The sequence below is a fragment of the Hemicordylus capensis genome, chromosome 2, assembly GCF_027244095.1.
Source record: "Hemicordylus capensis ecotype Gifberg chromosome 2, rHemCap1.1.pri, whole genome shotgun sequence".
Taxonomy (NCBI): domain Eukaryota; kingdom Metazoa; phylum Chordata; class Lepidosauria; order Squamata; family Cordylidae; genus Hemicordylus; species Hemicordylus capensis.
In genome coordinates this window covers 72,126,320-72,703,035 of record NC_069658.1, presented here as the reverse complement: position 1 = coordinate 72,703,035, position 576,716 = coordinate 72,126,320, and the positions used below count along the sequence as shown (strand labels likewise).

Below are 576,716 nucleotides of genomic sequence, written 5' to 3'. Positions count from 1 at the left end.
AACTGATCTAATATAACTGCACAAGAAGAGTTACTGGATACCACCTGTGGGACATTGCTTTGTTCATTTGATCAAACTGGAGCCATTTTGTTAGCTTGATGCTAGAATTGTATGAGCAGAAACACTTTGCAAGAAGAAAAAGACAAGCAGCTTAGTTGGAAAGCAGAAAAAAGCCAAGTTTGAGGTTTGGCTAGAAATAGATTACGGGAAAAGATCTATGGAGATTTGAATAATGCTTTCGTAGACAATGACAGAAGCTAATACTTTGCACGACCCTGTCTGCAGTAATCTGATCATGCAGGATCAATATGGCTTTGTCACTGTAACTTCCTTGTTTTAATAGATGCATGCAAATTATCCAGCTAACTGACTGAAATGTTTAAATAACTTGAAACAATTATGTAATTTTCTCTTTTGACAAGATAAGACTGTGTTCTAAACTTTTCAAGGGGTCTTTGAATCTGGTCAGGTTTGTAACCTGCACTGGCTCTCTCTGACCCATTTCCAGCTGAATCTGTCTTGATCAATAAATCAATACTTGGATTATAATAAACATATCGTGAAGACTACGTTTTCTTCCACACCCCGCTAAAGACACTGCATCAAGAGTGGAATCCAGGTCAGCTCTAATACAAGAGATTTTGTCCACACAAAAACCTAATTAAAAACTTCACAGTGGCTAACTGATGGTTTCAAAGCCAGAGTGGAAGGGACTTGTATAAGTTCCATCACCACTCTCATCAATTCTGCTGGACACAAATCTGCAGACGCAATATGTGTAGCAAAGAATTGCTTCTTTGCCCCACGTATTGTCAGAGCATACCCCAGTTACCCCTGCTAACTGAGCAAAGAGGCACCTTTTACCGTGGTGATTCTCTTCATTTAGCAGGGGGAGAGTAACTGGCCCTATCCACCCCCCACACAGTACTTCCAGTGACTGTTGCTGGTGTCTATCTGATGTTTCTTTTTAGAATGTGAGCCCTTTGGGGACAGGGTTCCATCTTATTTGTTTGTTATTTTCTGTGTAAACCGCTCTGAGCCATTTTTGGAAGGGCGGTATAGAAATCAAATAATAATAATAATAATAATAATAATAATAATAATAATAATAATAATAATTGGTCTTCAATTGTGCTTTGTGCTGTAATCTGTCAGATTCGAAATGAGTCCTTCTCTACTTGCACTCTAGTCATCTACCTAGTCGCTTCAGCTCCCGTAGTTCTTCCATATACCATGGAACTAATTCAGAAGCGGGTGGAGGAGGACACTTAAGAGCGATCGAGTATCACATTAAAGACAACATTAAAGCCCTCCAAGGTTTCTCGGAATCCTATTGGATCCAATAGCCTCCTCAGGCAGACCATCCTATAGGCCCTTTGCCCCTGCAGAAATGACTAGTGGCTGCAAATTGTACCTTCACCAGGTGATGGTCCATCCATGACAATGGGGAAATCATTGCTGTCCCCATCCATGGAACACTTCCCTGATCTGAGCAAAACACCAAATCAAGCATGTAACCAGAAACATGTGTCGGCCCTGAGACCACTTGGCCATGGCCCATAGTTGTCATGGCCACTATGAACTCCCGAGCTGCTCCTGACAGTTCAATCCCAAAGTGGACATTGAAGTAACCCACCACCACAAAGCTGGGCATCTCCAATGCCAACTCTGCAACCAAGTCTGATAGCTTGGTTAGGGATTCTGTTGGGCAGTGGGGTGATCGGTACACCAAAAGAAGTCCCAATCTATCCCTGGTTCCAAGACTCAAGTACACACATTCAATATAGGCAGGTGCTCTGAGAGGGACCCTAGTAAGGGACATGCTGTTCTTATAAACCACAGCCACTCCACCTCCCTGCCATGTCCTCTCACCTGCTCCACAACAGAATATCCTATAGGGAGAAGCTAGGACCAGACTGGGCCACTAGCCCAGGCTTAAAAAAAAATTTTTTTTTAACCCTCAACATACTAAAATATTGAATATATATTCAAACTACATATCTTAAGCAAAATAGACATGAATTAAATTATTGACCACATTGTGATCTAACATACAGAAACAAAAAAATCACAATTTATCTTCCAGCTATGCCTCAACTTCAGATAGTTGTAATTGATCAATTTTTGGCCCATAATCCCTTGCCACCCTTGAAACTGGATTCTTAATATATGAATCAATGTGAGGAATAACTTGCCCTCCCAGCTGACAAAGAAATATAAATATTATAGGCTCAATTTAGACATCATGCTAAACCATGGTGAAGGTATGGACAAACCATGGTTTGCAAATGTTGCCAGAAAACCAGACACAGAAACAATGGTTTGAAAGGGGCTTGCAAGCCATGGTTTTGCTAACTATGGATTGACATGATGTCTAAATGGTCAAATCATAGATTATGGCTATTGCACTACAAAGACAGGACTAAATTTATTAATCTGAATACTGAGCAGATTGAAAATAAAAGCAGATGAATAGCAATAAGCCAAGGTTTGCATGTCATACATTAAAAATCCGAATCATGGTTTTGCTTCTTTACTATGGTTAGAACAAATTATGCTTTGATTTATTGCCTTAACTGAGCCATTCAGCCTTACATAACAAACAACAGAAAAACACAGAACAAAATATATTGGTTATTAAGACACAGACTGCTGTCAAAGATATAAGTCTGCTTTATCTTTAAGCTACCCACTTAAGATACAACTTAGATATTCCCCCATTTATGTAGATATTCAAATGATCAAAACTGTAGTATACAGAACATTTGCACTCATCTTACCTGTGTATACAGTTTTTGGATTCAAGATATGCCATTCCAGCAGCAACATCTAATGCAAATTTCACTAGCTGCTTGGTTTTTAGTTCATCCTTCTTCTTCCTTAAATAGGAGAGGAAATCACCTCCTAGAGAAAGAGACAGATGGACAATGAGACATGACAGGGATGATATTCTCATTTATCTCTCATTAGCAGTGCCTGACTGAACAAGAGGTATTACATTTTCAGCTGTGCTTTTCAGCCAATTTTTTGGAGGCTAGGATAAAAAAGAAAAAAGAAAATGCAAAGCTAATATTTCCAACAATATCCAGCTTCCTTAAAATATTACTTCCTTAAATAAAGTGAAAACTGTGTATTGCACTGTGATAATGAGGCCAATCTATATTTGTATAGTATGCTACTTCTTTGCACATCTCTTGTGCATAAATCTGATTTATGGATGAAAAGGGGTGTGTGCTTTTCATGAAGTAAGAGGAAAAGCACACAAATCAATACCTGGACCGCTTACATAGGCACAAAGGAAGCTGCCATATACTGAGAGACCACTGGTCCATCTAGCTCAGTATTGTCTACACAGACTGGCAGCGGCTTCTCCAAGGTTTCAGGCAGGAGTGTCTCTCAGCCCTATCTTGGAGATGCCAGGGAGGGAACTTTGAACCTAGATGCTCTTCCCAGAGCGGCTTCATCCCTTAAAGGGATTATCTTACAGTGCTCACAATGTAGACTCCCAGAGCTGCTTAGCTAAGGGGACAAGTCATGCTTACTACCACAGGACCAGCTCTCCTCACTTAAAAACTATGAACGTTACCATACTAGCTGGGAAGTTCAGATCTCAGTCCTAAACATCTATATATATATAATTATCTAAGGTTTACCCATGGCTAATGCTGTGTGTGGCAGCTCTCGTGAGAGTTTGTGAGCAGAAGTGGTGATTGGGGCAGTGGGGATTCCGTATGGAGATAGGGAGGAGGAGCCTGTGATGGTTAAGGTAAGTTAGAATGCAACTGTTAATAGTCGGAAGATATTCCAAAGACTGTAGAAGAGATGTATGTAGATAGATAGATAGATAGATAGATAGATAGATAGATAGATAGATAGATAGATAGATAGATAGATATAGTGGGCAGGGGTCTGTGAAGAGAGAGTCGTGAGGGAGGAAAGTACCCCTTCAGGAGAATGAGGCTGCCACTGTGTGAATAAGATGAGGAAACAAGATGAAGAAGATCTGTTAACTTAGGAAGGAAGGGGGGAGAGAGAGAGAGAAGGGAGGGTAAGAAAGACAGGAAGAGCGAGTGGAGGAGAAAGAGAGGGAAAGAAGGGAGGGGAAGAGAGAAAGAAGGGAGAGGGATGGGCACGAGCCTGTCAGTGGCCTGAGGGGAATGAGTGGTCATGGCGGTGGCAGCAGCAAGAAAGGGCCCAGTCAACTGCTGCTGCTCTTCCTCCTTCTCCTGTGGGGCGGAGCAGGAGCAGGGCTCGATGAGTGTGGGGAGGTCTCTGGGGATAGGGGGCTGCAGCTGGCCAATAGGTGCTGCAACGCTGCAGCCTCAACCAAGGGGGTGAGGGGGATGGAGTAAAGGGATAGAGTAGTGACCAAGAGGGGCAAAGAAGCAATGGGACGGAGGAGAAGAAGCAGGAGTGCTTCTGTGCAGGAGTGCAGGGCTGTGGCAGGAGTTGAGGGGAGCAATCAAGTACTAGTGTGCAGATGCTCTGCATGGGTTAATCTAGTTATGCATTAGTAAAACATATTAATACAAAGAACTGTACAACTAGTTTCTTCCACGTGCTTAATATTAAGTGGGCTTTAAGCTTTTGTTTCTTGAATAGTAGTTTACTTGACCTTTTTGGAAACCCTTTTTGAAACTCAAGTAACTTTCAAAAGCAGTGTGTAACATGGTATGGGGGCCTTCCGCTCAAAGGGAGGGAAAGTTAAAAAAAACAAGCAATGGGGTTGGTCTTGAGTGTCTCTAAAGTACCTCTTTGGATCTCGGACTAGGTATTTATTTACATTTTTATCCAGTTCTTTCTGAAAAGCTTATTTAGATGAAAGGGAGGGAGGGAGAAAGATGAGGATTACCCAATAGAGCTTTATCTTGATGAGTCTATTTCACAATGAATTTCATTGCAAGCAGATGCAAAAACAACCATATAGCATTTCATGTCTCAAAACACACAGGCTGTAAGAGATACTGCAGATGTATGATTCTATACCATACCTAATTTCATTGTATTTTTCCAGGTGACTTTACATATATGGACTTTCTTAGTTTTACAGATAGGCATTCCTATATGCAATGTTTCAGAACAGATTTTGTATGTGTCATATTATAAGTCTAAAGTAAGAAATCATGAAAGGATATGTTTCTTAAACAGCTGACTCAAATTCCTTTTATCTTTTAAGCTGGCATTTTTGTGAGAGCGATTAGCATTTTAACTTCCAACTGCTAAGCTTTTTACCAAGACTTCCAAAGAGCTGGGCTTCTTCAGAAAGAAAGACTCAGGAGGTGACAACTTAATTGCATGTTCTTTTATTATTTCTTTCTGGAAAACAAACCATCCTGCCTAACCCTTTGGTTGTTTCCTCACCTAAGGGTTCCCCACACCCCGACCTGCCAAACACATACCTTCTTTAAATAGCCCAGGAAAGGATCAGAGGAATGGAGTTTTCCCTCTGGTCTTCCTGGGCAAGCCCCACCACTTTCCCAGCTGGTACTTAGATGAGACCAGACCAGCAGGTGGCCAAGTGGCAAAAGACCCATGGGCAATATGGCTACAGTGTAGGTGCCACTTCCTCTTCCTGTGCCCCATCCCACTCTGCACAAAGGTGTTCCCACCAAATGATAACCAACTCTGATTAGTGCTATCATAGTTCTGAAGCGGATTTTACTAGAATCTTAATGCATTCTCACATTTTACAAAAACCTCAAAATAGCTAAAAAAAATATTCAGTTCATCATTAGTCCCTTAAATAATCTAAATTTTTCAAGAGGTTCTTATACATGATCTTGAGTGCATAATTATGATGTACTTACATTGAAAACAGATGTGAAAATTACTATTTTATAGCTGCATAGATTACATTTACATAAAATGTTACATGCATTTTATGTAGCTCAGTAGCTTCAATAGCCTCAAATATGATTAGAGGGAAATCCCTGCGAAGAAAGCATTTGTGGGACTATTTGGGATTCTACTGATACCTAGCCATATGGCATTTGTTCAACTGCACAAGTTGTCCTTTCTTCAAGTCTAAATAACACTTGTTTTCTCACATAGGTCTACGTCCAGCAGCCACACCTTGATTTCTGTGGAACCTGAAGGTCTTCTCCATACAATACAGTCACACTCTCCTCACTTCTGAACAGTAACACATTCCAGGGACAACATTCCAGGTTTGCTTTCCCTTCGATGAGCACCCTGGAGACATGGTAGCCCTATTCATAATTCTGGGTAGTATCTCTCCAAGTAGAGGAGGAATTGGAGTACCCTGGCCAACTACACCCCTCCACACTAATGTGCGCCATGGCCCTTTCTCTCTCTTTCTGCATTCAGTGCTTGTGCATACAGTCTTACACAAGGCAACAATCATTTTTAGCTAAATCCTAGTGTGTGTGTGTGTGTGTGTGTGTGTGTGTGTGTGTGTCCCTTCCTCTCTCCAAAATTGCAAATCCCTTTTTTGCTGTCTTTCTCCCCACTACCAGCTCTAGGGATCTCATCTTCTTCAAGTTCTGGCAGGTATCTCATTCCATAAGCTGGAGAGAGATTCCCAATCGCCTCTCCTGTCATTGGTTCCTTTTGAAGAAACTTTGTCCTGGGCTATTAGCCTGTAGAGTTTGGTCACATCTATTTATAAATATTATATACAACTTGCGTGTTCCACAACAATACTCATAGGTGAAATTACAAACACATCAAAACAATGTAAATAATGAAATGATAAAATCAAACAATGGCTGACATCCAGAGTAGCTTAAGGAGGTGTGCTGTTGCACGTTTGCTCTGAAGTGTGGATCATCTTTTTGGAGCTTGCCTGTGCTCCAGAAGTGCTCTGTAAAACCAGGAACACATTGCTTGACTATCAGCAACATGGTTTTGGTCTAAAAGAGCACTTCCAGAGTATGGATGAGCTCTGAAAAGTATTTGCTGCACAAAGAGCATGCAGCAGTGTAGGGATGTGCAGAGTGCCTATGTTAGAGTGCTCTGATGTCAGCTAGTTAAAACAGCACAACCAGGTTCAAAAGACACAATGTCCACAGGATCTGGTAAAAAAATTCAATCCACATTTTTAAAGGCCTGGGAAAACAAATCGTAATTTGCTTGGCATTGAAAAAAATCTTAAAGGTCGGGGTTAGGCAAGTGTTGCTGGGGAGAATATTCCATACCTGGAGTATTATGTCAAAAAGGCCATCTCTGAGGGCCACTCACCTAATTTCAAAAGGCAGGGGCTCCAGAGAGGAGCTTTCAACAAATATCACCAAGACACGTGCAGGTGGGAAAGCATATACCCAGAAAGTATGTGTATATTTGTGTATAAAAAGTATTTACCCCCAAAGATAAACAACAGTAGTGAAGTGTTATGAAAATGATAGGAAAAAAATGATGATGTCGGAGAGATCTGGTGTAGCTGGCTAGCAATTTTGCATCCCATATTATTCTATACAGCCTATGAAGAGAGGATGCCGAGGGAGCTAGCCATGGACACTTACCACTTATGACTTGAAAATGCTTTTAAGCACCCTGCTTGTAAGATTCAGACCTAGTCGTCAACACAATTTGGGCTATCCAAGTTACCACATTAAAAATGGAAATGACAACGCATCATCATGAGTTGGCTGCATTTAAAACTCAGTTTAGATGAAAGATAAAGAGCACAAAATGCAATATGAACAGAACAAAGTAATCGAGGTTGAAGATGACTGTGAGTTCATGCACACGACCAAAAATGCAGGTGGGGGGGAGCAACTGGTGGAGAGGGGAGCAGCAGGCTCCTACCTGCCTCCCTGCACACGAGCAGATCACTCAGAACAGCTCTGCTGCTCACGCAGCACATGAAGTCCTCTGGCATACCTCAATGCACTGCATCAGGAGCGCAATGCCTTGAGGGATTTCCCCAGAGCCAGGCACCCTTGCTGCCCAGCTCTGTGTGCATTAGGGCTGCATGCAGACTGAGCAGACACAAGACCCAGCCCCGGGGTTCAGGGCATGGTTGCTCCCTCTAACCCTGGGATTAGAGGGTTAGAGGGAGCAAAGGGTTGGGCTCCAAAGTTGGGCTTGAGGTGGGGGCAGTGCCAAGATTGGCCTCAATCCCGGCACTCCACATGAGCAGCCCAACCCAGGTTTCACAGCAGTTCCATACAGTCGTCCCTCGCCAACTGCAGTTTCCCCAATCACTGATTTGGTTATCCATGACTGGGAAATGACCGCCCTTGCCAACTGCGACCTGAGTATCTGCAGTTTGGCAAGTTTTTTTTTTTTTTTTTTAAATTGGTGGTTTGGGGGAGGGAATTTCCGGGGTCAGGTGGTCATTTCTGGCAGCCAGGGGGTCATTTCTATCTATTTTCTACTATATTTTGCAATCTTTTCTCAACTGCAATTCTCCTAACCTCATTTGCCATTGCTTTCAATGGCTCTCCAAACTGTGAATTCGCCAAATGCGAGGTTTTCTGGCAAGGGACAACAGTATTTGTATTTTTAAATAGTTGTAATTTGCCAAGCAATACTATTGCTTTGTAACTGGTGCTTACACCTCTTGGAGGTGTTGGAGTAAGTTCTGAGAAGTTTAAGCAGGGCTCAAGGGTCAGGAGGATTGTGCTGTCAAAACCACTGCTTAGCCAATTGATGGCACACAGTACCCTCTGCTAAAGCTTCCCAGATGCTTTCTGAGCACAAGAAGCGTTCTGCTGGCTCAGACCAAAGGTCCATCTAGTCCACATCTTGCTTCTCACAGTGACCAACCAGATGCCTCTGGGAAGCCCAGAAGTGAAACATGTATGCAAAGAGTCTTCTTCTACTGTTTCTGCTTTCCAGCAACAAATTTCCAGAGGCATACTGCATCTGAACCTGGAGAAGGCTTATTGTACTCACTTGAGGTCAGCTGGGGAGGTTTTTCTGTGTGTTCCTCCACCTCTGAAGACACAGCACAGGGAAGATAGTTGTCTCATTAGCAGCACCCAGACTGTAGAATTCTGTAATCTGGGATAGATCCATGTTGACCCCTCAGTCCCTTGTTTCTGGCACCATTTATTTAAAGCAACCTTCAATTAGTCATGATGATCTGTGCTCCCTGGATTGTATTACTGATCTGCTGCTGTTTTCAAAGTGGCCTCTCCAATTTTATTAGCTTTCTTTTGGTGGTATTTTAACAATATATGGTTTTTAAACAGATGTTGCACACGGCCTTGAGCATAAAGGAAGGTGGAGTATTGGAACATAGAAAGCTGTCTTATACTGAGTCAGACCACTGGTCTATCTAGCTCAGTATTGTCTACACAGACTAGCATGCCTTCTCCAAGGTTTCAGGCCAGAGTCTCTCTCAGCCCTATTTTGGAGATGCCATGGAGGGAACTTGGAACCTTTTGCATGCAAGCATGCAGCTGCTCTTTCCAGAGAGGCTCCATCCCCTAAGGGGAATATCTTACAGTGTTCACACATGTAGTCTCCCATTCAAATGCAAACCAGGATGGACCCTGCTTAGCAAAGGGGAAATTAATGCTTGCTCGCACAAGACCAGCAATCCTCCATATTTCAAATAAATGAGTAAATAAAATCATGAACACTAGTCACTGATGGATTTGTCCTCCATGAACTTATATAAATCTCTTTTAGAACCATCTAGGCCAGTGGCTATTGCAACATCTTGTGGCAGAGAATTCCATAAATTAATTATGTGTTGTGTGAAGAAGTACTTTCTTTTACCTGCCTGTCCTATTCTGGCTCCTCCATTGGGGAAAAAGCAATCTAAAGTGCCATACTGCACACAATTTTGAAAACTACTTGGCACTCTGCTCCCTGAGGGAACCACATATGCTCCTGAAAAGCACTCAGGGCAGCGGAGGTGAGGGTGGGGGAAAGTTTAAAAGTCAGAACTGGGTTCCTCTAATTACGGTAAACACTTTTGAGCTTGCCAGAGCAAACAGCACTGAATATTTCTGCAGAACACAGCTTTTTAAAAGGTTCAAGAATAAAGATGATTCAAATATAGCAGAATGTATAGCAAAAATGGCTATACAATCTTTGCACCACAAAAGTGACTATCACAAACCATGGCTATAGAAAGGCAGTTAAAATCAATTTTTTTTAGTTCATTTCAAAAGGTACTCATACATCATTGCTTATTTCAGTTCTAAAAGGCTTTTTAGCAGAAACTATTGTTTGATTTGCTCAGTACAATAACTAGCACATTTTGGGTGGGGGAGGAACAACAATAAAATAATAAAATGCAAATCTTGTTATGTTCAACTTTTTCTGATCCCTTTAGGAAACCATAGGTTAGAGATTATCTTCTAATGAACTATGGCTTGTTAAGAGAGATGTTTTTCCTCAGAACACGCAGCTTGCTTTAGAAGTGTCTGTTTTCATAAAAACAGAGATTAAAAATTAAATGAGCTCCAACATAGAAACACAATCCCCAGAGCAAGCAACCAGAGAAAATTACATTTCTTGGAAAAGGTGGGCAAAGCACTGAAGGGGTTGAATATTATGGTCTAAAGTGGAGTCAAGTGTTTTAATTAAAACAGAACACTATCCCTACAAATACCGTCTAGTGAAAAGAAGATAAATCTCAAGGATGTAGAGTCAGAGAGGTCTCCTAAATCATCAGACAACTCAAAACCGCTCGCATGTTCTGGCCATAAAAGAAAAGGAGAGACAGGAAAGAGTGCCAGAAAGTGGAATATTCTGTAGACAGGGGCTCAGGAAGGCCGCGCTAAGCAAGGTGTTCCACCGTGTCAAGGCTTCAATAGAAAAGACCCTGCTCTATCCCGTGACAAATCTTGAAGCAAGTGAGATTCTGAGTAGGGCCGCTTCAGTAAACTTTACTCCTGTTCATACATTATGTTGTACTACTGACTGTTAAGCCCGTTACATTAACGGGCGCTAGAAGAGTTGTGAACATCTGTGCCTCAAGCGGGCCCGCCACCGCCACCTCTGGCCTCCCCGCGGCCGGGCCCGGCCCGCCACCGCACCTCTGCGCCACGCATGCGCAAAACACCCGCAAGAGACACGGACGCAGGTACCTTAGGGTTTTATTATATAGGATGAGTGTACAGAAGTCCGTACACAAGTACATGTTTTTGTATAAATGACTATTCATTTTAAAGGTGAACCTGGAAAGTGCACAGCTGTACCTGTGTTCAACATATCTTAGGAACATAGGAAGCTGCCATATTCTGAGTCAGACCATGGTCCATCTAGCTCAGGCTTCCCCAAACTGCGGCCCTCCAGATGTTGCTGAACTACAACACCCAGCATCCTGAGCCACAATTTATTGTGCTGGCGAACTTTCCCCAAAGCCTTTTTTCTGGGCCTGAGCTTGAACAGTGGCTTTCACATCTCTCCTATCCAGCCTACCCTTTTAACACCCCTGTCCTATAGATATTGGTCCAGTGGCAACAGCAGCAGCACAAAGGATGTGGCAAGGCCTTTGTTCCTTCCCCTGCATAAGCCCTAACAAAATTGTAGGCAAGAGGAAACTGGTGGCAGTGGCATGTGGGGAGGGTTTTATTCTTCCCCTCCTTTGTTGACCTCTGCACACCAGGAAGATGGGCATCATGGCCCCTTGGAATCTTCCACACCTTACCTACTAAGCATGTTGAGGATGATGAATGGGCAAAGGAGGAGAGAAACACACCCCACTCCCAGCATGCTGCTGCCTTCTTCCTGCCTGGTGCACTGTGAAAGGTGATAGGAGAGAGACAAAACTGGCAGAGGGAGTGTGTTTTGAGCGGGGAGGGTGCAGCACTGGTGGGGAGGAGAAGGCTTTGGATTGGTTCAAAACTGCTCTGAATTCTTTCTAATGGAAGAACTCATTTCAGTGTAACCCAAAGTGAACAGGGCAGAAGTCACCCAACTGTGCCCAACAATGAATTGATAGCTAGTATATTTGTCACAGAATTATTTGAATAAATTCCCACCTCCACTAGAAATTAAGTGCCCCCCTTCAGAAAGGAGCTGCCTGTGGAAAAGGGATCTTTGAAGTGTGGCAGAGGGATCCTTGAAGATTAGCAATCTATTGTAATGCCCAAGTTCCTCTCCCACTCTTTACCAGATCAATTTGTGTTTAACCACAACATAATTTACTGTGAATCCTTCTACCCATTTTTGTTAATGAATAGTCTGGGGGAGTGGCAACATAACAATCTGTTCTCTACAAGGATTTTCATGGTAAAACTGGGATTGACGTATGTTGGTTCATGCAATACCTTGCTATACAATTTCTCTATCCTCAACCTGCGAGAAGAATGCATGCAACTGGGCAGAGCACAGCTCTTCAGTGTGTGGCCCATGAGCCAGTAGCAGCTTCCACTGATCCTACACACAGCTCGCCCACAGCAGCCACAGAACTGGATAATGTGCTGAAGCAGCAGCGCATGTCCAGGGGACATGCCAAGAATATATCTTGAGCAGAGGCGTAACTAGGGAAAACGGCGCCCGGGGCAAGCACTGAAATGGCGCCCCCCCACCGTGCCCCCCCTTAGGTTTTTCCTCACAAGCACCCACCGCCACCACCAAGCCAGGCCACTGACTGGCCGCCAGGCACCAGCAAAGCAATGGGGGGGCGCAGGTGGTGCGGAAGGGACCGCTCGTGGGGAAGGGGGCACCGACGCGCTCCCTTGACCGCTGCAGCACTGCTGCACTGAGCAGGAAACATTTGTATTAACAAATTTTTTTAAAAAAAAATTAAAAATTTGGTCATGGCGGCGCCCCCCATGTGACCAGAAAAGATGGCGCCCGGGGCACGTGCCCCCCCCTGCCCCCCTATAGTTACGCCTCTGATCTTGAGGGCTCTGGGGAGAGAAGACTCTTATGACAACATCTGTGGGAAGGGAGATAATAAAGCCAGTGGGAGGCAGAGGCCAGCTGCAGAGGCCAAGAGAAGTGAGTCTGTGGGGAAGAGGACTTGAGTGCTGAGTAAACCCGGTAACTTCCCTTTCTGAGCACAAGACACTTAAGATGCCCATGGGACACCTCATTTTTCATAATTTGGGTTGACATTATTTAAGTAAAAACCCAATTGTTTTTCTGAAATGTGAAATGTTATGTTTGTGCATGGACAAAGATTTGCAGCGGGTGGGACAGCAGTGATGGATGATAGACTACAATAGGAGAAGTGTGATTGTGCCTGATCTTTTTCCTGATAAAAGAAGAGGATTGAGGATATTTGCTAATTACTATATTCTACTTTACAACAACGAAGTTGAGTTCACAAGGTGGTTTATACATGAAAAGAAAACAGAAGATGGTTCCCTGTCCCCAAAATGCTAAAAATAAAAAATAAAAAACCACCAGCAACAGCCACTGGAATGAAGCTATGCTGGGCTTAATAGGGTCAACAGTCCCCCTGCCCCCGCTCACCAAATATAAGAGAGCCATTACTTTAAAAAGGTGCCTCCTCGCCCAGTTAGCAAGGGAATCATCTGGGCAAGAAGAGAGCTGCAGGATGCATAACATTGATCCTAAGGCAAAATTGCATTCGCTGCTATTCATAACAATAAAACTTCAAAGCACTTCTTGTCACATTATTGTGACAGAGCAGCACAAGCAGACTTTGTTTTAATTACAAGAGTCACTCTGTAACATTACATCATTAAGGGGCAACAAGCAATGTGTTGATTTAAATTTCAATAGTCAGTGTGGTTCTCACACTGAATGCCCTCACTTGAAAAATGGTGTACAACTATCTACAACTGTCTGCTGTAGATTTGCATTGTATTCTCATACATTTAGACACACAGAGGAAGATGGTGATTTGTACTGAAACAGGATAGATGCACATTTTGCGTATATCCCAACCATCACAATAACGAAGTTGTATTTCTGCCACTTTTTAAAAAGGTAAAACCTTTTATATAAGCACAGGGGCAAAACTGCTGATAGGAAAGCACCAGGTGCACTGTGCTCCAGAAGCAGAATTGCACGTACAACTGGCAAATCTGAACTGAAAAACAGAACTGATGGCATATCAGGCTGCATACACGACTCTCCATTTCCCTGTGCCTTAAGATTGGCTTAGACTAAGTTATTGGAGAGGTAGGAAGCAATGTGCACATGAAATGGCAGCATGGCAATTGTTGCTACTCCCTACGGCTCTTGGACCCAAAGGGAACAGCACTGGGAATTAGTCCCTGTGAGTATAGTCCTGCTGCCAGTGAACACAATTACTCATCTTCAGCCGCACCTTGCCTGAGCTGCTGGATCCAGACAATATGGCATCAGGGAAATCAGTCAGCATATCTGCCTTTTCCATGTGGGAGGTAAGCCAGCATAATGATCAGCCCTGCCTGGGCTCCTGGGTTCATGCAAGGCAGAAGTGAATAATCAATCTTAAGTCAATCTTAGGTGACAAGAAAAGCTCTCTAGAATTGCACTGTGGAAATACTACCTGTCCCAGATCCCTTTTGTCTGACTAAAAGAAGGAAGCAAATAGGGCCATGAGGATGAGAGGTGTGTGTCTGTGCGTGCATGTGTGAAGATGAATGGGGAAGCTTAGGAAAGTAGGAGTCACCCTGGCTTCTTATTTACCAGGGCGCTTTCCAGACTAGACCCTACAATGGGGTCAGGACGTATCTTGGGAGTGTGCTTCCACACTTCTTGAGCCGTGACACTGCAGTCCATACGCAGACAGCAGGGTACCGTTCACATTTCCAGTGCCTTGTTTAGAATTTAATCGCTGTGCTATAGACTAGGACAATGTATATCTGGCGTGAAAAAGGTGCTGTTTTTTCAGGCTGTTAGTTGCAGCGAGACTGCTCCCCTCACTGTTTAGGTTTTGAATGCGACTTGCTCGAACGGATGCATTTTACTGCTGCTGAGCAGCTAGTCTGGAAAGCGCCCAGACAGCATTCATGAAATTAATGGAGCAGGCATATTTTTCTCTCTTTATCACATGCCTCTGTATCAGATTACATTATAGAAGCTTTTCAGTTTCACATCAGATAATCTCTTTCCTAGGACAGCATTGTGCCCTAGGAAAACAGCGTTTTATTGGATGCACACTAATTGTATGAATACTTCCAGTGGTGGCTCTTATCTAAAGGTAGATTTGGCGGCGTCAACCTAAAAATATATCAGCCATGTTACCTCCTCTGTCTGTCTTCTGTAGCCATTTCTCTGTCTGCCTTCCTGCCTGTGCCTCTTTCCTGCTGGCAGCCTGGCCCCAGTGTGTATGTAGGGTGGGCGACAGTACCAGAATTTTATAAACACCAATAGAAACACACAGAGTTGTTCAAATTTGAATATTAATGAGGCAGGAGCCAATTACAAGGACTGCCTATGTTCGGAAGGTCTGTGGAGCTCAAAAAACCAATCAGAAGCAATCATACTGATTGATGACTCAGGAAGCCAATCAGAGTGCTCAGAGATGGGGAAGTCTTTTTCTTTTAGCTACGTCTTGTATTCTATTCAGTAATGTTTTGCAGTTTGTTTGTTTGTACATTTATCCCAAGGGGGATCCTGTAGAGAGTTCAAGGGAGGAATCAAGGGAAAATGGAGGGAAAGGGAAGGAGAAAATGGAGTTGTTGCTGAATAAACCTTTAGTTGAATCTACTTAAGATTTCCTTGTGTGTATATGAGAGAAGCAGCTATACTACACTACTCAGAAGAATCCAATCACCATATTGGTTAGAGAGCAGGTAGGCAGGCAGGCTGGCTGGCAGCAGGTCTAATCTTTTGCTGGCTTCTTTGTTTGTGTCTTTTTGGAGGGGAGGAATGCAATCTCTCCTGTCTCTCCCTTGCTCTCTGATCTAATCTGTATGCAAAGTATTAAGGTCCATTCCCAAAATGAGATGCCATAAAACACTGAAAGGAACAGCAAACTGTATGACTGGCCTAATTAGATTAGAAACTGGCATAAGAAGCCAGAAAATTCTTTTGGGGCATATGCATGGATTTCTGAGTCCAAACCACTTGTAAAATAATGGCAGAAGTGGCTTTCCATGTGGGTGTGCTTATGTAGAGAAGGAATGGATTCTATTGGGAGTAAAATAATTTTAAAAATCTGTTTACTATGCAGAGAGCTAACCAGGTTTTTCTCTGGATTATGGCCAATATCTGTAACATTAATATGTTTACTGGTGGTTATGGTTCATTGAGTAAGAATTAAGCAAGTGATCTCTATTTAAAAAACCATTTGTTGCTTGCTAGGATGGACACCCAGGCTAAGTGGTGGGCACCTAAGGCGGGCAGAGAATGGCACCTAAGTGTTCAATAGGAATGGAGTAGGGAGAGGGTGTCCCCGTGCATCTTTGCTTCCAATAGTGCCTTCTAAGTTACAGGAGATGGTTCACAGCTGCAGCAAGCATCATTGAACAACCTGTGATTTTTCTATTATTTATGTGTGCATTCTTGAAATAGGTAGGCAGAGCTGCCATTGTAACTTCAGAATGCATTTGTTCTCCACTTTTGGAGCTGGTCTCTGCTTTATCTGTGGCTTATATAGATTTATTTACTTTTACACATACTGTATAGCCTGTGCTTCCTCCATGAAGCCCAGAGTGGTGCATGTGGTTATATTTACACTCCCAACAGCTCTATGAGGAAGGTTATGTTGAGAAATAAGTGACTGTCTCAGAGTCACCCAGTGAGTTTCATGGCTGAATGGGGATTTGAACTTGAATTTCCCCAATCTAGTCCAGCACACTAACCACTGTACAACTCTGGCTCAGACTTTTTTCTTGTTGTTGTTGTTTATTACTTTTCATTTTTTAAATAATCAGGCAGACAGAGCTGCCTTGGTGACTTCAGAATGCATTTACTCTCCATAGAAGCAGCCTTTTGTAACTGGTCTATGCTTTACGTATGGCTTGTACAGTTCTTTTCCTGTGTGTGTGCTTGTGTTTGATCCAGCCATGTTAGATATAAATCTACACACTACTGTAGTCTTATTAAGCACTACAAAGCAACTGATGTTTTTCATATTTCTCTGTAACTCTGCTGATGAGCAATTGTGTGTTTGTATTTTGAAATCACTCATTTGCTACAAATCCACACTTTGCCAGTTATTGCTAAGGCACCTGCCTAGTTCTGGCTCCACCTCCGCAGCTGCCCACAGTTGGCTCCACCTCTTAGTACCTGTGGTTCCAGCCATCACTTGCCCTGCCTAGTGCTCCCACAGTCCCAGGAACCACTAGACGCCACTGAATTCTTCTTATAGCTAGCACAGAAGGCAATCTTAGCAAGCAAAGTATTTAAACTTATTTTTCCCCTCAACATTCGTTCTAAAATGTTTAATTGATGTATTTGTCTCTTGAAACATGATTTCTGAACCTTTATGTTGCAATATGCAGAACGTTATTTATTCTGTTCAACCACAATTTGGACTTAGGGAAGTAAAAGGTAATTTGCATCACTAAAATGCCGAGTAAAAGACATGATGCCATTTCCTATTAGACCCTGCTTATTCTAATCACTGTGATATTAATTAACACTTAATTGCCTCCCCTTTAATAAACAGGGGATTATTTCACTGGCAAATTCATAAATTTATATCATTTGTAGCAAAAGTTCCAGCAATTCATGTTCATAAGGAACAGACCACATAAATGCTTCAAAGCTAAGCTAAGAGGATTTCTCTTCAGCCCTTTCAGTTCCTATCTCTAGCTGTGCGATTTCTTTACCTCCTTCTGAAAAACAAGTTTTAATATTGCCATCTTATTACATTTATTTGGGATACATGTTGTGAAAATACCATCTACAGTATAATACAGTATAATAGCAAGCAGTAAGAATTTGAAATAGCCTATTTATAGGGAATAAGACACTATATTAGTTTTGAAATACAACTAAGTAACTTGCTAACAGGAAACTAATGACATCTATCACAACCTGAATTCAATATTCTGGGTTTTTCCTCACTGCAGTTATTAGACACAACATGAGATATAACACAACCAGAAAATGAGTTTCACACCAGCAGTTCCAACAGTAAAGAAAGAGCTGGGCTATCTGGGTTCCATGGCTACGTATCATTAAACTAATTATTTTGGTCTGAAAAAATACATAATATGTAGAACTGGGACTGACTAAAAAGGACTTTTTGACTGAGTAGTGTGGTGCTCAAATTACCATGTGACATTAGAATGTTAATGATAAAAGCATCCCTCAGCCACCTGCAGTGTCCACAGAGCTCACACTTATCACGACCTATACCATTTTTCTTCAGCCAAAGCTTTATTTGAATAGGTTGGTGCTGAGTTCAGCCTGTGGGGTGCTGGTTACAGCAGGCAGGGACCGAAGCCCAAACAGGCACTGGCTGGTGGGGAAAGGGCTCAAAGAAGCTTGGTGAGGGAACCAGGATACAGAGCTGGGAGAGTCTGAAAGGCCTCTTGATCCAGCAACAGATGGCTACAACTGTGGTGGTTACATAGTAGTCAGGAAGACTTCCACCCCTTTCCTGGTACTATTCAGTCTCATCCACTCCAGCTGTATATGCTCTGGTCTCCTCCTCCCGCGGGGACCCCTCTGCCTCATGAGGAGACCTCTTCCTGAAACTTCGATTATTCAAGTTTCAGATGATCTGTTCAGTAGCATTTGACTCTAGTTCTGTGACTGTGTCTCTTATACTGTCATTCAGACTTTTCACAACGCTTTTGTCTTGTCCTGCCTGGCCTGCCATGGGGCGCTGGCATCCCTCCCTGCCCCCTGCCACAACCATCACCCATCTGCCTGCTGCCACTGCTCGTGCCTCATCTACACTGCCGCCCCATCCTCAGCTTTCTCTCCTTGCCCCCCACTTCCCTCAGATGGCCTCAAACAGAGAGGATGTCATGGGTCAGTGAGTGCAGGCACCCCACACTGCCTCCCAACGCAGGCATGATGTCCCAAACTCATTGCTACTGTGGATCCAAAAGAAAGATCTCTAAGCTGGAATCTTCATTCATTTAGATTTGTGGCTGGGATCACATTGTGCAGTTTTGCCAAGGAGCCCACAGGGACATTAAGAAGACATGCAGGGACAGCTGGGAAGGCCCTCTAGAACGCTGATTTCTCCATGATGGAAGTATGCTTCCCAGGGGTCTCTTACGCCTTCCCAATCATCCCAATGGGCTGCAGTTCAAAATGGCAGGAATTGTGCAGGAGTACTGGGGAGCTGTAGACCTATAAGGGCTGGAGAGTCTCAGGATGAGTGTCCCTGCACAGAACAGTCAGTCATTCCAAATGCTTTTGGGGGATGGGGTTTACAAAGCAATTTGAAATGCCCTCTCTGTTTTCCATCACCTCTGCATTTATTTTTAACAGGAGGAAAAACTGATTTTTAAAGTTACATAAGGCTTCAATACACACTTTTAAATGAAGGGGGAATGTACTGGAATAGTATCTGAGGATCATTTCCCAGACAATTATAAGCAGGTAACTGTATGCTATATCATATCACAAACAATAAAGTCTAGACATGCTGAAAAAAATTGCTTTTCTCCATGTGCCATATTTTTATTCCTCTGGTATTGATCTGTTGCCTGCTCCAATACAACCCTTAATATAATTTGGCATTCAATGAAATTCTATTTGTGTAAACATAAGGAAGTTTGTTTGTTTTGTTTTTAAAAAGTCTACCCCCCACCCCACACACACAATTATTGTTAAAACAGGTAAAATAGCTCAATGAAGTTTATGGATTTTAGTGAAAGAAGTTGCCTAAAGAGGTTAAGAGAACGATGCAATGTTAAAAAAACAATATTCAGGAAAATTATTAATTTCAGTGCCCAGAGACACAGGTTTTGGGTGGTATATACATATGTTAAAAATAAACAAATAAATTTTTAAAAACTGAATTCAAAGTAAGCTAACCATTTGCAAATGTCATTCACTTTGAATGCATTTTGGCTTTGGGGGAAAAAATAGCCATAATTTTATCTATTATGCTTTGCCCAAATGATGCAGTCAAATTAACCTAAAGTATACAAATTAATAAACATTTGGCTTAAACCATTCTGTAATTCCATGTTTTACTCAATCTTAATTAAGTTGGTTCACTTTTGTTGTTTTCATGCTTTTGCCCCCTTCTAATTTTTGGTAAGTTGCAGTATATACATATGGTAAACACCTATATCGGGCAGCAATGATATAGGAAAGATGCTGAAAGGCATCATCTCATACTGCACAGGAGATGGCAATGGTAAACCCCTCCTGTATTCTACCAAGGATACCGACTCCTTTAAGGGTGTTGAGGTCATCTTCTCCTTACTTACACAGAATAGAAAACGGAAACCAACATTTACCTGTTAAGTTTCACTTTTATACATAAACATCACTATTATTTGTTTGTTTGTTTATATGCAATTTATATCCCACTCTTCCTCTAAGGAGCCCAGACTACAAGGAGCCCAGACCTTCAAGGAGCCCAGACTACTTAAGTACTACATACTTACGTTTCTCCTCACAACAACCCTGTGAAGTAGGTTAGGCTGAGAGAGAAGTGACTGGCCCAGAGTCACACAACAAGCATGGCTGAATGGGGATTTGAACTCAGGCCTCCCCAGTCCTAGTCCAGCACTCTAACCACTATACCATGCTGGCTCCTTGACTATTATGCCATATTGACCCCACTATTTAATGCTTCTGTTTTCCACTGCCAAAAAGAAATACTTAATGAAACCTAGAGTATTTTTCTTCTTCTTTGCAGCTCATTGCAATCTACCTATGTTATTTTTTCTGTGATTTATTTGGGGTACATTCAACCCTCACACTGGAGTAATAAAGTATACTCTTTATTCAGGCTAAACAATATATGCCTGGAAATAAGAACAAAATGAAACAAAAACCCTCCTCCTCGGCTCCCTCTCCACACCACCACCACATGAGTGAGAGATCAAGTTGCTATTGCTAAGAAGTGCATACCACCCATAAACATTATAGGTACAAATTCTTCCTAGAAACTGGTACTGAACTAACCTATTTGAACTGCAGTATTCTGTATCTTTGATTTAATTAAGATTAAAGAATGAGAGTTAGTTTAGTATGCTTGTGACTTTCAGCAAAATGACAACAGCATCAGTTTTAATAAAATTATAAAACATGGTTTTAGCAATCCATAAAATATGCAACACAGCCCTTATGGATTAAAATCTCATTTCTAGTCAATTTTTTCCTGCAGAAACACATCTTAGCCCAGCCAAGCCAATCTATCTCATGCATTATTATGAAAGAAACGGAACTTTACAGTCTTAATGAAGACATCAAAAGAAATGCAACTCAATTGTTCTCTAATTCATAATAAACTCAACAGCTACCTACAAAAGTGTAAGACAAATGCCTGCACATATCTGCTCTATTGGGTACTTTAATCTAGCACATTCCACATCTTTAGAGGATCCTTCAGCATAATATCAACAGTTGTGTTATAGAGTGACCCATAAAGACCCATAAAGATAGAAATAATGAACAAGTCCACCACAAGCCATAAATTTAACCCTCTCAAGTGAACTGGCAATCACAGTTCCAAATGACAACGAAGTGAATATGCTGCAAGGATATGAGCAGCCAATTTTTTTTCCACATGAACCTATCCCCTTATCCCATGATTGCTATCTTAGCAGCCATGGGATAAGGGTACAGGTTCATGCATGGATCGGTAACTGGTTGAAGGACAGGAAACAGAGGGTGGGAATAAATGGACAGTTTTCACAGTGGAGGGAAGTAAGAATTGTGGTTCCCCAAGCATCTGTACTTAGACCAGTGCTCTTTTAACTTGTTCATAAATTACCTGGATGTTGGGGTAAGTAGCGAAGTGGCAAAACTTGCAGACGACACTAAACTATTTAGGGTAGTGAAATCCAAAGCAGATTGTGAGACACTCCAAAAAGATATCTCCAAACTGGTGGAATGGGATGTAAAATGGCAAATGCAATTCAGTGTAAGCAAGTGATGCATATTGGGGCAAAACACTCCCCCTGCCCCAACTTCACATATATGCTGATGGGATCTTTGCTATCGGTGACTGACCAGGAGAGGAATCTTGGGGTTGTGGTGGACAGCTCATTGAAAGTGTCCTCACCACATGGCAGCTGTGGAAAAAAGCAAACTCCATGCCAGGGATCATTAGGATTGGGACTGAAAATAAAAATGCTAGTGTTATAATGCCCTTATAAACATCTATGTTGCAGCCACGTTTGGAGTACTGTGATCAGTTCTGGTCACCAGATCTTAAGAAGGACATTGTAGAACTGGAAAAGGTGCAGAAGAGGGCAACAAAAACTATCGGGACTGGAGCACCTTCCTTATGAGTCAAAGTTACAGCATATGGGGCTTTTTAGTTTGTAAAAGAGGTGACTACGGGGAGACATGATATAGGTGTATAAAATTATGCATGGAGTAGTGGACATAACTTATGGAATTCTCTGCCACAGGATGTGGTGATGGCCACTAGCTTGGATGGTTTTAAAAGGGGCTGAAACAAAGTAACGGATGACAGGTCTATCAGTGGCTACTAGTTTGATGGCTATAGGCCCCCCAGCCTCAGAGGTGGGCCATGTGCTAAACAGGATGCTGGACTAGATGGGCCTGGGCTGTTCTTATGTAACCATGGGAGTTAGGGTCTATAGTTCTATAGATGGTTCTATACTTGTCTCACTCTGAGGTGTACAATGTAGGTCCCCCCCCCCAAGTATAGTCTAATGATATTCTCCTTAAGTCAAAGAGGCATCCTGCCCTCCTTCAGAGAAGCACTTATGATGTTTACCAGACCTTCTCTAATAATCTGATTGTTGGATAAAATAAGCCAAGTTGGGCAAGGGTCAAGAGAACAGGTGGTAGGGCACACAGTCTGAAGCAGCTTGACAACATCCTCAGGAGTCACAAGCTAAAGGTGATCCAGTCTGATCCCATAAGAAGAGTTGCTGGATATCTCCATAACAAATTCTTCCCTAATTGTAGAATCCAGTTTGGCCAGGCTTTGGTGGGGACAGGGGTGTAGCTATAATTGAGTGAATGGGTTCAAAGGACCCGGGCCCCGCAGCTCCCCCCCCCTTCCTATTTTCTTCATTATCTCCCTCACTCCAAGGGACCAGCGGAGAGAGGGGTGAACACAGGCCCCCTCTCCCCTAGCTACACCTCTGGGTGGGGAACTTTGTCAAAGGGTTTTTGGAAGTATACTATGTAAACTACGTCAACCAGATCACCTTTGTCCACATGCCGGTTGCTATCCTCAACTCAAAAAGATTAGTGAAGCAAGACTTGCCCTTGCAGAAGCCGTGCTGGTTCTCCTTCAGTAAGGCCTGTTCTTCTATATGTTTAACAATTTTGTCTTTAAATATGTTTCCCATCAATTTGCCCAGCACAGACACTAAGCTAACTAGCCTGTCTTTTCCTGGATTCCCCGCTAGACCTCTTTTTGAAAATCAGAGTCACATGAGTTACTTTCCTATCCTCTGATATAGAGCCTGATTGTAGGGACAAGTGACATATTTTTGTGATGAGATCATCAATTTTACATTTGAGTGCCTTCAGAACTCTTAGGCACAGAGGCAGATGCCATATACAAAGTCAGACCATTGGTTCATCTAGCTCAGTATTTTCTACCCAGACCAGCAGCAGCTTCTCCAAGGTTGCAGAAAGGAATCTCTCTCAGCCCTACCTTGGAGATGCCAGGGAGAGAACTTGGGCCAGAGTTGCCAGAACCTAAGGGGTATACTCATGGGTCAAATGGGCTGTAAGCCAGAATTTGGCTTTTTAAAAGCCAAATCTGGCAACCTAGCTTGGGACATGCTCTTCCCAGAGAGACTCCATCCCCTAAGGGGAATTTCTTACAGTGCTCATATGTAGTGTCCCGTTCAAATGCACCTGGGCAGACCCTGCTCAGCAAAGGGGACAAATCATGTGTGCTACCACAAGACCAGATGGCATCCACCAACTCTTGGGTGGGTGCCAACTGGCCCTGGTTATTTGAGTTTTTCAAGACAGTTTAGAACATCTTCCCTCATCACCTCAAACTGGCCCAGTTCTTCAGCCTCAGAGTCTGAGAAACTCAGTTTTGGAGAGGGTACATGGTCAGTATTCTCCGTTGTGAAGACAGATACAAATCCAGCTTCTCTGCAATCTCCTTATCCTCCTTAATAATCCCTTTCACACCCTCATCATCTAAGGGGCCACCCGCTTCTCTGGCAGGTTTTCTACTTCTGATATATTGAAACAAGTTTTTGTTATTCTCCTTGATATTTCTAGTAATATGCTCCTCAAACTCTCTTTTTTGCATCCCTTATTGTTTCCTTGTATTCCTTTTGCCTAAGTTTATGTTTCTTTCTGTTCTCTTCATTTGGGCAGGACTTCCATTTTCTGAAGGAAGTCTTCTTCCATTTTAGAGCTTCCCTGACTCTACTTGTTAGCCATGCTGGCATCCTCCCAAATTTGGTGGTACCTTTCCTCCTTTTTGGTATACATTCCCAATGAGCTTCTATTATTGCGATTTTAAATAAGTTCCATACTTTCTGGAGTTATTTGACCCACCTGACTCTCCCTTTAAGGTTCCTTTTTATCAGTCCCCTCATTTTTGAGAAATTTCTTTGGTTGGACAAGCTGATAGAGAGGATGGTGGCCTCTCAGCTCCAGACAATCTTGGAGAAAACTGATTATTGAGACCCATTTCAAATTGGCTTTCAGGTGGGCTATGGGGTTGAGACTGCCTTGGTTGGCCTGATGAATGATCTTCAACTGGGAATTGACAGAAGGAGTGTGACTCTCTTGGTCCTCTTAGGAGGCTTTTGATACAATCAGCCATGGTATCATATTGGGTCGCCTTAGGAAATTAGGATTAGGAGGGTTTTATGGTGGTTCTGCTGCTGTTTTACAGTGGTTCCGCTCCTTGAGCAGATTCCAGATGATTCCATATTGGAGACTGTTGCTCTTCAAAGCGAGAGCTACCTATGGAGTCCCACAAGCTACCATTATTGTCTCCAAAGCTTTTTAACATCTACATGAAACTGCTGGGAGAGATCGTCAGGGGATTTGGTGGAGGTGTAACCAATATGATGAAGATACAGAAATCTATTTCTCCAGATCTACCTCATTAGGAAGTGGCATATCTTCCCAACATGCCTACCGGGGAGTGGTAATGGGCTGGATAAGGGATAACAAACTGAGGTTGAATTCAGATAAGATAGAGGTACTGATGGTGGAGAGTCAGGACTCAGGAGATGGTTTAGATCTGCTTGTTCTTGAAGGAGTTACACCCCCCGGAAAAAACAGGTATGCAGTTTGGGAGCACTCCTGGATCCAAAGCTCTTTCTGGATCCTCAGACTGATGCAGTGCCCAGGAGTGCTTTCTATCATTTCTATGCCAACTATGCCCATTTCTAGAGATAAACGATCTCAAAACAGTAGTGCATATCCACGCTCAACTTCTGTAATGCACTGTACATGGGGCAGCCTTTGTAAATAGTTCAGAAACTGCAACTGGAGCAGAATCCAGCAGCTAGACTGGTCTCAGGGTGTCTTGAAGACACCATATAACACCAATTCTAAAATAACTGCACTGGTTGCCGATGTTTCCAAGATAAATACAAAGTGTTGTTTGTTACCTATAAAGCCCTTCATGGCTTGGGTCCAGGGTATTTAAGATAGCACCTTCTTTGTCATCAACCCTGCCACTTACTGGCATCTCATGGGGAGGTTCAGTTACAGCTGCCACTGGCTCATTTGGTGGTGACCCAGGACCAGGCGTTCTCTGTGGCAGCCACAGGGCTTTGGAATGTTCTCCTTGTCAAGAGAAGAGCTTTTCCATTTCTGGCTACCTTTAAAAAAATCACTTAAGACACACCTATGTTCTCGGGCCTTTGTTTGTTTATTATACTTGTACACCACCCCAAACATGCATCTCTGGGCAGTTTACAGCAACATAAAACAAGTTAAAGCAGAAATTAAAAGCTTAAAACAATTTAAAACCACAAGTCTCATTAAAAAGCTTGGTGAATACATGTGTCTTTAGTGACTTTTTAAAAGTTATCAGAGATGGGGAGGCTCTTATTTCAGCAGGGAGTGCATTCCAGAGTCTCGAGCCGGCCATAGAGAAGGCCTGTCCCTGTGTAGCCACTAGACAAGATGGTGACAACTGCAGACAAACCTTTCTAGATGACCCCAATGGGCAATGGGGTTCATAGTGAAGAAGATGTCCTTTTAAATACTCTGGGCCTAAGCTGTTTAAACTATTTTTAGCCTACTTTCCAGTAGGCTTATAAGATCACCAGGCATTCTGTGTGTATATCCGTGTGTCCCCACCTATCAACTTCACAATGCCTGGACCAATATGAACCAAATCGGGTACAGCTGTAGGGACACCTCAACGGCATAGTTTGTGATGATATCACCCACCCCGATCCAAGATGGCGGACATGTAAACTTTTGAGGCACAAGCGGGCTAACTTGTGAACCGCCTAACCGATCTGAAGCAAATTTGCTACAGATGTAGGGACACAGAGGGATGCCCAAAGGGTGTGGTGTATGGTGATGTCATCCACTCCAATTCAAGATGGCGGCCATGTGAACATCTGAGGTGCAAGCAGGGTAATTTGTGAACTATCTAGCCTATTTAAACCAAATTAGGTACAGTTGCAGTGAGTGACACATAAGAACACCTCAACGACGTAATTTGTGATTATGTCATCCACCCCAGTCCAAGATGGTAGACACATAAAGCTTTGAGGTGCAAGTGGGCTAACTTGTGGAGTGCCTAAGCTATTTGAACCAAATTGGATACAGTGGCAGTGAGTGACACACACACACACACACACACAGACACCATAATGGCATAGCTTGTGATGATGTCATCCACCCCGATTCAAGATGGCAGACACAAACTTTTGAGGTACAAGTGGGCTAACTTGTGAACCACTTAACCAATTTGTACCAAATTTGCTGCAGCTATAGGGACACATAGGGACACCTCAATGGCAAAGATTGTGATGATGTTATCCACCTCAATTCAAGATGGTGGACATGTAAACTTTGGAGGCGCAAGTGCACTAACTTGTGGACAGTCTAAGCAATTTGAACCAAATTTGCTACAGCTGAATGGACACATAGTGATGCCCCAATGGTGGACTTTGGAGTGAAGATGTCACCCACCCCGATCCAAGATGGTGGATACATAAACTTTTGAGGCACAAGAGATCTAACTTGTGGACCTCGATTTGCAGCAAATTTAGTCCAGAGGTTGTGACAGTGAAACGAAAGTAGGCTGATTAGTTCTTACTTGTTCTAAAATGCTTTTGTTAAAACTATTTTTTTAATTTTATCATTTTAAAATTGTTTTTATTGTGTTTTATTTATTGTTGTGTACACCACTTTGAGACTCATGTGTTAGGCAGTTTATAAATGTAATAAATAAATACATAAAAATAAATTCTTATTTTTTAAAAAGTCTCTCCAAATTGCCTTCTGCAACCTTTACATATTACAGTTTTATGAAACACATCTCTCTATGTTTTTCATATCAACATTTTATTAACATTAGTTAATGAGCTTGAATGTTACTTAGATTATCATGAAGTATGTCTACTAGGGTTTGTTGTATGAGAAGAAAACTATGTAGTTTGTATTAGCTGCTGCTATTGTCCCCACCCCCACCCCCCGGTTCTTATTGTATTTTGCTTTTGTTGTGGCCTATGGCAAAAACAAATAAGCCTAACCCCTAAAAGATTTGTGTATAAAACCTTTAACTTTTGAAAAACATCCAAAACCTTCAACTTCTGGAAAACCTTATTGGCTCTAGCTTAACCTTAAGCTTGTTGAAACCAGAAGTCTCCACTAAAAATGGAGAATGCTTCTACTCTGAAAATGTGTAAGGGAAGGACTTTAGCAATGAGAACATATTTCTTTTATTGACAGAAAAGGCATCTCAACATGCCATTTCAGTGAAAGCACAAGAGTTGCTGACCACATATTTACTACCAGGGCAAGGAGACAACCAAACCAAAAACTCAATTACTTCCAACGTCATGCAATAATACTGGTAATGGTGATTCTCGTAATATAATGTGTAATGATTGACTGAGTCAGACGTTTTGAAATTGTGTTGCAGGGAAGCCTGGGATTTCTTACAAGCCTTTTAGGAGTTTTTCTAAGAGTTCCTCAATGTCAGCACGGGCAGAAAAGCTTTCCTTAAGGTCAACTTCCCCATTATTACTGATCTTTCCTTGCAACAAGCAATCACAGGCGTGTTGGATGTGATCGAGGCTGTGCTTCTCATGGGTCAACAGTGAGATCCAAGAAACTTGTGAGCATTCTTTGTAACCTGAATGTGCAGGCTACAACTTGTCCCAGAATCCTCTGCACAATGCATGGAGTTCCGTAACAACTCAAAGGTTTTTCAGTAGACAAGACAACATGGCAAGTGTTTCCTAAAAGTTTAAAAAACACTGATCTATGTGATGTAATTATGCAGTACATGCCGTAAATATTGGAATGTCTGTAATATGAAAAGAAATTGTGTGCAGCTTTGAGAATAATCATTTTAGAGGAAGTTCTAAGGAAATGTATCCCCTGCAAACCAACCTAAAACTGTGTCTCTGATGTCACAAAGTAGTGTTTCCTTTTATGCAGTTAGCACTCAAAGAAACATCACCCTGACCTATCTAGTAATGTTGTGAGCACTGTAGGTATTTTATAACTGGCCCTCTGAAATTTCAGATGGAAGAGAAGCTTGCACAATAAGAGAGCACCACAGAACAAATCAAATCTTAATGCAGGGGGCTTAGACAGCAACAAATACAGTCATCCCTCACCAACCAGTTTCCCCAATCATGGTTCTGAGTGTTCGTGACTAGAAAATTGTGGCAGGTCTCACCAACCGTGACTTGAGTATATGCAATTCTTGAGGGATTTTGTTGGCATGATTTTCCGAAGGGAAGAATGGAGGAGTGTTGTGGAGAGTTGGCGGAGGGTTGGAGAGGTGTTGGAGTATTGGAGAGGCATTGAAGAGGTGGAGTAAACAGAGAGATTGGGAGAGGTGGATGTGAGATGTGTGGAAACTGTACAATATTGGGGGCTGTACTTTCACTGCTGCTGGGGGGAGCCTGCATTTCACTGTTTGCTGCTGGCAGGGAGTCAGCATGTGCTGGGAGGCTGCATGGCTACTATGTCTTCACTGCAATGTTGCACTCTTCGTTGCTGGGGGAAGCCTGCATGTGCTGGGGGGCTGTAATGGTGTCTGTGTCTTCACTGCTTTTTAGGAAGAGGTAGAGAAGCAGATATTGAGAAGATGGAGAAGACCCTAAACATCTGGCTGGAGGACCAAGCACAGAAAAAAAGGTCCTCTCAGCACCTGCATGATCTGCATCAAGGAGCAGAGGATCTACAGGCACCTAGTGGAGAGTTCTGGAGGAACTCTGGAGTAAGCCTGGAAGGGCTACAACATCACCCATGCCTTTTATCAAGGAGGGGATGGATGAGCTCAGGAGGAGCACCCTGAATGCCTGTTGGAGGAAGCTGTGGAAGGAGGCTGTGAGAGACAACACTTGTGTGCCAGCTGTGAAGGAATAGACTGGGAGGATAGTGGCTTCTGCCAGGCAACTTGGTGGTGACGGCTTTGAGGACATCCAGCTGGATGAAGATGCTGAGCTCCGGGAGTCACACTCTGAGGAGCACACAGAGAAAGACCTGGAGGCCCTGATCAAACCCTCCAGTGATCAGGAAAGAAGCTGGTGAAGTAGAGGAAGACTGAAGGGCCACAGCAAAGTTGATCCTTGAAAAGATCAACAGGTTCCTCAAACATTCCTCAGAGCTGGCAGATGAGGCAGCAGACATGGACCCCTTTATACAGTGCAACCTAACATTCAGGTGGGGACTGAATGAACTGATTCAGCCCTATGCAGAGGTCCAAAAAGACCTCAGGAAGAAGATGGCACAGCCGACCTTGCTGAGCTTTTTCAAGAGAGCATAACCTGGCACTTCAGAGCAGCCTGGCACTTTGGGGAGCAGCTGTGAACTGCCTGCAACAGAGGACACTTCGTCATCAGAGGAGGAGGAGAAGGGTGCTGGTATGCCCCCTTTCCCCTTTAAAATCTGAGCAACCCCACTCCTCCTCACCCCACCCACACCTCCCTGATTGAAACCCACTACATCCCACCTACCCCTCCTCCTCGGCATCCTGACTATCATGTAGGAAAAGCTTCTCATTAAGATTTCTTGTGTTCTGTGGTTTCTTATGATTTTAAAGTGCATTTGAGTGGTGTGTGTGTGTGGGGGGGGGGAAGTTTCAGGAATTTTCAAGGGGCTCAATCTGCTCATTCCTCTTAGTGACTCCTGGTAACTCTTGCAGATTCTGTTGATATTTAGGGAGTCTGGGGTTTTGTTTTGTTTTTAACATGCTCCCCTGGATTTTTAGGAGATTTTGTAGTCGTGGTTCCCCTAAGCCCTGTTTTCCATTGGTTTCAATGCCTTACCGACCGCAAATTTGCCAGCCACAGGGTTCCGCAGGAACGGAACCCTAGCAGTTGGTGAGGGATGACTGTACAAGCAAGATCTGAAGAGTCAAAAGTGCAAAGCTACCATTTGTGGGATTATGACTGACCCTCGTTTTAATTAGGATCCCCTCTAAAAGAAAGTATAGTTATTAGGCCCGGACAAGGGTGTCCTTGCTTCAAAGACTATGCCTTATCCATTGGAACATGCCAGCTTTCTGGGGAAAATGTGATCATCCATTCTAAGTATTCAATATTCTCTGAGCAGAAGAGAAACTTAATTTTGACCCAACTAATATCTCCATTTTAATAATGTTTCCCATGTTTCAGTCTGCTTGATGTGTTAAGTATGTCTTTTTAACACCCTATCAAACAGTACAATGATTCATGGAGTTTCACTCTGCCTAGCTATAACAGATAATCTTGTATTTGAAACAAATAATGCACTAAAAATGCTCCAGAGTGCTCTTCTCGTGTTCTGCCTGACCTGTAGTGTTCTTTGACAGAGTACAAAGAAAATCTCCCTCAGCAGGATTGCACATTTCTTTTCAGACAGGAATATGAACTTCAGCTGCTCTCAAGCCTCTGAGTGCTGTAATGGAGATTTAATTACACACCAAGGAGGAGGAGGAGGCTATCTGTGTTATTATTTCTCTCTATTGTCTTAGTATGTGTTTTTGCTTTTTATATTATTAATAGCATAAGTTAGTTAGCATGGGCATCAGAAATGTCATTTAAGTGCCTTAGTATTACACATTGCTGGAACATTTCATGTGAAATGCACAACACCAAATCATATGACAGCTTCATTTCTTGTGGGGGAAAGTGAGTCAATGAGTGCAACAGCCAGTACTATTTGTCTGTCAGAACAATAACATCTATATTTTATTTCCTCTGTAAAGTGTATCAGAAATTCCCTTAATAGGCATGTAGGCTTTGGCATAACTTGCAGTGAAATGCCACCCAATGGAACATCTCTCTTGACTTTGTTCTATAAACCTTGACTCATAAATAAGAACAGGGGATTGAATCAACCCCTGAATTACTGTATTTACTCTTAATTAATTCTTCAAAACTGGAAATATTTCTTCTGGGGAAACAAGTCTTTTAAACTCTAGATTTCTGAACAGTCAATAACTCCACTTCACGTAGACATTAATGTCCAGCTGTTCAGGAGTTGCCCTGTAAAACCCAAGTGGTGGGGTTTTTTTTGGGGGGGGGTTGGGGGCACCTCACTGCTGAGAAGGTAAACAAAACTACTTTGTATTACTTCACAGAAGACAGCAAGAATTCAGTGTTTGCATTAATTAGGGATGTACAATACGATTCGACCTCAAATTGATTCGGGCTGAATCAGGGGCAATTCGGTGATTCGACCTTGAATTGAATCACCCTCAAAATAAAGGGCCCAATTCGGGGGTCCAAGAGAATCACCCCTGATTTGATCAGAATTTATTCAGGTTATTTGAGTGACATTTTGAGGCCCATTTTTCTGAGAGCTGGAAAAATAAGCCTCAAAATGGTGCTTTTTTTCATGGAAAGCTGGTCTACCAATTGGGATTGGTGAGTAGACCAGTCCTCTGCTCCGGACTTAGCATGTCAGCCTGCATCAGAGGACTGGTCTATCTGGTAGACCAACCCTCCGAGGTTGGCTGATGCATTTCATCCACAGTGGAGGGCTGCTCTACTTGCTGATCCCAATTGGTAGACAGTCAATCCCTGGAAAAACTCCATCACTTTGAGGCCCATTTTTCTAGCTCTCTCCGGAATAATGGGCCTCAAAAGGGTGCTCAAATCAACCATATCAATTTGAGTAATTTGAGGGTGATTCATTGAGGCAGCTAGCCAAGGCAGCTATTTTCGATGAATCAATCTGATGATTGTGCAATTTAATTCATGCTCAAACCGAATAGCAGAATCTGATTCATGCACACCTCTAGAATGTGCGTGTGTGTGTGTGTGTGTGTGTGTGTGTGTGTGTGTGTAAGACAGAGAGATAGTAGACAATTAGCTTCAATATCTAGAGGGCTTGATAGGTAGAACAATGGGAACACATAGAGAATAAAGGCTATGTTGGGGAATTCTCTCTCACTAACCACACATACTTCCTCTTACTGCTTCTGCTCTCATCTGTCCATAGTATAAACAAGGCAGAGATGCAAAATGCAATCCAACAACATTATTACAGAAATCTGGTAGAGTTCTAACTCCACTTCCCTCCCTGACTCCTCATTTGTAGATGAAAACCTCAAAGCTATTCCTATTAACATAATGACATTTTCTGAAGCAGTTGGGTCTTCCAGCAATCTGCTGCAGACAGAAGGGAGGAAAGATAGGAGAAACAGCTTCTGAGTTTGTGTTGTGAGTCTGAAGGTATTAAGAAGAAGTCCAAAAGTGACGGAGTAGTTCCGAGACACTTAGCACTACAATTCTGCATAAAGGTACCTTTTAACGAACACAGCTGGATCCTAGGAACTCTATCTACATAATAAGAACATTCATATAAATAATGTACAATGTTTACATTAACAAAAAAAGTCTTGCCCCTATTATCTCTCTTGTTTAGTGCACATGTGTGTACACATATACACACAAAACACCCAGAAAGGGGAGTTTTACTTGGAAATGGTGCTCCTGTTGTTGGTGTACCAGAGCTGGGACACTGTTGCAAATGGGAGTCCCTGGAGACTACAGCTCTTCAGAATGTGGCTCACTTTATCCACTGCAATCCCTGATTAAATTTATTTGGGTTCTACTGACTACAGGGAACCAGATCACACTTCAGCTACAATGGGGAAAAAATGTCCATGGCACCTGCTGCTCAGTGCCAGTTTTTGGAAGGTTGTTTGGAAGAGGAACAGATCCTATTGCCCTCATTGACCAGTCATGCTCCATTCCTTAACACAAATGAATGGGTTAGCCACTAGAATTAAACAAAAGAGAAAACTAGTAGCATATGTTGACATCCCATCTATATTAACATTCAGTTCACAAAATTGGTATGTTCAAATAAAATACCAATCACTGCCTGAACTGATTGTTTTGTGGAAAAGGTTTTAAACAATATACAGAGAGAAAATGCAGATCTTATGTTTACTCTAGGAGAGACTATATATACTATTGACCTAGTGCTGCCTGCAGCTACAAAACAATTACAATAATCTCTTCAAGTTACTTAACACTGTGTACTGCTTAAAGTAAAATTGTGCCACTGAGTTGGTGTTGACTCCTGGTGACCACAGAGCCATGTGGTTGTCTTTGATAGAATACAGGAGGAGTTGACCATTGCCATCTTCTGTGCAGTATGAAATGATGCCTTTCAGCATCTTCCTATATCACTGCTGCCCTATATACAGTATCTGTAATGTTTAAGAGGTTATAAAAATATGGCCTTATAGGAGGATATGTTCTCTTGCCAGTGGGTATATATAATATCAGCTTGAAAACCTACTTACAGCTACAGTCACTGAAAAAGTGGGAACGTGCCCGATTCTGTTACCCTTGGAATTGCCCAGGTAAAAGCCATTAGCTGTGGGGAGGGGGGAAACACCTCATGCTCATTTGAGAACTTGAGAAGTGTCCAAGGCTGGGTTTCCACATGTGGAGTCTCTCAAAGTGCGATTGCACAGAGGTTGCAAAAGCCTGCATTGAGAATAAACTATCTCTCAAAACCCTTTGTGGCTTCCACTTTTCCTTGTTTATTGCAAAAGCTATCTGTACTACAAGTCTAGTTAAGTTTTGGTTCGTATATGAAAAATAAACTCTTGAAATGGAACAGGGGTTGTTGTTTTTAAGTTCAGGGTTTTAATTTTTTTTTAACTCTATCCTCTAAGGAAAAATAAGTTGTGGTATAATCTAATAGCCTAGCCAGAAGAGAATGATAAAAGTGTCAGTACAGTTTCTTATGCAGTATGCTAACAGGCTTTGAACTTATATAATGTGCAAATTAAAGGACGTGGCTCCCATTTTGAACGATTAATGTGTATTCATAGTGATAATAAGTGGTCATCTTATACTCTCCCATCCTCATTTGTTTTGCAATATTAAGCACCAAATGAAACATTAGAGCAACCAAACATAACGCATTATGGAATGCCATTTTAAAGTACCCACAAATGCCTAATGCTGCATCAGCAGTATTTTGATGGATGAAATCAAAAGGAATAAGGTTTGAAATATTAAAGTCATAAAAAGCACACTGGCATGAATTTTATAGCTATATGCTGACACTAAAAAACAAGCCAGTGATTTAGTAAGACTATAATCTATAGTAAACCTTATGGAAACCATACACATTTAAAAGCAACAAATTAAGAAGTGAATTATGCTATTTGTTCCTAGCTATGAGCATAGTAGGGGATAAACAGGACATTAAAATGTGGAGCCTAAAATATTTCAGTTAGGTGTTTCCCACCCCCACTTTTTGAAATAAAGTAACTTTTTTGACCAGTCCCCCTTAGAAATATTTAACTTCTTTTTAGAGTACATCATAATAAAGGGAAGTAAAAACACTAATTTGTGGTGAAAGTCCCCAATTCACATGAACCCCTCTACAACATTATGACCTTACATCAGGGGTGGCCAACCTGAGGCTCTCCAGACACTACAGGACGACAACATTGCACCATCCCCAGCCACAATTTATTGCCACTGTTGATGAGCGGAGTTGTAATCCAACAACAGCTGCAGAATCTCATAGCTGCCTGATAGGAACACTCTGCGGCAGCTGAAGCTCTGAAAGATCACTTGAGTCATTCACCATGTGTAGAAGCCGTAATTTTGCCTGCCATCACTTAACCCATGTTTATGGTCATAGCAGTGAATAAAATGGCAGATTTTACTTTGAGAAAACGATTGGGATGATCTGCTTCCCAGAAGTAATGTGGGGGAAGCAGCTATTACAAACAAAGCAGTTCTGTGCATATTATTCTGGAACAGAGGTATTAAGTGTAGAAACAACTGAGCTCACATTGGCTGGGAGGTGGCCTCAGTGGCACACTAGGTAGTTTGGGCGCTCAGACCACGCCCGCCGCGAGGCCACCTGCCACCATGAGGCCGAACAGCCAATCTTACCAGTAATTCTAGCCGCCATGTGCAAAGTGGGGGGTGGGGGGTGGCAGATGAGTTGAGCAGGCATTCCCCGTGGTGGCAGCGGCAGGTGGAGCAGGAGCAGCCACTGGGCCTGGCCATTTGGCCCAGTGGCCCTTGAGAACTGTGAGCAGATCACCTGCACAGTGTGAATAGGCTCTATTTAAACTGCACAGGTGTGCTGGAGCGCCTTGCAGTTCTCAAGGGCCGCTGGGCCAAACGGCCAGGCCCAGTGGCTGCTCGTGCTCTGCCTGCCGCTGCCACCACGGGGGATGCCTGCTCAACTCATCTGCCACCCCCACCCCTGGCTGCGCACATGGTGGCTAGAATTACTTGTAAGATCAGTGGTTTGGCCTTGTGGTTGCTCACAGCAGAGGAGGAGAACCCCGGGCCTTTGGAGGACCCCCCCAGACCTTGGAGGCCACAGACCGGGGCCCCAAGGTCCAGGGGTAAGAATGCCTCTCGGTGGCCCATCTGGAAAATCAGGACTTTTGGATTAGCACTTTGCTAACCACACTTTTGGCTATTTTAAAACAGGGCTTAAAGCTGAGCAGCTTTGTTTCAGGCCAGGCTTTTCTCCTTTGCATGTTGAAACAGCAACTTTCTTGGCAATTGGCTCTTGCTTTCTGGTTCACCTTGCTAGGCACTCCTTGTTTCTTTTCTAACCTACCTAGAATCCTGTTTAGCCCTTCCTGCTTCTGTCTTCGGCCTATCCAAATCCTATCTGATCTCGCAGACTTTCTTCAAGGACTGATCCTTTGGTGTTGATATTTTTGACAATGTATAATCACACAGCAGCTTTACCACTTTCCTTTTCATTTGCCTGAGCCTGATCTTCTAGGATCTGGCCTCCTCATCTGAACCGCTGCATTACCATAGTCTTGTCCCACCAGTATTTTCTACTCACCCTTAACAGAAAACAATCCACACAGCTAGGCTCTTACAGAGGGCAAAAGCCAATCTATTTATTGCTTTGCAGTTTTATTACTTTATGAACCTGATATTATTAAACACTGTTATGGATAATTTCTACATTATTCATTCCCTGTGATATTTGGTCTGCTAACTGGTATATGTTTGAGATGGGAAGCTACAAGTGTAAGTAGGACAAAGTGGTGATAATTCAGGGACCTCAGGTGCTGTGTCCTAGTCTGGGAGGAGAAATACCCAATTAGGGTCAGGCAAACAACAAGATGAGTTGATGAAATCATCTAAGAGTTCTCTTAATTTAGTCCTAATCTATCCTTGCCTTAATTCCCTATCTGGCCTTTTTAATAAGCCATCTATCATTCCTTCAGGTTTCTTTTTCTTAGTCATTCCCTACTCTGCGACCTTCCTTAAGAGACTAGACATCCAATTCCATAGCTTCCCCACATTTGAGGATCTCTTCTAGTTCTCAGTTTGTCCCCATGCATGATTTTAATTCAGCCAATATGACAACTTGCTCTTGACAGAAGCTGTTTTGCAAACTGTTTAGTTCCTTGAGCAATTAACCAGCTCAGCCAATCGGTGTCAGAAACTTCATCACCACAAGTACAATACAATTCACCACAGTACAACTGATAATTGTAAATGACAAGGTGCTTAACTCTTACACTGGCCTCCATGCTTCTATTAGTAATTTAAATGTTTTTACTAGACTCCCAGTTCCATTTGTATCAGTAGAATGAGATTCAGGAATATGAAAAGCTGTTGGCAGTTTCTACATTTTATATTCATTAAGATCTACCAATGACAACCAGAGGTTGGTACAATCAAATCATATAAGTGCTTACCGTGTATTATAACTATAACATAGGTTTTACATTCGGGAAATATTCATCTTGAGAGTTAAAAGGTTCTATGTTTGGACTGAAGAATGCTTTCCCCCTAGAATTCACCTAAAATACTTAGAGAACTTAGCAAGAATGGAATAAAACACACTCTCCCTAGCTCTCTCTGCATGAATCTGATTTGGGTTCGCAACAGGGCCACAAGATTCAGTAATGATCACCAGAGGAAAAGCAATGGACTTTGCCCCCCATAACATCTAACAATGTGTGTCCCACAAAATGAAAACAATGTTACAAAGTCAGATTAGTTAAACTAAGTTATCATTTAGTTATCATTCATCCATGGGGGCGGGGGGCGGGACCACATGGAATATATCAGTAAGCAACTTTTTACAGTTCAAGATTCATCCTTAACAAAAATCTCCCTGTCTCTTTTACCTGATAGTGGCATATTGCTTAAAAGTAAAGTTGTGCCGACGAGTCGATGTCGACTGCTGGTGACCTCAGAGCCATGTGTTTGTTCGGGGGGGGGGGGTGTGTTGTAGAATACAGGAGGGGTTTACGATTGCCATCTCCTGCACAGTATGAGATGATGCCTTTCAGCATCTTCCTATATCGCTGCTGCCCAATACAGGTGTTTCCCATTGTCTGGGGAACATACCAGCAGCGATTCGAACTGGCAACCTCCTGCTCACTAGGCAAGTTATTTCCCTGCTGCGCCATTAGGTGGTGGCGGCATATTGCTTACCATTTCTTTATTCATTTAACAGATGCTATGGTTAATGATTTCCCTCCCTTTTTTGCGCTCAATAGCTATATTGCTATTTATATACTGAATAGCAGAGACTGAATACATCCTGTGATCTGGTCAGATTTACAATGGAAAATACATAGCAGCCATCACTTTGATACTGTCTCCACCTGCTGGCAAAAATAAAATAATCCTTTGATTCTGATAGCACAGGAATAATAGAGATTCTGCTATTTAGCCATAAAGAGCATTTTTTTAAAAACTGTGTGTGTTTGTGCATATGTGTGTGTGTGTTAGGTGTGTGCACAGAATGTATTTTGCGAACTATTCCGAGCACACGCACGTGTGTGTGTGTGTGTGTGTGTGTGTGTGTGTATGAAAAGCACAAAGCAAACAAAACCACAAAGAAATAGATAATTGAGTATTGTAAGTTAATAATATTACCTGGAACAAGCTCCATAACAATGTAAATAGGCTGCCTTTGAGTGCATACTCCTATAAGCTTTACAATATTTGGATGGTCATACTGTTTGAGTATTCTGCAAAGGGTACAAAAGGTTCATCACATCAGTATATTTCATTATATAAACCTTGTTTTATTTATACAGAGAAAACACATTTTTAAAATCTGTATATCAGTCAAACAAATATATTTCATTAAAACACAAAAACAGTCACTGCACAATTTAAATACAATAATCTCCCCCTAACAAGGCAAGTGCCATTTCTGACTTTTCTCTCAGTAACAGCTATCAGATATGAGAAGATGCAGGCAAAATTTGTGGAAAGGCAAATTGTCACAACTTTAGAATGGGCAGAAGGCCCAGGAGCAAAACTGGCATTTCAGTGGACCAAACACATATGGACCATCAGGCCTTTCTTCACCTCTAAGATGTGTGATCACAGGGATCACAGGGTTATTTGTGTAACCCTTTCTTGTTTTCTGCTAGTCTCTGGGGCATGGACTATTAAGTGTACAACAACTACTAGGATTGAGAAATTCATTTCTTTCTTGGAGTATCCCCTCTAGCATGACACCCCCTTGCCGTCTGCAGGGGCTCCACCAAACAGGTCCCCACTCAGTCCTGAGATTGTACCAACCACTGATTATTCTTTTTTTTAAAAAAGTTCTTTTATTTCAAGTAAGATTATAGCAATACATATAACACAATCAAGGATAACAATTATGTGTGCGTATAACTGAAGAAGAAAAACAGGTAATTTAAAAAATCCCTTACTCCCTTTAATTGCTACAGAATTTGCTAATGATTGTAAAGTTTGGGCGTTTTAGGGGGTGCCCAGATTCTCTTGTGTATTTAAAGTGTGCTGTCAAGTCTATTTCGACTCCTGGTGCCCACAGAGACCTGTGGTTTTCTCTGGCAGAATACAAGAGGGATTTACCATTGCCTCCTCCCTCACAGTCTGAGATGATGCCTTTCAGCATCTTCCTGTATTGCTGCTGCCTGATATAGATGTTTCCCATAGTCTGGGAAACACACCAGCAGGGATTCGAACCAGCAACCTTCTGCTTGTTAGTCAAGCATTTCCCCGCTGCACCACTTCTGTATTTAGAAGTAGTGGATGCTTCTAGGATGCTTTCTCAATTAGTTAATTTCAACTTTTCCAAATTTTTGGTTCAAATTAAAAATTACTTAGATTGGTGGTCTATGATTCCATTGAGTATTTGGGGTAAAATACATGTGATTAAGATTAATATAACAACGAGGTTCATATATATTTTAAGAGGCCTTCCAATTCTTGTACCTTCGTCATATTTTAAGCAAGTGTATAAATTAGTAAATGACTTCTTATTGCAAGGACACCCACCTAGATTTTCACTTAATCAACGCCAACTACTCATTGAAGGCACTGGGTTTAACTTTCCACATTTTCAAGCTTATCATTGGGCATTTATTCTATCTTCAGTCCTAGAGTGGAACAATTAGTCTCAGGTGGCTACACTTTGGGCACAGCTCGAAAGTTATTATCTGACCCCACTGAAATCTTGGCAGGTGCTGGGCTCATCATTTGTTCCATTGATCTTTGTCATATATGCCAAAAGGCATATATGGAGAATTTGAGGGTTGTAGACACAGTTTTGACCCCTTCCTGCATGGGAAGTTCACACTATGGTTGAATGAATGAATCAATTTATTACAGCCATAGGCCATACAGAAAACATGTTCTCTTTATGTTCACTATGGAAGAATCCCTGTTTAAAGATTGCTTGTAAATAATTTGGGGGCTCAACTAGGCCTCCCATAATGTCATTACATTAGATCAGTTTATTTCTTCTGAAGCTGTTTGCAAATCTTTTGACACCTTGAGAGCAGAGTTTGATCTCTAAATGTCAGTTTAAATGGCAGTTTATTCCACTGAAACATCTATTATCATGGCTTTTTGCTCCTGATGCAATTGCAGCTTCCAAAACTCTCTTATTAGATCTGGAACATCTATTGGATGCACCTAACCCTGTAACCCTGCTTTAGCAGAAGCTTAAAGACACTGATAAGATCAACATTGATTATATCCAAGATCTTTGCAATAATGATCTTGAATACACTATTCTATTAAACCAATGGCAGCTATCTTTGAAGGCAATGAAATGTGCCTCTTTTGATCTTAAAATGAGGCTAATACAGAAGAAACTTTTATTTCGTGCTTATTGGACATCTCAGAGAATGTTTAATAGGGGCTGGTTTCAGGCTTCTAGATGTTGGAGGTTTAATTTGTATGAGGGTACACTTACGCATATGGTTTGGTCCAGTCCAGTTATTGTTCCATTTTTGCTTGAAATCCATAAGATTGTTAATATGATTTTGCAGCAATAATTGCTTGTCAAGGAGGTTCATATTTAGTTGGACACATCCCCAGCATATAGAATCTAGCATTACATCAAGAATTGTGGATTCTTCATGCTTGGGGAGGTTGCCAAAAGGAACATAATACAGCACTGGAATGACAAATTCACTGCTAAATTGCAACTTTGGGTAATTGATATGTGTTCCTTGTCAGCATCTGAATTGGGTTTTCTTCCGACAGAAAGGTGAAGAAGAGGAATTCTCAACTATCTGGTTGAATTTCAATGAATTGTTCCTGGTTTTTAAAACAAAATAGAAGGTGTTTTTCTTTTCTTTTTCCCCCTTTTCCTTGGCAGGTTGTATTTTTACACCAACCACAGACTATGAGGAACAGCCTATACAGAAGGACCAGGACTGCTGGATACCCTAGCAGAAGACAGAGAGTCTTTGCTTTACTAATCCCTAATATAAATATAAAGCCCAAAATGGCTTATGCCCTGGGTATTTTAGAGAATGTCTTCGTCATTATGAGCCCCACTGCCCACTGAGGTCCATCTCCAGTTGTCGCCAGCTCGGCTGGTAGCCACATGGGGACAGGCCTTCTCGGTTGCTGCCCCGTGACTGTGGAATGTGCTCCCTACTGAAATATGATCCTCTCCATCTCTGACATTTTTTAAAAAACACTCGAAAACCTATCTCTTCATGCAAGCTTTCTCAGGTTTTTTTTTAATTTTTAAGTTTTAATCTGTTTTTAATTTTTGGATTGTCTAAATTGTTTTAAGATTCTTCCGTATGTTTTAACTTGTCTTGTGTTGTTAACCACCCAGAGATGGACATTTGGGGTGGTGTACAAATTTGACAAATAAATAAATAAATATATCTGTTGTGGTAAGGAACCGTGGTTGCCTTCCGCATGTACTTAGAGGCTGAAAGTGCAGCGTGTAATTTGGTAGAGCAAAGGCATCATAATGTAAGTAGTACCAAAGATTGACAGGCTGCTTACCTGTAACTTTGGTTCTTTAGTGGTCATCTGTCCTTTTACACAAATGGGCTTTGCATATGCATGGAGACCACATCAGTATCTTCCAAGCTGCTGATCTCCTCTTTTGGCGGGAAAGAGGAACCCCGCCCCCAACAGCTATATGCTGTTGTGCCACTCCTCATCCCTTCAGTCAAGGATTCCACCTTAAAAAGATCCCTGCAGGGAGGACTGGGGTTGGGGGGGGGGGCATGTAAAATGACTGATGACCACTAGAAAGACCAAAGTTACAGGTAAGCAACCTGGCATTCTTCAAGGTGGTATCTGTCTTTTACACAAATGGGAGTCTAGCAAGCTGTCTTACCTGGCGATGGGCCTAGTTCAAAATAGACTGAACAACAACCAATATTTATATACTGCTTTTCAACAAAAGTTTCCAAAGTGATTCACATAGAGAAATAAAAAATAAAATGGATCCCTGTCCCCAAAGGGCTCACATTCCAAAAAGAAACATAAGACAGACACCAGCAACAGTCACTGGAGGTACTGTGCTGGAGGTGGATAGGGCCAACTACTCTCCCACTGCTAAATAAAGAGAATCACCATGTTTAAAAGGTGCCTCTTTGCCCAGTTAGCAGGGAACTCTGCCAAAAGCAGCATCCCTATGAGCCCAGGAATTGATGGCATAATGCTGGATGAAGGAATGCAGTGATGCCCAAGTGGCTGCCTGGCAGATAGTTTCTAGCAGTATTGCTCTTTCAAAGTCAACAAATGATTCCATTTTCATGGTGGAGTATGCTTTGATAGTAGGTGGGAGCTTTTTACGTGCCAACTTCTAACAGTTTGATTGTGTAAACTCTCCACTTTGATGAGGTTTGTGTGGAGATCTGGCAACCCCTCCTTTGGCCTTCATAGGACATGAAAAGGGATTTGGATTGCCTCCAGGCTATGGACTGCTAAAGGTCAAAGGCCAAGGCTCACACCATACATCTAGAAGGTGTAGCCGATGCTTCGTTGGTGTAGATGGGTTTTGGAAGAATGCAGGTAAGTTTTTGCAGGCTTTTAATTAGTTTCCTGTTTTCACTGGCTTTTTATTAGAATTTTTGATAATTTTAACAATTTGTTTTAATAACAAATTGTTAAAATTATTAAAAATTAATAACTGTTTTATGCTGTTTTTATGTCATGTATTTTAATCTGTTTTGACTTATAAATATTTTAAATTTTGTACAGTGCCTAGAGATGTACATATCAGGGAGTATAAAAATATGATAGATAGATAGAGTAAGTGAGTTAATTGGCTGTGAACGGGGGAATGCAGAGACCACCTTTGGTAAGAACTGAACGTCTGGTTGCAGAATCACCTTGTCCAAGTGGAAAAAGTCAGGTAGGGAGGATAGGGAGGGAGGGAGCAGCCACTCTTAATGCACGGAGTTTGCTTACTCTGCACACAGAAGTGATCACTACCAGAAGTGCAACCTTTCAGCTAAGTAGGCAACGTCTGCCATGGATAGAGGTACAAATGGGGGGCTCAACAAACAGGCCAAGACCAAAGGGAGATCCTGTGCAGGGGCCATGAAATGGTCACCAAGGAGGACATGAGCTAGTCCCTTGAGAAATTATTTGACTGTAGGATTATGGAACCAGGAGCATTCGGTCTTTGGTGTGTTTGCGCCGATTGCCACAAGGTGAACTTCATGAGGATAACTTCAAGCCTGAGCGTTTCAGGTATAAAAAGTAGGAACTAACTTGTTGAACTGTTAAGGAATAAGCATTAAACATATGTTGATTTGCAAAGGCACAGAACCTCTTCTACTTGTGTGAGTAAGAGTCTGTGTTTGCAGGCTTTCTGGCTGCCCAAAGGACCTCTTGCAAATCTTTGGGAAAGGAGTCAAGATCCTCCACACGCTCAGATGGAGGGACTCATCCATCTGATGTAGAATTTTTCCTGGCTTGAGAGAGAAGGTGCATATGCATTGGGATATGAATTAACTCTGTGGCCATCTGCCATAGTCAGGGAAACCATGTTCTCCGGGGACACCATAGTGCTACTAAAATACAATTGGCCCTCTCCCACTGTCTGTTTGGATGTCTGAAATCCCTTCTGAGCATGGAAAATTGCCAGGAGGCCCTAAATAGTTTATGTGCCTGTGGTGCTCTGCAGTAGTCCAGTAGCCGTTCAGATGCAAGCTCCCATTATGTGTGCCCCAAAACTTCTCAGAAGCATCTATGGTGATCCCCCATTTTGGGAAGGGCGGATGAAATCAGTTGCCATACAACAGGTTGCTTAGATGCATTCACCAGTTGATGCTCAGTTGTGCTCTGGTGACCAAAGAAGAAAATTGGAGGTACTGAGGTACTGTCTGTAGGGTGTTGGGATCCAAGAGATGGTATAGATCTGCCTGTTCTGGATGGGGTTACACTCCCCCTAAGAGATCAGGTTTGTAGTCTGGGAGTGCTCCTGGATCCCAAACTCTCCCTGGTTTCTCCGGTTGAGGCTGTGGCCAGGAGTGCTTTTTATCAGCTGATGTCTAAGATAGGTCGGAGGCCTCTGTCGTGCTGTGGGATTGTAAAATAACAGGAATAAAAACCCTGTACAAATGGACCTCGTTATCCACAAATTTGATATCCACGGATTCGTGTATCCACAGTCAGGAAAAAGACACCCAACCTCGGCATACGCCGGGGCGGGGGGACGACAAACATGCCAACCTCGCATATCCGCAGGTCAGAGGTGGCCAGAAATGACCGTGGACTATCTTTTAAGTCAGCAGACACCAGGGAGGCAGTGGATGCTCTGAACCATGGTCTGGAGGCTATTCTGGACTGGATGGGGGCAAACAAACTGAAACTTAATCCAGATAAGCCGGAAGTGCTCTGGGTTGGTAAAACTGATTATCCAAGTAGTGAGGTAAATCTGGTCTTGGATGGGGTCACACTCCCTCTGAAAGACAAAGTCCACAGCTTGGGCGTGCTTGCGGACCCAACACGGTGGTGTGCAGAAGTGCCTTTTACCAGCTACAGCTAGTGCGCCAGCTGCGACCCTACTTGGAGAAGTCGGACCTGAACTCAGTCACTCCAAATTGGACTACTGCAATCAATATTCTCTCTATTTTTTGTGGTCTCTGTGTTGAAAGAGTTTTGTTCTTGGCGGCAGTATTAAGGCAGTGTGTGTGCATATGCATTCAGAGTGGGACCTTCCTGATTCAAATTGAGCAGGATCTAAAATTAACTGAGTGGACATCAAAAACTGTGTGAGTGTGCACACATGCGCACATCTTAGAGGGAACACAGACTGTGATGCGTTCTACATGGAACTGCCCTTGAAGACAGTTTGGAAGCCACAGCTGGTTCAGAATGCTGCCCAAAGGATGCTCATGGGTTTAAGTCGTTGCATGAGTATCACATCCATCCTGCGGCAGCTTCATTAGTTAACAGTCTGCTTCCGGGCTAGATTCAAGGTGCTGGTCTTGAACTTTAAAGCTCTACACGGCTTGTGGCTGGGGTACCTGTCAGACCGCATTCGCCCATATGAACCTGTCAGGGCCCTCCTCTCATCATTTCAGGCCCTGCTCATGGCCCTGCAACTAACAGAGATCTTGCTAGCAGGGACTAGAGACAGGGCCTTTTCGGCTGTGGCCCCTTGGCTTTGGCTCCCTGAAGAGCTTCACCATGCTCCCTCATCTCAGTGTTTTTTTTTTAAAAAAAACAACTTTAAACATATTTTTAAAGAGGCTTTTTAATGTTTCACCTGTTGCTCATATCTGGTAGGTTCTTTAGTTTTTATAATTCTTAGTTTTTTGTTTTTTAAAAGAATATAATATGACATTTTAAAATCTGATTATGATTGTGGCTTTAGCTTGGATTTTTAACTTGTTTAATTTGGTTAATTTTATTAGTCTGACTTTATATTGTAACTATGTTATAAATGTTGTGAGCTGCCCCAAGCAGTAATGTACTGTAGGAACGGGTTATAAATATATTTTTTAAAAAAAATTCTGGCTGCCATTTTCTTCAACAGATCCACAAAATGGCTCCTGTCTTTGTTTAAAAAAAATAGAAAGGAAAAAAAAAACCTGCAGATTTTTTGGCTGATTTGGGGGCATGGCAAAACTCAGAGGGAACAGCAGAGCATGATAAGAAGCTCCCCCCCACCACAGATTTTTGGTCGTTTTCAGCCAGCCAGAAACATAACTCCCACAATCCCATAGCCCCCAATGACTCGATATTAGCGGTTTCCATATCCATGGCTACGGCCCAGAACAGAACCTCCATGAATACTGAGGTTCTTCTGTATTGCAGTTGCAGGTACTTCCTCTATTACATCTTTTAGTAGGAGGGCCTTGACCTCCTTCTCTAGGACAGAAGTTGGAGGTGTCATAAGTACTTGGGAGTGAGACCATTTGTGAACAAATTCCAAAGCATAACCAAGGCGAATTATGGTGAGGTCTCATTGGTCCAAAGTGATGTTGTCCCAATCCAAGCAAAACGGGGCTAGGTAGGTGCCTGTTGGTCAAGATGTGAAGTATTTTTTTTTCCCTTTTGCTAACATGAGGGTCTCTGCTTCTGGGGAACTGGCTTTCCGATTCTGAAGGGTGGCTTTGGTCTAGGTGGAAAACAAGGGATGAAAGGAGCGGTCTGATGAGGTCTGCTTGGAGGACGGGTGGGAGGACTGGTAGTTCAGCCACTTGCTCTGCTTTGGCGCTATAGATGTAGTAAATGGAAAGACATAAATTTGTGCTAATTAGCACATAAAAATGATGGATTTCAAATGAGGATTTCATTCGTCTTGTCCCCAAAGAGGGCCTCATCTTCAAAGAGCAAGTCCTCTGTCCCGGAGCATGCTTCGAATGTCAGACCCTAGGACCTGATTCACGCATGTCTACCAATGTTGCCATGACCTTGGCAGCACATTCCACAGAATGACTTTCAGAATATAGTTCCTGCTTTGCTAGCTGTGCCTTTTCCTTCACTAAAACTTTTGCCAGTTCTCTTTTATCAGGTGGTGGGGAGAGTTGCTCAATAAACTGTGTAATCTTCTCTCAAAGCAAGTGGTTGCAGTGGGCATTTTATGCTTGATAGTTAGCAATCTTTAGGTGCAGGCACCTAAATATAGGCACCTGCCAAATGTGTCCAATGTTCTTCCTTCACTGTCACCCAAGTTGGCTGTAGATCTTCCCTGGGTCTTCATTAAAGTGGACTCCATGACTATAGAATTTGAGGTAGGATGTCAATGTAGGAAGGCTGATTATTCCTCTTCTATTTGAACTCTGTAAGAGTTGTCAAGCTGTCTAGTATGCTGGGGCAACCGTGAGGGCTTCTTCCAGTAGCTCTTGACAATTTCCAGGAGGGCCATATTCATAGGTAAAGAGACTGGAACATGTGCATCAGCATCTATCACCCCAAACAAGGGGTTCAGCTTACCCTTCTGTTGATCCAAGCTGACACCCAACATTGTAGCCATTCTAATGACATAGTCAGAGTATAGTTTTAAGTCCTCCGAAGGTGAAACTGGCTTTGATTCTGTCAGGAGATCTTTTAGGGAAGACCCCACAGAAGTCAATTCAGCAAGTGGAGATTGTGTTTCCTCTTCCTCAGTATCCTCATCTTGGTTTGAAATCAAGTGCTCGGGTTCGATGGGTTCTATTACATCTGGGACTGTTGGGTTCTGTCTGCAGCTTTGCCAGTACCAAATGGGCATATGGGGCATGGAGCACTGGCGAATCTACGACTTCGGAAGGCGTCTCCTTCCCAGTCACATGTAGGGTCTTGGCAGCCAGGTCCTCATGTGGACATGGAGGGATTTGTTGCTCCAAGTGTCTGCTGAGTCATGGGCTAGTTCCGTGATCTAAACAACAGGATCGAGATTGAGACCGGGTCCGACAGAAATTCTCATATTGGACCACATTGGTCCATATGATCCCAGTTGTATATGTCATCTCTGTACCGATAGTCCTGATGCCAGCTGGAGCCCTAACCAGGGTGTTATCTATCATACAAGTCCCTGGTCTTGTAGTTTTGATTGTAGTAGCCGTAAGCATGATGGCCATGGTCCCAATCCCAAAGAAGGTCCTCCCTAAGTCATTCCGAATAGAGCGAGTCACTTGGTGAATGTTCCCTCTGACCATCTACATATTGGCAAGCGTATCTATCCCAGTTGCGAGCTCAATTTTAATCTGAAGAGGTGTCCACTGTTCCCTCTAAGGCGTGCACATTTGTGCGCACTCACAAGTTTTCTGATGTCTGTTCAGTTAATTTTAGATCCTGCTCAGGTTGCATTAGAAAGGCCCCACTCTGAATGCATGTATGCACACAGTGCCTTGGTACTACCGCCCAGAGATGGGGTGGGGGGGAATAGAGGGCCCACTGGAGGTGTCTTGATCCCAACAATACACCGTACAATCTCAGACAGAAAATTCTTTGGATGGTGGTCTCGGTCTCAATGGCAGAGGGGTACTGTCCCAATCATTGGGAATGTAATTGCTTGTGTCTATAAAGGGGTAATCTGGATCATTGTCAACTTGTTCATCTGGAGAGTATGACCATGTTGTCCTGTAGTCCAGGGAAGCTTCTACGCCTGTCGAGGCTGGTGTTAATGGTGCTTTCTCCTTTGCATCCATTTACGTGGAGTCTGACACTCTCGTGCCCGGAGCATCCTTGCTCTGGGTTAACGGCTGCAATCAGAGAGGTCTAGCGCCCTCCTGAAGTTTATTTTTCTTCTTTGCCTTCACTGGCCCTGCCTCAGCACCCAGCGGCTGTTTACTTTTTGGATTGCAGAGTTGGGATTGGCCTGCTGGCAAAGGTGGTTGTAGCTGTAATGCCTTATTCTTTTTCACAGGCAATGCCAGTATCAAGCCTGTTGTTGCTGTGGGTACCGAAGATTTCGGAGCCAAGGTCTTTGGTGTTATCCTTGATGGCATAGGGGTCAGCAGTAACGATGCTGAAGATGATGATAGAATAGCCAGCATCAAAGTTGTTGACAGTTTCGGTACCTGAGCTGTCAGTACTGATTGAGTCTTACGAGAGCTGGGTTGCCATTTCAGTGTCTGGAGTCACAGAAATTGAGGCATTGTTGCTGGACATTTTAGCAGCATTCATGGTGCTGTTGAAGTTTTGGGAGGAGTGCAGCACTTGCTCCCACAATGCCAAAGAAGTTCTGTGGTTTTTTCCCTGGCCTGAGGGCATATGGAGTGGTGCAGCCACATTTAGCGGTTGGGGTGGGGTTCCCGCCAATACAAGAGAGCAGAAGTTTGGAAGATATCAAGGTGGTCTACACGCATGCACAAAACCCATTTGTATAAAAGCAGAGACCACATCAAGGAAGAAAAGGGATTCCTAATCCCAACTATGATTGCAACAATGACATTGTATCCACTATTATTTCTAGCAACAAAGAAATCTAACTTGCAGCACAATCCTATACATGTCTACTCAGAAGTAAGTTCCCATGTTTAAAGGGGCTTTAATCCCCATGAGCATACAGAGGATTGCAAACTTATTTTACAGGGCATACATACTCATCTGTATATATTATCAACAGTTCATACCTCTTTTCACTTTGATAATTATTTGATTTACTTCATACATTATACTCCTTCCAAAAGAAAATATTATTCGTGTGGGTGTCCTTCAACATCCATGTGACATCAACACCACTGCTAATTTGAAATTAGTTTTGTGGAGTTTCAGTCAATCTAGTGAGCAAGATCTATTTTCAAACTATTTCTACATTTAGTATCTAATGGATCTTAATGCTGTATTTTATTTCATTTTTCACCACTCACCTGGCCTCTGATAAAAACTTTATTTTCAGTTCCTGAGGAAGGTCTTCTTTGCAAGTTTTTACAGCAACAGGAGTTTTGTCTTTTAATGTTCCCTTATATACTTCACCAAAATTACCCTGAAATTGCAGATTATATAATAATCAGTATACAAATATAAAACAGTATCGTTATCAAAAGCAAGAAACACAATGTCGAAAATATCACAAAGTATCACAAACAATGGCAACAATTACCAATATTATTTTAATTTTATACTTTACAGAAGAAATAGATAATCATTTTAACTTACAAAAGAAATGCAGTTCTCACTTTTTTTTTTTAAGGACACAAAATCAAGAGCAGGGAGTCAAATACTGCCTTTATTTAATAAAGGATTAATCTCTTGTAGTCTGAGCACACAGTTGATTTTATACTTACTTTTCTTCACTGTATCTACCCACCAGAAAAAGAGGCTATATAGGAATGTTTTATAAAGAGACTGCCACAAAAGTGGGAGAAATGTGCCTGTATCATGCCATCTCCTTCTGCTTCTCTTCCCTTCCTCCTTTCATCATTCCTCCTTCTCTGTAACCAGCTGAACATACAGGCCAGCAAAACCTCCTTTTCATGATCCCAGAAAGGAAGCGTAGATCTAGCCTCAGCCTAGGAAAAGTAGTCAGGAAAACAGTAGACTGAAAATACTTTCAGTCAGGAAAGTAGGCTTTTCATTGCATGATAAAAGAAAGGAACAGGAGGAGTTTCCTGTTGCTGTGTAGAAAGGGGAGCCATCCAGCCTCAGTTGGCTGGTCACAGCCCTCATCTCCTCTTTTCCTTCTTGGGTCTCCTCTATTTAGACCAGGGTAGCCAACCTGAGACTCTCTAGGACCACAACTCCCATAATCTCCATTAACAATTTATTTGGGAGTTGTAGTCCAACAACAGCTGGAGAGCTGCAGGTTGGCCACTACTGATTAGTACTGCAAGGCTTTGTGCAGAAGTTTGTTGTTTGTTTTACTGTGCTATAAAGCATTAATATATTTTAAGAGCTGTTCTAATAATCCTTATACTAATACTAATGGCAAAACAGGAACCAAGCATCTTTAATATTTATGCTTTCCATCTCTGTCAGACGTACCACATACCTACATTTGTTGGTGGCCAAAGTAGGGTCTACCACCAATTAAAAGCAAGGCAAATAATATGCCCCAGGTGTTATACGTTTGGGAGATGCTACAACTGGGGGTTCCTGATCTACATTGACGCAAAACACGAGTTATTGGCCACCTGCAATTTCCTTGGCTCACTTCTTGGACAATTATATAACTTCTGCAGAAGTGGGGAGAGAGGGAGTGATATGAAAGATGCACCAGTTTTGCCATTAATGGCTTTTCACCTGCACTGCACATTGCACTTTATTACCTAAGTCTAGGTGATGGGCCTACAGTAAGGCAGGAATAGGACTTTCAAAAATAACTTGATTTTTAAGGTTTTCAGTCTGGTCAATCTATTTTTCATGAGATTTGCCACAGGATATAGAATAATTAGATAGGAGAGCAGAAATAATAGAACCTAAATTAATATAATCACACTACTAAACAACTTTAAAGCAAGGCAATTCTAACTTCAAATTATAGGATCCAGTTTTCTCCAAGGCTGAAGCAGCAGCAAATGAAAAAAAGGACAAGAGCTGAGGATGAGGAGGAGAGCTCATGAATTATTCACTTTGCTAAGTAGAGTCTGCCCTGGTTTGCATTTGAATGGGTGACTACATGTGAGTGATTTTTGCTGGGAGATATGGGGCCATAGCTAAGTGGTAGAGCATCTGCTTTCATGCAGAAGATCCCAGGTTGAATCCCTGTCATCTCCAGGTACATCTGGGAGAGCCTCCTGCCTGAAACCTTGCGAGAGCTGCTGCCAGTCAGTGTAGATAATCGGAGCTAGATGGACCAATAGTCTAACTTGGTATAAGGCAGCTTCCTATGTGTCCATGGATTTTAAAAATTTCTTATATTCCACTGCTTTGGCCTAAGATTCATATGACTCCACTGGGATAATTTAAGAAGACCCAGACCTTGCAGGAGGAGCCCACAGCACAGTTCCTTTCCATGTTAATGTTTAAAAAAACCCATAGGGAGGCTAACTCTGGCATGGAGAGGAGTTACAGCATAGTCTATTCATATGTGGGCATGGGCATCTCACATTACCTTGGTGGTGTAAGAAGGAGCAGTGTGGTTGTGACTCCCACACCAGAACAACATGGACACTGGGCCTAAAGCTTATAAACTTCCCACAAAGCCACAAAACCAGCACCAGGAAAATGAAGCCTAGAGATGACAGGTCTTCTGGCTATTTTTATTACTGCAATAGTACATGTGACTACATTTTAAAGCTGTCCCTGATGCAACTCTATATGCAATAGAGAGAATACTAGAGAGCCAGCGTGGTGTAGTGGCTAGAGTGCTGGACTAGGACCGGGGAGACCCTAGTTCAAATCCCCATTCAGCCATGATACTAGCTGGGTGACTCTGGGCCAGTCACTTCTCTCTCAGCCTAACCTACTTCACAGGGTTGCTGTGAGGAGAAACGCAAGTATGTAGTACTCTGGGCTCCTTGGAGGAAGAGCGAGATATAAATGTAGTAGTAGTAGTAGTAGTAATAATAATAATAATAGTATGGAAATCTTGTCTTAAGTTAGGATGTATATAAAAACCAATATGTACATTCGAAGCATGCAGGAAAAGCTTCTTTTGGAAAATAAACAAAGCACTTTTAAATTATCACCACACATACCTGCACATGAACACACAGACTAATATGGAAAGCAGAAAACACAAGAGAGACAAAAGTCGTAAGAGGAAGAGAAAACTAATAGATACATGATAGCAGTACTAATAGATTTAAGGAAGCACTCTCAGTTTATTTTTGGTGACCACACACACACACACACACACACACCCCAAATGTCATATTTAAAAATAATGTAGAATGTGATTTATAAAGGCTCTGGGTCCCAAAAGAAAAAAAAAGCCTCCTCCATATATCTATGTCCTTTAACATCTGCTGAAGAAACTCTGTTCCATGCCTTTTCTTTCAAGCAAGTGTTCTCGAATTGCATGTCATGTTCTGTCACTATAAAGTGTTTCCAGGTGAGGCCTGTCTGGCCCTCACTCTGATAATATTTCACCAGCAGGTGAAAACATGCATGTTTCAGAATTTGTTCTATGTTCTATGCTGGCATGCCTTCTGCCTGGTTGTCTATGCTGTTCTATGTTTTTATTACTACTTTTTAGACTTGGTATTTGTACCTTGCTTCAGGTGCTGCCTACAATACACAACTGCAGCAATACAATACACACCTGCAAGCAACTTAATGCAGCATTGAGTTGAAATAATAAGTGTAAGTCACTCTTGTTCAGAAGATCCTAGGGAGGAAATACCATCTGAACAGGGGTGACTTGCACTTATTCATTCCTAGGATTGCACCCAGGAAATACTGAATGGCAGACTGATTATATTTTTAGACTGCCTTTTATCTATGGCCCCAAGGTGGCTTGCAGAAAAGACACCTTAAGATTATTAGTTTAATATCTGAATTAATATAATAAAAACTAAAATACCAGATGAAAAAAAAGTAGGCAGAGAGAGGCAGATAGAACAGATAAAGGCAGATAGAACAGTACCTTCAGCAGCAGTTTAAAAATTCACCAAAGATCCCCTCATGGCCCAAAAGCCTGAATAAAAAGGGCAGCTTTATCCTATTTACAGAGGGCCATGAGGACAATGTGAGAGCAGTCTCCACGGGGATGGAGTTCCACACTTTGGAGACAACCAGGCAGAAGGCATGCATGAAAAATCTTCCATGTGCATGAAAGTCAGGCTTCAACCAACAATGGCACAAGAAGCCAAGCCTCCCCATCTGCCACCCCCCCCCCCCCCCCGGAATGATCTGTAACGTGGGTAGATTCATTTGGAAGCAGGTAGCCCTTAAGATACCAAGACACACGTTATTTAGGGATTTAAATGTCAAAACCATCACCTTCCATTGAACTCAGAAATGAATCAACAGCTAGTGCTGTTCTTTTAAAACTGGGATATTATGGTCTACCTGAGTGGCCCCAGACAATAACCTAGCAGCTGTGTTCTGCACAGACCTTGGATTCACATTCTCCTCTGTACACTCATCTTCCATGCCACCATACAGAGAAGTAAACTGGCAAACCAAGAGAAACCACATTTATGTGGACGTGGGAGATACTGCTTGAGCTGATCACCCCTCTTTGCATTTTGAGTCATGGGAGATGGGCTGGGAGGCATGCAAGAGGACCCCAAGGCCCACTTCTACTGATCCCCTAGAAAAAAGGCTTTGGGTGGAGAGGAGAGGTTCCAAGTCTCCATATGTATCATCATCATCATCATCATCATCATCATCATCAACAACATATTGGATCTATGTGTTGAAATTATACCCACCAAATTGAAATTATGTCCACAGAAAGAAGTTTGAAACATCTTACACATGCAGAGGTACACATCCCAGTTTCTTCTGTGGGAAAGAAAAGGCTTGGAACTTTAAAAAGGAAGCTGCAGTGCATGCACAATGTGTTTCCCGCATTCTGCTTGCACAGAAAAGAGTGTGGAAAGTTCAGGAACAGTTCCTGAACTTCTACACAGCTCAATCTCAAGGACGTTAGGCATCTCTAACTAGTACTGAGACCAATGGGATTTAAGCCCATATTTATATGCTTAAATCCAATTTATTTCAGTGGAATATAGGTTCATCTAATGGTCTCTGGAGTGCATTCCCAGTGTTTACAATGTGTTTAAAATAATAAGTGGGAAACAGAGGGAATGATCCAGCTATGCACAGAGGAAATGATCCTATCCTTCAATATGGAGGTTCCATATGTGCCCCTACATGCTGGGAGCCAGCTAGGAGTATCCATGCATGTCTGCCCCAATACACTCATACAATATATGTCCAAACTTCTACCATTATTTTGTTCATGTTCAACCTGGCAAAGCAAGGAAGACACTTTGCTGCTCCTGAACCACCCAAAAACCTGGGCTCTCATGTTAAAGCAGTTTTTGCACACAGGATCCACACCTCTCCAGCCCTGTATTTCAAACTGTCAAACCATAGCCTGTTTCGTCCAAGGTGCACAGAGGAGCAAGCCAAAAAAGTGTCAAGCCATAGACTTGAAGAGTTGTGCCCGGTCATGATCCTGTCATACAACCTAACATCCACAAGAGGGCTGCAGGTTCTTCCTTCACTTAGAGGAGACTGCAGGATAACTGAACCACAGTGGTTGGGGAGTCTGCAGAGATCTCACCTGTACTGCCACAAAGATCTCACTGAGCTGTGCTGTTTGATGGGGGCTGCTGGCCTCCCCAACTCCTCCATTACTTTGCATCTTCCAGGAAGAAAATAGTTTAAAAAAAACAAAAACCAAAAAAACAAGGCCTCTCATTTGTTTTCCATAAGTGAGCAAGAACCCAACAGTGAGCAAGAGCTCAGGGGTGGGGCATCTGCTTTGCTTGCAGAAAGTTTCAGGCGCAATCCCTGCTATCTTCAAGTAAGGCTGGGAAAGACTCCTGCCTGAAAAATTGGACAGCCACTGCCAGTCAGTGTAGTCAGTACTGAGCTAGATAGACCAACAGTGTGACTCAGTATAAGGCAGCTTATTTTCCTGGGTAATGTTCCCTCCTGAAAGTGACATGTTCTATATTTCAGGCAATAAGTAGGAACATGGCTAATATACAGGAGGTATTCACTAGCCTTGTATGAAACTTTAGAGCTTGCATATGCTTCCATAGAGACAGTTTCATTTATACAAGGTCCTACTTTGCTTATTTTCTCTCTCTTTCTCCTGTTTTGAAGCCCTGGCTGCTGCTTCTCCACTGTAAAATGGGGTTAGGAGATACGATGTTCAGTGAAGAAGCACGAGGCAGAGAATTATTAAATACGGGAGGCAGAAAGAAAAAGCTTAACCCTTCTCCCCACCTGACAGTTCTTTCCCACAGCAGGGATTTCAGAACCACATTTCCATCACAAACACAGGTCTGGAACCTGAGAAGTGCGAGTGTTTGCAGAAGAAAACTGTCAAATGGCAAGAAAGTTCAGCATCCTCTTCCTGCCTGCTACGTTTCTGCAAATTGGACCCTTCCCATCCTGACTTGCAGAAAAGATATAGCAGCTGTGCTCTGAAGCCACAAGACTGAGGAAGGACTCATTTCTTCTTTGAGCTTCTGGAACCAAAAATATCATTTCACCAATATGGTCATGCTGGTTATGAAAAAAAATCTTCTGAAGAAGAGATTTGGGCTTGACACTTTTTAACATAAAGTGTTACTTTTCTTGCTTATACTATCTGCCACACAGTATTAAGTTCATGTTTATTTTATTGTTAGTTCATACTGTTCTATCCACAGCTTTAAATATCAAGATGAAACCGTGAGCACCTAATAGGAACAACCTTTAATCAGAAATTTTTCTCTTTGAAGGAAAGAGAAATCTTGCTTCCTTTGTAACTCGCTGCTCTCATGCAGTGGCACATATGAAGTATATGCTTTTATGTTACAAACAAAAACAGCAGCAATTTTCTTTGGAACTACTGGGATCTCCAGAGATGCATTTTAATTCAATTAATTTTACCAGTGTCAAGGTGGGAGACACACATTTTCGACTTAAATTATCTGACTGTTCTTTGTGGAACAGCTCAGTTTTCATAAACCAATTCAAAATCTTGACTCTTTAACTAGTTTTTAATTTTATATTCACATTTCTGGATCTTTTATCTTTGAACCATAATATCTCTCCCATCAAGCCATCTTTGTCCTTGTGGGGCAGGTACTATTTGTCCAGCTATTCATTCTGCGTTTTGCAATCTGTTGACCTCCACACAGAGGGCTTTTCCTCTAAAAGGAATTGGATATAAAAGATATGTTGTTCAGAGTAATTTGTATTGCTGGCTCAGACTAAGCACTCTCTTTAATAAGTACTACTGACTTCAGTGGGACACAGGGACTGGATAGATTCACAACAAGATCTCCATATAATTCATCAGCAGGTGCCTTTAGATGTGGGGATCTGTTAGGTTTTCAGAGGAAATATGTAAAGTATTGCAATCATTATGCATTTTCTTCCTTGACTATGGGCTGACAGTTCATTTATTATCACTTTGTTAAGAGAGATATGAAAAGCCTTATATAATTGCTTGGCACCACACAACTAGCTATATGTTTACTGTAGTTTGCAGAACAAGAATGAGTTCCTACAGCCAACTATATGGTTGATAATATAAGCCATACAGAAATTTATAAGAAGTCATACGCAGTAAACAATGTATCAGGAACCTAAAGGGTATCACCTTTAACTTAAAGAATACAGCCTATTTTAAGTATGCATATTTTGAATGAAAATGTTCTTCTGTCACTCTCATCATCCAATGGTCAAACTAGACATTACTTGAAACAGATGAACATTCCCAATCCACATTTTTCCTTGTGTCTCCCAGTAACATCTAGCTGAAGCAGATATGTAATATAATGTCAATGCATTCAGCATTTTCTCAGAGGCCCCAGTGTTCAAATGCCGCAGCCAAGTCAGTGATACAGAATAGGATATACTGAATGTCATAGCACATCACCCATCTGCTTCGGGAAGATGTAACCAGAAGTAAATAGCTCAGTTTGGGCATTCTAAAACTGGGTACAATGTACCCGGGTAGATGGAGAACATGAATGTGCCATCTAGCCTAACCCCCTGCACTGACACACTCTTTATAGATGTCTTCAAAGTGCTCCCAGGACTCAGTGCTTGCCTGAGAAGGTAATGCTGAATCCAGAAGACACTGTCCATCCAGTTTAGAAGCTCGGCATTCCAGGGTTCAAAAGTTAATGTAGGAATTTAGAAAAATGTAAGAATGTCGCAAACGTTAATGTAGGAAAGTTAATGTACTCAGTTTTAGAGCTGTCCTCCTCAGACAAGTGTTGAGCCTGGGGAATGGGGATGCCCAAAGGGGCATACCAACAAAGCATGTTGGTGCAGGGATGGGGTCAGCTTGTGTATTCTTGTTCCCCCTCTACCCGAGGAGATTGTACCCAGTTTTATATTAGAGAAGGACTATGAGGAAGAACCCTTTTAGTTAACATCTAGACTAGATTAGATTTTTTTAGGCAGTTGCAGCTATAAAAGATCCCTGATACTCTTATGAGTATCTTATGAGCCTTGAGAGTATTTATACACATCTTTCTTGTTCATGTATAAAGTGAAGGGGGTATCTATTTTTTAACATTAAAAGGAGTGTGTAAATAAGAGAAGCTAAACATTTCCCCTGCCTCACCTAACTGTGCTCAGTTGCTTCAAGCACCTTGCTCCCAGTCCATCTCTAATACTGGAAATGAGCTGTACTGGGGAGAAATGTGCTTGGTGAACAGCATCTGGTGGGCCACTGTGTGAAACAGGATGCTGGACTAGATGGGCATTGGGCCTGATCCAGCAGGGCTGTTCTTATATTCTAAGATGAGCTGCCACTCATTCCTATACTTGTGGCAGGCAAGGAGGAAACACAAGGACATTTCTCCTCCTTTCCCTCAACACAAGTCCCTTTAGACAACCCCCACCTCCTCTTATTCTCCTTCTTATCTTGTTGTGATAGCAGTGACAAGCTCTCCTTGTCTTTTGAAAAGGCAGAAGCAAAGAACTGTAACAGGAAATATGCACTCACACTTCCTGCTGCTCCATTCCCTGCCCCCTGTCTTTTGAAAAGGCATGGGAAGTGTGGAGATTAGCAGTGGTAGGGTGAAGTGAGGAGCAGTGGGGCGCCTCTGGCTGGTTCAGTCTACCACCTGCGGCCGTCATCTCACCACAACTCATTGGTGAACTGGCCCCAAGTGTACAGGCACATACATGAATTACTTGCATGTTGCACAAAGCAAGTAGGGAATGAAAGGGGGAAAACCTAGATCAGCGGTGGGAATGACAAAGCTATAATACCGGTAGCAATAGAAATGTGGACAAATGAAGAAACAAGTACTGTAATTTCCCAAAAAAAGTTTGAGAGTTAATTGTTTACAAAGAATTCCAACAAAGTTAACTGTTGCATATCACACTTAAGACTAAAATAGTTTTCCTAGATGTTAACATTACATTCTAACACAGAGCAATTGTAGAGTTAACACACACTTAGGGCACAATCCCAACAAAGTTAAGCACTTTTATGTCCCAATAATTTCAACAGGAGAATGTTTCAATCTTTCTCATCAAAATTAATGGACCTCAAAGATCCTTAACCTTGCCTGCATTTTTAGGATGAAAATTTCAAGTTAACCAATCTCTGTGTTTGTTACGAAGAAATGTTACATTTTGGTAGAAGAAGAGAGATCCTACGTTTCTCATTGATAATGATATATTTTGGACTCAGATGAAGCTTTCTCCCCATCTCATTTAGATCAGTTAAGTACTTACTTTGCCAAGCAATTCTCCCAGTGTGACATCTTCATGTTTCAGAATCCATTTCTTATCCTGAAGCAAAAAAACACATCAATGTTTATTTATTTTATTATTTACTACCAAAGCCTCTAGACGGTTCAGAGCATAAAACAAACAAAAAATAAACAAACAGACTGCATTTCCTATAACATATCCGGAATACTAAGTTTACTGTTGTAACCACAGGTCATAAAACATAATGCAGGAAAAAGCAGCTAATTAATAAAATGCAAATAAAAATCAGGATAATCTTAAATGCTTAACTGTTGTTACAACTCTAATAGATACAATAAACAGGATAAGGCTAACCCTAAAACTACAACTTAACCAGATGTCTAGAAAGTTTAGCAGGTGCAATTCTCCTTCCAAGTTTAAAAAACAACGAAGTAGAAATGGCCACTTGATAACTGACATAAGAAATCACATCCAACAGGTAGTTTAAACATTAAACAGCTTCAGAGCCCGTGAATTTATCAATAATCTGGACCTGCATTTCTTCTCTTATTGTATCATAAAGTGGGCTATAATGTGTATGAGCTAGTAGAAAGAGACCTAAAAGGGATGCTTCAGTCAAATTATATCTGGTCAATCAATTGAATAGAAATTGGGTTTTGTTGGTTTACTATCAGAGCATAATTTATAAAACCAGTAAAAAATAATGTGTACAATTCTCCATTTGCAGGTGATAACACAATATTTCCTAGACAAATATAATTTAGCAGTAACCAGAACAGATATCACAGTAGAGATGTGAAAAACGTTTCGACAGGCTGTTTTGAGCATTCCAAACTTGAAACAAAACGCCCTTCAAATGAAAGGCCTGTTTCGAACGGAACAACCCCATTTTGAGTTGAAATGTTTCAAGTGTTCCAAGCACCATTTTGGAGGGCTGTTTTTCTGAGAAGAGCTGGCCTTCTGATTGGGATCATGTGAGACCAGGCCTCCGTGCCCACCTTGGAGGGCTGGTCTACTCACCATGTGAGATCAGGTAGACCAGACCTCTGACCTGGACTTAGTGTATCAGCCTGTCTTGGGGGACTGATCTACTGGGCAGAGCAGTACGAGGTGGACCAACTTGCCAAATCCGGGGTGGAGGCCTGGTCTACCCACTGATGCCAATCAGTAGACCAGCTCTCCAAAATGGCGCTTGGAACACCTGAAACATTCCAAACTCATTTTGTCAGAACAATCAGCTCAATGAGTTGGTTTGACGAAATAATCCAGGCATCTACATTTCATTTCTAGCTCAAAGCGAATCACAAAATCAGTTTTGTGCACATCCCTACAAAACAGTTGTATCATTCTATGAATAGATATTTGGATTATCAATCATTTAGTGCCTTCCAACAATTTTGCTCTAATGGCAAACTATCAAGGTAGATATTTCCTTATCAAATTACTCTCGCCACATCTTAAGGGTTTAAGTTTTCAAAATAGCTCATTCTTCTGACATCCAGAAAGGACTATATGGCCAAGTGCATCACAATGCAATGACTTCTCAGCAGCTTTCATTACCATCAACCGTTATATCCTTCTGGGTCAGCTGTCCACTTCATGGGTACGTGGCACTGCACTACAGTGACTCCACGCCCACCTAGCTGGATAATTCCAGGTGCTGGTGCTGGGAGACCATTACTTATCCCCAAGATAATTATTCTGTGGGATGCCACAGGGATCTATCTTGCCTCACATACTATTTAACATCTACATGAAACTGCTAGGTGAAATTGTGAGGGGATTTGAGGCGAGGCAACATCAATTGGTTGGCCAATTCTCCTTCTCTGCTAACTCAGGTAAAGCAATTCCCTGAATCAGTGTTTGGAATTGATAACGTCTGAATGAGGGTGAACAAGCTTAAGCTTAATACAAACCAGGTAGAGTGATTTACACAGTAAACCTAGAAGTAGATGGGTTGCCTATTCTGGAAGGGGATCATGCTGCCACTGACATATCAGGCTCACAAGTAGGAGTGTTGCATCTGGATGCACAGATCACATTTGTTGCTTGGGCTGCCTTTTACCAGTTTCAGCTGGTTTCCAGCTTCACTCTCTCCTGGGAAAACACATTCTGACCATGGTTACACATGTAAACTCAGTTGTGTACTACTGCAATGCTTATTGTGGTGGAATTCCCCTCTAAGACCATCAGAAGCTGCAACTAATTCATAATTGGCAGGCAAGCTTCTGACTAGCTGCTTTAAGATGCATTCTTCCAGATTTAAAATAACTTCAGTGGTTGCTAGTTAGTTACTAGGCACAATTAATGTTCCTATGTTTAAACTCCTAAGTAGCCTGGGACTAAGATACCTTGAGCATCTTTCTCCTATATGAGCTCCACCACCACCACTGTACTTAGATCACCTTACAGGTCCCTATTCCAAATGCCACAGCCATCAGAAATTAAAATAGTGGGGACAAGAAGCTAGACTTCCTTACTGGTAAAGTTGTGCCCTCGAGCTGGTGTCGACTCCTGGCGACCACAGAGCCATGTGGTTGTCTCTGGTAGAATACAGGAGTGATTTACCATTGCCTTCTCTCAAGCAGTATGAGATGATGCCTTTCAGCACCTTCCTATATCATGGCTGCCTGATTTAGGTGTTTCCCATAATCTGGGAAACATACCAGCAACTATTCAAACCGGCAACCTTTGGCTTGCTAGTCAAGTCATTTCCCCACTGTGCAGTTAGGCGGCTGGTAGCACCTATTATTTGGAATTCTCCTCCTTCGGACATCTGTGCCCGGTCCCATTACTGCTGGCATTCAGGTGAAAACACATTTACTTACAAAGGTGGCTGAAGATTTTAGTACTTCTGACTTTTAATATTCAATTTGAATTTTATTTTGTATTACGATTGTTGTTTTATTGTGGTTTTAATATTTTATGGTTCATATTTCTTTACTTATATTTTATATTACCTGATATATGTACCTCTAGACAGTGTACATAGTCCAATATACAAATATAAAACAGAATAAAAACAATAAAAAAACAATTTCACATAATTAAAAAATAGTTTGACCTGAGAAAACAGGCATGTCTTAAGGTTGTTCTTAAAAAATATCATAGATGGAGAAGTTCTTATTTGGACAGGCAGCATATTCTAAAACCATGGAACAGCCACAGAGAAGGCCAGGTCCCGAGACGTCACCAGAAGAGCCAGTGGCAGCCATAAATGGACCTCCCCAGATAATCTTAATAGATGGCAGGGTTCATGACAAAAGACGCGCTCTCTTTACTACCCTGGACCCAAGCCAGTGTGGCAGGGTTTTATAAGTAATAACCAGTACTTTGTATTTTGCTCAGAAACATAGCAGCAGCCAGTGCAGGTTTTTTTTTAATATTGGTGTTATATGGTCCCTTCGGGTTGTCTCGGAGACCAGTCTGGCTGCTGCATTCAGTACCATTGCATTTTCTTGATTGTCAGCTACCTTGTGGGTCATATCCAGGTTAAAACTAAGTGAATAAGCAAAAGCTGCCTCCACAATCCTTAGTGACACTGGCTGACATGACGCACAGAATACTGCAGGAAGTTCTGTGCTGCTCATGCTTCTGTGGACACTAGCACTGCTGAACAGGAGCATTCTTGCAGAAATATATACAATTTTACAACTGCGCTTGCGTGCCACTACAGCCATTATTTTGAATCGGCTATGTGTAACACTATGTTGCCATAGTGTTGTGCAAGCATGTTGGTGCATTTTTATATATCAGCACAAGAGCGCCCTAACATAACAGCGTCAGGGTTGGTTTAGACACCTGAAGCAACACTGGCAGTGCAGAACTACTCACAGTCACATGTCAGTCTGAAGCAATTTGCCTTGCAGCTCAAGGCAAGGCAGCACACCAATATATAGATGGGATCTTAGACAGAGAATCTTTTTAAAAAAGAATTATGAATCCTTTTCTACTATGGCATTAGAGCTAAATCTAGACAAAAACTAAATGTCAGAATAAACTTTGGATGCAATGCCAACTTATCCCATTCAACCTTCAGGAAATTATAAGCAGACAAAGAAGTCATCCCAAGGGAATGATTCTTAAAGAGCTGCCACTCTGCATCAATCATCTCATCAGAAATGTTACACATAGGAGAGGTTATCTACTTTTAATTAAATGTTTCGGAGAGGAGGAGTTACTATGAGAAGAGTGTTCACCTTCCTCTCTGTGTAGAAATATTGTCTCAAAGTCACTCTCTGCCAGGAAGAAAGGAAGAGTAAGATTCATTACGCTTGGTATTGGGCAGAAAAGAAGCATAAAGTTCTCTGTGAGAAAAGATAGAGACTTTTCTTGTAGGGAAAAGATTGCAGGCTGAAAGCACAGAGATTATTCCTGGAATGACATAAATAGCCTAGGAAGGTGCTAGTGAACTGACATGAGGATAAACCAGAACAGTCCTCAGTTGAAGGCTATGTGCTGACAATAATGCTTGAGAGACTCAGAGATAGTATTGCAGAGCTATCATTGCACACAATACACACATTCATTCATTTGCTCTGTGATGCACTATGGTAAAACAATTTTGAAGGTTTCTACAATGTCGGTCCCTGCCGCTGCACCAGTGCAATAAGGCAGGGGTGGGGTGTTGCCCCCGTCACATGAGGCAGGTACGGGTGCCATCTTGCTCCCCCCCCCCCCGCGCCGCTCTACGTGGCAGGAGTAGGCCAATGAGGGAAGGAAGTGGGCTGACTGGATCCCAGCTGCCTCCATTCTGGGCAGTTGCTCAATCTCATGGCTGTCTTGTTCCCTCATATACAATAATCAGGTCATCAACATGAATCCAGACGTGAGTCTATCGATTATCCCTGAACTGTGAGTAATGGCGGGGGGCAGCTTGTCCTTGTGTGAACAGCATTTGGTTTAGCTTTTCACTCCATGCTTTAGCAGCTTGTTCTAAGCTATAGAAGCTCTTTTGAAGTTGGTACACAAGTCTCTCTTTCCACAAGCCTCTCTTTTCCATGTTCTTCATGTTCTTCTTCCTCCATGTTCTTAATGTTCTTCCGCCTTTTTTCCATGTAGTTCTTCCTCCATTTCTCCAGGTAGGAAGGCAGCCTTTACATCCAAGCAGTCAATGTGCTTCTTTCTGGCTGCTTGGCTGCTGCTCTGATCGGTAGTGTCCTGAGGGACCTGTGTTTCACGACTGGCATGGACATAGCACCGGAGTCTTCACCATATATTTGAGAGTACTGTATCCTTTGGCTACTAGCCTTGTCTTATAGAGCTGGACACCCCAATCTGCATCTTGTTTGGTTTTAAAGACCCACGTGCATCCTACAGTCTTTCTTCCAACAGGTAGTTCCCCAGTGGCACAGGTCTTGTTCTGGTGCAAGGATTCAGTTTCTTCTTTGAGGCTTTCCTCCTTTTATCAGCTTTGGGGCTTACCATGAGCAGAGTTATCCTTTTTGGTACGTTCACTAGAGGCTGCACGATGGGATGCATGGGGTAAGCCTAGTGGACCAGGAGAATAGGAAGCTTTGCACCTGTAACGGGGCACCACATATGAGATACATATAGTGATCCAATTTTTCCTTGATTGATAAGAGTCCATTCACATTTCTTAATTGACCTCATGGTTCACTAAACAAGACTCTCTAGTTTGAGTGGATTAGGTTAATCTGAGTGATGCAACAATACACTCTTGCATGCATTTATACCTATATTTATAGGACCCATCTCCTAACATTATTAAAGGATAAGCATAGCCACACTAACTGCTTCCGATAATCTTTCACTCCCAATAATGAGTGAGGGTCTTTTGGGTGGAATCCCATTTTCAGGCCATTTCAGGCTGTGCAACCCTTTCTGAAACTGGTGCTGGATCAGGTTCGCTGGCTGGCATGAGATATATGCAAGTCTGCATGGCTATCTTTGCAAGTCTGCACATTGCAAATTTCAGTAGCACTAGTTGCAGTCCTCACGGTTTCTCCGCAAAACTTGTTTGCTGAACCTCCCCTCAGCCACACCATTCAATTCTGGTATGGGGGCGTAGTCTCATATTCAATCCCATCCCTTCAGGAATATGCTCATGTCGTTGACGTGTGCTCACCAACATTGCTGGACTTTAGTCTCTAAGGCTTTCTTCCAAATTTGTTACTGGCCAGTGCAACATACTCTTTGAACATCAATAAAAGTGAGTATGTGGGGCCTGACTTTCTTCCAGCAGCTCACAATGTTCACTGTGAATCACTCCTAAGGGGCATTGCAACTCTTTCTCTCTCTTGTTGAAGGAGGGCTCCACAGGTTGGGAGTGCTGTGATGCTTTCTCCTCTCTTTTATGTGAAGTAGGCTCCACACCTTTAGCATGAAGGCAACAGTCGCATCTGGATGCAGCCCATCTGAATGGCTGTATTTTAAAGCCTTTGATTAATTCCCTCTTCACAAGCACAGGAGTCTCTTTCATATTACAGTGAGCACGCTAGATTGTTCGTTCCTTGTCGAGTCCAATACAAACAACCCACCCTTGTTTAAAGCGGCAGCCATAAACAAGTCATGCTTCTCTTTAACCCAGGCATTGCGGAGGGCGGGACTCAGCCCGGTAGACTATGGTCCCCACTCCTTCAGGATCAGGGTGGCTTCTTCAGAGGCAATGGCAGGGATTCTGTGGGCACAGCTACATACATCTGCTACGTCAGTAAGGGAGGCTTCCCGAATGGGTATGCTAACTTGCCTTTGTTTTGCAGACCACGGGCAGCCTCCTTCCCCTCTTCAGGTGGATGCGGAGATGGACTGGCTGCAGAGAAGGACTGGCTGGGGGCTTTGAGGAAAGCTGTGGAGCCAAGGAACGTGTGGCACCTTTTCCTACCACTGCTGGATGATTACTAGTCATTTGCCTGGGGAGCAATGACATTGGCTTGCTACGGGGCAAGGCCTTGGTACTCCTCATCATTCACCTGGGGGGTGATGACATCAGCTTGTGCTAGTCATTCACCTCAGGGAGGGCAACGACACCGCCTAGTCATTCACCTCGGGGGGGGGGGGCAATGACACCGCCTAGTCATTCACCTCAGGGGGGGGCAATGACACCACCTAGCCATTCACCTCGGGGGGGGGGGGCAATGACACCGCCTAGCCATTCACCTCGGGGGGGGGGGGGGCAATGACACCGCCTAGTCATTCACCTTGGGGCGGGGCAATGACACCGCCTAGTCATTCACCTCAGGGGGGGCAATGACACCGCCTAATCATTCACCTCGGGGGGGCAATGATACCGCCTAGTCATACACCTCGGGGGGGAGCAATGACACCGCCTGGTCATTCGCCTGGGGGACAATTACATTGGCTTGTGGGGGCAAAGCTTTGATTCCACATCCTGGCATTCGGGTTCAGGATGATTTGCTGTACAGGGAAAATGGGGTACACTTGACTGATCAGGGGAATGAACTGTTCCTCTGGTTCTTGCAGCAAGGTATTCAGGAAGCACTAGTGGGGTGGGGTAAGCAGGGCTAAACAGATGTTTGCCCCACTTTTGTGGCAAGAGAGTGTGGGTGTTGGGTACATAGACTGATTAACTGTGTTTGGCTGTAGGGCCATTTGGGGTGAGGGGGGCCAAAGAACAGCCCTTCAGGGCTTTTGCAGCCAGGGTGGGTGGGAATGGCCCCCACTCAGAGAGATGGCTTGACTCACCAACTCAGAGTTTGGCCGTAGGTTGGGTTGCCCCCCCCCCCAGTGGGGGAAAGCCTCATGGTGAGAGGAAGTCAGGATCTGGTGCCTAACCGAATCAGTACCTGGCCCTTCAACCTGGTGTGGGATGGCCCTCCCTAGGAGGCGGTCTCACACGGGAGGAATACCCACACTGTGGTTAGTTAGGTACCTCATTGCATGTCTTATTCTGCTGTACATTAATAAAGTGGCCCTATTTTACTCCAACTAAGCATGCCCTGCCGTCATTGGGGCTGGGAGTGCAATGCTATCAGCGTAGAATTAGTAGCAATAAGTAAAATAAGTAGTGATAGATAAAATAAATAGCATCAGTGAAAATTTAAAAAGCAAGCTTTGAAAAGCATGGCTAACACTGCTGCAACAGAAGTATGTATAGCTGCTGTTGACATCAACTGACATCAACTGACATCAGTGGCAATAAGTGACACACTTCCATGCTCCCACATCCCCACAACAGTTTTTAAAGTTCTCTTACATCTGGTGGAACCCTCATTATAGCACCGTTTTAAAAAGTGCATACCCACTTATCTGGATGAGTGTCCATACATAATTATAATGTAGCTCTTAAAAAAGAAAAATATTGTAGTGTTTCCTACACAACACTGGTAGGAAATAATATGCATAATCACATATCTCTACACTCAGAACAGGTCTTAAAAGTGTGGTTTTTTTACAACAGGTAAGGGATGTGTACCTATCCACTAATCACTATGCAGTTATTATAAAAGGGAAAAAATAGTAATGCAAGGCTACTTTACCCCGCAAGGCTGCCAGAACCTAAGGGGTATACTCGTGGGTCAAATGGGCTGTAAGCCAGAATTTGGCTTTTAAAAAGCCAAATCTGGCCACTCAGCCCCACAGCAATATCTCAGAAACATTTTCTGAGTTTTCCTTCCTTGGCTACTTCTGATCAGAGGAAGGAAAACCAACCTCTATTTCTTGAAAATACACAACAATAAATCACCTAGGGCATATTTACTTTGTGGATCCAATGGCTACATATAAAGCTACCTTATAGTAAGCCTGAGCACTCCTCACCTAGCTCAGTTTTATCTACACTGACCAGCAGGGGCTCTCTAAGGTTTCTGGCAGGGGCTCTCCTGGCCCTACTTAGAAATGTCGAAGATTGAACCCTGGATCTTCTGAATTAAAAACAAAAACAAAACACCATGTGCTTGACCACTGAGCTATGGTCCCATCTGGATTGTACAAGGGTCAGCCTTGTACCAAGTCAGACCACTGGTGCCCCAAGTTCAGTACTGTCTGCATTGACTGAGAACACATGCTTTGCAGCAGAAGATACTACGTCATTGGGTTTTTATTGGAAGAGAGAAATGCTCAGAGAATGCCAAAAAGTAATGAATAAAAAATTTCAAAACCTTCTGAAAAATCAGTACTATTAGGATGAACTGAATTCAAAACCACCCCTATCTAGCTAATGGCATGGCATTGCTGGAAGCAGGCTTCCATGCACTTATCTCTAGCTGAATGAGGAACTGCATGAGTAAACATGTCCTGCATGTGTGGTCTCCCTTTCCTGATCCAACAGCCAGGACTGTGCACATGGAAACCCGTCTCAAAAAAGCTAATTGTGAGCAACTATTCTGGAAGGGAAATTGAGTATCCCCCTTCCCTACCTAATTAGAAGGATTTTGTAAAAAATTTTTTACTACATTTCCTCTGGAATTACTGAACATCACTCTTGTTTAAGGATATTCCTTAAACATCTTCAGTTAACATCATATATGGACTTCAGATGGGAGGTGGCAAGAGCTTATGCATTACATTTGATATACTGGGCTCATGCATTACATTTGATCATGTTTCTTCACCATACCACTGTGTACGTAAGGGGAGAATTATAACTCTCTTTGAGCCAGGTTGACAACTGAAGCTTAACACTCTGCTTTTTTGTTGTTACAGTTCAATCTGAGATAATTAGAGTGCTGTGTGATGATGCTGGATTCAGGACATACAGAGGACACAAAGAGCGATGCATTGTTTTGCATGAAGAAATCTACCATGTTTAATATGAAACATTTATTTCATTACTAGTTCTTCTTCACCTCTGAAGTGGAGTGAGGAACAAACATTTAATTGAAACAAAAAAAGTAAAATCTCCAACCAAAGGTGACCAAAGATTTTCTGGGTCCATAATACTGCCTATACAATTCACAGAGAATTTCCAACAAAAAGTTCCCAAAGCAGTTTATATAGATACTAGCTAACCCCGCACAGAGCATCTGTGCAGTTGTGCACTGAGCCTGTGGCATTCCCCCGCAACCCGCTCGCTCTCTCCCCCCACCACTCACTCACTCGCTCTCTCCCCCCACAGCTCTCCCCCACGCGCAGCTCTCCCCATCCCGCCGTCGCCTCCCACCTCCTCCTCCCGGCTGGTAGGGCTTTGCCTGCCGTCTGCCCACCTCCTCGCTGCTGCCATTATTTCTCCCCACCACCTCCTCCTCTTACTGGCCAATGGGTCTTTGCCTGCCATCCACCCACCTCTTCTGGCCGGAGGGGCTTCGCCTGCCAGCCCTCCACCTCTGCATCCTGACCGCCACCATTATTTCTCTCCGCTTCAATGCTAGAACTCTTGCACACTCTAGAGCATCTGCGTGTTAGTACTTGATTGCTCCCCTCACCTCAGAGATCTCCCCACCTTTACCTGAGCTGCACTCCTGCTCCTCCTCCATCCCATTGCTTCCATCCCCCTCGCCCTTCTTGGTCGTGGCTGCAGCATTGCTGCCACTTATTGGCCAAGCTGCAGCCCCCTATCCCCTGAGACCTCCCCACCCTCACCGGAACCCCGCTCCTGCTCCTCCCTCCAGGAGCAGCAGCAGTGGTTGACTGGGCCATTCCTCGCTGCTACCACCACCATGGCTGCTCATTCCCCTCAGGCCGCTAACAGGCCCGGGCCCATCCCTTGCCTACCTGCCTGCCTCCCTCTGACAATGGCCTCGGTAGCCCCAAACAGCAGCAGTGGTTGACTGGGCCCTTCCTTGCTGCTAGTGCTGCCATGGCTGCTCATTCCCCTCAGGCGGCTGACAGGCTCAGGCCTGTCCCTTGCCCTTCCTTCTGTCTCTCTTCCCCCTCCCTTCTTTTTCGCTTTCTCTCTCCTCCACTCACTCTTCCCCACTCTTCCTACCCTCACTTCATGTTCTCTCTCTCTCTCCCTCTCCCTGAGTGAACAGATCTTGTTCAGCTCGTTTCCTCATCTAATTCACACAACGGCAGCCTCCTTCTCCTGAAGGGGCTCTTTCCTCCCTCATGACTCCTCTCTTCACAGACCCCTGCCCACTATCCTTTTATATATAGACTAGTATTTTTTAGCCCGTTACAATAACGGGCGCTAGCCTTCCCTTCCCTCCCCCCCTCCCCCCCCCCTTGCCTCTTTCCTCTCCCTTGCCCCTTCTAATTTTTTTCCCCCCCATCCAGTTTCCCTCTGGGCTCCGGGCCCGCCGCCACCATTCTCCCTCCCGCCCCCGCCTGCCTCCATGCCCGCCTGCCTCCATGCCGCGGCAAGGACCCCGGGGCCGGGCGCCGCCGTCTTTGGAGTTTTTGGCCAGCGCGGGCCCTTCGCTTTCGGCCTCCGTGCCACCGCCGGTCTCCCCGCCCGGGCCAGGGCTGCCCGCTACCGCCGGCCTCCACTCCGGCCCCCCACCGGCCCAGTCTCTGTCTCTTTTGGCCGTGGCGGCGGCTCTGCCGCTGCCTCGGCCAATTTTCTCCGCCGCACCTTCCCGGCTTCTTCTGGGCGGCCGCTTGGCCGCCCAACATGGCCGCCAGGTGCCGGCGGTTGTGTCTCTCTGCCCTCCCTGCTTCGCGCATGCCCAGAGCGACCATCGGAGGCACGAACACACGCCTTGGTGTCCGTCCACGGACGGACACCAAGGCTTTTATTAGAGAGAATAGTGTCCTCTCCTCTACAATCAAGAACATCTTCCAACCAGTAACAGTTGCATTCTAACTGACCTTAACCATCACAGCCTCCTCCTCCTTATCTGCATAGGGAATCCCCACTTGCCAATCACCCCAGTGCCACAGGCTCCTCCTCCCTATCTGCATATGGAATCCCCACTACGGGTGTGCACGGAACCACACAGCTGCGGTCCGGCACTGTGGAGGGGGTTCACTTAAGGGCGGGGAGGGTTTACTTACCCCTCCCACCGCTTTGCCCCCTCCAGCTCTCGTAATTACTGTAGAAATTGGGGCGGCAGGATACCTCCCTGCCGCCCATTCTTGCTGCTAAATGGAAAAGGCTCCGAAAAGCCTTCTGCACACGCGCACGCCACGCACGAGATTCACGTCTCCCGGAGGCCCGGTCTACCCGACCTCGGCCCCTGCCAGCGGGTAGACCAGGCCTCCGCCGGCCCGGTCTACCCGCCGACAGGGGCCAAGGCCGGGTAGACCGGGCCTCCGGGAGACGTGAATCTCGCGCGCGGCGTGTGCAGAAGGCTTGTCGGAGCCTTTTCCATTGAGCAGCAAGAAGGGGCGGCAGGGAGGTATCCTGCCGCCCCAATTTCTACAGTAATTACGAGAGCTGGAGGGGGCAAAGCGGCGGGAGGGGTAAGTAAACCCTCCCCACCCTTAAGGGAACCCCCTCCACCTGGACCAGACCGGCCAGGTCCGAACTGGTCCGGAGGCCTTTACAATGGCCTCCGGACCGGTCCAGACCCATCCCTAATCCCCACTGCCCAATCACCATGGTGCTTCTGCTCTCACAGGCTCCTTCTCCCTATCTGCATATGGAATCCCCACTGCCCAATCAGGTGCTTCTGCTTGCAAACTCTGTCAGCCACCCTTGTCCTTTCTACCACGTCACCATGCATGAATTAATAATATAGATACATAAATAAATAAATAGGCTCCCTGACCACAAAGGGCTCACAATCTAAAAAACTTCTAAAGAATCTAAACTTCTGCACTGAGCAGCAGACTGCATCTATTTCAGAGATAGAACATGGAAGGATCCCATCAATTACATCATCTTTTATAGCAATTACTCAGTGTACGTGTTGCTACATCACATTGACAAAAATTCTAATGCCAAAAAGCAGCAGCATAACTCTCTTGAAAAGAAACGGCAATATTTTCTTGAAGTGTTAACCTGATGATCTCTTAGAACTGGAAACAAAAATTGTGACAAGCAAAAATGCACTGAAATAAAAGTTAATGGATTTTCATACATTTCCACATTTTAAGCCTTCAATGAATGCCTTTTTAAAAATACCAACAACATGGCATTTCAAAGACTTGTTTATGAAGAATATATCGGATCTATAATCCTTCAGATGAATAATTAAGCAAAATGGCACTATAAACTGCAATCAAATCAGCTGTCAGAGGGTGTTGCCACTATTTATATTAGCACATTAATCACTACCTGTGTTTTTCTTCGTTTTGCAGGCCTTTCAGTCAGACTGCTTTATTGTACAAGGTTTTACACATTGGTTCCAGTCAAAATGTTCAGCCTGAACAAATACTTCAGTCTCAAAGGATTATTCAAAATTTCATCCGATTCTCCAGTAGTGCTTTTAAAAAAGTCTTTATCGACGTGCATATGCAAATGTTCCTGCCTTGTTAAAGACAGCTTCATAAACCATCAGTAACGGAATGCTACTTAAATGGTCCCTAAATTAATTCCATTATCCATGAGTTGTCATGAATAGGATGCCTGTGTATGAAGGATTTATATGCAAGGATCAATTTTAGATGCACAAAATTACAGTGTAGTCTTATTTTTCCTTTAAAAGTACATCTGTTTGCCTACGACAACATAATAATATCCCTTCTTGAACCATAACTAATAGACGTTAATCAAAATAATTACCTATTCTAAATACAAAGCTCTTTTTGCAGTCTTACCATTTCCCTCCCATAAACCAACATTATCAAGTTTATTATTTTAAAAGGTTTAGTTCAGCCATAAGGTGTTATTTGAATCCCAGAACTGAGCATAAGCTAGATCATGCACTAAATTATGTCACCCTTCATTTTCATCATCTTCTAGTTGACAGAGAAGCACACATAATTGCCCATCATTAGTCAAACAATTTATTTCTCCATCTGGTCTGTGACAAGTTCTTATTGTGAGGGAACATATAGGCAATTATAACAAAACCAATCATTAAGGAGGAAAAAGAGACCATTGAAAGGGTACAACAAACAAGAACTGAAAGTGAGAGGTAGAAATTAGGAAGCTGCCTTATACCCAAGTCAGACCATTGGTCCATCTAGCTCCGTATTGTCTACATTGAACTGGCAGCAGCTCTCCAAGGTTTCAGGCAGAAGTCTTTCCCAGTCCTACCTGTAGATGCCAGGATTAAACATGGGACCTTCTGCAAACAAAGCAGATACTCTACCACTGAGCTATAGCCTCAACCCTTAGAGCAGGCAGTGCTCACATATAGTCACCCATCCAAATACAAACCAGGGCAGACCCTGATTAGTAAAGGGGACAATTCATGCTCACTACATCCAGATCAACTCTTCTCCCCAGAATGTGGCAGACATTGTAGGCATGATGGATACTGTAGGACTAGAGAAATGTTAAGGTGGCATATCAGTGTAGTACATTGCTAATATTATGCGCCGAAACACAGGAAGCTTTAGTAGTAGGCACTTAATCGTTCTTTCAAAACAGGAGGAACATAGAGCCCATCTGTCTTTACCTAGTCCCCATCACAGAAAATGTTGGTTTTCCACATTTCCTATGTCTGTTTTAATATTCACATTTCCACTGTCCCCTTTAATATTCTCTTGTTGACTCATCAGACAGAATCTCCTATTTTCTCTCAATACAATGAAAAGGAAAAGGGCTCGGATAGGTGCTCCTTGGAGTGTCTTAAACAGCAATACCCTTGACAGAAATAAAAGTACTCAGGAACAACAAAGAAGGACTAGAAAGAAGATGGTTGCAGTAGTCTAGATAGAAGGTGACCAGAAAATAACCCAGCATTTTAGCTAGCCAATAAGACGGATGGATTTTCATAATACTGCTTAGGGAAACACAACATGTATTGGCAACAACAGACTGAATAAAAGGAAGCAAAGAAGAGATAGGAAGATAAAGCCAAAGCTGTGATGTCAACTGACATGGAGAGCAATTAAGCATGTGGCAGCTTGTGGGAGAAGATGAAAAGTTCAGTCTTGGACATATTGATTCTGCAACAGTGGAATATCAGACAGGCAATTAGAGATGCAGGACTCAATGGAGGGGGGGAGATCTGGGAAGAGAATTACAGTACTCGGCATATAGCTGATACTAAAAACCATTGAATTTAATTAGGTCACCCAGGAACATGCATAGAATGAGAACAGAAGGTACCAAGACCTGAATCTTCAAGAACCCAACAGGAAGGAAATGGGAGAAGAGAAGATTGCCCCACTGGAAATAATAATGAAGCAATAAGAGAAGAATCAGCTGAAAACAGAGTAACTTTTAAAGTTTTATAGGGATTGTTTCCTTTATTCATTCATTCATTCATTCATTTTAAGAGCACAAAACATCTTCACTGACTACAAAACATTATGTGCTTCCATCCTAAGCAATAAAGACTGTTGCAACAAGTGCCACCTGGCACATTCAAAATATAACATATATACATCCTGATCAACCTACAGTGACTAAGGTGCAGAAATCTCTCACAGCACACCGTAATCTGACTGCCCTACCCAGAGAAGAGTGCCTTAATACATTAGAGCACTGTAAAAGTATCAAGTATATATAGGAGCAGCTTCATAAGCCCTCTTCGGATGTTTAAAAAAGCAGACAGGTGGTACTTATGTACAACAGCCTGAGAGAGCATTCTGCAGTCCTAGTGATCCAAAGACACACCCATGCTATTGACACTTAACAGCATTTGTCTGAAGAATGTCACTATTTATGGATTATTTCCATGATTGGAAGGCTGGGACAACAAATGATGTCAGCATGGACAGCAGGCAGGTGGGGCTTCAGAGTGCATCAGCAGGGCTTCAGGGCTCCCAAGACACGGTACATGAGAACAGAATCCCTTCTTTAAACACACACACACACACCCCTGAAGAACTGTGAATTGGTTATTTGCTGCATTTTCTGCTCCACAAAGCCAGCAGGACTCAACACCAGTGATACATGGGTTGGTCTCTCTCAGCTTTGTCCTCCAGATTTCCTGATTGTGCAGCAGCCCCACCTGGAGGGTCGGGGAGGGGGCGTTGCGGTCATCTATCAAGAGACCCTCCCCATTTCCAGGTGCCCGGTCAGGCAATCTCAGAATTTCGAGTGTTTGTCCTTGAGGGTGGGCCTCCGAAATAGGCTGGGTATTCTGTTGGTGTGCCGACCACCCTGCTGCACTTCAGTCTCCCTCCCTGAGCTGGTGGGAGTGATCTCGGAGGTGGTCTTGGGTTCCCCCAAGCTTATTGTCTTGGGGGATTTCAATGTCCACGCTGAGGCCCCCCTAGTGGGTGCGGCTCAGGATTTCATGGCCTCCATGGCAACCATGGGCCTGTCTCAATTGTTATCGGGCCCTACCCACATGGCGGGACATACTCTGGATCTGGTTTTTGCCGACCAGGGAATAAATGATCTGGAGTTGGAAGAGTTTGAGATAACTCCCTTGTCATGGACAGATCATCATCTGGTGGGGTTTAGTCTGACTGCTCTGTCTGCCCCTCTGCAGGGTTCGTGGACGGATTAGAATGGTCCGCCACAGGAGGCTTATGGATCCGCTTGAATTCCAGAAGGCCCTCGGGGTGTTTCCAGTGTCCAGAGCTGGTGACCCTGTCGAGGCCCTAGTTGATCTCTGGAATTGAGAGATGGCCCAGGCTGTTGACACGGTTGCTCCTAAACGCCCTCTCCGGTTTGGTGGAGCCCGTTCGGCTCCTTGGTTTTCCTCAGAGCTTAGGGTGATGAAACAACTTGGGCGATGGCTGGAACGACACTGGAGGAAGAGTCGTGACGAATCCGACCGAACACGGGCTAGAGCCCATTTTAGGGACTACTCTGTGGCGGTGGGGGAGGCGAAGAAATGCTTTTTCTCCACTTCCATTGCTTCTGCTCAGTGCAGACTGGCGGAGCTGTTTCATGTAGCTAAGACATTGCTGCACACATCCCCCCAGGTAATGGGGGAAGAACCATCCACAGCTCGCTGTGATCAATTTGCATGTCACTTTGCGGATAAAGTCGCTCGCATCCGTGCTGATTTGGACTCCAGAGTTTTGGCAGTTCCAGCAGACGTGCCTCTGGTACCATCTGGTCCTACTGTGTTGGATTCTTCTCAGTTGGTGCAGCCTGAGGATGTGGATAAGATCCTGGGCAGTGTGCGGGCGACATCGTGTGCTCTTGACCCTTGTCCTTCATGGCTAATAAAAGCTGCCAGGGAGGGGGCAGGTAGATGGTTGGAGGTGATTATCAATGCCTCATTAAGGGAGGGCAAGATGCCATCGTGCCTCAAGGAGGTGATGGTAAGACCATTATTTAAAAAGCCCTCCCTTGATTCCTCCAACCTGGACAACTATAGACCGGTCTCTAACCTGCCCTTTTTGGGCAAGGTGATGGAGCGTGTGGTGGCGTCCCAGCTGCAGAGGGTCTTCGATGATATGGATTATCTGGACCCTTTTCAATCTGGCTTCCGCCCCGGATATGGGACTGAGACTGCCTTGGTCGCTCTAGTGGATGACCTACGCCGGGAACTAGACAGGGGGAGTGCGTCCCTGTTGGTTCTGCTGGACCTCTCAGCGGCGTTCCATACCATCGACCATGGTATCCTTCTGGGCCACCTCTCGAGTATGGGAATAGGAGGTACTGCATTGCAGTGTTTCCAGTCCTTTCTTGGAGGAAGGGTCCAGAAGGTGGTGCTGGGGAACTACTGCTCGGCTCCATGGCCATTGACCTGTGGGGTCCCGCAGGGTTCGGTCTTGTCCCCCATGCTGTTTAACATCTACATGAAACCACTGGGAGAGGTCAACTGGGGACTTGGACTGAGTTGTCAGCAACATGCGAATGACACTCAGCTCTATCTCTCCTTGTCACATGATCCTAGGGAGGCGGTGGATGTCCTGAATCAGGGGCTGGAGACCATGATGGGTCAGATGTGGGCTAATAAACTGAAATTGAATCTGGATAAGATGGAGGTACTGTTGGTCAGTAGGAGAGCCATGCGCAGAATGGCCGAGGAAGAAACGGCCGCAGGCACCAGGCGGCCATGTTGGGACCAGGAGAAGGAGACAGGGCCAGGAGGAGAAATCACGGGGGGACAGAGGCAGCCTGGCCAGAGACTGGGGCAGGGAACAGAGACAGTGGCGGGCCTGGCCCAGCCGCTGAGGCCACAGGAGAGCGGCGAGCCGAGAAGAAGCCGGACCGGACGGACCGGACCAAGGGAGAAACGGCCGCAAGCACCAGGCGGCCATGTTGGGGCCGGGACCGGACGGGCTGAGGGGAGGGCAGAGGCGGCAGCAGCGGAACCGGCCCTACCGTGGTGGGGCGGCGGGGGGGTGATGGTGGCGGCGACCGCGGAAAAGGGTGGTGGTTGCAGGGCTGGCCCAGCAGCGGGCGGGCAGCCCGCAGTGGGCCCCAATACCGGGGCAGAAGGTGGGAATGGGAGGAGTGGTGGCTGTCCGCCGGACTGACACCCGCGCCGCAGCCTCACCCAGAAGTGGTCCTTGAACAGCGTCTCCCGCATGGCAGCGGCGGCTCCTGCAAGGGCGGCGACCCTCCCCAGGTGCAAAAGCACAGCGAGCGAAGAGGGAGCCGCGGAGGCTGTAGCGGCTCTCAAGAGGCACCGCTGGCCGCCCCAGCCAAGTTCCTCTATTTTTTTAAGCGCCTTCGGCTGCCTGCGTCCGCTGGGCCCTAAAGCCCTCCATTTCCTCGATAGCAGCCAACTTTTAAAAATGCAGGGGGAGGGGAAAGGGCAAGAGGGAGTGGGGCAGGGGGGAGGGACAAGGGCAAGAGGGAGTGGGGCAGGGGGGAGGGACAAGGGCAAGAGGGAGTGGGGCAGGGGGGAGGGGCAAGAGGGAGTGGGGCAGGGGGGAGGGGCAAGAGGGAGTGGGGCAGGGGGGAGGGGCAAGAGGGAGTGGGGCAGGGGGAGGGGGAGGGGCAAGAGGGAGTGGGGCAGGGGGAGGGGGAGGGGCAAGAGGGAGTGGGGCAGGGGGAGGGGGAGGGGCAAGAGGGAGTGGGGCAGGGGGAAGGGGAGGGGCAAGAGGGAGTGGGGCAGGGGGAGGGGGAGGGGCAAGAGGGAGTGAGGCGGGGGAGGGGGAGGGCAAGTGGGAGTGGGGCAGGGGAGGGCAGGAGGTGCTGGGGCAGGAGGCTGAGAGGGAGGGGAGGGTGAGAGGAGGGGGAGGGAGGGCAAGAGATTGGGGTGGGAGGGAGGGGAAGAGAGGCAAGAGTGTGGGGCCAGAGGAGGCGGTGGGCCCGGCCGGGTGGAGGTGGCGGAGAAGGTATGGAAGAGGAGGAGGCTGGCCCCAAAGGTCTACTAGCGCCCGTTATTTTAATGGGCTTAAAAATACTAGTAACCTATAAAGCCCTAAACAGCTTGAGCCCTGGGTATTTAAGACAACGCCTTCTTTGCTATGAACCACACCACCTGTTGAGATTATCTGGAGATGTTCATCTGCAGTTGCCACTGGCTCATCTGGTGGCTACTCGGGGACAGGCCTTCTCCATTGCTGCCCTGAGGCTTTGGAACACACTTCCTGCTGAAATAAGAGCCTCCCCATCTCTTACAACTTTTTAAAAGGCAGTCAAGGCTTTTAATTAGATAGTGTTTAAATTGTGTTTTAATAGTTTTAACATTTTAAATTTTAATTGTTGAAATGTTTTAATCTTTTTATTGGTTGTTTTTATTGTTTTGTTGTAAACCACCCAGAGAACTTGCGTTTTGGGCGGTATAAAAATGTGTTAAATAAATAAAGATTTTTTTTAAATGGCTACAGAGAAATACATTGAAAGAAGGTATTTGTTTTCACCATCCACTGGAAAGTAACAGGAAAAAGAAATTATTGTAGGGACATGAGGAAAATATTGAATAATGATAGAAAACAGAAAAGTCAATCTTCTAATTTCAATATTGAAGGCAATTACAAGTAATGCTTTTTTTATGGACATCAAAACCATGAAGGCACACTATTCCTCATCAAAAGCAGGTATTCAAATACCATTTGTCAAAACTTGCTGAAACAGAAAGAAATGAAGGCAAGTAACAGATGTGTACCTGTTGATATAGTCTGTTACGGTGGAAATAAGAAATGATCTTGTTAGGGAAACTATTTTTGATGCCACCTACAGTACTACCTCTAATCATAAAGCTCCATGTCTGAAATCTTTCAGATGAAGTACAGAAATAAAGGTAGATAGCAGGAAAGATTTCATTAAAATGTATGTACGTTATTTAGGAGGATTCATTGGCTGGGCGTGGGGGGCGGATTTCAATGACTCTTGGAATAATAATTCTGCCCGGAATGGGAAAACTATAGCAAAAACAGTTCTGCATTATCATCATAATCAAGGCTATTGCCATCATCTCTGTAAAGTGTTTTTAAGCTTTTGAGAGTGGAAACAGGAGTCTCTTTGTCTCAATCAAATAAACAGAGACAAAAATCTTAACAGTTGACATAAAACTATTAAGGACAGTGAAATCCAAAACAGATTGTGAGGAGCTCCAAAAGGATCTCTCCAAACTGGGAGACTGGGCAACAAAATAACAAATGAGATACAAAGTAAGCAAGAGTTAAGTGATGCATATTGGGGCAAAAAAACCAGAAGATGACATATACGCTGATGGGGTCTGATAAGGATGTGCACAAAACCAGTTTTGCTGGCTAGGTTTGAATCGGAACCAGATTCAAACCAACTCAACCTGGTTTTGGTTCTGGTTGAACCGGACCCAGTCTGACCGCTGAATCAGTTCAGAGCTATACGGATAAAGAGGAATCCAGTGAGGATTCCCCTTTACCAGTAAAAGGGCAGGGGGGCTTCCCTAAGGGTAGAGCGGGTGGGAGGGGAGTCCATTATTACTTAAAAGTCCCATTGGTGGCAGCTGCAGGCTGCGCCTCCCTCCCTTTGCCAACCTCTCCCAGAGTAGCCAGGGCCAGCAGCAGTTCGGGCCTCTGAGCACAGGTGGAGGACATTTTAAAATCACCAGACTCCCCTTTACCAGTAGAGCCCCAAACTGGTTCAGTTCGAACTCGGATGGGCAGAGGCCAGTCCTGTCTGACCCCAGACCTATTGAGCCGAGTGGTCTGACACCAAGCTCGGCTCGAACCAAGCCGGCTCTCATACCCATAGGGTCTTAGCTATCAGAGAGGGAACTAAACAGGAGAGGGATCTTGGGGTTGTGGTGGACACCTCATTGGAAGTGTTGACTCAGTGTGTGGCAGCTATGAAAAAGGCAAATTCAGTGCTCTGAATCATTATGAAAGGGACTCAAAATAAAACTACTACTATCATTATTTAGCAGGGGGAAGAGTAACTGGCCCTATCCAACCCCAGCACAGTACTTCCAGTGACTGTTGCTGGTGTCTATCTTATGTTTCTTTTAGATTGTGAGCCCTTTGGGGACAGGGATCCATCTTATTTATTTATTATTTCTCTGTGTAAACCGCCCTGAGCCAGTTTTGGAAGGGTGGTATCTAAATCGAATTATAATTATAATTATTATTATTATTATTCCCTTGTAAAAATCTATAGTGCAGCCACATTTGGAGTACTGTGTACATTTATGGTCACCATATCTCAAAAGGGATGGAAGAAGGCAGCCAAGATTATCAGGGGGTAATAGCACCATTCTTATGAGACAAGGCTACAACACCAGGAGCTTTTTAGCTTAGAAAAAAGTTGACTAAGGGGAGACATGATATAAGTCTACAAGATTATGCATGGCGTCGAGAGAGATAGAAAATTTTCTCCTTCTCTCACAATTCTAGAACCAGGAGTCACCCCATGAAACTGATTGACAGAAAGTTGTTTAAAGAGAACTTTTTAAAGACTGAGAAAAGGAAGCAGTTTTTCACACAGCACATAGTTAACCTATGGAATTCTCTGCCACATGATGTGGTGATGACCACCTACCTGGGTGGCTTTAAAAGGGGCTTAGACAAATTCATGGATGACAGGACTATCAATGGCTACTAGTCTGATGGTTATAGGCCATCTCCAGCCCCAGAAGCAAGATGCTCTATACACCAGTTGCAGGGGAGCAACAGCAAGAGAAAGGTTGCATGCCTTCATCTCTTGCCCATGAGCTTCCCAGAGATATCTGGTGGGCCATTGTGTGAAACAGGATACTGGAATAGATGGGCATCTATCTATCTATCTATCTATCTATCTATCTAACTAACATATTTTCATATCACCCAAAACTTACATCTCTGGGTGGTTTACAACAAAATAAAAACAAAGTAAAACATTTGTTAAAACAAAAATGATAAGTTAAAACATTACAACAATTTAAAATGTTTAAAATAATATTTTAAAACGGCATTAAAAGCATTAAAACAATATTAATTAACAGCCTGGGTGAACAGATGTGTCTTTAAAGACTTTTTAAAAGCTGTCAGAGAGGGGGAGGCTCTTATTTCACTGGGGAGTGCATTCCAAAGCCTCAGGGAAGCAGCGAAGGCCCGTCCATGAGTAGCCACCAGATGAGCCGGTGGCAACTACAGACAGACCTCTCCAGCGGATCTCAGTGGGCGGTGGGGTTCATGCCGAAGAAGGCATTCTCTTAAATACCCAGGGCCCAAGCTGTTTAGGGCTTTATAGGTTATAACCAGCACCTTGTATTTTGCCCGGAAACCTATAGGCAGCCAGTGTAGCTCCTTCAATACAGGAGTTATATGGTTTCTCTAAGATGACCCAGAGACCAACCTGGCTGCCGCATTCTGGACCAACTGTAGTTTCCAGACTACATACATGGGCAGCCCCACATAGAGTGCATTGCAGTGATCCAGTCTGGAGGTGACCAGCAGATGTACCACTGTTTTGAGGTCGTTCACCTCAAAAAAATGGACGCAGCTGGTGTATCAGCCGAAGCTGATAGAAGGCACTTCTGGCCACCGCCTCAACCTGGGAGACCAGGGAGAGGCTCGGATCCAGAAGCACCCCTAGACTGCGTACCTGTTCCTTCCGGGGAAGTGTGACCCCATCCAGAACAGGCAGATCAAAATAGTTTCTCGAGTTCCGACCCGGCACAATGAGTACCTCCGTCTTATCTGGATTCAGTCTCAGTTTGTTATCCCTCAACCAGCCCATCACCGACTCCAGGCAGGCATTTAGGGAGGTTATGCCCTCTCCCGATCATGCTGACATGGAGAAATAGATTTGGGTGTCATCAGCATACTGATAACACCCTGCATCAAATCTCCTGAAGATCTCTCCCAGCAGTTTCATGCAGATGTTAAACAACATTGGAGACAATACGGAGCCCTGAGGGACACCATACAGGAGTTCAGATTTTGAAGAACAGCAGTCTCCAAGGGACATCGTCTGCAACATGCCTGAGAGTTAGCAGAACCACCGCAGAGCAGTGCCTCCAACTCCCAACCCCCTCAGACAATCCTGAGGGATACTATGGTCGATAGTATCAAAAGCCGCCGAGAGGTCCACAAGGACCAACAGAGTCACACTTCTTCTGTCCACTCCCAATTGAAAATCATCCATCAGGCCGACCAAGGCAGTCTCCACCACATAGCCAGCCCGAAAGCCAGTTTGAAATGGGTCTAGATAATCAGTTTCCTCCAAGACTGTCTGGAGCTGGGAGGCCACCACCCTCTCAATTACCTTGCCCAGCCATGGAAGGTTGGAGACAGGCCAGTAGCTGTTCAAGTCCGAGGGATCTAAGGTAGGCTTCTTCCGAAGTGATCTAATAATTGCCTCCTTAAGGCCTTAAACCTGATCCAGTAGGGCTGTTCTTATTTTATTTACAGTATTTTGATATGCAACTTTAAGATGCATTGCATACAAGAAAAACCCCTAGTCATCCAACAGTTAAATGAAATGAGGACACAAATGATTCTTATTTATCCTCCCTAATAATCCACAACTCTTAATTAACTAAATCTACGGTGTCCTATGTATAGTTTGCTACAAATACCAACAAAACAAATACCAGGAAAACACACATTTTGAGGCAACAATCTATGGAATGCTAGAAGATGCTAGGAATACTTAGCATTCTCTACACAAACATTTCATCAAGTAGTAGTGTATATGCCCCATTAGTTATTTCTGATCTTTCCTTGAGGGACTCAAGCTTTAAATATTACCTATCACCATTTAGCAAGTAAATGAAAAATTGAGCACTCAGATCTACAGGAGAGGCTCTACTGCCGGTTCTGCCTGGCTATGGTATCTATGAGAAGACAGGGTGTTCTTGGTGCTAGTAACACTCCCAGAGGTAACCCTCCTATGGGAAGCCTTCCTACAAAGGCAGAGCTTATGCATTCAAGAGGCTTTTCTTGGTGTTTTTTAGAATATGTTTTGTTTGAGTGGGCTTGATGGATATCATATTTTATATGGGATTGATTGCATTTGTCCTATATGGATATCCTGAAAGCTGCCTTTGGCTTTTGCTTCATCATAGTTCTATAATGTCAATATACAAATATGACATAAGCAGAATGTAGCAAAACAACTTTCCCAAGCACACAGGTGCAGCAGAATTTAAATTTGGAGAGGAATTGTTAGTATTCCGAAAGAACAAAACTAATGAAGCAGAAAGCATACAGTTTTCAGTATCATAAAAAGACAAATAACGTCTAAATTGTATCTTGCCTCCTACACAAGCAAAAGGAAGCAATGGTCAGGAATATTAAGTTACAGAACTACGCCAATATTCTTTCATATGTTAAATATGAAAGAAGCACGTTAAAGAAAAGTGAGACAATGGCTGTGATCTAGCAAGCAACAAATGTGTCAAAATGACACCATGCATGCAGTGCTGGCACAACAATGATGCATGGTGAGGTGGGAGCCTCAGGTGGCAAATCAGACAATCTACCACCACAGCCTCACTGGGCTTCTTTTCACCTATTTGCCCTGCAACTTCTAATGTCCACACTGACCTTTTTAAAAGGCAGAGACTAAGGAACAAAGCAGCAGGAATTGTGAGTTCACACTTCCTGCTAATCAAGTTCCCACCTCTTGCCTTTTCAAAAGATAAGAAGAGCAAGAGGTCAGCAATTGGGAAAAAAAGTTACAGTAGCAGTTGATGCTGTCTCCTCACCTAGAAAGTAAAGGGAAATAAACTATCACGAAGGGGGTGAATGGCAGAAGGATGGGGCAGAGTGGGGGGAGAAGGTCAAGTTAGGGTGGATGGGAAATGCTTCCATGGTGCATTCATCATACCATGGAGAAGCAGCTGTATGTTGGGAGAGATGGGGGGAGGGTCCAGGTGGGTAGGAGTCAGGAAACTGCACCATGGTGCACTGAGTGCCATGAATTGGAGGGCGGTGGCACACCAATCTGCCTGAAGTGGCTTGGGCTGTGTGTGTGCACATGCTGCATGGTTTACTGACTGATGGCCAATGTGTCTTAAAGGACTTAGATTATTCCTTGACTAGTTACTGAACGCTCTTTTTTAAAAAAACTCAAAACATCCCTGGTATTGGTATAGAATATAAGAAGAGTTTGAACTTTGGAAAACTTTTTTGAAACTGTCTAAGACAATCCATGATTAAACATATCAATGCTGATATGTTTCCGAACGAAATACAAAGTACTTTTTATTACCTATAAAGTCCTTAATGGCTTAGGTCCAAGGTACTTAAGAGAGCGCCTTCTCTGTCATGGACCCTGTTGCCTATTGAGATCATCTGGAAAGGTCCAGTTATGGTCGCCGCCAACTCATTTGGTGGCAACTCGGGACTAGACCTTCTCTGTGGCTGTCCCAGGGCTTTGGAACAGGCTCCCTACTGAAATAAGAGCATCTGCTCCTCCATTTGTTTTTAGGAGGACTCTGAAGATGTACCTATTTACCCAGGCTGAGGGAAGTTGAAAAACCAACTGAGACCAAGTTTTTAATTTTTAATGAGGCTATTCCCACGAGCAGAAAAAAATCAGGCTAGGAGAGCCTAGCCCAATTTTTGCTGCTCGTGTAAACCACCAGTGGCTTACAAGTGGCTAGCCCACTTGAGTAGCCCACCCCTTAGGCCAGGTTAGCAGCGCCCCACTAACCAGGGTTAGCGGATCGTGAGTTGCCATGGCACAGCTCCACGCTGCAGCAACTCACGAGCAGATCCCCGACCGGGAGGCTGAAAAGCAGCCTCCCAGCTCGGGGGTCTCTCCAGCATGCCCTGCGCACTCACGCAGGGCATGCTGGAGCTTCCGGGGACCACGTGGCCCCTGATCCTCCCAGCCCACACCGCCTCCATAACAAAGCCGGCAGTCGTGTGGGCGGCCACTTCAGCTGCCTGGAGAAGACTGCTGCTCGTGTGCGGGGAGAGCGGGCTAAGCCCACTCTCCCCGCTAACCTTCCCCAGGCTCCTCTCACTAATCGTGAGAAGAGCCTCAATGTGTTTTTCTCTATTATGAGTTATCTTTTAATGAATTTTAAAATTTTAATATAATATTTTATATTATGTTTTAATTCTGTACAGTGCCTAGGGATTTCAATATTAGGTGGTATATAAATTCAATAAATAAATAAATAATCATTCTGAAGTAAACTGAAGTGATTAAAGGCAGAATATTGCTTTTTAGTTATAGAAGCAAAATTTGTGTTTACTAGCTTCCATTAACATTGTTCTGAGCTCACATTACACAAGTCTCAAAAAATATGGATCAGGATCCAAAAAACCCCACATTGGTGCAAGTATCTGCATGCACTAGGAATTATCATTCCCACCCCCATCCACCCCAGGTAACACCAGAGAATCTATGCTGCAGAATCAGACACCACTTTTAAAATGCAAGTAGCATGTAGAGCTGCTGTTGAGGGGGAAAGAAATCCAGAAGTCATGCTGCATAAGTGGAGTTCACTGCCCAAGCGTTTGGACTGCAACCAAGATTTCGAGCCTTTTCATCGCATAAGACATTACATTTGTGAGCCACAGCATGGCAATTGACATGATTTTGGATATCCTGCCCCAAAGCTTCACAATGCCAATTTTAACATAAAATTGGTGGTGGTTAAATGGGGATGTATACAACACCTGCAGGCAAGTGATGGGCATCAACTCACCAAATACAGCATATAAGCCCCACCCTCCCTTGTTACCATTCTTTAAAAAGGTGAAAGAGACAAAATCTTCATTTTCTGGCCATTGTGTTTGCAAATTGCAATTGAGGGCTGGGAAATTAATGGCTCAGCAAATCTACATTAAGTCTATCTCTCACTCCACTGTTTAGCATCTATCACTGATAGGGAAACATGACAACATGACAGTCACTCCCAAACTAACTCCAGGCTACAATCCTAGGACAAAATAGTATCTGAACAAGTCCTTTGCTCCAAAGATCCCTTTTTTAGCCTACTTTCCAGGAGGCTTATGAGATCACCCGGCATTCTGTGTGTGTGTCCATGCATCCCACCACGCCCATCAACTTCACAATGCCTGGATCAATATGAAACAAATCGGGTACAGTTGTAGGGACACAAATTTGGTACAGCTGTAGGGACGCACAGGGACACCTCAATGGCATACATAGTCCGTGATGTCATCCACCCCGATCCAAAATGGTGGATGTATCAACATTTGAAGTGCAAGAGATCTAACTTGTGGACCTCAATTTGAACCAAATTTAGTCCAGGTGTAGAGACAATGAAAGGAAAGTAGGCTGATTAGTTCTTACTCGAACAACTTGTTAAAAAAAATAACGTACTGATGAATGCAACACCTTTTATTTCATAGGCAAGACATTTATTTGATAACCTTTCTGAGATTCTGGAAATGTCTCTTGAAACTATAGTGATAATATGTCTCAATATATTCTATTTTATTTTAAGTTGCCAAATCAAACTATCAAAATGTTCAGGTCTATTGTACATTCAACGGGAACATAACAGCGGGCTATTAACAAAGGTATTACAACAGTGTCTTTGTCAGGTTAAAAATAAGGCAATTTCAAGTGCAAATCAAAAGCAAACACTTTACTTGCCTGGCTCTATTGTTTCCGCAACATTATTCTATATTCCATATTAAAAGAACATAGGGTGTAATAGTGCACAATTCTTTGTAAAAGCACAATTGGAAAGCTATTGTTCAATCCAGATTACGAGGCTCAGGGCTCTAATGCCAGTTCCAAAGCAAGAATATCAATACTGAATTTTCAAATACAGTGCACCTACAAGTTAATTCTTCAGTTTGTTTCATTGCATGTATGTCATTCTCTCTAAATATAATATAATATAATATAATATAATATAATATAATATAATATAATATAATATAATATAATATAATATAATATAATATAATATAATAATTCTCGTAGATGTGCTTCTGTGGGGATGCGTCCCGGCAACCCAGCGGATTGGCTGAGCCGTGGAGGTGCAGGATTGGCCAGGTAGCAGTTGGCTGCATAGGGAAGTGGCCGCTTGGGGAGGAAAGGAAAGGAAGGAAAGCGGGCAAGTGGAGAGGAGAACTGAACGGACTGGAGCAGAAGGGAGGAGAGGAGAGCTGGTCTTGTGGTAGCAAGCATGACTTGTCCCCATAGCTGAGCAGGGTCTGCCCTGGTTGCATATGAATGGGAAACTTGATGTGTGAGCACTGCAAGATATTCCCCTCAGGGGATGAAGCCGCTCTGGGAAGAGCAGAAGGTTTCAAGTTCCCTCCCTGGCTTCTCCAAGATAGGGCTGAGAAAGATTCCTGCCTACAGCCTTGGAGAAGCCGCTGCCAGTCTGTGAAGACAATACTGAGCTAGATAGACCAATAGTCTGACTCAGTATATGGCAGTTTCCTATGTTCCTAAGCTAAGGGGAGAGAAAGCGAAGGAGCCTGGCTGGGCAGAGACACAGAAACGGCTGACTGCTTTGGAAGATGCTCTCTAGAGAGAGGGCCATGCAGGAAGGAGCCGGCTGAACGCTTGGCTGCCCGACACCAGAGACTGGAGGAAGGAGGAGGTGGCAACAGCCAGCAAGGAAAACACAAGCAGGCTAAAAAGCGGAGGCAATGCGTGCCAGCGAGGGAGGCACCTGATTGGCTGTGCTCTGTTTGGCCGATGGAGGCGCCTGATTGGCTGAGCTCTGTTTGGCCGATGGAGGCGCTTGATTGGCTGGGCGCTGGTTGTGAGGAGGGGCTGCAGCTTGGACTGGGAGGTGGGAGGCAGTGGGAAGGACTGGCCCTGGCCTGGCACCAGAGGGGGTGAGTGGGACATGTGTGCCCAGGATTTGGCAGCAGAAGTCTCAACAGGCTGCTAGAGTTCCGAAGTGAGGACTGAGGAGGAGAGGTGGAAGAAAGTGCCGGCAGTGGCTGCTGGCCGGCTGGCGGGTGGAGAAAGGAGGAAAGGTGGCAGCGAGCAAGGGGAAAGGCGGCAGTGGGCAGTGGGCGGGGGGAGAGAAAGGCAGCGGCGGGCAGCAGGCTGGGAGGGAGGAACGGGAGGGGAGGAGGGCTGGAGAGCGCAGGCTGGGGGAAGGGGAAGAGAGGAAAGACCGGGGCACGAGGAAGAGGGAGGGGGGAACAGCCAGCGCACAGATGCTCTGTGTGGGGTTGGCTAGTATAATATAATATATATATTCGCACACACACATACAGACACACAGACACTCCCCCTCCCATGCCGTTTACAAACAAAATGTAAATTTCTTACCAATAACTACAGCCTCCACCTTATGTGTGACATTAAAAAGTGACACACATTTGTGTGGTTGCATGCACAGGCCTAAATGTGGGACACGTCTCTAAAATAGGCAGATGTTTGTGTACTTGCTCTCCTGGCAGACAAGCCCATGTTGTGCATGTGCCAGACAGCAGAGCAAGCACCTTCCCACCCAGTTTACTCCTGACTGCCTTAGAGACAGCTGTCAGAAAGTACTTGTGTGAAATATCACTGGTTTAACAATAGTCACATGTACACAAATCTATCCTCTATTACAGAGTTGCAACTCAACATTTGGAAGTTCTGCTTGCAAGGTAGATATTGAGGGCTCGTGCTTCTGAACAAGATTTTGGAGAACTATAACTCTAACATAAGCACTGAGGCTGCAATGAACATCCAACACATAAACAATTAATAAAATAAACAAGTTGGAGATCAACTTGCTGTTTTACTCACTTCCAGTACTGTACAGTTGTTGCTTCCTTCACTGCTACTAAAGATGCTCGCGCTCTCGTGGAATGGGCTTGAAGAGGCAGAGCAGATAATACAGGCAAATTGTCTCTACAGAACCCTATGAGAATTTCTGTGCAAGCTTAGGGATACTGTAGCACACAAACAGCCCCTTTGACCTCCTAAACTATTTGATATGGCCTGTTGAGAGAGATGGGATGCCATCAGGGGTGTAACTATAATTGAGCAGAAGGGTTCAAGAACCTGGGCCCCCAAGCTCCACCCCTCCCTATTTTCTTCATTATCTCCTTCATTTCGAGGGGATGCTGAGGAGAGGTGCAAACATGGGCCCCCTCTCCCCTAGCTATGCCCCCGGCTGTCATCTTGCCCTTCACATCAGGAAAGGAGGACTGCAGGGCAGTATACTGTCTGGCATGGCCATTATATATCATTCTGGGATGGAACTGTGGTCCCAGATATAGGACCCCACTTTCTCGAGAAAAACTGTTCATATTTTAATGATGGAAGTTTGCTGACCTTTCAGGATGGAGTTACCTCAAACACGACAAACAGTGTGGTTCTTTATGAACCCCACTGCCTATTAAGATCTTCAGGGGAGGTTTGTCTGAGGGTGCCGAAGGCTCGTCAAAAAGAGAGCCTTCTCTGTAGTTGCACCAGAGCTTTGGAATGCACTACCTGATGAGATTAGAGCTGCTCCATCCCTGTCCGCTTTTAGGGAACAGCTAAAGAACCTCAGAATGACCTCAAAATGGTGGTACATATGTGTCGTAAATCTGTTAGCTCGGCTCACCCAAGAGGATTTACAACCCCCTTTAGCACTCCCCCTGTGAATTAACAGAAAGTAACAGCGAAGCTACGCGAAAGAAAACAAAAGGCTCACAAAGAAAATAGTAAATGAATTAAGTCCCCCTGAACTGAACTAGGTACCCCCCTCTAACAATAACTGAGTAATAACTAAAAAGAAAACACAGAGCAAAGAATGAAAAGAGCGAAGGACACCAGAAACAAGGAATTATCGGAACAAAGCAGGAAATCATAAACAAGGGCAAACTGAATTCGGAAAAGTTAGGAATTCAGGATAGCACATGGACTGCGGTCAGCGACGTTGCTAACAGCATCTGAGCAATTGACAGACTGCTAAATATATATGGTTCAAGAGAACCAGCAGCCAATCAGGCTTCCCTGAGTCAGCACTTCTGCTTCCTCTCTTGTTATCTTCTGCGCCTGCGTGACTCCCACTGAGCTTGCCTCTTGAGACGTCTTCTCAAGACAGGTGAAATCCCAGGCTCCTCCCCATCAGAAATCACGTCTGGCAGCTGTTGTGAATCCTCAGCTCCAGAGTCTGGTCTCCCTACCAAATCCTGTTGCTGTGCCTCTGAGCCTTCACTAGCAGGCGTCTGAGTCAGAAGTCTGAGCCATGACACCATGCTGGTAACCTCTAGGCTGGATTACTGCAATGCGCTCTATGTGGGGCTGCCTTTGTATGTAGTCTGGAAACTGCAGTTGGTTCAGAATGCGGCTGCCAGGTTGGTCTCTGGGTCATCTAGGAGAGACCATATCACTCCTGTGTTGAAAGAAATACACTGGCTGCGGATACGTTTCCAGGCAAAATACAAGGTGCTGGTTATTACCTATAAAGCCCTAAACAGCTTAGGTTCTGGGTATTTAAGAGAACGTCTTCTTCGCCATAAGCCCCACCGCCTGTTAAGATCATCTGGAGAGGTTTGTCTGCAGTTGCCAACAACTTGTTTGGCAGCTACTTGGGAATGGGCCTTCTCTGTTGCTGCCCCTGGACTTTTGAATGCACGGTCTGCTGAAATAAGAGCCTCCCCATCTCTGGCAACTTTTAAAAAGTCACTGAAGACACATTTATTCACCCAGGCTTTTAATTAGATTTATAGTTTTTAAAAAGTTAATACTGGGTTTTAAATGTTTTTAATGTTTTAAATGATTTTAATTGTAAACCATCCAGAGACCTACGTTTTGGGCAGTATAGAAATATTTTAGATAGATAGATAGATAGATAGATAGATAGATAGATAGATAGATAGATAGAGACACATCTCTTCAGCCAAACCTTTTAGCTATTTGGTAGTTTAGGTATTATAATTTCCTGGTTTGTTTTATTGTTGTAAACCGCCTAGAGACTTCAGTTGTGGGTGCTATACCGATACGTTAACTAAATAAATAATAAAGAGAAATTCAGTCTTGAGGGCACATCTACTGTAGCCATCACTGGCTGCGACTGAAAAGTCTAAGTTGGTGTGTACTCAGCCAATTAATGACAGTAAAAAAATCAGAGAGGGAGCAATTCTTGTAAGTAAAACTGGAGATCAAAGAGGTCACAGGCAGCAACTTCCAAGTCCCTTCTGCCTAGTTATTTGTTTTTTATTAGATTTATATACCGCCAGATGGCTCTAGGCAATTTACAAACAAATAAGTAACTCATTAAAACAAAATTAAAATCAGTTTAAAATCATTTCAGTACTCACTAAAGTCTAGGCTAAAAAGATATTGTTTAGGCCTCATTTAAAGGCTGCTAAAACTCTTAAGCCTCTAATATACATAGGGAATACATTCCAGGTGCAGCTACAGAGAAGGCCTGATACCGAATCACCACCAGGAGAGCTGGCAACAGCCAGAAACGGACCTCTCCTGATGACCTTAAAGTGTGGTGGGAATCATACTGAAGAAGGCGCTCTCCCAGGTAACCCATTTTAGGACTAAATGGTCCTAAGCCGTTTAAGGATTTAAAGGTAATTACCAGAACTTTGCATTTCCCCCGGGAACATATCAGCAACCAGTGCAGCTGTTTTAAAACAGGCATAATATGGTCTCTCCAAGAAACCAATCTGGCTGATGCATTTTGAACAAAAATAAGTTTCTGAACAACATACAAAGGCAGCTCCATGTAGAAAGCATTGCAGTAGTCAAGTCAAGAGGTTACCAGTGTGCGCATCACAGCTTTGAGATCATTATCTTTAAGGAACCAAAGTTGATAGAAAGCACTCCTGGCTATAGCCTCCACCTGAGACACAGGGTGAGGCCTGGGTCCAAAAGCACTCCGAAGCAACGTACCTGTTCCTTTAGGGGAAGGACAACCCCATCCAGAACAGGAATTCCTCAAATTATTACCCCTCACGATTAATATCTCCATCTTGTTTGGATTCAGCTTCAATCTATTACCCCTCATCCATCCCATTACTGCCTGGAGGCATTTAGGGGAGCTATGCCATTTCCTGATGATGATGTCATAAATAAATAGATTTGGGTGTCATCAACATATTGCTTATCTATCTATCTATCTATCTATCTATCTATCTATCTATCTATCTATCTATCATACCGCCTTACTCCAAAGGCTTTAGGCAGTTGATAACACCATGCTCCAAATCCTGATGATCTCACCCAGCGGTTTCATGCAGATGTTAAAAAGCATGGGGGATCAGATGGAGCCCTGAGCGACACCATACAACAGCTCTTGTTTCACAGTGACACCATCTGAAATCTGCCTGAGAGATAGGAATGGAACCATTGCAAAGCATAACCCCCTATTCCCAAACCCTCAGCCCATTCAGAAGGATACCATGGTTGATGGTATCGAAAGTGGCAGAAAGATTTAAAAGAACCAACAGAATCACACTCCCTTTGTCGATTAATTGGTATAGACCATTCATCAGGCCGACCAAGGCTGTCTCAACCCCATAGCCTGCTCTAAAGCCAGTTGAAATGGGTCTAAATAATCAGTATCCTCAGCCACCACCCTCTCAATCACCTTGCCCAACCGACTGGAGACCAACCTATAATTATCCATCACTGAGGGCTCTAGGGCAGGCTTCTTAAGTAAAATCTGCAATGCACACTTTTGCCTCCTCATCACCATCTGCCTCCTCTCACAATTGCCTCTTTCAAACATGGAGGCATAATGCACTCCCTCAGTGAGGCATCTCTAACAGCCTCCCTACTAGATGTATAAGCCATATTGGGCATGGATCCAAAGGACAGGTGGTAGGCCCAACACCTCTGAAAAGCTTGTCCATAGCCTCAGGAATCACAAATTGAAAACAATCTATTCTAATTAAGAAAGAGGAGTTACAGGACACCCCTACCATTTATTATGGTAGAGTCCAAGTTCGCCTGAATCCAAGAGATTTTATCTGCAACAAAGTTATCAAGGACATCACAGAAAGATGATGAAGACTCCAAACTCAAGTTCAGAGAGAAGGGGATCCCTTCACAATTCTGAACTCCAATGGACTTTAACTTGCGGATGCAATACATGCAGAATATAATTGCTTCCATGTTGCACATATTGCCACAGTATAAGCCTTTAAATGGGCTTTATGTCATATCTTGTCAGGTTCAAGTCAAGTTCTCCTCCACTTGTGCTCCAGTCTTCTCAATTGCAGCTTCAGCTACAGTAGCTGTTCTGTATACCATGGGGCCAATTTCGGTAAGGAATGGAGAGAACACTTAGGGGCAATTGTGTCTACTGCCCTGTAAGTTCCCTATTCCAGGTCTCAACCAGGACATCAACAGAATAACTGGCAGAACCAGCTCAAAAAATTTCCAGTCCTCTTGGAATTCTATGGGATCCAACAGCCTTCTCAGGCGGACTAGCCTAATAGGTCCTGCACCCCTGCATTGGTGGGTTGTGGCCATGAAACCAACTTTAGCTAGATGGTGGACTGTCCATGACAATGGAGACACTCTACAAGTCCCCACCCATGCAACACCACCCTGATCTGAGCAAAAAATGAAATCGGGGGTGTTACCAGCTGTATGTGTTGGCCCTACAACCCGTTGGGATAGGCCCATAGCTGTCACAGCCACTATGAACTCCTGAGCTGCACCAGACAAGCTATCTCCAAAGTGAGCACTGAAGTTATCCCAACACCAAAAGCCTGGGCAACTCCAACATCAACTCTGTAACCAGTTGTGTCAGCTTAATTAGAGATGCTGTTTGCAGGTTCACAAATAAACTCTGGGCTGGTTCAAACAATACAGCCTGGCAGCATGTGTGAACAGGAAGGAGCAATGTTTGAATTGGTCCTCTATCTCACAAGCATGCACAGGTCCTATCCTATGCATGAACAATCATTCACACAAAAACAAGTACAACTGTACAAACACATGTACACATTTACAGTATAATGTCTGAATAAGGATCAGGTGTTCCATACAACTGATTTTAGGAGCCTTGATTGTGTGCATATCAAAAATAAAGAAACCAAAAAATTAAAAGACATTTAGAAATGTACTAAAGTGTAGTAATAGTAGCCTGCAAAACATAAGCAGGCAAATTTCAATACACTTAACCTTGTAAAGTCCAAGCAGTTCTTAAGAATAAAGACATAGAAATGCTTGCAACAGACCTTTCATTATTTAAATCCATGGGTATATCTATACTCCAGTATGAAGATGTTAGCATACTAACAAGAGCCATTACCTCCAAAAATTATATATACACAGGAGATTATTTTCCTTTAAAAAACAATATATGCACACATTTTTAATGTCCTTAGCCCTTTAAATTATATTATTTTTCAGATTTTAAAAAATTCTTAGCATGCATATTTGGTTTACATATAACACAATGTGGAATAGTTCTTTGTGGCATAATTAAAATTGTTTCCTTGAAGGGTAAAGAAGGAGAAGGTGAACACTTCTTTAGTTAATAAGCTAAATGCTTATGATTCCATTTGTTTGTTACATAGCATAATGTCCGATGATCTTTCATATTTCACTTCCACTTACTAAATGGGTTATTATAGGGATGTAATTTTGCATAAAAAGATTAAAATGTCATAAATTGCTTTATTGCTCTAAGTGGATGAATGGAGAAGATTCCTGTCAAGATTTCGTATGAGTTTCAAACGAGAGATCAAATGTAGATTGTGTGGTGGGTAAAATAAAATAAACCCTCCGTGTACTATGCGTCAAAGGCAGCAAGCTACTTCTAAAATTATAAATGCCAGAAGATATATTTGATGCCCCATAACAACGTGAACACTAGCTCCCTGATTATTCTTACTGGGGCTGTAAGACTGAACACAATTCATAAAGGAATTATCCTCTATGGCTGCCCCAGAGCTTTGGAATGTATTCCCTGTCAAAACAAGAGCTTCTTCATCTCTGGCTGCCTTTAAAAAGACCCTTAAGACACACCTGTTTTCACAGGCTTTTAACTACAAACGTTTTAAAACTGTTTGGTTTTTATTCGGTTTTTATTGTTGCTTTATTTTCAAACAATGTATACTGCCTAAAGAGTCATATTATTATTATTATTATTATTTCTTGTTTACACAGTCAGACAGGTGTTATTGACTGGTTTGTCAATCCAGACATCGAGTCCTTCCCAAGGACCTGGGGTGGCTGAATTTTATCTTCAATATTGTTGGTTATTATAGATATCGTCGCAAAATATAGGCTGTTCCCAGTAAAGCTGCTTTTTGATTATTTATTATTATTATTATTATTATTTCAATTTCTATACCGCCCTTCCAAAAATGGCTCAGGGCGGTTTACAAAGAGAAATAACAAACAAATAAACAATATATCAGGCGGTCTACAAATATGACAAGTAAGTAAATGAATGAATGAATAAATTAAAGGTGGCAGAAAATACAGGGTTTTAAGAGTGCTTTTAGAACTCTTACATTCAGCCATCTTTCACATAATTTGGCCTCATAAAAATATTTTTAAGTATCTATAGATTTCAAAAATTAGATAGATCAACAATATATTTTCCTATAACAATTAATATACAAGCCTATTTATTGCTCAATATTTGGCACCTGTCAATTGGGGGCGGGGGATAAAGGATCATGATCAGCCTTGGGCTTCCCTGGAAAGAGAAGCAAGGCAGATGGAGATCAACAAATATAAAAATAACTCCCCAACCCCACATACCCACTTTCCTGACTGCAGAAAATAGTGAAAACATTGTTTGAGTTTTCAAGACACTGACTCTGAAATGGCAATACAATTTAGTATTAAAATTTTTAAAAAATATTCAAATAGTGAACAGAAAATGTAAGATGTTACAGTGATCTGTCCAACCAATTAGGAAAGATTTTAGTTATAAGTTTATTCGGTCATTGACCAGCAAACCAATTAGGAAAGAATTTCGCAACATATACCTTCATAACAGGATTCAGCAGAACAACACCCGATTTCTTGGTAATTACTTGTTTTGTTGTGTAATGATGTTCTATTAGCTGAGGAATTGTTGAAAACCCTGTTCCTTCAAATCGATACTGATTCTATAAGGGAAAAATTGAAGAGGAAACACAACAGTTTTTAAAAATGCAATCTATTACCATAGATAAGTGAAATGGTCTGACTTTCATTTTATTCTTATGGTGGTTGGTCTTTTAAACCACCTCCAAACACCATGAAGTTATATTATTTGCAACTTCTGAATTACAATAATACATTGAAATATGGGGATAAACTAAATCTCACTTATTTTGGTGTCAGAACAAATAATATATAATGTAATTTTCTCAGTGAATAACAATTATTTCTACATTTTTACTCCATTTTGAGAAAAACAATTACAGTGACTGAAAGTTGTATTATTACATGAAGGACTTTTTCTGGTATAGGTAGCAGTTGATAATCTAAGGCTACATGAAATAAGATGATTTTCTTAAAACATCAGCCAATAATTACAATGCAATATCAATTTAATAGGGGCATACGTAAGAGAAAGGGATAAGTAGAAAGTTTAACTTCTTTAGGTTCTTAACACCTGAATAACAAGACATAGGGCCAGTTCAGGTTAATGCCAGCCACAGCGTGTAATCAGAGCAGAGTTGTACTGAGAGTGTGACTGCTCTTACATCACGGGAGGATGTCCTGACATGCTGTTGGGAAACCTCTTAATTGCAGGGAGGGGCATTCATCTGAATCACCCTGCTACTCATGCTCCAGAACCCTGTTTAAACAAGAGCTCTGTAGCAAATTCAGAAGGGCAATTCAGATAAACATCCCCCTCACACAATTTAGGGACATCCAAGAACGCGTCAGGACATCCTCCTCTGATGTCAGGGCAGGCGCAATCTCAGTATGCCACTGACCTTATCTCATGTGCTGGGTGGCATTAATCTGAACTGGCCCTTAGAAATAAACAACAGAAGGCATGACTATTGTTCAGTGATAATTAAAAACTACCGTATGTATTGGCCTGGTACGGGAAAACATAGTTTGCCACTATGCGCCCTACCCCTGGAAAGCCATAACTTTGGCCTCTTTTAGGCAGGGATTGAGGAGAGGGAAATACTTTACTTTAGTTTTGAAGTTAACCAAAGTTTCACATTCTTTGTAAATACAGGAACTGCAGCTTACTTCAACTACCATTAAGGAACAAACAAGAATCAGGAACCACAATTTGACCTTTGTCTGTTTTTTCCTAACTGTGATGTGAAGCAAATCACAGTCCAAGACCCAATACAGAGCTGTAGCTAATTTCAAAACAATTTTTTTTGAAAAGTTTCCCTTTCCTCTTCTTGCATGAGAGAGGAGAAATGGGGGAGCACATATGCCAGAAATATTCTGGGGCTCATTCACGCAGCAGGAAATCATAGTTTCCTGTTACAGCTGAACCAGGGCTTTGGAGTAACACACTTCTGGAAGGAAAACACTACAGATGGCCCATGTCACACGTGGTAACAACACCACAGTTTCACATATCCATGGTCAGGCAATGGAGATTCGACTTCGATATACACGCTTCAACAAAATATTAGGAATTCACCTATCCATAGTTTCAAGGTGGCTGGAAATAACCTCCAAGTTCATTTCTGACCACCATTTTGCTAAACAGAGCCGTTTTGTGGCTCTTTTGCTTTAAAAATAATCCTGCAATTTTCTGCTGAAAATCATCTGAATTAGGGGTTTTGGAGGGCATTGCTGAACACCTGCAGAGCGCAGTAAAGCACTTTATTTCTATTATTTATGCCCTTTTCCCACCTCCAGGAACCTAACCCCACAATTCCCATTGCCTCATTATCCACAGAAATTGGCAGGAACAGAATCACCATGGTTAATGAGGGCCACCTGTATTATTCAAAGTTGAGTAAGGTCCTGTGTTCCTAAGCCCTGATACAGAAGAATAAGAAAAGGGCAGTATCCAGACAAATTACTCATAACTAACTAAACTCATATTAATTTCATGGGACTTAGTCATAACTGACTTAATATGGATATTGCCCAAAGGAGTGGGGCGACTATAGTTTTTCTTTCCCAGAGAATACATTTCAATTATTTGTTCTTTTAAACCAAATTTCTCCTTTGAAACATCTATGGAATATATCTCTTCTAATATCGTGCTGCTCTAACAAGATGTCATTGGATAATGTCCACATGTGGTGTTTAGCAAATTGGAAATATAATCAAAGAGGACAGCTTTGCCTTTAATCTTTTTATTAAGCAGAGCAGTTGGGTAAAAGGACTAGTGAGATATTTAATAGTTCAGTGATCCTTGGAAACACATAGTGGTGAGTCATGGGGAACTAAAAGATCAAAGAAAACGTGAAGGCTTCTCTTGCCACCAAAATCTAAATCAAAACTTGAGGGATGTGTCTCATAACTATTTTCAGAAGTCCCTTTTTATGTACATAATATAAATTATAAAAGAAAAATGTAGAGAAGGTCTCAAACAGGGCAAGTGTATCATTATACAGAAAACATGCCTTTAACAATAGTTCTCACCAAGAAATATTACCTTTTTCTGTTGAAACGTTATACAGTACTAACATTTTGAACTGCAGCTCAGTCAAATTCTTTCACGGATGTAATCTCTGAGATTATTGCTGATCATAGGTTAAAAAAAAATCACTCCTGTTCTGTGGCGCATGGGTAACTGTTCCAAAATCTTTCAGTTGTTTTAAGGTTTTTATTTTCTGTGCTTTAACTTGTTTTATGTTGTTGTAAACCATCCAGAGGGGGAAGTTTGGGGCGGTAAAATTTTTTGATAAATAGAATAAATATTGTAGACCTCCAGCTAATGAAATTTAGCATAAAAGTACTTTCAAGAAGTTTCTCAAGCCTATCTATCTATCTATCTATATCCCCTTTACAAGTATAACCCCCGAGCTGGCACGCAAGCTGACCAGGCGGGGTCAGTTTGAAGGTCCAGATTCAAACTGAGCTGGCCAAACTCAACTGGTCATTCATTCTTCCAAGAGGGAGTGTTTCCTTGCTGTGCTTTTGTATATTGCTTAACAAAGGTTGTAACTATTTGTGACAAAAAGCAAACTGTGATAAGATCCTCCACTGTTCTTACACAACTGAACAGCAGACACTGAGGGACTGGGACTACAGTGTTGGTGGTGAAGAGATTTAACCCTTCCCCCTGCAACTGTCCCAAAGAAAATCCCCTTAAGCTGCTATTGGCCCTGTGGACAACACAACTATATGCTAGTTCTATGTTTTGTTCCACAAGGCAAATATAATCTGAGCAACAGAGGGGTGTGTGCGTGCATGTGTGCGCGAACACACACACACAAAGAGCTGCTCAACATTTTCAAAAAACAGCAGCAGATTCAATAATGCAGGGGTGTATCTACCAGTGTTCACCCGTGTTTTATGAACACGGGCTGCCAGGCCACCAGGGGCCCTGTTGTGAGGTATCACCATTTGCTTCCTTCGCCCACCCCACTATTTATTACTGCTGCCACTGCACACCAGCCACCTACATGGCCTTCACGGCCCCGTTAAACATCACTGACGCCGGCCACGGCACAGTATAATGATGCTACCACCCAGCACCTGTTATTCCAGGGATAACAGGCACCAGTTGGTGATATAATTGCATCGCAGCTGGTGAAAGCAGCTTTTAACAGAAGCCACAAAGGCCAAGTGAATGGGTGGTCTGTGGCGGTAGCAGCAGCAATATTTGGCAGGGGGCAGAGGCCAGGCAGGTGGCCAGTCTCTGCAAGGCAACAGCAGATGAGCTGAGGCTAGTGGAGATCTTTGCGAGTGGCACTGTGGTGACTTGCCAAAAGGCTTGGACACAGGCAACCACCAGCATTGCTATGCCCCTGCAGTAATGGCCCTCTTACTTTCACATTTAGTTTGGCACTTTAAAGAAAATACCACCCCATGTCACATTCAGTAATGGAGATCAGAATTCCCACTTTACCCATAACTACTGAAAAGGGGGGAAATGCCTTCCGTTCCTTTTACTACTCAGGCTTTGAGTAGAAATAAGTGTAGAACATGTTGCACAAGGTAACACTACTGTTTCCAACCTGCCAGGGCTGCTGCATATGTGGAAGCAGCTTGGAAACAATGGAAGTAATGCTGTGCAGATGCTGTTTCAAGCGGGTGCTCTTGCCCTATACCACCAAAGCTGCCTTCCACATGCACAGCAGCCCCAGAGGGTCAGAAACATTGACAATGCCTTACACAACATATTGGCTAACGATCTTAAATATGAGACACCCACTTCAATATTCTCAACTTTACACACCTAGTAATTTCAGTCTTTCTTTGTATGTTATGCATTCTGAAGACTACCAGCTCTCTGGCTCTCTTCCAATTTCACTGTATCCATCTTAAAATTTGGTATTGAAAACATGAACATAATACATCTGAAGGCTACCCAGAAACCTTTAGAGCAGTACTATCAGTTCCCACATTCTGCACATAATGGTTTTATTAATAAATCCCAAGATGATACTTGTAGTTCTTTTTGCAACACAAATACATATTTATAATTATTGCCCACATGATTAGTAAAAATCAGGAATGCTATATACAGCACAGCTATCTCTAACTAACTGGCATACCCAATAATTTAACAATAATTATTTAATTTAAAAAATTCAGTACAATCTTAAACATACATCAGCATGAGCATACTGTATGATGAAGTGCCTCCGTTGTCCATCTGAAAACACAGAAAGGACATATTCACCAGGCTTCCCATGACTCTCTCGCACCAAGAAGTCTCCTTGATGGTTTAACAGCTCTTGAGCTTCTATTCTCGGGATTGCACCATGATACCAATCTTGCTCTGATAGTGGTTTTTCGCTGGTCGATATTACATCAAAGAACTTAGGAAAAATATACGAAAAAGTGAAAATTAGTAAATAGAGTTTTCTGTTAATTAAATTTTCATTTAAAGTACAATTGAGAACAACTATTTTAGAGCCTCTCTCAAAACTGTACATTAGTTATGTAGTGAACTAAAGGGAATATAACCAACCAGTTATCAAACTGGGCAAGTTCCTTTTCTTAAATATTTACTTTAAAAGAAAACAGCAGAGTTACGCATTAATAAAAAATTGAGAAAAGATCCATGAAACAGAAACTGGTTTAACACATACAAATACCAAAAAAAAAGCAAAAAAACCCACACAACAACAACAAAATTTTACTAGTGCAGTTTAAAATACTCTTTCTTTCTGAATAAGATAATTTGTCTATTGGTACTTAAGTGTTCAGTGATCACAACAGTGCTGTTAATTCTTTATATCCAAATGTTCTGAATAAAATAACTCATGGCATCAAAATTCTAAGTACTTAAAAAGCAAAGATGATAAGCGACTGAAAATTTAATGATTTTGCCCTAAACCCTAAAAAGTCTGAGACCACAGGGTATCTGAAAGATCACTTGCGCCAGTTGCTAAGTCCTTAGAAAGATGGCAGCAGTGGCCAGTGGAGTGGCATCTGTGGTAATGGGGTGCAACACTTTCTGCCCCCTGCACTCTCCCCACACCGAGCATGAGATGACTGCCTCACCTTGCCTCGTGGAAGGGTTGTCCCTGTTTTTAAGCGTGAGGTGAGAATTTTTTGTTTGCCCAGACAGCTCTAAGCACTCTCTAGCTTCATTGGCTGCTTATTTTAACCGTGATTCAGTTTTCAATCAGGTAGAACTTGAACTAGAAAGTTGCAAAGGTCCCTTCCAACTCTATAGGACTCTATTATTATTTATCAGGGTTGGCTTTGTGTGTGTCCGGAGCGGAATAACCTGCCCCACACCTTTAGAACCACCCAGAGGGAGCTGATCCCTATACAGTCATCTCCACATAGTACTGCACACTTTTGGTGCAGGGGGACTCCTTTACAGGAAGTAAAGCCCTATACTGCCCCAGCAATGTCTGGGTACACATGGGTTGTGACAGGAGGTGTGTACGCATAGCAGTAGTCTTTTCACCAAAGAGTTCTATGGGGAAAGCACTGAATGGACTACCACTCCCATCACTCTCCGCGTACACCTCCTGCCACAACCTGTGCACCACTCCAGCCATTGCTGAGGCAGTCTGGGGTTCTGCTTCTTATAAAGTGCACAGTATGGTGCAGAGAACACTGTGTGTAGAGTGGTGCCCCCATCCAGTTTCAAAGGGGTAGTGCAAATTATTCGGCTTCAGACATGCCAAAGCACAGTGCTAGTATTCATTTTTATTGCTCTGTTTTTATTTCATAGTTTTATCTGTAACATATTGTTTTAATTATTATGGAAGACACTTTGAGAACCATGTTGATAGACAGAGTTAGTCATGGCCCAAGATCTCTTTGTGCCTGAGGCAGAGCACTAAATGCTGCCTCCTCTTTTTTCAAGTGATAGTGGCTGCTTCCTGAGTTTCTGCATATTCCTGCAAATGCACACAGTACCCTCTGCCATCACCACCTTTGAAGCAGCAGTACTCGCCCTGAACAACCTCCTTCCTCATTTGCCACTGAACTGATAATAAGCGGCAAGAAGCAGAAGAGGAAAGGGCATTAGAGTACTGTCAGGTAGACACCCTTTAAAGTGGTGAATATCTTATTTTTAGTGGGGCGGGGGAAATAACTGTCCCTATCCAACCCCAGCCAAGGACTTTTCCAGTGACTGTTGCTGGTGTCTACATAGTGCTTGTTTTTAGATTATGGGTGCTCTGGGGATGGTTTTAGAGAACCATCTTATTCCTTTTCTATGTCAACAACTTTGAAAGTGTGTTTCTTGAGATGCAGTATAAAAATATAGTAAACAACAACAATAGAGTACTATAGATGCTCTACAGATGCTCTGATGCCCCTTCCTCATTTCCTCTTCCACTGTTCCTCTCTTTTCATTATCAGGCCAATAACAAACAAGGGAGGAGGCAGTAAAGGGGAAGAGGAGGAGGAGGATAAGGAGGAGGAGGAGGAGGAGGAAGTAGTCAGGAAGAGAGGAATGGCTTAGCAAAGAGTTGCTTGGATGACTGGGCTCAGCAGGGGGAGGCAGTTGTTGTTGTTGTTATTTCTTGTTTACACAGTCAGACAGGTGTTATTGACTGGTTTGTTTTATCCAGACATCAAGTCCTTCCCAAGGACCTGGGATGGCTGAATTTTATTGTCAATTGTTATAGATATCGTTCCAGAATATAGGCTGTTCCCAGTAAAGCTGCTTTTTGAAACTGGCTGATGGTGATTTCTGTGGCCCCTATGGTGTTGAGGTGCTCTTCAAGGTCTTTTGGAACTGCACCCAGGGCACCAATTACCACTGGGATTATTTGGGTCTTTTTCTGCCACAGCCTTTCAATTTCAATTTGTAGATCTTTGTATTTGGTGATTTTTTTCTATTTCTTTTTCTTCTATTCTGCTATCCCCTGGTATTGCTATGTCGATTATTTTAACTTGTTTTTCTTTCTTCTCGACTACAGTTATATCTGGTGTATTGTGTGGCAGATGTTTGTCTGTTTGTAGTCGGAAGTCCCATAATATTTTTACATCTTCATTTTCTTCAACTTTTTCAATTTTATGGTCCCACCAATTTTTGGCTACAGGTAGCTTGTATTTTTTGCAGATGTTCCAGTGTATCATCCCTGCTACCTTGTCATGCCTTTGTTTGTAGTCAGTCTGTGCGATCTTTTTACAACAGCTGATTAGGTGGTCCACTGTTTCATCTGCTTCTTTACAAAGGCGGCACTTGCTGTTTGTTGTTGACTTTTCTACTTTTGCTCTTATTGCATTTGTTCTTAGTGCCTGTTCTTGTGCAGCCAGTATTAAACCCTCTGTTTCTTTCTTCAAGTTGCCATTCTTAAGCCATTGCCAAGTCTTGGTTCTGTCTGATTTTCCACTTATATTGTGCAAGATGCAAAAATATGATGGGATTGACCATGCAGTGGCTTATTTTTCCATTTTTCTGCTCAGTTCTTGACTTGTTCTTTCTTGTAGGCCTGCTTTCTTTCATTGGTGTTGAATAGTTTCTCGTTATTTTTAAGTGCATCTTCTTCACTGTCCTTCAAGGCCTCTTTTCTCCTCCTCTACTGTTTGATGGACTTGCAGCATTGCTCTTCCACCTGAGCTGCAAGGGTGGTATAGCCTATCTACATCACTGCGGGAGTTCAGAGCATGATTGATGGTCATGATTTTTCTGGTCTTACGATCTAGCGTCTCTAGCTCTGCCTGGGTCCAGTCTATTATTCCTGCAGTGTATCTGATAACAGGTACAGTATAGCCCAGGTGTTTATAGTGTGTATGGTGTTCCTGCCATTGAGTTTGGACTTGAGGATTTTTCTAATTCTCCTGTAGTATTCACTTCCAATTTTTCTTTTAACTTCAGTGTGTGCAATGTTATCAGCCTTGAGAATGCCCAAGTATTTGTAAGTTTCTTTCTCTTCCAAATTTTTGATGTTGATTCCATTGGGCAGTTCTATTCCTTCTGTTTTTGTTATTTTTCCTCTGTTCTTTATTAATGCAGCACACTTGTCTAGTCCAAACTCCACTGTTATATCACTACTGAATATATGGACAGTGTTTAGCAGTGATTCGATTTCTGACTGGGACTTTCCATACAACTTCAGATCGTCCATTTACAGCAGATGGTTGATTTGACTAGATGTTTGGTATCCAAGGTCTGTTTTGTTTAGTATTTGTGAAAGTGGAGTCATGGTGATTACAAACAACAGAGGGGATAGTGAGTCCCCTTGGAAAATGCTTCTTCTAATGCTAACCTGTCCAAGTGTCTCGCCATTGATTGTTAACTGTGTACTCCAAATGCTCATTGCTTTTTAAATAATTATCTGAATGTTTTTGCTGACACCAGTTGTTTCTAAACATATTAGTATCCATGTGTGAGGCAATGAATCGAAGGCTTTCTTGTAGTCAATCCATGCAACACTTAGATTGGTTTTTCTTCTCTTGCAATTTTCTAAAATCATTTTGTCAATCAGCAGCTGGTCTTTTGTGCCTCTGGTGTTTGGGCAATTTCCTTTCTGTTCAACTGGCAGCTGTTTGTTAGTTAATAAGTGTTGCATTACTTCATCTACTATTATTCCAGTTCATAATTTGAACATGGTTGGCAGGCAGGTTATCGGTCTATAATTACTCGGAACTGCTCCTTTTTCTGGGTCTTTCATTATGAGATGAGTTTTTATAATGTTATAATGTTTCATTATGAGATGAGTTTTTATAATGTTATAGTTTAATGTTGTTGCTGTTGTTCAATTTCTATACCACCCTTCCAAAAATGGCTCAGGGCAGTTTACACAGAGAAATAATAAAGAAATAAATTTTAGGCTATCACTTCACCTTGCCTCATGTAAGACTCATCTCTTGACAGAATATAAATACAAATATATGTCATATAAATATATGACAGAATATAAATATAAGAATATAAATATTTAAAACAAATACATTATAGGACAACACAGTGTCCATAAGATAAATGAAAGGCTAAGCAAAATTCAAACCAGCAAGCTGTACCATACACTACAAATAACTCTGCTATATAAATTAGAAACACAGGTTTGGATCCAAAGACACTGTTCCACTAGCAGAAAACTGTTTTTGCCCCATGGAAAAATTGTTTCCAACTTAAGCAAAAGATTTTATGAGGGGAGGGCCTGTTGCTCAGTCGCAGAGCAAATGCTTTGTAGGCAGAAAATCCCAGGTTTAATTCCTGGCATCTCCAGGTAGGGCTAGGAAAGACCCCTGCCTGAAAGCCTGGAGAGCCACTGTCAGTCAAACAAAACTGAGCTGGATGGACAAATAATCTGACCCGTAGATGTTAACAGGACCCCAAATTCAGTAAAAACAAAATAACATGTTTTCCGATCTAAATCTTCCTTATTCAACATGTTTCTCGTACTTTAATGCAACCTCTGATACACTGAGGCTCTGCGTTGCCTGAAGCCTTTTACTAGCAAGGAACAGCACTAAGTCGTTTTCTCTTTTTGTTCATTCTTCTTTGGATCCAAACCACAGTGTTGGGGGAGGGGGGCTTGAGGGGGGAGCTATCTCTTGGGCCTAATAAGTAATACATTTCTAGTGCACCTTAGAGCTTGTCCCTCCTACTGTTGCCATACAGTTGCCTTCCCTCCTTTTCTCCATAATCTTCAAAACAAAACAACAAAAAAGATCATAATGTGAGAAGCTAATTATCTAAATTCTTAAAATGATCAGATCAAAATCAAATCAAATCCTTACCGATAAGATAATCAGCTAAATACTAAGTCTTAAAGGAAAACCTCAAGTTCATTACATAAAATATCTTAGGAGTGTACCACTAGTTAGCACTTTTTCTTTCTTTCTACTTCTTAACCCACAAACCATTTCTAAAATGCAAATAGTTGTAAATCTTATTCATTAGCAAGTACTAAAGCCTCAAGCCATCTAACGGCGCAGCGGGGAAGTAACTTGCCTAGGCAGCAAGAGATTGCTGGCTCGAATCCCCCTGGTATGTTTCACAGACTATGGGAAACACCTATTATCAGGCAGCAGCGATATAGGAAGATGCTGAAAGGCGTCATCTCATACTGCACAGGAGATGGCAATGGTAAACTCCTCCTATATTCTACCAAAGAAAACCACATGGCTCTGTGCTCACAATGAGTTGACACTGAGTCGATGGCACAACTTTCCTTTACTATAGTCTCAGGATTCACTAAACTCAGAATCCTAAATATGGACCATAAGGGTTCTTCAGGCTACTTAGTATTTTTCATAGTCAGCATTACAAATGCTGGAAAATAGCAGAATAGGCTAAATTATGTTCAGAAAGAGAGAAAAATATTAAAAGCTGCTTTGAAGATATTTTTCTCCTTCCATCTTTATATAAAATGAAGGAAAAGATACAAAATCAAATTATCTTGCAGAAATTTCTACCCTTATAGCACTCTAATCAGTGTATAAAACAAATCCAAAATATACTGATTTGACTTCTCCTTGCTGTTTGATTACTCAGCTGTCTCAGTCTATTTGGTCTGCTTATGTAAAGCAAGGATTTTATTTCAGTTTGTTTGCAGTTTATCAATTCCAATATAAAATACTTGTTAACCTAGAAAAACAGCACCTTGCTTTGTCTATTTTTATTCAAAGAGAACTAAAAAGCTTCATAGTCATCCCATGGCCCATTTGGACGATATGTCCAAGCTGGCCTACCCACCATGTGACTAAGAACATAAACTAGCACAATTCACTACTACTCCTGGTGCACCTTCCCATTTCTTCTAACCATGAACCATCTCCTCAAACATGATCTAAATACTACATCCGATCTGCCCTCGCACAAATGATCACAATACATTGAATATTGCATGCAGTAACTGTATCATGTGTGAACAGGCAGTACAGCTGAATCACTCTCTACATGCATTTAGGAGAAGGCGGAAGACGAAAGGTGAACCAGAAGGATCAACAGGACATGTTAAAGCATGCAGAATTTATAACAATGCTCCCCTCTCACCCACACCCACCCCACACACAATTAGGACAAGGAGGAAGGCATGTAAGCAAGGGGCCCACGCTAGTACACATCCCTAATTATATGTGGATGGAAGCTGGTTTGGACATACTGTCTGAACTAACCCTTTATAAATTTCAACCCAGTTACAAAATGACTGGTGAACAAACTACAAAAATAAAATCTAAACCAGCTCACATAATTAAAAAAGGGGACGTGATGTGCCATGAGTGTGCCCATCCCATCACTTTTCCTACGTTCTCTGACATCCTTCCAGTGTGCTCTTTATGTGTATGGGGGAGCAGTTCATCTGAGCTTCCACTCTACATGTGACCCAAATACTAAGTTAACCTCTTTTCTTCCTCCCCAGAAACATGCTGAAAAGACATAAAGATGTCTGGGAAATACATTGAGATGTGCACACTCTTAATCACATGTGCCTGTGACCAAGGAGGGAGTACGTATTTTATGGACTATAAGACGCACTTTTCCCCTCAAAAAATATCCGCCAAAATTCAGGTGCGTCTTATATTCGTAACTGCGTCTTATACTTGTAAGCCTGCCCAACAGGTTCGAGGGGGGGGGCTATCCCCCGGCAAAGCCTGTACCAATGCTAAAGGAGGGGGTTGGGGGCGACCCTCTATTAACCCTGTGCTGCCTGGGGACTGCCGCTCCAGCTTACCCTCCGCCGCTTGGGCCGTGGACTCCTCCTCCTCCCCCGATGAGCTGGTGGCCTCCGAGGATCGTGCCGCCGCAAAAGTTTCCAGCACCTGGGCCCTCCTGCGCTGCCACCGGGCCCTTGCCTGGTCTGCGTCGGCCTCAAAGGCCGAGTCAAAATGGCGGCCATCGCTGTGCGCGCCCGCACGCACCGCCGCGGCCCTTCTTCGAGGCGCTCACTCCCGCAGTGAGGAGCATTGCCGTGGATGGCCCTTCGCCCGGGGGGGACGCAGTGGTCTTTAGCGCGGCTGAGGCATGCTTGGCGGCGGCCGCGCTCACAGCGGAGCGGTCCGCTTTCGCCGTTTGCGCCCTCGCTTTCTCCGTTCTGGGCCTAAGGCCCTGCAAACAAGGCACTCTGCTCTGCTCCATGGCAGAAAGAGGGAAAGGACAAAGCGGGGCGCGGTGGGAGGACTTGGAGGGGAGATGGAGGCGAGAGGAGAAGGAAAGCTCGAAAACGAAAGAGTTTTGTTTTTTTAATAGGGTCAGAAGCGAGGTTGAAGAGAAAACAAGGAGTGGAGTAGGAGCAATTGAAAGAGGAATTAACAGTTTAATATGTTAAAACTCTGAAAAACTGGATTAAAATTAAGGTGAGTCTTACAGTCCGTAGCGTCTTATAGTCCATAAAATACGGTATTATCCAAACTGGTCCATTATTCTCTTGCCAGTTATATATATTTAAGCTGAAGAGCTCTCATTGTTCTACAGAATAAAAACTTTAGAAGCGCCAACCAATAGAGATTCTCCTGTACAGAAGCAAAAGTTCTCTTCTTATACTACCTGTTTTTCTGTGTTTCAAACCATAGTTTTCCTTCCAATTAAGGTAAATAATTGCCTGAAGAAGAGCCACATTTAATGCTAATTATGTATGGCTTCAAACATATATGATCCAAGATGAACAACAGAAGAGCTCCACCTACACAACAATATTCTTGATTAAGCCTATTCAAATATTGCACACAAGTACTCAACTTGTACTCTGGTATGTCCTCTAGCACGACTGGTCACCATCAGGTAGATTCAACACTGACTAGACAGATAAAGAAATGCTGATGGTAACTATAGGATAGCTCGCTCATTTGAAAGCCATGATGAAAAAATAGAATTAATTATCTAAGAGCACTTAAACTCCAAAACCCAAAATGGGAAATAAATTCTAAAAGTTACCTTTTAAAACTTTCAACCTCTTAGTGCCAGTATATGAGTGAAAAAAGCAGAAATTGATTTGGCCACCTCAGCATTCGATCACATGTAAAATATCTTCAGGATGTTGGGCACAGCCATTCTATTCTTATAGGTTCTGATATGAACACTGGCCAACATGCTGTGCAGTGAAACACTAGCATTCCTGACCCACTGGGGCTCACTAGGCAGCCCTGAAGGTATTCATCAAGAGTACACTTGCACTGCTACCTAAAACAGAACGTATGCACTTGGCCAGCACTACTTTCATTATTTACACATCTGTTCATGCATTTTAGGTAGTTGAGCAAGCACACTCTTGTGCAACACCACCAGAGCTGCCTGTTATGTGCACAGCAGCTCCAGCAATTCAGGAATGCCAGTGTTTCACTGTACAGCATGTTAACCACTTCTTGGGCTTCATCATCTGTCTGTATCTTTATCTTCAATATAGCTGTGCTGGGGCAGAAAACTATCTAGGTCAGGATTCATAACATTTTTGTACATGCCTCCCCTCCCCCAGGTCCTCAAGTACTACTATGGAACATGCGGCCGCTGCCCCCCACACTATTATATAATATATTTTTATAAGCCTCCTGTAAATATTCTGGCTTACTGAAAGTCAATTCAGTGCAGCAAAGATTTTTCCATGGACCACGCAGACCTATCCCTTGGACCCTCGGGAGGTCCATAGACCCTGGGCAAGAACTCCTGATCTAGGTTAATCAAACCAATTTGATGCAGTGGTTAGAAGGGCAGGGCTGTCCTTAGGGCAGGACAAGCATTTGTTGCCATTAAAATTAACTGGAAAGGGGCCTCACACTGGCTGATTTGACCCAGGCCCCACACCCTGTCAAGGCTCTCTAAGGCCACTCCTGAGGGGAACTAAGGAGACCAGTTTTCAAATCCCCATTCTGCCACAGGGTGACCCTTGGGCCAGTCATTAACTCTCAGCCTCTTACCTCCCAGACTTGCTGTGAGGATAAAAAAGGGAGAGAATGTTGTAAGCCAACCAAAGCTCATTGGAGGAAGAGTGGGAGAGAAATGCAACCAATGATTATATTAAAAAGCCAAATATTAATAATCCTGCAACAGCTACCAGGAAATTATGAATGATTATAGTACAAGAAAACTATTTGTCTTAGGGCAAAGGTAAACATTACAAAAGGGATGTAGGGGTAAGGAGAATGAAAGTTATCCCTCCCCCACGTTAAATCACCACACTCCACTGCTTTGAAGTCTTTTTCAAACAAGTGATCCAGGCAGAGAGAGAAATGCTTAAAGCATCAGGGTAGGAGAGGGTTTCAGTCTCCTTCCCTGCACACTTCTTTGGGTATTAACACATGTTTTCCACTCATTTTATAGATGAATGGAGGACCTCAATATTGTGGTTGTTCCATTCCCAGCTGCAACAGTCGATACGGTAACCACGAATATTGAGTCACTGGGGGGATTGTGGGGCTTTGGGATTGCGGGCCTTAGGTTCCCAGTAGTCGGGGAAATAATCAAAAATTACCGGAAATTGGCCAAATTGGGTGGGTGGGGGGAGCTCCCTTCCATGCTTTGCTGCTCTCCCAAGTTGTGCTGGAATGCTCCTAAATCAGCTGAAAATCAGACCAAAATCGCCAGCTTTTTCTTTTCTTCCTTTTTTTTTTTTTGGCAGAACCATTTTGAGGTTCCTAAACACAATATGGTGGCCAGAAATGACCTCCACCATCATTTCTGGCCACTCTGACCCACAGATTTGAGGGATCAATGTGTTTTTTTCCTTTCCTTTTTTCCATGGTCAAGGTGTCTTTTACCCAACCGCAGATACACGAATATGTGGATAACAAGGCCCTCCTGTATTTAACAAACTCAGAGTTAGTTGAAATACCTAGTTTGGTCCTTAAAAAAACAAAAAGAAGAGTAAGAATGCAATATGGATTGTGCACTTACCGATGAAGAGCCCAGCATTGACTTTGGAGACCTAATCATTCCAGCAATAGAGTGCCGAAGGTTATCAAATCTGGAAACTTTATCTTTCTTATCCTAGAGAATAAGGGTGGGAGGGAAGACAATGAAAATTAAAATAATGATCCTTTGTAAAAGGGGCACCTTTTAACTTGGTGATTCTCTCTATTTAGCAGGAGGAGATTAACTGGTCCAATTCACCCCCAGCACAGTACCTCCAGTGACTGTTGCTGGTGTCTATTTTATGTTTCTTTTTAGATTGTGAGCCCTTTGGGGACAGGGAGCCATCTTATTTTCATTTATTATTTCTCTGGGTCATGAGCATTTTTGGAAGGGCGGTATAGAAACTGAATGAATGAATGAATGAATGATTAATTACTCAGTGCTACATGGGGGTTTTGCTTTATCAAATGCATTGGGTTAGGTTGGGTTGTGCTGTTGAGTCAGTGTTGACTCCTGGCGACTACAGAGCCATATGTTTTGCTTGGTAGAATACAGGACTGGTTTACCATTGCCTTCTCCCATGCAGTACAAGATGACGCCTTTGAGCACCCTCCTTTATTACTGCTGCCCAATATAGGAGCCTCCCACACTCTGGGAAACCAGTGGGGACCCGAACCAACAGCCTCCCACTCTCCAGGCAGACCATCAAATGTATTAGGTAAAAATAATTATCAAAGTTGAGTATCTCAAATGAAATTGCCAACTTGCTTGCACTAACTCCTGGTTTAGCCCCAAACTTTAATAACTGTTCAAAAGAAATAAAAATTGACAACTAGGCAACAGGTCTGAACTATCAAGGTTTACTGGTTACTAGTCCTTCAAGACATACACAGTCGCTAACCAGAACAGCATACATACCCCACAGCAAAATGCAGGTGGTGCCCGACTTGCCTGTTATAAAGCACACAGCCACTCTTCTGCACAAGAGTCAGTACCAGAACTGCCTCTTGGAAGAAACAGAAGTCTCAATGTGAGACTGCACAAGAGACAGCAGTCCCAGTACTGCCCTCTTGTTCAGCAGTTTGGCTGCGTGTTTTAGAGCCCCATAGCAGCGCAGTCTTTTTAAAAACCAGTGTCTTTTTAAAAATTACCATAAGGCATTGATGACAAGCAAAGATTTTAGAGTCATTTAGCATATGGACCCCCTTGTCCCTTTATATCTGCCAAGGAGACTTTGCTCAGTTTTTGTCCACCATCAGTAGCAGGTTTGTAACTTCAAGAGCAGAGCACCTTGAGTGATGGCACCACATCTGTGGAATACCTCAGAAGAGAAAGCTCTCTCTGCTCAAACACTGGACAGCTTTAAGAGACCTTTAAAAATATTTATAGTTCAACAGACCTATGGAGCAGAATGAATCTTGAGTTGTTAGATTTTGTGCTATCTTACTGTATTTTATTGTTATTATTGGCTTTTTGGACATTTAGTTTTGCAACTCACAATGGAACCTTGATTGATTGATTGATTGATTGATTGATATTCAATTTTTATACCGCTGTACAAAATTGGCTCAGGGCAGTTTACAAATAAAACAAAGACAGTTATAATCAATCAACAATTAAAATATAAAATACCATAGAACAATTAAACAACACCACAGTTTAAAACCCATAAAATAAAAATAAGATTAAAACATGTTAAAAACACTTTAAAATTTGGAGAAAGCCAGGTTATAAAACAAATAAATAGATACACAGGGAAGGGAACAACTACATCTTGCAAGCAAGATGGTACAGTATGAAATAAAGGTCCTGTTAGCACACTTCTCTGGATCAGGACTTCAGTGAATAAAACATATATGTGGGCATTATTAGTTCCTAAGCATAACTAATTTTGCCCTTTTTGTATCTCACTGCAAGTGTCCTAAGGCAAGTACAGAACCAAAATGAGTTGCAATAGCTATCAACAGAAGAAGCAAGACAAGTGGAAGACAAACCGATTTATTAAGAACTCCTCTGTGGAACTGAAAGCATCTGAATAACAACAGCTAAGAATGCTGTTATGACTACAAGAATCTTTTATACATGCTTTGAGTATTTTACAGTATACGTTATTAATATTTCTTAGATGTATATCCTGTGTCTTGGCCAAAGAAACTTCAATATACACTCTATATCTCTTCTTCTTGATACATTAAAGTGTAAATATGGCCTTTCATGTGTAATAAGAAAAAATCAATGTCCATGATTCCAGCAGGGAATAACATTTCTAAGCATGCTCAGATGCATCATTTCCATTTCAGCAGCTGAGCAGGGAGGTCACAGACTGCCTGATGAGTGAGAAAATGGGCTCCCACCTCACCAGCACTCCTACCCTTGCAAAAAACAAAGTTTTTTTTCCTTCCCCCATCAGCTTACTTTGCAGGTGGGAAACAATTGTATTTTTGTTAGCATTCTTTTGGAGTATTCACAAAAGCCTTCAAGCTTTTGTCAGTATCGGAAGGGAATGTTTGCAGAAACCAAACTGATTGTGTGCCAAACAAGGGGCATTCTCCCCATTCCTAATTCTCCATGGTGTACTATTCAGAAGTTTACCTGAAAGGCTGAAATAGTCCTCATCAGATGTATTAAAAAGGTTCCGCTATAGAACTCTGATGTTATAGCATACAAAAAACCAGCAGCAGTAACAAAGAACAGGTGTAAATTTAACTTCTGTAGTCATCTTGAGACAAGAGTTAACGGTATGTGATCTTGTAACTAATATCTCTTCCATCTGTATTAAAGACACTCACAAATAAAATGTTTGACTCCTTTTACCAGTCCCATGTCTACACAAGACAACATATCAATTTTAGATTACAATCTGTCCCGATAATAAAACAGGCTGCTCTGAGTCCACTGGCAGGTCGATTTTATATCAACGGATTAAATGGCTACTTTAAAAAAAAAACCTGCTAACTGTATTACCATAGATACAGTGCCTAATTTTGCTTCTAGGCCTGCAAGGATTTGAGATGATCAGTTCATTTCATGCAACTCAGGTAATGACAAGATAAAGGGTCTTCTTCAGAAAAGTGAGTCATGGAGATTAGCAGCCAAATGGCTGCTTCTCATACCACTGAGCGGGAAAGGTTCAAGAAATGATGTGTGCATCCTGGTGAGTTTTCCTACAAATATCAAGTAATGCCTTAATTCTACATTAACACTTTAGTTCCAAAGACACCTTTGCAAATCCATGACAATTGTCTCCTTACAACATACCTAGCTCTTCTCAGAATTTTGCCTGAAGTTCTTAGATACTTCCTAAAAAGCTATTAAATTCAACCACTTCAATATTGTCAACAATAGTAAGCAGGGAAATTGTCAAAGGAAGACAAGTTACAAGATCTCCATGTAACACAGAGCTCAGGAAAAGCTGCTGCTGAAATGAAAAACAGCAGTCCTATTCAGGCATTCAGTAACCATGTGCATAATATACACAGTTACAAACCTTGCATAAGAACACAGAAAGTTGCCTTACAACAAGTCAGACCACTGGTCCATCTACTGTAGCTCAGTATTGTCTACACTGACTGGCAGTGGCTCTCCAAAGTTTATGCAGTCTTTCCCAGACCTATCTGGAGATGCCAGAGATTGAACCTGGGAATTTCCTGGATGCAAAACAGATGTTCTACCACTGAGCTATATGGCCCCCATCCCTTGTAAGTCTACATGCGACATCATCACCCCACCACCACCATCACCATGAGTACAGCATTTGGACTAATGCTACACTTGGGGAGGATTCCTGCCATGGTTAGAGAATTTCCTAATCACCAAGGAGATCCCACCCTGAGTACAGCATGTTTGTGTCTCTTTTTTGTCAGTGTAGGAAGAATAAGATTAGTGATTACACATGAAACAGATTATTACCATGTGTGACCAAGCTAGGCCAGGTATTACAATGTGGACTAGCAAGGTCAGAACATTCCTCACCTTCATTTGAGCACTCATAGCATTTAAGCAGGCCTGCACAATATATGGCCCATGAGGCCTTTTTTCTTGGCCCACAGGGCCATCACTGACACTTGCCTTGCCTAACTCCTGAATTGTCCATGTGGCTCACTTTCTCCCCACTTACTTTCCTTCCTCCAGCTCCCAAGAGCCTCAGCTGCTGTCAGGGCTAGGAACCTTTTGGAAATGAGGGCATGCATGCACCCTGAAGGAGATCCATGATACATGCGTGTCCTCATTCAGAGCCCACTCCCAGACCTGACGGAGTCAGAGGGCCTGGGAGCCTGCAAGCAGCAGGAGTGTTGGCAAGGCAGTGCACTGCTCGCCTCCTCCTGAGGCTCACTGGAATCTATAAAAGCCTCCAGGTGCAGGGTTTAGAAAGAGGGGATGGCAACTCACCAGGATCCATGATTAGCTCAGCTTTCCTGCTGCTGCCACCGCCGCACACCCTACCATGGCCAAGCAAAGGCACCACAACCTCTTGCTCCTGAAGCCCCTCTTGCCCATCCAGCCCAAATTGGACCCTCTCCCCTTCAAGGGGGCAGCAGGTAGGAAACTCTCCCTGGGACACAGGTGGGGGGGTAGTGTTTCAGCATTTGCAGCAGGAACTCCCCACCCCAGCTCTGATCTGTCTGATTTTCTTTTGTTATGGGCAGAATCTAGCAACAAACGAATCCCCCATCTGCGCCTTGGCTTGGCACAGCTGCCCGAACAGCGGCAGCTTCTCTCCCACCTTGTTCCCACTGCAGATTTATATCCCTTGGCTTGGCTTGCTTGGGTGTCAGCCACAGGGAGCAGGCGGACAGGAATTTGGAAAAACTCAGGAGCTCGCCTTTGCTCCAATGGCTACACTGCTGCCAGCTCACTGTGACTTCCTGGACGGTGCCTGGTTCTGAGTTCTGTTCAGCCTGTCCCCCTGCAACGTTTTGCACCACCTTGAAAAAACTGCTTGAACACAAAAAGCCTTTTAAAACATTTCTGATCATGCTTATCAGAGGTGAGCTTTCTATTTCGCAAATGGAAACACATGCACTAACATGCAGCAACATGCAACAAACAAATGCACAAGGGAGTGCATCACATGTAAAAACATAAAGGAGAATGTCACATGCAGGAATTTTCCTCACATGCACTGTGTGAAAAGCTCCTGCATGAGACATTGTCCTTTATGTTTCACACTCCCTTGTGCATCTGTATGTTGCATACAGCTGCATATTGATTTTATAGTATTGCAATTAAATTTTACATTATTATTTACAAAATTTTAAAAATGAGGTTATTTTATTTATTTTATGGTACTGCCATTAAATTATATGTTTTACTGTTTTTATGTTAATGCAATTAAATTTTATGAATTAAATTTTACAATAATTTTACATTTGTATTGTACAGATGTTCTGATACTTCCATTAAATGTCTGTTTCTTTGTCTTTCTTAAATTATATATGTTTAATAATTGCTTTATTACTTTTACATAATTAATGTGGTGAAAACAGACCTTGGCCTCATGGTGGGTTCTGGCCCACAAGGTATTTGAGTTATGCATGTTTGCATTAAAGCCATCGAGAGACCTAACACTTGAAAGTAAAAGGCCATATTCCATGTGTTAATAAAGGCACAAGTAAATGACGCAACTAACCCACAACATCTGAGAAAAACTTTACAATCCAAACCAAGCAGTCTAGTCAACAGTTTATCATACAATAGAATACAATAGTGTGGGAAAACAAGTGGTGTGTAATGCAAGTCAAACATAGCAGGTGCAAGTTTAACATTTGCTCAGAAGCAATCATGGGAGGAAATAGAGAGCATATAGAACTCTGTACAAGACATCTGTTTCGCAGTGTCCCTTGGTAACCATAAATCACGTCAAGGAAGAAAGTCATAAAACGAAAAAGTACAAAACAAAAGTTCTATAGAAAACAGAGCAACCTAACAAAAAGCAAAGAGCTTGTACTTCCCAGCATGCTGCCAAACAACTCTTGACAAATTACCTGATAAAAAAGCACAAGCTTTCCCCCAATGTTCAGGAACCCCACCGCACACACCCCAATCAGTGGTCCCTCTATTTTTTTTCATCTCTGTGCGGAAGGAGTTTTGTTCTGGGCATCAGTATCAAGGCAGTGTGTGCACACCTGCATTCAGAGTGGGGTCTTCTCGATTCAACCTGAGTGGGATCTAAAATGAACCGAGCGGACATCCAAAAACTTGTGAGCGCGTGCACATGCACATGCCTTAGAGGGAAAAGTGACCCCAATCCCCAGAGATATATATTATCATGTGTAGTGAATTAAAGCCTTTGTCTCAAAGCAAGCTCACATGAGGGAAAGAAATGCTGAAAAATCCCTATTGAGCTGCCTGGCTAGGCTTCTCCTAAAACTATTTCTGTATTATTGGTAGTTTCAGAATGCTGCCACCACTATCCCTTTTATCGCCAGAGCTTGAACCTCCCTGGGCTTGGAATGGAATCCCAGGGGAAACTCTCTTTATTCTTCTATTGGATAAGTACAAAAATCTTTCACATGCAAGCCTACACATGGTGAGAAAACTGATAGATGCCGAACATTTGAGGACGTGTTTGCACCAGAAAAATCCCCCTTCGCCGCAGCCCCTTTTCCTGAGTTAAAAACTAACTCTGAGAGGTTTGTAAAAAGAAAAGAACAAAAACAAAAACCAGTTTTATTCAGTTACTATTGACTGCTTCCATCTGAGGCTCTCTCAGTTTTTAGATACTGTAAAGGATACTTAGTAGGATTACAAAAATAGATTGTCTTAATGCACGCTTAAATGTTTATAATGTCTTTTGCAATGACCAAGGTGTATTGAACATAGGCTTGTGTTTCTTATTTCAATTATGTTGCAGGTAAACTATATTAGAACAGTATCCAGAATATGCAGAGCACACACCCCAAAGAAATATAACACCCCTAACGTAAAGTCTGACTAAACAAACCTTTCCCTAGACTAAACTTCCCTTTTCCTTGAACTCACCTAACTCCTGATGAGACTTCAAGCTTCCTGTAATCCTGTCTTCCCAGGTTTTACTGTTATCCTCCTGCAGCCAACCTCCATGGCCACATGTCGTCCTGTGCACCTCCAGCCTAGCTTCTCTAACAAAGAACTCCCTTCTTCCTGGCAACAGTTCTCTAGGTCCCACCCACTTGGTGTGCTGATTGGCTAAGCCTTGGAGTTCACCAGCCTGTCAGTCAAGGCAAGGGTTAACTTCTGGTTAACTCTTTAGAGGGAGGGAAGGCTGATCACTACAACATCATGTATCATATATTTCCTCAACTCCAGCTGCCCGGCATTCTTGCTGGGGGAGAAAATCAGAAACTAGCTTAAATTGACTCAACAGGCACTAACTGTATTAAGGATGAAATCAGTTGTTAACTACCCAATTAAAGGGTCTATCCAGGCAGAATTTCTAAGTAGCAGTCAAACCAGGTTCCAGAATAAATGCACAGGTGGATCACCATATTCCTCATCCTGAAAAAGAACTCAGCTGCCATGGCAACAATAGAAGCTCCTGTCTAAAAAAACACAATGGTCAGTTGTAATGGGGAAGCATGCTTTACCTAACAAAACGTGTGTCTGGATTTCCTCCCAACACCAGTTCTTGACTACAGGTTGCCCCTCCTGAAGCACACTTGCCTATCAGAAGAGATCACTGGAATTTATTACATGCTTTGGCATATAAATTAGATGGTACCAAACCAGTTCTACCAGGGAGTAAGGTAAATTCCAGATGGGCTGAAGTCCCAAGTTTCTAGAGTAGGATTTTGGCTCCCTCCCAATCCCCACTCTTTCCCCCTTCCCATTAACCAAGCAAAGACAGAAGTTCCTGACACCAGCAGAGAAACATCACCCACTAAATGCAAAGTGGTAACATATGCTATCAAGTCGATTTCGGATCCTAGTGCTCACAGAGCCCTGTGGTTTTCTTTGGTAGAATACAGGAGAAGTTTACTATTGCCTCCTCCCATGTAGTATGAGATGATGCCTTTCAGCATCTTCCTATATCACAGCTGCCCGATATAGTAGCAGCAGGGATTCAAACCGGCAACCTTCTGCTTGTTAGTCAAGCATTTCCCTGCTGCGCCACTTAAAGTGACTACCCACTAAATGTACTGCACATTTAATTACTTCAAATGAGATGTTATGCAATCTCTTGTGCCTCTTTAGGATTCCTCCCCATCGATACCGCCAAGGTACTTACGGGATAAAGTTCTACCTCCTGATAGTTTAACTGGGATTCAATATTAAAACTGTACCCATGGGGAAACTCTCCTTGGCTGAGTTTGTAACTAGCTTGCCCTTTTCAACTTCTCTTAGAGAATTTTCAGAGAAAGCTCGGGATTTTCTGAGTGTTCTCTTCAAGCTTCTAACATCAGAACATGATAATCCAGAGAGCTCTCCATCCTCCTTGTTCATTGGTCCCTCCCATTCCCAATATCTGTTCTTGCAGAAACAGGGAGAAAATCAGTGACAAGGAAGGTTGGTGACAACAGCAAAGCCACTGGAAGGGCTGGAGGCATAAGTGTAGATCTTATATTTATGACTGGATCCTCACTCAGAGTCCATAGCCACTAGGAAAAATGGGAAGCACTCTCTAGTATCTTCTGGTTCAATTCTTTATGCTGGGGGCACAGGGATCCAGTGTTCCCTGGCATTTATGTATACTCTGTGAGCATGTCCAGGTTTCAAAGATGAAGCTTCCACCATCAGCTCTTAATTGCAAGGTTAAGTTTGAGGACAGGAAGGAAACAGAAGGGGGGGTGCTGGTTAGCAGTCATGAGGGCTGGCAGGAGGAGAGTCGATTAAGAGCTGAGACAGAACTCTGGCTGGAGCTCAGCTCAAAATAGGTTTAGAGTTTCCAAACAAGGGGAATTCATGTTTGAACCCCACTTCCTCATTCCAAACTCCAGTGCCACAATTAAAAACTCCCATTTGTTAACACTCAAGTACTTCATTCAACTTTAATAGTATACACCTTAATTTATACCAACATTATGAGAAAGCAGCACAGTTTTTCAATAAGTTTCCAGGTGGCAATCATTCCAAAACTCCAAGAGCTGAGTCACCAAACACATTCGGGGTGTTGAGAAGACTGTGTTCCTGAAAGCCAACTGTTAGTTTCTTTTTAAAACAGCATTTTTAAAACTAAGGAACATTCTTGGCAAAACATACAGCTTCTTAGTCCAGAAATAAATACTCTAAAGAAGCTGAACTGATAAATTGCTATGATTATCCAGGAAAAAGATCTTGGAGTTGTGGTAGAAAGCTGACTAAGTTTCAATTCAGTCTGCAGCAGCAAAGAGGCACTTTTCAAAGTAAGGGCGTAGCAAGGTTGGAGTGGGCCCAGAGACAAGATTTTAAAATCCCCCTCCCCCCACTCACTGATGCTCAGCTCATGAAGTAAAGAAATCTTAAATGAGGCTGAAAAGTGGTAACAAAAAGCATAGTTTTATGCACGCACACACACACGTACGTACATATATGCATATGTATATGTATATAACCTATGTGCCACAACAGAACATCAGCCTAAATTATTTTTTTTAAGGTTTTGTAAATTGTGGACGATGCAAGTCCTTTAATGGTCTTTTTCAGGAGCCAAGGACAAGAACTGGGCATCTCGTTTCTTACCTTCCTCTCAGGGCACACAGGCTTTTCAGTACTCCTGGGAAGGTGGGGAATGGGCTGCCTCAACACTCCTCCCAGACCAGTCCTGGTCTCTGTGGAAGCCAATATTATGCTCTCCCCCGGCTATAATCCTACTATGAAGGAAAGAAACTCAACATCACAGATGGACCTAGGAAGGAGCAGAGGTGTCCTTCCCCCCAGACTAAGGGGTGAAGGTATATGACCCCAGAGCCCCCACTGTCTCTGGGGATCCCTCAAACCATCCACCAAGCCCCAGCACATACCCAGCCCCAGTGCATCTGCCCCAAGCAAGTTGCTCTCTCTCGCTGACTTGGACGCAGTGCAACTGCTTGGTACGCCTGACTCCAATTCTGACAGTCACACCCTGCCCCTTCCTGTGCTGCTGCATGCTGCTTCCGGTAGGCAGAGCAACAGCAGTAGTAGCATGTGATGCCACGCCGGCATGGAGGCGGCCCAATGGGCGTGCTGGAGCTGTGAGAGCGAGGGGCTCTCTTGGGATGATGGAGGCAGAGACCTGGGGGCTATGTTGCCACTTTGTTTTGAGCTTTGTCAGCCTGCCTGAAATTGTGGGGGTGGCAAAGCTCATGTCCCGCCGCTGCCCCTCAGCGAGCACAGCACACTGCACGAAGATGAGTGAGTACTTCAGCAGGGGAGGCAGGCAGAGTCAAGGTGTGAAGGCATGGGTGGGTGGGGGAGCAGCACAGCAACCCCTTTCTTTGCACCACATTTCTCAGATGGGTTTTACTGCTGGGTCAGTAATGGACGTACATCACCTAGGGATACACACTTCAGGCGATATATAAATATGATAGATAAATAATCTATGGGACTTTGGTGAGGAAAAACAGGATAATGTAATGCATGCCATCTTGTGTGAAGATAACGTGAAATATAAATGTCAACAACAATTCTGAATGTTAGCTATACACAAACCATTTAATGCTAAAGTGATATGTAGATGCACTCCTAGTATTTTGTAAACAATATCTTCTCAAGGATAACCTTAGATATTTTTAAGACAGTTGGAGAAAGATCAGATACTTTGAACCATCACTCCAGAGCACCATCTATTCATGAGAGTTCTTATATCTTGTCAGTAAGCAAACTGTTCTGATATAAATCAGAACAACGGCTATGACCTCTCTTAGTAACTAATTTACAGGCTTGCTTTGCTCCTATGCCCAATTAATGTGAACAAGGATGGAATCAAATCCTCAGATTGTGTTTCAATTATTTGGGATTTTGTTTTGTCATATCCATTGCTTCACCCACAATGAATATGAATTGTATGATATTACTTAGGACTCTCCGTTGCCCTCCAGAGAAGCAGAAAATAGAAATGCCTATGTAGACTAAATAGGGACAGCCTTTTCGTCTACAGAAAGAAATGAAGTTCCCCTTTACAATATAAGCTTCGTGCGAGCGTAGTGGGAGAAACAGATAACATAATCTCAAAAGAAGCCTATCCACTACAAAGGCAGTGGCTCATTACAATTCTGGACAAGCCATGTATGCTGCAGCATATTTTCAAAGTTCAGACTGAGTATCAAATTTAAAGCAATAATTTAAAACATACAATATGGCAGTTAGATATTGACAGTAAAAAAATATAGTAAAAAATATCTTCTATGTAAAGAAAATGTCATTTTTCTCCACTCACAATAGTTTAAAACCAAAACAGTTCAGAGCTTTCCCTCATCATTCCATATAGATGTCTTACAAAAACCTTGGTTACTATTTGGTATGGCAAGTACAAGAAAAACCATTAGTGTTGCTAATTAGTGATCCAGTTGCAGAAATCTGTCCAGATAACCACTGCAACTGATTAACCTCAAGACATTCTTTCTCCTAGAACTAAGGGAAAGTGACAGAATGATGAAATGAAATACGAAGTTTAAATTCATGGCAAGCCTTAAAATATATCTTTCCAAATCAACAAGGGTCTAAAATCTGAACACCTCAGTTTAATCATTTTTCCTAATATTTGTCAACTTACAACAAAGCAAACGGATTTCAATTTGAATCATATTGCCTTGCAAATATGTCATTTACCCTTAATTACTGAAACACTATTCTTTTCTGCTAAAGTCTCCAGGTATTAAATTTTACTCTGACTCTACGCCACCCTTCAATTTCTTGAAAGAGCAGTTATAGTTAATAGTTAAGGCTTATTTATACTTCTAAGCTATCCCCCCAAATCAGGAACATTTGTACAAGAGGGAACATACAGATGACTCAGTCAAGCCAATCAACCCACCCACACACTCTCAAAGAGCTTGGGTGGAGGTAGTATTCAGCTAATAAGTCAAGATCTGGCAGCCTCATTCTAGATATCCCTACGAACTGGGTGAAGAGATGCCTTTCAAAGTGGTAATTCTCTTTATATTAGGCAAAGGGAGAACCACTGGCCCTTTTTACTGTTAAATTTACATATAAATTTATATCCCACCTTTCATTAAAAGTCATAAGGAGCACTGGTGGAGCCTGATCACCGGTGGCCTGTGTGCAGCGGTGGCCCCCCGACCCCGACGTCTGACATCAGATGCAGGGGGCGTGGTCTGGCTCCCACACGGAGCCTTGAGGCTCCCGTTCAGGAGTTGGTGTTTAACTCCCAAAGGGACCACAAGGCCCCCGCTCGGGAACTAAACTAAGGCTGGCGTTGCTTTCGCAGTGCAGACAGGAGTGGCTCTTCCCTGCAGGGAAGAACCGCTCCTGGCTGTGCTGCGAACGCAGTGCCAGCCTTTTAACTCCTGAAGGGACACGCAGCCGCCGCTCAGGAGCTAAACCTGCACCCCCGCCTCTGACATCAGACGCGGGGGCGGTGTCAGGGCCGCGAGGCATGGCCCCTGACTGGGCACAGCCCGGGTTCTTTGAACTCGTTGGCCCAATGGTGGCTCCGCCCCTGATAAGGAGGTTCATAACAATAAAATAAAAACTTCCAAACACCTTCGTGTTTCTTCCCTGTTTCTTCCCTTTTTATTAGCCATGGAGGGCAAGGGTCTAGAGCACACGATACTACTCAAACATTGCCCATGCTCTTGTCTACTTCCTCAGACTGTACTAACTGAAACAAATCCACACTAGATGGTGATGCCCAAGGCAAGTCTTCTGCAACTGCCAAAACCCTGGCATCCAAGTCAGTATGGAGCAGTGATTCTCAATGCTGGGTGCCCAGCTCTTATTGGACTTCAACTCCCATAATCCCCAGCCCTAGTGGCCTTTGGTTGGGGATTATGGGAGTTTAAGTCCAATAAGGTCTGGGGACCCAACGTTAAGAATCCCTGGTATGGAGTGACTTTATCTGCTAAGTGGTCACAACAGGGTGTAGATGGTTCTTTCCCCGGGGGGACGGAATCCAACAGCAGTGGTTGTTGCCAGTGTCTACATTTGTGTTTCTTTTTAGACACTTTCAGGACAGGCAATCTCATTATTTCTATGGAAATCACTTTCAGAACGTTGTTGTTGAAAAGCAGTATGTAAATAATAGTAGTAGTAGTAGAAGTAGATAGCATTCACGAACCACAGTGTAATTAACCAAATATTCTTGAGTTTTGGTTGTTCATCTATCAATCCCACAGTGTACTATGCTCAATCATTTCATTTGCCTTCCACCAACCTCTAGCAAAAAGCTGTTCTCAAACTCTCAGACCTGAAAACATATGTTGGTCTCAGAAAACTGGTTGATATAATGTTCAATTTCTTCCTATTTCCATCTGCTATACTGCATTAAAATACAGCTATAAATATATTCAACACTTTCCACTGTTAACTGTTCCATGTAGCACTAGCTATTAGTGTTGATACAGGAATCACAGAAGCTAACAGAGGGAAGGTGTTTCTTCCCCACTGTTGCTAGCAATGCTTTTCTGTTGGCTCCCAGGAACTCCCTCGTTGGTGTTTTGGTCTCCAGGCAGGGGCGTAGCTATAATTGAACGAAAGGGTTCAAAGAACACGGGCCCCCAGCTCCTGGGGGCCCTCCAGCTCCATCCCTCCCTATTTTCTGCATTGTCTCCCTCACTATGGGGGGCTGCCCAAGAGAGGGATGAACACGGGCCCCCTCTCCCCTAGCTATGCCCCTGTCTCCAGGCCTGGAGATCTCACTCTAGATATGCTCAGGAGCCTCACAGTATCGTGAGTTCTCTGTTTATGGCATATAGGGACAGGTCATTTAGTGACAGTGGGCCAGTCTCCCCTAGCTTTGGCTCCTAACAAGCAAATTGAAAAGGAGAGCTGAAAAGGAGACCCCAGAAGTTAACTAAAAGCAGATTAACTCTCTGCCAAGGCCACTCTGCCACCAGAATGAACCACCTCCCCCTCCTCTCCTTTTGCAAAGGATAGGAAAAAGCCAGCTAAAGTGCCAATTAACTCAACAGGAATAATACAGATAAGGCTTGAAGAGGTAAATCTCCCCCGTCACAAAGAGGCTGGTCAGTGATAAGGACTAGAAATGCACCCATTAAAAGTACTGATTGGGTTACTGGGCCTTCCATCCATGCAGATTTCCCTTCTCAGGTCAATGCACTCTGTTTTCATGACAAAAGCCTTGGCATACAATTTCCACATTGTTACCGGCAGGAAGAGAGATCAACCACAATGGAATCCTTGCCGGTTCTACCCCAAACACCTGTCCAACAATAAAGGTCACTTGGAATGTGCCCCAAGGATACGTTTTTGGGTATAAAAAGTCCCAATTACATCATCCAGTCTGCTCCTTGCAATCCTCATGCCCTTTATGCACCAGCTACTTTGGAATTACCAGCAGCTTTTGGGGCGATATACTGTCCACAGTCCAACACACACAAGGCTGTATTCAGTACTCTGAGCCACTTTTCAGATCAGCTTTTTTGACCAGCCTGATTTACCCAGTCTTCCTCACTAATATAGGAAGCTGGTTCCATGGAGGAAGCAACCTCGTGGATTCACCTTTACCAGCTAATTCCTCCAACCTTCTTGCACCCGCCTTGACCTGAGCAGTCCCTGAGGAACAAGGTACTCCGGTTGCTCCAGGAGTCCAGAGGTCTCTTTGTCTAGATTAGGCCTGCTAAACGTAGGCCCTCCAGCTGTTTTTGGACTACAACTCCCATAATCCCCAGTCACCATGGCCCATAGCTAGGGGTTATGGGAGTTGTAGGCCAACATCTGCAGGAGGGCCGAAGTTGAGCAGCCCTGGTCTAGATTAAGTGATATGATTGTTTGCCCCTCACTGGGCCCAAACTCTATCTCTGTTCTCCTCTCTTAAATCCAACCATCTCCCTCTCTAAGAAGCCTCTTTCTCTTGCCCACCTGGGAACTTACACAATTAGGACTTTATGCTAAAATGCCTCCTTGCAGTTAAACGTGTTTTTGATAGTAATACTGCTTTAACCACACATTTCTTTCCACCGTACCCCTCCCTACAATAAATGTCTTCTTTTAATTTTGGAACTTAAATCTTGTCTCAGTCCAGTCATTTCCTGAGTCCACAACTTTGCGCAAATTTAATATCGATGTGAAACTGTCCTTTCTGAGCTAATTTCCCCACGTAAGCCCAAACATAGGTTTAGGGGTGTTCGCGAATTACCCCGGAGCAGTTTCATTAACACCACCTAGCTGAGAAGAGGGCCAAAACAACACAGATATAAAACATATTCCAAAGCAATAACTACCAGTTTGGGATGTACAACTTTCTAAAACCAATCCTCTTGAAATTATCTTAGCTTTCCTTGAAACTCACTGGATATTTAACCCAAGCAGGCTACTTTACTTTGTTGGGAACTCAAAAGAGTTTGAACAGTAGTTTGTGATATGGCATATGGTTCTGTTGTACAATGAACTAAAACCCCAAATCCCACTGGGCTGTCTCAGCCTTCATTCTACATTTTCAAAATCCTCTACATACTTAAGAGTAATTTAAATATCTAGAGTACCAAGAGAAGCACCTGCAAAAAATAAAAATAAAAAGATAGATAGATCAGATGCCATTTGGGACACATTGATGTCATACATCACAGGAACCATGAAATCTGAATTTAAACAACTATAAGAAGTACACAGTTAACGTTAAAAATTTGCCTTAATGCAAACTTGTTAAGGTACCTTTAAAAATACCAAAGGTGTCATAACAGTTGGAGTATCTTAAGAATGTAAGGTAGTATAGTAAGAATGGATGATCTATCAAGCGATAATGAAATAAATTAATTGGAAACATTATGCAAGATCTAAGGAAGGCTATCTTCAAATTTAATGAAATGCATAAAGCCAAATAAATGTGTTTTTTTAAATTTAAAAAAAGCTAAAAAGGAACAGGATTCACAAGTTAAATCCAATTGAATAAATTTTATCTTGCAAATTAAATAAGAACTTTTAGCAGCAAAATACTTTGTCACAATCATAGCAATCATGGCAAAGAACTGTAATAATGCAATAAAAACATCATCCTATAAGGCTGGCATCTACTGTATGTATCAAAATGGCTCCTGAAGAACCAAACTTTTTATAAACACATTAAACCAGTTGATCGCTTGCAGGACTAGCACAGTAAACACAACAGCATCAAATTTAACTTCAACTTCACTTCCCAGTCTTTATATCCAATTAACCTAATGATCTGTTTCCCTGATAAGACAAAAATTGCTCAGACAAGGGGTGCTGTAGTTAATTAGTCCACCTTTTTATTTAAAATGTCATAGCTAATTTGGCAACATTTCCCAGTTCACAATTTCTCAATTAATGTCAAATGCTTTTAACTACAAAAGCTTTTAACTACAAAAGTTGATTAAGTAAATCATAAACACCAAGAGTAGATTTGCACATTGCTAGAACCAGACATAGAGGCAGTTCACACAACTGAAACAAGTGTCCTACCCAGGTTTGGGAGTTCTGAGTGCTCCCATTTTTCAGTTGTGTGGGAGCAAACAACTGGGTAGGAGAAGGAAGAAGCGATTGTGTGGAAGATATGAGCTGGTTAGGGCAGCACTGCCCAGCATTTGACCAAGGTAGGAAGAAAAGCTGGCCTACCCAGTTCCTGACTCCCACACAATCACTTATCCCTCCTCCTACCCAGTTGTTTGCTGCCACACAACCGGAAATTGGGAGCGTGGCACAGCTCCCAAACCTGGGTAGGACATTTGTCCTACCTAGTTTTCGGTTGTGTGAACAGGCTCATAGTGTTGAAATGAGCTACCTACAAATAGGTCTTGAAATAGCACCAAGTGATCCTTTCATGGCTTTTAGAGAAAGGCACTAATTAAGATGAGATGTCTTCCCTTCCCTGTGCACACTTCTGTCAGAGGCTGGCCTGTCCACTAGGCAGACCAAGGCAGCTGTCTAGTTTACCAATTCTTGGGGGATGCTACAAGCCTTCCTTTCCCTTTCCCAGCAGTCACTGATATGTCTGATGCCAAGATTGCCCATTCACTCTCCTTTCTGGATGGGGACTGGAAGAGCAGAGGAGCGAGAGAAAGAGAGCATATGAGCAAAGCCAATCTTGCCTTGCGTTGTTTCACTTTCTCTCCCATCTTGAACTGTTTGCCATCCTAGTGACTGAGCAGCCTGCGCGGCTCAAGTTAAAGTCAGGGTTCCACACTTCTCGTTTGGGGTGCACCGAAGTCAAACTTTGCCTAGGACTTTAAAACTCAAGGGTTGGCTATGCTTCGGTCTCCTTGTCTCTTTTGGTCACTCCCACCAACACTACCTTGACGTTGCCTTAACAGAAATGCTCTAGTCATTCTCCAGGGATGAGAGTGAATGGGCACTATCAGCATCAGACATGTCAGTGGCTACTTGGAAAGGGAAATGAAGGCTAATTAAATTCTAAACTGGAACCACATCATTATGTCCATTAAAAAAAATTAAAAAGCAGATACAGTTTTTCACTATCTTAATTGTAATTCTCAAGATCTTTTGGGCCATATTTCAGGGAACTTCTGATACCAAGCCAAGCTTTTTCCTTTCCCTTTAAACAGAAGACTCCCATGTCATATCAAACTGCTTTTTAAATGCCCATGCTGTATCAAACTGGTTTCTAAATTGAAATTGTCCATATGGCATAAGGGATGCTGTACAAGAAACAAAAATCAAAGGATATGTTGGGATGCAAAGCTAGTTGGCACAGGTCTCTAAAATATGGCCAATTATGTTTAATGTTATCTATCAGACCACTGGCAAGCTTCAGAGAATAGTATTTTGACTTCAGTCATGAATTTCTTTTAAATCCAGCAGAAACTAGAAAGGCCGATGTAATGTCATAGTACTATTGTCATAGTACTATTAATATAAATGTACATAAGTATAATTTTATTTATATAATTATAATTATATACATGTACACACACAGTGACTGACACAAAAACACTGCGCAGCTGTACTTCCATAGGAGGACAACAATTTCCATCTATTAATATATTCCGCTTAGCTTGTGGAATAGCCTACTTCTGTGAAATTTAAAAATGTTGTTCACTTAGCAATACTTTTTCTTTTCTTGATCACAAGTAAAGTATCTTGATCACAAGTTAACAAATCAACTACTTTATTGACATTACCAAGAAACTACAGGCATTAACTAACAAGTGATAAACGAATAGCTTTTGTTTACATTTTCCTCTTGCAATTTAAATATATGTAGATTAGTAGCAAAAAATGGCACAAAAATTGACACAATTTAGCCAAGTTTCTTAGCACTACTAACATATATAATTAAGTATTCAAGATACTTCATGATTCATTATACTACAGAATATGAATGCTAGAAAAATCTATAGCATATGTACTAGACTGAGTTTTAAACCTATATTTTCAACATAAGCTACCTTCAGTTAAGATGCCATTGCAAACATTATGCCTCCGAGCTACCTAAAATTACCACGTGCCCTGTGAATGTTTCTGCACCTCAATGTTCATAAGCAAGAAGGTTATTAAAATATTGGTTAGATATGACTTGTCTAGTAGCTCCACACTCTGCTCAGAAACTCATGTTGAGAGATACTGAAAATTCTTTATCTCACTAAAACAGAAGCCTGATGGAATTAACCCTGATCAGTTTTTGGTGAGATGGGGAAGAAAATATACTCTTAACCAGTTTAGCTTTTACATTAAATGTATTAAGGGATAAATCTTAGCCATTCATAAGCTGAAACAAAAATATGCACAGTCTGAATAGATTAAAACCAAGTGGCTATTTCTGCCTGACAATCAGCACAACTATAAATATTCAGTCAACAGGTCCATGACAGCTATTTTTAGTGACTACATGAGCAATACTTTAAGATATGCTAATTTTATACCATCGGCAATATAAAATTCCTAGAATTTTATATTGTCACCAGCTTACACAGCTTATCAATAATTTGTTTAAACTGGCTATTAAATCACTACTTGCTCATAGAAGCACAGAAGATTTTAAAATATGGAATTTTCATTTTTCCAAAAACAATACCAAAACCTTGGAGTGTCTAAATACGGTATATTATAACAACATATCCTAATAAAGAAAAGGTGCATTAACTGATTTCCTTCTCAAAATTTCTACAAATGTTCAAAGCAAGGCAAAGGGTGAGGAAGTTCCACTCTGCCACATCACTCACCCTCGCACCTCACCACTCATGGGTATGAAGGGGCTTGTCTGAAGAGGGAAAAGCCCTTCCCATGATGGCAGGCACATCCATGATTGCAAGGGTAGACCAACTTGCAATTGAGAAAGTGCCAGCCATCAGTGGGAGGGATCTTCAGATTGGGAGGGATCTTCAGAGTGGGAGGGATCTTCAAGTCCCATCATAACCATGAGCGGAGGGGCGCATGGTTGAGGGACACAGCAGAATGGAACTTCCTCCCCCTTTGCCCCGCTGGGCTTTTTCATAATGTCTGGAAGAGGCTTTAGAGTTCAATCTTATATTGAGCTGCCACTTAGTAAAGCATAGATTAGTTTTATTAGTCAATCTGCTGCTGTTGGAATTGGTGCACATTCATATCTGAGATGAGAGGACATGAACCAACCTTTAGATTGCTAAATGTTGACTGCTAAATTCTAGCCAACATTTGAAAGCATGTAAAGATATTACCCAGTTTCATAAAGGGCAATATCCTAACTTGCTTTCAGACTTGACCTAGAACAAGCAGAATTTTCCAGGTTTGGATATCCTGGCAAATTCTAGTTTGTTTTAAACCAGGATCAAAAGTACAATTCTTTCTCCCTTGCCATGCAATGATAAGGGAGTGTGTGAGCCCAAGGTTCAAACACATCATGCAGAACCATGGTTTAATCCTGCTTCCACATGATGTCTGAACGAAGTCACTGACTATACAGACAATAGCCCTTTCATGCTTCACAAAACACCACATTCAGCATCTTGGATGCCTTTTCTGACAGTCCAACTAGACAGCCAGCTTAACAGATCAAAAGCCTTTGAGATGAAATACAACATGAATATAAATCCAGATTCATACACTACAATTTCGTCCATTGGGAACAGAGTAAGAAAAATGCTACATACTGCCAAGATTTATCCTAAATTATGTAACAAAATACAAATCATTCCCTTGTAGCAAGCCCTTTCAATATTCACCTTACCTTAACTTTTGTGGCCGATGGATGTAAAGGATGTGTGAAAGAAGGATGACTCATCATACATGATGCACACAAATCACTATTGTGAGTTGCAGGAGAAACCAAACATCTCCTGCATTTCCGCTCCATAATGGAGGCCAGTATGCTAAATAAAGTAGGCGACAAATTAGATAATATCTAGATGTGCATCAGCAATCTGGAATATCAAACTAATGTTGTTGAGATTCTTAAGGCACTTAAGAATCAGCAGATATACTGTATATTTAACCCTATTGTAACAAGATTGTTTCCTCTGCTGTGTCTAAAATACTAAAAAGCAAGTGCCAAAATCTTAACACAACCCAGGTTATCTCAGATCCTCTATGTTGACAGGCATTCCTCACCATATAACAAATACTGCAAAAGGGCACAGTAATTTGCTCCACTTATTTATAGGTTCTCCATGGCCCCTCTTACAATACAAATTAGCAGCAATTGAAATCCATTCTGAAATTACAAAGGAACTCTCTGGTAGTTTTTAACACTAAAATGCTTCCATTTTGCTAAGAAGAGTGCAGTTGTCTCAGCCTCCACTCTTTAGCTTCCAGTTACTGAGGTAATAGAATGTTCCATAAGCTGACAAAGGCTTTGTCACTTGGAACACTTTGTCACTTGGAACACTGGCATGTCTTCTGCTGTGATGAGCTATGCTGTAGTACCACAGAATATAGTATGGTACGGGAAATATTCAATCACCAGAATCAAGGTTGGCAAAAGGTTTTTTAACCCTCATCTGGATTTTGGGATAGATTTCCACCCCTAGCTGTGTAAAGGTGTGTAAACAAGCAAACAACTGTGCTCCCAAATATGCATGGCTCTTCACTACTTATTATATTCAGGTTATGAATATAAATATGTAACAGGGTAGAAAACTACCTCAAAAATGGGCTCCCTATGGTGGGGTGGGGTCTATCCTGTTCCCATGAAGCCATTTGGGATGAGGGAGAACACCCTGTTCCTCTTTGAAAACTTCAGTTTTGTTTCCTCTGATTATGACAGAGTCTCAAAACTAGTTTGAGGCACTGAATAGTTCTATGCTACCAAGTTAGGGCAAATGAAACCAGTCCCTCCCACAATGTCAGACCCAGTGTTCCCTCTAACAGGGATTCCCAGATGTTGACTACAATTCCCAGCATCCCCAGCTACAATAGCCTTTGCTTGGGGATTATGGATGTTGTAGTCAAAAACATCTGGAAACCCCTGTAAGAGGGAACATTGGTCAGATCTAGTGTTTGGAACAGGTAACTCCTTCAGAAGCATCTGACTTCACGGAAGCATGGATTTTAGCCACTGAAACAAAGCCAAAAGGATAACAGTAGCAACCACATCGTCAGCTTCAGTAAGCCTGGCATGAGTGAACCAACCAGCTGTAGTACTTCTCTGGTCTTTTCCCATTTCTCCTAATGGAATACCGCCCCGAAGGAGATGGGGGTGAGGGCTGGAACTTGGTTCCAGGTGGAGAGAGCAAGAAAATGTAGAGGTGGGATGTGTGGCACTGAACGGTCTGCTGAACCTCATTCACCTGCCAATGAAGCTACTGAGATAATGGGTTACTTGACAAGCAGAAATGACAGAAGGTGGTCTAAAACCAGTCTATCAATTGCCCAATGCACAGCACTGATGTGAATTCTGAATCTTCCAGTGAGAGGCCAGACCAAGAGAACTCTAGTCCAGCAGAAGGAGGTACTAAGTGAAGCAACTCCCTCCCCTGCAAGCTGAGACAGAGAGATAGACAGTAGTGGTGTGCACAGAAACGGCGAATGCCAGTTCAAAGGTGGGGCGATACCTTTAAGGACTGGGGAGAGTGCTCTTACCCTCCCCCCACCACATTTCCCTTGCTGGCGCTGTCATTAAAATCAGTCCTGCAGGGCGGTAGCATACCTTGACCTGAAGTGGCTAGAAGCGTCCGCCACAAAGTGCACATGCGCAGTGGCCACTTCAGGCCACTTCCAGTCCATGACGTACTGGGGTGGCAAGGAGGTATGATGCCGCCCCGCAGGACCAATTGTAATGACAGCACTGGCAGGGTAAACACGGTGGGAGCATGGCGGGAAGAGCACCCTCCCCGGTCCTTAAAGGTATCCCCCCACCTTCAAACCAGTGTAACCGCCGGACATTCGAATCGGTTTGGAGGTCTGTAAAAGGACCTCTGAACTGGTTCCGTGCATATCCCTAATAGACAGCCAAGGAGAGAGAGAGAGAGAGAGAGAAGACCATCATGCACCTTGAGGGAGGAATCCAAACACTGAGTGACGTCTTGGAGAACCACTGCCAGTCAGAGAAGACAATGCTGTTCTAGATGGTCCAACCGTCTGCCTCAATAGGCAGCAGCTTCCTATGTTCCGATGTAAGCACTTTGACCTAACAGAACTGAAAGCATATCTTAGCCTGCTAATCCTGGCTGGTGTGTTTCACGCCAGCCACAAAGCTCGGCAGGGACTATGGGCAGTACACTTGGGGCCTTCCTAATTCTGTGCCACAATGCAGCTAAGATAGTTTGAAGACATCACAAGTAATTTAAGGTTCAGTGACAAAGCCACAGGACAGGAGAGAAGAGTGACTGCCAAGATAGCAATCATTAGAGTATCTGGATCTTGTTTGTGCAGCAGCTGCAGCACAGCGATATTCATGGGTCTGAACAGCAGCTGATGAAGATCATAGGAATATTGCCAAGCAAATTTCAAATAATTCATCTTTAAAAAGATAATGGCCCAATGACATACTGGCCCACGGTGAATTAACTCAAGAGCCTTACCCAGACATTATGGGGGGGGGGTGCGCGCGCGCAGATGTATGTACACATATACATGTTTTATGGGAACTGTACATGTACTCATGTTAAAAGTTAACATGGGCAGTTGTCCCTCTAATTTTTTTTCATCTCTGTACAGAATGCGTTTTCTTTTGGGTGGCAGTATCAAGGCATTGTGTGCGCACATTCAAACAGAGTGGGACCTTCCTAATTCAACCTGAGTGGGATCTAAAATTAACTGAATGGATATCAGAAAACTTGTGAGCATGCACATGTGCGCACGCCTTAGAGCGAACAGTGAACATGGGTATAGACACTCTCAAATGCAGGGTACAGATAGGGACTGTACAGCTCTATGAATGTTGAAAATTATGTCTATGTACAGATCTGGAAATGCATACACATATCTTACATGTATCTTAGAGAGCACCTTCTTCTGCATGATCCCCACCGCACATTAAGGTCATCTGAGGAGGTCCGTCTCCAGTTACCACCAGTTCGTCTGGTGGCGACTCAAAGGCAGGTCTTCTCTGTAGCTGCTCCTGGGCTGTGGAATGCACTCCCGGCAGAAATCCATAATCTGAGTTCATTATTAACCTTCAGGAGAACCTTTGAAACCTATCTGTTTGACCTGGCCTTCCAGGGTTTTTAAACTGTTGTACAGCCTGGTTCTTCAGGCTTTTTAACTGTTTAAATATTTAAACTGTTACTTGGTTTTATGCTGTTTTTATAATTTTGATTTTAATTGTTAACTTATTTTAATTGTTTTTATTTTGATGTAAAACACCCTTAGCCATTTTTGGAAGGGCGGTATATAAATCGAATAAACATACAAACAATATGTCGATTGTTCGTGCATTGAACATTGCATGTAAATACAGCTAAGGTTATTTAAGTTACTAAGAAAAAAAGACTGATTTAAATCAAGTTCCCCATTTTGAAATTCATAGATTTCAAACATAAACCCTAACTTGTTGCTATAAAGACTAAACATATTGGTTTGCAACTAAATAGAGCCTTTATACAACCAAGGAGCAGAATCAAAAATCTTTGGTCACATGCCTCATGTGCTGCATAATTACATCTGTTTCAAGACAAGAGACTGGTGCTCTTTGTACACATACAAGGATATCAAGCGGCATCATTTTCTTGAAAGCCAAGGCTGAAATCCTACACACACACTGGAAGCAAATCTCACTGAGCAAAATACAGCTTACTTCTGAACATACAGACAAGGATCAGGCTATAACTCTCCAGAAGCTTCTAGAAGCAAAGACTGGTAGTTACTGGGGGAAACAGTGCTTCTCAATGCATTGTTGAGGCACATGTTGCTTGATAGAGCTATAACAATTTGAGAATGGACCCCACTGCTAGACTCAGGTTGTTGGAAGGAATAAAATAGGAGCCAAAACTCATGTTAACCTAAATGCATTTTATAGAGACATGCTTAAAACCTAGAGCTCCTTTTCTCTCTTATAAGAGTTGTGTGAGAGCCCTAGTTCCGATCAGTAACACAGTGTGTGAAAAGAGAAGCATTAACATTTTCCCCCAGAGTTGTTCTTCCCCCAAAATCACCCCCACAACACTATTTGCCAACAGAATGGGAAAGACTTAAACTTCCCTACCCAGTCATACTGGCCCCAAATCAGGAGTAGATCCCCAAGACCAATGGTCTTTATGAAAGAAGAGGTGCCTCTTAGATGCACTTACTGGTTCTAGGAATAGAAAATCACCCATACAGGCTCTACTGACAATACTGGGGAGAGAATAGCCCTGTACAGACTTTTTAAAAAACCAAACCTTAACCAACATGTTTACAAGTGCGAAAAGCGGTGCTGGAATTTCACCCAGGTGTGTCAATCGGCACTCATGGTTATGGCCGCATTTGTCTGAACAGGGAAACACCATTCTGGTACTTCCATGGCTGGCAGCCTGAGGCAATCAGAGATGCCAGCCATGGAAGCACCTGTCATCACAGTTACAGCATTTCCCTTTGCAAATGCCACCATAACGATGAGCAGTGAGGTGAGAGGTTGAGTGACACACTGGGGTGGGCCTTCTGGACCCACTTCCAAGTCTGAATACGGCTAGTAGCATCTACTGAATCCTAGTGGATGTAATTTATTTATGCATTTATGTATTTTATTTTTATATCATGCTTTCCACCAAATGCCCCAATTCAGGGGAAATTCCCTAAGCGCGGGGGGGTGGGGGGTGGGCACAACCATAAGAGAAAAATACCAGACACAGGACCAAGCAGCAACATTTCAAAATCACATCGCATACACTGGACAGAAGAGGTAAGTTTCTAACGACTACCTGGAAAGGACAAGGCAGTCCAAATCCACAAAGACATGCCAAAAACCAGGGACAGCCACGGAAAAGGCCCTAACCTGCATGCATGTCGGCCAAGCTTCAACCAATAACCGATCATGGAGCAGAATCCCACCTGAATTTTTTAGTGGGCAGGCAGAATCGCATGAGAGTAGATGGTCTTCAGATACTGAAGACCTAAATCATACAGGGCTTTAAAATCAGCTACTGTCATCTTGAATTAAACTTAAAGCCTAGGCAATTCATACAGGATTGGTGTTGTGTTTTCCAACCTAGTGGCTCCCATCAGAAGTCTTGCCACAGCATTTGGGACCAGTTGCATTTTTCAAATGTTCTCCATGGGCAACCCCACAAAGCACATTGCAATAAACCAAACATTTCATGACCAATACATGCATGACAATAGCCACATCTGCTTTCTCAGCAGAGTCTCAGCTGGTGCACAAGCCAAAGCTGAACAAAAGTGCCCCTGGCTATGGCATCTACCTCCAGAAGTAAAACTGGGTAAAACTCCCCCATACTGAAGTAAAACTCCCCCATACTGTACACCTGCCCCCCCCCCCCCCGTTATCTCATCCAGAACAGGCTGAACCCCATTGCCTGATCAGCTGCAAAAAACTGCTAACCTCCAAATCTAGTAGGAAGCCCACAGTTCCAAGTACAGTCTGAAATGTTGAGTAGGAGCTGTGCATCGCAAACACTTGTGCATGTGCATGGATGGGAGGGGTGATTTTTCATCTATTCCCCTCCTCTCTAGCTGCCTATGCTTCCCTAAAATAGGTCCCGTTAATATATTTCACTGCGTGAACCCATATCTTTTTAAACCATGCATTTCCCCCTTTTAAAAGTGGGACCCCTTTTTCTTTAAAATTAAAAATCCAACTTAAAATGTAAAATTCCACTTTGTTTTAGGTAATTGGTTTTTATCTGCAATCAAATAAACCCCCCTTCTTTCCTCTATGTATATAAGGCAGAAATCATCCATAAGGATGGCACAAGGCCCTAGCAAAAATATTGTTTATATTGAGTACTTTAGCACTAAGTTTGGTGCAAACTTGAGCACTTCAAAACCCAACCATTGTTTGTTATCTTAATTCCCACAAAAATCCCAAGCGTACAATGAAACCACAGTGTCTTTATCATTTAAACATGGTTAACTCAAATTTAGGTTTAGGAGAGAAACTAAATTTATCATTTAAATAAAAACTTGCAAACTTGTTTTTTCACTTAGTCCATCTAATGAACCATTAATTGTAAATCCATTGGCTGATTTTTAATTTATTTTTGTTTTAACTGAAAACCTGGGATAAACTAAAAGTAAAGTGTGCCATCGAGTTGGTGTTGACTCCTGGTGACCACAGAGCCCTGTGGTTGTCTTTGGTAAAATACAGGGGCCAGAGGGGAAAGGGGGGTTAGCACTGCCATCTCCTGCGCAGTATGAGATTATGCCTTTCAGCATCTTCCTATATCGCTGCTGCCCGATATAGGTGTTTCCCATAGAAACATATCAGCGGGGATTCAAACCGGCAACCTCTGGCTTGCTAGTCAAGTCATTTCCCTGCTGCACCATTAGGTGGCTTGAGATAAACTAGCATGCTTCATTTTATAAAACAAAATTACTCAGGTCTAGAGAGTGTTTTTATTTTCTGTTTCCACACTGCACACTGGGGAACAATACATCACCAAACCTATTTAAATGCCACTCACAAGTAAAATTATCCTCCCAACCAGGCACCACTATAACATGCAATCGTCATCAGCCGATGTCAGGGCCGAACTACATATTACGTTGCCAGCAAATCACCAGTTTCGGTATTGACTACTGTGTCAATTTTAGAAGGATTTTTGCAATGAAAATGTCATCGCAGAAAATGTTGGCTTCCAATTGCTGTCTGCCAGGCTCCCAGCCTGGATCAGGGTCCCATACATAATTTTTTTTAAAGATGCTGCTTCAAGTCCATTTTGTTAAGCTGGTCTTCTAATTATGGGTTTATTATCATCACATGTAGTTTGTTTCTTAGCTGGAAAAGGATGCAGAATATGGAACTAGAAAGATAACAGGTTCTGTGATGGTCTTTCAGTTTGATCTTATCACAACACTATCTACTAAGGTACAACAAAAGTGGTCCAGATACCTTTTGGTCAAATCACCATGCATCTTCAAAGTATACCTCTTAGCTAGCAATGAGCTCCACCTACTGACAAATTGAACCAGACATTCTAACACAAGCTTTCAATTTATTGGATCTTGCACTATTACCTTGTGTTGATCATACAAACTGATACTAGTAAAAGTACCACATTTCAGGACACAAGTACAAATATTCAAACAGTTGCAGATTCAAGTAACTCTTTTTTAATATAAAAAGAATTAAAATTTATCTTCCTAGATGTATTAAGGCAAAAAGCAGTATAACATTTATGCCACGATAGAGCAAGAATTTCACTGAAAAATATACTTGCACAGATTACATAAATTATAGCCACAACACCAACACTCTTAAAACAGGTTTCTCTTGAATGTGTTATATCATCAATGGGTGTTGTCCTTGTTGTTTTAAACACTTGTCTTTGGCTGGGTCTTGTGCACTTTATTTCACATTAGCTAGTCACCATTTAGTATTTTTACCATTCTTGCCAAATTATACTAAACAATATCAAAGTATATAAACCATGAATATAAGAAATGAAAAACATCAGACTACTCCATTAGTCCAAATATGAATTATTAGCTTGTGGCTGGTACAATTGATTCAGCTCTTGGCCAGCAGCATTAACAAGGAAGTGCCCCCACTCATTATGTCATTAGGCAAGCCCTGTGGCCAAAGGCAGAAAATGTAAGTTGAAGTCCACAACATAGCCCTAGGACAGGGATTGGCAACCTTGGCTCTCCAGCTCTTGTTGATCTACAATCCCATCAGCCACAATTTACTATGGCTTAACAATAGCTGGAGAGCCAAGGTTGCCTACACCTGCCCTAAAAGGGACAGAGGTAATCATCCTGTCTTGTCCAAAACTGTAGGAGAAGAGCAGTCCAACTCCCATTAGCAGAACAAAGCCAGTTTGGGGGAAATTCAGCCAAACAAATGGTCTGGAGACAGTTCTTTAAGTTGGAAGAAGAACAAGGATGTATTTAGAAGTTACAAAAGTATAGGAAAGCTGAGCGTAAGGCTGAAAGGGGAGACAGAAACCAAAACAGCCAGCCATCTCTGGAGAGACAAAATAGAGACTAACACGGGAAGAACAAAGAGAGAAGGAGTCAAGCACTTTTATCCATGACCCTTAAAACCCCCCAGTGGTCACTATGAGACATTGCAGCTGAGAGCTGATGCTGCCAGGGTCCTAGTTCCAACACTTCTTCTCATCGGCTCGTGCTGCTGTCTATAAATCCCAACTTCTCTCACAAGGTTTTGAAACTATCCCTTGTCAATGGCTTAATTAGCACATCTGCTATCATTTGTTCACTTGGACAATACATTAATTTTACAAGTTCATTTTCCTGTGCATCCCGCACAGAATGATATTTTATTTCAATGTGTTTGGTTCTAAATTTAATTATCTCCATTTGTGAGACCTTTTTCCTCATAGTAATGGACTTCCAGGCCAAGGCCAGGTTCTCCCATACTTCCTGGCCATGGTAAAGTGCCAGTCCCATGCATGGGACCTTTTGATGAAAAAAGATACGAGACGTGATAATCTCCATTACATATTATGCAGTAATATTACATTCAATCATAACATTCAATCTTCCTTATGAAACAAAGCTACAGCATCTCGGGCTTTTTAATCTGGAAAAGAGGTGACTATAGGGAGAAATGATAGAGGTCTATAAAATTATTCATGAATCAGAGAGAGTGGATAGAGAAAAACATTTCTCCTTCTCTCATAACACTAGAACCAGGTTCATCCCATGAAACTGAAGGCCAGGAAATTTAGGACCAACAACAGGCTGTACTTTTTCACACTGCACATAATAAATCTATTGAATTCGCTCCCATGGGATGCGGTGATGGCCACTAGTCTGGCTACTAGTCTGATGGATATAGGCCATCTCTAGCCTCAGAGGCAAGATGCCTCTAAATATCTTTTGCAGGGGAGCAACAGCAGGAAAGAGGGAATGCCCTCATCTCTTGCCTGTGGGCTTCTCAGAGGCATCTGATGAGTCACTGTGGGAAACAGAATGCTGGATTAGACAGGCTCTGGGCCTGATCCAGCAGAAATGTATTATGTTTTTCAAAGGCTAGACCAGATGAATACTTTGAAAATACAGCATTGAAAGCTAATATTTTCATTTTTCACTTCAATCACAAACATTTTAGGATTTCACTTTTATTATTTTTAATGAAAGAAACATGTCAACATGTTTACTAGCAATTTTGAGATTAGCCTTTTCTCTCATTATTATTATTAACCAACAATTATTAGTAACCAACCTATTAATTACTACTAAACAACAATTTTGACTTCATTTGGTTCATTTAAAGTATATTCAGTATTTAAATAGATAGAAATATGCAAAAATTCAAAAGATCAGTTTGAGTGAACTGGTTTCTATTTTTTTAAAAAATAAAAAAGGTAAACATCAGGTTATTCCTGTATTTTAAACCTGTACCTGAAAACCAAAAATGATTCGTCTCCTATCTGTAATTTAAAAGCCTAATGATACAAGAAGGAGAGTGAAAGGGAATAACAAAGATTTTAGTAAGAAAAAGATCATTCGTTACTCACCATGAAGGCTTCTTCTTGCTGCTGGATTGGAAGACGTCTCAAATGGACTATCCTTCCCACATGTTCCAGTAGGAAGGACTATTCTAATTAGGTTTAAAAGAGCTTCAATAGCCTGGGAAGGAGAACCCTCCCAGTTCATAATAGCCAGGTCCAAGATACAGAGATAAGAGATAAAGCAAGAGATAAGAAAAAAAGAGAAGACATGACTCAGATGCCCGGATGGGTGGGCTGAGATGTCCTCAAATCCAGCAGCAAATCCTTCATGGTGAGTAACCAAAGCTTCTTTCTCTCCTGCTGGATGGGGACATCTCATGTGGAACATGCCACAGCTAAGAAACCAGGGTGGGAGCATTTGTATCTACTGGGGTGGAAAAACGTGTTGGAGGACTCGTCTGCCAAAGGCTGCTTAGGAAGAGTGATGGAAATTGAGTTTGCAGTGGCGTGTGAATGTGGATGAAGACGTCCAAGTGCAGATTTCTTTGCAGATTTCTGCCAGAGGGGCATTTGTTAAGAAGGCCGCTGATGTTGCCATAGACTTGATAGAGTGTGACATAATGTTAAGTGGAGTCCGCAAGTTTTGTACTTCATATGCCAGGGTTATACACGCTTTGATCCATCTGGTGATAGTAGTCAATGATACCTACCACCTGACGTGCACACACATGCTGAGTACTTCCAGTCTGAGGAGGCAAAAGGGCAGCAGGGAGATACGCTGCCACCTCGCTGGACTCTGTTAAACTGCAGCACTGATGGAGGAAACACGGCGGGGGTTGAGTGCACTCTCCCCAGTCCCCCTGCCTTTGAACCACACCCTCCCCGCCAGTTCCGTGCACATCCCTAACCAGTGAAAGATCAAGGCCACTTTAGGTAAAAAAGAGGTATCCGGAATCAGGCGCACAGAATCCAGTGAAGGTCCAGAAGTTAGAATTTGCTGATAATGCACACAATTCGGAAATATGTCTGGCTTATGTGATTGCCACCAGGAAAACAAGTCTGAAGGAAAGAAGCCAAAGTGGAATAGAAAATGGGCTCAGATGGTGATTTGTGCAGATCCCAGAAAGAAGATCTGTGAACTGCTGGCAGAAAGCTCAAAGAAGTGCATTTGAAAAATCATTTTAGATGTGAATGTAGCCCTTTTGCAGAGAAGACAGACAAGAGGTTAGCCAATGAAGCTGCCTGTCACTTGAGCATGATCGCTCAGAGACCCTTCTCAAGGCCCTCTTGAAGAAAATTGAGTTGTTCTGGCAGATGGCAGTTGTCCCATGAGAATGCATTATGTCTACACCACCGAAGAAAAACCTGCCATTTGGATTGTTAAGTGTGATTAGTCGACATCCACCTAAACTAGGATAGTGTCCATCACTTTTTGAGTATACCCATGGCGACTCAGCATGTTCTCTTCAGTTGCCACATGACAAGCTTGAACCACGCTGGGTCATGGTGAAGGACAGGGCCTTAGTGGAGCAGGTCCTGTTACTGGAAGGAACCATGGGCCCTCCATTGCCAGGTGTAGGATTTTTGCGCACCATGGTCTTTGGGGCCTGTTTGTTGCCACAAGCAGTACTTGAACCTAGAAGATCAGAATCCTGTGGAGGAGGCGGCAGCTGAAGACCGGTAGAGGTGCAATAGGCCTGGAGACCACGGAGCTGATAGAATGTCCACCACTTCTGTGCCCTCACATGGAAAGTGGGAGAAGAACAGGGCACGTTTTGTGCTGACCACCAAGGCAAAGAGGTCTACCTGTGGAGTGACCAGGGCTTGGGTCATCAGGGTGAAGACATGAGAACTGATGCTCCATTCTGCTCTCTGGAGCTCCTTCCTGCTTTGCCAGTCCACTCATGTGTTGCGAACCCCTCTGACATGTGCTGTCAGCAAGGCTACATGAGATACTGTCAGGAAGCAAGGCTTCCTGAAGCAGTGATTTGGACCTGGTGCTCCCTTGCTGATTTGTGTGTGTTTTCATGGTTATATTTTCTGTCCAGACCAGAACATGCCAATTGTTTATTTATTTATTGCATTTTATATCCCATTCTTCCTCCAAGGAGCCCAGAGTACATACTTAAGTTACTCCTCACAACAACACTGTGACGTAGGTTAGGCTGAGAGAGAAGTGACTGGCCCAGAGTCACCCAGCAAGTGGCTGAATGGGGATTTGAACTCGGGTCTCCCTGGTCCTAGTCCAGCACTCTAGCCACTACACCATGCTGGTTCCAATGCTGTAGTATCTGCTGGATTGCAGGGCCAAGCAAATGGCCCTTAGCTCCAGCCAATTTATGATGTGTGCCTGTTCTTGTAGAGTCCACATTCCCTGCACTGAATGCTTTTAGTGTGCCCCCAAACTGGAGAGACTCACATCCATCATGAGTATCACCCTGGGGTGGTCTAGGAAGGTCTAGCTGTGGGAAAGGTGGGAAGAACAAGTCCACCAGCAGAAAGAGCAAGTCCACCACATGCAGAGGAAGCGTGATCCTGGTGTGTCTCCAACCCGCAATGTTGTTCTGATATGGTAGGAGAAACCAATGAAGTGGGCGCAGGTGAAAGCAGGCCCACTGAACTTCCACCATCAGGCCCAGAAGTCTGGCCAGAGTAAAGAGCAGTGCTGTAGGTAAAGCACTCACCTTGTTGATCAACTGGAGAATGTTGATCACAGACGGGGAAGTTGCTCTTCTTAAGGGCCGACTCAATCTTATGCTCGTTAGGGTCTCTCAGGGAGGTGTCACTGACCCTAGGTAGTATGGTATCAGAGAGTAAGGCTTCCACAGGAGCATCTGTGGGAGAAACCTGGAACATTTGTGGCCTCTTGGCTTAGGCTATAAAATTTGTTCACAAGAGGTGTGAGTTTCCTGTTTGCAGCTGGGGTTTCCCATTCCTGTTTTACTGTGTCAGAGAAGAAAGCAAAGAAGGGGAAAAGCAGGTCATGCTATTCAGGCATAGGAAACACCAGCTCTTCCCTAGAAGGAGGAGCATGCTCCTGTGCTGTAGCATGTTGGAACCCCAGGGAATTAATGGCCTTGTGAAACAATTGTGAGAAATCATCTGGTAGGAAAGGCATAGAGACCTAGAGAGAGGTTCTGAATTCTGATCATCTGACCATTCACCCTCCCTCCTAGAGTCTCCCTCCACATCTAGGTCCTCTGTCCCTAGTATGGGGTCCTCAGGGTCATCTGGGACAGCTTCAGGGGTGTCCAATACAAAAATGGGCTCTGGATCCCATGGATTCATTTCAGGCCCTTTAGGGCAGATATCTGGGGATTTGTACCCTGAAATAGCAGATGAGTGGGATGGCGAATCGCAGTCCCCTTGTTTTTCTTATGGCCTTTTGACTTATTTAATCTTTTGGACGGCTTAGATCAAAAACAAAAGCGAAAGAAAAGCTTCGACTGAAGAGAAAAGCTGCCTCTGACGCTGAATGCAGGACTATAAGTACTAGGAAGGTTCTCCTTCCTGGGCTATTTAAGCTCTTTTTAACCTAATTAGAACAGTCCTGCCTCCTGGAGAACACGGGAAGGATAACTCACAAGAGGTGTTCTCATCCAGCAGCAGAGAACTTCAAATTACATTTTATCATGCAATCATGAATGAGGATGAGAGATTTATAGAATAATTTCTTTCTTTCACAAGGCACTTGCTCTGAAGCCTAATAAGTACTAAAAATACCACAACTACTTTTTACGTTGACCCAGGCCACACAGAGGTGAATTGCACAGGGGTGGCAGCTTCTGAAATGGCCGCTGAGCCGAGGGGGGAAGGCTGAAGTACAGCTGAATGGCCGATTCTTAAGTAAGGAAGCCCGGCAGGTGAGGGGGAACCTCTGTGGACTGCCCCCCCCCCACTGCCTCAGACAACTGCCCCGGAGGGGTAAGTGTAAAAAATATATTTTTTAAAAAACTCGTGGACCCACGAACGGGCGGTGGGGTGTGGAGGGGGTGCTGAACCAAACTGGACCGGTACAGTTTGGACTCGAACCGGACCAGCCAGTTCCGTGCATACCCCTACTGCTGCACTAGTAGTTTTTCAACCTTTTCAGACCCTGGATCCACTTTTAGTCCAAATTTGCATTATAGGAATCATTTCTCCCCCCCCCCCCCCGCATCCCTGGTATATGGGTATAATGCAACTAGTGCACTACACCTTAAGTAAAGCTGTGACTGAGTTGCAAGTCTCATCCCATCAGATGAAAACTAGTGAACTGTACCATACTAGCATATCTGGAGAATTATAAAATAGAGATGACACGTCTGTCTAAATTCCATAAAAATGCAATGAAAGGATGAAGACAGACCACCTGGCAAATCAGAGCATATTCAGCTGTTATGTGGTTTTCAAGATGAATCTCAGGTTCACACAGTCCATCCTCACACTCTGCTTACTGTGAGGAAAAGGTACAGGAAAACCATGGGAAGTCCTGCATTTTCTTATAGGGAGCTTATACTGTGGGCATAAGAATGAGGAAGAGAACATAAATTTTGGAGACCTATTCCCAGTATCACGAAGGTACCATCCTGGGATCGAAGGAACAATTTAGCTGAGACCCCCTACTACACATAATTTATACTCATGCAAATCAAATGTTTTAAGCAAGCAGAAAACCAAGGGCTCTGGCTTGACTAGTTTATGAACAAAGCAAAGAGCCCTTCAAAAATGTTCCAAAATTATATGTAGTCTTTTTAGAAACTAAGTGCACTACAACATTCTTACTGAAGAAAAATGACAAATGCAGTTCATTTCTCTTATTGTGGAATAACTTTACAGATACTTCACTTCTAAACCTTGAACTGCATATAGTAGCAGAAGCTTTGCATAATATATTTTCAAGTACTTGAAACAACAAGGACAAAATAGTTTACTGCTGTAAGTTTTAATTGAATGCTCAGCGGGGGGGGGGGGACACACCCTCCCTGATCCTTAAAGGTAACCCCCCGCTGCCGAACCAGTTGAACGCCAGACCTCCGAACCGGTCTGGTGGTCCAGAAAAGGACTGCTGAACTGGTTCATGAACATTCCTAATTCGTACTCCATTGGCAACATGAAAGAATAGTTTATATGAACAGGTGCGTGGACCCCTTTTTAGAACCAGGGCCTGCTCTGAGGACTCCAAAAAGCCAAAAAGCTAGATTGAGGCCTGCATCTGAATTGTCATTTTGTCAGGAAGCTGAAGCCTGACTTTGATTGTTCCCCCTCTAAGCCAAGCCAGTGAACAGAAATGCTATTCTTGACAGTCTGGGAAAGAAGGGAAATTTTCCCTCACACTCGCTCCCAGTCTTGAAGCTGTTTACTGCCTTGCAAAAAGCCTTGGGCCACTCGTGACTTGCTAAAACCAATCATGAGAACTAGTTTGACATGTCAAGCATAATCATATCTAGCTAATTTAGGAAATTATAAGAAACCACATAGAGATGATAACGCTTACGCTGTATTATAGGGGACATTATATTCATATAACACTGAGATCCCCCTCTTGCTTATGTAATATTCTCTATCCTTCCAACATATTTCTCCGGGCTGAAGAACATCAACTAAGACCAAAATGGTTACAAGCCAGGACCAGCTGGACATAAAAAAGTGTCTCTATCTTGAATACTCAAAGAGCCAGGCCAGGCTCCTGATTGGCTCCTCCCTGCAAGGGGAGAGAGGAATTTGGGGAGCCAGGCCAGAATTTGTTTATCAAAGAAGAGACACTCTGAGTAGATGAAGTGATTATTTTGGCTTTGAGAGGTGGCCAAAAAGGTATAAAAAGCTGCAGACAGCCATTCATAGGGGAGGATAGGCATGGGCTTCTTCATGGAAGAGGCACCATGTAGCCCCTCCCTGTATCTTCAGAGCCAGTCACCCTCCCACCAGAGAAGCCAGCAGAGATCTCGTTCCAGCGTACCTGGAAACTGGTAAATATTGCCCAGAGCCATGCCTCCATGAACCAGCCACTTCTGACTCACACCTTTCCCCCCACCCTCCCTCTTTTCCTCTCTGTCCCTGGATCTCTCTCTCTTACCTATACTGAGCTCCAGTGAAGCCACTGCCGCAGCCATCATTTGCCAGGTGGCAGGAAACGGCGTCTATCTCTCTCCCCATCCTTCCAGCCCTTCCTCCTCCCCTCTTCTTAAGTTGTCTTAATGGACATTCCTCTTGTCGACCTCCCTCCCTCCCTAGAAATTGCACTTTAGCCTTTTCCTCTCTGCCAACACAGCTTCTAGGATTGCTTTGGGAACAATCAGGAGATGGCAAAAGGCCTTCAGCTACTTAATGAAATGAAACTGTTTTAAACTATTCAGCATTTAGTAGAAGGGTTAGAAAGAAATACTTTTTCTGTTAAGAGTCAAAGATGCCTTGCATTTATTAATGGTATGAGTTAATTATCATAGAAATTATTAGACCAAATTAAAGGGGAAACACTGATTACCAGGTTGGGGAATTGTTTTGACTTGGTGCTACGTAACAGCAAGATAAGGTGCTCTTGCACAGCTGGCTGATAACGCAACTGCCTGTTTCTTGCTGAGGCCAAAAACTCTTTCCTAGCTAGCAGCTCTGCATTTTGACAAAAGGGGTGAAATGATTTTAGGAATGCTTTTAGCTGTTACTGAACACTACACTATAATCACAGAAAAATGAAATGGATAACTACTTGCCTACATACCTAATCACCTACACTTGTAATTATTAGCCTTAATAAAGCCCATTAAAACTCACAGTTGCAAGAGAGTGTGTGTGTCTCATCTTTCCTTCTCCAGAATTACCCATGAATCTCAGAAACGAACATTGAGGCAGCCTATCGGCTGCATGTGATAGGATAAGGGGCAGATCAACCACCAATCAGCTACCCCCTTGTCGTATCACAGTAGCGTGGAGACTTCTTCACACCATCATGAGGTAGAAATAATGCCAAGTATGGAGTTGCAGGGGGGAATCTGTGGCATAGCATAAAGAGAATTTGGTTTGGTTGAAGACCCAGGTTCAAATCCCTGCTTAGAGACAAAGCTCAATAGACAGTTTTTGAGCAAGCCACTTTTGTTTTGTAGCCTAAGCTCTTAGAACTGCTGTTAGAATTAGTTACTGTATTGAAGTACTTTGTACACTGAAAAAAAGTAATGGAGAAAAAATGAAATGCAACTTGGTCTGCATGTCCAGAGATTTTTAATTGTTTTATTAAGGGCTCCAAAGCTAAGCAAAGGATCACTATTCTGCTCAATTCAGGACAGTCAAAGGAAGATCATCTTCCAAGGATTCCCTTCACCTTAGTACTCTACTACTGTCCAAAGTAGCACTGTAACAATCAGGGCTCTTCGGCCTTCTTGAATTCTATGTGCTATCTGTTACAGAAACAGAATTCTTCAGAATCCGAGCTTTCGTCAGTTTATAATTGTTGTACAAATGTTGTACAAATTGTACAAACTGTACAAATGTACAGTTTCTAGTTGTACAAATGAATCTGAAAACGTACACGCAGCATCTACAACAGCTCCTACAATAAGTTCAAGAGGTGGAGATGCTTCTTAGGCACTATTTCTCAAGACCACATTCCTACTAGTGTCAAGAAACAAAAGATCAAAAGCAAACTGGTCAGAGAAGCTTTTGAATATGTTTCCAGTCATTCATCATCATAATTGCTTTTGTATACAAATTTATTTGTGTTTACTTGTCATGAGTTTATATTTTTAGTAGATACAGCACACACTATGCTTGTACCGCTACAGTACCACCAAGCTGTCAAGCAGCTAAACTACTTCTTGGGCTTCCTCCAAAAGCCCAGACAGTGGCTCTCTCTACTTATAGAATGGCTTATCTGACTAGAGTCATTTCTATAACAGTGGCAGGTGCTGCTGGAATTTTGGCACCCCAAGTAGCTACCTGATTTATCTCTGTAGTTAGGCAGGCTCTGGCAATATGCACCAAACAAGCTTATCTTCAGATGAAGTACAGCATGCAACCCTAATATTTTCTTCTTTTCCTATTTGATTACTATCAATTTTTCTGTTGCATTGTGCCTAATTTACACTGCAGGTGTTTTAGAGGAGACTTACGCGTTGATTAGCTTGTTTGGTATACTATATACGTCACTGGTTTAGTCTAAATAAATAAATAAATCATAAATGGCCTCTAAATATGGGCAAGCATAGTTCTAATCTATGGTATTAATGTAAAAACTGTTACCTTAACAAAATCCCGTAAGTACATATAGTCCAACAATGGCATGGCGAGCAAGATGTCCCTGGCCAGAAGCAAACAGGCTGGAAATAATGGTGATGATCATCCCAGTCTATTGTACCATCTGGTAATACCAATTCTGCACAAGAAAATTATATTCTTCGCTTTCATGCATAATAGGCACTGAGAAAGCTATCTTTTTTTAAAATCAGTTTTTAAAGCCAGCTATACTATTGGTCAAGATCCTCCAAAAAAAGGGAGAAAAAGTATTGTTCAGGTAACTCTGAACTGTCACAAGACAGTTTGCGGTTGTACGATTTCCCTGGGCAGCAGCATCACTACATGAGACTCCATATGGTTCAACATGAATGCTGTTACAGCATAATAAGCATAAAATTTACCATAGAAGAAACTGATCTGGCATCTTCCTCATAGTTTACAACAGGTGGAGGCTCCTTCCCTTCATTTTCTTGCATTTTTTGTTCCAGAAGTTCTTTTTGGGCTGCAAACTTTACTTCAGTACATCTCAGTTGCTGAACTGCTTGCTTCAGTTCTTCCAGGGTCTGCTTCTGGCTTAGCAGTAACACAACACTGAAAAAGATGGAGACACAATTAATTTTGAAAGCAGTTCAAAAAATAAAATAAATTTTCCTTTTGTTTTCAAAATCATGTTGAATAATGCACCTTGATTCTATTTTAAGGGTCTTGGAGGCTCACAGGAAGGCTGGCAAGAGGGATGTGGATACAATCACCTTCTCAGTGTTGTCATTACAAGCAGAATAGAGTCCAAATTTGACTTCAAATTAACCAAACCATTTTCCAGTTTTGAAGGGATGTGTGTAAAAGAGGGAGCATATCTTGGTTCACCAGGGCCAATTCGAAATCCAGCAGAAGAGCAGCACCCATCACTAGTATTATATTTTCTTCCGTTCACATGTGAGTTATGGACTCACACTTCAATACCTCCGTGACAGCCATTTATTTAAAAAGAAACAAACAGTGCATTTGCTACCAACTGGCACATGTACACAAATGTCATCCTGATGTGGCCCAAGACCCTTCAGTTTAAACTACTTTTTCTGACCCTGGGCTTAAAAGCCAAAAAAAAAAAAAAAGTTAAGATTCCAGAGTCCGTCATACAGAAGAAAGCAAGGAGAACAAAAATTTAGTATTTCTGTCATGACACTACAGATCTCAGTAGGTCTCAGAAGATGGAAAGGAGAAGGACTGAAAGAAGAATGGAAGGGTGGGGAGGATGACAGAATGGGGTATATGTGAAGCACATTTTACATTCCATTCCAAGTTTGAGATGGAACGCAAAATGCGCTAAACATTCCACCGTAACAACTAGTTGAGCCAGCTGTTCCACCTGAACGACCCCATTCTGCCAGAGCTTTCTGGGCACATTTTCAATTCCAAAATGGCAGTCTTTCTGGACTCTGCGCACGAGCAACGGCCTTCTTGGTCTTTCTTCTACTCACTCAGATTTCCTTTCACAGATCGTAGAAGACTCTTCTATCTTCTTTTCTAATTCCAGTACACGCTCCTCCTTGTTTTGAAGTGTCTGCTGTGTCTGCATCAGCTCTTCTACTACTGTTTTTAACCTATGGGTTCAATCAAAAGAAGCACATAATTTTTTATATCCTAAACATAATTTCCATTTTTTTTCTGAATAGTGATAAAAATGCAAAACAAAAAAAAAGCAATGTAGATTTATAATTTTGATAGCAATCTACTATATTTCCATAAGACGCACTTTTGCTAAGCATATTGGGAGAGAAATTGAAATATTGAATGGGTTTATTTCCCCCCTTCAAACAGGCTATTCGTAATAACAGATTATACTGTAATCCCATACATGTAATAAGGCCCAAGTTGGATAGATAATAAGTCTAGGAAACCATGTACATTACAAGTATTCTCTTAATACAGGGAACTATTTTATAGGTTGCCAAAGACTTCCTGTCTGTGATCTTATTATAGCTATTCAAATACACAAGAAGTAACCTTGCAGTGGTTGTGATTTCCGCCCCCAGGAATTTGCTATATACCCTCCCTGTCAAAATAAGAGCTTCTCAATCTCTGATTGCTTTTTAAAAGACCTTCAAGAAGCACCCTGTTTTCTCAGGCTTTTAATTAAAATTCATTTTAAACTGTTTTTATTATGTTTTTACATTTGTTATATTTAAATTATATACACCGCTTAGGGATACACATATCATAACACACATACTCAGATGTGGGAATGACAGAGGCTATCATAAGAGCTGGATCAACGTCTAAACTAGAGAAATAACTGTCTAGACAGCAAAACTTGAAGATTACTCAACCAAATCTACAATGTCATGTTGTGATATAAACACAATTTTAGGACACATAAGCAGAAACAATATTTCTAAGGTTCCAGAAGTACACTTCCTCCAGAAGTGTCTGAGAGGGGAAACAGAGGCTTTCATGAAGCTGCTCATGAGCAGAGCTTACCAGCATAGCAAGGAGCTTCACACAGGATCCCAGGACAAAGCCAACACACCTCCAACAGAAATCATGACAATATAGTTTTGGGAAGGGCTCTTGCAGGATCAATACTGGAGAACTCTTAGGAATGCAAGGAGCAGGTGGAGGCAGATGGGCAGTGAGGATTCATTTATGCTGGGTGGGGAGAGGAGGATGCTAATGACAAATAATTTTGAAACTTAATTTGAGGGAAAATTTTAGCAATCCTGCTTAATCCAGACATGAGGATTTTTTCCTAGGAGCTTATGAAGGATACTGCCAATGTGCCCACTAGCCAAATGATTCTGAGGATAACCGTGCTGAGTTAAACAAACGTATCCTCCTTACACAGCAAAACAGGTCTGAAAGGTAGACTGCACTGTTCTTTTTAACACTATTAGGACCTCAATACAGTAATCAATTTTTTTACCATTTATTTAAAAAATAGCTACAACCCAAAGAACTGCATTAGGCCCACATACTCAAAATAACATTTAACCTGTTTTTCAAGCAGAAGCCTTCACAGTATATGGCAAATAGTTTTAGAAAATTGGAAACATCTGAAAAACAGCTTGTAATATGCCATGGTGGGTGAGAAGTCCTAGAGAGTACTCAAAGCTGTGGCCAATGTTGACAAGCTAGAAAAAATTCCCTAGAGCAGTGGACAGTAATGGATCCACAAGACAGTTGTTATAAGGAAGGGCTGAAGGAACAAGGCAAATTTAACCTACAGAAGGTAAAGAATGGAATGAAGAACATGCTATGTATCTTCTCTATTTTTAAATGTAATGTACTGAAGAGAGTAAGGAATTTTAAGGTAAATGTAAAACGCCCCCTTCCCTCTAACAATTTCTTAATAGACATGATAGGGCACAAGAACACAATGATATGTTCTTTCTTTGGGAGAAGCAATGGTTGTTGGTATGTCGCACTAAGAGATAGTAATTTTCTTGAGTTTACTGAAATTGTTTTCTTCATTCTCCCATTTGCATTTGGAATACTCTCTTTGAGCCACTTTTGGGCTTGTTTGTATTAAAACTGCCCTATCAGCAAGGCTTCAGAATAAGTAAACAATCTGATTCTTACATTTTTAAAAAAACTAGCAATGTATTCATGTATCTCTAATAAGTTTGTCAACCCAGCAATGTTTCATAAAGCAGCAAAGGGGAAAATTCTTTACTAAATATAAAGAATGGGTGTGATATTGTGATGCTCAGTATGGAAAGATGGCTATCAAAAGGGTAATTTCCCTTACAAAAAACCTGTTGAGTTAGGAAGGGGGTATTTAAGAAGTATAATTGGGAATTCTTCAGAATATATTAAACAGTGAATCAGCATCTGTTCTGGCAGATGTCTACCCCCAAAAAAATCCCCCTGCAATAAATTTTTAGTCACTTACAATCTACCATACTTCACAATTGAATAAGAAAACACACTCACCCATAAAATATACATAGAGGTCATTCTCATGATCTCACGCCACTGATGGGAAGGTCTGGGGGGAAGGCAGGAGCTTGTCTGCCTTCCTTGGCAGACAAGTGGCAGTATCTTTGCCTTTGCTGTGCCATGTACCCACACATATGTTGGTGTGGCAAAAGCAAAAGCTGGGAGCAGGAGAACTTCCTCCTCCTGCATCCCAAAGTGCTCTGCAACACGGGTGCAGCCAGTGGTGCACCTAGATAATTTTGGTGCCCAAACCACCCCCGCTGTGAGGCCCCCTGCATTTATGGGGGGCTCCTGCAGCCACTCCACGCCCGCCGTGAGGTCCCCCACCACGAGGCCCCCCTGCATTGGGGGGGTCCTGCCACCACCCTGCACCCACCCTGCCATACCACCTGGCCAAAATTTACCTCAATTTTAGCCACCAAGGTGTGCGGCTGGGGGTGGGGGTGAGCTGAATAGGATTCCCCCCTGCCCCATGGCAGCGGTGGGTGGAGCACCCGCTGGGCCTGCCTGCAGTCATGCTGGAGCACCTTGTAGTTTTCAAAGGCCACTGGGCCAGATGGGCAGGCCCAGTGGCTACTCTGCCCACCGCTGCTACAGCCTAAGGTCCCCCCAGAGGCCCCCCTGGACCTTTGGAGGGCCTCCCAGACCTTGGAGGCCACGGACCAGGGCCCCAAGGTCCAGGGGTCAGAATGTCTCTGGGTGCAGCAACTGCTCTCATTAGAGCAGCCATAATGCTTGGCACAGCTGCTCTCCCCCCTGCCCCAGCTCCCTGCTGGAAATGGCAGTGGACCCGGTAGAAGCCTTTTTACCTGGGGGCAACACAATCACCTACCGAGGTACAACAAACCCCAGGATCATTTTACCGCAGTAAAACACAGGTTAAAAAGTCAGGCAACACTCCACTAGAACAGCCAGGAGCCCTCTACTCCAAGAGCTCGTGACAACACAAGCTGCCTGGGGTACCCTGATAATCTTCAGTCTCGTTGTGGTTGCCACCAACTCACTTGGTGGGAACCCAAAACAAGGCCTTCTCCTGGATTGCCCGATACTCTGGAATGCACTCCCACATGAAGTCAACATGTCCCCATCTCTGGTTGTCTTTAAATGACATTTTTAGGTTTTGGTGGTTGTTTGGATTGTTAACTGCCCTGAGTTTTTATATAAGCTGGTATATAAAAACCAACAAGTAAATACTGTACATAAATAAATAATTCAAATGTTTTCACTTTTCTACTTGGTCTTCACAGAGGACACATACATCTGTGCCTTCTTTCTTCAATCATGCCTTAACTAAGTAATGTTCTCTATATTTGCTAAGTCTTTGAAAGACTTGTTTCTGCACCTCATCTAATGTCGTATTTCTGGCAGATTGAGGGGGGAAATCCACACTGGTGTCCCACACAAACTGCATCATTCTAAGCATACTGGCTGACTTGCTGCAGAGTTTTATATTAGGGATGTCCACAAACCACTATGGAAGCCCTTTTATGGATCTCCAAACTGGTTTGTAAGTCTGGCGGTTTGGCCAGTTCAAAGGTGGGTGGGATAGCTTTAAGGTCAGGGGGGGTACTCTTACCCCCCCACACACACTGCATTTCCCCCCAACCAATGTGGTGTCCAAAAATGGTCCTGTGGGGCAGCAGCGTACCTCCTTGTTGCCTCAGTGTACGTTGGACCGGAAGTACCCAGAAGTGCCCGGTGCTTGAGCTTGCTGCCACCCCATGAGGCCATTTTAGACACAGAGTCAACTGGGGAAACACAGCAGGGGGGGGGAAGTAAGAGTACTTACCCCTTCAAGAGTACTTCAAGAGTACTTCCCCCTTCAAACTGGCAGTCACCAGTTCCATGCACACCATTATCTTATATCAGTTTCCAATTGGATTACGCTGCTGCAGGTGTCTAAGAAAGCTCCAGTGGTCTTCCACAAGAGTACAAGTGAGAAAATACTTAAAGTTGTGCACCCACACTTCAGAAACGCAACTTGCATGACAAACTTGAAGGAATTGAATGAATGAATGAATGAATGAATGAATAAATAAATAAATAAATAAATAAATAAATAAAATTTAAAAATAAACAATGCAAGCTGTGCTTCCAAAGTGTCAATATTTGCATGCCTGTGCAAGACTACCGGTGCTTCCTTAGCTGCAGCTACAGCAGTGTGGTTTAACTTAAAACGCTGATGTAAAAATGCGAACTGGCCAGTCACTGTATGAAAAACCCAAGTATGTAGCACAAGAAATGTGCTGGTTCAGACATATTGTGGGACTACAATTAAAGCACTGGTCCTGTGCTTTGTCCCTTGAGGCTCAAGAGCACACACACACACACACACACCCGCTTTCCTCCACTTTTATGTTCACACGTCTTACTTCTGATGTAGGTTACAATAAACCAAGATCAGCCATGACATCTGAATCAAATGATCTTGGTTTATTCTAGCCTATTTACTTGAAATAAACTGTGATCTGTAACTTATTTCAAACCTTGGGTACAGATCGCAATCTACTTAAAGTAAGGCTAAAACGAACGGAGATCAGACAGTCAGGATAATTCTAAACTAAATCAGAAGTAGACACACACGTACTCATGAGCTTTGAGGACACTGCACAGGACTAGGCTTAACCATGGGTCCTGTGGTGATCAAGGGGGAAATCCTTGAGCTGCAGGGAGTTCTCAGGTAGGCTGCTACCATCCACTTTTCCAGGCAGGAAGATTCACCCCTCTAAGTGGATATCCTGGGAGTGTAAAGTGGAAAACCTCTGCCTTACAAGTAAGACTGAGCAGTCTTAGGCCTTCAAAGATATATGACTAGGCAGAATCCAATGAGGAGTGACATTCAATAACAAGAAGAATTTATTTTTAAAAATACAATGGTAAGGAGGCTTCAGCAAAACCATCCTCCTTTCAGACAACCCCCCCCCCCAAAAGAACTACAATAAAGCTACAACACAGATCTAAGCACTTAAACAAACATAATTCCCTGACGCATCTGGCTAAACTGGTCCCTATCCTTCCTACTTACTCCTAGGTAAGGAATTCCCAGTTGATTCCCAGACAGGGCTATTGGACTCCCTTTCCCCTCAGCTGCTTCTGAACCTGCTGCTCATTTAGAGGCCTCCAGGGAAGAACTGACTCTAGAACAGAAACTTTTTTAACTCCTCTAAAAGCTGTTGTCCAGTAAACCATGCCCCTCACTCTGGATTGATCCTTTAGTTTTGATTTTCCCCAGCTTTCTTCCTTATTAGGAAAGGCCTTACCTCCAAGCAGTTACTCTAAGTGAGGCCTACCTAGTCCTCTCCTAAAGCCTTACTATCACTACAGAACTGCATTACATTTGAACCAGTTGAACACTGTATTACACAGGACATCATCATCATCAGTAATATATATATATATATATATATATATATATATATATATATATATATATATATATATATACATACACACACACACACATATATATATATATATATATAAATAAATATAAAATTAATTCTATAATATATTATTATAAGTATAATTATAATAATACATAGGGGCCACAGAAATCACCATCAGTCAATTACAAAAAGCAACTTTACTGGGAACAGCCTATATTCTACAACGATATCTATAATAATAACAAAAATGATATTGATAATAAAATTCAGCCATCCCAGGTCCTTGGGAAGGACTGAATGTCTGGATAAAACAAACCAGTCAATAACACCTGTCTGACTGTGTAAACAAGAAATAATAATAATTAGTATTATTATAATTATATTATTATTATTATCACCACATAATTATATTATGTGGCTATAATACAGAGGGTAGAGTAGGGCATCCTGGATTTTTCAGCTTTTATTATGTTTGTTTGTTTGTTTGTTTGTTTGTTTGTTTGTTTGTTTAAGGTGCATGCATATAATGTGTATTCACTAAAAAAAAACTATGGCTAATCACAGCTTTCCAGCACATGTACACAGAGATACATGTGCAATCATTTTGTCTGATGATTTACAAAAAGTTTCATGCCATTTCGGTGCTTCCCATGTAAGGCTAATAGAGGCAGAGAGCAGGAGCTAAATAAACTTTACAGAACACGTTTAAGCAAGGCTGTCCCTAGGAGGGTGCGGGGCCCCTTAACATTTCAAAAAAATAAATAAATCTATATTTTATTTATGTAAAACCAAGCAACAAAACATACACAGTTTAACACAACAGAGCTACTTTTTGCAGGGTGCTTTTCTCAGCCCACTGAGTGTCAACACATCCACGAGTGGATGCTGGACTCTTGGAGAACCACCTCCTATGATAAGCAGAGGGGTTGACAGATCCCAGCTCAGGGGAGATGCCCAATGGGGGGTGGCTGCTGGGACTGCGAGTGAATTGGGCAAGTGGGAGAGTGCCACCTTCATCTCTTGCAGGCTCTTGCCTGCTGTGACCCACCCCACCCCAACCCAGATCTTTGAGGTGTGGTGAGGTGATCCTTGCTTGTTAGGCAGGCCGAGTCTCCGATGGCAGCTAGGCAGGCAGAGTCTGCTATGCAAGATGCCCACTCCCTCCCCCTCCCCGCAGCCAGCACACATGGCTGCTGCTGCTGCAGTGCTGCCAAGAGCCGAGGCGGGCACACAGCGCAAGGCTGCTGAGTGAGGGGAGAGGCAGGCAGCTCACTGCTCACTGAGTCACTGCTGGTGCACTGTGCCGCCATTGCTCCTCCACCCACAAGCACACATGGCAGCTGGTTGCTGCACCGCTTGGAGCCAACGGCAGCACATGGTGCAAGGCTGCTGTGCTGAGAGTGAGCGCATGCTCACTGCTTGCGGCGGTAGCACTGCCGTCAGCATGGGGCCTGTCCAAGCGCAGGGCCTGGTGCAATCGCACCAGTCGCCCTGCCCTAAGGACAGGCCTGCTTGTAAGTATGGATAATTGTTTCTTTTCTCTCTGAGAACTACTATCCCATGCTCACCAAACTGTACTGGCCATGAAATCTCAAATCCCCTTGCTAGTTTCCTCTCCAATGAGTTCTTTGCTAATAAAAGAAAACCCCAAATTCTTTGCAAACCTTTAAATTAGAAGCAAACCAAATTTTTATAGAACACGTACATGTCTGCAAATTTGTATAATTAATTCTTCTTGCAGAAGAGAAAGGAGACGTTTTAAATTACTTACATGGCTTGCAAACTTTCAGCTGTCAAATTATTCCACATGATCTCATTAGCTTGAAGATTTTCATTTTCTTCCAACAAAGAGGTATCAAACTCTATTTCTTGTTGTACAACATCTGGTGTCCTTTAAAAATGCAAAGCAACTGATTTCCCATAAAAACACTTCACACAAATGTACAATCTCTCTTTGCTAAATTATGTATCTGACTGCATTTAATAAAAAAAGAATCTGCACTCTAAACACAGTCACATTCTGGTCCTTTTCAGAATAAAGATCAAAAGAAGAAAGATTTCATTTGAACTATTAGGACCACCCATTCTCTAGGTATCGCCAAAGGCTATTGCCAAGTGTCTGAACATAGAAAGCAGCCATATACCAAGTTAGACCATTGGTCCATCTAACTCAGTATTGTCTACACAGACTGGCAGTGGTTTCTCCAAGGTTGCAGGAGAAATCCCAGCCCTATCCTGGAGATGCCAGGGAGGGAATTTGGAACTCTAAGCATGCAAATGCTCTTCCCAGAGTGGCTCCATACCTTAAAGAGAGTATCTTACAGTGCTCACGCATGTAGTCTCCATTCATATGCAACCAGGGTGGACCTTGCTTAACAAACGGGACAAGTCATGCTTGCTACCACAAGACAAGTAGTTATCAGAAACTGTATCTACAGGAGGTAACGAACTTTTAGCCTTGATGCTGTTGAAGTAGACATGAGCTACACTGCTACCACAACAGGCTGAACAGTTTCAGGATAACAAGGCTTCCATCTGCACTTGTAAAAGCATAAGATTCGTCTAACAAAATAAGATAACTCTTGTTACCATTAGCTCTCACCTTATAAGGTCACACAATGCTCTTTAGTCTAACAAACAGGCTTCTGTCACATCACAGAACAGCTCATCACATACCGTGTTCTATTTTTTACCCTGGTATTCTATCATTTTCTATCCCTTCTATGCCCAGCTCTCTTGCCTAATCCATAGCTCTCATGTCCCCTGCTAACTGAGCAAAGAGGCACCTTTTGTTGGTGAATGCCTAAAGTTTAGCAGGGGGAGAGCAACTAGCCCTATTCATCCCCAGCACAGAATCCCTCCAGTGGCTGTTGCTGGTGTCTGTCTTATGTTTCTTTTTTAGATTGTGAGCCCTTTGTTGACAGGGAAACATTAATTTAATGTAATTTAATTATATCTATGTAAACCACTTTGGGAACTCTTGTTGAAAAGAGACTTGCATTTTGGGCAGTATACAAATGTGTTAAATAAATAAGAAAGTAAGTAAGTAAGTAAGGAAAACCGTACATAAATATTGGTCATATTCATATGCTCGTACACTCCAGACTGGATTACTGCAATGCACTCTATGTGGGGCTGCCTTTGTATGTAGACTGGAAACTACAGTTGGTCCAGAATGCCGCAGCCAGGTTGGTCTCTGGGTCATCTCGGAGACACCATATTACTCCCATATTGAAAGAACTACACTGGCTGCCAATAAATGTACGGGCAAAATACAAGGTGCTAGTTATAACCTATAAAGCCCTAAACAGCTTAGGCCTTGGGTATTTAAGAGAATGTCTTGTTCATCCTGAACCCCACCGGCCATTGAGATAATCAGAAGAGGTCCATATGCAGTTGCCACCAGCTCATCTGGTGGCTACTCGGGATGGGCCTTCTCCACTCCTGCCCCGAAGCTTTGGAATGCGCTCCCTGCTGAAATAAGAGCCTCCCCATCTCTAACCCTTTTAAAAAGTCTTTAAAGACACATCTGTTCACCCAGGCTTTTAATGAAATACTGTTTTAATAGTTTAAACATTGTTTTAAATTTTAAATAGTTGAAATGTTTTTACTTTTTCTGTTGTCATTTTATTTTAACTTTTTCTGTTGTCATTTATTTTGTTCTATTGTAAACCGCCAAGAGACACAAGTTTTGGGCCATATAAAAATATGTTAATTAATTAATTAATTATCCTTATTTGCATGACTTGCACATTTACCAGTCTTTTACCTGTTGCATACTGCTTCTCTAAGATGCAAGCCAGAAGGCCTCAGGATGAGGAGGACATATAAGAGGACTGGGGGAACATTTTTGAAGTAGAAACCTGTGTGAATAGTTGGGCCTGTATGATCTGCTCAGAGGCCTTAACAGTCTTAGACCTAGATGCACTAGTAACTGAAGACAGTCCACAAATAAGTTTTGCTCATTTGTTTTCTAGGATTGTTTTTCTACCAATCAAAGTAATTCAGGGGCTATTCCAAAGAGCTGTTGGAAATAAATGAGTTATCACAAGAGGGCTGCTGTATGCTCTCACATCCTCCTGACCTGAGACTATGGACTAGCCCCCAAACTGTCACAGCTTTAGAAATTACATCAAAGCACACTTGATAGGGATCCAATTTTCTGTGCCTCAGCCTGCCAGAATGGATCATAGTCTAGGTTTCTCAGGACTCAAGAAACCAGCTGCTACATGGCACTATGGTCTTACAACTCTCACTGCATTGATTTTAGCAATTCTCAGTCTGCTGTTTCTTCCTAGTCCTTCTGCATGTTGTGAAAACTAGGGGCGCCAGGGGAGGGGGAGGCACAATGTAGCATGGAATTTCAAGGACAGAAGGGAAGCGATCTTTAAACAACAGCAAACTGATATAGCATCCCATTCTTGCTGGAAATGTTTATGACACATCCTATATCACAATCCATCCTGCATGATTTCTATGTACTTCAACTGAATATAAAACATTTGTGAACATACAGTATAAATAAATTATTCTGCTAGTGAACAAAAACTTTAGCAATCATGAAAATGATTGGCCTTTGGGGGCACTAGATTTTATTTTTTTAAAGGGGGGGGCACTTGTTTAAGACTTAAGCAGGTAGAAAGTATACAACTGTAAATATCCCACAAATGTAAATTTTCCCATATAAAGAACATCTCTGGCACTGTAATTCGGGAGCCATTGAAACCATGGCTCATGTGTTTTTCTGTTGCCAATTTTATCAAGAACTGCAGCATAAATATAACTTCTATAAATTCCCCTCCAGATCGTACTGATTCCTTTTATCTTAATTACCATCTACTTTATCAAAATTATAGAATATATAATGTGGCTAGGTTTTGTTTGATAGCCAGTAAAATTCGCCAGGAGCTCATTATGAACTTTCTAATTTGATTTTTAAAAAAAATTCTATTATGTATTTTATCTTTTTAATTTATTTTGTTGGGCTCCTATATGTATTTCTTTTTCTGTATTGGTCATTGACTGAAAAATAGATATTGATTGATTGATATATGTATATACAAATCCTAAGAGTTGCAGAGCTCATTGAAAATTTTGTTGAATATTTTGTCTTTCCAGAAGGTTATTTTATGAGCCATGCATTAATGGCTGGCAATTACCTTTGCCCAAGTGTTCCAGTCCCTGTTCTTCTCATCCTCTTTGCCTGAGACAGGTTTTAGGTCAGTAGGAGACTTCTAGCCCTGTCCAGCTACACAGAAACTCCCTATCAGTAGATGAAATGACTGCCAAGGAAGGATGGTTCACACATTCAGCTACCCATAAAGGTAAATGCTTCTGATGCAACTACACATGGTAAATCATTTGTGTAAGAAGGGGCTCCCTATGACAGTCAGACAATTTTAACCACACCATCACCCTTGCAAGTTGTGCTACAGATGGCCACTCATGCAGGCACAATCCCTGTCAGACTATCTTACAGTTTATATCTAGAAAAGACAACAACATAATTACAGTTTACCTGTGACCTTCTATGAAATTACTGTACTCCAAACTTGGGTCTAACTGTTCGACAGAAGACTGGATCTCTTTATGAACATTCATTATTTCTTCTGTTACAAGGCTGGTGATCTGACTGTATTCATCAAGGATTCCTTTTCTGAAGAAAAACAGAATTCTTTATTAGCAAATCCAGAACATATTTTAATAATTTACACACTAAAAAAATACATGGGGGGGGTTTACACAACAACACTTCAATTTCTCATTGGACAATTACACCTTCGAATTCAAACTTTTAAAGTGGCTCCCAAATGTTATATATGAAGAAGCTGTGAAGAGTAACATTTCTGTCTCTCCAGACAGACATGCCTGTGACCAAAAGCAGGCTTGGGGGCTGCTGAGAAAGTTTTTGTTTTCTCCACCCACCCTTCATTCAACCTGTGGATCAAATTCTAGTTTCCTCTTCCTATTCACCCCTTCCCATATGCTTCAGAAGGGCAGTCCATTTTGTTTTTGCTGGGCTTTCCCCCTCAAGTGCCAAGTGTTTATCCAAATATTGGGATGCTTTTTCTAAAAATTAGATTTATTTTTATCTGTGCAACTGTGCAAGTCTGGCTTCTGCCAAAAAGCTGAAGAAACCCCACCCCAGTCCCGATATGAGCAAGAAGGGTGTGTGTGTGTGTGTGTGTGTGTGTGTGTGTCTGGTAGCAAGCAGGCTTCCACAATGGGCTGACTACTGAAGTTATGTCTGACAGTATGTGGCCTTATTCTTCACCTGCTTCTAGAATGCAACAGGAAAGGGGGGAGAGAGAAGCACAAGCAACCCCACTTCCACTCCTTCCTTTCCTTCTTTCAGACTGCTCAGGGGAAGGAGAAGTTTGGTGAAAAAGGCACAACTACATCTGTTTCCTTTCCCTTCTTATCTAATTTTCAAGCCAGAGAGAGAAGTGAGCCAAACCAACACACTACTTCCTTATCTCCCTTCTTCTGCCTGCTGTTTCAGATGAACTGAAATGGACAAATGTGAAGCCCCTTAACTCTTACGTTCTGGTCATAATCATCTATCCAGTATAATCTACTTATCAGAACCAGACTTTGTGGACCTCACTGTTCAACTAAGCAGGACAACTTGATAAAATGCAACCAACAAGCTGAATTGCACTCAGCATGCTACAACAGATTAGTTAACGAAGGTTTTTCAAAACTTTAAAAAATGAAATTAATCAATCTGAGCATAAAACTTTGGTCTACAACATGCCAAACATTCAGTGCAATACTCATAAAACTGAGTAAGCCAAGAACAGGATCCATTCAGAGTCATTTTGCATCCCAGCAATTTGGAGATAGCTTCTGAAGAGCCAAACAACGTTCAGAATGATCAAGGCTATACAGAAATAAAAAATTATACAAGGAGGTGTCTGCTTTTTATTTGGCTCATCTGAATAAGTCTGATAAGCAAAGAGAAGTATTAATGTAACAAATTGCTCCCTAGAGACCTAAGCAAATCCAAAGCACTGAATAGATAAGGGCACAAAGACCCAGTTTTCTGGTGAGAGAACTAACAGTACTCACTGTTTCTGAAATGAGAAAGAAGCAGAAGTCACAACATAAAGAACAGGGTCAGCTGCTTTGGGAATGGCAAATATGGGTTCCAATTTAATAATTTACTTCAAAGATTAAAAAATGCAATCTGTGTTTGCCTCAAAAGGCCTATTAATATTTCATCAGTTGTTTGAAGAGGGAATAACCTGGTTTTAGAATGTCTACACAAGCAGTTACACTAAAAAAATAAATACCCCAAACCACTGTTCCCTCTAAGGCATGCACACGCTCACAAGTTTTTGGATGTCCGCTCAGTTCATTTTAAATCCCACTCAGGTTGAATCAGGAAGGCCCCATTCTGAATGCAGGTGCGCACACACTGCCTTGATACTGCCGCTCAGAACAAAACTCATTCTGCACAGAGATGAAAAAAATTAGAGGAACCAAACCAAAATGCAGTTCCATTTACCTTAAAATACCCTTTACAAAAATCACCTTACCAAAAATAGAGCAACAGATAGACAAAGGGAACGTAAGATGTTACACAGAGCCATGATTTATTTCCCCTAATTATGGTTAGTTTGTGTGTCCAGAACCACACCAATCAACTAAGTGCAATTTATTTTGTGCGGTCGAACCAGGAGCCGTACCCCAGGTTTAGAATTGTTTTGTCAACCTTGGTTTGCCATAATTGTGGCCTGGCCCAAAATACAAACCACAAATCTTGGTTTAGTCTTTCTTCATTTGCTTAACTCTGCCCTCACAGGGCTTTCATGTAGAGAGATACTAACCTAGAATAACAAAAATATAGTCACTCAAGGCTGCAAGTGGCTAACTTGAAATATTTACTTGTCCTCAGTTTGCATAGCTACACCTTACACTGGGGTTCTCAAACTGGGGGGTTCAGGATCCCCTAGTGCAGGCTTGCACAACCTAAGGCAAAGGGGTCAGATCTGGCCAACGGGGACCTTTTTCCTGAACCCCAGATAGGAATATTCTGCAACAACAGCAGTAGCCACAAAGAGCTCTTGGCTTGTTCCATTGACAAGCAGCAGCTCAGTGCAGTTGGGCACTTGAGACCAGATGAGATGCATGCAGTAGTGATGGGCTGATGAACAAGTGAACCAGTTGCTGCTGCTTGAGCAGAGCAGTGATGGATGGAGTGGGCTGGAACAGCAGCAGCATCAGGTGGGAACAGGCAGAGCACCCCTCAGAAAGGCAGGAGATCATGCTTTCAGTCAGTTCCCTATGCCCTCTCCAGAAACTGCCTTATAATGCCATCCTATGACTATTTACTCAGAGTGTACCCCATAAGACTTACTCCCAGTTAAGCATGCCTAGGATTGCAGCCTGGAACGAAGAGCAGTTCAGGGAGAAGACACGACGTGACATTTGTTTGGAGCTGGCATGCACTCCAGGTGCCCTATTGATTAAGCGGAGACAGGACCTATTTTCTGGTCACTAACCTTGGTTAAAATTGTGGATCCGTTGATGCAGGTGGGGGACAATCCACAAGTAGCTGCTAATTGTTTTCATTAAAATTGTTAAGTTACATGGACCTCGGCCACCGCACACCAAGTCATGGTTGGTTCCTTGAGTTGTGCACTCCTGCCCTGGGGGTCCCAGACAACTTTAAAAGGGGAATCACAAACAACTCAGGAGGGAGCTCTGAGGAGAGCAGAAGCCTCATCCAACATCTCCAAGGTGTGAAGATGGTTAGGGATGATGGGAGAAAGACAGAAAAAAGAAGCCAACAACTACTTGGCTCCTCTGCCACTCACAAAACCAAGGTCAGACATGCCACTGGCACCTCTTTGGCTGACAGGCCAGGGGAAAGTTCCCTCTCAAGAGAAACTGAGGCGGTTCCCATGATCAGTGGGAACCACCAAGATGGGGTTTGCGAGGAGAGCAGACTTAGCCCGCTCTCCTCGCAGATGACCCGTCTGTCGGCTGCAGGCAGCTGAACCAGCTGCCCATACGACTGCCGGCTCCGTTACGGAGCCAGCTGGGATTGAGGAGTTCAGGGGCCGCGCGGCTCCCAGAAGTTCCAGCATGCCCTGTGCGAGCGTGTAGGGCATGCTGGAGAGACCCCCGAGCTGGGAGGCTGCATTTAGCCTCCCCACTGGGGGTCTCTCATGAGTTGCCATGGCAATACGATTAAAACGACGGGGTTAGCTCCACTAACCTCAGTTAAGGGGAGGGGGAATTAGGGGAGTTTTCTGCCAGGAGCCGCGCAGCTCCCGTGGCAGCAAACAATCAACAAAAAGCGGGCTAGGCTCCCTTAGCCCGCTTTTTGTTAATCGTAATGATCATCTCAATCACTAGAACTTATCTAGTGAGTGGATAAAGAACTGCCATTGCTGCCCTTGGCTCTGTGAGCAGCAGAGGAGCTGGGTGGTTTCCGGCTCCTTCCCCTCTTCACCGCCCTATGCTTTGGAGAAGTCAGAGCAGCACTTTGCTTTAAGTTCTCAACAATGTCTCTTCCTGAATTTTGGATTAGTGTGCAAACAGAGTACAAATAATTTAAATGAGAAAACTATGAGTAATACTGATGCCCTTTGCTTGATTCTTACTTGTGTGAATCAGTTTTAAACAGATTCAAACTTGGATGTCAGAAGAGACGATGGAAAGTGCCAAGAAGAGGAGAGAAGCCAAAGTCAAGAAAGATAAAGACCTCAGGAAGGAACTTAATAGGGAATTCCAGAAAGCTGTTAGAAGAGACAAGGAGCAGTATCACAATGACATCTGTAAAGACCTTGAGGATAGAAATAGACACAGAAAAACAAGAAAAGTTTTCCCAAAGATCTCTGAACTCAGAAGGAGGTTCCAACCTCAGATTGGTATGTTAAGGGATGCCAAAGGACAGATAGGAACTGATTCAGAGAAGATCAAACAGAGATGGAAAGAGTATACTGAAAATCTGTACAGCAGGGACGTCAACATCCAAGATACTCTAGAAGATATGTCCTCCTTTAAGAACCTCTAGTACAGGAAGATGAAGTTAGGTCAGCACTCCAGTCATTACCAAGTTGGAAGGCTACAGAAATTGGTGGAATAGCTACAGAAATATGGCAGACAAAAGAAGACGAATCAGTCAAGGCTCTAACCAAACTATGCCAGCAAATTTGGAGAATGACACAGTGGCCGCATCTAAAAAAAAAAACCGCAGTCGAAAAAACCGCATCTAAAACCGGATCTAAAACTGCCGTTTGTAACTTGAAAAATACTTATGTCGAGTAGTTCGTAAGTCGAGGGACCACTGTATATGAAACTGCAGAGAGAGCTCATCAGGGGATTTGGTGCAGGGTGGTATCAGTATGTCAATGACACCCAAATCTATTTCTCCATGTCAGCATCATCAAGTGAAGGCATAACCACCCTAAATGCCTGCCTGGAGGCAGTGATGGACTGGACGAGGGATAACAAACTGAGGCTGAATCCAAGTAAGATGGAGGTACTTAATGTGCAGGATCAGAACTCGGAGATGATCTGCTAGTTCTGGATGGGGTCACACTTCCCCAGAAGGAACGGGTACTCATTCTGGGAGTGTTTCTGGATCCAAACCTCTCCCTGTGTCTCAGGCTGAGGCAGTGGCCAGAGGTGCTTGCTATCAGCTTCGGCTGATACACTAGTTGCATCCGTTTATTGAGATAAATGACCTCAAAACATTGGTACATATGCTGGTAACCTCCAGAGTAGGCTACTGCAATGCTCCCTATGAGGGACTGCCTTTGTATGTAGTCTGGAAACTGCAGTTGGTACAGAATGCGGCAGCCAGGTTGGTCTCTGGGTCATTTCGAAGAGACCATATTACTTCTATATTAATAACTACACTGGCTAGCATTAAGTTTCTGGGCAAAATACAAAGTGTTGATAACCTATAAATCCCTAAACAACTCAGGCCCTGGGTATTTAAGAGAATGTCTTTTTCATTATGAGCCCCATTGCCCATTGAGATTATCTAGAGAAGTTTGTCTGCAGTTGCTATCAGCTCGCCTGTTGGCTACACAGGGATGGGTCTTTTCTGTTGCTGCCCCAAGACTCTGAAATGTGCTCCATGCTGAAATAAGAGCCTCCCCATCCCTGAAAACTTTTTAAAAGTCTTTAAACACACATTTATTCACCCAAGATTTCTAACTACTCTTGTGGTTTTAAATTGTTTTAATTTCTGTTTTAATTTGTTTATGTTTGTGTAAATCGCCCAGGGATGGAAGTTTGGGGCCGTGTACAAATATAGCAAAAAAAATAATCTAAAAGTTATTGTTTAAAACATATCAATTTCAAAAGGGTACAGTTCTGTGTTGTTACACAGAAGCGTTTTTGCGGTGTTGAGACAGGCCCTGATGTAGATACTGACATGGTGTTAGATTAACAGGCTTGCCTTGAAGCTCCAAGACATGCCTTTTGAAAGGGGTAGGGTGATGGTAAAGACACTCAGCAAAGCCCAGCAGGAAATACAGAAACGGGGGAAATAAGGTGCATAGTTTATTTTTATTTTTTTATATTTATATCCCACTTTCTTTCTGAGGAGCTCAGAGCTGTGCACATGATTATTTTTATCCTGCAAGGTCATATTATCCTGCAAGGTCATATATTCATGGCAGAAAAATGGGGAAACTTCAAATAAAATGGGGTGCAAGATTCTTCATAGCCTCAGATCTACAAGATGTGTGCTTAAAATATAGTACCCTGAAGATATGTTTTTAGGATTACAAACTACAAGTAATGGGAAGAAAAAAGGATGGAGGGAAGGAAAATTAAAGTTGGGGGCGGGGTGTCCAGTGGCTGCTTCTGCCTCAAGAAATAGTCAAAGCATGGAATAGTCAAATTTTCAAGTTCTTAATGTGGAATTTAATAATGGTATGGTGGGATGGAAGGGAAGTAAACATAACAGTAATTAAAACTCTCCAAGTCTCTTTTCCCTTCCCTCCAACAAATACCTTTCCCATTTAATCAGCTGGGAAGCTGCCAGAGTTGGAAGAATCAGAGTATGTAAACTCAATACATGGCTTCTAAGTTTTGAGGTGATACTAAGAAACTCTGAAGAAAGTTTGCATTCCTTCAAGAAATGGATTTAAAAAATCAAGCACAAGATAAGAAACTTTAACCTATGATTCAAATACAGATGGAGGATGGAATCTAAGTAAAGAATATTCTTCTAGCTAATGCATCCAAACCCACACATTACTTAGTCACTGTGTACACAATCTTTCAATCAACAACCGATTACAGAAAGAGGTTGAAAAACAGTTAGAATTAGGCATATGTATCTTTATTCCCTTCCTCTACTAAAACCCACTTTAAAAGAAAAAAGTTGGGCAAAGGCAGAGTCCAAATCTAGTTATAGCAATATGCACCCCACTCCCAATCAGAGTACAGTCTCATCCCTGACAGCAACAAGCCATCCTGCGCCCGTCCCACTACAGACAGAGGTGCCAATTAACAAAAAAGGGTGATTTCCCCACCCACCCAAATTCTCCAAGAATCTCATACTCCTTTTGTTCTCAGTACTTTTCCTAGCATTAGCTCTAGCCCCCTCACCCAGCTAACTGGCAAAGGACCAGATTACCCTGCAACATATTGTCATGCGTTAAGCCCCACCCCAAAAAGATTCCTTTGTGTACTTGTAAAGGGTGGCTCCTTTCAAGCAAAGTACCATGGCAGAGAATTGGGGAGGTCAGAAATTGTTGGATAACACACTTGCAGCCATCCACTCATCAATATCTACTATGGAGAAGGCCATGAAGAGAAGGCTGGAGCACAGAAGGGACACATTGTGCATACAGGAGAACCATGATATTGGCGGGGGTTCCATTCCATGGTACAACAGCGAATCTGGAAACCATGAATATCAAGTTATTGCAGCAATGGGGAATTGGGAGTTAGGTTCCCGGTCAGGGGTGGGGGAAAGTGTTCTCTCTAATTTTTTTCATCTGTGTGGGGAATGAATTTTGTTCTGGGCAGCAGTATCAAGGCCATGTGTGCACACAAATACATTCAGAGTGGGGCCTTCCTGATTCAACCTGAGCGAAATCTAAAATTTACTGACTGTACATCAAAAAACTTGTGAGTGCATGCACGTGTGCATGCCTTAGAAGGAACAGTGGTGGGGGAAATCTCTAAAACATCAAATTTCATGGGGAAGCTGCCTACCACACTTAGGTTGCTCCTCCTGAGTTCTGCCATGCCCCGGAATGCCCCCAAATTGGCCCAAAATCACTGGTTTTTTCTTTTCTTTCTTTCTTTCTTTTTTTTAACGGAGCCATTTTGAGGCTCTGAAACACAAAATAGCATCTGGAAATGACTGCCGCAGTCATTTCTAGCCATATCCAACCTGCGGATACATGAGAACGACGCGTGTCCCCCACTTTTCTACATATGTCAAGATCGGAGGTCTACTACCCAACCATGGATACACGAATCCACAGATAGAGGTTCAATTGTATTGGCAAGTACTGCCCCTAAGGCTACCATGTCTACTCTGAAAAAGCAGCACACATTGCAGAGTATATACCCAGAGTAAAAAGTCATTTTCAGTAGTGCAGTACAACTGTCCAAAAGGCCGAGGAGATCCAATATTACAACACAAACATCTGCACAGCACACCTAAGAGCGGAGAAGACAAGTGCTGCCACGACATGATGACACCTGGGTAAACATGATGAATCCTGATGAGCTGGATAATCAGCACTTTCACAAAAGCTTCAGGAATTGGCTGTTTTGGAGCAAATAATCAAAACCAGAAAGTGATGAATGGGTTCAAGGAGATGGCATTTCTGTCTATGGTTAGATCTTTGGATTCCATACACATCAGACTCACTCCAGTATAGAGCAGGCAGAGGGACAATGTACTACAACAAGAAATAGTTAATCTGCATGGTGCTTAACATTCAGTCTGAGAGACTGAATGGTGGAAATTGAGACTCAGTCTTCAGTGAGACTGAGTGATGCTTAACACCTATTGTCTAAAAGAAGACCTATCAGAATACTGGGTTAATGAACATACATGTTATATTTTGCAGTGCTGAAAACGTTTACAGGGTTCTGAAGCAGCTATGCAATAATTATCATTAGAATGGTGCTGAGGTGTCAAGGAAACTTATTTAGACTTGCAGGACTAAAGCATGGTCTTGCAATCTGTGGCAGATTCCATTGACAGCTTAATGGACATATATGCAAATGTTTATGAGGAAGCCACTGCAGCCACCTTCTGAACTTCAACGCTTGCCAACAACCCGGAGACTGAAACTTTTGTCACTGCATTCCTCACAGAGGTGAGCAATATTCTAGTAAAGCCAATGAATTTTGTAGACCAGATAGCTTTCAAACGTGAGTCATCGCCTTGTACAGTGCTCTTCATAGTGCCATGGAATACAACTTGAATTACTACCACAGCAGGAGCAGGATAGTGGTAGAGAGGGCAACTGGAAGGCTGAAATCTGGACAGCAGACACTGTATGCTTTGCTTGATGTGGAGAAGAATAATGGCAGACCATTTTCATGGCATGCTGAAACATCTGTGAGTCTAAAGGGGATGTTCTACTGGAGGGCCACCCAGACCTGTCCCAGCTGTGTGAACCATAGATTGCAGAGGAAGAGTGACTGGAGCAAGTGGTGGCGAAGTCACAGTAGTCCCTCTTTCAAGTGTTACTCCCATTCCCCTTATATAACAGACTTCTGAATTAAAATACACATCTATTACCTGTTTTTAAAATCATGCCTAGCAAAGTACGTTTAAACAAATTCCTGTGTATTTATTTCGCCAAACCAGAAATGGATGGAGACTGTGGGTGCAGTGGAAAAAGTTTATAGAAATCCAACAGATGAGGTCTGAAACATAGGAATTGTGTGAGTGTATGGAACAGAGTTCTGGGTGGTGTTAAAGTGATTCTTAAGAAGTAACATGTGTAACAGCAAGTTACAGCTTAAAAGTAGACTTGGACACAAGAAAGTGAGTAGGAAATAGTCAACTACGCTTCATGAGCCAACTGATTGGAGCAGGGGTAGCTAAGGTCAGAACTGCTCTTTTTGTTTGCTTAGTGTGCCAAGAGCTGTCAAAGTGCTCCATGAGCAAGCACTCAGAAGAAGCTTGTGCTGGGCTTGCACACCACAACTGCGACCACGAGCTAGAGAGTAGTGGACAAGGCGTAGCAGTAGTGCAGAGCCAAGCAGCCTGGGACTGAAGCTGGAGACTCCATCAAATGCAAAAAGAAGGGGTGGGGCCTGAACCAACCACAATATGGCAAAACAAACCCATGGTGTGTAATTGCCTGTAGTGCCAATCTAGGTTTGTTAAATAAACCTAAATTAAAGTAACGAGTTCCTTCTGTAGTCTAAACCCACCCACCCACCCACCCACCCACCCTCCCAGAGACGACAGACAGAGTCAATGATGAAAACACAGGCAGTCATGCTTTATGGTCAACAGTGGGCTTAAAGGCTATCCATTTATCTGTTAAAAGCTTTCTGGGCCAGGTTTCAGCTAAAGCTTCCAAGATGGCTTACTATATTTTATATATACTTCACCAGCAATTTAAAAAAACACACAACAGCAGTTGAAGACAGAAATGAAAGCAACCATAACCATAAAAACAAGCAACAGAGATATCCATTAAACAGAAGGATAACCGTCCTTCCCTATATCAGTTTAGAAGGATAAAACTATTTTCATCTGGTGACATAAAAACAGATCCCTGGAGAGAATATTCCAAGATTTGGGTGACTCGTCTGAAGAAGCTGTCTCCTGTCACCACCTGCCTCGCTCCTGAAGGCACTGACAACTAGGACAAGGTCTTTGACTTCACAAATGGGCAGGATAATACGTGTGAAGGGGGTTCTTTAGATAACCCTGATTACATTTTGTATATGGCTTTATAAGCCTGCATTTATGTTTCTATCCCCAGCTGCTGTTACAGAGCTGTGCTAGAAGCCCAAACGAGCAATGTATGATAGTACAGATCACTGTTTTTAAACTAACAGTTTAATGTGTTAAATTAGGTGAACTAAACATGCTTTCACAAAATAATAGTGTGTCTTACAGTGCTTTTAGCATTTCTTCCTCCATCTTTTGTAAGGAGTCAAGGAACAGAGGGAGCGTAGTATCATAATACTGGTGCTGGTGTAACTGGGCTCCTTTAAGTGCCAACACATATTGATTGTGTAACATGTGGAGTTTCATAGTGGCTTTATCATAACGATCTTTGGTTTTCTCAGTCTCCTTTCCTAGAAAAGGAAAAGTGGGGGGGGGAGAGAAATAAATCCATTATAATTTTACAGGATAGCAACCAAAGGCATCTGGGCAAGATGATCAAAACACAAACATTTTAAAAGTGCTATTGATTTAAGTGGGAAAGGTAGATAGGTGACTTAATCCCCTCCCATAAAACTGAACAGGACTTTAAATGGATCATGCTTCTAATTTGACTAACGATGATATATTTGGATAAAAATGAATGTTGGCCAGGATCCAAAGAAATGCTTAGACATACCCAAGGTCACCCAGTTCAAAAGCAGTCTGCCATGAGACATGGGGTGCCTAATGCCTGAAAAACAGAAGCCTAAAGATAAAAGGGTTGTTGATTGGTTCTTTGGACCCCAGCCATCATATCTATTTGCATATGTGGCATCTAACAGAGTGTATAGTTAATAAGAGCCTCAAATTCTCTTTGTATTGGAAGGAACACATTTTGCTAAGTCATCCTAGGTGAACAAAATAGTTGGGACTTTTTCCCCTGCTCACAAACTAAGGATCAGGATCATGAAGAACAGATTGGAAGGTGTGCTGGCACACTGGCTAGTCTCCCTGGGCCTTTTCACAACAGGTGAGCAAGAACTGCCCAGCTCTTCATGAGACGAAGACTGAAAATATGGTATACAAACCACATGGAGGAAGGTTTTGAGGTGTTTTAGCATGTAACTTTTCCTGCAAATGAAGTGAGATACAGCTATCAAGATGTGTGTCTTTCTATACATACATACTAGCAAGGGGTGGGTCATCAATAAGGCAAAGCACTTACCTCAGGAGGTGCCTGTGCCCTGGGGCAGCAAGTGTGGGCATCCTACCCACCCCTGCAGGTGTAACTTCACCTGGCCTTCGGCTGCTAATGCCCCCCAAGCACAGTGTCACATTTCTTTCTCTCCCCACTCCACCTTGCAACCTGGCCACACACCCTGACATTGCCATTAGTACCAGGAACGGAGGCAGCCCCACCTCTCTTGTCTCTGCAGCCTCTCTCACAGCTGCTGGGGAAAGAATGCAGCCTGTGTGTTACCCCTGCTAACTTGGCACTTTTTTAATGTGGTGATTTTCTTTATTTAGCAGGGGGAGAGTAACTGGCCCTATCCACCCCCAGCACAGTACCTCCAGTGACTGTTGTTAGTGTCTATCTTATGTTTCTTTTTAGATTGTGAGCCCTTTGGGGACAGAGATCCATCCTATTTGTTATTTCTCTATGTAAAATGCTTTGGAAACTTTTGTTGAAAAGCGGTATATAAATATTTGTTGCTTTTATGTTCAAGAGGCATAGCAGTTGCCGCTTGATAATGACAGGGGCTTACTGTCATAGCTCCTACCATAGCCGGCGGGGGGCGGGATGTAAAGTGGCAAAACCCACCCTTAAAGGGGCTGAGCAGTCCTAGGCCTTCAAAGGTGTGAGACTAAGTTTGACCCCAAATGAAGCGTAGCACACTTCACCAACAAGGGTTTATTATTATATTAGAAGAAAAACAAGAGTATGCAATAAGAACAATAGTCTCTTCATAAATCAGACTGTAAGAGAGTTAGATTATTTCACTAACCAGACAATTCAGATCCAAGCCATACAATACAGATACATACAGATCCAAGCCATACAATAAAGGAAAATAACTCCCCTCACGTGTCTAACTAAACTGGTCCCTATTCTTCTACTACTCACTGTTGGACCTTCCTTCCGGGGCCCCAATTCGCCAGCAGCTTCTCAGCCCGCTGCTTTCTCAGGGCACTCTTGGGGCAGACCAAACAACAACAACAAAGTTTTCTCTTCTTCAGTAGGTGGCAGTATGTGTAGTTCCTGCCCAGTCCTCTGGACAGGTCCTTTTGTTTTGATTTTCCCAGGCTTTCCCATTTATTAGGAAAGGCCCACCCTCCCAGCAGTTGCTCTAAGTGAAGCCTAGTCCTCCCCTAAAGTTCTGTTTGGCCTATGGCTGCAATAAAAGAACTACTTCTACTTCCTCCTCTAAAGCCTTACTATCACTATCATCAACCCCTGCTAACTTGGCAAAGAGGCACCTTTTAACATGGTGATTCTCTTTATTTAGCAGGGGGAGAGTAACTGGCCCTATCCATCCCCAGCACAGTACCTCCAGTGACTGTTGCTGGTGTCTATCTCCTCTTTCTTTTTAGATTGTGAGCCTTTGGGGACAGGGAGCCATCTTATTTATTTATTTTTTCTCTGTGTAAACCTTCCTGAGCCATTTTTGGAAGGGCGGTATAGAAATCAAATCAATCAATCAATCAATCATCACTATACTTGTTCTTTATCCACTCTCCATCTTTCCCTTCACTGCCCTGCTCCTTCCACAAAGAGGTTGAGAACTGTACTTCCCTCCTTCCAAAATGGAGCAAAGCACACAAGTCTCTAGGTGAAAGCAGTAGGACAGGAACAGGAGAGAAAGAGACTGGATGGAGAACAAGCCAACTAGTGAAGCACCATATGTTAAAAGTTGCTTCTCACAGCTACTGCCTCTACAGGATTCATTCTACTTTCAAACAAAAGCAGTTTTCCCTTCCCAGAAGGCACAAGATGGAGAGGGGTCACAGAGAGGTGGGCCTGGATTTGCCCCTGATGCTGCTAGCAGCAATGCCAGGGGTCATGGCCAGTTAGAATGGGTGTGGCCAGGGTGTCCTGCACATCCGTGGGCAGTCCGAAGTGTGTGAGCTACTGCTGATAATAGTGCAGGTTATTTTGGATTCCACACTAAGACCTATCATCAGAATGCCAAAATACAGAAAATTCAATTACCCATGTCATACTAATAGGACTGTCACTTGATAAAAAGAAGTAGTTTATCAATAATAACAGTTTTAATCTATTAATTAAATCTGAAAACCTTTGCACAGGAATAACAAAAAACAGTTCTGAAGGAAGAAGTATACTATCTTTCTTGTTAGATTATATATGGATTTATTTCAACCAACATCTGAGAAAATATTCCATTCCTTCCTGTGTGAGATAGAATGAAACGTATGCACAATGCAGCTTTTCTAAGAAGTTTATACTTTTTTTAAAAAAACCTTCTGATCACTAGATCAGGGTCACCTCTTAAAACAAGCTGAAAGGTTTTTAAATCAATAAATCTAAATGATTAATTTATTAAACACCAGCTCTACCTATGAGGTAAAGCATATTCCCTCTGTCACTAACCTCAACTGAACATTACTGAACCAGTTTTCTCAGGTACAAAATACTTAAAAATATTCCCCAAACAAAAGTAACGATATTTTTGCTAATTTCTTTTTAATTAACAAAGGCCATTAAAAAAAATATTTCAACTAGGTAATCACTTCCATTATCAGAAATACAAATCCTTTGGAATCTGCTGTTCATGCAATTTTTCAATATTTGACTACATAGGGAGAAATAGAGCACATTTTTCATGATGATACATCCTAAAAGGAAACTAGTTAATATTCCTTTGAAGCATGTCTTACAAAACAGAGTTGCACTTGTAATATCTGCATTTATTTTTAAAGAACCTTTCCTTTGGATCATCAAAGAAGCGGGGGCGGGTGCTGTTTGCAATAAATTATGGTCAACTTGCAAATTAGTCTCAACTGCACTAAATTAAAAGAACTCCAAAATTATCATCATTTTACTCAAATGTCTTTCTGTTGCTTTTCCAAACCCTTTAAAAGTCATCATTTTAAAACTACAAAAACAGTTGCCTTCAGTTAAAATCTTTCAGAAATCAATAAACTGAATTATTTTTCGAGACTGCAATGGTGTAAGTTCTAGAACATCTGTACACTGATATTTAAACTATCAATTTAATCTACCCATTACAATATTTATGTCAGTTACTACATTTTTCCAATTATTTCAATGATGTCCTTAAAATAATATTCTGGAGTTTGAGATCTTGCCCCACACTATTTCCACTGCTGCTCTTCTACAACCGCTGCATCCTTCTCACAATCTGCAATGTCTGCAGTGCCTTCCCAATATTTCGTTCATTCGCTCCCAGCTCTGTGCATTTACTCATAATTGTGGCCTGTACATTCACAAAGATCTACCCATGTCTTGCCCGCTACACAAATCATCCTTCCATTCCCTGAAGTTCTAGGTCTTCTAGGAGATCTTTACCCTGTTATTAATTAGAAATCTCTTACAAGTTATTTTTTAAATTGCTATGCCACCTTTTGACCAAAGGTCGTCTTCAAGAAGGCTTACAATAAATAACACAAAGCAAAGGATACAATAGAATCTAATATAAACTATAATTAAATGTATTGCCAACTGCTATGCTTTAAAATCTTCACCTGGCCAACCCCAAATGCTTGAGGAATTTAAAAAATAAAATAAAGTTAGGCAGCCTTATAAATACATGAAGGAAGTGGGCCTAGCAAGTCTTTCAAAGAAGGGAGCTCTGTAACTCTTGAAAGAATCCTGCAGATTATAGCCACAAATCTGGAGCCTGAAGCAGGTCTTCATATGAAGACCTGAACACAGGGATCACATGGGAATTGGTATTCGAAAAATACCCAGGACTTGGTAGTTTATATTTTATCCTGCTATGACCACAATGCTATGAGCAGCTTACAGAAACATTTACAATTATACTTTCTTTAAGGGGGGCGGGGGGCAGAGTTTTCTTAAAAACCTAAGACAAGCCCTAACGGATCAGGACAAAGCCCAACTAGACCAGCATCCTGCCTCATGCAGTGGCCAAACAGGTGCATCTGGGAAACCCACAAGCTGGGGAAAGAGGGCAATATGCCCCCTTCCATTTGTGTTAAGAACAGCCCTGCTGGATCAGGCCCAAGGCCAATCTAGTCCAGCATCCTGCTTCCCACAACGGCCCACAAAATGCCTCTGGGAAGCCCACAGGCAAGAGGTGGGGGCATGCCCTCTCTCTCACTGTTGCTCTCCTGCAAGTGGTGCAGATTTGTATAATTGCATCATAATGGCATTTTTATTTTCAATCCCCTTATGAGAGATCAGCCACTCTCAAGCCATCTCCCTAGCCATATCCAATCACAGAAGAGTCTTGCGCCTTCTTCCTCCTGCTAGTTACATCAGGAAGGAAAGGCATTATTGCATGACTCTCTCCAGCATGTCCATCATCAGTCGAGCTGCAATACCTAATCAGGGAGCTCATCAAACCACATCTCACTTCTCATTTTCTGAGGCCTGCTTCTGCCTTCCTCCTTGTCATCTGAACTTCTGATTCTGCTCATCTCTGCTTCCTTCAAGTCTGAGTTTTTTCTAAGATCCAAAGGACCCAAAGCCACCACACAACAGAGCCCAACAAAGATTGCCATTGATCTGCCTTTGCTCCATTTCCCTTCTGTGACAGTCCTGAGGGATGACCTTCTTGAATGCCCACAACTGCTGCCAGGCCTTGGGACTGCTGCCAGTCACCTGCTTGTTGGAGAGATCACACTAAATTAATCAACATAAGAACAGCCCTGCTGGATCAGTCCCAAGGTCTATCTAGTCCAGCATCCTGCTTCACACAGTAGCCCACCAGATGGCTCTGAGAGGCTCACAGGCAAGAGGTGAGGCCATGACCTCTCTCTTGATGTTACTCCCCTGTAACTGGTATTTAGAAGCAACTTGCATCTGGGGCTGGAGGTGACCTATAGCCACCAGACTAGTAGACATTGACAGACCTGTCCTCCATTAATGTTTCTAAGCACCTTTTAAAACCATCCAAGCTAGTGGCCATCACCACATTCCATGGCAGCAAATTCTATAGATTAATTATATGTTGTGTGGAAAAGTACATCCTTTTGTTGGTCCTAAATTTCCTGGCCTTCATTTTCATGGGATGTCCCCCGGTTCTAGTGTTGTGAGAGAGGAAGAAAAATTTCTTTCTGCCCACTCTGTCTACTCCATGCATAATTGTATGCACCTCTATCATGTCTCCCCATAGTCACCTCTTTTCCAAACTAAAAAGCCCCAGATGCTGTAGTCCTGCCTCATAAGTAAGGTGTTCCAGGCCTCTGTTCATCTTGGTTGCCTTCTTCTGCACCTTTTCCAATTCTACAATGTCCTTCTAAACATTCAATGACCCAAACTGTATGTAGTACTACAAATGTGGCCAAACCATAGATTTGTATAAGGACATTATTATAATAGCATTTTTATTTGCAATCCCTTTCTTAATGATCCCTAGCATGGAATTTGTCTTTTTCACAGCTGCCACACACTGAGCCGACACTTTCAACAAGCTCTCCACCATGACTCCAAGATCTCATTCCTGGTCAGTCACTGACAGTTTAGACCCCCATCAGCATATATGTGAAGTTGGGTTTTTTTGCCCCAATATGGATCACTTTATACTTACTTACACTGAATCTGAAGTTTAGAGAGATCTTTTTGTAGCTCCTCACAATCAATTTTGGATTTCACTACCCTTAATAGTTTAGTGTCATCTGCAAACCTGGCCACTTCACTCGTTACCCCAACTTCTATACTATTTATGGACAAGTTAAAGAGCACTGGTCCCAATACAGATCACTGGGGGACCCAACCTCTTAGTTGTCTCCATTGTAAAAACTGTCTATTTATTCCTACACTCTGTTTCCTCTCCTTCAACCAGTTACCGATCCACACATGAGCCTGTCCTTTCATCCCATGACTGCTACTGTAAGTTTACTCAAGAGCCTTTGGTGGGGAGGTTTATCAAAAGCTTTTTTGAAGTCTAAGTATACTATGTCAAAAGGATCACGTTTATCCACATGCCTGTTGACACTCTCAAGGAACTCCAAAAGGTTGGTGAGGCAATACTTGCCCTTGCAGAAACTATGCTGGTTCTCTTTAAGCAAGGCCTATTCTTCTATATGTTTGGCAATTTTGTCCTTAAGTATGCTTTCCATCAATTTACCTGGCACAGAAGTTAAAATAACCAGCCTGTATTTTCCTGGAAACCCCTGGATTCCTTTTTGAAAATGCGAGTCACATTAACTACTTTCCAATCCTCTGGTACATAGTCTGATTGTAGGGACAAGTTACATATTTTTGCAAGAGCACCTTCAGAATTCTTGGGTGCATATCATCTGGCCCTGGCAATTTGTTAATTTTTAGTTCGTCAAGACACTTAAAACATTCTCTCTCATCACCTCACACTGGCCCAGTTCTTCAGCCTCCAAGCATGAGCAGCTCAGTTCCAGAGCGGGTATACGGTCAGTATCCTCCACCATTAGAACAGATGCAAACAAGTCATTCAGCTTCTCTACAGTCTCCTTATCCTCCTTAATAATAGGGCTGTGCACGGAACCAGTCCGGCACTGGGGTGGGGAGTTCCACTTAAAAAGGGGGGGGGCTTTACTCACCCCTTCCAGCAAAGTAACATATGTTATGTAGTAATTGGGCGGCAGGGTGCCGCCTGCTTCAATCTCCGCTGCTCGGGCTCCAGTCCTTTGTAGATAGTCATAATCGGGCTAGCGGGCGGGCGGCGGGAGAACTCCCTGCCGTCCGCTCGCTTTGCCGGCTTGGCTTGAAATGGCTTCTAGGAAGCCTTTTGCGCGCGCACGCGTGCGAAAGGCTTCCTAGAAGCCATTTCAAGCCAAGCCGGCAAAGGGAAAAGGACGGCAGGGGAGTTCTCCTGCCGTCCTCTTGTAATGGGGGCTATTTCACAAGAAGGGGGCAGCGGGGAACCCCTTGATAGGTGCAGGGGGCGGCCACCAGCCGAGGGGGGCTTGCTTAGCCTGAAGAGGGTGGCAGGGACTGGGAGCGATCCTGCCGCCCGATTATGACTATCTACAAATGACTAGAGCCCGAGCAGCGGAGATTGAAGCGGGCGGCACCCAGCCGCCCGATTACTACATAACATATGTTACTTTGCTGGAAGGGGTGAGTAAAGCCCCCCCCCTTTTAAGTGGAACTCCCCACCCGAACCAAAACCACCCCGTGACCGGACCGGTCTGGAGGCCTTTAGAATGGCCTCCGAACCGGTCCGTGCACATGACTACTTAATAACCCCTTTCACACCCTCATCATCTAAGGGTCCAATCACATCCCTGGCATGTTTTCTGCTTCTGATATATTTAAAGAGGTTTATGTTATTCCCCTTGACACTTGAACTATATGCTCCTCAAACTCTATTTTTGCATCCATTATTGTCTCCTTGCATTTATTTTGCCCGAGTTTATGTTCCTTTCTGTTCTCTTCATTTGGGCAGGACTTCCATTTTCTGAAGAAAGTCTGTTTCCCTTTTAGAGCTTTCCTGTTTCTACTTCTCAGCCACACTGGTGTCCTCCTGAGCTTGGTGGTACCTTTGTGGTATACATTCCAACTGAGCTTCTATTATTGTGGTTTTGAGTAAGCTCCATGCTTCCTGGAGTGATTTGACCCTCCTGACTTCCCTTTTCAGCTTCTTTTTTACCAGGCCGTTCTTCTGAAGTCCAACCCATCTGTGTTGGACTTCCTTGGCAATGCTCCACTCACATATAAACTGAATTGGATCACACTATGGTCACTATTCTCCAATGGTTCTGCAACGCTGACATCTCACACCAGGACCTGGGTACCACTCAGGATTAAGTCCAAGGTTGCCTTCTCTCTAGTTGGTTCAGTGACAAACTGTTCTATGGCACATCTATAAACATTTCTGTTTCTTCAGAAATAAATGACTTTTCCCTCCTTTTAATGTTAATGCTGATTTCTCCCTCCAAGAAATCAATTCCAGCACTTATTCTGTGTTACAATACTATAAACCCCATCAAACTACTATTAGGCTTTTATTTAGCAATTTAAACACAAAGGAGCACAATGAAGAGCATATTTATTGTCAGCGTCAGAATTCTCTCAGTGCTACAATTTGACTTCTTTTTTTTATTTTTTTTCAACAGAATTAAATACATCAAGCAGGGTGCCACACATGTTCAAGTTATCAATTAAGAGAGACAAAAACAACCAATTTCTCTCTCTCTCTCTCTCTTTTTTGGTAATGCTATTCACCGAATGATCTAATTATAACTCTACTGTCACCACTTCTTGTTAAATGTTTATGGCAATGGGCTGTGCACAGTACGCAAGGCCATAAGCACCATTATAAGCTGACAAATTCAATTACGCAAATCTGAGAAGCTCAAGTGCTTAAAAAATTGTTGAAGAAGTCAGGCATTCCATCTATCATGCACAGGATGAGATCCAGCAAAAGTAGAAGCAAAAGGTATTTATGAAGTGTGCACATGTACCTACTGAAGAGACATTTTCGTATTCATTAGTAGTGAGGTTTTGTTTTTTACCATTTGCCCATTAAATTACCAGTCACTGACACCAACCACAGATATCAGCCACTGTCAAGCCATCTCTCTAGACACATGCATTCACAAAAGAGTCTTGAGCCAAACCATGAGTTCATGCCACTGTGCAGTTATTTTTAGCTAAATGTCTATCCCACTTTTACACCAATGAACTTGGAATGGTATACAAGATTCTCTCCCCATTTTATCCTTACTTTAACCCTCTGAGAAATGTCAGGCTGAGAGAAAGTGATTGGTCCAGTGTCATCTAGTGAGCTTCAATTGAGAGGAGATTTGAACCTGTCCTAATCCAGCATGATGTAATGATTAGAGTGCTGGACTAGGACTGGGGAGACCTGAGTTCAAATCCACATCCAGCCATGATACTTGCAGGGTGACTCTGGGCCAGTCACTTCTCTCTCAGCCTAAGAAGAAACTTAAGTATGTAGTACACCGCTCTGGGTTCCTTGGAGGAAGAGCGGGATATGAAATGAAATGAAATGAAATGAAATGAAATGAAATAAATAAATAAATTAGGATGAAATAATCCAGCACTCTACACTACACCACTGGCTCCTTCCTTAACAGTTGGAGGTAAGCTAATTTTCTGAAGCCTTTACAGTAAAGCAAAAGGCAAAGCCAGAAGTCCAAAAAAAAAAATCAGTTCCAGAAATAGCATGAGAACTATGTTCAACTTCTCTGTTTACAGAGATACTGCATCTGCAAGACTGAGTAGTTTTAAGTTCTTCTTTTTGTCTTCCTAATAATTCTAAATGTGAGCACTCTTCCGAAAGGCAAGTTAGGTTAACTAAAAAGCTTTACATAGACTTCAGCATACCAAACACCTAGAGTATACAGATAAAAAAGCAATAGGCAAGTAAAGTTAACAACTCACAAGGCTGCTTCAGCTAAATAATAATACTGAGAGTTATCACTGGATTCACAAATTATACTGAAATGTGTTAGATATAGCACAACTGTGTTTTCAAATGACATTAAAAACTGAAGGGTGTCTTTAGTGCATTTACATTGTGAAGAAATTAAGCAAATCAAATGCTGCATTTTAAATGACAGACAAACCCAAACTTTACTAATGTCACAATGCAGAATTTTCTGTACTGCAAAAAAATTTCCACCATAAATACCTAATGCACCCAAGAACAGAAGTTCTAAAGAAGAACCACAATCAAGATAGCAGAAGCCTGAGTAAACCAACAAGTAATACTTGTGTGTGCTGCATCAACACTGGGAAGAACTATTTCAAATTTACACATAAAAGCTGGGCACCGCAGGTCTCTTACAGAACTTGTCTGTTTTGCAGCTAAGGCTGCTAGGTGCAGAACCCCAGTGACTCCTGAGCTGGGAATAAGCTTCAATAATCCGTAACACAAGTAACACCCATAGAATACTGCATATCAGGGACCAACAACTGGCAGTCCTCAGGCAAAATGTCCCAATAACAGCTTAAAATAAAGGTAAGGGTGGGGTCTAGGAATGGCAGCACAATTTTCCATACAGCTGAATGCCAGATGGCTTTAAAAAAAAAAAAGATTGCTCTCAGATGGGAGGAAAGGGAAAACAGGCAGAACAAACTGTGTCTGCTAAGCAAACACCACCTATTGCTTCTGGATCAGAGATGGTTGTACAGTTGTTCATAATCACACATATGATTCCACCCATTTCCCATTCCCTTTTCATACAAAAATAACCAGGCAACATTTAGACTAAGTTAATCATGACTAAAGCCTATTGAAACTACCAGGACAAATCAGTAATGACTCAGTTGAAAAGGGGGTACATAAATATAGTAGTAGTAGCACTACTCATTGATTTCAGGGGTGACTAACTAATCTGGATGTTGCCCACCATTTCTAAAACTACTGAGCAGAAAAGCCAACTAGCAGTTAGGCCATTGTCTGTCTGATTAAAGGCATGGAGATGCAACCGGAGCAGCAGCAACTCCTGTCTCTCCCCACCACCACAAGTGCAGAAGCTGCTCATTGTACCACAAGGAGCAAGTGGGCCAATATTCTGACTACCTAATCTAGTTTAGGACTAGATTAGCCTGGTGGGTCAGTCTGTTGACCAGGGCTACATACAGAGCCACTTGTAATGAACCATATCAGCCAAATCAAGTACATTTAAGTTACTTCATCATTCCTGGGAATTCCTATCTATACCTGAGAAGTGTGCATAATATAATTTAAAAGCAGCCACACAAGCGTGTAGTTTGATCTCAACAACCTGTCACTACACTACACATTATATCATGAACCTGTCACTACATTATATGCACTTTTTTCATATACAACAACATATACAGTATATAAGAAAGCAAGTTTCTGGATTTGTAAATATGACAGTCAGTGTCTAGAGCTCCTTATTTAATGGCCTTGTTGGAGAATTCATTCTTTTCTCTTTCCTCTTCAACGGTGATTAATTTCTAAAAAGAGAAGTGCCAAGGGATGAGAATGTCTGAAAGTTCTCTCCATAAATCCAGATATTTGGAGAGTAGCTGTGTTTATTCAGTATACACTCTGGACACAAAACTATCTAATCAATTATTTTGACCATCACATCTTACTGCTACTACCAAGTAGCAGTACTACCAAGGTTTATTTTGCACACTTATTTGGGTATACCAATGGTTTCCAAACTGGGAGCCTCCAGATGTTGCTGAACTACAACTCCCACCAGCCCCAGCTATTATTTACTGGGGATGATGGGAGCTGTAGTTCAGCAACATCTGGAGGCTCCCAGTTTGGGAACCACTGGGGTATACAGGTCGAGTACCCCTTATCCAGACTACCTGGGACCAGCAGTGTTCAGGATTTCGGACTTTTCCAGATTTGGGAATCTTCTATACAGGGTAGACGGGGGTCTGGAATGCAAGCCAGAACTCTCGCAAGAGTGTGCAAAAGTTCCAGCAGGTGAGAAATAATGGTGGCAGCAAGGAGGTGGATGGATAAAGAGGCGAGCGGAGGAGGCAGGAGGTGCTGGTGGCAGTTGGGGGGTGGGGTGGAGGCAGGACAACCTGGCCTGGCCCTGAGGGAGGCAGCGGCAGAATGTCCCTGGCCCTGAGGAAGGCCACTTGACTGCATTTTTAAAGTGAGCTGAGGCTTTTTTGTTTTTGTTGTTATGGCGTGGTGTCCGGATTTTGTAGTATTCCAGATTTTGGATGTCCGGATAAGGGATACTCGACCTGTACTGTTACAGAATTAATGCAGATCCAACAGTACTGCTATTTGTCTTGAAGAACCTACCTTTAGCCAGTGCTTCCTTGTACTTCTCTTTAGCAGAATTTACTTCCTTAATTAATTGTCTATAGCTAGATTTTAATTTTTCCAATTCCGTTTTTGTTACCTATCAAGAAAACAAACAGGAGAGGCATTAAGACACTCCTCCTGAGTAGAGGAGACATCAGAAATTTGCAGCAAGAGTGCAGAGACTTTTCTAGTAACTGGGCTCATCAACACAATAACTGGTGTGCAAATGTTACAGTACTTATATGTGGCGCACTATCAAGCAGAAGTGTTTTTGGCAGTCTCCATACATGACTCAGTTCTAGAATAATCTCTTTGAGACAGAATAAAGGACAAACACATTCATTTAATAGGACAGTCTCAATGTCTATCTGTCTGTCTCTCTCTCTCTCCAGAGAAAAATGAATTTATCCATGTTGTCACGAATCACACTGTGCTGCCACCACATGGTCTCAACCAGCCCCATGGTTTTTAGGTGTAACCGCTGCCACCAAGTAGACTTTTCGGCTCTCTCTGGCTGAGTCTACTGAAAACAGACTTCCAACTTTTGTTGTATCAAAATTAAGTAGTGTGGTAAAGGCTTTAGATGTGAAGTGGAGAAAACGGACAGAAGCTACCAATTTTTAAATGCAAACAAGAAATTTTATTTTGAAAACAGTTCAATTTAAAACAATAGTTCCTTTGGAAAATTTAGTACCATGACAGCAACTGAATGAGCACAAGGAAGAAATAAAATGTGATCAAAACACATCCAAACTGACCTGTCTAACACTGGGCCCTAACTTCAAAGTCGTTACCCAGAGTCTTCTGCAATCACCTCAGCTCCTCCAACAAACCCAGCTTGTTCCTTTTTTAGCCTTAGGTGCTGCTCTTACTTCAGGGTTCTAGGGTTTCAATCCCAGACTGCTGGTGAGTGATTCAGCTCTCCAGAGAGATAGAAACATTGGTAGACTTAACATGAAGGGTTCTTTTTCTGGTATGGGGAGGGCATCCACAATGTGACGGATGTTGAAGGAGTACCAAATTTGGAATCTATTGAGGGACGTATGTCCTCTAATGAATTACTTTGGCTGGGGGAATTTGTTAAGAAACAGTGCCTGAATCTATTCGGTCATCCCACACAACCTGGGGTGCATAATGCAGGCACTACTAATATGGCAGTACAATCAGGGATGCATAATACAGGCACTTCTGCTATCTCAGCCATTACATTGGCTGTTGAACCAGGCAGCTCTGCTGTACCTATCCCCACGGTGCATAGACGTAGGCGCCCCTCGTTTTCATCCTCCCCTGACTCCAGCCCAGTTAGGCGGGCCATTCCCTCAGGGGAAAGGGTGATGTTCAAAAGGCGATATACAAGGCGCCATCAAAAAAGGGGGTCCTTGGCACATTATTCCTCGGATGAGGCAGTGCAGCCTCCAAAGCGTCCAACCCCGTTTTTGTCTGACATTACGGTTGCTACTGCTCCAGTGACTACTCTGGATTCAGAAATACATCCGTCTGGCCCTAAACATGCCCCTAATCAATCTTCTTCTTCAGATGAGGAAAAAGAGGAAGGAGAATTGTCAGAGGAACAGGAGTTACCTGAAAAGCCCAGTACAATTAGACTATTTTCAAACTCAGAATTTGAACTCCTGTTAACCAAGGTTAAAAGAGCTATTAAGGATGTGGCACCCACTGTTGATACTCCTCAGGGTTTGGGACTGGACCAGGAGGTTTTTCCATCTACCCCTGTCTCAGCGGCTACGGTTCTGTTTCCCTCCCTGTTTAAGGAAGTTATGCTAGCAGAGTGGGGCATGCCAGTTGCAATCAAAACCGCACTGTCTTTTCCTAAAAGGCTTTACTCACTGCCGCCTGATATTATGTCGATGTGCCTATGGCCCAATTGGTAACGGGTGCCTTGGTGAGCAAAGAAGGTGAAGAATTCCTGAGGGCACCAGAGGAGGAAAAGACCAACCACCTTCTGCAAAAGGGACACGAGGCCTCCGCAATGGTCATTAGGGCAGCGACGACCAATTCGGTATTCACTAGGGCATCCATTTTATGGACCAAGGAACTGGTTAAGTTGGTGCCACCGGAGCACGTTAAGTTGCGTCAAGGATTAAACAAAATTGCCAGGGCATGCGCTGTAATGGCTGATTCGAGTGTTGATTGTATACAGCACGCATCCAGAGCCATGGCAGCCAGGGTGGCAGTGCGAAGGGGATTGTGGCTGAAACACTGGAGGGTGGACTCCAAGTCAAAATCAGCACTGGCAGCAACTCCCTTAGGGGGGGAGCTATTTGGGGACTCTTTGGAGCAGAACCTTATAGACACCCGTGATAAAAAGAAGGCCATGCCAGTGGGTCGCGGGGAACTGAGGCGGCCATTTCGAGGGAACACTTTTAACCAGAGTTCCTTTCGTTCTTTTAGGAACTTTAACCGATTTCCCAATGTCGGATTCAGAAATGCCTTCCAGGATAGAGACCAACGTGGAGCCTCATTCAGACAGCCTTGGCGTCAAGCATGGGTTAACAAGAATAAAGGGAACCTCAGAAACAGAGCCGGAACCTTTTCAAGCCCACCGGACGGACGAAACTGTAAGCAGTGACTCAATTCCAGTGGGGGGCAGACTGCAAGGGTTTTCTTCTATTTGACAGGAGAGCACGTCAGACCAATGGGTGATTCAGACAGTGACTCAAGGGTACAAAATAGACTTACTGTCTCACCCCCCCCCCCCGCCCCCCGATTTCTTTTTCAAAACTCCGGTGTCCAAAATCCACGCAAAAAGGGCCTTAATGGCCCAAGCTATCCAGCACCTTCTGGAAATACAGGGTATAGAGCCAGTTCTGTCGACAGAGACATGTGCCAGCATATTCCCCTTACTGTTCTTGGTCCCAAAGAAGTACGATTCCAAATTTGGTACCCCAACATCTGTCACGTTGTGGATGCCCTCCCCATACCTTGGGAAATGACTCTCTCCTAGTGATTTTTCAGCCCTTATTCTCAGCAACTCTTTTCAGTTCTTCTTTCTCACTCCAGCTCTGCAACTCCTTCCAGATCCGAGGTCCACTTGATCTTCACTCTCTTCTGACTGACTCTTCAGTTCTCCAACCTGAACTACACTAAAACTCTGCTGAAGGCAACCTCCTTATATTCTTTAACTTCCTTTCACTTTTTCCAAACCACCCCATCAAAACAACTTAAGTTCGCTCCGTTTTTAGAACATAACCAATAAAATCAAACCCTCTCTTCCCTCCAAAATCAAACCAGTACAATTCATCTTCCTCCAAAACCAAACTGTAGAACATGAGCTGTGAGCCTTTGACCACTGCCCAAATTCAAAGTTCACAGCTATATTTAGACAGTTTTAATATGAAGGGCAACAATAAAGCGCCTTCTCAAAAATCTGACAATTCCAAATCCATTCAAAGATTTTATTCTCAGAAATGCCCTCACATTTTAACTACTTGGATTGCTCTGGATTTCAGCAATCAATGAAGAACAGGTCCATCAATCCATAATACGTCTTTTCTGGCAAAGTAGTAGTGGGCAGTTTTGAATCCTAATTTTGTTCTACGAGTAATTTAAAGAATTAAACAGTGATCGACTCAGATACCTTGAGCATCTCTGCTTCAATTTGCTGATGAACACCTATGTAACTCTTCTTTATCTGCTGCTTGTCTTTAATCATCATAGTAAGCCTATGTAATGGTCCAGCATTCAAATCTTCTGCATGTGTCTTCATGATCTTGCTAAGCTGTTCTGTCTGCTGTACAATGAGCAGCCATGACTTGAAGAAAGAAGACAGAGAAAACTGTTACAGGCTTGGAAATGAAAGAATAGTGCATACATTGTTTAAGAGATGTTTTTAAGTATTATATGTTATTAGGAGCTAAGGTATACTAATAACTGCATAGTAGTGTTAAATATATGTCACTGCAATCTCAGACTCAAAAGTACAGACAGTTGACCTAGCAGTTCAGTAGCAAATTATCTATACGCAGAAGTTTATAGTAAATTGCAATACATCTGTAAAAATACACAAATCTGTTCTAAAAAAATGATAGTTTCATTATAGTGTCTCCTTTTGTCATCACTTCAGCTACATTTGGAGGTTTCTTTAGAACATTAATTGCACCTACTGGAGTTGTTATTTATGATCACTTCTGAGATACCGGTTTTTTAGCTGTGTTTTTATTCAATTAAAAGAAATATCATTTTATGAGTCAAATAATTATGAGAGAAAAATGTGTCTGTCCAAAACATGTATTATACTAACCCATCCCATGTCCCTAAATATTTTTATTCTGACATCTGAATGCAACAGATTGCTCCTGATGCCTTTTTTGAAGCCTAAGCTGTAATAATTTGAACCTCAAACTCATCAGAATTACTGAACAAGTTAAGTATTAGGATGGCTTAGTTTACTGTATTCTTGCAGTAAAAAGAAGCCACGCCACCAACACTAGAGTCTGAGAGGATGAGCAATTGGACCAACAATCTGAGAGGAACTCGTGATGTAGAGCAAACGACTCAGGAAAAAAGCAAGGAGCGAACATCTCTGGCTGGCACATTGAAAGTGAATCCTGATTCTGTTCTAGATTTAGAATCTGGAAAATATCCAGCTCCATGTTTTTAAAAGTTGATATAGCCCATGATTCCGTAGCAGGAAGGTAGTGTGGTGGGATAATAGTATTTCTACCACACTAATTTGAATATTGAAGTATTATCACTTCCAATAACTGTTTGTTGAAGTACTGCCTTGTTTTTATTACACTTCATAATAAAAAAAGAGTAGAATAGTAAAATACACTTCTTTTTCCTTCCATATTCATGGTGTGTGTGTGCTTGTGTGTATGATATATATAGTGGCATATAATAATGCACATAACAAAACTCATTCTGCTCACTGATGAAAAAAATTAAAGGGAACACTGAAGCTCAGGCCTGTTATTTAAAAGCTCAATAAAGGTTATCATAGAACTGTATTGGGTTGTCAGCTACCTGCCCTGAAGAACCCAACTGTTCCAACAAAGGAGACACCAGGGACAAACATTGTTTATTAACAAAGTCCCCCAACCACTGCAACTCACCGGCTGAAAAAGCCTCATTGTTAGGGCCAGTAATAGTCTCAGGCATTTCTGAGCGCACCCCCTGTAGGAGTGCAGAAGCAGCGAGCGGCAAAACCAAAGGCGAAGCCTTAGAAACAGGCACGGGCTGAGGAGAGACCATAATGGCCGCCATGGTTTTGGCGGGAATCTCAGAGACTTTCGTTGGTGATAGCTGCACCTGTACTGCCTGTAGCTGAAGCCTCTCACAAAGCGGAGCCCCGCCGGAGGCCAGCTTGCATTCCTTTTTCTTTTAGGTCACGTCTGGGACCTTTAAGTATTTGGTCTTTGCCACTTTTCGGGGTGGAAAGGGCTCTAGGCACGGAGCCATCTCAGAGCTTTTAGCAATCGTTCCCTCAGAAAGCCCAGCAGCACACACGGCAGTGGTCCCAGACACCGCAGAGGCGGGTGCCAACATAGCCTCTGAGAGGGGACCCTCCTGAAGGGTGACCTTCAGCATGTCGCCACAATGTGAAAGCTCCATGAGGGGAACAAGTGGGGAGACAGAAACCAAAAAGTTAGAGGATAGCCGAGGAAAAACAAGCCTAAGGCAGCTAGAAGAGAACAGGCAGCTTGTGGACTGTCTTGAAGCGAGACGGGACCGGAACTGGGCTGGGTCTTGGGCGTGGCTGGAGCAGCATAGTATATACAGATCTGAAATCTGATTGGCCCTGTCTTGAAGCATGAGAAGGCTGACAACCCATCAAGTTAGGATGCCCTCCCCATTCCTCGGAAAAATAAAATTACACTCCTCCATTTCGGAGGTGAATAAAACACAGATGTTAGTTGCTGCATGTGTGAGGAAGAGCAGTTATGATGCTCACTACCTGCCTCAACCCCACATGCCACTGCTTGCTGTAGCAGGCAGTGGATATCAAGAATCAGGGATGTATGAATAATTTTGAGGTCAAATTGATTCAAATGTGGTTGATTCAAGTGATTCAACCACAAAAAATTTATTTATTTATTTATTTATTTACTACATTTCTATACTACCCAAAACACAAGTTCTCTGGGTGGTTTACAAAACAATAAAAATAGCCAATAAAAGATTAAAACATTTCAACAATTAAAATTTAAAAGTTAAAACTATTAAAACACAATTAAAACAGTATCTAATTAAAAGCCTGGGTGAACAAATGCATCTTGACTGCCCTTTTAAAAGTTGTAAGAGATAGGGAGGCTCATTACAGCAGGAAGTGTGTTCCAAAGCCTTGGGGCAGCAATGGAGAAGGCCCGTCCCCGAGTAGCCACCAGACAAGCCGGTGGCAACTGCAGACAAACCTCTCCAGATGATCTCAATGGGCGGTGTGATTTATAGCAAAGAAGACGTTCTCTTAAACTCCCAGGGCCCAAGCTGTTTAGGGCTTTATAGGTTATAACCAAAACCTTGTACTCTGCTCGGAAACGTACCAGCAGTCAATGTAGATGCTTTAAGATAGGAGTGATATGGTCTCTGGTCTTCCTAACAGTGTGAGTGTCACTCAAAATTATTTCACATGCCATATGTTATTGATCCCTGCTCTAACATAATCCAGCCCACATTGCTTAACCAAGTTACGCCACACTAACACCCTGAAGGGACTTTCTAGACAAATGCAAAGGAAGACTCTGAGGCAGAAGACAACACCTACTCTTAGGAAATCTAGATAACACTTTTTTAGCATGAAAGCATTTTGCACATTGTCCTGCTGCAATGCTTACAACCAACGTTTAAAGCCAGTATCAACATCAACATCTTGCAGATGTGGAGGGAGGGAGGCTGAGAAGAAGTTCTTTGCTTAAAGCCACTGAAGAAGGCCGTGGCAAGGACAAGATTAAAACTGGGGAAGTCCTGACATACAGCTTGGTCTCTTAGTCACTCTACTATACCAGCTATCCTATTATGCTGTGCTATGGCCAGGATATTGGTCAGAAGCAGCAAGATAGACAGATATCCTTCAACACTTGAAGGATAAAATTAGAGACAGAAGTCTTCAAAATGGAGAACAAATAGATTTGTTATCAGGTACTTCTGTGCCTCCTTGAGACTAGGAATGGCCCTACGACACACCCAAAACAGAAAGCACAAAACACCAACATGAACTCTTTTGTATTTTTTCTTAGCCACCACACTGTGACTGTAAGCAACTATAGCCATAGCTTTGTCAGGGGCTGGCATTTTTTATGATCTTGATCCTCTTGTTGGATCTGAGTGGGAAAGACTGCTGAGACAAGACAACAGAACTGTTAATCAAGAGCAGATGGTAAGTATCACAGTCTGCAGGTGCACCCAGGAACTGAGAGTTAACTTAAGTAATTTTAAAAACTGAAAATTGATTAAAAGAAATTAAGGCTGCTTAAAATTTATAGTGACATAGCATCTCCCCACTTTTTACCCACCACTTTTTACCCAATGTCCCACTCATATTGCTTTGTGATCTTTTTCTCTCTCCCCTTCACACAAACATTTTTCAGATCTTGCTACAATGATAAAAAGTTTCACAAGCAGCAAGATATTTTCATCTGTTGTCTAACTTAAGTAAAAGTGATCATATAAAACATGCAATAAAAGTGATCATATAAAACATGCAATGAAATGTTAAAAGAGAAAGGGAGGCAGTCTTGCAAAGAAATCCAGAATTATAATTATGAAAGCCTTACACTCTTTGTGCTCTATGTACACTATGTATTGGTAAAAACCATCAACATTGGCTCTGCATTCCCCACCCCCGTTTTTGTCATAGAGTCTCGGCAACATTTAAAACTATTCTGTAAAGGGGCGGTGGGAGGAGACCTTACTAATAGCTTACCAATAAAAAAGAAATGCACACAAATCAAACTCAAACTCAACCAACTCAAATTTGTTTATATGAGAAATCCAAATGAGATATTGGGGGGGGGGGGACACAAATTCTTAGTTCTAGAGAAGTTAAACAAACTTGACCTTCAGCTCTCTGTGCCATCAAACAGCTTACAATACTAATTTCAATTCTACTTCATTAGGCCCACATTTATCTAAACAGCAATTAGTCAAACACTAAAGGAACATGAGTAATTGGACCAACAATCAAACAGAATGTGTGGGCAGAATGACTCATCTGATCAGTCCCCAAATAAATCATACCACCACTCCAAGAACATTTACCCTGAGACATTAAGTAGTTTAACGACTCCAGGATTTAAACATCAGTGTCACTTCACCATAAAGTTATTTATTTGCAATTCACTACACACACAATTTTAAAAGTTTGTCCAGTTCTACATTGTTTTCTTACCTTAGATACATTGCTAACATAATCCAATTCTGAAGTGTTCTCTTTATCAACCTGATTACAAAGATTCTGTAAAGTAGATGCATATTCTTTGTCACTTTTTATTCTCATGGCCATAAATTTCTTCACAGTTTCAAGCAGCCGTAACTCCCAATCTTGAAGTTTTAGCAAAGCTTCATGAGAATACTTCAGATCACTTCCAAACCCCATCTTTTATAAGGCACTAGATTTACCAAGGACGACTAGTGAGAGATTCTTCTAGTCAGCACATCTGCAGACAGAACAATGGCACATATGTTGAAAGAGGAACGATGCATATGCTGAAAAAGCGTTATCTTTTCTCTGCAAAGTTCTGTATAACACTGTGCACTTAAAGTAAGAAATAAGAAGTAGTTATATATAGATGATCAACTGAGAAATATCTCCAAATTACCAAAAGCTGTGCCATGTGAGTGAGCTATAAGTGTCATCAATAATATTCTCCAAGCCCTGCAGTTTTTGAGAGCAATGCAGCTACGCTATTCCAAAGTAACTAAAAGTTTGCTCGTGAGCACAGTCAACCATGTGTTTAGCCTACAAGTTCAAAATAGGACAGCTTCCAGAGTATGGAGAAGCCAAAACATCTTGGAGCATACAAAGTTGCCAATTGGTCAAGCTTTACAACTTTCTAGAAATAAATAAATAAATAAATAAATAATTCTTAAAAATAGATCCCCGTCCACTTCCACAAAAAGGAGCAATAGATGCAACAACTTCCAATTCAAAAGTGCAATTCCAAACCCAGCTGACTGCTCAGTTAGCATATACAGTAAATATTTCTCCAGCTGCAGAAATGCAATATTTCTCGCAGTGGACTACTTACCAACATTTAGGATTTGCAACATAAGTCTCTGTGTTATTAAAACTAAAACAAGCAAGGAAAGCAAAGCAAAGCAAAAGCAAAAGCAACAGAAATTATGGAACCTTTATAAGAAAAAATTATCTCACACAATTCTGGAAGGAAGAAGCACATATTGATAAAGAAACACAAGGATTTGTATCAGCACAGGGAGTGACTGAAATTAAATGTAACTGAAATGATACTCTGTACAAAACATGTGTTTTTGAAAAAGAAATATCTTCATTTATTCACAAACAACTGCTGATAAACACCTGAATGGGACGCACCATTAGTAACAACTGACGGCACAGTGATCTTTTCCAGCTAGACGCCCCCCTCCCCCAAATTTAAGGATGCTTACCTTGAAAAAGGTTTTCTTCCCACAAATGTGTTTTAACACTCGTGCCCTGGTCCTTAGCTCAACTCTTCCAACCCGTCCGTCTTTTCAATTCCTTCTAGCCCTATAAAACAAGAATGACATAATCTAGCTGGCAAACAATATAAGAAATGCAAGACTTGACCCAGACAACCTATGGTTCAGATACCAAAATATCCTGTTTAAAGCAGCCACCAGAGCTATCAGTCAGAGAAGGGACTTGCAAACACTTCTAACTGAGATGCTCACTCCTCAACCCACAATCATACAGTCCAATTTCCCTCAATCTGACCAACAAGTGGTGGGAAGCACCAGGTACTTCCTCTTTGACACCAGACTAGTATCGCCACTAGAGCTGCACACAGACCAAAATATCAGATCCAATCTGATCCTAATTCATTCAAAAATATTATTGTACTGTTCTTCCAAGAAAAATGCAGCCTGGATCAAATTGATCCAATGCATCGTATCAGAACAATGCATTGTCCCATAGGAAATAATGGTAAACCACCAAAATGCCTATATATTTACAACTTTAAGGCAGAATAGGATAAAACATCTAGGGATAGTAAGCTATTTTTAGGATTGATGGTGGACCCTTCCTGGGCTTGATACCACCCTGTTTCATGTAGAGGTGACAGAGTCTCTGAGAAACAGGTACACCACCTCTTTTCACATTTATGCTTTGCATAGATACTTGGATCCTTATTTTCCTTGGATGTCTGGAGGCACTGGAAGCCCTTCTTTAAAGATTTTGCCCACCAAAGTATGTGCTAGGGTTCCCAAGAAAGAGGCATGCACGCACACCTTTTCATATTAAGAACATAAGAACAGCCCCTCTGGATCAGGCCCAAGGCCCATCTAGTCCAGTATCCTGTTTTGCACATTGGAAACAGGAGTTTCACACATTTTTCTACTTTTGCTTGGTTTATTCCTTTACTTGGATGCTTAGAGGCACTGGTAGCCCCTATCTGTCTTCACGACAGAGGATACTGAGTATATACCTGTGTCTGAACCAACCTTCTCAGCGACAGAGGCTAAATAACTGAGTCAGATAGAGGTGATGAGAGATGACGTTCTAAAACAAACAATTCACAAATCGCCAGGGCCAGGTGGCATCCACCCAAGAGTCCTTAAAGAGCTCAAATGTGAAATTGTCAAACTCCCTGCTAAAATATATAACCTATTCCTACAATCAGGTTCTGTTACAGAACACTAGAAAGCAGCCAATATAACACCAATTTTCAAAAAGGGATCCAAAGGGGTCTGGGAAATTACAGGCCGGTTAGCTTAACATCTGTTCCAGGCAAGTTGATGGAAAGCATTCTCAAAGATAAAATTGTTAAGCATATATTGTAGAGCAAGGCTGCTCAACTTCAGCTCTCCTGCAGATGTTGGCCTACAACTCCCATAATACCTGGCTATGGGCCACTGTGGTTGAGAATTATGGAAGTTCTAGTCCAAAAGCAGCTAGAGGGCCAAAACTGAGCTGCCCTACCGTAGAAAAACAGGACTTGCTGAAGGAAAACCAGCATGGTTTCTGCAAAGGTAAAGCTTGCCTCACCAACCTTTTGATGTTCCTTGAGAGTGCCAACATGAGTGTGGATAAAGGTGATGCAGTTGACTTGCAAAAAGCTTTCAAAAAGTTCCTCATCAAAAACTCTTGAGAAAACTTAGCAGTCATGGGATAAGGGGCTAGGTTCATGTGTGGATTCATATAACGGGTTGAAGTAAAAGGAAACAAAGAGTAGATATAAATTGGGAGGAGAGCTGGTCTTGTGGTAGCAAGCATGACTTGTTCCCTTAGCTAAGCAGAGTCTACCCTGGTTGCATCTGAATGGGAGACTTGATGCGTGAGCATTGCAAGATGTTCCCCTCAGGGGATGGAGCCGCTCTGGGAAGAGCAGAAGGTTCAAAGTTTCCTCCCTAGCTTCTCCAAGATAGAACAAGATTTTTTTTATAGGACAAGATTTTTTTATTGAACCAACAAACTACCAAAGCATACAGGACGTTGCCAAAGCACAATTATATACAAAGTGGTTGTTTGTACATGATATATCTACAAAGATTTACACACAAGGATTTGGAAACCCACAAGGTTATGAAGTCTATGCAGGTAGTACTGTAACTTGGGGGTGGGGGATTACAAGCCACATCCGGTAATCGGGGGGGTTATGTCCGACGTCCATTCCCACAATTTGTCCCATTGCTGTTTAGAAGAGATACACTTGTCTCTTTGCACATAACCATACAAACTTTCCCAGAAGAGATTTACTGTCTCATCTGCGTGAACCTCTTGGTCGCGTCTTCCCTCCCTATTCCTATAGAGGAGCATTGCATAAATGACATACAGGTTTACTAACCCGATTATGAGAAGGGGAACATTCCAATTCCCTAGTATGAGGGCACCCGTTCCGTCCCGTTTCCTTGAAGGTTTCTTTCTGGGACCTCGAAAGGAGGTTCTATCGCTCAAACCCGAGGTTATTTCTTCCCAAGTCTGTTTTTCCAAATCAGGCCACTCTAACAGCTTGCTTACTCCCTGCCACACTCTTTTGGCTACCACACACTCTTTTAAGAAATGTGAGTGGGTTTCCCTGAATGTTTTACCTAGCTCACTAGCTTTCTGTTTGCAGGTGATTTTAGGGCACTCTTGCTGGTCTTCTGGGAGCCATGGCTTAGCCGCATTAAGTGGTAGTACTTGATGGTATAAGCGCCACCTTGTTTCCCATAAATGGAAAGGGACTTTTTTCTCCTTAAAGAGAGCGACAGGGTGATCGGGTTGCAACAAGTACTGTGAAGTGCGGTGTTTGTAGTGTTTACATTCTAAATCAGGTTTTAAGAAACCCACTTCTAGAATCTCTCCATAAATTGTTTTCCTTAGCTGCTTAACTGAGGAGGATCCTTTAAATAGATCCGGTTCAACCTCCCATTTTTTAAGTGTGAATAACAAATCTCTCAAGTAGTCCGGGTGTTCTCTTCTTAATACTTGTGTGATATTACCATTGAAAGATCCTTTCCCCCACCATGCTATGCCCCATGCTGACTTGCGCCAACGCAGAGCGAAAAGTGAGACCCAGGTTTTTTGCAGAAGGTTGGACATATTATGGACATTCACGAAAATCCAGTTTCCAAAATTGGAGGACATTAATTCAGTTACAAAATAGGGTTGCAGGGCAGGTAGGGCTAGGCCTCCCCGCTCAACCTCCTTAAATGCTACCGCATGGGCCAAAGGGAAGGACGCTGTGTGCCATACTAGACGGAAGATCTGGCTTTCAACTCTCCGAAGGAGATCGAGCGGGGGATGATAGACTACCACCAGGTTATGCACCGGGGGTATCAGGTAAGTCCAGATGTAAACCGTTTTCTGGTACATGGCGAGGCTCCATTTTCTCCATATGGTGATTTTAAGCATTACTTTTTCTTCCCAATCTGTCCAATTTTTAGGAACATAGGAAGCTGCCATATACTGAGTCAGACCATAGGTCCATCTCGCTCAGTATTGTCTACACAGACTGGCAGCAGCTTCTCCAAGGTTACAGGCAGGAATCTCTCTCAGCCCTATCTTGGAGATGCCAGGGAAGGAACTTGGAGCCTAGATGCTCTTCCCAGAGTGGCTCCATCCCCTAAGGGGAATATCTTACAGCATTCACACTTCTAGTCTCCCTTTCGTATGCAACCAGGGTGGATCCTGCTTAGCTTAAGGGGACAAGTCATACTTGCTACAAGACCAGCTCTCTTTCCCCCAGACTTTTTCCTTAATCCCATATTCAATCCCCAAAATGTTTACTGTATCTACCCACTTCAGTTTGGACTCTGGGGCCCCTTCGCAAAAGCCCATTCAGAGATGGGTAGGCACGGGAGTTGTTGGCGTCCGGGGTCCATTTTAACAAATACACTTTTGTCAGCATTTAATTCTGAGCCCGAGATCTTGCCATATTCCCAGAAGAGGTCTAGTATTACAGAGATTTCATTTTCATTTGATAACAGTAATGTAACATCATCGGCATGAGCTACAAATTTTACTCTAAACTCAGAATGTGGTTCTGAGTGGACAGGTGGTTCGGCTATCCCCTCACTCTCCCTCCTCCTCCCTCCTGGGAAGATCTCGCTGGGCGGAGGGATAGAGACCAAGAGTCCTTGCAGATGGGGTTCTCTCTGACTCCTGATCAGGATCGGATCCAGGGCAAAAACATAAAGTAATGGGCTCAGTGGGCAACCTTGGCGGACACCCGAATGCAAAATGATCGGGTCGCCCCGCCATCCATTAATCTGTGGTGTCACCTTTGCATTCGTATAGAGCAGCTGTATCCAAGTAACAAATAGGGGTGGTATGCCTTTAGCTTTCAACAATGTCCACAGATAATTGTGGTTCACTTTGTCAAAGGCCTTAACTTGATCCAATAAGAGGAGGTGACCTTTCCAACTTTCATTCTGTATAGAGTAAAAAAGTTCTCTCAGCAGACACAATGAGTCTGTCATCTTTCTTCCCGAGATAGCACTTGTCTGCAAGCTGTGGACCAATTTAGGGGCCACTTTCACTAATCTATTATTTAGGATTTTGGCAAAGATTCTGTAATAGATATTTGTGAGCGTTATCGGTCTCCAGTTTTGTGGTAAAGTGGTGTCACCTTTCTTGGGGAAAATTAAGAGGCCGTCCCCAAAGGACCTATTTAAACGCCTATTGTCTAGGACAAAATTAAATAATTTTACTAAAACTGGTAGTAGCTGGTCTGCGTAAATCTTATGCCATGTCAGACCATCAGGCCCCGGGGCCGATGTGTTCTTTCCCGCTGAGATAACTGCTCTGACCTCTTCTATCGTTACAGGATGGGTCAAAGAGCTTTTTCCCCCCTCAGTGAGGAAATAGCCAAGACCATATTCATTCAGACTGCAGAACCTATCTAGATAGGATTGAATATCCTTTACAGAAATATCCTTCAATGCATACGTTTGTATAAAACTGGGCCATGATCTTTAACATATCGTGGGGGTCGGCCATTAGTGGGCTACTTCCATCCGATCGCAGGCCTTGGAATGTCAAACTAGATGCATGCATCTTGTCCTTTGCCCACTCCCCTTTTTCAACTACAGACCCTTTGAAGCGATACCACTTATTTTCTAAATGCCTGTGCTGCAGCTCATTTTGAAATGTCCTGATTGTCTCTTTGTAGCGGCGGCATGATTCCATATCGAAGGCTTCTCCCCTGTTCATCTTATCAACAATCCTCAGATGTTGGGTGATCACTTTCTGATCATTTTTGACCCCTCTCTTATATGTCCGGCTGGTCACTGCCCTAGTACGGCAGCCCACCCTCATTTTAAGTGTCTCTCAGGCTCCCAAAAGATCATCTTCTGCCTCTAATAGCCAAGGGATCTGTCGCCTCAGTTCTGATAAAAGGACACCTTTGAGATATTCATCACTTAACATTTTTGGGTGTAATCGCCACAAGGGCTTACCATGTGGAATTACCTCAGAAAGATTACAAATAAATCCCACAGCCGCATGGTCTGACCATGGGGTAAGTACTAGTTTACACCTGTAGACTTCAAAAGAAGGGGGAGCCCAGAGTCTATCTAGCCAGCTAGCTGATCTCAGGTGGTAATATGTAAATTTGACTCTGGTTTTAAATTTATGTCTATACTGCGATTTAAAGTTCTCTTCGTGACGGATTGGGGGAAAATCCAAATCATTATATACCCCCAAGGCCTTATCATCTAAACCCAGAGTCTGACTCAGAAAACGTTGGAGAGCTTTTTCCTCATTCGTTAGAGAGGGACTTGAGGGGGAGACTGGGAGGCCTCCCGAAAAGGCTTTCCTGTCGCTCAGTTGGGCTCTGTTATTAAAATCCCCCGCGATCAGGAGGTGGCGCTTGGTGTCATATATATCTTTTAGTTTAGCCCAAAGAGCCTTCCTAAGGTGTGATTGTACCGGGGCATATATGGCGCCAAGTCTAAAGGCTCGGTCAAGCCTTAGAGTGGTTGCCGAGCTTGGGTCACCCCTGACAGTAAAATCTACATACATAAGTCTGCCCTGATCAATTTCCAATACCCTCTCGATTTTGAGATCAAGTCTGTCTTTAAACAATATCGCTACCCCTGCATTGCCACTCCCATCGTAGGACCAGAAGGATGGGCCCACTGTCCATTGCTGTTGCGCCGAAAAGCGGTGGCTCTCATTTTCAAAATGGGTCTCTTGCAGAACATAGATGTGATAGTTTCATTTTGTTAAAAAGTGTAGGATCTCTTGCCTACGATTTGGTGACCTTAATCAATTAACATTCCATGTAAGTATGTTATAAGAATTGGCCCGACAACCCATGATAGGAGGGTGTTATGTGTAAGGCATGGACCCATTCAGACAAAGAGTCGCTGTTCACGTAGAAGCGAGGCAATAGAATAGTAGGCATTTGTTCCTTAGATCTCAGATCGTGTCAAGTATTGTTCAAAGGGGCTTATCCAAGATAGGGCTGAGAGAGATTCCTGCCTGCAAGCTTGGAGAAGCCGCTGCCAGTCTGTGAAGACAATAGTGAGCTAGATAGACCAAAGGTCTGACTCAGTATATGGCAGCTTCCTATGTTCCTATGTTTGACAGTTATCTAAATGGAGGGAAGTAAGAAGTGGGGTCCCCCAGCCAGGGATCTGTATTGGGACCAGTGCTTTCTAACTTGTTCATAAATGATCTAGAAGTTGGGGTAAGAAGCGAGGTGGCCAAATTTGCAGATGACACCAAACTATAAACTCCCTATACGCCAGCATGATGAAGTGGTTAGAGTGCTGGACTAGGACCGGGGAGACCTGAGTTCAACCCCCCATTCAGCCATGATACTAGCTGGGTGACTCTGGGCCAGTCACTTCTCTCTCAGCCTAGCCTACTTCACAGGGTTATTGTGAAAGGGAAACTTAAGCACGTAGTAAACTGCTCTGGGCTCCTTGGAGGAAGAGCAGGATATAAATGTAATAACAACAACAACAGCAAAAACAACATCTTTACCAGCCTTTAAAAGAGCCCTTAAGACACATTTTTTAGCCAAGCTATTAGTAATATTTGAATGTTTTAAATTGTTTTAAAGTGTTTTAACAGTTTCTTGCTTTGTTTTTGTGAGGTTTATTTTTGTGAACCGCCTAGAGCCTTTGGAATCAAGCAGTCGATACATTGAATCAATAAATAATAAATTTAGGGTCGTGAAATCCAAAACAGATTGTAAGGAGCTCCAAATGGATCTCTCCAAACTGGGTTAGAGGGCAACAAAATGGCAGATGTGGTTCCATGTTTGCAAATATAAAGTGATGCATATTTGGGCAAAAAAACCCAACTTTACATAAAGAAGTACTTTTTCATACAACACATGATTAACCTATAGAATTCTCTGCCACACGATGTGGTAACAGCCACCAGCCTGGATGGCTTTAAGAGGTGTTTAGATAGATTCATGGAGGACAGGTCTATCAATGGCTACTAGTCTGAGGGCTATAGGCCACCTCCAGCCTCAGAGGCAAGGTGCCTCTGAGTACCAGTTGCAGAGGAGTAACACCAGGAGAGAAGGCGTGCCCTCAGCTCTTGCCTGTGGACTTTCCAAAGGCATCTGGTGGGCCACTGTGTGAAACAGGATGCTGGACTAGATGGGCCTTGGGCCTGATCCAGCAGGGCTGTTCTTATATTCCTGGAGTATCTTGTCCCCCAAAGTGCAGGCTAGTATGTGCTATAATTTCTGGGAAGGAGACACACAAACCCTTTTCACATTTCTGTGTTGCTTGCATGTTTTGCACCTTTCAAACATTCCTCCTAAGTCACTACAAAACAGCAGGGTTTCGCATGGGACAGAGTCTAATATATTATCTTTGCATCCCTCCCTCAAAGCACTGTGCAGGCCCATAGTCGGCTGGTAGCATGGTGTGTACCTGCCACACCAAAACATTCTCTTTCCTCCCCAGCCTCACTGAGTGTTTTCACTGAACATTTTATAACCTTCTACAATCCGCCCCGCCGCCCACCCACCCCCACAAAAAAATTGAGGCTGGCTACAGGCCTGGCACTGTGACTGGAAAAGAATAGACGCAGTTAAACCAATTGCAGCATGCTTTCAGCAGTCACAAGCCTGTGAAGACATTCAGGCAATGGCCAGCAAGAGAGATCAATCCCATCAACTCCTCTCCCTCCCTCCATGTTTCCCAGATATGAATCACCACTAGTTTCAAAAAGATACAAGCTTTAGAACAAAACTATGGGGGAGCGGGAGCTGTCCTCCAATAATAAAAACCATTGCCTGGATTTTTTTTTCCAATTGGAAGGGGCTTACTATTAATAAATCTGCATTGGACACAGTATGATACAAAAACCATATGATATAGGCTCTATCAAATTGGAAATAAGCATTGCTCCAATTGGATGCACAGCCCTTATAGCACTACCACCACTACCCCAGCTAAGCCTGCCCTCTGGCTTGAGCTTCTGACAAGAAAAGTGGGCAGGAGGAAAGGGCTTGCTAGCAAAATCCGGTGATAAGAAAAGCTTCAAAGTTAAAAGCAAAACACTATTAATTTTTAAACTGTTAATGAAATAGCACAAGGATATTCTTCTATCGTGTCAGTACAAATATGTAAAAATCACAGTGGTTATCCAACAGATATTCTTTACAATCTTCTGTTAAAGATCCAAGTCAACACTTTTATAGCAAAGGAGCAAAGTATACATTCAACTAAACAAGATTCACTTTAGTCTATCAGGTGTGTGTCTACACAAACACACAAGTATGGGTGGATTTCTCAAAAGGCTCGATCTCTACTAGTGGTGATACAAACTGCAACTTATATAAAGGAGGTGTTGACATGTCTAAGTGTCTCACCTCTCTAAACCTGTGATCATATACTACATAATTTATGAAATAGACAAGTGTTTACATATCAAGAATAAGTCTCTCTTCTATCCAAGACAAAGAAATTGGCAACAATGGGTGTGAATGAATTCCCCACTAAAATGTTCCAGTCTGATATTAAAATTGATGAAATCTGGATCCCCCTCCCCCACAATATAACCTGTCAATCATATCTAGTTCAATAATAGCTGGAAATGTTATGATCCTTATGGATCATAAGGAGAGCACTGCAAGCAAGAGGGAGGTAACAGGGGACTCAGAGTAACCCACAGCTAAATCAGTTTCACAAAACTCTAAAGGGAAAAAACCTAAGGGGCAAAAACCACACACACACACACACACACACACAAGCCCAAAGTCAATCAATCCCTTTATTACAGTCACACACCAACACAGTTTACAAACAGAAGTCCAACAACAACAAAAACCCCTACATAACCTACAGGGTAGTTAAGCACATCGGTAAACATAAAGATCAGTTAACAATGATTCATAATGAACTCCTGTGAATTGTACTGGCTACTAAACATAACTTAGCCACATTATAAAATCTCAAGTCATTTTGGTCAGATAAAAAGAATCTGTACAACCTGGACAGCAGCTAAAAAAGGCAGAGGCGCTCTTACCCCCGGATCTTGGGGCCCCAGTCCATGGCCTCCTGAGTCCCGGGGGGCCTCCAAGTGTCCTGGGGAGCCTCCTGCCGCCCCGCCGCTGCCTCACCGCACCTCCATTTCCGCCGCTGTCATGTGCGCAGCCGGAGGGTGAAGGTGAGCCAAGCAAGCCTTGGCCTCCCCCATGGTGTTGGCGGGCATCCCCAGGAGGAAGGGAGGTGGAAATTGCAGGGGAGGGGGCACTTCAGTCCCTAGTGGTATAAGCTGGCTGGAAAAGTGCTTGCCCAGGGGAGGCAAAGCTCAGCGGCAAGGTGGGAAGAGGGAGCCTTGGAATTGCCCTTCTGGAGCACCCTCCGGTTCCTGGATGGGCTGCTGAGAAACAGCAACTGAGTGGTGGGGACAGGGAGGCAGGAGGGAAGGGAGTGCAGGCGCACTCAAGGCCCAGACAGACAGGCCCACCAGCCGTTGCATCCACCGCTGCCACCACCACAGAGAAGGCCAAGGCCTGCTCAGCTCACACACACACCGTAGCCATGCACACGGCAGTGGCGAAAATTGAGAGGAGCGGTGCAGTGGGAGTGGGCAGCAGGAGGCCCCCCAGAACAGAGAGCTAGTTAGTTTTCAAAAAAGTAATAAGAAAGGGTGTTTTAAAAACAGAATAATAAAAGAGAGGAAGAAGGTGTTGAGAAATATAAAGACAGTCAGGTATGAGAGAGGATATGCAGGGGACAAATTGTGAAGGGAGAGGATGCCAGGTTAGAAAGCAAAAGTTAGCATCAAAGAAGAGATTAACAGATTCAGTGCACACTATTTCCCCTTCTGTCATTCAGGAGTATGTGTGTATGTACACACTTCCTCTCTTGTTCTTATGTTGTGGGAGGGGGAACCTACACACCAAGAACTTAAATGCATCAGACTCCTTCCCTCTCAGAAATACACAGGTGTGAAGTGGATTATTATGTTTCAGTTATTGTTTTCATAACACTTTTACAGCCCTGGAGATCCAGGACAAAAGGTGGTATATACACGTGTAAATTAGAAATGGATGAATAATATATTGGGCTGGTGAACAATACCTTGTGGCAATGTTATCCATACTGAGTAGATTCAGATATTTTTATTTGACAATGTCCCAGCATTTCCAGCTCTTTTTCACCATGCACAACAGGGATAGAATATATTTTATTGCAGGTCATAGTTGCAATTGGTGTTTTTTTGGGGGGGGGGGGGGTTAAGTGTGGGTTGACTCAGATTGAAACATATCAGAAGTATTTTTAATGACCAACACCTCCATGAGAAGCCACAATATTCAGAGAAATGAAGAAGTGTGGTTTTAACAGGTGCATTTTATTCTCCTAACAACTGTAGTCCTTGCATGAACTGAGTGTTTTCACTCTAAGGAGATGTATATACTTAAAATAGTATTATTTACAGGTTTAATGTTGTGACTTGATGCTGCAGGGGAGCCAAATCATCCTCTCTAATTCTTGTTTTGACTTTGAATATTATAAATAAGGATATGCAAAATAGAACTACTGACCAACATCCCATCAGGCATTTGAAATAACTATGAAGATCTTGGAGACACTGCACCAGGACACATAAACATACTAAAGATTCTTGTCAATAGAGTATGCATTTCAACACTGGAAGGAAAACTGAGTTCACTGAGGAATTGGGAGCTGCTACTTTGAGTTTCACATTTGTATTTGTATAAATATTTTGCAGTTTTATTGCTAGTTCGTCCCTTTCCCCACAAGGAAGCTATACTATTTTCCTGACTTAGATCTTAGAATGTAGATTTTAAATTATAATGGCCAACATCCAATTAACATTTTGTGTACAGAGTAACATTTCATATGCACAATGAAGGAGGTGCTTTTTGCCAACCCCCCCCTTCCCTCTGTACCCCTTTGTTCCTACCAAAAATATATCCCAGGAGTGGTCTTTATTTGTACTGACATATGTTTTATTTTATGATTTTATTTTCTTGACTTAATATATTTTCACACTAGAATTTGAAGTTTGTTATGATCAACAGTAATTGTTGCCCATTTCCCCTAATGTAGTTGGAATACTTTGTGTGTCACTTTATCCTTTTTCATTGGTTTTGTCCAATCTCATATTGGAGTTGCTGACACAGAACACTGGAAAATCAAACTTTCACTTTTGTTGTTGCCAACAAAGCTTGATTGAGTTTGCCACCTACTTACATATCATTGCCAATGACAATACAAAGCAGAAATGGCATCCACAGATGAAAACAAAGGTTTTCTCGTACAGGAAGCAGAACACCCAGGGTAGTTTTTCAACAAAATGCCAGGAAATCCGCGCATATGAGAATGGTAGCCGAGTCGGCAAAATGCAGTGTGGCGGTAATTAATAGATTCTTTAGAACGCAACGCGCAAGTTTTATCCCCACAGCCTTAAAGTTATATTCTGCCAAAGTAATCCCTCAGTTATTGCATGGAATTCAATTGGGTACATACTCAAATTTTGATATGTTAGGAAAAAATCAAACTTTATTTGGTACCCCAAGATGCAATCCAAATGTGGTCCTGCATATGGAGGCTAGTTTTCTAAAAATTGAATCACGTGCTTGGCTCTTAATTATTTATTTTTGGCTGAGAGTACACTTGCGGCTGACTGGATTAATTCCAGAGTTCCTATCGGCTGTTTCTCAGACGATTTGGTGTTTGGTGGTAAGCAATAAGCTTACCTCTTTAGGAATAGTTCCTGAACAACTGTTAGAGTTGGGCCAGGCAAATGCTAAAAGAGCAGTGAGACAACGTCTTGTAGATACTGAGTTGCAAAATAACTGGGCCTCTCTACCAGAGTTTTATAAAGGAATAAGATCTGAGATGGCTCTCTACCCCTGCTAACTTGGCAAAGAGGCACATTTTAACGTGGCGATTCTCTTTATTTAGCAGGGGGAGAGGAACTGGCCCTATCCACCCCCAGCACAGTACCTCCAGTGACTGATGCTGGTGTCTATCTTATGTTTCTTTTTAGATTGTGAGCCCTTTGGGGACAGGGACCCATCTTATTTGTTTGTTATTTCTCTGTGTAAACCACCCTGAGCCATTTTTGGAAGGGCAGTATAGAAATCGAATAAACAACAACATCCACCCACCAAATTAAGCAATTTATAGTCATTAAATATGAAAGTAAGATGGTGCTCATTAACTTGCTATGGGTTGTACTAATCCGATACACCACCTCGGATTTAATCCGATACACCACCTCGGATTTAATCCGATACACAATCCAATGCACTAGTTCTAGTAACTACCACTTTAGTTAATACCTGCAGAAGCAAGAAACTTATATTTACACAATTTCAAAATAACCTGCCAATCTTCCCTCAATACTAGAAGCATTTCACTTACGGCATTTCCTTTAAGATGAGCTAATGCAGTTGAAGTATTTTACATCTTTCAGATCTCTTTTCACAAGAGATCCAATACAGAGGGCTTGCCCAACATTCCAATAAGGCTATCCAATACTGTATGTTTACTACTAAAGGTGGTGGTGGGGGATTAAGGACATTTTCCTCACACTTGTTACATCATGTATTGACTTCCTTGTAAATTCATTCCATCTCTCCCCCTTCCTACAAAAATACCATATCTCCCCCTCTATGTCTGCAGTTGTCAGCGGGGGGTGGGGGGGATCTACCTCAGTGGCTTGCTTTTCAAGAACACTTTAAAAGTTAGCTAGTTACCCATTGTAAAGGCTATGCATGTTATGAAGTAGACAGTACCAGGTTTAGGTGTGAAGAAAAGGTTGGTTCAATATCCCAATTCAACCACAAGAAATACAAAATGACCTTCAGCATGTAATCCTATCTCACCTTATCTCTCATCTCACTAGGAAATGAGTGGTCTGTTCAGTCCCTGCCATTGGGAAATGTCAGAATGACCTCAAATCATAGATGTACAAGAAGAGCAGATCTACTAGAAGCTTCTCATGCAGTTAAAGTGGGTCAGCTAAAGTGCACTTCCATTTATTTATTATTTATTTATCATATTTTTATACCGTCTGATATGCACCTCTCTAGGCAGTGTACAAAATTTAAAATATTTAAAAATCACAGATTAAAATACATGAAGTAATGAAAACAGCAGCATAAAAAGAGAAGCACAATAAGAACAGTAGCATAACAATTTTTTAAAACAAATTATTAAAATTAATACTAATTAAAAGCCTGTGAGAACAGGTGAGTCTTGAGGGTCTTCCTGAAAACAAATAAAGGATACACTTTTATTTCATCAGGGAGCATATTCCAAAGCTCTGTGGCAACCACAGAGAAAGCCCAGTCCTGGGTCACCACCAAATGGACCGATGGCAACCGTAACTGGACCTCTCCAGAGAGAGGATCGTAACAGGGGGCAGGGTTTATAACAAAGGAGGCGATCTCTTAAATAGCCTGGACCCAAGCCATTTAGGGCTTTATAGGTAATAACCAGCATTTTGTATTTCACCCGGAAACCTATAGGCAGCCAGTACAGTTCTTTTAAAACCAGTGTTATGTGGTCCCTTCATGTTGTCGCAGAAACCAATCTGGCTGTCGCATTCTGTACCAATTGTAGTTTCCGAACTACGTACAACGGCAGCCCCACAAAGAGTACATTGCAGTAGTCAAGCCCGGAGATTACCAGCATATGTACCACTGTTTTAAGGTCATTCACCTCTAGAAATGGACGCAGCTGACATATAAGCCAAAACTGATAAAAAAAGTGCTCCTGGCCACTGCCAACCTGAGAAACCAGGGAGAGCTTTGGGTCCAGGAGCACTCCCAAGCTAAGCACCTGATCTTTCAGGGGGAATGTAAGAGGCAGATTTACACCTAATAGGAGCCTGTGACACCTGAGGACAGGCAATAATGCAATGTTTTTAGGAATCCAAGAGCCCAAACTCAAGCTGTCACAAAGATATAGCTTGTATTAAGTAGGCTGATGTTAACAGGCACATGCTGCAGATGAAAACATGGCATATAAAAAACAATATTATATTTCTGAATCATAAGAGCACCTTCTGAAATGTAGCATGGCAAAGTTCATATTTATTATTTACTTGTCATATTTTCATATCAGGTCATATTTTAGGAGATCAATGCAAGTTACCAGTCAAAGACATGTTCTGCAGAAAAAAATCCATTAATAAGAATATTGTTCCAGCAATAATTAAAAACATTTTCCACTCACTTGCTGCATCATTTATTATTTTCCCTAACACCACCAAATCCATCCCCCCCCCAAAAAATGACACAGCTAACAAGATGAAGCATTTTATTATTTTGACATTCACAACTTCTTCATAGCAGTTAAATGTTTTATATTTTACTGAGTACGGTATTACATCAAGTACTTTCAGTACTTTCCCATACAATACACTGAAGAGAAACAACACAAAAGTTAAGTGGACAAGTCATATTACCACTGTGTGAAAGTCTACTCTGCCTGCTTAACTAGTTAGTCCTGTCCACCAAACTTGTGCAGCAATACCAAAGGAGAAAGTATTGCTACAAACACAGAGACCTAAATGGCCAGTATTACAAGAGTTGTGTTCCATTTATCTAAATCAAATCCAAGCACAAGACACTAAACTTGTCTTACCGGATCTACTACTGAAGCACAAAGTTGCCTACTGTTTTTGTGTGCAAAAGCAGATTACACCCAGCAGCCTCTTTTTGAAACTCTTAGAAACTTGGGCTATGGACAAAGAGTTCCAAGTTCTTATTTTACATCTTCCAAGTGCACCTTCCTGCTTTGCCTCTCTTTAGGTTTGCCCTCTTCCACTATAGTATAGCCATTTCCCCTCTATGTATGTATACAATACACAGCTGGTAGCAATGGAAGCAGCTTCCCACCTTTACCTGGATCACACTTCTCAAAGATGCTCTAAAAGTACCATAGACCTGTATTAGAAACACAGACAAGAAGTTCCTCCTATACATTTTTCCCCTTCAGGATTCTGCCCATCACTGAACCAGTTTTTAACTAGTGAAAGCCTTACCATGGATAAATCTCTGCCAACATCTCTAGGGGAAGTAAGCTTCTCCAATACCGTATGTCTACTATGATCCCAAGCAACTGGCTTCAACAGCAGCAATGGGATCCAGATTGTATCTAGATCTATAGAGTTCACAGGACCACATGAACACAAGTCACCCAGAAACCTGTTTGGAGCCCAACCTGTCACTTCCAAGACCTACCCACAACAAGGTCCCTCACTACTCTTAGCCCTACCCTGCCATCCGCCCCCACTTGTCCATACTGACTGCTGACAGCCTGGGAAATCCAACTGCACTGTACTCTGCACTGTCCACAGGGTCTTCTGCACAGGTTCAAGCATCCCGCGTCTAAATCAGCCACCCCAGGTGGGGGAAGGCACAGGGGAAAGTGGACACCCAAAACCTCTTCAGGCGTGTGAACACGACCCATGCCTGCCCAAGTTCCGCCCCCTTTCCCGCGGGCAACCTTCCAAACTGACCACGGAGGCGGTGAAAGGAACAGAGCACGGCCAGATCGCGGCAGGGGAGCCAGCGACCCAGCGCCCACACGAGGCGGTGACCTCCTACGACACACAGTCGAGCCATCCGTCCCAGCGAGAACCGGGAGCGCCTCTTTCTCCTTTATCCCTACAAGCAACACTCCGGCACCGCCCCCGCCCCGCTCGCCCCTCGGGCCTAGGCGCCGCAGCCCCACCGGGCGCCCCGTCGCCCTCCGGCCGGCCGGCCCCTCCCGTGCCCCACCTGCCCCGAGCGCGCGCCGCCCTGCCCCTGCCACCACGCTGCAAGCTCTACCACCGCCACCCCGAGCGCGGCATCCACCTACCTGAGCAGCAAAGCCCCTCCACCACAATACGCCGTCACCGGCCCCGCCTGCGTCACGTGAGGACCCCGCGGCGAATCCGCTCCGGCCTCTCTTTCCGCCGGCAGCCAATCCGGCGCATGCTCTGCCCTGCCTCGCGAGGACAACTTGGCCGACCACCAATGAGGGGCGAGAAGCAAAGTGCCGCTCCTACTCTCGGCAAGGCCATTGGATGGATCCCGCGGTTGGGAAGGGACAAGGAGTAGGGAGAGGGCGTCGACTTCCTTTCATTGAGGAGGCAGGTGGGTCTGTATCCTGGTTGCGTCCCGGCAAGGAAAGGAAAGGAAAGGAATTGCTGTAGTAGCAGCCTACGTCGTGGAGTCGCCTCCTCTTCCTGATCCTTACGCACAATGGGAAGCTAGCAGCTTCTCTCTGGGCGTTGTGCTTGTCCCTTCGGAAGAAAATCCCACTGATTTCAATAGGACTCAAGTGAAGGTTCTACGGCGGTGCATGCCTACTTGGGAGTAAGCCCCGTTGAACTCGACTTTATTCTCAAGTAAACATGTGCTCGTGCATAGAGAGCGGCCATAGCAGTGCAGCCCGATCCTAGGAACGCTTCCTAGGAAACAAGTGGCTCCGGTAAGACAACTTCCACCCAGGTAAGTGTGCGTAAGGCTGCCTTCTTAGTTGTCCCTGAAAAGTGGGTCTTAGGAGCCGAAGTGCATCGGAGATTGGATTGAGGCAAAAGAACGGGACTTATTGAAACTTTTGAAATAAGAGCATTATTTAATAAAAGTTTTTTCCATTGTTTGTCTTGCTGTGTCCTGGATCTTTGCTGTGGAGTAAACTTTTGTGAACTTGCTTGAAAAACTTATGCAGTTCTCCAGTGCCCTTTCACATTCCATCTTGATTTAAGAAACTGGTTTGAACGTTAATCGAAAGAGTTTTGTAGCAACGCCAGAAGAAACCAAGGAATTTAACTGTGGGTTAACACAATATCCATCCATTTCTGCTGGTATTAATAAACAGTAAAAAGAAAGGAAAGATTGTCCCGTCGCCTGGCGAGCACAGAACCATGTTGATAGAATACAGGAGAGATTTACCATTGCCATCTCCCGTCAGTATGAAATGATGCCTTTCAGCTCTTTCCTATGTTGTTGTTTCCCAATATAGATGTTCCCCATAGTCTGGGAAACATACCAGCGGGGATTCAAACTGGCAGCCTCTTGCTCCTTATTGCAAGTTGCTTCCCCTTTGCTTGTGCCGTGGACTCCTGGTGACCACAGTGCCATGTGGTTTTCTTGGTAGAATACAGAAGGAGTTTAACATTGCCTCCCCCTGCACCGTATGAGATGATTCCTTTCAGCATCTTCCTATATCGCTACTGCCCGATATAGGAGTTTCCCATAGTCTGGGAAACACACCAGTGGGGATTCAGACCAATGGTCTCCTTCTCTCTAGGCAGGTTACTTCTGTGCCATTCGGTGGCCATGCAAATAGTACCAGCTTAGAAAAGTTATAAATATGCTGTACAACTGACAAAGAATAATCCTATGCATATTTACTCAGAAGTCAGTCCCACTGTGTTCAGTGGCACAGTCCTAAAAAGTGTGCATTGCCTGTACCTTAAATATCTTACAAATACTAAGAAAAGAGGTATTTCCAATTGTATGAGACCACTGTATTACCTCTTGGATGAGAACAAAAGAAGGTAGAGCTAGCAGTATGCTTTGTAACCCTCTTCCATGGAACTTGGTAGCACATACTGGTATCTTTAAATGTGTGTTGTTTTTCCCATACCATGTTCTCATGCACTGTAAGATGCTGGCTAGTGTAACTGCATGGAGTAGTTCTTTTGGTTTTCCACTAGTGAATCTGAATATTGCTCATTTGCGCATCTGAGAGAAGAATGCCGGTTTGCTAATACATAATGAGCTAGAAGTAGTCTCTCTCACCCTCTTTTCACATCTATCTTGCCCCTTCCCTCAAAACAGTGGCAAAGAAATTGGTGCACTGTGCAATGCTTTATATTTCCCAGTGATGATTTGGCAGTCTGCACTTTGCACAGCACTGGGGTCAACCCACTTAGCTTTGATCAACATCACCCCTAGTCCAGGTACATGCTCAAATTGTACACTTCTGGTGTAAAAGGTAACAACTCTATCCACACTAGATCGGACATCTGTCATATCACAGCACAGCCTTATATGCACAGCCCTTCTTCCAACATTTGGCACACATTTCTGTAACTATAAAAATGACTTTGAAATGGAGGTGTATTTACATTTTCCAGAAGTTAGGGGCTGTGTGTTTTTAAAAACATGTTATTTAGAAATACTGCTCTAAACAGTACTCAAAATATTAAGGCATTTTCACACCATCCAGAGAACTGACACACTGATTGCTAGACAAGTCTAAATTAACACATTTGTTCTTGTAAGAATCAAATGTCAGGATGTGGGTCTGTCTTGTAACTAACTGAGAGCATTCCCACACAGAAAGCCCTCTTCAGTACACTACAAGTGCAAGCACATGCGGGGCAAAATATTGGGCTATGGAAGTTGCTGTGGTCCTCTTCCACATGGGAATCGACCTGGAGTGATTTCCATTATGAACCAGGAATGTGGTGGAAGTCTTTAACAATATATGTTAATCATGTGTTTGGCATAACAGTGCCAAAAAGAATTATGTATGTAAAAACCATATTGATACGTAACTTAAGATAAACATACAAGTCTCTTCAGCATCAGTATAATAAGCAATATGATTATTTGGCTGGCCTACTTCATGTTGTCAGCACTTTATTACCACTAGCAGAAGGTGTTTCTGAAATGTTTTGTGGCACAGATTATCTCTGCTCAAAACCATTCTGTCCTGAACTGCATCAAAACTCCTTCATTATACTCAAGCTCACATCTCACCCAGGCCAAATCCTTTGTCCAAGCAGGGCCTACTAGGTTAGGAGTAGAAATTAGTCTACTTTATTAATCTCTAGGTGGCTAGAGGTGTGCATAAAACCAGTTTGCCCGGTTTGGTTTACAGTCAAACCAGGCTTGAGCCAGATCCCCCAGCTCACGTACTGTACTGTAGAGTCAACCTGTGGTTCAGCTTGAGCTCAAAATATGCTCAAGTTGGTTTTAAAGGTTCATCTGTAGGGAATAATGAGGATTCAGACCAGCCCATAATTCCCCATGGGGAGCACCTATGGACAGCAAAATGGGTTGTGTGGTAGGGCTGCTTAGGTGCCAACTACCACCTAGGCCACAAGGCAGTAGGACACTCAGGTAATTTTAAAGGAATTTTTATATATTGTAGATTCTTGGTTATGAGTTATTTCACAACTGATAATCTATGGTACATACAAATCTCTTTAAAATTACCTGAGTGCCCGACTGCCTTGTGGGTTGAGTGGTCGCCCCATGGGGCCCTACTACAAACCTATTTTGGTGTCCCTAGCCACTACCCCTGGGGAATTATGGGGCCATTTCACATCCCCATTATTCCATAGTTGCCACGACAATGAACATGATGGCAAGCCACCCAGTTCAGCGGCTACAGCTGGCCGATCAAGGCAGTGGCACTGCCACTTGGCACCCACGAAATGGCCACTCAAGCCACATTCGAGCCAGCTCAATCAAACTGGGCTCAGCTTGAACTCAAACTGGCCTCATTCTTTATGGGGCTGGTTCGGCTCAAACACTCCTAGAGGCAACCTATAGTCCTGGAGTCTGTGGTACTTCAAGAATCTGTTTGACTAGATATACAGGTGAAACTCGGAAAATTAGAATATCGTGCAAAAGTCCATTAATTTCAGTAATGCAAATTAAAAGGTGAAACTGATATATGAGATAGACGCATTACATGCAAAGCGAGATAAGTCAAGCCTTAATTTGTTATAATTGTGATCGGACCTCTGAAAAGTATAAGCATGCATATGTATTCAGTACTTGGTTTGGGCCCCTTTTGCAGCAATTACTGCCTCAATGCGGCGTGGCATGGATGCTATCAGCCTGTGGCACTGATGAGGTGTTATGGAAGACCAGGATGCTTCATTAGCGGCCTTCAGCTCTTCTGCATTGTTTGGTCTCATGTCTCTCATCCTTCTCTTGGCAATGCCCCATAGATTCTCTATGGGGTCAGGTCAGGCGAGTTTGCTGGCCAATCAAGCACAGTACACTGTATACTTTTCAGAGGTCCGATATTGTTCTATTCTACAATCCTTGTCTTCTTGGTTCCATGTAATATTCTAATTTTCTGGGATTGTGGATTTGGGGTTTTCATGAGCTGTACGCCATGATCATCACAATTATAACAAATTAAGGCTTGACTTATCTCACTTTGCATGTAATGCGTCTGTCTCATATATCAGTTTCACCTTTTAATTTGCATTACTGAAATTAATGGACTTTTGCACGATATTCTAATTTTCCGAGTTTCACCTGTAATTGTGGAACAAAAGAAATAAGTGCACACCATGGGCAACTGTGGCAATACTGGATCTTCTTCAGCACTTCTAAAAACTACTGCTTGTCTATATAAACTATAAAGTTATATCAGTGTTATACCAAGTTTTTATCCTGAAAAATTCTGGGAATCGTAGTTTAGGAGGGTACTCAAAACTCTCAGAGAGTTTTGATAGTTCCCTTTTGATTGCCTCCTCTCCCCTCACAGAATGCAGAGCCATAGCTTAGTGACAAGGCAAAATGCTTTTGCAACCAGGAGATTCTAGCTTCAACTCTAGGCATCTTCAGAAAAATCACTGTGTGAAACTCTAGAAGCTGCTGCCAGTCAGTATAAACGGACTGTGTTAGATGGAGCAATGGTCTGACTCTAACTCACTAGAAGGCAATGTTTTATTTATTTATTTATTTATTTGATTTCTATACCGCCCTTCCAAAAATGGCTCAGGGCGCTTTACACAGAAATAATACATCATATGTTCCCTGGGGAGAAGGAATGGCTAACAAGGTTGAAGGCTATAGTGTAAACAAGCTCTAGGTGTCTTTCTGCTCAGCACTTTCAAGAAATGCAGGTTGGTTTTCCTCCCTCTCCTCCTCCTCATACTGTTTTCCTATCTGGTTCATTGCCAGATATGTACTTCATCCAGCATTGTTGTTTAATTTTAAATCCTTTCTGTTCTTTATCTCATGCCTTATTTCCACTTCATTGTGTTAAATTCTCAAATTCAAGTTGCTGTATCTGCTGCACAGAATTAATCCTCTTGCTGAGAAAGCATAACGTTAGTTGGAGGGCAGATCACTGTTTTGCATTCCAGCATGGGGGGAAACAGTTTGCTAGGAGAATAATATCAACTTTTGAAGAAAATTACATGCCTGGAAGGGGAGTAGAAATGTAAGAGCCAGTGCGCCTCATTATCGCTCCTCCAAGCTGGTGAAGCAAACCTCCAGACACTGCAAATTCCTACATAAAATAACCTCTTAGATATACTAAAGAATGCTATTATGCACATGGCAGCAATATAGGGGAGTTATTAGAGATGGCAAAAAAAATGATTTCAGGCACAAATTCTTATGGGGGGTAAAAGATAATAAGCTCATTAATACATACCCTGAAATAGTAATCTCTCAAACCTTCAACAGGAAATTGCAATCCTTGGAGTGCTCAGTCAAGAGATGACAATTTTTCCCTTAGTTGTCAGGGTACTTTGCTAAGCCATGTATTAAAATGTGCACTTCTAATATGATATGCAGCCTTATGTTAGCAACCGGCAGTTCTTGCTCAGAACCACTTGCAAGCTGTACAAAGTGCACCTAGTGAAGATGGGCAGCAGGCAAGAAATGCATGCATGGACCGGCATGGGGCCAACCCAGCTGCTGATTGTGCATCCCCTGCAACTCAGTAAAAGGAGGGGATTCCAGTACCTGAGATATGACCAGGAAGGAATGAGGCTTCCTTCCTGGTCTAGACAAAGGGAATTGGAGTGTCTGTGTGGGAAAGGCTCAGGTCTTCCAAAATCTTGATCACAACATGACACCTGCCTGCCCTGCAGCCATCAAAAAGGTAACAATTATGGAATATAAACACAGTAAGCTGCTATAGCTGCCAGCCTTGGGCCAGAGCAATTTTCACCTCCAAATCTATAGGTGTACATTTTGAGGAAACTACCCTTCTTGCATGTCACAGTTTCCCTAACCTGCAACAGCACAAGCACTAATTCAGGTTGCTTCCCTCTCTCCCAAGTCTGGCTTTATTATTAAGCAAGTATATTCAGTTGCCTGTGGTATCAAGTGAGTGACACACTTTGCAAACTGTATAGACTTCCCCATGTCATGATGATTGCTTCCTCTTCCATCACAGCTGCATCTGCCCTTCAGTGTTCAGAATTACTATGTTTCTTACTCACAGAGCGCTGTCCAGACATCATGTTGTACATGCATATAGGTGTCTGTGCACACATACATGTGTTTGTGCGAATAACTGTACATGTGTTCACTTTAAAAGTGAGTCTGAGTACAGGCTCCTTCAAATGCACAGTACAGAAAGGAGGTGCTGTACATGCATTGAACATAGTCCCTAAGTACTGTGTTCAGATCTGTACATGTGTATGCATTGAACATGATGTTTTAATGGGGTTTAGAAGTCCCAGTAAAGTGGGACATAACCCTTCCAAAACCTATAAGGCAGGGGACTATGCAGAACTCCATTTTTATTGTTGTCAGGGTGGCAGAATATCATCCACATGGTATACAACATTTGTACTGAGAGGTTCAGGTCAACCCTCACAGGACTATTCTCCGAATCCGAAATAACTCAAGTCTTAAGTGTCTCAGTGAAAATCAATATACATGTTTGTGGCTTCAGAAGGAATCGTAGAAAAATACCAGCTAGCACAGGCAAGGCATAATCAAGCAACGGCAATACTAACAATTCCCCAAAGGACTGAGTAAGGAAGACCTAACAAGCCCAGACTGTTTTCATATGCAAGGGTAACAGTACTTTTTTTTTTTTAGTCTTTCTCATTTAAATGTTCAACAGGAGAGAGATGAAGAGATACTGAATCAATGGTAGTGTGTACAGAGTTTGTGTTCACACTCAGACCAATGTGAGAAAAACCTGATTTCAGTTGCATATGTTAACATGCCCGTCAAGCATGCCAGGCTGTTTCTGACAAGTTTCCTCTTCCAAGAAAATCGATCAAAATACCACATAACATTTTCCTTGCCTCCAGGGTCAAACTGCAACACGTGCATTTGGTTTCCATCCAATACATACCACTCATCAAATTCAGACATTGAGGCGATTCTCACGACAGCAGGGAAGCAGGCTAAGTCCTCCCAGCAGCAAACCACAGTAAGCCCCTCTCCCCTTAAACGAGGTTAGCGGAGGGAGCACTCCGCTAACCCCCTTCGTCTGGTCGTGAGATGCACAGCGTGGCTCCATGCCGTGACGACTCACAAAGAGACCCCCAACCAGAGGCTAACACAAGCCTCCTGATCTCAGGCGTATCCTTGCTTGGGGCATCCTGGGACTTCCAGGGGCCAGGTGGCCCCCGATCCCCGCCGCCCCTACAACCTCCATGACAGAGACGGTAGTTGTGTGGGTGGCCGATTTGGGCTAAGTCCGCTCTTCCCACAGAGCCCAGTAAGGCTCTCCACACTGCTCATGTGGAGAGCCTCATTATGTTGTATGGGTGTACAGGTGTCTGTACACTCATACATATGTTTGAATGACTGTACCTGCTTTTGTTTTATAAGTGAACCTGGACACAAGCCCCTCAAACATATGTATAGATAGGAAGTGTACTACTGTACCTGTGTTCAGCAATGTGTGAAAAAAGGCATCTGTGTACATGGCACACTTGTACAAGAGTTGGACATGTCTGAATAGCGCTATTCAGTCTGTACAGTATATGTTCTGTCAAACCAAAACACAGATTGGTAAGTTTGTTTGTTTGTTTGTACAGTGCCCCGAACTCAAACGCCCCAAACCATTCTGAGATTGGCTGGACCCAAATGTATAAGCCTATATTTTCAATTGATGCATGTTTTGCTTCCTTATGCAACAGTATGCTCTATACATGGTATTCCACATTCATTCTTTTTGTGTGCATAGTTAACAATCCAGCCTCATTTTTGCATAAGGCCAGCTGTGAGAAGATGGCACTACAGGGAATCCTATATAATTTTGGTGCCAACTGCAAAGTCACATTCATCCATAAATCTAAATTCACTTGATAGGTTATAGGGGAAATAGATACCATCACATGTGGAAATGTATTCTTGATTTCTTTAATCTTGAATCTTGTCATTGGATTGGTCCAGATTATCTTCATTTAGATAATTGGTGTTGAGCCTTAAAATGCAAATTGTGAACTACTTCCTGGGTACAAAGCTTTTTACAATTCCTCTAAGACAACTTAGATTTTATGACATATTTTTCAAGGTTGGAGTTTTCATTAATTACTTTGAAGCAGCTGAAAGATACTAGTGGCCATGGAGTGCTCTGAATGAAATATTATATCAAGAGATACAGATGAAAAATAATGAGAACAGTGAAAGCATTGTTTAGCTTTAGCCTAAGAAATACTACAGATTTAATTGGCAGTAGGGAATAAAAAGTTTAAAGCAGTCAGCAATAGTGTTCCCTCTAAGGCGTATGCATGTGTGCGCACACACAAGTTTTTAAAATGTCCACTCAGTTATATTTGATCCCACTCAGACTGAATCAGGAAGGTCCCATTCTGAATATATGTGCGCACACAGTGCCTTGATACTGCCACCCAGAACAAATCTCACTCCGCACAGAGATTTTAAAAAATTAGAAGCCTTGTCATCAACCCACATCTTAAAAATTGCAGCACCTCTGCTATTTTCTCATAGAACAAGCAATAATTCCATTACTTTTTCATATAAATCAAATGCATGGCTTTAGGAAGACCCGAGGAAGTAGAAAGTGAAATTTAACTTAAATCTGCCTCATGTTTGCAGAATTAATGCAGTACATTCCTATTATGCATTAAATCTTTTACTTTTTTTCAAGCTTATAAGCAATAACTATGAATACTGCCAAATCTGAGCTAAGAATAACTAATCATGTCTTCTAGATTTTTTTATTTAATAATAGAGAAGCTAACAATACAATACTTGCTATTTTGTCCAGCATCTAGAAGTGCCCTGTAAAATTTGCTCTTTGAATCTAAATTGCCTTAGGAAACAAAGGACGTTCCCATATCAGTTGAGAAGTATAGAATTTAAGCTGCTTTATAATGTTTACTTCAGAATTAAAAATGAAATCCAAAATAGTCTTTTAAGGGAGCAATCCTATACATATTTAACTGGGAGTAAACTCCATTGAACACAGTGCGACCTTCATCTAAATAAACATATACAGAATTGTGCTGCATGTTATTAAGTTAAGTTAATAACTTAACTTGTGGTTGCTCTTAAGTTATTAAGAGCATCTAGGTTCCAAGTTCCCTCCCTAGCTTCTCCAAGATAGGGCTGAGAGAGATTTCTGCCTGCAAGCTTGGAGAAGCCACTACCAGTCTGTGAAGACAATACTGAGCTAGATAGACCAACGGTCTGACTCAGTATATGGCAGCTTCCTATGTTCCTATATAAGTATGTGACAGATATAGTAATTAAAATATATAAACCCCACCCCTCCAGCACACTACTGTCCAGAGAGTTTGGAAGCTGTGGGCAATTTTCCCCAATACTGAAGTAAACAGACTTGAGATTTCTCACTTTCAAACACTTGAGCACTCCACAGACTTGACCTACAATTTAAAAAATCTATCTGAAAAAACATGACTCAAGAAAGACATTCCACTAGAGTGGAATTCCACTAGCTAACTTCTCAGAGCTCCCATTTTCTGAGCAGCCATTATTCAAATATATTATGTTGCTTTTGTTGATTGCTAAAAGAATACATCCTTCTAGAGCAAAAAATAAGGTGAAGAAAAAGAAGATGAACATGGTTGTGGTCAGTTGATGGTGGCTGTGGTGGTTGGTTGGTTGCTGTTGGTGGCTGGTTATTGCTGTTTGTGGTGGTGGTTGGTGGTAGTGGTTGGTAGTGGTGGTTGGTTGGTGGTGGTAGTGGTTGGTGGTGATTGTGGGTTGGTGATTATGCTGCTTGGTGGTTGTGGTTGGTTGTTGCTGTTGGTGGTTGGTAGTGGTGGTGGTTGATGGTGGTGGTTGATTCCGGTGGTGGGTGGTTGATGGTAGTGCTGGTTAATGTTGATTGATAGTTGGTAATGGTTGTGGTGGTTGGGTGGTGGTGGTCAGTTAGTTTGTGGTTGTTGATGGTAATGGTGGATGGTTGATGTGATGGTGGTGATAGCAGTAGTTAGTTGATGATGATGATGCTGGCTGGTGATGATGGTGGTGGTGGTGGTGGTGGTTGATGTGGGTTAATGGTGGTGGTTGCGGATGATGGTGGTGGTTGATTATGTGGGTTGATGATGGTTGTGGTTGTTGTGGGGTGGTGGTGGTGGTGGTTGCTGGTGGTGTTCATTGGTTGATGACAGTGATGGTTGTTGGTTGATGGTGGTGGTGGTCATGGTTAATGATCATGGTAGTTATTGATTGATAGTGGTGGTGGAGGTTGGTTGATGGTGGTGGTGCTTGTGGGTTTGTGGTGGTTGATTATGATGGCTGTGGTTGGTTGATAGTGGTGGTGGTTGGTTTGTTGATGGTGGCAGTGGTTGCTTGTTGATAGTGGTGGTGGTGGTTCGTGGTAGTGCTGGCTGTGTATTTATGATGGTGGTGGTTGGTGGTTGTTGTGGGATGATGCTGGTGGTGCTTGATTCACATTGATGCTGGTGGTCGTGGTTGTGGTTGATTCATATTGAAGGTTGTGGTAGTTTGATGATGGTTATGCTTTGATGATGATGATTATAGTAGTGGTGGTTGGTGGTGCTGGTGATTCATAATGATGGTTGTGGATTGATGATGGTGGTCGGTTGGTGATGGTAGTGGTTTGTTTATAGTGGTTTGTTTATGGTGGTGGTGGTTTGATCATGGTGGTGACGGTTCTTGAGAGTTTATGATAATGGTAGTTAATGATGGAGGTGATTGTGGGTTGATGGTGGTGGTGGTGGGGTTATTCACTGGTTGATGGTAGGGGTGGTCATGGTTGGTTGATAGTGGGGGTTGATGGTTGTGGGGGTTGATGGTGGTGGTTGGTTGGTTATAATGTTGGTGGTGGTTAGTGGTGGTAATGGTTGGTTGGTGATGGGGTGGTGGTGGCAGGTGGTTGTTGTGGGTTGATGATGATGGTGGTGGTCATTGTGGGTTGATGATGGTGATGGTTGTTGTTGTTGCTGGTGGTGGTAATGGTTGATTGGTGGTGGGTTGATGATGATGGTAGGGGTCATTGTGGGTTGATGATGATGATGGTTGTTGTTGTTGCTGGTGGTGGTAATGGTTGATTGGTGGTGGGTTGATGGTGGTGGTTGTTGTGGGTTGATGATGATGGTAGGGGTCATTGTGGGTTGATGATGATGATGGGTGGTGGTGGTTGATGATGGTAGTGGTGTTTGTTGTGGGTAATGATTGATGATGTTGATGATTGATGATGATGAAAGTTGTTGATCAATAAATATCAGAACAATATGACTATTCTGTCTAATTACCATATTTCTTCATGGATACCACATTGGAAAACAATTGTGCATGAAACCATTACATCTAAGAGTGTATTATACTGGCACAGACATGCCAGTATAGTTAAGACAGAGAGTAGTTTCAACGTTCCACCATTATCTGCATAATGAATACATTTTTGATAATGCACAATGGTGGATGCTTTAAAAATCCTTTCTGTTACTTGTAATGGCTTGGGGTCATGTGTCAGACACTCCAAAGTATTTAAAACTCTGTGTAAACAACAAGCCAATGTTGTATTCCTTCAAGAAACGCACACAAAGAAACCATCTTTAAAACTGTTCAGTTATTCCAATTTCCCACAACAATATATTGCATCAGGAACATCTAAATCAAGAGGTGTAGCCATATTAATCTCTAAAGACTGTCCTTTTAAACCTTCTAAGATGTATGCTGACCCAGCAGGATGTTAAATCTTTATAGAGGGGACATTATTTGTTAAATCTGTGTTACTGGGCTCAATTTATGCCCCTAAAACCAAACAACACTTCTTCCTCAAACCACTTTTTAAAAATTACAAAAAAGAAAAATTAAGAACTGGATTATAGGAGGAGATTTTTACACATTAACAAATTCAATTCTGGACACCTCCAATAAAGAAAGAGAACATACTCAACACCAAGGCAAAACTATGTTAATGCAATTGCACATGGAGAGAACCTCATCCATTGGAAAGAAACTATACATTTTATTCAAACAGACATCGAACATACTCCAGAATGGATTGTATTTATATCTCAGCCCCTCTGCGGCTATATTTACATAAAGCCTTTATTGGAGATAAAATTTGGTCAGATCATAACTGGATAACAGGGTGGCTACAATTTGAAGGAAAGGAAAGGAAAAGAAACTTATGGAAATTAAACAAATCTTTATTAAACAATAAACATTGTAAAACAATTAGAAAACAAAATCCAAGCATTCTTTGAATTTAACGCAGATTGTGGAATAAATCAACAAACAATCTGGGAAGCATTTAAAGCCACGCTTTGAGATGAATGTATAAGCCAAGCATCAGAGGCCTTGAAATACAGGGCCTCTGAAAGAGAAAAACTTATACAAATTATTAAAAATCTAGAATCTGAACACAAGAAGACAGGAAGTTAAAAATATACAGTTAACTCCAAAAAGCTAGATCAAAATGGGACTTCTTAGACTCTCATGTAATTCAGAAACAGATATTATTTTTAAGACAAAACTATTATGAAAAAGGTGCTAGAGCAAGTAAATACCTAGCTAGAAGAATAAATAATAAAATTCAGTCCAAAACACTCAGACAACTTACACCCAAAGACCATAGGAATTTAACAAAAACGAATGAAGCCACATAATGGCGCAGCAGGGAAATGACTTGACTAGCAAACCAGAGGTTGCCTGTTCGAATCCCAGCTGGTATGTTTCCCAGACTATGGGAAACACCTATATCGGGCAGCAGCAATATAGGAAGATGCTGAAAGGCATCATCTCATACTTTGAAGGAGATGGCAATGGTAAACCCATCCTGTATGCTACCAAAGACAACCACAGGGCTCCATGGTCACCAGGAGTCGACACCGACTCAACGGCACACTTACTTACAGATATCTTGGAGGAACTTACCAAATTCTATGAAAATCTATATACTTCAGAATCTCCACAACCAGACAATATTCTTACATTTGTACATATGCATCTTCATACTAAAATAACATCTTTGCAAGGTAAAATAATTTCTATCTCAGAAATAGAAATTGCTCAAGCTAGAACATCCACTAAACTGGGCAAATGTCCAGGACTAGATGGCTTCCCAATAGACTTTTACAAAACATTTTAAGACAAACTCACCAAACCTCTTACTATATTATTTAATGATTCCTTAAATCATGGCAAAATTCCACAAACCTGTAAAGAAGGCCATATAATGGTAATTCCCAAGCCAGATAAGGATCTTACAAATCTCGGATCTTTTAGACCAATATCACCGTTAAATCAAGATGCAAAATTATTCACAATATTAGCTAAAAGACTGAACAACTTTAAATTGGGCATTATATACATCCTGACCAATCTGGATTTATCCTTAAAAGAAGGAAAACACAAGAATATTATACACTATGCTAAAAGGAACAAAATTCCTCTCACTATATTGGCTTTGGATGCTGAAAAGGTTTTTGACAAGCAAGAACCTAATTACCTACAACACCTATTGGGCAAACTTGAATTTGAACCAGTTTGTTGTTGTTGTTTTTTACCCACTCTTTATATGATAACCCAACAGCCAAGGTAATGGTCTATACTCAAAAGACTTCAAAATTCAGAGGGGGAACTAGACAAGGCTGCTCATTATCCCGGCTTATATTCGCCCTTTCCATCGAACCCTTGGCAAATGCAATGAGATCATCAGTAAAAATTAAAGGATTTAAAATTAAAGACATAGAACATAAGATTAGTCTCCATGCAGATGACATCATTCTATACCTGACCAATTCAGACTAAGAAGTCTTGTATAAAAAGTATCTTAGAAGACTTTAAGAAGGCATCAGGTTTTAGTATCAATATCAGTAAATCCATAATTGCCAATTGTAATTTTTTAGTGGAAGAAATTTTATGGCTACAAAATGAGACACAACTCAAAGGGGCAAAAGAAAAGTGGAAGTCATTAGGTATTTGGATACCTACTCATGGCGCCTCATTCATTGGGATTAACCCTGTACCACTTTTTCAGAAGATTGAACAAGATCTCTGTAACTGAAATTCTTTAAAGTTATCATGGCTACAACAAATTCATGTAATAAAAATGATAATTTTGTCAAAAAATCCTATTTTTATTTCAGACTATTCCATGTCCTGTCTCTAAAGCCCAGGTCTTACAATGGCAGCAGATACTGGACAAGTTTATCTGGAGTTATAAAAAAACAAAGAAACAAAGACCAATACTAAAACAACAAACAAATAATGGAGGTTTAAAATATCCAGATTTACAACTATACTATGACTCCACAATACTTTCTTGCTTACCTAAACTTATATTGTCTCATGATGACCAAAAATGGGCAAACTTGGAGACTCAGTTTGCTATCCGTACAACATTGAAGAAATATTATGGCAAATCTGGGAAAGCAGACCATCGATGTGCAAAGATAATCCATACTTATTAAACGCTATTGTAATATGGGACCAAATGGCATCATATCCCCTCACCTATAACCCTGATTCATGGTCAACCTTTTCTTTTCTTTTTAACCTGGAGTGGAAGTTACATCTCTTCAGTACTGGAGAAAACATGGACTTACAGAATTATATAATTATGTTAGTGGAAACAAGATAATCTCAAAACAAGAATTGATTGCCAAAACAAAAGATCCCCATCTCCCTTGGTATGAATATATTCAAATAAGGCACATGATAACACCCATACTCAAAAATCTTACTCATTCTATAACATTTTTTGAAAAAATAATGAACACTGCATATAACAAAGGACTACTTTTTCAAATATATGATGTATTATTAAATGAAAAATGGAACTGCAGCTTATTATATAAAAAGAGATGGGCACAAGACTTGGACCAAGAAATCACTAACAATCAATGGAAAAATATCTGAAAGTCCTACTCAATATTTTCTTCTCTAAACATCGAAGAGGAAATTTATAAAATATTAACCAAATGGCACCTTTCCCCCTCAGATTTATCTGCGACAAATCCAGATATGTCCCACTTGTGTTGGAAAGGCTGCAGGGAAAAAGTTTCTTTCTATCACCAATGGCGGTCTTGTTCACTTATATACAAATTTTTGGCTACAAGTACACAAACATATTTAAAGCAATATTAAACATAGACCTAGAGTTAAGTCCACTGAATTATCTTCTGGACTTACTGCTACAGTCTCAACTCACCACTTCAAGCAAAGAACTCTTTCGCCTCCTAACTAAATCAGCAAAATTTGTCATCGCCTCACAATGCAAGATAAAAGGGCACATTTCAGTTAGAGCATGGTTCAACAGAATGTGGTCTGCAATGGTTATGGAAAAAATTTCTTTACTGCTGAAAAATGATACTGATAAAAACTTAAGTGCACTGTACTATGTCAGGTGGGAGCCCTCCTGGAAATATATAGAAGACGGTAAGGACCCAATGCATGACCCTAATGCTCTAAACTACATTTACTCTTGGTGAAAGTGAGTGTTCATTTGTAGAAACCAGCTGACACTACTCTGTATGTTCAAAACTGGTTAATTTAATTGAACGATGCAGGGGGAGTTTATTTATTTTATTTATTTTACATATTTTTATACCACCCAAAACCTATGTCTCTGGGCAGTTTACAACAAGATAAAACATTAAAATATTAGTTAAAAACAAAAACAAGAATTTTTTTTAACAAGAATTGATGTTATAAATATGTGTCATTGTTATCCCATAATATGATACCGACTTGCCATTGTATTTTTAAGGGGGAAATTATGATTTTATTTAAAAAACAAAACATTCCACCATTATAAGCTCTGGGCATTCTACTGCTTACAAAATCAAAATAATTTGTCCGAGCTGCCTGGCCCTCAGCGCACATACAAGGTGACAAGAGACACCTTCCCTGAAGATTTGGTGAAGATCCATTTAAAAATGGCTTAGATAGTGCAGTTAACATGAATCCCTACTAAATAGGGGTTAAAGAGGCACCTTTTTAACATGGTGATTCGCTTTTTTTTATCAGGGGAAGAGCAACTGGCCCTATCGACCCCCAGCACAGTATCCCTCTAGTGACTGTTGCTGGTGACTATCTTATGTTTCTTTTTAGATTGTGATCTCTTTGGGGACAGGGACCCATCTTATTGTTTGTTCATTCATTCATTCATTCATTTATTTCTCTATGTAAACCGCTTTGAACACTTTTGTTAAAAAGTGGTATATAAATATTTTTTGTTGTTGTTTAAAGTTTTTATCTTTTGAACAGAGGTTTAAAGGGTTGGCGACATTCTTTCGAAATGAGGAAGTGGTGTTTAAATGATTTGGTAGTCCATTTGCATCATTTCAGCCTTTAGACTGCATGCCAGAAAAGTGTCTTTTGTATATCCCTCTGGGAGCCAATTGATGGTTATTTCACAATTGATCAAAGCTGTGTTTTAAGAGATTGGAAAATGCATCTTTACTGCTAAAAGAGTCCATGCAGTAGACCTACTGAAGCTGTGGTTCCCACAGCATTGCCCACAGCCAGTATGGTGGTCCGCTCTTTCCCTGTTTGAGCCTTAGGAGCACATCCCTTCAGTTTCCTTTTTTGCCCTCTTCTTTCCTTCCCCCACTACAGCTATACCTTTTAATACTGCTCCTTTGCCTTAGAAAAAGCACTTTTCAACTTCAGTTGTCAGTTACTTACTCCACTCCATGATCATTGGTTCCTCAAAACCACATGCATTTTGTCTCAACTTCCAGCCCAAACCAGCATGCGGCTCTGTGCAGCTGGGTGAAAGCAGGAGGCAAGGAGGAGGAGATGCACTCAGTTTAGCTAGGCTGTGAAGGGCTCTGAAGGGCTCCTCTAGGATGCAGTGTGCCTCTATGGCTGCAGTCGTGTGTGTGTGTGTGTGTGTGTGTGTGTGTGTGTGTGTGTGTGTGTGTGTCTCCATGAACCCACACTTTGCCTTGGTCTTTCACTTGGGCATTGGGCTGGGGAGGATGCTTCCAGGCAGACATTTAACAGGTATTTAGACATTCCCTAATCCATTCCTAGAGATGCCCCTGATAAATTTCTGCCTGATGCATCTCTGATCAAGGCAAAGTGTGGGTGCATAGAGCCTCATTTCTAAAGCCATCATCATATACCAGACTGTACAAAGTCTTTACAGCTTATATGGTGCAGATGTTAAGATGGCTACTTTAACTTGCAATTTCCATTATTTTGAGAGCACGAGTGAAAATATAAATCATCTCCTCTTAAACCGAAGGTTTTTGGGTTACTTAATTTCCTGCTCTTCTTCTAATATGAAAGTAAAATGAATGCAGCAAATTGCCATGTGTGAATCAGACATGATGCTTCTGAAGATACTTTAAGTAAATGGCATCAGTAAAGAAGTCTTCAGCACAAGATACATTGGCTGCAGTGTTGCACTGTTACATACATTCTGTGACATGGCACCTAAACATCTGTAGCATAGTTCAGGACTATAGATGTTGTTATGCATTGGTGAGAGGATCAGGAGTAAATATTACATTCATAAAATTCATTTTGATGATCAAATGCATAAATGACTATAGGTATTTTACAGTATCCCAGAAATTTAAAACGTAAGTATACAGTCCAACAATCTAACTCATTCATATCTAAAATTAGATTTTTGTAATCTTAGAGAGCACCTTCTTCTGCATGATCCCCGCTGCACGTTAAGGTCATCTGAGGAGGTCCGTCTCCAGTTACCACCGGTTCGTCTGGTGGCAACTCAGAGGCGGGCCTTCTCTGTAGCTGCTCATAGGCTATGGAATGCACTCCCAGCAGAAGTCCATAATTTGAGTTCATTACTGTCTTTCAGGAGAGCCCCTAAAACCGATCTGTTTGGCCTGGCCTTCCAGGGTTTTTAAATTGTTTTAAATGGTTGCCCTGGTTTTCCAGGGTTTTTTAGCTGTTTGAATGTTTAAATTGGTTTTATTCTGTTTTTATAGTTTTGATTTTAATTGTTAACTGGTTTTAATTGTTTTTATCCTGTTGTAAACTGCCCTGAGCCATTTTGGAAGGGCGGTATATAAATCAAATCAAATAGAATCAACCAATCAATAAAATGTTATATCTGGCTTATAATTATAAATATCTCATAATGTCCAACACCCAACCACCCCATATTCACAAATTGTCTTGGCTGTACTGTAAATCCTTTCTTCTAAAATGTATGAGAAAAAACGGATTTATGATTGTAAGCCTGCGATATCATTTTAGATAACAATGAACTAGATAGTTTATGTTTTAAATACTTTATACTTATGTTTTAAATTTCAGGGATACTATAAGAACACCTATGGTCATTTATGTGGGTAGACATTTTGTGGACCATTATTTATTTGGATTTTAATGTTCATATTTAGTTCTGCATGGATAATTATTAATACAGGCATTGTATGCATGTAATTTTTATTCCTGATCCTCTCAACTCATCTGGTTCCATTGGCTGAGGAATATTTCCTGTTGTGTACAGAAAGAAAGTTCCCGTTGTTAACACTGGGTTAAAATCTCCTTCCCATTCCTGCAGAGGGTTATAGGCTCCCATGCTGTGATCCCAATCTGGCCTGGACATGTGCTATTTACTGAGGAGGAAAACAGCATGTCAGCACTAAGAACAGGCTTAGCACAAGGTGCACTTTTGCCCAATGACCTCTGCGTAGGGTTTGGAGTCCTGCTGCCGCCAGTGAAAGTCTATGGACACTATTGCTGTTGGTCTGACTCAGTCTAAGGCCGCTGCTTGCATTCACATAGCTCTGAAAACGCAGAATAGCAAGTGAAGGAACACAATAGGCATGTTTGTAAAGGAGTCGTTGGAGGTGAAATATGTCTCTATTCCAATTCACCCCAAGGCACAACCCCACATTAGCGGCTCTAAACTCAATATATGCCGTTTCCCACCTCTTAAGTTTTTACATACAAGTCCACTCTGTTGCAAATTGTAGAATGGGAGCAATGCTTTTTGGATGTTCAGTTTTGTAAAGTGAGTTTGCCTGGAAATCTTTGGATGAAAAGGGCTGTATGATTGCGAAGTAATTACTGTTGTTATGAGAGTGGCCATTTCTGCAAGGCTGTTTGCTGGAGAGACATTTGACTTTAGAATTTGCAGAACAAACTTCGCCCTGATTTTGAAATTGCTCAGATTGTCACTGTTTGTGGCCTCCCTGTGAAAAAGACTTTCTATTAGAGTGGTGGCTATTTGTGAGCGTTACTGGGATGTTTTGTTGTGTGCATTAGTGCTGGCTGCTTTTTTAGTAGTAGGCTGGACTGGCTGATTCAGATGCTCTGCGATTGCTGTTCTTTCTTACAGATGATGTTTTTGAGAGCCTCTCAGGCTGTCTATTGCATGTGCCAAGCAGCTTTAATGTTGATATAAAAATTAAGCAAATATATAAAACATCTAATTTGCAAACATTTCTCCCATTGCATTTGAAGATATACAGTGAATGGCTGCTTGTGTCATCCTGACCTGAAAATTTCACCATTTTGGTAGGGACGTTCAAAATATATCACCACCAGCTGACAAAAGATTCTTTCAAACTCTGTCACCCGCAGAGGCGGTAATTGTTGATTGTACCAGCAAGAGTTGTGTCTGCTAGTTACCAACCTATCTATAGCTCTCAGCAAGCCTGAACATTGCCTCTTGGGTCACGATGGCTGATGTTCTGTAAAGAAATGAGACATTGTAGAATACATTATATGGTTTACATTTTGTTTTGCACTCCATTGTTAATTTATCATTGAAAGCAGACTAAAATTGAGTGGTGGATATTTTTCATGGTCTAAAGAAAAAAACTGCCATTCAGCAGCAGATGCCCTATAATACATTGCCCTTTTTTTAAAAAGGAAAAGAAAATAGTGATAGAAATGTATTTTGGGAAGAGGTAATTCAGCATCCCTGCCAGTCTGCTTTTAGCCTTGATAAAACTAGAAAGAAGGGGGTCAATTGTTGTTTGGAAGATACTGGACTAGTTGCCAGCACTAAGATAGGATATTTGCGGTGGTGGAGGGGAGATGAAGGGCTCTGAAGCATAACCCACATTGCCTTATCTCTGTGCTCAAAGCAGCTTTTAAAATATTGAAGCATCTGGAACTCCTGCCCCCTAGGGAGTTTCCTTCTTGTTGTCTTTCTGTTGCCTTGTTCCAGCAGGATTTTAACCTGTAAGGAAACAGAACATTTAACCCAGCTGTTCTAAAGTATTTTAACTAACTGCCACTGTTTTTGGTTTTCAGTTATTATTTGTCTTGTCTGTAAGCCACCTTGAGCATCGGTTGTGATGGAATGGTGGGATACATAATACTTTCTCATAATACAATACATAAATCTGCATGTAAAGTAGTCATGTGATAAAGGCCAAGCTGGACACCACTTTCAAACCAGTTGTTCTAGCCTTGTATGTCCTGTTGTAGGGTTGGTTTGTGTTTTAAATGCCAATGGCTGCTTCCCTCAGAGAGCAAATAGGAGGTCCCGGACTGGGACCACAGTGGGGGGCGGGGGAAGCTAAAATCCCCACCACCACATTACTGATCTGGATTGGGCCTTCTGCAGCTACCATTAAACCACAAAAACCATGCAGGGCCAAACAACATGAATCATGTTTAGTGTTTTGAATCATGTTTACTGTGGCCTTCTGAACTCCATTTTCATACTAAACACAATTCAAAACATGTTGTTTTGCATGGTTTTTGTGGCTAAATGGCAGAGGCCATTTTGCACAATCATGGGACATGGTTATGTTGTGAACATCCCAGTCCTCTCCCCTTTGGCCCTGATTATGTGTGTTCACAACAGTTACAAGAATACAACCATTACACTTTATGTCCTTTATTCATGCACAGTTCTCATTGTATTCAATAGCATTTATTATTGTTGTTTTGAAGATCTATGAAATGTGGTCCATGATTACTATTTTGCTATAGTGTCAGTGTGATGGATACCATTTTCCAGGATACCAGTCTTCACTGAACCAGGAAATCAGATATAGAGAAAGAGAAGATATGTAAGTATTGTATTCAATCATGTTTCAATGTTTTATAGCACCTCTTTCCTTCCAGTCTCACTGCTGATTTGTGAGGACATTTAACTCATAAATCTATAGTTAGATGCATTTCTATTTTGTCTTTATGTTTCACTTCTAAAGAATAATTGAGCCTGTTTAGCTCAGCACAACAATCTCAAATGTAATAAGCTATGCAGCACAGCTCCACAGGTATAAGCTATAAAATGTACTTAAAATTAAGGGCTTTAATTAAAAGGAGCATTTGCAAGCTTTCTAAGATAAGTTATGACAACTATCCTTCTGAACATCACATTGTTTTTCAAACCCACAGACACAGAGAAATCTTCCCAAATTGTGACTTCTAAGATAACTGTGTTTTCCTCCTGATTTAATTGGAAAAGCCTTATGTACTCAATTCAGGTTTAAGGAGAGAAGTGCTTCTTACTAATACAAGGCAACATAACATCAGGCAGGAAGTCTAGTTTTCTGGGCCTAATACAGGGAATTCATTTTGCCATGGTCAGAAGTGATAATTTGCAGGAGGTGATTGACAGCCATTATTAGACTTGGGAACCTCGCGTATAAAACACACACACACACACACACACACACACACACACACACCCTTTCCAGAAACAGTGACATCAGGGTCAGTTATTTCCTGGCAGAAAGTGACCATCTGAAATGGCTGCATTTGCCTTGGATCCTGATCCTAGCATTATCTGCCAAGAAATTCTTTTCCAATTGGTCACTGTGCCTTTCGTTAATAGAAAACAACAAGAAGAAATGAGGGTCGGGAAATACTAAGCTATTGCAGATTTCTCTTGCAAAGTTAGTCTGTGTGTACACTTCTGGGAGCAGATTCTCATGTGCGCTGGCACTTGGGCAGCCAGCCAGTTATAAACACCAGATTCATTAACTAACTGTCTTTGGCCACATTATTAGGACAGGCATGAGTTGGGATTCTAACTTAACACGGGCTGGGCTGGCTGAAATCTACAAGGGACCCATATGCCAGCTGAGAATTAGTAGAGCAAGGCTCTCTGAGCAGCGATGGTAGGAAAACATAGATAAAAGCAGGTCATTTGGATAGCAGTATTCTAGATCCTTGTGCTCATATGCCCCTCATAGGAAAACATTCACCAAAGGCACTGTCTTATTTGTCAGTATTTAAAAGACCAAATCATATCTGTGCACTAGATACACAAGCATATTAAAATGACCTAGCCCAGTGGAGACAAACACATTTTCACCTGAACTGCAAGACAGATTATATTTCCCCATATTAATCTGCCTGAATAATGATCTGCTTGAGAGGTTCTTTCATTCATTCATTTATTCATTCATTCAATTTCTATACCACCCTTCCAAAAATGGCTCAGGGCAGTTTACACAGAGAAATAATAAATATATAAGACGGATCCCTGTCCCCAAAATGCTCGCAATCTAAAAAGAAACACAAGTTAGACACCAGCAACATTCACTGGAGGTACTGTGCTGGGGGTGGATAGGGCCAGTTACTCTCCTCCTGCTAAATAAAGAGAATCACCACGTTCAAACGTGCCTCTTTGCCAAGTTAGCAGGGATTCTCCTCTTTTCACATGTTATATTCAGCAGTTGTACAATCTAGCCCTGTTTGGCCATTAAAAAAAAAATTAAAAGAATGCTCCTGGAAGTCGCTCCCCAGCACTGACACATTAAAGAAGTATCACACTCTCCATGCTTATTTAAAGAGGCAAATGCCATAAGTGTGATGGTGGTTGTTTCCAAGGTTCCTAGATTCCTAGGGCACCCAACCACTGTCAAGCTTAGGGTGTCTGCCGCTTCAGACAAACACTGTGAGTGTGGAAAGACAGCAGCAGGAGGCTCTCAGTGCATCAGCACCAGGATGAAGCCTGCCATCTTTTGCATGTCTGAATAGGGCTTCAGTGTACACAGGTTCAGTTATTCGCATGTTATGTGTGCAATACACTTCCTGTTTGTACCATGCATTTGAGGGCCCTGTTCCCCGGTTCAATGTTGCCTCTAAGACGTGTGCATGTGTGCATGTTTTTTTAATGTCTGCTTAGTTAATTGTAGTTCCCGCTCAGGTTGAATGAGGAAGGCCTCCCTCTGAATGCATGTGCACACACACTGCCTTGATGCTGCCACCCAGAACAAAACCCATTCCGCACAGAGATGGAAAAAAATAGAGACAACACTGCCCAGGTTTTGTTAAAAAATGAATGCAGATACAGTCAAGTCTGTATCTTATTCAGACATTATTTAAAAGGAGGTTGTACCCGAGTACAGCCTCTGAAAGCTTACCATGAGTCCCACCTGAGGCAGTCATTCAACTCTCCAGACACGCTGCACACACTTGCCTCATTCTTCTGAAGGGGCAAACACTGTAAGTGTGATAGCAAGAGCTTCTGTGAGCAAGAGAGATGGGAACCCAGCTCTCGCGCTCAAGAAAGCACCTGCCATCAGAATTACAGCAGTCACCTCTTCAGACAAACACTGTAAGCATATGGGAGAATCAAATGATAGATGCATGACGTGTCAGGCAGGACTTCGGCTAAGATTTTGGAAGCCGTACATGAAATGAGACAGCTGTACTCTGATGCATTCCTTCTTAACAATGAAGCTATTGCCACGATCACTAGAAAGCGGGCTAAGGGAGCCTAGCCTGTTTTCTAGTGATTGTTAGAACCTCCAGGTTCATGGGCAAGCCCGGTGGCTCCAAGGCAGCTACCCCAGAATGCCCCATGCAGGGCATCCTCACTGGTTCCGTGATGGAACCAGTAGTCATGTGGGTGGCCGATCTGGCTTGATCGGGGTTTGGGGTTTGATCGTGTGTGGGGAGAGCAGGCTAACCCCACTCTCCCTGCCAAACCCCATCTGGCCCTTCACATGGGTCATGTGAAGCACCTCAGTGTCTGAATGATGCTTCGTCTCACACAAAAACATGTACAAGTGTTCAGGCGTCTGAACACAGATACAACTTAATGTCTGAATAGGTCGTGTGTTCTGCCAGCCTCTAATGTGTGTTTGGTTGTGACACAGGAGAAGGCCTTCTCTGTGACTGCCTCCAGCACAGGAGTTCCCTGCCAAGGAAAGCATGCCTCACTTTTCAGGGGCTTTCCACTGCCATGTAGATATCACCCACCCCCATTCTTTCAGGCTTTTAATCTATCGGCTGTTTAGGTTGGTTGTGCCGTCGAGTCAGTGTCAACTCCTGGAGGCCACAGAGCCATCTGGTTTTCTTGGTAGAATATAGGATGGGTTTACCATTGCCATCTCCCTCACAGTATGAGATGATGCCTTTCAGCACCTTCCTACATCACTGCTGCCTGATATAGGAGTTTCCCATATTCTAGGAAACACACCAGTGGGGATTCGAACCAACAGCCTCCTACTCTCTAGGCAAGTTACTTCCCCACTGCGCCATTAGGTGGCTATTTGCTGTTTAACTGCTGTTTAATTTATCTGGTTTTATGACTATGGATGCTGATGGAATGGCATTTTTTCCTACTGATATTAATGTAACATGCTTTTATTCTGGTTTTGACCGTTTAATTATTGGTTGGTTTTATTATTATTTCAAATATGAGTTGCCTTGGGCATTTAAAAACACACAGAAAGGTGAGATATAAATATTTATAATTGTATCATATTGTCATTTCCTTTCTATACTGATAACGTGTTACACATACTTTCTTTCTTATGGTTCTTCTAGCACAATCTGCAGGAGTGTTTTGGGCAGGGTGTGACTTCAAGTATGTTATGTTATGTTAGTCATTTTTGTAAATCCTTGGCAGGCTTTGCAATGCATTATCGCCACCTTGTGGCCAACAGCAACATTGCTCCTTAAAATCCAAATTCAAAGCAACTTCAGCACATAATGTATTTATTTGTTCTCATATTTCAGAGAACACCTCTCCCAGCCCAATATGTTCAAGGTGACTTGTGTTCAAGACAAATTATATTGCTACATAAGATAACCTGAAAGAGATTGATTGTTGTTTTTCACCGTTCTTATAGCAAAGTGTTTCAGAGAATGTAGGCTTCAGAGATTGAGCCAAGACGTCTCCAGCTCTAACTGTGCCTCAGTCATAAAATCATGAGGAGGTTTTAGACAAATCATCTCTCATCCCAGCATTTATCTATAATATGGGGCTAATAATGCTGTGTGAAAGAATGAGGCCTGAACCTCCTCTTCTTGTATATAAGATTTTATGTTGCTATTACTTTGCATATTCCCTGTGTTTAAAAAGCTGTGCAGGGGTCAAAAGTTCACAGCTCATGTTCTACAATTTGGTTTTGGAGGAAGATGAATTATATTGGTTTGATTTCAGAGGGAAGAGAGTGTTTTATTTGACTGGGTAGGTTTTAAAATAATGGAGGAAACTTGAGTTGTATGGATTGGTTCGTTTATTTGAAACAATTGGAGGGGGAAAGAAAATATAAGGAGGCTGCCTTCAGCAGAGTTTTAGTGCAGTACAAGTTGGAGAACTGAAGAGTCAGAAGGAGTCAGAGTGAAAATCAAGTGGACATCAGAGCTGTAAAGAGCTCCAGAGCTGGAATGCGAAAAGAAGAACTGAAAAGAGTTGCTGAGAGGGCTGAAAAATCACTAGGAGAGAGTCTATCTCTCTGGAGAGCTGAATCACTCACCAGCAATCTGGGATTGAAACCCTAGAACCTTGAAAGTAAGAGCAGTACCTAAGGCTAAACAAGGGACAACCTGGGTTTGCTGGAGGAGCTGGGGTGATTGCAGAAGACTCTGGGTAAGGATTCTGAAGTTAGGGTCCAGTATTAGACAGGTCAGTTTGGATGAGTTTTGATCACATTTTATTTCTTCCTTGTGCTCATTCGGTTGCTGTCATGGTACTAAATTTTCCAAAGGAACTGTTTTAAATTGAACTGTTTTCAAAGTAAAATTTCTTGTTTGCATTTAAAAATCGGTAGCTTCTGTCTGTTTTCTCCACCCCACGCTTAAAGCTTTACCACACTACTTAATTTTAATACAACAGAAGCTGGAAGGCTGTTTTTAGTAGACTCAGCCAGAGAAAGCCGAAAAGTCTACTTGGTGGCAGCGGTTACACTTAAAAACCACGGGGCTGGTTGAGACCCTGCTGTGACACATGGAGGCAGCACGGTGTGACATACTGGCTCAAACTTTTCCTGCTGGATTCAGTATTGTTTAAAGACTATTTTATTTTATTTATGTATGTTTATTCTATTCTGTTACTTACCTTGCGCCAGCCACGGGCCAGAAAAGGTCAGATATAAAATTATCTTAAAATAAATAAATATTTAAAATGTCCTAACGCAACATTTTCCAACAATGTACCACAGAGGCCCACTGAAAAATATCTGCAAATACCCACTTCCCAGTCAACACTAAAAGGGGTCCAGGGCAGGTGCTATAAATATTCTATCGTTTTCCTGTGTTGTTTTAAATAAAGGGAGCAGAGTAAAGAGGAAATTGACAATGGACACTTTGAGTTTTTATTGTTGTTTCATATGAAAATCTGTAGCATTAATAACACTTGATGACTGGTCATCCTTTTATCCATAGAAATTGTTGCTATAGATTCAAACTCTCCTGAATGTGTCAGGACAGTGCTTGAAATCAACATCATGGGTTGTTAATGGACGCTTTTATGAAAAATGGTTTGAATTGCTAAGGTATATATATAGGAAATGAAATAAAGCAGTGGAACCCTTTTAGTAACACCTTCTGTATATTTCAAAAGGAGATACATTTCCAGATTACGACTACTCCCCTGCTTCCCCTTCTGCACGTGTACATATTGTGTACTTCGGAGCCAAATGCAACATTCCTGACTCTGGGAGAACATTCATACAAAGTGCAAGACCCCTGCTAACTTGGCAAAGAAACCCCTGCTAACTTGGCAAGAGGCACCTTTTAAAGTGGTGATTCTCTTATATTTAGCAGAGGGAGAGTAACTGGCCCTATTGCACCCCAGCACAGTACCTCCAGTGACTGTTGTTGTTGTCCATCTTGTGTTTCTTTTTAGATTGTGAGCCCTTTGGGGACAGGGAGCCATCTTATTTGTTTGTTATTTCTCTGTGTGAACTGCCCTGAGCCTTTTTTGGAAGGGCAGTATAGAAATCAAATCAAATAAATAAATAATGGCTAGAGCTTCTTGTGTTATTTGCTCCTTCTTTGACACTGCAGTGGCTTGACAAAGCCAGTGACCAAGTTGGCAGCAGAGGCCTGCTCAGACTATGACACTGAGCCTCCTTTCTTGTCCAAACAAGAAATAAGAGATAAAACGGACACTTTGAGGATCAACACCAAATCTCCCATTAACATCTCTACAATCAGCCTCCCTAGCTTCATAAACAATTCCCTTAAGTGTCTGTGAGGAAAGGCAATATTCATCATAAAGAAAGAACACCTCCAATTTTCTTTTTTATTAGAGAATAAAAAACACTGGAAGAGAATAAAAGACACATATGCATTTGCTCTGCACAAATACACACCAGTGAGTTGAAACTCAACAGAGCCTAAGCATAATACAAAAACAGTGTTGTATTCAGGCTCGGACTGGCCCACAGGGCAACAGGGCATATTCCCGGTGTGCCCCACCCATGCGGTGCCCCTGCGCCCCAACTCCCACCCTTAATTACCTATTCTGCTCAAAACCTGGCGCCCTCCCCACATACATTCCGGCGCCCTCTCAGTGCCCCCAGTCTGGCCCTGGTTTTATTACAAACTGAAATACTGTATATGGAAAAACCTTTAGGATCCTCGAGTGTTTTTGGAGGGATGGATCCAAGAATTCCAGCAAACACTCAGGAATTTCCATTAAGAAACATGCAATTTCTTAACAGATTGCCTTCTGAGCATATTTTTACTGTTACCCCCATTCCCACCTACCTCCAATAACTACAGGAGAAAAACTAATCTGTTTAATGCAGGCAAGGAAATAAACGGCAGCATTCTTTTCTCTGGCCTTGGTGAGACTAAATAAGTGGCTATACTCATTCTTGAAGACATAGAGTCATTAAAATTGTGCAGAGAAGAAAAAAGGCTGTTGGAGACTGACGAGCAACGTACAGAAAATTCATAGGAGTCAAATGTGCTTGGCGTTTTCTATTATTCCTCACCAGCTGAAGATGTATAGATGCAAATACCTGCCCCAGAAGATTTCATTGTCTAATAATAAGAGAAATATGTGGATCCTGGTTTACAAAACCCTCTAGATACTTGGGTCCAGCTGCTTAACAAATGGATTTAGATTTGAAAATTCTTGTGGGAATTAATGATAACCAAAGTTTATAGATCAGTTTTGTTTTTCATTTGTTTTAACATATTTTGCTTTATTCTATGGTTATTAACCCTTACTGATGATCTCTGATTGATAACTACCCTCTACAGTCTCACAAAATCTCATACAAATTTAAGTGCTTATGTATTGCAAGAGACTTAAGGCCCTGTTCAGAAAATATTACTTGTAAATACTGCTTTTCAATCAAAAAGTTTTCAAAGCAGTTTACATGTAGTAATAATAATGATAACAAATAAATTAAATAAATGGTTCCCTGTCCCCACAGGGCTCATATTCCAAAAAGAAGCACAAGGTAGACACCAGCAACAGCCATTGGCAGAATGCTGAGCTGGGATTAGGGAAACTTGTTCTCCCCCAGCAAAACAAAACATTTTGAAAGGCAACTTTTTTCCAGTTAGCAGGGATATGTTCAACACATCTATAATCTGTATATGATACAGTGTACACAAGTACAGATCTCTACACACATTATGTCAAATGCATGTGTAGTAGTGCATTTCCTATCTGTATCCTGCAATTCATGGGATCTGTACCCATACCAAATTCACTTTTAAAATTAATATGAATTTAAAATGAATATGAAATGAATTTTAAACATGAACTGGGTACAGCTTTCCCTTGCAAATGACAGAGTCGTTCACACAAAAATATGTGTGTATGTACAACACAATGTTTGAATAGGGCATTGAGACATTATCGACTTCACCCACAAAGAAGTTCCTTGCTTGTGTGAACATGTATAAGGCTAGAAAAACAAGAATTCACCTTAATATCCCAATCCAAGTTTTGGGGAGGGGCAGAGGGAACAGAGGGGCAGAGAGAGGGTCAGAGGGAACAGAGGAAAACACTGTGTATGATTTTTTTTTAATTAATTGGATTTGTATTTTTATATTCCAATTTAACATTTTTATTGTGTAACTATTTTTAGTTTTACATTTTAAATTTGTAAACCACCTTGATATAGTTTTAATGAAAGGTGGTATAAATATCTAACAATACATAAAATAAATAAAATAAAATTCTAGCAGATTCATTTCAGGGTGTGCATTATGAGGTGCAATAGTTCCATCTTGCAGCCATCTCCCAGCATCGTCCAGATACTGTTACATGCTCCTCACTTTTCTAAGAGGCCTCAACTCCTGCCTGTAGGCTTCCAGCAGCATCTGGTGGGCCACTGTGTGCAACAGGATGCTGGACTAGATGGGCCTTGGGCCTGACCCAGCAGGGCTGTTCTGATGCTCTTATGTTTTTAAGAGGTGAGTAGTTCCAGATGTATGCATTCCCAGGTTGCAAAGGATACCCATTATACTTGACTATTTTATTTTGGATGAAAAAGTTTTGGAGGCTTATAGTATTTTGAACTATTTTTTAAATTTACAAATATACAAACAAAGACGATAGGAAAAATTCCAGAGAGCAACTTACTTACACATACACCAGGCTGCACCCCCATTTTAGCTAGTAGGTATGTGCATGGAACCGATTCAGAGGCCCTTCATGGGCCTCTGAACCAGTTCAAATGGCAGGTGGTTCTTCCAGTTTAAAAGTGGGGGTTCTGCTTCACAGGCAGGGGAGGGTGCGGTTACCCCTCCCACCGCTTTCCCCCCACCAGCGCTCTGTTTTTGGCAAAGTCCATGGGGTGGCAGCATACCTCCCTGCTGCCCTGTTGCCCCCATTTAGTAGAACTAACTGGAAATATCTGATGCACCAGTGCATGCAGGTGCATCAGATACCTCTGGTTAGTTCCGCTAAACTAAGGCAATGGGGTGGCAGGGAGGTATGCTGCCGCCCCATGGACTTTGCCAAAAATGGAGCGCCGGTGAGGGGAAAGCGGCTGGAGGGGTAAGTGCACCCTCTGTCGCCTTTAAAGCAGCACACACATACCCACCTTTGAGCCTCCCCCGCCCGGTTCCATGCACATCCCTATTAGCTAGCGCCAGATCCCTTTCTCTCTGCTGCTGGACCAGATTAGATATTCCAGCCGATCACTTTGAGAGGAGCCAGTTTGCATAGCTCCTACCTGCTGCCTAATTGCATGGCTGATTCCATTCTTTCAGTGTAGTAAATCAACCATATGATTAGGAGGCATTTCGATTTGTTTTCCAACATGTACATGGAGCCAGGGACAAGGCACCATATGGGAGTGGTGCACACAGGCTCTTCTCCATGTAATATGCTGGATTGGAGGAGATGTATCATCCAATCTGGCCCTCTTTCTCAATGTCCATTCAAATTCCAAGCAGCTGCTTTTTACATGTACACGCAAACATACCTGCAGAGCACTTACCCCTACCCCTGCAGGTGAATGGATCATTCAAGGAACAACCCACTGTAATTAAACAGACAAAGGAATGTTCCATCTCTGATCCCTTGTGCACTGTAATTAAGGCAGCCAACAATATTAACCTGGGCACTTTTCAGTCTAGCTGCTCAATAGCAGCAAAATGCCTCCGTTCAGGCGAGTCGCATTCAAAACGTAAACAGCAGGGGGAGCAGTCTCACAGAAACTAACAACCTGGAAACACTACGACTTTTTAATGCCAGATATGCGACGTCCTAGCTCTATATTGCAGTGATTAAATTCACAAGGCATTGGAAATGTGAACAGCACCCTGCTGTCCGCTTAGGGACTGTGGTGTAACAACATAGGAAATGTGGAAGCACACTTCCGAGATATGATGTGACTCCATTGCAGGGTCTAATCTGGAAAGCACCCTGATGAGTTTTCTTCAGATCAAGCAAACCTTGAACAAAGCTTCTCTTTCATTCTGACTGACTTCCTCTAACCTGAGTTTTCTTCACAAGCTGTTTTGGATCTGCTAGTTTGCTAAGGTGAGCAGAGCTACAGAGGGAATATGTTGATATGCATATTTCTTCCAGTTATTAGATGTATGAACATGACTGGTAAAATAAGCCAAGAAATTCTAGTGTGCCTTTCTACTTGTTTTCCCCTCAATGCATTGCAGTTAGCAATGTAAAATTCACCCTTCCAAACAGCAACACAGCTTATTTGTCAAGCAGCCATCACTCTGCTTCCATCACAATAACTTAAAAGTGACAGTCCTGAAGTAAGTGTGATTCAAGGTGACAAGATGTTGGTGCTGGCAGTTCAAAGCCATCTGCTGTTGGATTAGATATGGGTGTTAGCTTCTTGTGTGGTCACATCACAGCAGAGATGGGCAAAATGTTCAGAAAAAGTATTTTAGATTTTAAAAAAATACCTAATACCTGAAAAAATGTATTTTAGATACAAAATACTTGGTAAACAACCAATAAAATACAAAATAGTATTCATCTTAAAATACAAAATACAATGCCTGAAAAAAAGAAACAATTTTGAGAGGTTCATTACTTATCCAAACTTGTTTCCATTTCCTTTAAGCAATACAAGTTTTTCAAAGATTAAAGCCAAAATGCCTTAAAACCGCTTTGAAGCATGTAGCCAGAGCAGGCACATAGGGAGACAGAATGGAGCATGCTTCCAGCCAGATCACGTTTAAAACAATCAAAAGCTAGTTTATTTAAGGAGCTATAAGTAGTATAACAGTTCATAGCCAACCAAAGCAAAATGGTAAACATACACAAGTGAGATACCTTGCTTCCTATCTGGTGTTAGACAAGAGGCTTGGTCGCTCTTAGGTCTCAAATTGCAGTTCAGAGAACAAAAGCTTGCATCGTGGTGAAGTCTGCACATTCCCAGGAGCCATGCAGCCTGGTCTCAGCTAACAAAGCTAAACTAGCATGCTGGAAACAGCAACCTCAAGAGTCCCTCCCCTCACTTAACTCTAGTTAATACAAAATAGTACTGTATAACTACCAATTAGTTAGGGGTTAACTCTCCCCTCTTGGAGATAGCCAAAACAATCAAAAGCTTAAATGTTTCTCCCTCAAGGCAGACTTAAGCTGAGGGCTCCCTAAGCAGGTTTGCTGCTGCTCTGCCACCGGGAGCTGTGCAGTGCAGTGCAGCTTCCAGCAGTTCACACACACCAGCAAAACCGGGCGGGGCTTCTAGCCCAGTTTTGCCTGCTTGTGTGAATCGTCCCAATGTATTTCAGCCAATCCTTTCTTCCCCTCCAACACACAGTTCTTTGAGTTTCTCAGCTTTCAAATACTGCAGTTTTAGTACTAATTCAGGCATACGTATGGGGGCAATTTGATATATTCATTCATTCATTCATTCGATTTCTATACGGACCTTCCAAAAATGGCTCAGGGCGGTTCACACAGAGAAATCACAAATAAATAAGAATGATCTTAAGAACGGTCCTGTAAGATCAGCCTATCCAGTCCAGCATCCTGTCTCACAAAGTGGCACAGCTTCATTCCCCCAGATATAATATCCTAAATTGCAAAGGTCATGGGATTAGGTTTAGGTTATTTAGAAAGCTTTGAACATTCTGCAACTCAGTTCAGATACTGGGCCCCATGATCATGACCTTTGCATGGTGGAGACAGGGACCGGGGCTCAGGACCATATGTTCCTCACACCATAAAATTAAGATCTTCTGTGAGCCAAGTGACTGCACATACAAATGTGTGCACAATTCACTTGGATGACCCTTCCGCGTTCTGTACATGAAGTATTTCACATAGTGAAAGATGCTCACACCCTCGCAAGGCCTGGTAATGGTCCCTGCCATGTGAACGGTATTACTGCAAGTCTCACCAGGCCTATAGCTAAATTCTGTGTCAGGTTATAATGTACAAGTCATATTACAATGGATGGTACTTTCACAAAAACATTGATGCCCAATGTCTTTTTTATTATGGTCTGAAACCAAATTAGTCCAAATTAGAAACCAGCCAGTCTACATTAACACTGGCTGACTTATTCAATAGCAGTATTCAGGAGCAAATTACTCAGTAGTAGTATTCAGTAGTATTCAGGAGTTACTCTATTCAGGGCTGCTCAACTTTGGCCCTCCTGCAGATGTTGGCTTACAATTCCCATTATCTCTGGCTATTGGCCACTGTGTCTAGGGATTGTGGGAGTTGTAGTTCAGAAACAGCTGGGGGGGGGCTAAGTTGAGCAGGCCTGCAGTCTATTTGAATAGGACTTCCTCCAGTAAATTTAGACTGGATGTCAGCCACTTTCTGTAGCCTGATCTTTTGAACTTCTGTCTTTTCCCTCTGCCAGATGACTATACCAGTGCCCCTGAAGAATTATCTATTGTGTCCCACTTTGGAGGCTGCCGGAGCAATGTAGCTATTGCTAAAACCTAGGGGCACCTGACTGGGTTTAAGCTCTTTGTACAACTGTACCACTTGGACAAGCGTTAGCCACTTCACGTCATATGTATTTCAGAAACTTCAGTTAGCTCAAAATGCAGCAGCCAGATTGGTCTCTGAGGTATCCCAGAAAGACCACATCATGCCTGTTCTCAAACGGTTGCACTGGCTGCCGATATGTTTCTGGGCAAAGTATAAAGTGCTGGTTATTACTTTTTAAAGCCCTGAATGGCTTAGGTCTGGGTTACCTGAGAGAATGCCTTTCTCTACAAGATCCCCACTGCTCATTGAGATAATCAGAGGGATCCGCGGATAAACTTGAATGTATTTGGGAACAATTTGTACGATACAATTTGTCACAAGGTCGGATACCTCATCCGAGATTTGGATTCTCCTTGCAAACAAGTTTGTGAAAAGTTTTTAATTTTATTAATGATTAATTTTGATCCCTAAGTTATTTAAACATTTTTAAATGGAGGCTAACAGATTAAATCAAGATAAGAGCAGATAGAACAAGGAGATTTGATAGAGAGTTGAAATCCTGGTTGATATATATGAGCTATTGGAGATATGCATTACTGTACATATCATGAGTTACTGTAATTGTGTGATGATTTTTTCTATTTTTCTTTTTCCTTTCTTTCTCTTCTGTAATTTTCTTTCTTAAATAAATGAATACAATTGAGGAGAAGGAGAAGAGGAGGAGGAGGAGGGGTCCGTCTTCAGGTGCCACCATTTCATCTGATGGCAACCTGGGATAGGACCTTCTCTGCTGTCACCCCTAGGTTGTGGAACACGCTCCCCATGAATGTAAGAGGATTGTCTTTGTTGGAGGCCTTCAGGAGAGCCTTAAAGACCCATCTTTTTGGCCTAGCATTTAAAGATGTTTAGCTGTAATGTTTTTCTAGTTTTAATTGTAATTTTAATCTGCTTATTATTGGTTTTTGATTTTGTAAACCACCCTGAGCCACCTATGAAAGGGTGATATAGAAATAAATAAAATAAAATAAAATAAATCTATATATTTAGTTCTCTAAGGCATACTCGTGGCTAATCCCATGCGTGGCAGCTCTCACGAGAGTTTGGAGAGCTGCCAGATAGGCTAGCCATGGGACCAGTGGGAGAGGGGGGAAAGGTGGCAGCAGCAGGAGCTGAAGAAAACTGCAGTGGGTGGGCAGCCAGCTGGCCGGCAGCAAGACAAGCAGGAGAACAAAACAGTGGTGTGCTGCATGCCATGCAAAAGGACGGGTGGGCAAAATGGCGATGACAGTGACCAGGGAAGAAGGCGGCAATGACGACCAGCCAGTGGGCAGGAGAAAGAAGAAGCCAGGCGGGCGGGGTGGGTGAGAGAGAAAACAATGGCAATGGGGGAAATGGTGGGTTGGGGGGGAGCGGGGGCAAGACAGGCAGATAGAGGTACAGATGCTCTGTGCCCAGCCCAGCTAATGAATGAATGAATGAATGATTGATTGAATGAATGAATACATACATACATACATAAATAAGAGTTGAATTCTCAGATGCATTATTTCCTCTCATGCCCATTAACCCATGGGCCCACAATCTGAGCAGATGGTATTGATCTCAGTTGTTCACAAGATTTCTAGATGCAGTTGAGAACTGCAGGCATTTTGGGTACGAGCAAAGACCCTGAGATCTTGCTTGGAAATGAGCTACATCAGTGTTGGTGGCATTTATTTCCAGGGCCTAAGACATTTTCAGATCCATAGTGAGGAGGATGACAGGATATTTCCTGAGCAAAACAAAAGAACTGAGTTGAGTGCTCTCTTAGGGGAGCAGGGTTGGCTGGACACAGTGGCTGACATCCAAACAGGGGTGTAGCTAGGGGAGAGGGGACCCATGTTCACCCCTCTGCCTGGCAGCCCCTCGGAGTGAGGGAGATAATGAAGGAAATAGGGAGGGGTGGAGCTGGGCGGCCCTCAGGAACTTGGGCCCTCCGGGTTCAACCCATCAGCTCAATTATAGCTACATCCCTGCATCTAAAGTTACTCAGTAGTACTACCCAGGAGGTACTATAAAGGACTACTAAATTTGAGCAGTGCTTCCTCTCGTAAATGTGCTCAGGATGTCAGGCAGTGGCCTGAATAGTTCTCCATTAAGGAAAGCGTATACTTCAGCCCATTGTGCAACAGTGGGCCTCTCTGGATACTGTAAATATTTACATTTCTGTGTACAATTTTTGGCATCCCGCCTCCAAAAAACCACTTTACCATCTTTGCCCTGGAATGTCTGTGTTCAGAGAGTCTTGTCAATATACACATCAAGAAAGAAAGAAATTGCTCCTGCTAGGATGTGACAAAGATATCCTGGCAGAATTTTCTTTTTTAATCTTAAACAAACATCTTGTTAATTATTTAGTTTGTGGCTTCATTCATTATTTAACAGCGAACACAACACTGAAAAGCATTATGGCTGGGATGGGCTGCCGTTCCTCTGATACTGTATAAGAGACGTCGGTGGGTTTCCCCCCAGTTTCCTAAATAATTGTATGTAATTACAAACCTTCTATACAATCCTTGCAATCAGGAGCGCGCAGCTGATGTTTAGGAGTGGTTGATGAATTACTAAAATGAGCATTTCACTGAATCCTGCTCTAGCAAAATGGGAGCATGCACAGCCTCCAAATTAAGATGGGAGACTTCTCCCAACCTAATGAGCGTGTGAGCTGCCCTACCACCTCTCAGCCTAAATTATTTTACAGGCTCTTTGTGGAGGGGAAGCAGATGATAAGGTTAGTCACACGATGGTTGGTGTCGGGAGGAAGGCAGGATCATACCTACGCCCTGCCCTGCGATCTTCACCTCTTTGGGGTGACACCACTCGCACACCCACACAACTTGGGCAGCAGCTGTTGGCTGTTGTAGAATTGGGAGGAGAAAGTCCTGCTACATCCCACAGTGCATCACACGGGCAGCAGAGAGGCAGATTTCCGCAATGCATCATGGCTCTCTCCCTGGCAGTGCTGCAGTCAGGTCTCTATGGCTACTGCTCACAGTGGTTGTTTGTAGAACCCCAATGGTGCACATGACCAGGCAGTATGGCAGGAGGCACACACAGACATCCTCCTACCTCACTTTAGCATAGGTTTCAAACCCAGGCTACCCGGCAGAGGAGTGCTTGGATTGGGAGCGATCCCATCAGTTCTCATGACCACCCCTAACCAGGTGAGCACTGCCCTATCCAGGTAGGCCTGGTCGCGAGAGCAGCATTTATGTGTGCCAACCTGAGCTGTTTGGAGGAAGACATCATTTGATTTTGCAGCTTATGATTATTCTGAAAAGTTTGCTAGAGCAGGATTCAAAGAAATGCTCATTCTGACCTGGTTGTAGGTCAGCTGTACCTTCTGTGCTCGTGTGCTAAGCAACAGCTGGGTCAGAGAGGACTCCTTCATACTCAGCAGCTGTACCCAGCTGTTTGAATGAGATAGGATGAAAATCCCTCCAATGCAGCTGCTGCTTGGCACACGAGCACAGATGATGCCCCTGACCTTGATTTTGATTGACAGATGACTGGCCAACAGGAGCACACAGCTTCTGAATTAAGGTAGGCTTCTCCTCTCCTGGCCCAAAGTCACCCAGTGAGCTTCATGGATGACGTAAGGGAGCATGAATCTGGAGTACCCCTCTACAGCTCTATCGACTCCACAGCACTGGCTCTCAAGATGTAAACCTGCCAATCATACCTCTGATGGAACAACTGAGAAATTCCATACTTGGTTATGTTTCAAATTCACCACTGATAATCAAACAAGATTCTGTGTGTTTAAATTCTAGCATGCATCCAGCCTTATTCAGTCAAGGTCAGCCATAAATCAAATGAATGTCATTTCATAAACACCCCTAAACAACTGTACTCCATTATCTAAATGGGAAGCAGAGCTGTTAATGGGTGTCTAAGGGCTTAAATCAATTTAGCTTACAGGCACTCAGCTGTTAGAACAGTTGTGAACTTGTCTGAATCTTAATAAACACTGATTAGTATTAATATTATACACATTCTGAAATGTAGGTAGTGTGCCTTTTTTTAAGTGGAGGAATGCTTCCTGCCTGGTAGTCTCCATTCCATCACAGGAATCGTTATGGCATTGTGCAAAGTTGATTATTAATTTTGTGGCAGAGCACTCACTGGGGAAAATCCGTGGCAGAGCACTCACTGGGGAAAATCCAAATAGAGCGTTTGAAACTGGGTAATCCAAAGCACAACCCTGAAACATGTAAACAGTATGGGTTGCTTGCTGCATCTTGAACAGAGGCGTATCTAGGGAAAATAGCGCCTAGGGCAAGCACTGAAATTGCGCCCCCTGTCCAAACATCTGACACCCATCTTTCAGATAACTTTACCATATCAGCTGAAAAATACAAGTCAAGCTTGTTCATCTTTTAATATTTCAAAAACTTTAGCAGCGTATGTAGCCAGACCAAAAAATGCTGGAAAACTACAAATTTCAGTATGCTGGGGCCATGAAATACCCAACTACTATGTGGAGGTGTACTTGGAAAACTAAACAGAAGTGCCTGTCTAAATATCTACTATGCATTGTAGCCTCACTATTACATAAGTTTTAAAAATAAATGGAGAATTTGCCTTTCCCCAGATACTCTGAAAATAATTAAAGGATATGCAGAGTAAACTGTGTCACTGCTTGGAATATATTCTAGTATTTCAGAAAGTCAGTTAAAATAAGAGAAAGAGAGCAAGAAACTCTCTATACATAGTGCCAAACTGAATATGTGTACAGTGACTTATATTAATTTTTTAAAAAAACATTTTAACTGTAGCCTTTTCGGGGGGCTTCCAAAAGGCCTTGGGGGGTCTGCAAAGGTTCCCCCTCCCCCCACTGGCCTCTAGGGCCTCACAAGGATCATTTGAGCATGTGCAGTGGTAATTTTTTAAAATAAATTTTATATTTATATATATATATTTATATATATATATATATATATATATATATATATATATATATATATATATATATAATGGCCGCTGAAAACAAAATGGCCACCATGCATGCTCAAATGGCCTCTGTAAGGCCTGACATGGCCTAGGGCCTCACAGAGGTCATTTGAGCATGTGTAGTGGCCATTTTGTTTTTGGTGGCCTTTTAAAATAATTTTTTAAAATGGCGCCCCCTTCAAGTGGCACCCGGGGCACGTGCCCTGCCTGCCCTACCCTAGATACGCCCCTGATCTTGAAGATGCTATCTCAAGAGTATCAGCAGCAAAGAACAGACTGGCTTAACTGTGTATTGCTACAGTAATGGCAAAGAGAATTTGAAAGGAGGATACTGAAAGGAAGCATTTGAAAGGAAGCTTCCTTCACTATTGCTTAAGGAAAGTTATACATCATTGTGCTAGCCCAGTTGAATGTTGGACTCCGCCCCACCTTAAACAAAAGACCCCCTATCCAGGGGTACACAACTTAAATGGCCTAGTGGGCCGGAATCAGCCATTACTTGGTGTGCAGGGGCTGAGGATAATGTTCAGCTCATTAATTATTACATCATAATTTATTAACAATATTAATAAAAGCAATTATGAGCTACTTGTGGATCTCTCTCCCTCCCCCTCCCTGGTCAAGGGACTCGTAATTTGAACCAAGGATCATGGCCATAAAACAAGCCCGCCCCTGTCCCTGCTCAGTCAGGGACACCTGGACCGTATGCCAGCCCCAAACAAATGCCATGTTCTCTCACCCCTCCCTAAGCCACTGTTGTTTTCAGGCTACAATCCTCAGCATGCTTACTTGGGTATACCAAGTTGTACATCATGGGAAATTAAGGCAGCTTCTCGAGATGACAGAGGATGTCTTCCCCCACCCAGTGAAGAGAGAACTGATCAAAAGAGTGACCCTCCGCCTTTCTGGGGTGTGCTCTACCTGTGCCTGCCTGATGCTGATGCTGTTGCTGCTGTTCCAGCCCACACCATCCATTGCTCCTTACTTGCTTGTCACATGCATCTCATCAGATCTCAAGTGACCAACTGCACTGAGCCACTGCTGTTGGTCAGTGGGACAAGCCAAGAACTCTTCATGGCTCCTGGTGTTGCTGCAGGATATTCCTATCTGGACTCTGGAGCCCAGCAAAAAAGTCCCCATGGGCCAGATATGGCCCACGGGCCTTATGTTGTGCAGGCCTGCAGGTCTTGTGGTTGCAAGCATGACTTGTCCCCTTAGCTAAGCAGGGTCCACCCTGGTTGCATATGAAAGGGAGACTGTAAGGTATTCCCCTCAGGGGATGGAGCCGCTCTGGGAAGAGCAGAAGGTTCCAAGTTCCCTCTCTGGCATCTCCAAGATAGGGCTGAGAGAGATTCCTGCCTGCAACCTTGGAGAAGCCTCTGCCAGTCTGTGTAGACAATACTGAGCTAGATAGACCAACGGTCTGACTCAGTATATGGCAGCTTCCTATGTTTCCTATGTCCTATGTTATGTCATGTCATAAACATGGGCCATCTCAGTTGTCATCCCCTAGGTTGTGGAATGTGCTCCCTGTGGATATAAGAGGATTATCTTCCTTGGAGGCTTTCAGGAGAGCCTTAAAGACCCATCTTTTTAGCCTGGTTTTTATTGATGTCTAGTTTTAATTTTAATTAATTTAAATCTGGTTTAAAGTAATTAAATTAAATTAAATTAAATTAAATTAAATTAAATTAAATCTGGTTAAACAGAACAAACAAACAAATAAACCAACCAACCACTTTTGAATCTTCTCTCATGGTCCACCTAGATGAGATATGACATACATAATCACATTTCCACCTCTTTGGACTGTTGCTTTAAAATCACAGCCACAGAGACCCTGATCCATACTGAGACCATGGGGTGGGGTGAGGAAAAAGGAATTTAACTATTTCCCCCTGCATTGCCTTTCCATTGAAAACCAGCCACTGCCACCCTGCCACCAGCAGCTATTTGAAGCAAACAGCTACACTGAGGACAAATAGCCACATTGGGTGGGCGACTTTGCATTGTGGTAAGGCAGAAAGAACATAAGGAAATGTATGGGTTCCTTGTGCAAAAGAGACAGTAAAGTCCAGATACACCTAAAGCAAATGATAGAATTATACATAATACAGGCATAATCTGGTATGGGGATGGGGCCTTAAGCTCAATGAAAGAGCGTAATTCTACTTTGCATGCAGGTCCCAGGTTCAATTCCTCGAATCTCTAGATAGTGCAAGACTCCTGCTTGAAACCTTGGAGAGCTGTTTCCAGTCAGTGTAGACAATTCTGAGCTAGATGGACCGATGATCTGACTTGGTATAAGGCAGCTTCCTGTGTTATTCCTATACTGTTCACTCTGAAGAGATGACCTCAAAGTAAATACCTCCACAGCTGGCGCCCACAGAGCCCTGTGGTTTTCTTTGGTAGAATACAGGAGGGGTTTACCATTGCCTCCTCCAGTGCAGTATGAGATTATGCCTTTCAGCATCTTCCTATATTGCTGCTGCCCGATATAGTACCAGCAGGGTTCGAACCAGCAACCTTCAGCTTGTTAGTCAGGCATTTCCCCGCTGTGCCACTTAAGGTGGCACCTCCACAGTACCTAACCACTTTCCTCTAGAATACAACCAAAATCTCTGCCATTCTCTGAGTGTTAGTTAGCTGACAGGTTGAGGAAAATTGCTCAAGTAGTCCCACTGAAATTAATTCCTAACTTTGCTTTTTAAAACTCAATGGGTTTACTTTGAGTAATTTTGCTCATCATGTCAACTATTCCCTTTCAGGATGAAGCTAAGGTCTCCATTTAGATGCGATGAGTTGTAAGGAACGTTTAGCCTTACATTTTAAAGAAAAGAGTTTCCTCTGCTTGACCTCCATGATTCCGGTACTGGACTTAAGGAATCTGCTGAGTTGTGGACACATGCAAGCAAAGAGGCGCCCCCAGCGGCCTTGCTGCTAGAAAGTGGTTTACAGAGAATAAATAAATAATAAAAGTTACTTTTATTTATTTATTTATTTATTTATTTATTTATTCTCTGTAAACCACTTTCAGGACTTTTGTTGGGAAATAGTATCTAAATATTGGTTGTAGTAGAAATAGAAAGCTGTACTAATGTTAACCTGGGCAGATGGTGCCATTTCAGCCTTAGGAATGAGGGGTGAGTTTGGGCTAGACATGTATGCTGCTCCAAGAAGGAGAGCTGATCTTAGGGCAGCAAGCATGAATGGTCCCCTTTGCTAAGCAGGGTCCATCCTGGTTCGCATATGAATAGGAGACTACATGTGAGCACTGTAAGATATTCCCCTTAGGGGATGGAGCTGCTTTGGGAAGAGCATCTGTCTCAAGTTCCCTCCCTGACATCTCCAAGATAGGGCTGAGGGAGACTCCTGCCTGCAACCTTGGAGATGCTGCTGCCCATCTGTGTGGGCAATACTGAGTTAGATGGACCAATGGTCTGACTCGGTATAAGGCAGCTTCCTAAGCTCCTGTGTAAGTAGGAGAAAAGGTGGAACACAAATGATTAGGAACGGGCGGTTCAGATGATAAATGCATTGGTTTCTCCATATCACATGTGGGAGGGCTGTGGGCACACATAAAGCTGAACTGGATTTGATTGGATTTGATTATAAACATTTGCTTTCTGGCTTAAACACAAAAGGTGAAGTATTTTTAACATATAATTTTAAAGAATATACACACACACACACACACACAACAACAGTTTAGATGAGGATTACTCATCTAAAGGCCATTTTTAGTCTTAAAAGCTGAAAGCTGACGGAATATCTTATATTCCGTCAGACAATATATACATTACAGTCCATATAAAAACATGTTGCTGCTCCAGAAAAGGGGAGATTTAACAAAAAGAGACTCAGTTTTCTTACCATTTGTGACTGTGTGTGTGTTCAGAGCAGCGTATGATGCTTCTGATGTATTTAATAGTTTATTATATGGCTTCTGCTGTGGAAAGCAGTTCCAAGAAAAACTCTAGAATAGCCCATTTATGAATTATTATTGATAGGAGTGCCAAACAGTCAGAAAAAACACCCAGCAGCAGCCTGGCTTTCTCATGCAACTGTGGCTTAAAGTCAACAGGTGATGCTTTTCAGGGTACACAGTGGTGGGGCATAAGTAGTTAAAACCCTTCTCCTCCCATGCCATGATCCCATTCTGGATCAGGCCTGGGAGCAGGACTCTGAGGGCTGGTGAAGCACCAGTGGGAGATCATAGTTGACATGGAGAATCACTATTAATAGTTTGAGGATCTCAGAGATGTTTACACAAACTGTAGAAGGAAAGCCCTGGAGCAGAAAGGCCTGATATATTGCTGAATGTATGCAAGCTTATTGCTGAACTTGCAGCCACAGAAGCCAGATTAAAGACTTGAGTTATTATATTTTGCGTTATTAGATGTCTGCAAGCTTCTCTGTTACCCAGACTACCAAGCCACCATGTGTTAGCTCTCTGCATCATCCTCCATCAGGCATCCATGTGGAGTGCCCAAGTCACCCTGGATATACATACAAGGGTGCTGAGTTCACTCCTCTGCCACGAGGGTAATGCCAGCCTTGGCAAATATATGAGTCGGGGATCCTAAGAATTATTCAAGGCACAGGAGTCCTTCCTCTCTTTTGCCACCCTAGTGAACATGCCTTCTGGATAATTGGGCTGTAGGAAAAATGAAGCAGTCAAATGAACCCCCCTTCTTCTCTTTTTCATAGGAGAAATCATCGTTAGACTTATCGCAAGATGGTAGCTTGATTTATGATCTTTCTGCCTTGGAGTTAAAGTACTAAAAATGTTCCTACAAAACCCCAAATTAGTATGGCAGAGTGACATTGTTCTTTGATCTTCACTCTGTATTTTTAAAAGTGTCCAAATGTAAGCATAGAAACTGAGTTGTAGGAAGCAGGATGGCCAGCAACCTGTATTCAGCATGAAAACCTTTGATCCCTGTTGGATACAGACATCTGGATACAGACATTTGCATTGTGCCTGAAAGCCACAATATTAAAAACAAAGCCACACTTGCAAAGTCAGATTTTTCATTATGCCCTTCAGGAGCACATCATTAGTACAACTTTGTCCAATTAGAGTTTATACTAGGAAACTAAATTCTATTCTGCTCAATACATTTGTGCAGAAGAAGCTGTGGTTTCAATCTGCTCCAGGTTTCGTGCTGGTATCTCCCGGGGTTTCTAAAATACAGACATTTAAAAACTGGTCTGTTGTGCTGTGCCCTAAAGCATCTCAGCAGTACTGAAACCGAGTCTAATTAACCTCCTGCTAAACCTAAAATGTCAGGAAGGAATACTACCAAACCTGAAAGGTTTTTTTTGGGGGGGGGGGTTGGTGGGTGGGGGGAGGGCGGCAGAATACCAGACATGGATAAATTAGACATGGATAAAATCTTGAGCCAGTATTCATGAAAACTGTTACAGAATCATTATTAAGAACTCTGCTAATGAGTTTATCCTTTTATAATAATGTGACCTCTCATTTGTAAAAGACATTTACATTTCATTTATGCATGAAAACATTATGCATTACACCTTAACTAAGAGCCCAGTCCTATGCATGTTTAATTATAAATAAATCCTCACGGTCAGCTTTCTGACAAATGTTGTGCTGGTGCAAAAAGATTGCATAGCTGGGCTAAATCAAAGGATTTTTTGGGAATTGTGCAAAGTTCCCTGCAAAACATATGAGGCATGCTGCACGTTGCAAACTTGGTTGTGGAAGTGAAAATGTGATTGTGCTAGTGCAACATGTGTCTGGAATGCAAACTCCAGACTGTGCACAAGTAGATTGTGCAATGGCTTTCTGCTAGCACAAAGCGCTTGTGCAAATGCAGTGCTAACCAGGATATCAGCCACTGAATTCAGTTGAACTTACTCCCAGCTAAGGATGCATAGAATTGCAGCCTAAGATTAGTTTGCAAGCAAATTGAAGGAAAAATTTCACTAATATTCCCAAAGTGCCTATGATGTTAGTCTTGACTCCTCTCAACCAGATAAGCAGGTTTAATGAATATGGTTTCAGTTGTCAGATAACTTATTCAGAGTAGTCCTCTCGGAAGGAACAATCCATATGGGCGGGCTGGAGAATAGTGAGCCACAGATACAGCTTGTTCCTGCTATCCTCCCTCCACCCTGGCAACCTCGTTCTGCCTTGTTTGGTCCACCATCATAGTATCTCCAGGAATTCAGGCTGGTTATTCACCCAGTTGGAGAACCTTTGGAAATTCCCCACAAAAAGAAGGAGGAAGAGGAGGAGAAGCAGAAGCAGAAGCAGAAGAAGAAGAAGAAGAAGAAGCTTCTGAAAATGTAGGCTCCTGCATTTCTGTTACTTACTCCAAGGAGTTCAGAGAAGCATACGTAATTACTGCTCTTTCCTCTCCTTTCTATCCTTACAAAGGGCCATTTCCAGTAGTACTTCTTTTCTCCCTGTCCCTTCCCCACAAAAGGCCCACAGTTAAGGGTGGGGTTGTGTCAAGAGAGCACCCATCCCAAAGTCTTTTCAGGATGTCCTGACATCCTCTGACACATTCCTTAACCGTGGGGAGGTCTGAATTGTCGCTCTACATGCATACTGGGCACATACTGGGAGGATGTCAGGATATACAGGAATGGCATTAGGATGGGTGTGCTATCAGCACACACCCCTTCTTAATTGAGTGGGCATGTTCTGTGGGGCAAGTATCATCCAAACTGACCCAAAGCTATGAAGTAGGTTAGGCTGAGAGCTAGTGACTAGCCAAAGATCACCCATGATTTTCACAGCTGAGGGAACACTGGGACCAAGGTCACGTTGCCCACTACACCACTCTGATGGCCAAGCCAGAAAACATGGGAAATGTGTAATTCATTGTCAATCTTTTTGTACTTTTAAAAAAGAGCACTGCCAGGCCTCCCAATCAGGATCACTGGAGACTCTTTTTAACCCATTCTCTCATACTGTTTTCCTGATAACCATACCTAAATGGCCATTTACCTCAGGGAGAAAGACACATGGGGTGCCTTCGGACATAGCGTAAAACCTCAGGTAGATGGACCTGTGGTTAATCTATGAAACTGGGCATCATTCTGCAGATTATTGTCCAGCCATGGTTTTGCAACCTCTGTCTTCCAGAGGGACCCCTCCCTCTTCTTGGTCTGCCGAGGCTGCACCCCAGCAAGCTCCATGCTGCTCGGATAGCCAGACTCCGGGCAAGGCATCAGGACGTCAGTCACCAACCATTGGTCACAATTTTTGAGGGGTTGTGCCCAGTGTGATTGTGCCTTTTAAGCACTGATCATCTGCCCTCAGCAGGGAAAAGGCACTTTAACCTTTTCCTCATACCACTTGCACCACTGCCCTTACAAGAGTCTTGCAGCCATACAGTCTTGCACAAGCAAAATTAGTGGTACTGAGGGATGGAGAGATGCACTAGATTTCTGTGACTTTGGGAAAGGATCATGATGACTTCCTAGGAGGGAACATGTATATGATATAATAAAATCAATGAGTGCCCTGCCCCAAGATGCCCCGTGGTGACTAATGAAGGCAAGTAAAGGATCCTGGGGTTTGGTCCACTGTGACAAAGGATGCTCTTGGACTCGCAGACCCGGGCCAAGCAGTACAGGGAGCCTCAACACACTACCTACCTACGTGTTGGCTTGCTGACCGGAGATTAGCCCTCTCATGAGAGGGCCAATCCACTGGGAAGACCCAGAAGCAACATGAGCTTTGGGTCTCCATTGGACTGCATTCTCATGAGGTAGGCCATCCAACTATTGGGGGGGGTGGCTACTGATGTGGGGGCCCCAGTATCTCTGATTAATAATAGAACTCATACTTCATACCTTCCCATCTCCACTCAACCCTTCCAGACTTCCAAAGAGTTCAGTCTGCTTCCGAGTAGTTTCAGGCAGGCAGAGGTGGGAAAGACAGGGGATGGATCCCTCATCCACAACCAGACCGGTCGGGCTGGGACTGGCATTACGATGTATGTAAATCAGTCACCACAGGGCATCGTGGGGCAGTGCATTCATAGATTTTAGTGATCCCTGGCAAGCCATGTGGCCATTCAGGGCAAAAAACCACCATGAAAATGTTTTAGACTGTCAGAGGGAGTGCTTGGACTCCTGCTTCACAGCAGTTGCTGGGACCAGGAAAGGTGTTTCCAGGATACCCTCCCCCAGGACTTGCATGAATTTAGCAACTGGGCTGGGAGGCAACAGCCCTCTGGCCCCGCATGTGTGTCTCAACGGCCAGGCACTTTCATGAGAGAGCGGCCCTTAGGAGAAGGGAAAGTACACCTATTGCACATCTTGTTGTCACACTGGCCTCTTGAGCCCATCTCTGATTCCCTTTGGAAGGTTCCCACACATGAGTTATGGCTTAGACTGCTTGCTTGCACCCAAAGGGAAGGGGCTCCCCCACCTTCCCCTAGAAACTGGTACTAAAAACAGCAACATAGAACAGCAACCTCGGGGCTTTCCTTTAACCCAAACTTTGGCTTATGCCCGTCATGTTTTCCTTTGCCGGGATGTATGACTCCACACCAGGTTGGGGTACCTCCAAGCCAGAGGGGCCAAGGCTGAACATGTGGAAACACAGAGAGAGATATGAGTTGATGGCACCCCCTCTATACAGTTGGAAGGGGCAGCACTATCCACAGGAACTTTACAAATACAGACACTCGCTAGGCATCCAGGGAAATCAGTGCCCTGCTGCCCAACCAGACAGCACACACAAAACCTTTGAAAGGATGCCTTGTTGGACAGCTGCACTTGATCAGGTGTGTTATTAATGAAAGGGTTCCTTGCGCATATGCCCCCTCCCCTTCCCCAGATGGAAGCCGTCAAAACATTTTGTATGCTAATTCCAATTAAAGGTCCAGCATCCCAGGCAATAAGCCCAGGTGTGTGTTGCTGGTTGCTAAAGCAATACGAGCAAATGAACAGAGACAGACACCAGGTTTTGGGGGCTACGTGTCGTCTCTTTATTTATATGACTGGACAACAGGAAGGTTTCCATGGCCGGGGTTTCTGTGGGTTTCTGTATGCACTGGTCAGCGCACTGGTATTTCTGCCAAGCAATGTCACATCACTCCCCTGGCATATGTGCCCTTTGCTGGGAAAAACAGAGTTGCCCTGTTTCCAGTATCACCGGTGCTCAATGTCTTTGTGCACACATTTCTGCAGTCCTGAATTTCTGCAGACCTCTCTTGCTGTGTTGATCTTGCCATCCCACCCTTTTTGTGTGGATTGACAAGGGGGGACCATAAGATGCAGTGGAAAAAGGGCTTTCTCCTGTGTTGTTCTCCCCCTTTAAATGCACTGAAGCCAGAGAGGTGGCATATGTACTGCCAGACAATTGTAGGAGGAGTGTGCAGACAGCGGAATGAGGAGTGTCAGCTCCAAAGATGGCCAACAAGAACCACGGCTGCCCTAGAACCGACACATTTCTGGGCTGCTCTGAGCCGGCCTCTCTATGGTAGTGGGAGGAGCTTATGCACAAAATCAGCAGTGGCAGAATTCAGACAGCATGATGCTGCCTTCAAACCTGAGCTTTCAGTCGCAAAACGCACTACAAACTGAAGGTTCAAATTCAGGTTTGGGGTTGAAAACTGACCTGCGATTGGGTGGCAAAACCATGGTTTCACACATTCGGACAGACACAAACTCAAATCTCTGGAAAACAACTGCCTTGGGGTTGTTTTTAGTGAAAGGCAGTATATAAATCTAACAATAAATAAATAAATAAATAAATAAATAAATGTTTACCTCCAGTTTGGGGTTATGTCCTAAGTCGGCCATTGTCACCTGGATATTTTTCCTGCCAGGCAAATAGGACATGGGGGAAGTTCATTGTAAAATAGCACAGTGGGTGGGGGGATTACCCCCATTGGTGCCGCAGCAGTTTTGATCCGTATTGTAGCCCCTGCAGTTGCTATTTTTAAAAGCATTCCAAAAGATGTAAATACAATGACACATTTCTCCTCTTGCCTATTAGAGGCTTGGAGCCTCTACTAGCAGGCAGCTAATCATAATATGATGATGCATATTAAATCCAATATGATGCAGTTGTATCTCTTAGAAGAGATGCTGTGTTTTTTTAATTCTTCAGCTCAGTAGCTATAATAAAATGAATGTTGACTGTATGCTGTGCATCAGACATTTTTAGTATCTCACTTGTTTACTTAAGAGACAGAAGCAGGCAGTTATGGTCTGTTGCATTAATATTTTATATATGTGTGATGGCTCCAACCGCAGGGATTTTGAAAAACAAAATCAATACGCTGTTTATTAGAGAAGTGATTTGTGAGTATCATTTTTCCAACAAGCTTTTGATTTAGCATGAAGGAATCATTAGCATCAGTTGCCATCAGGAAGCGAGTTCAAATTCTTCACCTGCATTCTCAGATCTTGGCAAGGGCCGGAGACGAAAACAAGGAGCCCTTGTCCTAGGCCATTTTCACTCTGCCACTGGAGTCACAAGAAAAATGGCTTCTTGTTTTGCAGCTTGAATTCACCCAGAGCCCACATCGTAAAGATGAAATGCAGTGTAAGGAATCATAAAAGTTTACTAATGTCATATTTCTCACAGAGTTTCCCTTCAGCAAAATTTTGACTGAGCTTGATTGATCCTCCTATGGACTGAAGGCACTCCAGGGGATGTGATTATTCATCGCAGCTTAGCTTGATTGAATAAATTAAGAGCTACACCAACAGTCCCAAAATGATATATGGCAATAACAAAAACTCACTGGCTGAGTGAAACCACCTCTGTAGCATATTCATGTCAAACTGAACAATTGCATCTGTCTTTCTCCAAATGTCAGTTGGCAGTGTTCCATAAGTTTCCAGTTTTCCACTGTGGTGACAAAGTGGGTTTTCATTACAAGGACAAGCAACCCATGACCTGGAGACAACATAGAAGGCCATTTTTTAAAAGGCATTTCCCAAACTATCCCATATTTTATACCTAAGAGTCATGCAAGGCACTATGTGTGGTACAAAATTGTCATAGAATGTTAATGATCTGACCTCCCTACAATGTAGGAAAGTTCCAAGCTGCATCATGAAACAAATCACAATACATTTTATGCAGGAAACACATTTACTTCGTTTGGGAAGCGATTTTCTTCAAAGAATTTTTAATGGGAAGATGTTTCCTTCCAAACTGAGTGACAGAGAAGGCAGGTATATAAAGGGAACTTTGGATAATATGTCACTTTGGTTTCTGTCTTTGCCCCAGATCAAAATATTCACACACTTTTGTGAGATCTTAATTAAAAAGAACCCCTCCAAATTAAGATCTGCAGAACGTCTTATTGCTGGAGATTTGAATATGGTTGCCACCCCTTCCACTTATAAATCTTAGGTCATTTATAAGTGAGAAAGCCAGTGTGGTGTAGTGGTTAGAGTGCTGGACTACGACCGGGGAGACCCAAGTTCAAATCTCCATTCAGCCATGATATTTGCTGGGTGACTCTGGGCCAGTCACTTCTCTCTCAGTCTAACCCTCTTCACAGGGTTGTTGTGAGGAGAAACTTAAGTATGTAGTACAACGCTCTGGGCTCCTTGGAGGAAGAATGGGATATAACATGTAAAAATAATAATAAAAATAATAATAATTAGGTCAGGAATTTTACTCAAGGATTTTTGCAATTGGCCGAGACACTGGGAGACAGAAGGCATGTGGTATTATCTTTGAATAGGCATTAGATATACTTTTTAAAAATTCATTCCAACATAATTCATAGTCTTGTATTGATTTGTTTGGGTCACCCCTTCTTTTCAAAGATGGTCTGCAAATATTTCAGTTTACTGGATGCTGCAATAGGATTTTATATGGAGAGGGGCTGGCTAAATAAGAAAATAAAGGCATGGAAACACTGCACTTGATCTTAGCCAAAAGGACAAGAAGTGATGGCATGGAAACTAGATTTACTGAAATTATAGATCCACATGTAAAAGTATATACAAGAGTACTTAATCAATAATGCATGATGGGTAATGTTATGATACTTTAGAATAAATTTAAAACTGTAATTAGAGGCTCATTTATCAATACTGTTTCTTTTCAAGACAGGAAGACGGTGGTGGAAGAAAGACATTATTAACATTAAATCACTTGAATGCCTGCAAAAAGCAGATAGTTGTTCTCTATTTATGGCTACCTTTATATGTGGTTATTAATTACTTGAAAAATACTGGATAAAGCAGAAAGATCACTGGTCTACTTGAAACAATTATATCTTGACTGATATAACCCAGGACCCCAATTCCCATAAAAACTACATTTAACACAGAACAACACTACATACAGGCCCAAGGCCTGAAGCTAAGCACAACCATTTCGTGACCAAATATTGAACTCTTAAGTTACCTTTAGAATATAGTTGGGCCCACAGGCAGGGGCGTAGCTAGGGGAGAGGGGGCCCGTGTTCATCCCTCTCTCTGGTGGCCCCCCAAAGTGAGGGAGATAATGAAGAAAATAGGGAGGGGTGGGCCTGGAGGGCCCTCAGGAGCTGGGGGCCCGTGTTCTTTGAACCCTTTCGCTCAATTATAGCTACGCCCCTGCCCACAGGCCCTCCTTTCACTTCCTTCTTCACACCAGAACTCTCTCTGAACCTTTAGAATGTAAATTAAAATTGCTAGTTTCACTCCTCCAAGGAGGCACATCTTAGCCTTGGAAGATAACAATGTACAGAGGCCCTATGAGGCCCCAGCATTCTCCAATAACAAACCAGTTGTCACTTGGGCGAGATAAGGCCAAAGAACTAAACAAAAGGGGCAGGACAAACTGTGAATTACAGAGTTCTGGAGACTGTTGTATGTCAATGCTGTGTCAATTGCTTGTTGTTTGATGCTGATGGAGATTGATCTACGTATGTAGTTGCTAAAGTGTCTTCTTTCGATATATTGCTATGTCATAGATATGCAGAACAAAGAACTTAGAAATGTATAAATAGTTACGTGAAACTCTGTAGAACTTGCATTTAATTTGGGCTCTGTATCGCCCCTTTGCCTTACTTGCTGCAGCAGTAAAATCTTTTACACTTTTCTGCCGTGTGGCATCAATTATTGGCATCGATACCACCCAGACAAAGAACCGGATTTTCGGTATATCATGACAAAGCAGCAAGAGCTGATAAATTTCTTGCATGACACATCTTTTAAAAACCTGCATTATTAACAGGAGGTTTTGAATCAATATCTTATGAGATCCAATTAGTTGGAGGATGTGGATTTTTTTTAAATCAAATTTTTTTTTGGACATAAGTTTCTCGGGAAGAAAATCAGAATTTGATTCAACTCTTTACTTTGTGGGAATAGGTGCACAAATTAATAATCTTAAACATAATAAGGGTCCTAGTCCTGATGGTTTTGTCTCAGAACTTTTTCAAGCTAGCTTCTTCTAACCAATTCCAGTTATGTTAGAAATATTCCAGACTGATAAGAACAACCCTGTCCTGATAACAGGCATAAATTATATTAATTGCAAAGGAATTGAAAGACCCAGCTAACATAGAATTTGATAGGCCTATTAGATTTTATATTTTGTATATAAAAGATATGTGGGTATTTTGGCTGCCAGATTAAATAAGATCTTAAGTAACTGCTACTACTACTGTTACTTATTTATATTAAATGCATGCATATTGACCGGACTGATTTTATTAGAGGTGAATACTTTGCAACCAATATAAGAACATTGCTGAACATTCATGTTGCTTAACATTATAAATAATAAATAATAATAAAAATACATTATAACCTGATTGTACTTCTGTTCCTGAATGTTGCTAAAGCTTTTGGCTGGGTTGAATGGTGGCATATATTTAAAGTGCTACAGACTTTTTGATATTCATCCAATGTAGTACAATGTATATAATCAATATGTCATTTGCTGGTTGCTAGACTTTTGCTAAGTTCACATCTGACACCAGTGAAATTAAATCATGGCATAAGGCAAGGTTCCCCTCTTTCATCTCTTTATTTGCATTACCCATAGAACCACTTGTATAGTGATCAGATATAACCCTGATTCAGGCCAGACCATCTATCCCAGGGAATGGCTTGAGGGTCTGTGTGTCTCCCCATACCGCCTGGTGACTTGTGTGCCCTCTAATAATTTTTGCATTTACAGTCTGATACAAACTAAATTCATAATACTATCATCCCCAGTTGCCCAGGAGCAGAGGTGGTGCCATAGTCCAGCTGAGTTCCAGCTCCAAAGGCAGAATGCACACTTGGCTACTCGGGGCCTCCTTCCTTATAAACCTAATCAGGAGGAGGGGGAGATTAGGAGTATCTCCTCTAGAGTAGGGCTGGCATGAGAATCCAGGAAGGGGTAGGACTCTTGCCAACTATTAACACCGTCAACTGGCACCAGCCTTTGGCTGATTCAACAGCTCCCTTTGAGAACTTGTGCCTTCAGCTGCTTTGCTAAGTTCAGACTTCAAGCAAGAGAAAACATGACACACATTTCAAGGAGACCTTGAAACAAAGGCAATGCTTGCTTCAGGAAGTTATTTGTAGCCTTCCTGCTGTAAAGGGAGCCACTACTTGATCCCACAGGGCAGCTGAAGTGCAGGTGGTTGCCACAAGAGCATTTTCCTAGCAAAATAAAGAGCCCCAGCTCAGGTAAACCATGATACCCTCAGTGTAAACTGATTGGCACAAGGTTTGGACAAAAAGGCAATACTATGAACATAGGAAGCTGCCATATATTGAGTCAGACCATTGTTCTATCTATCTCAGTATTGTCTGCACAGACTGGCAGAAGCTTCTCCAAGGCTGCAGGCAGGAATCTCTCTCAGCCCTATCTTGGAGATGCCGGGGAGGGAACTCGGAACCTTCCGCTCTTCCCAGAGCGGCTCCATCCCCAAGGGAAATATCTTACAAGTCTCCCATTCGTATGCAACTAGGGTGGACCCTGCTTAGCTAAGGGGACATGTTATGCTTGCTACCACAAGACCAGCTCTCCTCTCTATACTACTGCTTAATGCAACACATATTTTTAAAGTAAAACTCATTGCCACAAGACGTGATGATGACGACCACTGGCATGAGGGATCTTTGTTCCATGAGGCAAGGTGAGGCGATCACCTCAGATGGTAGATTACCACCAGTGAGGTGGTAAGATGTTCTCCTCCCCCTACCTTTTTTAAAGGGGGGTGAGAAGGAGAGGAGGGTGCACACAATGGGGGTGGTATTTGGTCCTGTGGCCCAGGTGCATAGAGGACTTGAGGCACCAATGACTGGCATAGAGGTATGTGTGTGTGTTTAATTTGGTTGGAGAAACATAGGATTATTATGTTATATTTATCCTCAAAACATCCATGTGAAGTAGCTTAGGCTGAGAGACAAGGGACTAGCTCAGAGCTACCCAGTGATTTCATGGCTGAACAGGGATTTGAACTCAGGTCTTCCCAGTCCTAGTCCAACACTCTAACCATTACACCATGGTGGCTCTAATCAATAGCTTACATATCTGTGATAGAGGAAAAATAGTACATCCACAATCATTGGAAGTACAGATGGCTCTCAATTATTGCAAGGGTTCTGTTCTTGCCTATTGATGCAGATACGGAAACCGCGAATAGTGAAACTTTGCGTCAATGGGAATTGAGGTTGTCCCAAACAACAACGACAACAAAAGGGCCAAAAAAGCAAGGGGAGCAGAAATAAGGGAATGACAGCACCTTATTCTCCAGGTATCCTGCTCTTCAGCAACACCCCCTAAAACCCTCCAAATGGTCAAATATTCACTGTATGTATGTAGGTAGGTAGGTAGGCAGGCATATTTTTAAAAGAGCCACAAAATGGCTCTCTGCTGGAAAATGGCAGTCAGCAATGGCATTGGAAGTCATTTCTGGGTCATTTCCAACCACTCAAAACCATGGATAGGTGAATTTCACCTATTTTTCTGCCCGAGGATAATGAAACTGTGTCTCTAAGATGCAATCACAGATATGCGAAACCACAGATACAGAGTCTGCGGATAACAAGGGCCACTGTATACCTCTAAATTCCAGAGACTGGGACAAATCAGAAAGGACATTTACTGCTGTTAGGCCATGCTGGTGAGCATCCTAGGGTGTCTGATTTCCCTCTCTTGGAGTACTAGATTTGAGGAACTTTCGTAATGATCCAGCAGGTCAAATTGCTAAAATGTTTTATGGCCTATGTCTGTCTCTAAAAATATAGTGAGCTTTAAAAGCTATCAGCATAATAATTGTTTTATTAAAAGCAAACAAACCTGAAAGTAGAATAGATGTTAAATAACCTGAGATGTCATCTATCAAATGGGATGGGGAAGTGTGTGGAAGAGCAATTCTTTACTAAGAAAAGACTCCTGGGGGGAAAGACCAGTGCAGGCTATAAATAGTATATTATTTGGTGTTTCTGCCTAATGGCCAGGAACACTGGAACTGACAAGGTAACCACTAGTCGTTCAGCAAAAGGTGCCACATAATTTGTTGTATCCCAGCAGCTTCTCCACTTGGAGACAAAAGCCATTAGTAATGTTGGCATGGTGTAATGGAGGTCAGCATCTCACTGTCTCCATTCAAAGTTCATGGTGTTGACTTAATGGGACAAGACAACCTCATTAGTACTTTTAATCCTTTGAAAAAACAAAAGAAGGCAGCCATAAAATCTGAATCTCAGTTAAAGGAAAAAGACTGGTTTTCCTAGTTACTTTAAATTTAAATGGTAACTTAAAAGGATACGTAGTTTAATAACACAAATTCCAGACTTGGATGACTGTATTTTATAGCATCCTGATTTTCAAAATATAATCCCTCTTCTTACTCTTCTTACTCAAGAAACGAGGGACTCTATATTTTCTGAGACAGTGTATTTCCACCAGTGATTGCAAAGAGGCGCCTTTGTAAAGTGGTGATTCTCTTTATTGAGCAGGGGGAGAGCAACTGGCACTATCCATCCCCTGCACAGCATCCCTCCAGTGGCGGTTGCTGGTGTCTACCTTATGCTTCTTTTTAAAAATTGTGAGCCCTCTGGGGACAGGGAGCCACTGTAGGAAGCCAACGCAGCATGGGCCGATTTGGGTTCCAAACAGGGTTTGACATCAGATGCAGGAGGCGTGTCTGTGGCTATGCTTGCAGCCCATGATTGGTGGCGGCCTGGGTTCTTTGAACCTGTTTGCCCAATGGTGGCTCCGCCCCTATTACAGATCTCAGAATGCATAACAACTCACACCCTTTAGCTTCCTAGAGATCAGGTCTCTATTATCATTATAGATGTTACCAATCCAAAACATTAACCCAAACAAGAATGAACATTTTATGAATAACATACATCTTTCCATATCTTAGTATAACAAGCAGGCAATACTCTACCATAATTTCTTTTAATGATTAAAAACTATTAAATCATGCTAGACTGCAAAAAAATAAGAATATGGTTTTGATTGTCCTGTTCAAAGATGCAACAAATAGGTTAATTTATCGGCCGTAGCTATAAACCAAAGGTTATTGTACCAGTCACCTAAAGATAGTATTCCATGCTTCCAATTTTCAGTTATCGCCATTCTGGCCGTAATCAACATATAATTCACTAGCTGTTTATATTTTATTACTTTATTATCTTCAGTAAATATTCCCAACAGTGCTAGCTGAGGATCTCTTTTAATTTCCTGATTAATGGTTTTACCCATTTCTGCAAATACCAAGTCCCCAAAGGTTCTCATCCTTGGGCACATACACCATAGATGAAAATATGTGCCCTTCTCATTTCAGTTGTTCCAACAGAGCACATATTTATTATTAGTAATGTATGCCAATTTCACAGGAGTCATGTACCACCTATAAATTATTTTAAAATTTCTCTAATTTGAGCAGAAGATGAAAATATAGGTTTAGAAAACAAAATCCTATTCCAATCCCCTTCATCAATAACCATTTGTAAATCATTTTCCCAAACTGATTTTAATACACCCAATGGTGAGATCTTATATTCCAACAAAATGGCATAAAGTTTGGATGTTAGCCCTTTAGTTGATGTGTAAATATCTAATATTGATTTTTGAAATTTAGTAAGTTGCATTTTGGCTGCTTTGATATTTTCCACAAATCTAGCCAAGTGAGATTGAAATCTGACAATTTTTGCTTTATCTGCTCCAAGGAAACTAATGTACAGTTATGGTACATATCTCTATGAATGTCTGACAGGAGCCTATCAACCCCCCAAACTGACGCAACTGAAGTTTTGTTTGCGATTGTCCTATCCACTGGAGGGCTTCCACTTTTTCTGTTAGGGTCTAATTACCTTCTGTCCCATGATATACCCCAAGTACTTCAACTCCTGAGCCCCCAACTTTGTTTTCTTTGGTTTGGCCATCAAGCCTGCTTCCTCCAGTGCCCTGAAGCTGAGCAAGCTTCTGCTACAGCGTCTGGTTCTGGTGCTCTAATGAACTGTCCATTTGCAGATGGTACCCAGACGTAAATAGTTGCCCTATACCCAAAGGACAGCACAGTTGCCATAGCACAGCAGATTGGAAGGTGATCCCTTGATCTGACAGGATCTCACATGGTAACCCCAGTTTCGTGAAAAAGGACATTAAGGCCTTTGCTACCATAGGCACAGCCAGGGTTTTTAGGGGTATTGCCTCTGGGTATCAGATCACATAATCCATTATCACCAAGACGATAATGCCATGCAATGTCCAGGGCAAAGCACCAATAAAGTCCATGGCGATCCTGTCAAAAGGGGACTTGATCACTGGAAGTGGTCATAAGGGTGCTTGGGCCGGGGGCCATTAGTGGTCTTCTGGCACTCCGGGCATGATCGGCAATAGGTACATGCTTCCTCACATACCAGTGTCCAAAACAAGGCTACTAACACCTGGGCCATCGTACCTCAGGGACCTTGGTGGCCTGCCCACAGTGAATTGTGTGTGTAGCTTAGTATTTGCTGTCTATATCCTTCTGAGACTATCAATTGTGCCACCTCAGGACCTTTGGCGATGGTTTTTGTAATCCTCCACATCACCCCTTGCCATTGTTCAATACGTGGGACCCTGTTAGTAAGCCGTGGTTCCACCATCTCCCCATTCTTTATGGCCACTTGGTCGTGCAGGGCCTGTAGAGAGGCATCTTATTCTTGGGCTTTCCAAAAGCTAGGATCAGAGGCTAGGGTCAGAGTGCACATGGGGCCAGGCCTTCCCCTGGATCCTCTGGTGGGTCAAGCACTGGTGAAGCCTCCATGGTGTCTACAGCTAGCACAGAGAGGGCTCTGGGTGCTGTAGCTGGATGCATCATTGCCTGGAAGCCCAGCATGTCCCTTCCCAGGAACAGTGCACATGGCAGATCAGGCATGACCATTAATTACAAGTTGTAAGCCTTCCCTCTTAGGTTCACAGATATGCACACTATTCCCAATTGCCTTTTGTGCAAGTGCACACAGGCCATTTGCCTGCCCATTGCAGGCGTGTTTGATGGGGGACGTGGTCCTCTCGTACCATTGTGATGGAGCTGCAAGAGTCCATCAATGCTTGCACTGGCACATGAGCCACCATGGCTGGTATCCACAGAGACTCTTTGTCTTTTCCAAGGTGTCCTTTAACCCAAGCCACCCAGTCCTGCCAGTCACATTCCATTTGGGGACACTCCCTCTGGAAATATCCCATCTGTCCACATAAATAACTCGGTCCTCAGACCCGTGCACCCACCCCATCTGAGGTCCCTTCCCAGGGCATCCAGAAGTTTCCGAGAGTCTCTTCTCATTCCCCATACTGTCGAATGTGTGTAGTGTCTGGTGGAGCACCTGAATGGGGGTTGGGGATCCTCCTCTCTCGGTATCCCGACTGTGCCCTGCCATTCCCCATAGGGCGGGAAGGGCCCAGCTTGGAGGTGAATAGCCCCCCCTTTTTACAGTAAGGGGGTGAGCCAGGTTGAACAATCCTCCCTCCCCTCCAGTGTCCCCCTGCCCCCCCCCTCTCTCTTTCTCCTTGATTCTTCTGTTTCAGTGGCCAGAAAATTTTCCAACAGCTGCCTTTAATGTGGCTGGCTTGATCCAGGCCACCCATGCATGGGCCTCTGAAGGTATAACATGTAACATCTGTTCCACCACCAACCTGTCCACTATCCTTGTCTCATCCTCTGTTTGGGGCTTGAGCCATTTCAAAGTGGCCTCTAAGGATGTGCAAATTGGTTCAGGTACAAATCAATTTGTACTCAAATCTAGCTGATTCGGGTTATTTGGAGACAAAACAAATCACCCCTGTGGTCCATTGGCTAGATTCAGGTACAAATTGAATTGCACCTGATTCGATTCTAATCTGTCCGAGATTCGTATCCCTCCTATTAATTCCCCCAGATTCCCAACTTTCATTAAAAAAAAAAAAAAACTAAGCTCTAGCGCTTGTAGAAGTGCAGTTATGGTTAGCAAAATGTGTGGTCACTAGTTTTCAAGTGTTTAGATTCTTTGGTATATAATAATTTCCCTCAATGAATCCCTATGAGGATTCATTACACACCTTAATTTCTTCTGTTCATTTAAACTGTATTTTTGACAGTGCCAACTGTCAACTGCCATGTGCCAACTACACCCCACACCCACCCACAAGGCAGTGGGGTACTACTCAGTTTATGTTCTAGGATTTTTTTTCAAGTGTTTAGGCTCTTTGGTGTCTAATAACCTTTCCTCATAATGAATCCATATGATGATTCATTACACACCAGAGTCTAAACACCTCAAAAATTCCCAAAATATAAACTGAGTAGCCAGTGGTTTGTGGGTTGTAAGGTAGTTGTAACATGAGATGCCACTGATTCCCCACCCCAACCTGCAAAGCAGTGGGGTCAAAATGAACAGAAGAAATGAAGGTCTGTAATGATTACACCAAAGAATCTAAACACTTCAAAAAATACCTTAAAAAATAAACTGAGTATCCCTCTGTGTGTGTGTGTGTGTGTGTGTGTGTGTGTGTTGGGGGGGTGTAGTTGACACATGGCAGTTGACAGTTGGCACTGTCCAATGACAGTCAAAATGAACAGAAGAAACAAAGGCGTATAATGGATTCATTATGAGGAAAAGTTATTAGACACCAAAGAATCTAAACATTTCAATATTCAGAAAAATTAAATGTGTACCCCACTGCCTTGCAGGTGTGTGTGTGTGTGTGTGATGTAGTTGGCACATGGCTGTTGACAGTTGGCACTGTCCAGCGACAGTTAAAATGAACAGAAGAAATTAAGGTGTGTAATGAATCCTCATTGGGATTCATTGATGAGGAAAAGTTATTATACACCAAAGCATCCAAACACTGAAATTTTTTACACATGCTGCTCCATAACTGCACTTCTACAAGGGCTAGAACTTAGCTTTTTTTCTAAATGAAATCTGGGGATCTGTGTTATGGTTAGGATATGGCAGCTTCTAATCCCCATTGTTTCCTATGGCAGAAATGTTCAAAATCATTAAAAACTAAAAAAAAAAATCATTAAAAATCAACCAGGTGTCACACTTCCTTGAAATTTGGGTGGTAGGTGGCACCCATGGGGCCTTACCCATCACCCAAATTTGGTGCCCCTAGGACCTTGATAGGTGGTCCGAATCAGTCTGAATCCAAATTGAATCAATACAAATACAAATCGAATCTGGGGTGATTTGGAAGGGGTAGGTTTGGATACAAAACAAATCAGGGATGATTTATTTTGGGCACAAATCAAATCAAAAAAATTATTTGTGCACATCCCTAGTGGACTCCTTCAGTTCTGTATCTAGAATCTGAGGCTGGTCCCTCTTATGGAACTGTAAGTCCTGAAACCTCAGTCTCCTCAGTTATTTAATAATGATAAAATATGGCCTGCTTGACCACGTCATGGTCTGTTAGGTCATGAGCCGGGACGACTCATACCACAGCCTGAGCGGGGCCCGTCAGATATGGGCCTAAGATAGTCGCCCATTGGGGTCGAGGCCACTGAGCTGCCTCAGCTGTCCCTTTGGAAATCACCAAAAATGCCTCCATATTGTCTTCAGCAGCTAATTTAGTTGGATGAAACACTGGTGTGGCCCCACCCCCTTCCTTCAACCCGACCGGCCACTACAGGGGTCAGTATATGAGCAGCCAGACCTTCACATACACCCCTTGACTAAGTCAGCCTGTGCCAGGTGTTGGATTAAGTCCCTGGTAAAAGAGGCCTGCTTCTTCACTAACCATTATCTGAACTGCATTAAGTCAGTCTCCATTATAACAAAAACAAGAACAAGGGGTGAAACAAACGTACTTCCCTGTCAATCTGATGTCCCGGTTTTCAGCACCATTTGTAAGGCTCCCCCTTCGATATGGCTACCCACTGGTGGTGAACTGGGTGATCCCACCTGGCCTCAGAGTTCACATCTGGAGATGTGAAGAGCGCTTCTGCAGCCAGAGCCTGTTAACTCCACAGACCCTTTTGGAAGCACGACCTCTAGCCATCCCGTGAATCCCAGGGCCCTTACCAGCTCAAGCCCTCATTGTATATTGGCCTCTCATCACCCCAGTAGTTCTTTAAATTCCTCACTGCAACCAGGGCAACTCTCATGGGATCTCAGCCAGCTGCAAGACTTCAGTCTGAGATCTCTCAAGAGCTCCCTGAGCCTTCACGAGATCTTGCCATTCTTAGGCAAAATCTTGCCTGCTTGCCGTTCAGGGCAGTCTGGGGTATCGGCCACACTGGAGTGCCAACGCCCCCCTGGGAGTCCTTCCAGGACCGAGAAGGCCTGCAGGGATTGGGGCTTACTCAGAGTCGGGCCCTGACCAGCACCTCCCTCTGCCCCTGCCCCCAGGATCCCCTCACAAACTACAGCATAGCATGCCCCCCTGGCTGTTACTGGTGTCTTCCTTGTGTTACCTCTTAGACTGTGAACTCTTTGTGAATAGGCTACCATATTATTATTATTAGTAAACTGCTTTGAGAACTTTTTCTTGAAACACGGTATATAATAGTAATACTGGGTGCTTTCCAGATTGCATGCTACCACAGTGTCATGATGTGTCCCTTAAGTGTGCTTCCGAACCACCTGTGTTTCGACATCGCAGTCCCTCAACTGTCAGGAAGGTGCCATTCACATTTCCGATGCTTTCTTTGGGGTTTTATTGTTTTGTTAACAACCTTATAACGCCACATGCACATGGCAAAAAATAGCTGTATTTTCCCGTTGTAGGAGGCTTGCCCCATCGTTTGTGCATTGCAATGTGGTGTCGTGTGGACGGTTCAAATTGCAGTGCAATGATCTGTTAATTTCTAGAGCCCCTTTCTGTTCATGAAATAATTTTTATGTTGATGTTTTCTGCTCAAGTTCTTCCGCAATGGTGCAAACTGATTTTTGCTTTCTGCTTTTGTTTTTGATCTGATTGATATCCCTGCTGTCTCCTCATTTTAGTGTGGTGTGGTGTGGAGGACTTGTTCCGCAATTTGAGGTGGTGTTGATATGTAAAACCCCTTTCCCCAGATAAATCCCCCCTCCCCCCACTGGGGTTCTTGTACAATCCCCTTTTAATTTGCTGCTTTGGCCAGAGACTGAGCGGATTTCTGAATCTAGCCTTTACCCTTTCACTTTTATGGAAGAGGAAGCCCATTGAACTAAAGCATTTACTTCTGTGTGCAATCCTATTTGTTTACTACAAGGCAATGAGCAGTCCATGGCAGGAAGAGAGACTGGTCACTTACTTAAGAGGAAGCCCATTGAACTGAATCTTTAACTTCTGTGCAATCCCATTTGTTTACTGCAAGGCAACTGAATCATTTTACCAGCAAGACTGCAAACTGTTCTCAATGTGATGCGGTGTGGAGGGCTCATTCTGCAGTTCGAAGATTTGTTGATATCTAAAGCCCGTTTCTGTATATTAATCCCCGCCCCCCGCTCAGATTCTTGCACAATGGCACAATCCCCTTTCTATTTCCTTAATACAGAGAGGCAATCAAGGAATTGTAGTTTGTGCCTTGGTGATCCCCCTGGTGGTGGTTTTGTGCAAAACTGCCTAGAGATTTTTTTTTTTTTTAAACCCCACCATGTCATCCCTCTCTGCAACCCCATTGGCCAAAACGGGGCAGGAAGAGGGAGCGGAGAATATGTTTTAAGCGGAATATATGAACAGTTCCTCCTGCGAAAAAACATTGCAATGGGTGACAGTATACAAATGGCTGCCAGCTTACCACGGACCATTAACATGATTTGACTGCAGTTTGAATATGGCACCACAAGTCATCGCAGCTTACACCACTTTCTGCTGGTGTAAAGCTCGCTACCTGGAAAGCACCCAGGAAAACCTCATTATTCATGGGGGTTCTGTTCCACTCTGCAACCACGGATACGGAATCTGCCTATATAGGTTCATTGGGGCACTGGGGATTATGGGGTTAGGTTCCCAGAGGCGAAAGGGGTACCTTTTAAAACCACTGCTGTGCGGTGGGGATGGCTTTGTAGGCGGCCACAGGGGCGGGGGTGGCGGCGGAGGCAGCAGCAGGAACTCCTTCTCCCTCCCTGATACTTCTTGAAACCTCTGTGGGATGTGTCAGGCCGTGGTCCAATTCAGAAGACTCTGAGGAGGAACTGCATGACCCACAGTTCCCTGGGGTGTGTGACTGTGGGGATATTTATTTATTTATTTATTTATTTATTTATTTTTAATTTATTATTTATTTAACCTATTTTTATACCACCCAAAACCTATTTCTCTGGGCGGTTTACAAAGATTAAAAAGTAAAACATTAATTTAAAAACAAAACAAAAATTTAAAAGCAAGAAATTTAAAACACAATTTAAAATTTTAAAACAATATTTTAAAACAGCATTAAAATAATCAAAACACTACTAATTAAAAGCCTGGGTGAACAGATGTGTCTTTAAAGACTTTTTAAAAGTTGTCAGAGATGGGGAGGCTCTTATTTCACTAGGGAGCGCATTCCAAAGCCTTGGGGCAGTAGTGGAGAAGACCCGTCCCTGAGTGGCCACCAGACGAGCCAGTGGCAAATGCAGACGGACCTCTCCTGATGATCTCAATGGGCGGTGGGGTTCATGACGAAGAAGACGTTCTCTTAAATACCCAGGGCTCAAGCTGTTTAGGGCTTTATAGGTTATAACCAGCACCTTGAATTTTGCACAGAAACACATTGGCAGCCAATGTAATGGCCTCTCCTAGATGACCCAGAGACAAACCTGGCTGCCGCATTCTGGACCAACTGTAGTTTCCGGACTACATACAAGGGCAGCCCCATATGGCTGGCATGGGCATGGCTACAGGGTATGGCTGTCAGGGTGAGTGTTGCTATTGGGGCTACCTTCTGTCTCTGATGGGGTGATTTAGGGGGGCAAAAAAAATCAGTAACACCTGAAAATTGTGGCGTCACAAAAGGGAAAAAAAACCCCACCTCATGTCAGGGCATATTTTTCTTCCCAGTCCATTACTGTCCCCTGATATGGTCCTGCTGCAGGACGCTGACGAGGAAGCCCCCCTGGATGGAGAGCTTACCTATTGTGGAACAGCAGGAGGCTGCCGGGGAGCCATTGCCCTCTTCAGATGGGGAGGACCCGGGACCAAGCAGCAGTCCAGTGAGCTGCGTGGAGCATCAGCGTGACTGCAGAGAAGAAGCAGCCATTTGGCAGCAAAGTCTGACCAGGTAGGTGTCTGAATCTGTAGGCCTGAAGGCAGGCAGGGCCTTAATTGGCTTCACCAGGCATTTAGCCTTGAAGGGCTATGAATTCAAACTGCTCACTCTGCACCACGCTGGTTTCAACTGATCGCTTTGGCGCACATTTCCAGATCCCTGCTCTTGAGTACCTTGCTCCTGTTTGCTCCTGGGAACCTGACCCTTTGCCTGGCTATTGACTTGTGACCCTTTTCAGAAGCCCCCAGGACTATGGAACTGGCAACCAGCCCCTCTCCTGGCATTGACCCATATTGGACTTGGCATTCGACTATGATTTATGGGCTGACGAGTCAAATGTGGTAATTTCCATGGACTTTGTCCTACGTACACTCGCTTCCACTTTGCTGCTAGTAAAAGCTCTAATCCCATGCATTCCAGCTGTTGCTTTGATTTATTGCGGGAGTGTGAGCCCTTGACAGGATGGCCGTGGAGGCGGCCGCAGCATCGGGGATGGCGGCGGAGGCAGCAGTGGGGACTCCTTCTCCCTTTCCTTTTAAAACCGATATGCGACGTAGGTGGCTGTGGAGGCGGCAGCAGCAGTGCGGATGGTGGTGATGGTGGTGGAGGCAGCAGCATGGACTCCTTCTCCCTCCCAACCTCCCTCCCATCTGATCATGCAAGCTGGTCTGCATCCCATTTTGGGCCTCTGCGTGCTCAGAGAGGCCCAAAATGGCATCTGGACCAGCGTGCATGGTAAATCAGGAGGGAGGCTGGGAGAAAGGAGGAGTCCCCGTTGCTGCCTCCGGCACCATCCCCGCCACCCAGTGGCAGTCTTTAAAGGGGAGGGAGAAGGAGTTCCCACTGTTGCCTCTGTGGCCACCTCCAAAGCCATCCCCGCTGCTCAGTGGCAGTTTTAAAAGGTAACGGGGAGGGAGAAGGGTTCCATGCTGCTGCCTCCGTCACCATCCCCGCTGCTGCGGCCACCGCCAAAGCCATCCCTGCCTCACAGCGGTGGGTTTAAAAGGTGGTTTAAAAGGTTTTTTAAAGGTTTTTAAGGTGGTTTTAAAAGGAGGGAGGAGGCCCTCCTGCTGCCTCCGCTGCCATCCCCAAAGCCATCTTTACCGCCCAACAGCAGTTTTAAAAGTTGCCTCTGCTGCCACCCCAAACTGCGGATTTCCATGGGGTATTTTATCATGTATGCCGAGGTCGGGTGCCTATTTTCCAGTCGCGGATACGCAAAATGCAGATAATGAGATTTGCCTGTAGTAGTTGTGTAATCTAAATATTAGCACACGCACTAGATTTCACAAAATATTGTTATCAATAAACTGAATTGTATTGGTGTTAAATGTAGTACTTCACTGCCATTTTTTAAAAAGGGGGAATCTATTGTTTGCATCTATTTTAGGATAAACCATTATTGCAAACATAGTTATCTTTCTATATTAAAACCTAGAGACACACTCTCTTTTCAGTAAAAGAACATGGATGGAGGGTTTCTTGTACTCTGAGGAGATGGAGTTATTGAAGTTATTGTTTTTGAAGTTGCAGTTATTACGGACAGTAATCATTCTTTCACTGACTGTCATTCCCAAACTTACTCAAGCAGAAATGAAGTGAACTGTGAATTATGTGTTAGATTAGAACTAGACCTTCTTGGAAACTTAGAGGAGTGATTCTCTTTTGTAGTGACTATTAAAATCATGTCAAACCAAATACAGAAGAAAAAAGAAACGTTGGTTGATTTTATTTCCCTTCTGTATCTTAATTAGAACTCCATTTCCTTCATGTCGATGAATTACAAAATAAATGGCAGGACATAAAAGGAAATTGTCTACAAAGTGAAAGTAAAGCTCCTCCATTTGGAAACTGTTTGCTTTACATCTTCATATATGAAAACTATTTCACGCACTTGGCACTATAAAACCACAAAGACATTTTATTAATCCCCATCCCAATCATGGATATTGTCTTAGACATTTTTAAAGCTTCATTGTTTTGAAACCCAATCAAAAGAATATCCTAATCAACAATCCTGAACAGAGTCCTAAACATGTTTTTAAATGTTCTTGTGAATATGCATAGAAAGGAAGAAGAGGCAAGAATACTTGTGGAAAGATGAAGCATACACAGGTAGTAAGTTGTGAAGGGGAACAAATAAAAGGACAGACTTTCTGCACATGAACCTGTCCAGTAACTGACATCTGCTTCAGAAGGGTGCCTTCAGGTTCCCCTACCGTCAGAGGGTAAATCAGTGGCTGCTGGAGAGAAGAACCTTTTCTGTGATAATGATTAGATTCTAGAACAAGGGTGTCTGAATCCTTCCTTGCTATCTTGTAAGTGCTAACCTATGTCTGCCCTGTTCTCTGGTGTCTTTTGTAGCTTTTAAATCATCTGCAACCCTTTTCATTGTTTTGTGCTCCTTTTCTGGTGTCTTATCTGAACATCTATCTGCTGGTTTAAGTATATCTTTTATGACCTTCTATTATGTTACTTTTAACCTTTGTTTTTAAGTGTGTTCTAATTTGATGTAAACCACCTTCAAGCCATTTGGTGATAGCAGCCAGGTTGGTCTCTGGGGCTACCCATAGAGATCACATTACTCTTATTTTAAAAGAGCTACACTGGCTGCCAATTAGTTTCCAGGCAAAATACAAAGTGCTGGTAATTACCTATAAATCCCTGAATGGCTTGGGCCAAGGGTATTTAAGAGAGTGCCTTCTTCATGAACCCCTCTGCCTAATAAGCTCATCAGGGGGAGGTCTGGTTCTGGTTGCTATCGACTTGCTTGGTGGCAACCCCAAACTGGGCCCTCTCTAGAGTTGCCCCAAGGCTCTGAAACATACTCCCAAATGAAATTAGAATCTCCCCATCTCTGGTTGTTTTTAAATAACCTTTTGAAAACACACCTGTTTCATCAGGCTTTTATTTTATGATGTTTTAAAGTTTTGTTTACACTAATTTTAATCTTTTATATGATTTTGGGGTTTTAGCTGCTGTTTTTTTTTTTTTAGATTGCAAACAGCCCTGGGATTTTATATAAGGTGGTATATAAATGCAAGAGAGAAAGGGAGAAAAATGCAAGGAACAAATATTATGCATGAATAACCAAACAAATAGGTTTGAGGAATTGGGCAGGGTGCGGGGGGTGGGGGCGGGGAGAGGTGTTTAGTTCCATGTCTGACACAATTCTCTGGGATACATTCTAGAAAAGTAAATATGATACCCTGTGACAATAAAAACAAAGTGTTCTTTGACACCTTATGGAAGGGAAGAATGGGAGTTGTAGTCCAGCAACAGCTGGGGAATGCAAGTTGGAAAACCCCTGCTTTATAAGCCTTACTCAGCCATGCTCCCCAGCAAAAAAGACGACATCATCATCCCAGATATGCAAAAACCATTCTGTTTTCTTTGGGTGTTTTTTGTAGGACATAATGGTTTGATATTAGTGTGCTTACTGCTTAGACAAATGTGATTGCTCTTTCTTGGAAATAAGACATTCTGAAGAATATAAAAACGTCAGATACCTAGAAAATGAGATGTTTGGTAATGTCGTCTGGTGGTGATCTCACTTCAGTCTCAGAAACTGTTTAGCAGAGAAAGCAACAGTGAAAAATCATGACAGGTCAGAAATACTTTGAAACATGCACCACCTATCTTCCCACCCTCCTGCTTTCTGTGGACAAGTCTGTCACTTGGGTGTCTCAATACTATACATAGAAAGGAGCAGCTGTATTTAGCTTACAGGTTGCTTTCTAGGTACTCTGCTGCCCTCTTGAGGCATTCTCCTCAAGATGAAAATACATCAAATAGCAAAGGAGGATAATCTCATGAACTGGATCAAATTCTGTCAGGGCTTGTCTGCACTGTAACTTGGGTTGGGTAGTGCAGCACACTGCCAGAAACATAGGCTGGGTTCATACATAATGCCAAACTAGAGTTAAATGGGGCAGAAGTTAGAACTGCAGTACATCAGAAAACGCAAAGCCATGGTTTGGGGCCGAAAGCGATCTCCAGTTTGCCTCACCAAACTCCAATATGAACCTTCAGTTTACACAAAGGTTAATCGCTGAGACCTAAGATTTGGCCACTGAGGCATTACATCCGACTCCAGACACGGCCATAACTGCGGTTTTGTGCTGATTTCCAAACTACAATCATAGAGGTGGTGGTGCAGACCTGCCTGAGGTGACATGGCTGCTCCATGCCTTCGGCGCTTCTTGCTGGCCACCTCTTGGACAACCAGCCCTGCCCCTCCTATCAGCTATGCAGCTATGGAGTTACCAGGCAGCAGGGATTCTGCGATGCCTCATTGCAGCCTTGTTATCCTCTCAATGGGCATTTCTTGTCCCAATTCTGTCCCTTGCTCCCCCCATCTGGTAAGCAGGAGGGAAAGGGGACGGGATGACAGGACAGGTACTAAGTTCTTTGCTCACAAGCAAAAACATAAGCAGGGCACCCCATCACAGCACTGGGAGGGGAGCATAGGGCATGGGGGATGCCTGGGGTTGGCTCCAAAAGGCAGCAACAGGCACGGATTCTCAAGCAGCCAAAGTCTATTTTTTTAAAAAAACAAAACAGAAAAGTTGGGGAAGGGGGCCCCAGCCCCTTCCCCTTGGGGGTTATAGGTCCCTAGGCTTGCTCATGAAAAGGGCCGTCTGGAAGGAAAAAGGAGAGTGTACTCTGAAATGCCCTTGTAGCATGACCCTACTCCCATGGACCTCTTTCTCACGACAGTGGCAGACCTTGGGGACTCGATATTGAGCATGAATGCTCTATGCAGAGAAGCCATGGGGATGGGTTCTCAGGCAACTGCTATCACTGTCTTGGAAACTGCGGCCCAGTAGCTGTCAAACCATGCACCCTGGCATCCCATGCATCCATGCCGAGATGTTCATCCTTGCCCATGGCCCCAAATGGTAACCGTACTGTCCTGGGGCTGCTGTAAAGTGGGGCTCCCCTCTCCTGCTAATCCCCATGCCAGAAGATCTGCATACAGCACAGCGCTCTGCTGGACCTGGGAATTTTGAATGGATATTAAGGAACGTCAAGGAACCTGCTGTCTCCACTGTCCTGACACATGTCCCCCTCATGACAGGGATAGCCAACATGTACAGGGCACCCCCTTTCCAGGTGTGGAGCAAATGGTTTGAGGGAGCACTCCTGTCCGGGTTTCAGCAAGCAAGGATTGTGGAAATGCCAAGTCCAATGTTTTTCAAATAAAAGGGTCCAGCCCCTTCCCTGGGTGGGGGATATTCACTCCCTAGGCTTACTCATGAGCAGGGCTGGGCAGCAGAATCAGCATTGCTCCAGTGAAAGGAGTGAGTCCTCCTATGTAATGAGGATGGATGCTGACCCAGGGTGGACCGCACTTGCTCAAGAGAGTGCCAGTCAATGGGGACACCCCCACACAACTCATGAGAAGAGCCAGACTGCTGCCTGGAGGGAAGTCATGGGGAGGGGTACCCCAGAGACTGCTTTCCTTGTCTTGGTGGCTGTCACAGAGCTGCTGAAGAAATGTACTTCCTGTCAGCCCATCCACCCATGTGGACATGTGCACCCTTGCCCTCACCCCCAAAGGGGCAGCTGGAACCCGGGGCTTCCCTCTCCCACAAATCCACGTGCCCGCAGATCTGTATATGGTGCTATGTCGGACTGAACCTGGGAATTTTGAATGGGCTTAAAGGTCTGTCCCTGAAGCCGGTGTCTCCCCCATCAGTGCAACTGCTTTGTGGGGTGGATGCTCATGGCTGGGTGTAAAGGGCAGCTGTAGGGACACTTGATCATCAATGTTCTATTTTTCATACCAAAAGGTGTGTGTGTGTGTTCCACCCTGTTCCCCTTTGTGGGTTGCATTCCCTAGGCCTACTCATGAACAGGGCTGGTCACCAGGGTTAGTAGTGCTCCAATATGTGGGAAGTGCACTACTGCTGAGAATGTAGGGCCACCTGACCAGGAGTGCACTGTTCAATAATGAGAGTAAATGGCCATGAGGACACACCCTTTCAGCTCAGGAGAAGAGCCATCAGAAAGGAAGAGAGAGAATTGCCAAGCAAATTCAGTCATGATGCCTGACGGCAAAATATCTCCTGCTTCCACCAATTCGCCCATTCTTCTTCCATCCTCACGGGAGTGACAAGCCACTGGGGCTCAGCACTATACTGAGCAAGGTTGCTGTGTGGAGGGAAGCCATGGGGAGGGGTACCCTGGAGACTGCTTTCCCTGTCTTGGCAGCTGCACGGCGGGACATGGAGCACCTAGATGTGCTCTGGCTGCATAAAAGTCTCCATAGGGAATGAGGGTGGGGAGGTTTAGGGGGATCTGTTCTATCTTTTACCTTTGAGAGTTGAGGCCATACAAGTGGAGCCCCTTTGGGTTGTTGGGCTGAATCAACTCGTGAGCTTGCAGTCCATGGGTGGGGCAGCACCTTTACAAGGGCATAGACTTCTCCAGCAGACTGGTCCCCTCATGAGAGGGCAAGCCCACTTGGCAACAAGCTGTCAGACAGCAGGATTTCTGTTTGATCTGCATGGCCTGCTCTGCTGGGGTTACCCCTTGCAACCTCTTTCAGGTTATGGTGGGACAGAAATTTTTGCCTTCCCTCATCTACATATCCCCTCCTAGGACGTCTCCATGTCCCCCTCCCCTTCCTTAGTAACAGTGGAATACCAACCCTCCCGCACACCCCAGAATTCATGCTTGTGTGGGACTACAAGGGTGTGAGGCTCCTTGGGGGGTGGCAGTACCATTGCTTGCAGAAGAACTTGCCATGGCATGGCATGGCAGGACATTTAAATGGATTTACATGCCCTTTCCATGCCAAGGGTGGGAGGAGTGCTCTGAAAATGCACAATCACGCTTGGCACGCCCCCTTTGAGATTGTGGCCAATCATGGATGCTCGTGAGGTGGTGATGCTTTGCCCACAGTCTGGCCATGGATCTTGCTGGGATCTGCCTCGGGAGGCTGAGCAGCAGGGAAGGGCTCTCTTCTCCTGGAATTGGAGTTTGGCAGGACACTGTTAGACGGACGTCTGCATTGTGATTTGGAGTTTCAAACTGAAACTGTGGGTTTGCTTACCTCCAGTTTGGAGTTATGTATGAAGTCATAAAGTCATATATTTTAATAAATATATACAGAAAGGGAGGGAGGGATCCAAGAAGGATGAGTTAATAAAAAGAATAGTATAAATTTATTTGTTTTTTTTTAAATATTAATTTTATTTAAAATCACCAGATACTATTACAATATATTTATAAAATCCATCATTAAAAAGAAAAAAGAAGAAGCCCAATCTTATGACTACAAAAGATTAAACACATAACATTCTACAATGTCAAGGTTGTTCTTAAACAAATACCTCTTTCCAATTTTAAATGAATTGGGTTGTCCCCTCCTTACCATAATTTTTATAGTTCAAAAATAATCCTGCCCTAAATTTATTGTTGATTAACATAACAGAAATATAATGGGCGTTATAATATATAATATAATAATATGATGTCCATTATATTTGTTATGTTAATCAACCCTATTTTTTAATTTTAATTTTTATTATTTTATTATTTCATTTTATTTTAATTAATATATCACCATTCATGTCCATGGTACTTTACAAAGCATGAAAGGACAGCTCCTTGCCCTCATATATGAGAACCTCTGCCAAACAGAATTTTTTTTTGCAGGATAATTTTTTTATCTGGGATGACGATGGGTTTTTGTTTTGTTTCGTGGCCAGGGGGCATGGCTGAGTAGGGCTTGTTAAGCAGAGCTTCTCCAACTTGCTTCCCTACACTAACAGATTTATTGTATTTTATTCTGATATCTTACAATCTCGATATCAGACAGCAGAGGAGGGAGAGGATAATAGAGGCCAGAGAAAATAAGGGAAGAATATACCATTATTTTAGGAACACATACTCAGGCTTAGTTACAGTAGTCTAAGGTTTTATGAAGGTTGATCTTGAAAGGGGATTTGGAGGAAATAGGCGAGGAAGAATCACATCAGCACAAGTTACTTCACATAAATATAGGTCTAGATTAGAATATAGAATATAGAAGTATGATTTTTAAATTGTTAAATTATTTTATGTTTTTGTATATATTTTAATGTTTTATGCTATTGTTAACTGCCCAGAGATGAAAGTTTGGGGTGGTGTATAAATTTGATAAATAAATAAATAAATAAATATAGGTTGCCACCCTGAGACTTTGAAACATGCTTCTTCTCTGACTTGTAAAAAGGCTTTAGTTAAAATTTTAAATTGTTTTAAAATGTTTTGTTTACATTTAAGTTGTATTTTTTGTATATATTGCCTAGCGACACGAGGTATAGAAATGTAAACTGTTAAGGAGGTTAAGCATAAAGTGAGAGGGGTGGGGAAGAGAAAAATAAAAGGGTGTTAGAAGACAAGATGAAAAAGTGCCAGACTCCATCCTTCATAGCTACTAGGAAAGCACTCTGTGTGGAATAAGGAACTCGCACCCAGGACTCAGCTTCAGCCTGGTCTTGCTTGTTTTTATGTCTACAACCGAATATATATTGCAATTTTTTACTGTCAGGACTTTTCATACACACTCTCTTCAAGAACTCAGAGAGAGATGGGTTAATACTAAGCTTTTGTGTGCCATCCTGTTGCAGTTGGTCAGATGCAAGGCAAATTAATGTCTCTGTGACTCTGATGATACAGTCACAATCTAGCATCGCCCCCTTAAGAAAAACTGTCTGATTTTGTGCTGCATTGTTGCTGTTGAGACTGAGTGAGATTGGGGGATTTGTGTGTGAGAGAGTGGGACTGCACTGGTGGTATCGTGGAGTCCATAATTTGGGTGTAAGGAAGGAATGCTTGTCCGTTGATTAAACGATGGGATAACCTTGATGTGTGCCTGTGTAATTTCATTCCTCTGCTGTGTGTTTGCCATTCCCCCCTTACTAATTTCCCTTTGCCGTCCATATTTTGCATCCAAAGAATGTAATACATGTCCCTTAGGCTGCGGAAGGTATCTAAAACTCTTAAGACCATTTCTTTTCATCTCAGCCAAGGACAGAGGATGCATACAGCTCCTCCGCCGTGCCGCACACCGTGTAGGAATCTCAGCAACAGCATCATCCCTCTCTCTTAAATAGAGAACGTCGGCAATCCGTCGCCTTGGCAACAGTTTGTTCAAGTCCAAGAGATACAGTCTTAATAGTTCTTTTTAGAAGACATTCGGTTCCTGATTCCAGACGGTAGTATCCTCCATGTGCGGGGTAAAAGCACCAGAATTCCTACTCATGTAAACCTCATACAAAACAGATAGACTTTCTTTCGTTGCAGTGCTTTGACATAATCATGTCCTCCTTTTTACACGAAAGATGACGTTTTAAAATGTGACAAGCAGCAGTTTAACAGGCAGAGACGTAGTGGTGATGCGTGTCGCCTGCTTAACTTTCGCTGCTTCTCCTTTCTATGCCAGTGTGAGAATCCTCAACTGATCCACAGGACCTTTTTGTGCAGGGCAAATTATTGCAAAGCTTGCACAGTCATGGCAAATAAGATGCTCCCAGTCTTATTTATTTAAATGTTTGCATTGATTCTTTCCTTCCTGAAGTGTGGTCCATGAAAGCTTATGCTATGTTTGTTCGCCTCATAGCTTTGAAGGTGCCCAAGAGTCTTTCCGTGTTCTTCGCTAGCCTATTAGAGACCGAGGTGGCCAATCTGAGACTTTCCAGCTGTTGTACTACAACTCCCATTATCCCCAGCTGTAATAAATGGTGGTGATAGTGATGATGGGAGTTGTAGTTCAGCAACTTCTGGAGAGCCGCACATTCATTGCCGATCTCTGCGAGCCTCTCCTATGTACTCCCACCCCACCACTCTTGCCCCGCACATGGAGGCTTCCCCTCGGAAGCGGAAGTGATGTCTGTGAGGGATTCTCGGTTGGGTGCTGGTTGTTTTGCTTTCTCTCCCCCGTGTCTCTTGGCCAGGGGGCGGTAGCGGAAGTCTCAGCCGCTTCGACGTCCCGGAACTCGCCGTGTTGTGGATCTCGGATCTCGCCTCAGAGTTTCCACCGGCCCGACGCCGCGTTTCGGGAGCTGCGCGGAGCGTTATGAGGTTTGTGCGCCGCAGCTGACGCCGCCACCGCCGGGGTCCCCGCGGGAAGCGACACCCGGGCAGGGCGGCGGCTCTGCTTCCTATATGGGCCACTTTCTCTCGCGGAAGGGAAGCCGCCTGAACGCGGAGAGGAGTCGCCGCCGTCGCAGTCGCCCCCTCGGGGGGAAGGTGCAGCCGCCGAGGAGCCGGAGCTGCTTCCTGCGCGGGCCCTGCATGCTCTGCTTCCTGGTCCACAGCAGCGCCAGCCCGCCCGCCGCCGAGGAGCCGCCTCAGCTGCCCTCCCAGCGGGACTCGCCGCTGCTCTACGCGGCTCTGAGGGCCCCCGAGGGGGAGCGCGCCGCCCGCCGCCTCCTGCGCCTGTCGCCCGTGGCCGCCGCCTGCGAAGAGCGCTGCCGCCGCTGCCGCCGGTGGCTGCTCTCCGGCCTGGTCTTCTCGCTCCCGGCGCGCCGGGGTTTCCTGGGGCCCGCGCTGCAGGGCGGGGAGGCCCCCCCGGAGATGGTGTGCAAGCGCAAAGGGGTCGGGCTGCCCGCTTGCCCGCCCTGCAAGCAGCCCCGCTGCGGCCCCGGCACGGGGACCGGCGGGAGCTCGTCGCCGCCGCCCGAGGCCCGTCAGCAGAGCGCGCTGCCCGAGCAACACCTCTGCGCGCTGCCTTGCGCCTCGGCTTGTGCCCGGGAAGAAGTCTCGTCGAAAGAGCCCGCGGGACAAAACGCGGATGGGAAGGGGCCGGCGCCGCCAGGCTCTCCGTCGTCGCAACAGCAGCAGCATCAGCAGCTGCCACCGGAGCTCGGGGGTAGGGAGACGCAGGAGCCCCGCGAGCCGGACTGCGAGGAGCCCCCCGAGAACCCTGGAGACTGCCTGCGAGAGCCGCAGCCGCCTTCGCCGGACATCAATCAGCTGCCGCCGTCCATCCTGCTCAAGGTGGGTTTGGAAGGGGCGGAGAGCCCCGTTTGCACTGCCAGGTGACCCCTGTCGGGTTCCCCAGGTATGCCTTGTTGACGCCTGTTGCTGCATCATTTCCATCAGGCCCTCTTGCGTGTACCTTTTCTGTAAAAGGTAGTATGCCGTCAGATTGGTGTCGACTCCTGGCGACCACAAAGCCCTGTGGTTTTTAGAGCTGGTTATAAGAGAGTAAATAAGAACACAACTTTCTGGGATTCTTGGATATCTGCAGGAATGATGGTTATCATCAAGGTGTAATTCAAGTGCAGTTTTGGATCAGCTGTGGGGAAAGATGTGAGAACACGACATAATGGTTTTTTAAAAATCTTCTGCTCATGCTTCTGACTGGCACTGAGCCAGTTGCACAAGTATCTGTTTTGTGGCAGAAAGTTCTGTGTAACTTATGGATAAAAAAAAGAGATACTGATAAAGCTGTGACTTGCTCACAAAGGACACTAAACTGTAATCCAGTTAGGAACATAGGAATCTGCTTTATACCTAGTCAGACCATTTGTTTTATCTAGCTCAGCATTATCTACACAGACTGGCAGTGGTTTCTCCAAGGTTGCAGGCAGGAGTCTTTCTCAGCCCTATCTTGGAGATTCCAGGGAGGGAACTTGGAACCTTCTGCATGTAAGCATGCAGATGCTGTTCCCAAAGTGGCCCATCTCCTAAGGGGAATATTTTAAGTCTCCCATTCATATGCAACCAGGGCAGACATTTTTTTCATCTATGTGCAGAATGAGTTTTGTTCTGGGTGACAGTATCAAGCCCATGTTTGCATACATGCATTCAGAGTGGGGCTCTCCTGATTCAACCTGAGTGGGATCTAAAATTAACTGAGTGGACATCAAAAAACTTATGAGTGTGCGCCTTAGAGGGAACACTGGAGCTGTCTCAGGATTTGGCATGCCACACTGAAGAGGTTGCCAACCTGTCAGTTATAGGAGAGGAAGGGGGCAGAACCCACATGATGGATGGATGAACAACCATCTTCTGCAACTGTATTACCATTGCTGAACAAAATGGCAATTTTTCTAGGAAATTTTGCTCAGAGGCAAATAGCAGGCACATCAAACCTGGCTGCATACACTCAGCAAGTGTTCAGCTAAAACCCCTTACACCAGTAGCGTACTTCTAGCTGGGAAGACAACATGATAAAATTCTCCATTAATTTAGGTACTAGGAATGCAAACAAAGTAGGGATGTGCATGAACCGGTCCGGAGGCCATTATAGAAGCCTCCGAACTGGTTCAAACGTGGCCCGGTCTGCCGGTCCGGCGCCGGGGGTGTGTGGTTCTTTATGGGGGGGGTTTGCACTCAACCCTCCCGCCACTTTCCCCCCGCCAACGCTCCGTTTTTTTGAAATGTTTTGGGGCGGCAGCGTTCCTCCCTGCTGCCCCTCGACCCGTTGTTGCCCGGAAATACCGGAAGTAGCGATTGTGTGTGTTCACCGCTGTGCGTGTGCCTGCCACACACACTGCACGCTGTGTGTGTGACGTGTGTGGCAGGTGTGTGGTGGCGGGCACACATGCAGTCACTACTTCTGGTATTTTCGGGCCACAACGGGCAGGGGCGGCAGGAAGAAACGCTGCTGCCCCAAAAACATTTCAAAAAAATTGCGGGAGGGGTAAATGCAACCCCCCACCCTTAAAAGGGAGACCCCCTCTGGTGGCAGACCACCTCTGCAGTTCTGTGCACATCCCTAAAACAAAGAATAAGCCTCTGATGGCCTGCCTAGCCTGCTTCTTCCCCCCTCCCCACCATGGTTTCTGGCTGGCTTTCAAGCCAGCCCGTTCCCGCCTGCCGCCACTGCCTCATCCTGGCGGCTGTTTTCTCCGTGTCCCGTTGCTAGTGCGGCAGCTTCTCGCGAGATCTGCCACGCATGGGATTAGTGATGGGTATGCCTAGGAGAAATAAATATCTAGATGTTATATTCTCAAGTGATTCCATAAGGTGCAAATGTTCTGGTAACACCATAAATAACTAAACAAAACGCAATCTTCTCCAAAAATTCAGCAAGCTTCTAATACTTTTCACCAACAGTCATGGTATACTCCAAACTAAACAACACCAAACATATGAAGCTGTCAAGGAAAAAAACACAAGCCTATGAAAAAAGGGACATTTTAAATACATCATTTTGCCTCATTGCAGTTAGCTCAGTTGCACTTGCTTCCTGTTACTAGAGGCATGCTTTTTCAAGCCATGCAAAGCCACACATGATTGTAGGCAAACTTTGGCACATCAGGACTATACAAGTAGAACTAATCGTATTGATTTCTTAATTTGCAAGAACTGCGAGTACTCATAGAATTCAGTCTTTCATGAGTAAAAGGCTATGGAACTCTAATTTACTGTAACTTTGACATAATGGCCTTCCTAAACAATTAACATCATTATCATCTCAACTATTTTTTGTGCAGATGGCAGTGCTTATTCCTGGATGGAGGAGTCGGTGCTAGGGAAATTCTGCCTTGCCTCTTGACCTGTGGACTATGGGATATTTCAAGGCTGTATCTTTGTCTCTTTTACTTTTTAACGTCTACAAGAAACTGCTGGGTGAAACTCAGAAATTTGAGTGGAAGAGTCATTAATTTGTTGATGACATCTTCCTCTCTAATGGCTGATAAAGAGACATCTTTTTAAAGTGGTTGTTTTCTTTAATGGGATATTAGCTGTGACTTTTCAACTTTGCATAATGTCTCCCTAGTGGCTGTTGATATTTCTTTTTTAATGATGAGACCTTTTGTGTGGACAAGGAACCATCTTATTCTTGGGGGAGGTGCTGTTCATTGCAGGTACAGCCAATCTGGGAATAAGTGTTCAAAGAATAATTTTAACTAACTTTGTATGGTGTACCAGCTGCTATCATTCCTGAAAAGGTCTGATCTAGATAAAGTTGTACAGGCCCATGTCATTTCCCAATTGAATTTCTGTAACATGTTATGTGTGGAATCTTGAAAGGGTACTTGAGAATTTGAATGGATACAAAATGCTGCTGCCAGATTCCAGAACTGCTCATGGGGACGATATTACCCCAGCTTTGTTTGATCTGCATTGGTACCCTATTGGTTTTGGGCCTAATTCAAGGTGTTAATTCTCAAAAGCCCTAAATCAACAGGGACCTGAATAATAGTCTGTACCTAACACTCCAGTTTCAACAAATGTGTACCACACATTGGCAAGTGAAGTCAGCTCGGCACAGTACCTGCCATTTCTAGCACTTGGGGGAGTGCTCTTCTACAGAACCAGTGCACCTGGGGACACTGGGAACTGTAGTTCCTTCCAACACTTTGGTTCAATAGCAAAATCTTCTTCCCTGGCTCTGGAAGTGGTAAGTACTGTGTGGAGCTGTCCATGCTGGGAGAGTCCACTTCCACACGACACTGAGTGGGGGGTGTACATATTAGTCAGAATAAGATTTGCACAGGCCTAATGAGTTATTTTTGGACTGTTTTTGCCTGTATGTACCTTCCTGCATGCTCCATTCATGCACACAGTTGGGTGGGTTCTCACGATCTGTTGAGCAGTAAGCCTCTGATTCCCAACAAGTGTACCCTCCTGGCAGGTGTGTCATGTGAAGCTGCCCTCCACTGGTTCCCACACTGGGTCACTGTGATTTGACAGTCTCTGCCGATCTTCAAATCTCGAATATGGAAGTTGGGTGAATCTCAGGACGTCCAGTGCAGGGACTGGTGCGTGGCAGGTTTACATGACATGCTTGCCAAGAGCACACACTTTTTGACTTGGCAGTGATAGTGTGAACCTGCCTCTTGTAAGCTGCTTTGGGATTCTTATGAAAGATGTGATATAATTCTTTAAAAATATCTTGAGGCCCTACATCTAGATGCCTTTACCTTCTAGGGTTAGGTGGGCAACCATGAGGAGCGGAGCCTTGTCATTGGTGGCTTTGATGCTTTGGAACACTTTTTCTTGGTAACCAATCAGGCCGTTACATTATTATTTCAGGTGCCATAATTTTTTTTGTAAAGGTTTTGAAGTTGGCTGAGTTGCTGAAGTTGGCTTTGTCGTGGTGATGATTGGTTCGACTGTCATGCTGGCTTTGTTGTTTTGTTGTCTTCTGTTTTGGTTTTTTTTTGGTTTGTGTATTTTTATTTTTTACTGTAAGTTGCTTTGATCACAGGACGAACAGTTAAATATAAATTAACAGAAATATCCCCAAGAGCTGTGAGAAGGCCTGAAAATGAAAAGGGCCTCTCCTCTAGGGATGTACTGTCCTCAGTTGCGCTGCTATATCCTGGGGACATTTTCAGTCCCTGCACTAACTGACAGTCCATATCAGAAGCAAAGCCAAATGACACAGGCCTCTTCAGGTGTTATGTAATAGTATACACTGTTTAAAGTTGCAATACTAACAAGAGCTTGTCGGCAACCCCCCCTGCCCCATACACACACCAATGCTCTCTGTAGTCCTGTTCCTCAGTCCATAGATGGATCAGCCTAACCTACTTCACAGGGTTATTGTGAGGAGAAACTGCTCTGGGCTCCTTGGAGGAAGAGCGGGATATAAAATGTATAATAATAATAATGATAGTGCTTACCTCTGAGTCCATGGAGAATGGGCGATAGGTCTACAGAGTGTATTGGGGTGTGTGCAGGGATTGGGTTGCCAGTGGAACATGCCATTGTTCTCCTGTTGGTGTAGTAACATGCACATGGTTACATCACATCTGAAGAGGGTTACAGATGATTAGAGAAATGAGCCACTGTGGAAAGGGGATAGAGGATATTGTGGAAGGCACAACGTGAAGTATATCTACATGATGGGGAGGATGGTTAGCTCGCCAATCAAAAGCCCAGGAGTCAGTGAGCTGTGCCAAATACAAAGTCCAATCCAAAGCATTTTTCAAGGGCAGATATGCCTTGCATTTATAAACAGAGAATCATACAAATTTGTGTAATAGTTTTAGTCTTTGGCCTGGTTCAGGTATCATGTGGAACCATAATTTAATCCTGATTCTTCATGATGTCTCTGAGCCTTGGGCTTGTTGGTTTCCTCTTCCCCTTGATTTGTAAGGGGAGGAAGATTTATTCTTCAGATCACAGTTTAGAACAAACTAGCTATGATGTTGAAATCCAGCCAATCTTTAGTTTAGGAACAAGCCAGGATATGAAACTAAAATTGAAGCTGGGTTAATCCATGGTTCCATGTAACTTCTCAACTAGGCCTTGATGTGTCTGTTTAAAATATGCTGCACTCATCTCACATGCACACAGTTGAAGCTTGAAAATCTGTGGAATAACTGGAGAGGTGCAAAGCCTGAGGGAATTTGTTGAAAGGAGAGCCCAGGACTAGGCAACTAGAGGCCATTGGTCCAAATCTGGCCTTCTAAAGAATGCTGCCAAACTGGAGGAAAATGGGATCAGGTGAAAATGGTGCTTTGGGTAACAGAACCTGTTGGCAGGGTGATGTGAGATGTGGATGGAAGTGCTGACCTCCAGTACAACTAGCCACTGACGAAGGCCCTAAGCTCCTCTGTTCAAATGATGTTGCTTGTCTGCACTGGACTGCTGAGTTAGCTAATACATAGCTTTGTTTGTAGCTATGCAAGTTGAATGCTTATTACAATAGGTAGTTTAGGGAATGTAGTTCAGGGAATGTTGAAGAACAGTGGAACAGAGAAGAAATTATGGGTGTTAAGTTTTAAAAAGAAAAATTGCTGTCTAAAGTTTTAAAAAAGAACTGAAATCTTAATAAAGGAAAGTGTCAAGGTGATCAGAAGGACATATCTTTAGGAAGAACTGTGGCATCTGACTTTCTCAACTGTGTTTTCCTTTTTCCCCTTAGATATTTTCCAACTTATCCCTGAATGAGCGGTGTCTTTCAGCATCATTAGTTTGTAAATATTGGCGTGACCTCTGTTTAGATTTCCAGTTTTGGAAGCAACTGGATCTCAGTAGTCGTCAGCAGGTATGAAGGAAGCTTTATAGAAAAAGGAATGCTCTTGGCCAATTGAAAACTAATTCTTTATCTTTTGATAATAGTGATATTTTGATAACTTCCATTTTGCTAAGTTCTCTTATGGGAAATGGGATGAGAGTTCTTATGCTTAGTTTTAGACAGAGTTCATTATATCAAAATGATGAACTCTCCTCAAAAAACTGTATGAATATATGAAGCTGCCTCACACTGACTTAGAATTATTGGTCTGTCCAGCCAAGTACTGTCTACTGTCTGCTCTGACTAGCAATGGTTCTCCACTGACGCAGGCAGAGGTCTTTCCTAGGCCTGCTACTTGAAATCTCTCTTTAAGCCTCATCTTAAAAGTATTCAGTTAACACACAAACTCATACAGTTAAATACTCCCTCTGGGTTGCAGAACACTTGGAATATTGTCAGGAGAAACAGGTGACTACAGAGTGGATAGTAGAAAATAACCTCTCTTTGCATGGATGCCCAGGAACATTGCCTATGCACAAGTCTTGCTCAGTATGTTGGACGCTGTGATTTAATACTTGCATATAATATAAGGGAGGATTATGAAATGGCACAACCCAGGCTAATAAAGCTTGGAGATTGATGCTCCACTCACTGGTTTAGCAATATGTGTATTTTCACAATATCTGTCTGTTTCACAATGGAATTGCCATTTCTTTATGCCATGGGTTTCAAACGGCAGCCCTCCAGCTGTTGGACAAAATCCCCATCATCCCTGATCACAGTGGTCAGTAGCATAGGGATGATAGGAGTTGTAGGTCATCATCTTTAGGAGGGTTGGGGCTTGAGACCTTAGCTTTATGTTATCACTGAGTTTTGTCTTGGCATAGATGTAGTAGCTGTATTTAATAGGGGATGTTTTCTTTGAGTGTCAGAAGGGGAGGTAGAGGCAGATGAGAATATGAGCGCATCTTGGGGAATGGGAGGTAAGGCTATTGGAACGGTCCAGTATCTATTGTGTTGCACAGAGTGCTGCAATTTGGAATGGTTAGTGGTAGGAGGTTTTTAATATTCAAGTTGGGCAGGTCAGCATGGGAGACCAGACTTGTAGCAAAGCTGCTCTAAAGTTAAGTCAAATTTCTAAAGTTAAGTCAAAATGCAGCTGATGTTCATTAGTGAAGTCATGAGTGTATAGGATTTTTTGACATACTTTGGTTCTGTTAATGTAGGGTATTTTTGTCTTGGGAAAAAATGAATAAGCTACGGGAATAATAATGTCACAAATTGAATTTTGTTTGACAGGTCACCGATGAGTTACTGGAAAAAATTGCATCAAGAAGTCAGAATATAACTGAAATCAATATTTCAGATTGTCGCAATGTATCTGATACAGGAGTATGTGTTTTAGCATCTAAGTGTCCGGGACTTCTAAGGTATACTGCCTACAGATGTAAACAGCTGTCTGATACATCTCTAATTGCAGTGGCCTCACAATGCCCTCAACTGCAGAAAGTACATGTGGGCAACCAAGATAGACTTACTGATGAAGGACTTAAGCAGGTAAGAAACTTTAAATATTTGTAAAGGTACTTATTTGTAATATCAATGTATGTGGGTAATATCCAGACTAGTTAATCATAATTAGGTAGCATTGAAATCAATGTGCCAAGTTATGAGTAACTTAAGTCTAATTTATTTCATTGCTTATAGTCTGAATGCTGTTATCTTAATTCATTTAAGCTTTAAGCCTTTGATCACTTACGTGGGAGTAAGCCTAGTTGAACTTAGGCATGTGCATGGAACTGCGGAGCTGCGGTGTGACGCTCTTTAAGGGTGGGGTAGGGTACACTTACCTCTCCTGCCGCTTTCCCCCCACTGGCGCTCATGTTATTTTCCAAAATCCATGGGGTGGCATTGTACCTCCATGCTGTCCCTTCCCCCCTTGTTGGCCAGAAAGGCGGAAGTATAGTCTGCGTGTGTGCCCGCCGTGCACACACAACGCATGTGTGACGTGCACATGCAGTGGGCGCGCACGACAGTAGGTGCACGTGCAGACTATACTTCTGCTTTTCCGGCCAACAACGGGGAAAGGGGCGGCAGGGAGGTATGCTGCTGCCCAATGGATTTTGGAAAATAATGGAGTGCTGGCGGGGGAAAAGCAGCGGGAGGGGTAAGTGCACCTTTCCTCGCCCTTAAAGAGCCACCTGCCCCTGCGTCGGACCAGCGGAACCACCTGTTCCGTGCACATCCCTAGTTGAACTTGGTGAGACTTGCTTCTGAATAAAAATATAGAAGAGCGTGCTAATACACTTATCAATATCCTCTCTGCCCAAAGCCTATCAAAGTGATGTATAATATTAAAAGTACAACAGAAAGGTTAAAAGCAAAGATTAGCTCCAAAGAGACCCTTAACAGGGGTCAGCACAAAGTTTCTGTGTTGAACGTGTGTGTGTTTGTGTGTGTGTTACATTTTATATCCTGCTCTTCCTCCAAGGAGCCCAGAACGGTGTACTACATACGTAAGTTTCTCCTCACAGCAACCCTGTGAAGTAGGTTAGGCTGTTACTTATTGAGAGCAATAACCAAAAAGTAGCTGGTTATGTCAATGGTCATAACTAAAAACTACTTTTTTTGCCCTGGATAAGTCCCAGTTTTAGCACTCAAACGGTCTTTTGCCACTTTTATGGCAGGTAAGGAGAACCATCTTAACTGCATTCTGAGCAACATTCCATAGTACCCACTTGTGGTGCTGCATCCAATATTTCTGGATAGCAATATATGCTTGTTAGAGATCTGACCATCAAATTTTTGAGTGTTTTTCCCAGTGCCTTGTGCCATTTTTCCCCCTTCAGTGGCTCATGTTGCCCCCTCTTCCCTGGATTCTAAATGAGAGTTTTCCTTCTCCTGGCTTCTTGACCAACAGCCCCATGTCATGTCACCTGTGAAAACCTAACTGCCCTAAACAGATTCCTATACCCCTTTTAGCTACTCAACTTACTGAGTATTTTGTGCTGTTCTCCTGCTTGATAATTGGAATATCTGAATATACCATGACATAGCAGCTTGGTCAGTGAGTTGCTATGTTTCTACCCTGCTCACTTAGTACTTGAAGAAGAAGAAGAAAGCAAATAGATTAAGTGACTGGTATCCTGCAGTAAGCAAGCTGCTGCTGTTAACAGCTAACTAAAATAACTCTCACTCATTTTCCATCTGTGGTTAATTTGGCACCTGTTAAAACTGACGGGTAATTGCATTGTTGCAACAACAAAATCTGCATCTTAAAATTTTCAGCTTTGAAAGACAAGACTTGTTTACTAAATAGGGGATGATAATTGGGACTGTGAACTTCTGATGTACATAATAAAAATAGATGGTTTCTAATTACTTTGTAAATGTTAATGAGGCTAAATTGAACAAGGGTAGTTCACCTGATAATGCCAGAAAATAAAATGGGGGAAGCAAGCCTGTAATATGACTTCCTGGGCTGCTGAAATCTTAACACTGCTATGCAGTTCTGTGTTTTGAGGGTAATATTGCCTTGAGTTCATAATTAAAACCTAAATTCATTTTGTAGCTATGCAATACTTATTAGCTTGAATGCAAGAACACATTACTATATTTATGCAGATATTGACTTAATTTGCAGCTGGGCTCAGAGTGCAGAGAACTGAAAGATATTCATTTTGGACAGTGTTACAAGATATCAGATGAAGGAATGATCATTATAGCTAAAGGATGTCTAAAGTTACAAAGAATATATATGCAAGAAAACAAACTGGTAAGTACTGGTGGAGGTGTGTCTGTGTCTACATATGTTTTAAAAGGCCTGCAAATTCTTCCAATGTTGCTTATTCCCTAAAGCAGTTTATCAGTGTGGCATTAACTGGTTTTTGGATGGTAAACCACTTAGAAGCTTAAGTTAACCTGCAATACAAATAGTGATTTAAAATTGGATCTCAACACTTGGTCCATACTGACAAATTGTTCAATGGTGTGTTCACTCTTGTTGCTTTTTAGCATTCATCTCTGAACTATACTTAGTTTTTAGATCCCTATAAGCCAAAAATTGTTTGGATAACTGGATGCTCAAGATAACTGCAGAACTGTTCTTGTGCATTGTTTCAGTAATTAATATAAACTTCACATGTTCTGCTACCCTGATAGTATAAAGTGTGTCCCTGCAAGGAAGCATTCTGATGGACACCCAATATTCCCTGAAAAATATACAGTTTTCAAATTGCAGTATGTTGTTATAGTTGATTTGCACTAACTCAGTCATCTCACAAATGGGTATGTCTGTGTTGATCTTATTTGTGTCAGTTGGCTTACATCAGGGAGTTTCTAACCTGTGGTACCGCAGATGTCGCTGAACTACAACTCCCGTCATCCCCAGCCATGGTAAATTGGGAATGGGGATTATGGAAGCTGTAGTTCAGCAATATCTGGAGCAGTGGTCCCTCATAATTTTTTTCCATCTCTGTGCGGAATGAGTTTTGTTCTAGGAGGCAGTATCAAGGCAGTGTGTGTGCATGTGCATTCAGAATGGGGCCTTCCTGATTCAACCTGAGTGGGATCTAAAACAAACTGAGCGGACATCCAAAAACTTGTGAGCACATGCGCACAACTTAGAGGGAACAGTGAGTGTATAGTTTGGGAACCCCTGGCTTATATGATTTCAGGATATTATGTTGGCCACTAGATTAGATGACCTTAAAAAAAAAGGAGGAGAGAATTTCTCCTTCATGTATCTCTGTCTATAGCTAAATTTCTGCTGGCCAATGGCTGTAATAAAAATTGATGATATAGCTAAATTGAATGTGCATGTTCAAAACCTGTATCCCTCTGGACCAAATGCTTGGGCACAAACAGGAGATGACTCTTGAAACCATGCTCTACTTGTTGGCATCCAAAGTACATCTAGCTGGCTACTATTAGACTCAGAGTGCTAGACTAGACTTTTCCAAGTGGAGTTAATTTCTGTTTGATGATTGATTGATTTTATTTATTTATTCAATTTCTATACTGCCCTTCCAAAAATAGCTCAGGGCAGTTTACACAGAGATATAATAAATAAATAAGATGGATCCCTGTCCCCAGAGGACTCACAATCTAAAAAGAAACATAAGATAGACACCAGCAACAGTCACTGGAGGTACTGTGCTGGGGGTGAATAGGGCCAGTTACTCTTCCCCTGCTAAATAAAGAGAATCACCATGTTAAAAGGTGCTTCTTTGCCAAGTTGGCAGGGGATGATGCATTCTTTCAACCAGAAGGATTGTACTAATGACTCCATGTCGTTCATCAAGGCAATCCTTAAGTTTATACTAGTTGCAACAGTACAACAAAAGCACATTTTAGCTTTGATTTGTTTTTCATGATCACTTGTGCAGCATGATCACTTGTGATGTAAAGAATACACATTAAAGAGATGCTGCTTGAACCAGTGGAACATTATCAACGATAGCACAATAAATGTAACTAGAGAACTACAACTTTCTTACTTTTTTTTTTTTATGTCCTGTTTTTTCTTTTACATGAGTGTGGTCCTTAACCATTCTTAAGCTGCTAATTTTGCTGCAGTTGTTCTAAGGGCACTAAAATCTGGTTCTGATGTAACAGTTTTGCCTGAACGGTGATCTTTGGAATAATTCCTTTAGATGGAGTAGAAACATAGCATGCAGAAGCGATCTAGTAATCTTAAAGAGATTTGGTTGGGCCTTAGAGATAATCTGGCCTCGTTACAGACCCAATTTCCAAAGGCTTCTTGTATAGTGGGGCGTGATTTTAATGCCAGGTTGGGGCCTAGTGATAGTTATCTTTATTCATTTTATCAAAGTTATCCCTCAGAATGAGATGTTCCGAAACCCCTGCTTCAGCGACACTCTAAAGACAAGGGATGTAATTTAGCGGGTTTATTATTGGCATGATCAATGGTTACCCTAGATCTGTTTGGCTTAAATGGGGCAATGGCAGAGAGTTTGGAGGGTGAATTCACACACTGGTCAAGACTGAGAGCAAGCGTGCTGGATTATGTTTATGTTTCGAGGCAGGTCCTTGAATGGTTGAATCAATTCAGAATAGAAGGGCGCATTGAGAGTGACCATCTTCCATTAACCCTCATTCTAGGCCTACCGGAAGGAGAGAGAGCTGTTGTGAAACCCTCACAGGCCACTCCATTCTGGGGTTCACAGTATATTAGGGTTAGATGGTCCCTAGATTTAGAGTATCAAATTAGCGATCACTTAGCCTCTGAGGCAATCTCCTCACTCCATGCTTCTATCTTAGGAGACTACAGCACTGCCTGAGACAGTCGGCTAAAGGAGGCACATGCAAGAGGAATAGTTCTTCCAGATGGTTTGATCAAGAGTGCCAAATAGCTAAAAGAACATTGGTTACCAAATTCAATCTTCTTAGGTCTAATCCAAATAACGATTTGGCTCGAGAAGCCCTGGAACTGAAGAAAAAATATAAGTGATTAATTAGGAAAGAAAAGAATGCAGCGATGAAGGAAGCCTGGGATCGGCTTCTTGCTGCAGCCAAGCTGAAAGATACTAGATCATTTTGGAGAATTGTGTCAGGTAGTCTCAAGGGGGCCTCTCCTAGTTTGGGAGATCATATTGCTGCAGATACCTGGGCAGCTCATTTTAGGGTATTATATGAGGCTGATGAGTCCAGGCCCTCTCCTTGTGCATATCATCTAGACTGCCTCCCCCCTTGGACTCCGGTCTCAGTTCAAGAAATCATTAGTTTGCTATCTCAATTGCCATCAGGTAAGGCCTCTGGTAAGTATATGATCCCAGGGGAGCTTTTGAAGGTGGAAATAGACTGGTGGACCCCTGTTCTAGCTAAGCTCTTTACTTACATTGATAGGGTGGGATGTATCCCTGAGGATTGGAATACGGCCATTATAGTGCCAATCTTTAAGGGAGGACAGCATTCTCATCCCTCCAATTACTGCTCAATAAGCCTATTGTCTATAATTAGTAAATTATATGTAAGGCACTTGTACCATAGACTTATTGATTGGGCTGAACAGGATTCCATTCTTAGAGAGGAACAGGTTGGCTTCCGCTCTGGCTGCTCCACATTGGACCAGGCCTTGGTTTTATCCCATCTTGCGGAAAAGTATTTCATCAAAAACTCCTCACTATATGTGGCCTTTATTGACCTTAAGGCCACCTTCAATTCAATTTCAAGGACACGCCTCTGGAATAAATTTGCAAGGACCTCTCCCCGCCTACTCTTCCTCATTCTTATAGTGTACGAAAATACGTTATTGAGGGTTAAGTAGGATAATGATGGGCATTTATCGGACTCCGTCCTAGTACTGAAAGGGGTTAACGGGTGCATTTTGGCACCCTTCTTATTTAATTTATATATCAATTTTTTAATCCCCCTTTTGGATGATCCTATCTTTCATCAGCCCAAATTAGCAGGAAGAGCTGTTTCTATCTTACTGTATGCTGACGACACGTCTATAATATCTACCACGCTTGTCGGCATGAGGAAGGCACTGAGAACACTCGCGCAGTTCTGCACTGAGTCGTCTCTGGCTATTAACACCCAGAAATCGAAGGTGATGGTATTTAGTAAGAGACTAAAAAAACATAAATGAGTCATTAATGGTAATAGCGCCCAACAGGTCAAAACGTATAAATATCTAGGCCTTGTATTTCATGAACGTATTTCATGCAGACCCCATTGTGAGTACGTGGTCACAAGTATGCAGAACATGGTTACAGCAGTGCTAAAAATTTTTATACCAAGGGTGCTTATTATATTCCTGCCGCACTTAAGGTTTTCCAAGCCAAAATCTTAGCTCAGATGCTGTATGGAATTCAGGTCTTGTTGACAGGCAATTTGCAACCGCTTGAGGCGGTACAGGCGAGATTTCTATTAACCATCTTCTTACTCCCTCGTTGTGTTTCGAATGCGGCCCTACATTTGGAAGCAGGACTAATTAGGATTGTGGCCTTGGCTACATACGATTATTTATTGGCTCAAAATCCACTCTCATAGTTTAGGCCTCATCTCATGGCTTTTAAAAGATGAATATCAGTTGTCTTGGACAAAGAATGTCCAGACCATCCTGGGCAATTGTGGTTTCTCAGATCAGTTTTTATGTTCCCTGGGCTCTGTGTAGCTAAAAAGACCTTGAAACAGAGGGTTCTGGACATAGAAAAACAAAGAGATCTAAGTGCGGCCTCCCTTGGAATTAACTGTGGTAACTTTCTAAATTACCCCATGCCGGCAGCTTACCTTACGCACTTGTCAGTCCTAAGCCAGAGGAGAGCTTTTTCGCAAGCTCGGTTTAATGTTTTGCCCTCTGCGGTCTTGGAGGGAAGATATAAGAGAGTTCTCTTGAGGAATCACCTATGCCCTTGTGGCACAGGAGTGGTTGAGACAGTAGCTCATGTCTTCCTCTATTGCCCCTTCTACAAATCTATCCGTTCCAACTGGATTGAACCCTATCTGAAAAAATATCCGGGTTACTCTGATGAGTATTATGTTGCCTATGTTTTGTCAGACCGGCACAAGGGAATCACTGGGTCTATGGCAAGATTCTGCGCAGCAGTTATAAAGATAAGGAACAAACTAGTTTTTTTTCTTTTTATATGTATAATCACTCTTTTCCTCTCTCTTTATTTTAAGTATTTCCCTTTTCTCCGTTATATTATGTTTTAATAATGATACCTTGTATTTAACAATTTTATTAGCATTTTAACTTGTTCTGTGCTGTAATTTAGTCATGGACTGTAAATAAACTAAAATAAAATAAAAAATAGCATGCAAAGGAAAATTCTCATGGACATTCTGATGAAAATTTTTTTCAGGTGTGCTTTTCAGTAGAAATCATTCCAGAGCTCTTCAGTGAAAGAAACTATTTGGGTTACTTTCTCTTTCTAGTGAATTTGAGATTTATATTTTTAGTGAGCCTTTGAATCTGACAAGACAAAATTCAGTGCATTCAAATAACTTGGTGTGAGCTAATGAAAAGGTAGTCTGAGGCAAGTACATCAGCACTGTAGAAAACAGGATGCTGCTGAAACACTGAAACACGTTTGAAAAGACAAAATAACTGTTTGCCCAGTGTGCTGTTTGTAGTATGTCAGATTACAGAAGTTGTCAGAATTGGAATTACTGTAAATCACCTTTGCTTCAGCCATGTTGGAGAACTTTGCAGCTCCATGTCTTAATGACTCTAATAAACATCATATGTAACTATCAAGACACTGGAAATATACAGGTGACCCTGGTTATCCATGGAGTCTGTATCTGCCATTTTGTGTATCCATGATTGGGTCTTAAAGACGCAGTTTCGTTATCCGTAGGTAGAAAAATAGGTGAAATTCACCTATCCATGCTTTTGAGTGGCTGAAAATGACTTCCGATTACGTTTCCAGCTGCCATTTTCCAGCAGAGAGCCATTGGGTGGCGCTTTTTTTTGGCCAGTATTTGATCATTTCCAGGGCTTTGGGGGCATTGCTGGAAATTTGGAGAATACAGTACTGTCCTTCTGTAATTGTGATTTTGTAATTGTAATTTTATTTATGGTCATTAGACCAAACAGAAAATAAAAACTAGTAAACATAAAAATATATATATGTACAGTTTACAATTAGGATGATGTTCCATTATACCTCTTAAAAGCAATATAACTAAACTTAGCTACATAAATAGAAATTGAAGCATCTTTATCTGAGAGCAGATATTTAACAAGATTTCCATCGGATTGACCTACCAGTTTACATATTAAAGGAGCAATAAGACATTCCCTAAGGTATAAATGGAATTTACAGTAAAGAAGAATATGTATTTTTAGATTGTTATTTCTGTGTAAACTGCCCTGAGCCATTTTTGGAAGGGTGGTATAGAAATCGAATTAATGATAATAATGTGCAACAGTTTCTGCCCCCCTTGCTTTTTTGGTCCTATATTTTTGGTTAGAAACTTAACCCTCCAATTCCCATTGACTCAAGGTTTCATTATTCATGGTTTCCGTATTTGCTCCTATAGGTGATAATGGAACTCGTGCAAATAATGAGGGCCACCTGTACTGTACATTAAATGTAGCTTACAATTCTTATAGGGAAGATGAGTGAATTTACTCAGAATTTCTTGAACTGTTCAGATACCTTGAGGAACAGAGAATCAAATTTGGCTTTTAATGAGAAGAATGCATTATTTGCAACCAACCTAGGAATATACTAATGACTCCATGTGGGATTTGGTGTTACTATCACCAGCTTGGTTCCTGGGAAACAAGCTAATGTAATGCATTTCAGGTGTTCTGAGGATGTTTAATACTTTATAAATTTTCTAAGAATGCAGACTATACCACAAGTATAGAAATCTCCTTCTCCTGTTCATGAACAGAATTGGATGAGAGAAACTTGGTTTGTCTCTAAGCCAAGAGATGTTATTACCTAAGGTTTAAGAGCTGTGTGGTAGCCATGGTAGCCTAATCTTGTTATTACTCTTTAGAAATTAGAAGCACTGTATTCAGCTTTCAGAAGGGCCAAAAATTGAGTATTTAAGCAACTCCCAAATATGGTATGATATCCTTGCTTACTCTAAATCTAATTAGCTAAGAAACAGCAATCTCGCTAGCCTATGGAGATTCAGTAATCCAAAAACCTTTGGTTTAAGGTGAGAGATAAGATGCTTTACATTTCCACTCGTGCTCTAAAAAGAATGGAAACTGCAAATTAAGGTGCCCATCTTTAACTTGGGTGCTATATAAGCTGTAAAGTCTTGGTACAGTCTGGTATATGATGGCTTTAGAAAGAAGGCTCCATGCACCCACACTTTGCCTTGGTCAGAGATGCATCCGGCAGAAATTCATTAGGGGCATCTCTGGGAAGTGATTGGGGAAGCCACACCTGTTAAGTGTATGCCTGGATAAATCCCTCCGCAGCCCAGTGTCCAACTAAAAGACCAAGGCATAGCATGGGTTCATGGAGCGTCATTGCTAAGACCATCATATACCAGACTGAATAAAGTCTCTACAGCTTATATGGTGTGGAAATAAGATGGGCACCTTAATGATCAATTTCCATTCTTTTTAGAGCATGAGTGAAAATGTAAAGCATCTTAACCCTCATCTTAAAGCAAATGTTTTTGGATTACTGAATTTTTAAAAGGAAAATCTGATTAGACATTATGGGTAAGAGCTTACCCCTGCTGCTTTAAGTAGAATCTTTCCATTCTTATGCAGTATAGCTCTGATGTAAAACCTCTGTGTTCAAAGGCGGTCTGCCACCATCTTAAATGCCACTGCAAGTCCCCAGTCATCTTGCTTCTGCCTTGCATTTCCTGGTAAGCACAATTGCCACCACATTGTTGCCATATGTGCCTTCACAAGTCCATTCACCACCCTGCTCCCGCTGACTCATACTGTAAGGACCCCTGTTACCTTGCTACCAGCTTATGCTTCCTCATAAGCATTCACCCTACCTTGAGTTCTCTTCCCAGCCCATTGCCACCCCCTTTCATTCCCTAAGTTCATATACCACTCTCCCACAGCCATGGAAATAGAGCTGGGGAGAAGTGCACTTCCCAGATGTCCCCATGTGCTTTCCCAATGTCCCTGTGTGTGTTCGCATTGGAAATGCAACACTCAGTGAACAACCCTGTTACCCAACACTTGTTATCTAGCGTTTAAAGGTCAGTTTTTAAACTGTTGTGTCTTAGCTACTTTCTGCACCAGATCTAAAGGGGTGGTGTCCTCTACTCAGGGATCCTCAACGCTGGGCCCCCAGATGTTCTTGGACTTCAACTCCCATAATCCCCAGGCCCAGTGGCCTTTGGCTAGGGATTATGGGAGTTGAAGTCCAAGAACATCTGGGGGCCCACCGTTGAGGATCCTCTAGTTGATGCCTGCAAACTTTCAGGCAGATTGGGGAGACAATTTAGATTTTGTCACAAAGAGACTATTCAGGGCGTATAATGTTAGATTGCTGAAACAACTCCTGCATCTTAATTATATTAGCAGAGTTGTGACATAAGTAAAAGTTTTTTGGTAAGAGTTTTCTTCACCATAGAAGCTCCCTCTGCAGCTGGAGGATAAATCTTCCTTTCTATTGAAAAACTGCTGATTTTGATCAGTATTCTTTAGAGGGTCTTGTAGTATCTTAAGCCTTGTTTGGCAGAAGTTACTACCCAAGCCTTTCCAGACAAAAAGCATTACAGGCCTCAATAACTGGGCTGGGCACAGAATTGAACTTCATACTTGCAGAATACCACCCCCACTTTAGGATGAGGTGATAAGATATCTCTCTTTTTCTGACAACACATAATTATTAAAGAATATTTTAAATTTGCACACTTGGCAGCACTCCACTCAGCCCAACAGAGTTCAGGATCCAAATAGTAAAGCTTTCAAAGTTCTGTTTTGACTGAAGTTCTATAAGTTGTCTGCTAAATAATTAAATCATATGAGATCAAACCACAATGAAGAACTTCCTGATGTTGAACACCAAAATTTTCACAACACCTTTAATTTAGATAAAGTCACACTCCTCCCCCAGAAAAAACACAATTAAATGAACTTAGTGGATTTAGTAATAGTGGCAGTGTGATCCCACCTCATGATTATTCAGCAATGAATGACACAACAAGAAGCAGGAATCTGTATTCTCTTTCAAGCTGTACTTCATTTCCCCCTCCTCATTCTCTCTCACGCACACCTATACTCTGGACATTAAAAATAAAAACTGCTTTAGACTCTGTTTCCAAAACTACAGATTATCTTCCCAGAAATTTTCCACAAACCTCACATTTATCCTGCTTGATTTAATTCCCTTCAGGATAATGTTATCAGCAATGCTGTCTCCTGAAAGAGCAGGCCTTAACCCTCTGGAATAGGGTTGCCTGAAATAGTAGGCCTTAACACTCTGAATTGAACCTTTTAAAGCATATATAGTGATGCATACTCTGCCTTATGACACATAGAGAACAAAAGCGCCCCAGTTGTTGAAACCCCAGCTCTTAAGGGATGGAAACCTGTATGAACCACTACACCAGCGTGGTGTAGTGGTTAGAGTGCTGGACTAGGACCGGGGAGACTCGAGTTCAAATCCCCATTCAGCCATAATACTAGCTGGGTGACTCTGGGCCAGTCACTTCTCTCTCAGCTAGCCTACTTCACAGGATTTTTACATTGTTTTCCACTCACATTTTTAAAAGGACCTTTCAATTAGTCTCGCCTCCTCCAAGTCCAATTTTCAGGGATTGTTTAACTGTTCATCATTATTTGGAAGCAAGTCCCACTGAGTTTAATTGAGTTTACTTCCTTCTAAGTTTGCACATAGAATTGCAAGTTCAGTTATAAAAATGCTGCTGGAAAAGACATGTGTACTTCAGCCCAGCATCCTCTTTCTTATGGTGCTCAGGTACATGCTTGCAGAAAGCTTCAAAGAAGTGCATCAAGGAACTCCCAGGAACAATTCCCATCCAGTGTTGTCAAACTATTATTGTGGTGTCGATTGCCCTTGAACATGGCGGTTCTACATGGGAGCTAAACTGCCTGTGAATATGGAGGCTTCATTTCTTAAGTATGGTCAGATGAAGAAGCTTCCATATTCAGAGGTAGTTTGGCTCTGATGTAGAACCTCCATGTTCAAGAGCAGTCTATATCTGAATGATGGTTTCTTGGTGCTGGATGGGAATGGTTTCTGGAATTTCTTTGAAGTACCTTCTTCGGAACTTCCTAGCATGGGGTCCTTGGTCTTACACGTTTTTACTCAGAAGTAAGCCCGGATAAATAAATGTGGTTCTTCTGCTTCTGTGCTTTACTTAGGGGCTGAGAGAAGGGGAAAAATAAGAGAGCCCCAAATCTTGCCTAGGATCTCTGCTGTTCCTAATTCCTGTGCATGTTTACTCAGAAGTAAGATCCAGTGGAATCAGTGGGCTTACTTTCTAATAATTTACTCCAAGCTTTGCTTCCCCCCTTTGGTGAGGGTAAGAGAAAGGGGGAAGAGGGAGAAAACAAGCCCATGAAAGGAAATGGAGGGAGAGGAATGGTTGTTGTTAGGACTTGCCCCTCCCAACTTTGGATTCAGAATTCTTAGTGGGCAGACTCAGTTATGCTCTTAGCTCACTTTTCTTTAGTTATTTCCCTTTTTATTATTGGGATTTCAAACAATAATTACTCAAAAATCACTAGATTGATGTTTTTCAAACCAGCAAAAAGCACTAGTCTATTATGGACTTGAATTTTGGGGGAATGCTAAAAATTATTTGCATTATGGGATAATACAGGCCTAGCTTTGTGGGGGGTTGTAAAAGGATATTTATTTCAAGTATTTCATATGCTGTTATCCTTTATATATGAGTTTGTGGCAGCTTACAACAGAAAATTAAAACACAATATAAACACAATAAAACATATAAATGCAGCAATAAAAATGATTACAACAGGGCAGTAATTGATAGAAATCTGTATAGTTAGGGGAAAGCTCGCTGAAATTGAACAGGGAGAGAGTAAGCCTTTGATCAAGGGGGCAGTGAGTTCCAGAGAGCCAGGGCCATCACTGAGAAGGCTTGCCCACACATCATTGACACCCATGCTTCAGAAGGTGGTGGGATACTCGAGAGCCCCTGCATGATCCCATGTGCTGGACAGAACTATTTGGGAGTAGATGTTCCTTCAGTTAGCTTGGCCCTAACCATTAAAACTATGCAGTCTTGCATTCCACTGTGCAGTCAGTGATCCTTTTGACTGTTTTCCATACTGATGTTTATGCTGCTACTGCTTGACACTAGTGAATGATTTTTATGCTATGCTTGTGGCATAGAAAAGTGTATGTATATAATGATGCAATGGCTTGATCCTGACATGTCATAAAGGCTCACAGGTTTTTAGCCTGGAGGTTGCAGCAAGATATAACTGTCATAAAACAAGTATTCATATCCAGCTGCTAGGAAAGTGTGCAGTTCACAATGATTTATCAGCTTTTTTAAGGCCTGAGGGCACTCTGCTTCAGCAACATCTTCCAGCTGAGTCATCACAGACAGCACAGCACGTTGGTCTCAGTTATGAGTGCAGTGAACTATCTAGAACCATGACCCCAATTCTGTATCTTAAAACAAGTTCTTTTACTATCAAAAAATATTTCGAATTTTAGCATAAAATAAGTGTGTCTGGATTCTTCGAGGTAGAAACTTGGGCTTTGAAACATTTAGAATCTCACTCGTTGCCAGATTTCTTGCTCATCATTACGAGACTTATGTCTGGCTAAAACTTGTCGAAGCTGCAGCTGTTCCTGGATTTTAGCCAGCTTGTCCCAAGCTTGATCTTGGTCCATTCAAATAGTTAAATTTTTGGAAATTAATAACATTCATATCTGTCATTCTGCACAGTATAGTAGACAAAACATAAAGCTGAGTAACAGCATTTTCCTGAATAACAACTATCCCCAACCAATCATCCATCTCATATATATATATATATATATATAGAGAGAGAGAGAGAGAGAGAGAGAGAGAGAGAGAGAGAGAGATCATGTACCTAGGGATGTATACTCATAGCAGTCTATTGCAGAAAGCATTGTAGATGCATCCTGAGAAGAATAGTTGTGCAAGCCGGATAGCACTGTGTACAACTTGTGAATCAGTCGTAAAATGTCACAGAATGTTTGAGACTGGTATTCCAGAACAGCAAATTCATTATACAGAAAATTTTATAATTGTTCTCATTTTCTGCTTTCATTTTCTATGTGTAAGGACTTATACAAAATATTTTGTGTTTAGTTTATTCTGGGAGGCTTACCAGTATGTTGTTCAGATTTGTATATCGCACATGAAGAATGTGTTTGTAGAAGGTAATTCTAAGGAATCGCTGTGGTGCCATCTGACTTTGATTTCAATTTTGTTTATTCTTTCTGTCTCACTTGAAATGAAAGACCAAATTACCAAAATGGATGTTAGACTAACATCCTGTCCAATGAATGTTTTTTTAAACATTTGTATATGGCACTTTAAAAACAAACCTGTTTGTTTTGGATAAGATTTCCACACAAAAACAGAGCAATGTAATGTATTTTTTCCTATTAAACTCTTGATTGAAAATTTCTGATATTGGCTATCTAGGGTGCTATTCATTCTTTCTGATTTTTGTACTTGTGTGTCTGGAGCGCACTCTCTTCCCACCCCCCACCCCCATGCCTTGTACTATTCTACAGTATCCCAGTTGTATAAAACATTCTCCTACTCCAGTGTTATCTGCTTTATATCTGTTTTTTGAAATCATGATGAGGCAAAAGCAGTTTTTGGTAATGTGAAGGGGTTGGATTGATATCTGCGTCTATCTCTGCAATTGGAACGATCTTTCCCCATTACTGTCCAGAGTGATTGGTTTGGCCTTTTTGTGCAACTTTAATACAGTGCAGCTTGGGTTATAATGGGCACTACTTATTGATTCGGTAAAGTTATGGGATAGATTAGCCAGTTTCTGCAGTAGTTAGGAACGTAGGAAGCTGCCTTATACTGAGTCAGACCATTGTTCCATCTAGCTCAGTATTGTTTACACAGACTGGCAGTGTCTTCTCCTAGTTCTTTTCTCTGTACCCCTCTGAGCATCTGCATCTTCTCTAGCTGTGGTAGTCCACGCAAAGTAAGAGTCGGGAACTTTGGAAGGTTAGGAAAACAAATGTTTAATAATAATGAGTTACTATGTTTGCCCGTTACTTCAGTGTCCAAATTAGTCTTGCAAGCTGCGTTCTATTTATCTTACTGCACCTAATTGAATTGGTACTTGGAATTTTTCTGGTAGTCTAGTTCTGATTCAACAAGCAACAACAAAATATGACTACTATTACTAAAAATGTTGTGGGAAAATAATCTAATAAAATAAGTCCAGTATCATAGCTGCTAGGATTAGTGCTACTAGTAGTTACCATCTGGTTCTTCTGGCTTTCCCAAATGCTAATATATTGATTATAAAAGTTTCCTAAAATGTTTCTCTTCAAACCTTTTTTATCTTACTTAGCAACCACCTCTAAAAGGTACAATATGTGGGTTTTTTGGTTTTATTTTAAATGCCAAGTGTTAATTGCTATCTTTATTGGAGAAATGTTTCTTGCTCTGTTGACCTTTAGGTGGCAGTATTGACTTTAGAGATGCAAGTAATATGCCTTTGTGTCCTTGGTACAGCAATGAAATGCCTGTAAACAGTAGATTGCAAGTACAGTAACAACAATACTATGCTGCTATCACTTTCTTATTTACAACAGTCAGCATGTATCTTCATAACATGTCAGCTGTACCATACTGCTGTTTTTAATACTTTTAACACACTGCAGTGTTTACATAATTAAAAGAACATGCATTTCTGTATTTGAAGAATAATATGTTTTTCAGGATAATGGCCTACTAGCTTTGTATATCTGCAATCATTAATAAATGCCTTTTAACTTGGAATGCTCAGCTCTTAAATGAGTTGGACATCGTTTCTAGTTCTAATTGTGCTATAAACCAGTGCAAAGTGTAGGCTTGTAGAGATTATTTCAAAGTCCCCTTACAGAAGAAGAAATTACTACAAGAATGCAGCCTTGATCAGTTGCTCTGCCCTGAAAAGCTATGTTGGCTGGTCCGTTGTAAAGTCACAGGTTATATTTTGTACTTGTGAGATACCCTGGTTTTGAGTGCAGTGAAAACTGAAGTCCTTTTTTGTTTACTAATCAGGTACAGCATGAACAACTACAGTGCCAGCTCCTTCACTACCCTATCCCCTCCTCAGGTACAATGCTGCAACCCCTGTCCTGGAATGGACCTTTTCAGGAAATACATTCATGTGCTATAAGTGGATAAGTGTGCCCTTCCCAAATCTCAGAGGGCTGTAATCATCCATTCATCTCTGAACATCTGTCAGATGGTCATAGCTTCCTTCACTGAAGTTAGACCACACTTGAATTGCCAACATAGAGGTGATGAAGGACTCTGACTTCCAGTCCCTTAAGTCTAAATTCCAACATTGTAATGATAGGTTTAAGATACTTTAATACTGCATTGTATGATAGTAGTTTAAATACTTGGTTCGTTTTATATGTTTCAATTGAGTGCAAGAGTAAAATGGCTGCTTTAATTTAAAGGGATATTGAAAGCCAGTATTGCACTATGTTCTTTTATATGTATAATGTTCTAAATGGTTACTTGGCTGATAGATCTAGCTCTTAAATACATATACTGAGAACGTAATCATGTATGTTAATGTATTGCAACTTGGTTATTTCTACTTAAGATTTTTACTCTAAGCAATATGTCGGACTAATTGTAAATGTACTCCACAAATTCCAAATTAAATGTTGCGTACTACCTGATATCATTTAAGCATAAATTGCTTTTGAAAACTCAAGTTACTGTGAAACAAATATTAATGAATACTGTTATTAATTTGTTCATTTCATATTGTTTTGGATTTATATTCCAAAGGTGTCTGCATTTTCAGTTTTTCTACCATTATGGTAGTGGTTGGCCTCAATATGGGTTTCTTATATAAACTTAGTATAGAGGGTAGGATGCAGGTTGTTTTTCCTTTGACTGTCCCTGTTACTGGGTCTCTTATTTGGGGGAAATGCAAGGAAATATTCTGGAGGTGAGAAATTGAAATGTACATATGGGAGACTTAGGATGTTAAATATAAGTGATCTCAAGCCTCTCATAATTTATCAGTTAAAAAAACCTCAAATCAACAAACCTCTGTAACATACATGGACTTCAACCAGCTTTAGAGCCTTACAGAGGGGCTAAATAAAACAGCCTTCCTCTTCTGCCATAAATAGAAGCTATTGATGTAAGAGCCTTCATCAGTCTTTAGACTGCAAAGGTAACGGAAGAAGTATCATTCCTGTATGTGTCCACCCTACTTGCTCATCCCAGTGGTTATCTCTGCTGCTTCTTTGTTTTGGTTCCTTCCCTGTTAATCACGACACTTATGCCCCATTTCCCCTAAACCTGATATCACAGTCTCCCTCTTCCTAACGCATAATGGGGCATCAATCCCTACCTTCTCCCCATTTTTCTGCAACAGAGGACTTTGGATTAAAGACTTTAAACTAAACTACATTCTCTTACCTGATCTTCATCTTCTTTTATTAAACATATGGTAAGACCTGTCAACCTCAGTTCTTCGGATTATGCTAGCCCAAGGAGACTCCATCTTTGCTATAAGAATGAGGTAACATAATATGTTAGAATTGGGATGGTAGTGAAGTACATATTCAAATCTTTGTATCCTGGTGCTTTACCCCCACTGAATTCCGGCAAGGAGTATTCAACATAGTTTGTCTTCAGAAATAGTTGAGTGGTGTAATCTATGTGGATCTGGCAAGTTATCTTCTTGTCTGAAGAGACCAAGGTTGAAGTGCTCTGTGTGTGTGCGCGTACATACGCTGAAGAGTTGAAGACTGCACAATGGCTAGATGTCAATGGTAGGAATATGCATGGATGGATCGGACAGCAGTTCCCTTAAAAAGCAGGTAAGCAGCTCCTTACCTGCTTGTCTTCTGCCCTGCTGCTTTTCTGCATGTAGCACCTGTTCTTCAAAAGGCTGCTCACAGTTGTGGTGGTGTTTCCTGAAGTCTCTGTATGGCCTTTTGAAGATGCCACTTGCGCAAAAGCGGTGGGGCGGGGGTGAGCAGGTAAGGAGCTTATTACCTGCTTTTTAAGGGAACCGCTCCCTGCCCTGCCAAACCGGTTTGGATGTCGGCACCTGAGCCAGTTCAGCTCTTCCCAGAGGAGGCGCTGAACCTCATGCACATCCCTAGTCATTGGGTCTCCTGTTCCCTGTTAATGTCATACAGCACTGTAATGTAACTGTTGGAAATGTTTAATAAAACATCTGAACCAGAAACGGCTATTCTTGCTAAGTATGCTTTATACTAACCCTAAAGTTTATTAAAAATAGAACTGTATGTATTCTTGCATGGACTCACTAACTTCTCTCAACTTGTTTAAAAATAGAAATGTAATAACGCACAACCATTTTTACTGTAAACGGTTCACTAACTGTAGTATATGACAGCATTTCAATTCTGTTCTTAATGGTCAGCATCCAGATAAAGAAGTTCTGTCTGTGCAAGAGGGAGGAGTACCAATTCCCTCTTCACTGTGCTCCCCAAAATGTTCCCCAACTTAGGGGCAGTTTTGGGAAGTAAAGGGGGCTGCAGTGGGGTGTGGGGCGTAATGAAAATACCCCTTCCTCTCCTTGCACAGTTGGAACACCTTTCATTCACATAGCTGGTCCCAATGTAGTGCTTGCAACTTTAAGTTGTTGAGTAGTTGCATTTTTATATGAAAGCACAGTTGAACCTAAGTGAGTAAATAGTGCAAGTATTGCTGTACATTTTTCAATCTGGAAACCTCACATGGTCCATCAAGACCAGAGTGAAAAGGAGGAATTAAGTATGTGTATAAAGATAGCATAAGCTAGATAGGAATGACCTTTATTTGCTTTATTTATAATTGTGGGGAAACAGTTATAGAATATCTCCAGATCAAAAGCTCAAGTCTAAGTACTAGTTAGTTCAAACACTTTCTCTTTGTGAGTCTAATGTTGGTTCAGTGTGTTGGTTCCTATGTATCAACACTCTGAAGCAGTAATGAGAAAAAAGGAGTCTAAGAAATGGTGGAGTATGCAAACCGTATAATATAATTTCTGTTAGGTTCTTACTTTTTATTTATTTTACTTAACATACTTCTATTCCGCCCAAAACTTGTGTCTCTGGGCTTTTTAAATAGTTCTGTCGACCAAAACAGCTTTAAAAAATATAAAATGCCTAGTGTTCCTGCATCATACCAGTACTTGTATCTATGCTGGAAGTCAATGAGTTTGCCCTGCTCTAATCCCAAGTATAGGGAGAATATGGAGGTCCTTCCTGCGATGCTGTGACTATGCCACACTACACCTGTCTTGGCAACACAATGCTCTCCTACCCTATGCATTTATCAGCCCCATCTTTCAGGCAAAGTCTCTATGGGCTAGTTCTTTAAATTCTTATTTGAAGATCTTGTGTATGTATACTCTAGTATATCACTGTGTAGTGTGGTTTGTGGTAATCCTGCAGAGTCAAGATCGCATTCTTTCTTTCTGTATTAGAGAATCCAACATAGCCAATGTACCAACATTTAATACACATAATTACTCCTGTGAGCTAGGATTCCCACTTCTCACTTGCTCAAAGATCATTTAATGAAAATTAGCTTACCTGGTCATTCTTAAATGCTGTTATACTTTAGAGTGGGGGAGAGCGTGAAGACTGATTGGAAGTACACAAGCTATAGGCCTTATTGATTCCAGATTAATGTGAAATACATGAATATAATCCACCTATGTGGTGCTTCCCATATAGCACTTCTCCCAGATGTAGGCACAGGTGACTGTAATGCAATGGTAAGGTAAAGTGTGCCATCGAGTCCGTGTTGACTCCTGGCGACCACAGAGCCCTGTGGTTGTCTTTGGTAGAATACAAGAGGGGTTTACCATTGCCATCTAGGGCACAGTATGAGATGATGCCTTTCAGCACTTTCCTATATCACTACTGCCCGATATAGGTGTTTCCCATAGTCTGGGAAACATACCAGCCGGGATTCAAACAGGCAACCTCTGGCTAGCTAGTCAAGTTATTTCCCCGCTGTGCCATTAGGTGGCTTAATGGTAGTCCTAGATTAAATCTCCAGTATCTCTCTTAAAGGATCTTTAGTAGTAAAGGTAAAGTGGGCCCTCTTGAGTCGGTGTCGACTCCTGGAGACCACAGAGCCCTGTGGTTGTCTTTGTAAGATAGGGAAAACACCTGCTGAATACATTAGGGAGGTGTTGCTAGTCTGAATAGATATTGTGTCCATCTGTACACATGAAAGCTGGGAGGGAAATAATCAGTGCTTCAGCCTACAGGCTCAATGTGCTTCTTAATTTCGGATGCAAAGCTGCTTTATTTTTTAAAACCAGCAGCTCAGTGTCTAGAGTTCCTCAAGCAGCGGAACACAGATCTGTGAAGAAGTTACTGCTATATTCAGTAACTAAGTATATTTTAAAATAGGTATTTTCATAAAACATAGCTTTACATGAAATAAAAGAAAGCCTAGTCAATTCTAGATCGATTAATAGTCATTCTTCTAACTTCTTTCCTTCAGGTGTCCATATTTCAGCCGTTTATGATGCACTATAGTTATATCTGTGCCTTGATTTAGTCAAATAAAGCTAGTTTTCTGTCTCTTCACAAATAATTTGTTTTTCAGTAGGAGAATCCTTATTGCTTTTGATTGGGGAGATGGTAAGGCTAATTTGCCTTATATTCATCACCAGAATCATGAACAAAACTCATGTTCTCTCTCCATGCCACTTGGAATGTGACTACTGCTGCAAAATTTTGGCAAACTTGTTTTCTCTCTCTTCTTGTGCAAAATCTGTTTGGTTTGTGGGCATATTACAGGTGGCTGTAATGAAATGATATGGAGAAAACTGCCCTTTAAATGACTGGGTTCACATCTGTTCAGGTTCACATCTGTTAATTACCATAGGCATTATTATATACTTTAAGGAACTGCAGACTTGCAGTGCTATTTCAGTTGCACTTCCATGTTACATATCCAGTTTATTTTATTCCCCGTATGTCCCTACACCTAAGAATATATTTAATGCCCCCTATTATACCTTGAATTGTGAGTATTACTCTCTCAATTGTTGTCCTGGACCACTTGTTTTCAAGGCAAATCTCCCTTGATTATTGTACCATCTTTCTTTTAATCTTTAGAATTTATATTTATAAAGCTCTTGGGCTTATCAGATGTGCCTCTCTCCCAACCCCCTTCAACTTAGGAACATAGAAAGCTGCCTTATACCAAGTTAGATCATTGGTCCATCTAGCTCAGTATTGTCTGACTGGCAGTGGCTCTCCAAGATTTCAGGCAGAGGTCTAATTTTTGGTATTTTCATCTACTGTTATCTGCCTATATCAGAGGTATTGGCTGGCATTTCCACTTTTGATATCTCTACACACCCACATCGGGGGAGCAGACATCTGGATACAGTACAGCGTGATTTATTTTCAGATGCCATTCATCCACATGTGGTCATCTTCCCAGCACTTCTTTAGTATGGACATTCATGGACATTAACTTTGGGTATTATTTTGTGAGCATTCTTATACTTTGTATTTTCATGGACATTAGCTTTGCCTATTAACATTTTTTCAGAATTCTAATACATACGTATTTTGATACAGGTGTATATATGGGTTTTGTTCATTCATTCATTCACTTTTTCATTGTTTTATCCTTTATTGGTTATCTTTAGGATTTTCATTTACATATAATTCATTTTTATTCTTTATAGAGTTGGAACCATTTCCTATTTGATTTTGGTTCATGTAGCAAATATTCTTGTTCATACTAATTGGTATTTCAGGGGCAATCAATTTCCCTATATTGGGTTATATGTGTACTATTCTGCACTCTACAGATTCACAGATTGTCAGAAGTTTCAGACATATCCCTTTTTGTCTGGCACAGGGTTTTTTTTGTTATTGTTAGAAGTCTTTCCAAGCCCTACCTGGATTGACCCTGGAACCTTGTGCATGTAAATCAGATGTTCAACCACGAATTGTTGTTCAACCATCCCCTCGGGGAATATTTTACAGCAGACATTGCTCACATGCATTCACCCTTCCAAATTCAAATGAAGGAGAACTGTGCTTAGCAAAGGGGATAATTAATGCTTGCTATCACAAGACCGGCTCATCTCCTTTTGGAAGCTTCTCTTTATTCAGTATTGGTTTGTACATATCTTGTGTATAACCAATAGAATCCTAAATCAATTGGACCCTGGAACTTTTAAAGGGATTTCCCTCTCCTTTGTGACTTCTCTTTCAGATCTACTGAATGTATCCCTGAATTATCTACCTGTACATCAAATCTGTATGAAATAGGTGTGCAAGGAAAGGGGTTTCTGATATTTTCTCCACAGATGTTCCTGTGGAGATGTTCCTGTCTTGGGGAGGGGGGAGCCCAATCCAAGCACCAATGGTTTGGATGCTTGGTTTGGTTTGAGCTGGCTGTTGGTACTTATGACTGAGCTCATATCTGATAGTTTTGAAAATATAATGTATTACTGTGGTTTTCATATTTTGCTGCTGGAAGTCTTGAGTTCATTCATGAGAAGATCAGTAATTGTGCGCAAGCTTTCTAGAAAGGCTTGCTGACCACTGCTGTCCTTAACTGGTTAGGTGCAATGGCAGGAGAATGGATGTGTTTTAGGTCACACCCTCAGTTCAGGTCATGCAGTTGAGAGGCCTGGACAGTACTCCATGTGAATGGAGTCTGTACCATAAAACAACTATATCCTCTGCTATATGCTGGGGTTTTGTGACAAATGTGTGGAGGTTGCTTGACAGATAAATAGATGCTGAAATAACTCTTGAAGGTAAGGAGTTTGAAACTATTTGTATAGTTCATAATATTTAAGGAGCTTTGCTGCCCTTTTTCCTTTAAGGGGATAATTGTGTAGAACATTTCGGATGATACAAATTAGAAAACTAAAATAGACTGATTGTATTTTCAGCTTGAATAGTGTATTTTCACCATTTTAAAATAGGCATTTTAAGATTTTCCTCAGTAGTGTGAAAAATTATTTATTTTATTTATTTACACGTTTACGCTGCCCCACAATCGTGTCTCTGGGTGGTTCACAATGATAAAACAGTTAAAAGCACATATTAAAAAACATAAAAACAATTAAAAACTAACAATTTAAAAATCAATCACAGAATTGGTCTATTAATTATAATAAATAATATGGAATGGAGCATATTGTTGACACATCACATAAATAATTACTGAATAAATAATATTAACAATAGGATTGCTTTGTTAGTGTGTCTGCTTATATAGTAGGTAAAGAAAGTAGGTCTTTTAAGTTAAATTTGGATCCAAGCTGGTTTACTTTGTAAACTCTGATTAAATGTCTCCTTAAAGTTCCTGGTAATCTCACTGTGTAATTGCTTTGATGGATAAGTACCAAGGATTCCTTAAATTAAAGAAATCCTTTATAAGATATGCTTTTGGTAGTAGATGCTCATATTCACTTTGGTCTGGAATGCATTTTTATGACCATTGACTGAAGATAATGCTTTTTAGGAATTAAACTTTTGAGCATATTTTTTAAAAAAAATCAAGTGTGAAGTATGAGTAACAAGTGTTCTCTAATATTTGTTCATTGTTCTATTGCCAAATTCATATTACTTTTGTCTAAGTATGTGCTTATGCTGTACTCTAAACAATGTGTTAGAATTATTTTGCATGTATCACTGCTAAAAGGCTAAACAAATTAGCACATTTTCCTTTGCTTATAGCTGTGGGGCAATTATAACTCCAGCTGTTTAAGTGTTTGATGTTCTGTCTTTAATACTAGTTCTATCTGAACTTGGTTTCAGTTATTCAGTTATTGGTTTCAGTTTAACTACTCTTAAAAGTGTGAAGAGTAGATGGGTCTGAGGGAGAACACTGGTATATTTACATTTAGTTTACAATACTGTTTCTTTTTATTCATTACTTAATACATCACTGCCTGGCTTCAGAAGTATTGCTAAGTCATGATCAGACAATAGTTTAGTATTAGCTTGAGCTTCAGAAATCCACTGCCTCTATTTCCAGTGTATAACAAGGATTTGTCATTGTATACAAACCCAGCAAATCCTGGTTTATTCTAACCATAGTTAGAACAAACCAAAGGTTGCCAGGTTCATATGCCTGGTTTCTTTTAAAACATTAACAGAAGCATAAAATGGTCTTCCTTCACATGTGAGTCTGAATCATCTACTAGTAACAAACTATGACTTTAGATGTAGCACTAAGCCATTATTAAGTCAGTTATTGTCTATATTGTCTAGAATCTTACAGTAAAATAAATCTTAAATCTTACAGGAAAAAGCATATGAGAAGATCACACAGTAGTCATTTTGAATTTGAGTCAGACACAGTGACTTATTTGATTGTGAACCTGCCCATGTGCTTCCTTCTCCTCATCTCGCCACCTTGTCTCTGAGACTCTTATTTCTGAGCCATGATGTTGATATTGTGGTTTGTTTAAACCACAGTTCAATGGTTTGTCCAAACCCAAAGGTGAACTCCAACTATAGTTTACGAACCATGACTAAACTAGCATTTGAAGCCAGAGTTGAATTTTGATGTTGAAAACTAGTTTAACTGTAGTGCAAACTGCAGTTAAGGTAAAGTTTTGAGTTCAAAGAACCCACAGAGCTGTGATTTAAGCAGACTGCAATTTCAGTTGGAAATTGGGAGCGTGTGTGGACTTGGGTTGTTGACACCCTGTGTCTGTTATTGCCAAAACATTGAAATTGCACTTAAGTGGTGTCACATGTAAAGAGTTATGTAACACTATACGTAACAGCATAACAAATTTGGATTGTAAAAATGTGTGTGCTTTTTAAAACTGTGTCTTTTTGGTATAGATAGAATGCATGAGGAGTCAACCTTGGAAACTTGTGTTCCTATCACCCCACTGCAGTGTGAATCCTCTCCCCTCTCTGCCATTGTTGGCTTTTGTGAGGGCTTGGCTCACAAGTGGTAAAAGGGGCAGGTAAGCATGAGGTGGGACTAAAATAACTGATAGACACTGTTTAAAATGTATTAAACAAAAACTTGTGATACAAAGGTTTTAAGAATGCAAAAATTCAGTACAGAACAGCAGATGAAAGATTAGGTTGGCAAGAATACAAAAATTACAAAATACAAACAAGCGAACTTGCTAGCCTTCTGTCACAAGGCCTAGCAGGCTTCAGTAAGACCATCCCCCTCACTACTAACTTGCCTAGCAGTTTCAGCCCGATGTTATACTGCTAGTGTTCTAGCCTTCTGACTCGTACAACAGTCAACAGCAAACAATCTAACAGAACTCTTCTCTCTCTCAGCTCTCTTCTTGCTCCCCCCCCCACCGCCCCCGGCTCTCTTTTCAGTTCTAAAGGGATACCTTGGCCAATGAGAGAGTTGGTTACCTCAGGCAGATAGAACCTTCTTTTCTCCCTGTACTGGAGCTCATCAGTATGGGATCAGTCACAGCATGCTTGAGACAGGCCAGAAATAATTAAATGGTTCCTCCTGCTAGAGGGCGCCATTCCCAGTTCCGGTCCTGTCTGCTCGAGGCTCGCACGCTGAGAGTTTTTGCTCTGCTGAAACTTGGTTTTTTCTTCAGACCTCATTTTCCTGACCTGCTTTCTCTGCCTTAAAGTGTGCAAGGGCAGGAAGGAACTTGCCTTAGGCCATTTCTTTTTTTTTTTTTAAACACCCCAAACAATTTTTTCTTTCTAAAATTCTGCTGATTGGTGTTTTACTTTCATGTTTATTGTTTCTTTTTGAACTAAGCCACTGCTAGGCTTTTTGCCTCGGTTATGAAGCTTGCCCACGCCAAAGAGCTACTAGGAGGCTCTCTCTTTGAGGGGTCTATTGGCCCCGATCAGATTAAGGAGGTGATGCATCCCATCCTGTCCACGTCGGCAGCTCTCGCTATGGCTGCAGCCATTCCCACCCGGCGGAGTCACCTGTTCCAGTCCTCCTCCCTAAACCCCGCAAGGCGGCCAAGAAAAGCAAACACAGTAAGGAGGGGAACAGAAACAAGCTTAAGAAGATTAAAAAACTGTTGGAGTCTGTGCGCCTCAGTGAGCGTTGGCTCATCCAAGCTGTTTGCAAGTGGTCCAAGCGGCGCACCAAGGAGCAGAGAGCTAAGAAGGGGAAGGATGACCATCAACCGGTGGGTGTCTCAATGGCGTCCTTTAGTACTTCCCCTGTAGTTGTTGTCAAGGGGGAACCGGTTGGCCCACGCAGTTTTCCTGCACACCACCCCAACCAACTGACAAAGAGCGGAGAGCCTAAGGAGCCTGCGGGCTTGGACGAACAAGGGTGGTGCTGGGACAGGTGCTGTGCACACCGCAGAGGCCAGGGGGCCTTCAGGTAATGTCTCTCCCCCTTCAATGGGGCTGACTCTTCCTCCTTTCCCACTCAATATGGCTATGTGACTAAAGGATTTCTTTGCCAGAGGAGTGTCTGCCACTCATTGCTCAACCACAATTGAGGCCTCTTCCAGCCTCTTTGCAACCTTCCTGCCCTCTCCCTGAGGTCTCTGGCTGCCCCAGTCAGCCTTTCCGGCCTAACAGACGCCTATCTTCGTCCTCCCCAGATTCTAGTGCAAGGAGGGAGGCGATTCCCCTATTGGAGCATGGGCGGTTTGCCCTCAAGCCACCTAGGCTTACACACAAGAGGCGGCTTCCAGTGTCCTCATCTGGCTCAGATATTGAGCAGAGGCCTCCCAAATACCCTCAGGAACCCAGGGTACCATCCCACACGCGCAGAAGCCTTCCTAAAGTCTTTTGCAGCCTAGCAGGGAAGGGGGCGGGAGGACATCTCCCCACTGCCCGCCCGCTTCTCAAGAGTTATCGGGGCGAGATTTAAGGGCCCGGGGCGAGATTTAAGGGGGCGGGAGGGGGCTTCAAGGCAGCAGCCAGGGCTTCAAGGGGGCAGCCATTTTTTTTAATCAGAACAGCCATCGGAGGAGCATTTTTTTCAATAATTACGGCGGCAGTGTGTGGAAAGCGCGGGAGGGGTAAGTAAAGCCCCCCCCCTGCCCTTAATGGAACCCCCCAAACTCCCCACCCGAACCAAAACCACCCCGTGACCGGACAGGTCTGGAGGCCTTTAGAATGGCCTCCGAACTGGTCTGTGCACATTCCTAGAGGACAAAAAGTGTGATCTGTTGCTAAAAAAGGCCCGTGAGGCCTCTTCCATAGTCATTAGGGTAGCCACAGCTAACTCAATTTTTGCCAGAGCTTCCATTTTATGGGCTAAGCAATTGGCACCTTTAATGCCTCCCAGGAAACTCCAGATTAAGACAGGGCATTAATAAAATGGCTAAGGCTGTGGCCTTTATGGCAGACTCCATTCTAGACTGTGTCCAACAGCCTTCGAGAGTCTTGGCCTCTGGGGTAGTTCTGTGCTGATCGCTGTGGCTCAAGGGATGGCAGGTGGATTCTAAATCTAAGATCACATTAACAGCCTCTCCCTACTCGGGTACTAACTTTTTTGGCCCTTCCTTAGATCCGGTTCTGGTGGAGACTAAGGATAAAAAGAAAGCTATGCCTACCACCAGAAAAGATCACTGCAGAAGATTTCGCAACCCAGGTAGCTCCTTTCGTAACCAAAGACAGTTTCACAACTCATCTTCCTTCCATGCAGGAGATGTCAGGCAAACCAACTTTAGAGGCGCTGGAAGGTACCAGTGGAGACCACAAGGCAGGGGGTCTTCCAGACCACAGGGCAATAGAGCTCCTAATGTGGCTGCCCACTATAATAAATGACAATGACTATGTACCCATAGGAGGTAGGCTTCAGCAGTTTACCCTCACATGGCTGTCCACAACCTAGGATCAATGGGTATTGGACATGGTATCCAAAGGTTATTCACAGGATCTGTCTCTCATACCTCACAATTTCTTCTATGCTACCCCGTGCTCCCAGCTGATAACTGAGGTGATCCAACATCTTCTGAAGACTCAGTCGATCAAACCCGTTTCTTGGATGCTAAGATGTTCAGATGTTTACTTGCTACTTTTCCTGGTGCCCAAGAAGGACGTGTCCTGGAGGGCGGTCCTAAATCTCAAACATCTCAACAGAGGTTCATCAAGAAGAGGTAATTCAGAATAGAGTCCCTATGGTCCTTCAAGCAGGCAGTTCTTCCAAATGATTTTCTCATGTCAGTGAACCTCTGAGACGTACCTGCATATTTCTGTCCTCCCGGAACACAGGAAATTCCTCCGCTTCTTCCTCAACAACTGCCATTATCAATATTGGGCTTTCCCGTTTGGCCTAGCTTTGGCACCACGGGTGTTCGCGAAGATTGTGGCGGCCCTCACAGCTCACCTCCGACTACAGGGGGTGTACATCTATCTGTTTCTGGATGACCTCCATATCGGGGCTTCTTCCTTCCCAGTATCTCTAGAGCACGTGCAGCTCACACTGAAGTTTCTCAAGGATCATGGCTTCATTGTGAATCTAGACAAGAGTCACCTACTCGCTTTGCAATTGCTTCAGCAATTAGGAGCGGTGTTTCACACCATTCCAGTGATGCTGACACTTCCTACAGAAAGGAAGACAAGATCCGCCATCTCCCCCCATGTCATACCACATCAGCGGACCTGATGCTTTTAGCTCAGATTCTGGGGCTGATGTTCGCCGCCATGTAATGTACTCCCTGGGCCAGGTGGCATTCGCAGCCCCTTCAATGGCTTCTCCCATTCCAGGAAGCCATTATGGCTGTGACTCACATTTCAGTACCCCTCTCGACCGGGTCAAGAATTCCTTCCTTTGGTGGCTCTTCTCGGTGCTGGAGAAGGGCCGCAGAGGATCCACAGAGGATCCTGATCACAATGGACACCAGCCCTCATGAGCTGGGCGGGGGGCGGCATTCTGCAAGGACTGCCCAGCACAGGGTCTCTGGTCCGCATCAGAAAAGAAATGGAACATCAACCGACTGGAGCTCAGGGCAGCCAGACTAGCCCTTCTACATTTTCAGAATTTGATTCAAGGCAAGCATGTCCTTGTCTGGACAGACAATACCATCACCTAAGTCCACATCAGTTGCTTGGGGGGCACTCGTTCCAAAGGTCCGATCTCCTCTTTGCCTGGGCCGAAAGGCACCTCCTGTCCATAACCGCAGAACATCTCAGTGGAGTGGACAACCAGCAGGTTGATTGGCTAAGCCATCAGTTGGCTGACCCCTCGGAATGTAAGCTACATCCTCAGATTTTTTTTTCAGATCTCCAAGTGCCTAGGCACTTCTCTTGTAGATCTCTTCGCGTCTCCTTTCAATGCCCAAGTGCCAAGGCCTGTCTCAAGGTTTCTGCCCCAGCAAGTGGAAGCCACAGATGCTCTTGCATTGCCATGGCCTCAAGGGTTGCTTTATGCATTTCCCCCAACACCTATTCTTCCAAAGGTAGTCAGGAAACTGCGTCTAGAAATAGCGGAGATTATACTCATGGCCCCCACTGGCCAAGGTGGGCGTGGTTCGAAGACCTGGTCAACATGTCAGTCTCCCCACCATGGCGTCTCCTACTTTGCCCGGACCTTCTGTCGCAAGGGCCCATATTTTATCTGCACCCCAGGTGGCTCCAACTTTGCACCTGGAGATTGAGCGCCACAAGCTAGGCAGCGAAGGATATTCACAACAGGTTCTGGATACCATCCTAGCATCTTGCCGCCCAGCTACTCAACACATCTACCAAGCCACCTGGGCATTGTCTAGATGGGCCCATAAGAAGGGCATCAACCCCATTGTGGCAGGGGTTCCCGAAGTCCTGCTTTTCCTCCAATCCGGTCTGGAGTTATGTTTAAAACTGTCCACCTTGAAAAGACAAGTTTCCGCCTTGGCTTTGGTTCTGGATATTTCAGATCCTGGGACGCAGTCCTTGCACCCGCATATCTCTTGTTTCCTCAGGGGAGCTTCCAATTTGGCTCCACCACTGGTGCCTCGCTTCCCCTCATGGAACCTCAACAAGGTGCTGAGCGCCCTCACCTTGCCACCCTTCAATCCCCTGAGTTCCATTCCTCTGAGGATTCTTTCTGTCTTATAAAACCCTTTTCCTGGTGGCCATCACATCGGCCCACAGGGTTTTGGAGCTAGGGGCTCTCTCGGTCCGCAAGGAACTGTGCATCTTCCAGCCTGATGAGGTTGTTCTCCAGTTGGACCTGACCTTTTAACCAAAGGTTAATATACTTTCCCATTGCTCTCAGGATGTCATCTTACCCTCCTTCTGCCCCAATCCTTCCATCACAAAGAAAAGCTCTGGCACAAGCTAGATGTCTGTTGCGCCTTGCGTTTCTACATCCGATGCACCAAGGATACCAGGTGATCAGATGCCCTTTTTGTACCTTTCCAATCTCATAATCTAGGCCAGAAGGTGTCAGAATCCTCTTTGGCAGTCTGCATTAGGGCATGCATTAGGCTCGCGTATGAGTCTCAGAACCTGCTCCCCCCGGTGGGTATTACAGCCCACTCCACCCGTAGCACTAAGTCGTCCTCAGCATTCTCTACCCAAGCACTGCTGGCTGATATTTGCAGGGCGGCAACATGGAGCTCATCCACTTGCTTTATCCGTCACTACAAGATTGCTTCATTTGCTTCTTCTCAGGCGGCCTTTGGCCATAGGGTTCTACAACAGGTGGTCTAAAACATCCTCTCCCCCCCCCCCCGGTCTTCAGAGATACTGCTTGGGCATGTCCCATACTGATGAACTCCAGTACAGGGGGAATTGGTCTTACCTGTGAAGGGTTATTTTTCCCTGGAGCTCATCAGGCCCTCCCGGATGTTTTCTCTTGGGGTACCTTGGCTATTCGCCTCTTGTATATAGTTGGAAGGGCTAGGTCATTTTTGGGAGGAGGAAGCTTCCAGGGTTATAGTTTTATTTTCCTGCCGCCGTCTCTGTCTCTTTCCCTAACTTTTCTTGTTTTTTCCTCATTTGTTGGGGAGTTGTTTTTGACACTTTCGTTTTTTAGTTTGGTTTTTTTTTTTAGCAAGGCCTCAAACTGCTGCACCACTCTTTGCTTCAGTCCTGGAACTGGGGATAGCGCCCTCTAGCTAGAGGAACTACAGTTTAATTATTTTCGGCTTGTCTTGAGCATGCTCAGTGACTGATTCCATAATGAGATCCAGCTACAGGGAAAAAGAACCCTTCACAGGTAAGACCAATGTTCCTTTCTCTGCCTGGAGACAACCAATAGTAACAGTTTACAACTTCCTCTCCAAAATTCTGCAGCTGACAATGTTTACCTCAGAGCTGCTTGTCAGAGGAAGCAACACTTTTAACGTTTACACAGCTTGTAGTGGTCAAGGTAAGTACAAAACATAAAATGACATTCCTTCACAGCTTTAATTATGGCATTATCATTACATCTGCATGGAAACTAACCAGGATTTGAGGTTGGTTTGCAAACTCTGGTTCTGAAGTGTCCGTACCTAGTGCCTGATTGAGGCTGGCAGGGCCGTCCCTAGGGGGTGTGGGGCCGGGGATGAATCAGCATGTGCGGGCCCCCTTAATATTTCATAGGATTACAAAATCATACTGACTGATGACATACTGTGTGAATAGTGTGAGAGAGTGAAGTTTTTGTACATATCTAACCAGCTTGGACACATAATGTGTTTGTATGGGGAAAAGTTAAAAGCAGAACCCATGCCCCTTGCTTCACAGTTCTCACTCAGATATTCTGGATTGCAAACCAACTTGAGCATAGTGCATTTACAAATAAAATGTAGTTTATTCACTTTCTTACAGTTAGTCCCACTTTGACTAGGTGTTAAGTACTCTATGAATAGAAAGAACTTTTTCTGGCAACTTTGCTGCAGTAGGGAAAATAATTAAAAATCAGTAAGTTTTCCACTCCATTTCAAATTCAATAATCAGAGCCTTCCCACCCCGCCCTACATCTGCTCAATATCAAAGCCCTATGCCCAGTCATTCTAGGTGATCTAAAGGGTGGGGCAAAAAGCAGGGTGCTGTACCCTTTTTTATGAAGGCAAAGGGCAGATCCCTCCACATGGGGCTTGAATGATGGTCAGGGTGTGTGGGGTGTGGTGGGGGGCTGTGTTTGTAATTTTCTGCTATGAAACAAGCCATTTTTTGGATTTTCTTTGATTTTTTTAAAAATAAAAAATATATTAAAAATTAATAATTTGTCCAATCCATTTCAAATTCAGTATTTAGAGCCCGCTATACATCTGGTCCCAGTATCAAAGCCCTATGCTCTGTCATTCCATAAATATATGAAGTGGGGGCAGATAATGAAAAAAGGGAAATCCCATACTTTCCATTGTTGGCTCTGAGGAGGAGGAAGGCACAGGCTTTCAGGACAGCCCAGGGCTGCAGGGCAGGGATGGCAGTGGGTGTGCACAGTGTTCTGGTGGGCAGCAGGGCTGACCACTTTGCCTCCAGTCCAGGCTGGAGAGCTTCAGGCAGGGTCGTGGACTGGGGACTTGGGGAGAGCTTCAGGGAGACCTGCACCAGAAGTTAGGCCTCAGAGAGCCCTGCCCACCTGCCAAACAGCTGAGAGTTGGAGCAGAGAGGGCACTGAAGCAGCATGGCTTCAGGGAACCTTTCCATTAGCAGGCAGGTCTGTGCACATCTCCTACAGGTACAGGTTGGTTGGTCAGGTGTGTGGGGGAGGAAGATAAATTTTGGATGGCAAGCTGCACCAGTGCGGGACCTGTCCCAGTGCAGGGCCCTGTCCCAAGGATGGCCCTGGAGACTGAAGCAGGAGCAACAGGAATGAATGGCAGACTGAAAATGAAGAGCAGGAAGGCAGAGGCAGAGTGCTGGGAATGGAAGCACAGAAAGGATCAAGGCTGAGAACTGGGTAGAGGAGATCCTGCTGTATACTGTAACTGTTACACCCTGTATGTGCCTTGCTGAGCCCTACCTATTCTTGGACTTGGCTGGGTCCCAATCTAGGGTCTGTACTGAGTCTTGATTCTTCCTGCTCCTGAATAGGCCTGTGGAACGGATGCCTTTGTATATGCTGGCATGCGTGTGAGCACATCTTGTATTTGTCTTACGTGTTACTGGTGTGTGTGTGTCCCTTGTGTATTTTCTGTTCAGTTTGTCTCATGTTTTGAATATAAACAGGCCATGCCATTTTTGTGCTCTGCAGGAATGGGACTGATGGGACACGATTACATTGTTTTTGGAAGAAGAAAAATAAGAAAAGTGTGTGTGTGTAAAATAAATTGATATAATAATGTGTTTTACGAATATTAAAACTAACCACTGTTATCTTTAACTATAGTTTCAAAACCGGGTTCAAATTCTGGTTTCAAACTAACTGTGATTGGTGTTTGTGTAGAATTAATGGTGCACCATGGTTAATGATGAACAGAAAAGGAAGAGGGAAACTTGCACAGAAGGAGGAGGGGGGAGGTAAGAGATTGAAAACTGTTAATCTGGATTAGCATTTAGTGATCCAAAACAGAATGGCTGCTCCTTTCACTGCAAGCTGCACTTCATTTTTCCCACCTAACAATACAAGTAGTTGCTCTTGCCAAGCAAAAACAGCTAGCCTTTTGCCATGGATCTGTAAAGTACTGGTTCTTCAATGTGGTCTCTGTGCTCAACATGATTGGGTTTTGCTCCTGCGCAGAGACCTTGTCAGATTCTTTCCAAGCTGTTTTCTATCAAATGGTTGGTGGCCCTGCCCCTATGGAGCAGTATGCATATGTCCCAGTGGTCCTCCTCAGTCTTTCTTCATCCACCAACAGATCGACACGTCTTTGAATTGCTCTGAGCTGGGGGTAAAAGCCAGAGTGCTTTTAATTTTAGTTTTGTCTGCTCTCTGTTTGCGTTTTTATTTCTTCACGGTCCCCCACTCCCCTTACCCTTTAGGGCTCAGTGTTTCTGGCCTTCTAGTTCAAATTGATAATGTAATGGTGCTTCCTTGAATTATACTTTTAAAAATTATTTGTTTTAAGGAAACACTGTTTTAACTGAAAGATAATGTGCATGCATAAAGGACAAATTAAAGATTGAGTTGCTGGTTGAAGACTTGCCCCTGAAATGAAATTCCACTTTATTTGTTGTTAAGGCTATGTAAAGGATAATATTATAACACTGCTCCTCCTGCATTGTCCTGAATGCACCAGGACTGTACCTACAATGCAAAGAAGGGACATTTCATGTGTAGCAAATTGTTCACAGTAACGCTTTTGCTTGCAATTGTCTGCCTGCAAGAGACAAAAGTCACTATGTGGTTTTAAAAGTGGCACTCACTAACGTTTACTTTTGAGATGTACTTGAAAAATGTTTGGTCTCTTGGGATGATAGTAGCATGAGCTTCAAGAGGTTTTAGAATCTCTAAGATGATTAAACAAGAATGCATGAAGCCTGGAGCATTATAATTTCAATGGGATTTGTAATATTTTCTGGTATATTAAAGAGTGCTCTCTCTTTTTTAAAAAACTTGCTACCTGAATGGTTGTAGTGCAGTGTTCACAATATTGCTAAGAGTTTTTCTGTCATGGTTTTAAAAGTAGTTGTACTATAAACAATTACTGTAGATATCTTACCCAATACTTTTAAAAAAAATTTGCGGAGAATGTGTGATTAAACATTTCCACTGTGCTTAAACATTTGCTTTTTATTATGGTAGTTCCTGAAAATGAAATGATTACTTGAAATGGAAAGGTTATTAAGTCAAAATAAGAAGCTTAGACTACCTGCTCTTTCATAAGCTATTTAGTTTATAATAGTAACCATAATCATAATTCAAAAAGGAAGTGTTTTAAAGCTGGATTTTTATTGAATTTTATTCTTTAAAATGATCCATTCAGTAATATCTGCCAGCATATTTCGTGACAAAATATTGTACCAGTTTGCAAACCGAAAAAAGTCCCATAGTTCAGCTATAGAACATTCAGAATCTGAAATAAGGTTTAAACAAACTTTCCAACAGTATTTGTTGTATCTGTGTTTCATAGTAACTACCACAATGTTCTCAGAGTTTAAGGGATGAAGAAGCTGACATGAAAAGATAGTAATTCATGAAGACTTGGCTTCACAGTGTGTGTATAATCCTTCATGCTCTCAATGGTACCCTAACCCCTCTACCCACCAGAACAAAAGAAACTGAATTGGAAATTGTGGGAGCTGGGGAACGTTCCATTGGCAGTGCAGCTCATGGCCCATAGGCCTTGTCAGGACTCAGTTTGAGGTCCTTTATTCTTTCTGACAGATGTGAGGTACGTTCTATGAGGTGGAAGTCATTACTCGAGTGAGGGCAATGTCAGATCAAAAGTAACCAGTGATCAAACAAGGTAAAGGGGCTGTGGAAAATAGGCTTGCTTTCTGGCCTTGACACCTGCCTCATCAGTGGGGGAAATGTGCCTTGTGTGTCAGGTGGAGCTGATTCTCTTTGATGTACAGTGAATGGGAAAAGATGGAAACTGAGTTGGAGACAGGAAGATTTTGATTTCCTATTTCTTTTGGAGCAATTAAATGCGCTTTTGTTATATGACACGGTTGCTGGCTCCGCTCCTGTTGGAAGATTTGTAAATGTCCCTTCAATAAAGTGTGAAATGTTCCATCTTGGGCATCATATGTTAGCTAAAAAGGCAATTGTACACACTGTTGTGACTGAAATATACATGCATTTTAAAGACTGAATGTATACTTAGCATCCTTCTTTTGTGAGACATTACTTTGAACTACACTAGAAAAGAAGGTCCTTGTAGAATTGTCTTGACAAGGCTAATACAGGATTTGGAAAATCTTTGCTTACACAGGTCCATCTCAGAACTTTTGGCTTACTTTAGCATTACATATTGGACTGTACTCAAAATGCTAAAGTAGAAGATATTGGTGATATTTTACCAAAATGTTTTTTAGAATATAGTCCTTCCAGCATATATTCTGCTTAACAATATATAATATATGTGTGAAATTCAAAAGTAACTGAGTACCTAATCAGTGTCATGTTAATACAGTATATGTGCCCATATAAGCCACCAAATTCTGTATTGTCTTAGCTGTAATCATATTTTTGTTTAGTGTCTAATGTTGTAAACTAAAAGAGAAGTGCAGATGCCTTTAATACAAAATGTTGTAAACTTGAGTTCTATTCATGAATATACTTATGGAAGCTTGGTTTTTTCTTAATTTGGAATGCATATAAATGTTAGCATATATGTTTTTGTTTGTTTATTTCAAAATGGCTCAGGGTAGTTTACAACAGGATAAAAACAATGTAAACCAGTTAACAATTTTAAAACCAGTTAACAATTAAAATCAAAACTATATAAACAGAATAAAACCAATTAAACCAAATTCAAACAGCTAAAAACCCTGGAAAACCAGGGCAACCATTTAAAACAATTTAAAACAGTTTACAGTAATTTAAAAACCCTGGAAGGCCAGGCCAAACAGATAGGTTTTAAGGGCTCTCCTGAAAGACAGTAATGAACTCAAATTATGGATTTCTGCTGGGAGTGCATTCCACAGCCCAGGAGCAGCTACAGAGAAAGCCTGCCTCTGAGTTGCTACTAGATGAGCTGGTGGTAACTGGAGATGAACCTCCTCAGATGACCTTAACGTGTGGTGGGGATCATGCAGAAGAAGGGGCACTCTAAGATAACTCAGACCTAAGCTGTTCAGGGCTTTAAAGGTAATAACCAGCACTTTGTTTTTTGCCTGGAAACATATTAGCAGCCAGTGTAACTGTTTCAGGACAGGCATAATATGGTCTCTATGGGTTACCCAAGAGACCAATCTGGCTGCCGTATTTTGAACTAACTGAAGTTTCTGAAATACGTACAAAGGCAGCCCCACGTAGAGCGCATAGCAATAGTCAAGCCAGGAGGTTACCAGCTGATGCACCACTGTTTTGAGGTCATCCTCTTCAAGGAATGGGCGCAGCTGTCAAATCAGCCAAAGCTGATAGAAAGCACTCCTGGCCGTGGCCTCCACCTGAGATACCAGGGAGAGGCCTGGGTCCAGGAATACTACCAAGGTGCGCACCTGCTTCTTCTGGGGGAGTGTGTAACCCCATCCAGCACAGGAAGATCTAACTCACCCCTCAGATTCTGAGCCCCCACAATGAGCACCTCCATCTTGCTTGGATTCAGCTTCAGTTTGTTCTCTCTCATCCAGCCCATTACTGCCTGTAGGCAGGCATTTAGAGAATGAGTGCCATTTCCTGAAGATGAAAAGGAGAAGTAGATTTGGGTGTCATCAGCATACTGATAACACCCAGCACCAAATCTCCTGATGACCTCACCCAGCGGTTTCATGTAGATATTGAAAAGCATTGGTGACAGAATGGAGCCCTGAGGGACTCCATATAACAGCTCTCATTTTGAGGAGCATCTGTTACCAAGCTCCACCATCTGGAATCTACCAGAGAGATAGGAGTGGAACCACTGCAAAGCAGTGCCCCCTATCCCCAACTCCCCCAGGTGATCCAGAAGGATACCATGGTCGATGGTATCAAACGTCTCTCTCTTCTGGATCTCTCCAAGAGATCCAGAAGAACCAGCAGAGTCACACTCCCTCCCTCCCACACTGCCTGGAGCTGGTTGGCCACCATCCTCTCAATCACCTTGCCCAACCAAGGGAGATTGGAGATTGGCCTATAACTATCCATTGCTAAGGGGTCCAGGGAAGGCTTCTTAAGGAGTGGTCTAATCATTGTCTCCTCCAGACAAGGAGGCACCCTACCCTCCCTCAGGAATGCATTTATGATATTAACTAGGTTGCCTCCAACTATCTCCCTGCTAGACAGAAGCAGCCAAGTCAGGCAAGGATCCAGAGAACAGGTGGTAGGCCGCACCGCCCCAAGCAGCTTGTCCACATCCTCAGGAGTCACAGATTGAAACTGATCCAATCTAATACTGCAAGAGGGGTTGCTGGACACTTCCTCCATAGACCTTGCAGAAATAGGGGAGTCCAAGTTGGCCCAAATACAGGAGATCTTCTTCTCAAAGAACCCATTAAAAGCATCACAACAGAATGACTCCGGGAATTTATTTGAAGTAGAAGGAGCAGAAGCTAAACTCCTCACAACCCAGGATAGCTCTGCTGAGTGCGAACCTGCAGTCGCAATGCGTGCAGACCATAATCTCTTTTTCGCTGCATGCACCGCCATCGCATAAGTCTTCAGATGGGTCACATGCTGCATCCTCTCAGATTCAAACCGAGTTCTCCTCCACTTGCGTTCTACTTGCCTATACAACCGCTAGAGTTGGGTACATTTAGAGAATGAATGAAACAATTTCCCACTGTTTCATTCAAATTTAGTGTTAAATTTTCTAAGTGCATTCCCCAACATGCTTAACCTATCTTCATCATTGAATAGTACTCTTAAAGGAAGTGTGTGTGTGTGTGTGTGTGTGTGTGTGTGTATTTATTGCAGGTTGTTGGAAAGTTGAATTTGTAAATGGATAGATCAATTTTTAGCTTTTGCTTTGCATTGCTGATAACATTTTGCATCTAATGGCCAATTTCCAGACTAATGCTGCATTGATGCCAGGGTTTTCTGTCATGTTTGGGTGTCATTCTGTGTTGTCATTTGGTGATTTCCCTCTGTAGCAACCTTTTGCCTCTCAGGTATCTTGCTGAGAGTTGGAGGGTACTGAGGGACATATATTCAGGAGGTACAAATGGCTGTAGGGCAATGCGGGGGTGAGGATCACCAATCATGTCTGTCTCTTGCATGTTGAAAAATCCTAGCATATTGGCAGAGTGTTAGTCTGGATCTTAGACAATATCTACAGATATTGGATAGCATCCAAAATGGCACTTAATGAAGCCATTTTCTCCACCCCCTCATTGTTGTAGCTTCCTAAAAGCAGTTTCTGTGGTTCAAGGGACCCTTGGCAATGGCACTGCATGCAGCACTTGTGACAGCAGGGGAAGGGGGTATTGCCAGAAAACCGGAGATAGCTTCTGTTGGGAAAACTGGGTGGAGATTGCTTCTGTGGGGAAAGTGCACTCGCTTGCACTCCTGCTGTTGCTCAAGCACAACACTGGATGCTACCCATTATTATGCAGGTTAGTTATGGTTACTCATGTATTCAGCTTTTATTTCACTATTTGAATTGTAAAACATTTAAATATTACATAAACACTGTAAAACCTTTGAAATGGTCTTTTTTTTTTTTTTTAAGTGATCAACGGAAGTTGGCTGCTGGGAAAATATCAGCATCAAGTGCTGCTGAATTTATCACTGCCAACAGTGGCATTATGTAAACAAATGAAAGAGAAGAAACTATCATTAGTGACACCTGCCATTGTTGCCAAATAGCTACTAAGGTAACTCTGCCTTAAAAACCTTGGAGGTTTGTAGGGATTCCTCCCACAAACTACCCAACGTGGACCTGGGGAGAAACCTCTCACTTCATGCAAATTGCATCAAATTTTTGCTGTTCTGTTTATAAGGAGTCTAGGAAAACGTTTTGCACACTAGTACATTTTGTGAATTTAATTAAAAGGTTGGTTTAAAATGTAAAACCATTTTAATTCACCATAAGAGAAATGAAGTTTGAAAGATGGGCAAAAAGATGGCTGCATAGGTGAAATGTTATTATTTTAAGCAGCTGCACTAACACAGTAGGTCATAGAATTCAATGGCTGGAATCAGATGCAAACCAGGGACAATGTGAAAATAATCCTGTGATGATATGCAGATCTCTGCACCTTGGAGGGAACCAAAGTGATCAGGTCTGGAGCACCTTCCTTATGAGGCAAGACTACAGCATCTGAGGCTTTTTAGCAGCTATAGGGTGACATGATAGAGGTGTATACAGTTATGCATGGAGTAAAGAGAGGGAGAATTTTTCTTCCTTTCACAATACTAGAACTGGGGGTCATCCCAAGAAACATAAGGTCAGGAAATTTAGAACCAATAAAAGGAAGTACTTTTGCACACAGTGCATAATTAATCTATGGGATTTTGTGCCACTGGATATGGGGATGGCCGCTAGCTTGGATGGCTTTAAAAGGGGCTGAGACAAATTCATGGAAGACAAGTCTGTCAGTGGCTACTAATCTGGTTGCTATAGGCCACCTCCAGCCTCAGATACAAAATGCCTCTAAATACCAGTTGCAGGGGAGCAACAGCAAGAGAGAGGGCATGTCCTTGCCTCTTGCTTGTGGGCTTCTCAGAGGTATCTGGTAGGCTACTGTGTGAATCAGGATGCTGGACTAGAGTAGGGAGGCCACGGGCCTGATCCAGAAGGGCTGTTTTTTTTTTTCATAGCAGGGTATTGATATTCATTTATCTATTTATCATATTTTTATACCACCTGATATAGATTTCGCTAGGCGGTGTACAAAGTTCAAACATAATGAATGTACAACACTATAAAACACCTACAGTTCACAAAATGACGCAAGTAAAAACAATCTCAAAAAATAAAAACATTAAATATTTTTTACAATTTCAGTTAAAAACCTTGGAGAATGGGTACGTCTTGAGGTTCTTCCTAAAAACAAGCAGAGAAGGATATGCTCTTATTTCAAGAGGGGGCATATTCCAGAGCCCTGGGGCAGCCACAGAGAAGGCAGGGTGCAAAATAATTTAAAGTATGAATGAAAGGGGTCTGGCAATCTCTCTCCCCCCCCGCCCCCCCTGCTGTGTGGGGTGTTTTGAAATGAAAAGACAGACCTAATAATAATACCATGGTCTTGGACCATATGGGAACAATCTTTTTTGTGATGCTTTTCCATAGCAATGTAAACACCTAAGCAACTGAGTTGTTAATGCTGATGTGGGAAAAGCTGAATGTGGGCTGCTGCTGGGCTGCTTATGTTATCTAGTTATGTGGAAAGCAGCAATGTTATTGTAGTCCCCCCACTTTCAGAATAATGTAACAACCCAGCCTATTCTACTTGGGGACGGCTGAATGTCTGACATACTGACTAGTAAAAGCTTGCTGTTTTTGAATTGCTCAGCTGTCTCAACCACACTGCTGGCTTGGTGGGTTGGGCAAATTTCACTGATCTTCTCTTCTCTGGGAAGCCCTCTGTGCCACCTGAAAACATGTCCTTGAGTGTTGCACAGCCCTTTGGGACAAATTTTGAGGTAGCATAGAGGGTTTCCAAGGAAGGGGAGGTCACTGAATTTTTTAATGTCGTCTCTCGCTCTCTCTCGTCCTGCCTCCTCCTCTTCAGAAGCACTGGTGCTGTACCGATGCTATATCAGCCAGTGTCAGGATATGTCATCTTTGTTGCATGATTGGCTAGCATTATTACATTTATAACAGTGGAAAATTAGAATGCTATATTGAATAGCAGGAAGCTACTGAGGCAATATTTAAATGTAATGTTCCCATATAGTAGAGTACTCTAAATTACACTACTACAATAGCAGCATAAATGCCCAATTTCTGCCTTTGGTGTTCTCATATTGTCACTAAACATATATATTGCTGTTATGACTTCTAATGCTCTGCTTTTGATTTCCTGTTGTCCAGTGTAAAGGAACTATGGATTAACTTACTTTGTAAGCTTAAGCTTTTCTTTTGTTATAAGCTGTGGGTAATAAATACTGACTGGAAAAAAGTTAAAATCACCCTAGCAGCAATTATGCATTGGAGAACAATTTTATAGAACAATAAGAGTGAAGTAGAAATCAAATCTGCTATAATATACATAATAATGGAAGAAATGGATCTTACTCAAAACATCATAAACCAGTCAGGAAAAACAGTTCTTTAAAGCCTTGTGAGGTTCAAAATAGCACCTCAGTATCTTCAGTTTACTTGAAGACTCAATTTATAGATGGTACTCAAATTTCAAAGTCCCCTGAGATATGCTACATTTTTGATTTGTGTGTAAATTCCTTATTGCTTCCTTTGGACGCCAGAGGAAAGATGGGAGAGAAATGTTTCTGGATAGATTTCAAGGCTGTATGTGTATGAGATGATATAGCTGCTGGTTAATGGGAACACTTCCTATTGAGCTGTAGCGCCCCCCCTCCCCACGGTCTGCAGTGCACCTCTGCTGTAGCTGATAACTAGATTTTATAACAATGTTGCCATTCTTTAGCCAGGCTTAACAGGCCATCCACTTCATAACTTGCATACTGTTAAGTGAAGGAAAGCGGCAAATGAAAATAGTTGAAAAGGAAAAAAGGCAATGAGAAAAACAAAAAGGTATGAATATTATAAAATAAATTAGAGTAAATAATGGGCTCTGGAAGGTTTCTAATGTGAATATAGAATTTTACAGTACTATAAAACTAATGTATATTATAGATAGATATAGATATACATACTGAAAATAATATAAACTTGGTAAATAATTATGAAGCTTAGAAATGCTTTTTACTAAGCTCACAAATATTTTTCTATGAACATTATATCTGTGCACATGTGTGCATTATTTCAGACCTAATATGGCAGTTTTCAACATAGAATATAGCCCACAGCTATAATTTCAGCTAGCTTTCTACCAGCATTGTTGACTAGGATTCACTTTAGAAGATTAGCATTTCTAACTACATTTATACAGGACAGTATCAGCTTTAGTGGAAAGCTTTCTGAAGTGTAACTTCAGAAGCATATGTCTTGTATTGGCTGTATATATTGCTAACTAACTTTCTTCTTAACCTTGTTTAAATATGGTGTCATAGATTAATGTAAGCATGCAATGTAAGAAATATGCTTTTTGGTGTATTACATCTTTGGCCCCATTAATGAGATGTAGGTTTATTCTTCAGTGCTGCTTTCAAGAAAAAAGAATCTGTATTAAGCCAGTACTGTATTATTGGTCTTCATTTACATAATAGCAGGTATAAAATCTAGAATGCTTATATACTAGAAATAGTTGTTCTCATTCCACAATCATGCTTCAGCTGAGAATCTGATGAGTGTACATGTTCACAAATGTTGCCACTAAGAGACATATTTGATACAGGGACATTTTAAACTTTTAAACAGATAAAAATAAGCACAGATTTGTAGCTGCAGTTTAGCATTTTCATATTCCATGAGGAAGTGATAGATTGGGAAATCAATACTTTCCCCCCTGTGGTTAAATAAAAATTCATGTTGAGTGTGTGATTAAAAAGCCATCAATATTCAGAAAACAGTGGTGTGGAATTGAGAGTTGTTCATTGTTTGTAGCTTTCTATTGATAAGTTATTTATATTAAAATAATTTGTGTTGCATAACCATACCAAGTAAGTTACATTTAAAACAAATACTTCTTTCCCTATTTTAGTTGGTTATACTTAACAGCTGTTTGAAGACATGCGCTCAACTTTTTAAACATTTATATAAAATGCATTTAACTAGGAAATACTGTCATTCATTTCAGTATTACCTTTCCATGACTATGTGGAAAGCAACTTAGTTTTAAATAGCTTTCAGCATTGATCTTTTTGAAACTCTAAGTAACTGATTCATTACTTTAAACTTGATAACTTGTCATTTATTGGCTGTCATCACCACACTTGTGCAGTGCAGAAGTATACTCTTCCTGTGGATTTATATTTATTATGCTGTAAAATCAAAACATTCCTTGCATCATGGAGACATGGTGTCAGAGCATATATCAGGGTGAGGAGAAGATAAATTTGAAGCTAATTCAGAGCTATAGAATGGTGAACAGCAAGGCAGACTCACTAAAATAAGAGCTGTCAGTAAATGGAAAGAATAGATAGTAATGTATGTGTGTAGGAGAGCAATTAGGTTGCAGTTGCCTTTTTTCAAATCTGCAGTCTATGGTATTAATTTTGATTTGCCAGATGAGTGGAGAGCCATTTCAGAAACTCAGTGCAATAGGACTCAAGGCTTTTTTTTTTTTAAACAAAGTGCTGTTTCTCATGTTGCATCATGTTTTTTGCCTTGTGCCTGTTTTCAGAAGCAGAGTTTAGTATAATATTTTTCTTCTAAATGTTTTAAAAGTCTTGGAAGTTAATAATAGATGTCTCTAATTTAGCCTCAGGTGATTGAAATTCTCGTGTTTGGCATATAATTATGTGAAGAGATCTTCAGTGGACAAAATGTGATTGCACTGGCCTTTGTACTTAATTATATAGTTACTTTGCTTATTAGTTTATTACTTTTTAGTAAACAGCCATGAGGCCAGATGAGTTGTGTATTTATGCTTAAAATGCATGATTTTGTGGGGGGAAACCAGCAACCTCATTTTCTTTCTATTAAGTGCAACTCGCCCCAAAGTCATTAAAATATTTAGTTTTGTTTTCACTAGTGACTTAGAAATGGTTGCCAATCCTAGTTGCGTTATAGGACTGGCAAGAATTTGGGTCTCTGTTTAACAATTCCAACTTCATATTTGATAAGACTTAAAAACCCACAAAGTCTGTATTTTTACTTGGATTGTACTGCCTTAATACAGTTACCAAAAGAGAATTGTTTAAGAAAAAAAAGGAACTTTTGTATAGAGTGCCACCTAAATGTGAGTAGTACGTTTTATGGGTCAAGATGACATTTTTAAAAAAAAAACCCAACCGTTTAAAATTACCATTAAAATTTTTCAGTTAAGTAGTATAAATTAAATTAAAATTAATTCAATTTCAATTAAATAGTATAGTGTATATTCTTAGTGATTTACTTTCAGGGGAAAAAACAGATTCCAACCATGTTTGTGTCGACATTTGTTGAGGTCTACATGATATAGAATGTTATTTTCTGTGCTTACAGCATTGGTGATTGTATTGTGGCTGTTTCACAGTATTTTTGAATCTATAAAACATTGGGGAAATTTTCCTTTTTTGTATTTAAGCTTTTGATTGTAAACACAATATTTTGAATAAGACTAGAGGTGTAAAATAGAAATTAGTTGTTGAGATATAAAGACTTTGTGTTATTGTTATCATCCATCTACAGCTGGGTTGCTGTAGCAAAACATTAAATAACTATAAAATTCCTTACAAAGAAAAAATGAAGCTCAAACCTGGAAACCACATCTAGAATGTTAGTATCTGACCGGAACCTGATTTCGATAATGCAAAATATCCTTTAAACCTATTTTTGTTTATTTTTGAAGATAAATGAATAGAACAGATATTTCATTAAATGTTTGATATAAAATCATTTTTAATTAAATGTTGGATTTAAAATAATATAATGATCCTAACTAATTGTTAGTTAGAAGAGAATCTATCTATGTGGTTGCTAAGAGTCAACACCGACTTGACAGCTCTTGATCAATCAATCGTCACTATTATAGTGACAATACAAGCAATATTTGATCTTCGTATTAGATATAGATGCTTATGTACTTTTCCTAATGTCGTATGATTTCAGTGCAAGCATCATGAACCAATGATTGTGTATATGTTGATCTCAAATTTCAAAGTGTGTAAAAGTCTACTTTATGGAATATTAGTGTTTCAGGCTCTGCAATAGCTGAATTAGCCTAAATGCTATTTTATATTTTAACATGCATGAAAGTTCAAATAATCTGTCTACTAAACAATTTGATTGTATGTCTTAATGAGCAGAAAAGAGTCACTAGTTTTAAAGACTGTTTAAACAGACTGTAGGCTGTTCATGTGTTGGGATATTCTTCGCACATAGAAATTAAAAACATTTTGTATTCACTCTGTTTCCACTAGATATGAAGTAAAGTAATTGTTAGGGATGTACACATTTGCATTAGTCATATTCTTAATACCTGACTCATAAATTGATGCATGTCTCAGTTGAACATCTGATGTTATTTAATTTCAGCTAGTGGAGTTTACTGAAATAAAACAATTTATATCTTGCTAAAATTGCCTGTTCAATTATGTTAATAAATAGTTGCAACTTTTAATATGCTCCCACTGGTGTAAGGTTTTTATTGCATCACAGTTGACATGATAGTAACATAGGGTTCTAAACAGAAAGAGTAAATAGAAAGATTAAAATTGACAATTCTATCCATGTTGAAAAATTGGTTCAGAATTTTTTAACATTGGGATTTTGTTAAATTTTTAAAATTGATTGTGGGCCATTTTGGAACTTTGAGAAATACTTGGGTTGAAAAGTGCTCTGTTTTTTCTTAAAACTAACAAGTGTTTTCAACCCAAATGGAAAATTGCATTTTTACTTCTGTATTTGGTTATTAATGAAGAGGAGCCACTTAGAAGATGTGGCCATAGCGCAGTAGCAGAGCATCTGATTTTCATGCAGAAAGAACTGGGTTCAATCCCTGGCATTGGCAAATAGGGCTGGGAAAAGCTCCTGCCTGAAACCTTGGGGTGCTGCTGCTAGACAACATTGAACTATATGGGCCAATGATTTGACTTGATATAAGGCAGCTTCCTATGTTCCTTTACAGAAACAGTGCAGAACACACTTCATATGCAAGCTATCAGATCTTTGTTTACATCTCAGTTATTATCAGGCTTTTTTGTTTGCTTATAAATTGAATTGTTTTATCTTTAGAGCATCTTCATTTTATATAGAAGTAATGCTATAATGGCATGTTGGAGTGCACATATTTTACTGTCAGGATGACATGACACATTACTGTTTTGAGATAGGAACAAAAATTCTTTATCTTATAGAAATATTAAAAAATTACAGCAATGGTGTTCAGGTTAGTATGAAATGGATAGTAATTAATTTACAAAATATGTCCATTAGTAGTCAGTTACATTGGAAATACTATTGTGTGGGGTTTCAGATTAATATATTATGATATTGTAGTTAGCTGTATAGAAAAGTGCAGGCATCCATCTTTCTGAACCTCAACATGTCACAAATTTTCAATACTTTGTCTTATTTTAGTGACTGTAACTTGCGTTATAGTGTAACAGTTATGCTATCACGATTATTCCTTATCTATTCTCCTACTCCACAACCTTTCCCCTCTAATTCTAAGGATTAGATATTTGTAAAGAGATTTTGTTTAAATATAAAATAAATTGAAACTAGCCTTTCACATTCCATTGCTGCATAAGTTTGCCAGGAAGTCCATCCGTCTATCTATCTATCTATCTATCTATCTATCTATCTATCTATCTATCTATCTATTGAATTTAATTGTTAATTGATTTTAATAGTTTTTATTTTGATGTAAATGTTCCTGAGCCATTTTTTTGGGAAGAGTGGTAAACAAACAAATACAAATAAATAAAACTAGTAACTCTTTGATGGTTCATTGTGGCTTTAGTTTTTTTGGCAATTGGTTTTTCTATGAAAACAGAGTAAAGAAGGGATAGTTCATTTTGGACAGTTATTAACTGATTAAATTTTCACTAGCATTTAAACAATTGTCTATATATTATTAAGACAAGATAAGCACTGCATTTTTCACTGCTAGTGATGTTGTTTGTGATATGTTGCTTAATAAGAACACTGGACTTTAGAATCCAAGACTGCATTATTCTGTATAGTTGCTGTACTTAATTTTAATGATTCACATTTTTAAAAATAAGAAAATGATTAATATTACTATCATTCTGAATTGATCGTTGGTGAAGCTTGTCATGTTGTACGTAATGATGTATGGCTTTATCTTGATGGCTGCATTGTAGAATTCAAAATCTATACAAGTATCTTTTTAACATTCATGTCCTTGAATTGAGCTACTTTTACATATTTGGTCCTTCAAAGTATACAAAAGATTGCATTCTTACTAAAACTGCAATACATTTCATTTTGGTTATGGCACTTTGGTTCTGTGCCATTTAGCAGCAAATTGAAAAGAATGCCTTTCCAGCCTTTATCTGTGCACCTAGATGTGTATTTATATTACTCAAAAGCTCAGGAAAATGTTTTAATATCATGTTGCATTTTTATTGCTTTGCTTTCAACTTAGTAGTTTCACATCCTCCTTGGAGGCAGAAGTGAAAAGCCGGAATGCTGGACTCAACAGTGAAAAGACAAAAATATTAATGAAACATCCTAGAGAGCACATAAATTGGCGAGGAGGTGGGATTTCTTATGACGGATAATTTGAATAGGGGTGTGCACAGACCAAATGCAGTAGTTAGATTCAAATTCAAACTGAACCACCCCTCCACAAACTGCTTTGGTCAGATGGACCAGCTGGGCTGGTCAAACTGCTTCGGTTCGTGACGGATTGGTTTGACAGTGAACTAGTCTGTGTGCATAGCCCTAACTTTGACCTTTGTGAGGCTGAGTACACCATCCATTGAGCACTCCCTGTTCACAAAAAACTTGTGGCAGGACTATACTGCTTAGACTAGAGTGTTAAATAGGGTTTGGGTCCATGCAGGATATAGCTTGCTGTAGAGGTATGCCAGGCCTTATGCACCTTTTGCTCGAAGACTTACCAAGTTGTGTTCCAAGGTCTAGGGAAGAATACAAAGATGCTAAGTAAACTGGCTGAATGTGGGCCTCTGCATTAATTGCAGAATCCAGAAGATGCCTTGAAACTGATTTATCACCCCTCCCTGCTCTTCTCCAACCTCTTGGAAATGGTATGAGAAGTTGAGCCCCTCCTCTTACCTGCACATGTATTCTTAGCCCATATGCGGATGGGCTTGATGATTATTCGTGCATTTACTAATTTGCTGATAAATGGCTTTTCAAGTTTTTCGTTGGTCAAAATTTTGCATTAGTTCAGCACATAAAATTTTACTTTTTAAATGTGGCATCCATATCTTCTGCAAATATAATACATTTGCATGCAGTTTTAAAAATATATACTGATTATTTAAAAATAAAAAAGTAACTTAAAATATTCTAATCAATTGGAACCCATGGTAACAATGTAGCATCAAATCTGAAATCTGATGTGTTATATTGATGAGGAGGGGACAGAATTAGGGTACTGATGGGCAGCAGGAAGGTAAAATGTAGAGTTGGGGGTCTTATCTGAACAGTTTCTTTTGTTTCTTTGTTTTAGTATTTTGTTGCTGTCACTTTATTTAAGGTTGGTTTTGTTTTTAGGACATCTTGTTATTTTTGTGCTTGATATATTCCCCCCCCCCTTTGTCTTTATGTAATCTTGTCTTGTATAACTGTTATCACAAGCTTTCAGTGGTTTTCATTGTTCCTTTCCTCCACTCTCTTGCAATTCTTTCTCGCACGCCTTCCCCCAAACTTCCACCATTATTGACTGTGTCCTGTTGATTGACAGGTGGAGAAGAACCTCCTTTTGGAACCTTTGTCTGAGCATTTCATGGCCACAAATGCTTATTAGACAGTGTTTTTTAGGTGGAGGTGGGGGAGGAGTTCCAAACTTATTACCCCAAACTAACATTTTTGACCCTGCCTATCCACATATCCGTTAACAGTTAGCAGTACAGTATATTAACAGATGTGCTAACATTTACTCTTGCACATTTAAAAAGTGCCTGGTGTCATTCTGCCAGCAGGTATCTATTTCAAAAAGCCTTCTCCAGTTTTTAATACTGCTTTTGAACTTTACCGGTGATTTTTATAATCAAACCTTGCTGTTTAACAGGTTGATACTTGATGCAGATATTTCATAATTTTATATGTTTTAGCTGGATTTATGTTGCAAGTAGGTTTGAATATTTCATAGTATATAAACACATAGGTGTACAATAAAAATATCTATCTGTCTATCTATCTATCTATCTATCTATCTATCTATCTATCTATCTATCTATCTATCAATCTAACATACCACCCCAAAATTATGTCTCTGGGTGGTTTTGTTTACAACAAAACACTGAACAAAGATGACTGAATATAGGTAGGTTAGTTCAAATAACATTTCAAACAAACAATTTAATGCAGAGAATTTTATTATGGTTTATTCTTTAATGATAGGTACCTTAAGTCCCCCCCCAAACTGCTTATGTACATTTGCTTGTGTTATTGATGATACAAATTGATTTCTAACAAACATGGAACTTCTAGTTTTCACAAACAGTGCTCACAGTTTAAATTGTAGCGTGGTAATCTGCCTCACAAGATCTATAAAGCATTGCAATAAAGCTCTTATAATCATCATGACTAAAGAGCTGCAATATCATGTTTCCATTACATTTCTGTAGTAAAGTTCAAGTTTATAGAAGAAATTCCTTATTGATTGATATGGATAATATAGTAAAAGCCATTTTTTTAAAGTTACTGTTTAGTGACTTTAAATTCACTATCATAAGTGTATGCCATCCCTAGACATTTGACTTTTTATTATTTATTTATTTGATTTATATACCGCCCTTCCAAAATGGCTCAGGGCAGTTCACAACAGAATAAAAACAATTAAAACCAGTTAATTAAAATCAGAACTATAATGATTATTTAAAACTATATTATTATGAACAAGTTAGTCTTCCTCTAGTCCCTCTTAGTGTATCATCATCCAGCTGTCTTTTTCCTTCTCACTTGTCCATCCAATGTGTCTCTCCTATCCCCCCTTTTCCCCATCTGCCCCTGGAGGAGTTGGGCTTATCCAGTTTAATAGAAATAAAGACCTGGGAAATGGAACAGATATATTTTCTTGGCTTCTTATGTTGCAACAGCTTCTAGTGGCCTGGCCAAAGATTCTGCTTTCATGCAATCCTGAGCATGCCCAGATCTAGAAAATGAAAGGACCTGCAATTTCATGGCTAGGAATTTCTGTGACCCACTGTGACCTTTATGAGGTAATCTGGGCTGTTAGTACTTTATGTTTTGAAAGCACTGTGTAAATATTGATCAATTCATTCTGTTTGAGGTATCAGAATTTTAACAATGGGAGGATTGCATGGAACACAGACTTCTCTGGTTTGAGTTTCTCCTTTGCGGTGGTTGGGGGGAGGTCATTGCTGGTGTTCTTTATATTCTATGTCACAGTAAACCATTTAGTCTTTAAGGGGCCATGGCATGTCTTTTTCTGCTGCAGACATGTCTTTTCTTTGGGAATTTATATCCGTTAGTTGTCATACAAGTAACTGGTTAACTAGTTGATTTTTAATTTGACAACATTGAAGGAAGACATTGTCTGGGATCCAAAGAGCTTGGGCATGACCAGTGAGATTTTTAAAAAGTTCATTTACAGGTGAAACTCGGAAAATTAGAATATCGTGCAAAAGTCCATTAATTTCAGTAATGCAAATTAAAAGGTGAAACTGATATATGAGACAGACGCATTACATGCAAAGCGAGATAAGTCAAGCCTTAATTTGTTATAATTGTGATGATCATGGCGTACAGCTCATGAAAACCCCAAATCCACAATCTCAGAAAATTAGAATATTACATGGAACCAAGAAGACAAGGATTGAAGAATAGAACAATATCGGACCTCTGAAAAGTATAAGCATGCATATGTATTCAGTACTTGGTTTGGGTCCCTTTTGCAGCAATTACTGCCTCAATGCGGCGTGGCATGGATGCTATCAGCCTGTGGCACTGATGAGGTATTATGGAAGAGCAGGATGCTTCATTAGCGGCCTTCAGCAATTCTGCATTGTTTGGTCTCATGTCTCTCACCCTTCTCTTGGCAATGCCCCATAGATTCTCTATGGGGTCAGGTCAGGCGGGTTTGCTGGCCAATCAAGCACAGTACACTGTATACTTTTCAGAGGTCCGATATTGTTCTATTCTTCAATTCTTCAATGGCTTTAATTCTAAATTTCTGTGATTTTATTTCTGTGATCTTCAGTGAGTGACTAAATGTAATGCTGCAACTTGATGTTGCTATAATGTTTTCTCTCTTCCTTTTATTATAAGCAGATATTTTATCTGTTTATATTTTATATCTTATATAAAATAAGATGCTTATTTTTCATAAGCATGCACATTAGCATCCATGCATGCTTAGGAACATAGGAAGCTGCCATATACTGAGTCAGACCATTGGTCTATCTAGCTCAGTATTGTCTTCACAGACTGGCAGCAGCTTCTCCAAGGTTGCAGGCAGGAATCTCTCTCAGCCCTATCTTGGAGAAGCCAGGGAGGGAACTTGAAATCTTCTGCTCTTCCCAGAGTGGCTTCATCCCCTGAGGAGAATATCTTGCATTCATATGCTACCAGGGCAGACCCTGCTTAGCTATGGGGACAAGTCATGCTTGCTACCACAAGACCAGCTCTCCTATGTTGTTATACTTATATGTGACTTTTCTAAAATGTAGATGATGAAACCTTGTTTGGTGAAAAGTAATTAATCATATGGATGACATTTTAAATTAAGAGGACAAAAGTTTTTTTCAAAATAGAGATGTTGAAGTTCTGCAGTTTATTAGTAATGGAAAAAGCAAGCTCCTTTCCTCAATGAAGGCAAGTACCATTTAATCAGTTGCATGGTGTCCACAATACTGTTAGAAAAGGTTGTTACTCTGTTGCTTCCTTTTTTGCTGAAAAGAGGCTGAGAATAGGAAACAACAGTAACTTTTAAAAATCGTTCCCAATGTTTTATACATGAAGATTTGTTTCATGTGTCTCCAATTAGCTTAAAATATCATTTAAGCTAACTTATCTCATATTGTTGGGGATAATAAAGTAACTTAAAATTACTTTGGTGAATGTGATTTTCAATTTTTTTTTAAACAAAGCAGTGTTAATAAATACAGTTCTACATATATCCTATAACTTAACATCATCTAACATGAAAACTCAGAACTACTTGTGCTGTCAAAAAGGCATTAAAAATATATGTTTAAGACTGGGCACAAAAGGAACTGTTATTTTTCATGGCTGACATCAAAGTGAGTAGAAGGGGTGTATCAAAGTCTTAAACCTTATCCATTAGTAATGTACAGTAAATAAATCAGCTGTTCTTGGTCTATGAAAGGTTAGTCTCTTTTCCCTTTTTAGTTTGAATTTCCCAAGTGAAAGGATGCCTACCATAGTGATCTATTTTAGTAAGAATGTCTTTAATAAAACTGGAAATTTTAATAAAACTGGAAACACACCACCTTTCATTTACTATTGGACTAGTGAACACTTCGATTTAGGCTGACTTGTTTAAAATCATTACTAGTTATACTATAAGGAGTCACATTTTGCCATATACTCAGATACAAGGTTTAAATCTAGGAGGTTTAAAAAAAATAAAAAATAAATCCTGAAGTTATAATTGTGTATGAGCCATCTATCATATACGTTCCAGAGTGTCAGCAGTTTTCTATTACAGCAGGAAAAAGAGTATAGTGGCACCTATGAGAAACAGATTTATTGTGGCATATTATGATTTGGATCATGATCTGTTGCACTCAGAAGAGTGGGTTCTGCACCTGTGCGGGACCATTCGGGCAGAATTGACTAGCTCCTCGAAGCGCTTAGCCTCGCCCCTTGCACATTGTGTGTTTCCTCAGATTGGGTGGGCTAGCGTTTTCTCCGTAGTTCCTTTCTGACTGCCATTGTGTTGGCACCTCAGACAGTGAGTTCCTCGGACTGAAATAATTTCTGTGTAAAAAAAAAGAATAAAAATAGTTTAGTTGATAACCAACGCTTTGGAAGGAAGCCTTTCAGCCAAAGGTCTAGGGCCTCGCAGTGCCAGCACCCCAAACTTGCTGACTCCAACCAACAGCATCTTGGTTCAGGGGGTCAGTCCATCGATTCACTTCACCCAAGAGTCATCACCATTGACTTCTCTCCAAACTACCATCCTAGTAGCCACCTCCAACATCAGCCTGGCAAATCACGCCTTTGCATGGCGCAACATAACATCAGACTGTTGAGTTCTCTGCATAGTCCAAACGGGCTGTGCCATAGAGTTTGAGACCTTACTGGCATTCAGTGGGATCAAGTACATGCCTGCATCCTCGTTACTGATGGAAAAAGTTCAGACTATCTTGGACAAGCGGGTGATATCGCCTGTTCGGTGGACAGATCAGTGGCAGGGTTTTTACTCCCACTACATTCAGGTCCCCAAATGAGATGAGAGACTAAGACCAATCATGGACCTGCAGTGGCTGAACCATCATCTGGATGTGTGCAGGTTTCACATGGTAACACTGCAGAGCACCCTTCCTCTTCTCCACGAGGAGGAATGGTTCACAACATTGGATCTCCCGGACGTATACTCCACATCGGAATCCAATCCAACCACAGACAGTTTCTAAGGTTTACAGTGGGACACCACATCTACCAGTACAATGTCATGCCATTTAGACTGGCGACAGTACCCCGTGTATTTACAAAATGTATGGCTGTCATCATGGCTCACTTTCAGGCACAGGGCCTAACCATTTTTCTGTACCTCGATTGGCTCCTGGAAGGAAGAAAAAAAGATGAATTAGTTTTGCAAGTCTTTGCAGTCCTGAGCTTACTCAAGGATCTGGGCATTCAGGTAAATTGGACAAAGTCCAGGCTGGAACCTGTCAAGTACATAGACTACATAGGAGCAGTCCTCAATGCACAGTTGCAACGTGCATTTTTACCCGAGGAATGTTTCCTCTGCATTAAAGCACTAATGACGTCCTTTGTGATGTAACCCAGACAAAAATCCCATGAAGTTCAGAAATTACTTGGTCTGATGGTGTTATGCAACTCCACTGTGCACTTCGCTAAACTATGTCTCTGTCCTCTTCAACTTTGGTTTCTGTCTGTATTTCATCCGAATGTGGACAATGTGCAGATTCACTTAACAATTCCACCGACAATCCTTGTGTCCATACAATGGTGGACAAAACAGAACAACCTGAAGTCCCCTTCTGGGTACCCCAACCATTGGCCTGGTTGATGATGGATACATCCTTATGAATCTGGGGAGCCCATTGCAGGGATCTTAAAGCTCAAGGCCTGTGGTCACTTAACCAACACCAGATGCAGATACACTTCTTAGAACTCCTGGCGGTGTTTCAGGCTCTCAAATCCTTCCAGCCGACCCTAACAGGCAAGCTCCTCCAAGTCAGTCTGGACAATATTATTGCAATTGCTTACTTAAATCATCGAGGGATGGTCTCCCGCTCCCTTTGCATGCTCCATCTGCAGATTTGGAACTGGGCAATAGCACAACAAATAGGCCTGGTCGCAATTCACATAGGAGTGGACAATATCTTGGCAGACCATCCCAGTAGGTCCTCTTTTTATTGGCAGCAACACGAATGGGAGGTCAATCTCCAATGCCTTGATCAGTTGTTCCAGGTCTGGGGTCCACCACAGATCACCCTGTTTGCTATGCTCACAAGAAGTTCCCCCAGTACTGCTCAACGACTGGCATTGGCTCTAGAGAGGATGCTTTGCAGTTCAACTGGGGTTGAAGGTTTCTATATATTTTTCTGCCTTTATCCTCTGTTGAACAGAGTTCTAGTGAAAATCCTGCAGGAATCTGCAAACTGCATTTTGATTGCTCCATGGTGGCCCCGGTAGCCATGGTTTCAGCAAACACTCAGAATGTCGAAGGGTGGCCACAGGCATCTGCTTCAATGCGAAGATCTTCTCCTGCAAGAGAACGGAAGGCTCCACCATCCCGACCTAAGGACTCTGAACTTAACCGCATGGAGGCTTCTGAAAGACATGCTCCTTAATGACAGGAAGAAATCCACTAATATCAACTACAACAGCAAGTGGAAACGGTTCAGACTTTATGCTCAGGAACATGGCTTACTACTTCATAAGGCTACCTCCCGGGAGGTATTGCTTTACTTCACTTCTCTGAAGCACTGTAACCTGGCCAAAGTTTCTATCAAGGTTCAACTGGCAGCTATTTCTGCTCGCCATCCCGGATGGGACGGGAAGACCATCTTCTGTCATCCAGACTCCAAAAGATTCCTGAAGGGGTTAAAAACAACCTTTACCCACCTAATCAGCAGCCCACTGATCAATGGAGTCTGTCCCTCATCCTATCGGCCCTGATGGAGCCTCCATTTGAGCCCATGGCTAGGGCATCTCCTAAGCTGGTAACATTGAAAACTATCTTTTAATTATCCCACCCCACACCTTTTTATTAGCCATAATGTCAGTGAGCTAAATGCTCTCCGGATAGATACCCACTATGCTAAGTTTCATAAGGACAAAGTGATGCTTCGCTTGGACCCCAAATTCAGACCTAAAGTAATCACTGACTTCCATGGTAATAGCCACGTGGTTTTACCTATCTTCCTCTGGAATCCCATGACAACTCTCGCGCATTCATTGCATTCCCTGGATGTGAGACGTGCTCTCCTCTTCTACTTGAAGCGAACCTACAGAAAGACAAAAATGCTTTTTGTACGTTACAAAGGTAACATGAAAGGCTACCAGATATCAAGACAGAAACTCTCCCACTGGATTGTGCAAGCTCGTCTGGTGGCTACTCAGGGACGGGCATTCTCCATTGCTGCCCTTAGGCTTTGGAACGCACTCCCTGCTGAAATAAGAGCCTCCCCACCTTTTACAACGTTTAATAAGGCAGTCAAGACGCATTTGTTCACCCAGGCTTTTAATTAGATACTGTTTTAATGGTTTGATGTTTTTTAACATTGTTTTAAAATTTAAATTGTTGTAATGTTTTAAACTTTTTATTTGTTTTGTTGTATTGTTGTAAACTACCCAGAGACTTGTGTTTTGGGCGCTACATAAATATGTTAAATAAATAAATAAAATATAGAATTGATTATGTAGTGTTTACATAGTTATCACCTGCAGTGGTGCAGAGTGGAAGCAGCATGCCTAGGGAGCAAGAGCCTGTTAGTTCAAATCCATGGCATGTGCTTCCCAGACTGTGCCTAGTAAATATATATTTGTGGACACCTACTGTATATCAGGCAGCAGCAATATAGGAAGGTGCTGGAGGTGAATGCTCACTTCAGTGACAATGGCAAAAGGCATCATCTCATACTGCATGGGAGAAAGGCAATGGTAAACCACTCCTGTAGTGTACCAAGAAAATCACATGGGTCTGTGGTTGTCAGGAGCCAACACCAACTTGTTAGTGCAATCTTAACTTTCCTACATGGTTAGTTACAGTAATGCTGATTGAAAGGTAAGGGAAGCTGTCCATTTGAAATGCAAAAAAGAAAGAGTCTCAAGCCACAGGGTAACTGCTGTATTAAAAAATAGTTGTCAGGCAATTGATAACTTCAAAAGAGTTAATTTCAGAATGAGACCGTGACTCATTTTTGTTAGAAGTATATTTAGAAGATAATAGCAATTGTGTACGTATCAGGCTTCAGACTTTGCAAGTTCATCTTGCAAGTCTATCTGGCAAATAGAATTTTTTAATATTGTGCGCGTGCACAGAATTGCAATCCTCACTTTCTGGGTTCTGTGACATATAATGAAATGCTCCTGTGAATGCCTTCTTTACCACTGAAAGATTCACTTTGCTCTTAGTTTTAGCAAGCAATCAGTGAGAGGTCTTTCTTCCCTTTGAACTCTTTGAATCTCTCTTGCCTCTCATTTGCCATATGTACATCTTATAATCCTGCATATGTTGCTTTATTGTAGTCACTCTCCCCATTTCCTGCTATTACTCCATATGACAGCAGCTACTTTGGACAAAACAATGCCAGCTATTTTCTCCGATCTTATAGTGCTAGCCCTTTTAAACAGGATGTAGCTGTGGATGTGGGCACCCTCATATATATATATATATATATATATATATATATATATATATATATATATATATATATATTCTACTTGCAGTGATAACATTTGTGAAAGTTTAGGTAAAGCACTTGTTTAGAATTCTTTTTCAGTTTCATGAGTGTTTGATATGGGGTGTAGTGAGGGGACAAAATCTCGTGGGTTTTTAACAGACATTGTTATTGCTTGCATATAACATTTGAACTCTCAGAATGTATGGCAACATGATATATTCATATATCTAGGAGTAAATGATTTAAACTGGAAAAATAACCATTAGAGAATATTTCATTTTTGACATACTTGTATTTTTCCTCTGTGTAAGCAAAACTGTGACTTACAATACTCAAAACAAGGGTGTACTATTTTAATATATCTACAGAGTACTTTAGTTAACTAAGGCAGTCACTTTGCAAAACATCAGATCCCCCAAGTCCATAGTGAATAAATCATGTACCTAGCTTGCAAATCTCTGCAGATCATTTTGAACGCAGCACTGCCAGCCACCTGCAATTTAATTTTAAAACAAATTTTCTACAGTTCTAAAAGTTAGCAGGTTTCTCTATAATTGTACTCTAAGGGAGCTTTAATATTATGCCTTTAAAGCACTTTTTAAAACAATCTACAATAAACAGTATTTTGACAGGAATAATTTGGCATAAAAGCAATATCTTAATAAATTAAGTTCATTCCAGAACTCTTTATCTTCTATATACAATACTTCAAGATGGTGTAGTGGTATTATTGAGTAAAGTGTCGAGTATTGTTTTGATATGCGGTGGCTAATTTTGGATTTTCATGACATTTTAAATTTACTAGTTTTTGCAATGCTATGTTAATCATTTGGTGGGGGCATCACCAATTTTCCAGTGTTTTTGTAAAGAACACTGTGTGTGGGCGGGATAATTTTGTAAAATTAAGAATTCATTCTAATATATGAAAATTAGAATTCAGTAAAGTAGGTAAAACACATTGAACTCAGTGTAGTACTTCTTAGTAGACATATATAGGACTAGACTACATATTTTAAAATTCTAGAACACTTATACAGTGAAGTTTTATCGTTAGCAACTTTTTTTTGCTAATAAACTGAATGCATTATTGTTAAAAATTGTAACAATTTAATTGCAATTTGTTGAAAGTTAATTTACTTTGCCTTAAACTGTAATCAGAATGACAAGTAACATGTGTTTTTTAACAACTTTTTTCTTGCTAATAAACTGAATGCATTATTGTTAAAAATTGTAACAATTTAATTGCAATTTGTTAAAAGTTAATTTACTTTGCCTTAAACTGTAATCAGAATGACAAGTAACATGTGTTTTTTAAAAGAAGCCTTATTTTCAGATTAGTATTTTAAAAGGCAAGAGTTTTGGATTATAATCTAGTAGGTTATCTGTGGAAAAAATCAAAACAAAACTCCATATTGATCAAGGCCGTATCAGTTTTTTCTGACTGCAGTTGTTTTCCAGTGTCCTAAAATAAGCATCATGATGTTCAATTAAATTGGAATTAAATAAGTATATATCTAACAGGTATCATAAGCACTGCTTTTTTGTGATATCCAGTTCAGCAGTACTTTCCAGAGAAATCAAACGCTTTTGACTATATGTTGCTTTGTTGTTGTTGTATTATCTGCTTTTACTGTTCATACATCCTCTGCTTCTTTTGTGGCATAAGCAATTGGGGTGTGCACGGAACACGGTTTGGGTTGTTCTCCAAATTTGGACTGGTCCACCATGCAGCGGTTTGGTCTGGTTCGGCCAAACCATGAACCGGTCTGGAGGTTTGAGGCAGCATGGGGTGGGCTGGCAATTGACACCTTTTAAAAGTACAGCGACAGGTCCTTACCAGCACGACTACCATTCCAGGAAGATTTCTCCTACGGCAGCATGGCTACATCACTCACCTGGCCTCTGTGCGTGCACAGAAGCCAGGTAAGTGACAGAGCTGCCCTGCTGCAGCATGCAGGCTGCTTGAGGGAGTGCTGCCACAGCAGGAATCTGTATGGAACAGCATTCATGCTGTTAAGGACCTGTTGCTTTACTTTTTAATGGTGCAGCTTGCTGGTGCCATCTTGAACCACTGGACCAGTTCACAGTTTGGCCAAACTGGACTGAACTGGTTTGCTGAAACAACGACCAGGCAAATTCGGACGGCAACCCGAACCGCGGTCCATGCACATCCCTAATTTAAACCAGTTTTTGAAGCAAAATATTATTTTTTAAAACTTTGTACATGCTTGGATGTACCTGAATGAGCTTATATTAAGGTCGTTATTCAAAGAACCATTGACTTTATGTGAGCTCAGTGTGTACTGTTTTTCTTGAGCAGTCAGCTTCTGAACCACATGACAAACTGCTTTTGAAACTGATGAAAGTCTCAAAAGCAATTTGTGATATGGCATAGAATTCAGATATTCAAGCAAATAGTGTTAAAAAATGCTATTGGGTTAGCACAGGGTGTGACACAATCCCAGCTGCCTGAGAGATATGGCACCTAAAAATTTAACTGTGGCACCTAGACAAGGGTCTTTAGAGGCACAGTTATTTAATAACGTCTTTATTGTCTGAAACAGCCCTTTCCCTTGTTATAAGTGTTACAAGTATAAAGTGGATAAAGAGAAGCTCATTTATCCCCCCCCCTTCATAATGTCTGTCACTAAGTCCAGTTTTATCCAGTGTCCATTGTCTGACTTCTAAACGTTTCAGCTGGTGCTCAATTCCAAATAAAATTTGTCAAGGCACAAGCTTCTTGCATGACCCTAAGAAGCTTCTGGATCGCAGCCTAAATAATACATTAAATACCCTTTCATCAATTATGTGTCTATTGAATGGTAGAGACAGTGTTACATAATAACTTTGGTTTTCTATTTCTACGTTTTTGGAGTGACAGTTGTAATTCACACTCTAGGTGTCTGTGCTTGTGCAGAATGCATTCGGAACCTTCCAGAGATAATTTCTTACTCAGAAACCCATGTCAAACTTTTACAAAAGGACATGATTCCACATGAGACCTGGGTTCCCGATTACTTCCTCTTGTGGGTGTTTGGAAGGAAATAATGACAGACATCTGAGTCTTAAATATGGTAAGAATGAGATATACCCTAGAATATGTCAGTCTGCCACCCTTCTTAGGAATATAGAGAACTGCTCCAACACAGGCACTGCAGGAGATTTACCACCTTCTGCAGAAAAACACTATTCAACAAGTGTGGCACGCTGTTGCTTCGGGATTTTACTCCAGGAACTTGGCCGTTACCAAGTGGAATGGCGGACTGTCCCTCATTCTAGATTTGCAGGATCTCAACGACTTTGCTGTCACAAATTTCAGATGATTACCCTGACCAGCATCCTACAGCTTCTCTTCCACAATGCTTGCTTCATTGCCATTGACTACTTCCATATTTCTATTTGCCACTCCCACAGAAAGTACCTGTGATTTTGTGTGGGCAACAAGATTTACCAAATACACAGTATAACCTTTTGGCCTGTCATCCACCTCACAGGTCTTCTCGAAGTGTATGGCTGTCATGGTGGCCCATCTGAGAAAGCAGTCCATTCGGCTCTTCCCATACCTCAACAACAGGCTCCTAGTAGTGAAAACAGAACTAGGCTATCATTTGCCGACTACACTGGATCTGTTAGACCATCTTCATTTCTACCAACCCTTGCCCAGACTTGCCCCTCTGTGCCACAGAGCACTCCTAGTTTGGGAACCACTGGCCTAGATTGTGAATGACAATGGCCACTATGAAGAAAGTCAGGTTGCTTACCTGTAACGGTAGTTCTTCTAGTGGCCCTTTGTTCATTCACATGATCCTTCCTTCTCCCCACTGTAACAGTCACCTGTACAGGTGCATTGTGGCGGTCAGTTACTGAGGTAAGAGGCAGGAAGCAGAGTGAATAGACAAGTTCTATTCTTTTTCTGTTCTTCAAGCAGAGTGAATAGACGAGCTAAAAACGGCTGGGGCTTCTGCCAAAGGATTTTTTTTTAGGTCTGGAAGGTTCCGAGATGAGTTCTGCACGTGCACAGACACCTAGAATGTGAATTGACAACGGGCCATTAGAATAACTACTGTTACAGGTAAGCAATCTGTCTTCTTACTGGCTGGATATAAGAATCTTTTTTTTGGTGGGGGGAGATTTTTAGTAGTTTCTGTACGTGATGAAACAGTCATATTTTGCACTACCATCTTTTCAAGATAGTAATTGAACAGCGGTATCCTGAGGAAATGCTTATTTCACCTCATTGCTTATAGATTATTTCAAAAGCTATCTTGGTCTATACCATTACATTTACTTAATCAAAGTTCTTTTGGGTAACTAATACACAGAACGAAAAAGTTCAATCTCTTTTTCTTTTCTTTTGCTTATGTTTCAGTAAAATTGGGGGAAAGGGGGGGGGGGAGAGAAAAGAAAAAGTTCAATCTCCAGAATACTGAGTTTCAATAATGTAATCCAAAGTTGCAATAACAAACTAGTCAAATATACTTAAGGAAAATGGCCATACTCATGATAGATTTTTTTTATTGGGTGTCTAATATCTGTACCATTAGTTCCAGGCTGATGTCTTTCCCCTTACAGTGCTTTTGTGCATAGCTTATAAATCTCTTTTCATCAGCTTATATGACTTTTTCAAAGCAAGGCTAACATAATGCAAGGCAGAATGAAATAAAGTCAGTGAAGGTCAAACAGGCAATCAAATTATTACAGATTCTTCAGTGAACACTAATGGACATTTGTAAAGTGATTAGTTGTGATTATCTGTGCCCTCATTGACAAGGGTTCATTTTTAGCAAAAGTATAGTATATTCTTTGCTCAATTTGGATTGATTTAGCCAGGTCGTACATGGCTGAGTGTGGTGAGTTGCTCTTAGGTTAGAGTTTGTTTGTTTCAATAGCAGTAATCTATTAAGTTGTTAATGAGTAATAATTTACATTATCTCCACGACATACCTATATTGTGGTGATGCTGCATGAGGAAAGGGAATCCCCAGAATCTGGGCAGACACACAGTGCATTTGTGCTCTTTACAAGGGTCTCTTGACCCATAGTAATGGGTTGGGGGGGGCTGCAGCAAGGGGGTGGGGGAAATGGCTTGTACTTACACTGCTGCTCCCCATATTTTCTTATTGAATGCATTCTTGCAAGTGTAGCATCAAAGTAATGTTGCTTAGAGGCATATTGTTGCAAACAGTTCTTGTTAGATTGCAAAGAGACTATAACAAATTGAATAATAATTTTGCTAGTAAGGTTTTCTGTATTGGGGCAGAGGAGTTTGCCCTAGGTGGCTGAAGGTCTTAACTGAACACTAAGATGTTAAAGGCTCGATTAAGAATAGGATGATCTGTCCAGGATGATCTGTCTTCAACTTGTCCTTTAAGGTATCTCGGTGGTGCATTCATTGCTGCCATAATCAAGCCCATCCACCTTGCTGCTGGTCGTCCTCTTATTCTCTTTGCTTCAACTTTTCCCAGTGAAACCTATATATTGTAACTGCCTCTCTGAGTATAAAAAGTCCAAGCATTTTCTCTTTGCTGCAGTCTCAGTTCTCAAAAGTTCTGCTGCTGCTTTGTTTTACTTTAATATTGCAATGAGTCAACAGTGAATTATCTCTTGACAGTATTAGGAAAGAACTTACAGTCTGTTGTTGCATCCAGATGTATGTTGGTTTTTTGGGAGGTGTTTTTTTGTTTTTTGTTTTTTGCTGCCTTTCAGATGGCGATGATCTAGAATATTTCAGTATACTGCTAGCCAGAAACCTGCAAATATTATGACTGTTGGTATTAAGGTGCCACTTTTACTGTCTTCAGGATGTGAAAATTTTGATATATTAAATTTCTTTATTACTTTTGCAATGTCCCCTGAACACATATTTCAGACTGGTTTGTTTGGCAGCATCTCTAAATTATGGGGGAAGCTGCAAGATAATAGGTTGAACCCAAAAGTTCAGTTATGCTTATGAAAGGCTGCTCCTCTCACAGAAGTGGTGTTTTATATCAGCACAAGAGTATTTCTTGAGCAATGTGAAATACAGGTGTCTTTGACTTGTGCAAGAACTTACTTGATGTCCTTATTTCATAAGCTTATGCTCAAGTGCTTGCAGAATACTTCTAGCTGTTTTCCTTCTGTGCATTGTTCTTTGGAGCTAATCCATAATTATCTTTACAACAATGTTCCAGGGAAACAGGTGTTTTCCTTGAAGATATTGGAGGTATTGGAATATTTAGATACTACATCTTGCCACATGCATAAACAGTGATATAAATAAAGTTTAAACATAAGTATATGGCTATTTAACAAAATTAACAGTACACACGTATATTTGACAGAACCAATATTTGAAGAACAAAATTATACCATTTCAATATTAGTCTCGTGCAGAGGCTATATGCAGTACTCTTGTTCTACTTGCCTGAGAAATTGAATTGTACGCTTTGGGGGAAACGTGTGCATTGCTTTTAGAATGTTTTGAAATTAAAAAAACTAGCTAAAACTAGTCAAAATATAACTTTGTCACATACTCCCTGAATACTTAGGTGAACAGATGCACCCTTGGGTTATTATTTTAATTTAAGTTGGTATTTAACAAAAAAAATTAACAAATTAAACTGCATTTAACAAAAATGATACTTAAAATAGATTTTTTTAACCCCGTAGATGCATTCAATACTTATATTTTTGTTCTCATCTGATACTTGCTTTATTTGCTGGGGGAGAGGAAGAGGGATATTTTTCATCTTGTTCTTTCTTACCCAAAGACCTTTTAGGCACACTTTTTACTTTCTGCCTCATGCTGTTAAGACAAAAGGAACTATTGAACTTAACAAGACTGCAGAATGCCTCCTAGACTTCACTGTACTGGAGTATTCAGTGTCACCTTAAATTGCTTTTTTCTTTTTCTATACAGGTGACAGATCAATCTGTTAAAGCATTTGCTGAACACTGTCCTGAGCTGCAGTATGTTGGATTCATGGGATGTTCTGTTACATCTAAAGGAGTCATACACCTCACCAATGTAAGTGCACTAAGTAACAAGGTTTCCTGTAGACAGTTTCAATAAGGATAGTATTACACGATTACCATATTTGAGAAGAAGTAACAGAAATTATATATTTTCCACAACACATACTTGTCCTGTTGGAGGCCGTTCTTGAGAAGAAGTAATATAAACTTGTCCAAATGGTTAGATTTTCTGGAGAGGCCCTTCTTTATGTCCCATATATGGGACTTTATGTCCCACCTAGATCTGATGGTCATCTACTTGGGATGTGGGAGACAGCCTTCACTCTCATTATGCCCAAACGCTGGAACTCACATCTTAGGGAGCTTCATAGTACCCTTTCTCTGTTAATTTTTTTCCAGCAGGCCTTTAAGCTGCCTTGTATATTTTGTATGGTTTGTATTATATGCCTCTTGTATGTATTGTTTCATTTTTATTGATGATTGTGTTATATCTTAATTTTTGTAAGCAGAAATGAGTGTTTTAATAATAAAAGCAGGGGTATAAATAAGGAAATGTAGAGGAGGTATTTTAAAACAAATACTCTAAATATCTCAGTGTATTAATGCTATTCAAACTTAATTCAGACATAACTTTGATAAGCTTTTGAGCACACCTGTCTGATACCATCAGCACTGGTTAAGAGTATGTATCAAGGAATAAGGAATATGTAGCAACTCAGAGATGGAAGAAAGATCATACAGGCATACCTTGTTGTTCATGGGGGTTCTGTTCCTCGCCTACAACCGTGAGTAATGAAACCATGGATAAGGAATAATTTCAACTATGGGAATTGGGGGCAGTGTTCCCTGTAACAGGGATTCTTAGATGTTGTTGACTACAGCTCGCAGCATTCCCATCTGCAATGGCCTTTGGCTGAGCATTTGAGGAGTTGTAGTCAACAACATCTGGGAATTCCTATTACAGGGAACATTTACTGGCGGGTTAGTTTGCTGTGGGGGGCGAGCAAGTCCAAAAAACAGTGAAAAAAAGGAAAAATTACTTGAACGTGTGTGCCGTACTGTGCTCTACAGGTCTCCATCTGTCCAGCACTGTCCCCCCAGTTTTCCAGCAAAAACTGGGGGGGGGGAGGAATCTGCCCCCTTCAACAGATGAACCACAAAATGGCTCTTTGATTTATTTTATTTATTTTATTTAACATATTTTTATACTGCTCAAAATGCAAGTCCCACATATATACCCACATATCTGCAGTTGCTAGGTGGCTGGGAAATGACCTCCGGTGTCGTTTCCAGCCACCATTTTGTGTAAAAATGGTGGCTGGAAACGACACCGGAGGTCATTTCCCAGCCACCTAGCAACTGCAGATATGTGGGTATTAACCCTTTGTACACCTGCATATGCCTAGCTTGGATGGCTATTTGTGGATTGTGGATGCACGAAACCTCAAATAGCAGAACTGGATCGAGGTCCACCTGTATTTTGATGCCTGAAGACAATGTCTAGAGCTGATGGCTGACATCTGAAGAAAGAATATGTATTTGGGCTACACATGCATGAAAGAGTTTTATTTCTCTCTCTCCATTAGTTTATATTGCTGAGAAGACCTCTTTACACTATAACTGAATTGACTGCATGGCCAGAATTATATCAAGCATTTTTTTTTCCAACTTAGCTTCCCCAATCTCAAAACTATGTCCATTTGTTTGTTCATTACACGTGTGAAGTGTCTCTCCATGTTAAAATAATAAATAAATAAATAAATAATCCTACAAAAAGGAGAGGAGAGCTGGTCTTGTGGTAGCAAGTACGACTTTAGCTAAGCAGGGTGTGCCCTGGTTGCATATGAATGGGAGACTAGAAGTGTGAGCACTGTAAGATATTCCCCTCAGGGGATGGAGCCTCACTGGGAAGATCAAGAGGTTTAAATTTCTCCCCCCTGGCTTCTCCAAGAGAGGGTTGAGAAAGATTCCTGGCTGCAGTGGTTGAGTTCAGATTAGGCTTGGAATAAGGAGCATAGCTGCAATTGAACAAGGGAATGTTCCTGGAACCCTGAGGGAAAGGAGGCCCTCTGGCTGGGTAACGGCTAGTCTTTGCAAGATTTGGTCACTGCACTATTGACATTTCTCAAAAGAAGTCCATTTTGTATTACAAACTTTTATGTAAAATGATGTTATCTAATATTTTTGTGTTACTGCTAATATGGTTTGCTGGATACATTTGAGATTTACCTCTGTATGTCCTACAATGTTATTGTTTGTTTTGCATTGCTTATGCAAGATAATTCTTTATTGTCTTACACTGGTTCTGGTTTCAAAGTGTAGCTTTCAAATTGTGTACAGCTTTTGATTTAAATCTCAAGTTCAGTTTAGATTAATGTAACTTCCCATTAATTCTGTGTTTATAGCTTTGAGATCGAATACACATGTGGACAAATGTGTTGGTACCCCTCCATGAAAAAAGAAGAACCCACAATTGTCACTGAAATAACTTGAAACTGACAAAAGTAATTGGCACCTATCATTGTTTATTCCGCATCTAACAAAAATCAGACTTTGCTTTAGAGTTTTGATGCAACAGAATATTTCAAATAATAGCACAAATGAAAATGGCATGGACAAAAATGATGGGACCCTTAACCTAATATTTTGTTGCACAACCTTTAGAGGCAATAGTGAGCAAACTGCTCCAGCTGTGTCAGGTTTGAAGGGTTCCTTCTCCAGAATGCATGTTTCAGTTCTTTCCATAGATGTTCAATAGAATTCAAATCAGGGCTCATAGAAGGCCACTTCAGAATAGTCCAATGTTTTGTTCTTAGCCATTCTTGGGTAATTTTAGCTCTGTGTTTTCAGTCATTATCCTGTTGGAGGATCCATGACCTGCGACTAAGACAGAGCTTTCCGACACTGGGCAGTACTTTTCGCTCCAGAATGTCTTGATAGTCTTGAGATTTCATTGTTCCCTGCACAGACTCAAGGCACCCCGTGCCAGACGCAGCCCCAAAACATAACCGAGCCTCCTCCATGTTTTACAGTAGGTATGGTGTTCTTTTCTTTGAAAGCTTTATTTTTTCATCTGTGGACATAGAACTGATGTGACTTGCCCAAAAGATCCAGTTTTGTCTCATCTGTCCAAAGGACATTGTCCCAGAAGCATTGTGGCTTATCAATATGCATTTTAGCAAATTTCAGTCTGTCTTTTTAATGTTTTTCTTTCAACAGTGGAGTCCTCCTGGGTCTTCTTCCATTGAGACCACTGTCACTCAAAAAGCGACGGATGGTGCGATCAAACACTGATGGACCTTGATCTTGGAGTTCAGCTTGTATCTCTTTGGACGTTGTCCTTGGCTTTTTGTCTACCATTCTCACTATCCTTCTGCCCATTCTGGGGTTGGTTTTCCTCTTGCGGCTGCATCCAGTTGGCTACAGTCCCATGGACTTTGAACTTCTTAATAATATTTGCAACTGTTGTCACAGGAACGTCAAACTGCTTGGAGATGGTCTTATAGCCTTTGCCTTTAACATGCTTGTCTATCATTTTCTTTATGATCTCCTCAGACAACTCTCTCCTTAGCTTTCTCTAGTCCATGTTCATTGTGGGACACACGATGATACCAAACAGCAGAGTGACTACTTTTCTCCATTTCAGTAGGCTGAATGACTGATCGCACGATTGGAGACATGTGTGATACTAATGAATGAAAACAGCTAATTTGAAAAATCACTCTAATCCAATTATTTATGATCTTTTCTAGGGGTACCAACAAAGGTGTCCAGGCCACTTTAGAATATCTTTGTAGAATAAGCAATACTTTATCTCTTTTCACATTTGCTTTGCTTTACTCGATTATATATCAAAGGCATGCAGGTATACATGGGACAATTGCTGTTCATTTAATCGCTTTTCAGGAGGCATAAAACACTTTTTCAATGAGTTGTAAGGGTACCAACAAATTTGTCCACGTGTCTATGCCCAACATTTTTAAAATGGATTGTCTGCCTTTTGGTACCATAACAGACAGTTTCAGTCTGAAACTAAGGCTCTTCAGCATCATAGTTACTGCTGCCTGGCAGAAAAATTGCCTCAAAACTTTGTTTCTCTACATTAAAACACACACAACCCCCCCCCCCCCACTCCCTGTCTACAGAAAGCCATTTCAATGTGAAAAATTGCAGCCTAGCCGTCTTCCAGATGTGCTAGTTGGGGTTGCATTCAGACATGCATTCTCCATCTTTTTTCTGAAATGGAATAGTCTTAAGAGGACTGTATCATATGATTCTTCTGTAAATCAGCCCTCTGAATACAGTGATTAGATGTGAGCAAAGTGGTTTTTTCATATAGTAAATATGTCAAGGTTTTTTTAATTGCCATGTATCATTCCTGTTGGAACAGACTGCTGAAAGAGTATTTAACATTTTCATGAGGACATTTTAATTGGTGTTTTCATTTCAGAAGTGTAAAACATAGGCTATGAAATATTTTACATTCAGTTTATTTGTTAAAAAGAATGTTTGAAATACTTTAAAATGTAAAGCAAGTTTTAAATTCAGCTAGAGTTTAAATCTCCTATTGAAATGCAAATTGTTTCTTCATCTTTCTCTTGGAATAAGCAGAGAAGTTTAATTTTCACAAGACAGTGTTCAAGTAGATGAAATTTGCAAATAATTCTATAAATAGTTCAATACTGATATATAAATTACTTACCATTGTATTTATCTTAATAGCTAAGAAACCTTTCCAGCTTGGATCTACGTCATATCACAGAACTGGATAATGAAACAGTGATGGAAATAGTAAAGAGATGCAGAAACCTTACTTCCCTCAATCTCTGTCTGAACTGGATTATTAATGACAGGTAAAGTCTCATTACAGAAAAGTCAAGCCATAACTTTACACCATTGTGTTGAAATTATTAGCAATTGATTACTTGAGGAAGCTTGAGAGAAACCTATCTGGAAAGTCATCAAGTTGCTTTTTAAATTAACTAGTTTCCTGCATTTTGACATTAGCTGCCATCTTTTGGAGCAAGAAACTGCTTGCCGAAAAATAAATATCTACACTGATAAACCTGAGTGTAGATAAATCCATGCTGTGGGTCTGATTTTTTAATTTTGATTTACTCTTTCTTGGTGAAAAAGAAAGTTGGATGTATATTGTCTAAATGTAACCATAGGGTGATTTAAACTTTGAAACTGTCTTTTTAAAAGATGGGTCCTTCTAGAAACAGAAATATACTGGATAAGAGAGTAAGGATGTATGAGCATCATAGTTGAAATGAATTTTTTTCCTAGGTGAGGGAATCAATCATATATGATGCTTGCATGCTAATAAAAGGAATATGTGGAACATACAGGTTGAACTAGAAGTTGTTCCCTTTGTTCATGACTATTACCATAGTGGGCATTAACATAATTTTAGATTAGAAATATCTGACTAACCTGATGATAAAGTAGCAGATTGAGCTGCTTGCCCCACATCCAGTTGTCTGCTTTACCAACAACCCTGTTAAGCAAGCAGGTCTCCTACCTGTTGATGGTGGTAGCATTGGTGCTCCACGTGCTACTGCATTGCTCTTCCTCCTCCCACTTGTTCTTTCCTCCCTACAAGGTAGGTGCAGGGATCAAAGTAGAATGCTTGCTTCTGCACTATTCCCCATGCTCTGTCTTTCCAAAAGGCAGGGAGAGTGGGAACAAGAGTGGCAATTCAGGTGACTGGCTGCTGCCAGATAAAGAGAAGGTGGGAGAAAGAGAGAGGCTGGGAATGGGAACACTGGTGTGCATATGCGTGAGAGTACATCTGGGTGGGAGTAGTAGAAATTTGCATGCTGCTGGTGGGGAGACCAGTTAACTGAATAGTGAGGTTTGGGCCACAGCCTGTTCTGGTGATGGAGCGTGGCATCTCGCTGTATCATCTCAGGCACCGGGAAGTGGGGCTTCAACTTGGCCAGAGGAGATGATGAAGATATATCAAATAAATATCAGAGTTATCACTCTTGTTTTGATGGCAAAATGCTCGAAGGATGAAAACAGGATCAGAAATAATAAAACAGATAACTTTGTAGGTTACAGAATTATACAGAGCCAAAAGATGGGTCACTTTTTGTGAAGTTAATATAAGTATTCAGCTGGTGGTAACAGGTGCCTTCAAATATCCTTTCATGTGTCAAGAAAGCAGTCAAGTCCTATATTTAAAACCGGATTTAAAATGCCTTTTGGGTAGGGCAGAAGGAGATTGGGGAAGTTCCTCGGGGAGGGCACAGTAAAGATAGAAGGCTACTATTGAAAAGCTCCTATCCTGTCCCTGCCAATCAGATCTGTGTCAGAGAGGCTGAGAGCAGGGCTTGTGAATATTTATTTATTTAGCACATTTTCATAGCACCCAAAACACAAGTTCTCTCAGGTTTTGGGCAGTATAGTAAGGAAGAACCCTGGCAGATTCATATATAAATGATGTCACATAGATATCTCAGTCTCAAGCTATGTAGGGCTTTGTAGGTAAAAACCAGCACTTTTAATGTTTCCTGGAAGCCAACTGGCAACCAATGAAGCTGCTGCAAGATAGGTATAAAGCTTGTGTAGCAACCAGTGCCCACAAGCCTCTTGACAGAAGCATTCTGAGCTATCTTCAAAGACAAATCCCACATTGAGTGCATTACAGTAATCCATTCTGGGTGAAAGCAGTGCATGGGTAACCAAAGTCAGAACTGATTTCTCCAGCTATGGTCACAGCTGCTTTACCACCAAGGTGAGTGTGTAGGTAAGAGGTAAGAGTAGGTTTAGTAGGTAAGAGGATGCAGGTGATGATATCAGAGGTACATAAAGGATTCTGACATGCATGTTGTCTATGTAATAAACATGAGATATAGGCTAGAAAAAAACCCTACTCTAAACCTGTAGTCCTGTTCACACTTAACTGGGAGTAAATCATTAAACACAATAAGGACTTCTGATTGCATTTTCAGTTGGTTGAAATAAACTATTTTAAAACTTATGTTTTATTCAATAAATGTAGTAGAAGGCTCTCTACTTTTAAAGGAGATACAGTCTTGATTGAAATCTTGAAAACATGCTCAGATCTGAAACAAGAAGCTTTTTTCAAACTAGAAGCCCAAGTAAAGACTGCTAACAAAGGCTAGGATTTTCATATCAGTTAAACTATAATTCTTGGCGTTAACAATTTAGTCCTGCTGATTTCAGCTGTACTAATTAGTTGATTCAAAGATGCATATGAGCATATAACATCACAAAGCAAATACACGAGTGCAAATGTTTAGAATTAAGGTACCAATCAGGAAACTCCCTAAAGCCTCCATACCAGGATTATTAATACCATATAGATGAGTCAAAATAAAAGAATCTTCAAATGCTTCTAGAAAATTCTTGATTGCATCATAGAGGAACTAATTGTTGGGATTTTTCAGTGGTTGATGCAGTTCTTTTCCACAAGTAGGAGGGTGACTGTGTTTTCAAGGACAATCTTTTTACAATAAGAATGCAGCTAAAGAGCTACTTGTACAATAGCCTCACAGATTATGAGATTAAAATTGTTTATTCAGTATTCCCGAGTTTAAATTACCACAGGAAACTATTTTTAGTGCTAGTTCTCAAGGCCAAATGACACATCATAATGGAGATGTGCAAGGCCTACACTGGATGAGATGGGAATGCCACATGACAAAATAACAGGTGCAGAAAGGAGGGGCAAACTGCCCTATGGCCTCCACAGGGCCATGGACCCCCAAGATACCATCACTGTTATCTACTTACAGCATTGAAGGAGCACAGGAGGGCATCTCTAACACTGTGTTTTGCCTTAGGTTGTCTGTGGCTCTCATGGTAATGACAGCCTGGTGCTGCCCCAGTAGAGGGATAGGGTGCTAAGACTCAGAGATCCTTGCTCTCTAAGTGCAGCACACCTGGAGCAGAATGGAGCAGATCGGGGTTGGGCCTGCCAGACATGGGTATCCTGCTGCTGTGTATAGGATGTGTGAGAGAGCTGGGGCTGGTAGATGTGGACCTTGGTGTTCAGAGGGAGATTGCCGGGAGGCCATAAGGCACTTGAAGAAAAACTATTCAAGAAACTCCCACTAAGGCTGTTCAGAAGATGTGTATTGAAGGGCTGTGGAGGAATGAGTTACCTGGCAAACTAAAAGAACTAGGTTGAAGCCTTCAGGCTGAAGCCCTAACCAGTTAATTTGCCTCCCCTGTGTTTAGCAATAGATCACTGAGAACTTGTGCCCAGAGAACTTGCATTTTGGGCAGTATAGAAATATGCTAAATAATAATAATAAAAAAAAGATCTGCTTTTTTTGATCATACAGACCATGTCCCTTGGTCATTGCTAGAACTCTATGCACCCATTTGTTGACCCCTTGGGATGGAGATCCTGACAATCTATTTAACTTGTTTAAAGATTTTCAGATAACAGTTCTAGGGCTTGAGACCCATATAGTAGAGAGGGCTCTGACTCTTTGCCCTACACTGTCTGAATGATGAAAATTACTTATTGAAACTAGTGTTGGTCCAGTTTAAAAAACAAAAACAAAAAATGGGCAAATTGAAGTTTTTGGAGGCAGTTTTCACCAGGAAAAAGATACAAAGAGAAAGGGTTATACGTACTTCGTCATTTACTTTGGTTAGATAGATGCCCATATATGTTTTGTTGGTTTTTTGTGTGAAACAGAATTTCCATTTTATTAGATTTCCAGGTGTTTCTGTAAAAAGGTGTCCCAGGACTGATAGCGCTGTTTTGGTTGTGTTTCAGGACAGAATTTTCTAAATTATTTGGGTGTGGGTTGTACTATACTGGTTTGGCCTTAGATATTTTGGGTTGTATCAAAAAGAGTCCTTTCTTAAATGGAAGTAGTTTCGCTCCTTTGTCCTAAAAAAGGACTGTGCAATCCTGAGAGATAAATATGTCTTTACAAACCTTTGCAGTAACACTTAAGCTAAGCTAACCAGGCATCTAGAATTACAGTAGTTAAATGGAAGCTCTTTATAACACAATTCATACGATGTCTAGTATGATTATATTTCTCGCTCATTTTAAAAGCTTTCATATCCAAAAACATTTCTAATTGTCTTTGAGCCTTAATGCTTTGTTGCTTACCAGCCTATGGTTTCAATAGTGCTAATGAAGCAAAGTAGGTTGATACAGGAGACAGCGGAGGAAAATGAAAAATAAGGCATTCCTGGCAAGGCTTGTACTCTTCCTGTTTATAAATTTAAGACACCTCTCTGGTCAATTGAGAGAGCAGTGACATTGGTTATTTGAGTTTCTCGTGTCTGCTTACAGAGTCAACCCTCTCTTCTGAACCATATGATATGTTTGCTAAACCATGGTAAAGCAGGGATAAGTAGAAGAGTGCATTCAGAGATGTCTAATTTGATAACATAGTTATCTGGATCGTGATCCGTTGCAGTAATAAGAGTGGGTTCTGTGCCTGTGTGGAATCATTCGGGCAGAATTGACTAGCTTATCGAAGCACTTAGCCCTGTTCCCTGCACGTGGTGCGGTTGTTGGTTTGGGCAGGCTAGCAGTTTTCTCCTCAGTTCCTTTCTAACCACCATTGTGTCAGAACCTTGGACAGTGAGCTCCTTGGTTAGGAACAGTTTCTTCTGTGGAAAAAGCAAACTGATTGCTTAAATTCTTAACATCTATTTTTTTTTAAAGAGACTTTATTATTTTGTGACAAATGGATGGAACTTTAGGCTACAACTACTGCTTGTTGGACTGTTCTTCCTGGCTCCTCCTCTAAGTGCTTGGGTATCCCTTTTTCTATACTTGTTTGCTATGAATAAAAAGAAGTCTTTCAAACGCTGTCTCCACTGTAATACTAAACATCCCTCAGCGGAGGACCACAAACTTTGCCTTCTATGTTTGGGAGAGGAGCATAACACATCTGTGTGTAAGATTTGCTTAACTTTCTCCCACCAGACAAGAAATACAGTGCCCTAAAGGATGTTGATGATGCTGTCTATAATTTCTTCAACTCTGCTGCTACCACTCAACCTGTACATGTACCCATGCTCCTAGTGATTTCCAAAGCCGCCAGATCCGTATGGGAAGTCCTTCAAACGTCCGCCCTAACTTCTAAATGTTTGAAGTACCTATATCATATCCAGGAGGAGGGAAATGGCTTTTTGTTGTTGTTGAAGCACCCATCCTCCAACTCTGTGGTGGTTAATTGTGCCTCTTCCTCTTCTTCCTCAAAAACTGGCAGGACACACATGACTCCTGGGGACAAAAAGGGCCGCAAACTCAACATGTGGAGTCAGAAGGTTTACTCCACCTCTTGTCTCGCACTGAAGATTGTGAATTGCACCACCTGTTTCACCAAGTATACCCATTCTCTGTGGGTCAGCCTCTTCACTGAACAGGCTGACCTGTCTGCAGAAGAATTTCTGACTAGGTTTAATGACGTCCATGCAGAAGTGACTCTTCTCATCAGACAGCAACTTAGCAATGCCAAACATCTGGCAGAAACCAAGTCATGCGCTCTCGCAGCTGCTGTTTCTCTGAGACGGCACACATGGCTGAGATGCACTGCTCTTTAACTGGACATGAAGGAGCAAGTGGAAAACCTTCCTTTTGAAAGAAATGGCCTCTTTGAGACCACAGACTCCACGATGGAGCATCAAAAAATCTAAGTTTACTGCTAAGACTTTTACGGCTCTCTCACAAGCTTACTCTTCTAAATACCATACCTATGGCAGGAGGCAATACTCCTACAGGCAGTCTGACAAGTGGGACTTCCGCAAGTCTTACCAAGCTTCAATAGGAAGTCGTTTGGCCAGAAGTCCAGATCCTCACAAGGACCGCACCTGAGTCAGTCAAGCAACATGTTTGATCACGAGATCAGTCCACCAAGTCACCTCGTCCAGGAGCTACTACCATCAACGCTCCCCATACCTTCCATCATAGCCGTCCCCAATATCAGGCTGGCAAGTCATGCCTTAGCATGGCACAACATAACATTGGACTGTTGGGCCTTCGGATAGTCCAGATGGGCTATACAATAGAATTCGTGGTCCTGCCCTTGTTCAATGGGATCAAGTACATACCTGCTTCTCCTCTGATAATGTTCTGATAATGCCCGAACTCTTTTGGATAAGGGTGCGATATTGCCTGTTCGGTAGACAGATCAATGATGGAGATTGTACTCCCACTATTTCCAAGTCCCCAAGCGGGATGGCGGCCTACGTCCAATCATAGATCTACAATGGCTGAACCATTACATGGATCTGTGCAAGTTTCATATGGTGACATTGCTGAGCATCCTTCCTCTTCTTCACGGAGAGGAGTGGTTTGTAACTTTAGATCTCCGAGACGCATACTTCCATATCAGGATCCAGCTCATCCACAGTCAATATCTCTGGTTCATGGTGGGGCACCAGATCTACCAGTATAATGTGCTTCAGTTTGGTCTGGCAACGGCTCCTTGTGTGTTTACAAAATGTATGGCCATGATCATAGAGCACCTTTGGTCACTGGGGCTGACGATTTTTCCATTTCTCAACGACTGGCTCCTGGCAGGAAGAAGCAAAGAACAGTTAGCTTCACAGGTCTCGATGGTCCTGAGCTTGCTCAAGAATCTCGGTGTCCAGGTCAGTTGGGCAAAGTCCAGGCTCCAGCCAGTGATGCACACAGACTACATCAGAGTGGTCTTCGATGAACAAGCACAATGTATACACCAGAGGAATTCTGCCAGAGGAATGTTTCTTGCTCATTAAGACTCTGAGAGCCGCCTTCGTGGCCCAACCCAAACAGAAAGGACACAGGGTACAAAAACTGTTGGGCCTTATGGCTTCGTGCACTTCCACTGTACAGTTCACCAAGCTTCAACTGCTTTGTCTTCAGCTCTGATTTCTCTCTGTATTCCAGCCAAATGTAGACAGCCTTCGCATGCTACTGATAATCCCATACCCGATCCTGCTTTCCCTCCAGTGGTGGACCAAGGAAGTCAACATGCTATCAAGGGTCTCCTTCTAGGTTTCCCAACCAGCCACCAAGGTCACAATGGACGCTTCCCTAAAGGGCTGGGTAGCCCCTTGCAGGGAACTCAAAGCACAAGGACAATGGTTTCCACACCAGCACCAACTGCACATAAACTTTTAAGAACTGTTGACAGTCTTTCAGGCGCTCAAGTCCTTCCAGCCCTCTCTGACTGGCAAGGTTCTCCAGATCCTAGACAACACCATGGTGACTGCATATCTGAACCACGGGCGGGGTGTATGTGTGCCCCACTCTCCTTGCATGCTGAGCCTACAAATTTGGAATTGGGCCATAGTTCAACGGATGATGCTGACCGCCATTCACATCAAGGGTGTAGACAACACCTTGGCAGAGCCGTCTCAGCAGGTCGAGCCTTTATCTACAACAAAATATATGAGAGCTCAATCTGACATATCTCCAGTCGCTGTTCAGAGTCTAGGGGACCCCAGACATCAGCTTGCTCGCAGTCTCTACAAAGAAGTGCTCCCAGTACTGTTCAAGGGCCGGCATCAGCCACAACTCCAGAGGCGATGCCTTCCAATACCGTTGGGGTCATAGGTTTCTATGCATTTCTCCACACTCTCTGTTAAACAGGGTGCTGGAAAAGGTCCTGCAAGAATCCGCAAATTGCATATTGATTGGTCCATGGTGGCCGCGACAGCCCTGGTTTCAGCAAGCACTCAGACTGTTGAAGGGTTGCCACAGACAGTTGCCTCAACGAGAGGATCTTCTGTTACAGGAGGGCAGAAGGCTCCACCATCCCTACCTGAAAACCCTCAACTTGACTGCTTCGAGGATAGGCTGTTAAATTACATCCTTCTCAATGACAGGAAGAAGTCTACACTGGTTAACTACAATAACAAATGGAAGCAGTACAGGATGTATGCACAGAAGCATGCCTTCCCATCTTAGGTTGCTATTATTCACTCCGTTTTGCTATAGCTTAGGAACCTGAAGCAACAGAAATTGGCCAGTGTTTCCATTTGGCTGCTATTTCTGCTCATCATCCTGGATTGGATGGAAAGACAGTTTTCTCTCATCCAGAGTAAAAAAGATTCCTGAAAGGTCTTAAACAACCTTTATCTGCCTATCCGATGACCTGCTGAGCAATGGAACCTGTCCCTTGTTCTATCAGCTCTGATGGAATCTCCCTTTGAGCCCATGGCCATGGCCGTTCCTAAATCTGTGACACTGAAGACAGAATTCCTGTTGGCCATAACTTCAACTCGGTGGGTGAGCGAACTTTAAGCATTTGGCATTGTTATCCCCTATACAAAGTGAAAAAACATGTTTACGAGAGTATTTCAGGCAACTTAACTTATTGTACTGTGGTCTGTTTCCATACAATGATTGCATTCAACTGGAACTGAGGTGAGAAACGCTAGCCTGCCCAAACCAACGAAGTGTACCATGTTCAGGGGCAGGGCTAAGTGCTTCAAGGAGCTAGTCAATTCTGCCTGAATGGCCCTGCATAGGCACAGAACCCACTCTTACGACTGCAACGGATTGCTTCCAGATCAATAGTTACAGGTGCGCAACTTGTTCGTATATTGTGTAGCTGGGATGTGGCAGGTAAACAAGAACAGATAAACCTCTTCTCTCTGGACATCACATTGTTAATCACAGTCCCAGCCTCATCTTTATAATGGAACTGTGACAATATGTTTGTTCCTTGAATTATATCTGTTTTTCCTATAGCAATGGGAGAGGTTTATTAAAGTTCAAATCTGAAATATGTATTCGGTGTGCAGCGTACTGCCACAGATTGAGGACTGAATAATGAAAATAAATGGAGGATGGTGTTGACAGACTGTATTGTAAAATGTTTCTGATAGTCTGATTAACACAAACTCCTGATATAACTTGACTGCATTTAATAGCTTTTATTGTAGCCAAGCATTTGCATAGTTCAGTGTATTGCTATTTTTGATGTCTTACTATGAGTGAAATTAAAAACACACACACATAAAGAAAAGATTTCTTCTTGTTTCTAATGACTGCACTTGCACTTCTTCCATTATAGGGTTTCAAACAGGAACTCTTTTTCTCAGATCAACCTTCTTATTGTGTGTTAAGTTGCTCTTTAACAAGGAGGAATTTTATTTTAATGGTACAAATATAATTTCTCCTAGCAAGTTTGATTACATCTGCAGTAGTTATCACAAATAGTTTGCTTATCAATACAATATGAAATTTATTTTTTAATTTAAATTTTATTTATTTTATTTAAAATATTTCTATACTGCCTAGAACCTGTGTTTCTGGGCGGCTTACAATGAAAAACATTGAAAACATTAAAAAAATATTTAACACATTTAAAACCCAGTATTAAAATTTTAAATTGCTCAAGGGACTGCTCTCTGTCTTCCTAGTGATTACTTCCATGCTCTGTTAATTTGCATTACATACAGGGTGGCAATAAAATATTGTATATTTAGAGGATTGGTATAATCAACTTTGGTATATAGCAGGCATCCCCAAACTGCGGCCCTCCAGATGTTGCTGAACTACAACTCCCAGCATCCCTAGAGATAATTTTTTGTGGCTGGGTATGCTGGAAGTTGTAGTTCAGCAACATCTGGAGGGCCGCAGTTTGGGGATGCCTGGTATATAGCAACATCTGAAAAATCAACATATTTTTTAAATATTCGAAAAGCTATAATTCCATCTTTATCTCTTTACGATTTGGCACAATGTATTATTATTTTTTAATAATAAAAACTATGGTGATAAGGGATTGTCAGTTTATTCAAGTTTGGAAAGATGTATTTGTTTAAGAATGATTGATGTTGTGGATTGACATTGATCAAAAGTTTGTTTTTATTTGGGTTTTTTCTTTGAATTGTAATATTGGGGGGTGTGTGTGTGTATACACACACACAAACACACAAACAAACACCCCAATATTACAATTCAAAGAAATTTCATATATATATATATATATATATGAATTAAATAAATTTAAGTAGATTATGAACTACTTTTCCTATAGTCTGAATAAAAGAAAATAGCAAACTAATGCTTTCATGTTTCTGAAAAGGGCATAGGATGGGAGATCAAAGGGAGAGCAAAAATCCTAATATTAATTAATTAATTAATGATTATTAATTAATAATTCAATTTCTATACCGCCCTTCCAAAAATGGCTCAGGGCGGTTTTACACAGACATAGCAGCTTACCACATAATGCTAGCAGAATTTCAGCCTTAGTTTGCAAAACAATTGTTCTGAACTTTTCAAAATGCATCCATTACTTTCAAATATAACTGTCCAATATGTCAACAGATATATAGGCAGAATTTAATAAGGCTATGTTCTTTTATCCACCAGGAAATGTTTAAATTATACCAAGTGCAAAATCCACTAAATATAACAGAGCACCACAGTTTCAGGACAAAACAAAATCTAAAAGAAATACCTGCAGAGAGAAGAACCCAACACCCAAAGGGCCAGTTCAGAGGATACCTGTGTGGCCCATGCAATTAAAAAGGGGATGTGATGAACATGTGCCTATTGTGACATCTTTCGCAACCTTCAGCATCCTCTCAACCTGTTCTTTATGGCTTGCAGGGGGCTGTTTGTCCAAAGGACCACTTGAAGAGTGCTCCAAATAAGAGTTTAAACTAGTATTTGGTGGGCATTTAGAGCTGCCATTTTGACAAACAGCCCCCTCTCCTGCCATGTGATAAGAGAGATGAAATAATAGGGAGCTGAAAAGTTGTATTTTGCTTTCATCAGAGATCATTGTTGTCCAAAATAGGATGCTGATATAGGAGAGGCCTTGGCTAATGATGCTATTGTAAATTGTGATGTATAATGCTATGCAACTAAAACAAGGCTTCTAGGAACATAGGAAGCTGCCATATACTGAGTCAGACCATTGGTCTATCTAGCCTAGTATTGTCTTCACAGACTGGCAGAGGCTTCTCCAAGGTTGCAGTCAGGAATCTCTGTTAGCCCTATCTTGGAGATGCCAGGGAGAGAACTTTAAACCTTCTGCTCTTCCCAGAGAGGCGTCATCCCTTCTGCTCTTCCCAGAGAGGTGTCATCCCTTCTGCTCTTCCCAGAGAGGCGTCATCCCCTGAGGGGAATATCTTACAGTGCTTGCACTTCTAGTCTCCCTTTCATATGCAACCAAGGCAGACTCTGCTTAGCTAATAATAATAATAATAACCCCCAGTGAGGCACTACCTTGGCGTGGTTGTGGGGCTTGCGTGCTCTGAGGAAGGTGAAAGCTATGCCAGAGGTCCAACCATACTGGACAGGTCTCACCAGAGGAGCCAGACAAAGAGTGCCTCTCCCATCAACAATATGGTGAGACGTAACTTTAATAAATCTATACTGGATCGGTCGTCACCTGGGTCAACAAGGACCGCACCAGGTGCTGGAGTCCCTGGACATCTGGTGGCAAGTGGGCAACAGGACTCAGGATCTTCAGTTGAGCAACCAGGGCTGGAGATTGCAAGGTTACTGGAAGAAATGTCGCTTAACTGGAAAAATGCCAACAAGGAAATAATGATCTGCTATTACAAGTCTAGTCCAACTAGAAGAGGTTATTTAAAAAGAATGTACCACATTTGGAAAGAGAAGCATCCAGATACAGAAATAACAGAACAAAGGCTAGCAGACCAGAGAAGATTCATAATAAGAAACAAAGTATTCACAGGAGTAGAGCTGGAAGAACTGCAAAGAGCAACACAGGCTCAAGATATGGAAGAAGAATTACCACCAATTGAAGCAGTTGCTCAGGCGCAGGTGGAGGAGGCGTTGGAAATAGAGGATGCCACAGTTGCTGAACTGTTTCAAAATCAAAACCAGGCAACCTCCCCTTTGCCTTCACCTCAAAAACACAAATGCCGTTTAACAGAAAAGCAACAAGAACTAAAGCAAAACATAACGGAGCACATGAACCAAACAACCACCAGGGTTCGACTTCCAGTTCTAAAAACAGTTGCCAAAAAAAAACTTACTCAGGCATTAAAAGATGTCAATGCTGCACTTGCAGAAATAACAACCAATAATTTGCAAGAAACAAACCAACTAATGTACAGTGCAGCAACAATAACAACACAAGTGCTCGGATATAAGATCAATGGACCTGTAAAAAAAGAAAGCAGTACATCACCTAAATGGAAGATTCGATTAGAAAATAAAATCTCTAGGCTCAGATCAGATGCTAGTAAATGAGTACCCAGAATATTGGGGGCAATATGCTACATCATTGTAAACCGCTTAGAGAGCTCTGGCTATAAAGCGGTATATAAATGTAAGTGCTATTGCTATTGCTATTGCTAGTAAATTGAAAGATATGAAAGACAAGAAGCTGAAGAATGAAAACACCAAACAGTATCTGATCCAAAAATACAACCTAGATTCAAGGAAAATTAGAGAAGTCCTGGAAATAATAAAGCAGCAAATAACAGCAGTGTCAAAGAAGATTAGCAGAAACGAAGCCAGAATCACACAACACAGGCAGAATCTCCAATTCCAGTCGAATCAGAGACGTTTCTACCAAAGCATAGAAGGAGAAACTGCAAGAAACCTAGAAACACCAAATAAAGAAGAAACAGTGCAATTCTGGGGGAAATTATGGGACAATCCAATAGATTATAATAAAAAAGCAGGCTGGATGAAAGAGGTCGAAAAATGTAACCAACAAATGCAAGATCTAATACTAACACCAGAATTAATAAGTGAAAGAGTAAAGAAAATTAAAAATTGGACTGCTCCAGGCAACGATGAACTGTGCATGGCTTTTGGCTTAAATACCTAACAAGCCTTCATAATAAAGTATGAAAACAGTTCAATCACATTTTGCAAGGAGGTGATATTGAACAATGGCTAACAACTGGGAAAACTCATCTCATCATGAAAGACCCAGCAAAAGGTGCAGTTCCAAGTAATTGTAGATCGATCACCTGCCTGCCAACCATGTTCAAATTATTAACTGGAATAATAGCAGATGAAGTGATGCAACACTTATTAACTAACAAACAGCTTCCAGTTGAACAGAAAGGAAATTGCCCAAACACCAGAGGCATAAAAAGACCAGCTGCTGATTGACAAAATGATTTTAGAAAATTGCAAGAGAAGAAAAACCAATCTAAGTGTTGCATGGATTGACTACAAGAAAGCCTTCGATTCATTGCTTCACACATGGATACTAAAATGTTTAGGAACAACTGGTGTCAGCAAAAACATTCAGATATTTATTTTAAAAGCAATGAGTATGTGGAGTACACAGTTAACAATTAATGGCGAGACACTTGGACAGGTTAGCATTAGAAGAGGCATTTTCCAAGGGGACTCACTATCCCCTCTGTTGTTTGTAATCGCCATGACCCCACTTTCACAAATACTAAACAAAACAGGCCTCAGATACCAAAGATCTAAAACATCAAGTCAAATCAACCATCTGCTGTACATGGATGATCTGAAGTTGTATGGAAAGTCCCAGTCAGAAATCGAATCACTGCTAAACACTGTCTGTATATTCAGTAGCAATATAGCAATGGAGTTTGGACTAGACAAGTGTGCTGCATTAATAATGAAAAGAGAGAAAATAACAAAAACAGTAGGAATAGAACTACCCAATGGAAGCAAGATCAAGAACCTGGAAGAGAAAGAACATTACAAATAGTTGGGCATTCTCCAGGCTGATAACATTGCACACACTGAAGTTAAAAGAAAAATTGGAAGTGAATACATCAGGAGAGTTAAAAAAATCCTCAAGTCCAAACTCAATGGTGGGAACACCATACAAGCCATAAACACCTGGACTATACCTGTTACCAGATACACTGCAGGAATAATAGACTGGACCCAGGCAGAGCTAGAGACGCTAGATCGTAAGACCAGGAAAATCATGACCATCAATCATGCTCTGCTCCCCTGCAGTGATGTCGATAGGCTATACCTGCCTCGCAGCTCAGGTGGAAGAGGAATGCTGCAAGTCCATCAAACAGTAGAGGAGGAGAAAAGAGGCCTTCAAGAATATATAAGGGATATTTATTTATTTAATTTATTTTTGCATTTATATACCGCCTTTCGTTAAAAAGATAACCCCAAGGCGGATAGTGAAGAAGATGCACTTAAAATGGTTAATAATGGGAAACTATTCAACACCAATGAAACAAAGCAGGCCTACAAGAAAGAACAAGTCAAGAACAGAGTAGAAAAATGGAGAAATAAGCCCCTGCATGGTCAATATTTGCACAATATAAGTGGAAAATCAGACATCACCAAGACCTGGCAATGGCTTAAGAATGGCAACTTGAAGAAAGAAACAGAGGGTTTAATACTGGCTGCACAAGAACAGGCACTAAGAACAAATGCAATAAGAGCAAAAGTTGAAAAATCAACCACAAACAGCAAGTGCCACCTTTGTAAAGAAGCAGATGAAACCGTGGACCACCTAATCAGCTGTTGTAAAAAGATCGCACAGACTGACTACAAACAAAGGCATGACAAGGTAGCAGGGATGATACACTGGAACATCTGCAAAAAATACAAGCTACCTGTAGCCAAAAATTGGTGGGACCATAAAATTGAAGAAGTTGAAGAAAATGAAGATGTAAAAATATTGTGGGACTTCTGACTACAAACAGACAAACATCTGCCACACATTACACCGATATAACTGTAGTCGAGAAGAAAGAAAAACAAGTTAAAATAATCGACATAGCAATACCAGGGGATAGGAGAATAGAAGAAAAAGAAATAGAAAAAATCACCAAATGCAGAGATCTACAAGTTGAAATTGAAAGGCTGTGGCAGAAAAAGACCAAAATAATCCCAGTGGTAATTGACGCCCTGGGTGCAGTTCCAAAAGACCTTGAAGAGCACCTCAACACCATAGGGGCCACAGAAATCACCATCAGCCAATTACAAAAAGCAGCTTTACTGGCAACAGCCTATATTCTGTGATGATATCTATCATAACCTCAACAACATTGATAATAAAATTCTGGCATCCCAGGTCCTTGGGAAGGACTTGATGTCTTGATAAAAACAAACCAGTCAATAACACCTGTCTGACTGCGTAAACAAGAGATAATAATAAAGGGGACAAGTCATGCTTGTTACCACAAGGCCAGCTCTCCTCTCCTGAAGAGTAATCAGTTATCTGTACTCTTCTGCGTACTCAGGTAACTGTAATCTGTACTCTTATCTGTCGTTGTTGTCATTGGTGGCCTCCTCCTCCTCCTCCTCCTCCTCCAAGTTATCCATTTTCTGTCCTAGTGATTTAGGCTCTGTTTCCTAGATGGAATAATTCTTTTCAGGGAAAGAAGTATCTTTGCTTTCATATTATGAAATTTAAAATTACTTAATTCGATTGTGCCAAATACCGTTAACTGGCATGTGGTTCGTGGGCTGCTGACCAAACACAGCAAGGTAGTATTTTGTTCAAAATACACTTTGTGTTTCATACAATTTATTTGTAATACTCATCTACATTTCTGTAATTAAATATAAGGAGGGCTGTGTGTGCATAAATAAATAAATTATCTTAGTATTAATATCTTGTTTAAAAGGTTGTTAATATTCAAAACAAATATAATGCAAACTTGCAAATGTCCAGAAGGGTTGTTTGCCCTTCAAACACATGAATAATCTCTCATCTGCGTGTGTGTGTGTGCACACACACACACACACACACACACACACACAGTATATTGAAAACCTAGAAGAAGCAAAAAACCTACCAGTCACACTGAGGCATTTTTTTAGCCTACTTTCTAGTAGGCTTATGAGATCACCCGGCATTCCGTGTGTCCTTGTGTGTGTTCCCTCTATCAACTTCGCAAAACTTGAAGCAATATGAACGAAATCGGGTTCAGTTGTAGGGACACATAGGGACACCTCAATGGCATAGTTTGTGATGATGTCATCCACCCCAATTCAAGATGGCAGACACCTGAACCTTTGAGGTGCAAGTGGGCTAACTTGTGTACCACTTAACTGATTTCAACCAAATTTGCTACAGCTGTAGGGCACATAGGGATGCCCCAATGGCGTAGTTTGTGATTATGTCATCCACCCCAATCCAAGATGGCAGATGCATGAACATTTGAGGCGCAAGAGATCTAACTTATGGACCTTGATTTGAATCATGTTTAGTCGAGTTGTAGAGATAGTGAAAGGAAAGTAGGCAGATTAGTTTTTACTAGAACAACTTGTTTTACTTGACAAAGGTGATAAATCAAGTGAATATTTACTACTCTGTTATAATGAAAAAATGTTTACTTTTTGAAATGCTTGCTTTTTGCCTTCTTCATAAGTAGGGTTATGTTTGACTCTAACACGTCTTTGTTCAATAATTACACTTTGCTCTAAAATGTTGAAGGGAGCCCCGAATGAAGATGTGAACATTCTGATTTGTTCAAGATAAAACCCTTAGGAATATTCAGGGTCAGATTATCAAGTTTTCTTGCCTCACCCAAATCAATTCATTCTTTCAGTTTGTTTGTTTGTTTGTTTGTTTGTTTATTCGATTTCTATACCGTCCTTCCAAAAATGGTTTAGGGTGGTTTACTAAATAATAAATAAGATAAGATGGATCCCTGTGTCCAAAGGGCTCACAAGCTAAAAAGAAATATAAGATAGACACCAGCAACAGTCACTAGAAGTACTATCTTAGGGGTGGATAGGGCCACTTACTCTCCCCTTGCTAAATAAAGAGAATCACCACATTAAAAGATGCCTCTTTGCCAAGTTAGCAGGGGTGCTATGCTGGCTGTATATTAATTTTCAAACTAAAATTTTAATTTAGACTAACTTTCCTTTTGCCTGTAGTCCTTTATTCCATATCCGGTGTCATTTCAAAAGTCCCTCTATCTTCAGACATAGGTTTTGGAGTACACAAGGGACTGCGAAGGGTCCTCAAAGCTTTAGTGCATGAGAGGAAAGTTGTGTGAGGTATTTATTTTAAACTGTTTTCATTTCAAACCATGCTGGGCATGTTTGAGCTACCAGCATGAGATTTATGACTCAAGGGATTTTAAAAAATATTTTTCTTCAAAAATTTCTCCAGTCATAATTGTCATGCTGGTAGTTCACGTGCCAGCATGGTTTGAAATGAAAACCAGTACTTGATTGTAGATCTGTACAATGGCCAAGAACCTTGCACAGCTTTCCACTCATGCACTAGGGCCTTTGAGGGCTCCTCACAATCGCATGTGTACTCTAAAGCCTACTATTGAAGATAGGGAGACCCTTTGGAAAGACAGTTGATACAGCATGAAGGACTGAAAGCAAAAATAAAGTTGGCATTGCTCTTTTATCGCTAGTGTAAGACTTTCAGAGTTCCAGAAGGAGGCTGCTATGTGTAATCTGTATTTGCACATAAGAAAACCAGCACTGTATATTTTGATTGCGTTCCTAATGGAGACAAACTGAATGCCTTGTGCTTGGGTTTTATATGTGACACGCTCGAGCAGCACCGCCCAGTTAGGAAATTATTAAAGGGTCTTATATTGAGTCATACTATCTAGTTCAGCATTGTCTACTTCACTGACTGGCAGTGGCTTTCCAAGGCTTCAGACTGGATCTTTTCCAGGGATCAATTGAACCTGAAACCTTTTGCATACTAAATGTGTGTTCTACCACTGAGCTAAATAAGTATACACAAAGCTTAATTAGGCCATCTTGGATTTTGATGCAAACTTGGATCCGTAAAGTATATCAAATTTGAGATAAGATCATTAAATCCTCACAATGTTTCTAGATTAGAGCAAATATCCATAGAATGACTTGGGCATTTTTGCATCAAAGCTTTTTTATGCTATTTGCATTAAATTGCTCATTTTCAATAGCTGCAGACCTCTACTGGGCTTCAACTTGTCACACATATGCTTGCATTTTGCCTTTGTGACTCTAAGCACTTCTCTTTAATAAAAGAGCCATTTATGATACTTCATGTTTTATTAAAAGCTGTTTTGTTTTACAACATCTGTGACTTCAAGGCACGTGTGGGAGAGTGAAAATTAATTTATTTTTACCTAAAGCTAAAACATGTTCATGCAAGATAGCTTTGAATTATTTTTAATGGGTGAAGAAAACTAGTTTTTCATCAGGATGAGCAAACATGTTTCACAGATGTTGAGCAATAAAAAGGATCCTTAATGTAGTTTATTTTTAAATGGCTTATTAGGGCAGCTTAAACTCTGCTGAATGTCTCAGCAGGTGTTTACATTCTTCTAAATATGCTTAGAACATATGCACCATTTTGGTAAATAAAATTGCAAAAACAATTTCTTGCTTCACATCTGGAGACAACGCAAATGGTTGTAAATCTAGTGGAGAACTTTCATTTGAATAACAATCACAAATGTATACAAATATTGTGTTCTCATTTTCTTTAGCAATTTTGGGTATATTGTTAAAAAAACCAACAACCACACAATTACTTTTAGAGACAAATTTAAGTGAAAAGATTTGTAGCCCTGGCATTGTATAAAAATTCTTGTCGATTTGGAGGTTTGCAATAAGAACATAAGAACAGCCCTGCTGGATCAGGCCCAACACCCATCTAGTCCAACATCCTGTTTCACACAGTGGCCCACCAGATGCTGCTGGAAGCCTACAGGCAGGAGTTGAGGGCATGCCCTCCCTGTGAATATTTATAAACAACGTGAACAATAATTCTGTGAACATTTGGTAATGTATCATTGATAAGTGCCGTTAAGTCAGTGTTGACTCTTAGCGACCACATCGATAGATTGTCTCCGGGATGATCTGTCTTCAACTTGGCCTTTAAGGTCTCTCAGTGGTGCATTCATTGCTGTTGTAATAGAGTCCATCCACCTTGCTGCTGGTTGTCCTCTTCTTCTCTTTCCTTCAACTTTCACCATGTTCCATCTGGACTGTGGCTTCCTATCCTGGGTATAGGTTTCTCATGAGAACAATAAGATGTTCTGGGATACCCATTTTCCTAAGGATATTCCACAGCTTGACATGGTTGATGCAATTGAAGGCATTTTTGTAAAGCACATATTGACTTGTTTTTGGTATTCTTTGGCTTTCTCAATTATCCAGTGTGTGTCAGCAATACTGTCTGTTCCTCTGCATTTTCTGAAACCAGCTTGGACATCTGGCATTCCCCTTTCCACGTAGGACTCTAATCTGCATTAGATGATCCTGAGCATTATTTTGCTAGCATGTGAAATTAGGGATATTATGTGATGGTTTGTGCAATAAGTCTCCTTTCTTTGAAGGACTATGTAGACTGACCTCTACATATTCCTGGGTATGTAAACTGACCTCTTCCAACCTGTTGGCCACTGTGTTGTTCTCGAAATTTGCTGGCATAGTTTGGTTAGAGCCATGACTAATTTTTCTTATGTTGCCTGCCATATTTCTGTAGCTATTCCAGCAATTCCTGTAGCCTTCTGACTTGGTAATGACCAGGGTGCTGATCTAACTTCATCTTTCCGTACTAGAGGCAAGTAGGGAATATCTTCTACAGCAGGGATTCTCAACGTTGGGCCCCCAGATGTTATTGGACTTCAACTCCCATAATCCCCAACCAAAGGCCACTGGGGCAGGGGATTATGGGAGTTGAAGTCCAATAACATCTGGAGACCCAACATTGAGAACCCCTGTTCTAGAGTATCTTGGATGTTGATGTCTCTGCTGTACAAATTTTCATTATACCCCTTCCACCTCTGTTAGATCTTTTCTAAATCAGTTACTATCTGTCCTGGCAACCCTTAACATAACAGTTTGAAGTTGGAACCTGAGTTCAGGAATGTTTTGGAGAACTTGTCTTGTTTTTCTGTGTCTATTTCTATCCTCAGGGTCTTTACAGATGTCATTGTAGTACTGCTCCTTGTCTCTTCTAACAGCTCTCTGAAACTCCCTATTAACAACAACAACAACAACAATTTATATACCGCTTTTCAACAAAAGTTTCCAAAGTAGTTTACATGGAGAAATAATTAAATAAATAAATAAGATGGCTCCCTGAGGTCCTTCCTTCTAGGGGTGTGCACCGGACCGCGGAGCTGCGGTCCGGCACTGGGATGGGGGGTTCCATTAAGGGCGGGGGGGGGCTTTACTCACCCCTCCCGCGCTTTGCAGCTTTGGCGCCATAATTCTTTAAAAAAATGCGGCTGCAGAATCGCTCTCCGCCCGCTCCTATGGCTCCGGGGCTCCTTCTTGTTTTAAAAATCGGGAGGCAGGATACTTCCCTGCCGCCCCCGAAGCCCCCTCAAGCCATTTCGCTTCTTTAAATCTCGCCCGGACTGAGTCCGACCACGCTCGGGCGGGCGGCAGCGAGATGTCCTTCCACCCGCCCGCCCCCTTCCCTGCCGTCTGCGAAGTGCAGGAAGCCCTTCATAGGGTTTTGTATAGTGCATTGTATTTCTTTTTAGATTTTGAGCCCTTTGGGATGGGGAACCATCTTCTTGTTACACTTCTTAAATGTAGACTATGTTGAGAACTTTCAATTGAAAAGTAGGATATAAATAATAATATTGAGCCAGTTATGCAAAGGAATACTTGGCAGGTCTCAGAATGTGGTCTGAAGGCATATAATACAGCAACTTTGCTGAAGCTAAACAGGTATTAATCTGGTCAGTGTCTGGATGGGAGAGTGCCTGGCAATCCTGTGTATGCTGCCTTCAGTTTTATGATGGAAGCAAGACAGGATACAAAACATAATATATAAATTTTATTGAGTTTTCAGTATTGCTCATTGGATGAGATCTTTAATCCATAAGATTTAACATGTTAGTGAGGCCCCTAATGCTTCATATAACATTGTCATTGCTCAGGACTTGGACCTTCTCCGCAAGGTAAGAGACATCTGTCTTGCTGAAGCTCATAGTTGGGTCTAATGACACAGAGGATGAAGAAGCATGAGTTCAGGAATATCTCAGGAGACTCTCCAGAATGCCAAACACTACCACAGAGGAGCAGCTTCTGGTATTGCCTCCTTTTTATTGCCTCCCCCTTTTTTTTAATCTCCAAAGGAAATAACCCTTTTGTCATCCTCTGAATCAGAGGACAGTGTCAGATTGAGCTGTGCACAGCTACCTGTAGGTGGTGCAGGCTCAAAACTGGGGCTGCAAGAATCAGCAAGTCAAGTGAAAAGTAAAGTGGAGTGAATGAATCAGGATCCAGAGATCAAGCAGCAAGCTAGAACTCTAGAGCAGATCAAAGAAGTTAGACTGAACAATGCAGATACAATGTGTCAGGATCAAGAAGACCTTGAAAATAAAGCAAGACTTGCCTTAAATAATAAGGTGCTTATAGCCTTTCTGTTGGTTCTCCTTGTAGCAGGGAGAGCTTATATGTGGGTGGGTCTTGTCCAGGGTGTAGCTCATAGACTTGCTGCAATGTAGTAAGCTGCCACAAGAAGAAATGAGATGCAGAATCTCAGTCCAGGCTTGCTGAAATCCAGTCACTCATACCCATAACCCCTTACAGCTTAAGATTCAGGAGGGCATTTTTCACTAAGAGGAGAGCTGGTCTTGTGGTAGTAAGCATGACTTGTCCCCTTAGCTAAGCATGGTCCGCCTTGGTTGCATATGAATGGGAGACTTGATGTGTGAGCACTCTAAGATATTCCCCTCAGGGGGAAGGAGCTGCTCTGGGAAGAGCAGAAGGTTCCAGGTTCCCTCCCTGGCATCTCCAAGATAGGGCTTCCTGCCTGCAACCTTGGAGAAGCTGCTGCCAGTCTGTGAAAGCAATACTGAGCTAGATAGACCAATGGTCTGACTCAGTATATGGCAGCTTCCTATTTTCCTGTATTCATATTCAAGAGCCACAGGAGGCTTCCTTGCTGCCAGAACATGTGACCAGAAAGGGAAATATCCCCTTTAAGCCCAAGCAGATTTTCCTTGGAGGAGGCAGAACCAGACACATCCATTTTGCTAAGCTCTGGGCGGCAGTATCAAGACAGTGTGTGCACACATGCATTCAGAGTGTGGGCTTCCTGATTCAACCTGAGCAGGATCTGAAATTAACTGAGCGGACAACAAAAAGTGTGTGAGCACACACACATGCACATGCCTTAGAGGGAACACTGATGGTATCCTCACCTCAAGAAAAACATCTCCACTTCGCAGTACCTAGTTACCAGCACACTGCTAAGGAAAGCATTTACCAGTTTACGATTTCAAACCATGCCCTCGGCATATCTTGAAAGCAGATTTCAAAGAATTCCTGTGGAACAGCGTGTCTGCCCCTGTGACCAGGTGCAAGTGAAGGATATTAAACATTATGTCTTGCTCCTTTTATGGAACAATATGAGAAAAAGCACTGGGTCAGATTATTGATAAATGTACAGGTTCTGAAACAGAATGTGTTAATTATTTGGTGGCGGATGTGTTCCCTTATGTTAGTTATACTGCGGCCATTTTTGCTTTATGGTCTTTTAAAATTAGAAAGAGAACTGTTTCTGCTAGTCCTGATACACATCTGGCTAAGTTGTGCTAGTAGGACTATCTCTCTTACTTGAGTTGTACCCATCAGAGTTGTAACTATAGTTAGGTATTTAGGATTTTATCACTCTTTATTTTCATACATGTTGTTTAGGTAGTTGTGTGTTTTATTGTCTTATGATGTCATCTGTTTTTCTTTAAGCATGATGTATTAATGATGTTTTATTATGCTTTACTATGTGTGTTATGACCTGTGATTACAATAATAAACTTACTTACTTACAAATATACTTGGGAGCTACCCCTTGCTTAGGAAGGTGCACAAAGATTTTGTTGGGAATTGCTCCGACCTGTAGACCCCCCCCCCAATCTCCCCCTACCTTTTATTTTAAGCAAAATGGCATCTGGAATGAAAACTCCTGACTAAACCAGCTGTTAGGGCTTTCATCAATCGATTGGTCTTATCACCTTCCGTCGGCCAGATGGAGGACGGTATGTGTGCGGGGCTTGGTCCTCCTCCTAGAGGTCTAGGGGGTCTTCAGACCCTAAAAAGTCTGGAAAATTCTGGATGAACATCTGGGGAGACCTTTCTGCGATCATCGGACCGAATGAAGAGAGGCTTTTGATCGCCTAATTACAGACGACCTGCTCTATTCCTCTTACCTTATCTTTCCTAATCAATCTCTGAGATGTCCACGGCCGTGAGTTTGGCAGATTACGGTTTTTTTCTTCATCTTCATGGAAAGCTCTTGCTAATTTTTTTTGCTGTCTTTACTTTGCTGGAGATCTCAGCATTCCAATGCTAACAGCTTTCAGTTTTGCCCTGAAGAGTTTTTTTTTTAATGTCTGCTATCCCAGCAATTACTTATTTCTTATTTTAATCTTAAACTTTATACTACTCTCACAGCATTTGTTGGAGATTAGTATGGTTTTTTTTTTCTTTTCCCTCTCTCTTTGTGAACCTCCCCCACCTCACCTTGAACTTCCCAGAACGGCTGTGAGTTTGTCAGATTTACGGTTTTCTTTTACTGTCAACTTTTGCTTATTTTCTGCTATTTTCTATTTTTGAATCTTTCTATGGACTTGACCAGAGAGCTCAGCATTCAAATGCTATCAGCTTTTAGTTTTGCTTTGAAGAATCCTTTTAAAATGTTGGAGGCTATAGCAATTACTTATTTTATTTTGATCTTTAACCTACACGTAATCTGTCGGAGATGATTGTGAATTTTGTTACGACATCTGCAATGGAGAAGAGGAATGGCGAAGAAGATTGGCTTGGAGAGAAAAGCAGCTTTTTTAATGGGTCTTCTTAAAATTGCTTTGCAATGCCACATATTTACACATTTAACCAACTTAAATTTTACTTACAAAGTCCCAACTGGAAAGACTCAGTTTATCTGTGTTAGGGAGGATTTGCCTGCCAGGATCTCAAAAGATCTTCCCTGGATTTATAGTTCCTTCTGTTTGCACGGCTGACAAAGTGTTTTATGGCTGTACAGTTATCTTCCTATTACTAACCATTTGAAGCTCTGACTGGGGAAATGAAATGAAAATGACTGGTGAGAACTGGCTGTTTGGCACAAGAGGAGGAGGACTGTTTTCCTATGTTCTATCTTTCTTAGTGGAATCAGGACTTCTTGTCTTTTGTAGTTCAGCATCATTGATGGAACTGCCATTTAATCATAGTTCATGTCAATTAGCATTTTGTATTGGGATCTTGACTTTACTTTGAAGAATTTCTGAACTTGTTACTCAGCTGAGATGGAGTGATGATGATTTTTCATTCTGGTGTTGTAATCGTGGTACTTCTTGCCAATACAGGGAGGGAAATTGGCATGAGGGGAGATTGTTAAGTGGTGGTTCACTTTAAGATAATTTAAGAAGATTTTACAAAAAGGGATCTTTTAAGTAGTTAAATCTTATTTAAAAGTTTATTTGCTTTAGCTATATGTCTTTTGGGTGTGTTTTATTAGAATTACCTAGTCCTTGGATAGGTAGCTACGGCGAGATTTGCACGGAAGGATTCTAACTGAAGGAATTTTACTGTATAGAAACTTGATAACCCTTTCTTCCCAGGCATGTAAAAGTTCCGGCACTGTTCAGTCTCCCCCTTAATGACAGAGTATCCTTGGACACTGGCTTTAAGATTTGATATTAACCCTATGTTATGTGAGTCAGCGGAGATGTTTACCAATTTTTCTTTCTGTCTGTCTTTGTGCTGGGATAAATGAAAAGCCAGATATTTTTAGTGGTGTATCTATCAGTATTTTATTTCTCTTTGCTGATATACTTTTAATATAATGGAATTATCTTCCCTCTTTTATTTTTCTTTCCTCCTGAGCTTGTTTCCCCCCCTTCTTTCCTCCTTTCCTCCTTTCCTTTCCTTTTGAGGTCTCCTCCCCCCGCCTGTGGCTCTTTTTCTTGAGACATTTGAGTTATTTATTGTATTTTAATGTATCCCCTGTGTTAATTGTTCCTTTTTTTCTTTCTTTTAACTATTAAGATTTGGGGAACTCTATATAGGGGTTTAGCATTGAAATAACCTACTGAGGAACTGAGATTTTTTAAGATATACCCGAATGGTCCAATGACTTAAGGAACTGCTATATACCTTTCTGGAAGAAATGATAATTAATGTAACTAATTTAGGGTTTAATATATAGGTTTTAACTTTGAGTATAATTAAATATTATACCTCATTAATCGGCCTTTCAATTAGGGGACTCTATATAACGGTTTAAAATTGATAACAACTTAATTAGGAATTGGGATGTTGTATGAAAAACCCGATAGTTTTAATGACTTAAAGAATTGCTACAGATTTTTGTCCTTTGTTTCTTTATGTTTCTCTTTTCCTTTTCATAGAGGAGATGAGATATATTAAGAATGAGGGAATTTTAAATTTAAGGCATAAGATTATTGGCACTTGTTATTGTTTATTTACGATCTTAGATCAAACATCAATATACACAGAATATACACAGTAAAAAGAGAAAACAATAATGGAAACAAAGTCTAAAAAGCACTATTTTATTATATGATAATAATAGCTTTAAAAAGACTACATACCGAGATATTTTATTTGGAATGCTCAGTGTCTGACTTTTTGGTACTCTTAAGTCTTGTTTTGAACAATTAACTAGATAGCCTTAGCTTCTAACTGAAATCAAATTTTAACTTTTAAAAATATATATACCTTTTATCATTCCTTTTTTCTCTCCTCAGTATCTTTTTTTATGTTCATTTCCTCCAATGGGCTTTCACTGGTTGTTATGGAAATTGTATAATGGTAATTGTTGAATGAACTGCTTGTTGTGATGCAAACAATCAGAAGGAAATTGAGAAGGATTACATATATGTATGGGGAGAGATCTGGGTGACATAGCTTGATAGCCTATTCTCCCTGTGGGGGGGTTATAGAGACCAGTTTTGGCTGAAGTTAGTCTATCTCTTCATGAAAGAATATCTCTCCATTTATCTCTCCAGTTTTTTGTTTGTTAAATTAAGAGGACTGCTGAAGGTTTAACTGATTTCTGTCACTTACTTTACTGTGACGTTTTGCATACCTGTATGGGACGAGATGGGAATTTTGATTACAAAATATTGGTGGATATGTGGCTTCGTATATACAATATGTATACCTTTTTCTTTTGGTAGAACCTGTGTTTTAACGCTTACATTTTCTTCTCCATTGAATTTTTATGTCTTAAATCGTTGTACCGAGGCCAAGGTGAGAGTTCTGTGTGAGGCTCAAGGTTCATTTTTTCTCTGACGATTGGATTTAGTTTTTAGACGTACCCTCTATTTTTTTTACAGATTATCTTAATTCATTCAAGTATTCTTAAATATTATTACTCTGTACAAGTCTTTTTTCCTTTCCCCTGCTTTCTCTGCTCTGGATGAGTAATTGCTCTTATTCATGTATGATTATGTCAGTCTCAGAGATGTAACCAGTTCTATTTCTATTACTAATAAAAGCAAAAATTCTTGGGGGGGGGAATTCTATCTTTACCATTTGTGTTTTCAGTTTACCCCGCGACCCCCTGCTTCGCAGGGGGACAAAGCTTTCTTTCCCCCATTCCTTGCAAGGTCACCCTTCAAGAGGTGCATCCACTGTGGAGCTAAACTTTCCTCCATGGATGGATATAGCCACTGCCTGTTTTGGTTTAGTGAGGCCCACAAGGTCGACACTTGCATTTACTGCACTAAGCTTACTAAGCAAGCGAGAGAAAATAGAGCCTCTCGCTTACATTCTTGGCTTTGGGAGAAAGCATTAAATTCATCTCCCAGCATCACCCCCCATGACCATTCAGGCCGGGTCTGACGACCCCACCAACCACCCTTGCGCAGCAGCTTCACAACCCATTTCTGCCACTCTGCCTTGTGACATCCTAAGATCGGGTCCTTCTAGGACTTCTCTTGAATCTGCAGCTCTGCACCAATCAACCTCGGTACTAACCTCTTTGATATAGTCCACTTCAACCTTGCTTCCACCAACAAACATGACCTTGCTTCCATTGTGTTTGACTTAAATTATGCCATCCAAAAAGGGGGGGAAAAGACGCTGTCAGGCAGGTTCCGACTTGCAACTTCAGCACACACAATGGACCAACCACCTCAGAAGCCTCCTAAATGGAAGTCTTCTACCCAGGACCTTGATCCTGTGCCAAAGCTGAAGAAGATGTGCAAACAATCAGCAACACAACCTCTTGCTCCACCAACAACATTACTTGCTTGACCAAGAACACCCTCTTGATTCACCCCACTCAGCTTGGTCGGTTCTGGGCCATCTTACACCAGCCTTCAAACCCAAACACGACCAGATTGACATGAAGGAACCTTTTTATTCATGCTCCTCTCTGAACCCGAGAGCCATTCAGACCTGGAAGCCCTCTAAATGGATGAACACCCTTACGAGGCAGAGGTTCCCTCTGATATCAAAGGCTACCACTTTGAACTTGAAGAGCATTGCCCCAACCTGAAACCCTTTGGTTGATCCTGACCATATTCACATACTTTAACCATTTATTGCCAGGACCAACCTCACTTTATAGTTCAATAGTACTCTAACTGACCGGTGCTTATAAATTTATTTATTAATGATCTTGAAGTAGGGGTAAGCAGCGAGGTGGCAAAATTTGCACATTATACCAAACTAGTTAGGATAGTGAAATCCAAAACAGATTGTGAGGAGCTCCAAAAGGATCTCTCCAAACTGGGTGAGTGGGTGACAAAATGACAAATGTGGTTCAATGTTGGCAAGTGTAAAATGATGCACATTGAAAACCCCCAACTTCAAGTATACGTTGAAGGGATCTGATCTGTCGGCGACTGACCAGGAGAGGGCTCTTGGGGTTGTGGTAGACAGCTCATTGAAAGTGTCACCTCAATGTGAAGCAGCTGTGAAAAGGCCAATTCCATTCTAGGGATCATTCGGAAAGGGATTGATAAAACTGCTAATATCATAATGCCCTTATACAAAACTATGGTGCAGCCACACTTGGAGTACTGCGTACAGTTCTGGTCATCACATCTAAAGAAAGACATTGTTGAACTGAAAAAGGTGCAGAAGAGGGCAACCAAGATAACCAGGGGCCTAGAGCACCTTTCTTATGAGGCAAGGCTACAACACCTGGGGCTTTTTAGTTTGGAAAAAAGATGACTGTGGAGAGACCTGATAGAGGTCTATAAAATCATGCATGGTGTGGAGAAAGTGGATAGAAAGACATTCTTCTCCCTCTCACATAACACTAGAACCGGGTGGGGGTGTCATCCCATGATATTGATTGCAAGGAAATTTAGGATCAACAAAAGGAAGTACTTTTTCACACAAAGCATAATCAATTTGTGGAATTCTCTGCCACAAGATGTGGTGACAACCATTAACCTGGATGCCTTTAAGAGGGGTTTGGATAACTTAATGGAGGAGAGGTCTATCAACGGCTACTAGTCGAAGGGCTATAGGCCACCTCCAGCCCCAGAGGCCTCTGAATACAGTTGCAGGGGAGTAACAGCAAGAGAGAGGGCATGCCATCAACTCCTGCTTGTGGGCTCCCAGTGGCATCTGGTGGGTCACTGTGTGAAACAGGATGCTGGACTAGATGGGCCTGATCTAGCAGGGTTGTTCTTATGTTATTAACTGGGACAAACATCCTGACTACCTTAATTACCATCATTCAGCTTGCAAACCTGACCTCCACAGTGCAGCCTCATGGCATCTCTCCTTTACCAGGGGTCCTCCCCGGCATTATCAACAGCACCCCTAGCTGGACCAGTGGAGAGCATCAGCAATCCATACAAGCTCGATCTCACTCACCTTGATGACAATCAGCTAGGCCACTCCATCCTTCCAGAACTGACACAAAAGTTCTCTCCTCTCTAAGGTCCTACCTTAGAGAGCACCTCGTTACCAGTATTAAGTGAATCGGCAGCCCTGCACCACAAACTGGCCTCCACCCCCTAAGTCTAGGCCATCAACTACCTTCCCCAAGGAGCAGTGACTGCCCACCCCAGAGCTGGTTGGAGACCCACCTATCCCCCTGTATTTTTAGCTATATATCCAATTTGTGGATCTTCACAATCATAAGAATTGGATACACGCTGGAGTTTTCTTCTATACTTCCTTCCACACTATCCATCACAATGATTCCCACCGCATTCCTGCTGGAAGAGGTGATCTCTCTATTCAACAAACAGGCCAAAGAACCAGTACAGGACCCATCTGCACAGGGCTTCTACTAGCCCTACTTCACCATCCCCAAGCATGATGGCAGCCTGAATGAATTCTATCCTGGATCTCAGAGAACTCAACTGATGCATCACATACAGATGCTTTGGTATGATAACCATACCAGCTAGCCTCACCCTCTTCCAGGAAGGGATGTAATTAGGTTCCTTGGATCTCAAAGATGCTTATTACCACCTCACCATCTGCTTCCAGCACTGGAATCTCTGTTTAAAGATCAGGAATCACACCTTTCAAGTTGCTACCCTTCGGCCTGGCCTCAGTTGCCTGGGTTTTCACAAAATGCATAGACCTGGTGGTGGCCTTCCTGCAACAACCGGGTATCCTAATTTTTCCTTACTTGTATGACTTGTATGAATGTCGCTCATCGTAGGCGACATTCCACGAATTGTCCAACATTCCTTGGAAGCCATGATCGACCTCCTAAACAGTCTAGGTCTCCAGATAAATTACAAGAAATCCAAATTCAATACCACCATCTGCTTCGAGTTCATTGGCCTCCTGTTCCATTCTATTCATGAAAAAAATAAAAAATAAAAATCAGGTACCGGACCCACGCCATTTCTACCCTTGCCTACATTGTGACTTGTCAGTGGCATAGTTTGCGCACAGTGCAATATGGAGTCCCCGTTTCATCCTCCTCTACTGCAACATGTTGTGACCGTGGATGCATCAGAAACTGGATGAGGAGCTTACATGGGCAATCTCCATCTCCAGGCCTATGCGATATACGAGAGGCGAAAAAGCACATAAACTTTCTCAAATGGTTAGCCATCTTCAAGGCCATCAGACGGTTTTTGCCCATCATCAGACATTCAGACAACATGGTCCAGACTGACAACACAACAGCGAAGCATACCTGAACGGACAAGGTGGCACCAGCTCTACAATCCTCCTTCACCTGTTCCTAGAGCTCTGGCAGTAGTGCATACAACACTCAATCACCCCCATAGCCATCCACATCCAGGGAAAGGCCAATCTGGAACTGGATGGCCTGAGTAGGGCTGGCACAGACCCTCATAAATGGCAGGTAGACCAAAGGGCTGGCACAGACCCTCATAAATGGCAGGTAGACCAAAGGGTCTTCGCTCCCTCATCATGCAGTGGGTCACCCCAGATATAGATCTTTTTGCATCACCCCTCCATGCCCAATGGCACCAATACTACTTGAGAGCAGGGAAGGGCAGGCACTCGCTTATTGATGCCTTTGCCCTGAATTGGATGGAACTTTCTATTTACCTGTCCCCCTCCCATCCTGCTAATCCACAGGGTTCTCCACAAGATAAAACAGGAGCAACTGTAGTGCATCATCACCACCTCTTGATGTCCCAGGTGTCCATAGTTGCTTGCATGCTTCAAGTCTCCTGGGGCTGCCACCTTGGGATTACCACGTTTCCTCATCTGCTCACTCAACAAATCCGGTCATTTCCATCATCCAGACCTCCAGAGGTTGCACCTAACTGCATGTTGGATATGTCCACTTTTCTGCAGAAACTGCAACGTATTCTCACTGCGGCCGGGAAGCCTGCAATGTTAAAGTCATATCAACATAAATGGAAACTTTTCCTCCAATTTCTACGTTCTAAGGACACTTCCCCTTCTTACCTATCCACTACAGATGTCTGCACTTACCTGTTCCTGTTAAACAAATCTAGATTGAAATTGTCCTTGCTCGGGGTCTATCTTGCAGCCATAGTGGCAAACTCTCCTCCGAACACCCCTTCGTGGTTTAGGGTTTCCACGATGAAATGCTTCTTAAAAGGCCTAGCCCAACTTTACCCAGTTGACTCAGTCATGGCTCCTGCCTGGGACCTATCACTGGTGCTTTCCTGCCTCATGGGACCACCTTTCGAACCCATGGCGGTGACTTCCTTGGGCCTGCTAGCCTGCAAAGTAGCCTTTTTGGACACCATCACTTCAGCAAAATGTGTCAATGAGCTAAGAGCTCTCCAAGTAGATTCCCCTTACCTTCTTTTTCACTGGGACAAGGCAGTACTCTGCCCATATGTCACCTTCCTTCCTAAAGAGGTTTCTTCATTCAACCGCTCCCACTCACCAAACTTCATTCATTCAACCTTCATTCAGGTTTCTTCATTCAACTGCTCCCACTCACTCATCGTCTGTAGGGTTCTTCCCAAACCCTACAGACAATGCCCACCATCACCTGCATTCTCTCAGTGTCCTCAGGGCACTAGCATTTTATGTACACAGCACTGCTGAATGGAGGCAGTCTCAGTAGCTCTTTTTTTTCCACATGGGCCCAAACAGAGGCAGACAAGCCTCTCCTCAAACAAAACCTGGTACCAATTGACCAAAAAGGATGTGTCTACCTGTGTCAAGGCCCAGTCCACCATGGCTGTGGCGACCTCCACCGCCTTTGACAGGGTGGTCCCATTGGACGTTATATGTCAGGATGTGACATTGGCATCTCCTCATTCCTCCATGCATCACTACATCCTAAATTTGTTCTCCCACAGGGCTGCTTCCTTTGGACTGGCTGTTCTTCAATCGCTGTTTGCATAATCTTCCGCCTTCAGGTACGAAATGCACTGGGTGCAGCTTGCTATGTGCCCATTCATGCAGAGCACAGAAACCACATTGAAGAACAATAGGCTGCTTACCTGTAACTTTGTTTTTCTAGTGGACATCTATGCCCTTACATGCCCATTCATCCTCCCCTATTTAGTTCTCTGGGTTGATGGACTCCGGACGGAAGCCATGCACATGCACATATCGCCAGGAGGGACGAAGCTACTACCAAAACACAGGAAAGAAATTAAGCTTGGAGAAACTCAAGACGTGTTCTCTGCGCAGGCTTTAATCTAACAAGCATTTACACAGCCCAGCATGCATGGTTGCCTGCACTTCTCCAAACACACTGTTAGTTGAAAATTATCAAAGCTAGCGCAGTTGGAAGTGTCAGTGATACCTTCAGCTTGTGTTCTACCCCAAGTGTGGAATGTGTGGGATAGAACCCTTATTTAGTCCAAATAAGGCAAAATGGGCTTTTGAAGATCTTACCTTTTGAGTGGCCTGAAACAAAAAACAATAAATCCTTGGACAAGGAGGGAATAAACCAATCATCATCCCCAAAAGGTCTACTTGAAACATGTGTGAACATGATAGTGGTAGAGAGGAATGTATTCTTTCATGTTTGTGATGGTGATATTCATTTCTTTCTAAATTTGGAAATGATAGGAAGTAGCTAAATTAGCTGTTGTCCAACTGCTAATTTTTTTGATAAATGAAGCACTGTAAATAGTGAAAATATGAGAAAGATGATTAATTCTGACAATTTTCATGTAAGAAACTTGAGATAATACTTCCTGATATTAGTTATTTAGTGAAAGGGATTTAGCATCAACCTTCAATGTTATATGACTTGTGGCATAGATATTTTTGGAAGATAGATATTTATATGTTGAACTCAAAGCAGAAATTACTTGGACTTGTTTCGAAGTAATAAAAAATGGCATATTTAAATGTGGCTTAGACTGCAATCATAAACATACTTGGGAGTAGTGTATATTGGAAGTTCCATCCTGTGAACTGAATGGGCTTCCTTCTGGGAAACCTATACTTGATCATGCTGCACATTATTTTTGATATGACAGTCCATACAGAAATTAAGAAAGGGGAGCAGTTGTAGAGGACATGAAAAATTACAGTGCATTATAACTGTCAAGTCTTCAGTGAATCATAAAAACAAAAGGCTTTATATGTATCATTCCTCTCTAGATAAAATATTTATGGTGATATGATTTAAAGCAGTACTTTAAAAAAATGGTTTACTGAGCCACTGATAAGATACAATCTTTACTGTAATTATTTTACATTCTGAAGCTGCTAACAATAATTTACTGTGCAGCTAGCCTGGACATTGGGTTTTAAAAATGAAAGAAAAAAGTGACTGCTGTCGTAATGATTTACTGCTCTGACTGAATTGTTTAGGGTCTGTCGGTATTTACATTATAAACAACATTTCTGAAGGGTGCATAACTCATCTTTTAAATTTGCCTTGGGCTCTCTCTTGGCACATGAGTTTTCAGCCAAAATGTAAATTATTTTGTAATTTGTGTATATGGGTGCACATGTGGAATGTGCTTCTCCATAAAAATGAAGGATTAGTATTGGTTGGAGGTTGCCATAGTCTGGGAAGAAGCTGTGTGAGGTGCTACATAACAGGAGTACTAAATCACTCTGGTACTGATTTACATCATCGCTGTGAACCAGTTTTGGGAATCACCTCCATAGCAAATGCTAACTGTGCTGAGTTTGTGATGTGTTTATATGTGGTTGGAATGCACATACAGTCAGAATTCATAGTGGGTTTAGAAAAACAAAAAACAAAACAAAAATCAAAAGACAAGTAAGACACTTGTACAGAAACAAAAGGTAGATTATTGAAAACCTCTGCATATGGTAAGTACAATAACCAATGACTAATTAATCTCAGTCAAGCCAAAGCAGTTAACATCTTATCAGTTTCACAATGTAGCATCAATTTGATATTGCTTCTAAGATGTAACACAAACTATGTACAAGTCTTTAACTGTGTAAACATACCATGCTCACACAATCGTATTCAAAAGCACTTATGGACATAGAGTGCAAATTTGCAAAAAAAGTGGAATATAAATTTTAATAACATTATATGTATTGGGCCCACTGTTCCCTCTAAGGCATGCATATGTGCGCGCTCTCACATGTTTTTTGATGTCCGCTCAGTTAATTTTAGATCCTGCTCAGGTTGAATCAGGAAGTCCCCACTCTGAATGTATGTGCGCACACACTGCCTTGATACTGCTGCCCAAAGTAAAATTCATTCCACACTCAGATGAAAAAAAATAAAGAGAACACTGATTGGGCTATTCATATGTAGAGTTAGCATGCAAGTGATATTTAACCCAGACAAACAAGCCATTTCCATGCTGATACTGTAACCAAATGGACCTGTACATGTAGTAAATGCTTTTGAACTTAATGGGGTGCTGTGAAATGTTTAAGCATTCCTATACCACCTCAAACTTGTGTCCCTGGGTGGTTTGCAATAAATACAATATAATCAATGCAGCATAATTAAAATTACAATTAAACATTAAGACAATTGAACATCAAAATCTAATTAAAAGCCTGGGTGGATTGGAAAAAGCAAAAACTGCCAGAGATAAGGAAGCTGGCCAGTGGCATCTGGTGGGCCACTGTGTGAAACAAGATTCTGGACTAGGCTTTGGGCCTGATCCAGAAGGGCTATTCTTATGTCAATTCAATAGGAAGAAGGTTCCAAAGCCTTGAGGTGGCAACAGAGAAGGCCTGTCCCTGAGTAGTTGCCAAATGAGCTGGTGGTAACTGCAGGGGGACCTTGCTGAATTATCTCAATAGGGAATGGGGCTCATAACAAAGAAGGCTTTCACCTTAAATAACCTGAATCTTAGCTGTTGAGGGCTTTATAGCTTACAGGGAGAAATGGTCCAGGCAATTGAGGCCTGTTCCTTTTACCGACTCTTCTCCCAGTCCTGCAGCTCCAAAGAGTGCTGGGAATACTCCCTACAGAATTAGGGTTTCGTTGTTGAATGCCAGATCAGTGAATACAAAGACTTCTCTCATCCATGATTTAATTGTTGGATGAGCTTGGTGGAGTAGGTCTCTCCCAGCTCTGTCCCCCAGGTTTCCTGATGCTATAGCTGTCTCACCTGGAGGATCAGAAGAGGAGAAGTTGCTGTCATCTATTGTGAGTCCATTCCCCTTTCCATATCCCCGGTTAGGCAATCCCACATTTTTGCATGTCTTTTTTTTGCATGAGGGTAGGCCTCTGAAATAGGCTAGGAATCCTGTTGGAATACCAACCACCCTGCTGCACCACAGTCTCCCTGCCTCAACTGGCAGGGGTGGTCTCGGAGGTGGCGTTGGGTTCCCCTAGGCTTATTGACTTGGGGAACCAATGTCCATACAGAGGCTGCCCTAGTAGGAGCTGCTCAGGTTTTCATGGCTGCCATGACAACCATGTTCCTATCTCAATTAATATCAGGTCCTACTCATGCAGTGGTTCATAAATTGGATCTGGTTTTTACTGACTGGGAATTGAATGATCTGCAGGTGGAGGAGTTTGAAATAACTCCTTTGTCATGGACAGGTCACCATGTGGTGGAGTTTAGTTTAGTGGAGCTGTCTCAATCAATCTCTGCAGGGGTGGGGGACCAATTAGAACACTCTGCCCCTGGAGGCTTATTCGACTTCCAGACAATTATTGGAGTTTCCAGTGTCCAGAATTGGTGACTCTGTTGGAGTCAGCCTGCTCCTAAATGCCCTCTCTGGTTTGGTGGAGCCTGTTCAACTTCTTGGTTTTCCTTGTAGCTGAGGGCAATGAAAGAAATTGGACGATGGTTAGAGCGATGCTGGAAGAAGAGTCATAACAAATCCAACTGAACACGGGCTAGAGCCTATTATACGGAGTACTCTGTGGTGATTGGCGCAGCAAAGAAATATTTTTTCTCAGCCTCCATTATGTCTGCTCAGTGAAGGCCAGTGGAGCTGTTTTGTGTAGCAGAGTCATTGCTTCAAACAGGCCCCCATGTGATAGGAGAAGAACCATCAGCAGTTTGCTTGTCACTTCACAGATAAAGTCACTTGCGTCTGTGCCGTTTTGGACTCCAGGGTTTTGGCAGTTCCAATAGGCGTGGCTTGGCAACCACATGGTTCTGTTGTGTTGGATTCTTTTTATTAATGCAGCCTGACCTGGTGAACAAGATTGTGGCCAGTGTGCAGGCAACATGGTGTGCTCTGGACCCTTTCCTTTCTTGACTAATAAAATCTACCAGGGAGGGAACAGGTTAGATGGTTGGAGGTAATTATAAATGCCTCATTAGGGAAGGGTAAGATGCCATTGAGTCTTGAGCAGGCAGTGGTAAGACCACTATTGTTTTGGCTTTAGGTTTTGTTTTGGTAGTTCTTCCTTGATTCTTCCAACCTTGATAACTGCCGACCTGTTTCTAATCTTCCCTTTTAAAGGGATAGAGTGTGTGATGGCTGTGCAACCGCAAAGCATTTTGCATAATATGTATTGTCTAGACCCTTTTCAATCTGGTTTCTGCCCTGGGATTGGGATTGAAATTGACAGATCTACCTGCCTTTTATTATTGCAAGATAAATTAGGTTGTTAATTTAAGCATCTTTAACCTCGATCCAGATATTTTAGAAAGATTGCTGCTATTTAATAACGTTGGTATTATTGTCCAGTGTGGGTTTTCTTTTAATGTGACATTGCACTTTACCAGAAATACAAGTTGTGAAAGATAATGATCTTAAAACCTAACGCCCTGGGGCGGGGATGGTGTAATGTCAACATAAGGGAAATATTGCATCTTACAGTATCTATTACTTCAGGTATTGAATAAAAATAGTCCACACTTTTTAAAATTCTCTTTTAAATCTTTCCACATACAACCATTCTAAATTGATACGTTACATAATCAGGGAGGGTTATGTATTTTAAGAACCAGTGTTTTATGTATGCATTGTAACCTGGGCTATAACTGGTTTACTGTCATAAATATTTTATTGTTTATATAGTGGCCTTCCAGTAAAATATCCCTTTGCAATGTATTTATTTGCCTGAATCTGCTCAGATGGAACATATTCCCAAACCATGGGCATTATTATGTTGTAAAGAACTGCTTTTCTGTTGCAAATCACAGCAGTCATCCATCAGTCGAACTTAGCAACAAGCTTGTTAGGGTGAGAGCTCAATGAAGTATTAACAGTAGAGGTTGTCAGATGGCTCTTGAGCATTCACGAAGATACTATAAAATCTTGATTGCTGGTCTCCCACTGTACACAGAGTAACTTCTTGGCTTAATAGAAATGCCATGACATCAGAAAAAGCCTTGCTTGGCTTTGGCTGTCTTTTTGTCATTGGTTTTATGTGTTTTTTCTGAATTCTGAGCTCTAGAGAGGTACTTAAGTAGTTCCAGTATTTTTAGTAACTTTGTATTTGTTCTGTTTTATTAAAGCAACACACAATGGAATTATCACATGTCCAAACGTAAGAATAAGAAATACTAAAAAAGGAAAATAAAATAAAAGTGAACTCTGAGTTATACAGTGTTCTATATTTTGAAGTACTGCTTTTGTGCATATTTTTAATTTCTTAGCAGCTTCGCTTCAAAAACGCATGCTTTGTGTTTCAAAAGTAACTTGCAATGTAGTATGGGGGATGCTATGGGATGCTGTAACATGAAAGAGAGAAAAGCCAGCACTATGGTGAAGCACTGTGATTAAAAGTGAGGGCAATATCTGCAGAAATTGTTTTGGAATTCAGAGCTTGGGAATGCCTTTCCGAGTCTGGAAAACTGTTATTACAGCAGAGAGTGCTGACCAAGATGGACCAGTGATCTGGCTCAGTTGAAGGCAACTCCTTTGTTGTCTTTTATGTCTTAAGCTATTCTGTAGTTTTACCAGTAGTACAGCTTCTGTTTTTGGTATCTGTGGCCCAACTGCTGTAGACCAGAGTAGAGTTTAGAAATCAAGATGGCACACAACTTTCCTTGTGGAGAGGAGTAAAGACTTGTTTATTTTGTTGCCCATTTTCTATTAATTTTTACCTGATAAGTTTTAGAGATTTGACATTTGAGCCATTTTTGGAAGGGCAGTATTATAGAAATCAATCCACCCATCCATTGTTTTAACTGGTTTGTGTTGCCTTGATTACTGGTTGCAATTTTAAATGTTTTAACAGCTAATGTTTTTAATTGTGATGTTATTGTGAATCAGGTTGAGAACCATTATGGTTGAAATGTGATACATAAATATTGTAAATCATTAAATGTTAGTAACAAAACTGTTATTATAATCATTATTTTCAGATTATTTGAGCAATTGAATTGTATCCTCATTCTAGATTAAACTGAATGAACAAGCAACCTGAGGGTTCAAATGTATCCATCATAGGATAACGTCCAACAAAAAAGACTACATTCAAGAAAGGAGCCAGATGTCCCACTATGCAATTGCATAATACATTTGTGAGACTCATGAATGCAAAATCAGATATGGGATAGGTACACTTATATAAAGAGAAAACAGCAAAGACAGAGTACATGCTTAAGCATTGAATTTCTAAAGTCCAGATCTCTAATTCCCCCTTTGCTTTCCCAAAGTACAAAAATGTGCAAATGCTAATTGGTCTAATTTTAAGAAGATATTTTTGTAAGTTGGTATGTCTAACCAGGGCTCCTAGGAGCCAGGCTCGAACTTCTTATTCCCTGCACCATCAGAATTGCATTTCTCACACAAGCTTTGCAGATTGTGCTCCTCAATGGCACCATATGGTCTTCTGTATAAGGTGACGTTGCCCTCAGTCAGATAACCACAAGAACCATCCTGGGTCCTCCATACCTTAAAAACACCAGCCTCAGAGGATGATCTTCAACCTGAGTAATTTGTCTCATTGAAGAGGAGCTTAACTTGTAAAACTACTGCTCTCCTGCCTTTACTGCTGTCTTAAGAACTTTACCTCCTACCTACTCCTTAATTGCTTTTCTAGCTTATTGTGTCAGCTGCTGTTTAAAATTTGACCTCTTGCTTTTCTTGGAATAGGAAAGCTAGTGCTACTCCCCTGATCGTCAGTTGCTGCTAACAAGGCTTGACCATTTCCCACCCTGGACTACATTACTCATCTCTGGACTCAGACTTAACTCCTTCCCTTATTCTGAGACTTGACCTTTTGGACCCAGACTCTTACCTAACTGAGAATTTCTCTGATGTGATTTCTTGCTTTTAATTGACCACACACACCCTAATCTCGAATATTAAGAACAGTTTATGGGTGTCGGTTATCAGATGATGTTGTACAAAACAGTCCCTGCTTATGGCGCAAACTATTTTCATAATGATTCAGCCCATTGCTGGAAGGGTTGAAGAATACAACCCTTCACTTGACCAGCAGAGAGGAATCCAGAGAAGTCATTTAATTGGCTGTGATCATGATCTTATTCTTATTTAAAATGCAACCATTGCTGCTTCTTGTGCAAACCAAATCTGTGGTTTTCTAACCACTTCTAACCAATTCAGTTAAGATGGCCACCACTATGGTTTGGGACGCAGTCTGAACCTCTCTTCTACCACAAGGTAGAACCTCATCTGAACCTCTTCTTAGAACCCAGTCTAAACTTCTTCTTTCTCTACCCCTGTTGAGGAGATGCATGCCGGCCCACCTCAACCCAGGTCGCGAGGCACTGAGTGGTTTTTGCTGGCATGTATCTGAGTGGGAGCGGATCCAACCTGAGAGTCGCGAGATCACCAAGCCTTCCTCCGTATTCCCACTCAGCATAACAGTCCTCCAGCCCAACACCAATGTAAATTAACCTATCCTGACCCACACTCATCAGCATAGTGACGAATTAACACCAGGGACTGCTTCATTTAAATGAGTGAGAAGTAGGCATAAAAAGGCCCCAACATTGACCAATCAGTTGAGACCCAAATAATTCCTTCTTGGCCCTGATGGCGACCGAAATATCCCTTACTGAGTCCAAGGGCAGGTGGGAGGGTGCCTGCCCATAGAGCAACTGAAAGACAGAATGAAGACAGAGTGGCTTATGCAGCCACTCCTTGCTAGTGATTGGTCCGCCAGTGTCACATGCTGGCTGGGGGACTAAGATGGCCTGCATGCCTGTATTTTGGGATGGGCCCACAACACTGCCCCCTGCTTATCCCATATCTCTGCTAATGCAGAGAAAAGGGTGGGGAGCAGCTTATCAATCAGAAGAGTTTCCTCCAAATATGTGCAGAGGGAAATGGTTGCTTTTTGGTAGTTATTTTATTTTATTTTATTTTTTGAGGGATTTCTGGTAGTTAACTCTGAGACAAAAATCTCCTGTTCTGAGAGGAGCCAGCAGTGTTAGGAATGAACTCTATTATTTGTTAATTTTTAGTTATAATCCCTGCTGAGGAAAAGAGAATCTGAGTTACATTATAAATAACTGATAATAGCTTGTTGCCTCTGGGTTAACTTGCTCTGTATATTGCTATATGTTTTCCTTGTAACCCTTAAGTACCTAAATAAAACTCCATCATATCTTAAAAAATTCTGCTTTGTTTGAGTGAAACCATGAAACCTTCCACGAGTGTCCATCCATTTTATTATTTGCAGTTGAATAAATGGTGCTGGTTACCAGACCAATTCTGTAAGTGAAGAGCAAAACTGACTCCTTCCTATGTTTCTCAAGTGTAAAAAGGACTTTTTAACCTATTTGTAGGCAGATCAGTCACAGCATTGCTCCCTGACACTAGCTGTACATGGAAGTGGCTTACTAGCATGAAGTGATGACAGGAATGCCACAATATCATCACCTTTTCCATTTGATATCCACTCCCAAGCACAAAGCACAAGGTGCAAGCATGCTGCCCGGAAGAGCCTACAATGTCTTTGTCAGCACAGCTAATGCCATAACACAGTGTTTAGAAGCATGGCAACTAATACCTACGATCACAAGCACCAGGGTTCCCTTCAAAAAGAGGTCCGTATTTCATAACAGCATCTTACAAACTATCACTTTTGCTAAGGAAACAGTGAACCACATAGTATGAAGGACTACCATTTCCCTCAGAACAGTTAACCAGCTCCATAACTCAGTTTTAGTGAGGTGGCCTAAATATTAAACCTGTAAATGAGAGAGGTGTCCTGGAGGAGGGTTTGAGTTCTCCTCCAGGAACAACAATTTCACATACATGGAATGTTAATATCATTTTAAACAATATGTCTGTATATGTGTTTGTATTGTATTTGTGTTTGTGTGAGAAGAATAAGCCTTTTTCAAGAGAGGGAAGGAAGTTTGAATGAAGAACCCATAGGTGACAAGACTCAGTACGTTCAAATTCCTCATGTTATGTTCGTTGTGTTCTTCCAGAAGGCCAAACCGATTACCTGCCCTCTTCCCTGCCCTTACCACATAAATGAAATGATTGCCATATAGCCTGCTATCAAATTGGCTCTACATGATGCTGTAATTCAGTGGAATGGCACATGCTCAGCAGACCAGAGGTCTCAGGTTTAATCTGTGGCCACAGACTCCAAGAGAAGAGGGCTGCAAGGATACTATATGCACACAGATAGTGTATTGCTACTGCTAGTTGGTATGAGTTGTGTAAGCCAGTGGCCTCAGTCACATAGCTCTCTGCCTCCGTTTGCTGGTGCAACCCCCACTCCCATCCCTTACATTTCATGCAGCCCACCTATGTAGTGGTTATAGCTTAGGAGGAGAGTGATCTGTTGGAGCTGATCACCTTGCTGGCGCTGCTGTGGTGAACAAGATGCAGATACTTGCTCCTGATGGCGTGTGGAGATGAAGAATCCACTGCCCCATCATAAAAAGCAGCTGAAGTGGTGACTGTAGTTCCCTATCTGCTAATCATCATAAGGTGATAACACTGAAACAGTAATCTTTTTTTTAAACAACAGTTGAGTGAGTTCTAACAAGATGATTTTAATGATGCTTATTAGGGCTTTTCTGTGAATAATTGAGGATATATTCTGCTGTCTAGATGCCTTCCCATTCTGCATGCCTCAGCTCAATTCTCCACTCCCTAGCTATTCACTTATCTGGTATCACTGTCTTTTAAAAACAAACAAACCATACTTATGCTGCTCTTCTTTGAAGCAAGTCAGTGTAGCATACATCTCTTCCATTTCTCAGTTCTATTGCCTGCATAACTTTTTATAAGATCGGAGACTGGATGATCCATGGTCACTTAGTGAACTTTATTTTAATCCAGGTCACCCCAGTAGTTTGGCACAACTGCTAACATTCAGCACAGTACAGGTGGTTGAGCAGAACCCATGCTGCTGTGTGTGCCTTCAATACTGAGAGTGCTTTTGAAGAGCAGCCCTGTTCCACTGGACTTGAAATTGTGCAAACACAGTTGTGTGATGCTACCTCTATTGGAAATAGTTGAGGTAGCATTGGACAACTGTGCTTGCACAATCTAAAGTCCCGTAGAACAGGGCTGTTCCATAATAGCACTGGTGGTGTTCTAGGCACGCACAGCAGCATGGGTGGTGCATAGCTGCCCATATTCTGCTGTGCAGAATGTCAGTATCTAGGAAACCACACTGGCATCCTGATGTCTGAATATGGGTTAACTTGCTAGTGTAGTTTGTTGCTGTAAGAACTATATCTGTGCAGCTCAATAACAAGTTAAAGAACAGGGTAATACTAATGATAATTACCGTGATGGAGGAAGTAAAGTGGTGTCCCCTAATGTTAAGGTCCGTAGTGTTTAACTTGTTTATGAATTAGCTTTTGTCACACTAAACTTAGTATACTGTATTAGAATTCTAACGAAGTTGGAGGTGAATGTTATTTAACAAAATTCATGTTACTTTACTTGCTGAGACCATGGGCAAAACAGATTGTAAATAATTAGAAGTGCTTTAGTAGTAACAATTGTTTCACAATTGGAATAATGTAAAATGTTGAAATCTAGTAAGATTTTAAAATGGTTACTAATTACACGCTCATTGCCAAGTACAAATCTATAATCAGTTCTGCTGGCTATCTTTTGTATAGTGGCATCCGCCTTTCAAGCTAACCTGAAAATTCCAGGATCTGTATAACTACATGCTATATAATTGAAATACTGAACAGTTCCAGTTATTTTACAATCATGTGCTTGAACCATCAGCTACAGAAAAATGCTGTGTGTGTAGAGAAACATCATCTTTTAAATCTATATAATAGTACTAATTTGTGAAAGGATAAAGAGCTGTTCATAGTGATAAGTGATAGAATACTCATAATATTAGTAATTTTTAATGAAAATGTACATATATACAAATATCTTAACTGAACCATTTTTGTTTTTACTAGGAATCAAATATTCTCTGCCTGTATTATGTTGACTCTCTTCAGCTCTGCTTTGCTTTAACTACAGTTCAGAACTTTAAATGGGAATCTCTTCTTTTATTCTTGTTTAATATATGCATGGAACAGTAGAAGTGGTGGTTTCTCTAATTGTTCTGCTATCATTACAATTAAAGAGAAAGGGTCAATCTAATCGTCACCAATTAAACTGGGGGGGGGATCACATTTGTGGCTCCAAAGAGTCATTATGTCAGTTTTATGCTGTGCATCAGTGTATAACACATTTTCTAGGATATATAAATCTAATCTTCTTGGATATTAGTTCAGACTTGTTCCATTACAGACAGTTGGTGCTGTAGTAGAGAGATAACCCTAAGCAACATCTATTAATTGCATGGTCTTTCATTGTGTGTCTCTTCTCAGGATTCATGTACTGTAAAACCTGACAGCTATAATGAGTAAAAATGGATGTGCCAGATGGCTGTTTGACCCTTCTATTGTTATGTGTTATACAGTGTGAAGAATTATGTTCTGCAGTTTTGACTCTTTCTTTCTCTCTCTCTTAAAGATTTTGCTTTAGTACTGGTTGTCATGAAAACTAACTCTAGTGCTTGCACTGTATTTTTCTTTCTTTTCTTTTTTTAAAGAAATTGGGTGCTGCTGTCACAGTAAATATGGAAGCTAAGCTATTAAATATGTTCTTAATTATCTTGTCCCTTGAGTCATCAGTTGAAAATAAAATGTAGGGGTTTCTCCTTTAATGCTGCCAGAGAAAATACATAATAAACTCAGCTCCACATGAAACCATATTTTAATTTAATTATTTTTAATAATTTTTATTTTATTATTTTATTTATTTTATTATTATTTTAATAATTTTTAATTATTACAATTTAATTAATTGTAAATAATTAATTCTTGTCTGCCCATACTTTCTGTACCACTATACAGGTATCTTATATTTCAGGGTCAATAGTGCTGTTGACAAAACCACACAAATGGCACTCACCGTGGGGGTATCTTTGGGTAGCTAATTCAGTGATGCGTCTATTTTCCTCCAGTTTTATTTTGAGTCATCTGCCTTTGGCACACATGCATCAAAGAGTGCTCCCCTCCCTCAGGCAGTTACTTTCATGATTCAAAGTTTAAGGAAAGGTTGAAGTTTGTGTGGAAGAGTGTCCATAAGCGGAAAACTTAAAGTACACTAAATTACAGTTTACATAACTCAAGAGATCTGAGTTATGGACCATACTACATTTGGTACTATGTACCAAAAGAAGTAAGGAAAAACAAAATTTCACATTTAAATATATTACTGCCTTAGGACACTGTAAGGCATTTCATGAAAACTGATAAAATATTAAGAATGCACTCTGTTTTATTGAGCTCAACTTGTAAAAAGTCTTTAGGTTATCCATATCTAACTGCCAATCTATTTTTATAAGCTATTAGAAACAATATGTTAAAAAAATCAGTTTAATGGACTATTAACATCTGTAAGGCTTTTATAATAATTACACAGATAATTGGAGGTTGATCACTGCCTACAGCATGTATTTTATGAAACTTCTAATTAAGGTTACTTTGGGTCAGTCTTTTGAGAAACGTTGGTTGTATTTACTTTCCTACCTGTATGGTCCAACTATTCGCTTATACAAATATTTTATTTCATCACTGGATCAGTGTTCTTAGTCTTACTGTTATAGGGCTTGAATTTAATGGTCATTATCTGGGTCGATATAGTTCAAAAATGCAGGAGATAGGTAAACATTTTCAGACACTTGTTTCCACAAACATTTTATTTTGGTTTTATTTCTTTAGAAGTACCTGAACATCCCAGATAAAGTGAAAGAAAAAGAGTTATTAAAAAGTTCCTTCTGTTTTTTATGTTTTTTTTTTACTTGTAGTTACTTTCCAAAAGACTGCAATTAGTGTTATTTATGAAAACCGTGTAGATACAAGTAATTAGATTATTGTAAAAAGTTGATATTTATTTATAATGGCCTGTTATTTTGTGGATTAAATCTCAGGAGGGCCAAAAGACTTTAGGATTGAGTTGACTCTTTTTAACACACACACACATACAGAGCACTGTAAGTTATAAATACAAATTATTTCACAGTTTTACCTTAACATTCTGGGTATGAGTACAGATTTTACTCATTAAATGTCTTTTAAGAATCACCTGCTGATGGGACTTGAAAGGAAAAGAAATCCCTAAACAGTCTCTGAAAAATTACTGTTTGCAAAAAGATTACAAAGGAAGCGCACACACACACACACACACACACACACACACTTGATTTTAAATTAGAACAAGAATATGGCTTTTTGCAGTTTGAGTGGCCATACCAAAGTGATAAGATTAGTATGAAAAAAATAATTGTGATATTTTATTCCAATTAACGTATACAAACATTTAAAAGTAGTTAATTCTAATTTGCCTCCTCTGTCCCCTCAGAGCATTCTTCATGTGTTTAGGACTGGATATGCAGTAAGACAATCTGAGTTCTTATTGTAGACCTGGTTTCTTTAAAACAGAAAATTGTCTCAAGTGAGCCATGACAATTTCTTGTGATCTGACAAGCTGTGCTGTGTCTAAATGTTCACTTTGCATTCGTCTAGTAGTTTAATGGAAGCGTCACGATCGTTATTAGTCAGTGAATTCCTTGCTGGATTTGAAGGACCTAAACAACTAAAATCTGTACTAAACTGGATGTGGTCAATTATTCCATTATATGTGACAGAAATATTGGATTGGTTGCCTGAAGGTACTTGTTTGGCAGTATAATTAAAGTGCTAATAGGGGTTATGCCAGCAGTTCAAAACAAAACACAAATACTGTGGCTTCTGCTGGCTGAAGACTGCTTTCCAATCCTGGTTACCAGAATTAAATTCTTGGTTGCTATGGTGATTGTGGACTATTGATTATGGTGTAGGTCATTTTTTCACAGGCTCAGATCACATTTGTGGTTGGGGAAAAATATTTCTTTGATCAATTTAGATATTTATTTATTTAGTACATTTATATACCGCCCCATACAAAAAGGTCCCTGGGCGGTTGACTTAGCCTGTAGGATGAAGTCTGCTTGCTTAAAATCTGTCTTAACAATATTAGTTGCTCCGCAGACTATGGTTATTTTATTTATTATATTTATAAACCACCTAACACCTAAATCTCAGGTGGTGTACAGAATGTAAAACAATAAATACAACTCAATAAAAACAATTTTAAAATCTTAACAATTTTAAAATAGTTTTAACAGAAAACTATTAGTGTGCCTGATCTGATTCTGTGCTATGGCTGGGATCCAATGAGCCACACGATTAGTTCTGTACACTCAAGAAGGCTTTGGGTTTGTCTTGTATGGTTGAAAGAGTCCTTCTAATGCCAGAGATGCTGCTGAATTCACATGTGGGTGCAGTTGACAGAAAAATCCAGTCAGATGGTACAATTATCATTTTGCATAGAATTGAAAGAGCTGGGTTATCAATGGGTACTAGATCCTGTCATCAGGAAGGGAAATGAAACATTTTGGTGGTGGTCTTGCATGCTTATAAGATGGTCCAGAGTATTCTGTTTATGGCAGAATGATAATGCTGCCAAAAAAAAACCCAACAGTTTAAAGCAGGACTTGGCCAACGGCCAACCAGAGTCCTATGGAGAACAAAACCTGAAACTTCTGGATCTTTAATAGTTAAAAATGGGACAGGTAAGGAGACCTAGAAAGTGTTCACCCATATACTCACATGTGTGGACTATATAGAATGTGTGTGGTGATAGTGATTGGTACCCCAAATAATTTTGCATTAGACTTAATTGCTCTCCTAAGAAGATTACTTGAAGAGCTTATCCATAAAAAATGTCTACTAATGTTACACAAATATTTATTTTGTGGTGTTAATATAGAAAGTTGAAGAATCCAAGAGCAAGTGTCTGTGAAGCTGTGCAGTGCAGCTTTACTGTTGTCACCTCTCCCCGCTTTTCAGGCACATTGTTGCCTTTCTAAGAGACTGTTATTGACTACCAGAGTTAGTTTTGAATTTGTCAGTAGCAATCTAAGTTTCAAACATTGGAAGTGGGGAGGGGGAGATGACAGAGAGTCAACAATAATGTTAAGCCTGACTTTGCAGATAGTTGTGCTAAGAGTGCATACTTATGGGTATTTAGTTATCTAAAAGGTTAATTCCTTTAAACATATAAATCATTTTAGACAGGTTCACAGGAAAAGAATGTCTCATATTTAAAAGGACATGAGGCCCTATTGTATAGATGTACCTACTGCAACATAGATGTATTCTCCTATGAAGAACCAACCAGCCTCCCCCAAAAGCCTCATTGAGCAGCAGGGGGAGCTCTAATCAGTAAAATAGATCCTGTTCTGCTGCCCTGGGTAAATGTAAAATAATCAGAAAAGCTTACTAGTTCATCAAGACAATTGATGAACTATTAGATTAGCTTAGATACCTCACAAGAGTGAAGGCAATATTTAATTTTTAGAATTTGTAGTATAAAGTATATAACATTGAAAATAATATGCCAAGCAATGTCAGAAATTCTGTCACCTACTGTTTGTTTATAGTTCCTCCATCACCTTTATAGAAGAATGAAGAAATGAAACTATACAGATATATATACTGTAAAATGAAAAAGAGTATACAGTATAAAATCTGTGACTTAATTTATTTGCAACATAATATTACGTAATGTTACAGCAGAGAGTGTTTTTGCATGATCCCTGCAGGGTCACACGCTGTGCAGAGCAACAAGAAGCCATATTCAGGCATTAGATATCAGCAGATGTTATACCCTGGTTCAGTGCCCATGGGAGTGCAGTTCAAAACCCAATGCCTCCATTGACATGCTCTGAAACCTTCCCCCACCCACTCACCAAGAGGACCGTATTTGTCTGAAAAGGTGGATGCTCTACTTGAGAAGATATTTTCTCGGTGATTGCAAATGCTGGCATTCTGAATCATGAGAAGAATCTTTCTGAAATATAAAATCCTCTCCAGACAAATGCTGTGCTCATGGGATGGTTGGTGTGTGTCTGTGTTTTAGAGTGCAGCAGTGTTACCCATGTACAGCATCTACAAATATCTAACAGCTGTATATAGTTACTTGTCTTTCAAAGATTCTGTTCATTACATGGGTCAGTACTTGGTGGTGTAGTGCTGCAGGGATGGGCAGGTACAGAGTCCCAGTACTCCCCCACCCACCCCCAGGGTCTTAGCAGGGATCTAAAAGCATCTGCTTTCTAAATGGAAATATGTTGTTGCTATTCCAACAGCTTGCTACTGTTACCAGAACTGCCATGAGGTGCTGGCTAGACACCTCAACTAGGCGTTTGGCTTGACTTTGGGAAATTAGCTTGGCTTGAGGGTAGTTTAGTTCCAGTGCCAATCTGAGCGAGTCTTGGCTTATTGAAAAAATGAGGAGACAGGAATATAGTTCAAAGGCTTTATTAAGGGTAAAAGGGGGTACAGAAGGCAAAGGTTTAGTTAGGAAATGCAAATAATATTGATTAATGATATAACTATTCTTATACTTTCTTACTTGAAATAATTTCGCTAAAATTCTAATTAAAAATAAATCGGATTGGTCAAGGCTTGCCATGAAAAGTGCTTGGGAAGCAGGGAGGAAGGAAGAGAAGCGGAGACTTAGGCAAGAGGGCAGTTTACCTATCCTTCCCAGGTAAGCTGGTGTGTTAGTTGCACATTGGCAGGGAGACTTCTCTGGGAATGGGCAGGAAAGCAAAGAGCCGAGAGCTACAACTCATGTGTATGAGAGTAGGATAGTGATCCAAACAGATTTCCTGGCCATGTGCTTTGGCTAGCGCTAGATATACCTTGAAATGTGCCCTGAGGCAATTTCCTGGCCATTCTGCTTACCCAGAGGGTGGCAGATTTCATGAAACACAAAGAATCTTTTCCCTCGCAAACTTAATCACTCTGCGGGTAGCTTGCCCAACAAAGTCAGGAGGAAGCTATGTAAATGTGATGTACATGGTCAAATATGGCTGTGCTTGGTTGACTGTCTTAAGACCAGGTGTGGAAAGATTATACATCTATCGTATTTATGAGCCTCTCCAGTGAGTCTTTACCAGCCCATTTGTTAATTCATGATGAGTTTGGGAAATGTGCCATTTTATCTGCATTACTCCCAAGAGTGTTTCACTGTTACCTCTTTTAGACAAGGAGATCCTTCCCATAAAACAGTTGCCTTTGAAGTAGGGTCTGAATAGCCTGGTGTTCCTCATTATTTATTTGTTTGTTTGTTCAATTTTTAGACAACTCTTACAAAATAGCTCATCGCGGTTCACAAATATCAAAGACCCTTTAAAACAATTTAAGAGCACTGGAAGGCCAGGCCGAACAGGTAGGTCTTTAGGGCTCTCCTAAATTCCAATAAAGAATTCAAATTACGCATGTCTGCAGGGAGTGCATTCCACAGTCCAGGAGCGGCTACAGAGAAGGCCTGTCTCTGGGTCACCACCAGACGAGTTGGTGGCAACTGGAGCTGGACCTCCTCAGATGATCTTAGCGTGCAGTGGATATCAGACCGAAGAAGGCACTCTCTAAGGTAACCTGGACCTAAGCCGTTTAGGGCTTTATAAGTTATAACTAGCACTTTGTATTTTGCCCGGAAACCTATTGGCAGCCAGTGCAGCTGTTTCAAAAAAGGCATAATATGGTCTCTCCGGGTTGTCCCGGAGACCAACCTGGCTGCCGCATTTTGAACTAACTGAAGTTTCTGAACTACATACAAAGGCAGCCCCACATAGAGCGCATTACAGTAGTCAAGCCTGGAGGTTACCAGCTGGTGCACCACTGTTCTGAGGTCATTCTCCTCTAGGAATGGATGCAGCTTGCGTATCAGCCTAAGCTGATAAAAAGCACCCCTGGCCACCACCTCCACCTGAGATACCAGAGTGAGGCCTGGATCCAGGAATACTCCCAAGCTGTGAATCTGTGCCTTCCGAGGGAGTGTGACCCTGTCTAGAACAGGCAGATCAAAATCGTCTCTAGAGTTCCGACCCCGCACAATAAGTACCTCCGTCTTATACACATGAGACGCCATATTGGCTGGGCACCAGTAGTAGGCACCACTCGTGAGAGGGGTGGGCTGTTTGGGGAAGCTGGTGGCAAGGCGGCTGGCCACTTAGGGAAGCGTGCGGCTGGTGGTGGCCCGCTTGGGGAAGCGGGTGGGTGGGTGGCGGTGGAGGCCGGATTGGGAGGAGAAGAGGTGGTGGGGCGAAGGGGCGATGCCTCGGCGCCTGTTGGAGGAGGCCGGGTTGGGAGGGGAACGGGGAGGGAGGGCAAGAAGTGAGACTTGGGCCGGAGGCAGAGGGAGGGAGGGCAGGAAGAGAGACTGGGGGAGGAGGCGGAGGGAGTGTAGAAGAAACAACCAACCAATTGAATTCTCCCAACAAAATCCCTAAAATTAAGTAAACTGCTGCACAGTTGCTCTGTACGGGTTCAGCTAGTAAGTATAATTTTAGGTGGGGGGAACCAAATTAATGTCGTTTCTATTGGGTTGTTTCTAACGTGCTTTTGTGTTAATTGCTATGCACTCTATTGGCACAAGAGCTGGGATGATTTTCACTTATTCTCCCTTCTCCAGAGAGCCACACCCCAACCTTCAGGAATCAATTTTTGTAACCTATATAGAGGGCTGTTGTGGGGAGAGAGTGGGGAGGTTTCTATACAGTAATTTACTTCCTCATGTACATAAATTAGGAATATGGCCCATTAACTCTTAGTTGCTATTCATATTAAGCTTGTTACAAGTTCTCTGATTTGTTGTCCTTATTCTTATTCTTTGTTATTTATGAAAAAGTAAAGTGTAGGATATTACACGGTTAATGAATCTTAAATCTGTATAACACAAATGTAAAAACAGTTTGGAGCCATGTTGAAAGTGAAGCCTGGTAGTACCTCTTTTTGAGCCTTTATTTCACGAGTCTGTCAAATAATAAATAACCAAAACCATACATCTAGGCATGATGCCAAGAAATTGATGTTTACTTGGAGTTGTTACAGCTCCTTGAGATGTTGCTAGCAAGCCGTATTTGGCGGAGTTCAAATGCTGAAGCCATATACATGATACTAAGTGTGTTTACCCTCTTAGGGTCAACACAACATCATGTTCAGGATAACAGCCTGCACTAATCCTTAACTCCTAACTGAATGTGACAAAGCTCTTAATGTTACCTCCTAGTGGGGATTGCAAATGCATTTTGTAATCTCATGTTTTCCCTCGTGCTCTTGAATTATTGGAGAGGGGAAGTTGTTGTCAGGAGAGCTTTTTGTAGGGGACTCAGGCATTAGATGGTTTTCTTTACCTCTCAGTAGTCCTATGTACTCTGAGCAGGAGTGAGCCCACTGTAGTGAGTGAGGGTAATATGCAGAAAATTTGGGAGAAAACCCAGCTTCCTCTGCAATGCACCTTCTTTTTCCCTTTTATACAAGTGTCATTTTGAATTTGAGTACTTGCTTTATTATTATTATTTTATTTTACATTTATATCCCAGCGCGGTATACTACATACTCAAGTTGCTCCTCACAACAACCCTGTGAAGTAGGTTAGGCTGAGAGAGAAGTGACTGGCCCAGAGTCACCCAGCTAGTATCATGGCTGAATGGGGATTTGAACTCGGGTATCCCCGGTCCTAGTCCAGCAGTCTAACCACTACACCACTCTGGCTCTCTATAATTATATTTATAGCCAGATTGTGAGAACTCATGTTGCTGAAAGCTCTTGCTGTATCTGTGATGAGCCATCTATATTGATTTGACAACAGCAGCGATGAATTTAAATTATAAATGACTGTGTACAACATCATTACAGTAGCTAGCCTGCTTTGGGTGTGAACACACATTTGTATATTTTAGATGGAATAAAAGTGGTATGTAATAAGAACCCTCAGAGCAAACAGCACTGATATCTGAGTTTAATCAGTTTATGTATATATGTATGTATGTATATATACATTTTATATCCCACTCTTCCTCCAAGGAGGCCAGAGCGGTGTACTACATACTTAAGTTTCTCCTCACAACAACCCTGTGAAGTAGATTAGGCTGAGAGAAAGAGACTGGCCCAGAGTCACCCAGCAAGTATCATGGCTGAATGGGGATTTAAACTCAGGTCTCCCCAGTCCTAGCTCAGCACTCTAACCAGTACACCACACTGGCTCTTTGCTTATTGGATTTGGGTTGAAATTCATGCCAAGAAGTAAGGGTTGAAATTAATGCCAAGAAGTAATGGAACTTTTTCCAAGTAAAAGGAAAAATAAATGATGAATATGTCTGAATCTGTTGCCTCAAATAATTAGATTGATATTCTGGAAGTGTTGATGATATCTATTGAATATTAACACAGTGCAAACACTGCTAATATTCTGGGCTGCTCACTATACCTTAATCCAGTGATTGCTGTCATTGAAAACAGAGAGAGAGTTTTGTTTTCCCAACCAGAGAGATTCTCTAATTATTTGTGAAAAAAATAAATAGAAAATAGAAATAAGGCTGGATGAAAACATAGTTTTCAACAATATTATTGAACCTTTGTTTCAAACTTTTATATATGACAGACTAGAATTATTGCCCTCCAATTCACCTTATTGATTTCTGATCTATTTTCTTCTAATCCTGTTTTCAACCTAAAATTTGACTCCCCAAACTGGATAAATTAAGACACTAATTCTAAACACATTTACTAGCAAGTAAGTCGCATTGAACTCAGCAAGACTAAATGAAAATAATTTAGTCCCAGTTAGGGGTGTGCATGAACCATTTGATCCTGAACCAGTTCGCTTTGATGTTGTGATTGTGACCTTGACCAGAGGTTTTCCAGCCCACAATCGAACCAAACTGAGCCTGGTCTATGGCGGACTGGTTCGGCCATTCAAGGGCCTATGCTTTTAAAGGCGAACCTGTTGATGATTCTTTTATACCTTTATGCTATTCACATAGCCTCTCTCAAGGTGAGGGAAGACACAAATCTTCAACCACCTTTTCCTTATTCTAGATGAAGTACTGCATGCCCAATCCCAACTTCTCTTCACCCCCTTTTTAAATTCCTTGTTCATTTTAAAATTTTAACATTTTAAAATTCCTTATTCAGTGTTTGTTGCTCAGAGACACTTCTTTAACTTCTGGCTTTCTACACATGCAGATGTACATATTCATTGAGGAATGCTTTTAGGGGACCACTTTTAGGGACCACTTTGATCTGGATTGTGATCCATTGTTATAATAAGGAATGGATTCTGCACCTGTGCAGGGACCTCCTGGGCTGATTGAATAGCTCCTTGTGACGCCCCACCCCGCCTGCACGTGCTGTGCTGAGTTTGTTAACCCTGGCAGTTGGGACGTCCACCTTTCAGTTTCTCTTTGACCGCCTAAGCATTCATACCTCGTAGTAGCTCCTAGGATAAACGTATACTTTGGTTCGCACACACCTTGGCTTGGATAATGGATTTTGGTTTGGATAACGATTTGGCTTGGTTTACTGGAAAACGGACTTGATTAAATTTGGATTGGACCTTTGGACTGGATAAATGGAAACGATTTGCTGAACGATTTGACTAAAGAACAAAAACATACTATTTACCACCAGAAATTGAGGTTAAAAAGACCTTCAAGTGCTGTGTAAAATGTTGGCTAAGCTCCCTTTGACGGATTACCATGACACTTGTTTGATGTGCCTTGGGGAAGAGCACAGTACGGCGGCATGCAAGGTTTGCTGCTTGTTTTCAAAGCAGACTAGAATGAATACAGCGCTGCGTCTGAGGGTGGAGTTATACGATGAGGCACTCCGCCCGCCTATGCCTCGGCCAAGTTCCCCATCAACATAGAGTGCCACAAAAACATCGAATGCCCAGTCGACATCGGCTACAAAGCTGAATGATCACGGACCTGCACACCAGCAGTCTAAAATCACATCGGCCGACCACTCAAAGTCGTGAGAGGTTATCTTCAAAAAACCTAAAGAAGTGTCTAAAAGGGGGCATAGACATAAGGAAAGTAGTCGCCGCCAGGAGTCAGGTAGTGATCCTGACAAAACTAGTGTGCATCCGAGCAAGAAACATCATACCCCTTCTCCATCATTGGCACAAGCATTCTAGGGAGACTCGGATGAGTCATTGTCAGCCACAATGCAGGTTACAACGCAGCCCTCGATGTCAACAGAACGCGTCATGAAGTCGATACCGATAACTACCACCCCTACATTGACTGCAACCATGTCAACATTGAGAACACCAGGTCAACATCGACTTCAACAACTGCCGCCCCTACATTTAATGATACCATGGGTCTGACATTGAATTTTCAGTTGCTAGCCGCAACATCGAAGATGTCTTCGGGATTGACATCTGAGCTACGGTCACCATCGTTGGTGAAGGCTTTCCACTTGCTGTCCTCAGCTCGAACCCCAGTACAACCTCCCTCAACCCCGAGGACGCTGAGGGTGCAGTCACGGGTTGAGGAACATAGAATTGAATGCTATCAGCAGCAAGAGGGCTTGACTACTTTGCAGGATCTGCTAGTCTCTGCATCTAGCATGCCGCCAGGGTCGACATTCCATGGCTTTTTGAGCACTGGACTCAGTTTTGAACAGGAAGATGATGAGCTCATCCGTCCACCGAAAACGCCTTCCATATCGCCATTTAGAGTGCAGCAGGGATCAATACTTTCTTGTGCTCACAACCCTGTTACAGTAGCAGCTACATCGATACAGCAGTTAGAGAACCAAGGTGTCCACTTACCTCCAGCCTAGCCAACTCACTCCTGTGGGTCCCACCACTCACTTCCAAACGATTATGTGGATTACCTGTGCTGGAAAGCGCAGCAGGTGCCTCCTGCCCCACGACAGGTTTTGGCACAACCAGAGGTTTTGGCACAGCCAGAGGTGCAACACCAACCCTTGCAGCTCCCTTTAGCTCAGCCAGTGGTGGTGCAACAACTTGCAATGGTGCATCAGGAGCCTGCGCTCCACTTAAGGGCAGTAGTGCACCAGTTGGAACCTTCCACCCAGTCGCCTTGCACGCAAGCTTTGTCTGCCATTTCACTACCACCTGAAAATCCAACTGGAAAAAGAAAGAGGAAAACAGGCCATCCTCCTCTGGAGGTACTTTCTTCAGCCTGAAGCCTATTCCTCAGAGGCTGAAGCGTCCGAACTCTCTAACTCTGATATGGTTAGTCTCAGATCGAATCTGCCTTCAGACATGCCTCCGCGACTCTCTACATCCGCAATCGAAGAATTAAAGGCGTATCATGCCCTCATTAGAGAGATTGCAGAAGCACTTGGAATGGACTTGAACTTACCTGACATGAATTATGTTCGTAAGGGCTTGAACTTATGTTTTGAATTATTATTATAGCAAGGGTAAATTTTATAGTTGATGATTCACGAAGAAATGTGAGCGGGAAGTCCATCTTTTATGTGTGTATTTGTAATGAATGATTGCTATTGTTAAAATTAATAAAAATGAATTTGGGGGGGGGAGAACTTACCTGACATGGAGGTCGCTGACCCTGTATACAATGTGATGGTGAAAGCCAAATCTTCACACCCAGTAGCTTTGTCTATGATCCCAGCCATTATCAAGGCTGCCAAAACATCGTGGGAAGTCCTGCAAGTCTCAGCTCCCACTTCTAAGCGGCTGGAAATTTTATATAGAATCCAGGAAGGAAGAAACACCTACCGGTTGCATCACCCAGTGCCCAATTCGCTGGTCATTGATCGTGCCTCGACATCTCGGAGTGGCCGCCATCATAAGACACCTGCAGATAAGGAGGGTAGAAAACTGTATGTGATGGGAAGAAAAATCTATGCCACATCCAGCTTAGCGATCAGAATAACAAATTATGCAGCATGTATGGCCTGCTATACACACCTTTTGTGGGATACCCTCCTGCAGGATTCAACATCCATGTCACCAGAAGAATTCCAATGGAAATTCATTGAAGTCTATGAGAAAACTACAGCCATCACAAGGCAACAGCTTAGCGCCTTTAAACATCCGGCTGAAACAGAATCCTGGACAATGGTCATGGCAGTGAGCATGTGTTGGCAAGCATGGCTCCTCTCGATGTACCTAGAACAAGACATGAGGGACCGGGTCGAAAACCTAGCTTTTGATGGAAAGGGCCTTCTCCATGATGATACAGACTCGACTATGGAAACTTTTACAAAGTCGAAATTCACAGCACGCACCTTCATGTCATCAATATCGTCTAGACCAATTTCAAACTGGTTTTCGAGCGGGCTATGCTGTGGAGACTGCCTTGGTCGGCCTGATAGATGATCTCTAATTGGGAATTGACAGAGGAAGTGTGACTCTGTTGGTCCTTTGGATCTCTCAGCAGCTTTCGATACTATTGACCATAGTATCCTTCCCGAACGTCTGAGATTGTTGGGGGTGGGAGGCACTGTTTTACAGTGGTTCCGCTCCTACCCCTCGGACAGATTCTAGGTGGTGTCGATTGGAGACTGTTGCTCTTCAAAATCTGAGCTTAAGTATGGGGTCGCTCAAGGCTCCATACTTTCTCCAGTATGCTACATCTACATGAAACCGCTGGGTTTTTAACATCTTTTAACATCTACATGAAACCGCTGGGAGAGATCATCAGGGGATTTGGAGCTGGGTGTTACCAGTATGCTGATGAGACCCAGATCTTCTTCTCCATGTCAACTTCTTCAGGAGCTGGCATAGCCTCCCTAAATGCCTGCCTGGAAGCAGTAATGGGTTGGATGAGGGAGAATAAACTGAAGCTGAATCCAGATAAGACGGAGGTACTTATTGTGAGGGGTCAGGACTCTAGAGACGATCTTGATCCCCCTGCTCTAGTTGGGTTCACACTTCCCCAAAAGGAACAGGTTCACAGTCTGGGAGTACTGCTGGATCCACACCTCTCCTTGGTTTCTCAGGTTGAGGTGGTGGCCAGGGATGCTTTCTATCAGCTCCGGCTGTTACGCCAGCTGCACCCGTTTCCCAAATTAGTGACCTCAAAACAGTGGTACATTTGTTGGTAACCTCTAGACTTGACTTTTGTAATGCGCTCTACGTGGGGCTACCTTTGTATGTAGTCCAGAAACTTCAGTTGGTTCAGAATGTGGCAGCCAGGTTGGTCTCTGGGTCATCTCAGAGAGACCACATTACTCCTTTGCTGATGGAGCTGGCTGCCAATTGGTTTCCAGGCAAAATACAAAGTGCTATTTATAACTTATAAAGCCCTAAACAACTTAGGCCCTGGGTATTTAAGAGAGCGTCTTCTTCACTATGAGCCATACCGGTCATTGAGGTCATCTGAGGAGGTCCGTCTCCAGTTACCGCCAACTCATGTGGTGGCTACACAGAGATGGGCCTTCTTTGTTACTGCCACAAGATTGTGGAATGTGCTCCCTGTTGAGATACGATCCTCCCCGTCTCTGGTAATTTAAAAAAAAAACATCTGAAAACCCATCTTTTCACCCAAGCTCTCCCAGCTTTTAAAAATTGTCTGTTTTAATTTTGTGATTTATTTTAAATTATTGAATTGTTTTAACTTTTATGTGTGTTTTAATTGTTTTATGTTAACCTCCCAGAGACGAACGTTTGGGTGGTATAGAAGTTTGATAAACAAATAAATTAAATAAACATCTGCATCAGGGAGTGCTTCACAAGGCCGGACATATCCTCTCCAAAAGCCCTACAGATATCAAGAGAAGATAGATTTCAGTAAACAATTCAGACCCTATCAATGGTCTAAAGGATTTAACCAGAAGACTAAAGGAAATTTTGCCTGCCAAAACAAGGACAATTCTAAAGAGTCCTTTTGACGGGCTTTTTCACCCACTGCACGAACCAACATTTGCCAATGCCCCAAACATCGGCTTAGTAACAACCAATATTGCCAGGACCCCAAACATCAGTCCTGTAATTGCTGGAATTCCCATCAAACTGGCAAGCCATGCCCAGGCATGGCAAAATATAACATCAGATCGATGGGTTTTATACATTGTGCAGACAGGATATGCGATAGAGTTCAAAGCTCTGCCGCCATTCTCCGGCATGAAGTTTACCAAAGCCACGGCAGTTCTCCAGGTGAAAGTGCAAGCGTTATTGGAAGAACAGGTAATAGTACCAGTGTAGTGGACGAACAGACTATCAGGGTTTTATTCCCACTACTTCCAAATCCCAAAGACGGATGGCGGAATCAGGGCAATTATGGATTGACGAGCCTCAATTACTACATCTGGGCCATAAAATTCAGAATGACAACATTGCAGACAATTCTACACTTCCTGGCCCGGGAAAGATGGGTGGCAACATTGGGTCTGAAGGATGCCTACTTTCATGTAGGCATTCAGGAGAAACACTGCCAGTATCTCAGATTCACAGTGGGGAGTCATATATACCAATATACCGTCCTACCCTTCGGCCTTTCGACAGCCCCAAGGGTATTCACCAAGGTGATTGCTGTTGTGGTAGCCTTCTTACGAACTCAAGGAGTAGTAGTCTATCCCTTTTTGGATGATTGGCTGTTAGTCAGTGACAGCAAACAGCAGCTGGTCAAGCAGATCCAGATGTTGGTTCAGTTGCTCCAGGACTTTGGAATCAATATCAATTGGAAGAAATAGAAGCTGACCCCAGTGAAATGGCTGGGCTTCATTGGTGGCGTCCTGGACATGAAAGAGAAAAGAGCGTACTTACCCTCAGACGCATCCAACAGATCCATCAACTTATTTGTGGGTTTATATGCAATCCAGTACAGCAAATACAGTGGCTGCTGGGTTTGATGGCCTCCTGTACTGTGACAGTGAGGTACACGCGACTGCACATGCAAACTTTGCAGCATTGGTACCTGTGCAGCTTCCAACCCAATGTGGACAGTCAGGGGTTACGCTTAGCAATTCCACAAGTTGTTTTACAGAGCTTCTGCTGGTGGTTGTCAGAGCAAGGAATCCCATTTGCACCATTAACCCCAATGGGTGATAACAGATGCGTCTCTGAAGGGATGGAGGGCTCATTGTGTAGACCATTGCATCCAGAGCAACTGGATGAAACCGCAGATCCGGCAACATATCAATTACTTGGAGTAGATGGCTGTGTTTCTGGCACTGAGAGCCTTTGAGCCCTTTGATGCTCAAGGGGGTGGTAGTGCAAGTGAGGCTGAACAATAAATCAGCAATTGCCTACCTCAGTAGACAGGGGGCACAGTCTTTGTGTCACTGTGTACTCTGTCCCAGAGGATTTGGGAATGGTGTATTGCTCATGCCATCTACCCAATAGCAATACACATAAGGGGTGTGGACTATTACCTGGCTGACAGCCTCAGTCGGATCTCCTATTGAGTCCAAAGACACGAGTGGGAGATCAAAAACACTTACCTCAGGAAATTCTTCGACAGCTGGGGTGCCCGATCAGTAGATTTGTTTGCAACAATTGTCAACAGAAAGTGTGTCAATTACTGCTCTTGTGCAGGCATCTGGAGGGGATCACTGAGAGATGCATTCCAGCACAACTGGAATGCGGGTTACCTGTATCTCTTTCCCCCGTTGCTGATAATAGGCCGAGTGCTAGCACAAATTCTGAGAGACAACGTAACCTGCATACTTCTGATTCCATGGTGGCCATGGCAGCTGTGGTTTGCCCCTCTTCTGCAACTATCGAGAGGCCACTTCCACAGGTTCCCACTTGCACCGGATCTCCTCCAAAGGGAAGGAGGGAAAGTTCTGCATCCTGATGTCCAGACGCTCCGAATGACAGCATGGAGAATCAGGTTTTGAAGGACATTCTGTTAAACAACAGGCACCTTTCAATGAGGCAGAATTTCAGCAGCAAGTGGAAGTAGTTTGCTGCCTATACTCGGGATAAGGGGTTTCCGCACCTGCGAGCCACAGTGCAGCAAGTGCTGCTATATTTGACTACACTGAAGTTGAAGGGCTTAGCGAATGTTTCAGTCAAGGTACATTTAGTGGCTATTTCCTTAAAACACAAGGGATAGGATGGGACTATGGTGTTTTCCCATCCAGAATGCAAACAAAATTTGAAGGTACTAAATAATTTGTATCCACCCATTAGAAGACCAATTGAACAATGGAGCCTGTCTCTGGTTTTATCAGCTCTAACTGATAAACTGATAAACTGATCTCTTTGAGCCGTTGGCCATAGCACCCATCCGTCTACTCACTCTAAAGGCCACCTTCCTAGTTGCAATTACCTCAGCAAAGTGCGTGAGTGAGTTGACAGCTCTCTGCATGAACAAGCCTTATACCCAGTTCTATCCGCATAAAGTAGTCATGAGGCTGGACCCGCACTTCCGGCCTAAAATAATATTAGAATTACATTTAAACCAAGAAATAGTCTTGCCTACTTTTTTCCAAGAACCCCAAACGGCCTTGGAAACAGCGCTTCATTCTTTGGATGTGCGCAGAGTCCTTCTGTATTACCTACAGAGGACTCGGGAGTTCAGAAAATCCAAAAAGCTTTTTGTGGGTTATGGGGGAAATGCAGGGGTCGTCCAATATCCTGCCAGCACCTGGCATATTGGCTGGTAGAGCTGATTTTACTGGCTTATCAGCATTAGGGTGTCGCACCCCCGAAAACGATGTGCACACATCGACCAGGGTGTATGCAGCTTCTGCAGCTCATCTATCTGGCATCAAAATAGCAGATATCTGCATGGCGGGCACATGGTCTTCTCAACAGCCATTCATTAAACTTTATGCAACAGACTTGCGAATGTCACGGGAAGCAAAGTTTGGCAGAAATGCACTGAAAAGGGTGTTGCCATAAGCTCTAGGTCTACTGCACCCATTTACAGAAGGTAAAAGCTGGTTAATCACCCATTCCTTATGATAACGGATCATGATCCAGATAAACAGGTTGCTTACCTGTAACTCTTGATCTGGAAGTGATCCACTGTAGTCATAAGACCCTCCCGTGCCATCCCCCCTGCAGTAAGAATAGCATTGACTAGCAAGCGTGCAACACGGATCGTCTACACTGGCAGTCTGGAAGAAACTGAAAGGTGGATGCCCAACCGTCACGGTTAATGAACTCAGCACAGCACGTGCAGGCAGGGTGGGGCGTCACAAGGAGCTACTCAATCAGCCCGCAAGGTCCCTCTGTAGGCGCAGAACCCATTCCTTTTGACTACAACGGATCACTTCCAGATCAAGAGTTACAGGTAAGCAACCTGTTTCTCTTGTCTTACAACTGGATACTGACCTTGCCAATCTCCATCAATTGAGTCCAAGGTGTGGAGACTTCCTATAGTACATATAAAGACCATCCTGTTGCCTGCCATGATGCAACCATGTCAGGTGCAGATGGTACAGCAACCGCAGGCTCCCTTCCACTGGGGCATCCAGTAAATGTTACTAAACCAGCAGGAGTCATGCAATACTTACAAAGATAACCAAACAACCCACCGTGACTAGAACAATAAAAAAAGGAGTACTCAGACCGTCAACTTAACTCCCACCATTAATTTATCTGATAGACATATCAGAGCCAAAGTGGCTTACACACTAGATATGACAAAGCGCATTAAAATATATGAGAAGAAGTCTTTCCCCAGATGTATAGTACAACTTCACATATTGGGATAAACAGTTCTTATCCTGTAGAGCTATAAGTCCACAGTAGAGATACAAATCCCGTGGAATCCAGTGGGGAGGGTGTTCCTCTTCATAATGCAGTAATGTGGTGATACATCTCCTTCTCCATCTATTCCAAGTGGAGACAATATGCATAATTTAATCATATGCTTTCAGAGCCAAGTCCAGGTGCAATACACCAAACGATATACAATATTACAGATTTTCCGGATATTAATCTGTTTCATAACTGATTGTTACTTCTTCAGATATACCTAGATGAGAAAATAACGCATCACATCACAGAAACTTTCATATCTATTCAGTCCCCTGCCAAATGCTATTTCTCCCACATACAGATCCAATTCAAAACACTCACCATTCTAAGTATAAGCAATGCATGCTTTCATTCTGATACCGGCCTTATCTTACCACGGTGTTTAGATTAATACGCCTGTGGAGACATGCTTACAATCTCTACATACTCCCTTCCTTTTTAAACTGATCCCCAATTAAGCACGCGAAGCTCTAATAACCCACAGCTGTGTCCTTTTACCAAATAAATCAATGGTTTCTTCTTTCTCCCGATTCTGTAAAACTCATGATAGCAGCATCCATAGATATTCCAAAGTAACTGTATGATAACTGTATCTTATTCCTATTGTTTTCCCAAAAAACACGAAAGATCTTAATTAGTAGTCAGACCTCCAACATGAGTCTTAAACAGGTGTATGAAGAATGCCTCTTTCCTTAATAATGTTGTATTCATATCTTCATAGCTGAATCTTCATGGTGTGTATTTAAAAAGGACCAAAAAAACCTGAATTCATCACATGTATGTCCCTTTTCTAAAAAATGGGCTACTATGGGTGACTCACAATGACCTGTCCTCACTCTAGATTTATGTTCTAAGATTCTAGATCTCACTTTACGTACACTCTTACCTATGTAAAGTTTGGGGCATGCACATTTAAGCACATATACTACTCCCTTGGTGTCGCATGTAGCAAAAAAGTCTAAGTCCCTTTTACTCCCTGTGTTAGGGTCTATCACACTAGTCGTGCGTTCTGCTTGCGTACAAACTGAATATCTTCCACACGGATAAAAGCCTCTTAATCCTGTATCCTGATCTCCTTTCTCCAGGAAGTCCACCCTCGTCAAAAAGCTACCTAAATTCCTAGACCTCCTATAAGCAAAGAGAGGGGGATTACTGCAAACTTCTATCCCCGAAACTAGATGCCAGTGTTTTAAGATCACGCGCTGTATCTGATAGGAGAGAGGAGTGAACTCTGTGGTCCATATTACTCTGTCTTTCTTTTCTCTTACCATGCTCTTCAATAGATCCTGTCTTCTTCTATATTTAGCTCTCTGGCATGCCTTACATATGACATCCTCAGGATACCCCCGCTCTTGCAGTTTGTCTAACCAAAGAAGCCGCTTCTTTTTCATATTGTCTTGCTACTGTAGAATTCCTTTTTAACCTTAGAAACTGGCCAAATGGTAAATTACGCCTCAGATGGCTTGGGTGAAATGAATTAAAGTGTAGCAATGTGTTCTTATCACTAGGTTTTTTATATGCTTCAAATACTACCTTTCTTTCTCATGTTATTTTTACTATGGTGTCCAGATAGGATACTTGTTCCTCACTATGTTGGTACGTATATTAAATTCTAGTATGTATTCCATTTGGCCAATCTACAAACTCTCCCATTTTGTTTACTGGTTTAAAGAGTATCAGTAAATCATCTATGTACCTTTTATAGTACACAATATTCATGAAAAATGGATTTACAATAGGATTCAAAATGAATCTTGTCTCTAAATCTCCCATAAACAAATTAGCTCCACTAGGGGCAAACGCTGAACCCATGGATACACCACATGTCTGAAGAAAGAATTGCTCCTTATACCTAAGAAAAATTATTCTCCAAGACAATATCCATTAATTCCATAATGAAAAAAGTAGGTGGGTCCCTACTTTCCCTTTGTTCTAGATGTTGCTCTATAACCTGTCTCAATTCCTGTAGTGGAATGTTCGTATATAGGGATTTAACATCTAATGTGGCTATAATGACACCCTCTTCTACAATCATCCCTTCCATTTGGGCGATAAGATCTTGTGTATCCCTCAAGTATGAGGGCAATTTCATCACAAACGGCTTAATGTAATGATCTATATTGACCGATAGGGGTTCCAATAAGGAATTACAAGCGCTTATAATAGGTCTGCCCACTGGTGGTCTTTGTGGCTTATGTATCTTGGGTAGCACATAAAAAATGGGGACCCTCAATGTTTTATTCAACAAAAATTCCATAGTGGAATCTGAAATGTAGCCCATAATATTTGCCTCATTCAAAACCATTTTAATCAGGCCATAAACCTTCACAGTGGGATCACACGTAAGTGGTTTATAATTCTCAGTGTCATGTAATTGTCTTACAACTTCCGCATTATAATCAATGGTGTTCATGATTACTATTCCTCCACCTTTATCTGCCTTTTTAATGGTAATTGTGGGGTCTTTACTCAGTCTCTGTAAGATTTCCCATCGTTTCCTCGAAAAATTAGAGTGAAACCTGGATTTATCTCTATACTCTTTTTCAGTAATTTGCAAATCCTTCTCCACCTGCTCTGAAAAGAATATAATGTTTTATCAATATAAGTAAATATCAATATATTTATTATGGTACTTGACCAGATTTCAGCATTAAAGTACAAAGTTAACATTCAATACAGCTGATACAGTCTGTCAGATATCACAGTTACATTTAGGTAGAAGAAGTTTACCCAGATCAGAGGCATATCCTTACCTAACTGATAGGGGGAGCCTTCGCCACTGCTTGACGAATGTTGTGTGCAATGGCAGAAAATTTAGTGACACAAGAGGTAACAACAAATACCGTCTTGTCTGCAAAAAGATAGTTTACATAAAACTATTGGTCTTCCCTGTAAGTTCTCTAAAAGGGGTAAAATCACTTTTTCTGTGTGGAGTGCTATAAAATTTACAATAAAGTTTTCAACTTCTCAAACTTTCAACTTCCTCTGATCTGCAAGAACACTTGGGCGAGTGATAGGTTATCTTTTTATATTTTTCCTCCAACCAAGCTGATGGGAAAACATTATAATGAGCTAGGGTGAAGGATCTCCGATAGGTTGGACATGTCAGATTATAAAAATAACTTGCCAGAGCTAAAATTGAAGTGACCCCCAATTCTTAATACAGTTAGGGAGTTTACTTCTCTCTTCTTGTAATTCAATATCTAGAAGACGTTCTAGAATTCTATTGGCTTGATCAAGCCCCATGGAAGTTAAAGATTCAGAAGAGAATCTGACCATATGGAGTTTCCCCATTAATTTGGATAACCACTTAGAGTGGATGTGATCCACCAGAACGGACAGGGGTAGGGGAGCCTCTTGGTTGAAATTTTAGATTTAACCAGTGCTTGAGGACTGCTAACCACACTCTGGTCTCCACCTTATTCACCCCAGCGTGCAGCCTTAAGGCACTTACAGCCTAAGTACACCCAAGGCTGTATCAATTATTAATGAGTACAGGGGCAGGGAGTAAGAAGGAAATAGCTATATTGACCCAACTTCCTTTCTGCTTGCACCATGTAGACACGCCATTTTCTAGCCTCTGTCTATGAAGATCACGTACCGAAAGCATGATTGTAACCATTTTAATGTTCATCTGTAAACAGATAACTTTTCTGCTACTTCCTTTGCTCCCTTTAAAATAGCTATTTGCATATCCATTTAATTTGTTAATTTAATTTAAATATTTTTGTTACAAACATTTTTACTGTTTTGTAGAAACTAAAAGAATATATTCAGAGGAGAAATTCTTAAGAAGAAAATTGGAATGAATGATTATGCAAATAAGATTTTTTTAAAATGAAAAGAACAAGGTTGTTTTCTTTATTCTCACCCCCCACCACACCCCCATAGAGACTAATGCTGCATTTAGCTTTTAACAAGTGCTGGCTTAGGATAATCATAGCATGGAGAAGATTAGAACCACATTCCCATGATTAAAAACCAGAGACCTGGGACAGTTTCCTGAACCAGCCAGGCCTGTGGGGAAAGGGTATTTACAAAATTTAATAGCAAACCAACTTCTGAAGCTGTTAGCTAGATTTCTGTATTGTCAGCAAACAGAATATTGTTTTCAGTTCTTTGTCTTTTAAATGCTGCTCAGAGAGCAGTGTAAGTTATAATTGATGCATAAGAAGAGATTTAGAATTTTATACTCCTATAAACTGGCACATTTATAAAGACTAGAAGGATGAGATTGGGAAAAGGTATTGTCCCACGAGAATGGTAAAATATATCATCAAACTATTTACATTTGCAGTGGAGGAAATTGCTGTCACAGAACCTGCTGTGCAGCCCAATTACAGCAATAGTGGAAAAATTAGGCCAGGCAAGAACTTTCCCATACTATTTCAAATACTACAAAGAAATTGTTACTATATTCATGGATCTACAACTAGTATGAGATGCCGTCATAGTGTGGATACTTATGTAAAGATGTATTATGACTGCCATATCAACTGTAATATCTAAGGAATAAAGTATAAACTAATGGATGGCCTCAGGCAAATCACCATCTCTACCTGCATATGTAGCCTACTATTAGGGATCTGCATGAAATACTTCATGCAGATCCCAGGAGATGGGGAGGGGGTTCCTTTTAAAACGAGGCAGGCAGGTCCTACCTGCCCCTCCTGCAAGCCTCTGCTGCCCCATTGTGGTGCTGTCCTTGTTGGATCCTTTAAAGTGCCCCGCCATTGTGACAGGATGCTACTCTCAGCAGCTGCCGTGCAGCATCAGCACGCAAATGGCATCAACACATGCACCGGTGCCATACTGGCCCTGCAAATGGCGTCAGTGCATGCATTGCATTAATGCCATTTGCATGACAACACGATGTGAGAGCTGCTAGGAGCAACATCCCATCACCACGGTGAAGCACCCCTTGCCCTGCACCTAAATGTTTCAGCTGCAGGGAGTCGAATCACTTCAACACCTCTTGAAAGAGGAACCAAAATGATTTGAACACATCCCTATCTACTAGCCTACTTCATGGGGTTTTTGTTAGGACAAATGCAATTAAAGTCTTATTTAACTTGCCTAGTATTCTAGCAATAAGGTAGCACAGAAATCTGTAACCTCTGCTGACTGAGTAAAATTGTACCACCTTTAAAGTGGCAATTGTCTTCCTTTTAGCAGAGGTAGAGGAACTGTCTCTTTCCACCTTGAGCACAGCATCCCTTCAGTGTTGCTGGTGTCAACCTTACAATTCCTTTTAGATTGTGAGCACTTTAAGGACAGGGAACCAACTTATTTATCTAACATTTATTTTTCTATGCAAGCCACTTTGATAATGTTAGTTGAAAAGCAATATATAGATATTTGTAGTCACAGTAGTATTTAAGACATGAATTAATGAGCTTGTGGGGAAAAGTTGTATTGTTGCGCTTCTTATTTCATTCCTAAAGTTGCCTAAGGCATTAAAAACTTCTTTCATGATGGCTTTTTCCTGCTTCCATAATGCCTCTAGAATTTGTAGTACTAAGATGAGGAATAATAATCCTGTTGTGATATCCTGTTTAGGCTGAGCCAGGGTCTCTGCCTAGGTAGAGACCTGGTAGGGGTACAGACCTTCGACAGCTTCTAGGAAAATAGAGGTCAGGACCTCGACTAGCTCCATGCAGCAACTTGCAAGAACTCAGTCTAGGAACATTAAAAGGATGATGCTGCAGCAAACTCCTTGGGCAAACTGCTGGTTTTTATGGTGCGGCTGAACTGAAAATGAAACGCAAAATTCAAAGAACGATGTATATATAAGAGAGTGGTAGACAAAAAACCCCTAAAATTAAAGACAAAGGGGGAAATGGTTGTGTTGTTCTGTAGTTATGAGGTAAAGCTAGAAGAAAGATCCAAGGACGCTGCAGCCATAGGTGAAAAACTGAGGGAAGAGGTAGGAACAACCAGCGAGGGGTTGTGCTTTTCTGCACTTCCCCCTTTTATGACAGAGCTCTAGAAGGATCTGAATCTGCATAGGCACAAACCCAACTGAAAATGCACAAAAGACCACTCAAAGTACTACAGTTAAAGGTAAAGTAAGAAACCTGCTTTTTAAATGACTGCTGTAGAGGCAAAGTGAATCAGCCCATCTCTTTTCCTGTGTGAATCTGTGTTGCTTAAAGTGACCTAGCCCAATTTTCTAAGTGCTGTGACTCCAGAAGTACTGTGGGGCTTCTGGCCTTGAAGCAACTTTGATGTTTTCTTTGAGTCAAAGACGAAATCAGGATTGTGTCCTCAAGTTTATATTGGATGTGTTGACTCAGGTTCTCCTGGTGTAGGGGGTTGTGGCAGCATGGTGTTGCCAAGGGTCTCTGTGATTGGATCTTTCCACCTTCAAGTTACTCTTGAACAGGCTGTTCATAAGATTAGATTGTGATCCATCAATAGATACCTCCCCACCGCCCAAACAGAATTTCTGATGGAACACCTACTGCTAGGAATACTTGCAAAGACTGTTGGAATAGTTGGATGTTGATCTGATCCAGCATCCGGTACTACTTAAGTTCTTAAGCAAATCAGTGTAAACGCAAAAACTGGTTCAGCAAGTTATGTCAGTTAACCTGGAACTGACCTGACTCTAAAATCTCAGGGTTGACTTGAAGCTGAACTGAAGTCCTAAAATCCCCCTGCAGTAACTGGTTCAGGATAAGGGATTCAATAACTGGGACCTAAGCAGTAGCGGCCAGTGAGGACAGCACTGGAGGGGGACGCGGCAGCAATAAGCACCTCTAAGGTTTAAAAAGCAGGTGCTTACCAGTGTTTGTTTGTTTGTTTATTACATATTTTTATACCACCCAAAACGTACATCTCTGGGTGGCTTACAACAAAGCAAAATGAACAGAAAAAGTTAAAACATTAGTTAGAATGAATGACAACAGAAAAGTTAAAACATTAGTTAAAACAAAATAACAGAAAAAGTTAAAGCGTTACAACAATTTATTAAAAAATTTAAAACAATATTTTAAAACTGTTAAAACTATTAAAACAATATTTAATTAAAAGCCTGGGTAAGCAGATGAATCTTTAAAGACTTTTTAAAGGCTGTCAGAGATAGGTAGGCTCTTATTGCAGCAGGAAGTGTGTTCCAAAGCCTCAGGGCAGCAGCGGAAAAGGCCCGTCCTTGAGTAGCCACCAGACGAGCTGGTGGCAACTGCAGACAGACCTCTCCTGATTACCTCAATGGGCGATGGGGTTCCTAACGAAGAAAACGTTCTCTTAAATACACAGGGCCCAAGCCATTTAGGGCTTTATAAGTTATAACCAACACCTTGTATTTTGCCCAGAAACGTATCGGCAGCCATTGTAGTTCTTTCAGTATGAGAATAACATGGTCTCGCCAAGATGACCCAGAGACCAACCTGGCAGCCGCATTCTGGACCAACTGTAGTTTCCGGACTACATACAAGGGCAGCCCCACATAGAGAAGTTTGCAGTAATCCAGTCTGGAGGTTACCAGCATATGTACCATTGTTCTGAGGTCGTTTATCTCAAGAAACAGATGCAGCTGGCATATCAGCTGAAGCTGATAGAAGGCACTTCTGGCCACCACCTCTGGGACACCAGGGAGAGGCTTGGACCCAGAAGCACCTGCAGACTGTGTTCCTGTTCATTCCAGGGAAGTATGACCCCATCCAGAACAGGCAGATCAAACTCATTTCCTGAATTTAGACCCCACCTCTGTCTTCAATCTGGATTCAGTCTCAATTTGTTAGCCCTCGCCCAGCCCATCACTGTCCCCAGGCAGGCATTTAGGGAAGTTATGCCCTCTCCAGATGCTGTTGACATGGAGAAATAGATTTGGATGTCATCAGCATACTGATAGTATCCTGCTCCAAATCTCCTGATGATCTCTCCCAGTGGTTTCATATAGATGTTAAACAATGGAGACAATACGGAGCCCTGAGGGACACCATACAGAAGTTCAGATTTTGAAGAACAGTCTCCACAGGACACCATCTGGAACATGCCCGAGAGGTAGGAGCAGAAGCACTGCAAAGCTGTGCCTGCCACTCTCAGCCCCCTCAGACGCTCCAGAAGGATACTATGGTTGATAGTATCCAAAGCCGCTGAGAGCTCAAAAAGGACCAACAGAGTCAAACTCCCTCTTTCAATTCCCAATTGGAGATTATCCATCAGGCTGACCAAGGGAGTCTCCACCCCATAGCCTGCCTGAAAGCCAGTCTAAAATGGGTCTAGATAATCAGTTTCTTCCAAGATTGTCTGGAGCTGGGAAGCCACCACTCTTTCAATTACCTTGCCCAACCACGGAAGGTTGGAGACAGGCCTATAGTTGCTCAATTCTGAGGGATACAGGGTAGGCTTCTTCAGAAGTGGTCTAATAATTGCCTCCTTAAGACAAGGAGGCATTCTGCCTTCTCTCAGAGAAGCATTTATAATCTATCAGGCCTTCTACAACCACTCCCCTGCCAGATAGTATGAGCCATGTTGGGTAAGGATCAAGAGAGCAGGTGGTAGGCCGCACCATTCCAAACAGCCTGTCCACATCCTCAGGAGTCACAAAGTGGAACTAATCCAACCTAAGCACACAAGAGGAGTCGCTGGCCATCTACACATCAGAGACTGAAGTAATTGTGGAGACAGTCTAAGTTGGCCCAAATACGAGACTGTTTTCCCACAAAAAATTCATTAAACATGTCACAGTGGATAATCAATGGTTAGGGATGTACGGACTGGTCCGGCGGTCCTGAAGTTCGGTCCAGGTTTGGGGTTTCAAGATTCGAACAGGACACCCACCCACCCCGCTTCCGTCCGGACTGGAACCAAACCTCCGGACAGTTTGCGATTTAAAAAAAAAAATTAAAAAATGAATATTAAAAAGTACTTCTAGCCCCTTCGGGGGGCTTCATATATGCTGCAGGGGTGGGTCTGCGAGGGTTCCCCTACTCCCCGCCAGCCTCTCAAATAACCACAGCGGCCCAGAAATCTGATAATTTTTGGTCCACTCGGGCCTTTGTAGTATGTGGCGGCAACCATTTTGGCCGCTGCTGCACATGCATAAATGGCCTCTGCAAGGCCTGGCATGGCCCACAGGCTTGCAGAGGTCATTTGCACATGTGTGTTGGCCATTTTGATGGCTGCCACACATGTGCAAATGACCTCTGTGAGGCCGTGGGCCATGCCAGGCCTTTCAGAGGCCATTTACACATGTGCGGCAGCGGCCAAAATGGCCGCCGCCACTTACTACAGAGGCCTGAATGGGCCAAAAGTTATCAGATTCCCAGTTATCAGAGGCTGGCAGGGAGTAGGGGAACTCTCACGGAACACACACACCCCACACGGCATTTAGGAAGATCCCCGAAGGGGCTAAAGGTACTTTATAATATTCATTTAATTTTTTTTTTTAAAAATCCGTGAACTGTCCGAACCTGCAACAGACCAGGGCGGGGAGTTCGATGGGGGCCAGACCGGACTTGGCCAGTCTGGTTCAAGTCCAGTCTAGACTCGAACTGAACTGGGCCAGCCAGTTCTGTGAACACCCCTATCAATTGTTCCAGACTCTGATTCAAGGGAGGAAGGGCACATACTAGTTCTCTCACAACACTGAACAACTCTCCTGGACGTGAACTTGCAGACACAATGTGGGCAGAAAAGAATCACTTCTCTGCTGTACGTATTGCCGGAGCATATATCTTCAAATGTGCTCTATGTTGCAATCTGTCAGATTCGAGTTGGGTCTTTCTCCACTTACACTCCAGTTGGCTACCTCGCTGCTTTAGCCCCCATAGTTCTTCCGTATACCAAGGGGCCAGTTTTGAAGTGGGTCGGAGAAGACACTTAGGAGCGATCATGTCTACTGCTCTGGTGAGTTTGCTGTTCCAGTTCTCCACCAGGGCATCAACAAGATCACTGGCAGAGCCAACACTAAATTCCTCCAAGGCTTCTTGAAATCCTATTGGATCCAATAAACTTCTTGGGTGGACCTTCCCAATAGGTCCCTCACCCCTTCAAAGGTGGGAAGTGTCTGTGAGTCCAACCTTAACCAGATGGTGGTGGGTCCATGACAATGAGGAACTCACAGGATTTCCCACCCATGGAATACCACCCTGATCAGAGTGAAAGACCAAATCAAGTGTGTGGCCAGCAGTGTGCGTCAGTCCCGAAACTACTTGGGATAGGCCTATAGTTATCATGGCTGCTATGAACTCCTGAGCCGCCTTGGACAGATTGGTCCCAAAATGAACATTGAAGTCCCCCCCCCCCCACAAGCCTGTGGGACTCCAACACCAAGCCTGAAACCAAGTCCATCAGCTCAGTTAGGGACTCAGTTGAGCAGCGGCACGATCGGTATACCAACAGAAGTCACAATCTATCCCTGGTCTCCAAACTTAAGAACACACATTCGATACGGTCTGATACTTCAGTAGGGATCCTGGTAAGGGAGATGTTATTCTTATATTCCACAGCCACTCTACCTCCCCACCCATGGTCCCTCAGGTGAGGTTCCAAGGTTGGTTGGCACTGCTCCCCAAGGTCAAAGAACTGGCAGGACAGCTGGAAGGTGAAACAGCTATTAGATATCTAATTATCTTTCCCCTGTAATAGCCCACTGCTACTGCCACCAGAATTGCCACAGTATAATCAGTGGATACGCCCCCTGTCTCCTCATCTCCAGATAAGGCTCGACACATTATACACAGGACTAATTAAAACAGAAGCCACACCATTAAATACCCACCCACATATGAATTCTTGGGTCAGGAAATCTAGCCCTCGCCCTTGCTGTCCCCTGAAGTAGCTCCCCCAAAGGTCTGACCCCCTTTGGTGTTGCCCCACCGGTGGCGGCCCCATCGCCACAAGCAGTGTCCCTTTATAGGCCCAGAGATGGCCACTCTGGTCAGATGGAAAGCAGGGGCTGCTGATTCACTCCTGGGCCCTGATCCTGCACAGACTCCCTGCAGAGCGGCCACAGTCCTACAGGTCAAACAGGGGGCTGGCAGATGGTCTCACCCTCTCCTGCAGGCAGACACTCAACAGCAGCAGACAACCAACATCAGCCTCTCTCCCTGAGGGCTTTCTGAGAAGCAGGTGGTTTCTCCCTCTGCTGCAGGGCTTCTTGCAGCATCTGCAAGCTGTTGCACTCTGCCCAGGACCCAGCAAGGCACCTATGTGGCCCTAGTCTCTGCATGTGCATGAGCCTCCATTGTCATGCAGAGATCAGGGCCACGCCACTGGCCCACCAGATGCCGGGTGGAGTGCTGCCGCCCCACGTGGGATTTCTGGCAGAACATTGCAGTTTGCATGTGCTGCCTAAATGCAGGTAAGCACCTGTTTATTAATCCTTAAAAGGTGCTTCTCGCCAAATACCCACTCACCGGCCGCTACTGGCCATAAGATATTCTTTTTCAAGGAATATTGACAACTCCTCTTTGCCCCAGCTGTATATGAAGAAAATTATATTTCTCAATGAGCCATCTGAAAAGAGGCCGACAAGCAGTAGAGATTGGTAGGCAAGGCCTAGGACTTTCACTCAAGTAGAAATTTCCCACCTACAATTAACCACTGGCAAGGCATCATCTGTCTGTCTGTCTATCTATCTATCTATCTATCTATCTATCTATCTATCTATCTATCTATCTATCTATCACATTTTTATACCTCTCAAAATGAGACTTCTCTGGGTGGTTTACAAGACAATAAAAACCAATAAAAAGATCAACACATTAAAATTTAAAATGTTAAAACTATTAAAACACAGTTAAAACAATGTCTAATTAAAAGCCTGGGTGAACAAATGTGTCTTGACTGCCTTTTTAAAAGTTGTAAGAGATGGGGAGGCTCTGATAGTACAATTTTTATTGTTTTCCTTATAATTAATGCTAATCGGGGTATATTAAGTTAGGATAAAGTCCTAGCTGAGAGAGATGGTGAGATGGATATTTAGAAAAAGCCCTAACATTCTAACAGGCAGATACTTCAAATAAACTTCCCAACTGCAGCATTTTTCCTGCTGTTTTCGTTGTGGTATTGAGGACTACACAAGTCTACCAGAGATGTACTGCACAAGTATATCAAGTGGCCCAAGACCAGTTGTCTATAACACAAGTAAAGTTTGTAAGTAAAATGTAAAAAATGCTTAATTAGATTATAGAAAGGTAACATTAGTAATGCTTTAGTTCTGTGGTGTGTAGACGGAGACAGATTTTTTTTTAATTTTTCTAGGTGATATAGACTCAAAAGCAAGGAAATGATGTATATAAATGCTTAATGATAACAACAGCCTTGCTGGGTAAGACTAGGCTCCATGCAGTCTACTTCTGTCTCCCCAAAGTGGCCAGCTTTATGTCCCTGAAAACCCCACAAGCAGAATGTGATGGTGATAGCTAATTGTCCCCTGTATCTGGTAAAGTAAGGTGTGCCGTTGAGTCAGTGTTGACTCCTGGCGACCACAGAGCCCTGTGGTTGTCATTTGGTAGTTTACCAGTGCCTCCTCCCTGACCCCCTTTGGTGTTGCCCCACCGCTGGTGGCCCCACCGCCACAAGCAGTGTCCCTTTATAGGTCCAGAGATGGCCACTCTGGTCAGTATGAGATGATGCCTTTCAGCATCTTCCTATATCATAAGAATATAAGTACAGCCCTGCTGGATCAAGCCCAAGGCCCATCTAGTCCAGCATCCTGTTTCACACAGTGGCCCACCAGATGCCACTGGAAGCCTACAGGCAGTAGTTCAGGTCATGCCCTCTCTCCTGCTACTACTCCCCTGCAACTGGTACTCAGAAGCATCCTGCCTTTGAGGCTGGAAGTGGCCTATAGTCCTCCAACTAGTAGCCGTTGATGGACCTCTCCTCTGTGAAGTTATCCAAACCCCTTCTTAAAGCCATCCAGCTTGTTAGCTGTCACAACATCTTGTGGCAGAGAGAATTCCACAAGTTGATTATGTGTTGTGTGAAAAAGTACCTCTGTTTGCTAGTCCCAAATTTCCTGGTAATCAATTTCATGGGATGACCCCTGGTTCAAGTGTTATGTGAGAGGGAAAAGAATTTCTCTTTTTTCACTTTCTCCATACCATGCATGATTTTATAGACCTCTATCATGTCTCCCATAGTTGTCTTTTTTTCTAAACTAAAAAGCCCCAGGTGTTGTAGCCTTGCCTCATAAGAAAAGTGTTCTAGGTCTCTGATTATCTTGGTGCTGCTCAATATAGGTGTTTCCCATAGTCTACGAAACTTACCAGTGGGGATTTGAACCAGCAACCTCTGATCATTGTTTAACATGAATAAACTCCTAATGTTTAGTTTGGGATAGTATGGGAGGAAATATACCTAGAATTGTGACATTCCTTGGAAACCTTCTCAAACTAGCTGCATAGTTGTTCTTCAGTAGTAATAAAAGCTCGATATATTGTTATTATATTGAATACCATGGAGGAGTTTTGCAAAAAACTGAAGCCAAATAACATTACTTAGGAGCTTAATGAAAAGATTGACTTGGAATATGAACAAATCGAAAGTTTTTTAAGGGTAGGCAGATCGTAAAGGTTATTGTACATGATGAATCAATAGGCAGTTGTAAAGTTCTTCACATTTGGGATTGCAAAAATTCATAAATTTGTAAACCACTCTGTGAAGTGCCAACGGTACTAACTCTTTTGTTGGATTTATCCTGGATTATTTATTACAGTAGAAAATCAATAAAGTGGCTTTAGCTTTTAGCAGTACTTTGTGCATAGGTTTGCATTTCTTTTTTAATGTCAGTTCTGCCTAACAGTTATATGCAGTGAAAATTTAACTTTCCCCTGTAATAATAAGTGATAAGAGTAGCATATGATCATAAGGTGGAACAAAATGGACTTTCATTCACTTTATCAACACCAGTACTTGTTGAATAACTTTATATTTATACTTATACACAAACTTTTATTGTAGATCTCAGAAACATAATTAACTACAAATTTTGATAGCTTTCAATAAAACAAGATAAAAGTGGCCACGTAATGCAAGAATGAATGATCCTTGTTTAATTGTCGCTTGATGGATAATTATGACTCTTCTGGCAATTTTTTGTTTTTTATATTTGATTTGAATTTCGTAGATCCCAATGTTGGTTCTGCTAAACAGTCAGTGTTAACAACTTCTTCTCCTTCTCCTTCTTCTCCTTCTCCTTCTCCTCCCTCCCTCCCTCCCTCCCTCCCTCCCATTCCTTTCACTCAGGGGACAGGATTTTTAATATTCCTGTGAAAATGTACACGTTCCTTCAGGCAGAGTACTATTCAGAGCTCTTTGTCAAGCATGTCAATTCATATTATACAATCTAACTCTGAGTGGGAGGGAGTTGCATCTCTCTTCTGACACATCTAGAGCTAGTCCAATTTGTGAACGTTATTGTTGTGTGGATTTCCTTACACTAAAGCAAACTAAATTTATTTGAACCACAGGTCCAGAAAGCTGAAAAATAGATATCTAATTCTAATCAATTCATCTCACAAATTCAGTTTGTATTTACATTATTTGCATATTGTTATGCAAAGAAGATAGCTAATAAGACTGAAGTATTACATTATTTCCAAATTAACTATGATATATGTTTGAATTAAAATGAATTAATGTTTGAATTAAAGTCAGTTGTATTATGGACTTCCTTTTCAGGAAGTCCAAGTGTTTTAGTATTGAACATATGAATCCTGAGTGAGGCCACTGGTCTCAGTGCTTGCTAGTACTGTCTACTCTGACCAACAGTAACTCTCTGTCTTCAGAAAGGCATTTCCAAGGCCTCCTTGTTGAGTAACTGGATAACTGGAAATATCATCCATTTAATCAGGGACCTTGTGCATGCAAAACATATGCGTTTGTCACTGAATTGAATGTCTTAACATCATTTTACACTGACTGACATGGACTAACCCTTCACTGTGTTTCATTGTGCAAGAGGGGGAGGTGATTGCGTCTCTCTGTGTGTGGTTCCCTCATGCAAATCCCTTTCCTCTGCAACCGTTTTTACCTCATAAAACTATCTGCTTAAAGTTTTCACAATCCAAAATTTTGGGAGGCCGTAGATGGCTGCAGAGAAAAACAGAGATCACTGAAAATTGTTGTCCTCCTTACACAACAGAAGAACTTGGTGAGCTGACAAAAGGTTAGTCTGGATGTTGGCCACTGAGTTATGGCAATTTACACTATGTATTTCTAGGGAAATGTTTAGAAATTATTTTAGGAATATTGGAGAAAATCTCCAGTATTTAGCAGAAGCCTAACTTTCATGATATATTACTTCAAGTGCATTATAATAGCATCTAACTCTTTGATCAATGAGTTCATCCCATAAAAATAATTTAATCAAATCCTACTTCCTTATTTAGACATTCCACAAAGAAATTGATCTTGTTTAGGGTAGCCATAGACATAGATGTAAGTCCAATATCAGAATTCTTAGTAGGAAAATTGAATTTATGGAACAAATTATGAAGAGTGGTGGAATTGAATTGCTGGCTATTTTAAGATGTTAAACAGCCATTTATCATGGATGTTCTAATTACTTTTATTTCTGTTTGCTGTGACTGTTAATAAAGGACTCATATCCTGATATTTCCCAGGACTCTTATTTCAGCAGTTGATTGTGGGCAACTGACCGGAGGGTCAGTTGACAAAAATTTAAAAAGTTGGTTTAGGTTTGTTGGGCCAAGCTTTTTCTTCATTTTCACAATTAATATTGTGCTTGAAAGATTTAATTTAGAATGTCCACTTCCAAATAATAAAATTATTGTTCATCACTTTAATTTAGTCATCACTAACTGTATTTGCTTATTTCTATCTGACTGGATTCCCTGTCAATAGGTTATCTGTCATTTTCATTGATGTATTTAAAAGTAATGCACTGTGATGGTGATTGACTTTGGTTTTTTGAATGTTTACTTTCACGGCGGAGTTTAGGTTCTTGCTTTGAGACCACTTCTTTTTCTTTTTCTCTCCTCCTCCTCCTCCTCCTCCTCCTCCTCCTCCTCCTCCTATCATGAAATGGGAAATATTTTTTCTTACCCATCAGTGTAGACTTATGTAAAGAAAATATTTGGCCTAAATAAATACAAACTTTTAAAGCTTTTACCCAGTAATATTTAATGATAGCTAAATTTCGAAAACAGAGGTAACTCAATTTAATTCAAAAGCTGCAGTCTTTAAATGAGTGAAATTAGCTGAAAACAATACAATATTAACATACCCTGCCAGTGGCTGAACTCTGCATACAAAACACTTCTTCATGTTTTACTAGAACTTCTTTGATTGAGTATAACATTCAGCTTATGCTGAATGAGCTCTGTCTCAACCTTGGCAGGAACTGAAGAATATTGATATCTGTTGTAATGAATAGTGGAACAGCAAAAAGCTTAAGTTTGCTGGCACAAGTACTGTCTCAGTATGATGAGCTAAACACAGGCATTGTTCAGTGAGCAGCCTCTGTGTCATTTTGGAAATTAAATCTTGGCTGGCTAACATTAGGTCTGTGTACACACATTGAATTTCTTTGTCCATTTGCTGTGGAATCCATTCATAATTAAACATTTCAAGCAAAGTTCTAAAGAGGTCCTTGAATGCCTCCGCCTTTTAATATGCCCTGAAACAAGCATTTGATGCAAGGATGACATAGTTTCTCTCGCTTTTATTTGGTAACATTCCTCTGTGCACATCAAAAGGCTGAAGATAAATTCTTGTAGTCAGTATAGTTAGGTCTGGAAAGTACCATATTATACTAGCACAGTCATGCCAGTGTAGTTGAGACAGAGAGTAGTTTCAATATTCCACCATTGTAAACCCTAAACATTCTATTGCTTATAAAATCAAAACCATTTTTCTGATCTGCCTGGCCATCAGCACATATACACTAGATGACAGAGAACCTCTACTTCAGATTTGGTGAAGATGCATTGAAAAATGGCTTAGATAGAGCAGTTTAAAGTTTTTCTCTTTAGAACAAGGGTTTAAAGTGTTGGCAACATTCTTTCGAACTGAGGAAGAGGTATTTAAATATTTTTGTAGTCTGTTTGCATAGTTTCAGTCTTTAGACTGCATGCCAGAAAAGTGCCTTTTGTATGTCCCTCTGGGACCCAACTGATGATTATTTCACCATTGATCTTCAAAGTTGCACTTTAAGAGGCTGGAAAATGCATCTTTACTGCTAAAAGAGTCTGTGCAGTAGGAATTTTGAAGCTGTGGCGCCCACAGCATTGCCCACAACCAGTACGGCAGTAAGCTCCTTCCCTATTCAAGCTTTCGGAGCACAACCTTTCAATTTCATTCCCTGCTCTCTTCTTTCCTTCCCCCACTGCAGCTATACCTTGTAATATTGCTCCTTTGCATTAGAAAAAGCACAGTTCAACACTGGTCATTGGTTACTCTACGGTGGTCAGTTCTTCAAATCCACGTGCTTTCAGCAGGTGTAAGGGGGAGGCAGGGGGAGGAGACGTGTTCCATTTAGCCAGACTGCAAAGGGCTCCTCTAGGCTGCCTGCCTGTGTGTGTGGTGGGGATGACAGGTGGCTGCAGTGTGTGTGTGTGTGTGTGTGTGTGTGTGTGTGTACGCTAGAAGAGACCTGATCTTGTAGCAAGCATGACTTTGTCCCTTTAGTTAAGCAGGATCTATCCTGGTTGTAGATGAAAGGAAGATTAGAAGTGTGAGCACTGTAAGATATTCCCCTTAGGGCATTGAGCCGCTCTGGAAAGAGCATCTGAGCTTCCAAGTTCCCTCCCTGGCAGTGGGGGTTTGGGGTGTGTGTGTGGATGGCTACATCAATTGTGTACAACTTTTACACTATTTTGCTGATAACACCATCCAGAAGGAAATTAAATCAAACTGTGACGTTTATGGGAAATCTCTGGAAAGATAGTCTGTAGTTTGGATATGGTCGTTAAAGCATCTGTTAGTTTTAATTATTATTGTTTGTGTGTGCATTTGTTTTAAGAAAAAAGTGTGTGGGGAGTACAGATTTAAAGTGAAGACAAACTACCTGCTTCTTGTTGTGCCCTTATTCACTGCTGAATAATCATGAAGTGAGATCACACTGTCACTATTATTGAATCCATTTAGTTGTGTTTTTCAGGCAGCGTGGAGGTGGGAGTTTGACTTTATTTTAGTTGAAGGTTTTACAAAGATTTTGGTGTTCAACATCAGGAAGTTCTACCTGGTGGTTTGGATGGGCTCTTCCCCATAGAGTCTAATCAGATTTTTTTAAAAAAATGCCTGGAAATTCAGTAATTAAAAAAACCCTTCGGTTTAAGGTGAGAGTTGAGATGCTTTACATTTTCACTCATGGTCTAAAAAGAATGGGAATTGTAAGTTAAGGTGCTTATCTTAACTTCTGCGCCATATAAGCTGTGAAGACTTAGTAAAGTCTGATACTGTATATAATGATGGCTTTAGAAATGAGGCTCCATGAACCCATGCTTTGCCTTGGTCTTTCAATTGGACATTGGGCTGGGGAAGGATGCATCCAGATGGATTTTTACCTGATGCATCTCTGATCAAAGCAAAGTGTGGGTACATAGAGTTAAGCAACTTAACTCTCATCTTAAACTGAAGGTTTTTGGATTGCTGAATAGATTTATGACTATTTTGATCCCCTGCTAACTGAGCAAAGAGGAACCTTTTAAATGTGGTGATTCTCTTTATTGAGCAGGGGAAGAGCAACTGGCCCTATCCATCCCCAGCACAGCTTTCCTCCAGTGGCTGTTGCTGGTGTCTGTCTTATGTTTCCTTTTTAGATTGTGAGTCCTTTGGGGACAGGGAGCCATTTTATTTATTTATATCTATGTAAACCATTTTGGGAACTTTTATTGAAAAGTGGTATATAAATATTTGCATCTTTGACGTCGTCATCATATTTGGAGTTTACATCGTGCCTGTAAAAATATTTTGCAGAAGCGCTGGTGTTTTGTAACACATTAATGTCTTCAGTGCTGCCTCAGTTTTCAGTGGTGCTTTGTATGTTTCAGAAGTCAGTTGAACCATTGAATGTCATTGAACCATTGAATGTCATTGAAATTTGAAACTTTCTCTTGAAATGCAGAAAAAATATTGTTATTATTAGTAAATCACTACAAAGTAGGCCTGAAAACATGAGCTGATTCATTGCTATGTGCCCTGTTTTGCAGGATCAGTTGTTGTTTAGGAATTGTTAAACTCATTTATTCTGTTTATATGTTCAAAGGATTTATCTGAGGCTGAAGAGAGTTGAAAGCAATTCCTGGCAAGATTCTTCTCTCCCCTTTTCACTCTCCTTCATCCATGGAAATGTCCATGGAAACAATAGCAACCCTTGCAGGAAGAAATTTCAGTTGCTCAGAGAAGCCAAGTGGCCAGAAAAAAGGACAACAAGATAGCAGTATGTGGTGCCCAAACACAACCATGATTAGGAAATGAGGCAGCATTATATATTTTCACAAAGTTCCTGTAATTCCTGTTTGAAATAGAGAAGCACAACCAAAAACTAGGTAAGAGGTATGTCCAGCCAGGCTCAAGCCTTGTGTACACTCCTGAGAATCAGTCATGTTTTAGCAAAAATCAAGGTAGGTGGAGGGGGAAGTGATCATGTGATAGCCTCAGTCTGGGTTGGATGGCATAGGACATGCTTTTCCTCCACCCTCAGTAGAGTGCTGGGTACATGATGTGGCTTGACTTCCACTGACCTACCCATATCATGGCTTGCATACAATCAGTCCCCCCTTAGCCAACCCCTGCTTTAGGGTAAAATAATGGGCAGAGTCCTATGGAGTTCAGGATTTTAAACCTTATTCTGCAATATTTGAAGCTAATCTTCACTTTGTGGTCTAAAGATAGCCTGGGGGAAATCAAGATGCAAGAATTGTACCCGTCAGTTATTTGCCGTTAATAATCACTGCCTTATTTAAGTTCCTTTTAACTTTACATTAAAGCTCATACAAGAATGTAAGAACTTAAAATCTGTCAGCTTAATCATTATTATTATTATTTGGTCAACTTTAGAGAACAGGATAGACAAAACTGATGGAACCGCATTGGAAATTCCAATAAGAAAAATGGAACAGGCTAGGTGTATTTACAAAAAGGTCCAAACTTCACTTCACTTCACTTATAAAACATAAAGGCTCTTATCCAGACTAGCACTATGTGTGAGCTACAGGGGAGAGGTAGTTTTTGCCAATCTCTCCTTTCCTCTGAAACTCACTGTCTCCAGAAAATATGTCCCTGACGGTTACAAGGCCTTCAGGGAAATAAGTTCAGGGGTCACAATGGGCTTGAGAGCAAATGGGAGTGAAAATCACTCTGTGTTGTTGCATGTGCGTTATGCTGTTCTGGATGTCAGCCAATAGGTTTTTAATTATACCCATGAACTCCCTTCAAAACCTGCATGTAGAAGTTGTAATAGAACTTAAGTGAATGTCACTGCTATAGGAGAAAATTTCAACAATTTTCTCCTACTCTGAGCACTGACATTCATTTAATCAATTACTTGTTATACACTATTACAACTTCTATATGCAGGTTTTGAAGGTTTAAAAATTTTGCCTTCTCTTTGGGTATTTTGCTATTAACAATCTTTGCTTTCAGGCAACTGCAACTTTCCCACAATTATAAAACATGAATGTTGTGTGCTTTATCCATGACTATATATCAGTACTTTCTTGGTTCTTCTGAAATATTTCAAGAAAACATTTGCTCTAAGGAAGATAAAAACCATGTTTATTTCTCATGAGGATTTCAGGGAAAATATCTGTATGAGAGAAACAAGCTTTAAATAAAAGTTTAAAATTTCCTTTTGAGGGGAAAAATGTTTTTGCCAAATACAAAGAATGTTCATAAATTCTAAGACATTATGTGCTGTTATGTCATTTATTCTTTTATAAACTCCACAAATGTAAAAAGAAATTTTTTTTAAAACTAGCAGTTGTAAACATTTCATAAAGGTATATTAGAATATAAATATTGAGTCCCCCAAAAAATGATTTAGAAAAGCAGACAGAGTTTCATTCACCTGATTATGAACCACACTATTTTGGTATATATTTTTAAAATTAGTATCTGAAAATATTATGTGTGGTTTAAGAAAAGGACTCAAATTAGTTAATAGGAAATGTGTATGCAAATGTAAAGGCAAACAATATATGTAGATTGTTACAATTAGTTTCCTATAGTTTGGTAGAGAATAGGAAATATAAATTATCTCTCTCTCTCTACAGTTTGCAAAATTGTGATTTTTGTACACGACTTTAGTGTTCAAAATGTACCTTTGCTGAGTGAATAGGATTGCAAGCTTTCTCACGCACATTAATTATACTAGATTTTTAGTTTTAATTAGAGCAGCTCTTCTGAGACTAAATCTCCTTACTATTAGGCTTTTTGAAACCTGTGAGATAAAAAGAAAGAGTTCTTTCAGAACATTATTTACATGATTTTAATTAATGATTATAATCTCCATGGTCACTTTTTGCAAAAGAGCATTTAATCCCTTAACCTGTTTTCATGATTTGCATTTCCATGATTTGCACTTGGGTCTTGCCGTGTTATCTCCATTTCCCCCAATTAAAAAAAATATAATTTAATGTTGTTCTATATTCAAACCCCTCTTCCTACCATAGCACCTATTTTTCATGCAGACTGAGCTTATAGGTAGAGAAGTAAAGTTTGTTTCTTTTGCCAAGACAGAACATAGCTCCTGGCAAGGTTACGTTTGAAAACAGTTTTTCATGCAGAGATCATATACAAGTAGCATTGCTGTTGCCAAGATCCTCCGACTAATGAAAGGTTGGAACGATAGTGTATTCTTCTTCTTTGCTTGCGGCACGAACATGTAGCATTTCTTCTGAGAAAAGGCATTTTGGTGTTTCAGACAAAGTAGGAAGTTTAACCTTCTCAGAGGAAGGTCAATGTTTTTATTGATAACATAGGAAAAAAGCAACTCTATAAACAATATAAAAGATAAATTTTCTGTGTGACTGTATTAGATATAAAACAATGCATTTTCAGGGTTTTTTCAGTGATTAGCATGAAGACTAGTATGTTTACCAACATTTTTTAGCTCTCAGCACCAGACTTTGTTCAAAAGAGTTCTTTATTAATGACTTGAAGAACTGCCTGCTGCCTGGACACTGGCAATTTGAATTATCAAGTACAAAGGCTTCATAGCCCTTTAAAGACTTTTTTGTGGTCAGTGCATAGTGCCTAAGAGAACATTTGTAAATCATTGTTTTCATTATATTACGAAGTATCTTTCCATTCAGTGTGTACAAAAGTGTATGTTTAACTGTGTTTATGGTATGCCAAGAGTTTTCAGAATGTGATGAAATTCTGAAAGTGAACAAATCTATCAAGAACTGTGTGAAAATTATAATTAAAAAAAAAGGAGGTGTTCTGTGTAGCTTACATGATCAATAATCAGATATATTGGCTTTCAGTCATGTTAAGAAGGTTGGTAGAAAAATATTTGCCTCTCAGAGTAGTTTCTCTTTGACTTTCATCTTAAGGGTATATATGTATAAAAGCTTTCAGGGTTCCACATAGATATTAATCGCTGCCAAGATAAATGTTTAGCCTCTCTAGAGGCTCCTTGGAGGAAGAGCGGGATATAAAATGTAAATAATAATAATAAATAAATAAATAAATAAAATGATTCTGGCAATGAGATGTTGGCAACCCTAAGATGCATGTGCATGTATGTGTCTAGGGAGCATATGTTTAGGGGGTGGGTGTGTCTGCTCTGATGTGACATGAGTCCTGCACACCAAAAACGATGGCGGGGGGGACCTGAACAGCCAGAGATAGTGGCATGAGCAGAAGCTGTGCTCCATGCAATAGCACTGCAAGATCCCACACAGTCCCACAGGTGCATCTATCTGATTCCCTGCTCCACGCGCCCACACAAGTGGCTGCTAACTCTGCCCATGCTACAGTTGTGAGAGGGGCATACTGTCATTACATATGGGAACAACACATGCTCCTGGTCCTTGACACCTAAGGGTGTGCAGTGTATAGCCATAGTGTGCGCTTGGCATACTGTTCCTCACTGTGTGGTCATTCTGCATAATAAAGGCACTTCCCAGGCAACTATCATGTGAATTCCTTGGGGAGCAGCTGGGGATTTATTTATTCATTACATTTTATATCCTGCTCTTCCTTCTCCTCCAAGGTGCCCAGAGCGGTGTACTACATACTCAGGTTTCTCCTCACAACAACCCTGTGAGGAGGTTAGGCTGAGAGAGATATGACTGGCCCACAGTCACCCAGCAAGTATCATGGCTGAATGGGGATTTGAACTCGGGTCTCCCTGGTCCTACTCATAGGAACATAGGAAGCTGCCATATACTGAGTCATACCATCTGTCTAGCTCAGTATTGTCTTCACAGACAGGCAGCAGCTTCTCCAAGGTTGCAGGCAGGAATCTCTCTCAGCCCTATCTTGGAGAAGCCAGGGAGGGAACTTGGAACCTTCTGCTCTTCCCAGAGTTGCTCCATCCCCTAAGGGGGATATCTTATGCACTCTAACCAATACACCATGCATTGGGGGTGCTGGTGGGCTCACTGGCACGCAAGCCCTACCCCATCTGCAGGACTGTGTTGCACAGAGGATGCAGAATGAGCTGAGCAGTGTTTGTGTGTGCACGCTTGCACATGCACACGTGTCATTTTCCCTGTGTGCAGCTGTGGCAGGGGAGAGGGGGGCTCACACCATTGTGCCCATGGTTGCAGGGCTAACTCCTACATGTGGGCAGGGCTATGGTAAAGTGTGGTCCCCGGGCCCACTTCAGCCTGGCTATGTACCTCTGCAGTGGCAGCAATCTTCCTTTTCTGTTCACAGAGACAGGCGGAGGCAGTCAGGGAGTGCTGCTGCTGCTGCTGCTGCTGCTGCTGCTGGGAGCCAGTTCAAAAGGAATTGGGCTAGAGATGCACTCAGCAAAGGCGCTGAAGGAGGAGCCCAAGAATCAAGCCCCTGCCCCACTCAAAATCCATGGAAAGGCAGGGCAGGGAGCAGCAGCAGTCTTGCCAGCACTCTCCGCCTTCCCAAGCAGATGGCAGTGGCTGCTCCAGATGGGTCTGATAAGGTCTCCAACAGGCAGGAAGCGGGTGGGACAGCCGGCTGACCTTCCGGCAGGCAGAGGATCCCCTTCCCGAAGTGCAAAGGGCCCTGCCGCACATCCCACCTCCAGAGGCGGCCAGCACCTTCGGCTAGCTTTCACGCTCGCTTCCAGGCTAGAAAAGTGCCCATAACTGCTCCCAAGTGACAGACATGCTGGAAGGACCAGCGGGTGTGGGGCCGCTGCCAAAGAAGCCCCAAGGCTGTGCCTGGCTCACGGGGGGGGGGGAGCCGGGGCCCATCTCCAAGGCTGGTAGACTGTGGCAGTGGCAACAGAACCGGCTGCTGCTGACCAGAGCTGTTCCGTGCCACCCCTGGCGTGGATGGGGTGGGCGGGCAGAAGTTCAGCATCACCCACGCACCTGGAGGTGCTCTTACCCCCGGACCATGGGGCCCTTGCCCATGGCCCCCAAGGTGTGGGGGAGGCATTAAACAGCTGCTGCAGGGTTGCCTGCTGCCACCGTGAGGCCAAATTGTTGATCATTACAAGTATTCTAGCCACCATATGTGCGGCCAAGTGCGGGGTTGGGACAGGACCCCGTGGCGGTGGCGGGTGGAGTGGGAGCAACCGCTGGACTGACTGTCTGTACAAGCGTCGCTGTTTCGGCCTCATGGCAGCAATGGCAGTGGCGGGGGGGGGGGCTTGCGGTGGCAGCAGGGGGCTCACAGCAGCAGCGTGGGGGCCTCACAGTGGAGGCGGTCCAGGTGCCCAATTTGCCTGGGTGTGCCGCTGAACCCACCCGCCCACCCTCTGTGCCATCATCAAGATGCAGAGGGTAGCAGTGCCAATGAAGGTGTGCAGGTGTGGGCTACACTTTGCCACTCACTCTCCCACCCTGCTGGCACTGCAAGAGTGCCAAGTGGCAGCATCAGGGCAGGTGGGTGATGGGGACACCCTCCCCCACATACCTATCCTCCTACGCCCATGCTGGCTCTTTCTTTGGCTCTCATGGTTTGTTCCTCCTAGATTTGGGGTGCATGTTGGGTGTGTCTGTGGCTCTTCCTTTGTGACTGGCTGGCAACTGCAGGTGCAGCTGCTCTCTTCTCTCTCCTTCTGTCCCTGCCTTGTTGTGGGTTGGGAGATTTGGGCATCGGGATGGAGTTCAGTGCCTTTAACAGTGCTGCAGTTGCCAGGAAAGGGTTAACTGAGGCTATCAATCAGGGAGCAGCAAAATGGGACTGCAGCTTGGAGCCCTCTGAGTGGTCTCCTTGGGTCATATGCTCGCCCTGTCCACTCAGGGAGCTGCTGCTGGCAGGGGCGGGGCTGGAGGACCAACAATGCTTTCTGTGTCTGGGGAACCTTGAAATGTTAATCGTCTGTCACTCATGCTCCCTGCTGAGTCTGCACCATATGCTTGTCTGTTTGCTATGGGGTGAAAATAGGTTTCAAGCTTCATTCAGGAGGTGACCCTGTTTTCTGCTCATGTGAAATAGCTCCATTGTGTTCTTGACAGTTCCGAAGAGGGCAACAAAGATGATGAGGGGTCTAGAAACAAAGTTCCATGAGTGGGCCAGCCGTAGGATCAATAGAAGTCCTGGGAAAGTGTCTTTGGTAATTGCTCCCATAGTAATTTATTAATTTTTATTTAATTATTTGATTTGTATACCACCCTTTCTAAAGTGGCTCACAGCAGTTTACATTAAAATATAAAACACATAATAAAGCAATTACAATTCTTTAAAAAAGATTTAAACCAGATTAAAATTAAAACTAGATATCATTAATAAAAGCCAGGCTAAAAATATGAATGAGTCTCTAAGGCTCTCTTGAAGGTCTCCAAGGAAGATAATCCTCTCATGTCCACAGGGAGTGCGTTCCACAACCTAGGGGCAACAACTGAGAACGCACAATCCTAGGTCACCACCAGATAAACCAGTGGTATCTGAAGACAGATCCCTCATTATTATTTGAGTGAGCCGTGGGGATCTTGTAGAGAAGGGTACTTTCTCAGGTAACCCAGACCAAAGCAATTCAGGGCTTTTAAGGTAATAACCAGCACTTTCTACTTTTACCTGAAAACCTATCAGCAGCCAGTGCAACTGTTTAAAAACAGGCATAATGTGGTCTCTCCAGGATACCAGATACCAATCTGGCTGCATTTTGAACTAAATGAACTACATACAAAGGCAACCCTACATAGAACGGATTGCAGTAGTCCAGCCTGGAGGTTACCAGCTTGTGTACCACTGTTTTCAGGTCATTCTCCACAAGGAATGGGTGGAGTTGTGGAATAAGTAGCAGCTGGTAAAATGTGCTCCTGGCCAAAGCCTAGAGGCACCTGGGTAAGACCCAGGTCCAAGAGCACTCCCAAGCTACGAACCTGTTCTTTCTGGGATAGTATAACCCTGTCCAGAACAGGAAGTTCTATCCCATCTTGTAAATTACGGCCCCCAACAATGAGCATCTTTGTGGATTCAGTTTATGAGGATTCATAATGAGGATTCAGCTTCAGTTTATTATCCCTCATCCAGGCCATTATTGCCTGTAGGCAGGAATTTTAGGAGCTTATGCCATTTTCTGATATTGATAATAAGGAGAAATAGATTTGGGTGTCGTCAGAATATTGATATCACCCAGCATCAAATCCCCTGATGACTTCACCCAGTGGTTTCATATAGATGATAAAAAGCATTGGTGACAGAATGGAGCCCTGAAGGACTCTATACGGTAATTCTGTTTTGAAGAGCAAATGTCACCAAGCACCGCACTCTGAAATTTACCTGAGACATAGAAATAGAGCTGCTGTAAAACAGTGCCTCCTGTCCCCAAATCCCTTAGGCGATCCAGAATCTATGGTTCGAAAGCCACTGAAAGATCCAAAAGAACCAGCAGAGTCACACTGTCAGTTGCCTGGCAAAGGTCATCTATCAGGCTAACCAAGGCCGTCTCACCCCATAGCCCACCATAAAGCCAGTTTGAAATGTCTCCAGATAATCAGTTTTCTCCAAGACTGCTTGGAGCTGGTCAGCCACCACCCTCTCAATTATCTCACCCAACCATGGAAGATTGGAGACTGGCCTATAATTACACATCACCGGAGTTAATTGATGAAAGATCATCTTTGAACTTCCATTTTCTGAACTTGCACTCCAAGTTCATTTTTGAACTTGATGAAAGTTCATTTTTGTAGTTAGCTACAAACAGCCTATAATGCTATGAATGAAAGGTTAGAGAGTGCTTTCCACCACCACCCCAGCTCCCTAGCTCACTGCAGGCAGTGCATGCAACAAACAGCATGCTTTCAAGCAAAGCAAGGCTGATCCTGCATGTGAAGAACATTGAGGAAGCTTTTAATTCTGTCATCATTCATAGGATTGGTTTCAGAAATACATTTAGGATAGAAACATTATACTTACTTAGAAATAGACTTACTTCTCTTTCAGAAACCAAACTTCTGGGACAAACAGCCCTCACCCCCCCAAAAATCTCTTTCCCCCTTCTGTATCTCCTACATATTTTCCTCTGCTGTCACTGTGCAGTGATATCAGCATGTACTTTACGGAGACGTACGAAGAATTAAACAAGTTGTTCTAGTAAGAACTAATTAGCCTACTTTCTTTTAACTGTCTCTACATCTGGACTAAATTTGGTGCAAATTGAGGTCCACAAGTTATATCTCTTGTGGCTCAAATGTCCATGTGTCCGCCATCTTTGATTGGGGTGGATGTCATCATTACAAGCTGTACCACTGATATGTCCCTGTATCACTCACTACTGCTGTTCCAAATTTGGCTCAAATCGGTTAGACAGTCCTCAGTTTAGTGCACTTTCACCTCAAAGGTTTATGCATCCACCATCTTGGATTGGGGTGGGTGACATCACAAACTACACCATTGAGGCATCCCTGTGTGTCCATTCAGCTGTAGCAACTTTGGTTCAAATTGGTTAGACTTTGGTTCAAATGGGTTAGTGCCACCTCAGACATTCACACATCTGCCATCTTGAATTGGGGTGGATGACATTGTCACAGTCTTCCCCATTGAAGTGTCCCTATGTGTCCCTACAGCTGTAGCAAATTTGGTTCAAATTGGTTAAGCGGTTCACAAGTTAGCCCACTTGCGCCTTAAACATTCATGTTTCTTACACTTTGAATTGGGGTAGATGACATCATTACAAACTACGCCATTGAGGTGTCCATATGTGTCCCTACAGCTGTAGCAAATTTGGTACAAATTGGTTACAAATTAGCCCACTTGCACCTCAAAGGTTTATGCGTCCACCACCTTGGGTCAGGATGGATGACATCACCACAAACTACACCATTGAGGTGTCCCTACAACTGTACCCGATTCAGTTCATATTGGTCCAGGCATTGCGAAGTTGATGGGGGGGGGACACACACGATTGGACACACAGACACATGGACACACACACAGAATGCCAGATGATCTCATAAGCCTACTGGATAGTAGGCTAAAAGGGTAACACTGATGTGTTTATCTAAGGGATCTCTTTTAATCTTCCCTAAAACATCTGCTGTGATGCAGTTAAATGTTTCTCATGGCATATTTCTGGGAGCAATGTCCTTATTGCGGTGACTCGTGCTGCTGTTTTTCCTCAGGATGCTTGTTGGAATGATTACACTTGTGGACCCAAGACTGAGGGCTGAGAGTTGCTCTCAGCCTGCTGCTCAACAAGTATATTACTGTCTTCAGGGGAAGCTTATTGATGCCCTTTCTAGGTTTTCTAATTAACCTTAGCATTGACTCCATTCTACAAAGTATTTAGTTAGCATGTTTCGTTCTGCCTTGTTTCCAAAGATACTCATGTACATTGTGGAGTACCAGGGGACTTGTATGACTGGAGATCTACTCAGCAACAGTATCTTCTCTACTTGACACTATAAATTGCAATATAGCAGCACAAATAGCCATATTGGAGAGTAAGCATTCATTTTATAATTATTTGTGAATGTTGTTCATCTTTGCTGTTGACAACTTTTTATAAAATGAGAACATCCACAATCACAATATTCTATCAATATATAAAGCAAATTGAATATGTGGTGTCTTTATGCAACATAAGAAAATGCTGTGTAATGCAGAAAATCGATTTCTAAATGTCTGCATCTTTATTTTGCTTTGTTAATTGGCTTTATGCTCTAGGGGGTATTAATGCTGAAGTGAACAATATATATGTACCACATTGCATTCCTTGAGCCAAATCTCTCTGCTATTCAGAATAGTTTCTGTTTAGTAGTTGTGCAAATTAGCCTCATTGTAATAAAAAAGAAGGATTTGATAATTCACAAATCCCAGTGCAATAATCTGTAAAATCTCAGTGCTTGTACACAAAAAATAGCTGCAAAAATCACATGGCCACATTGGCCATTTAGTCTCAGGGAGCCCATTATTATACCTTTAAATTTTGTAGCCAGATTTTAGTAAAGGGATTGTGTGTGTGTGTGCGCGCTTCTAATTAGGCTCTTAACATTTAGTACAATGTATAGAATTATGGATTATTCTGCAACACATTAAAGTTTTTATCTCCTTTCTGCCTTATAATCAGGAAAGCAAGATGGTAGTGCTTGATGAGAAACATTATTTTGGGGGTAGAAAGCCTTTCACCAGGCCCATCTCTAAGGTGGTTTAGCACCTGTATGAGAAGTGGCAGCAGTGCTCACATGCAGGACCTCAGCGGCACTGGGGGTTGAGGGCAGGCGCAAACAGGCTGCAGCTCCCTCTCTCTTCTTGCGATGCCTTGGCTGTCTCTATAACTCTCTCTCTCTGCTGGTCATGCATTCCAGGGGCATCGAGACCCCAATCCCCAGCCACCCAGTGTTCGCCGGATCCCTCCACCTGATCCAATCCTGCCCCTATGTCACTCAGAAATTTCCTGCTCCTGCATGCTGTCCATCACTTACTGCCTCCCACGCATGCTCACTTTGCTCCTGAGTTCCAGACTCTTTTCTGCACTGCTTTCATCTCTGCTTACCAAAAGCCTTTTCTGCAGCCCTCTCGTTGGCCAATGGCAAAGCAAGTGCTTTTTTGACTGCGCATTACTCACTGCCATAGGCTAACACAAGAGACCTGCTGCTAGATTGCCACTGGTTTAACAGTCAGTGATGTTCTTTTCCCATCCCATCCCTGGAGAGTTGGGAACAAAGATGATCTAGAACTGAGGCCTTCAGTAGTGATACTCACTCCCACTGGCCAATGGACTTGACAGCAGATGAAGACTAGAGCAACAGCTGTTCCTTGTACCACCCTCTCCACCAGCATTTAGACAGTGAGAACATCTCTCTTTTGTTTTGTGGGGGATGCTTCCATTGGCCAAGGGGGAGTGTCCAGTGGCTCTAGGTGGAGGTGAGTCAGCTTGCACTCCATTGCTTATAGGCTACCTGGAGGTTCAGAGGCAGGATGCTTCCGAATACCTGTTGCAGGGGAGCAATAACAGAAGAGGGGGCGTGCCTTCATCTCCTGGTTTGTGGGCTTGCTGGAAGCATTTGGTGGGCCATTGTGGGAAACAGGGTGCTAGATTAGATAGGCCTTTGGCCTTATTCAACAAGGCTCTTATGTTCATTGCCACTAACTGCAAAGAGATCAGCTAGTCTCTGGTGTGCCCTTCCATGAGTGGGGAAGTTGGTTAGTTAGAGACTATAGTTGGACAAAGGGAATTATTATGAATACCATGGGCTATTAGTACTGTAGATATCTAGATGTTCTGGATTTGCAAGTCTAGTTACTGTGTTTCAAACATGAAATATTATATAACAATGCGAGTGTCCCGTTCTTTGGAGTAGAATACAAAGGTGAAATATGTAGCATTTCCCCCCAACTGATATCGTGTAAGAAAAATAATATTCCAGACATTTGGACTGAACTGCCACAATCACTACCCTATTTTCTTTGCTGTTGTTTCAGAACCAGTTATCAAACTCAATATGATGGCATCTATATGCAAAACTGTACACTTTCTGTATTGAGTTTATTTTAATGTAATAGCCACAGGGAATTTTACCAAAGTCCCATGTTTTAGACTTTAAAAGGAACATAGGAAGCTGCCATATACTGAGTCAGACCATAGGTCCATCTTGCTCAGTTTTGTCTACACAGACTGGCAGTAGCTTCTCCAGGGTTGCAGGCAGGAATCTCTCTCAGCCCTATCTTGGAGATGCCAGGGAGGGAAGTTGGAACCTTCTGCTCTTCCCAGAGCGGCTGCATCCCCTAAGGGGAATATTTTACAAGGTATTGTTGGTGTTTAGTCTGTCATATTTATTTATTTATTTTGTTGCATTTATATACAATCTTAAATTGAGGCTATTCACACTTGTGTGCAAACCCAGGCTAAGGAAGCCCAGCCCTGTTTTGCAAGTGTGTGTTTTTCACCAGGATAGGGCCCGATCCCGGTGGCACCATGGCAGCAAACCCACCTATGAGCATCAAACCTGCAAACCTGCTTCCCTCTAAAATGAGCTCCCTTTGGAGCAAGCACTCCCTTAATCTCATTTTTTGGTCGTCTGTCAGCTGTAGCTGTAAGCATCCATGATGGCTAGAAGACCCTAGTGCTCTCGGGGAAAGGAGGGAGGATCCCATAATGCACCACGCACTCGTGCAGTGCATTATTGGAGCTGCAGGGGGCAGGGTGATGCGGGGCAATGTGTCTCAGCACCCCAACCCTTAGAGCTTGTCTGAGCGGACGTTCCGCCTGCCCAAAGGAGGACAACTGCTCATCTGTAGGGAGGTAATCTCTTCAGGGCTTCCTCCCTGCAAACCCTATTGCCCTTTCTCACTAGTCATGAGAAAGGGCTCATTGTTTCTTCACTGATATAATTATTATTGATATCCCTATTCTCCCTGTGGGGGAAAGTTAATAGTGCTATCCTACCTCAAAGAGCATTCATTGTGCTATCCTACCTCAAAGAGCAAAGACGATCTATTCGGGCATCCCCTGAAAGCCACTCAGAGCGTTTTTCCTCAGAAGATTTTTTTTTTTAAAGTAGAGGTGGAGCAGGAGAATGCAGGGCTCTAGCTCCTCTTCCCCAGCCATGATCATCATAGGATAGAAGCAGATGCAGAGACCATGATAATGGTTTCAGAATGACAGCAACAGTATTACAGCACAAGAGTATCTTGTAACCTATCTCCCAGGTTAGCATCATGCTGACGCCAGAAGAAGGTTTCCAAAAAACTCCATAAGGCAGAATCTTATTTTTAAACTCCCAGCTATGTCTTAGTGCAGGCTAAAGGAGGAGCTGAACTGAAAACAAAACTTTTATCAAAACCAAGGACTTTCATAACATGAGGGCAAAATTTTGGATCTCAAGGAGAGTTTGTATGAGCAGAACAGCATTTCTGCTTGTATAAGTAGGAAATTTCAGTTTCCATCAAATCTCCCTCCACTGGCAGTCCACAGGCAGCCCATGTGTCATTCTAATCCTTGGGGTCCCGCAGCTTTTGGGGGCTGCTAGGGAATGCAGCATTGAGGAGGAGATGGGAAAGTCTCATCCTCTGTGCAGAGCAGCCCTCTTGGTTGTCTGGATCCTGGTTTTTGTTTATAAGTCTCAGTGCGAATGTTCTGACTTTATATCCACCCATAGATTTTGACTTAATAAGAATGAACTCTGGGATTATTGTTTTTTTTAAACACCTTGACTTGCAGTTCAGTATCCAATAATAGTCATTTAAGAAAAGTACATTATCTTTCTGGCTCAGTGGTGAAATGCTTGACTAACAAGCTCAAGGTTGCCAGTTATTGCCAGAGCTATTCCGGGCAGCAGCGATATAGGAAGATGCTGAAAGGCATCATTTCATACTGCATGGGAGGAGGCAATAGTAAATTCCTCCAGTATTCTACCAAAGAAAACCACAGGGCTCTGTGGGCGTCAGGAGTCGACATCGACTTGACGGCACTCTTCACTTTTACTATTACATTATCTCTGCTTATTGGCTCTGTTAGATAGTTTTCTTGTTCTTACAACTAGTAAAGGCACTTATTTTAAATTCCCATTATTTCTAACAGTGTTTATGCTAGACCAATTTTATCTTTACGGTTCATTAATTCTAACTGCAGCTGAAAACTGCTAGCTGCTCTCCCCCGCCCCTCTAGGTATCATATATGTAAGGTATCTATGAATCAAAGTAGTGATGAGAAATTTTTTAAAATACTACTTCTTTGTAGATGTTTGTTTACCTGACAGAAATACTGCAAAAATATCACATCTAATTAAATTATTCAAATATCTCATATCTTTCTGTTGGAATTAACACTTTTTGTGTTATATAATTTTTCAATAAAAAGTTCATAAAGCAGTTTACATAGCAAAACAAATAGAGAGAGAGAGAGAATACTTCCTTGTCGTGAAGTAGCTATCAACCAAAAAGAAACACAAGGGAGAAACTAGCAATAACCACTGAAGGACGCTCTGCTAGGTTGAACAGGGACAGTTTAAATTTATTTTATTGTTAAACTTATATACCGCCTTTCATTAAAACAATCCCAAAGCAGTTTACAGTAAAATTTAAAAACAAGATTATAAAAATGACACAGTTAAAATATTGAGCTAAAAATATAAGACAAATCTGAGTAAAAATTTTAAAACACAAGTATAAATACAATACGAAATACAAAGTACAAAAAGTAGCAGCAGAGACAATCATATAAAAGCCTGGGTAAAAAGCCAAGCTTTTTGATACCCCTCTGTTATATAAAGTAAATCCCCACTTTAAAAGGCTCCCTTCTGCCTCATTAATTTGAATATTTTAGATGATATATATTCATATAAGAAGCAGTACCTTTGTCCATTGGAACATTTACTTGCTAGGTGCAAATGCATGCCCTGAAAGTGTTTACTGTGAATGTATCTTTTTTTTACTTTGATGTTGGCTTTATATGTCATGCCTGCTTCCCATTAACCCCCAGTCAAGAAAGTCATCCCTCCATCTAGATGTGAAGCTAGTAACATCTCCACACTTGCTGAATTCCCTCTGTTGCCTGTTCAAGGCCAAGTTGTTTCTCAATGGATATTCCTGCAATGCAAATAAAATCGAAATTTCTCCAAGCAAAAATAGCACTTTGCTCCATTTTATCAAATAGGAACAGACAACTTTCATCCCTGAAATCACAGTCCTCCTTGAGAAGCCTACCTAAAAGATGAAAGATTGGATCCAAAGGTTCTCTTCCTTTCTATGAATGAGGGAGCTTTCTCTGGTGAAAAGACTCATTTCATTGAAGAAAAGCTCAAACCCAAAGGGGCCAAAATGGAAAGGTTTCTTAATGCTGATGCAGCTAGTCTGTTCTGGGGCAAATACTGTGTCTGTAAATATTTTTGTTTGATATTGCTTACAGCAACTTTTCACCATCTGGGGCAGTATAATAGGTAAAGTGTGGTTTATAATTTACAATATGGAATACAAGTTTCTGTGCTGATCACTGAAGGCTCACTTTCATTTAGAGTGTTGCAGCAAGGTGGCAGTGTCACTGTGTGACACTTCTTCCATTCTAAGGGACAGAGGAAGAAGGTTGGGCGTTAAGCAGCCCCTTGATCATAGTGACACCAATGTGTTTGGAATCAGCCCAAGCTGATGAGAATTGCATCCCTTAGTTCAATCTCTTAAGGAGCCTGTTACACCACATTAGATAGGCCTTTGTGTTGCTGAGACTATTTAACCTGGAGCTACCTACCTTCCATAGTTGGTCATCATTTATTATTTATAAAAGAGCCTAATAGATACTAGGCAAGCTGAATACCATCCTCTGTTCTTTCTTATTTATTTATTATTAATCTAACATGTTTTTATAATCTAACATGTTTTTATATCATGTCTCTGGGCTGTTTACAACATAGCAAAAAAACAAATAGAAAAAGTTAAAACATTAGTTAAAATAAGTGACAACAGAAAACTTAAAACATTAGTAAATAATACAGAAAAAATTAAAACATTTGATTGATTGATTGATTGATTGATTAAGTGCCGTCAAGTCGGTGTTGACTTTTAGCGATCACATGGATAGATTCTCTCCAGGATGATCTGTCTTCAGCTTGATCTTTAAGGTCTCTCAGTGGTGCATTCATTGTTGTAATCGAGTCCATCCACCTTGCTGCTGGTCGTCCTCTTCTTCTCTTTCCTTCAACTTTCCCCAGCATTATGGAGTTTTCAAGGGAGCTGGATCTTCACATAATGTGTCCAAAGTATGATGGTTTGAGCCTGATCATTTGTGCCTCGAGTGAAACCTCTGGATTGATTTGTTCTATGATCCATTTGTTTGTTTTCCTGGCTGTCCATGATATCCTCAAAAGTCTTCTCCAGCACCAAAGTTCAAAAGCGTCAATGCTTTTTCTATCTTGCTTCTTCAAAGTCCAGTGTTTGCATCCGTAGAATGGAAACCATTGTCCCAACAGTTCTAATATTTGTAGGTGTAGACACGCCATGCCATCTAAATATCCTTTCCAAGGCCTTCATTGCAACCCTACCAAGTGCTAGTCTGCGGCGTATTTCTTGACTGCTGGATCCTTTACTGTTGATAGTCGATCCTAAAAGGCTGAAGCTATCGACCACTTCATTGTCTTCATTGTCAATTCTGAGGCTGGTTGCTGTACCCATTGTCATTAGTTTAGTCTTCTTAACATTTAGTTGTAGTCCCATTTTTTCACTGTGCTCCTTGACTTTCATTACTAGACCTTGCAGGTCATCCGCATTCTCAGCTATCAGAGTGATGTCATCAGCGTAGCGAAGGTTATTGATGCTTCTTTCTCCAAACTTAAAGCCAAGCTCATCTTCTTCCAAGCCAGCTTCTCTCAGTATATGTTCAGCATATATATTGAATAAATAAGGAGAAAGTATACAGCCTTGTCTTACTCCTTTGCCAATGTGGAACCAGTCTGTTTTACCATGTTCTGTCTAGACTGTGTCTTCCTGTCCTGTGTATATGTTTCTGATGAGAACAATGAGGTGTTTTCGGACGCCCGTTTTCCTAAGGATATACCATAACTTGACATGGTCGATGTAATCGAAGGCTTTTCTGTAGTCAATAAAGCACATATTGACTTCTTTCTGGTATTCTTTGGCTTTCTCAGTTATCCAGCATGCATCGGCAATGATGTCTCTTGTTCCTCAGCCTTTTCTGAAACCAGCTTGAACATCCAGCATTTCCCTTTCCACGTAGAGCTCTAATCTGCGTTGGATGATCCTGAGTAATATTTTGCTAGTATGTGAAATTAATGATATTGTGCGACGGTTTGCGTAATCTGTTAAGTCTCCTTTCTTTGGTATGGGTATGTAGACTGACCTCTTCCAGTCTGTTGGCCAGTGTGGTGTTCTCCAAATTTGCTGGCATAATTTGGTTAGAGCCTGCCTGATTCTTCTTCTGTTGCCTGCCATAAAAAACATTACAACAATTCACATTGTAATGTTGTAAAACAACATGCCTTCTAGGAAATGGCTTCTAGGAAATGGCTTCGCAGGCGCGCAAAAGGCGTCCTAGAAGCCATTTGCAGCCCAGCCGGGGAAGGGGATGGGGTCGGCACGGGAGCTCTCCTGCCGACCCCTTGTGTATGGGAAGGGAAGGGGCGCCAGGGGTCTTGAGGTTGCTCAGGGGGCGGCCGCCAGCCGAGCCGGGGGCACAATGAAGAGCCGGGCGGCAGGGACTGGGAGATACCCTGCCGCCCGACTGAGAATTCGACAAAGTAGAAGGAACTTCAAGGAAGCCATCAAGCCGAGCCGCGCCACCGAGAGGAGGGGGAATGAAGCGGGCGGCAGAGAGGTATGTCGCCCGCTTACTCTAAGAAATATGGCAAAATTCTTGAGGGGGTAAGTAAAGCCCCCCCGTACTCTCTTGGAACCCCCCACCCGAACCAAAACCACCTCGTGTCCGGACCGGTCTGGAGGCCTTTAGAATGGCCTCCGAACCGGTCCGTGCACATGACTAGGGTGGGGTGGGGATCAGGACCCAAGGGGCACACAAATCAATAATTAAATCACACAGCAATAAATATATAAATTAACAGCAGCAGCAACAACAAGAAGAAGCAATAATCAGGAATAAATCCAAACAATATATAATCAAGTCAATGAAATAAAACCCGGGCACAGGCAGCAGAAGATAAACAGAGAGGGGCAGGGTTGCAGAGAGGGGCAGATGTGTGGCACACAGGAGGAGGAGGAGGAGGGTGGGTCACAGGGCAGGGAGACTAGGCCGGGCTGCAGGGCCTAGGCCCCGAGCCAGGGACTGGCCTGGCCTGGCCTGGGAGGGATGGGATGGATAGGAGATGGGATGGCAGCAGGAACAGGGAGAGACTAGAGGCAAAAGGCAACAACAACAATAATTTTTTAAAAAGCTGAACAAGGAACAAAAAGAAAGCACGAATAAAAGTAAATGAAACCAAAGCAGATGGATGGGGGTGTGGTGGGGGGACCAAATGATAAAGGAGGAATGAAAGAATAAATGGATGAGGAAAGGAGGACAACAGAACAACAAGAATATGAGAAAAGAACAAAGTAAGTTGTGAAAGAGACAGACACAGGGCAGAGAGTAGACAAAAGAAAGACAAGAGCAGGAGGTAGGAGGAGGACACACAGTCAAGGGACTCACAAGCAGACACCAGCAGTGAAGCAAGGTCCAGAGATGATAATCCCACAACTGCAGCCAAAGAGAATTTTCCAGGCAAGAGGCTTGGCTTAAATAGGTTTGAAACTCCCTCCTTTGGGAGCCCCCAACTTTGCACTCCCCCCCCCCGCCATTAGGGTGCCAGCTCTCAAACAGTGGCACAGCCAACAGCCTACCAGAGCGCAAGACTCATTCTGGCCAATCAAAGGATCAATAGCCCAGCCAATGCAATGCCTGAAAAATAGCCTCACAAAATGGAGGCCAGGAGCAAAAGTTGAAAAAAAGGAGCCACAAAATGGAGGACACACAATTCAATTAATAGAGACCCTATAGGGCCCTATGGCACATCCGAACCGGTCCAGATTCAGTTCGAATTCGAACCGGTTCGGCTTGAAAAGAGCCCGGTCTGGTTCGAATCCGAACCATCGAACCGGGCCAGTTCGAATTCGAACCGGTTCACACATCCCTAGCTCTAGGTCCCTGATCATCTTGGTTGCCCTTTTCCTGCACCTTTTCTAGAACTACAATGTCCTTTTTTCTATGTGGTGATCAGAATTTTTGCAGTACTCCAGGTGTGGCCTCACCATAGTTTTGTATAATGGCATTATAATATTAGCAATTTTATTTTTAATCCCTAATGATCCCTAGCATGGAATTGGCCTTTTTCACAGCTGCTGCACATTGAGCCAACATTTTCGACAAGCTGTCCACCATGACTCCAAGATCCCTCTCCTGGTCACTCACTGACAACTCAGATCCCATCAACGTATACTTGAACCGCATTTGCCATTTTGTCTCCCACTCACCCAGTTTGGAGAGAACCTTTTGGAGCTCCTCACAATCTGTTTTGTATTTCACTACCCGAAAGAGTTTTGTATCATCTGCAGATTTGGCCACCGTGCTGCTTACCCCTACTTCTAGATCATTTATGAATAAATAAGAATCAGTGTGCTGTAGTGGTTAGAGTGCTGGACTAGGACCGGGGAGACCCAAGCTCAAATCCCCATTCAGCCATGATACTTGCTGGGTGACTCTGGGCCAGTCACGTCTCTCTCAGCCTAACCTACTTCGCAGGGTTGTTGTGAGGAGAAACTTAAGTGTGTAGTATGTAATACACTGGGCTCCTTGGAGGAAGAGCGGGATATAAAATGTAAAAAAGAATAAGAATAATAAATAATAAGAATAAATTAAAAAGCACCAGTCCCAGTACAGATCCCTGGGGGACCCCACTTCTTACTTACTTACCATCCATTGTGAAAACTCTCCATTTATACCTACCCTCTGTTTCCTGTCCTTCAACCAGTTCCCAATACACACATGTACTTCTCCCCTTATCCTATGACTGCTAAGTTTCCTCAGGAGTCTTTTATGAGGACCTTTGTCAAAAGCTTTTTGGAAGCCCAGGTAGATTATGTCAACTGGATCACCTTTAGCCACACACTTGTTGACACTCTCAAAGAACTCCAAAAGGTTGGTGAGGCAAGATTTACCTTTGCAGAAGCCATGCTGGTTCTCTCCCAGCTTGGCCTGTTATTCTATGTGCTTTACAATTTTATCCTTGATGATGCTTTCCATCAATTTGCCTGGAACGGGCATTAAGCTAACTGACCTTTAATTTCCCAGATCGCCCCTGGATCCCTTTTTAAAAATCGGTGTTAGCAACCAAGTTCTCCAGCTCACCCATCTTGGCTCGGAGGCTTCTGGCATATAAGCACCTCATGATTGTCAAAAAAACAACAACACCCACCAACCCCCCTCCCCACTATAAATAAACCCTAGTTTCCTGTGATGACTGAACTGAACTGTTAACTTGACACAGACATCCAATACATTAGCTTCATGGTTGAACAGAGACTTGGACAAGGATGTCCTGAAAATACATCCTTTCTCCAGGTTAGGTTTAAAGTAGCCAGAATGTATGCTATTATTTTGAATACTTCAGTCCAGAACACTGTTCCAGTTCAGATGAGACTTTTAAACGTGCATTTCGTATATCCGTGGTTTTTTATATCCATTTGGAAAACAGATTCAGATGAACAGACCAATGTGGGTAGAATGTATTCTTCCAATCATATATTTAAAACCTTCCAATCACAGATGCAGGCCTATCGCTCTTTGTTCCCCAGCTTCCTTTCTTGTATTTGCTGCTTCAAAAAAAAACACCTTCTCGTAGATATAATTACATAAAATGGTAGTCATACACAGTGATCAGCTGTTAAGAAGCAATTGTTTTCCAAGGCAGAATTGAGAGCTTTGGCTCCTTTGTCTTCTATGGAGACATGCCTACCTGCCTGCTAGCTTGAAGTACACAAATTAAATGGGCATGTTTGGAGACTCAGGGCGTACCCCAGGTATCTATCTATCTATCTATCTATCTATCTATCTATCTATCTATCTATCTATCTATCTATCTATCTATCACACTAAGGTCATACATGGCAAGCCAGTGCTTTACCAATCAGAGGCAACAGAACAGAAGCACTGTGGTAATTGGGCAGTGGAGATTTCATATGCAGATAGGGAAGTGAAGCGCGTAGGGGTGAGAGTGAGTGACTGAGCTAGCGGTGTGGAGGGGTCAAGCAGGGAGGGGGTAAGTGAGTGAGCAAGCGGAGCAGGGCAAGCGAGTGGCAGGAGGAGGCGAGTGAGCGAGCAGCAGGGAGGGGCAGCTGAGAGTGGGTGGCTGACACTGAGCAATAAAGCAGGGGCTGTGGCAGGGGAAAGAAGAGCAACAAAGTCCTAGTGCACAGATGCTCCATGCTGGTTCAGCTAGTATTCGTAAAAGGGCTTGTGGTTTGCAAGCATTCTTCCAAATGTCAACGTCTTATCTATTTCTGTAACTCTAGCATTTCCTATCTCTATGAGGTTTCACTGCCCATGTTTTTCAATGGGTGAGCTTCCCCTCATTTTCTGGGAAAGTAATGTATTTTTGTGGGGTTTGGGTTTGTTTTGTTTGTTTTTGGTGCTCTGGGCAAGTTCTGGGAATTACCTGCAAAACTAGATAGATGTTTTTTGTGTTTCTATCTAGGAGTTTCATGTCAGTGAGTGAGTGAGATCCTAGCAGCTTTAGATAGAGAGATAGAGAGTTCCAAACTGGGAAAAGCTCTTTTATAGAAAAGGATAAAACTTCCTTGCAGTTGCCAAACCCACAACCCCAGATTTCTGCTGGAGAATGAAAAGACACTATTGGGTGCTGGAAGGTGGGGAAAAGAAGGCAAGGGACCACGGATGACCCCATGCCTTAAGGGACATGCCTGGTGGTCCCACCCCACCCCATCCTGGGCTCGTTTCTCTTGCAGCCCCTCTGTGTCCTTTACTTCCAACCTGACTGGCATCTTCCTGGGCAAAATGCTCTGTCAGATTCCAGCAGGAAGAAATGCAGGGGGAGGAAGTGACTGAAGAGACTGTAAGTGGGGCTCTGGAAGGTGGGGGAGTGAAGACATGGGACCAGGGGTCATCCTTAAAGCTTGGTGGGTAAAACTGCCCCTTTTTTCTTGTCACAGCAAAAACTTTAAAAATAAAAATTCATGTTTGAAACTCAAGCACATAGGCATGCACACATTTTTTCACATGTATTTTATACCAGAGAGTGAGTGAAACTCGTAAACAACACACTTGTCTTGTAAGCAGCACGTTTTCCACCGTTGTTGGTTAGTGTAACAAAGATTAAATGATTCTCTCACAACTCTCTATCTCAGGCAGGGAGGAAAAAAATGTGGCAAAAGTAAGTCCTGCCTACATAACTGGATGATCCAGCCTTGGGCCCTTTCCTGTTTACAATTCAAACTCTATGGTTAAGTGGGGAAACACCACATTGCAATTCAGATGATCATCTAATCACATGGTAGTGACTACTCCACATTCTAAGTCCTAGATTGTATCTAGTATTTAAATCCAGGATAGAGAATGTATGGTTTTCCATTCAAATGATCATTTGTATTTGGGTAGAAGAATCTAATCATACTTTGAAAGTATCGTCTGAAATGGCTCACTGTTATTATTTAAAAACAAAACAAACCTGTAACCTGAGAGGCATAAGCAGTAGGAGGCCACCTCATGGCACAGCAGGGAAATGACTTGATTATCAAGCCAGAAGTTGCTGGTTCAAATCCCCACTAGTATGTTTTCCAGACTATGGGAAATACCTGTATCAGGTAGCAGAGATCTAGGAAGATGCTGAAAGGCATCATCGCATACTGGGCGGAAGGAGGCACTGGTAAACCCCTCCTGTATTCTACCAAAGACAACCACATGGCTCTGTGGTCGCCAGGAGTCGAAACCGACTTGATGGCACACTTTATACTTTATAAGCAGTAGGCAATGGCTTGGATCTCAAAAGCCATGAGCAAAGTTCCACTTCTGGGCTGGACCTTTCTACCTCCTTTTCAGTGTAGTCTCTTGTGCCCTTTAAAAGCTGATTCAGAGGAATGACACATGGCATAAGGTGGCTGTTGCTGGTGAGGGAATGTTGCATAAGTCAAGGGCTTCCTGTGTGTGGGCTGGGATTGCCTTCTGGTTATACAGTCACCCTCTGGGTCCAATGCTTCATAATTGGCGTATGTGGGAAATAACAACCCCACAGGGTTGTTATAGATGAAGCAGTGCAGAAAGCAGGGGGGCTGAAATTCCAGAAGTGCTCCAATTAAAGCAGAATGGTTAATGGGGAATTAGAGAGGAAAGACATAGTTTAACAACAATATTTTTTAAAAACACAGAAGAATAAAAGGATCAGGAAGAAATATAAAAAGGAAGAGAAGAGTTGGTGGAGATGCAAAAAGGTAATAGTGAGATGAGGTAAGAGTGACAGGCAGAATAAACAGAAGAATGAAGAATGCATGAGAAATGGCTAAGATGGGAAAGAAAAAAATGCAGTGATCCAAATGAAAAAAATCTAAAGAAGCAAACAGCATTGAGAACAGAACTGTTGAAGTTGGAGAAAAGATTTTAAAGATATTGCTTAGGTGGCACAGTTTGACAACAGATTTGCATCTTTACAGTGGAGCCAAAAAAAAAAAAAATCCCGGGTCATGCACCACAAAGAAGGATATGATTATCACAGTTGTAGAACACATGTGCTAAAACAGAGAAATATGGAGGGACAACTCAGTTTTATCAGGGTTAAACTTGTGAACATGCTGCAGAAATGGGAGGAAAGCAATTAACTATTGTAAAATACAAATGGGGAAAATGAAGTGATAGAAAGGTGTAATTGGAGATCTTCAGCATAAAAATAATGATAGTATAAAATATGATATTAAAGGACCATGAGGAAGACAAACAAAGAAGTGTAGGGGTTAGGGATTAACAGCACATTATATGGAAGTATATGTAACAGCACCCCAAAGAAAAGGAAATTTGGAAGAAGCATTTTGGAGCAAAGAACATAAGAAAAGCCCTGCTGGATCGGGTCCAAGGCCTATCTAATCCAACATCCTGTTTCATACAGTGGCCACTAGATGCCTCTGGGAAGCCCACAGGCATGAGGGAGGGCTTCACTGGGGGAACAGGTGCTTAAATTCTTTCTGTGGCACCATTTCCTTGACTCTTAAAAGTGAATATTAAGGAATGAGGAGGACTGTTTGGAAAGGGGTGAGAAATGTTCAGTGCCAGATATAGGCACAAGCTAATTAAGCTACAGTTTGAGGCCTTGCATTATGCGGGGCCTCTGAAAAATAATAATAATTCAAGGTTTACATAATTTTCATATAAAGTTAATTCTAAATCAAATAGGCTTATTGAAATAGAACTGTTTTTGTTCAATTATTAGTTTTTTGTTGCATTTTTGCTGGGTAAAAATAAAGCTTTTTTATTTCTATTTTATTGTCCTTTTTTTAAGAACAATATATACATATTATTGTATACTGCCTGCTCCAAGGAGTCTAGGTGGTGAACAATAACGATAGCAATAATTTTTTTTTTAAGTTCAAATGACAAAAGCCTGGCAAAAAAGGTAGGTCTTGAGAAGGATCTTAAAAGCCACTAAGGAGGGGGCTGAATGAATCTAGGGAGGAAGGGTGTTACAAAGAGAAGAGAAGGTCCTCCTGTGGGCTGAGGCACCATGCACTACTCCCGGATCCGGGACACTAAGGTGGGCCAACTGAGAAGACCTCATAGGACGGGATACAACTAGCTGAGAGAGGCGATCCCGGAGATATACAGGTGCTAAGCCCATAAGGGTTTTGTAGGTGAGAACCAGCACTCTGAATTGAACTTGGAAGTGTACAGGCAACCAGTGCAGCTACCATAAAAGAGGTGTAACACTATCTAATCTACAGCCACCCATGAGGAGGCGGGCTGCTGCATTCTGGACTAGTTGAAACTTTAAAATCATTTTCACAGGCAACCCTAGGTAAAGCGTATTACAGTAATCCAAGCAAGAGGTAACAAAGGCATGAGTTACTGTTGCCAGGGCCTGCCAGTCGAGAAAAGGCTGTAACTGGTGAACCAGCTGAAGCTGGGCAAAAGGATCCCTGGCACAGCCTCCACCTGCTTTTCAAGCAGGAGTTTTAAGTCTAGAAGGACCTCCAGATCACAAACAGTCTCTCTTGCGGGAAGAGATTAACTCACACACTGCAACTGGCCAGATCGCAGACTGAACAAGAGCAACTCGGTCTTGGAGGAATTAAGTCTGAACTTGTTTTGGCCCATCCAGGTCCTGACAGCCTCTAGGCACTGAGCTAGTACATGAACAGCACCACCTGTTTGGCCAGGGGTAGAGATATAAAGCTGCATATCATCATCATATTGATGAAAACCTACCCCAAACCGACAGATGACCAGGCCCGGTGGCTTCATGTAGGTGTTAAAGAGAATGGGAGCAAGGACTGAGCCCTGTGGAACCCCACAAGAAAGGGGCTAGGACACAGAACATTCACCCCCAATCGACACTGTCTGAAATCTTCCAGTGAGATAGGACTGGTACCACTGAAGAACAGTGCCCCCAAGGCCCAGCCCATCTAGGCATTCCAGAAGGATAGCATGGTCGATGGTATCAAAAGCCACTGAGAGATCAAGAAAAACCAAGAGAGGTGTGATTCCCACATCAAGGTTACAATAAAGTTCATACAACAGGGCGACCAATGCCATTTCAGTGTTGTGCTGCGGCCTGAAACTCGACTGGCAAGCGTCCATAAAATCAGTTTCCTCCAAGACTCTCATCAACTGAGCACAAACCACCTTCTCCAAAATCTTACCAAGAAAAGGAAGATTTGAGATCAGATGATAGTTATCCAGATTGTCAGGGTCAAGAGAAGGCTTCTTCAGGAGAGGGTAGACCACCACCTCTTTCAGGGCTGATGGAACAAACCCCGATGAGGTCTTTTAAGTTTGATGTAGCTTAGGGCAGGGCTGTACAACTTCAGCCTTCCGACAGATGTTGCACTACCGCTCCTATTATTCCTGACCACTGGGCACTGGCTTGAAATGATGGGAGTTGAACTCCATAAACAGCTGAACAGCCGAAGTTATGCAGCCCTGCCTTAGGGCCTGAGCATGTTATAATCCAGCCCTGGAAACGCCTTCTTCATGAGTAACACTGTGCTTACAATTCCCTAGATCCAACCCATAGTTTTGTACCATTTCTCTAAATGTTGTTTATGATGAATATATTGCTCTCAAATTAATTATTTCTTTCATCATTAAACTCCCTATTCATTAATTTTGCATTCAAAGTATATGAATCATGTCTATATGATTTACTAGTATTCTTAAGTATTGCAGCTTTTCCTGATGTGCATTTCAGCATCTTCATGATTAAGTCTTTTCCACAGTGAATGTTCAGGCTTACATTTTAAACAATGGCACAAATGATTTTTTTCTGCTTAGAAAAATATTTATGCTGTTCAAATACAAAAGCAATGTGGCCCGTGCTTCTGATAGTCATCCAAATCTCATCAGGCTGTGTCTCTAATGGTGTCATCTCTTTCATACCTCTAAGGTGATTGAAACTCAGTTCTTTAAAGTGAAATGTCCTAACCAGAGTCTGGCAGCTCCTATTAACTGAAGTGCGTCACAAACAGTAACAAGGTCTCTGAGGACCACTTTGCTTGCAAGCAGTGCAGTCATATTTCCTCATTAGCTTATTTCAATTGTCACTAATGCCATGTTCCAGGCTTTTGCAGAGTAGACCAAAAACATAAGAACTGCATATGCATGTAGAGCAGACAATTATTTCCACAATTCAAGGTCCTTTTGAATCCATTTGATAGCTTGTAGCTTACATGGTTTAATTAATTAACCTTTACTCCTTTTCGAGGCAGAAAATTAGGAAGATGTTCCTTAGGAGAAGTGTACAAATTGTAATGTACAATAGACCACTTTTTTCATTCCATTTTAAAATATTTGTTTTGGTATTTCGAGGCTCCCAACACAAAGCAGTGCAAAAGCTTTAAACATAATCCATTTGTTGAAATGCTTAAACACAAGCAAAATGAACCGGCCAGAGAACTTGCGTTTTGGGTGATATAGAAATGTATTAAATAAATAATAAATAAAATGTATATGTCGCTAGTCAAAACATATACCTAAAGAGTTTGTTAGGGTAAGAATGAGTGTGTGCATGTGATAACCTGTCTTCTTTTAGGTCTACAGCTCAATCATGATGATACATTGTACGTTTAGGTTCTTTGCTATGCCTTAAAGTGTTACAGATAGCTTTATGTGTATATACTGTAGTATATTTTTGTGACTAGATGGTAATTGTATTTTTAGGGTCCACGTGATCAGGACCTCTAGATTAGTATTTTTAGGGTCCTCATGATCAGCACTAAACAGTGCTGTATAGAATTTGAAATAGTGGTAGGTTTGTTTGTTTTGGGGTCGTCCCGCCCACTGAATCTTGCATTTTGTATATTTAAAAAGTATGTGAGAATCTTCATTTTTGGACATTATATGATGTGACTGAGGGCAATATTGCCTTTTTCTCCAGTTCAGAATTACAAAAACATTCTGCTCAACTTCACTTACATTTCTTACTTTAAAATTTTATATTCTGCCCTTCAGTCTTAATATATTTGTGTGATTTTTCTAAGGAGAGTAGTAATGCAGCAAAGTTACAAAATTGTATAGTAGGTGGTTAATGATAAATCTTTGCACTTTATATTTCAAGCCAAGAACTTTGGCTGTAAAATCACAATAGGTTTCTTTTGGATAAGTGAAATTTCGGTGTTCAATTTTTATGAAATGGGGGATTGTTTACATGAAAAAATTATAATGGCTGTGCTACTTCTGGATTCATTCTCCTAGACGTTTGGGGGGGGGGGATGATAATGATGATGATAATAATAAAAATATAAAAGCTTCACACCATTTTATAATATATTTCTGTAAGAAAACAGCAAAACCATTGGGACGTAAATCTCCATTCTCATTAATGCATGTATTTAATCCCAAGTGGTAGATGATACTTCATGCTCTGATGTTTGCTGACATCTGTAATAATCACTTTGGACATACAGGAGTGAATAATAATCCAAAATTTACAATTATTGTGGGGACTATTTGGAACCCTATTAAAATTTTAAACTACATTGTAGTAGTGTATTGAAATTTGGTGAAGCTTAAAATGCTCAGGTTTTTAAAATATAATTTAGTTGTAGTATGCCAATATTTGGCATTTTGTTGCCATTCTGAACCCCTTGTTTGGAAAATAAATTAGAATTAATAATACAGTTATCTGGACTGTGTTAATTCAAATAATATCAAGATATCTATTTCCTATCAGACCTTTGTTAAAGTAATCAACCCACTCAGGTTGAAATGTAGGAATCCATGGTATTTTAAAATCTTGGAGTATACTCACAATAAACTAAAAGTTTAATTTTAGCAGTTAAATGCAGACTTCCTAAAGGGCTACTGGTCTTCATTAATGTAACATTTATATAAGGATTTGTATTGTGGTTTTATCTGTTTCAGGTGTGTAGAGGTCATTGCTAAAGAAGGACAGAACCTGAAAGAACTCTACTTGGTGTCCTGTAAGATCACAGATTATGGTATGTAATGATTTTTATTTAAAAATTTTTCCCCTTCAAGCAGAATTATTTGACTGAATATTTCTCATCCTTGACAATGCAGAATAAATGTACATAGGTATTATTAACATTTGTATCTTCAGAACAAATTTAGGAGTTGTAACAGGGTCTATTACGTTGAAAACAGTTTAAAAAGATTAAACTCAATAACGCTATACTTGTTGTTTCTTCTAAATGATACTAAATATTAAACATGCTTCAGACATCATACCAATACTATATCCATAGTTTAGAAATAAAAACATGATTTCAGCTTCCAGATGTACTGTATAGGCAAACTATGGCTTAGAGCTGTTTGTCTGCTTTTTAAAATCTGCCCAATATTTCCATTGCTTTATGCAATGACCTCTAGGGGCAGAACAATGGTTGTAACTATAGCTAGTTTATACATAACATGCCCTCTTCAGACATTAGTCCATGAAGCAGTGCTCACAGTTACATCACCTAAAGCAGGTAGGAAGTCCTACCCTGGTGCTATCACTCATCACCCATTTGTAGTGTTGCATTTTGAAGATCACTAGGACAACCTTGAGTGCATTCCAGATGTCAGAATAAGTTAAAGACCAATGGCTTTGCACATTAACATTTCTTTTGTTGAGCAGGATCATACTTCCTCAAGGAGGTACATGACTTAATCAGTTAGGGACCTTGTGTTTGCAGTTGGATTTTGCAGTTGGTCTAATTATATGTTATTCTTAAGATAACATATCTTTCCTTGGCATCAAATGTCTACCTGTGCTTTGGTGCTTGGGATGGCAAGCACCAGAAACAGAAAGGGAGAGGCACCAAACCAAATGCAAGCATGAGCTTTATTACTGGCATGGTGCATTCGGGCAAGGCTTGTAGTGTTCAGCAACAAGGAACAGTAGATGCCTTAGCGTTTTCTATCCACTGAGAGATATTGGAACAAGAGCTCATCCTAGAGGCATTTGAGTTTTTTTCCTCATTTTCATTTGCTTCTGGTGGCAAGACATAGCTTCCTGGCCCGGATAAAAAGAAAAGAGTGGAAGAAGGAATGAGGTAAAACATGCTGTCTGCTATCACTAAGTCAAGAAAGCTAGACTGTGAAATGTGAACTATATCAATTTTTACAATTTGTACATCCAAATAACATCACATGGCCAAGGATTTACTCAGGCAATAGTCAACCTGTACTAGCTGATATACTAAAAGGACTTTAGAAAGCAGAATCTGATAACATCCTGGTCTTTCGTTTTTGTTTTAAATCCCAACGGGTATGCCTAGTGCCTTTTGACTGACTGATGTAATGTTGTTGTTGAAATATCCTAGTTACCCACCAGTTTGTGGCAATATGATGAACTGTTAAAATTAATATTGCAAACACTTTTCCAGTATCTTTACAATCACTACTAAGGGATTGAAAAATGAATTAAGAACAGGACTGACTGTATATAGACAGTCACTTTTGTTGACTTGTGCCATAAACTTAGCATAATTAAATAGAGCTTTTTGTATTTTTGCTAGATATAAAAGAAGTAGGGCTGTCTTAGCTAAGAGGAGACCCTGTCAAATGAATTAGGTTGATAGGAAGATGTGTTGCTCTGAGAGGAGGCAATAATAACACAGAGAATTGTGTAACTGTCTTTTCAATTTTCTGCTCTAATTCTGGTGTTTATTGATTTCCATGAATTTGTAATTTCCATGAATTAAACTATTACTTTCAAAGTTACAGTGAAGGTGTATATTTGTGAAAGAACACAAAAACCACATTTAGGCCTGAAAAGATTTGGCAACTTCAGAGCCTAATGCTCTTGCAATAGAACTGCACAGGAATCACAAAGGATTGTAGGTTTTTTGTTTTTTTTTTTAACCAGCTGTGATAAAGAACAAAACCCTTCAACTTTCTCCTATTTCCAAAAATTGTGGGAGAAGTATATTTGGGATAGAAATTTAATTAAACACCAAGAAATCCCAGCTATCTAGAGAATAGGTTCCTGAGGTGAATAGCTGAACAGAAAAGGTATTCACATCCTGAGCTAACAACTATTTATATGAAGTCCTTATTATGAAGTTTTATTTTTTATTGCAAAATATGATTATTTTATAGCCTTCAGCAGAAAATTAGGGTTTGATGCAGTACACCATGGGTTCAGTGCCCACATACTTAGGAAGTGCAGTAAGGTAGTGCTGGAAGTAGGGTGGGACTTCTTTTTAGGTGGACCAAAGTCCATCATACTTGTTTCCAACAAATCTAATTGACCGGGTGTGCTTTGATGTGACCCATGGTATTTCTGTCACCACCAATGATTCCTAAAAGTGTATAAACTAGTTATCCTTGTGCAATTGAAAAGCTCTTTAGTTTGCACAAGAGGGGAGTGATTTTCTCCATCCGTCTCTCCATTTCCGCCCACTGTGTGGCACACCATCCTGTTCAGAAGGATCACTCAACTTCACTAGTATATTTTGGGGTGTGCAGGGGCCCATAATCATTGCATCAGTGAAACAGAAGTTAGGCTCCAGCCAATATTAAATACATATTTTGTATTCCACAGTTCTTTCTTTTTTAGGCATTTGCTATATACTATAACCGCCTTTGCTGTTAGCCTAATTGCCTTCAGCTCATTGGTAAAAGGCATTTTGCCCATGGTGCTTGTCGGACACAGGAGAGCTAACAGAAAATGCATTTGCAAGTTAAAATTTGTTACTGATCATGCTCTGCTGATTATGCAAGCATTTAAAAAAGAAATGTTTGCCATTGAAATCTGTACAACTAATTTTTCTTCCAAAATAACATTTAATTGTTTCATAATTAAGCATCATTTATATTTTTAGCTTCTGAAAACCTATTTTTCTGTTGCTTTTTAAAGTTATGTATGCAATAACTACCTTAATCTCTTACACTAGGTCCCCTTTATTATCAATATTGAATAAATACTTGGAAACTAATTTTTCTTCCAAAATAACATTTAATTGTTTCATAATTAAGCATCATTTATATTTTTAGCTTCTGAAAACCTATTTTTCTGTTGCTTTTTAAAGTTATGTATGCAATAACTACCTTAATCTCTTACACTAGGTCCCCTTTATTATCAATATTGAATAAATACTTGGAAACAAATACTATAATGCTGTGTGTTTAAACCTGTATATAGCAATGTTAATTACAAAACCAAAGTGCTATAGCTCACTTTTTTTCTATTTATTTCTTGGATTTGGTGATATTAATTTTATTTAAAAATTGGTTGCATACTGAATACATTTTTATTCCTGAGCTTGAACCCCAGACCTTATATGATTCGTTTATGGAAACCCCACAGGTGTATAAATGTTAATTTAGGTTGAAAACATAACTCAAGTGTTCCATAAATTCCATAGAGTGTCAGAAAAGTGGCCCTGTGCACCTGTCTCTTGTTTTCCCTTCTGCTATATATCTACTTGCTCTCTTCTCCTCCCCTGTATACTGCTAAATCATGGTTATCTGCCTGCTCTGCCTTTGTAACAATGGGGAAACAGCAGCACTATGGCAGTTGTGTTTTGTGTCTCCTATTCTTAATTAATCCTAGTCCTTTAAGAGCAGAAGAGTGAACACACACAGTATAGCATAGCACTTCTGTTTCCCACCTTCTACTCAAAGAACAGAAAAGGTTCCTCCATGAGTTTACAATATGCCTGCAAGCTCTTAAGAGATACATGCCTTCTTTACCCCTACCTGTGGGTAAGAGATATAACTTCTGCCTTATGTTTGCTCTTGCAAAGATGATTAAGATTGGAGTTATAGAGAATCCATCTCCTTTCCACCATTCCAGTTTGATTAGTTAAAGCCATCCTCCCCCCACTCCTACTATTAGTGTGGAGGGAGGAAACTTAAGACATAAAAATTATGCCCATAATTAGCTCCAGGGTGGTGATGGTGCAGTTTGGATTGGAGAAATAGTTGGATTTCTCCCTTTCTAGTGACATTGCCCCAATTCAAATCCACACACCGTGGCTGCTTTTTAAAAAGAAGTTAGTTATATTGGAAGTCATGGAGCTCCTAGATAACATATAGTTTGGCTTTCTGTTTCATCATCTCCTGATGATGAAACAGAGAATAAAGGCTAGTTAATTAAGTCAGATTCTAAATCCAGTAGATTAGCCCTTAAAGAAAGTTATATTAAAACTTTGTTGACAGTATTCTTAACAATCAATCATGCCAAAAAAAGCAAAAAGATTTTCTATCATCTGTCAGCACTATATGTAATTTATAACTATCAGAAATCAATTTTCTTTAACTTTTGAATACTTCTGATGTCATGAAAATTCCAGGCAGTTTTCTTTGAAAGGTGGTTTAGAATGCCACTGTGCATCTCAACGCCCCATACAGTGAGGTAAATTACAGCAATAGCTTATTTCTCAATACTACAGAGTTGCAAATCTTTTGTCCTGTAGTATATAATAAGGGATTTTCTTTGGGGATGGTAGTAAACTGAACTTTTAAAAATTTTTGGTCATGCCAGATGATGTATTGCACTTGTTATCACCACTTTCTTCCCCTGCCAAGCATATGTACAGCAAAATAGCTGGTTAGAATAAACTGTATTAAGAAATACTTTGGCTCATCACTATGTGCAAACTAAGGAACAACTATCTCACCCATCATTTGTACTCCATTGCTTTTATTTTATTTATTTATTCAATTTCTATACCGCCCTTCTGAAAATGGCTCAGGGCAGTTTACACAGAGAAATAATACATAAATAAGATGGATCCCTGTCCCCAAAGGGCTCACAATCTAAAAAGAAACATAAGATAGACACCAGCAACAGTCACTGGAGGTACTATGCTGGGGGTGGATAGGGTCAATTACTCCCTCCCCCCCCCCGCTAAATAAAGAGAATCACCACATTAAAAGGTGCCTCTTTGCCAAGTTAGCAAAAGTGGTGGTAATTGAGGTGGTAATTCACATTGTCTGATATGTTGTGCTTTGCTCTGAGTGCCTCACTGTTTAAAGGCATGCGTTACTTCCATTCAAATTCCTCTAAAGTTAATTTTCGCATTCCGAGGAATTGTTTTGCTTCCTAGATAGAAAATTGTGGGGAACCATATATTTGAAAACAGGCAGACCACAGCATTAAATGCTAACTTTGCATTTCATCCTCTTAAAGCTTACATGTTGTTCCTTGGGGTGCTGGAATGAATAAATGCCTCTCTCTCTCTCTCTCTCTTTCTCTCCCTCTCTCTCTCTCTCAACAAAACTAAAAAAGATAATGCATTTATTACAAACACTAAACAATTGCTCTGTTTTGTGGGGAGGGATAAGTGACATCTCTTTACTCAGTTTTATATTGTTTCAAATACGTTACCTCTTGTTTTACTAACTAGTTATAAATCAGTAATCTAAAATTAAACCTGAGTTTGATCAGCTATTCCTGTTCATTTTACAGTTTATGAGCAAGAAAATCCCCCAGTGATCATATTAATCTTTAGATTACAAATAGTCTTCTAAAGGAAAAAAGTGTAGATTTCCTTTGTGCCCATTACAACATTTGACAGAAAATGCAACAGAAGCACCTATTTTTCCTGTCCCTAATGATGTGAGGTGTGGCCCTGACACTAACAGGCTCAGTTGTTATGTTTAACATGTTACTCTGTTTTTATGTCTTTTCATTAAATTGCTGTTTCATCTTACTGAATTGAGGCCACAAAACTCAATTTAGGCTCTTTACACATTATTTCCAAAATAATTTAAATGTATACACAAGTCAAGTTTGATGATACTTGTTTTTGAAATGTCAGATATCTTTTTGACCTAACTGACTTAATAGCATTCTTTATTTGCAATTCTCTTTCATCCAGTGCCCTATTCTTGCTTATTTATTAACCATACATACTGAAATACATTTCATCTAATTACAAAATGCCAAGAGCTCATATGGGATGCTTCTATAAATATGTAAATACTTGGGCCTTAGTACACAAAAAATGAGGCTATTGCAAGTAGAAGATATGTGCAGATTTCAGTGATAACAAAAATTGGCCTTGAGATTCAGCAGTGTCTTGTTTGAGGAAAGACTCGCCTGAAAATTTTGCAATTAAATATATTGTTACTTTTGAAAAGATTTTTGTCATATTGATCATTTGTATTATCCTATGTGGATTAACTATCTGGTAGCCTTTTCATTCTAACTGAATATATGGCTTCTTGATATGTGAAGAGTCAGTGTGCCATAGTGGGGAGAAATAAGACTTTGGGGAGGCCTGAGTACAAATTTCTCCCTCTTAGTCATAAAGTTCACTGAGTGATCCTGGCCAATCGCTGTATTGCAGCCTAACTCATATTGTAGATCAGGGGTTCCCAGTAGGAAGTACTAGTATCCTAGGGGTACTTCGAGGGATCCCACTAGGTATTCATAGCCCTCCTGCCTCCCTATGCGGTAGCCATGCTATTTGGCTGCTCCAGTCACTGGCTTACATATAGATTAAGTTACTCATAAACAGTCTTATTGAAATTGAAGGGTGAGGTTTTCTTTTGTCATTAATTTCTGTGGGAGTATGCATAAGTAACTTAGTCTGGATGTAAGCCAATGGCTGGAGTAGCCTGTCCTATAACTGCAGCATTTAAGTGTGTGAGCGCGTGCGTACGCACACATGTACTCACATACACAAAATCTCTATGGGATATCTGAGCTGAAGGTTTGCTACAGAAGGGATACACTTGTTAAAATCAGTAGGAAACCCCTGTTGTAAAGTTTTGGTTTAAAATGGGATAATGCCTGGTGTGTTGTTTTGAACTTCTTTACACAATGGTAGGTTACAGGCATTGTTATTTCCCCCTCATTATTTAACTTGCCTGGAGAAGTGTATTTTAGTTTTAAAATGCAACTCTGAAAACTAAAGGAAATATTCTTGCATAAAATGCAGTCTTGTAAGCAGTGATGCAAAATTGTTTAGTGAAGTTTCAGAGATATTCTTTATCGTCAGGAAAAAAACTATCTTGTCTGTATTTAATTCTTTGGAAGGAAAGAAACCGAAACAGTGCAGTAGCAATTTATTAAATTTATTAAATAGTAGATCTTGATTTGTTTTATATAGAACTCTTCTTCAGGGGAAGTGGTTTACAAGGCAAATACTAAACTTCTAAACTGTTTAGAAGAATAGCTAAGCTGTTTAGAAGTTGAGTATTGTGCCTCGTAAACCACTTCCCCTGAAGAAGAGTTCTACTTGAAATGTGTCAGGCCCTACTACTTAATAAATTGCTATTGCACTGTTCCTTGTTTTCTTCTTTCCTACTTGTTGGCATGGTGCTTTCCCCTCCTATGTACTTCTGTATATAATTCTTTGCAAATTTTGCAATACATGACCACATGGCATTTTGTATGTATAAACACTAGTATGATCTAAAGTTTATTAATATCTTGAATTCATTGAACAATGGGCATAATTACTTCTGAAAACCCACAAGATGTGGCTGATTTCCCCTGTCTCCTCCCAGTCCAAGGTAGAGTGCAAATTTCAGAATTACATTTTTGCAATTATCTATTACTTTAATGTCTTACAATCTCATAATAAAATAGTTGCATATAATCACAGTAAAGCTTATCTATAGACCAGAGATCGTCTTCCTTTCTCTTTATTAGTTTTCTTAGTCTGTTAAACCACTTTGGGGTATAAATATCCTTCATAGTACAGGAGAGCGCTCCGTATTCGTGGGGTGTTCCGTTCTCTGCTATTACAGCAGATATGGAAACCGTGAATTCTGGATCATTGGGGCTATGGAAATCCAGGGGTTATGTTCCCAGAGGTCAGGAAAATGTCCCAAAAATTGGTAAAATGGACCTATAAATGCAGGTAGGAGTGGCCTACCATGCTCTGCAGGTCCCCAGCAGTCCAGTCCCCCCCCCCAAATAGAAAATCAGCCGTAAATGTGGGGGTTTGGGGTGTTTTTTTAAAAATGAGCCATAAAAATGGCTCCCGATCTCTGCCAAACTCAAAATGGCGAACTCATTGCCTGGAGATGTACATAACAGGTGGTATAGAAATATGATAAATAAATACGTTAATTAATTAATAATCCTACAAGAGGTATAGCCTCTGCATCTATGCTTAAATAGCAAAATAGTTCATTTTTTTCTGAGGATATACCTGATACGGAATCTGCCAATTTCACACCTGAAAGCATTGCTTTTACTTTTTTACAACCCAAACTATGTGTCAGTTTGAATCTCAGTCTTTCTTTAAGGCAGTATTCTTCATTACAAGGCCCAGAAGCCAGGGGTAGCTCCTATCAACCCTAAGCGTAGCTCCCCAACCAATTGTTCATTTGGCCTGTGCAAAGTTTTGGCCTAAGCCAAATAAGCCATACAGCCCAATAAAACTCCCAGGTACAAGATTTTCCTGAAAGTTCCTGAATTCTAATCCTCAGAATTTCCCTGCCATTGCTTCCCTGTGAAATCTTCCCAAAAGCATATGAGGAAAAACTTGATAAATGCCATGATTTCTAGATTCTTCTGTGTGACTCCGGACATGGGACTGTGGTGGACATTGTTCTGCTCAGCTGGGTGCCTGAGCCTGTATCTAACCATATATCTTCTGGAGCTGTAAGAGTGGCTGGGAGCCATAACCCTGAGCTGAAATAAAAGGTTCTTGTGCAAATGCACTAGTGCAGGAGAATGAGGAGGCACCCCAGTGCATGTGTTTCATAGTCAGGATGTCAGCTAGTAATCCATTAAAACAACACCTCAAAATCAAAACAATCAACTAACTGTTGGTAAGTATATGCAAGCTTTCAGGTTGCACAAATATCTTGATTATGCAGAATGAAAAGGAAGAATTAGAGCAAATTCATATTAGGCTGGCTTATGAGTGGTCTTGCTTTGTAAGCAGTAAATGATATTTTGGTTTCTCACAGTTCTATGACATAATTTTAAAATACTTCAGATAATTAATAACCTATTTGTGAATCTTGGTTTTTAATCTCAGACATGTTAATACACTGGCCAGCTGGCCACAGACACTATTATTGTAAACCAAGAATTTGAGTATTGCAATCAGATAGCTTCTGTTACTATGCAACAGCCTCTTTAATTTAATTTGCAAACACATTGCATAAAGTAGTTGTACATGTTTGTTTTTGGAACAAGAGTAAGATGATCATGTCAGGAGAAATGTTCACCTGCTACTGACAGTTTTATTTGTTTACAGACATGTTTTGTTATGAGTTAATTCAACATCTTAAAGCTTTGCATTCTAGATATGTGATTACCACTCAGACAAGTGGACATTACATACTGTGGTTGGCACATGTGGGCACCTTTTTAGAATTGTTTCCAAGGACATTGATATCTGTAATAGAGGAGAAATGTGAAACGTTCTAAATCTTTCTGTTAACCTTTTGGGAATAGCTACAAACAACTTTATTTTAGGGGGGAAATGGTCTCATGAAGTCAGTAAGACTAGTTTTGAACACTTGTGCACCAATGATAACAGAAAAAGCCATAGCTCTTAGTATCCTTTGTACCGAACAGTGGTTTCCACTTAGTTGGCATAGTGGAATGAATGTAAATGTGTTGGAGAACTAACCTTAATAGTATAGTTGGCCCAGAATGTGTTTTCCCTCTTCATAGTGATTGAACACTATTTCACACATCACTTTCTGCCTTTTTTTAAACTCACGTGTGAATGGGCTACTTGTCTGAGCACTGTACTGTTTGAGCACAGTTTACTAATTTCAGCTTCTGCAATCTGAGAAATACATTTTGGAATCGTGATGATCATGAAAATTGCTGTTGCTAACTTTTATGACTTTCTAGCTCACAATGGTATGTGTTGTATGAACAGACCATTGAATTAAATGTGAAGTTATGCTATCCTTACATTAATTTCAGTTTCATCATGAAGTGATAAAAATCAGTTTGAAATGATAAGCACCATCCTAGCTCCTGGGAGTTATACTTACACATTTAGTTTAACTTAATGGTGAAATGTTGGTTTTGCTGGAAGCTTTTTAGAAAATTCCTATATTTCTCTTTGATTGTATAGAGATGTTTGTAATCTCAGTTCATACTAGCTTCATAAATTTTGCAGCAAACACCTTACCAATTGTATTGTCTCATTGTACTGTATCATGTCTTTTTAAACTCGAGGATGAAAATTTAGAAATTGCTATGTTTACTCTCACACTTGTTGACGACAAGTTCTCATCACAATAACAAATTATCCTGTTGTGCAGATCTTGGAGCCTGTACTTTTAAGTTAGTTGGTTGATGATCAGCCTCACTTGGGGAAGTAAAAAACATTTAGCTTTATCTCTGGGAGATTGGACAGATCACATATTTAAGCTTGACACAAAAATTTAGAAATTAAAAAATGGGTCAAATTGCTGACATGTAGTATATTTTCTCCTTGCTTTTAATTACTGGCAATAGAAATTATAATATATTTTATTTGGAAAGCACAATCATGTTCTATATTATTATTTTACATCTGTCAGTAGATGCCAGCTTTTTAAAATTCAAACAGCAACAAAAATACATTGATCCAAATAGATCTGTCTGTTCTTTGCCTGTCAGAAGAAAGATGTAGTTAATGTTTCATGATGTTTAAAATAAGTGTTAAAATAATACATAATTATTTTGATTCTTTCTTAAATTTATTCAAGATAAATTTTATGTGGTGTGATGGAAATGGATATAGAATAATTTTTTGGACATGTAAAGGTTTCCATCTGGGCAGCTAATGAATACTGGTCTGTTTATTACCATATTGAGCACTCAAAAATCTTTCAGAAATCAATAATCACTTCCATCATTCATCCACTGTGTAAGTTTGGGGTTTCATAAATAAACAATGAGTTAAAAATAAAATCATCTGGAACAAATTGAAGTGGATTTGTCTTTTAATTAGATAGTACATTTTTTCTGCAACTTGTTACAGAAGTTAAAGAGTAAATAATGGTAATGGTAAATGCAATTGCAGCTTATATCTTCCATATACCTGTATAATAAAGGATGACAAGCATTGAAATTAATATTCTTTTAAGGCTACCAGCTAACTTCATTGGTGACCTTGCAATGTCATGCAAGTCAAGCTTTAGCATATTTACTCAGAAGAAAGTTCCACTGAGTTCAGTGGGCTTTGCTCCTATGTATATGGAAAGAATGTGGTACAGGTTAACTGACTAAAAAATGACAGAATCTCAGTGTAGATGAACATGGCAGTTCCTCTTGAAAAGGCCTGCACAACGTATGGCCCACGGGCCAGATTTGGCCTGTGGGTACGTTTTTGCTGGCCTGCTGTGGAGCCAGCCAGCCCTGATGAGCAAGTGGGTGAAGGGCAGCAGGAGTAGTGGTGAGGCAGCATGGGCCTGTGGAACTGGGTGCATGGGCACTCACGTTGCATTCTGCCACTCACCCTTGCTCCCAAGACCCTCTGCTGCTGTTGGGGCCCAGGAGCTGGAGCTGGTGAGCAGGCACAAGCGATGACAAGGGGCTATGGGGTTGGCGTGGATGCTGCCACCGTGTGTTGCACACCACCTCTTTTCCTAACTCCCGAGGCCTTCTGCTGCGATCGGGGATGGGAGCTTCCAGGGAATGAGAGTATGCATGCATGCGCGTCCTGATGCATCCTAGAAGACTCCCGGCCCTAATGGCAGCAGAGGGGCTTGGGAGCCAGGGAGAGTGGTGGTAGTGCCTCCACCCCTGGTCCCACAGCCCCTCGCCACCGCTTCCCCACCCACCAGGTCCAGCTCCCAGCTCCAACAGTAGCAGAGGGGCTTGGGTGCAAGGGTGAATGTTGGCAGTGTGGTGGCAGCACCTGTACCCATGCCCCTAGTCCCACAGCACTGCACCGCCTAGCCACCGGTCCTGCCACCCTTTCCTCCAGCCAGCTCGCCAGGGCCAGAGTGCAGCCCTGCTGGGAGAGCCCTGCAGAAGGCTGCTGAGGTGCAGAGTCAAATATAGGCCCACCCTCCCCTAGATATTAAAAATGTCAATTAAAAAATATTGTTTATTTTATTTACAATCTAAAATGTGGCTAATAAAAAAATCAAAATTGTTGTTTTATATTGATTAATTATTTAAAATTAATTTTTGTTTTGAAATTTACCTTGGCCCCCACATGGCAAATTGCATTTAGTTTTCAGCCCATCGGGGCATTTGAGTTGTGCACCCCTGCTCTTGACTAATATAGTGTTGTCCCATGTATGTAACACCTGTAATGTATTTTACCATGCTAAGTTTAGGTGTTTCACTAAATTTGACAAATTTGATGTTTCACTAGGATTGTCAGGTCCAGATGGTGAAAATAGTCAAAATCATCACCAAAAAAGTGGAAATAGTGTGTGCTATTCACCAGAAAAGGTATCCCAAAGGTTTCAACTTTGCATTAAAATTTGCATATGTTAATTGGTATAATATGTGCATATTTTGCATATTTGGACAAATCTGGTGCATTTGTAAGGAAAAACACAAAAGCCATCAGACATGCCCCCTTGTTTATAGTTCAAACACCCTCCTCTGGATTATAGAATCCCACTGGGACAATGATGCATTTTAATTTCATTTTTTAAGGGAGGGAAAGGTCCAGCTTGGTCTGCTTTTGACTGGAAGACTACTTGTGAGCACTGTAAGATATTCGCCTTGTAGCTCAGTGGAGAAGCATCTACTTTGCATACAAAAGGTCCGAGGTTTACTCCATAGCAGCATCTCTAGTTAGGGCTGAGAGAGACTCCTGCCTGAAACCTTGTAGAGCTGCCAGTCAGTATAGATATTAATGAGCTAGATGAACAATTATCTGACTCAGTATAACGCAGCTTCCTATGTTCCTATGCATATTTAAGTTGACTTTTAGCTACATGCACTCCAATCCTAACCATATAAGCTCAGATGAAAACTCAGTGTTAAAAAAAGACTATCACATTAGTAAGCTGCCCAGTTTGAGCCCTGAACTACATTTAAGCAAAAAGCATATGCATTTATAGTGCATGTCTAACAGAAGGAAAAGCAACCAATTTGCTGTCAGTGTAAATCTATATATTTACCACTCAGATATTAAACAGGGCAGCAGAATGGTATATGTGGAGTTACCCCAATTGCTTAGGATTTAAAAAATAAGCAAGCATTTCAAGAGCAAGGGAGCCTTTAAAACACATTCCCCGCGATCCGATTTGCATAGTCTTATTTTGAAGGAAGTGCATGAAAACAGGCCAACAATAATTTACTGTTGAGGGAGGGGAGGAGGGGGAAATGCATAATGCTTATTTTAGCAATTTGTGAAGTGTGAAGCCATGTGCAAGAATTTGGGGATATGTTGGTCCACTACAAACTTATTTTTTCAACACAATATATGTAAGATATGAGCTACTGTTCATATCTTACATATCAGAGCAAAATAAAATAGCCACTGACTCTTAAAAGAAGAACCATCTGGGGCTAAGCAACCATTTTCCCTCATATCTTTTGATATGTAAGCCATTTTGAAAACTTGGTTGCTGAAAAGCAGCATATAAATATTTCTAATGATTATGGCAGGCACGGGGCAGGGCACACAGACCAAATTAGAGCTTGTATGTTCAAACCCAGCAGCCACCACATGGAAAACCAAAAAGCAGAAAGGGGAAACAAAAATAGATCAATTTTGCTAGAGCATTTCTTTTCTCTCTCTATTTTTGAAGCTTTTTAATACTTTTGTAGTAACTAATTTCCTCAAGAAAGTCTACTGTGGGGGTGGGGAAAGTTTTTCTTACAAGTTTGTACTCTTAACACTTTTAGCTTATGCTTATTACGATCTTGTTGTACAGCTTGGAAAATCATTTTTTAGAAGTTAAAAATCTCTCACAAATAAGGAGGTGGGGAAGAAGAAAACACACATGTGGAGGCTTTCAAGTGGGAGTGGGATCTCACTCACTCACACATGGTTCATAAATGTGAGAAAGGTTGAAAAACAGTGACTTCTAAGGGGTAAAAAATCAAATACAAAAAACAAACAGATGAGGGGTTTTGTTTGTTTTGCTTTCCTTGGGGGAAACAATCCCAGCAGACAGCTTCTACCTCCAGCTCTTCCTCACTGGGCAACTGCATTCAAATGCAGAGTGGGGGGATGCAGCACAAGGAGGAGGATCAATCAAGCAGTGGCGGCTGCTAGGAGAAGGCAGTGTTAGTTTTTAACCTTTCTTTCTCTGTTGCTGCCAGACAGCAGTCAACAGCTGAGAAGAAAAGTACAAATCAGGCAGGAGGAGGCAGGCAAATTATGGCGGCATGGCTCAGACCCTCGGACCCTGGATACCCCCTCCAGCAATAAACTAATGGGAAGGATACCCCCTCCCACAAGAAAGTAGTCTAAAACTTAGATCAAAGGTCCCAAGATGGCAACTCTATGATATCAACAAGACATGTTTGATTCCATAGTAATGTCCTTTTTGCTAGAAAAAAAGTTCAAAGGAGTTTTTTTAAAAAAAAATCAAAAAGAGAATGGTTACATCATTGTAAGGGCCTATACTTATTGATGGTCAAGAGGACATGCTCTGTGCTTATAGAGAGCAAGATATAGAGCATCTCTGAGTTCCAGTGTAATCTTACATTCTTCTCATAAGCCTTTTCTGCACGAGGCACATGGCCACTGTACTGGATGTGCTCAGTCATGGTTAGGCAATTTATGTCAAGCAGTGGTCTGTGTCTCACTAGGATGCATCTGGAAGCTCATTCTTCCTCAGGGTCCCTTGCACAGCTGGTTTATCTTAAAAAGAGCTTGTATGGCAAAGTAAAAACAAACTGTTGAATTGATTTTGGTGAAGTGCAGGAGAGCCTTCATTTCATGTATTGGATTCATGTATTGGATACATTTCATGTATTGGAGAGCCCCTGGTGGCGCAGTGGTAAAACTGCCGCCCTGTAACCAGAAGGTTACAAGTTCGATCCTGACCAGGGGCTCAAGGTTGACTCAGCCTTCCATCCTTCCGAGGTCGGTAAAATGAGTACCCAGAATGTTGGGGGCAATATGCTAAATCATTGTAAACCGCTTAGAGAGCTCTGGCTATAAAGCGGTATATAAATGTAAGTGCTATTGCTATTGTGTCAGAGTGCAGTTGGTTACACAACAACAGGTTGGCAGGGGAGGGCTGTTTCAGAGATCTCCACTTGTGCAGAGGGCAGCATTATGGCCTTTCTCTGGAACATTGAGCAATCCACCCTTTTTTACTCATTGAAAGTAGACTCAAAGTTCATAAAACCGATTGTAAAGGAAAATATCTAGGATGATAGCAGATTCATACTATAAATGAAGAAGTTTGGTCTGTTGAATACGAATGTAAAATTGTATTTGGCATCAAGTCTTTTTTTTAAATGTGGAAACTAGCAAACTGGTTTATTGCATTAGTAGTCTAGATAGATAATAAGAAAACGACTGTATATGTTTCCTAGGTCTTTAATAAAATGATGGTTGAATAGGAAGGTGCTGGTCTTGGGGCTGTGTGTAGAAAAAATGCACTGTGTTGTAAAAAAAGAAAACAAGCAAAGAAAGCAATTTTTCCACTGAGGGAGAAAACCACTGGGCAACAGTGATAGTTTTTCCACACTCCTCTGACCCAAAGTAAGTCTCTGTGAAATCATTTTTTAGACAAAATAGGGAAAGTGGCGGTGCATGCAAGGTATCTCTGCATTAGACTTTTCCAATTAGGTGAGCTGACCTGCCGAGTGGCTGATCTAAAAAGAAGAATGGATGCAACTTATAGTGTGATCCAAGCAGAACAGTCAGAACAAACTATTGTAAAACAGTTTTGCTGAATGTATTTGTTAAAGAAAAGGGGCTGCTAGAAGAGAGGCTGCAAAATGGGGAAAGAACTGCAGGAAGAAATTACATAGATGGTAAAGCTGTTGGAGGGCAATGAGGGATGGACTCTGTATTCTTCAAAGAAAATAGCTTCCTGAAGTTTTGATTTAAAATCATAGCTGGATTTATTTGTAGGCTTCTCAGAAAATACCTCTGAGACAACAGAACAGATCCTGATTTAAAATAAAAAATAACCATTGACAGTGGGGCAAAAACAGTTTAATGGGTGGAGAGAAATGACTTGAGTAAAGACTATAGGAGCAAGGAAAACATGGAAACAAAACTTCAGATTTTATCTTCAGTTCTTGTTCTCAAATGAGTTCAATGAAACAGATGTTTTAATATGGCACATTTTTTAATGATTAGAAGAAATGAATAATCTGGAATGGTTACTGCTACAACAGACTAACATGGGTACCCCATGGACTTTTCATAGGAATAGAAATTTCCATCCCAACAGTTAGCTAATGGCACCACAACAAATTGTAAGGATACAATTTCCTTTTCCCCCCCTCCCCCGAGGACTGGTGAAAAGAATAATTATACATTCCTGAAAAACACATTTCTTATCAGTGAGATATGCTACAATAACTTATCAAGGAATATTGGAGTATATGGCATGTGTTATACTCAACACATGTTTTATATTAACAATACCAGATTTTAAATTGTCATATAGTATTCTGGCCAGCGAGCAGCACTTTTCCGCTGACATTTCAGTGTGGCAAAAATGAAAAGTGATTATATTTAGATCAGCATGTTCAACAGCTATTTAAGCATATGGTTAAGCTATCCAAATAGGACAATTATTGTTTGGTTTTATTAACTGTTTCTAAATCATACAAAAGTTCACCAAGACATGTTTCAATTTTATTCTTTTATGTGTGTAATAATCACCAAATTCAAGGCTCAGATCTTTACGAACCTTCAAAAGGGATTTGCTTGCAAGCAAGATGAAAGACAAATGTGATTATTTTGTTACCTTTCCTGAAGCTTTATATTTCTTACATTAAATTGAAGAGACCTCAGTTAAATTGAAGACACTGAGACTTCTTCTAGTGTGTTGTCTGTAAGCTAATCACGGGCAAACTTAGAATCCTTTAGTATATGATGCTATAATAATCATGCCAAGTCCCATCTATGGTCTGTGTTTCAGAAAATGAGGGAAAAGGTTTTGCATCAAACACAATGTATGACAATCCAAAACCTGGCAAGGCAATTTCTCTTCACTGTAGAGACTCTGTAATTTGTTCTAACCCAGCTGAAACAGTTTGCTGCTACAGAACATATCTTTGCAGAACTGTAGAAGGGGAGACTTTATACAACTGAGTTACTTTAATTTATTTATTGTCTTGTTTCTACAACTCACCATTTACTTCAGGGGAACTGAAAACTTTAGCAACACTATGAACTGCTGTTGTCACTAATTCTGTGATACTGAATAAGAGGAGACTATTGGGCAGGTGACTGCTTGCCAATATCTGAAAATACAGAATACCAAATATGGACCATACTAAAAGAACTCACTGTATGTGGTACTCTCTTCATTTAATGTAAATATGTAATTTTAATGTAAAAAGTATAACACTTCGGGAAAGGTGACAAAATGCAAGCAAACATTTTCCAGAGATTCATAAAGCAGGAGCCCAAGAAAGCACAAGCGCAAAGAGATAGGCAGAGCAGAGAAGTGACAAAACATGCCACCTCCAAGAGCAAGGGTCACAGTTGGAAAGCTCACCTGGCTTTCTATTCAGCAGCCCAGGAATGCAGTGGCATTCTAACACGAGTAGTACACAGGATCTATTTGCTTGACAACAAGGACCAGAATGCTCTACAAAGCTTCCAAATACCGCTCCGGGCAGGCACGGATCTCCCATAATCTGCAGGCACAGATTATTATTCAAAGAACGTAAAGTCACAGATAAGCAATCTGAGCAGCATCCAGGCTATGTTAGTCATGAAACTAACTTGTCTAATTGATTTCAGTGATGCTTAGTCATAACTAACTACTCTGGATGCTTCCCTCTATAATTACTGCTGCTTTTTTTCTTGGTTTAGCTTCTGAGCCAATCCATGCTGTTGGAGCTGTCTGGAGATCTTTCAAGATCTTCCTTCTATCCTGGAAGGTGAACATTTGAACATCTTTTTTGGCCGGTTTAAAGGCAACTGCATTTGCCTCTTTTCATCCCAATGAAAGAGACCTAGTAGCTGAGCAAAAACTGAAAGCAGTCTAAAAATCAGACTAGAATTTCAACCTGGTTTTAGTAATATTTTGTGTATAGTGTGTTTGTAGTGTGTGTGTCCCACAATTGTTCTTGTTTAATTTAAACTATTTTCCTACATCCCCAATCAATAGTTGTGCTTAAAATTACTATAGTATGCTTTATTTGTCTCACTTTTTCATGATTAACTCTTTCACATATTTTTTTCAGACTCCTTACCCAAGATACTGAACCCCATAATTTCTCTGTGCCTCCTTCTCTGAGCTATTCCTATATTTTGTAGCCATTTTTCTTCTCTTTAAGTGGCACAAGGTTCATTCTCATGGTTCAGAGGCACTGTCATAACCACAGTTTCAACAGGGCTTGGGCAAAAGTCACATGATATTTGTCCAAACTTGTTGCATGTTATCATCTCCATTCTGATTATACTAGGTATCTTTTTCAAAAAAGGTGCCTCTTTCACATCAAGTGAACTCTAAAAGTGCTGTGTAGCTTAAGGGATTTTGAAGCGTGTCTTGACTTCACAGTCAACAAATTCTAAATATTTCTGATGGTCTCCAACAGCCCCCAATGTGCTTATGTTTTAATGGGGGAAAATTGAGACAGCTGGGGCTGGTGGAAGCCCAAGAAGAGGCGGTGGCTCCTCCTCCTCCTCCTCCTCCTCCTCCTCCTTTGAGTGTCTGTGTTAGGGACCTGAAGCCTTGCTAAGCATAACTAGAGAATGCTTGTATCAGTTTCAGGAAGGAAGAGAGATGCTCATCATTCTGGATGTTGGTTTAGTTTTACATTTATATCCTACTTTGCTTCCAAGAAGCCATACATGATTATGTTTATCTTCACAACAACCCTGTGAGGTATGTCAGACTGAGAGATAAGTGACTGGCCCAGAGTCACCCAGCAAGTTCATTGGCTGAACAGGGATTTGAACTCAGGTCTCCTTGGTCCTTGTTCAACACTCTAACCACCAGTGGTTGCGATAGCATATAGCACGTATACCTATCACTTATTTGGAACTGAGTGGCAATTCACTAATTAGTTGATTCCCTCTAAACTAGGGCTCTAAAGAAGTCATAAGAAATATTTTAGGACTGAATAGATAATTTTTAATTTGAACTTTTGAAATTATATATTAGAATGAAGTATATAAACCACTGGAAGCAGAGACTAATAAGCACAGAGATAGAGGTGTTATTCAATTAGAAAAAAAGATCAACATGCTGCATTTCTAATCAATCTGTAATAAAATGGGTGAAAGGAGGAGACCAATTTTGGAGGATGCTTCAAGAATGGTTTCTAACATGTAATCAAGAAATGACAGGCTTTCAGCAGAAAAGTCAAAAGTATTCTCAGAGGTAATTCTGGAATTGCTTCACTGTCTGTACTACTTGTGCTGAACATCATCTTAAGACATTTGGCAGGATGCCATATAATCAACCTGATGCCAGGAATAAAAGGGCTAATCAACCTTATGCATAAGCTGCTATGGAGCTGCATCTCTTCCTTTCAAGAACTTGCTAGGTATCAGGAGAATGAAGCACTTGTTAATTTGGTCAGAGTTTCTCTGACATGTTTATTCTTACATAACTATTTGCCAAATCCACTAGCATGGATTGTGAACTGGAAAAGGGTCTGTATAGATGTAGTTTAAAGCCCTTTTGTAATATTAAATATAAAGCAGATAGATGAAGTTTAAAACCCTTACCTTAAGGGAAAGTAAGAAGATAAGGTCATAATAGGCAGCTGAGAGCCCCCACAGATACAGGAGAGGCCCTCCAGAAAGTGCTGTTTCTTGCAGTTCATGGGGCTTGACTAAGATGAAGGATGCTCAGTGGCCTCCAAGACAGGCCTCTTGGGACCTGTCCTGAATCCATAGTAGCCTTCCTGTCATATGTTAGGCCTTGCTGAAAGGGGGCCTGTATCTGACTTGAATTGGGGCCAAAATAAATTGCTGGGTTTACATTTTTAATACACATCCCCACCAAATGCTCATCCCATCTTTTAGGACTGGAGTCAGGGTTAAGCTAAGACAAGCCCTGGTCAAGGCATCAATTTCACATGATGGATGTGTGACGAGTGCCAGAAGGAAGAGGAGGCAGTGAGAGAGAGTTTCTTGTGCCTCTGCTGGCTTTTCCCACTTGCCTCCCCATGCACCAATAGTAACATCTCCAGGTGTGTTCTCATTTGCAGATAGGGAACAGGTGGAAGAAGGCACCACAAGAGACCTGGACCACTCCTGCTTCTTTCCTTCCCTCCCCGTGGGTAGCAAGGGGATTCTGGGAGGAAGACCCATTTGCCAAAGAGCTGCTGCTGAGACACTCAATGGCAACTTCTCCCCCTTCCTCCTCAGTGTACTGGGGAAAATGAGGAGTAGTAATTCCTCCTTCCCCATTCTCCAAGGATGAGGAGAAAGAGCTAGGGATGTGCACGAAAAGTTATCGGTGCCGGCAGGGGTAGGGCTTTAAGGGCGGGGGAGAGTGTACTCACACACACCCCCGCCGCGTTTCCCCCGCCGGCGCTCTCCGAATTTTAAGCCCCTCGGGGCGGCAGCGTTCCTCCCTGCCGCCCCGTTCCCCCCGTCGGCCGGAAGTAGCCGGAAGTCCCGAGCGCGCGTGTGCCCATCGTGCGCACGCACACAACGGGCGCACGCATTCTCGGGACTTCCGGCCACTTCCGGCCGACGGGAGGAACGGGGCGGCAGGGAGGAACGCTGCCGCCCCGAGGGGCTTAAAATTCGGAGAGCGCCGGCGGGGGAAACGCGGCGGGGGGGTGAGTACACTCTCCCCCGCCCTTAAAGCCCTACCCCCGCCGGCGCCGAATCCACCCCCACACCCAAAACGTTTCGGGCACAAGCCTAGAAAGAGCTGCTGCCACACCTCCCCATTCATCAAGCCCACCACCAGTGTTTCCCCCTTCTGGAGCACAGTAGGGATCCCACTGTAGGGCTTTGCTCAAAAGCTACTTGGTGCCACTGCTACCATCCTTAATAGTTATCGAGCATAGGCAGTTGTAAAAAAAAAAAAAAAAGCAATAGGTTGTTTTGTTTTGCTCAGTTCTTGTATTCTGTTTTTTAACTACTGAAGAGAGTACAGCTGATCTGTAGGAAACCCAACAACTTACATAGTCTTGTTTGAAATAAGTATGGGCGTGCCACAAAATATATTTACTAGGAAAGTTTGATTTGAATCACTTAAAATCTTTCAAAGTGTCTAAATTTATCTCATTGACTACTTGACTCAAAATAATATGAATGTAAACTATAAATTGTATCAGCTCTATCTTAAAATGTTATTTACTTCAAATCCTTAAGTATTCCTCGTATTTATTTTGCTATCTATTTAAATAACAGAAATACTAATCGTACTTTCAGATATAGATAGATATAGGGTAGGATCCGGACTGAGTTAGTTATTTCTACTTAAATAAATGAGAAATAACACATCATTACTTTCCTTGGGACTTTATCATGACTCACTTAGTCTGGATCCTGCCCATCATCCCGGGGGGTGGGGCTGGTGAAAGATGGTTTTATCAATATAAATAAGTGTGGAGAAAATAGCTGTTAAGTTACCTGGTTTGGCATTACACTTGCAGCTTGGAGCACCATCTGAAAGCACCCAAAAAAATTCCCTTCAGGTCATGACTTGTTGGATAATTTTTCTTCTCATCAGAAAAAATAGCTCATGCACATCAGTGAGTTTCCATTTAAGCAATTCCTATTTCCCTTCCAAACCTCTGAACATTTTAAACTTGGGAGCTCCCAAACACTCAGAACTGCATAGACTCTCTGAATTGCTGCCATAGTCATGATGAGTACAGAATATCGTTAAGCTAAATGGCAGACGTGGTCTATAATTTTCTGATCATTTTGGGGGGAAATTGCAAATGTGCTGAAGATTGAGTTTTTGTTAGTTTTTCTTCTTTACAGAAAGGGTGTAAAGGCTCTACCAGTCACTTGTGTGGAAGACAGATAAAGTAGGCTGAGCTGGACTGACGACAGAGGGGTCCATTGACAAACTTTATTTATTTCATTTCATTTCATTTCATTTCATTTCTATACTGCCCCATACAAAAATGTCCTTGGTCAGTTCACAATCTAAAAACCATTAAAACATTGAAACAATTTAAACAATTTAAAAATACAAATAAAAACTCTAAAACCCAAAGCTTTAAAACTATAAGCTAAAAGCCTGACTAAACAGACATATTTGCTGGTCATTCTTAAAAACATTCAGAGAAGGGGAGACTCTGATTTCATTAGGAAGTGTGTTCCAGAGTCCCGGAGCAAATCTAGGAAAGGCCCAGTTTCAAGTCAACACCAACCGAGCTAGTGGCAACTGCAACCAGACCTCCTCAGCTTATTTTAATAGGTGGAGGGGTTAATGAAGAAGAAGACGCTCTCTTAAATACCTTTGATCCAAGCCATTGAGGGCTTTATAGATAATAACCATCCCTTTGTATTTCACCCAGAAACTTATTGGCAGCCAGTGTAGTGCTTTTTAAATGAGTGTAATATGATCTCTTCGGGCAACCCTGGAGACCAACCTGGCTGCTGCATTCTGTTCTAACTGCAGTTTCCAAACTAAATACAAAGGCAGCCCAACATAGAGTGCAATGCAGTAGTCATGTCTGGATGTTACCTGCATATGCACCACTGTTTTAAGGTTGTTTATCTCCAGAAATGGACTTAGCTGGTGAATCAGCCAAGAAGCACTCCTGGCCACTGCCTCAACCTGAGAAATCAGGGAGAGGTTGTGGTCCAGAAGTAGCCCCAGACTATATACCTGCTCTTTCCAGGGGAGTGCAACCCTGTGCAGAACAGGCGGATCTAAAACACTTCCTAAGTCTCAGTTTCCCACAATGAGTACCTCCATCTTACTTGGATTCAGGCTCAGTTTGTTTTCCTTCATCCAGCCCATTACCATCTCCAGGGTGGTAGGCCATTTCCTGACCAGGTTGACATGGAGAAATACATTTGGGTGTCATCAACATACTGATAACATCCTGCCCCAAATTCCCTGATGAGCTCTCCCAGCAGTTTCATGTACGTGTTAAAAAGTATTGGAGACAGTATGGAGCCTTGTGGGACTCCATACTGGGCTGTTGTTTTGAAGAGCAACAGTCTCCAAGCAATACCATCTTGAACCTACCCGAGAGGTAGGAGCAGAACCACTGCAAAGCCATGCCACTCAACTCCTTCAAGTATCCCAGTAGAATACCATAGTCAATGGTATTGAAAGCCACTGAGAGATCCAAAAGGATCAACAGAGTCACAGTCCCCCTGTCGATTCCTAATTGGAAATCATCCAGCAGGCCAACCAAGGCTGTCTCAACCTCATAGCCTGCCCAAAAGCCAGTTTGAAATGGGTCCAGATAATCTGCTTTCTCCTAGACAGCCTGTAGCTGAGTCTCCTCAGAGCTGCTGGAAACCTCCATGGTAGACTCTGCAGTAACTGTAGAATCTAGTTCAGCTCGAACATGAGATATTTTTTCTGCAAAATGCTCATTTAAAACATCACAATGGGAAACTGATGGATCTAAGTACTCATTCACGGTAGAAGGGGCATGTACTAGCTCTGTCAGAACCCTAAGACAACTCTGCTGGATGTGAGCTTGCAGAAGCAATGTGGGCAGAAATGAACTGCTTCTTTGCTGCACACATTGCCAGAGCATAGATCTTCAAATGTGTTCTGTGTTGTTATATGTCAGATTTGAGCCAAGTCTTTCTCTGCTTGCGCTCAAGCCATGTGTCTTGCCACTTCAGCCCCCATAATTCTTCCATATACCAAGGGGCTAATTTAGAAGCACATCGGAGAGGGCACTTAGGAGCAATTGTGTCTACTGCACAAGTAAGTTCATTATTCCAAGTCTGAACCAGGGCATCTACAGAATCGCTGGCAGAACCAACCTTAAAGCCTTCCAAGGCTCCTTGGAATCCTATTGGATCCAATAGCCTTTTTAGGCAGACCATCCTAATAGGTCCTTCACCTATTGGGTGAAGCTTGGCACAGTATAGGTAGTGTGTCTGATACGTCGGCGTTTTGAAGCAAAAAAAGAACACTTTCTTGCTGCAGAGAAAGGTGTTGTTGCACACCCAGGCCCAATAACGACAAGACATGTGTGATTCGTTGAACTATAGCCACTTTTATTAATTAAGTTACAGTAACCTGCAATGAGGAATTTACAATTAGACTGTGGGTATCCCCTCATATGGAGGACTGCCCACTACAGGGTGGAGGACTGGGTGTTGATTCAGCCTGGTATCAAGTCCGGACTTCACCACAACCACGAGGCTTTAGCCCAACTGAGGGGAGGCCAACCAGCCCCCACCCACCCAGACTGCAAAACTGAGTGGTGGGTGCCAGCCAGCCTCCGAGTAGGGGCAGATCCCAAGGGCCTCAAAACCTGCAAGGGCTGTTCCTCGGCTTGCCTACTTGCCTTATATGGTCCTCCAGTCAAACACCAAACAAGACAACCTACCCTAACCTTCACTCACCTGCCCAAAAGCAGGGCAAACTTCAGTTTAGCCTCCCTTACTCCACCTATCTAAAATTTCACTAATACCTTGTTGCAGGTCCCGGAAAAACAGATCATCCCCCCGATTAGACAAATGGACTCTGTTGCCCTGATACAAAGTACCATCATAGGCCCAAATGTCAGGATACGAAAGCACATGGCCTCCCATGGTCAGTACAGCCTGACCAGTCTTCCAGTTAACCTTCCTCCAGGCATGATTGAAACATTGAATTCCACCCCAACCACACCAATGTAATCAAAGAATCATGCAAGACCAAGCAAGCAACATATCCAGAAAATGGGTGGTTAAACGTTGAAAATCATTAATTGCTTGCAAATTAAGGCTTTGCTACAAAGCAGCCCAATATCAATCCTGCCCAGATGCATCACAAATGGTGGGAAACTCCACACTTGGCAATATACTCATCCAGAATGGGCATGAAGAGGCTCCATGTCATCTCATGACATCCAAGCCAGTATATTTACGGCCACACCACCAAGACAAAATTGGGTGCCAGTTATGCCATAATTGGCAATCTGATGAGCCTGGCGACTGGCCCAAAACACATAACTTGGCCAAAGATGAGCATTCAGTACAGAGATGATGGCTGCAGAACTGAAAAACAGAACAGGCTGGCATTTCTTCTAAACAGTATCCATTCACTAACATTGTAGGGGACGAATATACCGACTGCATGCAGATGAGCAGCAATGCCCAAGAGTACGAATCCGTCCTTCTAGCATTCCTGCCTCAGCTGCAGAAGATACAGCACCTATGTGAATGGAGTGAATATTCAATTCTGCTGGATTAAGACCCACTTTGCATAATGCATTCCGTACCACGGCCCAAATTTGATAACGGGTAAGTGAGGAGTTATCCGCATGATGAAAAAGAGTACCCTGACCATCCCCACGTACCCCCAGGTAGGCAATAACAGCCAATACGGGACATAATTATTTGGTATCTGCTGGAGAATGCTGCAAAGCTCAAGCAGAAGTGTCACATTTAAATGCGGTGACAATTCCACTTACCCAAAAGGTCCAAAAAACCTCCACAATGGCTGCCAAGAATAATAATCTCAAAATTTGAAAAACATAGAATTTACATGGGTTAACATCTCATCCAATATGGAGGGGGAAATTGGCACCCCAAAATCAGGGTGAGTGGTAGATTTCCTTGCCCTCCAAAGTGTGTTGCACCCTAAAATCAGTTGTGGAATCTGTAAACCTGTTCTTAGCCTGGAAGGCAATAGCCGCCAACCTGCTGCAAATTCACCTTGATGCCAAGCCCTAGCCGCTCGCGTGAATGCAGTAGTGTAACACATGCTCTACTGGAATAGGCTAAATGTCATCTAAAACCAGATAAATTCCTAAACTCGCACAACTCACATACAGCCGCAGCATAATCTTTCCTGGTATTAGGGGCCAAGGAGAGGCAGATGGCTTGTTCAGCCTCTACCTCCCAAGGTTCTACAACTCAACCAGAAAGATTTCGGGGTATTTCTTGGCCATCAGCGTGAGAGTCCAAAAATACTCCTCCTGCATCTGAGACAATGCATCAACAGTACTATTATCCAAACTTGGAACGTATCGAGCAATGAACAAAATATTATGTGACAAGCACTGTAAAGTAAAAAGCTTAACAAGGCACATTACCCAAGAATTACGAGAGCTCCCAGAATTGATCCTGTGTATGGTAGACAAATTGTCACACCAGAACTGTACAGTATGATTCGCAAACTCGAAAACCCAAACATGTACAGCAAGAAGAATGGGGAAAGATTCCAGGAATGTCAGATCACGAGTTAACACCCCATGTAACCCAATCGGTTGGTCATCTGGCTGAACACCATTTATTCCTGAAAAATAAACAAAAACCTTGTCCCCCTGCTGCATCAGAATACACTTGCAGCTCAACCTCTAATTTAAAAAATGCCAAAGAGAAATGCCATTAAATTCCGAAAGGAATTCAGACAAAAGTCTGGCATCCTCCCAAACCTCTCAAATTACCCAAATGTGGTGATGAAGGGCACAAATACCCTTAGTCACATTACAAAAATGCCTCAGGAAAGCCCTCAGGCACAATTACCCAACACACAAAGTTCAAATGAAGGAGACTGCATCTCCTTCAAAGTAATCTTTTTTTCTTCCAGTAACCTACTCAAGAGCTGTCCCAAAGCTAAGACTTTATTGGCCAGCAGATGGTATCATTGGGCAATGGTGTCAATTACAATACCCCAAAAGGTCAGACAAGTGGCCAGACCTTCAATTTTTTCATCAGCTAAAGGAACCCCCATAGCCACTTAATGGTGCAGCGGGGAAATGCTTGACTAACAAGCAGAAGGTTGCTAGTTAAAATTCCCGCTGGTACTATATTGGGCAGCAGCAATAGGAAGATGCTGAAAGACATCATATCATACTGTGTGGGAGGAGGCAATGCTAAACCCCTCCTTTATTCTACCAAAAAAGAAGATCACAAGGCTCTGTGGGCACCAGGAGTCGAAATCGACTTGATGGCACACTTTACCTTTAAGGGAATCCTCAGCTCGTGAGTCAATCCCTGGAAGGAGGTTATAAGGTTTTCACAGATTAAAGAGGAACCAAGACCATCAAAAAGAAAACCAGCAAGGTATTGCAACACAGATCTTAAACCTGTGCAATCATGCAGTGCCCACTCCAAAATGGAGCTAAAGCACTCGAATGCAGAATAAGAAATAGAGCACCCCATCAGCAGTGTGCAGTCCATTTAAGGGCACCCTCGAATGAAAATCCCAAGAGGTCAAAGTCAGCCAGATGAATTGGCAGAAGCCTAAAGGCTTCTATAATATCGCATTTTGCCATTAAGGCCCCCATTAAGGCCCCACACCCTGAGAACAGACCATTTTTACTGCAGAGTTGAATGAAGCATACTGCATGGAGCAGAAATGCTGAGGTATAGCATCATTCTCCGAACTGCCTGCAGGGAAAGACAAGTAATGTATTAAACAAAACTCATCCATGGGAAATCCTCAAATTAGGCAAAGGTTTAGAAAAAGGGCCCAAGACCCTCCTCTCCCGAACCTCCTTATCAATCTTCTCCCAAACAATGTGTTCCATACCTGTTATTGGTTTTAAGTTCTTAGCCCAAAAGGCCACCTTTGGGCCCTGATAAGGTATCCTAAAACCATAATGGAAAACCTCCCAAAGGTAAGTGATATCCTGCGCAAGCTGATAACATTGCAATAAAGTCCAGAGAGGACCCATGTTTATGGGACTATAGGTCCATTTTGGGGTGTGTGGGGGTGTCTAGAACTCACCGGATCCCTACAACTAGCCCGCCAACGCTTAACCCTTTGACAAACGCTAGAAGAATGGGATCCACTGCAAACTAAACATGCATGGCGCTACGGGCAACGGGCACGGGAGCATACAAAATTAACCCCAAATTCCCAAAACAATTGGTTAAAGGAACCTCACAGGGTCTGTGCCTGACCCCAAACGGAAGCTACCGAGGACTTATTTATATCATACTCATTTATATCATACTCACCCATAGGACCAATGTCAGCATCAAGCGTATTACAGCGAGAAGACCCCACAGGGGATGGGTAGTTTCAACAAAAGGGCGACCTCCTCACCGGAGCCCTTTCCCAAAGCATCAGGTCTGGCTTCAATGGACTGTAAGGGTTGCAACTGTTTATCAGCCTGACTTGCAGTTCTTTTACCCCAAATACCTGAAGTTTCCCTACCAGTTACCTTTTTACTAGCCTCTAAGGCATCAAGCCGAGGTAGGATCTGAGCCATAATTTATCTGCCCTTCATCTTCAGAAGAGGAGGAAGCTGGAGGTTGGTGAACTGGACATTTAGAAGCTGTCGCCTTCCCTTTCCTTTTGGATTTACCAGGGCTTTTGGCGGGGGGCATTGCTTCAATCAATAGCTTAGTAAATAGGGGTTTAATTATTTGCAAGGATTGAATTATTTGCAGAATGAATTATAATTCAAGTAAATCCGTATAATCTCTTGATAACCCAAATTTTACCTTTCCCTTTTCTCCTCCCTTTTTAGCTTTAAGTATGTGTATATGTCTATGTATATATGTGGATAGATAGATAGATAGATAGAGTGTGTGTACACACACACACTTATTAAACAATATATACCCCCAACAGCTCCTTATATTGTATGCTAACTAATTATATTCTATGCTAATTAATTATGATTTTAATTATCCTATAGTTAATTAATTCCTCCAGTTAATTACACCCAGTAGAATTAACCCGTGGTTGTAGTAAATAAATGCTTGCCGATAAGTGCCAAGGAAAAAGGTTTAAACTTATTATTCAATCAGTCAGAAAGAAAGCCAGAATGATTAGTAAGAAAGAGCAGCAATACCTCATACATAGCAAGTATAAGTAATGTTTGTATGAAGACCAAGGAAATCGAGCAAAATTGTAAGGAAAAAAAAAACAGATATAATGAACCGCCAAACCGTATGGGTGAATAGCCCAGTCTCCTTGCAGGAATCTGCTGAGTCACCACTGTAACCAGAGCCAAACTAAAGCCATCCCAGCAGCCTGGTCCATCAGCCCCTAACAGCCGATAGCTGCCCTCTTGCCACTCCATTGCTTCATCATTCGACAGCAGCTTAGAAAGGCTGCCAAGAACTTGCCCCCAGAGTTGAAGGCGATCTGAAGGGAGCCAGCTGCTTAAGCAGCTGCTCCCATTGGCCAGCCCGAGACATGTGCTGAAATGCCAAAACAAAAGCAGTCTGATGGCTATTCTGGAAAAATTACTGGGGAAGACGCATTGCCTGATGATGAGGATGCAGAGCCACTATCCATGAACAAGGGGGGGACGGGGGACAGAAGCCATTCATAGTGATCCTAATCAGTCCGCTAGATTTGAGCTGGGACTTGTAGATGAGATGACAGAACTCCAGTCACTTCATATGCTGGACAGCATAAAAAACTGTGGCCAACTTGCTGAACATTTTACAGATTATTTTCTATCAAAATACAGAAACTATGATGAACTTCATGTGGTATTTGTGCTATGATGTTGATATGTCATTCAGTATAGCAACACATGAAAGAATACAAGGGTAACAACCAGTGATGCTTACCACATCATAGATAACAACAAACAGCTAAATTAGCAATGAAGCGGCTTCTTTCACATGTGAAAACAAAGATGGAACCAACACATTACTTGTCAGATAAGATACTTGAAAAAGCACATACAAATGGTAAAAATGTGGTAGTGGCATGGGGATATGAATGCAGAACTACACGCAGAGATATGAGCCATCTTCAAAGTAATCAGGAAGAAGCAGATACAAAGCTTTTGCTTCATGCTGCTGATGCAACAAACAAGGGAGGTTCCAGAATCGACATTCACTCACCAGACACTGATGTTTTTGTGCTCGCTCTTCAACGCTACCCAGAATTATGCGCTGACATGAATTTTGTACTGGAAAAAGAGAGTTGTACCGCACTATATTCCTCTACTGCCCATATATGAAGCTCTTGGACCCAGCAAGGTTTCTGCTTTGCCTGGCTTACATGCTATCAGTGGTGCAGACAGTACTGAAGGTTTTGCAGAGTTTTCATGTTTTAGAAAAGATCAATCAGTTTGACTCAAAGATGGCAAGCTTCTAGTGTGACCATGTCGGAGTATAATATTATCCATAGCCTTTTGAGACATTTGGAGCTGCTTTGCTGGCTTGTTGTCACATGTCTAGTGTGATAACCGTTTTACAGTCAGGACCTATGATTTTTGTGTTGCTTCCCTGCACCTGCATGAGTATAGTCAGTAATGTCTTCCACTCATGTGCAGGTGCTGCAATTAATGGTGGTGTACAACTCATGTTTTGGGGAGTCCATGTTCTAACAGTGAATTGTGTGGATGTTGCATTTGCTAGCGTCCATTACTTTATCTTCATCATTAGCTTCATCATGTACTCCACAGGAATGCTGCTTACATTCAGTTTGTGAGATCTAACCACTGATTGTCCCATAAGCCAGGTAATGTCTGCAAGAAAGGATTCTAGTAATTGTAGTTGGGAGTGTTCTTTTAAATTGAATGAGATGTATACTGGACTCATTGGTTTTGCTGATGGTTTATGAATCTGAAAGTTTAGTTATTGTACCTGGGAGCTTCTTCAGTGAGCAGTTTTGAGTTCTCGATGTTAGCTCAGTTATTGGTGCTTTATCTTCAGCCTCATATCTCTGATAAAATAGCCATTGCTGTTCCATGAAGAGTTCCTTTACCATCGGGCATATCTTCAGTGAAATCAATATTGTCAATTGCAAAGAATATGAATCTTCCTTCAACTACATGAGGAGGCATATAGATGCCATCATTGACCAGTATTATTTCTACAACAGTTGTAGCTATCTGTGCCTCAAGTCTTAAAATCCTGCTATAGTTAACACACAAACTAAACTGATGCAGCATGTTGACAAGCTTCTTGCTCTGAAAAAGCTTGGCGAACTATTATTGCAATTCCCAGTTGTTGAGGCATTTTCCTTAAAGTCTGTGATTTCTTGTTTTGGACCTGGTCCTAGGACAGACGTAGTCTGAGCTAAACTCATGGCATGCTGGTTGACTTCACAGTCTTTTTCCCCCAGTGGATAGGCTTGTGTTTGGTCCCTTGAGAACCCAACAGAAGAAGCTATGCAATTCACTTGGAACATTCTGATTTATAACTTGAGTAAGTGAACCAGAATATATTAATCTCTCCGCTTTGGTAATAGGTTTTTGTAGAATCTTAGCAGTATCATAGAGTATTTTCATGTCGTCATTTCTATCAGTGTAGCTCTCTTCTGCTAACGGAACTGTAGAATCTCTTTAAATTTTTATAGAAACACATTCTGATTCATTCATTCATTTTGGTTTATGGAATTCTGCACTTGGTATATCATGCTATGTAGGTTGCTTTATTGTTTTGCAGCTGAGATAGCTGTCCACATTATTTGCCATAAGGATTTCTGTGTATGCCTCTTGAAGATGAGCCATGGTGACTATATTTCCATCCAACAATGTATTCTCAAGCAAACTAAAGAATTAAATTTCAGCTGCGACCCCATTCGCCTTGCTTGGTTTTTGTGGGTGGAGTGCTGAGCGATTGACATTGTTACATATGTTGCCCAGCACCGTTTGTGGTATTTAATGTCAGTAGCATGTGCATCTTGAGGATCAATGGATATACAAAGCTTGACAAGCAGTTTCTCATTCCCACTTCTTTCAACTGCATTTTTAAGTGACTGACCAGCATTTTCTGTAGCAACTAAATGCAAAGGGTTCTTGTAACCCGGTCCATTCTCATAAAAGAAACAAAATTCCCTTTTGTAGGAGATGATCAAGGTTGCTTGAAGGTACCGCTTGACAGTATTGGGTCTTCCTCAGTATTTAATTTTATCTTTTTTTTCCATATTGTTCTTTAGCATATTTGAGCATTTTGGTATGAACAGTCTCTTGATAACATTTTCTATGCCACGAACATCCTTTTGCTTGAAGATCTTGCCGTGTGATATCACCAAGGCGCCTACTAATCTCAAGAAAACTTTTTTCTCCATACTGAGCATGCTCCCTGATAAAGCTCAGTAATTTTTCATAAGATATAGCAACAGGCTTCTCCACCAATGCCTCATTTGTCTTTCTCTGACAGATGATACAAAGCGAGTAGAATATCTTACTACTTTAGCTCCACGAACTTCAGGGTGGGAAACACCTTCCATTGTTGAGCAAAGAACAACAGTCTCAACAATATTTAAGTGACAATGAGAATCTGAAACACACACAAAAATACAAATGGAAAACTATACTAAAACAAACTTGTGCACGTCAAAAATAACCTCAAACCCTTAACCAAGAAAGTGTAATGATCAGCTGGGGTTCAGCTGGTTTCGGCAACATGCAACTCCCCTACTCCAAACCTCTGATAATGTTGAATTACATTTTTATGTTATAAAGGGAGTTAAATCACTGCCTAACTGTGGTTAATTACCTTGTCTGTTGGTTTAACAGACATGAATATTGCTTTTACATTATAAAATACCTAAAAATTAACTTTATACTTAATTAGGGATTATAAAAAACAGAGCAGATTCTCAGACTGCCAACATGTTTTTTTTTCTTGTTTTAGAGGTATTATGAAGATAATTACATAAGTGGTTTGCTTTCATCACAAAAATCCCATGAGTTTCCAAGTCATCATATATGCGGGTGTACTACCTGGATGTGGCGGGGAGCGGTTTTGTGCTTTGATTATTGTACCACTTTTCAACAAGAACAAAAAGCTGACAATACAGTTTAGATAGCAAAAGTAATGAGTTTCTATTTTAATTGTTTTATATCGAAGTGCCTTCTGGTTTCTGCCAATCTAGCATGGACTCTGTTTATCTCCCCCCCCCCGCCGCCCCAATAGTGGCAAGGGTTCCTACAGATTTATCAAATGCCTCTTTAAGATTATCAACTTTTAAGGCAACGGCTTCCATTTTTACAAAGACAAGGTCCACTGTTGTTTGGATTAAAAAACTTTGTTGCACAAGAGGATCAAATCATTCCAGCTGGCAGAAAACATTCATGCTATTTTGTGTGTGCGTGTAAGTTCACACACCCCCCCCCGGTAATTCTTCTGCTGTTAAATTAATATGCTCACTCAGCTCCAGTAAATCAGTGTCTGGCAGCAACACTCCCCCCCTCCAAGACTGTGAATTGGTTTCTTGTGGGGTAGGAACCCACCAAGCTCCCAGTTTCCCTCAAGGATCATAATTCATCTTTCATGCGCTGTTTTGAGCCTTCCCCTGTTTCTTTTTCTTTTTAAATCACATTTTATATCCACTCTTCCTCCAAGGAGCCCAGAGCGGTGTACTACATACTTGAGTTTATCCTCACAACTACCCTGTGAAGTAGGTTAGGCTGAGAGAGAAGTGACTGGCCCAGAGTCACCCAGCAAGTATCATGACTGAATGGGGACTTGATCCCGGGTCTTCCCGGTCCTAGTCCAGCTCTCTAACCTTGTTTTGGACTTGGGCCTTCTGTGTCTTTTATTAGCCATTATTCGTCCCAGCTTATCTCCTGTTCTCTATCCATCTGCCTCAGTGAACAGTCAGACAAGGAGAAAGCAGGAAGAAAAGAGAAACACAACCATCCAAAAAGTTAGTTGGAGAGACTTTTTAGGGGTAAGGAGTAAGAGTCTGGATATATCTTATCACAAGAGAAGATTCTGAAGTTCCTTAAGAAGAGGATTTATTCTATGCCTTCTAAAGTTTTTTCTTCACGCTTCTTGAGTCGCCACAAAGATATTGTTGATGCTTATGAGAAACAATACAAACTTATACAGGGACACTTGATAAAGCAGTTCAAAACAGCTTATCACCGGGTTGCTGTCATTGTTTTTACATAGATCATTACAAAGATCATAGGTATTTTCTGATTAGATGTTACTTAGCATATCTCATGCTTTATAGGTATTTTTACTTTGTATGATCAATTATTAGTACTATTTCTATATGATTCTATGAATAATGCAGTCAAGCTTTATATATGTCATTTCTCATGTGTTTTTTTGCATTGTATCATTAGATCTGTTAGGTTGTGATGAAGAACAAGAGAGTTTCATGGGAGCCGGGGACCATGCAATCTTTTTGACCAGTCTTTTTGACCAGATCCATTATCCATTGTTCAGGAATAGAAAGTATCACCTATGCACCAGCATATAAACATGAATTTCTAAAGCAGGAAAACCCCACTTTTTGATCATACTTCATGCACCTAGGTGTGAGCCCGAGCATTCTATAAATAATCTATAAAGAGTGCAGTATCGTTCAGTAAAATGTCTTGCCATGTTTCTGTTCATTGGGAATATCCTTCAGTGACACAGTAGCAGAGAGAAGAAATGGTTACTTGATGCGGAACATTTTCAAAGTATGTTAATTATGTTTCTTTGTAGTAAGAAACATATATGAAGACCCTGGTAGGATCTTTGACCTCTATTGTGGATATTTGTTACTGGTGTGTGCTTCTGTTATTTACTGTTTGATCCATTTTGAACTGGGAGTAGATGTGTACTGAGTACTTGCTTCTCATCCGAATGAACTTATATGCTGGCACTAGGACTCACAAGCTATAATCTGAAAATGTTGTATCTAAGTTAGAGATATAATGAATTTAATGGAAATGCTGACAGAATTTTAAGTATGAAAATGCTACAGGGCATCACTATTATTCATAGCCTGTTACAAGTAGTACCTGTAGGCTGTTTGCTGAAAATCTATTGCATATGACAGGAAGACAAATTGTGGCCTATTTCTGAGCACGACATTATAATTGGTACATGTGCTCATTAAGAACTGTTTATAGAAACATTGTCTGCAAGGTCCATCAATTAGCCAAGTAGCATTATATTCAGTGCATATCTGTTTTATTCTTCTGTAGTGGATATTTGTGTACTTACCTATATTTATTAGAACAGGTTAAATTTCACTGTTGGTTGAAGTTGGAGCATCACAAAAGCATATGTCCTTATATAATAGCTTATAGGGTAAACTTATTTAACTGGTAACATTTGCTTGACATACTTTCATCTGTACCTTCCAAGAAGGTAGTACATACTGAAGACTTGATTGCTGTCACCAGATTCTTTTTCTGTCAAAGCAACAAAATACATTTCTATTCAGCTTTCAGGTGGACATGCACCATTTAAAACTTACAAAATGGTGAGCTCTAATGTTGTACTCTATATGGCTTTTAAATATCAGTCACTGACAGCTCAGATCCCATCAGCATATATGTGGAGTTGGGGTTTTTTGCCCCAGTATGCATCACTTTACACTTGCTTACATTTAACTGCAATTGCCATTTTATCACCCACGCACCCAGTTTGGAGAGATTCTTTTGGAGCTCCTCACAATCTGTTTTGGTTTTCACTACCATAAATGTAATGAAATGTGCAAATTCAGCAAAGTACTTCACTGCTTACCCCAACTTATAATTTTAATTTTAATGTGTTTCAATCTGGTTTATATTATATTTTTAATTTTGTTTTATTATGTATTTTTGATTTTAATGTAAACTACCTTGAGTCACATTTAGGAAGGAAGGTATATAAATTATAATATATAATAATATATATATAATAAATATAATAAATAGATAAAATCAAATGTCTTTGTCTGTAGAGCCATAAAACTCTCAAGCTTTACATACCTTGTAAGTTTTTTATTGGCTTTATCATGCAAGGATCTTTAGATCACCAGATACTACAGTATGGCAAATCCACATATGAAGATATTTGATAATTAATTTTAAGATACATTTTTACACAATTTGAATAATAAGGGTGTAGAATTTACCTGTGCAGGGAAAAAACTTATTTCTCTTGATTGTATAAGTTTGCTACCACCCAAGAAAGTAACCATCTGAGTTAGTTCATTTTCTGCAAGGAATAGGTAAAATCTGTAACTTAGTTAGGCTTTTTTATGATTATTTTGCAAAAGAATATTTGAAAATAAGCGATTAGCTGTAAACTTTTATAGTAAAAAACCAGTTAACTTGTTTCAGTCTTATTAACATCAGTAAGGGACTTACTTACAAATTCTGCTGATTGTTATGACTTCACAGTGACAATTTCATCCTCACTTTCATAACTTGAGCTTTTGACTGCATTGAGTAATAACTGTAGATTTCAAGCTAAGACCATTAAACCATCAGGATCTTCACAATTCTGTAAGGCCACTTTACCTTAGAAAATTGATTTTCTTCTTGAATGTTAAGTATGACCAAAAACTTGCTTTCTACAGTATGCAAAACTGCAATCCCATTTAGTATCACAAGAGTGATTGAATGTACATTTTAGACTTCTAGAAAATGGAAAGTATTATTGTGTGCTTATCATTCACATACATAAATGTGCATTTCTGCCTCTATATTGTACACAGCATGTTATGGGCATTCCCATATTTATAGCATGAGTTGTGTGTAATGCATGAGTTACTTTCAAGTTTATTTCCTTGCTTTGTTCATCAGTATAGATTTTGCATAACTTAAGAGCATACCTAATCCTGTTTGAACACTAAGTGTTAGCTTAGTGTTAGCGTGGGGTGTTAGCTGAGTGTTAGCTAACACTTAGCTGAATGAACCCAGCTAACACTTTAATAATAAGTAAAGTTGTAGAGAGAAATCAGTATTTCTGTGTATATGAATAAATAGAGTACTTTTGCAACAACTACTATATATATATACACACACACACAAACACACAGTATATATTAGATGACACTAAGTAGAGATCCTTGAGAGTCAAAAGATGCCAATCTCTGTCAACTAGGGTAGAACCTTAACATGTCCCTTGAGGGACAGGAGTTCTTTGAGAAGTGCAAGGACCCTGAAGTCATTTGGAACCTCAATATCTGAATGGCTGGTATAATGCATAGGGGAAAACAGCCCATCCATCAGTGTTCTTTCTTCTCTAGCCAGCTATTAGCATTGTATAGCAGCCTGATTATTACAATATATACTTTATTTACAGTTACAGTATGAAGTAAATACAAATATAGTGTGCTATAATATGACTCCTGTGCAAGTTTCTTCCTTGTAGTTGATATAGCTCTAAGTTGACTTCCAGAGATGATTCCCTGCTGCTTTTACAAAATTTTAACATTCTTAATTGGGATGATAAAGGCTTAAAGGGGAACCCTCCCCTGTATCTTGTATATTAAAAAGGGTGCCTCTGAGTACCAGTTGCAGGGGAGTAATGGCAGGAGAGAGGGCACTCCCTCAACTCCTGTCTGTGGCTTCCAGCGGCATCTGGTGGGCCACTGTGCGAAACAGGATGCTGGACTAGATGGGCCGTGGGCCTGATCCAGCAGGGTTGTTCTTATGTTCTAAAAACCATTTAAAGACAGAACTTATAACAAATATTTACAAAAGGATTATTCACAGGACCATTTTTATTGTATGACAACTGTAGCCATTGTGTGATATGACAGAAAGATCTTCATTATCATAATATGACATCCACCAAGGCTAGGGTCAGATTGGTCATCTCTCTCATTTTTTTATAACATTCTTTCTTCAATGTCTGATCTGTGGGTAGCTTCACACCTTCCTTTTTTCATGTTGTAGGAAACAGAACATAAGAAGTGAAATGGCTTCATTTCCATTACAGTCCTAAAACATATGATAGGAGGCCAGTATACCCATGCATTTCCCAAGGGTGTATCAGAAGTTTAAAAGATACTTCCAAGACATTTCATGCATAATAATTGATAATTTTTTCCATCACTAATATCAATCTCCCATGTTGGCAAAAATATGTGAAGGAAGTTCTCTGAATTCATTATCTAAACACATAGGGCTATCACACTAGTAATCACATGAGTGTAAGAATTCCCAAGTTGGCTTTGATAGTTCTTAGTTCAGTACTCCGAATTCTAGCAGTCACAAGCTAGATGCCAAAGGAAAGGTCACATGTCAGAAATAATGCTGGTATTCATCCTCTGTTCTTAGTTCCCAGTAATTGGGCAGTCAGAAGAGAACTGTTTCCAAACAGGGAGGATTCCTTTTCTACTGTGGAATATTGTTATCTGAATTTGCCTTTTTTGTTTTCTTTTTTAAAGGATTCTGTGATAGGATGGGGATTGTTCCTTATGAAGTATAGTGTTTGCCATATCAGACAATTCAGTTGACCTGTAACTAAGTGAATAAACCAGTTAGTGAGAAGTCAGCTGCTTCCCCATGATGCAAGGAAATACCTCATCATCCCTCAAATGGAAAATAAAATGGGCACCAGAAACAATACTAAGAGAAACATTTTTCCCATGCCAGCTTCTAGTCCAGGCCTTGACAGATATCCTTTAATATAGGAGCCAGCTCAAAAATGTAGGAGCCAAACAAAGGACAGTTGACAAAATAAGTGGACTTAGCGGCAGACATTGTGGAGTGGGAGCATGGATGGGCTTCTTTTTATTGCTTCTACAAGTAGCATACTTAGAGCAAATCAGAGAGGCATCAAAAAGAGACAGGGGTAATAATGGGTTACTTCAATTATCCCCACACAGACGGAGCAAATTCATATGTGGGTATTGATAGAGAGGCCAGATTTCTAGACATGTTAAATGACTGTGCCTTAGAACAGTTGGTTGTAGAATCAACCAGAGAGATGGCAAATTTGGACTTAATCCTGAGTGGTGTCCACAACCTGGTGCAAGATGTCAGAGTTGTAGAACCTTTGGGGAACAGTGACTATAGTGTGATCCATTTCAGCTTATCTGCCCATTGGATCACATTGACTAGGAAGCCGAACACATATGCATTGGACTTCAGAGAGGAAATTTCTCAAAAATAAGGAAAATACCTTTCCACATAGAGAAACCAGAACAACCCAAGTATAGGCAGCTGAAGTGCATTCTAGGGAACCCAACTTAGAACAAAGCTCTTTTTCTTTCAAATGATATAAAGCCAGCATCCACAATTTGTGCCACTGAAGATTCCATTTCCACAAGCATCTCTCTGACCTCTCAGAATAAACTGAGAGGTGCATGAATGCAGTGGAACTTCTTTCAGTTAAATCAGAAGGAAAATCTTACCTGGACCCATTAGCGTCTGCCTACAGGCTGTAATGGGCTAGATGAGGGATAACAAATTGAAGCTGAATCCAAGCAAGATGGAGGTGCTCATTGTAGAAGCGTAGAATCTGAGGGATGAGTTAGAACTTCTTGTGCTGGATGGGGTTATGCTCTCTCCTGAGAGGAGCAGGTGTGAAGCTTGTGAGGATTCTTGGACCCAGGTGGAGACCATGGCCAGGAGTGCTTTCTGTCAGCTTTGGCTGATTTAACTACTGCGCCCATTCCTTGAAGAGAATGACCTCAAAACAGTGGTGCACCAACTAGTAACCTCCAGGCTTGCCTATTGCAATGTGCCCTACATAGGGCTGCCTTTGTATGTAGTTCAGAAACTTCAGTTAGTTCAAAATGTGGCAACCAGATTGGTCTCTGGGGCAACCCGGAGAGACCATATTATGCTTGTTTTGGAACAGTTACACTGGCTGCTGATATGTTTCCAGGCAAAATACAAAGTGCTGGTTATTACCTTTAAAGCCCAGAATGGCTTAGGTCCGAGTTATGTTAGAGAGTGTGTTTTTCTACATGATCCCCACCACAAGTTAAAGTCACCTGGAGAGGTCTGTCTCCAGTTACTACCGGTTCATCTGGTGGCGACTCAGAGGTGGGACTTCTCTGTAGCTGCTCCGGGGCTGTGGAATGCACTCTCAGCAGAAATCCATAATCTGAGTTCATTGCTGGCCTTCAGGAGAGCCCTTTAAACCTATCTGTTTGGCCTGGCATTCCAGTGTTTTTAATTTGTTGTAAATTGTTTTTAACTGCTCTAAGTGTTGGGCCTGGTACTCCAGAGTTTTTAATGGTTTAAATATTTTAACTGTTAATTAGTTTAATGCTGTTTTTGTGGTTGTGATTTTAATAGTTAATTGATTTTAATTGTTATTACTTTGTTGTAAACCGTCCTGAGCCATTTTTGGAAGGGCGGTATATCAATCAAATAAATAATTAAATAAAACCAAGCATCTTATTTCTTACTTAATCAAAGTACATAAGAGTAGGCCTGCTAGAGCAGGTCCAAGGCCCATCCATTCCATCATCCTGTGTCACACAGTGGCCCACCAGTTGCCCCTGTAAAGTAAAGTATAGCATACGTATTTTCTTTGCGAACCACAATATTCATATTCACCAGCAGTGATGCACAAATATTTCAGAGCTAAGAGAGATGCTGGATTAATTCCAATTCCAACTGGGTAAATTTTGTTTTAAAGGATACTGCTAAAACTTAATTATTTTAAAGCCATGTCAAATATATAAGTGCTTAAAAGGTAATGAATCGGATATTTGAGTGAGTCATTCCATCAATTTGTATAAAGACTGATGGTAAGTAAAATTATGTTTTAAAAGCCTTTTAATTTTTGCACTTAAGTTGATGGCACAACTCCCATTGACGTCAGTTGCTGCAGGATTAGGCCCTAATTAGTCTGCATTTGGGAGAAATCAACAGATCTAGCTCTGCAAAACTAGCATGCAGTTCAATGACTAATAAATGCACTTACTCAATGACTAATAAATGCACTTATTTCTGAAAATGTCTGAGTCAAAAAGTAGGCTTCAAATTGCCATATTTAGCTCATAATATTATCCTAACTAGTTATATCTTGCATGCTGCAGCATGAATATTTTTCAGCCTTAAATCTGATTATCATGTATTCAGACTTAATTGCCAAGTTTGTGTGTGCACACTGAGCTGCTGTTGCATACAAACAAATAATCTGTTTTGTGCTTAGATCACTTCAGTTTGCTGTATCAGAATGTTCCGGATTTCAGTGCATCGCTTTTTTGTAGATGAGAACTGTCAGTCAAAGCTGGCTACTCTTTAAGTCTGTGTACACCTATATCGGGCAGCAGCAATATAGGAAAGATGCTGAAAGGCATCATCTCATACTGCGCAGGAGATGGCAATGGTAAACCCCTCCTGTATTCTCCCAAAGACAACCACAGGGCACTGTGGTCGCCCAGGAGTTGACACCGATTCGACGGCACACTTTACCTTTACTGCTTAATAGAAGTCTGGCAACTAAATGCCTGTTTAACTCAAAGATTATAATTTTAATCTTCTATGGAATATGCTTGAGGTTTGCCAAACCTCAAGAGGTAAGGGAGCTGTAAAACAGATGTGAAAAATGCCTTTCTATATGGTCTTGGTGCATAGTATAAGATCATACTTAAAAGTCATGACAAGAGAAAGGGGAGAAGCTGGTCCCTTGGATATATAAGGCATATATCTAAGATATCTCCAGCATCTTTAACTGGTTTGTTAAAGCCAGTAAAGGGCATCAGTGATACTCCTCACTGGCTTCATCATATATGAATCTCAAGTTAAGAAAGAATGGATGATAGCATTATAATGGTGAGTATAATGCATGGATAAAATATTTAGTGTGCAATTCTGATCAGTTTGTTAATTGGAGCCCCTTTGCCACTGCATTGAAAGGGCCTAGTATTACAGGCTACATTCATGTATCACCTGTTTCTACTGCTTTGGATATCTCGTACATGCTGTCCTAATATCCCTTACTTACTTACTAACTTACTTTATTTATTTATTTATTTATTTACATTTTTATGCTGCCTGATATGTACATTACAAGTCAGAGTAAAAACAGTTAAAATTTCACAAAATACAATTAAAACAGTCTGATAAAATAAAAACAAATAAACAGTTTAAAATTAATTTCCGTTAAAAGCCTGCAAAAAACAGGTGCATCTTGAGGGTCTTCCTAAAAGCAAAGAGAGAAGGAGATACTCTTATTTCAGCAGGGAGCATATTCCACACTATCGGGGCAGCTACAGAGAAGGCCCAGTCCCAAGTCACCCCCAAACAAGCTGGTGGCAACTGTAACCAGACCTCTCCAGAAGATTGTAATAGGTGACAGGGTTCATGGCAAAGAAGGCACTCTCTTAGATACCCTGGGCCCAAGCCATTAAGGGCTTTATAGGTAATAACCAGCACTTGTATTTTGCCTGGAAACATATCAGCAGCTAGTGCAGTTGTTTTTAAATGGTGTTATATGGTCTCTTCGGGATGTCCCAGGGACTAGTCTGGCTGCTGCATTCTGTACCAATTGTACAGTAGTTTCTGGGCTACTTACAAAGGCAGCCCCGCACCTCGATTATGCTTTTGGCTTAGAGTGGGGAAACTGACTGGGCTAGAGGGAGCAGTTTGGTTCCAGTATAAAATCTGAGCAAGTCTGAGGGAAAATACGAGGAGGCAGAAATACAGTCAGTGTTATTAAGGGTATATGGGTGTACAGGATGCAAAAATTCAGTTAGGCAAGGCAATAAATCTATTATATTAATTCTCCTGGGTGTGCCTTAGAATGTGCGTCCCTGTGCCCAGCTGATTGGCTGGGCAGCGGATGCACTTGATTGGCTGAGGCACACCAAGGAGGATTGGCCACGGCAGCAGTGAGCCCAGCCGTGGAGGCCAGAGGTGGTGGTGGGCCCAGCCGCGGAGGCAAGGCCAAGGATGGGGGAAAGAAAGTGTGCGCGGGGGGGGGGGGGCAGAAGTGGCGGTGAGGAGAGGCGGCTGGGCCCGGAAGAGGAAATTGGGGCAGAAGGTGGGGGGAAGGTAACCACTGGCCCTAAAGAGTGCACAGAAGCTCTTTGTGGGGTAGGCTAGTCTCAACTAATATTCTAAGCAAGAATATGGCTTGTGGCAATTTAGCTTGAAATCATTATTATTATTTCTTGTTTGCAGTCAGACAGGTGTTACGACTGGTTTGTTTTATCCAGACATCAAGTCCTTCCCAAGGTCCTGGGGTGGCTGAATTTTATTATCAATATTGTTATTAATATAGATATCATCGTAGAATATAGGCTGTTCCCAGTAAAGTTGCTTTTTGTAATTGGCTGATGGTGATTTCTGTGGCCCCTAAGGTGTTGAGGTGCTCTTCAAGGTGTTTTGGAATTGCACCTAGGCACCAATTACTACTGGGATTATTTTGGTCTTCTTCTGCCACAGCCTTTCAATTTCAATTTGTAGATCTTTGTATTTGGTGATTTTTTTCTATTTCTTTTTCTTCTATTCTGCTATCCCCTGGTATTGCTATGTCGATTACTTTCACTTGTTTTTCTTTCTTCTTGACTGCAGTTATATCTGGTGTATTGTGTGGCAGATGTTTGTCTGTTTTGTAGTCAGAAGTCCCATAATATTTTTATATCTTCATTTTCTACAACTTTTTCAATTGTATGGTCCCACCAATCTTTGGCTACAGGTAGCTTGTATTTTTTGCAGATGTTCCAGTGTATCATCCCTGCTACCTTGCCATGCCTTTGTTTGTAGTCAGTCTGTGCGATCTTTTTACAACAGCTGATTAGGTGGTCCACTGTTTCATCTGCTTCTTTACAAAGGCTGCAATTGCTGTTTGCTGTTGATTTTTCTACATTTGCTCTTATTGCTACTTAGTGCCTGTTCTTGTGCAGCCAATATTAAACCCTCTGTTTCTTTCATCAAGTTGCCATTCTTAAGCCATTGCCAGGTCTTGGTGATGTCTGATTTTCCATATTATATTTTTCCATTTTTCTGCTTGGTTCTTGACTTGTTCTTTCTTGTAGGCCTGCTTTGTTTCATTGGTGTTGAATAGTTTCTCGTTATTGACCATTTTAAGTGCATCACTTCACTGTCTATTGTTATTATTATTTATTTATTTACACAGTCAGACAGGTGTTATTGACTGGTTTGTTTTATCCGGACATCGAGTCCTTCTCAAGGACCTGGGATGGCTGAATTTATTATTATTTATTTACACAGTCAGACAGGTGTTATTGACTGGTTTGTTTTATCCAGACATCAAGTTCTTCCCAAGGACCTAGAATGGCTGAATTTTATTATCAATGTTGTTGCTGTTATTGTAGCTATCGTTGCAGAATATAGGCTGTTCCCAGTAAAGTTGCTTTTTGTAATTGGCTGATGGTGATTTCTGTGGCCCATATGGTGTTGAGGTGCTCCAAGTTGTTTTGGAATTGCACCTAGGGCACCAATTACCACTGGGATTATTATGGTCTTTTTGTGCCACAGCCTTTCAATTTCAATTTGTAGATCTTTGTATTTTGTGATTTTTTCTATTTCTTTTTCTTCTATTCTGCTATCTATATGCTAACTATTCTTCTTGAATAGTTTCTCGTTATTGACCATTTGAAGTGCACCTTCTTCACTGTCCTTGATACGTTCTTCAAGGCCTCTTTTCTCTTCCTCTACTGTTTTATGGACTTGCAGCATTTCTCTTCCACCTGAACTACAAGGGAGGTATAGCCTATCTACATCACTGCGGTGGTGCAGAGCATGATTGATGGTCATGATTTTCCTGGTCTTACGATCTAGCGTCTCTAGCTCTGCCTGGGTCCAGTCTATTATTCCTGCACTGTATCTGATAACAGGTATAGCCCAGGTGTTTATGGCTTGTATGGTGTTCCCGCCATTGAGTTTGGACTTGAGGATTTTTCTAACTCTCCTGATGTATTCACTTCCTATTTTTCTTTTAACTTCAGTGTGTGCAATGTTATCAGCCTGGAGTATGCCCAAGTATTTGTAATGTTCTTTTTCTTCCAGGTTCTTGATGTTGCTTCCATTGGGCAGTTCTATTCCTTCTATTATTATTATTATTATTTTAGTAGTAGTAGTAGTATTACTGGAGTTATATCCTGCTCTTCCTCCAAGAAGCCCAGAGCGGTGTACTGTTATAGATCGATTGGCTTGGTTAAGATACTTGACCAGAGCCTGGCTCAAGGCTTGACATGGAAGGTGCTTGAAAGTGGTGAGTTTAGAAAGAGAGAGCGGGGGAGGAGGCTTAAGAGAGCAAGAGGTTATCCTTCTTGGCTTCCCTGGTTCCTTCCCTGGTTCATTGGTGTGATCATTGCACATTGGTTCATTACATGTCTTCTCATGGGGAAACAGGCAGAAACGCGGAGAAGAGAGGGATGAGGAGCGAAGGGCAACCACTTGCCAATGTGAGAGTGCATAGGATAGTGATGCAAGCAGATTCCAAAAACATGTTCTTTGGCCAGAGGTAGATATACCTCGAAACATGCCCTGAGGCAGTTTCAAAGCCATGTTACCCACCCTGAAAGTGGCAGATTCCATGAAAGACAAAGAAGCTCATTGCTACTTTGAGCTAATTTCTCTGAGTGGATCCTGCCCAACAAAGGTATGGGCAAAGTTATGTAGATGTGTTGAATAGAGCTGCTGGACTGACTGTCAGAAGAACAGGATGCCTCCCAGCAGGGGCGTAGCTAGGGGAGAGGGGGCCCGTGTTCATCCCTCTCTCTGGCGGCCCCCCAGAGTGAGGGAGATAATGAAGAAAACAGGGAGAGATGGAACTGGAGGGCCCTCAGGAGCTGGGGGCCCGTGTTCTCTGAACCATTTCGTTCAATTATAGCTACGTCCCTGCCTCCCAGGTGTATAGATTACAGACCTCCAATTTTGATGCACTCATTTCCTAAGTCTTTGCCAACTAAGTTGTTAATTTAGAAGAGGTTAGGAAATGCACTGATTGTCTGTGAGCCTCTCTAGAAGTGCTTCACTGTTATCTCCCATGGAAGGGAGGATTCCTTTTCTGATTGATTCATCTTTTGAAAATGAAGTCTGCTAGCCAGCTATTGCCTGCTCTATGAAAGAAAGGGATGGGGGTGTCTCATTCAGTTTTAGCTATTCTGACTTTTGGAGCACATTGCCCCATGATTTCCTTATGCTGAGCAACCAGCTGTGGGTCTTGCTAAACCCAGGCAGATGAAAAGTTCATGAGCCCATGAGCTGCAGCATCTAAAATGGAGACCATGATCCCACAGTCCCATATAGTTAGCATAAACACATAGAAGGGTGCTTTCTGGGCGACTGTCGTGAGCATGCTATCGGACTCTGACGATGAGGAGACAAGCAGTGCAACAGCGGAGGAGGGAGTGCAGCAGCTTCAAAGGCAAGAAGTTGCCGAGGCATGCGGGCCCAAGTCACAGGAGACGTTGAGGAAGAGATGGAGCCTAGTATGACAGCTCCTGTGGAGGAGATACAGCCAATCTCAGCTGTACAGGAGCCAGTTGAAGAGAAAGGAGGAGATTAGGAGAACGCATGTGCAGAACTACTCAGCTAACAAGGAGAACTGCAGAGTCAGAGACCACTGATTGAAAGCACATGGTTTCCACTATGGTAGAAGGTAGAGGGCACATCACGCATTCTGGCATTACTCAGTTCTAGGGATATGCGCCAACCAGTTCAGTTCTTCTTAGGGAAGCACCAAACCATTTCAGGTGTCAGCATTCAAACCGGTTCAGCGGGGTTAGGATGATTATCATGATGATGATTAATTCAATTTCTATACCGCGCTTCTAAAAATGGCTCAGGGCACGTAACACAGAGAAATAACAAATAAGATGGCTCCCTGTCCCCAAAGGGCTCACATTCTAAAAAGAAACATAAGACACACACCAGCAACAGTCACTGGAAGTACTGTGCTGGGGGTGGATAGGGCCAGTTACTCTCCCCCTGCTAAATAAAGAGAATCACCACGTTAAAAGGTGCCTCTTTGCCCAGTTAGCAGGGGTAAAGTCGATGCCATGAGCAGCACTGCAGCCGTGCACAGTCTTTGGAACACTGAGCACCACACCTGGAAAAGCAGCGGGGCGGCAGTGGAGCAAGTAAGGTTGTTCTTACTTGCTTTTTAAAGGACCTGATCCTTGCCCTACCTGCGGCTGCCCGAGCCATTCATGCACATCCCTACCAGTGTTCCCTCTAACAGGGATTCCAAGATCTTGTTGATTATGATTCCCAGAATCCTCACCTATAATGGCTTTTGCTTGGGAATTCTGGGAGTTGTAGTCAACAACATATAGGAATCCCTGTAAGAGGGATCGTTGATCCCTACTCAGTTCTGATAACAGTAGGGAGGAAACAAGGTGAGGAATTTTGCTTAGCCTTATAAATTCTTATTGGCATATTGGGGAGGAAAAGAGCTCGCATTCCTACTACTACTGTGTTTCCCCGAAAATAAGACAGTGTCTTATATTAATTTTAGCCCAAAAAAATGCACTAGGGCAATTAGCGGTACATCAGAAATTACTACTAGGTCTTACTTTCGGGGAAACAGGGTATGAATATATACTACTCTTCCTTTCCTTCTTTCTCTGTTTTACTCTATTTTGGGTCTGCCCTACGTCTCTTTCTGAATATGCTCAGATGCAAACAGAGGGGCATTTCCTTTAGTCCATTACAGCCTTTTGCAATGGTCTGAAGGCAACGTGGGGAAACACTTTGTAAGAACAACCTTTCACCTGGAATGCAGCCACAGTATCTCTTCCAATTAGGCTAGGGAAAGAATATGGCTAAGTGGGACTACATTGGAGGTACATTGAACCACCCAAAAGTTTAGGGGTACAGTGAACCACCCAGAATTCATAGCAAGCAGGTCTAGTAACAATTGTTACTGGAAGCTGAGCAATTTCTGATATATCCCTCAGTCTGTTGGGTGACTTAAATTGTTCTTCAGTGCAACGGGGAGGGAGCAAGGTGATCACTGAAATTTTGAAAAATGTAGATCTTTACTATCTCAGTTAAATCTCTTCTCCCATTTGTTGAAATTCTAAATGTATATCATGCTAATAAAAAATCCAAGGGCTCCAACTCTGGTAAATTGCTTCTTCTGACTTTAACACCACCTTTTATACTGTGCATTTAACGATTAGCAAAGTAGTTCAGGCTATATATAATAAGCAAGTACAATATAGACAAAATGGAACACTGATCTAAGGTCGTGTCAAATGCAGCAAAACATTCTGTTTGTGGCAGGTCAGGCTTGGGCACACAATTAGCACTAATTATGGAGGGGGGGGGAATCAAAACAGCAGCTTTAGAGAAGGACATTTTTCACTGGAAGATCAAAGCTATATCTCCACAGAATAGCAAAGCCTCTTCTATTTAATCGCACTGATGTGCTAATTGGATAGTGATGTGCTTTCATGTGTTCTCCCAATTAGCCAGTCATCTCTGAACAAATCCATGTAAGAAGAGATTATGTATTTTTAAAGTTTTTTGTTTGCCTGGTTTTTATTGGTATACCTGAGCAAAGACAGTGTTTGTCTTTTTTAAAACAGTAAAATGAGGTCTTTAGGGGTCACAGTTAGTTGTTTGGAGGAATGAATGACTATTGGAAAAATGCTTCAACTGTGTAATAAACAAGTTACAAAGTGATATACTAGGTTACTGGAGGAAGTAGTACTAAAATATTGGATTTTATTTGGTCAATAAAATAATACTTCTGGAGATACTAAAATATTGGATTTTATTTGGTCAATAAAATACCTCTGGAGAACCAACAACCAAGTAGTGAGCTTCAAAGTGTACAGAACTCTTCTTCAGGTTTAGGGTCTTTTTAAAAAAATGAAAAATATATGTTTTGTGTTGAATTATGCTGTTGGGCCCTGCTTGGCCGGGGGGGGGGATCTGTTTGTGTGTCAGTCTCTCCCTCTCTCTGTGAGTCTCACTCTCTCAGCGGCAGCTGTTGCTATTGCTGCTTGCTCAGAGGAGCTCCCTCACAGCAGCCTCTTCTTACATTGCTTCGTAGCTCATGCAACACATGTGCTGTGCATCACGTCACATGCATCACTGATGGTGCAGGCCCAGCCTCACTCAGGCCACACACACCCCGCCATGCAACTGGAGATCAGGTGGGTGGGTGGGCTGCAAGCCTGCATGATTGCAGGTGGGCAGGCTGCTGCAGGGCGATGGCACAGTACAGTTTGGCAGCATGGCCACCACCCAGGTCCCCAGCAGGACAATTGGGGACTCCCTGGGTGTTGGAGGACCGAACTTCAGACCAGAAGTCCAGTCCAAAGGGTGCCACTGTGTAAAAGGCACTGAGAAGATATCTTTTCATTAAAAACTTTAATGGCTGTGGGAATGTACTGATCCCCTTTGGTGAAGAAAAAACAAAGAGCAGACATCTGGGTATTTAGGGCTTTCTGAGAAATAAAACATCTGTGTTTGGACCATGAAAAACAATGGTGGAATATAACCCATAGATATAGAAAACGTATAGAATTCTCCATCTGACTTAGATTTTCCTTGGATTAATCATCATTTATACAGTGATTTCAAGCACTCAGAGCACTTTCAACAATTCACTAAGTAGATAGGTATATGGGGTTGAGGCTGAGAGCAAATGACTTGCCTAAGGCCACCGAGGAAGTTCATAGCAGAAGTGGAATGTGAACCAAGGATTTCCTGATTCATAGCTCAGTCTTTTGGCCCTGTGAAAAGATTAGTTTGATATACTTCTATATAAATAATAGATTGGAAAGAATTGATTTGATCATTGTTCCAGTGCTGCATACAGTGAACTTTATTGTACATCAGGATTTCTTCCCCACCACCCACTCACACACTGATGCCAAAGTAAACCAAAAAGATTATTTACAAAATTTGACTTGTGCTTGCATATTTAGAAATACATGAATTCTTTTGCAAGATGTGATGCTGCTGAGATTAGTTGTGGCTATGTTTCTGACTATTAATAGATGCTTCATAGAGAGAGGCTGAGAATCCTGAAATGGACAGTAGCAGAATAGCATGCCCATAGAGAAAAATTAATTGTAACCTCAGGCAGTTGCCTTATAATACTTTTAAAAGTCTGAGAACAAGAAAGAGAAGGTTCTCAAGGAAGGTTGACTAGGTCAGACTGCTCATAAACAATGTTTTTATTCCAGCTTGTTTATTTATCTGTTTTGTAACATGTAAGTACATGTTGCTGTCTATTATCAAAGACACTCATAAAATATACATGGCATGCTATATAGCTGAGTTAATGCTGCCATAGTAAAGTTTTATGGATGTGATGGCTTGTTTATTTTAATTGTGTTTATCTTTTGGTTTAGCTTCCTGCATCTTTTATGCTAGACTGTAGCTAACAGTTTTCATTTGATCTGTTAATACTGCTTGTTACCACACTTGCTCAGACATGTGTGTCAGCTATCACAATCTGTAGTACTTGAGCTGGGTGAGTTAGCTCTGAAACCAAGTGTGCCGTAACAAAGGATTACAGTCTGGGCACAGGCAAATATCAAAGTCAGAGTACTCCTAGAGGAGCTACAGACCCAGAGATTAGGCTTATGAAAACACAAATGAAGTTTATTTGTAATAACAAAAGCACAATGCAAAACGAGAGTATTTGGCAACCAGTGCCAAGGATAAAGATTGATTAGGCAGGCGGCATATGCAAAGAACTCAGACGCAATCAAGAGCAACTATGTGAACAAACCAAAGGGGAAGGGGGCAGTTATGTGGGCAAGGAGGGGGGAGTGAGGGAAAGACAGTGTAAAGAACACGAAGTGTAACAGTGTTCTTTACAGTGTAAAGTGTACAATGTAAAGAGCACAAAGAAAAGAGATAGTTCTGTATATCTTCCAAGCATCTGCTCTTCTCATGTATGACTCCAAGGGATGCTAGAGGATCCCTCTTTAGGTCTTTCCACTGGAGATAAAGGATAGGCACTAAGTTGCAGGCATAGCACCGAAGACTATAGTTCTACACAAGCTCACAGGAATCTGGGGGAGCACTGAGATGCCCAGGCAGTCAGGCCCAGTTGTGTAAGCCATGGAACAATCATGTTGAGAGGACTCTGCCTCCAAAGAGTTCTCTCTGGGTTTTGCATTCAGGGAGTGCTGGACATATCAGCCACTTAAAACACAAGATAAATCTGATGGAAGCCTGTTGCTGAAAGAATTCCCATGGACTCTGGTTTGTGAGGACGGCCAAAGCAGTGCACCAATGAACACAGGGCGTGTTCAGAGCTAGTGATACTTGCAATTTTGGATTCTAAGATCCAGGGTTACAAGAAGGTCTTAGCAGCCTAGTGATCTCAACTCAAGGGAAAAGAGTTAAGAGCAAGTGCAGCTCTTGGTGGGGCAAAGTTCTGAGGCAGTAGTCAGCAGCATGTGCCACTGAATTCACACAGGTCAGCAAGCTTAGAGAACTGGGTCCCAAAAGCAGTGTGAGAGAAACAGTGTCCTTACCAGAGCTTTGAACACTGACCAAAAGCAGACGACTGAATCTTTGATAGGGTTTGGGACTTGGTACAGATCTAATGGCTCAGCGAACAGTGACTGGAAGAATTGGGGACCTTGCTGCCCATATTTTTTCTGCAGTCAGTATACTTAAGAGTTCCTTAGGTTGATTATGTTTTGAAGCTTCTTTGAATAGATAGGATCTTCCCGTGGCCTTGAATGTGCTCAGGACATTAACAGATCCTTTGCCCATCAGAACTTTGGCTTCCTGATTCTGAGTCAGGAAGTTCCTCACTAATGAACCAGGATGTGACTGACTCATCAATGGGGAGCCTCCCTTTCTCAGGTGGAATTTCTACTTTGGCAAGCACCTGCTGCCCATGGCTATCTAACCCTTTCCAAGGCTAGAGTTCTGAGGCACCAAATACCAAATTGTTCCACAAGCCATGCTCCTTTGGCAAATCTTCAGTCCCTGAAGGGAACAAAGTCAATGGGGAAGGTGGTAAAGTAGTCTGTCAGCATTTTTATGAATGAACATTTATGCAGCAACTTGAGCATGTTAGATCTTTTTTTTTTAAATCATAGAACATTCTGAATAGCTTTATTTAAATAATTGTATATAGAAACTGGAATATAAAGTGCTTCATGTTGCATTTGGTTAGTCTAGTGTGAATAGCATGTATGTTTGAGGTATGCTGGTGTAACATATCCAGCTAATTACAAATGTTTTTTCAGAAAGCTAATGTTTAATCCTTGCAATATGACATGAAATGAAGGACTGCTGCCATGTTTCCAATTGAACTCTTGCTGATGGATAAATATCCTCCCAGTTTTATAAAGACTAAGTAGTGCACAATGACTAATTACAATCTAAATTTTTATGGTTGCTGAAGAATTTGCTGCATTTTCCATGCTTTTCAACAGAAAAAAAATAATTTAAACTTTTAAATTTTAAAAAATTGACAGTCATTTACTTTTTCTGATCTAAGGCTGCAATCCTGTGTTCAGTCACCTGGCAGTAAGCCCCAGAGAACATTCTATAGGTGTCAGCCACAGTTTCCCACCAAAATAACACACCTTGTTATGTGGAACTCTGGCTACGAAAAATCAGGACTTCCATATCAGTGCACATAGGATTATGCTGTACACCTAATGAGTCACGTGAGTTCTATTGGATAACTGATCTGTCAGATTGGCAAACCATTTGTTTCCTAGAAGTTTGTTAAGCTGAGTTAGAAATCAAGATGCTGTATGACCCTGGCAGTCAGAATTTGACTGTTCAGACATCCATTTTTAAAGGATTTTTCCAAGATCTTTTATGTAATAATCATTATCAAACTGGTCTTAACATTAGATACGGTTAGTACAAAGTACAATAACATTACCAGGAAGCATGTCTTCATAGTTGCTACTAACATTGTTTGTCTGAAAAACTTTAAGGGTGAACTTTCAGTTTCTACTCTTATGTAAGATAGGGGTCTTGCTTTTAACTTTTAACTTTGCTTGGTTCATTAGTCATCTAAAGGATTTGTAATACTTCAATAAATTAATAATGGTTTCTGAAATATTTTCTGATATGCCTGTTCTTGGAGCATGCATCCTTTGTGTGAAGAAAATAAAAAACATGAACATAGGAAGGAAATAAATAAATAAATAAATAAATAGGAAATAAATAGCTTTGGTAAGCATCAAGAATAAGTAAAGTCCAGCTATAATTGCAAAGAGAATGATAACATTGCTATTATGAGGAGAATTTTTATTTAAAATAATAAATAATGGTTTCCTACCAGCAAGAACATTTTTCACAAAATAAAGTTGTTGGTGACATCTACTAAAGTACTGCAACATTTTGCTAATTCAGAAAAGGCTTCCTCAGATCGATTGTGACCTTATCAATAGGATGGTCTCATTCATCTCTTAGGCAGCCTGTTGTCATGTCGTAATAATAGCGCTAAGCTGCAGGCTTTTTTGTTCAGCACATTTTGGAATACTTCTCAAGGTGACACACTAATGGACTACCAGTGGACAAAAATCTCTGCCATTAACAGTCACATTTAGTTCTGAAAATGCAAATTCTTACTCCGAAACTTCATAGGATTCCCTTTGAATATACCAAGTTTTATACTTTTATCACAAATGGTATAATTCTCACTCTTATTAGGGCTTCACTGCTGCACTCCCAGCATGGATCATAAGCTGAAATTTGTATAACATACTTGACTTTGTATTTTTCCTTAACAGCCTGCCAAAGTAAGATCTGGAATATGGTGTGTAGTCTTGAACAGCATGCTTAAAATTAGAGGTGAACAGAGAATAGATCCCTTTGAAATTTGAACTGGGTTTTGCAAAGGCAGTTAACCCACTGCTTCCTGCTTCCTGTTGCTATTAATTACCAAGAACAGGTTTAATTTTACCCATACCACCTCTTTATTCTTCTGTTCATGTCACTGGTTTTGGCAGGCTCCTTGTAAGGAGCACCACTTGCTGTCCTCACAGCTCTGCTGCCTTTGCCCCCCCCCCCCATTCCTACTGCTGCCAGCTGCTTCTGGGCCCACTCACTCAGACTATGGGACATGCACACTCAGGGGGGCAAATGGAGGGGGAGTGCAACAGTGCACCCCACAGGTTGTCACCCCAGGTGGCTGTCTTGGTCTGCCTAGCGGGCAGGCTGACCCTGCTTTCGGCTCACTGGGTGGCATGTGACCTAGACTGTCGGCACACCCACCCACACACACACTACATACACTTGGCACCCTAGGCAACTGCCTAGTTCACCTAGTGGATGAGCCGACCCTGTTCAGAAGGCCCCATATTGAATATTTTGCTCTTTAGTGTGGGCATTGTAGATAAAAGCAGAAGATAGGGATTTGGGAAAGGAAAGTGCTGAAATATATAATAGATAATCTCAGACCTCTGGATATTCATGGATCAAGAAACTTACAAGAGCCAGCTAATATCATTATTATAATAAAGGTGTTAAGTCAAAATCTTCATTAAGATCTATAGGAGTAAGGCAAGTTAATCTTAAGAACCATCTAGCCTTTTCCCCAAAAGACCCTATCTAAGCAAGAAGGTGTGTGTTACAGAGTCCAAAAAGAAGGAAAAAGTCTGACATATGTTGATGTTCCAGCCTGTGTTTTAACCAGAGGAGCTTTGGTGTCTTAATGTTTGATGTTACACAGGTGCTTATCAATTCTCTTGTTTAAAGTTCTAATGGTTTTTCCTACATAAAGCAAATGGCAGAAACTCTTGAAACCATAAATTACAGATTCAGAATTGCATGTTGTGAAATAAAACCAAGTATATAATCTGCAGTGTTAGTAAATTCATTGAGTTTGGAAGTATAACAGAAGTAGACCCAATTCTCACTGCGAAAATGTCCCTGGGGAAGACTGGAACCAAAAATGAAAATGGAATGTTGTTTCACAAGAAGAAAGGGCTGATCCCTCTCCTGCTTCCTTAATTTATTAGTAAACAGGTAAAGATTAAAATAAATAAAAAATTCTCTTCTGGTCTCCATTTTTCCCATTTGTGTTTTTCCTACTGCTTATCAAGGATTTCCTTGAATGTTAATTCAATTAGACATAGTTTTTTTATTTCTTTAATTGAATTAAAAGGGGGATTTTCTTTCCTTCCACATGCATTTCTCAATTTCATGTGTAATTTGGGTAAGATTCTTCTCTGTGGGTACACCAGTATATACTCTTATACTGAAGCGCTAATCAGAATCTGTCTTAAGTAGTGAAGAAATCTGTATACCTTAACAATATTCATAATGTTTCATCCCTAAAAGATGGATGGGGAGATGTTGTCAGGTGGGGAACAGCCAGTCGGCCTGCATATGAGTCTCCTATACTCTCCCTGCGCCACTACCTGTGTCACTCTATCTACTATGTCAAATTCTGTGTCAAGTGCTTAATTGGTGAGTGTTAGTTGTCTATTATGCCCTCCATTTGTGTTTTACTTTAAACTACCAGGTCTTACTCCCTTACCCACCATTGTCTAATAGGCCATATCCCTGGCTCTTCCAGGTACTTGTGCACAGGCATGAGAAATGTTGGAGGTTATGCAAATCCAGTCATGGAGCCTATAATTGACAGGAACAAAACTGGTAGAATTCCTTGAAGGAGGTAGTAAATTATGAAATGCCAGTTGTTTTTGCTCATTGACTCAGTGAATAACAAAAGTAACCCAATTAGTTACAACAAAACCAATATAAACCATTGCAACATGCTAAAACTATACAGATAAATATTTAGAGTAAAATGAAGATTAGGTTTTAACTTTCCTACTTGTCATTTTCTGCTTTTATTCTCATGCTTCTTCATAATATTGTATCTTCTTTGAACACTGAGATATCTGAATGAAATATTGGAACATTAATCAGACATATATATTTGTACAGATTAAATTCCATCACTGAACATTATTTTTACAGGCTTTTCATGTGGTATTGTGGACATCCCCTTAACATGTAAGCCATTTAGACCAATGATGAATATGAGAACCCATATTCAGTTTGAGAGGTACTGATATGTAGGATATTTTTACAAAAGAATTTACAAAAGTACAATTTGGTCACACCTAAATATGGGGGACAGTCTCAAACTGCATATCTATCAGTTCTCAGCTTGTGCTTTGCACAGATGTGTACAACTTCCAGCTTCTGCATTCAGGTTGACAAAGATTGTCAAATTTGTTTACCATAACTTCCAAAAGCTTGGAGTTGGAGATATCAGCATCAGTTGAAACAATCTTGAAAGGACAACTTTTCACATTCATTCAGGTCTTCCTAAAGATATATTTGGCCAAGTGGTTACACTGAAATTTTTAAGGAGATAGCCACAATGTAATATGCAATGCTTGCATTATCAACATCAGTGTCCACAGTCTAGCCCACATGGCAAGTAAGTTCGAAAAGCCAAAGTTTGTGTCTTTCACCATGAAGACACATCCCTGTGGAACTTTACTTGTGAAAAGGTCCTACTCCCATAAGTGGGACTACATGCTCCATATAGTCTGGAAAATTCCTCACACCTCCTCCGCAGTCTTCAAGGCATGGCTGCTGTAGGATAATGAAACCTGGAGGGCAGAGCTGGGAGACACCCACTCCACCGAGCTCGCCCAACCAGGTCTCAGTCACACATACCTGGTCAGCAATTAAATCATGGATGAAATATGTTTTTGCATATACTGACCTGGCATTCAACTGCAGAACCCTAATTCTTGAGAGAATATTTCCAATACTCCTGGGAGCTATAGGATTGGGAGAAGATCTAGAAAAAGGAATAGGAATAGTTGCCTAGACCATTTCCCCCTGTAATGGCCTGCCCAATTCCCACCACCATATCTCTCTCTGCCCACCACCCAAGAAATAGCTGGCCCCAGACTACCCCCAGTTCCCCACTCTACCAGCCACATGCTAAACACCACAGGTGGGCAGAGTTTAATTAATAGTACAGTGACTGCACTCACAGGAAAAGAAATGAATTCCAAGTCCTACCAAAAGCAAAGTCCCTTTCAATCCCCAGACAACTGAGAAGTGGGTTCTTGCACACACCATAATGTTTTGCTTTGCGGGTGGGGCTGCTTGGAGAGATACATTGTTATTGCCATTCTCCTTGTGGACCCTAGGTGTTTCCCAGAGATTCTGCTCCTCAAGCTTATGAGCCCCAGGCTAAGAGCCAGAGGCCAAAAGCCCTTTGGCAAGGCACCTCCCTGAAGTATTGTTACCTCCAGGGGGAGGAGTAGAATGAGCTCACTGCAGCTTCCAGGTATCAACAAACACACAAGCCCTTCCCAGCTCAGCGTTCTCCCTGATTGAACATCAGTAGGGTTCAGGATTAGAAATAATGTAATATACCTGCCTGCTTACTTCTGCAGCAAAGTGGTTAAAATATGTTTCACTTTCTGCCAAATTGAAAAACTAGACACATATTGTAGTATGTTTATGAACTCTTGTTATGCTTTTCTACACTTGGAGCAGTATCTCTCCCCCCTCCCCCTGCCAAATACTTTTTGCTTTTATTATGAGATGTTTCCTCTTCATAAATGCCCAAGGACAATATGTTGTCTATTTTAATTTGGAGCATATACTTAAATGTTTTGCTAAGGTTTTGTGTTTATTGAGATTTAATTAACAGCAAGCATAATTGGCAAACTTTGTTTTGAAAAATGAGCAGATTCCAGACATCAGGAACAAAAGTGATTATCTCTGATGTCTGGTTATACTGATGAATGCAGGCTTGTTACCATACTGGGGAAAAACGTAGCTCAGTTAGTTAATGGAACCAGGATCTGACTGGCTTTGAGGCCATTTAAGTATTTTTTTTTTTAATTCTCTTGGTCCTGTAGACATGTAAATCATCAGATGTTACAGCCTTGCAAATATATCCATACCTTTTTTTAAAAAACTAGGCCCACACATATATGCTAATAATCAGTGGCACATTGGTGAGGGCCTGAAAGGGTGAAAAACATGTCAAAGCTGGCCCCCATTCATGAGATAAGCCAATAATTTCAGGCAGAAAATTATCAGGGGTGGAGGGATAGCAAGTGGGTCCCACCATCTTTCCATATAGCATGCCTGCTGCTACCTCACCACCTCCCCTTTCCTCCATCTCATACTAAGCCTGGCTGGGCAACAGTACACTCAGAGATACTTGGTTCGCCTTCCTTGGTGCTTGCTTCTATTTGAATTTGAGTGGGGATGAAGCAGAACAGAAAGCATGGGACAGTTAGTGGAGCAGAGCAAGAGGCTCTGTAGTTTATTCCTTTCCTCTCCTTCATGCTTCTTGTTCCACTTCATTCTCCCTCTAGAAACAGAAGTCTGTGCCAAGGAGAGGAGAAGAATGGAGTAGCTCTTCACACATTGCTGCACAGGTTAAGTGTATTGTCATTTGGCCCTCACTTAACCTGTGAGGGCCAAATGACAATGCATGGGCAAGTGAGGTGACAGCAGGCACTGGCACAGGCAGTGGAAGAGTCAGGCACTGTAAGGTCTGCCTCAGCCACTGTAAGATCTTGGTCCAGCACTTCAAGTCTCTTACAGTTATGGAAAGCACACCTCCCTAGTCACCTGCTTACAAGCTTTATATAGTTTTACCTCATTGAAGCTATCCTGATTTAAAGTGCTCAATTTAGGATGCACAGAAGAAACTATGACAATTTAAAATGAACTACGTTCTTTAATTTTGTTAGATACAGCCCAGTGATTGAAGCACTTGTTTTGTGTACATGTTATTTTGCTCAAATGCCATCATCTGCTTTCCCAGATTACATCCCTGTGTTCTTGTTCCTATCTTTAGAGCTACAAACTAGTGTTGTACAGTTGGATCGGTCCAACAGGTATGTTGGATCTAATATGCCCTATGTCAAATGCTATAGGAATGAATTCTGCAGTGACAGGAGGGAGTTTTGAGAGTCAGAACTCTGGGTAACTTCCCTCCTATCATTGTGAAATTCTGTTCCAATATGCCTGCTGGAAACCCCTGCCCTCTCCCTGTCACCCTACCCTTTTCCTGCCTTGCCCTGCCCTCTTCCTATTCTCCTTCCTTATCTGGACTTGAAGACAATAGTGCCGCGTCTTCTTCTGGAGGCTGCACTACCTGGCTGCTTGCTGTAGCTTCTGAAAGAAAGGCACACACACACACACACACACACACCCCTGCCCGTTAAGGTCTTTAGGACCCTGGCCTATGCTATGGATTATCAGAATTGTAGTTCTTTTAATGGATGTAGCCAGACTGCAGAATTGATAATGTGCTATTTTGTCTTCCCAGTTTTTCACTGCATCCCGCCTTCTATAGCAAACCTTTAGCTTGTTATATTCCCATAGGTGCAAATGCACAAAGACCATGAAGACTAAGCAGATTGCTAAGTTGTAACTGGTGTTCTTTGAATGGTCATTTGTGCAGTTGCACAACTTGTGTCATTAATATTCTTTTATTGGTTCACTGTGATGGTCTTACTGAAGTGAGGGAAGATATGTAGGGTGGCATTATATGGTCTCAAAGGGATTCCCACCAAACCATTTAAAGCCAAATTTCTAAACAGTTCTGATCGGAATACTGCACTTAACTCTTCCAAACCATGGAGTTTAAAATTTACTTAATTTGCTTGTATTGTGCTCTATGGGAGAACCACACCTACCTGAATATTAGAAATATTGTTTCGTGAAAATCAAACTGTAAGTGCAAAGGGTAGTTGATCTGTTTTCTCGGTGCTTCTGATTTCCACCCAAATCAGCAGGCCTCACTGTGTATCTTTTTTAATTGAGCAAAAGTGTTCTTTCAATATAGTCTTGAATACAGGATTTCACTACCACCAAAAGATTGTGGGGATTGTGTTTAGGGGATTGTGTTTAGTTTTTATTTCAAAATTTGTGTTTTGAACTTGACTTGTCTGATCTTTGATAAGGCAAAGAAATTTTGAGAAGTAAGTTTCACTCATGGGTGCTAGCTATTGTAAGGTAAAGTTGCATTTTGCAGAAGAACCTGACAGTATGCATTTGAGATGCAGCTCTTTGGACATTTTAACCTACATTTCTAAATATAAATAACGGTTATAGATTGGTTGTTACATATTATTGAGAATAATTGCTGCCACGTAGAATCATCGTAGTGTAATTGTTCAATTATTAAATCTCTTTGGAAGAGGGGGTGTCTTAACCTTTAACATCAGCTAACTGTTCTCTACATTAGTATCACAGTTACGCTATATGAATATAAGTTTAAAAATATATAGAATTTGGTATCAAGAATGGAATGGATTGCTACTGTATATAATTTTCTTGCAAAGCTGGTCAAAGGATCTGTTTCACTTTCCTTTTCAGCTTTTATGAAAGGCAGCTCCACAGAATTGAATGTGATCTACAGGTGTCCCATTTTCCCATTATTTATCTCTCCAGGCGTCTCTTCCTCACTAGACTTACTATACTGTGGTTTCCTATTCCCGTGGTCAAAAAAACAATATTTTCTCACACTTCTTTCTATTTATAATCTCTTTTGTTACGGGTAGATGGCTATCTGCTTTTCTACGACAACAGTGAAATTTCCTTCAGTGGCAGCACTTGGAATTTAACATGCAGCCATGAATACATTTGTATTTTGTATGCACCAATATGGTTACATTCAAATAGTTACAGGAAAATTGTTAATTTACACTGGTACTCTTAAAGTATAATAAACCTTTCAAACAGCAATTACTAACATTGAAGAGGTTGTTACAGTTTTTAATATATTATTCTGGCCTTCTGCAGCAGTGTATTGAAGACAAAGGCAGCAGAAAATGAGAGGATACTAAACCATTAAGAATTTCAAACTATGAAATGTATAATAATACATGCAGAATTTGTGGAAATTGAATATGGTATATATGTATCACATTTAAGAAAGACAGAATTTTTAGTGCCTACATAAACCTATGAATATGAACACCTATGCCTTTATCTGTAATTCTTTCAGGGTTTTGCTGTATGACTTTGCTTTCTATGGCTTTGACTTTAAACGGTAAATTTTAACTTCTTGATTTTCTGGAGTATGATCCTAAATGCTCAAATATCGAGACCAAATAAGTTTAACATTGTTTCCTTAGTTGTTTAATATTTTAAATGGTAATACTAGGCCAGAGAACTTGCATTTTGGGTGGTATAGAAATATATAATTAAATAAACAAACAAACAAATAGGCATTTTGAGGTCTTGAATAAGATACAGATGGCCCTCATTATCTGTGGTTCCAGCAACTGAGATTTCGTGTATCCATGGTGAGGCCCTAGAGATCTGGTTTCTATATCCAAAGTTGCAAAAATAGATAATTTTCACCTATCCACAGTTTCAGGGCCACCGGAAATGGCTTCAGGAGTCATTTCCAGTGTCATTTCTGATCTGGAGGCACATGAAGCCATTTTGTGGCTCTTAAAAAAAACCCCAAAATTCCCATTATTTTTTGGAGGAATTGGGGGGGGGCATTGCTGGAGAGCAAGGTAGAGTACTTTATTTCTCTCATTTATGTTCCTCCCAATTTTTAGCCTTTGTGTGTGTGTGTGAGAACCTAACCCCTACATTCCCATGGGGTAATGCTGCATTATTCGCAATTTCTGTATTCACACCTATAGGCAACATCTGAACCCCTGCAAATTATAAAGACCACCTGTACTCATGATCAGAATATCATTCTTATAATGATATTCTGTATATATCATCATCAGGGGCATGTATCTATCACAGACCACTACTACGAGGAACTGAGCACAGTGCAGCCCCATCTTTTCAGGTGCAAACAGCAAGGTGTGCAGGCCTCTGCATGTGAAAACAAATCAGCCCCTCATCCCCACCATCCAGATGTGTGTTGCTTACATTTGTCTTTGTTCGCAAGAGCCTTCACATTCACAAAAACCATCCAGTGCCATTACCACCCTCAGTCTGTGATGTAGTGATAGAATATTCTCAAATATCCAGCAGACCATTCAGTCCTGTGAGTACCATCCAGCCAAGGCATGTAGGTTGTTTAGGTTGTAGTGTGTGAAGAGTCCAGAATCCAGACAAAACAAATCTGTAATGCTGAAGGTTTTGCCAAAGATGATGTCCATTGTATTTCTGTTTCTGGAACAAAGAAACAAGAAGAAAAGAGACACAAGTGGCCTAGAGCAGTGTGTTCAGACCTCTTAGAATTGGTGATGGCTGTATATAGATTGGTTACCAGTTATATTGACTCTTCCTCCTACAGCTACATTTCGAGTCCAGTAAGTACAAAGGATGCACTTGGGGCTATTCCAGTGATGACCTGATTGTCCTGCAAGTGTTTAGCCACGTTGTCTGTTTACCATGCTTTGGATTGCACTGCAATACTTCTCTGAGGGGCTCACAACTTCTTCCAGCAAACAGTGGCTCATCACGATTTAAATTGATTCACAGAAAGACTCTGTTTTAATTATTTATATCACTAGTCAGGCAAATTCTGTTTAATCCTCATTTTCTAGTAAATATATATTCTTGTTGTCTAATATAACCTTAATACATATTCAGAGAAAGATGTAGGTTTCATTTTTAGAAGGTAGGTACATACTGTAATAGGTACACACTTTTCATAATGCTCTTTCATTTGGGCAGTCGGGCCTTGCATTTCTTTGATGCACTGTTTGCATTCCACACATATGCCTGACTTACACACAGATACAGGAACTTCATTGAAATATTTCCAGATGGGGTCTCTCTTATGGCCTGCTGCCATGATAGGTGTTTCCCTTCTACACCGGAGGATACATTCCAAAAACATTTCCTCAGGACTGCATGAATATGTTGAGTTTACCTTTGTTTCCATGCTCTGTTCCCCTCCCCTATCCTTTGCATTTATAGGCAGACACCTGTTCACTCAGATCTACTCCATCCCCCACAAATCCTCTATTCGTGTATTGACTTGCTTTGTTTTTGTGCTGGGGAGGGGAGGGCTTGATTGTGTGCATGTGTGCACGAGCACTGCATGTTCATCACCTGCAGAATAGAATTGATCAGTTCTGTTATCTCTTATCCCCATATACTGCTGTTAATATGTTAACAGAATACAATTAGAAGTTATGGTTAATATTCATGATGATATCTTTGACCTAGGTTCTTTTTTTAATGAATTAAAAAAAATTAAAATCTGATTTATATTTTTTAAAATCTGATTTTGTTTAAATCTGATTTTTATTTTTAAAATAATCTATTTTTATCAACCCTGGGCAGAATACATGCTGTTTTTCAGAAATATTTGATTTGATATCATCTTTATTTATAGACATATTCAATATTACCTACAGAACAAAAATGAAAGAACTAAAGTCTCTGCTCATAGGCTTACAATCTAAAAAACATGTCAGAAAGGAGAGGGAGTTGGAGGGAAAGGGGAAAAATTTTGCAAGCTGGAAGAGAAAGAATTAAAGAAGAAGTGTTAAAGATGGAGCTAGAAATAAGAAAATGGTTTATCAAAAGGGATATGCAAGAGAGACTATGAAAGTAGAGAAAGCTGGTCAAGGGAAATAGAAGGAGGTGTAACATGATTAAAGCATGATTAAATAAAAATTAAAGGCAAAAGTGAGGAATTAGGTGAGAAAAACACAATTAATGAGTTCATTTTTATTATTTATTATTTATATTGGTATAAGAAAGTTGAGCTAATGACTTGATAATCAGACAGATATGGCTGTAAGACAATTGGAAATATTTAGAACAAAGGGGAGCAGAAAGATACAGCTGGATGTTGTCAGCATATTATAAGCAAAAGAAAAAATCAGATTGCCATGATGAACTGAAAAGAACAATTGGCCACCAACCATAACTATGTCCTGTACAATAATTATTCATCTAAATTTTCTTTGCCAGTCTTTCCCTTAAAATCAGGGCCTAATTTTGGCCATACAGAAATGCCCTAAGTGTGCTTTACTAAAGCTCTCAGTTACTTCTTCCTGAGTTGTGTAAATAATCAAACCCTTCTTTCATATATTTCTCTTATTTCAACAAAGCCTTAGTTGTGTCAAACTTTTCTCTTTGCTCCAGCCAATAAACAATTGAAGTTGACACCAGTCTTAGTCTGAATAAAGACCTTCATAGTCTTCATTTCTATTTTATTAGTGAAAATGTACTTTACATTCCTTTCAAGATGAACTATTTTCATTATAATGTTATCAAACATTTTTGCTGAAACAAGTGAGCATTGACACAAATACAGTGCCAATTTATTTTATTGAAATAAAGTGTAGGCAGAGCTGTTTAACATAATATTCAGCCAGTAGATATATTTACTTTTATCCCACACATCCTTGGGGATTTTGTACAATACTGAGGGTGTCTACTGAAATTTTAAAGTCTATTCAGCCTGATGGCCCTTTCAGCCATTCTGTAGGACTGAAATATAATCCTTTTCTTAAAACATTTTCAGCCTGTTAATTGTGACAAAACTACTCACCTTGTTGTTTGAAGTGAGCAGCATTGGAAGACAACTGTCTTAGTGCAATAGTTACTTATTCCAAAGGACATAGATTTCCTGATTGATTGATTGAGTGCTGTCAAGTCAGTGTTGACGCCTAGCGACCATATGTATAGATTTTCTCCAGGATGATCTGTCTTCAACTTGGCCTTTAAGGTCTCAGTGGTGCATTCATTGTTGTCGTAATCGAGTCTATCCACCTTGCTGTTGGTCATCCTCTTCTTCTCTTTCCTTCAACTTTCCCCAGCATTATGGATTTCTCAAGGGAGCTGGGTTTTTGCATAATGTGTCCGAGGTATGCTAGTTTGAGCCTGATCATCTGTGCCTCGAGTGAAAATTCTGGATTGATTTGTTCTATGATCCATTGGTTTGTTTTCCTGGCTGTCCATGGTATCCTCAAAAGTCTTCTCTAGCTCCAAAGTTCAAAAGCGTCAATACTTCTTTTATCCTGCTTCTTCAGAGATCAGCTTTCACATCTATTGAGTGTCATGGGGAAAACCATTGTCTGAACTATTCTAATCTTTGTAGGTGTAGACACGTCACGGCATCCAAATATCCTTTCCAAAGCCTTCATTGCAACCCTACCAAGTGCTAGTCTGTGGCGTATTTCTTGACTGCTGGATCATTTACTGTTGATGGTCGATCCTAAAAGGCAGAAGCTATCCACCACTTCATTGTCTTCATTATCAATTCTGAGGCTGGTTGCTGTACCCGTTGCCATTAGTTTAGTCTTCTTTACATTTAGTTGTAGTCCCATTTTTTCACTGTGCTCCTTGACTTTCATTCCTAGAGCTCACAGCTCATCCTGATTCTCAGCTATCAGAGTGGTGTCATCAGTGTAGTGCCTGCACTACAATGATGTTTCTTCACTACACTACATTACACTGCACTACACTTGATGTTTCTTCCTCCAACTTTAAAACTGTGCTCATCTTCTTCCAGTCCAGCTTCTCTCAGTATATATTCAGCATATTATTATTAATAATAATAATAATAATAATAATTCAATTTCTATACCGCCCTTCCAAAAATGGCTCAGGGCGGTTTACAAAGAGAGATAACAAACAAATAGATAGACCAATGGTCTGACTCAGTATATGGCAGCTTCCTATGTTCCTATGATATCACTGTTCTGAGGATCTGGCTTACTATAAGGTACAATATCTTTCCTATGCCAAATCATCAACAAAATTCTGGGTTTTTTTAAAACATGGCTATTTTAGGTTTCTTTTGGTATCTAATCTGTTACTGCTTACATGTTTTCATCACGCTAGCTCCATATTTAGGTATACAGACAACAGCTAATTGTTCTTCAGGCAGATTCATTTTACACCATGCATATATTTGTAAACTACCCAGAGACTTGTGTTTTGGGAAGTATACAAATGTGCTAAATAAATAAATAAATAAATAAATAAATAAATAAATAAATAAATAAAAAAAATATATTAAATCCTTTATTTTTGTAATTCTGTAGTTTTGAGTTCCTAATTATGCAATTAAAAGATTGATCCACAAGTTGTCTCGGAGTACTAGATTTCTGTGAATATCAGTCTCGTAGCATATTTAATTGATTTGTTAGTTCGAGTAGTTCACAATCTCAGGAGCAGCATTTTGCAAACTGCTGAATTGATAAAGCTAATGATCCACTTGAACTTCCTATCTAAATTTATAGGCAGTATAAATATATTCTTAGGGGAGAACTGAGTCAAGGTATGCAAAACTTAGGCTAGAAAGTAGAGGCCTTCTTGTGGGAGCAATTCTATCTGTGAAAATGAGGGCTTCTTAGAGTAATTCCATCATAAAGAACTTACAAAGCTCCTAGTGGAACGACACAGAAATTTCCATGACTCTAAAGTCATAATAAATTCGAGCACTGTCACACTTTGCTGAGAAGATCTTTTAAAGTCTTGTCCTTGTTGAACGCTAGATTTGTGTTTTCAACAGGTTTTATAGCTTTATTATCAGAGGCATTCACACTGTAATGACTTTTTAAAAAACAAACAAACATGCTTTTGTGCATTGGTATGTAGGAATGTTTATATATCCAAAAAGGTGTGTTTGACTTTTTAATAAAGATATGATGTGTATTCAGAATTAACATTTTACTGTTATTGTGTTGATGATGCTTCAGTACTTAGCTTAAGCAGAAGTCAGTATTTTAGATCTAGTATTTTCTTCAAGAACCATTTAAACATTATTCTGAAAGTTACATTATATTATGCTTCAAGATATCTCTTGTTGACTTTTTCAAAATTATTATGTTCTGTTCATCATCTGGAGAGGAGAAGAGGAGCTCGAAAAGACACAATAGGAAACCACTGAAAAGTAAATGAATTCTTTGAGGAAAGGGGGACATGACTTAGAGATGCACCTTTTATTACACTCCCAGATTAAATTCTCAGTATGTGACTGGGAAAAGCTGTTATTAGAGCAAGTTTGTTTATTCTATAGGAAATAGCTACTGTAAAGCATGTGGCAGTAGTGTTCTATGATTTAATCATTGTGAAGAGCGGTACTTATGTTTTATTCTGCAGAAAGGAACACTAAACTTGGATCACATAGTTGAGGGGCAGCCAGTGCTAGCAGTGGGAGCAGTTATTCTCAACTTCTTGCCTTGGCCATGCTTTCTTTCACTTCATCAGTGACTGGAGATAACTCTGAACTAAGGTAGGGGCATGTACTAGTGGTAGGTGTGCACTAGTTGGAACAAGGTAGGTGTGTACTAGTGGGAACTGGTGGCTTGCTCCCCAGCCAGTAATGGAGGAAGGAACATAACCCTCAGGATCTGTTACCTATGCTGGTTGTTGGACAGAAGAGGGGAGCTTATTCATGTAGGAAGAACTAAGAGCTTAATCCCCAAGTGGATCTCATATCAAACCACTCCATCTCAGTCCCTTACATAGAGTATCTATTCTTGCATAAACAAAACCGATATTGCAACCTACTAGTCCATATCACATGGAAGTTAATTGTATTCAGATTAATCTCTCCCAATATTTTTTTTAAAAATTGGTAATATTGGAATAATGCATTGATTTGAGTTCTCTTGTTTCAACTAATAGGATTTATGATTGTGTTTAGGATTGCAATACATGATACTTTGATTGTGTTCTTTAGATTTTGATCCCAGGTCTCTTCCTAATCTTAGCTAAAAAAAATTATGATGGAAATTCTAAGGGAATAAATACTCCTTCCTAACTGTACCCTTCCATCATGATTCTTAAATCAGCTCTCTCTCTCACCTCCCTTGCACTTGATTCATCATGAATAAGTGCAGCTCATTGATATATGGAGAAGCAATCTGCATTTGTTCTTAGCTAAATTTACAATGCTGCTGTTGTAACCAAACAACTGAAGAATTTATTCTTCACACAAAAATAGCATTATCGTGTGTGTGTGTGTGTGTGTGTGCGTGCGTGCGCACGCGCGTGTGCGCATGTGTTAGGTAGTTTGTTTTTACTCCTGCTGGCTTATGTAAAATAAATAAAATACTTTTCTCTAGTTAATGGATAAAGATGGATTACAGCTTTCTAGCAGTTACAATGATAGACAGATAGTGGGGTGCACAAAACCGATTTGCCTGATTCAGTTCAAGTCTGAACTGGACTTACACCAAACTGAGCATGTTCAGTTTTGTATCTGCTGAACAGACCCCCGGCTTGGCTCGAATTCAAGTGGATTCAGGGGTACTAAGGTAAACTGTTTTTTTGCCATCAAAAACACTCACCTCCGGGTCCAGGGGTGCTGCTGCAGGGGGCTGTCTCTACCATTTTGGCCTTCCTCCACTCTTCCAAGGACTGTTTCGGACTGTTTTTGGGCCGATCCGGTTATTCATCCAATGGCAGCGGCCATTTTGGATGCCACTGTACATGCGCCCTGGCCACTCATTAGATTTATCATTTTTAATGCTTTTAATGTTGGGCTTTAAATTATTTTAGTGTTAATGATTTTAAGGTTTAAATAATTTTAATTGTAAACCGCCCAGAGATGCAAATTTGGGGCAGTATCAAAATATGGTAAATAAATAAATATGATAGAAATGTTTCAAAACAAAATAACCTTGAGAAAAATTCATGTTACTTTTGTATGTTTTATTTATTTATTTGTTTGCTTTATATACCACCCTTCCAGAAATGGCTCAGGATAGTTTACATCAAAAGAAAAACAATTAAAATCAATTAACAATTACAATCAAAATGAAATTAAGCAATTAAAATCATTTAAACATTAAAATCATTAACATTTAAATCATTTTAAACCAACATTAAAACTTTAAAACCATAAATCTAATTAAAAGCCTGGATGAATAAAGGTGTCTTCAGTGCCTTTTTAAAAGTTGCCTGAGATAGGAAGACTCTTATTTCAACAGTGAGTGCATTCCAAAGTCCAGGGGCAGCAACAGAGAAGGACCGTCTCCGAGTAGCTGCCAAACAAGTTGGCGGCAACTGCAGACAAACCTCTCCAGATGATCTTAACAGGTGGTGGGGCTTATTGTGAAGAAGACGTTCTCTTAAATTCCTAGGGCCTAAGCTGTTTAGGGCTTTATAGGTAATAACCAGCACCTTGTATTTTGCCCGGAAACATATAGGCAGCCAGTGTAGTTCTTTCAACACAGGAGTAGTATGGTCTCTCCTAGATGACCCAGAGACCAACTTAACTGCTGCATTGTGACCCAACTGTACTTTCCGGACTACATACAAAGACTGCCTCACATAGAGCGCATTGCAGTAATCTGGCCTAGAGATTACTGGCATATGTACCACCGTTTTGAGGTCGTTCATTTCAAGAATGTATCTATATGGTCATTAAGTGTCAACACCGACTTGACAGCACTTAATCAATCAACAATACATTTAGTAGTATTTCAAGAATTGGTACTTTTTAAACTATTTACTTAACATTTATTTATTTTCCTTTTAGCATGGATTTCAGTGTGTATGTGTGGAACTGAAAAGGCTATTAGAAAAAGAGTGTATAGGAAGGGAGCAGACAGAATGCAAGTTAGTATATGAATCTCACACCCAATGCTATCTTTTATGAAAGATAGGATGTTGAACTAAGTGGACGATCAGTGCAATCAAGTAAGATTGCTCTGTCGTCTTATCTGAAATTGTTTGCTTTGTAGGGCAAGAAGAAAGACCTAGAGTCCGCAGTTAGCTTACATCCATTCAATCTGATTATTAGTTAATGGGTTTTTCAAAGTAAAGCGTATTTTCAGTTGCCAACATGTAAGAACCAAAGGATGCAGTGAAATAATGGCAGCATAGTACGGAAAACAGTAAAAACAGAAGTGGCACAAATAACATTTGAGATCAAAAGATTTTGAACTTTTTAGAAACTATTTTTGTCAATATGATTGAGGATGAAGGGACAGATGAACTAAGGCTCACGGCAATAACACTAAAACATAGTGGAAACCCATTCCAGTTTAGGGGATATAATTCCTACAATATAGTACTCTAGGAAAAATGTCCAGAATCAAAGTAGTGCTCACAGAGAGAAAAACAAAGAATTATTGATCTATCACAAGAACCAAAATTATTTTTTACACTACATGCACAGAGGTGCACTCAGTGTTGAAAATTATCTGGACCAGGATAGTTGCTGTCAGTGAGCAATGTGCACTGAAACTTCAGACTAAGAGACAGAGAAAAAATAATTACTTTTATAGCTCCTTGGTGGGGGGTTGGGGGTGGGAATGCCTTGTCTACTAAAGTAAACTGATACTCAGGTTTTAAGTTTAAAGCAGTGACTACACTGACCTTCTGGGATCTTGCCTGTCTTCTCCTTGTTCTTTGTATGTGTATAGTTGAACAGAACTTTCAACCATAAATGTTCTGCTTTCATAAAAAGTTAGCTGTAATAGCATCCCTATATTAATTTCATAGCTTTCATATGTGTACCGCAATTACATTTAATGACTATGGGCACAATTTACATGGAAATTTTTCCTTTGCAAGCCGTGTTGAAATGAATAGTCACATCACAGAGCACAGTTATGTCTTATGAAGAGTTTTCTTTAGAAGCAACGAGTTCAGTTTAGGATAGTGGCACATGCTTCTGCAAATAGCATCCTACCTACAGGATGAAATATTATTATTTATATACTTATAAATAATATTTATATAAATATTTTAAATTATATAAATTATATTTATATTATTAATATATTATTTAAATATACACTTCCTGAAATACCTTAGGTTGGAAAAAGAGTTAATCTGAACAGCAAGTCCCCCGACACCCACACCCAGCTTTGGCATACTACAGAGCAAAAGGTAGTTTATCTCCTGACATTGTACAGGTAAAAACAGCATATTCATTTTAACTAAAAACATAGCAGTCAGGTGAATAAAAATGGTTCCTTAACAAATTCAATTGCAGACATGAGAACCAGTGTGCCCTTTAATTTTTTTTCTGTGTGCGAAATGAGTTTTGGTCTGGGTGGCAGTATCAAGGGCAGCATGTGTGCACGTGCATTCAGAATGGGGCCTTCCTGATTCAACCTGAGCAGGATCTAAAATTAACTAAGCGGACATTTTAAAAACTCATGTACACGGGCATATGTACACACCTTAGAGGGAACACTGATCAGAACTATCCTAGTTCCAGTAGAAAACACTTTTAGACTACAAGAACAACTTCTGTTCAACAAGTTTCCATATTTACTGAATCTGTTTGAATAATCTCTGAATATAAGATTTCTTATGGGTTACAGAGTCTCCCCCTGCCCCATATTTATTTATCTTATCTATCATATTTTTACACCGCCCAAAACTTACGTCTCTGGGCGGTTTACAACAAGATTAAAAGTAAAACATTAATTAAAAACAAGAAAATTAAAAGCAAGAAAATTAAAACACAATTTAAAATTTTAAAACAATATTCTAAAAACAACACTAAAACAATCAAAACAATATCAGTTAAAAGTCTGGGTGAAGAAATGCATCTTTAGACACTTCAGAGATGGGGAGGCTCTTGTTTCAGAGATGTCAGAGATGGGGAGGCTCTTATTTCAGAGATGTCAGAGATGGGGAGGCTCTTATTTCACTAGAGTGCACATTCCAAAGCCTCGGGGCAGCAACGGAGAAGGCCCGTCCCTGAGTAGCCACCAGACGAGCTGGTGGCAAATGCAGACGGACCTCTCCTGATGATCTCAATGGGATGATCTCAATCCATATCAGTCTTTGATCATTTTCGGTAGGTATTGAAGTGTAGTTATTAGCCCCAAAGTTCATATCAACACACCACAATTAAACAAAATTATTTTCTCTAAAGCATACTAAATTTCCTTTGCCATTTTTTAAAAAAAAGATAAAATTATTTTCTCTTTAATGTGTAATGTGTGTTTTCTTTGCTACATGGTCGGTTTTGTCTAATGGCAAGTTGTTACATTACAATAAGTTAACCTGAACTCATTAAAAAAGGAAGACTGACTCTTTACTCAGACACTGAGGGAAGAACAAGAAAAGTGTTTGTGTGTGAGAGTGAGAGAGAGGGAGTGATACTTTTATCCCAGTCCTTCTCCAGAAATGTCAGGATGACTTACATGTGGCTTCAAGGCAGCCTCTCAGCCAAGACTTACATTAGATTTAACTGTGTAACATCATGAGTCCTTCAGGGTCATTTGTCATTATGAGGTAACAAGCTTTAAAACCAATGTAACAAGTTAGTCACAACACTGTACATCTTATTGCTTTCAATGGAATTTAGCCACAATTTACCTTAGGCCAGTGGGCTGAGAGATGTAGCATCAGGATGTAGCTTCTAGGCTAAGACTAGATTGGTTTGTCTGGAGACAAGACAAGTTTGTCGACAAGACAAGCTGTGAAGGTTTGGGGCAATAAATTAGACTGTGGGGCCTGAGCCAGTTCGGAGAGGCCTAGATGAGCATTGCAGGGGAGCTACACATGCAGAGGTCTGTTTATGAACATGGATATTCCTTGCTGGATGGAAGCAATAGTCTATTAAAATGCCGACTAGGCTAAACCAAACTACACAATCACATGGATTGTGGCATAAAAATGCATTAAAATCCTTCATATCCATCTTTATCTTTCTTTGATTGAGTAATGTACTAAGCGATTGAAACAATAAACTTTACCTTAGTTACTTACCAGGATGAGTGGCTTGCATTCCATACAGCTGAATGTCTGCATTAGGGACCCATCAGGCAGCTGCGTGACATGAAAGGCAGCCCCACTGGTGCAGTATGTCAGGGAAGCTACAGAATGACTTTAAAATTCTTCTGGTCTGTAACTCATTGGCCACTAGGTATAGTTACCTCTATATTTCCTACCACCATAATACATAAACTATCCTAAATAGGTATGGATTGCTGCCCTGTCACTTGCTACCAGTATTTGGCCAAATGACTGTCCCATGAGCATTATAAAATCACTAGCTACAGTATTACTGTATCTTCTCTTGAAGAGGAATTTCCATGTTAAAGTGCTTTCCTGTATATTCCCTGAGGATATGATTCTTATTAGTTAGTATTTTGAAGACTAAAAGTATGCTTGTAAATATGAAGTGCACTGAAAAATACTTGAGGGGAGAGTAGTCTTTTTCAAGCCCTTAGGACTCACAATTTTTTAAATTTGCATTTCCATCATGTTAATTACTGTTTAAAGAGTTCCCGGGGTGATTGCGTTCAACTATTTTTGAGAGTTTCTATGCCATACTTCATACAGGATGGCTAATTAATGTTAGAAGCTTTATTATTCTGCAGAAGAAGCAATTAAGGTATAGCTATGCAGCTACACCTTATCTGGGATATGTATTGTATCTGTCATTATTTGAAAGCAGTTTGAGTCAACTGAAAAGAGGATGCTGTACATTCTCGCGTGTCGTAGACATGACTTCAGTAGTTCTTTTTGGGTTGACTAGGACACAAAGATTTAATAATGAGAACCTCTGAAAGGAGTGTAGAAGCAGTCCCTTCATTACTTCTTAAGTCTGCTTTCGATGATTCACAGTGTGAAGTCCTTTTTAATTTTGTTCCATTTTCCCAATGTCTCAGTAATGCACAATCTAAGCATCCATTTATATTGATTTATATGAGCAAATGAAATTAACTCAAGTTCAGTTAATCATAATTAACTTAATGGCAAGATGTAATACCATGGTCAGTGGCTGTGCCCCTCAATTTAGATCTGTATGTATGCCACTGAACATTGATTTTATGAACAAACACAAAGCCTTGTTAAAGTTAATTCATGTTGAGGCTTGGAGTGATACTCACTGACAAAAACAAGAAAAATGAAGATGAAAGCTTATAATTTGTTTTTCACTTCCCTTACTATGTCATTGTTGTAAACTGCCCAGAGACGTACTTTTTGGGCACTATAAAAATATGTAAAATATTTTATTTTTTTAAAAAAAATTCATTCTGTGGCCTGTAACGTAGACAAAATAAGCTCTAAAATGTTGCTTAAAGTTATCTTCTGCTCAGTAAACTACATTTTAGTAGTTTACTGAGTTCCAACTTAGTTCCATTAGTTCCAACCATATTTTCTTTAACAAGGCAGAAAAAATGGTTCCTAATCCAACAAAGAACAGATATATATTAAAGACAATAAGAAAATAGAGGCTGCATGTCAGAGGCGCCAACTATTTACTGGCTCCAACTATTTAAATTCCTATTCTCTGGAATTTGTCCTTGGTACATTATTGTCCCTATTTTTATCTCTTGGGGATGCATTCTGTTTTTTCATCGGGAGTTGCTAGATTTGTCATTATTCAAGATTCAACTTCCTCCCCAGAAGTTCTAAAAATTAAATCCCCAAGTGGTTAGGTTGATGCACTGTGTCTCTAGCATACCTACATATAAATGGCTGCATAAAACTTCAGCAATGTGTAATAGAGGGAGCCAGGGGGCTTGGGCAGTAGTCCTTGGCATTAAAATTGGATGTTGCAAGTGTACCTTTATTTTCACCTGCAAAATTTTGGAAGATGTGTGCTCGGCTTATCTGTTTTTGTAACGTGTTCTGCATGCAGTTTATCTGCTTTCCATTTGCCGCATGCTTATAGTCAGAACTGCACCCTGTGCCTCCCAGGTTACTTGACCATGCTCCTTATTTAATCAGAGAAATGTTGGAGGGTATGACATGTGTTACAAGGAAATATGTTTCCCAAACTTCCAGCTAACATGAAAGCAGGAAGAGGGGCATTTGCAAGGATAAATAATCAGGTAAAGCAAGGGTTAAGCATTCCCTTCTCATATAACATTTCCCCCCTGAAAAGCATGCACACACCCAATCATTCAAAACAATATAGGGTTAGAAATCCTGTGTTTGCTTCATAATCTTCTACTGTACCCTCAACAACACTCAAATGTAGAATCTTTTACATCTTAAAAGTATGAATTCTCCTTTGAAGTCTGGGGTACTTATGACTGTTTAATACAAATTTATAGGAACAATGGGGCATTGTTCCTGAGAATTAAAACTCAATCTGATGGTTTGCCCCGAGAAGCATCCAGTAGAAGATCTATATATATAATTCTCCTGGGTGTGCCTTGGAATGTGCGTCCCAGCGCCCAGCTGATTGGCTGGGCAGCGGAGGCACCTGATTGGCTGAGGTGCACCCAGGAGGATTGGTTGCCGGCGGGCCTGGCCATGGAGGCCAGGCAGCGGCAGTGGTGAGCCCAGCCACGGAGGCAGGCGGTGGCGGCGGGCCTGGCCAGCAGAGGCCAGGCTGCGGCAGTGGGCCTGGCCTGCAGAGGCCAGGCTGCAGTGGGCCTGACCAGGGGCGAGGCACCTGTTGGAGGTCGGGGCAGGAGGGAAACGGGTGGCGGGACTTCCCTGTTTGCCGCCTGGGAGGAGGAACAGCGGCGGTGGTGAGGTCTGGCCGAAAATGGCTGCCCGCCACTGTAAAATGCTCAGTGTGGGTGGAAGGGGAGGGAGGGCAAGAGAGAGTGGGGCAGGAGGGGGGAAGTAGGGCGAGAGAGAGTGTTGGGTGGGAGGGGGAGGGAGGGAGGGCAAGAGAGAGTGGGGCAGGGGGAGGGAGGCAAGAGAGTGGGGCAGGAGGGGGGGGACAGCCGGCCCCAAAGAGTGCACAGATGCTCTGTGTGGGCCAGCTAGTTATGAGGTAATTCACACAAACACAAATGGTGTTCTACCCGGGTTTGGGAGCTCTGTGCTCCCAATTTTCAGTTGTGTGGAAGCAAGGAAGGAGGAAAACCTGAGTAGGTGTGATTGTGTGGAATTAAGGTAGAAGGAAAACCTAAGTAGCTGTTCCTCTTACTTTTGATTATGTGATTGACCGCAATATGTTTTAATTTGTGCTTCTTGTTGATTGTGTTCGATTCACCCAAAAAGACTAGTTGCTGTGATCCAGCCATTCTGTTCCATTATGTTGTGAAATTGCCATATAATCTTCCTTTGGGTTTCATGATATTGCCATCATTTGTATTTAATAATATAAACTGTTCCACTCTTTATATCACATTTAGTAATATAAAGTAATATAGTAATGTAAACATTTTCTTAGAGTTGTGTGTAATGCCACTTTGGATCTTAGTGCGTCATTACAAAATTATTGTAGATATTGACATGGATTTTCTGTACACATCCAAATAATGTGTACCTAGAGAAAGTTAGGTGTGCCTAGGTCCTATTGAAATCAATGGGACTTAAGTGTTTCACTGTGTACCTAAGTCCCATTAATTTCATTGGATTTACAGTAGCTGCAACAAACTTTTGATGGATTGTACCCACTCTGTTTTTATTGACAGTCTTTATTAAGTCTCACAAAGTTTCTTTCACCTTTAGCAAGTTAAACTATTTATAGCATTTTTCATCATACTGTTGACACATTTTGAGATACTTAACATTAGCCGTGTGTGTGTGATAGAGAGAGAGAGTCCATCTGTCTGAAGGTTCCTTTGCTTTAGTTCCATAATTCTTACAGCAACCCTTTGTAGTAGGCCAATATAACCCCTATATTATAGGTATTGTATTATATTATTTGCAGATAAAGTCACTCACATCTATGCTGATTTGGACTCCAGGGTTTTGGCAATTCTGGCAGATGTGCCTTAGGTAGCATCTGGTCCTATTGTGTTTGATTCTCTTCAGTTACTACAGCCTGAGGATGTGGACAAGATCCTGGGCAGTGTGTGGCAACATCATGCGTTTTGAACTCTTGCCACTAATGGCTAATAAAATTTGCCAGGGAAGGTACAAGTAGATGGTTGGAGGCCTCCCTTAACCACTGCTCCATTAAGGGACGGCAGGATACCACCATGACTCAAGAAGGTGATTGTAAGACCATTATTTAAAAAGCCCTCCCTTGATACCTCCAAGAATCAGCTATAGACCTGTTTCTAACCTTCTCTTTTTGAGCAAAGTGAGTGTGGGGTGGCATCACAGCTGCAGAGGGTCTTATAAGTCTGGCTTCTGTCCTGGATATGAGACTGAAACTGCCTTGGTCAGGGGGAGTGCATGATTCTGCTGGACCACTCAGCAGTGTTCAATACCATCCACTATCCTTCCTTCTACCATCCTTCTGGACTGCCTCTCAAGTATGGGGATTGGTGGTGCTGCTTCAAAGTGGCTTCAGTCCTTTCTCAGGTGGGAGGGTCCAGAAGGTGGTGCTGGGGGGCTAATGATCAGCTCCTTGGCCCTTGGTTTTTGGGGTCCCAAGAGTTCAATTTTGTCTCCCATGCTGTTTAACATCTACATGAAACCACTGGAAGAGGTAATCCGGGACTTGGACTGAGTTGTCAGCAATATGCAGATGACACTTGGCTCCAGTGTTCTCTCTAATCTTTTTCATCTGTGTACGGAATGAGTTTTGTTCTGGGCGGCAGTATCAAGGCAGTGTGTGCGCATGTGCATTCAGAATGAGGCCTTCCTGATTCAACCTGAGCGGGATCTAAAATTAACTGAGCAGACATCAGAAAACGTGTGAGCGCATGCACATGTGCACACCTTAGAGAAAACACTGCTCAGCTCTATCTCTCCTTATCACCTGATCCTAGGGAGGCAGTAGCAGTGGATGTCCTGAGTCAGGGGCTGGAGGCAGTGATGGGTTGGATGTCAGCTAATAAACTGAGATTGAATCCAGGCATGGCGGAGGTGCTCTTGGTCAGTAGGAGAGCCAAACGGGATGAGGGGATTTGACCATTTCTGGATCAGGTTGCACTCCCCTTGAAAGAGCAGGTGTGCAGCTTGGGGGTATTGCTGGACCCAGCTCTGCTTTTGGAAGCTCAGGTGAAGGCGGCGGACAGGGCTGCCTTTACACAGCTTCGGCTAGTGCTCCAGCTGCATCCTTTTCTCGAGAAGGCAGATCTGGCCACAGTTACCCACATTTTAGTCACATCACAGCTGGATTACTGTAACACGCTCTATGTGGGGTTCTCCTTGAAAAATATTCAGAAATTGCAGCTAGTTCAAAGTGCAGCAGCTAGGATTTTATCACTGGGATCATATCATACCCATTTTGAAAGAGCTACGTTGGCTGCCAATTTGTTTCCGGATCCAATTCAAGGTGCTGGTTTTGGCCTTTAAAGCTCTTAGCAGTTTGAACCCTGGATATCCAAGGGACTGCTCGCAGAACCAGGGGTTTCTGCCTACTTGACAAGGTCATTGGAGGGGGCTCTGCTTTGCGTGCCGACAATTATTTTTGTTGCTGCTGCTATGTATTTTATAGTCTGTGAGTTTTTTAAAAAAAAAACTTTTAATTAGATTTGTATTTTTATTTTCCAATTTAATATTTTATTGTGTAACTTTTATAGTTTTATATTTTCATTGTTTTGTAAACAGCCTTGAGATTGTTTTAATGAAAGGCAGTATAACAATCTAAGAAATAGTTTTTGGGGGCAGGGGTTGAGTCTGAGAGTCTAAGGCCACCCATTGAGCTCACAGATGAGCTGGAATTTTGACAAGAAACTTTCCAGTTCACAGCTTATTCTATTCTATTCTATTCTATTCTATTCTATTCTATTCTATTCTATCTATTTTGTGTTTTATTATATTTAATAAATATCCTGCCCCTGGACTTTGGAATGCGCTCCCTGTTGAAATAAGAGCCTCCCCATCTCTGGCAACTTTTTAAAAGGCAATGAGTACACATTTATACACCCAGGCTTTTAATTAGACTTATGGTTTAAATTATTAATGCTGGTTTTAAATGATTTTAATGTTAATGTTTTTAACGTTTAAATGGTTTTAATTGTTTGTTTGTTTGATTAATTTAGTTTTGATTTTAACTCTTAAATTGATTTTAATTGTTTTTGTTTGTTGTGAATCTCCCTGAGCCATTTTGGAGGGGTGGTATATAAATCAAATAAATAAATATTTGTACACCATCCCAAACTTCCATCTCCATCTCTCTACAAACTTCCATTTGTATACCATCCCAAACAAGGGATGTGCACGAATCGATTTTTAAAATTCAATTTGTGCCTGAATCGAATCATCCCTGATTTATTTTTGTGTCCCCCGAATAATCACAGATTTGATTTTGATTTTATTTGATTTGGATTCGGATCCAGATTGATTTGGATCACGTATAAAGGTACTAGGGGCACCAAATTCGGATCGTGGGTAGGTTGCAGGTGGGCGGGAAGAAGCAAGCCCCGTCTAGGGCTCAGGACATAAAGGCAGCTGTAGCTGCCGGAGAGGCGAGCGGGCGGGGGACACGAGCCCCGAGGAGGGCTCAGGACATAAAGGCAGCTGTAACTGCTGGAGAGGCGGACGGGCGGGAAGAAGTGAGTGGCAGGCAAGGAAAAAAGGCCTCACAGGCCGGTTGCAGCCTGCGGGCCAGATGCAGCCTGCGGGCCGGATGTTGTGCAGGCCTGCTCTGAAGCAACAGAATGCACTGAGGAATATGAGTGAACACATTTCACAAATTAAGCTCTGCAGTAAATAAGGATGGTAATAGTGACAAGCAGCAATCAATTCTTCTGTTGCCCCCCTGTAGAAAAAGGAGGAAGTAGCCTCCTTGCACAATGCAAAGGGGGATCCATGCCTCACCTTTTTTGCCAGCAAGTGGTGTAATCACACAGGAGTAGGTCATTGCCAGCTGGATCCCTTGCCTCTTCCTATCCTAAAGCAAAGCATCTTGGATACAAATCCACTGGGATGTGTGCAGTGATACCAGGGTTGGTAGCTACAGACAACACGACAGGCATCAGCAAAGCAAATTATTGAAAGTGTGTCTCACCCAATAGGCACTGGGTGGGGAAAATGTTTGATAGATCACCTGTTGCTGATCCTGGATGGTGATCGTGAGGAAGATTTACTTGAGTTGCTTGGAGGAGACAGTAGGCTGCCTACTTCTGGAAGCAAAATAAAGAAAAAGCAGTGCTTGGAACCTGACTTACCTAAGAAGATGAGATTAGATTATCAGTGCTACCTCCTGTACTGCCAGGAGAAAACATTCAAAAGACCCTTCTGGTCATCTCACAATAGAAAGGATTACCTTTGGCCTAAAGCCCAGAGAAGTAGTGAGGGAAGATAAGCAGAAGATCAGGGACTAATCCCGAGTTTTCCTTGTCATAAAGCAGTGTGACCAGTACTCCAATAAAGTACAATACTACTGCGGAGAAAGCTACTTATTATACCTTGAGGGTCAGTGTGAGTGCCAACATAGCTACCTCTAGCCTTCTCATATTCTCAGTTGTAATTAAAACATATTTTGGGGTCCAGGGGTCCAAAGCTACAATCAGATTCACATTTCATTGAAATGTGTTATGTTGAAATCAAAGAGACCTGCTTCCAGTGAGCTGTAATGGAGACTGAAAAATAAACAGCTGGCATAATGAGTACATGCTTTTCTTGAACTGCCTTCCATTGGTGAATGAGCAACAATTAAAGCAGCACAGAGAACTTCCATTTTTCTTCACAGATCCTGAAAAATTGAAGAGTCTGCCAAAGCTGCTAAGTGGTTTGCATTTTTAATAGCAAATGCTGGTCTAATAAAATTAATAGTAGTGCTCAGTCCAATTAAGTTGATTGGCAGTAGGTTCAGAACTGACAAAGGAAGTACTTCATACAAAACATAATTAACCTAGAAATTCACTTCAGTAAGATAGTATTATGTCCACTAGCTTATGTAGCTTTGTGGTGGAAATGGGTTTGTAGAAACTTCTGGAGGGTAGGTCTGTTAGTACCTGTTAGAGATTATAACTAAACAGAATCTGCACATACAAGTTCAATCTATCTCTGAATACTAGATGCTGGGGCAGAACGTGATATCTCATCTCTGTAAGGTTTTGCTTGTGGACTTGACAGGAATGACTGGCTGCTATTAGAAATGAATGGCTGGACTAGGATAATTTTTGGAATGATACAACAAGGCAGCTGTTATGTTCTTTAAAGGTATCACCTCTTTCTCTGGTTACTGAGCCTGTATATTAAAGGTGAATAGATAAGTAATTTTTTTTTACATCCTTCCCAGAAAGCTTGCTTATTCAAAATTGCTACTTGCCCACTAGCTGAGAAGCTTGACACCAAGTTTTCCAATGAAGGTCAAAATCTGCATTCAGATAGAGGGAATTTATTTTTCTAAAGCCCTCAAAGAACCAGACTTGCTGAAGGAATGCGATATGACTCACTTCCTTTTTATTTCCTCGGGGCATTGTATTAGATTGGCTTCCCAGTGTGGTCATGGCCCTGTATTCTTCTGCATTTCATTGAGGTCCCATACTTCATTTTTACAAAATGTGGTACATCCACATATGCACAAATGTATAGTTACAAAATTATCACAGGACACCTCAAGCAGCCTAAGGCAGGTGGCATTCTTCCTATCTCAAAAGAAAATATGATATTTTGCTGCTATGGAAACGCATTCAGAAGGGGAGGAATTTCTCATTGTTTGTCTCTCATTTAGATGTTTCTGTTGTTCTCAATTATGTATTGCAAAAACAATATTTAAATATTAAGATCTTCAGTGTATTCTTCTTAGCCTGTAAGAAATACCACTTTTTCACTTATGAATTATACTAATATGCAAAATAATACCTGGATTTTGCATGTAGGTTTAAAATCCTCAGATACTCTTCCTTTGTATTGTTTACTTAATTAAAGCTGCAGTCCTATGCACATTTGGGAGTAAGTCTCATTGTACTCAATGAGACTTACTTCTGAGTAAACTTACATTCGATTGCACAGTAGGATAAACACATTCATGCTATAATGATTTGCTGTGTCTAAGTGCAGTAGGCTATAATAAAGGAATGATATAGGCTGCCTTCTTGCACCCCCATAGCCTTGTGGGAGCCATCAGATAGAAAAGACTTATGGCAGGGTACTCATGTGTATGGAAGAAAGCCACATGATTGGAGTATTCATACACACTAGCTGACCGGGCACATAGCGTCTGCGCCCCTAGTTTGACTCTCCCTCCCCCCAAAGCTGCTTCTTCCTGACTCTGTCTTCTGGCAGGCATCTTTGACACCCGGCCCACTTCTCCCCCTGCCCCGCCCGCAGTTTCTTGATCCCCTCTGGCTGCCGCCTCCTCTTCCTGGTGGCCCAGCCGCCTCTTGACCCCAGCAGGCGCACAGGTTGCCGCCATCCCCCCCCCGGCAGCAGCTCAATGGCCTCCTGCTGTGCGTGAGCTCCCGCCGCCCAGCCAATCTGCTGGGTGCCAGGACACATCCCCACGGACACATTTTCAAGGATTAATTATAAAGACAATCGGGGGAGCACTTGATTTTACCTTTGGTCTGTAAACAGATGGATCAATCTGCTGGACAACTTGTTTAATTTCTACTTTCTGATGAGGATGTTTTAATTTTTAACTCCATAGCTAAATTTTGCTGTATTGCTTTTAAGATGTATAATGAGAATCTATAGAGTTTCTTATAAATTTGTTTTGCCTTTTGCATGTATGGATTGTTTGGTCCAGGACCGTAAATAAAACTTGACTTGACTTGACATGACTTGAATTATAAAGATACTGCAGCTACACCAAATCACATCTCAGGGAAGCAGTCTCCTACACAACTACACATGTGTGTGAAGGAGATCATTATCTAAAGATAGGGGATTCGGTATTTTTCATCAGTCTATTTTCATAACTTGTTAATCTTTCAAACTATGAAGAATAAGAGCTTTAGGTGGACCTCAGTTTACCTAAAGCACCATTAGCATGTAGGCTTTGTTCTGGATGGTGCTCTCTGGAATGTTCACAGTTTAGAATAAATAACTATCATGATCTTTTTAATGCATTTTATACATAAGTATTTAAATAGTAAAATCTGCAGCTCACAAATACTTTGACTAGTTAGACTGAAAGTTAAGGTTTTCTTTTCTTTTTTTCTTTCTTTCAGCCATTGATTGACCCTTTAAAATTAGTAGGTCTTTATCCAACATCCTGTCACCCAAATTCCCTATTTCATGCCAGAATCAATCATATACCATATGCTGTGCAGAAATCCTTAAATTAGCAACATTTAAGCAACATTTAGAGTTGCCTCCTCTCCTAAAGGGAAAAAAGAGTCCATTGCCCAGTTGGATATAGTTGTTAAAAAGCAATGGAATATAAAGTTGTGCCTTGTTCCACAATCCAGATATAAGAACAGGTAAAGTTTTGAATAAAGTACTAGAATTTAACAACCCAGTCATCCCAATAACCTTTGTTGACATTTTGGTGAAGTTAAGAACCATTTTGTAGTATGTGGTAACCATAGCTGTAACTGCTACACTGCATTAATCAGGTAGACTACAAACCTGCTTGGAAGTAGCAAATCAGTTCTGACTTGCTAGTACAAGCAAATGCAGGTCTGATTCCCACAAGCAAAACCCTTTTCCTTTTAGCATTTAGCATTGCATCAAATTGTATGAACCTGCCTTGTGCACATTTTTTCATTTAACAGAAATAAAGATGGAAAACTTTTTGTATCATCTTGTCTAGAACCTGAAACTATAGTCTCTTTCTGTCTAATATCTCCAGAGTTTTGTCCCTGCATATTTCAAATGACTTGAACAATGAGACTTTTACCACTTCCCTAGAGGGGAATATTCTGCTGTCCAGTTGATCTGTTATAAAATTTTCTTAATGTTGAGTCTACAGTTTCCTTTGTTCATTTTCATTCTATTACATCTGTTATTTCCCACTGGTGTTTCCTAAACCATTTCTCAATTTTCCATGTACTAAAGTCTTGCAGTTGCTTGTAAGTGGTTATCATAGGCCATTTTATGGTTCCTTGGCCAAGCTATGAATATAGAAAATACATTTTAATGACAAGTACCATAAGAAGAAAGCCGTTACCTTGTACTATTAAGTGGGATGGATGATTTATTTCTAACAGATGCATAACTAAAAATTCTAATTATTTCATGTTAAGCTTTTACCAGTAACAGCAAATTGTGCTAATGCCATGTTCTTGTTAGTTGTCCTATTGTCCGCCACACTTTGGAGACGTAGACAGAACCTTGGAACCTTCTAGAGCTGTAAACTATAAGCTTTTTGGCAGTAGCCCACCCGCTTGGTGACACACATATAGCCTCTCCCAGATTACCTCCTTCAGTCTTCTTCCGACCACCGCAATAGTGACTTCAGGAGACTTTCTCCATGTGAGAAGAGCTGTCAACAACCACCTAATCTCCCTCTCATTTTTCAATCATTCTAATTTTATGTCTTTGTTTAATCTCCCTCCCCCAGCTCAAGGTTTTTCTCTTCAGAGATCCTGAGGCAGTATGTGGCTGCTAGAGTCTCTTTTAAGATTTGCCTTACTTGCTCTGTTAAACTCTCGATTAGGCATGAGGAGTGCTTAGTGTGCCTTGGAGACCCACCAAACTGTCTTCTGCGCTATTTGCCAGGATTTTACTAGACAGGCCCTTTGCAAACGCACTTCCTGCCTCTGTGCTTTGCTGTGGGAGAAGGCCCTACATGCTACATTGGCCCTACAAGCCACTCCCACTAGCCAGCTCTCACAGCAGCGCTGTACCAGCTCTGATATGCTGTGCTCTCAGGAATCCAAGCAGCTGATGCAGAATGAGTCACAGACAGCACCAGTACCGAAGACGGGCCCCACACACCCTCTCTTGAAAGGGCAGGCATTGCTAACACCAAAGGCTTCCTCCTCGGGGCGTAAGCCTGCTAAACAAGGGTGGTCAGTTGACCAAGCTGGGGTGAAGAAGCAACATGGTACGTGTAAGCATCCCAGGGTTCGGCGTGTGGGAGAGGGAGAGCAAGAGGACTTTTTACTTGCCTTGACCTCGCTAGAGAGCCTTTTCAAAATATTACGCTTGTGACAGCCACATACCACATTATGAATATATGTGGGTAGAACCCAGGTCTGAAGTATATCACCATGGGCACAGTTATTGGGGACTTGAAAAGAGGGACAGGCTTACCACATAGCCCGAGGTGCCATAGGTCCAAATCCAGCTGGGAGGCAAGAACAGCAAGTGCCATCTTTGTAAAGAAGCAGATGAAACAGTGGACCACCTAATCAGCTGTGGTAAAAAGATCGCACAGACTGACTACAAACAAAGACATGACAAGGTAGCAGGGATGATACACTGGAACATCTGCAAAAAATACAAGCTACCTGTAGCCAAAGATTGGTGGGACCATACAATTGAAAAAGTTGTCGAAAATGAAGATGCAAAAATATTATGGGACTTCTGACTATAAACAGACAAACATCTGCCACACAATACACCAGATATAACTGTAGTCGAGAAGAAAGAAAAACAAGTTAAAATAATCGACATAGCAATACCAGGGGATAGCAGAATAGAAGAAAAAGAAACTCCATACTTTAGCTCTCACTTTGCAGATCAGCAGTCTCCAAGTCTTGAATCTACTAAAGACATAGGAACAGTACCTCTGTGAAACAGTGCCATCCAATCCCACCTTCCTCAGGTGACCCAGAAGGATGCCATGGTTGATGGAATTGAACGGCTCCAAGAGATGCAAAGGGTCAGCAGAATCACACTCCTTCTGCTGATAACCAATTGGAGATCATCCATTAAGCCAACTTGAAAGCTGGTTTGAAATGGCTCAAGATAATCTGCATCATCCAAAACTGCCTGGAGCTGAGAGGCCACCATCCACTCATTCACCTTACCCAACCATGAAAGATTGGTAACGGGTCTGTAATTAGCTGACTCTGAGGAATCCAATGCGGATTTCTTCAAATAATTTTTATTTATTTATTTATTCATTCAAGTTATTTCTATACCGCCCAAAACTTTTGTCTCTGGGCGATTTACAATTAAAATCATTTAAAAGATTAAATCAATTAACAATTAAAATCATTTAAAGTATTACAAACATTTAAAACCCAATATTAAAACTATTAAAATAGTTTGTATTCAGGTCAAACTGGATTCACAGTTACTGCAGAGTCTATTGTGAACGTGTCCAGCATCTCATCTTAAAGGATTAGATTCGATCACTTTCAGGTTGTGACTCCTGAGGATGTGTACAAACTGCTCTGGACTGTACGTTCTACAAGCTGTTCTCTTGACCCTTTCCCAACTTGGCTTATTTCTTGTGGTAACCGTATTATCCGAGAGAACCCGGTAAATATTATAAATGCTTCTCTGAGGGAGGGCAGGATGCCTCCTTGTCTTAAGGAGGCTATTATTAGACATTATTTAATAGTTTTAATATTAGTTCAGGAAGCTAAGATGGTTCATTATATATTTGACTTAAAGTAACAATAAAGAAGCAGTCATAAGCAAATGTGTATGTGATCACTAGTTCTCTATTAAGGGAGGATTGGAATGCTGATGTATTTCTCCAAGTTGTAGTTTTGTGTAGTCATGAGAAATTTTAGGATTAAAAAATTGGAAATTTAGGTGGAAGTCAGGTTGCCTTCAGGCTTCCTCACTTGACTCTTTTCTTACTTTACAGATTGTAAGTCAGTCAGTCCAAACTCCTTGAACCTATACTCCTTGAAACTGCTTTTCATGAAATATTGTGTAATCAATGCTGTTTGTGTCTTAAGTATTCTTTATGCTATAATGTTTGTGTATGCTGTACCAGAAGCTATATTAGTAAACTGGTATTGTAATAGTTCTTCTCCTGAATATTTATCTTTAAATACTGTCATTATAATACCCTTGTGAGGAACATGAATCCATGTGTGGTGTAATTTCTAGACTGGAGCCTTGCACACAACAGCTTATAGCTAATCTAAATACTGAGCTGTAAAGAGTTATCCACCAAAGGCAACCACAACGAAGAGATCACAAAGTAATATGAAGGGTTAGAAATTGTACCATTTCTGTTTAGATGGGCCTCAAAACGTCTTCATTTTGATTTAAGAGGTCTAGAAATCCCCAGAAAACTAAGCCTAGCATGGCAAGGCTGAAATGGTGCCCTGTCATTCCCAGTCACATAGTTACTGGAAGGCTGAGGGGTTCACGGAGGTTCTTATAGTGATACGGGGTCCCCATAAAACCATCAGGGTGAGGAATCTGATGTTTGATCTCTGCAGAGCTAAAACTTCTAACGTAATTTCAGTTGTTTTCTTAGATGGACTAAGTTCAGAATATTTAGATGTGTGCTACAGAAGACTAATTTGCATATACAGTGGTCATATGTAAATCAATATATATATATATTACATAAAGCCTACACATTGGTCTACTACTGAGCTACAGTTATTTTGAAAACATTTTTCATGTACCAATATAATACATATAGCATCCATTTTCATAGGAACTGGTGTGGTGAATCTCAGAACATGTATCTTCTTAGTTTTGTTGAGTTAAAAGGATTTCTCATTCCCATAAACAATAGATTTCTGGCAACTCTAATTCTATTTTAATGTAGGAAATGCACCATTATTTTCTCCGTAAATCATACAGGCTATTGTATTGGAACTATATCAACTGTAAATATGTGAATAATAAATAGATCCAACCCCAGCACAGCATCCCTCCAGTGGTTGTAGCTGGTATCTGCCTCATGTTTCTTTTTAGATTGTAAGCCTTTGGGGGGACAGGGGACCATCTTCTTGATGTATTATGTATTTTTCTTTGTAAACTGCTTTGAGAACTTTGGTTGACGAGTGGTATATAACTATTATAGTAGTAGTAGTAGGTGATGATTGTAGAGGAAATAATGTTCCAGTGAGTTCAGTGGGGATTACTCCAAAGTAAGTGTGTATAGATTGCAGCCCAAAGCTTTTATGATTATTCATTTCTACCTGTCTGTCATTGCAGAAATTATTTTAAAATGTTTATGTCCACAGAACCAGTATCAGCCACTTATAACTGAAGCCCTTTTTCCTGCAGTTATCATTAAACAATGCACATTTCTTTGTTGTTAATGAGTATCATACTAGTTTCTCAGTGGAGAGGGACTCATACATATTTTCCTTCACTGAGAAGGAAAATATGAGAAACCAGTATAATATACCATTTGTTTTATTTACCTGTAGGAGTCAGTTACCTGTAAGAGACATTTACCTGTAAGAACAGAGTCAGTCCCGTCTTTGTTCCTGTTGTCACTACAGCCCTATTCAGGTGTTCCAGAACTGTGTACACAATTACCACACCAGTTGGCAAGCCCCACCTCCCCTGCCAACACACTACATAATCCCACCACCTCAGCTACATAGCATAAGCGTTTCTCTGAAGAGACACATGCTATAGTCAGGGAGTACATATTCCCTATGATTGGGAACACTAGCTTCATCTTTAGAAGTAGACTGCCTGATTGCTCAGTTGAATTTTTTTTTTTAAGAACTAATTTCCATTAATAGAAATCCATAGAACCTCAGCTACTATACACTCAAAGTTGCAGTGATTTTCTCTATTGTAGATTATCTTTAGGCTTTCAGGAAAGTGTGTTTGTTACTATTCTGATAGCCCCCCAAATTTCAGTCAAATCAATTTATTTAGACCCTGTGAGTTAAGAAGTATAACTTTATTCATAAGTTGGATTCTTGTGTAATATAAAAAGGCAGGGTTTTTGTCACACAATACAGATATAATCATGTTTATATCAATTTGTGCCTTGCAAGGCATTTGAAATAAAATAATGTAGATTTATATGGAAATCAATGTATATTTTGTTGGTTTAATAATTTTAATAATGTATGAAGCTGATTTTCCCCCAAATAAATAATAAAAACAAGTTACCTGATATATTTTTAATGTCCACTCTGACTTTGTTTGTTTCATGTTTTGCAGCACTGATAGCCATCGGGCGATACAGCATGACAATAGAGACTGTAGATGTGGGGTGGTGCAAAGAAATCACAGATCAGGGGGCCACTGAAATTGCTCAAAGTAGTAAATCGCTCAGATACCTGGGACTAATGAGATGTGATAAGGTAAGAAGCTTTTGTGTAAAAGCCTGTGGAACATATGTGCGAGTGATATACCATTTAATTCAGACTTTGCATTCAGATTAGTAATTTCAAGAGGGGACCTGCAACAAAATGTGACTACAGGTTGGAACAGGATTCCTGTGATTGGTACTTGCGATGATACCATTTTCCCATTCATCCTCATGAAACCTCACTATGTTTTTTATTTATTTATTTATATATTTATATATTTATATATATATATATATATATATATATATATATATATATATATATATAATTTTTTAATATTATATATTATATTCATTCATTCATTCAATTTCTATACTGCTCTTCCAAAAAATGTACCGCCCTTCCAAAATATGGCTCAAGTTGGTTTACACAGAGAAATAATAATAAATAAGATAAGATCGATCCCTGTCCCCAAAGGGCTCACAATCTAAAAAGGAACATAAGATAGACACCAGCAACAGTCACTGGAGGTACTGTGCTGGGGTGGATAGGGCCAGTTACTCTCCCCCTGCTAAATAAAAGAGAATCATCAAAAGGTGCCTCTTTGTCAAGGTGCCTCATTGTCAAGTTAGCAGGGGTTATATAGTGTTAAAATGCTTAGGTTTGGAATTATTTGCCACTCTTGAACCAGAGCACTTTATTACTATATAACTGGTAAGCCCAAAAAGTCATATTCTGACGGTGGCACTTTCAGGAAGGGCTTTGTCTGCCCCTCCCAACATTTGAGCCAAAAATTGAGGAGCTCTGTAGGATCCTCTCCCTTACAGCTGCTGCCGCCATCTCTCCCCCACCACCCTTCACTGTGGAGGTAAGGTGACGGTAGTGGTGGAAGAGGGGGGATGCTCTGACACAACTGGCAGAGCTTCATCCAACAATTCCTGACATGGCGTCAGGTCTCAGAGCTTTGTTGGAACCAACATGATGCACAATCCTAATAACTGGGGTGCAAGTAGTTTAGCATGAGAGGAAAGGGTTGCTGGTTTTTTCCCCCTTCATAGTGTGATTCCTTTGTCCCAACCACCTAGGACCTATAAGGTGTTAGGAACGCCAACCAACCAATTCTCTTCTCTCCTTTCATTCCCCCTTCACTTTTTTTCTTAATTTACATTTTTTTAAAATTTTAATGTTTTGGTTTTTTTGACATTTTGTATTTTATAACCATATTTCCCAGTTCCCCCCCTTCCCTTCCCCCCCCCCGAACCCCGCCCCTAGCCAGTGCTGGCTTGGGGGAGGTGAGAAAAGAGAGAGAGAAGGAAAGAGGGAGAAGGAGAGCAGAAGGGGAGGGAGGGAAGAAAAGAAGGGATACACACCATTGCACCAGTAGATGGGTGCTTATTCTGAGAATAGTTCAAGGACATTGTCCCAGATTTCTGACCATTTATCCAATTTATTTACTTTTATGAGGACCCATTTTTTCATGTTCCGCTAACTCAAGCAGGTCATTCACCCAATTCTCACTCCTAGGGCGATTGGTAGATTTCCATTGCCATAATATTAATATCTTGGCTACCAGTAAACTCCTCCATAGCCATTGTTCTGGGACTGTCCCATAGTGCAAGGATTCTAGAAGGAGGTTATTACATGAATTAACTTAGTGATTGATTCATTTATTGTACTGAAGGAACTGAATGCAGTATCGGGGTATATCCCAACTGATTTGGGACTAATTCTTAATTTACATTTTCAACACAACCTTTACAGCCTTAGATTAACTGGTAGACTCATACAGTCTGCTCAGTTTCCAATTCCTTTAGTCCCATCCTCTACTTTTTCTCCTTTGAGCAGAAATGAGAACTGCCCATAGAAAACAATAGAGAACTTCAGAATTTAGCATAGTTGTGATTCAACAGCAGCAAAACAAAGGTAGCAGTGGAGACATCAGTTCCTATTTTGGGCATGCAGTGTGAACCTAGCATTTCCTTTTTCAGATAATTAGATATATTTATTTATTTACTGCATTTATATCCCACTCTTCCTCCAAGGTTTTGTCTCCCTCGTGTTTTCTTTCTCTATACTTTCTCAACATTCCATTGCTTCTCTAAACTCACAGAGCCTTTGTTGGGGGTGGGGTATTTTGTTTTAGTTTATTTTAATTTTGATCGCAATGTTAGATACTTACATGCTTGTAAAGTACTCCAAGTAAGTAAAAAACAACCACCCAATTTTTGGTAGCTTGCTTTCATTTTCAAACTGATAGCTGCTCTACTACCTAAGTTCAGTATTAGAGGAAATAATTAAGGAAAACATCAAATGCACATTTCACACATGATAGCTTTGTCCTGATCTGACTCTCTGATATTGAACTGGTGATGTTAATGCATTTGTTGAAAAGCAGCTATTTACTGAATTTCATAATTTTTTTCTTTAGTGGGTCATGGTGTGAATATAGTACTCTGCTGTGTCTTGAAACACAAGTGCAGTAATAGGAAAATGCTGCAGTATGACTTTGAAAGTAAAAAAAATTCCTTCGCTCACAAGCCATCATCACAAATCCTTTTGTAAAGGTACATGAACCAAGAAGCTAGGGTAACGCTCACTCAGAGGAAAAAATCTTGCAGTTTGAAGGTCTTAGTCAACAATTTGAAGTTTATTATAAACTTTTCATACATTTTCTTGCCAATTCAGAAAGAAAGTGTTCCTGAGCTCTTGCTTGCTTCATTGTCTCTTAGAAAAACAAACTGTGAAGATGAAGCTATTTTTAAAAAATTAACTACTAAGCTGAAGAACCACTGTTTTGTGAACAGACAGAACATAATACCTTAAACTTGGGCATTTTTAAGAGTCAAGAGAAGAAAAGTGTGTGAGCATTTCCTTTGATGAATTGGTCTAAGATTATCTGCTTAGAAGTTTCAAAGGCTTACTTGACCCTGGGATTTAGATTTGACCCTTATCCACCTGATCAGTTTTACATATATTGCTTTTGTGGGTTTAGTTTGGAACTGCTTGTATAATCAAGGACTTATTAAAAGCAATATGTTTATCTTGTCTTGAGTTGTTAAAGACAATTGATGACCTTGATGTTGAAAACAGATTTTAGTATATCCGTTAAACCAGGCACACTGTATAGCATCTATTCCTTTAATTGCTGGCTTATGCTTTCCTGATTTCCTACAAAGGGACTGCATGCTGAGCAGGGAGACAACTGAGCTAGCAGGAATAAAAATCTGTGAGACAGCTGCTGCGCAAATGGGGGAAACTGTTTCTGATTAATGGGTAAAATATATTGGGTATCTTGATGAGAATGCTGTAAAGTGTGACATTAGGGGTACCACTGGGGGTCATTTAACGTGCTTGTTAAACCTCTGTGTGCAGGGGAATGAGGAAAGTAGTCATAAAAAAGAACAAATTTCAGAAGCTCTGTCCCTGAATTTAAAATGTTTAAAATGCAGTGTTGGCAGCTCTAAGAACTCCTTCCCTCTTCCACATCTAGAGAATAGCGAATTTACAAAACAAAATAACTTCATTTATTTGTCTAACTTCATGCAGAAGCACTCTTTTTCCAACAATCAGGGTCCAGGGCATCATTAAAGAAAAATCTTGGCAAATCGAGAAGAGTTTTCAAATGCCACTCAAAAAAACAAACAAAAAAAAAAACACTTTCATACAGTTGTGCAGGAGCCACACATGCACCAACATCCCCCCACACACACACTTTTGACCTTTCCCAAAGTATTGCATATTGTTGCCATCCCAGGTAGCCACTACACTATACTCATTATATTATATTTCCAGACCGGCAAGAAGAAGAACCCCATGAACACAAAGAAACATAAGGAACATATAGCAATAGATTTTCAACAGTCTCTACCAAAATACTCTTCATGACATCATCTCTTTGGAATTTCTTTGATATGCACTTGACATAAATTTAGAATTACAGAGGCATTGAGGGCCTTGCCAAAAAGATCAGAGAAGCTGCAGGGCTGGGCAAAGGCAGGCTCTGTTTGATTCCATCGATTATATAACTGCCTTTAGGCTATAGATGTCAGTAGTGGCTGTGCTATTGATCGACACCATGAAAATAATCAAATTAATTCATTTCTCATCAAGTTGCCATTACTGTGGTCTTTTTCATTTCCATTTACAGAATGGGAGCAACACATTCATCGCTTTAAGGAATGAAATGGCTTAATAGTCTTCGCATCGAGAGAGAGAGCATTCTTATGTCTCCATAAATGTCTTTTCTTTTAAAGCCAGTCATTTTAAAATGCAGGTACTTTATCTAGGTCATTTAATAAATGAATCCAGATAACCTAAAATAAGATAACCTAAAATAAGAGACATAGTCGAGGGTAATTAGTTAAGAATCATATAATTTAACAAAACAAAGTACAGTTAAGCCTCGCTGATTAAAACCTCTCTAATTGTTAAACTGTTCATAAAATTTAATCTTCAGCCAAAATCACTACAGTAAGATCATTACTGTTTACATACAAAGTAGTACGCATTATAAACATTCACTTCATATGAAGTTCAGTGTCTATATCGTGCATGTGCACATTGTGCAGTCTGATCCCTGGGAACTTCGGTGGAGAAGATGTGTGCATGGAGTTGCACAGCTGTAAAAGAGTCAGAAACCAAGAGCCCCATGTGTGCACAGCCTCTGTGCCCTCAGCAAATTGAAAGCTCAGGTGGCTGTAATTTTAAAAGTTACTATATGGCCAGTTTTAACTTGCCCTAAATGGCTTGCAGAGGAGGGCAGTAAATTGCCTGTTTGCCCTCTGAGCATTGTTCAGCTCAAGCTCATTGCTGTGTGACAAGCAGTTTCATAGCTGCAAGAATTTAGATGGAGTAATACGCGGAAAAGAACAATGCAGAAGAATATATTTTTCTCTTTGGTAGAAAGTTGTAATTGAAAAGAACAAACCATCTGAATTGAGATACTGTAACAAAGCAGAAGTCTGAAGGCTACCCTCATCAGCTGCACTATTTTTGAAGAAAATGTAACATGAGAACCTGAATGTGGGTGTGCCTATCAACAAGCCTTCTGTGGATTTTGATGCTGCCTGTATTATCTGACTTTGATGTGTCTGTTCTGTTCCTCTTCTGTTCCTCCTCCCCTCGCAAATGGAGATTAGAGCCTTCCATTCCTTAGGCTGCAACAAACCATAGCTTGATGTTTTATCCAAACTTGGCAAACTATGCTTTGCACTACTAGAGTTTGCCAGTTTTAGACAGCAAACTATGGTAAGCTTCCTGGTCCACAGACCAGGAAGGTAAGCTTCTATTCTCCACCTGTACACGTAGACAGAGGAAGGAGGAGAGAGTGAGGTATACAAGCTCAAGGCTCTAGTTCTTGTAACACCAAACAGTGATTTGGCATTATATCTGAATACAGCCAGTTGGCCTCTGACCATTTATATAATCTTGCCATATTACTAATATAGAGCTAGAGCTACTAAAAAATAGCATCCATATCAAGTCATGGGGACATTTATGGCAGATAGAGCAACTATTTCTTGCACAGCTTTCTGAATGTGCAGGAAACCTTTGCACTGTCTACTGTAAATGTCTCCATTAACATTATTAATGTTTAAGCAGCTCTTTGGCTCGATGTTAGTAACATGACAAGATTGTATGTTACTAACATACATCTGCATTCAGACATAATGCTAAACCACTGCTTAGTGTTACAAGAATTTGCTGCCTCAAAAAAACATCCAGACAGCTGGAAAATATCAAAATAAAACAGTCAAAAATAGCTTTTAGTGTTTTTTATTTAAAGGAATTGAAAAAGATCGCTTATGCTTTTTGAAAAGAATTACAAAATCTAATCTTTGCCTATGTTCCCAAGTATGTAGCATTTATTTCCTCCATAAATGGCTGTAATTTGTGCAAATCGAATTGCTTCATATTTGATTCTCAGAATTTTTGAAGTACTGTATGTAATATTAGGGCTATCTGATTCTCTAACTCAAAGAATCCTATTAGAAAACAATTTACTTCAATGCTTTCATCCTCTTCAACCCCATCCAACATGTACTTATTTTAAATTTAGATTTGCAACATTAGCTTTTAAAAGATAGGACAAAATATGCTTTTTAAGGGAAATTGAGAAGCTTTCTATTAATCCTATGACTGAAAAATGTTTGCCAAATTGTTCAGGAAGACTAGACGGATTATTCATCTGTAGTTTAACAAAATCATCTCCATATTGTTTGCCATTTCTAATAAATACCTCTTCATACATTATCTATAAGCAGGAAACAAGAAGTAAGTGGATGACTTCTGCTTTTTCCCCTACTTATTTCTGTAGCATAGGAAGATGAACTTGTGGATCTCACTCACAAAAAGATCCATGTGTACCAGAAATCACCTGGCACATGAGGTTCTCATGATTAATAAAACCCCACAAGTTCCACTCTGCCTCTAGATAATTATGAATTCCAATAAGGACACAAATATCACAAACTACACAAATATGCAATGCTTCAGATAAAATCAAAGGGAAGATCTACAGGGTAAGCAGGTCCACAGAGAATAATAACATTCTAATAGTTAATTTAGGACAGCTCCAAGCATGACAATTTCAGTGGGAGAGACACTTTAGGTGAGTTCAGAAAACCAAATAAACTATGGTTTATTCCATCGCCAACATGACCAAAGCCTCCCTGCCTTGCCCCATATACTTATTCCTTTAGACATTGCAATCTGTTAACCTCTCTGGCTCATCTGAACTCACAGCTATGCATTAGCTACAGTTTAGAAACCGCAACTGAATAGGCATTGAAGCAGAGATGAAACTCTTGTTTCAAATGCTAGTTTAATTGCAATTTGTAAAGTGCAGTTAATGCACAGCTATGAATTTGAACAAGGCATGGAGCTTTGATTTTAAAGAAAACAGAATATTGACATTATGGCTCAATGATGGAGTCATGGAGGTAAGGGGAGCGAAGATTTCAAAAACCACTCAAGCTCAGGTAGCATTTATGACCAAATTCATTCATTCATTCATTCATTCATCTGAAGCGGCCCTGTTACTTCATTGCATAATGATTCTGAGCTTTTAACTATGTTGTCCACAAGTATAATAAACGTCATAAGAAAGCCCGCATTCTCAGTGCATATCTGGCTGAGCTTAATCAAGCATAAATGGTACATACATTACAGAATTTGATTTCTCCACATTTTATCAGCGGATGGTTCATTGCCACAGGAGCACAGATAAGTATAGGGAAATTTATATATTTCATTCCACTGAGACAGAAAATAGCATGTAATTACTAGTGCACTGGCTAATGGCTACTAAGGAGTGGACAGTTTGATATTTGAACCCAGTTCGTTCCTTTGTCTTCCAACAGAGAAGCATTTGCTCACTGGAGTCATTCCACAGTGGTTAGTCTCTATAAATGGGATCCCCTGTGGTATGGGTGGTTACATCCTACAGCCAATGTTGCTGTCTACTGGTGGAGGAGCAGCATTATTGTGAATCATAATCCCCAGTTCATCCATCTCACTTATTATGCTGTTTGCAACTGCTACTGATGCAGCATGAGACTGGACCATTTAGGAGCTACTCTGCACAAGAGTGATGTAAAGAATTGGACCCAAGTAATCTGCCTGACAAAAATACTGCATCAGTATTCTGGTGAATGCTAGCCTTGCCAGGTGCTTTCATTACTTGGCTACTGTTGTTGTTTTTAATCCATAATTTAAAATTGGAGAGCATTGTTTGCCTTAAAATTCAGGAATCCAGGATTCAGATGTTGATGGGGGAGGGCTGTTCAACTGTTACCTTAGTCCTTGAGCACTAAAGTAATCATTGAAACTCTGTGGAACATAGTATTGGCCTGAACACATCAAGTGCATAGCACTTCACACAGAGAATAACTCCACAAGCCTTTCATTGTGTAGTAGCTACAGGCAGGAATTATAATTGGGTCACCTGAGAATGTTATTCATTCAACTATTAGGTTTTAAAAAGTAAAACATTTGCTGTTAAATATACTTTTATAAAATTGGGTTGAGAAAATAATATTTAAGACATACAGAACAGCAGGATAGCACACAACCCTGACTAGTACCATTAATTGTAAGCGAAGAAAAGGTAGTAGGTCAGTCAAAGGTCTCCAGTTGAAAGTAGATTTGAAGGCTGGACAGGGGACATTTTCCTCTGTATGTAAATAATTAAATTTATTTGATGCCTTCAAGTATGCAAGAGTTCACCAGAAGCATGTGGTAATGACTAAGATCAAATCTCACACAGATTTCCAGTATGAATATGCTTCTGCTTCTTCTGTCTATAGATGGAAGACCTGCCACCATTGCATAGTCTTAGGTTGTGCTAGAGATTGTCCTTTATGTCAGAGCTGATTGTCAGCAGGGCTCGAACTGGCCAATAATCACACTGGTGTTTAGTCATCATCCTTTTAGTAATAAAAGATGGGGTTCATCTCTCAAAGTTCTTCCTGACATTTAGGTGGCTCAGCGGGGAAATGCTTGACTAACAAGCAGAAGGTTGCCACTCCAAATCCCCACTGCTCCTATATCAGGCAGCAGCGATCTAGGAAGATGCTGAAAGGCATCATCTCATACTGCGCAGGAGGAGGCAGTGGTAAACCCCTCCTGAATTCTACCAAAGACAACCACAGGACTCTGTGGGCACCAGGAGTCAAAATCGACTTGATGGCATACGTTACCTTCTAGCTTACACAGAAAATACTTCTGTGTGTGATAATGGATGAAATTTTCATATATAAAAATATATTTATTTAACTTTACATGTATGATGATTGCACACACTCTTTACTTTAGACTTGTGGCTTCCCAGACGTGTGTGTATATGCAGTCCTCGTGCATGATGCTTTGTACCAAAAACCACTTGGTGTAATGATTCTCTCAGAGGGCCAGATCACATACTCACATGTGCAGTAGGTATGTTCCTCTGTACATATGAGTTACTATGTAATACAAGCAGAATTCATGCAAGTCCATTCATTTGATCTTCTCCCTCTTTGTGGGAAGGGGATCACCCTTTTCAGTTGTAAATATGTATACATTCTATGCATTAGATACCCATTATGGCCAATAATCATCCCTTAGCTGCAGTTTGTTTGTGCTATAGTTGTATAACCTACATTAATTAAATGAATCAATCTACAGTATTAAAGCCATATTGCTTCTGTATAGAATTTTTAAAGTGGAATCTTCCAAGGACTTTCCAGAAGATGTCTTCATTATTTTATTTTTTATTTTTATTTTTTAAGCCATTGTTGGGGCTACTCTCTTCTAAAGCAACATTTCTGGTCAGTCTTGAAAATGTAATTTGCTGATGTGTAGTAGCTCCTCTAAGAAACTAGTACCATTACAGATTTCATTCTGATTTATTAAACTTCTGTTGCTCCTTTTCAGGCATCTCCAGTGTTGCTGTAATGTAGTTGTTTACAAAAGAGTTTAGAGCAATGGGTCTCTGTGTACTTCGAAAAGAAGTTAAACCCATTTTCTGTCCAAGTTGCTCTTCAGTTGACAAATCTCCCAATGAAGATTGAGTGTTTCTATTATCAAAGCAGAAGAACTGTAGATTAAACCCGTCATTTATCCCTGTCATAAAATGCAATCACTGTTCATTCTCTGCACTGACTAGCACAATTGCTTCAGTTGGGGGTTGGGGCAGGGGGGAATGAGTGCAGATGGATATTATTTAAGGAACATTTGTTGTTCTCAGAAACATTTCTTCCAAGAAGGATTTCAAGGAAAGTGAATACTTATTTGTGGCAAAAACAAAACATTGTTGTCGTGGTTCTTAGGCCTGTTATCTCGTTTTAGTTGAACCTTGGAGACAAAGAGAAACACCAAGTGAGCAGTTGTAACGTGGGTGCAGTCTGTCAGATTAGGCTGCTGAGTATTTAAATTAAATATTGATGTATGTTAAAATGTTCAATAAAGATTCTAAAGAAAGCTACCTAAAAGTTGAGGTTCTTAAGTTAATCTTTTATTTATCTAAAAGCTGATAGAAGCTGTCTGCTTATGTGATATGAACTACAATCAGCTTAAAAGTAATTGACAAATTAATCCCCTCACAGCACAGCAGTTGTAAAGGTGTTAGGTTTAATTAGGCCTGTCTGATTGCTTTGTATGATCAAGAAATAAAGGTGATATCTCTGGTTAAGGTCTAGAAGGGATATTCCTGACCTCCTAAGCTTTTACACTTCAATTACTGATTTCTACCATTTCAGCTATTACCTATGGAGGACCTTAATTCTGGGTTAGTTTTCATTTAAACCATCTTGAAAAGATGTTTGTTGAAGACTCTTTAACCAATCCATGAGTTTTTATTAACATCCAAATTAAACACCCACATTATATTTGTATCAATAATTGACTTTTGGCTGAATTCTGTAGGAGTAATAAAATATTTATTTTTTGTGTAGGTAAATGAAGTGACTGTGGAGCAACTAGTGCTGCAACATCCACACATCACCTTCAGTACTGTACTACAAGACTGCAAGAGAACCTTAGAACGAGCATACCAGATGGGATGGACACCCAATATGTCTACTGCTTCTTAATTCATGATATATTGTATGGATGATTTCTGTAGTCAGCAGATTTAGACTGAACATTTGACATTCAAGTTTTTTTAATTAATTTTGCTTTTTATTAAGTATATGTTTTAGTGTAAAGCTGTGTGTGTGTGTGTGTGTGTGTGTGTGTGTGTGTGTTCACACACACACTCTCTCTTTCTCTCTGTTTGATGTAGTAGGAAATTTATGTTCGTTCCATTAATGAAAATGTTGGAAGAGAAATATATTCTGATATATTTAATTTTATGGAATGTTTAATTATCAACGTAAACACCTGCAAGTGTATGAAATATTGCAGAGGGCTTGCAACCCCTCTGATGCAATATTATTGTGTAAGTTTACATAAAACTGAAACACTATTTGGATGTTTCCTCCAATGTACATGTTCATGATAGAAACAACTATTTCGAGTTGCATTGTAAGTTTTTGTATGTATAAATCTAATGTTAAAAGCCTTTGGCAAATTTCTTGAAGTGGGTTCCTGTTAGTTCAGTGGATAGTGTCAGCTGTATAATATATATTGTGTTTTTTCTTTCATTTTGGTTCACTCTACATTAGCTGTTCATATTTCCTTCTAGACGGTAAGTGGCAACTCTTTTCTGAATTCCACTTACATTCGAGGCTGATTTAAAGATGATCATAAAAACTGATGCTACCCACATTTGTTGAGATGCACAGTACCGAAAAACTTCAAATATCTGTGACTCAAAAATATAACTTCTTGATAATGACAATTACTTTATTTTGAATGGGATCGTTAATAAACAATGTGCACTTACAGAATGGTATTTTAAGCAGACACTCCTGGTAGTTTCTCATAGTGCTGCCAAAGTGACATTTTGCCTTGTAGTTGCTCTGTATTTTGCGAATTTCCAGAGGCCTCCTATAGTAGGCATTACTTTTTGATGATGCCCTAATGATGCAGCTGGAGTTAATTTATGAAGTTGAATTTTCAACTATTTCCATTAAGCAAATGAGTAAAAATAGTGTCTGACATCCTGACTAAATTTTCTCCCCCCCCCCAAAAAAAGTCCTATTGGAATTAAAGGACAAGTTAGGCCTTTTAATTTCAATGGGACTTCCTCAAGTAAACTTACCCTGCATTTGTAAAAGATAATGGCTTACATCCTAACATGTTGCTTTTGCAACTGCTGTGTTCCAGAGTAAAACAGCATGGCTTCTCCGAGTTGGGGGGGGGAGTGTTTTTCATTCCCCTTCCTTTTGAAGCGCTCCATGCCATCTGAAAATATGTCCCTGGGGGTTGTGTGGGACATATTTTGAGTGGCACAGAGCACTTCAGATAAAAAGAGATATTGGCAAAAATGCCCCCTACAAGTGACTGTGCTGCTTTACTCTGCAATGCAGCTGCTGCATGCATGTTTCCTTTGCTGTGCAAGCTCTGCTTTAAGATATTGGCCAGTATCTTGAATCGAAGATGGACCATCTGCTTGAGAATAGGATATTTTGAATTCAAGACTTTGGCTCATGTATTATGCAGCATTATGTGGATGTTTCTGATTGGCCTGCACTGCTGTAGATGTCTAAGGAAGCAATTGGAAACAGAATATAAGTAGCATGCCTGAAGTGCAAGGAAGCAGCTTTACATATTTAAACTGCGCTCTTACACAAAACCGCTGGTGTTTTCTTAAATGCCTACAGCAGCACAGGTTGATTGGAAATGCCAACATAAAAAGAGCATGTGGGCCACTATCTCTTATATGTGAAAAATACTTCTGCTCATGCACAGGGTGAGTGTTACTTTGATATCTTCCAATTTTTATCCTCTTCCCATCTGTACCCTGTATCCCATGCCACGTTGGATTGTCCCTGAACCCTCAGGAGTTGTCGGGAGGCATGCAACCCCTAGTGGGTATGTGGAACATCATGCACAGGTTTTGGATCCAAGCCAATATAAATCATCGTGTTTATACTGCTCATAAAACATTGTTCATTTACTCCATACAATCATGTATGTATGTTTATAACCGAGTTGAAAATGCACAGTGTGAGTGGAAGTGTATACACAATGAGCCACCAGCCATCTCCATTAACTCAAAGTTGTGGCCTTCCTCAAGATAGTTAGGTACATGCATAAATAGTCAGATAGGTGTACTGGTAAAACTTGACCTTTAATAAAAGTATCTTATTATTTAATTTTCACTGACTGATATCCAAACTAACATTGCACATGGAATAAAGTTTTGCATGCAATGGAGGAGGGGCAATTTTCATTGATACCCCTTCCCTCTACAGCCCTTTGTGCCACCTGAAAAAATGTGGCTGTAGAAGCCCTACTGTGAGCATGTAGCAATTCAGCATGTGCAACATTAGTCTGGATGTCAGCCAGTTTCTAACAAATCTTGAATTAAAACAGAAAATCTAAAAAGACCTTTAAGGTTTTGATAGCTAATCTAATTATAGATTAGCTGGTTCTGAAACACAGCTAGTGCAGAGTGAAGCCCGCAATATTCCTTCTGTTGAGAAACTTCAACCACATTGTCCCTTTGTAGGATCAGCCTATTATTTTACATAAGGATATTTCTAGGGAGGGAAAATACTTCCCCAGTTCTTTGAATTTTACTGCAGGATTTTCATATTTGTATGTCAGCTGATTAAGGCTATCTGAATTTGCTGTAATGTAACCAGTTTGTAATCCAAAACAGATGTATAGAATGAATATATGCAGAAAATAGCTAGAAAATATTAATGAGAGGGTTAATTTTGTATTCGTCAAACCATATTGCAAAGGGTTAAACATGATTATAGCTGACAAGCAGACACTGAAAATACAGACATGGCAGTAAGTAACCTTTAGAATGTAACAATTTGATAAAGGGTGATTTTTTAAGATGTATAACACTGTGTGTTTGTTTTTTAAAGGTTAAAGTGTTTTAATCCAAAATATCAAATGTTCAGGTTTGACCTGAAGAATTGCCATTATTGTCAAAATGTTTGGCTAATCTAGAAGACTTTAGGCAGCATAACTTGGAAAACGGCATTAGTATGTTTGTATAAGCCACATGTCCAGTGTCACAGCATCAGTTCCTGACAACAACAGAAAGGGCTTGCTGTGTCATTTCCATGACAGTTCCTTGAATGTTTTCTTATTAGATATTTCAAATTGAGCCTAAAAGCCTTTGCAAAAGAAAAACTGTACAGTAGATCTTGCTTGGCATGTCACAAATACATGTGAATACATAATGCGGGGCTTTTTATCCACTTGAATTGTGGCAGTATTTTCACAATTAAAGATAACGAATGAGAAAAAATCTTGGTTGTTTTTCACTTTTAGGAGTTTGTTATTGTCCATAATTTGCAAAGTTATAAAAGTCACTGAAGAACTTTTGGCTATGTAATCAGTTGTAGTAAAAAAGAGAAACATAATGGGAACTTTTGTGCTTGCTTGCTTTCTTGTAACCTCACATATATTCCTCCCCTTAATCCAGCTCCTAAAGTGCAATTGGATTAAAACAGTGTAGTTACCCTAAGAGCAGGATCCAGAGTAGCATTGTGCTAGAGTAACATTAACTCTTGTAATAGTGAAAGATGTTCTGCAACTATAGCAGAGAACAAGACATGCTAGCAAATGTGAACTGAGTCAGATAGAAGTGACAAGAGATGATGTTCTTGCCTCACCAACCTTTTGAAGTTCTTTGAGAGTCTCAACAAGTGTGTGGATCAAGGTGATCCAGTTGACATAGTATATCTGGACTTCAAAAAAGTTTTCAGCAAAGTTCCTCATCAAAGACTCCTGAGGAAACTTAGCGGTCATGGGATAAGGAAACAAGTACATGTGTGGATTGCTAACTGGTTGAAAGACAGGAAACAGAGGGTAGGTATAAATAGAGAGTTTTCACAATGGAGAGAAGTAAGAAGTGGGGTCCCCCAGGGATCTGTACTGGGACTGGTGCTTTTTAATTTATTCACAAATGATCTAGAAGCAGGAGTAAGCAGCAAGGTGGCCAAATTTGAAAATGATACCAAACTCTTTCGGGTAGTGAAATCCAGAATGGATTGTGAGGAGCTCCAAAAAGGATCTCTCCAAACTGGGGGAGTGGGCGACAAAGTGGCAAATGCGCTTCAATGTTGGCAAGTGTAAAGTGATAAACATTGGGACGAAAAACCCCAACAAAAAAACCCAGCTTCAAGTATACGCTGAAGGGACCTGAGCTGTCGGTGACTGACCAGGAGAGGAATCTTGGGGTCATGGTGGACAGCTTGTTGATAGTATCGATTCAATGTGCAGCAGCTGTGAAAAATGCCAGTTCCATGCTAGGGATCATTAGGAAGGGGACTGAAAATAAAATGGCTAATATTATAATGCCCTTATACAAAACTATGGTGCGACCACACTTGGAGTGCTGCGTACAATTCTGGTCACCACATCTAAAAAAAGGACATTGTTGAACTGGAAAAGGTGCAGAAGAGGGTAACTAAGATGATCAGGGGCCTAGAGCACCTTTCTTATGAGGCAAGACTTCAACACCTGGGGCTTTTTAGTTTAGAAAAAAGACAACTGTGGGGAGACATGATAGAGGTATATAAAATCATGCACGGTGTGGAGAAAGTGGATAGAGAGAAATTCTTCTCCCTCTCCCATAACACTAGAACCAGGGGTCATCCATGAAATTAATTGCCGGGAAATCTAGGACCAACAAACGGAAGTACTTTTTCACACAACGCATAATTCACTTGTGGAATCCACAAGATGTGGTGACAGCCAACAACCTGGATGGCTTTAAGAAGGGTTTGGATAACTTGATGGAGAAGAGGTCTATCAACCGCTACTAGTCGGAGGGCTGTGGGCCACCTCCAGCCTCAAAGGCAGGATGCCTCTGAGTACCAGTTGCAGGAGAGTAACAGCAGGA

General features: G+C 41.6%; 2 protein-coding genes and 1 long non-coding RNA gene across 10 annotated transcripts in view; 2 read left to right on the top strand and 1 right to left on the bottom strand.

The window, feature by feature from the left end:
* The window catches only part of FER (FER tyrosine kinase), a 288,734-nt gene extending 77,120 nt beyond the window's left edge, over positions 1 to 211,614 (bottom strand). The window contains exons 1-18 of one of the 7 annotated variants that reach the window (XM_053296742.1): positions 211,515 to 211,614; positions 195,177 to 195,276; positions 193,939 to 194,206; positions 189,190 to 189,363; positions 185,592 to 185,691; positions 172,916 to 173,099; positions 162,355 to 162,492; positions 158,608 to 158,727; positions 150,993 to 151,115; positions 149,913 to 150,102; positions 111,368 to 111,460; positions 106,126 to 106,185; positions 100,728 to 100,937; positions 96,015 to 96,137; positions 58,998 to 59,054; positions 49,553 to 49,668; positions 38,433 to 38,527; positions 2,781 to 2,904 (exon numbers count right to left, since the gene is read on the bottom strand). In XM_053296742.1, coding sequence (XP_053152717.1) covers positions 2,781 to 2,904; positions 38,433 to 38,527; positions 49,553 to 49,668; positions 58,998 to 59,054; positions 96,015 to 96,137; positions 100,728 to 100,937; positions 106,126 to 106,185; positions 111,368 to 111,460; positions 149,913 to 150,102; positions 150,993 to 151,115; positions 158,608 to 158,727; positions 162,355 to 162,492; positions 172,916 to 173,099; positions 185,592 to 185,691; positions 189,190 to 189,363; positions 193,939 to 194,145 — 2,114 coding nt within the window. In that variant the 5' untranslated portion in view covers positions 194,146 to 194,206; positions 195,177 to 195,276; positions 211,515 to 211,614. Of the gene's footprint in view, positions 1 to 2,780; positions 2,905 to 38,432; positions 38,528 to 49,552; positions 49,669 to 58,997; positions 59,055 to 96,014; positions 96,138 to 100,727; positions 100,938 to 106,125; positions 106,186 to 111,367; positions 111,461 to 131,522; positions 131,665 to 131,902; positions 132,095 to 149,912; positions 150,103 to 150,992; positions 151,116 to 158,607; positions 158,728 to 162,354; positions 162,493 to 172,915; positions 173,100 to 184,480; positions 184,772 to 185,591; positions 185,692 to 189,189; positions 189,364 to 190,666; positions 191,237 to 193,938; positions 194,207 to 195,176; positions 195,277 to 211,514 lie in introns of those variants that run through there. The other 6 variants (XM_053296746.1, XM_053296743.1, XM_053296744.1 and 3 more) reach the window with 6 other exon arrangements.
* LOC128345181 (uncharacterized) lies at positions 132,181 to 163,672 on the top strand. The gene is made up of 3 exons (XR_008316297.1): positions 132,181 to 132,264; positions 162,049 to 162,160; positions 163,192 to 163,672. It is a non-coding gene; the product is annotated as an uncharacterized LOC128345181 (long non-coding RNA).
* Positions 211,615 to 285,750: 74,136 nt separating the features above from the next.
* FBXL17 (F-box and leucine rich repeat protein 17) lies at positions 285,751 to 575,238 on the top strand. Of its 2 annotated transcripts, XM_053297075.1 has the most exons (9): positions 285,762 to 286,897; positions 292,731 to 292,853; positions 294,123 to 294,380; positions 296,467 to 296,598; positions 358,666 to 358,773; positions 363,444 to 363,574; positions 472,895 to 472,971; positions 561,174 to 561,316; positions 571,696 to 575,238. In XM_053297075.1, the coding sequence occupies exons 1-9, from the start codon at positions 286,064 to 286,066 to the stop codon at positions 571,831 to 571,833; spliced, it is 1,944 nt and encodes a 647-aa protein (XP_053153050.1). In that variant the 5' UTR covers positions 285,762 to 286,063; the 3' UTR covers positions 571,834 to 575,238. The 2 variants fall into 2 exon arrangements, with proteins under 2 accessions (XP_053153051.1, XP_053153050.1); XM_053297076.1 differs by lacking the exons at positions 472,895 to 472,971; positions 561,174 to 561,316; positions 571,696 to 575,238 and adding an exon at positions 401,741 to 403,932 and having other exon boundaries at positions 285,751 to 286,897.
* Positions 575,239 to 576,716: the final 1,478 nt, after the last annotated feature.

Coding starts and splice junctions, on each gene's coding strand:
- FBXL17 (XM_053297075.1), top strand. CDS start 286,064: ATGGGCCACTTTCTCTCGCGGAAGGGAAGCCGCCTGAACGCGGAGAGG. Junction 286,898..292,730: donor CGCCGTCCATCCTGCTCAAG/GTGGGTTTGGAA, acceptor TTTTCCCCTTAG/ATATTTTCCAACTTATCCCT. Junction 561,317..571,695: donor GACTAATGAGATGTGATAAG/GTAAGAAGCTTT, acceptor TTTTTTGTGTAG/GTAAATGAAGTGACTGTGGA.